Source organism: Balaenoptera acutorostrata, chromosome 9, assembly GCF_949987535.1.
Source record: "Balaenoptera acutorostrata chromosome 9, mBalAcu1.1, whole genome shotgun sequence".
Classification (NCBI taxonomy): domain Eukaryota; kingdom Metazoa; phylum Chordata; class Mammalia; order Artiodactyla; family Balaenopteridae; genus Balaenoptera; species Balaenoptera acutorostrata.
The window spans coordinates 42,999,920-43,471,540 of NC_080072.1; the positions used below are offsets into that span (position 1 = coordinate 42,999,920).

At 41.8% G+C, this 471,621-nt stretch overlaps 3 protein-coding genes and 1 long non-coding RNA gene across 7 annotated transcripts; 2 read left to right on the forward strand and 2 right to left on the reverse strand.

The window, feature by feature from the left end:
* Nucleotides 1–2,023: 2,023 nt before the first annotated feature.
* Nucleotides 2,024–156,695, forward strand: RRAS2 (RAS related 2). 3 transcript variants are annotated; one of them, XM_057553386.1, is made up of 6 exons: nt 2,024–2,043; nt 140,662–140,749; nt 141,666–141,768; nt 141,941–142,049; nt 152,864–152,982; nt 155,179–156,695. In XM_057553386.1, exons 1-6 carry the CDS (start codon nt 2,041–2,043, stop codon nt 155,372–155,374), a joined length of 618 nt encoding a protein of 205 aa, XP_057409369.1. In that variant the 5' UTR covers nt 2,024–2,040; the 3' UTR covers nt 155,375–156,695. The 3 variants fall into 3 exon arrangements, with proteins under 3 accessions (XP_057409369.1, XP_057409368.1, XP_057409370.1); XM_057553385.1 differs by lacking the exon at nt 2,024–2,043 and adding an exon at nt 84,661–85,066; XM_057553387.1 differs by lacking the exon at nt 2,024–2,043 and adding an exon at nt 84,661–85,066 and having other exon boundaries at nt 155,196–156,695.
* Nucleotides 12,666–15,219, reverse strand: LOC114236816 (kelch-like protein 34). Its single transcript, XM_057552342.1, is given in 2 exon segments — nt 12,666–14,629; nt 15,159–15,219. Coding segments are annotated over 2 exon segments (2,025 nt in total).
* A 14,348-nt stretch (nt 156,696–171,043) lies between the features above and the next one.
* On the reverse strand, nt 171,044–453,892 carry SPON1 (spondin 1). 2 transcript variants are annotated; one of them, XR_450390.3, is made up of 17 exons: nt 453,429–453,892; nt 434,220–434,326; nt 373,669–373,802; nt 339,535–339,608; nt 334,511–334,633; nt 287,479–287,627; nt 190,937–191,001; nt 183,409–183,610; nt 182,291–182,431; nt 181,763–181,838; nt 180,564–180,746; nt 178,067–178,237; nt 177,816–177,983; nt 176,781–176,945; nt 174,508–174,771; nt 172,044–172,784; nt 171,044–171,244 (listed from the first exon to the last, which is right to left on the reverse strand). XR_450390.3 is itself a non-coding variant. In XM_007174892.3 (16 exons), exons 1-16 carry the CDS (start codon nt 453,664–453,666, stop codon nt 172,621–172,623), a joined length of 2,424 nt encoding a protein of 807 aa, XP_007174954.1. In that variant the 5' UTR covers nt 453,667–453,892; the 3' UTR covers nt 171,044–172,620. The 2 variants fall into 2 exon arrangements, 1 of the variants encoding a protein (XP_007174954.1); XM_007174892.3 differs by having other exon boundaries at nt 171,044–172,784.
* LOC114236815 (uncharacterized) lies at nt 172,784–178,240 on the forward strand. Its single transcript, XR_009009371.1, has 4 exons — nt 172,784–173,193; nt 173,915–174,043; nt 174,384–174,957; nt 178,106–178,240. It is a non-coding gene; the product is annotated as an uncharacterized LOC114236815 (long non-coding RNA).
* Nucleotides 453,893–471,621: the final 17,729 nt, after the last annotated feature.

The window sequence follows — 471,621 nt, forward strand, 5'->3', positions numbered from 1 at the left end:
GATTCCAGCCAGTTACTTGAGCTGCACTGGGAGGATTCAACTCCAGAAGATTCAGAAAGCTGTCCTGTTTCCATGTTGCCTCTATGCCTCACTCTCACCCCTCCCCTTTTCCTCACTTTACACTAGGGCTGGGCACCATCACCTCCCAATATGATTCCAAATGCCTTTCTGAGCTGAGTTCCTTTGGGTCAGATTGTGCTGTTGTTTTGGCCCTTGCTTTCCTTGGGGATGATTGAGGTAGTCTGCTCTTTTAGCTAAGTCTGAACACTAAACTATTATACTTTGTCTTCCAGCTAGGATTCAGGCTGCATTCAGGATGAGTCCATAGATAAGGTCTGTGAAGGAGTGAAAGCAGTATCTCCTATTTCAGCACCTAAGTGAGAATGGAATGATTTGTTTGGCGTGTGAAGGAGATTGATACCTTGTATGATGTCAGAAACTTTGAAGCCACTTGCTTTTTTAATCAGAGAGAACCAGAGGACTATAGGGCATTTGAGATTCACAAAGTCAGTGGCTACCAAATGGGAAAGATACTAGGAATGCTGGAAGGGGATCAGTTTGATGCAAAGTCAAGGGTTGGAGATTTGTGATGAGAGCAGAGGAACTGATGCAACTTTGGATTAGATCATTTCCCAAGTTCTGTTCCACTGAACATAGCTTCCTTGATGTCATTAGATATGAGAGAAAAGGGATTCCATAGTTAAGTAAGTTTGGGAAAAGCTTTATACTGTCCTGTACTGGGGATTCACCGTGCACATTAGCATACTAAAAATTTTGAGAGGCACTTCAGTAAAGAGAGCAGATTAGTTTGGTTTAACCCAGCATATCTTAATCTTATATAACCGGGGAATCCTTTTTCCATAGAATACCTATTGACAATACGTAAGGCAGGAAAAGCAGCTTAGCACATTAAACATTTTGGTTTTTTATTCACAATCAATCATTACTGCATTTTAAATCTCAAGGATGTACGCCTCTGTATGTCCTAGAATATATCTCTGTTTATACTCTCAGAAAATTGCTTAACATTCTGGCCATTTTTGTTAGGATCAGATTGGCTCACATTGCCATTTTCTTAAATTCGTAAATAAGGAGAACAAAGAGAAAAAAGTTAAAACAGTTGTTTCATTAGCATTTTATTAGCTTTGTACACTTGCTAAATGTAAACTGAGTGAGATAGCACTGTTTAGAAAAGCTGTTTACACTGCTGTCTTAATAGGGATCTAAAATACATTTTATATGCTCACATTACAAAATATCGTATAATTAGGACCATGATGTGTAGTAAGAGAATAAACACAGTATCTGGCACCAAGTAAGGGCTTAATATGTAAATGTATTGAATGAAAAACTGTAAATCTTACAAGAATATTAAATGGCCCTTATATTTTGCTGTCTTGACACTAGAGGGAGCCGTATGCAGTTACTTTCATTTTGGGATTAGAAGTGATTGGAGTTTATAGAGTTATTTTTATAAGGAGAAAAAACAATATAATTTTTTATTAGCAAGGAGATTAATATTAGTGATATTTTGCTAGCTGTGAGAAACTTTTCCACATGATTTATAAATAATACAGGAGACAGGAATTCATTTCAGGATATCTAAAAAGACAAGAAAACCAAAATATTTTTTAAAATTCAAATATTATCAAGTGTGAAATATCTGTGCTATATATTGGATAAAGTAAGTGGTTCTACTGGTGACCTTTTCCTTCCACATTGGTAAATGTCCTTAGCTAATTATTTATAGCCTTTCCCTTAAACCAAGATTGGGTTTAAAATTATAGTTTGTTCTTTTGTCCTAACAGTTCTGAATGCTGTCCTCAAAGTAGGGTCAGGCATATCAGCTCCCTGCCTTACTGCCCTCTCCAGACTCTCAATGTTATCTGTTCCCACCCCCCGCCCCGCCCCGAGCTCTACTCTCCACCCCCAGGAATCTCAGGAGCCTGAAGAGGAAGCCGGGTATAGTGCAGAAGTTCAGTTTAGAATCAGAGAAGTGTACAGTCCTGTCTGAACTTACTTGCTGTGTGGTCTAAGACAATGGTGAGTAGCTGATTTATTGAGTGCTTACGTGTGGCAGGCATAACACTGAGTGCTTTTTCCATGGCATATATAATCCTCCCAATGACTCTTACCAGGCAAATACTATTAATATCGTCATTTACAGATGATGACTACAGTCATAAGAGAAGGTGTTACTTCTTATCAATTAAGGCTTAATATTAAGAGTTGAACACAGATATAAAGCCAGGGTTTTATATCCGACATGAAAGCCTTGCAATTAGTAATTCATTGACACAACTGCCTCATCTCTTTGTGCCTCAGTGTCTTTGTGCCTCAGTGTCCTCATTTGTGAGGTGCTTATAATGTCTACTTCATAGAATTGATGTGAGGAATGAAATGATATAATGTATTTATGATGAATGTTTGGCACATGGTAAGTGCTAATCAATAAGTATTCATTCTATTTCTTTCCCCATTCTCTTTCCTTACATTGCAGAGAAGACAGAAAGCTATTCTCCACATGATCTTCATACCTCCCTCAGAATTTAGGTCCTAATTTTACACTACTTGAATGCTTTGTTTTTGTTTTTAACACCAGAAACTTACTTAAAAGAAGCTTTATTTCTCAAGAATTCTTTATAACAGTATTTATCATGTCAGGTTTTTTGTTTGTTTGTTTGTTTGTTTAAAGATTTATTGATTGATTGATTGCTATGTTGGGTCTTTGTTTCTGTGCGAGGGCTTTCTCTAATTGCGGTGAGCGGGGACCACTCTTCATCGCGGTGCGCGGGCCTCTCACTATCGCGGCCTCTCTTGTTGCGGAGCATAGGCTCCAGACGCGCAGGCTCAGTAGTTGTGACTCACGTGCCTAGTTGGTCCGCGGCACGTGGGATCTTCCCAGACCAGGGCTCGAACCCGTGTCCCCTGCATTAGCAGGCAGATTCTCAACCACTGCGCCACCAGGGAAGCCCTATCATGTCAGGTTTTAACTAACTTTAGCACTTCTGCTTGTAAACTGTTATTGTCACAGCTAAATGTAACTGTCACAACCCATATACCTCATATCATGGGTGGTCTGTGATGAACATACTGTTTTTATTTGCTTTCAGGATGACAGTCGAATGACTGATTCTTTAACAACTGAGTACAGAAATATGTGCAGCCAGATTACAGTAACAATGTGATATTTAGAGTTGCTCACTTAGATCAAAAGTCACATCTAGTAATTGACCACTTTCTCTGTCTTTTCTCTATCTCTGGCATGGCAGAATCTCTTTGATTAAGAAGTTAGTTATGCAGTGACAAAAGAAGGCAAGTGGGATTTGTGCCTTTTTTCTGGGTTCTGTGTATAATTGTGGGAGTCTGAGAAAACTATTTTTTTATTGATTGTAAAACCAACAAGACAGACAAATGAAATACAGCATGGTGGGCTGAAGCAGCCCTGAATGAGATTCTCCTAAATTGAATCTCAGTTCTCTGAGTAGCTTTCTGAGAATAGATGTATCTGTCTGGGTCTATCTCCTTATAAAATAATACAGTTAACTGACCTCCAGGGTTTCTAGTTCAAAAAATTCATACCAAAAAGCCTTGTGGGGCTTCCCTGGTGGCGCAGTGGTTAAGAATCCGCCTGCCAATGCAGGGGACACGGGTTCAAGCCCTGGTCCGGGAATATCCCACATGCCGCGGCGCAACTAAGCCTGTGCGCCACAACTACTGAGCCTGCGCTCTAGAGCCTGCGAGCCACAACTACTGAAGTTCACGCGCCTAGAGCCAGTGCTCCGCAACAAGAGAAGCCACCGCAATGAGAAGCCCATGCACCACAACGAAGAGAGGCCCTGCTCACCACAACTAGAGAAAGCCTGCATGCAGCAACGAAGACCCAACACAGCCAAAACTAAATAATAAAAATAAATAAAAACAAACAAAAAAAAGCCTTGTGTTTTTACATATACCTCTTAAACGAACTTTATAAATCAACTGGGAGATCTCCACCTGGCTATTACCCACAGACACCTCAAAATCAACGTTATGAAATGGAACTTATCTCACTCCTCAAACTTGTTCCACTGCTGTGTTCCCTGTCTGGTTAGTTATGCTAGAAACTCACTAGTCACCCTTAACTCTACAGTCACCCCCTATATCTCATCAGATACCAAGCCCAATGTTCTCCCTTCCTCAGTATTTTTCTAATCTTTTTTTCCCACTCCTACTGCCATTGCTCTGGTTTAGACTTTTGTCATCTTTATTGTAGTCTATTACAGTGGTCTAACAATAAACTTCACATATGATTCTAAATTTAAAGCCTACACTTTAATCCTAACCACACACAAGAGTAGCTATATGATTCCTTGACCTGGTCAGACCTTTCCCTGGTAATACCATTTTGAGAGACATAACTAAAAAAAGAAAAAAAGTCCAAAAATTGTAATATTATAAATAATGACAATTAAAAATGAGACACCCCAAAACGGGTATTGATAAGCAAATGATGTTAAGTATATATGATGTGTACCAGAGTACTCAGTAGATAGATAAGTATTTATTGAATGACCAAATGAAGAATGTAGCTATAGAGAGAACAGGGTGTGGACACATGCCTATGAAATGTTAGGTGAGGGGGGGGAGGGATAAATTAGGAGGTTGGGATTAACATATACACACTACTATGTGGTATAAAATATATAAAATAGATAACCAACGGGGACCTACCATGCAACACAGGGAACTATACTCAAAATTTTGTAATAACCTATAAGGGAAGAGAAAAAGAATTCTCATATATTCATATAGATATGTATAACTGAATCACTGTGCTGTACACCTGAAACTAACAAAATATTGTAAATCAACTATACTTCAATTAAAAAAAAAAAGAATGTTAGATGAGAAAAAAAGACACCACTCTGTAAGAATGTCTCCTACATTAAGATGAATCAGAATATGTTATAGATATACTGCCTGTCTGTCTCTTCAGGTGAATAAAAAATCAAAATATCACAACAGTCATATCACTAGTACATCTTGAAAATAAATGTTGTTTACCACCTCAGGTCACTGGGTGTGGCTAAGATATTTCATTAGCTAGAGTCCCTGATTCTAGCTCTTGTGATTTTTAGATCTGTAATCTTGACACGTCTTGGGCCACCCAGAGAGCTAGCATCTCCTTGTAAGTAAGCACTGCCTTCTCCTATAAAGAGGGTGGAGGCTGAATCTTAACGCATAGGATTGCACCAGCCAGAACGTGGGGAAAATGCTATGTGGCTCAAGGAGTCTGTCCAGGAAAATTTCTGAACTCTACTAAGCTATGCAAAGAGTTTCTTAAAGCCCAACAACATAAAAAAGTGAATTTAATTAGTTGTAATCAAAATGTTCTCTCTCTATGAAGTTGTTTAAGGTCACACTTTTTTTTTTTTAATGAACTCGTGCTTTCAGTAAATGTATGACTATCACTCATGCTTTGAGTAAAGGTATGACTGTGAAGAGTGTGGTTTCCAAACTTTCTCTGCTAGTACACTAGGATTCCACAAGCTGGACCAATGTGTTCCCACAGCTAAAATCAAATAATGGTGGTCTTTTTTCCCAGGTCCAAGAAAATTTGGTAGAAAGAATTTTGTCAATTTTATGTTTCTTCTCCATAAATGTTAACACATTAAAACCTGCTCACAAATTTTAAAAGTAATAAACAAGCATTATGGGAATATTTGGCTAGCTGAATGTTACTTGGTCTAATAGCTCATCTTTGTGACCATATGTGCTCCTGGTGGTTTTATATTTTCTGTTAGTAACTTGTTCATTGTTCATCAAATTGAATTAAATGTGTCACTATCATGGTGGCAACAAAGGACAACTTGATTCCTAGGTGCTCCATCACTGGCCTAGGTGTCTGTGTGAAATGTAACTTATAAAATGCAGATGTTCTTAGGTAATTCATACAGACTGTATACTCATAGACACTATTTAATGAAAATAAGCCTTGGTAATAGAAGTATAAATCCAAGTTCAGGTAGTCCCTCGCTTATGCCTTCACTGTAGGGAACTCTGGAAAAGCCATGGAAGAGTGTGCCCTGGTTTGGGGCACTCAACCTGTAAGTAAGATTTTCCCCGTATTCCCCAACCTAAGGCACAAGGCAGGGACTTTCTAGGACCCCTGGGTTCTGACTGATAATACCAGCTACATGTCTAGTGCTGTGCGTTGTCCTGAAGTTACTGAGGGTAAGATATAATTTGGTGCGTATTTTAAGGACACATAAACACCCGATCAGAGGACTGTTTAATAAGTCTTATAAAAATACACCAGCTGCTATAAGAGCACAGAAAACTGGTGACTGTCAGAAGAAAGTCAAAATAGTTTTCACAAAGAGATGACATTTGAACTAAGCCTTGAAAAGCATAAATATGCATGCTGAATGTCAGATAAGGGATGGGGAAGAAGGAAGGCCATTCCAGCCACAGAACAATTGGATAAGTCACAGAAGTGCATAGCACAGAGAGGCGGGTTCTTCTCAACATAGGGTGTGTTGGGGGCAGACGGTGAGACTGGAGATAGTAGACAAGGGTCAGATCATGAAGGCCAGGCTGAGGCATTTGAACGTCATCTTGTAGAGAATGAAGTACTAAGGATTTTAAGAAGGCAAGTGAAACTATCAGCTTTGCATTTAGAAAAACCTCTGGCTACGGTTTGGAGAATAGATTGGGGTCATGGGAGACCAGTTAGGAGCCTGTCATAGGAGTCAAATCAAAAATTATTTTGACAGAATAAGATGTGGAGGGTGGGACAGCATGGGGGCAGGTAGAAGCCTTAAAAAAAAAAGTTACAGGTTTGCCTAAGGGCAAATGCTGCTCCAGTAAGGCAGGCTGGGTTACCAAATCTGCTTTTCCTCATATATAAAATGGGAATGATTATCCTTACCCTACCCATCTGAAAGGGTTACTGAAATTGCAATAAAATGTAATATGTAAAGTGTACAAATGAGTGACAGAGTGGTTATAATAGTATTTTCATTGTGATCTTCATCCACAGCACATATACCATGGGGCTGAACCATGTGAAATTGCCTCTTTTATGAGCTTAAAAAAAAAAATCAAATAATAGCAATGTCATTTGATTCAGCCTAATAGTTTGTGGGTTACTTAGTTTTTCCTGTTATTTCCTGCCTCCTTTTAGGCCATATTATTGCCTTGTCTCTCTTTTTTTATTTTTAAAGATGAGCAATACATTTCATCAAGGGGATTTCCAGGAATACTAGGGAGGCAAGTGTGGTAGAAAATGTGTAGGCTTTGGAGTCAAATAAACCTGGAATCAGATTTTCCTCTATAATTTATTTACTGTGATCTTGGGCAAGTCAACCTGCTTCAGCCTAATTTTTTTCATCTGAAAATGGAAATAAATAATGCCTTCCTTGCAGGGTTATTAAATGAGAAACTTCATGCCGTTAGTATATGGCATGTAAAAGGTGTCAAATAAGTTTCAACTCTTCCCTACGCACACCCTCCTCATTTGTCCTACTTGTTCACAGAGGGTGTGGCATAGAACTCTAGCTACCTGCTTCTTTGCATCCCAGAAAAGCTGAGTTACAGCTATATACCAGGAATTTTGGTGTGTGTGAAAAATTTTCAGTTGTCATAACTTCAGGCCAAAACCTTTTAAATGAAGTGACCATTTAAACTATCAAACATCATTCCACGGAATTGCTTTAGTGCACAATTTGTGTCAAATTTTTCCAGAATGCCACAAGCCTCATCACTTTTCATATCATTCAGGAAGTTACTCATTTAGCCCAGACTTCCAATAAACTCATACATACAGACTGTGTCATATTCCCCTGGAAGTGTCATCACCCTTTTATTTTTTTCTTTTAATATGATAACTGCTTTTTTGCAAAGGAAATAGTATTGATTTCCTTATATTCCTGACTCTGAATCCAGCCCCAAAAGGTGAACTCACAATTGCTGACCCTCCACATTCCTGGATCCCAGTAGCACAATTGGATTTCTGCCTCAGTTTCCCTGCTTAATATTTTTGTTCCCTGATGAGTTTTTTTTTTTTTTTTTTTTTTTAATTTTTATTTATTTATTTATTTATTTTTGGCTGTGGTGGGTCTTCGTTTCTGTGCAAGGGCTTTCTCTAGTTGCGGCAAGCGGGGGCCACTCTTCATCGCAGTGCGCGGGCCTCTCACTATCGCGGCCTCTCTTGTTGCGGAGCACAGGCTCCAGACGCGCAGGCTCAGTAGTTGCGGCTCACGGGCCTAGTTGCTCCGCGGCATGTGGGATCTTCCCAGACCAGGGCTCGAACCTGTGTCCCCTGCATTGGCAGGCGGATTCTCAACCACTGCGCCATCAGGGAAGCCCCCCTGATGAGTTTTGATTTTGATGAGCTCCTACTTTGTGCAAGTCTATTCTTGTCACAGCTTGTATATGGTGAACAAGCCAGACAAATCTTTGCATTCATGAGCTTACATGTTTGTGACAACAATCAAATAAGGTGTTTTCAGAGTGGATAAGTGCTATGAAGGAAATAAATAGGCTAATGGGATAGATAGTGGCTGGTAGATGGAGGGTAACTTAGAAGGGTTTTCAGAGAAGTAAGGAGGTTAAAAGACCCTGAGGTGGAAATGAGTTCGGCATATCTGAGGAACCAAATGGCTATTTTTTTTTTTCTTTTTTTGCAACAGAGGGATAAAATGGTGGAGATGCAGTAGGAGAGATAGACAGGGGAGAGACAAAAATTGTTCTCTGAACTCGGGCCTCCAGCTCCCCTAGAGGGTTGAATTCTGCATCTAGGCACGCCCAAGACCTTCCTTTCAACCAGAAGTGTACCATCCAGAAGTATGCTGTGACTGCCAATCTGAATCCATATCTATTTCATGGAAACTGGCTGCCTTGCCCTATCCCCTTGAATTTGCCCCTGGCTGAAATCAAGCCAGAGTCCCTGATTCTCCCCTAAGTGATGGCCTTTTTTAACTTAAAAATTAATTACTGCTAAATAATGTCTGCTCACTGAAGATAGAAAATGAAGAAAGGCAAAATTTTTTTTTAATTGTCCACAGTCTCACCATCCAGAGATAAATTCTGGTTAGCATTTTGGGATATAGCGTTTCAGATATGTATTCATTTATATTTTTATTTTATTCAAAAAAATGATCATAATGTGACCTTTTCATATAAATGATATAAATTTCTATATCAACAAGTCAATGTCTGCATCTCCATTACTTTAGTTTCGGTCACGCTGATGATATACCACAATTGATTCAACTCATTCACGGTTTTGAGAGCTAATAAAGTTATGACAATCATAGTAGGTAATACAGGTTAGGAATGCTGGTAAATTTTACACACATCATTTCTGAGGTACAGATTGTTAAGTGACTTGCCTAACACCACACAGATAATAAGTAACAGACAGCTGAAGAAGAAATGACATCTGCTGAGCAGGTACTGTTGGCTAGGTGTGGTGCTTGTCTCAGCAGGAAGATAACTTCTGCTATTTCCCTTCAACCTCACAGGGTAGAACTCTGTAGCCCTTCAGTGACTGGCGTGGAGATAGGCATCTGGATGTCTACTCCCACCAAGACTGCATATAGTGTGTACAGAAATCAAGGTGCTGTTAGGAGGAAATGGATGCTGGACAGCCAAAATTTGGCTGTCATTATTCTCATGCCTTAGGCTGCAGTCCAGGTCCCATGTTCCGGTGTCCTTCCAACAGGGCTCCCCCAAACTAAGGCCCTCACCTCTTACCTTCTCTGAGGCTCAGTTTCATCATCTATAAAATAGATAGGCCATGGTTTTTATTACTGTTGGCTATTAAGCATGACAAGGGCCCAAGTTTCCGGGAATGAGGTTGGTCCTCACCAATGCCCTTTGAAAAAGTGAGAAGGGTACCATCAGAGTTTGGGAACTAAGGGATTGAGGAGGAAGGGAACCAGACAGGATCTGGTTTTTCCTCAAGGTTATTGAAGGAAACAGTGAGGGGAGATGGGGTGTGCGACAAGTCATGATTCCTTTGAAGCCCTGCTGGTTTCCTGGGAGAACTGCTCACAAGTTGACCTGCTGGCCTCTCATTGGTTCCCATATAAGGCAGGGCAGTCAGCCAGTAACAGGCATCATCAGACAATTGGGAAGAGGCTAGGAGGTGGAAACAAGCATGATGCCTCATATCTGGGGGATCTGAGCTGTGCCTTTGCACCCGGACAGTAAGTTGTTGACAGCAAACTGCAAAGGGACTAAGCAAAAATGGTGTCGTTCCCATGGCAGCCAGGCCCTTAGCAAAGCAGAGAATAAGCTCCTCTGTGGGACCAAAGAGGCTTTTTTTCCCTTTCCAAGAGCACTGGGGAGGTGGCATGTAACTACCCGTCTGTGGCCCTGGGTTCTATGTGGATTTCCACCACTAACTTACTTGGCGTGGCATATCCTCTTCTCTGGCTTAATCTTCAATTCCCAGCTCACATGCCACTTGTACTACAGAGCTCTCTAAGGTTCTCCCTAGTTGTTCTTTCTTCTGTGCTCACACAACACTCTCTGTTCCAATATTACACCACATAGCACAGCTCTGCATGTTACCGCTCTGTCTCCTGCGTTAGTCTATGAACTCCAGCGGTGTGGACTGTGTCTGATTCATCTTACTATCCCTTTCCAGCTCGGTAACTAACATGGGATTAGCACTCAGTGAGGTTTCCTGAATAGATGAACCTGTAAAATGGAGAGAGCCTTTGCCCCACCTTCCTCCCACACTGTTCTAAGGTGAGCGTCAAGAGTTAAAGAACTTTCATCCACAGGCTACCATTAACTCACTGTACCATAATGATAATAACAACTCACATGTGGGCAACACTTTACAGGTTGCAATGCAGTTTTGCATCCGATTCTGTATTCGATCCACATAGTAAGCCGGTTATGACTTTTATCAGTTCGCAAATGTGAAAACTGAGCTCAAAGAGGTGAAGAAATTGGCTAAGGATGCTCAACAAATAAGCGATGGGGCAAGAAATGGAACTCTGATCTCTGACCCAGAGCCTGCCCTCTCTTTATTACATGTTGTTACTTTTACTTTCACTGCTGGAACCACCCTCAATCTGTTGGAAAACAAGTAAACAGACAAAAACCTCTCCTATAAACTGTAAGTTCATGGCAGATTACTCTCTTCATCTAAAGAAAACTTGCTAAGTGGTAACTTGGCTCTCCCTCAAGGTCATACCTCCTCTATGTTCTCTTCCAGTCTGTCTCTTTTTTTTTTTTTTAATTTCACTGTAGTTTTTCACATATGCATTTATTTATTTATTTTATATAAATTATTTTATTTATTTACTTTTGACTGCGTTGGGTCTTCGTGGCAGCACGCGGGCTTTCTCTAGGTGCGGCGAGTGGGGCTACTCTTCATTGCAGTGCGTAGGCTTCTCATTGCAGTGGCTTCTCTTGCTGCAGAGCACGGGCTCTAGAGCGCAGGCTCAGTAGTTGTGGCGCATGGGCTTAGTTGCTCCGCAGCATGTGGGATCTTCCCGGATCAGGGCTTGAACCCATGTCCCCTGCATTGGTAGGAGGATTCTTTTTTTTTTTTTCTTTTTTTTCCGTATAAATCACCTATTTTATTCATGCAGTCCTCATCACATTTCTTTGTGACCTAATCACACAGCCGCCACCACCCCGCCACCCCACCCCCGGTTACAAGTTTTAACTTTGTCACTCCATTGGTGGTACAAGCCAGAAGAAGCACCTGTCCAGTGTATACAAGAATCTTCTCTGAGATCCTGCAAAATCAAGCTGGCTTCCCATTTACCTGACAGGAACTTTAAAATTTCACCTACTCCTCTTTAGTTTCTCTGTGATTCTTCTGGGAACATGGGGCAGAGGGTGGGGGGGTACCATTAAAAATAAACTTAAAAAATATATTTTTACAAATATTACCTACAGCATGTCTGCAGAATGAACATTTAAAGAGGATGAACAAAACAGAGTTTTGATTTGTTTTTGTTAGGTGTTCCACTAAACCAAAGAAGCCTGATTATTATGGCTAAGGGCTGCAGAAATAAAACCAATGAGCTGCCAAAAGCCAGGGCAAAAGCAGACTAGGGTAAGGATGAAGTACAGAAAAACTTAACCTAGGTTATTTTCTCAAAAAAAAATGGTGCTTTCTTAGAGATTTTTTTCCTCTCAGTTCCATATCTATATTAAACCGTCAGAGCAGAAGTATAACCATGATTCTGGATCATAAAATCATAATTCTCCCTACGATGATTGCATGTGTTTAACCAAGGCACTTTCCCTTCACTATTTATTCAGATAAATATTTATTTATTCAGATAATGCCATCTTCTAGAACCATTTATTACAGTCTTTATAGCTAACAATTTTCTGGTCTTGTACATAACTTCTTATGGTACGTTTTTTGGCTATTTGGCACAGAAGTAATCACTGTTTAGCGCCTGGGAAACACTAACTCCAAAAGGGAAAATAGGGTCATGTTTTATTTTCAAAGTCCATCTCTAGCCCAGCATGAGAATTTCTAGAAATCCCCAGTTCAATGAAGATGATTCATAGATCCTTCTAAATTTGACCCGTCCTGTCTCCCATTCTCAGAGTAAGGGGAAATGTTCCTCTTTGGCCAAGCCTAAGGAAAAGCCCACGCACGGGTTGCTCTGTAAGCCTGGTCAGGGGCGACTTGCTCACTAACCCATTAACCCCAGCACTAAATCTGGCGCCTCTCCGGCCTCTCCCTCCCTCTCCTCGTTCCCACCCTCGGCCAGCTGCAGCACTGCGCACTGCAGGCCGCTCCAGGCCCAAGGCAGCGCGCAGCCAGTGTCCTCCCAGCGGTCCAGGTCGAGGTCATAACCCACCACGTTGCGGGTAGGCACCTGGCGTGAGTCCAGCAGCAGCACCGTTTCCTCCACCACGGCCAGCCTATAGCAGAAGCGGTCGTAGGGTAGCGGCCGCAGCCGAGTCCACTGGTCGGTGCCGGGGTCGTAGCGCTCGATTTCGGAGAAGGGCTCATAGCGCCCCAGAAAGGGGAACACCGCGCCGCGCAGTGCGGCCATGTGGTGCCCGAAGCGGGCCGTGCCCATGGGCGCCCTCTTGCTCCACGCCTGCTCCCCAGGGCCCAGGGAGAACACGTCCCGGAGGCTGCTCGCGCCGCCCTCGCCTCTCCCCGCCTTGCCCCCGGAGACGTACACGACGCCGCACTTCCCGACGGCCCCCGCGTGGCCGTGCAGGGCCCGCGGCAGCGCCCTGGCCGCCGTCCAGCGGTCCCGGCGCAGGTCGTACATCTCCACTGAAGCCAGCGCTTCGCCGCCCGCGCCCAGGCCCCCGACGGCCAGGAGCCCCTCGGCCACGGCGCCGCCCCAGAAATGGGACCGCGCTTCCCGCATAGCGGGCACAGTCGTCCAAGCGTGAAAGCGCGGGTCATAACGGTGCACTTGGGCCATGACCGCCCGCAGGCCGTCGGCTGTGGGGGAGGAGCCGCCGCCCGACGGGCTCTCCCCGCCGAGGACGAACAGGAAGTTGCCCGCGGCGCACACGCTGTGCCCCAGTAGCGGAGCGGGCAGCCGCGTGAGGCTGCGCCTGCGGTGGTTGTACACGTCAAAGGCCACCACGTCCTGGGTAAGCTCCCACTCCTCCTCCTCCTCCACCTGCTCCTCTTCCTCCTCCTCTTCCTCGGGCTCCTGCGCGGCGCCCCTCCCCCTGGCTGCCCGCCGGGGGACCACGACCTCCTCGGTCACCACCTCCCGCCTCCTGCACCCCGCTACCAACAAGATGCGGGTTTGGGGGCTCCGGACGCTGGTCTGCTCGCCCTGCATTAGCGGCTGGCGGGAGGGCGACGTGTGGTAGTCGAGGGCCTGGATGATGAGGCCCTTGACCTGGGAGGGCAGGGTGAGGCCGGAGTCCGAGTACACGCGCCGCAGCATGTCGGTGGGCACCAGGCCGAAGCGGACGCGCTCGAGCAGCGCGGCGCAGTGGCCCAGACGTTCGGCCTCTTGCTCCTGCCGCAGCCAGGCCAGGGCCAGGGCCAGGCCCAGGCCCAGGCCCAGGCCCAGCAGCCGGGCCTCGGGCACGCGCGCCACGTCAGGGGCACTCAGCACGGCCCTCAGCGACGCGGGGCTGAGCTCTAGCAGCCCGGCAGGGCCCGCGCCCCGCGCCAGCAGCTCCCGCAGGTGGCTCACAATGCAGCGCTCGGCCGCGCCCAGCGTGTGCACCAGGCCGAAGTGCGCCGCCACGTTGGCGGCGAAGCAGCAGTCCTCCGGGCCTAGCTGGCGCTCCAGGTAGCAGCCGCACAGCCCCAGGGCCTCGGTGACCTGCAGGTAGCTGGCGGCCTCCAGCGTGTCCTCCACGGTGTCCATGGAGAGCGGCAGCCAGGCGGTGTAGATGAAGTCCAGCAGGCGCTGCAGGCCGGCTGCCAACGGCACATGCAGGTGGATCACGGGCGCCCGGGATTCCCGGGTGTGGCTCTTGAACAGGGCCCTTAAGTAGTCGCTGGAACACGCGAGGAGCTACCTGTGCGCCGGGAACTCGTTGCCCTCGGCCTCCAGAGTCACGTCGCACAGGAAGCCCTCGGCGCGCAGTGCCTGGTAGCCAGTGAGCAGCGCACCGCCATGAGCTTTGCAGTAAGACAGGAAGTCGGCAGGAGGATTCTTAACCACTGCGCCACCAGGGAAGCCCCTCTTCCAGTCTCTTGATTAGAAGCTACCTCACATATTCCACTGGAGCCTCCACTGGCAGCCTCGTCATTCCCCATTGACACAAACCTACCACCACATTTCTATCACATGCAAAATTCACTTCTCCTTCGAGGCTTATGCCATCCAGCTCAGCCCATCAGACATTCTGTCCTGGGGCCTTGACTCTTGAATGAGTGATCCAAGGATGGAAGGAACAAGGGGAGGGCCTGTCTTTGAGGCTCATGCCATTTATGCTACCTTCTGACCACCTCTGTCCCTAAATTCTCTACTTCAAGTCCTGCCATCACCCAGATGACTGTACCACGTGAAGCCATTTAACATCCTAGCCTCTTTCTTCCATAGTGTTGGCAACAATAACCACCACTTCACACCACGGTTATACCCTGGGCCTTCTCTAGACCTGGAGCCACTCCACTGTAGGGATCTTAAGATCTAGTATACTAACCCTCTGACTGTCATCTCCTGGCTCCCTAGCTCTCTCACTCTTACCCCACCACACCTGCCCCTTGGCATCCAGGATACCACCAGGCTTCTGTCCTCCCAAGTCCATCACTTCCCTTAATACTTCCCTTCCTTCCCTACTCTGCCTAGATTTTAGAGCACAGCATGAAAGCCAGCATTATCCTCCTTCTTCCATCATACCTTTTTTGAAAACTCTAAACTTCATATCAGTGCAACCTTCTGCTTTCTCCACCTCTATACCTGCGGTGCTGAGTTCAATCACACAGATCGGGTCTAAAGCAATTCTGTGGTCTTTACCCTTGACAAGACTCTCAGAGGTATTGCAACCTTGGTCATCTCGTCACAATAGATATGAATTCATTAATTAACAAAACTGATTTATTTATCATCTGTTATACACCAGGCGATGTGCTACATGTTAAACATATAACAGTAGACAGAAACAGCAGACACAGTGCCTACCTTCATAGAATTATAGTCTAGAGGAAGAGAGAGACCTTGTCCACTATATACAAACATATAATTACGGTTGTGAAGAATGCTGCAAAGGAAAAAACTCCCAAGTACAAGAGCATACTATAGGAAGAGGTACCCTAGTCTGAAGGGTCAGGGAAGGTCTCCCTGAGAAAGTGACATTTAATTTCCGGCCTAAAGGAAGAGTTCAGATTAGCTTACTGAAAGGAGCAGAAGCAGAATGGAAGGGCTTTCCAAGTAGTGGGAAGGGTATCTGTGAAGGGCCTGAGACAAGAGGACGAAGTGAATGAAAGGGGACCTTGTGAGAGTGTATGAAGGGGATTGAGGGCAAGGTTGGAAAAGTCAACGTGAGCCACATCTTTGGGCCATTTTAAGGATTTTTGAACCACTGTAGGATTTTATGCAGAAGATGGCATCATCTGATTTGCCGTGTCTTTTAAAAAAGGTCAACCCACTAGTAGTATGTTAACAGGGTTGAGTGCAGGTAAGTAAACCAGATAAGAAACTATTGTAATTGTCCACTCAAGGGCTGATGGAGATAGGTTTAAGAGCCTCCAAACTCCAAAATTCTGATAACCTGCTTCTGATTCCTCCCACCAGTATCACCACTAGCACCACTTTTAGCAATTGACTTGCTTCCTACTTCTTAGGAAACTAAAAATATCAGGTGTGAACTTCCTCAGTTTCCTGCTCATGCACCCACATATAAGCTAATTATACTTCCTCCCCTTCCTTCCTGCCAATCTCAAAGAAGGAGGGCCAGGTCTTCTTTCTTTCTTTTTTTTTTTTTTAGAAGAGTAACATTGATTTACATTCTTTTTTTGCCAATCTCTTTTTTTTTTTTTTTTAATTTTATAGCTACTTTATTTATTTATTTTTATTTATTTTTGGCTGTGTTGGGTCTTCGGTTCATGCGAGGGCTTTCTCTAGTTACGGCAAGTGGGGGCCACTCTTCATCGCGGTGCAGGGACCGCTCTTCATCGCAGTGCGCGGGCCTTTCACTTTCGCGGCCCCTCCCGTTGCGGGGCACAGGCTCCAGACGCGCAGGCTCAGTAGTTGTGGCTCACGGGCCCAGCTGCTCCGTGGCATGTGGGATCTTCCCAGACCAGGGCTCGAACCCGTGTCCCCTGCATTAGCAGGCAGATTCTCAACCACTGCGCCACCAGGGAAGCCCCCAGGTCTTCTTTCTGAAGCCCATCATTCCCCCTTCCACCTTCTCCAGGACCAGTAGCAGGCTCCATTGCTTACCAACTCCTGTCCTGTCAACAAACTCAATTCTCTTGCAATCAGAAAAACAAAAAACAAAATCCACTCACCTCCTGCCACCCTAGCTACTACCTTATCTCTCTCCTTCCCTTTTATAACAAATTTTATATAGTCTACACTGCCTGTAGCAGGGATAGTGGTGCTCACCCCATATTCCAGGTACTCCCCACATTCCCCAGCTTCTTTGACTGGGGCTGGTATCTCATTCTGGACCAAAGCATAGAGTAGCTGGCATGTGACCTTCCAGTGAGCTCTTCAATGGCTGAGGCAATTGTAGAAGGGGTTCTGTCTTCCACAAGTTACAACGTCAAGGTGATGGAGCCTTCATCACTCTGAGCTCCTAAGTGACAGTGTAGAGCAGTCTGTCCAATACATAGGGTGTAAGAAAGAAACACCATAAGGTGCTGAAATTTGGGGGTGGTTTGTCGTTACAGCATAGCCTAGCCTAACTAATACATTTACTGCCTCTACCTCCTCACCTCCTGTGTGCTTTTTTTTAAAAAGAATTACTTTATTTCTGACACACTTTTAGCTCTCAGACTTCTCTCTATCCACATTTTAAAAAAATATTTATCTATTTATTTATTTATTTTGGCTGCACCGGGTCTTAATTGCGGCATGCGGGATCTTTTAGTTGCGACATGTGGACTTCTTAGTGGCAGCATGTGGACTCAGTTGTGGCACGCGGACTTCCTAGTTGCGGCACGCATGCGGGATCTAGTTCACCGACCAGGGATTGAACCCGGGCCCCCTGCATTGGGAGGGCGGAGTCTTACCCACTGGACCACCAGGGAAGTCCCTCCACTGACATTTTACTCAGGCAAATGGCACAATTCTTTTATTGCTAAATCATGTAATTTGATTTCTCTGTATCATATGACCTAGTTGGCTACTCCCTTCTTGAAGCTTCTTCTCTTCTGGCTGCTATGATACTAGCATCTCTTGGTTTTCCTCCAGTTTCTCTAGGACATAGGTTTTGGAGGTCAGCTTTTTTCTCACACTATCAAAGTGAAATCGAATGGCTCTTATCAAGTCAAAACCCCACTTAAAAGGCTTCTATGGCTTTCCAAATCTAAGCTTATCAAACTGACATTCGAGACCGTCAGCGATTTAGCTGCAATCTACCTTTCCAAATTTACCTTCAAGTCTTCTTCTTTACACAGCTTACACTTTACTCAGTACAAGATTGATGAGCTCTCCTCCTCTTTGACCTTCATCACGCATCTGTCACATGCCTCAGTCCTGGTTTCACCCGTCAAGTAATTTAGGCATGTATGCAAAGATGCTTGTACAAGGATTGCTTATAATAGCAAAATATTGGAAATGACCTAAATGTCTATCTCTAGGCAACTGCTTAAACAGACTGTGGTAAATTCGTGCAATGTATACTATGAAGACAATAATGATGTACAGTCATGGAAATTGTTCACAATTTATTAAGTACATAAAGCAATGAAGTATACATCATCTCATATTTGTTCAAATACATAGAAAATATCTGGAAGAGTATATGTTGAAATGTTAATTATCACAAGTGACAAAAAAATAGACAAATTAGGCTTCTTCAAAACTTAAAACTTTTGTACCTCCAAGGTCACCATGAAGGAAGTGAAAAGACAACCCATGGAATGTGAGAAAATGTTTACAGATCATATATCTGATAGGGGACTTGTAACCAGAATATATAAAGAACTCTTACAACACAATAATAAAAAGGCAACCCAATTAAAAAATGGGCAAAGGATCTAAATAGACATTTCTCCAAAAAAGATATACAAATGGCCGATAAGCAGATGAAAAGATGATCAACATCATTAGACATCAAGGAAATGCAAAGCAAACTACAGTGAGACACCACTTCACACCCACTAAGATAACTGTAATCAAAAGGACAGATATAGTAAGTGTTAACAAGGATTTGGAGAAACTGGAATGCTCATACACTGCTGGTAGAAATATAAAATGGTGCTGCTGCTTTGGAAAAAAGTCTGGCAGTTCCCCAGAAAGTTAAACATCAAGTTACTATATGACCCAGTGATTCCATTCCTAGGTATAAATCCAAGAGAACTGAAAATACATTCACACAAACACTTGTACATGGATGTTCACAGCAACATTATTCATAATAGCCAAAAAGTGGAAAGAACCTAAACATCCATCAACATAGATAAGCAAGGGACTTCCCTGGTGGCACAGTCGTTAAGAATCCACCTGTAAATGCAGGGGACACAGGTTGGATCCCTGGTCCAGGAAGATCCCGCATGCCGTGGAGCAACTGAGCCCATGCACCACAACTACTGAGCCTGCGCTCTAGAGCCCACGAGCCACAACTACTGAGCCCGCATGTCACAACTAGTGAAGCCTGTGTGCCTAGAGCCCGTGCTCTGCAACAACAGAAGCAACCGCAGTGAGAAGCCCGTGCGCCGCAACAAAGAGTAGCCCTGCCTCGCTGCAACTAGGGAAAACCCGCGCGCAGCAACGAAGACCCAACACTGCCAAAAGTAAATAAATAAATAAAAACACAGATAATCAAAATATGGTATATCCATACAATAGAATATTATTTGGCAATAAAAAGAAATGAAATCCTGATACACAGTGCAACTTGGATGAACCTTGAAAACATTATGCAAAATGAAAGAAGCCAGTCACAAAATACCACTTATTGTATGATTCCATTTATATGAAAGATCCAGAATAGACAAAATATAGAAACAGCAAGTAGATTCATGGTTACCTGGGGCTAAGTGTGGAGGGGCATTGAGGGGAAATAGGAAATGACTGCTAATGGGTGCAAAGTTTCTTTTGGGGTGATGAAAATGTTCTACAATTGATTGTGATGATGGTTGCACAACTCTGAATATACTAAAAACTATTGAATTTCACACTTTACATGGCTGGATTATATGGTATATGAATTATTGATACATCTCATTAAAGCTGTTTTAATTTAAAGTTGTTAATCGTATTGCTTTTATAAAGCTTGGAAAGAGTAGCAGCATCAGTAGGGAAAAGGGGAGAAGGGTTTATAAGAAATTAGCATGCAACTCTGGCTTAAGCAAAAGAAAAAGAAATTTATTGGAAGGGGTAGTTCATTCATAGAAACTAATGAATTACTGAATAACCAAACCTTGTAGGGAAGGAATGGTAATTCTGATGGTCCAACTTTCAAATTCCCAGGAGAGTATTTGGTTGTCTCAGCTTGGGTTAGGTGCCTATCCGTGGATCAGTCAACTCTGGGTGAAGGGGAAAAAGGCTCAAATAGCAAGGACCTGATTGCAGGAGGCCTTCACTTGTGTATCTGATTCATATGCATCGTAAGAGGACAACAGCTGTAAGCGGGGCAGATAAACAGACACAAAGCAGTACTTACTAAAATTAAGTGAAAAAGCAAGGTTCAGAACAGTTGTCTAGTAAGACTCATTTTTTTTTACTAAAAATTTATAAAATGTGCAAATTAAAACAGGACCCAGGCAGGTAACGTATGAGTATTACAGTAAAGCCTAAGACGTGCTGGGACTGTAGCAAACTAGAGAGAGGGTCCCACATTTAAAGGGAGCAGATGCAACTCCATTCCATCTGATTTTGTCCTGCTGGAATGCAATCCACTGTTGCCAGATCTTTGGGGTTTTCTTTTTTTTTTTATTTAATGTATTTTATTCATTTATTTTTGTCTGTATTGGGTCTTTGTTGCTGCGCACAGGCTTTCTCTAGTTGTGGTGAGCGGGGGCTACTCTTCATTGCGGCACGTGGGCTTCTCATTGCGGTGGCTTCTCTTGTTGTGGAGCATGGGCTCTAGGCGCGCGGGCTTCAGTAGTTGTGACATGCAGGCTCAGTAGTTGTGGCTCAGGGGCTCTAGAGTGCAGGCTCAGTAGTTGTGGCACGTGGGCTTAGTTGTTCTGTGGCATGTGAAATCTTCCTGGACCAGGGCTCGAACCCATGTCCCCTGCATTGGCAGGTGGATTCTTAACCACTGTGCCACAAGGGAAGTCCTGATCTTTGGGTTTTTCAAGCAAAGCCAAACACTTGATTTTTATGTGAAATTTCCTGAGTTTAAAAATCCTCTGGGGGCCAAACAAAAATCTCTGTAGGCTGTGTCTGTCTGCAGGTTTCCAGTTTGCAACTTCTGTTCTATATACTTGTATATAAATAGAAAATGTTTAAGACAGACCCGAGTTTGTACCTGCTGTGTGATCTTGGATAAGTTATTTCCCTCTAACATGTAAAATGGGGACAATAATTCCACCTTCAGAGTTGCATCCATGAGTTAACATAAAGTGTTTAAGAACTTTCAGTTAAAGATGGTGGATTGACTGCACACATATAATTTTACTCCCTCCTGAAAACCCATTAAAACCATAGTAAAGGGATTTATAATAACAGAGATTCACAAGGTTGGGGGGAAAGGAGACAACAGCAATAAAAATTTGGAATCTGGAACGCAGATGGACAAGTAGTAAACTGACCTGGCAGATCTAAGAAACGAAATCCTACACATAGAGAGGGAAAAGCAGACAACTAACCTGGTCTATACCACAGAATCTTCAAAAAGCTCAGCAACTGAGGACAAAGGAAGTGAGAAATAAATTTAAGAAAATTGATTGAACACTGCCTAAGAAATGGATTCTTACAGTTTCCTTCATGTTTTATCCCCCCTGAGTAACTGCCTTTACTCCACTCTAGAGGAAGACTGCTGGGTTATTTCAGTCTAGAAAGGATTTTTTTAAAGAGAAGAAGAACGGGACTTCCCTGGTGGTCAGTGGTAAAGAATCTGCCTTCCAATGCAGGGGACGCGGGTTCAATCCCTGGTTGGGGAACTAAGATCCCGCATGCCGCAGGGCAACTAAGCCCGCACGCACCACAACTACTGAGCTCTTGTGCCTCAACAAGAGAGCCCACGTGGCACAAACTACAGAAGCCCATGCTCCCTGGAGCCCATGTGCCACAACTAGAGAGAGAAAACCCGCATGCCGCAACTAGAGAGAAAACTGCATGCCTCAGCGAAGATCCTGTGTGCCTCAACTAGGACCCGACGCAGCCAAAAAAAAAAAAAAAAAAATTAAGAAAATAAAAAAAGAAGAAGACTCCCTGTATTAAGGGCTGCATGGCACAGTTGTGGCCTAATAAATATATGTCTAGTGAAGCTGAATGCTGAGACCTCCTAGCTCTCTTTCCCTTCCTGGCTCCCAGAAGACAAGCAGCCAGGTATCTACCCTCTGAACAGATGATTGAAACATTTTTTCTGAAGGATCTGATCAGCCAAAGGGGAAACAAATAGAGCATACTAACACTGGGGGGGGCTGCCCGACAAATGGCCTAGTCAGGTTATCCCACAGTGAAACTCCAGCAAGCCTCACCCATGTGCTCAAAGCTTCAAATCTATCTTGTGTCCCTTCTTCAACCAGAGCAGACAGTCAAAAATTAACAAACATCTGAGTAAAACCTCTAACAGGAAAGATAAAGACCAAAACAAACAAGCAGATAAAAGTAACTTAAAGGAAAGAAAGATAACACAGGAAAAGGAAAACTTCTAAATCACTATCATTAATATGCTCAAAGAGATAAGAGAAGAATTTCCTTGCTATTTTTCAATAAAGGAACATTCAGAGAACAAAACAGGGCCTGTGGAAACTGAAACCATGATAGTGGAAATGAAAAATTCAGTAGGAAGGCAGGAAGTTAAAATTGAAAAAACCTCCCAGAAAGTAAGGGGAAAATTCAGAGATGGATGGTGGGAGAGAAAAGATAAGAAAATTAAAGGACAAGTCCACAATTCTGACATTCAAATAATAGGCACTCAAAGAACAGGAGTAACTGAGGGAAGGAAATCATAAAAGAAATAATTCAAGAAATTTTCCCATAACTTGAGGTCTCATTTTTCCAGAATGAAAGGACTCACAGAGTATCTAGCACATTGACTGAAAATATATCCATATGTGGAAACTGGTGAAATTCAGAACATCATTGTGTACTTTCAGATTCTAAAAGCTTCAATAAGAAACAATAGGTTACATACACTCAGGAATCAGAATGGCTTCAGGATTCTTAACAGCAACATTGGAAGCCAGAACAGAATGGAGCAACGCCTTAAAAATTCTATAGGCAAATAGTTTCTGACTGAGAATTCTATACCCTGTGAAACTATAATCAAGTGTGAGGATAGAATGAAGACATATTCAGGCATGCCGTGTCTGAAATCACCCTTTCTCATCAAAATAAGAAAATACTAGCCAAGAAAACAGAAGTTCCAACAAAGAAGGAGATTAAGAGCACCTGAGAGGTGACAATGAAGAGAAGTCCTAGGATCACAGCTTTGCACTAGGTGTAGAGGACAACCAGTCCTGATGAGAGCAAGGGGATTCAAAAGAGCAACATTGTGGGCTCTCACTGGGCTAAAACTGGTGAAGCCATTGGTACCTGTGAGCTCCCAAATAGGGGTGTAACCCAAGAAAGAGGAAGATACCAATTCTAGGCAACAGGGACTCCAACTCAGGAAAAGTTAAAAAAAAAAAAAAAAAAAAAAAGAATTCCCAGGATGACAGGGAAGGAAAGTCCCAGGAAGAGATCTGAGCATGAGGGCTAGAGTGCAAACAGTTCCCTTAGGAAAATGAAGGTCTCCAAGAGGGCTGTCTTCAGGAGGAAAATTTGAACTGATAGACTACCTGATGCCATTGACCACGAGGAATACTGTAGTGAAAGATTATTGGAATTTATCAGAAGAGTTAGCTATAGGTAATAATTACAAAGAAAATTAAGCATATGAAAAAACCAAGGCAATTGTTAACTTTAGGAAAAGCAAAAGTAGGAAAAAGTATATAATTTTGGTATACTTCAACAGTCAATTGTAAATAGCATTTGCATAGGCACAATGACAACTGATTTAACCAAAAATTGTAATAAAATTCTATTGGTAGGATGGGGGAGAAGAAACAGAAGGGATGGAGGTGAAGAGAGCTAAATCCTGTTAAAAAGGAGTCACTACCCTATGTCTAAAACTGATTAATCAAAAGGTAGCAATAAGAACATATTATTTAGGAAAAACAGAGATTTATAAATGCCAGAAGAAACAGCTAAGGATCTAAAATTGTTACTTCTGGGGAAGGAGACTTAGGGGAATGGGGAGGGGAGAGGCAGGGCAAGGGATTATTGTTTTATATTAGGTGTCTCTGAAGAGTGGGATTGGCAGGGAAAGGGTTTTATTTACAACTTTATATTCTCTGTTATTCAAAATTTTTATAATAAGCACACATTACTTTTATAATTATAATAAAAAATAATAAAGCCAACAAGTTCTCCTTATTTTCTGCCTTCTTGGAAATTTCATTTCCAAGCTGTTGGGACACCCAAGGATGTTCTCACCATCACCAGTGTCAAGACCTGTCTGTGGGTTTGTTTCCTTTAAGCTTGAATGACAGTAGGGCAATGGCTCTGTGGGTGCCACACTATGGTTTCTCTTCTCACTCAAGGACCCATGTCAGCTTTTAGCATAATCCTATCTTCAGGTCATCTCCAAGGGACAGGAAGCTCTGGTTTCCTCAGCTAATTTAGCCACAGTCTTGCACACCAAAGAGCCTTTATCAGACTATGTCCTGCTATGCAGTGTATTTCTCTACTTTGCAGTTCTCTCCTCCAACATTTACCTTGTTCCCACTAGACAATCTTTTCCATTTTTGTACCCCCTAGCTCCTGGGATAGGTATTTCTTGGAGCATAATAACATAATAGTAACTATTTAAGTTTGTGTTTAGAGCACACAAGAGAAAACATCCTGAAATCAACTTTAACATTCATAGTGTATGGTTAAAAGCTGGAGGCTGCCAGCAAACCAGCTCAACCTTTGCCCCAGACAAAGACATTTTCTTATTAGATGGAACAAGAAAAGAATCTGCCCTCTGCCATGGAGGAAGACACCTTCTCCATCCACCTAGGCTCTTTACTATACAAACATCCTTAAAAAGATAGTATGGAACAAAGTTGATACAAGATGTGCAGATATGCAATGGAGAATTGTCTCCCAAGACTGACCCATAGAGACAGTGAGATAAATGTTTGTTGTTTTAAGCCATTAAGGTTTGGAGTAATTTGTTACGCAGCAATAGATAACTAATACACTCATATATTTTTATTTCTAGTACTCTTTATTCCTTTGTGTAGATCCAGATTTCCACCTGGTATGATTTTCCGTTTGCTGAAGTAGTTCTTTTAACCTTTTTTCTAGTGCTGGTTTGCTGATAATGACTTTTTTCAACTTTTTTATGTCCAAAATTATTTCTTCTTTGTTTCTTTGAAACAGGTTTATTGAGGTATAGTTTAAGTACCACAAAATTCACCCATTGGAAATGTAAAATTTCAGTGATTTGGTAAATTAGTAGATTTGTGCAATAATCACTGTAATCCAATTTTAGAACATTTCCCATCAGTTTAAAAACTTCCCCAATGCCCATTTAATAATTAATCTACACTTCTACCTCAGACCTAGGCAACCATTTAATCTACTTTCTATCTAAGTTTGCTCTTTCTAGGCATTTCATATATATAGAATCATATAGGTAGTTTTTACTTCTGGCTTCTTTCACTTAACATGTTTTTGAGGTTCATCCATGTTGTAGTATGCATTAATAGTTCATTCCTTTTAAATAATAATATTCCATTACATGGATATGCCACATTTTGTTTATTCACCAATTGATGAACATTTAGATTGTTTCCATTTTTGGCCCTATGAATAATACTGCTATGGAAATTTGCATACATGTCTTTGTGTGGACATAAGTTTTCATTTATCTTGGGTAGATTTATATAAATAGAATTTCTGTGTTGTGTGGTAAGTTTGTGATTAACTTTTTGAGAAACAGAAAAATTGTTTTCCAAAGTGGTTGTACCATTTTATTGTACATTCCCACCAGCAATGCAGGGGGTTCCAATTTCTGCACATCTTCCCCAACACTTGGTGTTGCATATCTTTTTTATTATTGCCCTTTTGGTGAGTACATCATTGGCTTCTCATTGTGGTTTTAATTTGCACACGATTGACAAATGATATTGAGCATCTTTTCACGTGCTCATCAGCCATTTGTTTATCTTCTTTGGTAAAATGTTTCTCAGAATTTTTTGCCAATTTCAAAATTGGTTTGTTTCTATTATTGAGTTCTAAGAGTTCTTTATATATATATATTTTTTTTTAAATTTATTTATCTATTTATTTATTTTTGGCTGCCTTGGGTCTTCGTTGCTGCATGTGTGCTTTCTTTTTAGTGGTAGCGAGCGGAGGAGGCTACTCTCCGTTGCAGTGCGCAGGCCTCTCATTAAGGTGGCTTCTCTTGTTGCAGAGCACAGGCTCTAGGCGCACAGGCTTCAGTAGTTGTGGCACATGGGCTCAGTAGTTGTGGCTCACGGGTTCTAGAGCGGAAGCTCAGTAGTTGTGGCACACGGGCTTAGTTGCTCCGCGGCATGTGGGATCTTCCCAGACCAGGGCTTGAACCCATGTCCCCTGCATTGGCAGGCGGATTCTTAACCACTGCACCACCAGGGAAGCCCCTTTATATATTTTAGATACAAGTCCTTTATCAGGTGTATTATTTGCAAGTATTTTATCCTAACCTATGGCTTGTCTTTTCATTTTCTTAATGGTGTCTTTGAGGCACAAAAGTTTTTTATTTTGATAAAGTCCAATTTATCAGTTTTTCATTTAGGTTCATGATTTTAGTGTCATTTCTAAAAACTCTTTACCCAACCCAAGGCCATGAAGATTTTCTCCTACATTTTCTCTTAGAAGTCTTATAATGTTAGCTCTTACATCTAGGTATATGATCCATTTGAATACATTTTGTGTATAGTGTAAAGTAAGTGCCTGAGTTAATTTTTTTGCATGTGGATATTCAATTGTCTCAGCACCATTTGCTGAAAAGACTATCTTTTCCCCCACTGAATTGTTCTTGACCATAAATGTAAGGTTTTACTTCTGGACTATTATTTCAGTTCCATTGATCTAAATGTGTATCTTCGTGCCAATACCATCATCTCTTTTTTAAAAATTTATTTTATTCAAGTATAGTTGATTTACAACTAAATGTTTTATTAATTACTGTTGTGCTAATTTATGCTGTACAGCAAAGTGATTCAGTTGTACATATATATATTCTTTTTCATATTCTTTTCGATTATGGTTTATCACAGGATATTGAATATAGTTCCCTGGGCTATACAGTAGGACCTTATGTTTATCCATTCTATATATAATAGTTTGCATCTGCTAATCCCAAATTCCCAATCCATCTCTCTCCCACCCCCTACCCCCTTGGCAACCACAAGTCTGTTCTCTATGTCTGTGAGTCCGTTTCATAGATAAGTTCATTTGTGTCATCTTTTAGATTCCACATACAAGTGACATCATATGGCCAATACCACCATCCCTTGATAACTGTGGCTTCATAGTAAATGTTGATTTCCTTTATTTTTGAGAGAGATTTTTTCTAGGTGTGGAAGTCTAGGTTGACACTTTTTTCTCAGCACATTAAAAATGTAATGTTACTCTCCTGTGGCTTGCATCATTTCATATGAGACATCTGTTGTCATTATCTTTATACCTCTGTATGCAACATGTTTTTTTCTCTAACCATTTGAAGACTTTTTTCTTTATCATTGGTATAAGTATTATGCTGTACCTTAGTGTGTTTTCTTTTTTTCTCCAGATTTATTATGGTATAAATGACAAATGAAAATTGTAAATATTTAAGGTGTACAATGTGATGTTCTGATATGCATATATATTGTGAAATCATTACTAAAATCAAGCTAATTAACAACTCCATCACCTCACATAGTTACCTTTTGTGTGTGTGTGTGAGCGTGATGACAACACTTTTAAGATCTACTCTCTTAGGAAATTTCAAATATACAATATAGTGTTATTAACTATAGTCACCATACTGTACATTGCATCCCCAAAACTTATTCATCCTGGTACACCTGAAACTTTGCATCCTTTGACCCACATCTCTTTTTTTTTTGTTTCAATTTTATTTATTTTATTTATTTATTTATTTATTTTTAAAAAATGATCAGCTTTTTTTTTTTTTTTTTTTTTAATTTATTTATTTATGGCTGTGTTGGGTCTTCGTTTCTGTGCGAGGGCTTTCTCTAGTTGTGGCAAGCGGGGGCCACTCTTCATCGCAGTGCGTGGGCCTCTCACTATCGCGGCCTCTCTTGTTGCGGAGCACAGGCTCCAGACGTGCAGGCTCAGTACTTGCGGCTCACGGGCCCACTTGCTCCGCGGCATGTGGGATCTTCCCAGACCAGGGCTCGAACCCGTGTCCCCTGCATTGGCAGGCAGATTCTCAACCACTGCGCCACCAGGGAAGGCCCCTATTTATTTTATTTTTGACTGTGCTGGGTCTTTGTTGCTGTGCGTGGGCTTTCTCTAGTTGCGGCGAGCGGGGGCTACTCTTTGTTGCGGTGTGCAGGCTTCTCATTGCGGTGGCTTCTCTTGTTGCAGAGCACGGGCTCTAGGTGTACAGGCTTCAGTAGCTGTGGCAGATGGGCTCAGTAGTTGTGGCTTGCAGGCTCTAGAGTGCAGGTTCAGTAGTTGTGGCACACGGGCTTAGCTGCCCTGCAGCATGTGGGATCTTCCCGGACCAGGGATCGAACTGGTGTCCCTGCATTGGCAGGCAGATTCGTAACCACTGCGCCACCAGGGAAGCCCCTGACCAACATCTCTTTATTTCCCCCTCTCTCCAGCCTCTGGAAACTGCTGATCTACTCTGCTTCTATGAGTTCAACTTTTTTTAGATTCCACATGTAAGTGATATTATGCAGTATTTGTCTTTCTGTGTCTGGCTTATTTCACTTAAACTAATGTCCTCCAAGTTCATCCATATTGTCACAAATAGCAGAATTTCCTTCTTTTTTAAGGCCGAATTATATCCCATTAATGAACATTTTGGTTGTTCCCGTATCTTGGCTATTGTGAATAAAGCTGCAGTGAATGTAAGAGTGCTGATATATTTTTGAGATACTGATCCTTAGTGTGTTTTCTACATATTTCTTCTGCTTTGGGGTTCATAAGCTTCTTGGATCTGTGTGTGGGTTTACAGCTTTCATCAAATGTGCAAAATTTTGGGCATTCATTCTTTAAATATTTCTTCGGTCCTCTTCTCATCCTTTTTCAGGATTTCAAATTATACATATATTTGGCCCCTGGAAGTTTTCTAGTAGCTCAGTGATGCTCCATATTTTTTTCAGTGTTTTTTCCTGTGTTTAATTTCTATTGTTATGTTTTCAAATTCACTAATACATTCATACGTCATTTTATTGTGCTTCACAGATATTGTGCATTTTACAAATTGAAGGTTTATGGCAACCTTGCATGAAGAAATTCTATTGATGACATTTTTCCAACAGCATTTGCTCACTTCATGTCTGTGTGTCACATTTTGGTAATTATCACAATATTTCAAAGTTTTTCATAATTATGTTTGTTATGGTGATCTGTGATCAGTGATCTTTGATGTAACCAATATGACTTGCCAAAGGCTCGGATGATGGTTAACATTTTTTTAGCAATAAAGTGATTTTTAATTAAGGTATGTACATTGTTTTTTTTTAGACATAATGCTATTGCACACTTAGTAGAGTGCAGTAGAGTGTAAACATAACTTTTATATGCACTGGGAAACCAAAAAATGCTTGTGACTCGCTTTATTGAGATACTCACTTTATTGTAGTGGTCTGGAACTGAACCTCCAGTATCTCTGAGATATGTCTGTATTTTCTTTCTCAGTGTCTAATCTGTTAGTCCTATCTAGTATATATTTCTAGTATTAGGACTCCTTTATTTTCCTCCCACTTTCAGGAATCAGTGCCCTCCATTGCTTGTTGTCCAATATCTGAAAACAGTCATTTCATATATTTTGTCTTGTTTTATAATTATTTTAGGCAAGAGGTTAAATCCAGTCCTGTTATGCCATCTTGGCTGGAAGTGGAAGTCGTCTATTCCAATAGCCTCCAAAATTTCCGCCAGGTATTCTCTCTTATTGTGCGAATTTGGTACACACTCATTGGATTGGTCTGGGAATATTTAGATAACACATGTGAAAAAGAATATAAAAACTCCCATAATTCCCCTATAGTAATAACTCTGGTTAGTGTTTTGTGTATTTCATATTTCCTTATAGTTTTCTTTCTATCTTTTGATTTTGCATGATTTTACATCAATCTTCCCCTTACTTGACTTGTTTCTAGCCCTTGACACTAATGATCACTCCCTTATTTAAAAAATTTTATTCACTGTTAGCCTCCAGGGAATCTCTCTCTCCTGGTTCTATTTCAACCCTTCCAAACCCTAAGAATTCTCCCCCCCAGAGAGGTCCACAATAGGCTTTGGAGGGCCCCTTGAGCTCTCTGTATGATATGTGAAATTATATGTTTTGAGGATATTTTCCTTAAAAGGAGATCCATTCTAGTTAACAGATTTTCAGAGGGGGCCGGATTCACAAGAATTTAAGTACCTCTACCTTCGAGAGAAACCGTAGCCAGGAAGTTGTTTTCAGAAACCTGAAGCTCAATTCAGAGCTTAAACTTCACCTTGGGAATGGGATGACTTCCCATGGGGAATGGGATGACTGCAACTCATGTCACTCAGTTCTGGGATGAGGAGAGAGCTGGAGGGGGCTGTGTGCAGGAGCTCTCCACCGCAAACAGGGACGTTCAAAAGGCTGACTTCTCAAGGCATAGGACCGTCCTCTCTCTCTTTCTCTCTGTCCCTCTCAACATTTCACGTTCTTGAGCACACATACCAGAATGAATGCAAACTCAAAATTCAAATGCACACACACCTCTGCATACACACAACATGCACACCCAGAAACACGCAGCCAGGCACACACATACCCATTCATCTGCATGCACACAGATACACATGGACACACAAACCGGCCACATACAAATATGCGGCCTGGGTGGCACACAGCCTGGCCCACGCATGCTCCATATGTAACCACAGGCACACACACACAGCCACGCATGTGAGAATCACAGGACCTGGCGCCCACCCACCCCCCTGCAGAGAGCGAGCGCTGCCCCTGGCATCGGGCCCGGGGAGACAGCCGAGTGGAGCCATCTGTCAGGCTGAGGTTCCTGCGCCGCCCATTCTGCCTGAGCTCAGACGATGGGTATGCCAAGCATGCAGCCTCGCTATTCTCTCTGGCTGAATCATGCTGAGTGAGCTGGCCCGGCCAGAGTTTATCAAATCAGAACAGAATTTTGGCAAAACAGATGACTTGTGAGCTTGGCATTTGTGGGCCGGGGAGGTGGAGACCTGTAGGGGGAGGAAGGAGGAGTGGAAGTGAGGAGAGAGGAAAATTACTTGTCAACACATGGAGAGATGGTGGAGAGTGTAGTTCAAGAGGGGGGACTTCGGGACTGGATGTAAAGTCAAAAAACCTGATTCAAATTCCAGCTCTGGCTCATAATAGCCATGTGCCTTTGAACACGTTAAAGCACCTCTTTGAGCTTTGGTTTCTTCTATAAAATCGACCTAATAAAATTATCTCGTAGAGTTGACAACAGGATTTTATGAGATGGGACTTATCAACTAGCACAGTGCCTGGCACATGGTGGCAGTTAATAAATGATGGCTGTTACAGTTAGAGAACATGAGAGTTCAAAGAAATCAAGTAGAGGAGCAGCCCAGCCTGACCAGCCCTTTTAACTCACCATCCCATCCCCACTGGGCCTGGGTACCCCAGCGTTGTTTCCAGTCTTCATCTGAAAACCAAATGCCCTGATCCACCTTACACCCCATTGGCTTCTTGTGTGGCTTCCTACTGTTCCTCACACTCCCCTCCTGAATCTTGAGAATTGACACTGCCCCTCTGATACTTACCGTCACTTCTGCACACCCCCTCGGGCTGCTTCTGCCTCTGGCACCTCAGCCCATGTGGCTCCCACCACCCCCATTATCTCACTTAGCTAATAGTCATAAAGATAGTAGCAATGCATGGAATTTATTAAGCCCTAACTATGTGACAGAAATTTGCAGAATAAATCTAATTTACCCCTCCTGACAACCTTGTAAAGTAAATACTATTGTTATCCCCATTTTACAACTGAAAAAACTGAAGTACCAGAAGATTGTTATCTGCCCAATGTAAGACGTTGATTGTAAGTCTCACTATTGTCTCTTGTACTGCTAAGAGACATTGGCAATTAAACCACGTTACAGTGCTAAGATGTTTTGATGCAGAGATGTTTAAAATAAGGGGGTGGGGGTGGGGAGCATACATTACAGAATTAATGAAATACAGTAGTTGTACTGGAGCCAGGATCTGACCTCTGGAAGTCTGTCTGACTCTAGGGCCTACATCACATTGTACCACCCTCAAACTCACATTTATGGAACCCTCTCTGGAAAAGACGTTGTGCTAAATTCTTAATATGCATTACATGACCTCATTCAGACCTCATTAACCATCCTATGAGGTAGGTACTGTTCTCCAGTTTCTTTTACAGATGAGGAAACTAAAGCTCTGAGAAGTTATTTAATTTGCCTAAGGTATCATCCAAAGTCATGAAACAGATTCAAAACCAGGCCTGTCTGACTCCAGAGTCTTTGCTCTTAACCATCGTGCAAGTCAGATACCTTCTCTCAGCTTGGATGGTTGTTCCCAGCGTTCACTCCAAAGGTTTCCTTGGGGGCCGGCTATGGGGCTGAGTCACAGCTGTTGTCCTGGTGATTTCTAACCGTAGACTTGGTTTTGCTGTGGGTGGGTGCTCGGTTGGTGGGGGGCACAGTCCTCGGCAGAACACTGGGCGTCTTGTGCTGCTCTGTCTCTGGGTGGGATGACCCCTCTGCAGGTCCTTCTGGCACTGGACCTGGGTTACCCCACTGGTAACGTGGGGAGAATAATGCTACCCCTGGACCTATCAAAATTCGTATTCTCTTCTTTGAGTTCAAAAATGGAAAAAATCTGCATAAAGGATTAGTGCTTCAGCAGACTGTCATCTATGGATCTAGCCCCCAACTAAATTCCAGATTTAGTTCCCAAAAGTTCCCACCAAACCAGGAAAATCTCCAAAGGACCCTCACCTCCCTGCCTTTGTTCACCCCTTTGCATGTATCGGAAAGGCCTTCTTCTCCTCACCTAACATAATCACACCCATGCATCAAGGCTAGTTCATAGGCTTCCTTCCAGGAGATGTTCCTGGATAGATGTCCTTGAAGTGATTCATTTCTCCCACCTAGTCGTTGACTATAAGCTCTTAAGACATGCATCACTCATAGCCTTGTCATGTAATTATTAATGTATAGTACATTTCCTCCATGGAGGACTTGTGTTGGTTTGTTTTTATTTTATTTATTTATTTATTTATTTATTTATTTATTTATTTATTTATTTATGGCTGTGTTGGGTCTTCGTTTCTATGCGAGGGCTTTCTCTAGTTGCAGCAAGTGGGGGCCACTCTTCATCGCAGTGCACGGGCCTCTCACTATCTTGGCCTCTCTTGTTGCGGAGCACAGGCTCCAGACGCGCAGGCTCAGTAATTGTGGCTCATGGGCCTAGTTGCTCCGCGGCACGTGTGATCTTCCCAGACCAGGGCTCGAACCCGTGTCCCCTGCATTGGCAGGCAGAGTCTCAACCACTGCACCACCAGGGAAGCCCTTGTGTTGGTTTTTGCCTCTCCCCCTTTTTGATAGCAGCAACTTGATTTTCCCCTGCCTCTTCCTCTGGCTTCTTCACATAATCCTTCCTCTTTTTATTTCTCTGCCTCGCATATTGATTGAACTATCATAGTGATTATGAGTGCAGGCACTGAGCTGTGAAAGGTTTTGCTTCTGCCACTTACTAACCATATGATCTTGGGGAAAGTCACTTACATCTTACAAATAAGGACATAGTTTTTTTGCTTCATAAGATTGTTGAGAACATCAAATGAAATTATAAATTGAAGGACTGGGCCTGGCACAAGGTAATGCTCAAGAAATGTTAGCTGCTATTATTTTTATTGTCACAGTTAAGAACCTTTAAGTACCAAGGAACAGAAATCTTAACTCAAACTGGCATAAACAGTAAGGAGATTCTTCATCTTCTATAATAGGAAGGCTTGAAGTAGAGCAGCCTCCAGGCATGGGATAATCAGGGCTCTGACTCTGTTTCTCTGCAGTTCTAGCTCTGCTCTCTCCTTTGTATTGGCTTTGTCTGTAGCCTGGCTTCCCTCATTGTCTGGAGATGGCCGTGTCACCATGTCCCGAGCAACTGTGACAACATGCTTCCTTGTTCACATTCATCACAACAGAGAACAAACCTCCTCCCCCTCGCCCCCAACAGAAAAATAAATCCCTTCTTTCAATCTGTTTAGGCCAGCTTAGGTTATGTGCCTGCCCCTGGACCAATGACAGTGACCAGGGGGATTCCCTGTGTTAACTGGCTTAAGCCTGGCTTCTTGAACTCGTCACTGGTAAGTGAGGTTGAGTTGCCAGGACTGGCTTAGACAAATTGGGATCCACCTCTGGAGTTAGAGATGGAGTCCAGCTTTCTCCTGGTCATGAGGTTGCATCCTGGAAAGTGGGGAGGGGTTCTGTTAGAGAGAAGGGAGGAATATCTGGATGTTGGCTGGACAACCAACAGCATCCTCTGCAATGATAACTATTTCATTGTTTGCATGCTAGCTCACAAGGGTCTCTTCAGGCCTTTGCTCAAAAGGCTCCTTACCAGTGAGGTCCTTCTTGACCATGAGACCAGTTACATAAAAAAAACACACACATTCCTTACATAAATAAATACTCTTTACCTTACATAAATACACATTCCTTACATAAATAACTACCTTACATAAATACACATTCCTTACATAAATAAATACCTTACATAAATACACATTCCTTACATAAATAAATACTCTTTACCTTACATAAAATAATACTCTTCCACTCCTCTCCTCTGCACTTCCTATCTCCCTCACCCTGCATTAGTTTTAGCTAAAGCACTTCTCACCACCTGATACATCATATACTTCTGGCTTCATTTGTTTCTTGTGTCTCCTTCTTCTAGAAAATAGAGATTTTGGTTTGTTCAATGCTGTATTTCTAGTGCCTAGAAGAATCCTGGCCTGTAGTAGACACACAATAACAATTTATTGAATGAATAAATTATTCAGACCCAGATTTCTCTCCTCTTCCTCGGAGACTATCACCTGTTGGGGGTCCTAGGAATGGTTGCATCCTTCCCAGATCCTCCTTTCTTTCTCCCCCTGTTCTTTCTCTCCTTCTATTCCCTCCTCATCTGACCCCCTGTCCCTCCAGTACCCAAATGCAGAGCAGGCTGGCATTTGTAATTTTGCTTTCCTTCTACACAGCATTGATTGTAAATCTTTTCCTTCTCCCTTTCATGCTAAGAATTACCTCTTTTTATTTTTAACATCTTTATTGGAGTATAATTGCTTTACAAGGGTGTGTTAGTTTCTGCTTTATAACAAAGTGAATCAGTTATACATATACATATGTTCCCATATCTCTTCCCTCTTGCATCTCCCTTCCTCCCACCCTCCCTATCCCACCCCTTTAGGTGGTCACAAACCACCTAGCTGATCTCCCTGTGCTATGCGGCTGCTTCCCACTAGCTATCTATTTTACGTTTGGTAGTGTATATATAGGATTACCTCTTATTCACTACATGCAAAATGTTAAATAATTTGTGTTCAAACAAAATTAGAAAATCTGAGTGGCCTTTCCATCTGGCAAAGAATTAAGACATGGCATCTCAGTTTTTTGAGAACTACATTTATGTTTTTACACATGTTATAAATACACTGTGTATTTATAGAAATGCGTATGGAGTGTTTCCCTGTAGGTCCGTATGAGTGTACCACTCCATAGCTTCCTAAATTTGTATCCTCTCTAAAGTTTCCTTTGGTACAAATATTAAACAAATTTTTAAACCCCATTTGAATTTATTGATGATAGCCTTTAATGTACAAGGTTGAAGTGCTTGAATGCTTTAACTGAGTTACGACCTTACAAGTAAAACACACATGGTGAAACACTGAATAGGGAAAACTGTAATGAAATGAGAAAAGGAGAGCAGCTACCAACAAACTTGCCTGGTCTTTTGTGAAAAAAAATTTTTTCCACTATTCAAAGAACATTACAAACATCTTGCACTGAATTATAGTAATGGTTTGGAGAACACTCTCTCCTCCATGATTGAATCTGCAGATCAGAGCATGTACCGAAAGCCATTTGAGAAATATTTTCCATTTTAGCTTCCTTGGGAGGTGTTTCCTACTATGCCTTGTCTTCAAAAGTTTAAAAGACTCAGGCTCTCAGGTTAACAGGTAAGACCTGCTATGTTGCATTCAAAATGATTCTTCTGTTTCCATCAAGCTCATCACACTCCCCCCAGGAGCATCCGTCAGCACTCCAGGACAGTGCTGCCGTAGTTCAGAGGGTCCAAATTATATCAAAGAAGTTTTAAAAAGTAATACTTTCTAACGCCAAAACAGGACGTCAATGTCTGGGGTTAGGTGTAAAAGTCCTTTATTTTTTCTTTTCTTTTTGGAAGTGTGCTCTACAATATAGATGTGTTCTACATCTATGCCGAGCAAATATGCCAATTATTTATCAATGAGACATTTTCTGAAGAGTTTGGCTATAAGCAATCTTAAATTACTCAGAAACATCTCTAAATGCTGCCCCCAGTGTATATCAGGAATGGATGTCACACAGGATCTCTCTACGTTTTCCTTTTTAATGTGAGGATCTGGTAAGAAATTCAGTTATTGCAGAAAATGTGGGGTATTTCTCGTTAGCTGAGAGACAGTTCAGGTTGCAAAAAATTCGGCTTGGGTCTGGACTCAGATTTGGGTTTGGATTCTGCTGGCTTCATGACTGTGAGCAAGTCACCTAACTTTAAAAAGAATTTTTTTCCTAATTGAAGTATAGTTAATTTACAATGTTGTGTTACTTTCTGGTGTACAGCAAGGTGATTCAGTTTGATGTATCTATATCTATCTCTCTATCTCTCTATCTCTCTATCTATCTATCTATCTATCTATCTATCTATGATACTGAGTATAGTTCCCTGTGCTATACAATGGGTTAAACACATTTTTAAGGGAGAAAATCTCTGCTCTCCCCCATGCCACCCCTACCCTAACACCTGTCTGCCTCTAATGAAGGACATGTAAGAGAGGCCTTCTTTCCTTATGTGGTATTTTCTGACTCTAGGACTGGACAAGAGAACAATAATAAAAGTAACAACACATAACATGTATTTGCTCAGAAATTTCCAATGAACCTGCCCGTCGTTCTTTTCTTAATTATATAATTGATATGTGTTCATAAAATATTACTTGTTTAAAGTAAAAAGTGAAAGACTCTCCATCTTTTCTAATCTTACTCCCCAGAGGTAATCACTGTTAATAGGTTAGTGTATATTCTCCAAACTTTTTCTTTGCATACTTGGCGTGTCCTCCAGAATTTCAGTTCCTTCTCCTTGATACAAATTGTTGCCAGGAGCAGCTACCTGGGCAGGGATTACATTTTCTAGCCATCCTTGCGCCCAGGTGTGACCATGCATATCGTTCTTTGCCTGTGGAATGTAAGCAGAAAGGACGTGTGTCATTTCTGGGCCAAAGCTTTCAGGAAGTGAGCGTGACTCTTCCACACCCTGTTCTCCTGCCTGCTTAAGCTCTGGGGGACGACAGAACCACAAAATGAAAGGAACGGGTCTTTGAATCACTGAGGGGAAAAGGGCCACCTGCCAAACAACCATGAACTTAACGTGAGTGAGAAATGAAATTCTATTATGTTTGGGTCTTTATACATTTGCGGATTTATTTGCTGCCGCAGCTAGCGGTACAATAATTAATATAGCATATACAAACACAAGCTTTTTTAGGTTACATTATACTCACGTATGCAAAACTTTAAAAAATGGGATCACACATTCGAGCATGATGTCATTTGGCTTTCACAGCTGAGAGAGGTCATCTGAGAAGCAAGGCCAGGAGGTGAAAGAGCCAGAGCTGGAACCTGGGCCTCCTAGCCCCAAAGTCTGTATTCTTTTCAGCGCCCTCAAGCCAGCTATAAACTGGCCTTCACCGACCTCTTTGATGGTGTTAACATGCAAGAAGGTGTTATTTGTTAGGCTTCTTTGATGACTCAGAACAGCTGCGCTCCCCTCTGAGGTAGGGGGTGGGTAACCCAGGTAGGCTCTGCCCACCCAGAAGCCTGCGGCTTCCTGCCTTCCTCAGTTCAAGGGTTTCTCAGAGAAGGAGCCCTCAAAATGATCACATTTCTCAGAAGACGTAGTTTGGTTTGACAAGCACAGGTTGCAAAGACTGCCCAGGGCGCAGGGGTGTGGGGTTGTGATGACCAGCAGTGAGAGAGGAAGAGCTGCAGCTGAAAGCCCCCTTCTCCAGCCCAACACGAACATCCCCAGGGCCTCAGCATTTACAACTAGTGAGGTTATGTCCCCAGAGGGACCTCCCTCCTCCAGGTTCCAAACACCACCAAAAAGCAAGCTGTAGAACACCAGATGGCCTCAGCTCTCATAGGCCTCCAGGAAACCTCTACGGTTCTAAGAAGCCCCCATTTCCTGCCTCCCAGGAGTCAGGGAGGCCATCACTGGCTGCCCCCTCCACCCCCGGAAACATTCCCTGGGGGATACCTCCATGTGCACAGCTGCTCATAGAAGCAATGTGGGCAGCAGGATGGGGTAGGGAGGGAGGCCCCTCAGCTTATCCAGACTCTGGGGTCCCCCACTTCTCTGGGGCACCCTCCACACCCACGTCTCCCAGCTCAGCATCCATCTATCACCTCCTGAGCTAAAGACAGGTCCAGAGGTGAGCCAAAGCAACAGATAACTAAAAAGGTACTTCACTGTGGTTGTGAAATTTTAAAAAATCAGTGTTTCCCAATATGGTAGCCAGATAGCCTTGGTGGGACATAAAATGATTTAATGATTCCACATAAACACCAGCATTAAATAATATTTAATTATTCCTCTTTTCATCCCTTTTCAACACTCTTGATTACACCAAAAAAGAATGTCTGTTGGGTGGTAGTAGGTCTTTAACACCTTTCTAATACCAGTAAGACTCATCAGGAAAAAAAAAAGAGAGAGAGAGAGAGAGAGAAGGCACAAATAAATGTTAAACATAAAAATGGGGTCATAACAATTGGCACACAGATATTAAAATGATATACCAGAAATAAACATTTTCTAATGTAATTTTTTTAAAAAAAGATACCCTTTACAAAAGCAACATAATTTTATGCATCTAGAAACAAATCTAACAAAGGCTGTGTTCCTGGACTTTATCAAGAAAATTGTAAAACTTTAATGAAAAAAATAAAACCTAAACAAATGAAGAGATATAGCATTATAGAAAGAAGACTCAATATTTTAAAGGTGTCAGTTCTCCTAAATTATTCTAGAAATGTATGTGATCCCAAACAATATATGGACAGGGTTTTGTTTGCTTATTTGTGTGTGTGTGTGTGAAATTTTTCTGGCTGATTCTAAAATGTATTTGTAAGAGCAAAGAAGGCTGCTATTTTATAAATTTATTTATTTATTTATTTATTTTTGGCTGCATTGGGTCTTTGTTGCTGCGCACGGGTTTTCTCTTGTGGCGAGCAGGGGCTACTCTTCATTGAGGTGCATGGCTTCTCACTGCGGTGGCTTCTCGTTGCGGAGCACCGGCTCTAGGTGCACGGGCTTTAGTAGTTGTGGCTTGCGGGCTCTAGAGGGCAGGTTCAGTAGTTGTGGCGCACGGGCTTAGTTGCTCCGTGGCATGTGAGATCTTCCCGGGCCAGGGCTTGAACCCATGTCTCCTGCATTGGCAGGCTGCTATTTTATATAAGGTGGTCAAGAAAGGCATTTCTGGGAGATGACTGTGAGGAGTGAGGCCTTCTGGGGAGGTTGAGCAAGGCTCTGAGGCAGCAGCTGGCTTGGAATGTTTGAGGAATAGGTGGGGGTCAATGTGGCTGGAGTGGACTGAATGAGTGGCAGAAATGAGGTCAGAGAAGGATCCAGGGGCTGGACTGCACGGTCCTTGTAGGCTGTGGTAAGAGCCCTAGAATTAACTCTGAGTTGGGAAGTCACTGGAGTTTTTGAGCAAGGAGTGACCCAATCTAATTTAAACATGTTAAAGATTTTTTTAAATTTATTTTTACTTTAGTTAATTAATTAATTTAAAATTTTTATTTTATATTATAGTTGATTAACAATGTTGTGTTAGTTTTAGGTGTACAGCAAAGTGATTCAGTTATGCAAAAACATGTTAGAGATTTTGAAAGGGTTGGAAATATTCAGTAAACATGTTTTCAGGTGGTATGGAAATGCAGTAAAAACTGCGAAGGGAGCACATGACTGAATGACTGAAATTTTGGAAAATTCTGCTTTGAATAATCCCTTGGGTCACAGATTTGGTCTTTCTACTTCACTCAGTCCAAACAGAATGGGAAAGGATCTAAGTTGTTGGAGCCAACACTGACAAATGTGCAGTAGGGCCAGGCCAGGCCCAAGTCCTCTTCCTGCTCCTTTGGTTCGTGGCTGATGCCCCAGGGAATCTCCCACATGGCTGGGCCTCTGATTACAGCCTTCCAGGGAGTGAGTCCAAAAAACGCTAACTCTTCTGGCTCCTGAAAAATATCATTGACTTCCAGACTAATGAGACTTAAAGAAGGCTAAAGGTGAAAGGTACTCCAAAGAGAATAACAAAAATAAATTATAGTACAACTAGCATGTCCCTAAGGGAATTCATTATCTTCTCTAAAAAATTGTTCCTTCTCTGGTGTTCCCTAGTCCAGTAAAGGGCAATACATTATTCATTCATTCAGTCAACAAATATTAGTTAAGCATGTGTTGTCAGTATGGAATTCACTGTGATGAGCAAAATAGACACAGTCTCTGCGCTCACCTCATGGAGCTTATAGTCTAATGTGGGGAGAAAGACAATTCAAAAATGAAGAAGTAATTCTTACAAAAGGCTTAGTGCTGTGAAGCAAGCAAATAGGGTGACGTGGTAGATAGAGCAAGGGTACTACAGGCAATGGGAGGGCCAAATGTGGCCCACTGCCTTTTCTTTGTAAATAAAGTTTTATTGGAACATAGCCATGATCATTTGCTTACATTTTGTCTGGCTGCTTTCATGCTAAAGTGGCAGAGTTGAGTAGCTGCGACAGAGACCATATGGCTTTCAAAGCTTAGAATGTTAACTATCTGGCCCTTTATGGAAAAAGTTACCTACCCCTATGATAGAGGATAATGGACATCTCATACCAATGTCTTATGGAACTTTCTGCAATGATGGAAATGTCCTCTGTTTGTGCTAACATTGTAGCCACTAACCATGTGTAACTATTGAGCACTTGAAATGTGGCTAGTAACTGAGGTACTTAAAGTTTACCTCATTTAATTAATTTAGATTTAAATTTAAGTAGCCACATGTGGCTAGAACAACATAGTTCTTATATAATGACACAGGTCAGAAATGTAGAGGTCTTCCCTGAATCCTCATTTCTTCCCGATGCTTCTCCTAAATACCTCCTAAAGTCCCAATAAGCCAATAAAAGTCAAAATCAAAATGTATGTTCACCATAATTGCAGTTGTGTCCAAATGTGTACAAGGATATGCCGAAGTATGTGTCTAATACTTGAAAACTACTACGGTTAGTAGTAGTTACTTTATTAAGTGGAGAAGCATGGCAAGTGATCTTATTTTGCTCTTTCAACATTGCCCTTCATTCTGTTGAATCATTCTATTTATTAAAAATCTGAGATTAGGCTGTGCTTCATTCTTTTGGTTGTTGGGAATAAAGAAACATTCAATTCATCTCAAGTAGTGTGCCTGACGTGAGTGTGAGAGAGAGAAATGAAAAAGGAGACAGACTTCCTATTGACTCTAAGGAGAGGACCCCTGTTGTGTCATTGGGCCATAAAGTCTGGAAGTTGCTCTGGATCTAAAGAGGCTCAAGGGAACCTTAACAACAGGGTTTCCATGGCCCTTCATGGCTCTGGTCTGTGAATGTGACTCAGGTAGTCTGTACATCTACATGTCTGCTCCATTTTCTCAATACTATCGCCACTCATAGCTTCTTTTTTTAAATTATCATTTATTTATTTTTGGCTGCATCAGGTCTTAGTTGTGGCACGTGGGATCTTAGTTCTCCAACCAGGGATCGAACCCACATCCCCTGCATTGGAAGGCGGATTCTTAACCACTGGACCACCAGGGAAGTCCCCACCACTCACAGCTTCTGATTCTTCATAATTTCTGTTTTCTTACAACTTTTGCCTGCTCATCATAATTGCCCCTGGTTCTCTCTAAATCAGAACCCCTGAACATCTGCTCCTGCTGCTAAATACCTCATTCTCTCAGCGTTTCTCTGTTTAAATTCCTAAATGGGGAAATATAGTTATCCCAACTCCTCTTTTTGTGCCATCACATTCTATAGGTCATTGGCCAGCCTGTGGATTTGTTACACTTGAGTTCAGCTTTCCGCTTCCCAGTCAGTTGTAGCCAAAGGGGGGTAAGATCAAGTGGTAAAAGTAGGGCTACCCTTGGCTGCAGCTACAATGAGCGGAGGGACTGTGGGTATAACAGTTGAGTTAATTGACACGTCGTTGAATACCATCCTATAAAGCCTGCACTAGCTGGGACCACCTCCAGGGGCCCGAATCTGTGATACTATGATTCTCCCATGAGGCTTTGGGCCCTGGGGGGCTCGTTCTGTGACCTGAATTGACTCTTTTTGCAGCCAGAAGTCCCAGATGGTTGCTTGGTTGAGGCAAACCCGTTCCTCTCTCTCCTCCCATCCCCCTAACTCAGACTTCCCCTATCTGCTCCCCAATTTAGAAATGCTTCAGCAAGGGAGGGAAGGACAACACTTCCCCCGTGTGGGGCTCAGAGTCACAGAAAAAAACTGTTGTCCCTTGGGAGGAAGCCTGCTATGGAGGCTGCCGGAGAATTTCTGATTCTCTGCTTTGGGCCTTAGTAATTCAGGGATGATGTGGTTGGAGCCTGAGGAGAGAAGTTTGCAATTTCACCCCTAACAGCATTGGCTTGAGCTCTGAAGCTTGCTTGGGCCACCTCTGACTCAGGGCTGAGTTAAGGAATTAAATCTGCTGCCTCCCAAATTTGGCAGGGTTGGTAATGGGCGGTGGCTGCACAGGCCCTGGGAATCTCCTAGGCAGGCAGAGTGGGCTTCACTGGGCCATATGCGGGTGGGAGTTAGAGGGGTCTGGAAACTTTTCATTCCCAGCACGCCTTCCCCAGCTGCTCTAAATGCCTAAAATAAGCCAGCAGATCTTTTCTTTACCTTTGGAGGCTTTGATGCCAATTACAATGCAACTTCTTTAATGCTCAAGACTATCCTCAAAGCTGACCTCAGTCCCGTGAGCTTTATGGAAGACTGAGTTTCACATCCTTCCTTCTTATCTGGTTTGGAGAGGGAGACAGCGGGAGCAGTGGGAGCCTGAGGGAGGGAGCGTGTGTGTGTGTGTGTGTGTGTGTGTGTGTGTGTGTGTGTGTGTGTGTGTGTGTGTGTGTGTGTGTGTGTGTGTGTGTGTGTGTGTGTGTGTGTGTGTGTGTGTGTGTGTTTTGGAGGTAGATGTGGGAGGTGGAATTCACAAAAGAAACATGCTCAGAATTGGGGCTGGAGCCCTCCTGAATGCAGATGTACCTCTAATAAAGACCTAGGTCTATTCCTGGCTGTGCCACTAATTCTCTGTATCCTTCAGCAAATTGCTTAACCTCTCTGGACCTCAGTTTCCTCATGTGTAAAATGAAGAGGTTGGGTAAGGAAGTCTCTAAGGGCCTTTCCCGTTCTGAATCATTGGACCTGAAGCAAATGCCTTCTGGAGGAGAAAGCCAGTGAGAGGAGGAAGTTTCCACTGGAATCTCTCCTTTTAGGCTTTGAAATAGTAAGAACAGCAGCAGTGGCTCATGCCCAGAAAGCTGGAAAATGGGGATGGTCTTACAGCTAAGCTCAGACTGCTCCAGCTTCCAACCTGAAATTCCAGAACCTGCCAGTTTCACCTCCAATCCAATTGAAAAAAAATGTGTCCCTTCTTCAAGGTACTTGACTGCTGTCTTCCAGGAAATTGTCTTAATAACTCTACAGATCTAGAATGTCTGCAATGTGAAGGGTACTCTCTGGAGCTGTGCAAAGCACATCCTGCACAGTCTTAAGCAGCAGGCTTCCACACCATCACATGTTCTGCCAGGGGCAGGGTGCAGGCTCTGGAGGCACTGGGTACCATAGAGACCAGACTATAGAACAGTGGTTCACAGACTGCTAGGCGCCACCCCAGAGCTTCTGATTCAATGGGTCTGGGGTGGACCTTGAACATTTGCATTTATAACAAGTTCCCTGCTGCTTGACTGGGGACTAAACATTGAGAAACCCCACTATCAAGTATTAGAGCAGAAGGAGGTCTTGGAGGGGAAGCCCCCTCCCCTTCTACATCCTTTCTTACAGATTAGGAAACGGAGGGAAAGTGATTTGTCAACATGATGGATCTATAACCAGATTTCCCATCCAGGTTTCTTTCTACTCCATCATCTTGCTGTTCCCTGGATAGTGATATTGGTGGAAAACCCACCATCCTCCTTAGCCTTCCTGGAGATTTTTGAGGAAAGGTGAGGTTGAGTTGGGGCTTCCTGGAGGCTGGGGAAAAACCTACATGCAGCTGGCAGGCCCTGGGAAATTCTTTCTTAAACTCAGGCTGCACCAGCAGGGGTGAAGCCTGGGCTCATTAAGGGATGCTGATGGGACACATGGCAGCAGTTCCGGCCTCAGCCCAGAAGAGGGGAAGGCCTTAGCAAGGACAGCCAGTTCAGAATTAACTGTGTGAAGCTGCGGTTTCCTGCTCCACCTCTGCCACCCCTTGCTGACCTTGAGTGTATTGTTTGGCATTGAGGTCCCAAACCTTGTGTTCTATCCCTGAATTCCAAATCTAATTTCTCTATAAGGCAAAAATCCTGCTTCTGCTTGAACACCTTCAGTGAGCAGAAACTCATGCCTTCCCAGTTAAGTCCCCAGCCTTCATTGGAGAATTTCCCTTTTCCAAGGAATATGTACAGTGATGCCTAAGGTTTTCCTAAGACCTAAGCACTTTGTCTTCCCAAGACCAGAAAGACTCCCTCATGCCTATCAGCTAATTAGGTGATTAATAAATATCTGTTAAGTGAATAAAATGGGATGAGGATATGTGGGCAGAGTCAATCTGACCAGAAGACTGGCTTTATCAGCAGCTACTTTTTGGTGCAGACCACTCAGCCTTACCATGGCCCATAAGGCCTTGCATGATCTGGCCACTGACTTCCTCTCCAATCTCCTCTAACATTACTTTCCCTCATACTCATTACTTTTGTAACTTTATATTTATTTGTGTGACTGTTTAAATAATGTGTCTCTTCCACCAGATTGGAAAGTCCAATGAGGGCAGTGGCAGTGTTTGTTTTGCTCACCAGTGTATCCCTAGCACTTAGCAATGTACCTATTATATAGTACATGCTCAAAAACTATTATAAAAAGAAGGAAGAAAGGGATTGCCTACTCTATGGAGGGTCCTTGCTTAGCCGTTGTAAGTTCTCTTAAATAGGCAGAATATATATAGTAACTAATTTGGCTTAACTACTGAGGGTAACACTCCAAGAAAGAGCCTATTCCTAAAAAAATATTGGATGGATGTTAGAGTAAAGGCTAAGTTGCTATAACAAAGGGGCCCAAAATATAATGACTCAGAGAAAATGGAAGCTCATTTCTCTCTCACAAAAGAACCCCAAGGTAAGCAAGCCAGGGTGGCAGAGCCCTTCCAATATGTACAAGCATTAAGGGTCCCAGTTCTTCCATCTTATTGTTCTGCCATCCTCAATGCCATTGTCTTCATCTGCATGGTCAAAGATGGGCCATGCATGACCCATACATGTTTCCATTTGTGAGAAGGGGATAGAGTTGAAGTCCAGAGCAAGTGATTTTTTTTTAAACAAATGAGGCAAAGTGTCATCCTTCACTTCCACTCACAGTTCATTGGTGATGACTTAGTCACAAGGCCACATCTAGCTGCGAACTAGCTAGAAAACAGGTGGCCATTTGCCTGGCTTACTCTCTACTGCTACGAAAGAAAGGGAGAATGGATTTGGGAGGATACCTGCCAGTATCTGTCACAATAATAAGTAACCTTTACTCAGGAGATATAATCTTAACCCAAATTTTTAGGCCTAAGCCACTAAGTACCACCAATTAATTGCCAGGAAAAAATTTTCTTTATGGGTTCTCCCAGTTATCTCTTTTTTTAAAAAATAAAAATGGATTGATTGATGTATTGATTGCACCGGGTCTTAGTTGCGGGATGTGGGATCTTTATTTGTGGTGTGAGGACTTGTTAGTTATGGCATGCAGACTCTTAATTTAGGCATGTGAACTCTTAGTTGCAGCATGCAGGATCTAGTTCCCCAACCGGGGATTGAATCCAGACCCCTGCATTTGGAGCGTGGAGTCTCACCCACTGGACCACCAGGGAAGTCCCCTCCCAATTATTTCTGAGAATGTTTCAGGGTGCTATTCCATATGTGTTCAAGAATAGGTCCCTCCTCAATTTGGCAACATATATCAAAATTACAAATGTTCATACCCTTTGAATCATCAAGTCCACTTCTAGGAATTTCTCTGATAGATATATTTACCCACATGGGAAATAAAACATGCACTGTTGGTGAAAGGAAAAGATTAAATAAAATATAATGTTCCCATACAATGAAGTACCATCTAGCTTTTTTTTTTTTAATGAGGAAGCTTTTTATGTACTGCTATGCTAGAATATCTAAGGTATATTGTTAAATGGATTTTTTAAAATGCTGAACAGTAAGTAGATTATGCTACCATTTTTATAGAATAAAGAACAATATATGTATTACAGTTGACGCTTGAACAACACGGGTTGGAACCACACGGGGCCACTTACACAGGGATATTTTTTAATAGTAAAAAATACAACACAGTCCATTGTTGTTTGAATCCACAGATGTGGAGGAACTGTGGATGTGGAAGGACAACTATAAATTATATGTGGATTAACCCCTGCATTGTTCAAGGGTCAACTGTATGTATATTTATATTTGCTTTTGTGTTCATAGGATATCCCTGGAAGAATTGAAAAGACACTAGTAATGAGGGTGGGGAGGGGATTGGTTGACGAGATATCTGGGGTATATACTTTTTATACTTTTTTCATTTATACTTTTTCATTTAGGACCATGTGACTACATTGCCTATTTAAAAAGAACGAGGGAAAGATGGAGGAGGTGGGTGGAGGCAAAGGAGAGGAGAGGAGAGGAAAGGAGAGGACAGGAAGAGAAAAAAGGCAGAAAGAGGGGAAAAGGAAGAAAGAAAAGAGAGGGAAGGAAGACAAGAGGGAGAATTATTCCTATTCTTTCTCTCTGTCCTTCCCTCCATGCAACCAAACTGCTGCCTCTCCTGTAATGATCCCTGAGGTTGCTGCTCCGCGGGCCAAGCTGTCCGCTGCTGGCAACTCCAGTTGACAGTATTTGGGTTTCACAGAGGGCACTGCTCTCCTTTTGGCTTCTCTGGCTCAAATGTGAGACAAAATCTTCTCTTCAGTGTCCCATACCCCAGCAGAGACCAGCCCATAACATTTAAAGAGTGATGACTGATGACTCCAGAATAAAGAAAGGCAAGAATAACAAAAGACCATCACTTCCCATGACTGCACAAACTCAGATTCTTCCTCAGGATCCTCTACTGGTCCATCTCCCTGCCGGGTTCTAGGCCTGGCCTCTCAGGAGGAGTCAATGTTCATCCTCACCAGGACCTCTCCAGGAATATCCCCACTTCAGAGACCAAGCCAAACTCGCCCAGAAAGAGAAGGAAGTTTCTCCCTTACCCCAGTCTATGGGGTGGCTCACCAGAATTTACTTCCGGCTAAAGGACTGAATTCTTGCCAAGAGGATTAACAGTGGCAATGCCCATTCCCTGCAGGAGCTATCCCCTGCATGCCCATAAGGGTGTATTTTGGCCTTATGGTCCTCAAAAAACAATTCCAAGAATCTGACTTGAATACAGTTCAAATATCTTGTCAGGGGCTTCAGAAATCAAATTAAAATCAAATTAATCTATGTAATCTGGGATTTCAATTGCTGACCCAGGCAGAAATATACCAAACTAAGTCCAGTTTCAGTTGGTCTCTCCTCAAGGGCTCAAAAATCCTGGGGTCCAGGGTTTTCCAGAATCAACTTATTACATAAAGGAACAACAACAGCCAGATCTTAGACACAGTATTAGAGAAAGGATAAGCATAATGGTACCAAGAGCCTGGGATGACATCATTATGGCTACTGAGCTCTACACATAGCTCTAAGTTTCACCACTGTAAGAAAGAATGATGATGGATTGTATAATTGTCCTTGTGTGGTGAGAGGATATTTGTTCACAGATACAAACTTGTAATTCAAGGAGAAATTCAGCACAGATTCTTTTTTTTTTAAATTTATTTATTTATTTTTAAAATTATTTATTTATTTTTTGGCTGTGTTGGGTCTTTGTTGCTGCATGCGGGCTTTCTCTAGTTGCGGCGAGCAGGGGGCTACTCTTCGCTGCGGTGCGTGGACTTCTCATTGCAGTGGCTTCTCTTGTTGCGGAGCAAGGGCTCTAGGCGCGCGGGCTCAGTAGTTGTGGCGCACGGGCTTAGTTGCTCCGTGGCATGTGGGATCTTCCCGGACCAGGGCTCGAACCCGTGTCCCCTGCATTGGCAGGCAGATTCTTAATCACTGCACCACCAGGGAAGTCCCAGATTCTTATATAAAGGATAGGGAGCAAAAACATAAGCAGTGTCTTCTACGGGAATGTAGCAAAAACCTCAAGGGAAACACAAGCTGTGTCTGTGGGGCTGATTCCAGAACTCAGTGGGGAGGTGGGTAACAAGAAAGAGAGAGGAGAAATGTTTTTGGGGAGAAGTCCACATCGGAAGGGAGGGTAGTGAGGGCAGCCCATGTCTCTTACAGAGATTGCTGTCTGGCCCAGGCTAGCAGATTAGAATTGCAGTGTGCTATGCCAACAGCTCCATGGTGTGTGAACCCACAGAGGACACTCTGTGTTGCCTTCAGCTTCCATTTTAACAGAACCATGATTTTGTTCTGCCATCCACTTCTCCCTCATGCAGCTATGTGCATCAGGGGAAATGAACTTTGCTCCCAGCTCCAAGGGAGAGGCCTGGCTGACTGGTCTAAAGGCAGTCTTACCCCTTGCCTGTGATGAGTCTTGGAATATGCATATGACCCAATTCCGGCCAATGAGAGTGGAGAAGTCTGCTGGAGGATTCTGGGAAAAGTTTCTTTGTTTCAAAGAAAGAGCCGTAGAGAGAGACGCTCTCTCTTCTTCCTCTGCATTTTGTGTGATGCCTGGAACTCATCTTGAAGTCATCTTGCAGCTTGAAGGATGAAGTCAACATCGAAGATGACATACTGAGAGCTGGAAAGAACCAGGATTCTTATGACATTGTTGAGCTTCTGTATCAACCAACCTGGGAACCTACCCTACCTCTAAATGTATTGTAAAGCAAATTTCAGTTGGCGCTTCGGTCACTTGCAACTGAAAGCACATACTACACAAATATTTATTGGAATCCAACTATTTATTAGGTGCTGAGGAAACAGTTTTAGATGACAGCACATCTCTACTTCATAGAGCTTATCTTATAGTGGAGGAGGGCTAGGCATCAGACAATTGACTTCACAGTTGTTTAATCGTGATATTGTAAAATGCTACAAAGGAGAATGTTGTGTAAGAGAGGATTTGACCTTGTCTGAGAGTGGTGCATTTGTTTCTCAGTCTCTCTCATCTGGGCTTTTTTATTTCAACTGTGCTTCTTGTAAGAAGATAGTCTGCACTCACTTCTAAGATTTGCTTCTTGGTAGGGGCTTGTGGCATCCATTTGATGACTATAGGGCTATCCGCACACTTAAATATAAAACCATCAGGACCAGAGCTGACATGCTTCTGTGAAAATTGTGGAGCCTGTAATGTGTTCCTTCTTGGATGGAAAGAGCCTAACCTGTGGTTTGCCTAGGATGAGCAAATCCCACTTCACGGGCCAGCAATGCCAGAAACCCTGGGAAATGAGAGACCTAGGAGGGCTGGGGACAATGCTTGAGAACTTCTTACAGCAGCACAAGTATTGAATAAATTACAAGAATCAATTAGTAGACTTCTGATTACAGGATAGCAAAATCAAGTTCTTTTTCCTCTCTTTCTTTACTCAGAAATTAGCCCACATAAACAATGAGGTCAATAAAAACAGAAACTGCATCTTTAATGACACATTCTGAACTAGAGAAAGCAGGTGGCCTTTCCTTCTTCCCTTGACTTCTTTTTCTCCGCTTCCTTACTCCTACTTCCTGGAATCATCTGCTAGATGAACTTCTGCACCCAAGTTCTTGTCTCAGGCTCTGCTTGTGGGAGAAGCCAAACTAAGGCAGAAGGAACTTGCACAGGGGACCCTGACAAGAAGTAAATTGATTTTCCCTGCCATATCATACAACGTACCCTCAGGAATTGGAAAGACACCAGGAGCTCTGGAAGGTAGGAATGAGATCCTCCAATGAACAAGCCAGTTTTCTGCCTATGGGGAAGCTACAGGGAAGCCCTCTATCAACAATCCTGCTCCTAGGCAGATTCTAATCAGCATTTTAGTGCCACACTCTTTTCTTCCTCCAGAAGAATAGTAATTTTTAAAAGCAATCTCAAACTTACAGAAAGTTTGCAAGTATAATACCTATCTATGTAGGTGTTGGTGGAAACTGATGAATTTCAATATACGTGGAATAACTTTTACTCCCCTGAACTATTTGAGAGGAAGGCACTGACATGATGAGCCAACACCACTGAGTCTTTTAGTGTGTATTTCCTTAAAGCAAGAACAGGGACTTCCCTGGTGGTCCAGTGGGTAAGACTCCACGTTCCCAATGGAGGGGGCCCAGGTTCGATCCCTGCTCAGGAAACTAGATCCCACATTCATACCGCAACTAAGAAATCCACATGCTGCAACTAAGACCCTGTGCAGCCTAAATAAATATTTAAAATTAAAATAAGATAAAAGCAAGAACAATCTCCTACTTAACCACAATGCAACCATCAAAATCAAGAACTCAGCATTGACACATTACACCCAGGCAAGTTTCACCAGTTATCCCAATGAGATCATCTGCAGAAAAGCATGCCAGGTCAGAATCACATGTTGCATTTTGTTGTCACGTCTCTTTAGTTTCCTTTAATCTGACACTGTTCTTCCATCTTTCCTTGACATTCCTGACCTTGACACATTTGAAGATTACGGTCCAGTTATTTTGTAAAATGTCCCTCAATTTAGATTTGCCCGAGATTCAGCTTTGGCAGATATATCACAAGAATGATGCTGTGTTCCCATTGCATCCTATCAGGTGGTATAGAGTTTCAATTTGTTCCATCACTAATGATCACTTTGATCACTTGATTAAGGTGGTGTCTGCCAGACTTCTCCACTGAAAAAGTACTCTTTCTTTTCATAACTAATAAGTATTTTTACTGTGGTTTTAAAAAACCACACATAACATAAAATTTACCATGTAACCATTTTTAAGTGTACAGTAGAGTGGCGTTAGCTATATGCACATTGTTGTGCAATAGAAGTCTAGAAATTTTTAATCTTGCAATACTGAAACTATCCATTGAGCAACAATTCCCCTTTTTGTAACTAATAAGTATTTTGTGGGAATGTGTTTTGTAACCATACAAATATACTATCCTTCATCAAGTTTTCAATTTACTTATTTATTTATATCAGTATGCACTCATTGTTTATATTTTATATAGTGGATTATACTCCATTTTAAAAAAATAAATTTATTTATTTTATTTATTTATTTTTGGCTGTGTTGGGTCTTCGTTGCTGCACTCGGGCTTTCTCTAGTTGCAGCGAGCGGGGGCTACTCTTCGTTGAGGTGCGCGGGCTTCTCATTGCAGTGGCTTCTCTTGTTGCAGAGCACGGGCTCTAGGCACACGGGTTTCAGTAGTTGTGGCACTCGGGCTCAGTAGTTGTGGCTCGCGGGCTCTAGAGGGCAGTCTCAGTAGTTGTGGTGCATGGGCTCAGTTGCTCCATGGCATGTGAGATTGTGAGATCTTCCTGGACCAGGGCTCAAACCCGTGTCCCCTGCATTGGCAGGCGAATTCTTAACCACTGTACCACCAGGGAAGCCCCCTATACTCCATTATTATCATTATTTATTTTGATGTGCAAATTATTCTAGATTTGCCTGGTGGGGGTCCCCTCAAGCTTGCTTCTATGTCCTTTTTACCTGTCCCCATTGTTTTTTGAGCATTTCTTTATTTTCCTTATACGAATTCCAGGTTCATCTTGTATATTCCCTCACTGAGCCCTTAAATCAACCATTTCTCCAAGGAGCCCTGGTTCCTATTGGTGGAGGATGGTTTTTAGAAACCAAAAACTGAGTGCTAGGTATGCTCATTGTGTTTGGGATATCACTCCTTCCAGACCCTAAGAATGGGTAGCTAGGGAATATACTTATGTATATCTGTGTGTGTGTGCATGTATGCACACATACAGACATTTATATGTACAGTATATATATTTCTACATATATTGAAATTCATCAGTTTCCACCAATCCTAATTCAACACTACATTCTGGTTTTCCCCCTTTCAATACTTTTAACTCCATACTCTGACAGTGAGAAAACTTATGAATGTCTAGGATACTCTGTTGAGTGAAACAAAGAAAGTTACAAAATAGTATTTGCACTATGAGATCCTGTTTTTTAAAGTTAATTAAGTTTATATGCATAGTAAAAAAGAGTCTAAAGAAATTTTATCAAACTGCTAGCACTGGTGTTTTTTCAGAGAACTGGGATTATGGGAGCTTTGTACTTTCTATATTACATCTATATTTACAGTATTTAAAATTTTGCCAAGAGCAGGGATTTATTTATTTTTTCTTTTTTTGGCCACACGGAGAGGCTTGTGGGATCTTAGTTCCCTGACCAGGGATCAAACCTGTGCCCTCTGCAGTGGAAGCACAGAGTCCTAACCAGTGGACCACCAGGGAATAACCAGGAATTATTTTTTTAATAGGATGTTGGTAGTTATTTTCTTACTGCCCTACAGTCACACTAAAGCTGAAAGCTGGAAAAACAAAACAAAACAAAACAGAAAATAACTAAATACCTCACCTTCTAAAAAGAAGAGCCTACATTTGGAGGTATACCCCCATACCTTTCAATCTTCTCCTGGGCTTACAAGGAGGGTACAGAATTTGTCCTGCTGCCACCATCTATCACCTCTCCACTACTATACCCTCCTTTCCAAAATATATTAAAATATAGAGGAGGGAAGACAGCAAAGATTTCTTGAGGATAGTTGGCCTGTGGAGACTGTAGCATTTCTTCAAGGTGAGTGGGTTCTTTCTTGTCTACCTGAAGCCTCATGCTGGGGCATGGAGGGAGAGCTCCAAAAGAATCATTTGTAAACATTACAGTTGCCTGCAAGAAGAGACCAGAATTCTATTCTACAGTTGGACATCTGCCTAGGCAGTAGATTACTGAACTATCTCATGTCTAACTGAGCAGGAGAGAATAAAATTGGAGAGGGATGGCAGGCCAGAGAGAAGAAGTGGGGCAGTGGAATAGTCTGCACACCCACTGCTCAGAGCTGAAAGTTTCTGTGAGTTCCTTGAAGGTCAAGTGAATATCACGGAGTAGGGGGGCTTGATCCTTTTTATTGTTGTTCTACCTAAGAGGGCCATCTGCCAGACAGGAAACTCCAGCATTAAGAAGCTGTAAAGTATGCTCAGGGTTGGTATTCAAAGTTGGATGTCATGGCTGCTGCTTAATCAGAATATGCACTAGACATAAACACCTTTGACACCAGTACTGCTGCTGTCACCCTGATAGTGGTAGCTGAGAGGTGTGGAAGAGCAGAGCCCCACCTCCCGTGTCACATGTGCTGCGTTTTGTCCACTTGCCTCTCCAGCTCCATTCCCTACCCTTCCCTGCCCTGCTCTATGACCTGGGAGGTTTACTTCTATGGACATTATCACCAGTCTCCTTTGCACTCTGGTTTCCAGCTGGGTCTGGGCAATAGGAGACACTAACAAGAGATGAGAGGATGGGAGGAAAGAAAGGTATTTATCCCCCTGTCCCAATGCCCTCCACTCTGGGCCACAGTTTTACAGTAACTTCCCTCATCTTCCTATGGCCACAGCATTCGGGTGTCCCCTCTCCCGTGGTTAACAATTCCTTCCCCATATCCCTTCCAACCTAGTGGTGGTACAGGCTTCCCCCTGACTACCGTTGGGTGCTTCAGCAGTCCTGGTTGGCTCCCTTAACCTTGTCCACTCCTCTGCCAACAGTCTCTTCATTTAAAGTCTCTTCAGTTACTCTTTTGAATGTGGTGTCTCTTGACTGATTTGTCAGACCACTCTTTAGTGGGGAGGTTCCTGCAGTTCCCTCCAAGAACTCCCACACATTCTCCATGAGAGAGCCTACTTTTAGAAATCTGTCTGACAGAGGTCATCAATGGCCCATCACTGTCAGCCAGAGAAGCAACAATAACCAACAGAGGGAGGACTATAGCCAGGGCCAGTCAAGACCCTCTCTCCTTCCTTCTTGCCCATCTCCCAATACTAGAGGCTTAAAGAGGGAAAAGGATCATTAGAGTCTCTGATGTGGCCCAATCAGAGTACCTGTCCCATTGTCTGGAGTCTAAACAAATCGAGTAATTAAACAAAGAATAAGTTAGATAGATGGTAGGCAGAATATCACCTTTTTGGTGATAAAGGCTAAGTTGGGACATACAGCTGACAGTGAGAGCCAAAAAAGTCTGCTAACTGAACTCCAAAATTATGCAGACTCACCATTCAGTGGAGGTAGTGCTGGACCACAGCTGCCTGCAGATATGGGGTGCTGCCCAGGTAAGACATACAGCAGGGAGGAGCAGAGGAGAACTCCTGTTCCCTGCAGGCAGGCTCTCACCCAAGAAAAACGAGGAGAGAAGATGTCACTGAATCAAACATATCCAGATTATGAATCAGTAAGTCATTCCACTTTCTGTGGACAGAATAAATAAATGGAGAATGTCACACTAACCAAACTCTCCCACTTTGAAAGAAAACACTGATGCTGGAGAAGCCTTCCCCCTATTTTTTTTTTTTTTTTAAATTTTAGTTATTTATTTTTGGCTGCGTTGGGTCTTCATTGCTGTGCGAGGGCTTTCTCTAGTTGCAGCGAGCGGGGGCCTCTCACTGTCGCGGCCTCTCTTGTTGCAGAGCACAGGCTCCAGACGCGCAGGCTCAGTGGTTGTGGCTCACGGGCCCAGTTGCTCCGCGGCATGTGGGATTTTCCCAGACCAGGGCTCGAACCCGTGTCCCCTGCATTGGCAGGCAGATTCTCAACCACTGCGCCACCAGGGAAGCCCCCTTCCCCCTATTAAGGAGAATAGGTATCTTCATGCTAGATTTCACTCCCCTACTTATGCTCTAAACAATCAAGTTCCCAACCTATAATCTTCAATAATGAGTTTAAAATTAAACCTTTTTAACTCCAAATGGATTAGAGACTTGAACATAAGAGTTAAAACTATAAAACTCCTAGAAGAAAACGTAAGAATAAATCTTCATGGGACTTCCCTGGTGGCGCAGTGGTTAAGCATCCGCCTCCCAATGCAGGGGACACGGGTTTGAGCCCTGGTCCGGGAAGATCCCACATGCTGCGGAGCAACTAACCCCGTGCACCACAACTACTGAGCCCGCGTGCCACAACTACTGAAGCCCACGTACCTAGAGCCCGTGCTCCGCAACAAGAGAAGCCACCACAATGAGAAGCCCACGCACCGCAACAAAGAGTAGCCCCCACTGGCCGCAACTAGAGAAAGCCCATGTGCAGCAACAAAGACCCAATGCAGCCTAAATAAATAAATTTATTAAAAAAAAAAAAAGAAAACGGGCTGAATTTGAAAGATGGCCCTGGGTAATAAAGACTCTAACTCCATTAAAAAAAATAAAAATAAATCTTCATGACTTTGGGTTAGGTAAGGCCTTTCTAGATACAACACCCAAAGCACAGGAAACCAAAGAAAAAGTAGATAAATTAGATTTCATCAAAATTTAAAACTTCTGTACCTCAAAAGACACCATCAAGCGAATGAAAAGACAACCCACAGAATGGGAGAAAATATTTGCAAAAACAGGGATATCAGCTCGGTGCTTTGTGACCACCTAGAGGGGTGGGATGGGGAGGGTGGGAGGGAGGGAGATGCAAGAGGGAAGAGATATGGGAACATATGTATATGTATAACTGATTCACTTTGTTATAAAGCAGAAACTAACCATTGTAAAGCAATTATACTCCAATAAAGATGTTTAAAAAAAATTTTGCAAAAATACATCTGATAAGAGACTTGCATTCAGAACGCATAAATAACACTTACAGTTCAATAAGTGTTATCAAACACTTATTTATTTATTTTTTAAGAGATTGGAGTTTATTTATTTATTTATTTATTTTTGGCTGTGTTGGGTCTTTGTTTCTGCGCGAGGGCTTTCTCTAGTTGTGGCAAGCGGGGGCCACTCTTCATCACAGTGCGCGGGCCTCTCACTATCGTGGCCTCTCTTGTTGCGGAGCACAGGCTCCAGACGTGCAGGCTCAGTAGTTGTGGCTCATGGGCTTAGTTGCTCCGTGGCATGTGGGATCTTCCCAGACCAGGGCTCGAACCCGTGTCCCCTGCGTTGGCAGGCACATTCTCAACCACTGCGCCACCAGGGAAGCCCCAAACACTTATTGAAGACAAATAACCCAATTTAAAAAGTGGGCAAAGGACTTGAATAGACATTTCTCCAAAGATATACAAATGGCCCATAAGCAAATGAATAGATACTCAACACCACTAATCATTAGGGCAATGCAAATCAAAACAACAATAAGATACCACTTCTTATCCACTAGGATGGCTATAATAAAAAAGATAATAACAAGTGTTGCCCGAGGATGTGGAGACTAGAACCCTCACACCCTGCTGATAGGAATGTACATGGTACAGGGTTTTAGATAACAGTCTAGCAGTTTCTCAAAAGTTTAAACATAGAGTTACCATATGACCCAGCTATTCCAAGAGAAATGAAAATGTACATCCACACAAAAACTTGTACATGAATGTAAATAGCAGCATTATTCATAATAGCCAAAAAGCAAAAACGAACTAAATGTCTATCAACTGAAGAATGAGTAAATAAAATGCGTTATATTATTCAGCAATAACAAGAAATGAAGTACTGATACATCGTACAACATAGATGAGTCTCAAATGCATTAGGTTGTATATCTATCTACCTACCTACCTATATATCTACCTATCTATCATTTATCTATCTAGAGAGAAAGAGAGGACAACGTAGCAGATGAGCAAGAAAATATTTGCAATGCAGAGTGCAAAATTCTACCTCAGAGATTAGCTCTGAATACTACAGTACAGATCAGAGGTGGAGAGTCACTGCAGCTTTCATGGGGTTGATGACGCTTCGAGTGAGCTTGGAAAGATGTGTAGGCATTGGCTAAATGGAAAGGATAGAGAAAAATCCTTCCTGGTAAAGCAAATAGGATGTGGTAAATGCAAAGGTAAAAAATGAATTCAGGAAATATTTGTCAAGCTCCTACTCTGTGCTAGGTACAGTGGTGAGCACTGGAATTCTGCAATGAAAACGATCATGGGAAAAGTTCTTGGGCCCAATGTCCACCCTGGACCAATTACCCAATGATGGGGATGAGGAATAGGGTGATGCAGCAGTAACATGGCTTCTGGGAGTAAACTCCTAGAGTGAGGCAGACGGTTTCTCTAGAGACGCCAATACCTCAAAATATGTCCCACTGGGGCTGTGAAGGTAAGTGTTGGGTGTTCCAGGCTCTGATGGGGTCTCTGCAGCGTTGACAGCTTTTCCTGTGTCTCTTCCAGGTTACATACTCCTGATGCTCCCAAGGTACAGTCCCCTACTCTTTGCTCCTAGTCCAAGTTGTGCCACCAAGGGATGGACAGTGAGTGACTGGCCAGGGCAAAGGGCCCTCTGAGTCTGAAGGAAGCCGGGAAGCTGAGGGTGCAGCCCTCCCCGAGAGTCTGGCCTGGGGACAATTGATTGGGCTGGCCCCAAAGGAGGCAGAGAAGACCTAGAAGACAGATGCCTACCATAAAAGGCTCCCTGCTGGGCAGCTCAACTTTGCCTCAGAGTCATTTCCATGAAATTACCACCCCAAGGCACTAATGAGGTGATCTGGGAGACAGCTGGTATTTTGCATAATTCTCAGTAAGCCACTATTAAGTGGAGACCATGATTGACTCCCGTGTATCTTCCAAGAACAATACAGGCATGGGGATGAATGTCATCGAAGGAACAGAGACTGAGGGACACCTTGCTGCCCCCTGTTGAGCAGCCATCCCTAGGGACCCCTGGAATGGCCTTGGGAGAAGAGAAAACTCTAGCTTTTGGAATTCTGCTCCAAAATTGTTCTGTATCTGGGTCTGGCAGGGTAACGATAGCATCTCCCTGGCTCTAGGCTCCTTATTAGGTCTGTATCTTTGTTTGGTTCACATAGCAATAGGTACCTTCCTCTGTTGTGGCATTTAGAACCCAATTTTTGTTTCAGATTTCTTTTAACTTATTACAGCCAAAGCATTTACTGCTGCAATGGATAGCCAAATGCATTCCCAAATTCAATCTCTTACTTATGCAAACACAAACTTCGCCACCCCTCAGAGCCATATCTAGCCTGCTTTAGCCCTTAGATCAGTGCAAGGAATATAATAATAGCGAGTCAGCTACATTCTGTGGGGAGCCGGGTGTAACAACTCATCTCTGCTGAAACATCTAGTTATGCTGGACTGGTCGTCATGGAAACACAGCTGATGATGTGAGCATATGGCCTAGAGCCTCTGTCTCTTACATTCCCAGTGAGGGAGGGGAGCTGGTACTTGAGAACAACGTGACAATGTCCTGTATTATCTGTTGTGCTTGTTGAATGAAGGGGGAGAATAGATTGCTGCAGAGAGAGCTGAATTCAGGGTGCCGTGAGGAATTAGGACTTACAGAGCTCTGGTTCTTCTGTAAGCAGACACTGAGTAAGGCCTGTGCACCTAAAATGTGTGCAGATGGACGTGTGGAGGGTGGAGGAGTGGTGAGGAGGATGCGGGGGAACAAATGTAATGAATACTCACCGTGTGCCAGACAATCTATTACAGATAATAATAATAATTGGCATGTTTTGAGCACATAGTAAATGCAAGGTACTTTACATCATGATTTCATTTAATCCATGCAACAAACTCGTGAAGCTGATTCCATTATTCTCCCAATTTTTCAGAACAGGAAACTCAGTAAATAATTGCTCAAAGTCATGCAACTTGGAAGTGGTAAGTCCAGGCTTGAATCCAGGGTTGTCTATCTCTAAAATAGCTGCGGAAACCTAAGCTATGCTCTCTCTCTACTGTGATAAGTGCTTTGGATATCTTATTTTGTTAAAAAAACATTGTTTTGGTATTAGAGTTCACACCAAGCTTTTAAGATATAGTACGAGGTGCTTGTCTGAAATATCCTCACATATAGCAGATGAAAGTCTTTTGAACTGTTAATTGTATTATAGTGTAATTCTCATGATAATTTGGTGAGGATGCTAAAATCATTTCCATTTTACAAATGAGGAGTCTTATGCTCAGAGAGATGAAGCAATTCGCCCAAGGTCACATGGCTGACGGTAAAGAGGGAGTGGAAACCAGTGAGTGTCATTCAAAGCCTATGCTCTATCTACTCCCTATTCTGTGTTAGGGCCAGGCAAGCTGTCTCTCTCTGTCCATTGCGGCTTCTGTTGCCATATTGGGTTGACTCTGAAGCCCCCTCCTCTCTGACTGAGAGGCTTACATACCTAACTGCCTTCTCAATTTCACAGGCAAACTTAACAAAACAACCAGACCAAAACAACCAAAACAACCACCATCACAACAGGAAAACCCAACACAGCCAAAGTTGAACTAAAGGTCTTCTCCCCCAAAAGCTGCCCCTCCTCTCATACCCCAATCCCAGTAGATGGCATCATCATTTACCCTATTGGTCATTCCAGTAACTCAGGGTACATCTTTAACATTTCTTCTCTCTTCCCTTTTTCATATCAAATCCGTTATTGAGTCCTGATGGTTCTACCACATTGGTCTATTGTCCTCACTACCCTGACCCACGCCATTACCATCTCTTGTCTGGATTATTGCAAGAGCCTCTTAACAGGTATCCATGCCTCTACTGTTGTGTCTTTCCAATGCAGTCTTCACTGCTGCATACTCTCAATATCACTGTTTTGCTTAAATGGTTTCCTATGACTCTTTGGAGAATGTCCAAAATCTTTAACATGGCTTCTCTGTCATGTTATAATCTGTTTCGTACTCTGGCAGCATCCTCTGTTTTTCATTCACAGCACCTATCACATTTATGATTAATTATTCCATTAATTATCTGTATGATTATCTGTTAGATGTGTCTTTACATTAGAGTCCAGATCCTTCATTCTAGTCCTCACTCTGCTACTGACTGTCTATTCAGGCTTGAGCAAGAAGCAAGATTACTGCTTTTATGCCAGTCTCTATTGTCTGTCTTTGTCTATGTCCTCTGCTGAACTCTGAGCTCCTTTGACTAGAAGAATTTGACTAGAAACCAAGTCCATCTGACCTCAGAACCTAGATTTCCTAATTCTTGCAACAGGACAAGAATTAAGAAAATAATGGTGCAGATGAGGAAACGGAAGCCCAGAGTGTCAAAGGGATTTGCCTGACATCACACAGAGCCAGAGCAAGAACTCTAGCCTGCTGGCTCATAACCCAGGGCTTGTTCCTTCATCCCACTGTCTCCCAAGAGCAACACCTGGCAGAGGCTAAGTGGAGCCGAAAAGGCACTTCCATGTCTACCTTGAGTGTTGGCAGCATGATTACTAGACTTTGTGGAGTCTCTGTACCCCTCTTCCCAGCCCGAATCTGTATTAGAGCTGACCTCTGGATGAGCTCAGCAGGTTGTTTTTACTAGTCTGATGCAGCACTGCTCACTGGCTCTGCAGGGGTCCTGGGGCAGGGGCATCTGCGTGAAGGGGACATGTCCCCATCTGGCCCCAGGGGACCTTCCTGGGTTTCATATCGCCTTGCAGTCCTTGATAAAATTGTCCCTGGGACCCACATGGGGCTCTGCTAGCTCATATAGCACCGTAGGGCATATTACAGCAGGCATCCTCTCAGGAGGACAAATGGGGAAAGGGAGCCATTCTGAGAGCCCAGGTTAAACAGCCTCCCTTCCTCTGCTGGCTCAGCCTCAGCTGGGGACCCTGGGCTGCCTCCTCTGCTGGGTGCTTTCCTTTGGGACACAAACTTCTGAGCCCCGGAAATCCTTCCCCTCCTCTGGCCATTTCTCTTCATCCTGTACGATTTGTTCCAAGCTCATTCACCACCCACTTGTCAAGAGGTCTAGAGGACTGCACCTCCACTCCTATTGTTCTGCACCAACCGCCTGAATCATGGCTGTTCCCCTCCTGGTTCTCACAATCTAGGGAGAGAGACCAGGAAAGAATCCCAGGTGGTTTTGGGAGTCACCAAAATTGCATCAACTCACCTTCTTTCAGAATCAGACATGGGCTGATTAATGGGACCTTATAGGCACAGACCCTGACTGAGGGGTCAATTAGGATGGTGGGGGGAGGGACTCAGAGAAAGGCAGTGGGTAAAGGGGAGCCAAGGACACTGGACTGGGGGTCAGGAAGCCTCAGCCTGTCCCTTCCCTGATGTGTGACCTTGGGCAAGTCTGGTCCCTTTGCTGGGCCTTGCTCTCCTCGGCATGGTCTGGGGAGTTATCCCCAGTGATCTTGGGGATCTAGGATCTTGGGCAGTGTGGACATGCCATGATGGGCTCTGTACAGTATATTAAGGAAAATATAAGGCAAGCACTTAAAGGAGTGTTATATGTTTTCTTAGGAAATAATTTTTGTTAGACTTGTTTAAAGTATTCATTTACTAAAAGTACAGGTGGCATACAGATACAGCAAAACACGGGAGAGTGGTACGTCAATGACTGCTACTTGAGCAATGTGGATTTAGGGAACATTCCATTTCCCCTAAATGGTTCCTTTTACATCTTCTCGATTGTAAAACTCAGAGCTAAATTCAAAACTCAGTCTCAGAAATTGTATTGATCTTTATATTAGCAGGTATGTGTTCTCCTTTGCTTTGGATCTGATTTCCTTTCTACATCTAAATGATCATTTCTCTGTGGAGCTTTCCATTGCAAGCTGTGGAAATTGGAAGGCAGTGAGGTACCATGATATATACAAATCACATTCAGAATTAGAGACCTAAAAGGCATACATCTGATGAACAGGGATTGACATTAGCTTAGTCCTTCATAATTTGCAAAGCAGTTTTCACATATCCTTTCTTACATCATTTTTTTGTCTTCATTAATAACATGCAGAGTTACCTGTTGGGGTAAATATTATCATTATTCCCATGTCACAGATGGGAAACTGAGGCATGAAGCAGCAAGAGGACCTGCTCATGGTCGAATGAGTTGAGAATCAGACCTAAGTCTGACTCCTGTTTCCATATTTCTTCAGTGTGTGGATGAAAAATTGTCACTCGTCATCTTCTTCTATGAGGATTAGTCACCAGCCACTGCAGTCGCTGACCTTCAACACATCCTGAAAGGAGTTCAGGGCTCAGATCAAGAGTGGGGCACTCTGTGCTCTGGGAAAAACTGGCAGAACAGGCCTTCAGATAGATATTTTCAGGAGAAGAATTTATGAGCCCAATTCTTGCATCTTGTCATATCTAGAAAAGCACTAAGATCATTAATGGAGACATCTGCTCCTCATGACTAGCAGCAACCCTCTGCCCAAATGTGTGCTTGACTGCACATAACCTTATTCACAAAAATCACATACATACTGACCTCCAACCCTGCCTCCTCCCAGCAGTCCCTCAGAGCTCTCTGAGAGGCTGTTTCCCAGGCTATAGTCTTCATTTTGCCCCAAATAAAATTTAACTCACAACCCTCATGCTGTACTTTTTTTTTTTTTTTCAGTTGACAAGTGTCACCATAATTGCTTTGTTTTTGTGTTTGTAAAACTAGACAGATACCCCCCCTTGGTGGGGATGGAGGGGAGGACAGTAGGGAGTGAGGCATGCCCCAGGCTCTGAGCTTGCAGCACATGGTTCCCACCTCCCAGGCTCACGCCTGCCTTACCGGGGCCTGGCCGGAGCCCCGCTGGGTTTACAGCTCTTATTCGGGCTCTGAGCACTCAAGGCCATCTTCAGCAGGTCGGGGCGCTTGCAGAGCCGCTTCCCCTAGTTGGCTGGGCTTTTCACAGGCTTAAAGCGTCATACCTCTGTGAGCACAGCCTGTTAGCAGCCCAGGTCAGCAGCCCTGGGTCCTTTCAGAGCCACCCTTCCAAGTGCATCCCCGCCATCCTGCGGCCTGAGTTTCCTCTGACTTGCCCAGCCTCTGTCTCTGTCATCTGTTCCTCTCTCCTTGTCACTACCTGCGCTCTTGGCTCTGGGAGCAGTTCCCTAGGTTTCCCCAAGCTCGAGAGCTGTGGAGAATGTTGGGAATTGTGGCAACTGTTTCCTAGGCATATGGGCAGTCAGCAGGTTTTTCTTAAAAAAAAAGTGGGCGAAATAAAACCCACCTCCCTAAACCTCCGTAATATTTAAGGGAGGAAAACATGATCAAAGCATGAAGGAAACATACAGAAATTTCTTCTAATCATCCCTGCCTCCCAACCTGAGGACCGACCACTGTTAACATGTTAGCATCTGTCTTTCCATATTAATATTTTTTTATGCCTATAATAGCATACATTGTTTTCTCTACAGAAAAAAAAAGCACCAAAATAGTTACTATTTTGTAGGGTTCTTTGGTTTTTGTTTTTGCTTGTTTGTTTTTCTTCTTCTTAGCAGTAAATCATGAATATTTTCTATGCCAACCAATATTCTTCTACAATATGATTTTTAATGATTGTACAGCATCCCATTATGGATATATCATAATATATTTAATCAATACTCTTGTTTGGCATTTTAGTGGTTTCCTTTTTTTTTTTCTGCAATGCTGTGATGAGTATTCAAGAACTTACATTCTGATGCATTATCTCTGATTATATTCTTACATTCTTGGAAGTAGTATTGCAGGGTCAGACAGCATGCACACATTTAAAGCTTTACTCCAGTTCTACAGTGCTTTTAAAACTCAATTTTATTTACTGTAAAAACAACATTAGAGCAGTAATAACGAATTCCTCAAAAGAAACATCACCCACAAACTTCCTTCTCTGACAAATCAGTTGCTTTTTTTTGCTCATGTTCCTGTCAATATGCAGAGAGGAGTTTTACATGATTGTGTTTATGCCTATGTTAGGCTATTATAATTCCCAGGAATGCATACTCATACAGGCTTCAGGGTCTAATTGAAACCATTTAGCTAAAAGGGAAAAGAGTCCCACCAAAATTCAGCAAAAGGGGTTGGAATCTGGTAAGTCTGTTGGACTGGAGCTGGAGAAGCTGTTCTAGATCTCAGGCAGCTTTCCAGAACTCAGTCGGACCTCCTGATATCCATGCCAACACTCTGTCATTTACCTCAGTTAGCTACTCTTTGTGCTTTTGCTTCTTTCTGTGTCTCTTTCTCTCCTTTCCCCTGGCTGACTTCCTCACACTCTGCTCTGTATCTTTTCTCAGCCTAATATTTTCCAGTTCCAGACAACACACATGTTCACAGCCTTTCATTCCCATACTTGACCTCGTGATCTACATGTCCTTTAAGCTTCAGCCCCTGATGTGGTTTGCCTGATTCTCTTAGTATTCCCCCAATTCCAACTCCAAAGGATGAGAAACCTGGACAGAGACAATATGGCCGAGTAGAAGGACGTGAGCTCACCCTTCTCACAAAAACACCAAAATCACAACAAACTGCTGAACAACCATAGACAAAAAAACGCTGGAACCTACCAAAAAAGATACCCTACGTCCAAAGACAAAGCAGAAGCCACAACGAGACGGTAGGAGGGGCACAATCGCAATAAAATCAAATCCCATACCCGCCAGGTGGGCAACACACAAACTGGAAATTAATTACACCACAGAATTTCCCCCACAGAAGTGAAAGTTCTGAACCCCACGTCAGGCTCCTCAGCCCGGGGGTCCAGCAACAGGAGGAGGAGCCCCCAGAGAATCTGGCTTTGAAGGCCAGGGGGGTTTGATCACAGGAATTCCACAGGACTAGGGGAAACAAACTCCACTCTTGGAGGGCGCACACAGGGTCTCATGCACACCAGGACCCAGGGATGAGAAACCTATTGGTCCAGTTTACTCCTGTTTGAGCAGAGTTTTACACCAAAGTAACTCAGAGGATGTTGGCCCCTGCCCCGCCTCCAGCCATTGGGCTGTATGGAGAGGAGGGGTCATAGAGCCACATGGCACAGAACGTGGTTGCTGGGCTACTCTGCTCAGCAGGTGCTGTGGGTGATCCAGTTCCTTAAAAAGTGATAGCGGTAATGGAAAATAATCTGAAAAAGAATATATATATATATAAATGAATCACTTTGCTGTACACCTGAAACATTGTAAATCAACTGTACTTTAATTAAAAATAAAAAAGATAAGGAACCTGAGCTCCAGTGAGACTAAAAAAAAAAAAAGTGATAGCAGCTATTATAGGTAGCTGGGTTTTTATGTATAGTACAATAACATAGATAAATTATGCATTCTAGTGTTTGAATTATTTTGTCATAAGCATATAAAGACTTCATACTTATCCAACTTAACGTGGGCATGATAGTTTGTCCAGTGAGTAGACTGCAATTTGTTTAAGCTATCTCCTATAGTTAAATATTTAAATTTACTGGCTTTTAAAAAAAAATTTTTGAAAATTCTGTAATGAACAGCTTATCAGTATATATATTTAGTTTTTTTAGATTTTTCTCTTCAGTGTTCAATTAGTAATGTTTTTAGCAGCAAGGAAAAGCAGGCTTCTCTAAATGGCCTTTCAAATTAGGGGTTATCGTTCTCATGTAATAAGTTACTCAAAGGCAAAAGACGGCTGGCTTTGGTTCCCTTGGCCTTTTTCGCATGTCAGTGTTCTCAAAATGGCTGCTGAAGCTCTAATCATAACATCAGTATCCAAGGCAGAAAGGAGGAAGAGATAACGCTGGTTCAGGTCTGCGTTTTGTTTTTATCATCCCAGAATCACCACCAGTAGACATAGACTTAGGTCTGTCTGGCTAGAATTGTGTTACAAGGTCACCCCTACCTGCAAGGGAGGCTACAAAAGCATCTTTCCAACCTCTTTATTTGGAGGCAACAAAGAAGAAAAGAGACAGTAATGTGCATTAAACCAACCTTCCTGGTGTTGTCACAGGGGCTTCTCAAATGTGCTGAAGCTTCAGAAAGCTTCCTGCAAATAACATCTTGCCTGGAAGCCTATTCGGAAAGCAGATAAATGTGGAGTTGCTTTAGTTGAAGTGAGGATGGGGGCTTAGAGCTTTATGTGGTCAACACCCCAGCACCCAGTAGAAGGCATTTCCTGCTTTCCAACTGTCCAGCACCTATATCATCTTGCAATTCATACCCAAGTTTTCTGTTTGGGGAGACTCCCCGTAAGTGTGGAGACTTGGGAGAGAATTCCCATCTCCCACTGGTAAGCCAAAGACGGATATTCTTCACCCCTACCTCCTGCTTTCTTGCAAAACCCAAGGCATGTGATTTAGGCTCAGTTAGGCATTCTTTTCTATGTCTTTGAATCAGGAGCATGTGACAGTATGGGGGTGATTGAGGTCATTTTCCTCTCAGCAGCAGGGCCACATGCACCGGACTCTGCTCGCTCTGAGACGTGTCGTGTGGTTCCAGCTCCCTAGCCTGCTGGAATTGTCTTGTGTTCTGCCTGCTTTCGGAGCCTGCTTGTATAGCTTCCCACAGACTCTGTGAACCTCTGAGTTCTTTCAGTGCATTGACTTTTGGCTTAAGATAGCCAGGGTTGATTTCTCTTGCTTATAGATCCAAACCCTGGCTAAAACATACCTTTCCTAGCAGTCCCACGGACAATTCTGTGGAATTTCTAGGGTTGCAAGGAGCATAGTTTAAAATCTGCTGCCTTAGGAGTAACCCCTTGGAATGGAATTAAGGGACAAAGGTACAAACAATTTAAAGTTTCTTGATAATTATTGCCAAAGAGCGTTCCAAAAGAATCGTGTAACTTTACTTAACCACAAGCACCGGGTATTCTCATTGTTTTCATTTTTGCTAGTATAATGGCAGGGAAATGGTTCCTATTAATGTTTTAATTTGCACATACTTGAAAATATGAAGCTAAACACATTTCCTTATGCTGATTTATGGTTGTATTTCTATTTATGGAAGGGATCTGTTTATTCAAGATTTAATTTTTCTTTTTATGATATCAACTTCATATAATTTATGTATTAATTCTTTGAATATTTACTGCAAACATCATTCTATTTTATCTTCCTTTTGTTACTTTGCTTTGCACAGAAGCTTCACATTTTTATGTAGTAAAATCTGTTCATCTTTTCCTTTGTGATTTCTTCTTTGCTTCAATGCTTGAAAAGTTATTATTCCTCCAAAGATCTGATAAATAGTGAATTCAATTTCCTGCCAGTTTTTCTGTGATTTGGCTTTCATCTATTTAACTCTTTTATCCATCTGAGATATATTTTTGAGTATTGTATAAAGGTATGAATCTAAATGATCACACTGAGTTTTAGATTGATATACTTTTGTAAATAAGCCAAGCCTCTGCATTTTTGTTGTGCTTTGATTTGAGTTTTAGTAATACAAAGAATATTGTGCAGGGAGCTGGGGCTTGTTATTGAGACAAATGTGAGTAAAATGGAGAAAGAACTTTAGACAATTGAGATAGAAACAGAGAGAGAGGGAATGACTGAAACAGAGACTGAAAAGCTGAAATAGATACTGAAATAGAAACAAAGAGAAGTGAAGACTCATGGAGAAAACACAGTCTCTTCAGCAAGTGGTGTAGGGAAAGTTGGACAGCCGCATATAAATCAATGATATTAGAACACACCCTCACACCATACACAAAAATAAACTCAAAATGGCTTAAAGACTTAAATATAAGACATGTCACTGTAAAACTCCTAGAAGAGAACATAGGCAAAACTTTCTCTGACATAAATCGTACCAATGTTTTCTTAGGTCAGTCACCCAAGGCAATAGAAATAAAAGCATAAATAAACAAGTGGTGGGACCTAATCAAACTAATAAGCTTTTGCACAGCAAAGGAAATCATAAACAAAACAAAAAGACAACCAACGGACTGGGAGAAAATATCTGCAAATGATGCAACCAACAAGGGTTTAATTTCCAAAATATATAAACAGCTCATACAACTCAATAACAAAAAAATAACCCAATCAAAAAATGACAGAAGACCTAAATAGACATTTCTCCAAAGAAGTCATACAGATGGCCAATAGACACGTGAAAAGATGCTCAACATCCCTAATTATTAGAGAAATGCAAATCAAAACTACAATGAGGTATCACCTCACACCAGGCAGAATGGCCATCATTAAAGTCTACAAATAACAAATGCTGGAGAGGTTGTAGAGAAAAGAGAACCCTCCTACACTGTTGGTGGGAATGTAAATTGGTGCAGCCGCCATGGAAAACAGTATGGAGGTTCCTCAAAAAACTGAAAATAGAGTTGCCGCATGACCCAGCAATCCCACTCCTGGGCATATATCCAGAGAAACCTATACTTCAAAAAGATACATGCATCCCAGTGTTCATAGCAGCACTATTTACAATAGCCAAGACATGGAAGCAACCTAAATGTTCATCTACAGATGAATTGATAAAGAAGATATATATATATGTAATGGAATACTACTCAGCTATAAAAAAGAATGAAATAATGCCATTTGCAGTAACATGGGTGGACCTAGAAATTATCATGCTAAGTGAAGTAAGTCAGGAAGAGAAAGACTAATACCATATATCACTTATATGTGGAATCTAAAATATGACACAAAAGAACTTATTTACAAAACAGTAATAGACAGACATGGAAAACAAACTTATGTTTACCAAAGGGGAAAGGGGGTAGGGGAGGGATAATTAGGAGTTTGGAATTAGCAGATACACAGTATTATATATAAAATAGGTAAACGACAAGGTCCTGCTGTATAGTGCAGGGAACTATATTCAATATCCTCTAATAAACTATAATGGAAAAGAATATGAAAAAGAATATGTATATATATATATATGTATATATATATATATATATATATATATATAACTGAGTCACTTTGCTGTATACCAGAAACTAACACAACATAGTAAATCAACTTAATTTAATTAAAAAAAAAAAAGAGTGAAAAAGAAAAAGAAGTAAAGACTCAAAGGGCAAGATGACAAGGAAAAGAAACGGAGGTCCAGTGCAGGAGAGGGTTTGGGTGTCTCAGGCCTGGATCTTGGCTTGGTGACCACTGAGGCTGGGGAACTGACTGGCAGAGGCTCAGATGATGTCAAGGAGCAGCAATGGGGCATCTCCTTCTGCTACACCTGCTCCATCCAGCTTTAGTCTGTCCATTGAGAACACCAATTCCCATTCATTCTCCAGTTGGCTCCAGGTCTGGGGCATCTCAGGGGCCTAGAGGAAAGTATCTTTCCTTTCTCCTATTCATAGTCTTCCTTCTCTCTGGTCTGGCTTCAGGCAAGCATTCAAGGAAGGACAAGATCCTGAAGACCGGTCATCTAAAATGGCCACCAGTGGGGGCTGTATTGTCTGAATGTCTCTGCCTGGTCCTGAAGCCCCATTATTATCCTTATTAGAGGGGTTGAGTCATTGTACGCATCAATAAAAGGCAGATGTGGGATTCCAACCCTGGTCTTATCTAATTCCAAATCTTGTGCTTCTTTCCCATGCATCAAGATATTGGGCTTATCCCACATCTCCACTAAAAATTGTCTTCTCCAGAATGCCCTTTGTCTCTGCTTATCTATATATGTCATCATCCCATCACATCAGCCTAAAGGGCTATTTCCCACCTCTGATTTCCTATAGCTCAGGCTTCATTTGGCACTGAGGCCTTACTTTTAGGCCTGTCTCCTACTCTTACCTAAATATTGCGGTATTTTTGTCTTGTCTCCTCAACTGAGTTATAACTTGGAACTGTATTTTACCCCTTTGGACTTCCTTGCATCACTTCACACTATGCTGTCCAGTTATTGGGTCATTCATTCACTCAACAAGTATTTTATCAGAAACTTCTATGTGCCAGGCACTGTGTGAAGGACTGAGAAGGCAAAACTGTTTGTCAAAAAATATTTTCCAAATTAGTTTTAATACATTCCTGCCCTGTAGTATGGCCCCAGATGCTGGCACTCTCTAGTCACAGAAAGGTATGAACCAACAACCCCCTTGCTGGTCCCTAGGCTCTGGTTCTGGCATGAAAATCTGTGCAGAAAGGCCAAAGAGGAAATGGCTTTCCCTATTGCTCACGAGGGTACTTACAGGCCTGGACCTTGGGGTATTGCGACTCTAAAATATGATCCTTTTTTTCAAAGCTCTTATCAAGGTTCGCATCTTTAATAGGTAGCACTGAGAGGATGCTGGCCTATATCTTTCCCTGGGGTCAGACAGACCTGGGATCAAATTCAGGTTCTACTTATGTGGTCCTTAACCAGTCCCTTCAGTTCCCCAAGCCTTAGTCTCCTCGTCTGTAAAACTAGGGTGATAGTAGCTGCAGTGAACATAAGAGAATGTGCATATAAAGCTCCCATCTCATAGCAAGTTTGAAGGACAGGGGAGATGTTATTTATAATGAGAGCTTCAAAATCCCCAAGTGTGACTTTGGGCTCTTCAGTACCTTCCCTGTCTTTTTTTTCTTGTTTTAAAAAAAATATCTCCCTGGCTAATTAACACATTGTCTATACATTTTAAAGCTCTAGGGGGTTGTTGGTAAACATTTTTTGGACATATTGCAATTTGTAGTTTGTAGTGTTTGTAGTTACAGTATCTAATTCTAAAAATAAATGTGTTTCTGAAATGAGTAATAAATAATTTTCTGAGTGTAAAACTCTTTTCCCACATTCATTTTAAAGAAGTTTTAAACTAATTAATTTGTTTTTCTGAATAGATAATACAAGAATAGTCTCCCAGTTTCTTGTTTATCCTTCTAGAAATAAAAAAATCAATGATACAACTAACTACACATTTATATATGCTCTCCTTTTACACAAATGGTGGTGTATTATACATACTGTCCATTATTTCATTTAAATAAATCTTGAAGATTGTTCCAAGTTAGTATTAATTCCTTTTTTTTTTTTCTGCACAGTATCTCCTTGTATGAATGTACCTTGATTTATTTGACCAGTCTTGAATTAATGGACATTTAAATTGTGTCAGTCTCTTGCTATCTGCTATCACAAATAGTGCTTTAGTAAATAGCCTCATGTATGTTATTTTCTACATGCATATACCTGTTAAATAAGTTATTAGAATCAGATTTGCTAGGTCAAAGGGGATGTAAATTTGTAACTTTGCTAGATATTGCCCACTCCCAAAGAATGTTTACATCTTGGTTGGGGTTCCCCAGAAAAGCATATCTCTGTGACAGTGATTCTAGTGCAAGTAGTATATTTGGAAGGTTCAGGAAACACCAGAATGCTGAGGGGAAGGGGAGTGAAACAGGGAAAGGAAGGCAACGATTAAAGGGATGTATTATGAAACCAGCTAATACAGTAGGTGACTGAAACTTAATCCCACTTGGAAATGATGAGAAATGGTGCAGAATACTTGCTTCTGGATTTTCCTAAACAAAGGTGAGGAAGCTGCATCTCCCCAGAGTCATTGGCTGAAGGCTGCTCTGGGAGCATGGGGGTGTGAGATACGAATAGCGGGGTAGGTGTTAATTCCGTGGTCTGGTCTTCTGGTGGCCAGAACAGACTTCCACAGTTCAGAAAAATCCCTCAGGCAAAGATGAAATTTTGGGGGCATTGAGTCCCTGAGTACATTGAAAGTACAGGATATGGGCTGGACTCAACTAGCAATGAATGAAAATTAGTGTTTCCCCTGACTTTTGCTCCATAAAGTGTTATCAAATATTTGATCTTGCCAATTGTATAGGGGAAAAATAGTACTAATAACAAAAAATAGTGACTCCATGTAGTTTTAATTTTCAGGTCTATTATAATCCACATTGATTTTTTTTTTTTCTGCATAGGCTTGTATTTATTTTTTTATTTTATTTTATTTTATTTTTATTTTTATTTTTTTTAAACATCTTTATTGAAGTATAATTGCCTTACAATGGTGTGTTAGCTTCTGCTTTATAAAAAAGTGAATCAGTTATACATATACAATATGTTCCCATATCTCTTCCCTCTTGCATCTCCCTCCCTCCCACCCTCCCCATCCCACCCCTCTAGGTGGTCACAAAGCACCGAGCTGATCTCCCTGTGCTATGCGGCTGCTTCCCACTAGCTATCTATTTTACATTTGGTAGTGTATATATGTCCATGCCCCTCTCTCACTTTGTCCCAGCTTAACCTTCCCCCTCCCCATATCCTCAAGTCCATTCTCTAGTAGGTCTGTGTCTTTATTCCTGTCTTGCCACTAGGTTCTTCATGGCCTTTTTTTTTTTTTCCTTAGATTCCGTATATATGTGTTAGCATACTGTATTTGTTTTTCTCTTTCTGACTTACTTCACTCTGTGTGACAGACTCTAACTCCATCCACCTCATTACAAATACCTCCATTTCATTTCTTTTTATGGCTGAGTAATATTCCATTGTATATATGTGCCACATCTTCTTTATCCATTCATCCGATGATGGACACTTAGGTTGCTTCCATGTCCTGGCTATTGTAAATAGAGCTGCAATGAACATTTTGGTACATGACTCTTTTTGAATCACATTGATTTTTAAAATAAAATAATTTAAAACTCACCGTCTAACACTTCTCTAAATATAAAGGACTCTTACATGTTCCAGTAAATCAACACACCCTCATCCTACCCTATGAATAGGTGTTACAGTTATTCCCATTTTAAAACAATAAAGAGAGGAGTAAAGAGGTTTAGTAACCTGCCCTAAACTACTCAGTTTATCAGTAGGGATTTGATGTCAGATTTTCTTGTTTCAAAACCAATGTATCCTTGGAAAAACTGTTCTCTTCTAAATGGGATAAAACAGACCAGCCACGTAACCTCTCAGTTTCTTGATCTGTAAAACAAAGAGTAGTGAACATCTATTGTTTGAGTCTTTCCAGCATCCATTCTCCATTCTTCAGATAGCATCTATATTATCACCTGGGAATTTGTTAGAATTGCCAATTCTTGGGCTTTACCCCAGACCTACTGAGTCAGAAACTCCTGGGTTGGAGCCCAGCAATCTGTGTTTTAACAAGCCCTCCAGGTGATTCTGATTCATGCTGAAGTTTGAGAAACACTGCCTCAGGGGAAGAGAAATAAGTGGAGCCATCTTGCCAACACCAGGGCAAATCCGGCTTGAGACTTGAGTCATATAGGACGAACACAGCTGAGAGATACAGAGAGTGAAAGAGTCCTGACGATACCATTTGAGTCTCTGAGTCTAGCTGTCCTTAAAGTTAGATCAACAGCTGTATCATTTAGTTACATGAACCAATAAATTCTTTTTATTTCAGTTTGAGTTGGGTTTCTGTCACCGGCAACCAAACAAGTCCTTACGGTCAAGGGAATCATTTATTCCTCCTTATATTTCCAAGTGGAGAGGTTCTCTCTGAGCACTGGTTCTCAAAGTGTGGTCCCAAGATAAGCAGCGTCAGCATCACCAGGGGACTTGTTAAAAAATAAGACTTATCAGACCATACCAGAGACCCAGTGAATCAGGGTCCTGGGGGTGGAGCCCAGCAATCTGTGTTGTAATAAGCTCTGCAGGTGATTCTGATGCCCACTAAAATTTGAAAATCACCAGAGTAAGGCTCCTAGCCTCTCTCCCCATGCCTTATTCATCCTTCTCCACGAAGAAGGTATGACTTCTACTTGACTATCCACTTGAGTTTGGAAGAATGACGTGGGCATGCTCTGTTTAGCTCCTTCCTTTGTTTTCTTTGGGAGTCAGCCTGACTAAAAGGGGGCAGTTATTCTGTGTTCCTCTATGTGCTACAAGTTTTATGGAGGCAGAGCCCCATAAGATGAGGCCTGCAGTTTTTCCAGCCCTGCCTGTAACTCAATGGTACATTTATTCTGGGAACAGTGTAAGCAAGCCTACTTGGCCTCACGTCTAAGCCATATCCTCCAGTCTGTGTCTTATCAGCAACAGAGCTGACCTTTGGATCTCCATCTATTGGTTTTCTGTGTCCTATTTCTCAGTTGTTTCAAAACTTGGGTGGGGAGGAGGGCTGTTATTTATTGGGTCCCCTAATGCCCCAACACTGACTAATATAGGAGGTAGAGTAGACCTGTCAAGTCCCTTCCCTTTCTAGCATTTAGGACGCCGTGTCTCACACTCTCACTCCAGGGCTCCTGAGTTCTCCAAAAAGAAAACCTTGTTCGTTCTGACCAGACCACTGGTGTTGCAGCTGCAGGAGACAGAAGTATCCCATGTCCCATGGGGCGCAGGAGGGAAGATTGCAATCACAAAGCATTTCCTTTCAGTTCTCTCCTGAAACAGTGTAATTCTGTGGGGACAGGAACAGGTCTTAGAAACCACTGCATTTTAAAAAGCTTCCTAGGAGCTGTCTACCTTGCCTTATTATCAAGTTCTACCAGCTGTCTAACCTAAATCCATATAGCTGCATTTGAAGTTGTATCCTTTTGTTCTGGAGGCTAGAGATGTCTTAGCTTATTCAAAAGGAGAAAGGACTTCGCTCTTCTCTCTGCCACTCTTTCGGTCTTTCCTGAGTTCTTCACAAGTCTTTAAAACAGCCATAGTCACAGTCCTGGAAAGGGGTGTGGGTGAAAGAGAGAGCTGTTTGGAGCCCTATAAACCAGGCCTGGGTGCTAGAGGAAGTTCAGTTTTCAGGGCTCAGTCCCCATAGCGCAGCAGGCATGTCTCTCTTTGGAAAGCTGCTGCGGGGAAGTAAGAGAGAAAGCAGCCATCACTGTTCAACCTGACTGATGGAGAATGACATAAGTATTTTCTATATATCGACTCTGATTCTCAATCTTCATGGAATAGTTAAGTCTCCCAGATTATCTAACTACCACTTATTTTTACATAGTTCAATCATATAGGTACAGTTTTGGCTTCTGCTTTGCCCGTATCATTAAAAATTGTTCATAAACATAATCTTATATTTTTCTTGACTAAAAAGAAATAGAGGTTGGACTTCATTAAAATAAAAAACTTGTACATCAAAGAATACTATCGAGAGGATGAAGAGCCACAGAAAATATATTTGCAAATGACATATCTGATAAGGGTTTAATATCCAGAATATATAAAGAAGTCCTACAACTCAACAACAAAAAGGCAAATAAACCAGTTAAAAAATAGGCAAAGGGACTTCCCTGGTGGCACAGTGGTTAAGAATCTGCCTGCCAATATGGGGGACATGGGTTCAAGCCCTGGTCCGGGAAGATACCACATGCCGCGGAGCAACTAAGCCCGTGCGCCACAACTACTGAGCCTGTGCTCTAGAGCCCGCGAACCACAACTACTGAGCCCACGTGCCACAGCTACTGAAGCCTGCGTGCCTACAGCCCATGCTCCGCAACAAGAGAAACCACTGCAATGAGAAGCCCGTGCACTGCAACGAAGAGTAGCCCCCGCTCACCGCAACTAGAGAAAGCCCGCACGCAGCAACGAAGAGTCAACACAGTCAAAAATAAATAAATTTATTTAAAAAAATAGGCAAAGGACTTGAATAAACATTTCGCCAGAGAAGATATATAAATGTCAAATAAGCATATGAAAATGTGCTCAACATCTCAACATCATTAGTCATTAGGGAAATGCAAACTAAAACTATAATCAGATACCACTTCATACCTTTCAGGATGGCTATTATAAAAAAAGGAAGATAGCAAATGTTGTTGAAGATGTGAGGAAATTGGAACCCTCTCACGTTGCTGGTGGAAATGTAAAATGGTGTAGCTGCTATGGAAAACAATTTGGCAGTTTCTCAAAGAGACATAAAATTACCATTTGACCCAACAATTCCATTCCTAGGCATATACCCCAAAGATCTGAAAACAGGAACTCAGGTACTTGTACACAAATGTTCACAGTGGGCGGTATTATTCACAATAGCCAAATGGTGGAAACAACCTAAATGTGTATCAACAGAGATGAATGGATAAACAAATAGTAGTATATCCATACAATAGGATACTATTCAGCCATAAAAAGGAATGAAGCATGCATATGTGCTATAACATGGAGGAACCTTGAAACATTATGCTAAATGAAATAAAACAGACACCAAAGGACACATGTATGCTTACACTTATATGAGATATCTATAATAGGAAAATTCATAGGGACAGAAAGTAGACTAGAGGTTATCAGGGGCTGGGGGTAGGAGGGAATGCGAAATTGCAGGGAAAAGAAGGTAAAAAATACAGAAAAATGAAAAGTGGCAAATAACCTAGGATAACTGAATATACTGCCTTTCTTTCTTTTTTAAAAAAAATCTATTAATAATGATTAAATACAAAGCTTTGGAGCTCAGACCTCATGGGTTTAAATATGCACTCTGCAATTTACTAGCTATATGACACCTCTGTGCCGAAGCTTTTTTTTGTAAAATACAAACAAAAATAGAATCCACTTCAGTTGGTTGATTTGTGGATTAAATTGGATAATACATTTTAAGTGATTAGCACAGTGCCAGGTTCATGGTAAGTGCTCAGTAAATGGTAGCTATTATATATATATATATATATATATATATATATATATATATATATATATATATATATATATGTAACACCGGAATCATACTGTATATACTGATTTGTATCCCACTCTTTTCATTTTCCTATATAAATAAAAATTATTTTTAATGGCCACATAGTGTTCTATACTATGGCTATAGCATTATTTATTTAATCAAGTCCCTGTTGTTGAATATTTAGGTGGTTTTTGATTTTTTGTTATTTAAAAAAATGCAATAATGGACACCCTTGCTAGATTCTTCCTGGCAGTTATGCCTGAGAAGGGTGGTGTGACTTTGGCCCTGCTTAGCCTTCTGGACTCTTGGGCTCCCAAGGCAGTGCACTACATTAAGTCAGGCCCCAGGCTGGGAGACAGAATCTGAGTTCCTGTCATGCTTCTGCTCTATCTCTAGGCAATGGTGGGGAACGCTCTTTTCTATCTGGGCCTTTGCTTCCCCATCTATAAAATGAGAGCATTAGAGGGAATGACTTCAGGGTCCCTTTTCTGCTTTAAGCCTCTATGATTCTCTGATGATCCTCCACTAAGCTGTGGATTCCTCCAGCTCTGTCGTGGCCTTCCTTAGGGCTGTGTGTGCACACGCTCCAGCCTGTGTTTCAGCTTCTATTCTTAGCAGCGTGATCTTTAAACAAGGAATAGATTTGTGCGTCTGTCTCATCTCAGATGCATGCAGCTCCTGCTGGGTTGTTTCATTCTCCACCAGCCATTCATTCACATTACAAGTAGGGGCCTATTAAGGAAATAAGTGGATGGTGCTCTTCCATTAACTGTGATGAGATTCGAATGCTCTCTGATCTGGGGGTTTGGCCCTCTTTGGTCACCAGGCCTGGGCTCTGTCTGACTCAGCTGTAGATGAGGTCAGGGGAATCTTAGTTTCAGCACCTCCCTCCCCACTCCACCCCCAAATCCCTTCTCTGGGATGGGCCAGGAATGGTATTTCTGCAATGATCATTTTTAGAGATGATGAGTAACCAACATTCCAGATGACAGGGTCATTGTTTGTCCTGAAAAAAAAGAGTGGACATGCATGAGTCTACTCTCCTCCAAGAGTTCCCAACTGTGGTGGTGTCTCAGAGTCACTTTGGGTATTTGTTTATTTATTTATTTATTTTGAATTTTATTTTATTTATTTTTTTAAACAGCAGGTTCTTATTAGTTATCCATTTTATACATATTAGTGTATACATGTCAATCCCAATCTCCCAATTCATCACACCACCATCCCCACCCCCCCCACTTTCCCCCCTTGGTGTCCATACGTTTGTTCTCTACATCTGTGTCTCTATATCTGCCCTGCAAACCGGTTCATCTGTACCATTTTTCTAGGTTCCACATATACGCGTTAATATACGACATTTGTTTTTCTCTTTCTGACTTACTTCACTCTGTACGACAGTCTCTGGATCCATCCACGTCTCTACAAATGACCCAATTTCGTTCCTTTTTATGGCTGAGTAATATTTCATTGTATATATATATTCCACATCTTCTTTATCCATTTGTCTGTCAATGGGCATTTAGGTTGCTTCCATGACCTGGCTATTGTAAATAGTGCTGCAATGAACATTGGGGTGCATGTGTCTTTTGGAATTATGGTTTTCTCTGGGTATATGCCCTGTAGTGGGATTGCTGGGTCATATGGTAATTCTATTTTTAGTTTTTTAAGGAACCTCCATACTGTTGTCCATAGTGGCTGTATCAATTTACATTCCCACCAACAGTGCAAGAGGGTTCCCTTTTCTCCACACCCTCTCCAGCATTTGCTGTTTGTAGATTTGCTGGTGATGCCCATTCTAACTGGTGTGAGGTGATACCTCATTGTAGTTTTGATTTGCATTTCTCTAATAATTTCGCTTTGGGTATTTAAATACACAAATTCACATTCTTGGTCTGCAAATAGAGATTTCTATTTACCAAGTCTGGGGTTCTTCATTTTAAGATACTACAGGGGACTCAAATGTGCATTCTAGGTGGAGAACATTGGCATATAGTAGTAGGACTTGCAAACTCTTAAAGCCCACAGGCCAGACAGGTAACGTCAAATGGGTGGGGTGTGATACAAGAGTACTGATTACTTTGAAGAACAGGAACATCCATACATTTCTCAAGGGCAGCCTGTACTTACCTTTAGCCATTGTCCTATGATAATGCTGGCCCAGTGTTGGTAGATGTTCCATTTAATTTTTTCAGGAAGAGTTAGAAATCTAGATTTGTTTGTGAAATATTCTAAATTCAAATATCAGCAACCAATTCAAAACTTGTATTCAAAACATATCTTTTGGCCAAATCTGACCCTGAATCTGCCCACTGAAGTCTCTTGACACCCCTTTAGCCAGACCATCACTCCACTGAAATCAAAATGGTACATTCGGGCTTCCCTGGTGGCGCAGTGGTTGGGAATCTGCCTGCCAATGCAGGGGACACGGGTTCGGGCCCTGGTCTGGGAAGATCCCACATGCCGCGGAGCAGCTAGGCCCATGAGCCACAACTGCTGAGCCTGCGCGTCTGGAGCCTGTGCTCCGCAACAAGAGAGGCCACGATAGTGAGAGGCCCGCGCACCGCGATGAAGAATGGCCCCCACTTGCCGCAACTAGAGAAAGCCCTTGCACAGAAACGAAGACCCAACACAGCCATAAATAAATAAATAAAATAAAATAAAATTAAAAATTTAAAAAAAATGGTAACTTAATTAAAAAAAAAAAGGTACATTCAACATCTCTTTTGATTGGCAGCATCACGCTGTCTCTGTGCTATGAGGCTTTGTGGGATTCTGGGTAACACCCAGCTTGGCATGGGGCATAGTGCTCTGAGCATAGGAGTCAGGAGACCTGTATCCTGCTTACAACTTGCTAGGTGACATTGGGAGAGAAATTCCTTCCCTAGTCACAGGATTTCTTTCGGTAAGATTAGGGGCATGATCTCTAGTGTCCTTTCCAAGGTTCTGGGTCATTCTTCTGATGAAGATTTTTGTACTTCCCTGTTATCTCTTAGCTACTTGAGAAACTTTTTAGATTAAGATGAAAATTCATCTTTAATTGGCATGAATGACAACTAGTTCTTTCTCTGCCAGATACTCCTGTCTTCAGCGGTTTGTTTTGCAGGGGAATTTCTGTAGGCTTTTGGGATATTTTGTAAGGGCAAGAAAGCATTTTGGGACAGAATGTCTACGTGGAGTTGAACATGTGGGCTTCTTCCTTGCTGAACACTTGACTTTGAGTTAAATTTAAAAAAAAATAAAGGAATAGAGTTGATATGAGGAATATCTTGAAGTAAAAAGACATTTCCTTAGTAGCTCAAATAAAACCCTGCAATTGAATCTTTCATCCTCACAGCTTTGAGATTTGATTCATATGCCATAAAACTCACTTTAAGAAGTATATAGTTCAATGGTTTTTAGTATATTTACAGAGCTGTGCAACCATCACGGATATCTAATTCCAGAACATTTTCATATCTCCAAAAAGAAACCCCATACCCATTATCAGTCACAGAACATTTCCCCCTCGGTCCTGGCAACCACTAATCACTTTCTGTCTCTATAGATTTTCCTATCCTGGACCTTTCATACAGTGGGAATCATATAATATGTTGTCTTCTGTGACTGGCTTCTTTCACTTAGCCTAATGTTTTCAAGATTCATCCATGTTGTAGCATGTATCAGTACTTTATCCCTTTTTATTGCAAAATAATATTCCATTGTATGAATACCCTATATTTTATTTATCTGTTCTTCAGGTGATGGATAATTGAGTTAATTCCACTTTTTGGCTATTATAAATAATGCTGCTATAAACTTGCACTTTCAGGTTTTTATATGGACATGTTTTAATTTATCTTGGGTATATACTTAAGGCTGGAACTTCCGGGTGGTATGGTAACTCTATGTTTAACTTTTTTGAGGAAATGCCAGATTGTTTTCCAAAGCAGGAACGCCATTTTACATTCCTACCAGCAGTGTATGAGGGGTTCAGTTTCTCCAAATCCTTGTCAACACTTGTTATTATCTGTCTTTTTGATTCTAGTTATCTTAGTGGGTGTGAAGTGGTATCTCATTGTAGTTTTGATTCTGTAGTTGAATCTGTTCTTGATTGGCCTCACCTAGGTCATACGCCCATCTATCAGCTAATTACTGTGGCCAGTAGGGGTTGATAATCTTCAGTGAATTAGGGTAAATCCCTGGAGCTGCAGGTGGGAGTCAGTCACTCTCAAACCACCGAGAGAAAATTAGGAGACACTATATGAAAGGAAGGAGAAACGGATGCCTGGGAGGCAACCAACACATGGTTTCTACAGCATGGGCTTGCTTGCTTGGTTGCAGTGTTGGAATTGTCCTGTACACAGAGATTGCAGTGGTACAGAGTAGGAAGGAAAGAAAATCTTGGTCAGGACTCAGGCAGAGAAGAAGCTCACCAAATAAGGATTGAAATAGGTTCTACTGAAAATAAGTTTCTCCCTGAAAACTCTAGTCACTGAATACATATGTGCACACAAGCTTGTATTCATTACCACCTTATCCTCTTTTTCTTTTACTGGTCAAACTATCATCAGGCTCAGAACCCCCTGAGTGCTCCTATACCAGATGCAGAGGCACAGAATACTAAGGAATTCATTATAATTGCTTTAGGACCAATACCTTATTCCCCCAGTCTAAATAGTTGTGACTAGTATAGCTTTTTTTTTTTTCTGGCTGTGCCGTGCGGCATGCAGGATCTTGGTTCCACGACCAGGTATCAAACCCGTGTCCCCTGCAGTGGAAGCGTGGAGTCTTAACCAGTGGACCGCCAGAGAAATCCCTATGTGTTTTTTTTTTTTTTTTCCCTGTCAGGGAATAACTTTCTTTCTTTTGGATATTTTTGAGATTTGATAAGCTTTTCAGATGATCATATCTTCTTTTTTTTTTTTTTTTTTAAAGTTTCCCCCATCCTTGTTGATTTCTTTCTTTCTTTTTTTTTTAATTTTATTTATTTATTTATTTATGGCTGTGTTGGGTCTTCGTTTCTGTGCGAGGGCTTTCTCCAGTTGTGGCAAGCGGGGGCCACTCTTCATCGCGGTGCGCGGGCCTCTCACTATCGCGGCCTCTCCTGTTGCGGAGCACAGGCTCCAGACGCGCAGGCTCAGTAATTGTGGCTCACGGGCCCAGTTGCTCCGCGGCATGTGGGATCCTCCCAGACCAGGGCTCGAACCCGTGTCCCCTGCATTGGCAGGCAGATTCTCAACCACTGCGCCACCAGGGAAGCCCTCATATCTTCTTGAAAGGAGAGAAAGATTTTGGATTGTACTTTAGAAGAAAAGCTGCATAAGGAGGACTCATTGGTTATCTTTTTGGTCCTGAAGGATTATGGGAAATTTCAGGGCTAAACAAACACTGAGAGAAGCATAACTGGCCCTTTCTCAGCATTTCCTTGACATGGGTTCCTTTTTCTTTTTCTTTCTTTTCATATTGCTAACACTATCTGCATTAAGGCTTTTCTGGCTATTACTGCTGTGTAAAAAATACCTCCCTCCCCTCAAAAAAAAATAAAAAAGGTTCTAAGACAACCATTTTGTATCATATTAAGAAAGCTAAAGAGATCTGACAACTAAATGCAATGCCTGACCCTAGACTGGATTCCGTACTAGAGGGGGAAAAAATGCTCTAAAGCACATTATTGAATCAACTGACAAAATTGGAATATGAATGGTAGATTAGACAAAAGTATTCACATCAATGTTAAATTTACTAATGTTGATAACTGTATTGTGGTTACGTAAGATAATATCCCTATTCTTAGGAAATACACACTGAAGCTCTTAGGGGTAAAGGGCATAATTCCTGTAACTTACCCTTAAATGGTTCAAAAATTCATTTTAATATATGAATTATATATATATATATACATAAATTTATCATAAATTTATATGAATAACTATATCATATATATGAAAGAGAGAGAGAAGCAGACATAGGGGAGAACGATAAAGGAAGTGGGATAAAATGCTCACATAGTTGAATTTGGGTAAAGGCGTATGGCTGTTCTTTATACTTTATAGATTGAAATTATTCCCAAAGAAAAAGTTTAAAAAAGCACAACCAGTTTACTGTTTTATTTTGCTCATGATTTTGTAGGTCAGGAAGGGCTGACCTGGGTAGCTCTTGCTTGGGGTCTTTCATGCAGTTGCAGTCAAATGCCAGCAGGGGCTGCAGTCATCTGAAGGCTGGACAGAGCTCGGTGTCCAAGGTGTCTCACATGGCTGGCAGTTGATGCTGGCAGTCAGCTAGACCTTTGACTGGCATGCTTACATGTGGCCTCTCTAGCATGGCAGTCTCAGGGTAGCCAAACTTCTTACGATGTTTCTCCCAGAGTGAGAATCCCAAGAGAACAGGTGGAAGCCACGTGGCCTCTTCTGACCTAGACTTGGAAGTTATACAGCATCTCTTCTGCTGCATTCTACTGGTTCCAAGAGAGTCACTAAGCTGTTTCCAAGAACTTGCAGTCATGTTCCAAAACTGCCATAAATGCTTACTACATGCCAGGCACTGTTTTATGTGCTTTATATGTATTAACTCATTTGATTCTTACTAAAAACCCCCTTAAGGTAGGTAGTCTTACGGTCTTTATTTTAGAGAAGAGAAAACTGAGGCACAGAAGTTCAGTAAGCTCCCAACATGATACTATTAGTGAGAGAGCTAGGATTTGAATCCAGTCTGGCCCCAGAGCCCACGGTCTTATCTACTGCCCTACACTGCCTCAGTATACAGCTGTGATTCCTGCTACATTTGGTTAAACTGCTATACACATAGATAATCACTTTTAATTTACAAGCACACTCCCCCAACACAATCAAAATCATGTGACACATGGCTTACCTTCTCTGCTCTGGCTTCTTCATATGTGGTTTGCTTTCCCTGGAATACTTTTCTTCCAGTTATTCATCTCTCTATATTACTTATTCTTCAGGTCTTTTAGGAAGCCTTCCCTGACCACCCAGCTCTGGAGTGAGTGCTTCTCCCATTGCCACACGGAGCTATTAGTTATAGCCCTTATCATTATGCCTGACAACTTGCCTGTTGTCCTGGCCGTTTTCCCATTGGATTCTTAGTTCCCTGAGGGCAGGGAACTGTTCATAAAAGGATCGGTAGCACTGAGCACAGTGCCTGGTATGTAGTGTGTAAAAAAGCATAAATTAATCTCTCACACTCACACCCCTCAAATACAATTACCGCACATTTTTCACATATACACACAGCCCCTAAGACACTCTCCTGATACAACATATGCCACATATACTCTTGTCCACGCACCCTCAATCACTGTGATTCAGTCTCTGTGACATCCCTCACACACCGCAAGCATATCACACACACAATTATTGTGACAGCTCTAATCTTCAAGCACTGTCATACACTGTTTTTCATACAGTCATGGTCACCATCTGTACTCTTAAAACAGGATATTTACCCTCCTACAAACTGAATTAAGATGACAACAGCTCTATTTTTCACACACGCCTTCGCACACTGTATTTTTTATCCACACAATCCCTGACCATCCCTGACATATACAATTATGGTCACACACTGTCTACCATCTTCGTCCCACTCCCACACTCTTTGTCACACACACTCGCACACGCACACGCGTGCACACACCCACTCACAGTCAAGGGATTGCAGGGGCACATCTGAGGGGGTCTGAGCCCTCCGTCAGCTCCCGAATCTCAGCCCAGGCCAGCGCGGACCCGCCCCGCCCCGCCCCGCCCCCTCATGCATATGCAGCACCTCAGCCTGGCGGCCCGGCCCCCAGACGGCCATTTGTAGCTGCGCTGGAGGTTGCGTTCGGCAGGCGCTGCGAAGACGTGTGCAGGAGTGCGCCCCCCGGACGCTGCAGCCCCTCGCTGCTGCGGTTACCTCGCTTCTCCGCGCCTCGGCTGGGACCCGGCCAGCCCGGGCGCCGCGCTGCCGCCCGGACCGGCCCTCCAGCAGCTCCCGGCGCCCGGGACCCCCGCCCGGCCGCTCGCCCTCAGCCCGCCGGCCGCACAAGTCCCCGGAGCCGGGCCTAGGGCGGGCGGCGGCTCGGCGTGGCCGGGCTGGGCTCGGCGGCGTCCCCATGGCCGCGGCCGGCTGGCGGGACGGCTCCGGCCAAGAGAAGTACCGGCTCGTGGTGGTCGGTGGGGGCGGCGTGGGCAAGTCGGCGCTCACCATCCAGTTCATCCAGGTGCCTAGAGCGGGCCTTCCCCGGGGCGCCGGGGCGGCGGCGGGCGGGGGCTCGCGCTACCTGTGGCGGGGCGGCCGCGGGGACCCCGCCCCGGAGGTGCCGCGCGGGCCGGGGGTGGGCGGGAGGCGGGCGGGGGGCTCCGGCCGGCTCTGCCCTACTGCCCTGAGGTCGGGGCGCCCCGCTCCTGCCGGCTGGGCGCCCAGCTCGGGTCCCGGGAGTCGGGCTTCTCAGGAATGTGTCCGGGAGGGCGGAGCTGGCGGGGTGGGAAGCGCAGATCCACCTTCTCGCTGCGGCCGCGGCCCGAGCCCTTCGGGAGAGGCAGCGCTGCCGCGCCGGGCTTCCTGCCCCGAGGCTGGGGCGCCGGGCGTAGGGCGTGGGGCTGGAGCCCCGCGCGCTGGGTTTCCAGCCGCCCCGGCCGCCTCCTGCACCGTGGGTGCAATCCCGGTGGCAACTTGGCCGCGGCTCCGCGTGATCTCTGGGCTTCTCCGCGCACGCCGAGCCGGAGCTGCCCGCTTCAAGCAGTGTTTCTCTTTGTGTGTGTTTGTGCTTTTCTTTTAAGTAATCTCTTAGGTAATACGTCCGGGTGGGAGTGTGTGATAATGCCCCAGGGAAATGGTGGCCTCGAGGAAGTTAAGAATGTTTTCCGATAGGGGTGAGACCATTTCCTAGGTATTCCTGGTGCCTTCCTGCCTCTCGCCGTGCCAAGGTGAAGTTTGGGGTGGGCCAGGCTGGGAGATGACCGACCGAGTCGTGCGTTCTGTGTCCGTTCCAACCACTCTCTCCCCCACCCCCAATCCTCTCTGGTAGCTGGAGGCGGAAAGTCGGGTTGTAAAGGAAAGGGCGGTGGAATTCTTGATTCTTAGGATTTGCTCTTGATAGGAGGTTTGAGTGGTCGTTTTTGGGACTATTAAAAGAGAGAAGCCCAGATATCTCTCTGCTTTTGTCAACCTACAAGGTGTGGCATATGCTGGGAGAGAATGAAGGTATTGCGTTATAGCAGGTAACAAAGATACTCTCAGTATATCAAGAGTATGGTTAAGATGCTTTGGTGAAATATTTTTGTTTGACCCATTTGTTATCAGTTGGCATACTTGAATAGCGTATTTCGTTTCACTTAATGTTTACAGTGACATTAAAATACCGAGTACTGTAGCATAAATGTGATTGTTACCTTTCACATTGACTAAATGAGCAATAATTGCTGTTACACTGTTTCGAGTATTAAAAACTGCTGCTAAAACCTTTGTATCCAGGAAGAGATGTTTATGTAGTGAGCATTTACAGTATGCTCATTAGTGGGTTAAAAAAAAAAAATCACACTAAGAGGTGAGATGCGCAACTTGGCCTTTCAGTTTAGCTGCAGTTTAGCTGCAGTATCAGAGATGCCGTCATGTTGCTATTTCTCATAGGGCCAAGAGATACTTTAAGTAACTGATGGCAAAGCAAAACAATTTATAGCTAAGTCTTTCTTTGGGAACTGTAGTTAGGGGGAGGTGGGAGGTTGGTGAGGAGTGAGAGAATAATCCTGGGTTCCAGTATTAATAAATAGTGTTTAAAAAAAATAGTGTTACCTAAAAGATTTAAACCACAAATATTTCTTTAGTGTTTTGGGGGGAGGGACCATCGAAATGTATTTGAATCTGTAAGTTAATTATTTAGTTAAGGTATTGGAACCTTTTTTTTTGGAAATAGTATTAGAAACCATTAAGATAACCGTAATTTCTGTCTGCTTAATGATTTTCTAGAATTCATTTGTTAAAGAAACACCTTTATGAATAGTGTTGTATCTAGGTACTCTAGATTTAAAAGAAGTGAAAGAGGCGTGTGTGCATGAGAGACGTGTATTTATACATAGAGAAAGAGTGTGAGCTTTGAGTCATACAGACTTGAGCGTTAGATCTTGCTGTGTTATTTATTTACTGGGCGAACATTGAGAAAATATTATTTAGCTTCTCTGAACCTCAGTTTTCAGTAAAATGGGTCTGATCGCACCGTCTTCATAATCCTTTAAATTATGGGAACATCCTTAGCATTGTGTCTAGTATGTAGTATGTGCTCCATTAATGATGGCTATTATAAGCTTATGTGTACACTTCTGTTAACACGTTTAAATGCAAAGGGAATTCAGAATCGAGGAAAAGTCAGTTTGGGAAGGATTGATGAAAGTACTGCGTGGACGTGATGGTGGGAAGAGAGGACATGTCTTACCTGAGTATGGGGGCTGGGGGAGTCATATGCTAGCTTGGAGAGAGGAAGCAGGCAAGGAGGGGAGTGGGATAGGCCCGTGACCTGGGGCCAGTGAAAGGGAGGAACATGGCCTCTGACTTTGAGGAGGCTTTCTGGAGAGGCGGGAGCCAGACCTGGATCGAGTCTCATCTCTACCACTTGCTGCCTGTGTAATCTTAGGTAAATTACTTAACCTCTCGGTACCTTAGTTTTTCCCATCTGTGAACTGGGGACATACAAAGTACCACATACAGTTGTGAAAATAAAATGAGTTAACATATGTTGAGGGCCTAGAACAGTGTCTGGTACATAGTAAGGCTACAAACATTATTATTGTTGTTACTATATTAATCTTAGCTTATGGAGCTAAGGTGACTATCATCTACACTTAATAGAGCTGCTATTTATTGTCTGACTCCTGGGAAATTAAAATTCATTCTGTTATGATTGTCTCGCAGTAGTAATTGGAAGGAGAGAAGACTGCAGAATGATAATAACCTTAATGAGTGGAAGTCAGTTCTCTCTGTAGGAGATCAGGATGGTACAAATTGGTTTTATTTATTTTGTAAGACTCCTGAGATACGACATTTTTTTTACAGTGTTCAGTATGTATCTTTCTATTATGTAATCTTGAGTAGAAAAAATATAATGAACAAATTGGGGAGTGGAGAACTTGAAAAAACAACTTTGCCTTTAACCCTGACTTTCCTTAACCTTAAATTTACTTGTTGCCTTTTATGCATATGAAGAGCTACAAAATTAGGAAATCAAGACTATAATTACTTAACTGAGATGGCTTTTTCTCTTTAAAAATGAATGTAACACATCATAAAACATCCATGATTAAAAATGTAGGATATTATTAAGAGTATATGTGTGTGCATGACCTCCTTGTTTCCGTTCATAGTTTTTTGAAAGACGTCATAAGTTTTGTTGGTGAATACAACCCCTAAACGATGAGTGGATTCTATTGTTAGGAAATGATCTTAACGTTGTAGAAAGTGAAATGGAAAGAGCGTTGACTACCTGGGTTTTAGGTCTCCCTACTCAGGTGATGCTGGGGAATCTTTTAATTGTCTGTAATCTCTTCAGGGCTTAATTTCCTCCATAAAATGTTGGGTTTGGGTGAACAAATCTCTGCACCTTTGAAATTCTAGGTTCTTTCTTACTCAGTTAACAAACTAGGTATGTGTCTTAGGTCAGGTTTTTTAAGTTCTCTGAGCCTCAGTTTCCTGTATGAAAAGGGAGACTAATATTAGTACCTTTAGGGTTTCTGGAGTAAATAAAATAATTTATCCAAATCATTCAGCACAGTGCCATCTAAGAATAAGTAAAATAATAAATTTGCTGCTTTTACTTCTGTATCTTGTTCCTCCAAAACTAAATTTGTAATTTATTCATTTTTTCTTGACATATAATCTGATCTGTTTTAAGTCTTCAGCCCCTTTTCCCCTCAGCTTCATACTCCTCTCCTCACTTTTGTGTGATATTTAGGTAATGAATGTTGATCCCGTTTTGAGTTGGGGAAACTTTATCAGTTGAGCGTTGATTTTTGGAAATAATGGAGTAACCGTTGGGTTTTCTGGCAACTCTGAGAAAAGACCATACATGTTTTACAGAATTAAGGAGAGGAATTTCCCAGCCTCTGTTCTTCATTTAGCATCCTGACTTATTATTCAGCAGTTTGTCAGATTTTGAGCTATGTAGGGGGTAGCTGATTTCTCAATTATTGAGTTTTAGTCAATCTTAACAACCTGTTAGCCTGGAGCTGACTCAGACATTGCTTTTTACCTAATTTGCGTTTTTTTTTTTTTTTTTAAATTAATTTATTTATTTATTTATTTTTGGCCGTGTTGGGTCTTCGTTTCTGTGCGAGGGCTTTCTCTGGCTGTGGCAAGTGGGGGCCACTCTTCATCGCGCTGCGCAGGCCTCTCACCATCGCGGCCTCTCCCGCTGCGGAGCACAGGCTCCAGACGCGCAGGCTCAGCAACTGTGGCTCACGGGCCCAGCCGCTCCGCGGCACGTGGGATCTTCCCAGGCCAGGGCCCGAACCTGCGTCTCCTGCATTAGCAGGCAGGTTCTCAACCACTGCGCCACCAGGGAAGCCCCTAATTTGCGTTTTGGTGAATGTTTTTCCATTGCCTTTTCCTGGGGCAGAGATCCTAGAAGAGATTTCAAGGCACATGCATTTGTGTTAAAGTTAGTTGATCTTTGTGTGAAGTTTGTGAGTTTAGATTCCTGAATTTCTTCTTCTGTTGCTACATCTTGAACATGTGCCCTGCATTAGAAATCACTTAAAATAAATTTTATCTGTGAATTTGAAACTATACTGTAGACTTATTTTTAGTGTGCAAATTACTGTTTTATATTTTCAGAGTAATTTACAAATGAATTCTTAGCATTGAAAAATAAGGTACCCCCTGCTAGTGGTGGTACATACTAGAGATTTCCTAATTTTGGTAGGAGTTGAAATGGTTCTTGTAATGATTTTTTTTTTTCCTAATCTTTTGGGCGCACTGCGTGTCATATGGAATCTTAGTTCCCCGACCAGGGATTGAACCTGCACCCCCTGCGTTGGCAGGGCGGAGTCTTAACCACTGGACCACCAGGGAAGTCCCAAGGAGCTGAAGTGGTTCTGATGACTCAGACATTGTAATTCCTAGATACAAATGTTAGGCACTCAAGGAAGAACACTTTCTTTTAGAGGATGACTGCTTTTGTCAGAGGAGAAATTCTAACCTAGGGTTTCTTAAAACTCATTCTTCTTATTCGTTTCTAACCTTTGTGTGTGTGTGTGTGTGTGTCTGTCTGTCTGTCTGTCTTGGGATGGGGAGGTTGCAGGAGTTTAGTGGGGATACTTCTCCTGAGTAGATTAAGAATTCTGCTTTCCCTTGGTATAATACCATTTGAAGGCAAAGTGATAACAGGCAGCTACCTTCTGGGATGGGATTTTTAATTCATCTGTATTGCTGAAATGTCAAGGGTCATTCCTAAACTTTGAAATGAAACTAGTCTGTTTAATTCAGTGAGGAAAGTAAATTGCTAACTTTAAGGTGGGGGAGGAGTGCAGAAAGAGACTTTCTTAAAGCTGTATTATTTTAAAATTTTTTAAAGGTTCCTTTTTCAAATTAAAATTGATCTCATAAAATAGAAACAGATTTTGTGATGCTGCATGAACGTTTATTACTTTTTTTTCCCGCCTTTTGGTGAGGAAAAATAGAAGTGTCTTTAGGGTATTAGTTCCTTGCTGAAAAGTGATAATGAGTAAAAGACTCTGCTTGTAAACAATGTAGAGTTGTCATTGAATCTTCTTGAAAGGCCTTGATCTTGAATTACTTTGGGTAGAGCCATGAAGTCTGAGTTTGGGATTGAAACTTAGTTTAAAGTAATGTCCTTGGTAGCCATTTGATTTATTTCTATTTCACAAAGAAAAATGTCTTTCAGGCCTTTATGAAATAGACAAAGATTATATATATACATATATATATATATTTTTAAATATATTTTTTAGTTTATTTACTTGTGGTTCTGAAAGAAGCAAAGAAATATAAGTTGACTAAATTTGTGCTACTGGAGCTATATTGGACTTGAGTTCCTTCTAAATTATATTTTAGATTTAGCATTTTATAAGAGCAATGTGATAAACCAGTTGTTTATTGGTTACATAACATTAAATCATAGTTTAATTAAAAATATTATAGTTACAGAATTGGTTGTTTATATATATTAGTAGTTTAATATTGCCAGCCAATTTATCTTGTCACCTCATATGATGATGTTTTTTCCTAGGAGAAAGAATTTATATACAAGTTAGTAAATGTTCAGTACTGAAAGTACAGATACACATGCCAACATATTTGATGTTGCTTTTTAAAAAAACTTTACCCAGTTTTCCCACATGCTACCATTTTACTGTATTTGTTTTATTCCTCCCCCCCATGTATACACAGTTTTTTCTGAATCATCTGAGTGTAAGTTGAAGACAATGCTGCCTTATTTTTAAATACTTCCATGTATATTTCCTAAACACAAGGGTACTTGCTTACATAAACATAGTGTATAACCAAAATCAGAAATTAATATTGATATATTACTAATGTAATATGCAGAACTTTTTCAGATTTTGCCAATTGTCCCACTAATGCCCTATATGGCAAAAGAAAATCTCAGATTATGCAGTGCACTTTGTTTCCATGTCTTCTTTAATTTGGAACAGTTCTTTAGTCTTTGTGTTTTATGACATTGACATCTTTGAGTACAAGTTAGTTATTTGTAGAGTTCCCTCAATTTGAGTTTGTTTCTTCATGGTTAGATTCATTTTGGGGGCAGGAATGGCACAGAAATGATGTGTTCTTCTCAGTGCATTATATCAGGAGACATAAAATGGATTTTGATTTGACTACATAGGTGCTTACCTTTTGACTCAGTAATGCCAATCTAGGAATTTTCCCTGAAAATGTACTTCCAACAGTATGAAAATACATGTGCATGAGGTCACAGCATTAGAAACAACCTACAGGAGAGAGAGAAGTTGAATAGAACATGGTACATTCACCCAGTGGAGCATTCTGCAGCTATAAAAAGAATAAGAACCATCTCTATGAACTGATGGGAAATGCATTCCAGGATAAATTGTTCAGTGAAGAATACAAAGTGCAAAAGTATCTACTGTATTAGTGATATACTACTTTTAGTGTAAGAAAGAAGAGGAAATGAGAAAATAGGACTGTATTTACTCATTGGGGCAAAAACAGCACAGAATGGATGAATTTGAGATTAAAGAGATTATTGGTTAGCTATGGGGGTGGGTAGGGATAAGGAGAAAGCAATAGAGGGAATAGGGATAGTGACTCTTCTGAGGATAGTTTTCTGACTTGTGGAACCATGTTTAATGTTTCACATACTCAGTATATAAACAGCAAGCACCAATAAAATCAAAAGGTGGAATACAAACAAAACAAATGAACTGAACTTTATATCAGGTGACTAACATAACCACACTGAAGGAGGGAGAGAAAAAAAACTAATGTAAGTAACTTTTGAACCCGTTATGTGGACTATGTCCTCAGGATAAAGACAAAAAGAATTCGAAATAAACACTGAACTCTGGTTAATAGGCTTTTTTTTTTCCCCCTCCTTCATCACAGAGGCATGGGTTTGCAATTCTGAAACAATTTTCTATACTAGGATTAAGTAAATTAGTAAATGTATTGTGGAAAATGGGAGCCAAGTTCCTCACTACTGGAGAAGGGAGTTATCATTGTGGAAAGGGTGAAGGCTAGGAAGAACTCCTGATGCTTGATTGGAATTGAGGGTACTGGCATAAACTCATGGTTTAAAAAGTATAAAGATAGATATAGAAATAGGTGTATGTGGATACTCATAACACATCTATACATCTTTTTTCCAGCTCTGTCTGTTGAGAGTGCATAGAAACAGTGACACCCTATTAGCAGTGAGAACACCCAGTGCTGGATCTTGGTTTCTAAATACCAATCTTTACTAAAAGGAACCTTGGAGAAATGACTGATCCCCGGGCTGGGGCAAGGAAAAAATAGAAGATGAGCTTGGAGCATCTTATAGTGCCAGAAAGTAAAGAGCTGCTCAGAAAACAAAATGATGGTGGCATGTCAAAGAGACACAGCCAGCCTGGAAGAACTCCCACTGGCTAACTCTGGGACAGTATCATCATCAAAATAAATAATGATAGTAATTGATTATTGCCCATAAATAATGTAAGAATCTAAGAATCCATACGGATAAATAAATAAATGAAGGAGGAAGGGAAGTTCTTCCTTAATGTAGAATTCTGACTAATAAACATAGAGGAAATGGTGGAATTAGAAAATCACCATTTGGCAGTCAAGCAACTGATTTAAGTAAGAATCATAAATGGATGTTAAAAGTAGTATGTAAAAGTTTGAGAGTAGCTGTATATTAACATAGTCTCAAAGTATCTGCCCATAAGGTATTGTTATCGAATTGGGAGTGCGTAGTCTTAACCACTGGACCACCAGGGAAGTCCCAAATATCCTTATTTAAAGCAACCAAAAGTGTGTGTGACTGCAGTGTTTTTAAGAGATTGTTTTTTGTCTTTTGTGTTTGATTTTGTTATTATAATTGTAATAGTAAATACACTCAGTGGTGTTAACCCCTTTCTCATTAGGAGCTGTTGCTTTTATTTGCCATTTCTTTCATTCTAACTGGTTTCAGTGCTTATAAGCAATACTCATGAGCAGCTAGTTTTTACTTTGAATTGTTATTTAGAGAACACTTTTGAGTACTTTTTTAGTCTAAGATTAAAATTTTACTTTTGCGTGATACATGATGACTTGGCTGAGTATAAAATTATTGGATCCCAAGACTTTTGTATTACAGCAGTTGGAGGTACTGATTTATCTTCCATGTCTTTGCCTTTATCTAACTGGCTTCAAGTTTCTATTCTGCAGGAATAACTAGTTTTCTATTTGTATGCTTGTAGCCTTCTCTTATCACTGGAAATGGAAACATTTATCAGGATATGACTAGAAGTTTTTCTCTGATCACCAGTTTTCTCTGAGAAATGATGAAACACTCTGAGGTCTGGGAAGGTTTTCTTCTTCATTTTTGAAGTCATTTTCCCAGTTATCTTCTGAAATACCTATTTGTGCATTGATTCTTTGAAATCATTGTTCCATATTTTCTTAAGTTAATCAGTGAGAAGGCTAAGATAGTCTCCATTCAAGAATTAGTCAAATTTGCCTTCTGTATCACTGATGAAATTTTCTGGATGTCAGATCAAATTACTCTCTTAAACAGATTTAATGCCCTTGATATCTCAGTCTAATATTAATCAGTGGTGATGTTCTCTTGTCTTTTCTTAAGGCCACAAACTGGTGTTTTCTAAAGCTTGGTACTGCTTAAGGAAACAACTCCAGCCAAGGAAGGGTTTTTTCTTGAGTGGCAGAATGTAGTTTTTAAATTTTTCCTCTTACGACGAGTTGATCTTAGCCATTCTTGGTGCTGGAAGTAAAGAACTGGCCGTCCCTCAGAATTACTGCAGGACACTGAAATTCCAGTTGATCTTAGCCATTCTTGGTGCTGGAAATGAAGAACTGGCCGTCCCTCAGAATTCCTGCAGGACACTGAGATTCCCATTTTTTCTTTGATACTGATGGGCAAGTTGATACTAGGGAGCTTTGATATTTGGAGTATCAACAAATATGAAATTCTATGAAATCTGCTAAGACATTCAGTCAAATTTATGTTTTTTTTTTTTTTGTCTGAGAGGTATAATTTTGGAGAATTAGAGATGGTTAAAAGGGATAGTTTTCAAGTTTATTAATACTTCAAATCTAAGCTTTCTGAATTGAGGCAGGTAGAAGAGGCTAGGGAAGATAGTGGAGGGAGAGTGTGTATGTGAAGCTGTAAAATGCAGATCAAGGCAAAGATTTTTCTTGTTGTAGGTATAGAAATAGAAGGGCCTAGAATCAAGAGTTGGAGTCCTTTCTTTAGCGCGCGTGTGTGTGTGTGTGTGTGTGTGTGTGTGTGTGTAATCTGAAGTATGCTTATTTTATGCTGTATTTTACGATTTCATATATAAACTTTGTTGTGCTTTCTCCTTTCTTTAAAAAATGGGATTGATTGCCATTTATTTCTCACAGTAGTGCTTTAAGTAACTTACCTGCTATAATTTATATTTTAAAGGTATTTGAAAGGTATTTGAAAGGATTTCTAGTAAGAGGTTTTCTAGAATGTTTCTTACATTACCATCATCACAAAGTCTGTAGTATCCTTAGTGACTTTTGTAAAAGCATTGTAAAACTGATTTTGCATTATTACTTTTGATATGAAATCTTGTACTTTTTATTAATTCTTAGATAATTTTAATTTCAGTTTGGATATTCCCTTAATTTTTACATGATTTAAATTTGAGGAAGGATTGAGTGGCTCTCTTTGTAGATTTCTAGCTTTGTTGGGCTATGGTCAAAGAATGTGACCTGTAAATTCCCTGTTTTGGAACATTAAGAATTTTTAATGGCCAAACATACCATTGATTTTTGTAAATACTCCAAGAACATGAGAGAAGAATGAGTATTTATTTGTAGCTTATAAGGTGCAAAGTTTTACCTAAATCTGTTAAAATGGAATTTGTTGATTGTATTATTCAAATCTTCTGTATCCTTTTTTCTTGTATATTTTTAATCTGTGAAGCGCTGAAATTTTTATTAAATTTGTTTTAATTTTTTCCTTGCATTTCTAATTTTGCTTTGTTTTGATTTTGTATTACTTGGTATATAAAATGTTACGATGATTACATCTTTCTTATAATTAAATAGTACCAGTCTTGTGCAGAATTTTACTTTGAATTTCAACCTGTGATATTAATGTTGCCCTTTCTATTTTTTGTTTGTATGCATTTATTTCATTTATATTTTACTTTTTTTGGTGGTCATTTTATGGTAAGCTTTTGTAAATAATACATAATGTGATCTTTAAAAATCAAACCAGAGTCTTTGTCTTTTAGCAGTGGAATTCACCCCATTCACATTTATTGTATAATATTATGTATTTGTGAAATAATCTAGATAAATTTGCTTTGATCCTTTTTACTCTTTTTATATTTTATATTCTTTGCTTTTAACCTTTGTTTTTGCAGACTTAATTTTGTTTTTGTTGCTTTATTTCCCCTGCATTGAGAGTAAAAAAAATAGAGATTATTTTAAAAGTACAGGTTGTGTCTGAGAAACTTATTCCTTGTGGTTGCCTTTGTCATAGTCATAAGTAGTCTGTGAAATTAAACACCACAGCTGCCATGTTTTTGTTTTTTAAAAAGATGTCCTAGACCTGGAAAAACTCATACTGCTTATCTGAGAACAGGCAGTTTGACGTAGTGTAAAGAATCCTTCTTGCGAGTCAAGATATTTCTCTAGATCTTGATTTAGCCACTATATGACTGTGGCTTTGGATAAGATAACCATTCTGTGTTTGATTCACTTTGGCATTATTTTAAACTCTAAACAGTAGAATGTTTACAAGTAAAACAAGTATTTTAATAGAGACTTTTTATAGGCTTGGAATTTTTGCCTGAATGTCTGCTCCTTGGTTATACTTGTTTGTACATTTTATTCTTCATATTTAGATTTTGAGTGTCATAGACCAGGAATACTTTTGTTACATAGAAGTAAGCATATAGCAAAATATTTATTAGTATTTACTAATTGCTAGTATTGGGTCTTGAACAGGGCATAATAAATAATTGGAAAAAAGAGGTCTTAGGAAACATGAGTTGTATCTATTATGGTTCCATAGCTGCTGGTCACTGAAGAGGATGTAGAACTAAACTGTTTTTGATTTTGGATTTCAGAGTTTCTCTGTAATTAAAAAATTGTTTATATGTGACATATGCACATTTGAATCTTGAGTTTTAGAAGTTTTAGCAGTTGATGCACAGCATTCAGTTTTATTCAAAATAATCTTTGGAGAAGATTGTCCTATTTTAATTTCTCTCTGGAAATTCTGACTCAGGAAATGTAAAACAGCTTGAGAGTAAGGTCTTAAAGATTTATTACTTTTGTCTTGTTTCCTGGTGGGTTTTCTCTTAATGCCTTGGTTAAATGATGACATGTGGTTGAGATTACAACAGTCAGCAATTTGTTAGCTGAAAGGAAAAGAACAGTAAGCAAGTAGTTGAGTCAAACTGCAAAGGAAGATTTGTGATAGATATAACATTTAAGTTTCAAAAATCTTGTGGAAAAGATATGTAAACATTAAATTTGTAATTTTGTCTCTTTTGCCTCTGAAATTAAGATATATCAATTAAATAAGGTAGGGAAATTCACCTTATGTGTGTATATGCATGTGCACAAGTGTGCACAGGTGTGTATCTTACTTAAACTGAGAAAGGAGTGAATTTAGGTTAGAGAAAGGGTCATTGTTTTTGGAAACAAAAAATGGAGATAAAATATAAAACAAAGGTGTAGGTCTGTGATAATTTAATGACTTGCAGAAGTTTAAATGAATAATAATAGTAGCTTAATTGAGTACTACATGAATTTATTATTTTCGGATATTGCCATGGTCCATGCCAACAAGTTGGTTTGAATTAGCTTCTTTTTAATTGTTAAGTTACTTAATGTTAAAAATTTCTTATAACCATTGCAGTTATGGTAAACATAAGTCAAAAGTGCAAAGTTGAAAGTTAAGAATGGAGTAGAAATTGGTGAGCTTGCATGTTAGTAATTCATACTTCATCAAATGTTGGGTTTTGTTATTATTTCCTTACCATCATGAAGTCTGATAGGTTCTATGGTCATAATTTTAGCAGGTGGTAAAATAGTATGGAAAACGTTGTCTTCTGTTACAGTGTGATTCTCAATTTTTAATTTTACATTTTAGAGACACAGACTGATGTTTTGTTTATTTTTTTTTCCTTCCTCAAATTGCAAATTATGTATTTAGATTTCTTTATAGCAGATAGTTTCAGGAAGGAGCCATTGGCTGAGCTGATTAGTCAAATGAAGTTGTCTGACATGGGTTACTTTAGTTTGTGGTTTTAGATGAGAACAGTACATGGTGCACAGCTGTTGCTCCAGCAGCTTTGTTCCAGCTGTCTCACTGGCCTGTCACAAAATACCCCACATTCCTTTTATTTTAAATGGAACCCCTTGTAATATTCTATACTTTATTACTTAAAATGGATCCTGCCAATTACTTTAATGACTTTTCTTCACTTTTATGCCTATCAATAACTATTTATTTAGAATGATGCTAAAATGGATTATGAGTAACAGATTTAAACTTTGTCACCTTTGTAATTTTTTGTTGTGATTTAAAGTTGGATATGCAAAATATTTATACAAGTTGTGTTAAACATTGAAAAAGGCACCAAACTTAAATAATGTCCCCAAATAAGTAGTTGCATCTGGATGATGAGACTGGCATCTTCTAATTTCTTTTTTTAACCTTGTGTTTGTATTAATAAGCTTCAATAGAATTATAAGATGAAAAGCCGTGATTTTGTGTTTATAAAGTTTGTACAGAACCTATATAGGTAGACTTCAGTTTATGCTTTTTTGAGCAGGTGGTTGTACTTCAATTCATTTTACTATCTTACACAGTAACTGAATTATAATACTAAGGGCTTCAAGTTTTGTTTTGTTTTTTTAATGAGGAACAAGGACCTAATGAAGAATAGTTTGAATCAGTAATGACTAATATATATTGAACATTCTCTCTGTTAGATACCATGCTAAAAGCTTTACAAACATTGTCTTAATCTTTACAATTTATTGTTTCTTTTTTGCAGACATAGAAACTGAGGCTCAGAAGTTAAATAAATTGCTCAAGATCCCACAATAATGACTGAGATGGGACTTGAAGCCATATTTTCTTGATTACAGAGCACCTAAGGGGACTATGCTCTATTACATTGCCCAAATAAAACACGTTTTATTAAGTGAGTTACCTTAATAATGAAGTCTTTGCTGAAGTTTTTCTTTGATTAGGTTCATGAAGCACTTTCCATTTAGTTGAAATTAGGAAACCTGGGATTGAATAGGCAGTGAAGGGTTGTTTACAGTATCTCTTTGCCTCCCTCTCTGCTCCCTCCTGCCTGTCTGTGATCAGTCTCCTGTTACTCCTGCATGTGCTGTTTTGGCTACTGCTCTCCCCTGACCTGGCAACCCCCAGACACCTGCCCCACACCTATTTGAAATTCCTGCTCTCACTTAGTGCATTATGACTGGAGAAACACAGTCTGATCACACTTAGTCAAAATCTGTGTGAAGTATACATCCATGACTCTTGCTGTATCCTTTACCAAGTAGGCCCTTTTAATCTAATTCTTAGTCATCCTTCTAGATGTGACTCAGGGTTCATCTGAGCCTTTCCTGAGGGAATATCCAGATTGGATGAGGTGGCCCTCCCATGTGCTTCCATAGTATGCTGTGCATTTTTTCCCTGAACCTTTTCAGAGTAAGTTGTGGAAGTAATGCCCCTTTAGTGTTTGTTTCCTGAAGAACAAAAAAGAGAGTCTTTTATGTAACCTTTGTACAGTTATCAAAATCAGGATATTAAAATACTATTATCTAACTTACATTATTCAAACTTCGCCAACTGTTACAATAATGTCCTTTATAACGAAAGAAAAAAAATGTTTTTTGCCCAGGATCCAATCCAGGATTGCATGTTGTGCTTATTTTTCATGTCTTTTAGTCTTAAAAGTTATCTGTAAAATATCCCACAATTTGGGTTGTCTTGTGTTTTCTTATCATTAGAATCAAATTGTGTAGTTTTGGCATAAATATCCCAAAGAAAAGTCTTTCTCCAGTACATCATATTTAGGAGGCAACATTTCTCCATAACCTTTGATGTGAAATCTGATCCCTTAGTTAATTGCTGAAAAATTGCTACTGTTCCCTTTGTAATTAACATCTTATGGGTAGAGATCCTGAGGCCAGGTTAATAACTAGTTATATTTGAGCTTTTGGGGTTGTGTCTCTTACTCTTTCTTGAATGCCCTCCTTTCTCCCTTCCTCGTTTCCTTCTTCATTTCTTTTGTTTGTTTGTTTTCTTATTTAAACTTGCTATCTCCAATTTGTGTTTTGTGACACGAGTGTTTTTTTTTAATGCTCTCAAAGAACGCTTGTGTCATACTCATATTTTCTTTAGGGGCAAAAGCCCCCAGTTAGTACATTTTCTTTATTCTTTAGAAGGATGTACACTTTCTTGGCCTTGATTTTTTTCGTCTGTAAAATGAAGTGGCTGAAACAGATTATATCTAAGATCCTTTCAGATTCTAAAGCACATGAGTTTATGAGTTTTAAAAAATTAGATTGTTACATCCTGTTTGACCTTTTCCACCCTAAGTTTTCTAAAATATTGTTTTCCTACTTCTTTCTGTATAATATATAAATGTCTCATTGCTTTGGATTGTAATCGACCTATTCCTACTTTGGGGCCATGATATTCTTCACACCTAGATAATGTCTCTTGCCAGACTGAAAGACAAAGTGGTATTCTTCTTTTTTTGGTGGGGTGAGGGTGGGAGTGGGGGACGCATTCCCATAACAGTCAATAAATAAATCTGTCATTCCTTGGAGTTTTCTAAATTACTTAAAACAAAAGGGAAGAGAAGAAAAAACCAATTCGGTACAATAGTGTTTATTACCTTTAAAAACATGATTTATGTATAATTCCTTTTGGAGGGTTTTACAGAGTTTCTAATCATTATATCATGATTTCTAAAGAAGTGAGAATCTTGATTCATTGTGGAATTTAGAACAAATTATTTAGTTGTAGAAGTTACTGTGCTATAAACAGACTGAAAGAATCGAGCGTTATTTCAACGTTGTTAGTAATTTTAAGTTCTGTAGTAAAAGTATTAGGTTATTTAGTGAATTATTAAAAATTAATTGGCCACATTTTAACTTTTAAAAATAATTCTTCCTTAAGAGTTTTGTCATAACTAGCATTGACCTTTTGTGATGTTTTACATTTATGCAATATTTGTTTTCAGAGGACTTTTACGTGCATGATTTCCTTTTATACCAGCACCAACCCTTTACGGTTGGAAGGCGGCATGATGTTGTCATGGTCATCATTATTTCCATTCTGTAGTTGAGGAAATGGAGGCTTGGGAAGAAGTGATTTTCTCAAGTTCCTATAGTAGGTAAACAGTGAAGCTGGGATTTAAGTTGGTTTTCCTGACTCCTAAAATACAGTGGTCGTTCTACAGAACTAGGAATGTTACGTTGGAACACAAATGCCAACACTTTCTAGAGGGGAACTGAAAAGAGTGATACATACTCATTTAATGAATGGAATCCTGTTACGTGACTGTTACCAGTATGAATCTCGGAGGAGCACTGAATAGCGGAGGGGTGGAGAGAGGGAAGAGTAAGTGAGGTTTCATCAGAGGCACACTTGATGACTTGATATTTCTGCTAAAACTGCTGACGATGGCACCGATGAAAGCTAGTGTGGGGCCCAAGCTGTATAATGGCCTCCTTTCTCTAACGTGTAGCTTCACAAGACTGAGGTATCTGTTTTACGAGTATCACTGTTGTATAAATGCGTGAAAATGGCAAACACCAGATTTAGGTATTTATTACCTGTTGGGGTAGGGAAGGAGAGGAGAGGGGAATATGATTGTGGAGGGACATATAAGGGTCTACAGTCATATTGCTAATGTTTTATTTCCTAAGTTGGGAGGTAGGTATAAATAGTCTTAATATTTTTTCTTCATAACATTTTCTGAGATAGTTTATAGTTAATTAAGAACAAGAATGTGCTCTAAATTGACTTAACTATGTAGTCAGATGGAAACTTTGAGCCTTTCATTTGGTGTTCAAGGTATCATGACTTGGTTGACAAGACACAAGTGTGTTCTTTAGGGGTTTTCCTTCAGGGTGGGAAACTATTTTCTTCCCTGTCTATTCAAACAACAAATAAGACTTTGAGTGCGATTCTCATTACGTTAAAAAGTTGATAATTGAGTTTGTGAGCAAAACATTTGTATGAATGTGTGTGTATAAGTGTATTTGTTGTGATTTGCTTTTAAAACTACTATACCCAGTTTTTGAAGATTTCTCCAAAGCACAGTATCTGATTTCATCATGGTGGTTACAGGAACTGATGATTCATTTTGCCTTAAATTTCCTGTATGAAGAACTGATACCTTTACCTTTTCCCAGAATAAAATTCTTAGACTATTAGTAGATATAAAAAATGAATGCTCACATAATGTGGTTTTAGGTAGGTGTGAGTAAGGATTAAAAGAAAATCTAGAGTATTATATACTAGACCTGTGCTGTGTGCTATACTGTTAAACATTTTTGCTTATGAAATTCACTCATTTATAAAATGGGTAGTTCCTGGACTATTTTCATCAAAAATTGATAATTTTGGGGGGTAGGATTATCTTTTTATTTAAAAATATGCTACCCGTTTGATGGCCTTGTGAATGAAAAGGAATCATATTTCCAAGTTTGGGTGATTATAGGATTAGAAAAAATGCTGTTGGTGGTTGTTCATATGAAAGCTTTTTATTTGCCTTTATTTGGGTACTTCTGCATTTTGGAGAGGTAAGATGGGAGAGAAAAGGAATTCTGTGTTCTTCAGTGTGAAAGTATGTACGGTTAGATGTTGCTAATTCCCTCAATAAAGAAATGGATTGAAAATGTGATTAAAGGGCATCTTTAGATTTAAAGATTATAATGTGTGCTTAAGAGGAAGTGGGTGGGGTAGAGTAGGTAAGAGGTAGAAGGTTGGGGAAGGTGGAGTAAATGCTCTTGTTCTTGAGTTTAGAGGTTTGAATGATCTCCTTTTGGGGGGGTTACCTACAGATTAACTCATGATGTAAGTTGCAGGGGTCTCTTGGTGATTTTGGATGGATTCTGAATGTCATGGAAGGACTGGACTCTTGTGGTATTGATTTTTGGAAACTTGAAAAAGTGTTTTGCTTCTAGCATGGTTTAATTTTATAGGTTTTCTTCTTCTGGTGTCTTCTCATAAGGAGAGCCATTCTTCCCATTCCAGTGGCAAGTGGAAGCTGTGGTCCATTAAGACTTTTGTAATAGACAGAATTTGGAAAATGTTCTACATGCGGGGGTTCTTTGACCTTTCTTTGGTACAAAGGACTCTTTTGGGATTCTGGTGAAGCCTCTGGACTGCTCAGAATACTGTTTTTTAAAATGTATACCACATAGGTTTATAAAAGAAACCAATTACATTTAAATACAGTTATCAAAATATTAAAAACAGAAGTCTTTTTTAACACATGTTGAGTATAAATGCTATTCTGATTTATCTGCAATAGCTGTTATATGAAATATCTGTGATTTCTATTGGTGACAGTCACAGGTACTGCTACAGTGGTATATTGAAGGAAATGCTAAATTTCTGGTTAGAGGTTAGTGAAAAAAAATTTTCCCCATCCACGTTTTTGAAGTTTTAATCCCAAGAAACTCTTTTTAATGCAGAATGAATGAATAAATAAATGCAGTAATGATTTGGAACCAGATGACTGTTGGATTGAGTCTCATTCACCACTTACTAGTATCTGCATACTTTCTCAACTCTGAGCCTTTATATCCTCGTCAGTATAATGGAGATGGTAATAGTACTTGTGGGAACACCTACAAAACTAAAATCCTACAAGTACTGTTACCATTTCCATCTACCATCACAGTCGACTGGTATTGTCATTCTACCAGTTTGAGTGAAGTATAAAAACCTTACCTCCCTTTATGTCCCTTTACTTTCCCCTGTTTATAATATACTTTAAAAAAAAATTTCTTCCGCATACATATAGAACTGCATCAGACCATATTATAATTTTTGCTTCAACTTTCAGGAATACTTCAGAACACTCAAGAGAAGGAAAACCTGTTGCATTTATCCATATTTTTGCTATCTGTTCTTCCTTCCTGAGGTTCCTTTAATTGTTTCTTTTCTGTTTAGAGAACTTCTTTAGTCATCCTTTAAGAGTAAGTCTGCTGGTGACAGATTCTTTTATACTTACTTTATCTTTTTTCCATAAGACAGTATTTTTTCTGGGTGTAGGATTCTGGATTGATAATTCAGCACTTGAAAAATTGTGCCACTCTGGTCTTCATGTTTTCTGATGAGATATCTGCTGTCATCTGTTTTTCCCCTATAGATAGGTGTTTTTCTCTGACGGCCTTCAAGATTTTTTCTTTGTTTTTAGTTTTTAGAAGTTTAGTTATGATGTGTCTTGGTGTGGATTTCTTCAGGTTTTTTACCTTTTTAGGGTTTGCTCATCTTCCTGAATGTATAGCTTTATGTCTTGCCAAATTTGGGAATTTTCCAGCTGTTATTTCTTCAAGTACTTTTTAAGCCCTACTCTTTTTGTCCTCTCCTTCTTGTATGCTGATAATATGAATGTTTAATCTTTTGTTACAGTCTCACAGGACCTTGAGGCATCATTCATTTTTTTTTTTTTTTTTTTTTTTTTGCAGCCTATTTCTCTCTGTTTTTCAGATTAGGTAGCTTCTATTTACTGTCTTCCAGTCCATTGATTATTTCTGTTCTTCCATTCTGGTTACTTTGGTTATTTTATTTTTCAGTTTTAAGTTCCCATTTGGTCCTTTAGAACATATTTGTTTGCTGACTCTTTGACTTCTTTGCTGAGACTTCGGTTTTTTTTCCCATTTATTTCAAGCATGCTTGTAATTGTTGAAACATTTTTGTCCAGACTGCTTTAATGTCTTTGTCAGATGATTTTAACATCTCTGTCATCTTGATGTGGGTGTCTGTTGATTGCACTTTTATCATTCAGTTTGAGATCTTCCTGGTTCTTGGATTTTCTTTCTTTCTTTTTTTTTTTTAAACTTTGGGTTTGTTTATTGATTGATTGATTGATTGATTGCCGTGTTGGGTCTTCGTTTCTGTGTGAGGGCTTTCTCCAGTTGCGGCAAGCGGGGACCACTCTTCATCGCGGTGCGCGGGCCTCTCACTATCGCCGCCTCTCTTGTTGCAGAGCACAGGCTCCAGAAGCGCAGGCTCAGCAATTGTGGTTCACGGGCCTAGTTGCTCCGCGGCATGTGGGATCTTCCCAGACCAGGGCTCAAACCCGTGTCCCCTGCATTGGCAGGCAGACTCTCAACCACTGCGCCACCAGGGAAGCCCATTTTTTTCAAAAAAAAAAAAATTTATTTATTTATTTATTTATTTGGCAGTGTTGGGTCTTAGTTGCCGTGTGCGGGATCTTTAGTTGCAGCATGTGGGATCTTTAGTTGCAGCATGCATGCGGGATCTAGTTCCCTGACCAGGGATCAAACCCAGGCCCCCTGCATTGGGAGTGCAGAGTCTTAACCCCTGGACCACCAGGGAAGTCCCGGTTCTTGGATTTTCTGTTGAAACCAGAACACATTTTGTTCTGAGGCTTTGGATCTTACTCAAACCATCTGTGTTAGCTGACTCTTTGATGTTGCTCTGGCAGAAGGAAGGTGGAGGTGCTGCCTTATTACTGCCAGGTGGAGGTAGACATTCCAGATGCCTCACCAAGGTTCCACTGAAACCTGAGGTGAGGGAAGACACTCCTTATTACTGCTGGGTGGGGGTGGAAGTCCAGACTCCCCTCATGTCCTTCAGTGATGCTCTTGGGTGAGAGAGGTTCATTATTGGTCAGTGGGGATGAAAGTCCTCGCTTCCTACTTGGCCTTCTCTGACACCATCCAGTGGGGTATTGGAGTGCCTCTTTTTTTTTTTTTTTAATTTATTTTTGGCTGTGTTGGGTCTTTGTTGCTGTGCATGGGCTTTCTCTAGCTGCGGCAAGTGGGGGCCACTCTTCATCGCGGTGCGCGGGCCTCCCACCATTGCGGCCTCTCCCGTTGCGGAGCACAGGCTCCAGACGTGCAGGCTCAGCAGTTGTGGCTCACGGGCCCAGGCGCTCCGCGGCATGCGGGATCCTCCCAGACCAGGGCTCGAACCTGTGTCCCCCGCATTGGCAGGCAGACTCTCAACCACTGCGCCACCAGGGAAGCCCTTGGGGTGCCTCTTTATGGCCTTGAGAGTGTGGAGTTAATTTCAGGCATCTCACGGTTGCATATTTTTAAAAAATTGGCTGATGATACAAACAATTCCTATGTTTCAGAAGAAAAATGGCAACAGGTGAGCAACAGACAATTAAAAAACAAAGTATAATAAATGTTCTAAATTGTCACCCCATACTGAGTAGCAAAAAAAAGCCATTTTAAGAAACAAAACTGAGTTATTTGTAGTGAGGTGGATGGACCTAGAGTCTGTCATACAGAGTGAAGTAAGTCAGAAAGACAAAAACAAATATTGTATGCTAACACATACATATGGAATCTAAAAAAAAAAAAAAAAAAAGGTTCTGAAGAACCTAGGGGCAGGACAGGAATAAAGACGCAGACATAGAGAATGGACCTGAGGACACGGGGGTAGGGGGAAGGGTAAGCTGGGACGAAGTGAGAGAGTGGCATGGACTTGTATATACTACCAAATGTAAAATAGATATCTAGTGGGAGGCAGCCGCATAGCACAGGGAGATCAGCTTGGTGCTTTGTGACCACCTAGAGGGGTGGGATAGGGAGGGTGGGAGGGAGGCGTTAGAGGGAGGAGATATGGGAATGTATGTATATCTATAGCTGATTCACTTTGTTACACAGCAGAAACTAACACACCATTGTAAAGCAATTACACTCCAATAAAGATGTTAAAAAATAATAATAAAATTAAAAAATAAAAACCTAGTTAACTTTTTTTTAAAAAAAGCCATTTTAATATTATCAATTGACAAAGATTAATAAAAGGTTATCTGTTGTAGGTTAAAGATATAAGGATATGGGTACTCTCACATTGATATTGAAATTGTAAATCAACCATCTGAATTAGTCTTAAATGTCATAGATTTTGACCTAGTAGTTAATTTTCAAGGCATTTTTCCTGATGAAGTAATTTGCTATAAGGTGCAAAGATTTATATACAAAGTTTTGAGACAGTGTTACTTATAATAACAAGATTTTGGAAATAGCCTATATCAGGGGTCCCAAACACCCGGGCCGCGGACCGGTACCAGTCCGTGGCCTGTTAGGAACCAGGCCGCACAGCACGAGGTGAGCGGCGGGCAAGTGAGCACAGCTTCATCTGCTGCTCCCCATCGCTCACATTACCGCCTGAACCATGTCCCCCCACCACTGCCCCCGGAAAAATTGTCTTCCATGAAACCAATCCCTGGTGCCAAAAAGGTCGAGGATCGCTGGCCTATATGATCAATAATAAAGATGGATTAAATAATTGTCCATGTCATTAAAATTAATTTTTAAGAGAATATTTGGCAAGGAGGAAATACTCATTAAGTAGGAGGTAAAAGCAGAGTATAAAACTGGACGTACAGTACAATAGATTTAATTATATTTTGTTTTGTTTTTGGCATTGTGGCTAGGGACCTGGTATTTTTAGACATTAGAGACGATGTTTTTCTTTAGTGCAGGGACAGATCCAAATGTTGAGGGGCCTGAAGCTTATGTGGTTTTGGGGACCCTCTTTAAGAAAGAATACAGAATTATGTACACAGATGAATATTTGTTTAGAATGAGAAAAGAGGCATTTGTGTAAATGAAGGGCCTCAAAACCCAACATTCATTTTGTGGTGAATCTGCCTCTGCTCTAAAGTATAAAGTTTGGTATATGTACACTGAAACTTCATTAATTTTATTCATATCTTTTGTGTTCTATATTTTTGATTACATGCTGTAGATAATGTTTTCCTAAACTTCCCATGTTTCTAATAGTTTTTGCATTGACTTATACTTTTTGTGTAAATAATTTTGTTTCCATTATTGCATAAAGACATTATAAAATCTCATTATAGCTCTTGCCAAATAAATTTTACCATGTTTGATAATGATGTTTTCATCCTTGTTTTCCTCATTTGACTAAATTTGATACATTTTTTTGCTCACCCTTTTATTGTTAACCTTCTGTTTTTTTGAACACTATATTGTTCAGTTTTATTTAAAAAGAACTCCTGTTGAGCCTCTTCTTTTTTAAGGAAGCCTCTTAATTTTATTACGATTATTTTGGTCTCAGTTTGGCCTCTTTGTATTTTCCCTTCTAACTTCTGTTTGACATGTGTTGTAGTTTCTTTATTTTGCAGAGACTTTTAAGGAGTAACATACTATTCTTATTACTGGCTTTATTACTGTTTTTATTACTAGTGTGTGTGTGTGTGTGTGTTGGGTGAGGGGAGAGTAAATAAAATTTTCATCCATGAAATTTCTTTCTCTAACGAGCTGTGGTAGTGAGTATATATGAATATGTGAAGAGTTGGTTGGAAGAGATTAAAATTATGTACTGCACATTTTCTTTTTCCTTAAAGCATTTAGAGATTCCTTAAGTAGGGGAGAATTTATGTGGCTTGGGTTATGTTGCATGAATTTATATTGTTATAATTCTAGTTGCAATTTGACCGATAACTTGTCTTTCAAATGAAATCAAGTGAATTTTAAGATAACTGGTTATTCTTCTGGTTTTATAATCCCCACATCCTTGTGGGGTCCTTTTAGGCTGAGTGTTTGTGTGTGTGGGTGTACACTCAAGCAATGCAAACTTAGTTTGCTTACTTTTTAGTATATTAGTGCAAATTAAAAGGCAGTTTTTCTAGTACTGATAAAAATACTTCTGAACCTAACACAACACTGCTTGCCTTTTCTAGTGTTAGTAATGTCAATTTGTATTTGCTCTTTAAACATTTAGGAAGGCCCTGGAACTGATCCCTGCCCCCCAAGTTGAATAAAGTTAGTATATAGAATGAGACTCCCCCCCGCCACCCGCCCTTAACTCTGAAGAAGACAACTTCCTTTATTTTGCATTTTTGGGTGGTGGTTATAGCACTTGTTTTGAGGTTTGACCGCCTTTTGTTCAGCTATTTTTATTTTTACATGTCACTTTGAGTATACTCAGTGGTGTTTTAACTATAACATCTTCTGTAATGAAATTCATGCATGCATATTATGTCTTAAAACACCACTGTTGTTTTGACTTAATTTGGCTTAATTGTTTTATGCTATTTCTGCTTTATGTGAGTTTTTTTTTAACAAGTGAATGCCTGTTTTTCCATAGCCGAACTCATATTCTTAATAGATTTGCAATGTTTGTTTTAAGATATGACATGAATTTCAACTGCTTGGTTTGCTAAGTGTCCCCACCCTCCCAACCCCCAGCAACTCAGTAGAGGACAGACATTTTGCTTTTATTGGAAACTATGTCCTAAATTGAATTAGAACTCCTGATTTATATGCCGTCAGCTGACATATAGGTATAGGAGAACTTTTACCCCTTAAATTTGTTTTTCTTACCCACTGTTTAGCTTTCACAGGGCTTACTAAACAGTGAAACTTAATATTTTATGTTGAATATTTACAATCTTTTCCAAAACTTTATTAGCATTGGAAAGCATATATTTCCTGAAATAAGTTTCAATCTCACAACAATTGGTGTAATCTAGTATGTGCCATAACTTTTTATCTAAAATAGAAGCATCGGAACTTCCCTGGTGGTCCAGTGGCTAAGACTCTGCGCTCCCAATGCAGGGGGCCCAGGTTCGATACCTGGTCAGGGAACTAGATGCCACATGTCGCAACTGAGAGTTCGCATGCTGCAACTGAAGTTGACATGCCACGACTGAAGATCCTGCATGCAGCAAGGAAGACCCTGTGCAGCCAAATAAACAAACAAATATTAAAAAAAATAGAAGCATCATGTAAAATAGTTAACAATTGCATACTTCCTGGCACAGAAATTCAATATACAGAATGTTAAAAATTACTTAGTAGCAGCAGCGTTTTAGAAGGTATATAATCTAGTTACTTGTAGTTTTAAGTTATTACTGTTTCTGGTTTTATGAAAAATAAGTAAAGCATTAAGTATATGCCCTGAGCTTTTTAGATTCGCACATATTCTGTTGAAGGCTTCACTGATATTTTCATGTTCCATGCCATGGGATAATGAGGTCATTTTTAGTGCTATTGAAGGAAAGAAAACCAAACTCTGTTGAAGAGATTCTAATATGTCTGTGTTTTGCCTAATGCTTTCCTATAATATTCCCAGACAGAAGGTCTTAAATTTGAGGAAGTAGTCGGGAGATGCCTAGTGAGATTCTAAACTCCATCTTCCCTCACAATGGGATCAATTGCTGCTTCTTCCCCAGCCCCCACTCCATTTCATAATTGGACAGTGGTATTTTATGCAAAAATTATCGTTTTCCAAACCACATCGAAAATATATTGGAAGAAGAGATCTGTTGTACAACAGCAAACAAAGAGACAGTTCTTCCACATACTTAAAAAAATGTATAACATCTATATCAGGAAACCTGAGAATGCTACCACATTTCACATAGAAGACCTAAGTAAATAGAAAAGCACACTATATTCTTGGATTTGAAGATTCAGGTTCTTAACTGTGTCAATTCTAGAAGTCAATCCACAAGTTTAATGGAATTCTAAAAAAAAAAAACAAACAAAAAAACTCCACCAGACAGTTAACTCTGTTGAGGTGAGTATTAGTGTAAGCTCATTTTGTAGATGAATAAAATGAAGCTCAGAAATCAAGTAACCTCTCCAAGGTCAGAAAGCTAGGAAGTAGTTGAAGCAAGGCATCACAAGAAGGTTTTTGAGAGCTCAGATGTAATAATAGCTAATATGTAGTAAGCACTTACATTACTAAGCACTACTTTTCCAGGCAAAGTACTATGTATTTTCTCTATTAGAATAGCATCTAAATATATTTAGAAAATCAAAATTTGTGAGGCCTATAGGGTGGTTCTAGAGCTAATGCATGCTGTATTTATAGATTTTATAGGTCTTTTATAATCTCCTCCTCCCAATTTCACTTTTCCCCATATGCATGAGCAGTTGTTTCAGCATCATTTATTGATTATTCTAACCTTCCCCTGTGATCTGTTATTCTGCTTCTTTATACATCAAATTTCATATATGTGGAATTTTTTTGGGGGGGCCTACTGTTTTATTAGTCTTTTTGCCTATTCCTGTATCAGTTCCACTCTATCTTAATTTCATGAATGGTTAGGATGAGCTTCACTGCTGTGTTCATTCAATGCAAGTTCCTTTTTTTTTTTTTAAACATCTTTATTGGAGTATAATTGCTTTACAATGGTGTGTTAGTTTCTGCTTTATAACAAAGTGCATCAGCTATACATATACAATGCAAGTTTCATTGAACAAATACTTATTGGGCAACTTCTTTGTGCCAGGAATTGTGTAGGTGTTGGGAAAATAGCACTGAACAAAACAAAAAATTTTCATGGAGATCACTCTTGTAAAGAATTTCTTGGGTATTTGTCTTGCTTATAAATTTTAGAATCAGCTTGCAAGTTCCATGAAAAACCTGAGAGCTTTTTCAACTTTAAATTGTATCAGATAAGGGAAAATTGACATTTTGACAATTCTATCCATGAACATAGAATGCTTTTCCATTCATGTGTATCTCCCTCTCTCCCTCCCTCCTCCTTTTTGGCCTTTGTTTGGCTTTATAGTTTCTTTTCATATTTTATTAGGTTTATTCCCAGTTATCATATATTTGCTGTTGCTATTGTAAATGGATCTTCTATTTGACTTAAGTTTTCTAATGGCTTGTATACAGAAATGGCTTATTTTTGGCTGGGGGTTATGTAGATTTAGTTTTGGGTATTCAAGTATCCAAATACCTTGCAAGGTATCCAAATACCTTGCAGAGCTCTATTTCCCATAATTATTTTGTATATTCTGTAGGGTTTTCTACGTAGATAATCATATCGTCAAATACAGTTGACCCTTGAACAATGAAGGGGTTAGGGATGCCCGACCCTTCTTGCAGTGGAAAAATCCAGGTATAACTTAGTTGGCATTCCGTAAAGGTGGTTCCTCCATCAACCAACCATGGATCATGTAGTACTGTAGTATTTACTATTAAAAAAAATTCACATATAAGTGGACGCATGCAGCTCAGACCTGTGTTATTCAAGGGTCAACTGTGTGTGTGTGTGTGTGTGTGTGTGTGTGTGTAAGAAAGAAATGGAAAATTTTATTCGCACCAACCTGAGGATTATAACCTGGGAGAGAGTCTTTTCAGGAAACTCTAAGGACTGTTCTAACTGTAATCTGTTTTTAATTCTCATATCATTTTGTTTTCTTGATTTATTGCATTGGTTAGGCTCTCCAATATAATGTAGTAACAGTGGGCATTCTTTCTTTTTTTTAATTGAAGTATAGTTGATGTACAATATCATGTAAGTTACAGGTATACAACATAGTGATTCACAATCTCTAAAGGTTATACTCCATTTATAGTTATTCTAAAATATTGGCCATATTCCATGTGTTGTACAGTATATCCTTGTAGCTTATTTTATACCTAATAGTTTGTACCTCTTAATCCCCATCCTTAAAGCCCCTCCCCCCTTTCCTCTCCCCACTGGTAACCACTAGTTTGTTCTCTGTATCTGTGTCTGCTTCTTTTTTGTTGTATTCAATAGTTTTATTTTTTAGATTCCACATATAAGTGATATACAGTATTTGTCTTTCTCTGTCTTACTTCACTTAGCATAATACTCTCCAAGTCCATCCATGTCGCTGCAGATGGCAAAATTTCATTCTTTTTTTATAGCTGAGTAGTATTCCATTGTATGTATATACCACATCTTCTTTATCCGTTCATCTGTTCATGGACACTTAGGTTGCTTCCATATCTTGGCAATTGTAAATAAAGATGCTGTGAACACTGGGGTGTATGCATCTTTTTGAATTAGTGTTTTTGTTTTTTTGGATATATACCCCGAAGTGGAATTGCTGGGTCATGTGGTAGTTCTACTTTTAGTTTTCTTTTTTCTCTTTTCTTTTTTCTTTGGCCGCACCACGTGGCTTGCGTTATCTTAGTTCCCCGACCAGGGATTGAACCCGGGTCCTGGCAGTGAAAGTGCCGAGCCCTAACCACTAGACCACCAGGGAATTCCCTACTTTTAGTTTTTTTAAGAAACCTCCATTATAGTGGACATTCTTATTCTTGATTTTAAAGAGTTTCACTGTTAAAAAAATGTTTGCTGTAGGTTTTTGGTTCCCTTCTAGTCCCCCTTGCTATGAATTTTTAAGATAAATGTGACATTTTCTCATGCTTTTCCTGTATTTCTTATGATCATATTGTTTTTCCTTTAATCTGCTCATGTGGTGAATTATGTTTGTAATTTGTTCAAAAAGTCTGTGTATCCTTATATTCCTGGATTCTTGGGATACATCTGTCATCAGTCATAATGTATATTCTTGTTTATGTACTGTTGGATTGATTCTGCTTGCTAATATTTTGTTTACGGGCTTTTAATTTTTTTGTATCTATTTTTTTTTGTGAAGTTGGCCTATACTTTTCATTTTTCTTAATGTCCTTGTCTGGTTTTGGTATCTAGGTTATACTGGCCTCATGAGTTGGCAAGTATTTCCTCCTTTTCTGTTCTCTGGAAGAATTTTTGTAATACTGGAATTACCTGCTCCCTCAGAGTTTGGTAGAACTGGCTTTTACAACTTCTGGACCTGTTTTTTTTTTTGTGTATGTGTAACAAGGTTCTTTTGTTTCTTAATTTTTCCTCCTTAATTGGTCCTAGAATTATTCATGCTTCCTAATTACCCTATCCCCAAGCAAGGGTGAGCTCAAGTAAGAGAAGAGAGCATTTACTGATAAGAAAACCTAGGAAATGCAGAATTTCAGGAACGAGTCAATTTCAATTAGGAACAAGCTGGAGGGTGGAAAGGGAGCTAAATCTGAGACTTCTCTCATTAAGAGGGGTCCCTCCAACCAGGCCGAAGTGGTCATAGGTGGGCTAAAGTGGTCTTAGCAGGTTGACAGCCCCCTGCTCTCTCTACTCCCACTTGCTTCCGAATGATCAAGCAAATGTGCACTAACAGAAGACAAGACAGGGCAGAAATAACAAATAACAGAGTTAGGCTCCACCCACACCCTGCGCAGGGACGTCAGGTATTTTGATACTTTTTGATCATTCTTCAGAGTGTCAGTATAAAGAATGAGGGACTCCACTGCCATCCTTGCAGAATTCCCGGCCACATTCCACCACCCTTCCATGAAGGGAAATTAATTGAGAGAAAATTTAGGTTTTCTCATTAGTCATGCTAGCAGAAGGAGAGATGGCATGGACATTCCCTAAAGATTTTAAAGTAGCGACTTTGCATTTACTTGTTTACAATCAGTTTATCTTTTTTTAAAAAAATTATTTATTTATTTATATTTTGGCTGTGTTGGGTCTTCGTTTCTGTGCGAGGGCTTCCTCTAGTTGCGGCAAACGGGGTCCACTCTTCCTCGCGGTGCGCGGGCCTCTCACTACCGCGGCCTCTCTTGTTGCGGAGCACAGGCTCCAGACGCGCAGGCTCAGCAGTTGTGGCTCATGGGCCTAGCTGCTCCGTGGCATGTGGGATCTTCCCAGACCAGGGCTCGAACCCGTGTCCCCTGCATTGGCAGGCAGATTCTCAACCACTGCGCCACCAGGGAAGCTGTCCAGTCAGTTTATCTATCATTACGTTGATTAAGTTGCTACGAACATTAACTCACATTTTCAAAGTATTTTTCTATTTTATATCATGCTTCTTTTCATGATTGGTTGTCAGGGTCTTGAGAGATGAATTTTAAAATAAATTTAAATTATTTGGTATTTTTATTTTTACCAATCCATGATACTTTATATAAACTGACAGTATATTTAGTGCCTTTTAGAAAAGTTCCATTCCTGTGCTTTTATCTTAAGCCATTCTTAGCTAATGTTTTTGCATAACTTTTTCTGAAAACAAAAATTTGATTAAGGGGAATCTCTGGGGAATGGGGAATCTCTTTTAACTATGAAAGCTAAGGTCTACAGAAAGAAAACCTTTCTGATACTTTTATTTACAGATTGAAATTAGCTAAATGTTGTAAGTAAATAAACGAGAATTGCTTAAAAGTCCATCTAAAATTTTTGACTGGATTAATTTCCAGTCTCAGTGTCAATTGACTTTGGACTTTTGGTAGAGAGCATGTGACTCTAGACAAGCATGCAGTCATTCTAGGTATATTGCTGCTTAAGAAAAGGGCTTTTTAAAAATCTGTTAGAACATGGGAAAAAAGATCTTTCTCTCTTGTGGTTTTACAGGGTGCCAGGGGTTTAGTTGCTTGTATGTTTCACTCAGTTGCTTTCTGTTCAATGAATAGGATCACCACCATGCATCACAACTTTGCAGACTCACTGCAAAGGAAATAGCAAGAGATAAAATGACTTCAAATGAGTGTGGCTTTTTTGTGGGATGGGGTGGGTGGGCAATGCTACAACTAAATAAATTGAATTATGCAAGAAGACCTTTGTTTAACTCATCTTTATATTCTCACACTGACTCTTTTTTGGGTATCATTTTTTAAACATTTTATTTTTTATTTTATTTTATTTTTAACATCTTTATTGGAGTATAATTGCTTTACAATGGTATGTTAGTTTCTGCTTTATAACAAAGTGAATCAGTTATACATATACATATGTTCCCATATCTCTTCCCTCTTGGCGTCTCCCTCCCTCCCACCCTCCCTATCCCACCTCTCTAGGTGGTCACAAACCACCGAGCTGATCTCCCTTTGCTATGCGGCTCCTTCCCACTAGCTATCTATTTTACGTTTGGTAGTGTATATATGTCCATGACACTCTCTCACCCTGTCACATCTCACCCCACCCCCTCCCCATATCCTCAAGTCCATTCTCTAGTAGGTCTGTGTCTTTATTCCCGTCTTACCCCTAGGTTGTTCATGACCTTTTTTTTTTTTTTCTTAGATTCCATATATATGTGTTAGCATACAGTATTTGTTTTTCTTTTTCTGACTTACTTCACTCTGTATGACAGACTCTAGGTCCATCCAGCTCACTACAGATATCTCAATTTCATTTCTTTTTATGGTTGAGTAATATTCCATTTTATATATGTGCCACATCTTCTTTATCCATTCATCCGATGATGGGCATTTAGGTTGCTTCCATGTCCTGGCTATTGTAAATAGAGCTGCAATGAACATTTCGGTACATGACTTTTTTTTTTTTTTTCCCCAAAATTTCTTTAATTAATTTATATTTGGCTGCATTGGGTCTTTGTTGCTGCGTGAGGGCTTTCTTTAGTTGCGGCGAGCGGGGGCTACTCTTCATTGTGGTGCGCAGGCTTCTCATTGCAGTGGTTTCTCTTGTTGCGGAGCATGGGCTCTAGGCGCGTGGGCTCAGTAGGTGTGGCTCGCGGGCTCTAGAGTGCAGACTCAGTAGTTGTGGCGCACGGGCTTTGTTGCTCCGCGGCATGTGGGATCTTCCCGGACCAGGGCTCGAACCCGTGTCCCCTGCATTGGCAGGTGGATTCGTAACCACTGCGCCACCAGGGAAGCCCTTTTTTTTTTTTTTTTTTAATTTTTATTTTATTTATTTATTTGCGCCAGGTCTTAGTTGTGGCATGCTTGTGGGATCTAGTTCCCTGACCAGGGATCGAACCCAGGCCCCCTGCATTGGGAGCTCAGAGTCTTAAGCCCTGTGCCACCAGGGAAGTCCCCGGTACATGACTTTTTGAATTATGGTTTTCTCTGGGTATATGCCCAGTAGTGGGATTGCTGGGTCGTATGGTAGTTCTATTTTTAGTTTTTTAAGGAACCTCCATAGTGTTCTCCATAGTGGCTGTGTCAATTTACATTCCCACCAACAGTGCAAGAGTGTTCCCTTTTCTCCACACCCTCTCCAGCATTTATTGTTTCTAGATTTTTTGGTGATGGCCATTCTGACCGGTGTGAGATGATATCTCATTGTAGTTTTGATTTGCATTTCTCTAATGATTAATGATGTTGAGCATTCTTTCATGTGTTTGTTGGCAATCTGTATATCTTCTTAAACATTTTCACAATGACTAGTTCATTGTAAATATATAACAATTACAATGAAGTGTTTAGTATTTTTATAGTCATATTTTGTTATCATTTCTCTAGTGAGCTCTTTGTTTTTCTCTTTTGGGCGGATAGCTTAACGTATTTTGAGCACCTTAAGGTAAGAGATCTGAGGCCTCACAAAGTGGAACTAACCCCCTTTATCGTGTCATGTTGGATTCTTTTACATCTGTTTTTGTTAGTTTATCCAGCAAGTTTCATTGTTTTACTCACACAGTTCTTTTGCAGTAGGAAAAATAAAACTAATACTTGCGTCTCTCTACCATAAGCCTTTTGGATAGGATCATGGCCTTTTATCCGTTAAGTGTTGGGTGTGAGATATTTTGATAATACTTTAAAGGGGAAGGAGAAATCCTTCAGTATGTATGGTAAGCTTGCAGTTTTCTGTGCTCTTTCTTAGAAGGCAGAAGAGAGTCTGGATAGTTTATATCTGTGTTTATTGCAATGCAAGTCATACTTATGTACCCAGGAAAAACTTCGCCTGTTTGCCAGCTTATTGCCAATGTCAGGGTTCACTGACGCCTGTGGGGAGAAGGATTTGAGGTCTGGACATTGTACTCCATAAATATAGAGAAAATAGGGGTAATACATTTGTTTTCTGCAGGTAGCTCTCAGTGTAACGTAGTGGTTTGGGAGATAGAATTGAGCCAGACTCCTTGGAATCAGTCTCCACTCTACCACTTACTGTCCTGTGGCTTTGGGCAAGTTACTTAACCTCTTATGTCTCCCTTTCCTCACGGGTAAGATGGAGACAGTAATAAGAGTACCTGCCTACTTCATGGACTTATTGTGAAGTTTCAATTAATATATTTGTAAAGCACCTAGTGCCTGGCACATAGTGAACTCTATAGAGGTATTGTGACTTAAGGTGTACAGATATGTTTCCCTGAAGGAGTTGGAAGTGTGAAACTTAATTTTTCTAAAAGTCTGATTTAAAGTTACTTTTGAATAGCCCCCAAAGTGGGGAATCTAAGAATCAATAAAATGTCTCTGCTGGGGTTATCTTTGCTGTAACACTGTCTGCCTTCCTCTGGAAACATTTCTTCTGTCTTAGCTGCTCCATGGCCTGGCGAGCTGGGCTCTTTGCTGGGATAACCACAGCAGGGGAGACTGAGTGAGGGCCTCACCTGGCTGGATACAGGAGTCCTGCTGTGAAAGAAGGGTTTTTACTTCTCTCATTAGGGCACCTGATTGAACAGGTGCCATCTCATCTCTGGGCACTTTACTGTTAAAAAGAAGTAACATCCAAATAGGACTTATTGGGCTAATGATTTCATTCATTCAGCAAATACTTCTCCAGGGTTTATGTGCATGACCTTAAAGGAGTTTTTGCAAAAACAGGGTTTTCCTGTCCTAAAGTAGAGCTTTAGTCCTAACTGAAGGGAAAATCATCATGAAAATGTTTTGTTCTTTCTGCTATCTCTGAAAAGAACCCAATTCTCTTTTAGAAATGTAGTTTATTTTACGACTGTCTCCCTTCATACACTAAAAGCTTTACTATGATTTGTTTTATAGAGGAAGATCAAGAGGAAAAACTGTTAACTTCTCTCATCTTCTAAGTATCTTGTTGATAAAAAGGCTTTTCTTCTTAGGTAAAGAAATTACCTGTGAATTTTTTTCCCAAATAATTAAGTGAAATGTCAGTATGAATTTATTCATGTTGGCTTTAATAATTTTTATTAATAAAGGTATTCTGCATCTTTACAGGTCTGTCTTGCCTTTTATAAATAAAGCTGTTCCTGGCAAGATGTATACATTTTGAATTCTATTTTTCCCATTGATTTATAGGATTAAGAATCTGTGGAACTGCTCATACCTACCCCCATCCCCCCTGCCCCCATAAAGATAGCAATGTCAGATGGTAGAACATTCATATCTGTGCTCCCATATAGTTTCTTATGCTGACCTACCTAGGGCTTATCATTCAGAAACTATAGTATCTTATCCATTCTAAGACACATTAAAAAATTCTTATTTTAATATCCTTGTAATTAGGATGCATCTTCCAATTGATGGCATCCTTGAGTCAAGAAAAGATTGTACTTGTTTTCTTGTCTTGCCTCCTACTTGAGGATGAGTAGACTCCTTGAGGGTAAGAACTGATACTCATTTATTTTTGTTATCTCCAATGTCTGATTTGCATCTAGAGCCTCTGCTTTTGCTGAACTACGGTGTATCAATTTTTAAGATCATCTCAGTAAGCGTTAGTTAAAATGAGACTTTCACTAGGACACTTTTGCAGGGCGAAACATCTAAAAGGAGGGCCTGGTAATTGCTGATAAGTAGTTAAATGCTACTTCTACTTCCCCTCCTGTGCACCTCTTCTCTTTTGGTTGATTCTCTTGCTTAGTACTGATGCATACCTCACAGGCAAAGTATTACATACATTTTACCTGAATTGGTTGCTTTTAGCAGATGACAGTGATGTGAAAGAGTAAGAATGTTATATTTTTATGATATACTCTTATATTTTGAGCATCCTTTGGATATTGCATGGTGTCAAAATCACTTTCCATTATGTACATGAGGAAACGGGGGGGGGGGGGAGGGGGGGGAGGGGGAGTCAGTTGCTTAGGGACATAATGTGTAGTCCCTGGTGATAGAAGGCCAGACTTCTTGCTCAAGGCTTGTGCTTTAGAAGAATCCTCTTCTGAATTACCTTTCTTTTGTTTTTTTCATTAGTTTAAAATTATCTGATTTACAAATAGCTCTGTGATTATGAGACTTCGGGTTTTCACATCCTTGTCATAAAAAACCAAATGTTTGCTTGAGAAGGTGGGGTAGATCTAGTCTCCCTTTATCTTGCCCCTGAGCACCTTAATTATCAGTCTTGAAAAATCTAGATGTGATCTTGGTGCTAGAAGAAACTGCTGCCACTTCCCTGGTGACACAGTGGTTAAGACTCTGCCTGCCAATTCAGGGGACACAGGTTCAATCCCTGGTCTGGGAAGATCCCACATGCCGTGGAGCAACTAAGCCCGTGCGCCACAACTACTGAACCTGCGCTCTAGAGCCCCTGTGCCACAACTACTGAAGCCTGCGCACCTAGAGTCAGTGCTCCACAACAAGAGAAGCCACTGCAATGAGAACCCCGCGCATCACAACAAAGAGTAGCCCCAGGGCACTGCAACTAGAGAAAGCCCACGCACAGCAACAAGACCCAACGCAGCCATAAATCAGTCAATCAATCAATCAATCTACTCATGCTTCTTCCATTTAAAAAAAAAAAGAAGAAACTGCTTAGTGGATCTAGTTATTTCCTTAAGTTAAGCTTTTACGCGTGAGGGATTAGAGAAGTCTGGTCTAGGACCTTAATTAGTACTTTTTCTGGAAATGACTGCCATGTAAAATTTTAAAATAGGCTTTATTTTTTTTAGAAGAGTTTTAGATTTACAGAAAAATTGAAAAGATAAAACAAAGTTTCCATATACTGGCGGCACCCCGGTCCCCCATTGTTAACATCTTATAGGGAACATTTGTTGTAATTATTGAACCAACATTGATACATTTTTATTAACTAGAGTCCATACTTCATTCAGGTTTCCATAGTTTTTATCTAATATCCCTTTTCTGTTCCAGGATCCCACCAAGACACCATGTTACATTTAGTTGTCATGTTTCATTAGGCTCCTCTTAGCTGACCTTCCTTGTTTTTGGTGACCCTGACCATTTTGAGGAGTACTTGTCGAGTGTTTTGTAGAATGCCCCTCTATTGGAATTTGTCTGATGTTTTCCTCATAACTAGACTAGGGTTATGGGTTTTGGGGAGGAAGACCACAGAGGTAAAGTGCCATTTTCATCACATCACATCACATCACATCAAGGGTACATACCATCAGCACGGTTTATGACTGTTGATGTTGACCTTGATCATCTGGCTGAGGTAGTGTTTGTTTGGTTTCTCCACTGTAAAGTTACTCGTCTCCTCTTGCTTTTTTTCCGTATTCTTTGGAGGGAAGTCATTATGTGCAGCCCACACTTAGGGTGTGGGGATGCTGTGTGATATTGAGTAAACATATTTAAATGGCACAACAGTTTAAAAATGTACCTGGAGTTAGTGAAATTTTTGTTTTTAACAAAAATATCACTGTTTAAATAAAACATCAAGCAATGTGCCTGCATTCAGAGATTTGGTTTGGCAAAAAGTTTCAAGCTTATTTTCATTCTGTGTTTCAGCCTTTGCTATTGCATGGCAGCTGTTAGGTGTTCCTCTTTACCTGCTTTTTGTGTTGTCTATTTGATAGTTACTTTTGAGAAAATAATATGAAAGGGAAATATGGGAGATCATTAGTCAGAAACTCTTGAATAAAATTTGTTGATACTTTGATCTTCATCTATTGCTTTTCTGCACATGAAAATATTATTTCTAAAATTGAGGGCTTAGTTGATATGTAAATTATGATTAGAGACCAGAACAGTTCAGGACCCAAAATGATCAAGGGAAAGCACCTTGTCGGAAACCCCCATGACAATAAAGCTCTCCTTGTAGTTCCCATTTATGTGTTTCAATTATAAGGCTTATGTTAAAATTAGATCAGAATTTCCATTGTAGACTCTCAATTTCATAGTTGTGTAACTGCCATACAAACTTGATTGTAAACAAAGGCCTTTAATGATGGGCCTGATTTGAGCAATTTAAGAAAGGGTTATTCAGCTTGCAGGGTAGAAAATACATGTCTGGTTTCACATTTTAAGTTGAGAAATCGTGAAGAGAGGCTCTGATTTTAAAGAGGAACTTAAAATTCTTTTTCATGTACTTTTCCAAATTTTCTATGAGGATGTATTATTTTATAATAAGGAAACTAAATGGAAAATAATAAAATTAACTTGTTAAATCTTGGCTTATATTTTAAAAAAGAAATTTATTTATTTATATTTATTTTTGGCTGCATTGGGTCTTCGTTGCTGTGTGCAGGCTTTCTCTAGTTGCGGCAAGTGGGGCTACTCTTCGTTGTGGTGTGTGGGCTTCTCACTGTGGTGACTTCTCGTTGCAGAGCTCGGGCTCTAGGTGCACGGGTTTCAGTAGTTGTGGCACGCGGGCTCAGTAGTTGTGGTGCACGGGCTTAGTTGCTCTGCGGCATGTGGGATCCTCCCGGACCAGGGATCCAACCTGTGTCCCCTGCATTGGCAAGCGGATTCTTAACCACTGTACCACCAGGGAAGTCCCATTGGTTTATTATATTTTAAAAGAAAGTATTATTTTGACTGCTTTCCCCAAACTGCTAGAAATTTGGAACTATTTAACTCCATTTACCTTCATTCACTTTTTGTGTTTTTGTTAAATAACTGAGTCAAGTTTAGAGAATGAAAGATAGTTATTACGTGTGTCTGTGTATATATCTTTGTAGTAAGTTGTAGTGCCAGTACTGTGAAGACGGCTCAATATTTGAGTTCCAATAGCTTGTGACTAGAAAAAAATTCTCTTTTGTCATTCACCCCTCTTGGGTTTATAAGCTACATACAGAAAATAATTAGGAAGATTGGGGAGGTCAGATTTTATAGGTCAGTGTATTTCTTTCCTAGGTCTGCTATAACAAATTACCACAAACTTCATAGTTTTAAATAACAGAAATTTATTCTCACAGTTCTAGAGGACAAAATCCCCAAATCAAATTGTCTAACAGGGTTGGTTCCCTCTGGAGGCTCTGAGGAAGAATCTGTTCCATGCCTCTCTCCCAGCTTCTGGTGATTGTTGGCTGCTCTTGGCTGTTTCTTGGCTTGTGGACGCATCACTCTAATCTCTGTCTCTGCCTTCACGTGGTCTTCCCTTCTGGGTCTTCTCTGTGTTTGTGTGTCTCAAATCTTCCACTCTTTTCTCTTATAAAGACACAGTCATTGGATTTAAGTCCTGGATGATCTCATCTGGAGATCCTTAACTTAATTGCATCTGCAAAGACCTATTTCCAAATAAGGTCATGTTCACAGGTACCAGGGGTTAGGAGTTAAACATATTCTTTTGGGTGCCACAATTCAACCCGCTACAGTGAGTAAGCCCCTTCCTGAATTTGCTAATAAGCACTGTAAAGCACTGTAAATTTGCTAATAAGCACTGTACTTTTACTAAATGGAATAATAGTTATAGAATCTGACTTATATGTATATAAATGTGATTCAGAATTTAGTTGCATGTTTACTTTCTCTTCATGTGGTTTGCAATTGATGTGGCATTCTTTCACTGTGAAATTAGGCTGTACACATGCAGACAAGTTATAATTTGTGACTTTAAATGGTGTGAGCAAAGTCTTGAATTCTGTGAGCATAGGCCATTTAGCTCTTGGCTTTTTAAACCTACATAGTTGGGTATTTTTGTAAGATGAATGTTTATATGGTTCTTTTTGATATGAATCATGTCTGTCTCCACTTAAAAGAGTTTAAATTTATCCAGTGATCTAGTCTGATTTAAATTTGTGTGCCACAAGGAGGGACTTTAAAGAAACTACTGAGAATTGCAGGGTGGATAAATAGGATTAGATAATCAGAAGTAAGCAAGGTGATCCTTGGTGTGAATAGACAGAGCCACTTTCTGAGAAGTGCTGGCCCAGCCTCCTGGCATGTGGTTTGTTTGGAGAGACACTCTGGTGAGAGCATTCTCTCCTTCTCTCCCATTTTGAGATATGAAGGTCATGAGGAATTAAGTTCTTATTGTTATTAGGATGAAACAACAGCAGTATAGGCTCATTCAGGTAGTTTTTTAAAGTTTAGTTGTGCTGTAGACCCATAGCTATAATATTTGACAATGTAATTTCTAAAAGCCCCTGCCCCCATTCTCTATCCAGAAGAGTCTGTTTGTTTTTTTTTTTTTTTTTTTTGGTAGCACTTATTTCAAAAATTGTCACCTTCATTCTGCTTGTTTATGTATTGTCTCCTCCACTAAAAAGTAAGTTCTGCAAGTGCCAGAACCATGTCAGTTTTGTTCTTATTCAGGACTATGTCCCAGTTTCAAAGTGGCAAAATACTTGTTGAATAAGTGAACTTAATGTATCATGGACACTTTAAAAAAATTACTTATTTAATTTATTTTTTAAATTTTTATTTGTTTATTTATTTTTGGCTGCGTTGGGTCTTCGTTGCTGTGTGCGGGCTTTCTCTAGTTGCCGTGAGCGGGGGCTACTCTTTGTTGTGGTGCGCAGGCTTCTCATTGCGGTGGCTTCTCTTGTTGTGGAGCGCAGGCTCTAGGCGTGAGGGCTTCAGTAGTTGTGGCTCATGGGCTCTAGAGCACAGGCTCAGTAGTTGTGGCACTCAGGCTTAGGTGCTCCATGGCATGTGGGATCTTCCTGGACCAGGGCTCAAACCCGTGTCCCCTGCATTGGCAGGTGGATTCTTAACCCACTGTGCCACCAGGGAAGTCCCTAAATTTTATTTATTTATTTTTTGTACATCAGGTTCTTATTAGTTATCTATTTTATACATATTAATGTATATATGTCAATCGCAATCTCCCAATTCATCCCACCACCACACCCCCCTTTTTAAAATATTTATTTCTTTGGTTGTGCTGGGTCTTAGCTGTGGCAGGTGGGTTCCTTAGTTGTGGCTCACCAGCTCCTTAGTTGCAGCACGTGGGCTCCTTAGTTGTGGCATGCGAACTCTTAGTTGCGGCATGCATGTGGGATCTAGTTCCCCGGATCAAACCTGGGCCCCCTGCATTGGGAGTGCAGAGTCTTATCCACTGAACCACCAGGAAGTCCCTCATGGACGCTCTTGAAATTCATACATAGAGACTTACCTCATTCCCTTTAATGGCTGTTTACTATACTATATATATTCTATATATATATATATTCTATAATGTACAGACTGTAATTCATTTAACTGTTCCCTGTTATGGACATTTAAGTTATCAGTAGTTTTTCACAATAACAAACAAAGCTGCCCGAACATCTTGTTTGCGTGTATGCGTATCTGTATATGTATCTGCGGTAGCTTACGATGTTGCTTTCCTCCATTTATAGTATATTCCTGTAAAACAATTTAGCACATTTTAAAATGTACTATTGAAATAATTTTCAGGCATAATTGACCCTCTGTGGGACGGATCTTGGCTTAATCTCTTTGAAAGGAAGTATCGTAACCGTTTTGTCCATTATGTATAGTAAGACTGGGAAGGAAAGCAACAGCCAATAGAGGATGAGATTAGAGCATCAAACTCTCTAGTAGTTTTCATTTCATTTAGAATAAAATCCAGAGCGCTTACCAAGACCTTCAAGGCTCTGCCCGCCTCCCTGTGAACTTTCTGAACTTGTTTGCTTGTTGTGTTGTAGTCATGCTGACCTCCTTGCTGGTCCTCTGACGTGTTACACATCCTCTCACCTCACTGCCTTTAACTTCGTGTCCTCTCTGCCTGGCATGGTCTGCCCCCAGGTAGCAGCATGGCTCACTCCCTCAACTGATGCAAGATTCTCTTAGATGTCACACTGTCTCTGACGCCTTCTTGGCCATCTTTTGCATTATCACATCCTCCCCTCTAGGTCCTGCTGCTGTCAGCTCCCTTGATTTTTATTCAGAGTTTTCATCATCTCTGATACATCATGTTTGTTGATTTGTTGATGGTCAACCGCCAAAAAACTGCAGGCTCTGTGAGAGCAGGAATTCCATCCTTAGCTCCTGACACATTGTAGGTACTCCATTAGCATCTGTAGATTGAGTGGGTTAGTGAGTGAACCTAAGGAAGATTCATGTGGAAGTTTTAAAAGTTTAGTAGAATGTGGGCTGGGAAAGTCATCACCCTTCTTTACTTCTGGTTTTGCTTCTATAGGCCCCTTTTCTGCTCTAGAAGAGATGAGAAATGAAAATGGGGTATAGGATATTCGTAGGTAGCAGTGGATAGAGGGGAAAGGACGTGAAAAAGGAAGTAACAACCCAGGCTCTGGGGAGCAAAAGTTACAGCCAGAAGTGAGTTGGTCAGCTCCCTGCTTGCAGGGCAGCCTTTTGTTTCTAAGTTTGGAGAGGAAGAGAACCAATTTTCAAATGCCCATTTTGAGCTAAGCAGGGTACTGGGTACTTTACAGTGTCGTTTCACCTGAACAGTAGCCCTTTCAAATAAGAATCATTATGGCCATGTTACAAGTCAGGAAATTGAGATTTAGGAGATTAAATAACCTTCCCCAGATCACATAGGTATCATCTCAGCTTTACAGATGATAGAACTTGGTGTCAGTGATGTGATTTGCTACAAATCCTACAGCTACAAAGTAGCAGGAGCTAGGGCTTTAAGCAAACCATCCTGACTCAAGATCTGATATTCTATTGTGCCACAAACTTAAAACAAAGACATTTTCAATAGCACCTACAAATTATACTTGACACACTGTGGGAGCTAAATATGTCATAATAAAATTAGAGAGCTGGAAAGAGTCTTTTAAAAGATCATGAAGAGGAAATTGCTCATTTACAGCTAAAAGCCAGGAAAGAGGTTGACTCATCCAGGAACACTCATCTAGGTGTCGAGCTGGGACTAGAATCTAGGTTTCCTCACACTCCTGTGCTCTGCTTTTATTACTAAAGGGCTTATATTTAATCTGTCTGGGTCTTTTCCCTTGGTTCCTTCTTTCATTCACATGTTTCAGATTTCAAAACCTGCAAATTAATTTTCCCTCCCACTCATGTCTCCCAGCAACCCAGTTCTTTCCACAGGTAATTGAAGTTAAATAACAGTTTCTTGTGTATCTTTCCAGAGATATTTTATGTATATAAAGCAAATATTTAAACTGTGTGTTTATTTAATGATGTGTCATGTGGATTACTCCATATTAGCACATGAAGTCATTCTTCTACTTCTTTTTTATTGGCTGCACATGAAGTCATTCTTCTTCTTAATTTTTTTTTTATTGGCTGCATTCATATTGAATGAATGTTTCATAATTTAACCAATTACTGAAGAACATTTTAAGTCCTTCCAGTTTTTTAAAATTAAGAACAATTCAGTAATGAATGACATTGCACAGGTCATTTCTTTCATGCACAGGTGTATCAGTAGAATAAATTTCTAGAAGTAAAATTGCTAGATCAAAGAGTATATGTTTTTGTATTTTTTTATATTGCCATACTTAGACCTTTATTTATTTATTTTTTTAATATATTCTTTCAATCTGTGGCTTGCCTTTATTCATTTATGGCCGTGCTGCTAGGCATGTGGGATCTTAGTTCCTCTACCAGGGATCGAACCCATGCCCCCTGCAGTGGAAGGAAGTGCAGAGTCTTAACCACTGGACCGCCAGGGAAGTCCCATTAGACCTTTATTTTTTCATTCATTCATTCATTCATTTATTTATGGCTGCGTTGGGTCTTTGTTGCTACGCGTGGGCTTTCTCTAGTTGTAGTGAGCGGGGGCTACTCTTCGTTGCGATGTGCGGGCTTCTTATTGCGGTGGCTTCTCTTGTTGTGGAGCACGGGCTCTAGGCACGTGGGCTTCAGTAATTGTGGCACATGGGCTCAGTAGTTGTGGTGCATGGGCTTAGTTGCTCTGCGGCATGTGGGATCTTCCCGGACAAGGGCTCGAACCCGTGTCCCCTGCATTGTCAGGCAGATTCTTAACCACTGCACCACCAGGGAAGTCCCTAGACCTTTATTCTTAATGTAGAAATGGAGTGTTTTCATTTTGAATAAAGCTGTTTTTAACTGTCTTTCCTATTTGGCAATAGCAGTTTACAGTTAAAAAAAATAACTTATTTTAAGAGTAATAGGATTTCTTTTTTAAACTGACGCATGCCGATGCTTTGATGTTAATATGGCAGGTTAAAGAAAATGTAATGGAAGCAGTATTGCTTTGGAGTCAGACCTGGATTTGGATCTCAGTTCCACCAACCTACTGACCTTGTGACGTTTGGCAGGTCACTTAACTGCTGAGTCTAAATGCTCTTGTCTGCAAAACGGGAATAATAACACCAGCCTTATAAAGTTGTTGTCTGGAACTACCGTCTTTCATTGATTCTAACTCACACCTTTTTTTCTCCTCTACATTTTAGTATCTCTGACATTAAGCTGCTTCATAATCAAAGATGTGCCATGGTTGTTTTGGCATTTTTTTCATTCTTGGCCTATAAAATAATGGTGGGCTCAGAACTGACGGCACCTTAGACTGGATGAAGCAGGGCGACTCCAAATACTCGCACAAGGGAACCGTGCTAGGGCATTTCATAGGCAGAGGAAGTTCAGTGTGATGGGGAAAGCTCAGGGTTGGGGGAGGTGTGGATGGGTGTTAGGGAGGTGGGTATGGCCATGGAAATTTTGTTCTAGGCAAACATCACAGCGGATCCACCGCACAGTGGGAGGATAGTGCAAATGACTGATGGAACACAGGAGCAGATATTACCCAGAAATGTGGGTATATGGAAGTTGGAATTATGGCAACTTGTTGGTGGGTAACAGGACTTTGGCTCATGGTTGAGATTTAGGAACTGTGTCTTAATTTTTGGCAGGAAGATTTTATAAAATAATGGGACTGTTGGAGAAAATATTTGCAAGTTGTATATATGATAAAGGATTTGTATGAAGAATATATTAAGAACTCTTAACACTCAACAATAAAATGACAGCCCACTTTAAAAGCGGGCTAAGATTTGAATAGACATTTCTCCAAAGAGGATATACAAATGGCAAATAAGCATGTTTAAAAGATGCTCAACATTCCATTAGGGAAATGCCAATCAAAACTGCAGAGAAATAACTGCTTTATACTAGGATGGCTAGAATCAAAGAGACAGATGTTCAGTAACAAGTGTTGGTGGGGATATTGAGAAGTGAGAGCCCTTGAACACTGCTGATGGGAATGTAAAATGGAACAGCCACTTTGGGAAACAGTTTGGCTGTTCCTCGAAAAGTTAAACATAGAGTTACCATATGATCCAGCCATTCCACTACTAGTTATATACCCAAGAAAAACAAAAACATATGTTCACACAAAAGACTGTACATGAATGGTCATGGCAGCATTGTTCATAATAGCCAAAATGTGGAAGCATCCCGAATGTCCATTACCTGATGAATGGATAAATATAGTATGGTGTATATATCCATATAATGGCATACCATAAAAAGGAATGAGAAATGAAGTACTGATACATGCTACAACTTGGATGAACATTGAAAACATTATGCTAAGTGGAAAAAGCCAGAGACAAAAGGTCACATATTGTATGATTCCATTTATATGAAATGTCCCTAACAGGCAAGCCTATAGAGACAGAAAGTAGATTAGTCGTTTAGTGGCCATAAGAATGGGAGGGGATGGGGGAAATGGGAAATTACTGCTAATGGGTATAGGATTGCTTTTTGGGGTGGTGAAAGTGTTCTGGAATTAGATAGTGATGGCGGCTGCATAACCTTGTAAGTTAATAAAAACTATTGAATAGTCTACTTTAAATGGGTGAATTTTATGGTATGTGAATTATATCCCAATAATGCTCTTAAAAGCAAACAAACAAACAAAAATGTGGCCCTCGTTCTAGGAAGGGCCTGAGTTACTTAGCAGATTATTATGAGAAAAGAGTTCAGAGTAGAAGAAACCCAATTATAAGAGCTGGAACACATGTTGATTGGGAAAGTCAATTAAAAGGGAGGAGAAATGGTGATATTGGGGTTTGGGAGTGAAATAGAAGCAGTTATCAGCATTGTAGTATCGTGCCAAGGACAGACGAGTAACAAAGCTAACAAAGCTGAGACTCTGAATGTGGATCTTGTAACAGTTGAAAATGTTTCTTGCCTAAAGCTGATACTGGTCCTCAGGTCTGTGTGGTGGGGCTGAGCCTGCAGAGAGGACCTAAGGGACTCCAGTGTGGGGAGGACCCTGATATGGAAAGGCAGGATGCAGAGATGGGACCCAGGTTAAGCCTGGACAGTTTTGTGCCCCTAGAGGTTAGGGGCAGCCTCGTTCATCTAAAGTGTCCCACTGAGGGCAGCATAATGTTGTTTAGGCAGCCGTGGTCCACATGAGGTAGAGGTAAGAAAGGCTAACTTAACTAAGGTAATAGCTATGGGGATGGAAAAGATGGGGTGGGTGTGGAAACTCCCTAGGAGTGCAAGGTTCAGTCAAGGCAAGAACTGAAAGACACAAGAGTTGTGCCTTGGTGTGAAAAAGGGAATGTCTGAGATTTACTCAGATTTCCCATGGGGATGGTGTGAGGTACATATGATACACAGGCTTATATGGCCCTCTTTGTTTATCTATTACTCTTTCTGTGCCAATTATCATTGTGCTTTTAAAAAATTGTTAGTTCTTATCCTTAAAACTTCCTGTAGGCTTTATATGTTATCTGTATAAGACTACAGTAATGGGGATGAGAGCAAACAACTATTAAGTTCAAGGAAGTGAAATAAACTTTATCATGCTACATGATAGAGGCCACTGGCTTATTGTTGCTCAACGGTTTGTAAATATTATGCCAACATTAGACATTAACTAGACATGACTGTCTAGTTATGTAGGTAGCTCCTGAGTCAAGCTTGACTTACATGCAAATAGTTTGTATATATGAATCGTGGCTGTAGCTGTGGCAGCCCTTTCCCTCTTGTTGACAGTTTTGAAAATCACTCACTGGCATTGTGAATGGAAAATGTTGTGTGATCTTGTCTACCCCATAGGTTAGCTTTACAAGTTGTAGGGTGGTGGAGGGCCGGGAAAGTGGAAAGAGGACAACCTTTCTCTTTTCTTCTCTCCTTTTAAAGCCTGTGGGTTTGGAAGGATGAAAGCTGTGAAGAATACAGGGAGCTGGCATCATGAAATGGCGGTTTACCCCCCCAGAATAATTTTCCCTTCACAGAGTCTGAAGCTTTTCTTTTTCTTTTTGAACCGGAGGTAAAAATGTTACTGAAGGTTCATTTTGGTTTAGAATTTTGCTTTTGAAAAAGAGCAAGCATTTGCAGGGCTGGGGTGAGCTGTCTCATGCTGCAGTGTGCTCTCATTTGGACCGATAATTGTCTACCTGGTGCCTCTGGGTGAGAGCTAGGGTAAGAGTGTAGTAGTGGGGAGTTGGGGCAGAATGAGGAGGCTGGGTGTACAAGGGGTGCCCCAAGACAAGCTTTTCCTCCTTATAAGCATAGCTTTGGCTGGCTCTGTACTCTGGGAAAGGAAACAAAACTCTTCCCATTTCTTCTTGGGCCAGACGACTCTGCTTCAGAGGTTAGACTCAGGGTTAATACTGGCTCAGGACCAAATTTCAACAGTAGTTTTTGTGGTCTGGCCTATGGACCTAAACACAGATTAGAACAGTTTTCCCCGGGAAAATGAGCACCAAATAACTGACTTTAGAAACAAACTTTTGTAATAGAACCAGTTTGTAAGTTGACTTCGTACTGTACTTTTCTTAGTGCATACTAGACCCATTGATTTGCAAGCAGTTACTTTGCTTGAGGTATGTATATTATCGCTGAGATTGCACAGAAGTCACATGAAAGGCTCATGGTGGCTTTAGACAGTCTGAGACAGCAACATTGACTGAAGGCCTAAGTTTTGTTAAAAAGAAGCTAAAAGATTACAGGGTTTAGGGTAGCTTTTATTATTCTGCATTAGAGTTCTGGAGGATAAATTATGGAGATCTCTGTAATTATGCATGTTAGATTAAATGAAATACTCATTTCAATCAGGAAAAAAATATGTACTTGAGTGAAGGAATATCAAGCGTATTGGAAACACTTGACATGAAAGTAAGGGAGGGTGTTGCAGGGAACAAAGGTTCTCTGTGACTTGACAGCTGCTGTTAAAAAGTGACACCAGGAAGCGCCCGACACTGGCTCACAGCTGCCTGAAGTTGCTGTAGTCTTCTCTAGTGTTACCAGAGGAATTTGCACGGCTCCTGTTTTAGCAAACAGAGGCTCCTGATAGCTAACCAGGTCCTTATAGTGCTCTTGGAAATTAATTCCTAACTCCTCATTATGATCTTCATAATTACTGGGTTTTCCAGCAGAAAATATTTTGAGGCTCTCACTATGTGCAGAGTACCTTGCTTAATGCCAAAGAAGTTCTGAAAGGCGTGAGGTAGGCCTTGGATTCATCAAATCTAGTTGGACATATATAACAGGATTTTAACTGGAACTCTAACCTATTTTAGTTTCTCTTGAAGCCCCAAAGGCTGGGAATAAAGCAGTAGTTGCCCAGTGACTCTCATATTTCAAGGACTTGCATAGAATAGAAGGTGGCCTTAAATTGCTATTGCACATTTAGCTCATGCTTTATCTCCAGGAAGTAAAAGTGTGGAGAGTTAAGGGTTCTGAGACAAGGATGTTTTTTGGAGAGAGCTGTCAGTGTGCTGTGTGTTCTTTGTCCTCTCCCGCCTCCACACTCAGCAGAGAGGAGAGGATGCTTCTCTTAAGCCCCCTTCATTGAAGCCTAATGATGGGGGGAAGCTCTAATAGAATCATTCTGAGAACTTGACATGTATCCCCAGGTGTTTGGAGAGCATAAGGATTAGTATGTGAATCTGTGGATTGATAGCAGAGAGAAAGGAAGAGGGCTGTTTAGTTAGCAATATGCACTTTGAAAGACAGTAGGTTTCCCTGAGTTTCTGGATGAAACCAGCTTAAAAAGCCTTCTAAAAAGAGACACTGTGCATGGCTACCTAGAAGATGCTGTGAATCGGGAGGTGCCCATGGGAACCCCAAGGATTGAGAGTTGGAAGTGTAAATGGCCAGGACTCACTCATGTCCTGGGAATTGCACGTGGAGGGTCTCACTGGTGTACTCTTCCAGGAAGCCTGTAGGCCCTCATGAGAAAGTTAGCATGGACATCAGATTTCACTGGTGTGGTCTTTTCAAGCCCCCTTACTTCTCCCCACTCCTTCAGCTCCAGCCCTTAAGGAGCCAGAGCAGAGGCAGCCTTGCTGGGGGTAGAAAAGATGCATAATAAGATGGGGAAAGAGAGAAGATGACTGGTCTTAACTATCCCCACACCCCCGTCCAATCGCAGACGTCTCAGCTCTGTGTAGAAAGGGGAGAAAGAAACTTTAATTTAGATGAGTATTGACTAATGCAATTAAGACACTGTACTAGAAATCTTAATTATTATGTTTTTTCTTTTTTTTTCAGTTTTTTTAAATTGAAGTATAGTTGATTTACAATGCTGTGCCAATCTCTGCTGTACAGCAAAGTGACTCAGTTATACACATACATACATTCTTTTTTAATATTCTTTTCCATTATGGTTTATCACAGGATATTGAATATAGTTCCCTGTGCTATACATTAGAACCTTGTTGTTTATCCATTCTAAATGTAATAGTTTGCATCTACCAACCCCAAACTCCCAGTCCATCCCTCTCTTTACCCCCCTCCCCCATCCCCCTTGGCAACCACAAGTCTGATCTCTGGGTCTATGAGTCTGTTTCTGTTTTGTAGATAGGTTCCTTTGTGCCATATTTTAGCTTACACATATAATTGATATCACATGGTATTTGTCTTTCTCTTTCTTACTTCACTTAGTATGATAATCTCCAGTTGTATCCATGTTGCTGCAAATGGCATTATTTCATTCTCTTTTTTATGGCTGAGTAGTATTCCATTGTATATATGTACCACATCTTTTTTATCCATTCATTTGTCGATGGACATTTAGGTTTGTTTCTATGTTTATTTGCATTTGTTATTTGTAGACTTTTTAATGATGGCCATTCTGACCTGTGTGAGGTGGTACCTCATTGTGGTTTTGATTTGCATTTCTCTAATAATTAGTGACATTGAGCATCTTTTCATGTGCCTACTAGCCATCTGTATAGACATCTTAATTATTGAAATCACAATGTTCTTGGGGTTGAAAGTAATTGAACAACTATTTATAATTGAAGAATGATTGGAAAAAATTAGGAGATTTGCCTTAGATTTCATTCAGGTGCAAGGAAGAACTTGCGCACAGAAGAGCTTTGAAGGAACGTTTTATGCTAATAACCTGTTGAGTTTATTAGCTCAGTGTTTCATTTATATCTTCATATATACACATACATGAAAAGATGAGCAATTATAAAGGAAATTGTAAGTACCAATTACATGGTATACGTAAAGCTTGATATACGTATTTTCCAAATCACAACTTTCAATGATAAGGTAGACTATTTGAAGTTGGGAAAACCCAGACTATCATCACCTTAAGGGTAAGAGGAATTCAGAGCATACCGAGATCATTTTCTGGTTGGAGTGCTGGAGGCCTTGCAAAGAAAGTAAGATGTGGTTTGGGCTTCATTAGCTATAACTTAAGGCTTACTGTGTATCATAGGCTGTGCTGTAAAAATACTCCACATACATTATTTTTACTTTTTACAACAATCCGGCAAGGTTAGTATTATTTCCATCTTACAGACAAGGAAACTGAGGTTCAGGCAGATTAAATGAGGTGCTCCAGTTTCCCGCATCTGGTAAAGGTGGTAGAGTTGTATCCTGGTCGGTGACTCACACCTCAGGCTCTTCCCACTTCACTCTGCTGCCTCCCTGGCGGCTGCACACCAAGATCCAGTGGTGGAATGGGCCGGGATAAGCAGGAAGAGGAGAGGTGCACACACAGCATCACTGGTGATCGCAGCTGTTCAGTCCCTCGGGGCAGCTCTGTGAGCAGCCCTAACCCTTCACCATCCCCCTTCCTTGTGCCCGCTTTCTGCCTTCTGGGTTTCCTTTTCCATTATCCTTCAGTGCCACATCTGAAGTGGACACTGGAATATGCCCTCCTTAAATTAGCCCTGTTCTCACTCTTTTCTGTTGAGAAAATGGGCTTTAGAGATGTTAATCAAACTAAGAGGAAGTAGAATGGCATCTGTGTTTGAATTTCAGTTCTCTCAAACTCCGTAGCTCATACGTTTTCTTCTCATCCTGCTGCTTCTAGTGAAGACTTTATAAATGCATGTATTAATAGAAAGCAAGCCCTCCTAAAACCTCATGTTTGGGTTTATTTTATCATAATTTAAAAAACAATACAGGTTTTGTGGCTAGAAATAATAATAGGAAAATACTGACTTAAAGTGGAGAGGAGCCAGAGAACCACAGAATTTTGTGTCTAGAATGTTTCATGACCTGGGTTCTGTGTGTCACTTGGGGGAAAAGGGAGAGGTGAGCAGGATCTCAAGAAAGGTAAGAAAGGAACATGAAGTTGTTAGTCTTGGTTTTCCTTGTTCCTTATTTTTCATGGTACTTTTACTCCTTATTTACAGGCCAATAAAGGAATGAAAGATTTGAAATTTTATGAATTATATTAAATCGCAGGAATTCTGAAACATTCATGAGGATAAGAGCTGAACTTAAATTGTAGTTCTTCTCCTTATTAGCTGTGTGACCTGGAAGAGGTAACATAATTCTGTGCCTCATTTAAAAAAAAAAATCTGTTAAGAGGGAAATATATATCTAAAGAATCATTGTGAAAATTAATTGGGAAAATTTTATATGTATCAGTTATAAACTGCTTGCCACATAACAAATGCTCTATAAATGATGACTCCTGTTACTGTGATGGAGAATATTTCATTTGTTTAAAATGGGAGCAGTGGAAGCAGGAATGGAGGGTGCGTATGAGTGTGCTTTAACTCCAGAGAGTCAGGGTGAGTAGAGCAGAAGGAACATTGGCCAAAAGCCTGGAAACCTTGCTTTTAGTGCTGGATCTGCCGGTGATTTGCTCTTTAAACATTAGGCAAGTCACTCTACCTCTGACAAAAATCTCTGTCCTCATGGATCTTATATTCTAGTCGGGTTGGGGGAAGCATGGACAATCAAAGTGAAAATGTAAAACATAAAGAGAACTGCAAAATAGTCTGGCCAAGAAAAAAAATTCAACTTTCTGGGTGAGTTAGTTGGTCTTGAGTAGAGTGAGGTGAAAGCTCAGGACTAAAAACGATCCAGTTTATTCTTCCCTTGATTTGACCCTTCCTGTAGTATTTAATGTGCTACCACCAGATTTAAATTTTTTAAAATAATATATGCAAAAGTAGAGAGAATAGTATAATATACACTCGTATACACATTACCCAGATTCAGTAGTTGTCAAGGTTTTCCCATACTGTTTAACCAGTTTCCTTCCTCTGCTCTCTCCCTTTCCCCTCTTCTTTCCTATGTGTTTAGAGGACTCCTAAGAATCGTGCTGTGCTCAGAAATGCCCTGTCATTTGTTTACAGCTCCCCAGTGGCACCTTAGGTCTAACCTCCTGTCCTTTTTATATGCGAGGGTGGTGGACTTTAACCAGTGAGCTGGATTTACTGAGTTTCCCAGAATCTCCAGTAAATTACCCAACCCAAAGTGTAGACCAGGCACCGCTCTGTGGCAGTGCTTGGGAACTACACTTTCACCAGCAGCTCGGTGTCTGGAGAGAGTGACTTGTCACTCCTGCCCACTAAATGCAGAAGTTGCCTCAGCTTATTCTCTTTCCTCCCTGGGCTCCTCCTTATCTTCCTTAAGGCAACTTCTTTGAATGGGAAGAGAACGAAGTGGCAATTCTCTTAAGCCAAGCGGAGCTCCTGTTGTGCAACCTAGTGGCATATATGCAGGAATAACATTCCCAGCTATCACTATTCTGTTACTGAGAGCTTTGGACAACCCTACTCTCAGACCAGAGTTTATCAGGGAAAGTCTCCCTGTCTGAATGGGACAGCTTCCCTAATCTTAAACTTTTCTCCATAAATCCTAACAACCTTAAAGAGACTTAGGTCCACATTTGCCCTTCTTACTACCTGGAAGGCATCCCACTCACTGAAAGGAGGCATTCCATTTCTTTCTGGCTGAGATTGTTCTCCATGCATCCTCTCCTGTGTTTTCAGGAAAGCACATTACTTTCTCCACCCCTGACCCTCATTACCCCTTTCAGTGGACTGAACTCTTGTCCACTGTGCTTTCCTGCCCTTGCCTGCGCCTCTGCTGTCTTCCACAATGCAGTGCTGTGTTTTGGTGTTTTTTTCTTGCTTTCTGCTACAAAATATCCTTTCTGGGCTGTGGTTGGTAGCTTTTTTCAATTTCAGGAGAGAGACTGTTTTCAGGCAAATTGCTGGGGCTCTATGTTTATAAGTGAATTGTACACATAGTTCCTATGTATGACTGCAGTATTAACTGCTTAAATTTTGTTGCCTTCTGAACAAGCATGTTAGTCGCATTTCATGCTGTTTCTGTTCTTTGGCCAATACGATTAATACTCCCCATTCCCCTTGCCCCCAGTCACAGCACAATTGCTAGATGTGTAAAAAGCAGTGGGTTCTGTGAAAGTAAGGACCTTGTCCTTGGGATGCCCCATAAATAATTGTTGAACAAATGCATGAAACCAAGAGCAAGAGCAATCAGCAGAAGGGTTTCAGGTCGTGAAAAATAACACTTTGAATGGTGAGCAACACACATCAAACTGGAGGGCTTTGTGAACTGTGTAAAGAAAGGGCTGAATCCTATAAGCAGTGGGGAACCATTCATGCATTTTATAGAGGTATAATTTGTATACGTACAAAAAAGTGCACACATCTTAAATGTGCTGCTTGGTGAGTTTTTACATATGTATATACTTGTGTAATTACTGCTCAGACCCAAAAAATATTTCCAGAACTCCAGATGGGGAGCTTTTATCTTGATACACAACATTTTGGATACCAAGTTTGGTCTGTGGTATAACTAGGATTGGAATTATAACAGCTGTTCCTGGTATTAGCACATCTTTTTACTTGAATAAAAATGTTAGTTCATACCATTTTATTACATGACAAAAACAGTACACTGACTAACATTTATTAATCATCAGCATGTCTTGGCGCTTTATATTCATTACTTCATTTTATCTGTTCCATGGGGTTTTGTTACTATCCTGTTTTACAGATGCTGAAGGTTAAAGAGGTAAAGTAACTTGCCTTAGGTTCCACAGCTAGAAGGTAGCAGAGTTAGAATTAAATCCAGGACTGCCCATCATCAGAGACTGATTTCTTGTTGGTGATCTGCTGCCTCAAATATCTGGGGCCCAGGTTTAAGTAACAAAAATGTTATGTTGGGCTTCCCTGGTGGCGCAGTGGTTGAGAATCTGCCTGCTAATGCAGGGGACACGGGTTCGAGCCCTGGTCTGGGAAGATCCCACATGCCGCGGAGCGGCTGGGCCCGTGAGCCACAATTGCTGAGCCTGCGCGTCTGGAGCCTGTGCCCCGCGACGGGAGGGGCCGCGATAGAGAAAGGCCCGCGCACCGCGATGAAGAGCGGTCCCCGCACCGCGATGAAGAGCGGTCCCCGCACCGCGATGAAGAGTGGCCCCCGCTTGCCGCAACTGGAGAAAGCCCTCGCACGAACCGAAGACCCAACACAGCCAAAAATAAATAAATAAATAAATAAATAAGAAAATCCTTTAAAAAAAAAAAAAAAGTTATGTCTTTGTGGTAGGAGGTAATGGTTATCTTTCTTAGCTGCACACGATGGTTGCTGTTTTTAGGCACATTATAACCTGTGGCTTATTAGAATTGTGAGAGGGAAAGGGATCTTTGACTCTGTGACAGTCAGGCCTCAGGGTAATGTTCCTTAAGATGGATCTTTATGAGGGAGGATGATGCTCTCAGTGAGGATGGCTCTTTAAAATCGGTATGTAGCAAGGTCTCTACAAATTTTGAAAATAGGACACAACAAAGATGAAATGTAGACCTAAATATCCAGAAATTCCAACAATTAATTTGTCTTAAAAATTAATGAGTGGAGGGCTTCCCTGGTGGCGCAGTGGTTGAGAATCTGCCTGCTAATGCAGGGGACACGGGTTCGAGCCCTGGTCTGGGAAGATCCCACATGCCGCGGGGCGACTAGGCCCGTGAGCCACAATTACTGAGCCTGCGCGTCTAGAGCCTGTGCTCCGCAACGGGAGAGGCCGTGATGGTGAGAGGCCCGCGCACCGCGATGAAGAGTGGCCCCCGCTTGCCGCAACTAGAGAGGGCCCTCGCACAGAAACGAAGACCCAACACAGCCATAAATAAATTAATTAATTAATTAAAAAAAATAAGAGTATCTACACATTTAAAAGTTAACATTTAAAAAAAAATTAATGAGTGGAATAAATGCATGCCAGTGTTAGTGAAGTGGCAAAATTCTTATAACATTAAGATTGTATTTCAAGAGCTAAGACATCCAAAGAAAATATGAAACTTCCACAGTCACAGAAAGGAAAAACAGTTTATTTTAATTGCCCTCAAAGTTGCTTAAACCAACAATCCTCTATACGTGTTATTTTTTTAAATTTGGTATCACAATGCAAAAAAACCCATCACATTGAAAGAGTTTTAGCTATTATACATGACTTGGACATTTGAAAAAATATATTTAATATTTGTCCGTTGTGTTCTCAGACAGAGTGGGAGGGACATTTTGGCACATTTAGGCATAACTTGGGAGTAGTCAATGAAACTTAGGTTTTACAAGATGAAAGCATGGCAAGAAGTGTCAGATTACTATGGAGAAACATGTTTCAGGAAACTAATCTTAAGATATAAATAGCATGCTTTATCCAGCTTGCCTGGTGAAAGACTGCTGTTTTGTGTTGTTTAGAGTAGTGGATACAAAGAATATTGTTATTGCCAGTTGTATTTACTTTTTGAAGAGGTGTGGGTGCCAGAAAGTCAGTTCAGGGTTGTTTTGATGTCTGTGTATTTTTGAATGGGGATGGGGTGGTGATGGAGATGGCTTTCTACTCAAAGCTGCTCCTGTTGGTAAATGTTTTTGATTTCAATAGACGTTGTTTAATAAATCATGCATTTAAATGAAGCCATCAAAAGGGAAATAGGATTATGGATGCCGAATTCTGTAATTAAAGTTAATCCAAAAATATAAATAAAAAATAGAAAGTGTCATTCACAAATAAAATAAATATAGAGTCATGGTAGCAAGCAGATCAGTCTCCCTCCCGCCGCCAAACCAGGAGTTTCTTTGCTGCCCTGTTCAGAGTGCCTACTTCTGAGTAGCTTTCTGGTGTTTGCACAGCTCACCATGCAGGGGTTGTCACTTAAGAATGATGTGTCTCTGGAGCCAGCAGGTCCAGCTTCCAGGAGCCCTTGCCTGAAGAATGACTGAACACCTTTGGCGCCCGTTCCTAGCATTAAGCTGCCTTCTTCCAAGTCATCCCTCAGATTTTGTAATGAGCTAGTGGCAAAATAGGCTGTGAGGAAGTCAGTCAAGAGGGACAGAGCGAAGGAGATACTCAGAACTGATGTCAGTATCCTAGTTAGTGCCCTTCTGTATGAAGGGGGAAATAAGTTGTCTTTCAGATTCTTGTTTCTGTTTTTTTTTCTAAAACCTTTAAAAAAAGATTGTGAAATGTAACATACAAATATTAAGTGGTTCGCTAAGACTCTTCCCTTCTTACTCTGCTACCTTAACTGTCCTCCTTCTGGTGATGATATCATAAGATAATAGTTAGGTGGCTTTGCTATAACAGAAGAAGAAATAGAAGTTAAGATGAAAAACTAACAAAAATATTAGTGAAAGAATAAGTTTGAGATCCACAAAGATGAAAAAAAATCCTGAAATCATTTCCTTAGGATAATACACAAGGCAGCTGAAAGGGAACTCTAAGACAAGGTGTGCGAAAAGTGGAGAAAAGAAGATGAGGCATTGAATCAGGCAGACTTCGTGTTATCCTGTTTGTTTCAAACTACTTTGTTCTAAGGACTGATGCCTGCCATCGGGTTGCAGATAGACCTGAATTATAGCTTACTGTGTTTTTCTAGTTTTTCTGGAATTTGAGATCTAGAGTCTTAGGTGTATATAAGTTAATTATGAAAAGAAAAACTGCAGTAGATCTTTTACAGTCTTCTTGCATATTTCAGATGAAAATTCAGAGATATTTAGTACCCTTTCTCTACTTGAAACCTGCTCTGAATAGACTTCATTTAATGGGGAATTAACATAGTAGGATAAACCTTAATACAATGAAAATATTTTGATTAATTCTGGATAAAGTTACATTGGTACTTGGGCAAGTAAACATAAATTTTAAAATAAGGTTCTTTTTCTTACAGTCCTATTTTGTAACGGATTATGATCCAACCATCGAGGATTCCTACACAAAGCAGTGCGTGATAGATGACCGGGCAGCCCGGCTAGATAGTAAGTAATCTTCCTTTATTTGATGGTTCACGTAACATATTTTTAAAAGTAAGCTTTGATGTTTTGCTAGGTTAAATACTACAATTGAAATGTTAGATGATCTTGAATATAAGCCCATCTCTTTTATTAGTTTTGGTTGATGAATCTGCATATTAGGCAATTTAAATATTCCTCAGTAAATGTTATGTAAAACAGTAATTGGATTGAGCTTGTTCTGGTGAAATTGGTCACGTCACTGTAACTTGCTGAAGTTGTGTTTGTTGGGACATTTGGAAAAAACATGAGGTTTCGGCTCTTCCTACCTTTTGATGAAGGCTGAAATGGGTGAAGTAAATATAGAAAAGCTTCAATATTTGCTAACTTGCTTAGAGTTTATAGCACAGAGGCCTTAGCAAACAGTGTTTTGTGCTTGGCTAAACTTTCCACCCCTCCACAAAAGAAAGCCCTGTTCTTTTAACTTGTATGATTCTTTTATTCACAGAGATCAAGAAATACATTAGCATCTGTACATTCAGTATGGTATTTGGGGGGTGGGGTGGACCAGCATTTCTTTCTTGAATTTACAGGTATCTTTTTCAGTTCTTTTCATGGAGGAGGTAAACATCAAGAGACTTCAGAGGTTATCTGACTGTCTGCCTAGATGTATTTGATATTCTTAACCTTGTAATTGCTATGCTAATATATTCTAACTACAAAATCAATCTGCACTGATGAAGATAATTCTGAAACTGTCTGCCATTAGAATATATTTGTCTTTAACATTGAATAAAGTACTAAAAGGAGAATGCCATTTTTTAAATTGTACTAAGTATGATGTGCTCCAGAGGACCCAGTTTAACTGGGCCTGCCCTTGTGAGGAAGCCATTTTTGTAAGATGAAAACACGAACATAATTACATTTCTTGTTTTTTCTTTAGTTCTGGATACAGCGGGACAAGAGGAGTTTGGAGCTATGAGAGAACAGTATATGAGAACTGGCGAGGGTTTCCTGTTGGTCTTTTCAGTCACAGATAGAGGCAGGTTTGTATCACTATTCAATTGTAGGTCTCCTGTTCATGTCTAGATCACTATTTCATTGAATTTGCATTCTTGTTTTTATAGAAAAAGGAAAAGTAATAAAGTAGTAAATGGAGCACGGGACTCTGAATTCTCATAGTTGACCAAATTGATTAATTTGTTTTTGTGTTTTTAGTTTTGAAGAAATCTATAAGTTTCAAAGACAGATTCTCAGAGTAAAGGATCGTGATGAGTTTCCAATGATTTTAATTGGTAATAAAGCAGATCTGGATCATCAGAGACAGGTGAGAAGGAATTTTGCTATTGGGAAGCCAATTATTTGTAATCATGTAAGTGAACAGATATGTTTAATGAGAAAGTGCCATGATCAAAAACACTGTGCTGAGTGTGGCACACTGGATTTTATAGAGGTCCTATAATAGGTGACAAATAAAAAGGAAATAGTTTTGGGGACATGACATTTTTACGTATTATACAGAACTTCAGTGGACTCTATAAGCCTGCAAGTATTTGCACCAGCTCCATTCACATGTTGTAATTTCTTAGGTAACACCCACAGCTCTAATTTAGTTAGATACTCTTAAACTTATCTGTAATTCAGTATTAATGCTAAATTACCTCATTTAGAGAATGACTTTGATTTAAATTACAGTATTTGGATTTTTCCTAAGTCCCATTAATGACTGAATTTTCTGTTAATTCTTCACACATGGGCAGCTCTAACACCAGTAACCTGCAGGAAAATAATATTTTTAGTATTTAGTTGCAGGCTTGTTTATACTCACTTGTTCTTACCCACTTATTTCACATTTAATTTAAAAACATTTTGGTAAATATTGGCCTCATCTTTTTGTGGGGGGGGGGAACAAGATCAGATATAAATTAATGGAGGCTCTACATTATTTGGGGGTTCTTTTGGTGTCTTCATTTCTTTTAGTTCTTTAGTCTCTATCCCACATCTGGAATACAGTTGTTTAAATACTTAATTTTTGCCGGTATTTAAGTTCTCTTTTGTTTTTATATAACCTTGTGTTAACAGACATTTGTGTTAACAGATTTTGATTGAAAGTGCAAACATCAGGAAAAATTGGTTGATAAACAGCATTGAGGATAGCCTTCCATTTTGTAGTTAACTATTATTTAAAACATAATCTTTGATTTGTGTGCTCTATTTGTAAAGTTTTGTTGAAGGTATACCAAGTTTAACGCATGAACTTAAGAGAATGATATTGTTCTAATGCTAAGGTTTAGAAATGGTTACCTGATGTAGAATGAATTTTACTGTCAGACCTCTTTCAAATCTGAATTATTATAAACTTAAGGTGAAAACATTCAATCTTCATTTCAAACCAGTATAAGCTGTTGGAAGTAATTTAGGATATGACATTGCTCACATCTTAAAACCTGGAGTAGACAGTCCATCTTTTTTTTCTTTTTTCTCATTTATATTTTATTTTCTGGGGACCATTTCCTTCAGTGTTTCTGAATCTAATTATGTTTATTAAATATTGCCCAGTAGAACCTTTTTACTGCTCTTCTCAGGCCTTTCTAGTACTAGAAACACTTTTAGATGTCATTGGATCTGGGGAATAATGGCAAAGTAACTCTGCAGGGAGCAAGCAGTTCTTGCCCTATCTAATGCTAGTTAGATATGTTTCCTGCCATGATTTTTCTCAAACTTTTTTATGGTGGTAACTCCAGTAAAGGAATAAGTGGTAGGCCTGGGGTGAGGTGGGAGTCTTCTATAGTTTAGGCAAGATTAGGGAGAACAGAGGAAAGGGAGTATGTCCACCAGAACTAAACAAGTCTTGCTATGATTAGCTTGGGGGCAAGGGGTCTGTATGAGTTACTTTTAAGTCATTTATATATTGAAGATTGCCAGTATTTGGAGTGTGGTTTCCATCTGTCTGCAGATATTAACATATTGTGGCACTTTGGCTTTGTTTTTACCATAGATTTATAAATTTTTCATCTAAGTTTTTTTCTTTTTATAAAAGTAATAGATTTCAGAGTAAAATAAGAACAAGGTGGTAAAAGAAGCAATATAGGGGATGATAAGTTTAATATTTCCATCCCCTTAAAGGTCGGCAATTAGGTTGGAGTAAGTTCTTAATTTCTCTGCTTTAAAACATATACATAGACATTAAGTACTATGTACATGCTGAAAAGTTGAAATGTATATATATCCAAGGGAGAAAAGCAAATGGCTGAAAACTGCTTAGTTTTCTGCTCATTCCTATAGATTCTCCTCTCTGAAGGATAGGCACAAAGAAACATTTTATTCCTCCCATGCTTTGTGTTCTCTCTTCTAGGTTCCTTCACCCTGCACTCAGGCGTAAAAGTCATCATCATTACTCTTATGGGAGAGCCTTTAGTGCTGACTGGAAATCCTACTACGTTTCTCTAGTCTATTCATTTCCCACTTGTTTGGATGATTATTACTTACTTTCTGTTTTTAAATTAATAACACTTTCTTCCCCTTCCTCATCCTCAGCAGATTGATGATGAGTGGTATTTTCCTATTTCACTGAGAAATTTTTACATGTTCCCAAGCTCCACATGCGCTAACCTAAGGGCACGTATGCCCCATTAATTCTGCTTCCTCCCACTTGCATGGATAAACTTCACCTCCCTGACCAGCCTCTCTGATAGGCACTGAAGCCCGTCCGTTCCTCCTCATGGGCATCACCCCAGCAATTGTTCCATCCAGGTGTTCCATTTCTCTCCTGCATGATTATTCCCATCAGCATGCAACATGCTACAATGCTCTCACCTTTAAAACAAAAAGTAATAACCACAGCAAAAGCTAATCTCACATTCCTCTCCGAGAACCTTTTTTGCTGCTCCTCCTAGTAAGCAAAACTCCTTAGAAGCGTTATCTACGCTCGCTCTCTACTTCCTTTCCTTTCTTTTTCTTGTTTGCACTGACTGCAGGCATGTAGCACCCGGTCAAGGTCACCACTTGCGCAGATGTAACATTTGACACAGTTACCCACACTTTCCTTTTTGAAACACTTCGTTTACTTAGCTCTGGAACACCATTCCCTATGCATCCTCCCCCCTCCCACCTCCTTTTGTTGGTACTTCCTTGTCTTTCTCAGGTGTCTTAGGGCTCAGGCACACTCCCTTCTGTGTACATTCTGTGTCCTGGATGTACAAAGACAAACATGCCTTACCCCTCCAAGCCTTGAGGGCCATACTTGGTGCAGTTGAAATTGAGATGCTGTACTAAAGGTTTTTATCTCTTAAAAGTCTCTTCAGAATTAAAGATGATGTTCTGTAATGCTTTGGCACCTTTACTTGCTCTACCAACTGATCCTGGACAGGCCACAGGCACCTCATAATAACTTCTTCCACTTGTTTGGAAATGTTGACTTGTTGGTCATCTCTTTAGGTCAGTGACCAGTCTGGCTTGCTCTTAGTTGCTGATCAGCTTGTTCTTTTCTGCCTTTGTCTTAGGCTCTACCCTTTGGACTTTCTCTAGCTTCTAGCCCGTTTTCTCTTACATAGCAAATGCCAGTTCCCCATGTTCTTTGAATTTGTGGGTCAGCCCTGGGCATTCCTACTACTGCTCCTGAGATTCTGAACACATGAGCGAGGGGAGATCAGCCAGAAGAGGCTTTGCCTATTTCCTTTTGACTTCTGTATCCCTGTGGACTTGCTTCATCCACCCACCTATTCATCCAATTTTTTATAGAACACTTTCTAGGCACTTAGGACAGAGCAGTAGAAAAAACAAGGTCACCAAAATAAAAAGAGATCTGTAGAATTTGAATGGCAGTGTTACCACATACCTGGGCTCTTAGAGATACATTGATCATTTTGTTTATCCTGTCAGAGGTATAGGAAGAAAATATGGGTAAATGATTTACTTGCCCTTGCTAAAATGTAAACGTAGGTAAACATGACAACATATTGATTCTGAAATTTCATACAGCAGCTGTGTGTGGGCTTGGACTGTGGACTTCATGATAGCTCTGATTTCAAGTTCCTTGTCCTTGACTTAGCCTTGTCTAGAAATCAATGGTTTTTTGCCTTTTAAAAAAAATTTGTTTTTGCTTTTTTGATTTTCCCCTTTTACCTCTCCTGGCTTGCCTCAGCTTCTCCCTTTCCTGTCCCCTTTGTTAGGTACTTAATTTCTACTGGCCACCATTAATTCCAGAAAGGAGCCCATTATACTTATAACAATAGATTACTTAAGTATATTAATCCCCACTCCTCTTATCTGTAAGTACCTTGACCACAGTGTGCCCTGCAGCCTCCCAGGAAAAAGAACCCCCTCCCCCCAACAGTAGAGCAAGGGTCTTCTCTGGCCTTACCTGTTTGTGCCTTGTCTGCATCTAAAAGATTTGTAAGCGCCATGACGGCTTCTCTGTTTTGACCACTTAGTTTTGTTCATGTTTTGTCCTTAGCACAGAGAACAAAGGTATGCACTCAATATACAGTTGCTGAATGAATGAATCAAGGCATCAGTGAATCAAGATGTGGTATTAATATGATGACTCTTTCTACATAATAGATATTTTTGAAAATCAAAACAAGTTTTGCTTCTGTAAACTTAGGTTATTCATTTACTTGACACATCCCTAAGTGACTATTGCAGATGTTGTACTCTCTTCCTATTAAACTTAGTTTGTTTAATAAAATTGCTCTCATCATTCCCATTTTGCTCTTCTCTATTTAGAAATACGTAGTATTAGATAAACTCATGTTATTGTGGATTTTCACAAATATTCATTTGTGCCTTAGAACTGAGTCCCATTGGAGGTTCCCAAATGGTAAATCTGAATTTCTTGCATCAGGTTCACCTTTGTTGTTTAAAACAAAACATTTCTGGTAGCACTCAGACCTACTAAACCAGAATATCCAGGCTTAGGATATGGTATCTTTGTAAAATTCTCTGGGTTGGGGAACCTCTAGGAAATCCTTGTTTGTGTAGCTTTCAATCTTCTGTTGATTTCTAGCTTCACAATGTTTTGGCTTTGGTACATGTGGTGTTCTTTTTGTCATATTTTTTTCCTTTGGTGGTAGTGATGCTATTTTTACTTCTTCGTTAAAAGTATGCTACACCAGTGAGCTCATAAGCAGCTTTATGTGTGGTTAGAGATTTCTTGACCAGAAATGTGTGTATGAACTTTGCTGACCTCGATTCCTGGAAGACTGATGTGAGACCATGCTTTAAAAATAAATAAATGAAGCACATAAACAGTCTTAGCCGTGGGATTGTTTTATCATCTAGACCATTAATTCATTAATTTTTCTTAATTGTATAAAGATAGGTCATTTGCTGTTTCCCTCTGGCCGAATTACATTATGTAGGTGGGATAGGGCAAGGTAGCTTTCTAAAGAATAATTGAGCAGAGATACAAAGAACAAAATTCTTAAGGACATATATTTCCCTCCCCCAATCAAATTACTTTATATTAGTAAAGTTAAGTAATTTATTAAGATTGACATGTTGCAAAAATTTATTTTTACTTTTCTTCTTTTATATCTGTTTTCTTTTACTTCAAGATGTACTTATTTGGTCATACTCTATTTCCTTAATGTATATTTATTAAATAACTACTATGCGCTCTTCTAGGCTCTGGGTGTACAAAGACAAATATACCTTACAACTTAGCTAAAAAGGACATAATGGTGGGATAATGAGAAAACAAAACCAAAAATTGTAGTGTAGTGTGTTGACTTTTTTTTGCTGGTCATTATAGGATGTGATGGGCCTTCTGGGATGCTGTTGTAAAAACAACACTAAGGAGAAGTTTTTGATTGCTTGAGTCTTGAAGTATTAGTATGAAACAAATTAGGAGTATAGAGTTGGGAGAGAAGGGATGACATCCCAGGATGAAGGAACAGAATTTTTGACAACATGAGGATATTTTTGTAGGAAGGAATTTTATGTCAACTTTTCTTAAAAAAGGAATTGTCCTTTCTAAATTGGTGGCTCTGTAAAGATTTATTTTCTTACTTGGCTTCCTTACTTATTGTTAATTGCTTGCTTGATTTGATTGATTTATATTTCAAACCATAGGCCTTATGGTACATGTGCTGTTTTGAAGAGTGGCAGGGTAAATTTTAAGGTTACATAAACTTGGGTATACTAATACTGTGTAGAACCTGCCCGCCACTCTTTCGGAACACAACAGAGTATAAACTGTTATGAAGTAATTGTTAGATATATATGCATTAATGTAATGGCCTAATGATATTGCATTGAAGGTGCTGAATTTTGAGAATATAATATTAAATTAGGAGAACAAGCTACCTGAAAGGATTGGAGGGAACAATACCTTGAGCTAAAATAGGGCCCAGGAATATTCTAATCAGCCAGAGTGTCAAACTTGATAATTCCTGGGGTATCGAATAGTGCATTGAGAAGGGTTTTGTTCTAGTAGTGGGGCAAAATTAGCCTTAGATGAAATGCTGTTCTGGTACTGTACAATAGAAAGGATCAAACTTTCTGAATAATTGCATCCCAGAAGAAAGCTCAAGAATATTTATAGGAATACAAATTATCCGGAACTCAATAGGTAAAAATCTAGTAACCACGCATCCACTCAAAACTTACCAAGCATGTAAAGAAGCAGGAAAATATGACCCATAGTAAGGAGAAAAAACAGTGAATAGAAACAGATCTAGAAATGACACAGATGATAGAGTTGGTGAGCAGAGAAATTAAAATGGTTATTATAACCATATATACCATATGTTCAAGAAGCTAGAGAAAAGACTGAATATTGAATATGTTAAGCAGAGACATGGAAGATGTAAAAAGATCAAAATCAAACTTCCGGAAATTAAAACTACAATGTCTGAGATGAAAAATACACTGGATGGGATTAACAGCAGAAGTAATGGCTGAAAATTTTCTAAATTTGATGAAAACTTACAAAGCTCAACAAACCCTGAGCACGAGAAATATGAAGTAAACTACAAGGCACATTATAATGAAATTGCTTAAAAGCAGTGATAAAGAGAAAAAATTAAAAAGTAACCAGGGGGGGAGAAACATCGCATACAGGGGATCAAAGATAAGGATGACAGCAGTCACACTGTTTCTCACAGGAGACGATGCAAAGAAGATGGTGGTACAGCATCTTTCCAGGTACTGAGAGAAAAAACTCATCTGAAAATCTACTTCAAAAACAAAGGTGAAGTCAAGACTTCTCCCAGATAAACAAAAAGTGAAAGAATTTATTACTGGCAGACCTACGTTAAAAGAAATGCAAAAAACAAGGAAAACCATACCAAATGGAAATCTGGATCTATACAAAGAAATGAAGAACACCTTTACCCATTTATGTGGGTAAATATAAATGACTTTTATTGTTATTTAAATCTCCTGAAAACATAATTGGATGTTTAAAGCAAAAATAATAACAATATATTCTAAAGTAATAGGTATAATAATAAAAAGAGCAGGAGGGAGAAACATACTATTGTTATAAGGTTCTTAAACTATACATGGATTGACATAATATCATTTGAATTAGACAGTGATGAGTGAAACATGTATGTTATAAACTCTAAAGCAATTATAAAAATAACATAATAGGTACATAGTTTATTCGCCAACAAAGAAGATCAAATGGAATCATAAAAACAATACAGTTAACCGAAAAGAAGGCAACTTTTGATAAGTAGAACAAAGAATAAATGGGATGGTTAGGAAACAAATTTCAAGATGACCCAACTATATCAGTAATCACATTAAACATAAATAGTGTGAACACCTCAATTAAAAGGCAGACATTGTCAGATTGGATAAAAAGCAAGACCCTGCAAGAAATCTACTTTCAACGTAAAGACACAAATAGGTGAAAAGTACAAAGGATGGGATAAGGTATACCATGCTAATACTAATGAAAAAAAAGTTGACGTGGCAATATAAATATCAGACTAAGTAGATTTCGGAGCAAATATTATTACTAGGAATAAAAAGGATCATTTCATAATGATAAAGAGATTAATTCATCAAGAGGACTTAACAATCCTAAACATTCATGTAATGAATAACAGCTTCAAAATTCTTAAAGCAAAAATGGGAAGAACAGTTATAGTCAGAAGTTTCAGCACCTCTTTCAGTAATTGAGCAAGTGGAAAGAAAATCAGTAAGGATATAGATGGTTTGAACAACACTGTTGGGCAACTTATCCTAACTGACGTTTAGTAAACACTCCACTGAACAACAGCAGAATACACATCTTTTGAAATGAGAATGGGTCATAGAACAAGTCTCAATACAGTTAAAGGGATTCTAGTCAGATGGTGTATGTTCTTTGACCACAGTGGGATTAAATTGGAAATAACAAAGATATCTAGGAGATCTCCAAATATGAGGAAATTAAGATACTTTTAATTTACCCTCGGTACAAAGAAAAAACAGGACATTACAAAGTATTATGAGCTGAATGATAACTAAAACAACATATCAAAATTTGTGGGATGCTATTAAAGAAGTACCTATAGAGAAATTTATAGCATTAAATATTTGTATTAGGAAAGAAAAAAGGTTTCAATTCAGTGACTAGCTTCTACCTTAAGAACTATAAGAAAAAGAGCAAATTAAAACCATAGTAATCAGAAGAAGTAAACTAATAAAGATAAGAATGGAAACCAATGAAATTGAAAATAGAAAAAACATAGAAAAGTAAATAAAACCCAAAAACTGGTTTTTAGAAGATGAAAGTTACAAATCTAGCCAGAATGATCAGGTTAAAAAAAAAAAAAAAAAAAAAAAGACAAATTCAGTAATGGGAGAGATAACCATCCTTTCAAATCTTTTTTTTTTTTTTTTGTTAATAAATTTAGGGAAGGCTCTTTTATTTATTTATTTATTTTTGTCTTTATTTTTGGCTGTGTTGGGTCTTCGTTTCTGTGTGAGGGCTTCCTCTAGTTGCGGCAAGCGGGGGCCACTCTTCATCGTGGTGCGTGGGCCTCTTCACTGTTGCGGCCTCTCTTGTTGCCGAGCACAGGCTCCAGAAGCGCAGCCTCAGTAGTTGTGGCTCACGGGCTTAGTTGCTCCGTGGCATGTGGGATCTTTCCAGACCAGGGCTCGAACCCGTGTCCCCTGCATTAGCAGGCAGATTCTCAACCACTGCGCCACCAGGGAAGCCCTCAAATCTTAATAGATATTTAAAAGATAATAAGGAAAGACTATAAACAACTTTATACCAATAAATTCAGCAGGTTAGATGAAATACACCTATTCCTTGAAAGGCACAAACTCAAGAAAAAAATAGATAAGCTGAGTAGTACTATATGTATAAGATAAATCCAATTTATTGTAAAAACCTTTCCTCAAAACTCCAGACCCAGATGGATTCACTGGGCCAGTTTTACCAAACTGATCTTGCTGTAACTATTCCAGAAAATTGAAGAGGAGAGAATTCTTTCCAACTCATTATATGAAGCCAGTATTACTCTGATACCAAATCAGACAAAGATACAAGAAAACTACAGTTCAATATTTCTCAGAAACATAGATGTAAAATTTTTTAATTAAAATTTTAGTAAATAGAATTCAATATATGAAAAGAACAATGCATTATCACTCAAGTGGAGTTAATTCTAGGAATGCCATGTTGATTTAACAGGCAAAAGTGAATCAGTATAATTTATCATATTAACAGACTAAAAAGGAAAAATCATATGATCTCAACCGATGCAGAAGAAAAAAATTTGACAAAATGCAGCATCGGTTCCTGCTAAAAACTCTTTATAAATGGAATAGTGAGGAACTTTATTAACCTGATAAAGGGCATCTGTAATAAAACCCTACAACCAACAGCTTACTTAATAGTGAAAGACCAAATGCTTTCTCCCTAAGATCAGAAACAAGTCAAAAGTACCCCCTCACCACTGCTGTCTTGGAGCTTCCAGGCAGTGAGGTAAGGCCAGAAAATGAATGAAAAAACATCCACATCAGAAAGGAAGCAACAAAACTGTCTTTATTAGCAAATGGCATGATTGCTTATGTAGAAAAGCCTATGGCATTTACAAAAACAAAGCAAAACAAACTCACCTAGATAAGTGAGTTTAGCATAGTTCCAGGTTCTAAGATAAAGATACAAAAATTATGATTCTATTTTGCAGAGAAAAATGTATATCATTGAAAAAAGATGAGAAGAATGTGGTTCTGTATGGATGATAAGTTCCTAAATTTTCTTTTTCTTCCTTTTTGCCCATCTGTAATTTTCTCACCTTCTATAAGTGTTTACTTTTGTGGTAATGACAGCAGTGAAAGTCACTTTTTCAGAAATATGAATTTTCAGCCCCACTATATAAATATAAATGTAATATAGTTTAATAGTTGTAGGTAATTATCACTATTCCAACCCTCTACATTTAAAATATGTATAGGGCATTTACTATATAGGGCTAATATTCAATTAGCCTTTTCTTATTCTGACCTACCATTTATATGTCATCAGCAATGCTACCCTTCCCTGCCTACCTTCCTTCATTTCTTCATGTAAGGAAGGCATTGTGAGGGCTTGTGGTCCTATTCGTTATTTTTTTCCCCACATATTTATTGAGAGTCTTCCAAGTACCAGGTACTGGGGAATGCAGGCGTGAAGAAGACCCCATGGCTTCTTGAGGCATGCCCTGCTCTCCAGCCTCATCTCTTGGCATTTTCTCTCTTAGCTTACTGTATTCCAGCCACTCTAGGCTTCTTTCAGTTTCTGGAACTTGGAGTGCCCTCATGACTGCTGTTTCCTTTGTCAGGGATACTTCTTCACCCCGACCCAACTCCATATGCTTTACCTAAATATCACTTCCTCAGGGAAGCTTTCCCTGACCTGCTCAGCAGGGTTATACACTCTCATAGCACCTTGTACTTCCCAGAATTTATCACTGTTGTATTTAATACTTTTTGAGTAATCACTAGGCTGACATCTTGCTTCTGTCATGTTCTGAGGTTTTCTGCAGAGGTGGGCTTCAGCACTATGAGTTAAGCTATTAAGTGTCTTGGTTCATCTTAAGACAAACCAGCTTGGTCTCTGGCTGGATTAACAGTACAGTGTGTGGCCGAGCAGTAGATGGAGCAGATCTAATTGTTAATACTGTGCCTCAAACACAACTCTTGAAATTTCAGGTAACGCAGGAAGAAGGACAGCAGTTAGCACGACAACTTAAGGTAACATACATGGAGGCATCAGCAAAGATTAGGATGAATGTAGATCAAGCTTTCCATGAACTTGTCCGGGTTATAAGGTAAGCAAAACACATCCCAGAAGTTTGTTTTGATTTATTGAATTTGATGGGTAGTCACATTATGCTTTAGAAAAAAATTAACTAAGAAAAAAAATTACCATTAAATGTTTTTTGTAAGAAAGAGGAAAGTGTATGTAGGAGTGATGCTTTTCTGGGAATCATTTTTGACATGGTATGTTACAATTTTTAATTACGTACATAATTCTGGTTCTTTCCTACATAAAAAGCCTAATTTTATTATATTGAAGTAGAGAACACACAGAGATTTTGAAAAGAATTGGTGCACCTTCCAAAGGTGGCGGTGGTGTGAAGATAGTGACGACAGCAGCTAACACTTGAGTGGTAGCCTCTGCCAGATCCTGTGCTAAGTGCTTCACGTGTATTACTACATTTAATCCCCACCACAACCCAGTGATGCCCCTACTCTCCCATGAGAAAACGGGTACAGAGAGGTGAAATAATTTGAACATATTAAATGGCAGAGCTGGGACTTAAATCCAGGTCTCTGATTCCGGAGCCTGTGCTCTTAGCTTTGCTTCTTACCCACTCCTTGCAGGCCATGAGGAAGCCAGGCAGCAGGGATTCAGCAGTCCCACAGGGTATGAAGTGTGATATCCAGACTTCATAGAGGTTTTCTGTTCGCTGGCCTAGGAGGCCTCTGTGGTTCAGAAAGTGTTAATGGGTTCCAGGAAGCTGGAGGTGGTGAGTGAGCTTGGCTGGAGTTGGTGTGTGTGAGAAAGAGTGAGTTGCTTTAGCAGGTGGGGTTTTGTGAGATTATTTTGGGTCTTGGTGGCTTGGCCTCTGCTTCATCCTCTGTTCTTAGATCTGCTGGTTTCCCTGCTAGTTAGTTTGACAGGTATATGGAGTTAGTTCCTGTTAGTTGTACGTCTAAGGTGAATTGACATTTTGAGCTATGGGCTTCTACTTGTACTTTTTCTTAGCCCGTTACTAGGGCATTCTTTTTGTGGGGTGGAAAAGAAGATTGCTTTTTATTTTTTAGTACTTTGTTAAAAATCCAAATTCAGTTATTTTTTAATGAATACAGAGTTTCAGTTTTGCAAGATGAAAAGATTTGGGAGGTGGATAGTAGTGCACAACATTGTAAATATATGTAAAGCACTGAACTGTACACTTAAAAATGGTTGAGATGGTAAATTTTATGTGTATTTTACCCGCCCCCCCCCACCCCCCAAACCAATTCCTTTTTTTTTTTTTTTTGGCCATGTTGGGTCTTCATTGCTGCGCGCAGGCTTTCTCTAGTTGTGGCGAGCGGGAGCTACCCTTCGTTGCGGTGCGTGGGCTTCTCATTACGGTGGCTTCTCTTGTTGCAGAGCACGGGCTCTAGGCACACGGGCTTTAGTAGTTGCGGCATGCGGGCCCTAGAGCGCGTGGGCTTCAGAAGTTGTGGCGCGTGGGCTTGGTAGTTGCGGCATGTGGGCTCTAGAGCACAGGTTCAGTCGTTGTGGCGCACGGGCTTAGTTGCTCTGTGGCATGTGGGATCTTTCCAGACCAGGGATTGAACCTGTGTCCCCTGCATTGGCAGGCGGATTCTTAACCACTGCACCACCAGGAAGTCCCACCAGTGCTTTTTAAAAATAATTTTTATTGCTTTTTTGAAATATTTAATCCCTGGTTTTGATCCTCAGAATTGATCCACATCCATCAGTCAGTCAGGAGTGAGGAGGGGGTACATGAGACTTTTTGTGCCAGAAACTGTTAGACATTTGAACATAACAAAATCTTCTTTAATCCTCATAGCAACTGTGAAAGGTAGGGTTTTATTATCCCTCCTTAAAAACACACCCCTCAGAGAGGTCAACTAACTTGTTTAATACAGACTTGTAGTTACGAAGTGGCAAAACCAGGATAGGAATGGCATACCTCATAAGGGCAGGTACTCTAGTGATGGATGTTCATTCCTAAGGATACCTTAGAGTCATGGAATTTCAAACTGGGAAGGGAACTCAGAGGTTGTTGAGTTCAGCATCTCACCTAATTGAATACTCACCCATAAATGAAACTCAGACAGCTTTGCTTATGCTCATGTTGAAGCATTTGTACCTCCCTGCCCCCAAAGATTTGCTTTGATTCCCTAGTTGAAATTTAACATTGAAAAGCATATGCACATAAACCAGACTCATCCAACAATAACCTGCATTTATAATAATGTATTACCAAAAAGTCAATTATCTATAGGTTTTTCTATCTTACAGGAAATTTCAGGAGCAGGAATGTCCTCCTTCACCAGAACCAACACGGAAAGAAAAAGACAAGAAAGGCTGCCACTGTGTCATTTTCTAAGAATCCCTTGAATTTTAGCTACCAACTGCCAGGAAAAGCCCTCATCTTCTCTTCTCTCCTTACGGTTTACATCACGTTGGTACCTTTCTAGCCTTAGATAAATGATCACCGTGGTAGCCTTAGACCAAGAAGCTGGCTAATCCTTTCCATGAAGCTAATCCAATGGTCAGTCAAGACAGATTTAAAGGAAACACTAAGGCTGCTTCAAAGATTATCTGATTCCTTTAAAATGGATATCTATATACACAGACACATTCTTTTTTTAAGGGCTTACTTTTAATAGGGATGGATCAGTTTTGGAACCTAAGCTGTTTGCCAAGCTGAAGTCATAGGTTGTGAAATAACTTTTAACTTCTGGAATCATATTGCCTACTGTTACTCTAAATAGAAACATAGGGAGTTTTTTTAAAATGTGAATTTTTGCCTATCTCTAAAAATTTTGATGTCAACTTTAGTTAACCTTAAATACACTGAATTGAATCCACAAAAGTGAGACATCTCAGACCTTTACTGATGCTATAGCCTTTTGTTTTCCAGTGGCCAAAATACCAAAATGCCTACTGTATTTATAGGTTAAAAACTGCGTGTAAAGCCTTTACTATTATTCCTAAAGATAATATTCTATGTGGCCAAATATTTGGACTCATTTTCGACTTAGGCATTTTAGTGTTCTTGGTTTTTTAATTTAACTCTTTTCACAGCCATGTTGAGAGTAAAAATAAATAATTTCTGTCTGTCTTCCTTTTCAAGTATTTCTGGATAAGGGATTCAAAAAAACTAAAACTGTTTTTGTTTGTAATATAAAATATGGAATTGATCTTTCCAGGGTCAGAGATGATTAATGTTTTGCTATATACTTTTATACATTATTTTCTTATCAAACTAGTTAACAAGTATTTTTATATGTTTGTAAGCAAATATGCTTTCACAGCATACCTTGTGTATATGTAAAGATAAGTATTTAATTCTCACTGTTCACTTTTAGCTGACAAAGGAAAAAAAGTGAAAACTACAGAAACTGTGGTAGAACCTTACATGCTGTTCTGGTCCTGGTTGTACCCACCTTTGGCCAGTCACATAGCTACTCAAGAAACCTTCCCAATAGAGTACAACAGGATGAGAATCTGAAATCACTTCTGATATCCCCTACTAGATATTGACTGCTATATCAAGTAGTAAGTGGTAAAACTTTTAATTGACAATTAGTATAACTGTGGGTGACTTCTGATTTTGTTTTTAATTCTGTGGATTGTGTTTAAACAATTCAAAAGTATGTTCCTGATTTTGAGATACTAAGTGGTATTGCACAGTTGTCACTTTATTGAATGTGTACAACAGTTCCATGAAGTTTATAAAGCATACCCTTGTATAGCTTCAGGTGCTAGAATTAAAATTGATCTGTTATCACAAGATGATGCTTGATGACTTGTTATTTTGGTGGTTTATTGAAGGAATGAGTGTTGGAGGAAACTTATTTTCATAGCTCTGTGCCTTTTCCTGAGGATTTGAATCTAAGATCAATACTGGTTATTTAGTAGGTGAACTTGAAGTGAAATGGCTTGGTGTTTTTAGTGATTTCCTGAATATTTTCTTAAGTCATTGTTTCTTTAACTTTTTCTATGAAGTGCTCCTGACAGAGATTCCTCACTGTAGAGGGGAGAGGAGGGTGAATACGTACACATATACTCTCTCCGAGGATGATGCCTAAAACAGCTGAAGCAAAGCACACAAATTTATTTGAATGCTAATTAAAATTACTGCCCAGGAGGATACCACATTTATCCCGTGGCTTTTGGTGCTATAGCACTATCTTGTATCCTTGTTAGTACTTTCAGTTGGGGAAGTTTTTTTTATTTATTGTTGGTAACTTCAGATAAAAAGAGATAGTCTATACAACATTCATATTTAGTGGGAAACCTTTTGTTTTATTCTGAGCAGATGATTTATAACAAAGCAGCCTAAAAGTTAAATTTTGTTATCTCAGTTTACTTCTTTTTTTCTCTCTGTGCTTTACTTTGGATAATTTTTACTCCTACATCTTCAAGTTCCCTAACGTTTTCTTCTGCAGTTATTCAATCTGCTGTTAATCCCATCCAGTGAATTTTTCATTTCAGACCTGACGTTTTTTCCTCCTGTAGAAGTCCTGTTTTTTAAAAAAATGTATCTTCTGTTACTTTCCTCATTATGTTCATGTATTTCTCTTATCCAGCCCCTCTCAATTGAGTTGCCAGAGAACTGGGTCTAATGCCTTATCTGTTGTATGTAGTGAATTAACTTCTGTGCATCTGGAATGGTTCTAGCTGTGTACCATCCTTGGGAGAATTGAGAAAATAATCCCTCAAGTAACTTTTTGTACTGCTTAATTCTCTCGCAGAACCCCAGTTGAGAAAGGCTGCTCTGAATATTTGAACGTGGTTACAGTAGCTGTTTAACATCCTTGTCCGCTGATCATCTCTGTAAGTTTAGGATCTGTTTCTATTGACTGATTTTTCTCTAGTTATGGTCTCATTTTCCTGCTCCTTCACATGTCTAGTAAGTTTTTATTGATATTAGATGCTGGACATTGTGTATTTTATGTTGTTGGGTGCCTAGATTTTGTTGCCTTCATCTAAAGATTCTTGAGCTTTGTTCTGGTAGCCAGTTAATTTATTTGTAGTTCAGTTTGGTCCTTTCAAGGCTTGTTTTTAAGCTTCATGCAGACTCAAGTAGCTTTTTTCCCAGGACAGTTTAGCTCCACTACTAAGGTGTGGCCTTTTTGGGGTCTCTACTGAATGCCCTGTGTTGTCATTGAGGACTCCAGTTTGGCTCATGGGAACTCAGACAATTCCCAGTCCCAGTATGAGCTCTGGGGAACCATTCTATTCGCAGCTCCTAGGTCATTCTTTCCGTAGCCTCCTGGAGTTTCACCCTATACATGCATATGTTAATATTTAGCAAAGACTCGTTGACCCTCTGCATATTTTTGGAGCTCTTTCTCTGTTTGGCTCTCTCCCCTACAGAACTTCGTCCTGCAGCTTTCAGCTGCTTCACACTCCCTGATCTCCAGTGTCTGTCTTTTCAGCTCAGGGAAACATTTGTGACCTGCTTGGAATCCCCTATCCCCTCTGCAATCTGGAATGTGTCTCTAGGCAGAGAGCCAGGACAGTCTTAAGGTTTAGTTTATTTGTTTTTCTTCCATCAGGGATTGTAGTCCTGTGCTGCCTGGTGTATAATGTTTGAAAACAGTTGTTTCACATATTTACTCTAGTTTTCTGATTGTCTAAGGTAGGAGGGTAAAATGTGGTTCATGCTACTCCATGACTGGAAGTTGAGGTCGTTCGCATTTGATTTCCATCATATAATCAGAGGTACCTTGTAGCCATCAATCTATGACTTGAAATCTTTTCTCACGGAAAATGGCCAGCCTTGTGACACGAATAGTCCTTGTCTGTGTGGCCGTTGTATTTTCCTCTCTAGCTGGGGGGCCGGCAAACTTTTTCTCTAAAGGGCCGGTTCGTAAATATCACCTTGGGCTTTGCAGGCCATGTGGTTTTTGTCCCAGCCACTCAGCTCTACCATTGTAGCGCCAAAGCAGCCATAAACAATGTATAAATGAAAGAATGTGTCTCTGTTCCAATGAAACCTTATTTGTGGACACTGAAGTTTGTATTTCATATAATTTTCTTTCTTTCTTCTTCTTCTCCTTTTTTTTTTTTTATTATTTATTTGGCTGCGCCGGGTCTTAGTTGCGGCATGCGGGATCTTCGTTGTGGCATGTAGGATCTTTCAGTTGGGGCACACGGGCCCACACAATCGCACACGCAATCTTTTAGTTGCGGCCTGCAGGATCTAGCTCCCTGACCAGGGTTCGAACCCGGGCCCCCAGCATTGGGAGCACGGAGTCTTAGCCACTGGACCACCAGGGAAGTCCCCATGTCGTTTTTGTGTGTTATGAAATATTAATCTTTTGAATTCTTTTCAAAAATTCATTTAAAATTGTAAAAATAATTCTGTACAAAAACAGATGGTAGACTGGATATGATCTGTGGGCCATGGTTTGCCAATCCTGCTCTTTAGCACATTTAGCATTTGAAATTGCACTCCCAACTTCAGAATCTCTTATGAATGTGGAAATTCTTTCAAGCAGGATTTCCTGAATTAACAGTCATGAATTTCTGTCCTAGGAATTTTCTCCCTATATTGTTTGTTTAGGGCTTTACAATGTTTCAGAGTTGAACATTATGCCCTATTGACATACCTCTTACACTGATGATTCTCTAAATTTGGGACTTCAGAGTTTTGTAATATATATATATATACTTTGTCCTTTGACTATTAAAATTCAGTGTAACAAAGTTGTATATACTTAAGGTCTAACTTGTTCCTCCTCTAACTGTTCGTCACCACTTGTTTTAATTTCTTTCTTTCCCCATTCCTATACATAGTGATGCCATTGAACAGGTAACTGGCAGGTAAATAGGAGATGATGATAAAGTGATCACTTTTCAGTATCATTCAAACACTTAAAGGTACTTAACCAGTGACTGCTTATAAAGTTTCAAAGTACTTTTTAGAAAAAAGGCATTTTAATTTTTTTTAAATTTTAATTTTATTGGAGTATAGTTGATTTACAAGGTTGTGTTAGTTTCAGATGTACAGCAAAGTGATTCAGTTACACATACATTTATTCTTTTTTAGATTCTTTTCTCATATAGGTTATCACAGAATACTGAGTAGAGTTCCCTGTGCTATACAGTAGGTCCTTGTTGGTTATCTATCTTACATGTAGTAGTGTGTATATGTTCATCCCAAGCTCCTGATTTGTATCTTCCCACCAAGTTTCCCCTTTGGTAGCCATAAGTTTGTTTTTGATACCTGTAAGTCTGTTTCTGTTTTATAAATAAGTTCATTTGTATCATTTAAAAAAAATTAGATTCCACATATGAGTGATATCATATGATATTTGTCTTTCTCTGTCTGAATTACTTCACTTAGTATGATAATCTCTAGGTCTATCCATGTTGCTGCAAATGGCATGATTTCATTCTTTTTTTATGGCTGAATAATATTCCATTGTATATATGTATCACATCTTCTTTATCCATTCCTCTGTCGATGGACCTATAGGTTGCTTCCATGTCTTGGCTTGTAAAATAGTGCTGCAGTGAACATTGGGGTGCATGTATCTTTTCGGATTATGGTTTTCTCTGTGTATATGCCCAGGAGTGGGATTGCTGGATTGTTTTTTAAGGAAACTCCATACTGTTCTCCATAGTAGTTGTACCAATTTACATTCCCACCAACAGTATAGGAGGGTTCCCTTTTCTCCACATCCTCTCCAGCATTTATTGTTTGTAGACTTTTTGATGATGGCCATTCTGATCGGTGTGAGGTGATACCTCATTGTAGTGTTGATTTGCATTTCTCTAATAATTAGTGACGTTGAGCATCTTTTCATGTGCTTTTTGGCCATCTGTATGTCTTCTTTGGAGAAATGTCTGTTTAGGTCTTCTGCCCATTTCTTGATTGGGTTGTTTGTGTTTTTTTTGACATGGAGCAGGATGAGCTGTCTGTATATTTTGGAGATTAATCCCTTGTCGGTTGCTTCATTTGCAGATATTTTCATCTCATTCTGTGGGTTGTCTTTTCATTTTGTTTATGGTTTCCTTTGCTTTTAAGTCTAATTAGGTCCCATTTGTTTATTTTTGTTTTTATTTTCATTACTCTATGAGGTGGGTCAAAAAAGATGTTGCTGCGATTTATGTCAAAGAGTGTTCTGCATATGTTTTCCTCTAAGAGTTTTATAGTATCTGACCTTACATTTAGGTCTTTGATCCATTTTGAGTTTATTTTTGTGTATGGTGTCAGGGAGTGTTCTAATTTCATTCTTTTACATGTAGCTGTCCAGTTTTCCCAGCACCACTTATTGAAGAGACTTGTCTTTTCTCCATTGTATATTCTTGTCTCCTTTGTCGTAGATTAATTGACCATACATGCGTGGATTTATTTCTGGGCTTTCTATCCTGTTCCATTGATCTAATACATTTCTGTTTTTGTGCCACTACCATACTATTTTGATGACTGTAGATTTGTAGTATAGTCTGAAGTCAGGGAGCCTGATTCCTCCAGCTCCATTTTTCTTTCTCAAGATTGTTTTAGCTATTTGGAGCTTTTTGTGTCTCCATATAAATTAAAAAAATTTTTCATTCTAGTTCTGTGGAAAATACCATTGTAATTTGATAAGGATTGCATTGAATCTGTAGATCACCTTGGGTAGTATAGTAATTTTGACAATATTGATTCGATCAATCCAAGAATATGGTGTATCTTTCCGTCTGTTTGTGTCATCTTTGATTTCTTTCACCAGCATTTTATAGTTTTCAGAGTGCAGGTCTTTTGTCTCCTTAGGTAGGTTTATTCCTAGGTATTTTATTCTTCTTGATGCTATGGTAGATGGGATTGTTTCCTTAATTTGTCCTTCTGATCTTTCGTTGTTAGTGTATAGGAAGATGCAACAGATTTCTGTGTATTAATTTTGTATCCTGCAACTTTACTGAAATCATTGATGAGCTCTAGTAGTTTTCTGGTAGCATCTTTAGATTTTCTGTGTGTAGTATCATGTCATCTGCAAACAGTGACTGCTTTACTTCTTCTCCAATTTGGATTCTTTTTATTTCTATTTCTTCTCTGATTGTCATGGCTAGGACTTCCAAAACTATGTTGAATAGAAGTGGTGACAGTGGACATCCTTGCCTTGTTCCTGATCTTAGAGGGAATGCTTTCAGCTCTTCATAGTTGAGAATGGTGTTAGCTGTGGGCTTGTCATATATGGCCTTTATTAGGTAGGTTGAGGTAGGTTCCCACTGTGCCCACTTTCTGGAGAGTTTTTTCATAAATGGGTGTTGAATTTTGTCAAAGGTTTTCCTGCATCTATTGAGATGACCATATGGTTTTTATTCTTCAGTTTGTTAATGTGGTGTATCACACTGACTGATTTGTGGATATGGAAAAATCCTTGCATCCCTGGGATAAATCCCACTTGATCTTAGTGTATGATCCTTTTAATGTATTGTTGGATTCGGTTTGCTAATATTTTGGTCAGTATTTTTATGTCTGTGTTCATCAGTGATATTGGCCTGTACTTTTCTTTTTTTGTGGTATCTTTGGTTGTGGTATCAGGGTGATGGTGGCCTCATAGAATGAGTTCAGAAGTGGTCCTTCCTCTGCAGTTTTGAAAGAGTTTCAGAAGGATAGGTGTTAACCCTTCTCTAAATGTTTGATAGAATTCACCTGTGAAGCCCTCTGGCCCTGGACTTTTGTTTGTTGGCAGTTTTTATTTTTAATTAATTAATTAATTAATTTTTGGCGTGTTGGGTCTTCATTGCTGTGCGCGGGCTTTCTCTAGTTGCGGCAAGTGGGGACTACTCTTCGTTTTGGTGTGCGGGCTTCTCATTGTGGTGGCTTCTGTAGTTGTGGAGCATGGGCTCTAGGCACGTGGGCTTCAGTAGTTGCAGCACATGGGCTCAGTAGTTGCGGCTTGTGGGCTCTAGAGTACAGGCTCAGCTGTTCTGCGGCATGTGAGATCTTCCCGGACCAAGGCTCGAACCTGTGTCCCCTGCACTGGCAGGCGGATTCTTAACCACTGAGCCACCAGGGAAGTCCCTCTTGGGAGTTTTTTAATCACAGTTTCAATTTCAGTATTATGATTGGTCTGTTCATATATTCTTCCTGGTTCAGTCTTGGGAGATTGTTCCTTTCTAAGAAATAGTCCATTTCTTCTAAGTTGTCCATTTTATTGGCATATAGTTGTTTGCAGTAGTCTCTTATGATGTTTTGTGTTTCTGTGGTGTCAGTTTTAACTTCTCCTTTTTCATTTCTAACTTTATTGATTTGAGTCCTCTCCCTTTTTTTCTTGATGAGTCTGGCTGAAGGTTTATCTATTTTGTTTATCTTCTCAAAGAACCAGCTTTTAGTTTCATTGATCTTTGCTATTGTTCTCTTCATCTTTATTTCATTTGTTTCTGCTCTGATCTTTATGATTTCTTTCCTTTCAAAACTTTGGGTTTTGCTTGTTCCTCTTTCTCTAGTTACTTTAGGTATAAGGTTAGGTTGTTTATTTGAAGTTTCTCTTGTTTCCTGAGGTAAGATTGTATTGCTATAAACTTCCCTGTTAGAACTGCTTTTGCTGCGTCCCATAGGTTTTGGATCGTTGTGTTTTCGTTGTCATTTTTCTCTAGGTATTTTGTGATATCCTCTTTGATTTCTTCAGTGATCCATTGACTGTTTAGTAACATATTGTGTAGCCTCCATGTGTTTGTGTTTTTTACAGTTTTTTTCCTGTAGTTGACTTCTGATCTCATAGCATTGTGGTCAGAAAAGATGCTTGATATGATTTCAATTTTCTTAAATTTATTGAGGCTTGATTTGTGGCCCACGATGTCATCTGACTTGGAGAATGTTCCATGTGCTCTTGAGAAGAAAGTGGATTCTGCTGTTTTTGGATGGAATGTTCTATAAATATAAATTAAGTCCATTCGGTCTAATGTATCTTTTAAGGCCTGTGTTTCCTTATTGATTTTCTGTCTGGATGATCTGTCCATTGATGAAAGTGGGGTGTTAAAGTCACCCACTATTATTGTGTTACTGTTGATTTCTCCTTTTATGGCTGTTAGCATTTGCCTTATATATTGAGGTGCTCCTATGTTGGGTGCATATATATTTACAATTGTCATATCTTGTTCTTGGCTTGATCCCAGGATCTTTATGTACTGTTCTTTTTTGTCTGTTGCAACATTCTTTATTTTAAAGTCTATTTTGTCTGATAATGAGTATTGCCACTCCAGCTTTCTTTTGATTTACATTTTCATGGACACCTTTTTTCCATCCCCTCACTTTCAGTCTGTATGTGTCCCTAGATCTGAAGTGGGTCTCTTGTAGACAGCATATATATGGGTTTGTTTTTGTATCCATTCAGCCAGTCTGTGTCTTTTGGTTGGAGCATTTAATCCATTTACATTAAAGATAATTATCGATATGAAGGTTCTTATTGCCATTTTGTTAATTGTTTTGGATTTGTTTTTGAAGTCTTTTTCTTCCCTTCCTCTTTTGTCCTCTTTTTTTGTGATTTGATGTCTATCTTTAGTGATGTGTTTAGATTGCTTTTTCTTTTTTTGTGTGTGTATTTAACATAGATTTTTGGTTTGTGGTTCCCTTGAGGCTTTGATATAGCAGTCTATATATAAACAAGATTGTTTCAAGTTGCTGATCTTTTCATTTCAAACGCATTTCCGATATCCTGCATTGGTACTCTCCTCACGATTGCTGGTTTTGAAACTATATTTGTGTGTGGATGATTTCCTACCTTTACTTTATGTTTGTCTTTACTGGTGAGCTTTCTCATTTATAATATTCTTGACTCTAGTTGTGGCTTTTTATTTTCTGCCTAGAGAAGTCCCTTTAGTATTTGTTGTAATGCTGGTTTGGTGGTGCTGAATGCTCTTAGCTTTTGCTTGTCTGTAAAACTTTTGATTCTCCGTCGAATCTGAATGAGAGTCTTGCTGGATAGAGGATTGTTGGTTGTAGTTTTTTCCCTTTCTTCACTTTAATCGTTTACTCCCTTCTGGCTTGTAGAGTTTCTGCTGAAAAATCAGCTGATAACCTTACGGGGGTTCCCTTGTATGTTATTTGTTGCTTTTCCCTTGTTGCTTTTAATATTGTTTTCTTTGTCTTTAATTTTTGTCAATTTGATTAATATGTGTCTTGGCATGTTCCTCCTTGGGTTTATCTTGTGTGGAACTCTCTGCGCTTCCTGGACTTGAGTGAGTGATTCCTTTCTCATGTTAGGGAAGTTTTCGACTCTAATCTCTTCAAATATTTTCTCAGGCCACCTCTCTCTCTCTTTTCTGGGACCCCTATAATGCGAATGTTGGTGTGTTTAATGTTGTCCCAAAGGTCTCTGAGACTGTCCTCATTTATTTTCATTCTTTTTTCCTTATTCTTTTCTGTGGAAATGATTTACACCATTCTGTCTTTCAGCTCACTTACTCATTCTGCCTCAGTTACTCTGCTATTGATTCCTTCTAGTGTATTTTTGATTCCAGTTATCGTATTGTTCATCTCTGTTTGTTCTTTAACTCTTCTAGCTCATTGATAAACCCTGCTTGTAATTTCTCAGTCTGTGCCTCCATTCTTTTTCCAAGATCTTGGATCATCTTTACTATCATTACTGTAAATTATTTTTCAGGTAGGTTGCCTGTCTCCGCCTCATTTAGTTGTTCTTGTGAGTTTTTATCTTGTTCCTTCGTCTGGAATATATTTCTCTGTCGTCTCATTTTGTCTGAGTTTCTTTGTTTGTGGTCTCCTTTTTGCTGGCTGGAGGATCATAGTTCCTCTTGCTTCTGGTGTCTGCCCTCTGGTGGGTGAGGTTGGTTGGTCCAGGGGCTTGTGCAGGCTTCCTGGTGGGAGGGACTGCTGCCTGCCCACTGGTGGGTCTCGTCCCTCTGGTGGGCAGAGCTGTGTTAAGGGATGTGTTTATAGGTAGCTGTGAGCTCAGTGTGGCTTTAGGCACCCTGTCTGCTGATGGGTGGGGCTGTGTTCCTATCCTGTTGGTTGTTTGGCCTGAGGTTTTCCAGCACTGGAACCTGAGTAGGGCCAGGCCTTGATGCCAAAATGGCGACCTTCAGGAGAGCTCACACCTATCAGTATTCTGTGGGTCCTCTGCCACTGGTGTCCTTGCCCCCCGCAGTGAGCCACAGTGGATCCCTGCGTCCCCAGGATACCCTCCAAGACTCGTAAGTAGGTCCAGCCTCGGCTTCTATGGAGTTACTGCTTTGTGCTGGGTCCCAGTGTACGTGAAACCTTGTTTGTGCCCTCCAAGAGTGGAGTCTGTGTTTCCCCCAGTCCTGTGGACCTCCTGCACTCAAGTCCTGCTGGGCTTCAAAGCTAAATGCCTTGGGAATTCCTCCTCCTGATGCTAGACCCTTAGGCTGGGGAGCCTGATGTGGGGCTCAGGACTCTCACTCTTGTGGGAGAACCTCTGTGATATGATTATTTTCCAGTTTGTGGGTCGCCCATCCGGCAGGCATGGGATTTGATTATGTCATGAAAGTGCCCCTCCTGCTGTCTTGTTGTGGCTTCTAAAAGCATTTTAATTTGAACAGATTTCTTTGTGTAAGGCTTTATTGGGTGTTCTGGGGAATGGATAGATTTCCTTCCTACAAATTATTCAGTGTCTAGTGGAGGAAGATGCAGAGTGACAAAAACAAATGCCGAGAGGGTAGAGTTAAGGCAGAGTGTGAGGAGTGTGCAGAAAGTTCTCAGGTCCAGCAGAAGTGATACTTTATATTCCTCCTAGAAAATCTGAGGGAGCTTAGCTTCTTAATTAGAAGTGATGTTTTCGCTGGAGCCTGACAGATTGGTAGGCTTTGAGGTGGGAAGAGAGGAGAAGAGTGAGGTTTGGAATGGCTGGGGAAAAGCCTGGGCAGAAGCACAGAGCTGGCAGCCTGCAGGGTGTATTCTGGGATTGGAACCTTAATCTAAAAGGATTTTAATGCAGTGGGGAAAAAATTATAGAGTAGACTGGGCTTGGGTTGTGGAGGGCTTTAAATATGATGGCCCTTCTGTATATAATGGGAAACTGCCAAGGTTTCTGAACAGGGAGTGCCCGAATTCAGTCTAGTGTAGTATGGATGATGGAGAAGTATGGATTTAAGGAGGGCTGGTTAGATGAGAGGTTATTGGAATCATGGAATCTGTTCTCTTTCCATTTGTTCTGCTACTTTTGTCTAAGCCCCTCTGTCTCACACCCACGTTATTGTAGTAGTCTGTGAAGTAGTCTTTATTTCCGCTTTGCCCCCACAAAGCCGTTCCTTCAGTACAGTCAAAGGGATCTTTTTTAGACCTAAATTAAATGTTACACTGCTGCTTAAAATCTGTCATCATCTCAACGCACTTGGACTAACATCTGAATCCCTTCCCATAGTGTACAAGGAAACCTTTTGCAGGATCTGTCATCTTCCTGCCTCTCACATTCAAGCTGACTTGCTCTCTCACACCCTAGCACTGGCGGAGTATTTTCCAAATCACTTGTTTCCCTTGACTGTTGCCATTAGCTGTTTCACCCTTTTGCTCCTGGCTTAGGTGCCACCTCAGAGAGCCCTCTTTGACCACCCACTCTAATTCCACACTGCCCTGTATTTACTTCATGACACTTACCCACCTGTGATTATTTTGTCTGTCTTGTCCGACCTGTACCTTAATATCATAAGCTCTGTGAGGGCAGAACTGTGTCTTTTGGGTTTACTGCTTTACCCACTTTGCCTGGCATGTGCAGAAAACCATTTGATGCATGAATAAGGAGCACAGGCAACCTTCTGGTGATAGAAATAAAATATCTGGTGATTGTGGCAGTTACATACAGGGTTAGTCCAGAAGGCATTGGGGAATGGGGATTGGAGCATGAAAGAAGAGGCAGGGATTAAAAGTGCAGATTTGGAATTGATCTATTTTGAGCTAATGATTGAGGAGGTGGGAGTGGATTGAGATAGAAAGTGTGTTTGAGAGAAGGTCCACGGTAACACTTTTGGGGAGAATGAACATTTAGGAAATTAAAAGATTAGAAGGCAGGAAAAAGCCAAGAGAAGCAGCCCATAATTGGAAAGACCCAGGAGACTATTGTCGAGGAAACTGAGGGGTGGTAAAGAGCTTTGAGTGCTATGCAAGGATTTGGGGGGTAAGGGGCAGCAGTGCAGGTTTAGAGGTTGCTGATGAGTTTGAGAGATTTGTTTTGGTCAGTCTGCTTGGGGAACCAGATTATAGTGGGTTGTGGTGTGATTGGAGGAAAAGGAAGTGGGGGAAGTAAGTTTGGGTTACTACTCGTAGAAATTCCGTGGCAAAGTCAGAGGGTGATGGGGCAGTTGAATTGCTTGATAGGGTAGGATGTTAGAGGCATAAGAAGAAGAGCCAGTGCAGGGCACTCAGTCATAGATACGTAGGTATGCAAGTCTGGAAGCAGCTATTACTGTTTAGGTACATAAGCATTTGAGAGATTCAAAAGCTTGTGGTTTGTAGGCGACCTCCCTTTCTGACTGCTGGTGAGTGAGAATGGCATCGTGCAGTGCTGCTCAGACTGAGGTAAAGGTCCAGTTTAAAAAAATTTTAACCTTCACCATCGTGGAATGATATAATTTACTAATGTAATACAAAAAATGAGCTGTTAGAAAAATAATCATACTCTCAGATATTGTGGTAATATCAAATTACCGTAAAAGTTTCTGAATGCTTTTAATTTCCGTCTCTCATTGTAGGATGGTAACAAACAGTTTGTGGATGCTCCCAGGCTGCAGTGTCTCTTTCAGTGGCACTAATGTAGTGGGTGAGGGAGCAGGAGATCCAAGTATTTTTCTTGAGTGGCCCATCTGAGTTCTTAGATGGGCTAGTAAGTTCCAGGTTAAGATCACCCAGTAGGCGTCGCATGCTGACACTAGCAAAAAGTAGAGACTCTACTTTTATAAACTCCAAGTGTAGTAAACAAGTCAGTAGTCTTGAATAAGATGTTGGCCCCTTTCCCTTCTAATACTTAAAATTACTTGAAGTAAAGGAAAACTGTTTAAACACATAACAGTTAAACTATGAGGATTACTACCTTAAGTATGAGTACTATTAAAATACGAGAACTTTTACCAATCAGTTCTAAAGCCAGGAAGTAGTTAAGCACATATTCTGAGTTTTGTGAAGAATTCAGAGCAATATGAGAAAGTGATAATGATAGATAATGAATGCTATCTCCCGTTACAACGTTACGTTGAGTGAAAAGTCTGGAATTGCATTTTGCTCTGATGATAGCTGGGTAAAAGTATTGCATGTGTATTTTATTTGTCAGGACACTTACAGTCATAAGTGAAAGAAATGCAGTTCAAGCCAGCTTCAGCACAAGGTGGGCATTTCTTGGTTTATGAGGAAGCAGGGGACTGGCGGGGTAAAACACATTCAGTGAAACTACTGCCAGGTTACCATCAGGACTCACTCTCAAGATGGGAACTGGCTAATTGTGGAGGTGGGGTAGAGAAATCCTTCAGTGTACGAAAGCTTGTGACCAAGCCTGAGGCCAGGAAAGGTAAAATAACAGCAGTGGTTTGAACCCAGGCTACCCATGCTTAACCGTTGTACAACTTCTTCCTCTGCCCGACAGAGCGTACTGACAGTGTTTCTAAAGCAGGGATGCCATTATTTAAATTTGACATTTTAGTACAGATCTTTTGCTCACAGATTTCAAAGGATTTAAATTGAAAAATTGTCTTCATGCTCACTAGCATTCAGCTGCTATTTATAGTTTGTTACAGTATCTCACTCTTTTTCAAAAGGGACTATTTTAATTCATTCTCCCTGCTTTGGGCAATATGAAAAACAAAATGAATTGTCTGTTATGAAAATTAATAGCACCAAAGAGTGCAGTGTCTTGTCTTCCGTGATTCTGTGTTGTAATTAGAGATTAAACATTTATGTTTAGTCTTATTTGGACAATACTGTCAATTTCTTTAGGATATAAATATTTAATTCGGGGGGGGGGGAAGGACTGCACAGTCCTAGTACAGTTTAATATTTAACTCCTTTAAACTGAAACATGGGCTGTTAGGTCACAGAAATAATTTGACATTGCGAATTTTTATCTTGCCGTTTTAGCCGTGGACTTGACCTGGACTAAGTTTCTGGAGAATTGTTGTCATGTGAGAATGTGTAATGTATCCTTACTTCCTGGAAGAAGTACACAGACCTTGACTATGCCTAAAACACGTTTAATACACAAAGTTCAAATTAAAAACAGCACAGAATTGTTTAACTTTTTCAATTCTGGGTCTGAAGAAGCCCAGGCTTTATTCTTATTTGCTACAACAGATTTCCTTCAAATAATGCATTGGCAAGGTGACAGGTGAGTGACCCCATGTCTGGTTGGGGAATATATCTCTGAACTTATTTTCATCTTAAAATGTGGATGTAAATTTGAGTCCAAGTGGTTTGGCATTGATTAAAAAAAATATACACAATTATAGTTGTTCTTTATATGGCAATTTTTAACTGGGTGTCTTATGATCTATTTACTATCTCAGGTATCTCAAGTCCAAACTAATTTCATTTTTGTAGTAAAAAGTCTTTATTTCCAAAATGATTGGTTAGCCAGAGAAACTATAAACCACCTAACACAAGACTTTGGTAAGAAAGAGATTTGATGTTTCTTAAAAATTCCCCCTTGCAAACAAAAAAGAATTAACACTTATGTAACAAGAAACATGTTACCCATTCTCAGCCATTAACCAGTTGCCTGCTTTCAAGTCTCCAAAATTTGGATTAAAAATGGGACCAAATAAGAACATGAGATACTAGGGTGGCTTGTCCTTAGAGTTACTTAGGAATTGCCATTATATGGAACTTTGATGATATTTTCATGGGTTGAGAGGAAGGATGCGTCTGGGTAGCTAAGAGTAATGTTGCAAAAGCGAGCAGATTCTGTATCAGAATCTTTTTTTTTGTCCAAGTAGAAATTAAACTTCTTCTTATTTCTTTAAATTTTGTGGTGCGTTGTGGGAGAAAGCGGTTCACTTAAGGATTAAAAAAATAATGTTGAAAACAACTCAAACCTCCAGAAAGCTCAGGAATGGTAATAGTGGTTCCTCCAGCATGAGGGTGCAAAAGGCATATCTTTTGCTGACTCTGATTGAAATGGAAACAATTGTTAAAAAGACCCAACCTTCTGAACACTGAATTAGTTTAAAACTAAAACACAAAAGACAGACCCAATGAGTTTTTTATTGAACAGTCGTCTCTCTTGTGTTAAAGAAAATAGTACAGATTCAAGGCTATAGCATATATATATGTTGTGTTTGGAATATCCTGATGTGTTTAATGCAGATTCTTAAAGTAGTGTATTCAAAGCAACGTATGCATCTCATCCATGGTACATATTTGGATTAAGCACGATAAAGAAGGCCTGCAACAGAAATGAAACAGTAATTTTAACAAAGAATGAGTAACAACTGCTGATGGACTCAACTCGGTAAAATGACCTTTTACACTAATCCTTGATAGTCAGTCAGTCTCCCTGAATTTGGTGTGCTTATGAGTGCTCGGAAGGGGATGGGAAACCATGATCTTGCCTATGGTTGTGTCAGAGGACCAGACCCCTGGTGTGGAGGGCTGACGTAGGTTTGACTTCCCACCAGATCTTACGGCCAAGCTTGATTCTGCAACATTCCTTTCTCCCTAGATTTGTCGTCTGTTTTTCTTGGCCTCTGAAACACTTTTTCTATGTGTAAAATTTTAGGACTTAAGAAACCCTTTCAAGTACAGAGAGAGATAGTATTTATTTCTGTTGAAGGAATGGCTTGGTGGGCTGCGGACAGATTTAACAAAATGTTTGCATAACTGAAAAAATGTTTTCTTGTTAGAAACTGGTTTGAGAACTTAAAAGTCTGTGTCGGAAGATTTTAAAAACTCAGGTTTGGGACTGCTCTAGGGGCTAGTTTTGCTGCCTTGGCCTTGGTTCTAGTAAGGATCTAACATCAGAAGGTTCATAAGGCTGGCTTCCTAAGAGAATTGTGTCCAAAAAAACCCCCAAAAAGAAGGGAAAAATGATTTCTAGACTTAGTACCTTTTACCTCAGTTGTAAGAACTGGTTACCTTATGTTCAAATAAAGCAGCCATCATTTCTTTCCTCTGGGGCATCAAGAACCAATATTAGGGGTTGAGATACATACGAATTTCTCAGTGAAAGAAGAAAAGCCACCCACCATCCATCAGTGCTTCTCTTCGTGTCTGCCAGCTGTTTTCCCCAAGAACTGTTGATGACTGAGGAGACTCAACAACGGGCCCTAAAGTTCCACTAAATGAGAAGAGACGAGCAAACAATAGTTTCCTGCAAGAGGGAGCAGGCCAGGTGAGAATGAGGGGACTCTGCACTCCACCTGACGGGGACTGTCTCCCCCACGCTGCGCCCCGGCACCAGGCACAGAGTCATCTGCAGACAGACAGTTGCCTCTCCACGTGCAGGAGGCCGGGGTCTCTTTCCTGCCACCCAGGTGGGTGCTCCAGAGGGACACGTTTCCATTCAGTACAGGTGGCTGACACTACTCGTGCTGGATGAGGGCTGGCTGAGGATGAGGGAGCACCCCCTCAGTCTGTGCCCACCAGGAAGTGTACAGAAGGATGTCCCTGGCATCCACAAGACTACTGGGCAGACCACACTCCAGAAATGAAAACTAGTGTACACGATTTAAATTGCCTTAAACAAACAAGCAAACAAACAATCCAGCCATTGGTGACTCTGGGGGGTGTCTAGAGTGCAGCCCTGGGAAACGTGTACCCTTGTTAACACGGGTGGACATGGCATGCTCTGATCTCCTTCTTGTCTTTGCAGCTGGTAAACTGGGAGCTTTTGAACCTTTTCTTTACAGTCATGTAGCGTTCCTGGATCCCGCCTCCACACAGTTTGGTGCATTCTGACCAGGCTGTCCATGGGCGCATCCTGCAGCCTGAAAGCATGAGAAGACCTGGTTAGGCCAGCAGACACGAGGGAAAGAACAAGGAAGCTGAACTCTAGTAAACAGCTGTCAAACTTAGTTAGTTGTCTGGGCTTTTCTGCTCTTGTATGTAACGATTTGTTGAATTAAATAATGGCTAGAGTCCTTATTAGGGACTGTTAGCTTATATGTGACAGACTGCAAAAATTGGCCATAAATACTTTGCAGCTCTTCCCCATCAAGGCGCAGAGTCTGCTTCTCCACCTCTTGAATCTGGGCTTGGCTCTATGACTTGCTTTTGGCCAATGGTACATGAGCAAGCATGGCTTGAAAAAAGTTGTCGGGAACCTTTCCACCACTATGTAAGCAAGCCTGGCTATCTGCTGGAGAGACCACGTGGAGAGAGGCTCCAGAAACACAGGTGAGGCCAATCTAGACCTTCCAGCCCCAGCTGAGCCACCACCTGGCAGTAGCGACTTGAGAGCCTAAGCTAGATGCCAGAAGAATCAGCCAGCTGAGTCAGGCCAAGTCGCTGCCCTACAGAATCATGTTAATTTCATTTGTTTTGGGGTGACTTGTTAGTGCTGCAGCCACTCAAGGAGCAGTTAACCACTCACTCTTACGCTTTGCTCCCCCAAGTACTTAGCCTCTCCAGTACTAAGTTAACTCGGGTATAATTGATTATTTTTCCCATGTAAATAGACATGACTTTCTCAAAGAAAACTTCCCTGACCCCAATATTAGGTTAGATCTTTTAAAAAAAAAGTGCTTCCATAGCACTCTATACATTACTCCATTGAATGTAGATGCAATTAATTACATTTATGATTATCCAGTCAATACTACGCTGAGTTTTATGTCATAGTGCCTGCCTGGCACATAGTTGGGCATAATGTTTGTTGACTGGCCAACTGACCACCATGTGCAATAGACAACATTTTGATATGGGAACAGCTCCCTAGTGGAAAGATGATAGTGAACTTCAGGTAGCTCTGCATATCTGCACTTCTCTAGTCCTAGATGGAGGTGTAACGTCTTAAGGAAGAGAAGAGAAAAGAAAAAGGGGTAATTTGAGCTGTACCTTTAAAAATAGAAACTCATTAACCTTCACTTATATGCGGCACCTTCCTTACCCACTCCAGGGAATCCAAAGACCATCAATTGGCCTGGACCCAAGACTGACCGTGGATCTTCCCAACTACCATTTCATCATTTTGCTGATGATATTGCACTCTTGGCTTGGATCAGCTTATTCAGCAGTGAAGCTCTAGGTGGGATTTGTGTTTTTTGTTTGTTTTTTTTTAAGTCCTGGAACTCCTTCAGTTATGCAGGAGGAGTGGGACACATAATCTCTCTCCTGGGCTACAGAGAAAACTTAACCAGCCTCTGTGCCTCTGTTTTTGCCACCGCCAAACCACTCAGCACAGGCCTGTTAAAGTCATGCTGTTGCTTAAAACCTTCACCTACAGAATCAAGTCATCAGCAGGCCTTTCATGGTCTGGTCCCTACCCTACCTCTCCAGCTTGGTTTCCTGCCTCCCCTCTGCCATACTCTGTGTTCCTTCTGCCTTCCACTTACTACTTGAACATATCTTGCTCTTTGGTATCTCAGTGCCATTGTAATGACTACTCCTGCTGCCTGGGATGCCCTTGTTTTACTGGCAAACTCCTACAAGTTCTTCCAGACCACTCTGCTTTGACATCTCCCTGAACGCCAGCCTCACACTTGGCAGTACCTGGAAACTGGTCCCCATCGGACTCCTCCCTCAGCTGCTCACTCCTCCGGCTCTCTCGGGCCTCCCTCCAGCGCAGCTTCTGGATGGATGGATTTCGGAGGCATTTCCGGATGCGGCACTTTTTCCGCTGCACGGTCTCCGGGCAGGATGCACCTCCAAACTGAGGCTCCATTTGGATCATGCGGGTTCGAATCATGTGGCCTTTCCCACATGACTTGTTACATTCCGACCATTGGGACCACTCGGTGAGCTCACAGTCAATGGCTGGCAAGACACAGATGGGCGTGAGTGTATCTCATGTCTGAAACAAGATATGGTCACTTATACTCTCCTTTGAACATCTCAGCACAAGCCTATGGGAAATGCACAGCAGGTGCTGTTACCCCATTTTACAGAAGAAGAAACTGAGGCTCCAAGAGACAGACTGACTTTATCCAGCCCACACGGTTGGTAAGCAGTAGATGCAGGATTGGTGCCCAGATCAATATCCATATGCTATGCCCTCTTTATGATCTGAGAAGGCTTTTGGGGGGGACCTTGAAGATTATGCCTTGCTCTCTAAGCTTCTAGAGTATTGTCCAAGTAGCCTCAAGTGGCACAGACTAGCTTCCCACAGCCAAGGACCCTGATTTTCTGAGGGAAGGCACAGTTCACTGGTGCCATTTTCCAGAGCTGCCCCCGTGGACTAATACTAAGGACACTGTGACTTTTGCAGTAAGACCCAGGCAGTGTCTCTTGTTCTCAGTATCATCCTGGGTCTTATATATGGCACTCTGCAAAAAACACAGGAGTCAGAAATAGGAAATTCAGTAGAGAAGAGGGGCAGTAGCAAGTGGTGTCATGGTTTATCATGGTAAGAGATCCAGCAAAGTCTTCTCATTAAGCCAGCATCTCACAAATGTGGACGAAAGATAACCCATTAGAGTGATTCTCAGGATGCTTCCTAGGAGGGCAAATGATTTCCACCAAACTCCGCTTCCCTTGCAAAGTGAGGGCCCGGCTGGATGGATCTAGGAAAAACTCATTTTGTTCATGGTCTTAGGCCTTTTCTCCCTGTGGGAGCTCAGGCAGCTTTCCCATCTGCAGCGTGGGGATAATGTTATTTTTCTCATTAGGTTGTGAGAATTAAGTGAAGTAATGCTCTCAGCCCAGTTTCTGGCCCACAGTAAGTGTTCCATAAATGTTCTTTTCCTTCTCCCTTCATTCACTGGACCCTGTGGGTATAGAGTTTTGTTTAAGTCAGTAACAGTGTCTCAGAACATCCTGGAGCCCCAGCTCTGGTGAGCTGTGTTGAACACGGGGTAGATCTTAGTAAAAGCCCCAGGCTTTGTTTAATTTGATGGTCTGGGTCATCTCCACACGTGACTTTGGCTAAAACAGCTCAGGAGCTGTAATTTGTAACACTGGTGGAGGTCTGCACTTCCCGAGTCCAGTGCTCGGCACTTGGTACCAATTATGTGGTTTAATTCTCAGAGCAACCTAGGAAGTTTTTCTCACTATTTCACAGATGAGGGACAGGGATGCTAAGTCATGTGCTGCAGTTTATGCAGCCAGTAAGGGACAGAGCTGGGATCTGTCCCCGGGCAGGCAGCCTGCGTAAGGGGAGGAAGGACGGAAGGCTGCAAGTGCATTTCAGAGAAAGCCAGAAAGCAGATCTTAGCAAGTGTGTCTGACTTTCCACCACCTGAAAGGGAAGCTCTCATGGAAGACTAGCCAGAAAAATGGGCTCTCTCCTTGGAAATTAGTCCCCTGATAATAAACTCACCCTCATCTCCTCTCAAATCTCTGTGAGATTTGAGAGGATGTGAGGGTGGGCATGGAGCTTTTGAGCTTGTTGACTTGCTGGCCTGTCTTCTTATCAAGGCTGCAAAGGTACAGGAGTCACTGGTTTAAAGTCTGCCCTTTGGTCATGGGTAAATAAACTGGTCACAGGGAGGAGGAATAGAATTAAAAAGCTTGGAAAACCCCATGGGTCAGACAAGCCTCTAACTTGGGCGGGGGGTGGAGAACTATGAAATAAGTTTTATCGAGCCTGTGCTGTTTTCCATCTAAGTCTCCTGTTTAGGCTTCACAGCCATTTACAATTTGGGTGTTTGTTTTGTAGATGGTTAGTGGGATCCCCTTTTACTACTGAGAAGATTGAGAGTTTAAATAACTTTGCTGGGCCCTGGATCTCTGTGTTAGTAAACAGTCATAACTGTACGACCTAGCCCAGGGCTGGTTAGCAGGAGGAGAGGAGAGGAGAGGTGGCTTCCAGGAGCTCCAGGACTTACGGCATTCGGGCAGCATGCACTTTTCCACTTGCTCCAGCTCCTCATTACAGTCCCCGAGTTCGGCCAGAGACTTGAGCATCCGCTGGCGGGTGCGCATGCCCTTCCCACAGGTCACGCTGCAGTCGCTCCACTCGGACCACGGGGACAGCAAGCAGGGGATGGTGTCTAGACCAAAAGAGCCAGGTTTGCCGCTGAGAACAGGCTCCCTTTGCTTTCTTTGATCTGGTGCCCCGTACCCTTTGTCCCCCACTCAGGCCCCTTGACTAAAGTGAAATTGGCCAATGGGTTCAGATCACCGAAGTGACCCCCCTGGAACCAGGAGTGGCTCCACAGGCCACTACCTGCTGCTCTTGTCACTCTGCTGCATCTCCTCTGATCCAGCTGGTGCTCATGGTGTGGCTCAGTAATACGAATACACAAGTCCCCACCTGAAGCACCCGTGAGGGTCTGAGTAGGATCTTACTAGAGACAGAAACATCCCACGTGCCCCGAGAACCGTGCACTAAAAGATAAGGCTCAATGATGCGTTTTTGGACACTTCGGTGCTGAAATCGCTAGAATGTGTATGTACTTGGGTGCGTGTGTACATCTGTGTGTGTAGTGATGTGTGGGCCTGTGTGCATCTGTGCGTAGAGCAGGGGTTGTAATGCTTTATGGGGCCACAGGCAAGTCCAACATAGAACAAGAATGAGGGGGTCTGTGATGACTTGAGGAATGCACAACCTGCCTACATGTACTCTCCCCCCCTCCAAAAAAAAGATACTATGGGGCCCTATAAAACACAGCTACAGGTGAATTCTAGCCAGAGGCCACCAGTTTGCCACCCCAGCATTGCTCAGAATGCCTCTCAAAGGAGGCCACTCTCTCTAGGTCTGGATGATGTCCTCACACCTATAGCTCTCATCTTGCACCTAGAAGTGCCCTGCAAGGATTGGCGGTGGGGGGTCCATATTTCCTCTTGCACCTGCCCAGCCTTGACGGTGGTAATAGTAAGGGCTGCTGTGGTCCTCTGTCCCCTCTCCCACGCCCACTCACGGCACTCGGGCATCATGCACTTCTCTGCCTGAGACGTCTCAGCCTTGCACATGGAGCCGTCCGCCGGGCTCATCTTGACCATGCGGTGCCGCTTCTTCATGCCCATCCCGCAGGTGGCGCTGCACTCGTCCCACTCGCCCCACTCGGTCATCAGGCAGCTGCTGGGAGCTGGGGAGTCCTGCGGTGTTTAGCGTCGCCTTGGCAGCCTCAGGAGCCCCGCGCCCGCCCCTCCCGCCCGGCACCCCACTCACAGCACTCCTCGTTGACCGTGCACTTCTCCGTCTCCTCAGTGGGCAGCGTGCACACGGAGCCGTCCTCCGGGAACTGCTTCACGTACCTCTCCCGGGACCGCATGCCAGTGCCGCAGGAGATGCTGCAGGGCGACCAGGTGATCCACTCGGACATGGTGCAGGTGGAGCCGTCTGCAACATAGGAGCAGATACTGCAGACCGGGCGCCACGATGCCGGGATCCGCACGACCAACCGAACTCCCCAAAGGCGGGCATCAAGAAGGCCAGCTGGCATTCAGGGGCAGTTAGGCAACTGAGGATGGAAGTCGACATAAAAGGCACACATCTTTAAACTAGGAATTGTTCTTTAAAGGAAATGCCTTTTTCCAGGTGCACGGAGCACTCGGGATTACTCGTCTCATGACAACACATTTGAAAGATGCTTGGATGGATAGGAGAGTGTATGTATGTGTGTTTGCCTGTTTAGTTCTAGAGAAGAAGAGGGAAATGAAGTCATCCATCCACCCATCCATTTACTCATGTCAGTAAATCTTTACTGACTGCTTAGTGGTATGTACTGAGGTTAAAAAGATGTGTAAGATATGGATTTTGTTCTACTCCAGAACAAAAGATGGGCACATAAACTGCAATAATTCTATGTATTGAAAATATGACAACAGACATAAGCCCAGGAGACTGGAATGGGGATGGTCCTTGGAGTTCTGGGTGAGATTTCACAGAAGAGGGCACATCTGAGTGCACTTTTGTTGGGTAGAGAATATCTGTATTTAAGGTGAAGGGAACAGCTCTTGAACAACCTGTACAGAGTGTATTGTGTGCGGCACTGGGAGATGAGGCTAGAAAGAAGGACTGAAGTCAGAGTGTGAAGCCTCCTGCACGTGTCCGCAGGCTGTCATGTGCACGTGGGTGATGCCTACACATTGTTATTGAACCTATGGACAGGGTTGCCAGACAGTGCTTGCTGGCGGTGCAGCAATAAAGATGGCTGGAACCCACATTAGACCCAGGGAAATTCTGACACGTCCTACAGTGTGGATGAACCTGAGGACATTATGCTGAGTGAAATAAGCCAGTCACAAAAAGACAAATACTGTATGATTCCACTTACATGAGATACCTAGAATGGTGGTTGCCAGGGGTTGGGGGAATGGAAAGTTAGTGGTTAATGGGTCTAGAGTTTGTTTTGTGAGATGAGGAGTTCTGGAGATAGAGGGTGGTGATGATTGCCTAACTGTGTGTGTGTGTGTGTGTGTGTGTGTGTGTGCGTACACACTTAATATCACTGAACTGTACAATTAAAAATAGTTAAGTTGGTAAATTTGATGCTGTGTACCACCAAAACTACACCACCAGGCATAGCCCAACATGTTTCAGAATTGTCATTACCACCTGGGAGCCACCTGAACTCCACCCCTGTAGAGGGGGTGGTTAAAGATCTCAGCTCCCACTGCAGGCCACAGACAGCCCACCCATCCGCCTCCCCTCCTCAACCCCAAGAATGAGAAAGAGCCTCCAGCGTTGCCAGTCCTGTCACAACTTCCTCCCTGCCTGTTCGTAGGAATGGCCTGTGCATGCAGGGTTCACTCCTCTCTGAAGTGCCTTATCATGGGCACAAACAGCAACAAACCACTGTGGAGTGCAGCCAGGAGAGGTATTTAAGACTGTGCCCCAGGAAGAGCCAGAGAGTGAATGACCTGCAGTGGCGGGTGAGCTTTCTTCAATTATCCTCAGCTTGGAAATGGTTTTTTTCCTGCCATAAACCAGCCCTGCCTATACATCCCTTCCTATTGCCTTGTTACACCTCTGAGACAGTTAAGATCAGAGCACAGAGTATAGATCTGTTCAGTCAGAGAGAGGAAGTGTACCCTGGGAAGTAGGCAGATGGCCTTTGCACAGCAATCAGAGTAGTGCCACGTTGAAGCTTGAGCCATCATGACGTGGGCGGTGCAAGCTTACAGTTCAAGCCTGACCTTTGACCAGTTACAAGGAGAGACAGAATTGCTGCAATCAGTCCAAAGGTCCTGACACAAGGAACTGAGTGCTCTGAGCCAGGCTGAGGGAGGACGTGCACGGGGGTCCATGAATGACACAATTAGGGCAATGATTTAGATTCAATCTCGGCCAACCTGTTCACCTGCTTCTTAAAAAGAGGTTGAAGTTAAGGCCCAGAAGCAGGCAGCTTGCTATCTGTAGTTTGTCATAAATAAGATGTGTGCTAGCTCTTTAGTAACTTGTGTCTATTTTCTTCCATGGCTGGGGGGTATAGGGGGTGGGGGAGTGGTCAGTTAATCTCAAGAATTCTTTTGATGTCATAAGACATGTCTGTGTTCACAGCCCTCAAGATACTGTTGGACATGGGAGTCTGCCCTTGGTGGTCCCCACTGACAAATACAGTCAGGGTCCTAGTGCCCCACTGGGGGGGTGCTGCCTGACTAGGTATAAGAGGCTGGCATGGCCAGCCAGGACCCTCCCTTCCTGAGCCTGGGTGTCTCGTCACCTTCATCGCTGCAGCCCGGGCCCGTGCAGGGCTGGAAGTCCTGGGTGTCGGGACAGGGGACACTGAGGTCCAGCTGTGCCTTCAGCATGCGCTGCCGCATCCTCTTGCCTTTGTCGCAGGTGGAAGAGCTGCAGGCGGACCACGGGGACCAGTTGGAGTAGATGCAGGTTTCGGGGGTGTCATCTGGGAAAAGTAGGTGACATGGTTTTCCTGGGAGCCTGTGGAAGCTGTGACTGACCCTCTCTCCCCAGAAGAGCTCACGCGGGGACAAGAAAATCCCCGCTGCCTACCCAGCCTCCGGGAGCCTGGGTACTCCGGGGATGCAAGCAGCCATTCACTTCCCTTTCAAAATTATAGTTCGGGCATTCCACTAATAAAAATCTAAGTAACTTAATAATAAGGAAAGACTCTCTTACTGTCCCTTCCCCTCAACACATGAACACAGGCCCCTCACCTGGCAGACATCGTTTCCACACAGGTGCAGGCATATCACAGGCAATTTGGGGGAAACAGGTTTTTTTGTGTGGTGTTTCTCATCCTCCCGGTGACCCATACACAGTGTCGTGATGAGAATAAGGGTGGCCGGTGTTCGCTGAGCACTTATCATGTGCCAGCATCATTCTAAGAACCGTATTTGTCTTATCCCATTAGCTCCTTACCACAGCTCTCTACAAGGCGGGTTCTTCTATTATCCCCATTTTACAGTTGAGGAAACTGGTAGAAAGGTGGGCCTCTTGCCCAGGGCCACAGGAGGAGAGCCCAGCTTGTCTGGCTCCAGATCTTATGAGAGAACTTGAGCTGAAGCCAGGGCTCTGCCACTGTCTCCTGACTGTAGGGTCTGGGCTCACTTTCCTTGCTGGGGAGGTGGATGGACCCACTCCTGCCTCACAGGCTAGTGTGAGAATCAAAGCAGAGAGTCATCCGAGTACTGTGAAGCCTATGCAGATGCTATTTGCCTGATACTGTTGAATATATATTCCAGTGTCATAACTTCACCAATTCCCTTATACTTTGTGCCTAGCCTTGGTCTTGCTGTGAATTATATTTCAAGCAGAAATCCTCAAAGAAGGGATTACCAAATCAAAGGATATAATATATTTGTGGCTTTTAAAACATGTCAGCAAATTGCTTTCCCAAAAGATAGTTTATGTTTAGTTCCCAATTTATGTTGCCACCTGCAACAAAGGAAGACGACTTACCTTCATCTTTCTCTTCTGGAGCCAGGTCTGCTACAATATCGTCAACATTGTCAGGTACAATATTGCACTGTTCCCCCTGCAAAAGGAATTTTACTTGGAGGGCTCACATTAAAGAACGGAATGTGTGTGGGAAAGATGAAAGAGGATATAAAATCGAATGCCCACCCTGTATACAAATCCTAGGCCATAGAGGAGTTCTGGGCCCACTTTTACAACCTGACCGGAAAAAGACATGGCAGTAAAGCCACAACTTCCCACTTCCTGACCCATGGCAGACATTAGCAATTGATTATGGCATTCATGATGAAGCCTAGTTACCTGGAGCAAATCATTTGGTTGAGTGTCAAACTGTACCACCATGTTCATTTTGCTCATTTATATCTTATGAATAATTTGCATTCTGGAAACTCTGGGAGGCCCAGGAATTCCACATCCTGAATATGCCAGGGACCCCATGATTCAAGAGCTGAAAAGGGTCCGGTCTCCTGATGGGAAGGGTCTGTGCCAGGGTGAGCTCTAACCCAGTACCTTCCGAGCGATTCTCTCAATGACAACTCTGGCTACTTGAGTGATGGACCCGCCCTCTGGATCGTAAAAAGGACTCTGAGGATGGTCCAGGCTGGTCAGGGGTCGGATTTTCTCCTGGGGAATTGTGGGCTTGTTGGGTGACTGTAGTGGAGAAAACACAGATACAGAGAGGGAAATAAAACTGGTTAAAAACCACAAAAATTTGATACATGATCAGAACAAAAACCTTGAAAGGAATTTAACAAGTATAGCTGCTATTTATATTTACAGAATTTTGTTCATGCCATGTGTTGTGCATGAACATTTGTAGATCTATACTTTCAAATTCTCCCATGTACACAGTAGGATTATGCCCAGATGAAGATGCCGAGTTTTAGAGAGCCATTTCCAGCTAGGAAATTGCTGAACCAGGTTGGTCTGAATCCAGAGTTCTTCCCACTAGACCAGGAGTTGGCAAACTTGTCTGCAGAGGGTCAGATGGTAAATATTTTAGGCTTTGTGGGCCAACTGTGTCTGTTGCAACGACTTAACTCAGTTGTAGTGAGAAAGCAGCCCCAGACAACATGCGGTCGAATGCGTGAGGCTGGGTTAGAAAACTCCAGGTTGCCCCCAAACCATAGTTTACCAACGTCTGTTCTAGATTGTTCTACCACTGGTTTTCTGATGATTCCAGATTTCGATGCAGTTGGTGTGCCGACCATATCTGAAAAATACTGATATTCACAGGAGAATCCAAACTCCTTAGCATGGCCGTCCAGAAACCTTCGGAATCTGGCCCAGCTTAACACACGTAAACTTCCTGCTGTTCCCCACTCTCTCTCTTTTTGCCTCCATGCCTTTTGCCTGCTGTTCCTTTGCTTATCTCTGAACTGCTCTTCAGCAGAGTCCCTTCCTGTGCTCTCCTGACCAGCTGCATGGACACTTCCCGGAGCCCGAGTCACACAGCATGTGAGTATGTGATGATGGGACCATGCTGGGCTCCCCTACCGGACTGTGAGTTCATCTGGTACAGAGACTGGGCCAGACTCACCTCCATGGCCAGGGCATCCAGAACAGGGCCAGACAAGGAGCAGGCGCTCGGGAAGGTTTGTCACTCACCACTCCAGGCACACACGTACCTCATAGGTCACCCCACTGTCGGTGCCAGCGTCCCAGGGAATCAGGTCCTGCACCACTTTCTGGACCCAGCCGCACTCTTTGGTGCACAGATCCTCTGCGGACAGGCCCACGTTCCAGTCGGGACTGGGGCCCATCATGGTCAGGAAGGACATTAAGTGGCGTGTCCTGTCCACTGAAAATTCAGCCGAGGGTGCTGCTCTCCTGGAAACCAAATACAGAGACCTTTACCTTCGGGGCCTTGGGGGTGCATGCTCTCAGGGACATTTGGCCAGACGATGGCTAAAGGATGAGAGGGAGAGAAAGAAGGGGGATTCTCCCACTGGTCTCTACCTTTGGCTACTACTGGTTTCTCTCTCCAAGCCCATCCATTGGCCACACGTGGAGAGAACCATATGCTACCACGCTATCCATTTTTAATGTGTCTTCCGCACGTACTGTTATTTTGTGTTTTCTTATTTATTTGTTTAGCTGTTTATTGACTATCATTTCTCACTGGAGTGTAAGCTCTGGGAAAGCAGGGATTCTGTTTGCCTTCTTCATGGCTTTATTTCCAGTGCCTGGCACATTGTAGATGCTAAAGCCAATGTTTTTGAATAAGCGAGTGAACAAATACTACGGGCTACGTGTGCGCCCAGCCGTATTGGAAGTGAGGTGAATTTGACACATAAAAACTGCTCAATGATGCCCCAAGCCTTTCCTTATACATTTTCATAGATGCCTCAGAGCAGACCTGGGGTTAGGATTATTGACTCCAATTTATGGATGAGGAAACTGAGGCTCAGAAGGGTTATGTTATGTAACTTGTCTAGAGTCACAAAGTGAAGTGGCAGAACGGAGACCACAACCCAAGTCGATCTTAATTCAAGGTCCAAGTTCTTTTCGTCATCAGTTTCTAAGTCCCCACCGCCCCCAGCCCCACTTCACTCTCTAGAGCAACATTGTGCCATCAGAGGGATCATCTCCCCAGCCTGCTGCCTCCAGTGCCCCCAGAGGCTGCTCAGAGCAAGGCCCTGCCCTGGCACCAGAGCTCACCCATCGCCTCACAGCTGGTTCCTTGGCCGTTTCCTCCAGTGGGCGAGCAGGGACCCAGCTGTAGAGCCAGAGACCTTTGGCTGACAGCCCCCAAGCTGTGAGAGGCAGTTCTTCAACCTGTGTGTCCTCGTGTTGCTAAGACAAGGTCCTAGGAGTGGCCAGAGCCCACCGAGAGGCGTGGTGGGAGAGCTACAGTCACTCAGCCACACTTGGTGGCACACCTGCATTTTATTTTCCCTTCATGATACTCCTGCGAGGGTTAGAATTATCATCTCATTTTGTAAAGAAGAAAGGAAAGCATATAGAAGTTAATAAACTTTGAGACGCAGCTGGTGAGGCTGAGGCATGAAGACAGCTCTGCCTGACTCTCCACCCGGGCTGCTGATCATGGGGAATCCTTAGCTGGGGACCAACTCGTCTGTTCGGTCCGGCTGGCAGCTGTTTGGGAGTCTCTGTGCCCGTCTGTTGGGACCAGCTGCTTCTGGCTGCCCTCACCTGTCCCCAGAAAGCGATGACTCCAGGCTTGCTTGGGCCCTGTGGAACTGGGCCCCTTGGGCAGGCCAGATGGGATCAGGCAACAAGCAGAGAAGGCGGGAAGCCTGGGTGTGCATCATCCCATACCACCTCTTAGAGCTGTGTATCCTTGGACAAATGACTAAACCTTTCTGTGCCTCAGTATCCAAATCTACAGAATGGGGATCCCCATAACTTCTACCCCAAAGGGTTATTGTTAGCGTTTAATGACAGAACTCACATCCAGTACTTAGCTCAGTGTCTGGCACCTGAACAATTATTACTACAGTAAGCCCCCTACATATGAACCTTTAAGTTGCGCACTTTCAAAGATGCGAACGTGCGTTCCATCAACATCAGGTGTGACTGAAATTGCAGCTTGCCCTCCGTCTCCTATTGCTGACGATCCTTCAGCTCTACCATCTCCCACCTCCTCTCCCTCCTCCAGTCAGTAACTCTTCTTGTCTGTTCACTCGATGCCAGCCCCTGGATGCCAGCTGTTGTACTGTACTACTGTACTTTTCAAGGTACTATACTATAAGATTAAAAATGTTTTATTTTTTTGTTTGTTCTTTACATATTATTTGTGTGAAAACTATTCTAAACCTATTACAGTACAGTACTATATAGCCGATTGTGTTAGTTGGGTACCTAGGCTAACTTTGTTGGACTTATGAACAAATTGGACTTAAGAACGCAGGAACGGAACTCGTTCGTATGTAGGGGACTTACTGTATTACTGTTACTGAGTGAAGCAGCACTGAAGGGTCATATGGAGATCAGAAAAGAGAGGCAAGGGGAGGGAGGCCTTCCTGAATGCACTTCTCACTTCAGCCTGATGCCAGTGTAGGTTCTGGAACCTGAGTGGAGGAAGAGCCTAGCCTGAACCTGGCTTTGGCATCAGGACGCACGTGCACTTGCATCTGCTGGGAAGGCTCTCCTTCAGTGGCCTCCAAAGTATGGTCCTTGGACCAGAAACATCGGTGTCCTCTGGGAACTTGTTGGAAATGCAAATTATTGGGCCTCACCCAAGATTTACTTAGAGACTCTGGGGGTAGGACCCAGCATTTTGTTTTAATAATCCCTCCAGGTGATTCTAATGTGCCTCAAATTTGAGAATCACTGGTCTACTCATCTTCCAAGCCTCAGGTCATGAGTCACCTCATCCAGGAGCCTTTCTGATCCCCTGCACTGAGACCAGTGCCTTTGGTCTGTATTTCCACACTGTGTAGGTCTCTGAGCTGTACCCTTTGATTGTAATCTCTTCCTCACTGTTTGGTCTCCCCCACTAGACTAGGAGCCCTTTGAGGGCACAAACCTGTTTCACAGCCATATCCCAATACCAGGTTTCCAGTGGGCCAGCTGAACAAGTAGATGTATGATGACTTGAGCGCCACTACTTACTAGATCTTGGGCAAGTAACTCACTCATCCTCTTCCAGTCTCAATTTCTTCATCTGACGTCGTTACCCACCTGCCGTGTTGCTGTGAGGCTCAGATGATATGCTAGGAGGCCTTTATAAACTGCTAAAGTCCCACACTTACATAGTCTGCTATTTAGTTAGTTAGGTACAAATTGGGGGATTTCATTTCCTTTTCCCATGCATGCATTTTCTGGCATGTAGGTCATTGCTTTTAGCAGCTTCTTTAAAGACCTGGCTTCTACAACAATTGCAGTCTGGGGAGCTGCGGCATTGCTCACCTAGGGATTAACAGGACACTGTCTGGGGTCTGCCTTCCAGTAAGTGCCTGGCAGAGAGCACGGGCATGTGGGCAGAGCGGGACTGCTTGGCCCTGGACCCCTCGGGAGTCCAGCAGTGCCTTGGAGGAAGGCTTCTCTTCCGTTGCCATAGAGACCAACCACTACACCTGTTACCTTCCCATCTCCCTGAGCATGTGGTTGTGGGTCAGGTAGTCTTTCATATCCTGTACCCCCCATGGATGAAGCTATTCATCATGACAACCTAAGAGGACAAAACCAGCTCTATTTGGGAATCCACAGCTGGAGAAACCAAACCAACCCCCACCCAACACACCACCCTGCTACTCTGGCCAGCTGAAGGATGTAACCATCTGAGAACCTCCTGTGTTTTACAAGGCTTATACACATCATTCTCTGCTAATGCATTTTGGCCAAATCTGTAACCTGAGTGAGGTATCCCCCAGACCCTGGTAAGTGTTTCAAGGGGTAGAAAATTTGGAGCAACCGATCCCTGCACAAAACGCCTGACCTTAGGTTGGGTGACATGGTAAATTTGACTGTAAAATCCTGGGAACGATTTTATAACACGTTCAGTTACGTCCTGCTCTTTTCTTGTACCCTTGACTGGAAAATTCATCCTCAGGCCCCCCAGCTTGAGGGGAGGAAATGTTTCCTGCCCTCACCTCAAATTGCTTAGGACCCCTGGTGTACCTTCCCAGAGCATGTTGAACTCACTCTTTCCTTGGAGTTCCTTGTTCAATTTCCATCTTCCCTGTTAGGTTCCGAAAGAATAGGGACCATTTTTGTCTTGTTTACAGCTATATCCCGGTGCCTGGCTTAGAACTTGGCATGCGGTAGATTCTCCTCAAATATTTGTTGAAATAAATGAGTTAATCTAGGAAATGAATATGGAGCTCTTAACACTTCCTTTGGCCTTCAGATCTAATTTTAAAATTACCTCAAAGTATTTATTACTTCTATAATAAAAATGCTATTTAAAACAATGAAATGGATAAGAATATATGTGAGTTTTCTTTAGGAAATGCTAGATATGACTGGAATTCTTTAATTTGTCCAAACCATAATAAAAATTCTTATTCATGCTTTCTTATATGCCATGTCTTCCCATAAAGTATTTTATTAATTTGATCTCATTTTTCTATCTGGGATTTAAATTTTTATCACTTTTCTGGCAAAGAGAATTGATCTGGCCATACCATATAACAATATACTGTAAAGCATGATAATTAAAATGGTGTAATATCCAGGATAAGATAGAAATATAGATCAGTGGCACAGGCTGAAGATTCCAGAAACTTTAGATAAGGACTCATACAAAATTGAGGGGGAGAGGAAAGATCATGCAACAAGTGGGGCTGGGCTAACTTAATTGCAGTTTAAAAAAATATGGTATTCACATCGAATATCACACACACACACCCAAACAGCAAAAAGTCAGAGTTAAGTAAAAAACAACCAGATCATAGGAAAAAAAAGTCAAGTTTTTTGATCTGTTAGAGAAACGTTCATTTTCTCAGCTTTGAAACAATAAAAGCAATCACAAAAGTAACTAATTGAATTATATACCAACTAAAAACATCTGCATAATGGAAACAACAGTGTTGAATTAGAAAGGAAAAATGACATGTTAGCAAAAATGTCTCCCTCTAGTTTGACTGACAAATGTTAATATCTATAGTATGTACAGAGCTAGTCCAAATCTAAAAAAAAAAAAACACCACCACAATCCCAATAGGTAAAGGAAAGTTATGAACAGACAATTCATACCAGAAAAATGAAAACCAAATGAAGACACAGAGATATCTTGTGCCTTTTTACATTCAGAGAGGCAGCATGATGTGGGAGAGAACAAAGGGGACTGGAATAGACCGCTGGCTTTGAGCCCTGGTTCCGTCACTTATTAGCTATGTGACAGCAGCTTTGACCTCATCTCCCTTTACAATTACTAATCTGCAAAATGGGAGCATCCTCAGACCCACCCCAGGGTTTTTTTGTGAGGACATTGCTTATCATCGTGACTGGCACCATAAAAGGACTTGGTAAATGTTGATTTCCTTCTCACTCTGCTTTTCCAAACAAAGCTTTCAAAAACACGACGAAAGAAAAGAGGCAATAAAGGATTTTTATGGTCCTTCTAGAGACTTACTATACCATTCTAAGTTACAGATCCATATCAGTGAGACTCAGGTCACTCATGCTGAGTTCTGTCCCTCTTGTTCGTTTCAAATAATCCTCAATAAAGAGCTTTCAAAGTTGCAGAAACTCAATCTCGACACTAGGTGGTGCTAGAGCCATTCACTAGGCTGAAGTCAGTGTGGCTGGAGGAAGGTTTCAGTGAGGTCTCTTGCCTTGGACAACTCTGTTTATAACTTGGAGGCATCTAGGGCTCCGAGTCCATCCGGCCTGTTAGACCTCTGCGTTCTCTAGTCCAAGGCCAGTCTTCCTTTACAATCCTGGGGACATCAACGGACCTGGGCAGGTTCTACAGGAGACCGGGAGCACCCTGAAACTTCCAGCCCTGATTTGACAGAAGGATGCCTCTGGCCCCCCGGGAACCATGGCTGGGATGATTAAGGGGGCACAGACCCTCCAGAGGCATGATTTCTGGAAAGGGTGACCATGTCTCTATTTCACCTGCCTCTCATCTGTCTCACAAACAGATCTGTCTAAACAAATGTTAATTAATCAGAATGGCCGAGAATAATTAAGGAGACTGCAGTCCTTTAGAGGATTCATCATAAGGAAGGGAATAAAATTTATTTTTAAAAGTTCCAGTAATTCCTAACAGTCAGACGTAACTGGAGGAACCGGGTGGTGGAAATTCAGCACTGATTTGCAGGAAACCTGGGCATTTTCCATTCAGGCGCCGGAAGAACTTGTGCAGGATACGGCTTTTGCTCAGAATTTGTCTTTCCTGTGTCTACCTGCACTCTGGGCTTTTGGAGCCACAGCTTGATTTATTGAGCTAAACAAGTCAGCAGCTAATTTGTTCATTCACGGCTGTCCTTTGAGAAGTGGTCCTGGGGATAAAGATGAAGATCATTGAAAACCAAGTCAGTTTCTCTGGGCAAGACCTCACAAAGTAGGTCACCCTGGCTTTCCACTGGCCTGAGGGAGGCTGGAATCCCATTAACCTCAATAGAGCAGGCTCACAAGGAGGGGCAGGGCTGTTTCTGCAAAACAAAACTTGGCTGCGTGTAGGCTTCCTAATTTGACTTCCTAATGAGATTTGGAAGAGGAAAGGGGAGACTGGGGTATGGGAAAACCAAAGGAAAATTCCTTTCCCTTAACAAGCTGGTAGCACTGAGTGGAGAGGCTTCGGGAATTTGGGAAATCTGAGTGTTTGCCATGGATTAATTCTGTTCCACTGGGGTCTCAAGATATCTGAGGGATGGGTGAAGGGTGGGAAGGTGTCCCCAGATATTTTTTTTCAAATCTTCAGAAATTAAAAAAAAAAAAGCTCCATTGATTTTTTCATCCTCTTGGAGCTACTGCCCAGTCTCTCTTCTTTCACATCAAACTTCACCAAAGAGTTGTCTGTACTCACTGACTCCATAACCTCACTTTCTGTTCACATTTCACCCTGCTCCAGGCTGTTTACCCTCCCCCCATAACTCAGCAGAAAGGATTCCCAGTAAGGTCACTGATGATCTTGATGTTGATAAATCCAGCTGGCATTGTGCAACTCTGGTCTTCCTTGATCTCTCAGCTGCCCTGGACACAGCTCTCCTTCTTGAATGCTTTCTTCCCTTGGCTTCCCTGTTACCAAGCTTCCTTCCCCAGTCTCCTTGCTACTCCTTTTTTGCTCCCTTTGCAGGCAAGTCCTCCTCAGCATGAAATGTTGGAGCTCCTCGGGACTCAGTCCCAAGCCCTTGACTCTCATTTCTCGAGCTGTCTCTCAACCATGTCCTTGGTGTTGATTGTCTCCCATTCCTTGGTGACTCTCAATTTTATATCTCAGTTTAGAATTCTCCCCCTGATTTTCAAAGCTTTATTGTTAACCGTGTTCTTAACACCTCCAATGTCTGAGCGGGGTCCTCCGCAGTGTTAAAGCCATGGGGGACACAGAGACCAAGCCTGCGTTCCCCGAGGAGGTAGGGGCACTTGGTACTGCACGCATGAGCAGGGCACCTCACCTGCCCAGCCACCGGAGAGGCAGTGCTGACTTCTACGGCTTAACTGGCCTGCGGCGGCCAGGAGGCGGGTGGCTCCACGTACAAGGCCAGGCCGGGGGCGGGACAGGGCCCTGTTGCTACTTACACGTTGAGAGGCTGCCAGGCTGGCCACTGAGCTTTGGCTTTGATGACAGTGAGGACCTCATCGCTCTGTAAAAAAAGGACCACAGGTATTTAGTGAGGAGAGCTGGGCTCAGGGAGCAAGAGGGCTCTGACACAGTGACGTTGTCCTCCCCCATGCCCTCACCTGCTGCTGAGACTCTACCTGCCCCCGGGTGAGGAGCCCTGGCGTCTCGGCAATCCCAGGAGGTGGGGCTGCGTCCAGGGCGCCTGGTGTGTGCTGGACACCGAGGGGCCCACTGAGCCACCCTTCAGGGTTCCAGCGCAGAGACCCTTCTCCACAGGAGCCAGGCTCTAACTTGCCCTCCCCCTGGGACGGCCAGACCTCCACATCGTGTCCAGCCTGGAGGGCAGGTCATGCTGCTCTCTGTGTCCAGGCTTCCAGTGGGGCCTGCTCCAGCCACACCGCAACCACCATCTGACCCCAAGGGTTGTCACCCCCGAGGCCTCTCCTGCTGTCGAGACTCACATACTGGATCAGACTCCCTTGGACAAGGGAGGGCAAGATGAAGCCTGGGGCCCACACTCCTGGGCCACTCACGTAATCCTGCTCTAGTTTGCTTTGGACAGTGTGTAGGGCACCCTTAAAGCTTGGGGACCTAAAAGAATTTTTTGAGGAAGAATTTGATAATTAACATTTAGAAGGAAAGCCTTAAGTCATCATCGTGGGGAAAAATCAGAATTTTGTTAATCTTGCTTAACTTTACTTCGAGATTTGTTTGGGTTTTTATTTTCAATTACACATTGGGGCTGAGGGCTACCGTAGGCTTTTCAAGGCTTAAGCTTCCACAGGTCCAAATTCAGTTTTGGCTGGGGTTTCCCCAGAGTGGATTCAGCTGGTCCTGGAGCTCCCCTTCCCCGGGCCGGGGCCCAGCAGTGCTCAGACACCACTGTCCACGCTGCACAGAAAAGCCCAGGATGTCACCAGCAGGGGCAGCAAGAGCTTTGTTGCCGAATGAACAGGTTTCTGAGTTCCCGAAGGGCAGAGACTGGCTTGGCTGGCCCACAGCTCTGCCCCAGTCCTTGGAGTTGTTCCTGGCAATAGGTACCTAGCATGTATTTGGGATGAATCGGTGAACTTCTCCTTAGTTGGTGGGTACCTTGCCCAGAAAATCCCATGCAAGGAGGAGGTCAGAGGTGCCTCCAGGCTCAGGCCGCAAGATTAGAAAAAGCCTCTGGTCTGGAGCACCTCGTCTGCAACCAGGGAATGGGTTGCTGGAGTGGGGTGGGGAGCTTAGAGGGGACAGGAGCTTAGCCAGATCCTGCTCGGCTTGGGCACCTACTGATGGTCCTGGTGGGGCGAGGGTAGAAGTGAGGCCCACAGGGCACGCCGTCCCCCCAGAAGCTCGCAGCCTGCTCTGAGCTCAGGCTTCCTTGGGGGTTCCCCCTTTTGGTCAGAGGAAAGAATCTGTGGATGCACAGACACCCCCCCACTCACATGTCTGCAGGGAGAGTGTTTCCAAGTCCCAAAAGAGCGCTTTACATTTCTCATGGGAGATTTTTTTATTTGTTAAGACTGTATCCCTGACTCACTCCTAATACGCATCTGCTGAGTGACTGAGAGAAGCTGCCTGACATGAAATCACATGTAGACTCAACCTATCTCCCGAAGGCCAGTGCTGGTCTCCTGTGACCTGGGTTTCCTGTTCTTAGCTCATACGTTCCGTGTCCCACAGCGAGTTCTTCATCTGCCCCTAGAACACTGCTCTTCCTCAAGTGGACCCCGTCGGGCACATCCACCAGCTACCTGCATTCCTCCATCTCCTACCCCTCACAGCCGTCGGGCCCCAAGATCCACTGCATTCACAGCCTTACTATCTCGAGTCCTTCCACGGTCTCCTCACCAGTTGCCCCGGCTCTAGTATATTCTTGCTTTTCCCCAGTCCACCCTTGACATTGCTGCAAATCTGACCGTATCCATTGCCTGCCTAAACCCTGCATCAGCTCCCCACAACTTCCAGGGTGATTTCTTAATCCCTGAGTTTTGCCTACGTGGCCCGCATCAGCTAGCTTTTTTCTTTGATTTTTAATTTCAGAATAATACATGCTTTTTGTGGAAAAATTTAGCATCACAGAAGCACACAATGTAAATGTTGAGCATTCTACTTTAGCATGTACCCTGGCTTCGGCCACCTCCTTCTCCAGAATGTTACAGTTCAGTACATATCATTCCAGACCTTTCACTGTACTTAGGTACTATGTGTGTGTGTGCACGTACATTATATACAGCTTTTCCCACAAAAATTGCATCGTATTGAATATCTTATTCTGCACCACGATTTTTACATTTTCTCCTTACTATCATATCATGGGAAACTTTCCATGTCAGTACCTATGGCAATATAACTCCCCTTTTCTTGATTTTTAAAGTGTTAGAGATCTTCAAATTAGGGTAAGCCAGGTCAAGACTTAGAAAAAAAAGAAATCCAAGTATGAGATCCAAGTAATGAGGTACTGTCTGGAGACAGTCCTTTTGCCCTTGAAGAAATACTTTACTAAGAAATAAAATCAATGTGGGTGGAGTTAAGGGGGCCACCAAGTTAGCTGGCCCTGCAGATGCATCTTGTATTACAATTAAATCTTGGTTTTCAAGTCCCGACTAATGACATTGATTTTGCTTTTGCAGCATATAACTCAACAGAAATTGTTGGGGCCCTCCACTAGTGTTTATTTATGGTGCTGACATTCCATCTGTATTTTTTAGAGCCATGGAGGCTCCAAGGATGGTGGTTCCACGTCTGCAGGCACTAGAACAGCTTCTTCCTGTGAACTGTTTCATCTCATCGTTACGCACCATCTGCATGATCAACAGTTCCTTGTTGTGATCTTTTATGTTAGCCAATGAAATAAGAACACAGGAACATTCTGGAAAATATATTTAAAAAACTAAATATTTTTCTTGAAGCATCAAAATTCTCTAGTAGAACCAAAGCTCTATAGGATTGGAGAGGGTCTGGCTTGTTCATGGCCATATCCAAGTGCTGTGGATACTCAGTAAATTGGTGAAAAAGCAAAGCCACACCATTTTTTGATGTATGTGTAGAATTCCATAGCATGGATGTTCTCTTATTTAACCGGCATTATTGGTGGATATTTGTTTATATAAATGATGCTATAATGAACACTTGTGTACATATTTCTTTGTTTACAAGTTCCTGTGTCATAGACTTCCAGGAATGATCAAACGATGAAGCAAATTGACAACTTTGGTAGCGCCTACCAAATTGTCCTCCAAATGTCTGTACCAATTGATACTGCAGCAAGAATGTGTATGTGCCAATGTCTTTACAACTTTGGGCACACTGGATACTATCAATCTTTTTCATCTTTACTAATCCAGCAGGCAGGAAAGTAGCATGGTTGAGAGCATAAGCCCTAGAGTCATACCTGATTTCAAATCGTGACTGCACCGTGACTAGCTCTGTGTCCTTTGGCAAGTCTCTGACTTCCCTTAGCTTTCTCATCTCTGAAATAGGGTTAAAAAGTATATCTACCACATGGTGTTATTAGGGGGACAAAATGACATAATTCAAGTAACGTGCTAATAACCGTGCCTGTATTAGCATCAATACTAGCTACTACTCTTATTCTCATTCAGGCCAAGCTGGTATTAGAACTGATTTGTACTGCCTGAGTACAGAGAATGGAGCACACAGTAGCATCAACAAAGCCACAAGGCCTCAGGAGAATGTCCCCTTATTTAAAGGTTAATGTAGCTGGGTGAGCCTTGGATGGGGGCACTGGGGCTCCAGGTACTTTACATTCTGAAGACTGAAGAATTTAAATTCAGAGTAAGCAACCCAAACTTCAGACTTAAATGAAAAACTGTTTTAACAAGTCTCTAAAGCCCAGAAAGGATCTTTCAAGATCCTTAAAGCCCTTATCCATCTCCGATAGGACTGTTTTCAAAGTATTTCAGGGCACTCAGTTCACGCCTCGTTTGCATGACGTTAGCACTTTCCCAGAGATATGCCAATTAAAATAAAAAACCTCCAAGAAACTACAGGGTACTCATGTCCATCTTCACGGGGATGAGTTCTTCCATTTTGCTTTTGGTAAACATATTGTGAAGATGTTACAACTATACTCAGACTTCCTCAGGTACCAAATGAAAATTGCACGGCCTACTAAATCAGGCCATGGGCTGAGGTCAGATCCAGAGGAAGGAGGAGTCCTGTGGAGTGGAAACAAGTCTGGGACAGGTCAGGGGCAGAAATCACATGGATATCAGGAGATGTCACGTCTGAGCAGAACAGAGGGACAGAATGTGAGTCTGGGGGGCCGGGTGGGGGCTGGTGTCTGAACACCCTTACTCCACACTGACCCTCCCATGCCCCCCAGAGCCAGCTCCCAAGGCGGGAGAGCCCCGGCATCTCAGCTGTGCTCACGGCAACAGGCGAGTCTGTCCCCTCCTCCCTGCCTTGCTTCTCGCCTCTTCTCTGTTCCTGCACCTTCCTGGCTCCTGATCTTTCGCCTTTGTCTCCCAGGCCTGAACCACAACCTGTTTCTTCATCCGAAGGCCCCTTTTGCTCCCAGTGGCACTGAAGCTAAGCTTCCTCACCATAGCACATCCTGCCCCAGACCAGCAGTCTGGGAGTCAGCCCAGCCAACTTGCCTCCTGCCCCCCAAGGAGAGAAATGAGATGCAATCCATGATCACAGAGGGGAAGGAATCAAAACAAGTAGAAACAACAACAGCAACAATCTGCTGTTTTCATGTGCTAGGCACCTTGCTAATTACCTTATATATAATATCTTATTAAACCCTTACGACACGTTCAAAAGGTCGGTATATACTTTTTAATACCCAGCAATACATTTCTTTGGTGAAATTAGTTACACCATTAGTCAATGGCAGGTCTAGAGTTTAAACCTCAGTCTGGAGACCACATTTGTCAGCCTGTGAACCCAGGTGGAGGGGGCTGGGAGGGTAAGCCGTGGGGCAGGAGGGCGGGGTCTCTTGAAAGGTTGGGCCCCACCCCTCCCCAACCCGTGCTTCCGCTGTCCTTCAGGGCGTGTCCTAGCCTACCCTGAGTTCTGAATATTACAGCCATGCCGGGGGGATTATCATACAGTGTTCACGATACTGGTAATGGTAATGGCTGTCCTGAGAACTGGTTTTGATAAAGAGGGGGGAGCACAGGGTCCTTGAATTGGAGAGAAACTGCTGCTACTAAAGAGAAGGAAAGCCGATGACACTAAATGCAGGGGCAGTGATCCACGTGTGTGCACACAGAGACCCCCCCCCCACCCCACCGTGCATTTCCCCATTTATCAGCTTGCTTCTCAGGAAAACCTTGGGAATAGCTGCCATTTCATTTTGCAGATGAGGAAACTGAGGGTCAAAGAGGTCAAGTGACTTGTGAAGACTGCCCAGTAACCATGGTTCCAATACAGATGAGTCTGACCCCAAAGTTCACGCTCTTTCCGCTTTCCCTGACAATGCTTCTTCTCCATCTCCCTCTTGTCCCTCCCCTATTTTGCTTGTTTTTCAGCAAGACCATGGCTGCCCCTGGCTGACAGTTTTCTCCAAGGGGCCCTTGCTTTGAGGCACGGGGTCACCCGATTCCCTCTGGAAGGGCAGCACCTGTCATCCTGTGTAAAGACCCCAGTGAGCAGTGTTTGGTTCCATTATTTGCTCCTACCGTATCCCAGAATTCCCACTAACCATCCATAAAAAATATCAGTCCTGATGGCTTCCACCTCTGAAGGGGACTTTTTCATCCCTCGGTGAGTGTCCTGGTGATGAGCAGCAGGAAATGAGCCACTTTATGAGGCGATAATGGAGCTTTAAGCATCTTTAACATCAATTGCGCCCAGGATGCCTCCCCTCATTTCAACAGCTTCTCGGTTTATCGGGTCATAAATAAAAACAGCTCACATTTGGTGGTGCTCTACAGTTTGCCCGTGGTCTAATGTGGGCTGCACTCTAGCCCTCTGAGGCAGGCAGGCACATGGTCCTCCTTTCCCAGATGTAGTAACTGAGACTCACCTCTCTCCGCTGCCAATGGTCAGTGCCCAGCTCTTAGCTTCCGGACCATTTAATGCAGTTGGTCACTCCCTCTGCCTTGAAACACTTTCCGCCTGGCTCTGGCACTTGCTGCCTCTTAATTTTCTCCTCACCTCATTCCTCTTCAGTCTCCCTTGCTGACCCTCTTCATCTTCCTCCAAACATTGAAGTGCCCCTGTATTCAAGACCTTGGTGCTCCTCTCTTTTCTATTCACACTGCCTTGGCGATTTCCTCTTGTCCCGTGCCTTAAAATACAAGCTGTGTATACACCGATGACTCCTAAGTTGTCATCTTCACCTCAACCCCGCCTCTGAACTCCAGCCTGTATGTTAACTGTCTTAACACTTTCATCTGGATGTTGAATTGGTATCTCAAACTCAACGTGTCTGAAACCAAACTCCTGATCTTCTCCTCCCCAAAGCTGGCCTCTCTCATTCTTCCCATTCCATTAAATGGCAATGCTGTCCTTCTAGTTTCTCATCCTTGACGCTTCTCTCTCTCATACTCCACCTCTGATCCTTCAGCACATCTAGCAACTCCGCTTCTAAAATGTATTTATGAGCCAACCACTGTGTGCCACCATCATCAGAGCAGGGGCTGAACTGTATCCTCCCTGTGTCCTCAGCACCATCTTGGTCCAAGCCACCATCACCCTTTGCCTGGATTATTGCAACTGCTTCCTGGCTGGTCTCTCTGCCTCTTCCCTCGCCCTCCTCCAGGCTCCTCCTCACACAGCAGCCATATCACGCCATCCCTCTCGTCAAAATCCTCTAATGGCATCACACTGCACAGCCAATGGGGACCTTGCCATGGCCCCCTTGGCCCTTCATGATCTGCTCTGCCCCCCGTTACCTCACTAGCTTCATCCCTTACTCCTCTCCCCCTTGCTCACTTTGCTTCCAGCCGCCCTGGATGTCTTCCAGGCACACTTAGCACTTGCTGCCCCCTGAGCCTGGGGTGCTGTCCTCCCAGACACTAGAGCATGCATTCCTCTGTCTCCTCCAGGTCTTTGCTCGAATGTCACCTGCTCAGTGAGGCCTCTGCTGACCACACTGTGCAAAAGAGCAATTCCCTGCCCCTTCCTCGACCTGGCACACCCCCACTACTTTATCTGGTTATCTTTTCCCTGTAACATTTGTCACCATCCGATATACTATGTATTTTGCTTTCTTTTTATCATTGATTTCCCCCTGCTAGCATAGGCATTCCATGCGGGCAAAGGCTTTTGTCTGTTTTGCTCACTCACAGCTGTACTATCAGTGTTTAGAACGTGCTTGATCAATCTTTGCTGTTTGAATGAGAGGCTGTGCTGAGGAAGAGGCTGGCGTCCTTCTGAGCCCCAGGCCACCAGGGCTCCACAGCGCGGGATGCAACCAGAGCTGGGTAAAGTGACACTGATGGACCTGCGCACTGAGCTGGCGGGCACTGGAAGAGCCAGTGCAGAGTGCCAGCCAGAGAACTCTGCTAGACCTGCCTGATAGTAGGAGGGGGAAGGGACAGGATGCGGAGGCCACCTTAGGAACCATGGTGAGGCTCACAGGCTCTGAGTCTGCCTCAGATGGATACCCCAGTGACCTGGGCTGGCTGTTGATAAGTGCCTATACCCCACCCTGCTCCTGGGAAGCAGCTGCCATCACAAGTGGCTGTCTGATCGGCTATTTCAAAGCCAGAGAACGTATCTGAAGCCCATTAACAGACCCACAAGAAGATGATGTGGTTTCACAGAAGCATTTCAAATTCAATTTCTTTTTATTTCTTTTCAAACACAGCCTGTAATTCTGATGGGAAAATTGCATAATGCCCGTAGATAATAATTTTCCCGTGAGATGGTTTTGTGAAGGAAGCTTGACATTTCTGAAGCTGGAGAGGAAGGGCCCATCAGAGCCGCCTGGGCCTGCCCTGCTGCCCCTGCACCCACATTTGTCTCTGGCAGGTGGAGGGCTCTGAGACGGGCATCATGCCATGACCTCACAGAGAGGGCCAGCCTTCTGTGTGCCTGTTACCACAGGCATTGGTTTAGCTCGTTCTTTGGTGACCAGCGAGCCAATCCTGGACTTAACCTCATTTTCTGGACTTTCATCGTATCCTTCAGAATGCTTAGGGAAGTCTGCCTCTCCTCGGAGTCAAACAGGGAGCTGAAGGGGTGGGTGGGGCACGTCTGTGCCTCCCAGCCCCTCATGACCCGATCTTCCCACGCTCTCCTCCCCACCTTCTGCCCTATCTCCAGCGATTAGAAAGACGTTAGTGCTGGGGTCAGAGCGGAGAAGTAAAAAAGGGGCCGGGCCAGGCGAGATTCTGACATCACACAGGAGAGAGCACGCTAAGCCGGGCTGTCTGCCGCCCAGCAGGCGAGGGCTGCAAGGAAGCCCAGCTTCAGCCCAGGTCTGGCTGAAGGTGCCTGCAAGGCAACCTGTAGGGGCAGCACCCCTAACCCTGCCCCTTGGGAGCACCTCTGGGGGTCTTAGAGGCGCAGCATTCGACACCCCTTACCCCCTCTTCCCTGTCTCCCCCTCTCCACCTTCCTCTGAGAGCAGCTCCCAGCCAGTCCTGGAAGCCATTGTTAGGGCAGGGGCTGGACTGTGTCCCCCCCTGTCTCACCAGCACTGGCCTGGTCTGGGGAGGTATACAGGGAAAGATTAAGCAATGAATAATGGGTTAGTTTATTAAAGAATTAATTCATGACAAGCTGGAGGAAGCCTCTGGCCTTCTCTGCCCTCCCAGGGAGTCTTAGGGGAACTCTTGCGAGTGCTACGGGCTCAGATGCTGCTGGAGCGCTTGTGAGTAGCAGGGTGAGGATATGATTCACGTGTTTAGAGGGTTCTGCTGACTCTGCAGAGGGGGAGTAAAGTGCAGGAGGGCAGGGGGAAGCGGGAGACCAGACTCTGGACCACGAGAGAGCAATGGAGCGGGTGGGAAGATGTTGGACGCAAGACATTATTTTAAAGGGAGAAGCAACAGGATCTTCTGATGGACTGAAGGTGGGGTGTAAAACAAAGAGGGGTCAAGCATGACTCCGAGGGAAGGTGTCATATAGGCAGTTGGATAGATGAGACTGGAGTTCAAGGGAGAAGTCCAGGCAGGAGATAAATTTGAAAGTCACTGGTGTGTAGGTGCTAGTTAAAGCCACAAGGCGGAGTACCTGGGCAGTAAGTGGAGACAGACGAGAGGGTGGGGGAGAGGGAACAGCCGGAAGGGCAGGAGGACACTAGGACCTGCCCCCAGGACCTCTTCAGAGCCCTTGTGCTGCCCTTGTACTGTCCCCTGCTGTGCCCCCCTCCATCCACGTGGTCCCCTGCTGTCCCCATTGTCCCCGTCCCCACTGCCCCCCTCACTGCCTGTACAGCCCCCGACTGCTGCCAGCCCTGCTACTTGCTCACTGCTGCCAGCACTGCCCCTGCTGGTCACTGCTGAAAATTCAACTGAAGCCGGTTGAAGAAAGACAAGGAAGCGAGGTGGTGGAGCCAGCAAGCCCAGACAGCTATTTTTGAGGAGTCGGCTGGGAAGGGGAGTCAAGAAAAACAGCGGCAGCAGGAAGGACATGCGACTGTTCCTTAGAAGATGAGCGACATTAGGGCAAGTTTGTTTGGAGAAAGGTATAAACCAATACAGAAGGAGAAATTGCTGTTGCAGGAGAGAGAGGAGGTGCACTTGTAGGACTAAGGTCCTTGAAAAGATGGGAAGAAGTGAGATTCAGACCCAAGATGGAGGGAGGGCAAGAGGACGGAGGAGGAAGGCAGAGGACAGTAGCTACTGATGCTCGATTACAGGCATTGCTGGGTCCATGTGAGGATTCATTCATCCAGCAAATAACAACTGAGCCCTTACTCTGTGCCAGGCTCGGCTCTGGGTGCTGGAGATAGAGCCCTGAACAAAAGAGACACCAATCAATCCCTGCCCTCGTGGAGCTTTCCTCTTAGAGCAGGAGGCAGACCGAAACAAAGGAACACTGATGGGTGTGCAAGACTTGAGTGGGTCTCTGGGGAAAATAATGCGGGGGTGGGGGTCGGGGGGTGGGCGGTGAGAAGGAGGCCAGAGTCGGATGGGGAGGGATGTGGCAATTTCCAATAGAAGTATAAGTGCTAGTGCATATGTAAAGGACCAGGAAAGAATTCTAATAAGATGAAAATATACCTTACATACTAAAGTAAGGTCTTCAAAATTTTAAAAATAACGTAACCATATTATAGGAAGTTAGAGAAAGGGAAAGACAGAGAGAGACAAGCAAAAAAGAAATACCCATAATCCCACCATCCTAACCCAGCAGCTATCATCAATTAGTATGTTTATTTCTATATTTGTGTCTTCATCACATAGTTGAGATCATAGCTTACACACACACACACGCACATTTTCCTTATTCCTGCCATTTCCTTGTAACAAGGGAGCTAGACTATTATACAAACAGATTATTAAACAAACCATTCCGTACCTTGCTTTTGAATTTAGTATGTTTTAGAGATAATTTCATTACTGATATAGCTCTTTCAATGATGAACCCAAAGACCACATAGCAATATAAAAGTACACATGTATATACTTTTGTATCTTTTTTTAAACATTCCTATATAATCTTTTGGGCTCATCATCAATTTGTATAATAATCTAGCTCTCACGTTACAAAGAAATGGTAGAGATAAAGAAAATGTGTGTGCATGTGCGTGTGTGCTTTTATTTCTATTTGCCTAAAGTATCTCTGGAAGGAACATAAGAACTTCACAAAGACGGGGTGCCTCGCGGGGAGAGGAACTGGGCAACCAGGGAGCAAAGAAAACAAGACTTTTCACTGTATAACTAACTCTACATTGCTTTTGAATTTTGAGCCACGCAAATATATTGCCATTAAAAAAAAATGGGAAGAAAAAGCCACTCCAAGGCTGTTCCCCATGGTTTTCTCATCTGGAGAAATATCCATGAAGGCTTTGGAGGAAGTGTTTGTGAGGCCTGCACTGTGGGCGAAGAGGGGCGGAGCAAACATCTAGAGGTAATGGGCCGGGAGCCAGAGCAGCGGCCGAAAAGGTGACAGAAGCCCCAGCGCAGGGGCAGAATTGATAAGACATCTGATGGATTCTTTACTTGACAATTTTAAAGCCTGTTAGGCTTTGTTAGGTTTTATTTTCTTTGAAATAGAAGCCGTTTCAAAAAGAAACCAGAACTCCCCTGCACACCAACACCTCCCTCTCCTTCTCTCTTTCCCCCAAAGAAGCTTCTGACCCAGGTATTCTACTGTCAGCCTGTTGTGCTGGGTCCTTATATATAATAACATTTCGCTTCATCATCTCCCTCCATCCACTGATTTCCATAAAAAGCTTTCAAATTATTAAGCAATGAGGCTCTAAGTGACCTGGACGAGGGAGAAGCAAGCATGCCTCAAGGTGCTCAGCACGTTAGCACCAAATAAGGTTCCAGAAGTGCCGCTTTCTTAAATGGTGTCATTTAAATGCAAAGGGACAGCTCAATAAGCTGTAAAAGCTTAACTCTTTCCCCTGAGACTCCCAAATACCCACGGAGGTTTGGGGAGAGACTGGGGAGGGAAAAGGAGAAATTGTGTGTCCAGATGACACTGAAGGGATGTCCCTACCAGGAAGTTAAGGTCACACACACACACAGGCTGGTTTCTTGCCAGGCTTCCCCTGGTAACAGAAGGTGCCCTGACTGTGAAACTCCCCTTCTAGTTATTGTTGTGGCATCACGGAGCAGGGGTTAAAGAGTGGTGTGGTGGAATAAGGCAGACCCAAGTTCAGATCTCGGCTCTGTCCTTTATGTGCTGTGTAAGTTTGAGGAAGTCACTCATCCTTTCTGAGCAGGTTCCTCAGTGTGTAAAACATGTATTTATGGAGCTCCTTCTAAGGTCAGAGACTGTGCTGGGCAAAGGGCATAGGGCAGTGGACAAGGTGACATGGTCTCTGCTCTTGGGCGGTATGTCCACTAGCGGGTGTGGAGGATGACAGGAGTGGACCCATTTAAAATACAGCCGTTCCAGGGAATTCCCTGGCGGTCCAGTGACTGAGCTTCCACTGCAGGAGGCGTGGGTTTGATCACTAGTCAGGGAACTAAGATCCCGCAAGCGGTGCCGTGCGGCCAAAAATTAAAAAAAAAAAAATACAGCCATTCCAGAGGACCTGTCCTGCACGTCTTATGTCTCAACCTCTGAACTGGACCAAACCGCCCCGCCTACATTCCACAAAGTCAGCAAGAATGAGACTCTCCTGTTGAAAGGCCTCGTTCATTTTTACCTAGTGGACCACTTCACCTGAACTAGGAATCTAGCTTTGCTTGTCAGCACCAATGAACTCTTCTTAAAAATAACTTATCTCTTCTTCTTTTTTCCAATAGAAACCCTGATTCTCTCTCGTGTAATCAGGACACAATTTGGGTTTCTACCTGAATCTGTGTACCCCCAAATTACAATTCTTTAATCCTAAATAAATGCTTTGCCTCTTGAACCGGTTTCTTGTTCTTGAGGCTGACACTGGGCACGGGGCATCGGGCAGCAGACACAGCAACAGAGTCCCTGCCCTTGTGGGGCGTGTCCTCTAGTGGGTTAGTAATAACACGTGAGGAATGAATGAGATAAATGTAAGTAAAGGGCCGGGTGAATGGAAAGGAAAAGGGAAGCTGTGACTACTTAGTTATATTTGAATGTCCCCACCCCACTTCTGTCAGTGTAATCTCCCACTTCTGCCTGATCTACCTTTCAGCCTAATCTCCTAGTTCCCTGCCATGCCCAGGGACTTCTCAAGACTTGCGAGTCCCTTTGTCTGGAATGTCCTTATCCCAGCCCCCTGAAGCACCTCCCCCTTGGAAAAGCCTTCCTTCCTTTTTTGAATAGAAATTTATATATTTAAAGTGTACAACATGACGTTTGTACATAGTAAAACAAGATGTACATAGTAAAACAATCACTACAGTCAAGCTAATTAACATGTCCATCTCCTCACATAGATGCCTTTCTTTTTTGTCATGAAAGCACCTGAAATCTACTCTCTTAGCAAATTTCCATTATACAAAACAGTACTGTTTACAACAGTCATCGTGTGGTACGTTAGACCTCTAGATTCATTCATGCTACCCATTTATACATCCAACTGCAACTCTGTGCCCTTGGACCAACATCTCCCCATTTCCCCACCTCCCTGCCTCTGGTAATGCCTTCTTGATGGCCCAAGGTTCTCAGATTATCCTTTTTCATGACTTCAATCATATTGCATGATTTGGCCGCCTGGCTTGCAGGATCTTAGTTCTCTGACCAGAGATCGAACCCGTGCCCCCTGCAGTGGAAGCGTGGAGTCTTAACCACTGGACCACGAGGGAAGTCCCCATGTTGCATGATTATCTGCTCACTTCATTTGTTCACTTATGTGTCTTTCCCTCCAGAAGGTGTCTAGTAAAGCACCCGTCTTATAGTAGATGCTTGATGAAATATACTGAATGTTCAGTAAATGAAAGTGTTTATTCCCAAATGTTACGTGTGAATTATGGGAAGATCTGGAAATTATTACTGCCCCCTAAAGAAGCATTCATAGAACTTTGTGATTTTCACGCCATGGACATATTACAGGTTTACATAGTAATTCGCAGCAGAGGTAACTGGATGCCTCCTGATGTTCTTCTTTCTCAGAGTGAGGTCTGAGGAGCCCTAGGGTCTGTGAAGACATTGTTAGGGTCTCTTAGTTCTCTATGGGATTGTAAACATTTTATATTTTTATGACAATTTAAAAAATCAATTAAAGCATATTATAGATGACCTTGAAGATCTTATAATCAAGCACCACCAGGCAATTTCAGTGGCTGGGATGCATTTGTGTTTACATCCTATTGCTGCTCTCTACAACTTTACTGTGCGCTAGTGTGGTGGACTGTCTTCCTCTGCCCAGATCCCTCTTCAGCTGCTGAAAAAGATGCTAAAAGTTGGCCCTTAGCTATCAGTTCTTTTGGGGGGATTGTGTTGCCTGGATAAAACCACCTCATGTGATGTTGGCAGATGCCTTCTTTGGGCCTGCAACCAGCTCAACTTCTCCCTCTGTCTGTTTCTCCTTCCTCCTGCTTCCTTCCACAGGAGTGGCTCCCAAGAGCGTTCCCCAATTACTTCGGCTAATATTTTTTTTTTTTTTTTTTTTTTACTTCGGCTAATCTTGACTCAGTCTACTGCCCAGAGACCCCAGCTGCTATAGTTAGTGGATAGAAAGAGAGGCAGAGTTAACAAATCAATGACATTCTCACCAGGTAAAGCCCAAATGCTACGTGTGATGTTGGTGGATGGGAGAACAGTGGGAGAAGTGAGTGAGGCCAAAGGACCACGGTGCATGGCCTCACCAACCCCTGAAGGACCACAGCAGGGCAGTCAGCATTGAATCCAGATTGTGAACAGCCATTTAATTTCAGCAAAACAGCATCACCCACCACATTAAAGCAATGCTCCTAATTAGCATTTTAAAAGGTTTGTAGTTTTATTTGTGTTATTATTACTATCGTTATTTTGCTTTTATGGTCACGGGAGAGCTATAAGCGTTAGGAGTTAATATCTAGTTATCTTTTCACATAGTTAAATAATAATATGATGAAAATAGTTATAATTCAACCCTGAGGGTTTGTGAGCTTATTATATGTGCTCTTTAAAAGAGGTCCATACATTACTCCAGTTTGGGAATTATCCAGTTTTGCAACAGCATGGTATGAAGAGCTTGGGTTTTGGAGCCTCTGTGGCTTAACTGTGCAACCCTAGATGTGTTACTTAATTCTGTGAGCCTTGATTTTCTCATCTCTAAAATAGTCTAATGAGATCTACTTTATAGGCTTGTTGCAAGATATAAATGAGCTATCACTCAATGTAGAATGCTTGCACAATTCCTGACACACAGTAAATGCTCAATAAATAGCAGCAGGCAGGCGAGGCCTAACAGTAAAGAATGCACCTCTTTCCAAGCCCTTTCCAACCTGGAAAAACTCTGCTGTCTGCCTCCATCCCTGCAAGACAGCTGGAGGATCTGGTTTTAGGTAAGTGACTTCCAATAGGGAGTCGGAGTTAAATTTGCTTAAAAGCTAGCAAGCAAACAAACACTAAAGCCCCAAGGCCTTCAAGTAAAAGGTTAAAAATAAAGAACTAAGAAGAGGTATGGCCTAAATTGAAATTCAGAGAATTTTACATTCAAGGACCACTTAATTGATGAAATAAATATTCCTATGGTAGGCTAAATAATGGTCCCCAAAGATACCCACGTTCCTGTGAATGATACCCGGGAACCTGTGAATGCTGCTTTTTATGTCCCAAAGAACTTCACAGATGTGATTAAGTTAATGATCATGAGATGGGGAGATTATCCTGGATTTTCTGGGTGGGCCCTAAATCTAAGTGTCCTTATTAGAGGGAAGCACAGGGAGATTTGACTACAGAAGACGAGGTGGCAATGTGAGGACAGAAGCAGCGATGGGAGTGACGTGGCCACAAGCCAAGGAATACCAGCAGCCGCTGACGCCCTAGAAGGGATGAAAAGCCTCCTGGAACCTCCTGAAGGAGCTAGCCTGGCCAACACCTTGATCTTAGCCCTGTAAGCCTCATTTTGGACTTCTGCCCTCCAGAACTGGAAGAGAATAAATTTGTGTCGTCTTAAGCCACTAAATCTGTGGTAATTTGTTATAACAGCAATCAGAACTAATACAATCCTATGGGCCCTACTTGCCCTTTCAATTAGTGAATCTAGTGAAAATGAAATAACTAAGACCAGTGGTTAGACAGGAGGAGTGGAGGGGGCATAGCTGTTAGATTCTGAAGAGCTGATCTGAATCCTGTCTCTCCACATTCTGGCTGTGTGACCTCAGGCCCATCAGTCAGCTTTTCTGAGCCTCACTTTCCTCCTCTGTAAAATGGGACTAACATTAACTCACGTTGTGAAGATTAAATATTTATGAACCATAAAACTATGTGAACAATTTTCATTATTATTATTACCGTTTCAAAAAAAAAAAGTCCAAAATGAAGATTGTAATCAAGATTCCACCTCTTAGGAAGATGGCCTAATGAAGCCTAAAATGTATATCTAAGGAGACCCCGTGCACGTTGGATTTAGGCCTGGTTTTGGAGCACAGTGCTGAGAAATCTCAGTTCTTAGACCCCTGTCTGTAGTTCCTGCTGCATTTCACCACACTTAACCCATGGCCCACCTGCATTTCCTTACTTTTGCAATCCAGGTTGTGTGTGGAGAGAATGCCACTTAGACTTCTCTCTGATGTGATGCTTTATTTTCTTTAAAAAGAAAATATCAATAATCCAATCATCTCTAACTATTGGGCAATTTTTCTGTAGTTTTTGTTTCCTGAAGGATAAATCATGGAGATAATCCATGCTTGGAGCTATAACAAAAAAAAAACTATTATTTTTCAAACTCAAGACCATTCGCATGTATCCAGTCTATCTTCCAATCTCCCAAAGCAAAAGGGAGAAAAATAAATAGCTGAGCAGTTGAAGCAATTTTTTTTTTCCCCATTTGTATTCAGTTGAGCATTTCCTTACTCAGGTAGTAAGAAAAGAATTGCTGTTTTGATTGAAACTATGTGTAGTTTTGATATAAAAAAAACTTTATGATTGACTTTTCCATATTACAAAAGTGTGTCCATTGTAGATCATTTACAAAATAGAGACAGGGAAAGAAGAATAATATAAAAACAACCTGTAATCCCACCACCCACAGATAACCACTGCTACTGTTTCCATTTTAAGCTGATAAAAAAACCCACTTCAGTGTACCTGAGTGTGACATTCATGGAATCACCAAAGCAGCTTAATTCCAATGATAATAGGAGCCTGGATTCTATCTTCTTCCATGTCATTGGGCCTGCTGTGAGTGAGTAGACCTGGCCTAATAAAACTCACAGCCTGTAGTCTGAACAATCATAGGGAAGAGCTTCTATCAGCTGCACTCTGAAGAACCTCACCCCCACCCCAGCCCACCATGCCTTTAGATTAGTGCAAGAGCCTTCTAACTCCCGTTTTATTCTCCCACTCCCCCCTCCAACCCATTATGGGGCCCTTTCTAAAGCATTCATTTGACAGGCCACTCCACGAAATTCTCCCTCTGGCTTTAGGGATAAAGTCCAAATTTTTTAGCATGGAACACAAGGCTTCATTCTTTGGCACTACCTACTTCTTCAGCCTCATATCTACCCTTCGTCCCATTCACCACCACCCTCATCTTCATCCTCATCACTAAACCAGTCACCAAGTACTGGGTGTGGTCTATGCGCTAGGTACCATATTGGGCATGTTCCATATGTTATCTCATCTCTATGCCAACAGTCCTATAAGGTGGGGTTAATGGATGAGAAAACTGAGGCTCGGAGAAACCCAACAGTTCTCTCCTGTGCACACAGCTAATAATCAGAGGAGCCAGAATCTGAGCCCAGGGTCCTCTGATGGCAAAGCATAATTATCAGGATACCTGTCTCCCTACTGAACTGCTTGCAGTTTCTAAACTAGATATGCTTTATTTCAAACTTCCATACCTTTGCATAAGCCACCATCTCCCTGAGGTGTCTTTAGCCCTTTCTCACCTAGATAAAGCCTCCCTGTCCTTTAGAATGCAGCTCAAGCCTTTGGTTTAGCGTAGCTGCCCCCTCCCTGTGCTTCCAGGGTATCCTACGTTGACCTCAATCATGGGACCTACCTCACTGAACTTCAGTTACCCTTTTCCATATCAAGTATCCCCTCCCTCCCCCTTCCCCCACTGAGAGTGCCTCAGGGGGGAGCAACTGTGTCTTATTCATCGTATATCCCTCTTCCCCCCTCTCTAGCCCAAGATTTGGCACAAGGAAGATAATAAATAAATGTTTGTTTAATAAATGAATGAACGAGCAGCAGCTCCTAGAGCCTTCAAACAGGTTTCAAGGGATCGAAACTTGCTTTGCTTATAATGTTCCTGCCAGAAGGGGCTCAGAGATATAAGGAAAATGAAACCCAGAAAAAATTCTTCTCTGCCAGATCCCTTGCTGGATGAAAGAGCCCATCATTTGTAACTAACTGCTGATCCTCAGTTGTGCAGAAGGGAGCTGCACCGATCTTTTTTTGTTACGTTTAATCCTTGTCACCTATATATTTTGTGATCCAGATAAGGTCCAGTGGCAGGTGAAGTGTAACTGAATATGCCACCCTGAAATATGCCTCTTTGGCATAAGGATTATTTTGAGCTGATTATTTTGAGAAACTGCAGACACAGGAGAAGCTCTGAAAACAGAGTAGAGGTTACCCTTCTGTAAGAGAAATTTACATTATAAAGGGAAGAGCTCTATTACTAGAGATCACTTTTTTATCTGAGGACTGATCTGCATGGCAGGGCAGATTTTGTTTACCATACATTTCTTCTTCTCATCTTCCTGTGAATTGTCTTCCTCCCCTATGAAGCCCCAGACCCTTATCCTTTTCCCTAGCTCAGGATAGTATATAATCCTCAATTACCTGGCTGCCTTCTGAGTCTCATATCTTTGTGGGACTCCCTTTATGTATATACTTGTATACGTATGTATGTAATTAAAATTTTTTTTTTGCTCCTGCTAATCTGTCTTTTATTATGGAAAGTGGGGAGGGTATCAGCCAAGAACCTAGAAAGGTAGAGGGAAAATTATTTTCCTCCCTTACAGAGGGAAACTGGCTTTGGAAATTCTTGAGAAGCAAAGAACAGAAGGCAGAAGGGAGAAAACTATGTCTAGCATCTACATGGATTGGGATGGGGAGTTAGCAGGGCAGGGGACTGGAGATGAGTGGGGAGACAGGACTGGGGGAACTCTCACCCAGTTTTCACATTCACAAAAGCCTCAGATTAGAGTCTGGCATGATCGCCAGAGATCACAGAGATACACCAACAGAACTGAATGAAGCAGCTCACCTTACAACTTCTAATGTGTCCTACTACTGACCAACCCCATCTATGGTGAAGTATAAATGCATATTTTTATAACTCTTGTAAATTACCTTGAGATTAACACAACTTTATTGCATGAAAGTCTTGTATTAAAGCATTACCCCGATTTTGTCAATCCTGTTATAGTGTTTTCCCCACTTTTTAATATGCCAAGAGCTTCTTTAAAAAAATGGAGGTAATGACTTCTGAGTGGCCCTGGCTGTGTTGGAGGGTCTGAGTGAGACCTCTGCATCTTGGGCAGTAGTTTGATTTTGAGGGATAAGTAAAGGCAGGTGGTACAGCGGTGGTTTAGAGTTATCTGGCTCATGAGAGTTGATTATCCACATCTCTTCCCAGCTCTGTGTTCAGCGACATCACACTAGTAGCTGGATATTGGCCGTGTTGGGAGTATTTACACCATGGAAATTGGCAAACGCTATAAATCAGAGCTTTTTCTTTTTCCCCAGAGCCAATTGCTAATCATTTACTAGCCCATCATTGGTGGTAGGAGAGGAGATGGCAACCTTAAGCTGGAGGCCAATGGTATTTTTCTGACCTTATGATGGTGAACATGAGGGAGAGAGGACTCAGGACACTTACTGGGTGTCAAGATGTAGGGAGCATCCGGATCTGTGGGCAGGGGCTGTGTGTCAGTGCTTCCCAAACTGGTTGTGCTTCAGAATCCATTGAGGACTTTTCAAGTCTATTTATGTTCAAGTCTGACCTCAGAGCTACTGAATTCGAATCTCTGGGTGGGGCACAGGAGGTTTTTAAATGTTCTCAAAATGATTCTGGTCCATGGAATGCCACATGGGATTCTTTGTCATGTGTCTCAAGACATTAAGAAACCTCAAAAAGAAGATGATGAGGTGCAATCTCTGAAGACACAGATTTCCTAAATAGGTTCCCTGTCTCTTCATGTAATGCCTCTGTCACCTGTCATAGGTTGGTTGGATCTGGGTTATGATGGTGATGGAGAGAGTGGTGCAGGGCCTGAACAAGGAAGAGATTGGGAATGTTATAATGGAAAATGGTGTGCTTTGAAAAGGTTCTTTTGTGCTTACATAAAGCTTTACCAGACATACTCCTTTGATTTGGGTTTAGGCCATTGTATCACCTGCTACTGAGTTCCCAACGGACTTCATGGGGCAATAAGATATCTTATGGGATCCATATGACTCCAGCACCCATTGCAGCTGAAAGTGATCCAAATCCCAGAAAAAGCTGCTGACTTGGGTTGGAGAAGACAGTGATCCTAGGGCCAAAATCTTCAGTGAGGGCTGGCAGTGACCAGAAGGCTGGTAGGTGGCAGAGACTGGGGGGAAAGAGGCTGGTATGGCTGGGTGTGAGGAGCCTCAAAGGAGCATGGTTCTTTACATAAGATGGGGTGTAAGGAGGTGATGGAAACGAAGTAGAGCCTGACGCCTCCTCTTGCCTTGTGTTATGTGGGATGTGAGTGGACAAATGCCCTTCCCTTGGGAGGGTGGAGAGGGGCACATAGAGACCAAGTTTTTCATAAGGGGGAGATGGAGAGAGAGCTGTGTGATGGGGTTAGAGATGTAGAGGAGCTTTGAAGGACACATTAGGACCATCCAGATATTTTCCACTGCCCTGAAATGTCAATGAGTCCCCCCAGAGTGGGAATCTGGCTTTCCCCACCATGGCTGTCCTGCTATATATTATTGTGTATCAGTTGCATCGTTTATCACACTGTACTGTAATGTTAAAAAACTGTGTTTATGTTCTATGTCCAAATTCCAGGTGTGGTGAAAACAGCCTAGGCCTTGAAATGTGACAGGCCTAGGTCTGAATTCTGACTCTTGCCTTTTCTAGCAGTGAGGCCTTTGGCAAGTCATTTCACCTGTCTGACCCTCAGTTTCTTCATGTGTAAAACGGGTGTAGTAGCCCACCTTTCTTTTGGGTTGCAGTGAAGAATAAATCAGATATTGTCTGGAAGTTCCCACTATACTGTCTGAGATATGGTAGGATCTCAATAATACTTGACCCTCCCTCCTTGACTGAATCATCTTTGTTTCTTCATGATCTGACACCATTCACGGTTTCATGAAGGTGCACAAAATATGTTGGCTGAATGAATGAGTTGGTTGAAGGAATGAACGGGGTAAGTGAATAAATGAATGAATGAATTAATGCTAATTTGCAGAAAGATAGGTTGTTGAGAACATTGAAGGCACTCATCCATGGCTGAAAGGACTTCTCTTGCAATTCTTTTAAGTATTTAGCCCAGGCCAGATCCTCTGTCCTGTTTAAAGGTCAAGGCCATTCCTTTGTCCTGACCTTGGCATAAAGAGCCGTGAAAAGCTTGTAGTTTTTTTCTATTTTAATCCTTCTCTCCTTTTAAAGGACTCTATTTTCTCTGGAAACAGTTGAGTGAACATCCCCAAGATAATGGGTAGTAACATTAACATTACCACCACTGGCATGATCCAGATATTATTCAATTAAAGTAATAACTCCTAATGCAGGATGAATTGTTTTTGAATTGTTTTTATCTTAAGAATCCAATTCAGCCATTGGCTCACCATCATATTCAGATGCCAGAAATTACCTTTAAGTCATAGATCTGTAATGTGACGCTGAAATGGATTTCTAATTATATTTTATGATGTTATATTATAGACTTTTTAAGGTCAGAGTGTTTAGCTTGTTGTGTTTTCATTTTCTATCACCAGGCAATTTGAAATCCTTTTCAAATACATAATGAACAAAAATTAGAAATTTGGGGAGCAAAATCACTTCAAAGGAGTGCTTAAAAAACCTAACAATGTCACCTCAGTAAGGGTAATAATAGAAGACTATCACTGTTACTTAACTTTAATACTGCCTTCTGAAGACAGAGATGGGAAAGAAAAATCACCATCCCCTAGTGGAATTCAAGAGCTTTGTCACCTAGGATGTTGGCTGGACCATGTCCAGTGTGTAGTCCTCTCCTTTCTTAGCTCAGGACCTTGATTTTGGTGGTGTGTGCAGGGGGGTCAACAAGAGGAACTGGCTCCTACCACCCAAATTCTCAAGGTGTAGAAGAAATGCTCAACAGTGAGAAATAGGAAAGTCAAGTGGACTTTATGTAAACCCATGAGTCCTTGGGTAGCATGACCTCCACACGTTGGAAAGTCCCTTTGAGAAGCCATAATCTTAACAGAATATTGACGGGGAAGCACAGAGTTGAGGCAAGGGGTAGAGCTGAATGGTTTTAATGGACAGAGTCATGGAGCTCTCTTAGGCAAATGCATTCACCCCCATTAGGAGGATAGACCTGCCTTGTAGATCAAACATCATGTCAGCTAGCCACTCTCTCTCGACGCACAGAAGACCTTCACAAACTCCTTCTCTTTGACCACCCTCTTTCTAGAGGCCATGCTGACCACTCCCTTGTATGTACATCTTCCTTCAGCCAGGCTACAATACGATACAAATAGCTGGCAGTTCTACAACAAATATTTGACTTTAGAGGACACATCCTAGTTGTGATGACTGGAATTTGGCCATCACCCACTCATAACCAGATCTCAGGGATACCTCTTTTTTTTTTTTTGGCTGTGCCGCGTGGCATGTAGGATCTTAGTACCCCGACCAGGGATCGAACCCGTGCCCCCTGCAGTGGAAGTGAGGAGTCTTAACCACTGGACCGCCAGGGAAGTCCCTTAACGGCACTTCTGCACATGGTTTAACCGTGACCTTCTGCGCTGGTTCATCCTCCTCCGGCTCTTAGGGAGTGCCCGCCTGCTCTCCTCATGGCCGTGTCCCCTCGACACTGCCCGATACACACTGTCTGCCCTTTCATTTAGGCAGAGTGACTAGGACTAGGATAAATTCAGACTGTGACGGCAAAGCTAACTGTTAAGGTTTTCTAGCGAAGGATGAATTTCCTTCTGCTTTTTAATAAAGTTGAATGCAACCACAGAAGGTAGGAACATTGCAGTGAGAAAGAAATAGGAAAGTGCCATAAATTAATATGTGGAAGAAGAAATCTATATTTTTCCGGGTTCTTCTAAGTGCGCTAGATGGACGGCATCCAGCACAGGTGGCAGTGGGTTGGGGACAGGCTGGGGAGCAGGATGGCTTTCTGCACCCACCCAGCACGAAAAGCCCTAGAAGGCAGTAACAATTCAGGAAAAGCCCCAGAGGAGGGCAAATTCCTCCTCAGCTGAGATGGGGCTCAGTTGCCACCCATCCCACTGAGTGCTTCGTTCACTTTCCACAGCCCAGAGCAGAATTCAGTCCTCCACTGTTGAGAATTCATGAAACAGAAAAGTTATTCTATCCAAATTGCCAACAGACAGAGCTCATTTCAACCTCGCCTGCAACTGGGAAAACAAATTACGATAGAGAAAAGAAATGGTTATTTGCAGTTTGCTTTGCTAGGCTGTTCCTAATGTGGTTCTGATTTGCCCTGAAACTGTCACACAGCCTTCCTTGTGGCACTGAACTGAGCTGGTAGATGGAGGATGCATGGCTCGGGTAACATTTCACGGGTCCCTAGGCCATCCCGTTGCCCACTTGTCACCAGGGCCAGAAATAAATTGGTTTCCAGGGCACGCCTACCACCCGAATGCTCCTGGAACAAATGCCCCTCTGATCTTACTCATTCACCACCCATTTATTAGATGTCTACTAGGTGGACCAGGTGCTGGGAACACAGAGATGATTAAGATGTGGTTCCTGGGCTTCCCTGCTGGCGCAGTGGTTGAGAATCTGCCTGCCAATGCAGGGGACACGGGTTCAAGCCCTGGTCTGGGAAGATCCCACATGCCGTGGAGCAACTAAGCCCATGCGCCACAGCTACTGAGCCTGCACTTTAGAGCCCATGAACCACAACTACTGAGCCCATGTGCCACAACTACTGAAGCCCAGGCGCCTAGAGCAAGTGCTCCGCAACAAGAGAAGCCACTACAATGAGAAGCCCGCGCACCGCAAGGAAGAGTAGTCCCCACTCGCTGCAACCAGAGGAAGCCTGAGCGCAGCAACGAAGACCTAATGCGGCCAAAAATAAATCAATAAAATAAATTTATTTTAAAAAATTTAAAAAAAAAGATGTGGTTCCTGCCCTCAAGGAGCTCGTATTTTATCAGGGGACAGACGGAACACATAATGACAAGTCAGGGAGATATGGGCCCCTGGTGCTGGGGCTGCAGTAAGGAGGAAGTATTCATTCTTTCTGGAGTGGCTGAGTTCTCACCAGGTATTTCACAAACTGCTTGACAAAGACAGGATGCAAACTCTCTTGGGGAGGAAGAGAGGACCTGGGAGGGAGGAGGATATCAAATAATTGGCTTTCCCAAGTCTCCTACCTTCCATCTCCTTGTAAGGAATGGTTCTGAGAGTCATAAATGTCAGAGATGTGACTAAGTCAGGAAGACTCTGGGGCTATCATCAAACAAAACAGAAGAGGGCAAGTCTGTATTTGTTTCAATACAAATTGTTAGCTGTAGTGCAATGTGGATGAGAAAAATTATATTTTTCGTTTCTTGAACATCTAGGCCAGTGCTTTGCAAACTGTAGTGTGTCAGAGTCACCAGAGGGCTTGTTAAAACAAACTGCTGGACTCCCACCCCCTGAATTTCTGACTCAGTGGGTCTGGGGTGGGGCCTGGAGAGAACCTGAACTTCTAACAAGTTCCCAAGGGCCAACCACTGACCTAGATAGTACCTGTCACATAGGAAGGGTTCAACAAATGATAGTTATGAATAGTATTAGGCACTGTGCTTAGTGCTTTTCATAAACTAGCTAACCTAACCCTCATAATAGCACTGTATTACAGAAATTATTTCTATATTATTCTATAACACATGAGAAAATGGAGACTCAGAGGTCTCAATATTTTGCCTAGGGTCACAGAACTTATAAGTGGCAGGGATGAGATTTAAACCCCAGTATTTTTGAGTGGAGAACCCATGTTTTTCCTGTCACTCTATTCTGCCTCTTAACTAGAGAAATTTTTTTTCCTTTTTTTCTTTTAATGCAGAAACTAAAGAGATTAGACTATATATAAGTGAATTCTAGAGTCATAATGCCCTTCTTCCATTTCAGATACGTCCCCAAATATATTATTAAAATTGTTCCTCAAGAGCCAGTGAAAAGACCATTTATTTCTTGAAAGTAGTTGTGAAAATATATGAGAGAGCGTGAGCTGGCAGTGCCCTGAGCCCAAGCAGCCTCATAAGCCAGTAGTTATCAATCCTTTTTTAAAAGTAATGGAGCACATTTTGTTAAATAAAAGTATATTCAGAACCCCAATATATAAGCAGACAGGAACCTGCAGGATTGTGAAATAGATGTTGGTGCTGGCAGAAATGACTGAACCTTGAGCACTATGGGCAGAAACTGAGATCTCTTCCCATAGAAGCATCAGATCTGATACAAACAAGAGGATCATCCGACCTGCTTTGGAGTGGTATGCAAAAGTCGATCTGTGAGTTTCTCAGAACAAGGAAGAAGGCAGAAGAAATCCCAGTGAACACCCAGGACACCCTTCTCCTAGGAAGGGCTTCACCAATACTCTAGGGAGGTGGGGTTGGTTGGTTAGATGGGGCTGTTGTTAGGCCTGTCTTATAGGAGTGGTCTTAACACTAGTTAGATCTGCTTCATATTTACGGTTGATAAACCATTTAGTGAACTCCTTAGCTCATTCCTTGTCAGCTAATTCTTTTGTGGTCTTTGTGAAGTTGAGTAAGATACCACATCAGATATGTCTAAAAAAAACAGGGTTCACCACCAAGCAAGCCCAACTGATAATTACCATTTCTAGTCTATGAGAGATTCTAGTAAGCAACCACTCCTAATAGGGGTGTATCTGCACATTATTTGCTTCTGCTTGGATGAGTGGCCCAATACTCACAGGTGTGTTCCCTACCCGGTCCTGGATGTGAAGACCCTGTGCACTTACAGAACTGATTCATAAGCCACCTCCAGATATTAACTTGATTATTTAGAGTTGAATCTCATCCACCACCACCTATTTCTATCTGAGCCATCAAGAGAGACCAAGAACTAATTGTTTCCCACTATCCATTCGCTCCATCTTCCATTTGGTAATAACTTGCAGTCAGGTGTGGCCATGTGGCTAATATCTTAGACAATGTGATACAAACTTTTGGATCACCTTTTTAAGGAAGCTGTTTGCCATCTGTTTTCATTCCCCTCTTCCTTTCCTGCTGCTTGGGAAGAAGTAGCAGCTATAGCACCTGTCTTGGATCCAGATGTGGGAGCCATGTGCAGAGCCTGGCTGAAACAGACCACCAGCCTTGTGTTGCTCACCTCTGCACTCTTATGTGTGAGGGAAGGAAACGTCTATCTGATTTAAATCTCCGTATCTTTGGTCTCTTTATTACAACAGCTTAGGTTTTATCCTATGTGTGGCTCTAAGATGAACACCAGTTTTTCACTCCTCCCAGTAAATAAGATGTGGGAGTCTACTCCCTTCCCCTATGACTGCTTTGGCCAAATTTCTGGGTCCAGGCCTTAAGAAACTGGCAGCTTCTTTCTGTATTTTGGAACACTCTTTTTGGGAACCCTGAACCATCATGTAAGAAGTCTGACTCCCTGAGACCACCATGCTGGAGGCCACATGCAGGCACTTCAGTTGACAGTCCCAGGCTTCTGCACACCCCTCGAAGGTCCCAGACATATGCATGATACCATCTTGGTCCCTTTAGACCAGCGCATTTGTTGGCTGAAGACCATGAATAACCTGATCAGCAGCACTGTGAGCAGAAGAAACCACCCAGGTTGTCACATGAGGAGGACAACACATGGAACTGCTATACTGATTATGCGGCTGTGAAGACAGCCATTGGCGACATATTAAAAATGGAATTATTTACAATAGCCAAGATATGGAAGTAACCTAAGTGTCCATCAACAGATGAATGGGTATGGTGTGGTATATATACATTACCATGTATATATCCATATATACCTATACACACACACACACAATGGAAATCTACTTAGCCATAAAAAAAGAATGAAGTTTTGCCATTTGCAATAACATGGGTGGACCTGGAGGGTACTGTGCTTAGTGAAATAAGACATACAGAGAAAGGCAAATACTGTATGTTATCACTTATAAGTGGAATCTAAAAAAATAAAACAAACTAGTGAATATAACAAAATGGAGACAGACTCATAAATACAGAGAACAAATCAGTGGTTACCAGTGGGGAGAGAGAAGGGGAAGGGGACTATGAGGTACAAACTACTATGTATAAAATAAGTAAGCTACAAGGATATATTGCACAATACAAGGAATATAGCCAAAATTTTATAATAACTATAATTGGAGTACAGCCTTTAAAAATTGTGAATCACTATGTTGTACGGCTGAAACATATAATATTGTAAATCAACTCCACCTCAATTTAAAAAAAAAAAAGAAAAAAATTAGCAGAGTGGAAAGATGGAAGCATCTAGTCTCTGATGACATCAATGAGCCCCTGTCCAACCACCTATCTCCAAACTTCTCATTTAGTGGGATGCTAAAAGAAGATGTGGCACATATATACAATGGAATATTACTCAGCCATAAAAAGGAATGAAATTGGGTCAGTTGTAGAGATGTGGATGGACCTAGAGTCTGTCATACAGAGTGAAGTAAGCCAGAAAGAGAAAAACAATTATCGTACATTAACGCATATATGTGGAACATAGAAAAATGGTACAGATGAACCTATTTGCAGTGCAGGAATAGAGACATAGACATAGAGAACGGACATGTGGACACAGGGTGGGAAGGGGATGGTGGGACGAATCGGGAGATTATGCTCGACATATATACACTACCATGCATAAAATGGATAGCTAGCAGGATCATGTTATAAAGCACTGGAAGCTCAGCTCGGTGCTCTGTGACAACCTAGATGGGTGGAATTGGAGGTGGGGGGTGGGAGGGAGGTCCACAAGGGAGGGGATATAGGTATACATATAGCTGATTCACTTCATTGTACAGCAGAAACTAACAAAATATTGTAAAGCAATCACACTCCAATAAAAAAAAAGTCATCTCGTTTAAGCCACTCTCAGTTAAGTTTTCTGTTACTTATGGCTGATTGCATTCTAACAAATATATCCCCCCACATCCTGACTCTGAGGAGGAGTTTGTTACAGGGGCAAGAGGATTTGGCTGGGCTTGAGACTATACTCTGACTTCTTTACTAAATTTACCAGTTGGGAATGGTGCAAAGCTTCAACCACCACGACTGATTTATCCTGAGGTAGCCTTCTGAGGTTCTCCTGGAACTTAATGTACAGCCTCCAGTTATTCCAGCCTGGTGGTTGGCAGAGAAGATAGAATTCCACGGCACACCATCTCACCTGCCTCCCCTTCCTCTCCCTTCACCTCACCTGGGGCCAGAGAGTGAAGGAGAAGCTGGACTCTACCTCCATGACTCCTGGATGGATATATATATATATATATATATATATATATATATATATATACACATACATACATACATACACACACACACACACACACATATATATTAACATCTTTATTGGAGTATAACTGCTCTATAATGGTGTGTTAATTTCTGCTTTATAACAAAGTGAATCAGCCATACATCAGGATACATATACCCCCATATCTCCTCCCTCTTGTGTCTCCCTCCTACCCTCTCTATCCCATCCCTCTAGGTGGTCACAAAGCACCGAGCTGATCTCCCTGTGCTATGTGGCTGCTTCCCACTAGCTATCTATTTTACATTTGGTAGTGTATATATGTCCACGCCACTCTCTCACTCGTCCCAGCTTACCCTTCCCCCTCCCCGTGTCCTCAAGTCCATTCTCTACATCTGCGTCTTTATTCCTGTCCTGCCCCTAGGTTCTTCAGAACCTTTTTTTTTTTTTTTTTTTAGATTCCATATATATGTGTTAGCATACGGTATTTGTTTTTCTCTTTCTGACTTACTTCACTCTGTGTGACAGACTCTAGGTCCATCCACCTCACTACAAATAACTCAATTTCGTTTCTTTTTATGGCTGAGCAATATTCCATTGTATATATGTGCCACTTCTTCTTTATCCATTCATCTGTCGATGGACACTCAGGTTGCTTCCAGGTCCTGGCTATTGTAAATAGAGCTGCAATGAACATTGTGGTACATGACTCTTTTTGAATTATGGTTTTCTCAGGGTATATTCACAGGAGAGGGATTCCTGGGTCGTATGGTAGTTCTATGTTTAGTTTTTTAAGGAACCTCCATACTGTTCTCCACAGTGGCTGTATCAATTTACATTCCCACCAACAGTGCAAGAGGGTTCCCTTTTCTCCACACCCTCTCCAGCATTTATTGTTAGTAGATTTTTTGATGATGGCCTTTCTGACTGGTGTGAGGTGATACCTCATTGTTTTGATTTGCATTTCTCTAATGATTAGTGATGTTTAGCATCCTTTCATGTGTTTGTTGGCAATCTGTATATCTTCTTTGGAGAAATGTCTATTTAGGTCTTCTGCCCATTTTTGGTTTGGGTTGTTTGTTTTTTTGATATTGAGCTGCATGAGCTGCTTGTAAATTTTGGAGATTAATCCTTTGTCCACTGTTTCATTTGCAGATATTTTCTCCCATTCTGAGGGCTGTCTTTTCGTCTTGTTTATGGTTTCCTTTGCTGTGCAAAAGCTTTTAAGTTTCATTAGGTCTCATTTGTTTATTTTTGGTTTTATTTCCATTTCTCTAGGAGGTGGGTCAAAAAGGATCTTGCTGTGATTTATGTCATAGAGTGTTCTGCCTATGTTTTCCTCTAAGAGTTTTATAGTGTCTGGCCTTACATTTAGGTCTTTAATCCATTTGGAGTTTATTTTTGTGTATGGTGTTAGGGAGTGTTCTAATTTCATTCTTTTACATGTAGCTGTCCAGTTTTCCCAGCACCACTGATTGAAGAGGCTGTCTTTTCTCCATTGTATATTCTTGCCTCCCTTATCAAAAATAAGGTGATCATATGCGCGTGGGTTTATCTCTGGGCTTTCTATCCTGTTCCCTTGATCTATATTTCTGTTTTTGTGCCAGTACCATACTGTCTTGATTACTGTAGCTTTGTAGTATAGTCTGAAGTCCAGGAGCCTGATTTCTCCAGCTCTGTTTTTCTTTCTCAAGATTGCTTTGGCTCTTCGGGGTCTTTTGTGTTTCCATACAAATTGTGAAATTTTTTGTTCTAGTTCTGTGAACTGGATGGATAATGAAGGGAGTTCTTCCAACACCTTCCTCAGTATAAAGCTGGTCTGGCTAGGGATCGGGGCTCTATGGGCAGAGGATAGGAGCTGAGAGTTCCTCCCTCAAGGCAACATGGAGGAAAAGGCTAAAACTCAAGGAAGAGAGCAGAACCAAAATTTAGAAAAGATTAGTTCTAAGCCAACCTTTGGAATTCATCACATTGAGGGGGGCCAGAGGCCATCTGGGAGTGAGGACTTGGGGCTGGAAAAATGCAGTGAGGGGTAGGCAAGCCAACACAGGTGAATTGGAAACATGTTTGTGGGCTTGTGTGCACACATGGGGCCAGTGGAATAGCTGAGGATAGCTGCTTGTGTTTGCTGATATCTGGACATAGTGCATGGGTACATTGGCGGGCTCACCTAAAAGTATCTGAAGGAACACATGCTCCTAGGAAGCCTATTTACACTCCAAGATGCAACCTAAATGCAACTTGATCGTAAGTCTTTGTAGATCCATCCAATGGATCTGTGCTCCTCCAGGGTGTGGCTTATGACCCGACGATAGCATTTATTTCAACTTCCATTGCATTACAGCCAGTCAATTATTTGGCCATTTCCTCAACTGGATGGAAGGACTTTTGAGGGTAGGGATTATTCCTTAATTCTTCCCTCATAGCATATGTCACAGTGCTTTGTACCTAGGAAGTGCTCAATAAATTTCTTTTGATTAATTACTATTGTCAACCTTCCAGCTTATTTTTCTGTTGACATATATAAACAGATTAGAAATGTTTTTTGTAGTACATTTTTTCTAAATGACAGAATAAACACAGAAATCCATCACCAAGGGGCCAAAATAAATCTTAAGCAGAAGAGTTAAACATATTTAAGAAAAAAAGAAGAAACAAGAGAAGGATTTGGAGACTGAAAATTTCTCTGTCTTAGAACAGCTCCAGGCAAATGAATGCCCTCTGAAAACTTTATCGGCCTTTTCTACACAAAGTGGTTTCTGACCATTTCTCTACAGTGTCTCCCTTATTTGGACACAGAGTTTCATTTATTAATCAGACATAATTGGGCCCCATTTCAGAAGGATGAACAAAGCCTGTTTTGTGGTCCCATTCAAAAGCTGGGTTGAGTCTGGGTCACAGTGTTTGTCAGCGTCTGTTTCCAGGCCCTGAAGGGTTGGATGCTGCAGCAGGACAATTGGGGGTCCGTTGGTCAATTTCCCACTCCCAGGAGCCCTTGAAAGGGCCTCTCCCCAGCTCTGGAGCCTATGCTCACTGACTATGAATATAAGACCTGCACCTCCACACCCACTCAGCACGAAGGGTCTAGCTGGCCCTTTATCAACTATGTCATTTCTCACAGCTTGGCCTTTCTTCTGATGATCTGGCCTCAAACCCAGCTCAGACACTCAGTTACCAGAACTGGTATTCTTTCTTCAAAAACCTTCAGTGGCTCCTCACTGCTTATGTGTTGTTTCTGAAAATACTAAAGAGACTATGAAAAATAGCCCATGCGTATATAGTTAAGAACAAAAGAGAAAGGAGACAAAAAAACAATATTAGAAAAAAGAACACTGTGATATCTTCCATTTACTGAAGACAGGCACTGTGCTAAGAACTTTACATACATTATCTGTAACCCTCACAGCAACCCTGGGATGTGAGTAACTTGACACATACTTAACAGGGAAAATGATGTCAGAAGTCAAGTCACTGGGTCAGTCACAGAGCTAAATTAATGGTGGAAGCTGATGAGAGTTCAGGTCTGATTTCATATATGAAATACCAAAAGAGATCAAACTACTTATATGGGAATACTGTATCTAATTACATGCTAATTGACTAAAAGCCTCAGTAAATAGGTGATGTTTTGTAATACAAGTATAAAATACCGCAAGTGAAACAATGAGGTAGGAAACCCCATTAAATCAGTAACAGAGAAGGACATTTCAAAACAATTTCACAATACCCCCCAAAAAGCAAGGCACACAAGACTTAATGAATTCCTTCAAATCAAGGATGCCGCTACCGGGATTTCCCTGGTGGTCCAGTGGGTAAGACTCCACGCTTCGCATGATGGAAAAATATTCATGATCTGGTGTTAAGTGAAGAAAGGAAATATAAAATGGTGTGTGCAACATGACTACGACTGCATAAAAACAAGGATGCGTGTGCTCCAGACCTGGAAAGGAGTTCATAAAAATGAAAACAGCTGTTAGAGGGCTGGCTTGGGGGGTGAGTTTTGAGTTGCAAACTCAAATGACAACAGGGATGAGGCAGGTGAGGATGAATAGAAAAAATACCAAGTTGGGGGGAACTATGGTGAACTGAACAGAGGCTCAGTCAAAGGCATTCAGATACAAAAAACTGAAATGAAAACCACTTAAACACTGAGATTTTTATGGAACCCCTTTGATTGCAGCAAAAGGTGTGGGGCCCAGGGCCACATCCCTCCCAGCCAGACTCCATGGAGACCTTTCCCTTAGGGGTGCCCTAGGAACCCCCAAAGCTCCACGGAGGAGTTTGAAAGCCCTGGGCAACAGGGAGCTGCACAAGGATATTAAGTGCGGAAGTGGCTCAATCAGATTAGCACGGTCACACCATGCATATTTAAGAGACTACTATTGTCCATGGGCTTTCAGCATGGGACCTCTGTACAACATTTCCGTTAATGTTGTTGTAATGATTATTTTTACAAAAATGAAATTCAGATCCCAACAGAAGTATTGATATTTAAGGAAGCTGTGATCTTTGTTAACATAGAGGTCCTTGAGTTGGTTATAGATTATGGCTCTGTGTCTTTGAGTTCCTTCTCAATAAAGCTGTTTGGGAGAATGCCAAGGTGCTATCTAGTGGTGAGTTACATAGCTACACCTCCATCCATCAAATATTTATTGAGTGCCCACTGCATGCCAGGCCCCAGAGGAAGACAGAGGAAGAAAGAAATCAGACCTGGACTCTATCTTCCATGAGCGTGCAGACCGGTTCAAGATTCAGACACACATCATAATTCCATGTGCATCAACACGTACGCAAATGGCTGCGGGAATAGGGCTGATTGCCGCGAACACAGGAAGAGCAGCCCTCAAAAGGCAAAATGTGAACCAAATCTTAAAACAAGAGTACAGATCTACCAGGCAGAGAAGAGGGAAGAGAGAACATTCCAGGCAGAGGGAACAGAAGGGAGTCTTGACAAAGGAAGAGAAAGGAAAGTCGTCAGGCGTGACTATAGGGGTGTCCTGGGGGATGTCCAAGAGGTAGACAGGATAAAGAACATGGAGGATTTGTCTAGATTTTATCCTCTAGGCCTTAGAAACTTTGTTTCTAGGTCACAAGACTCTGTTGAAAGTCCTACTTGGAAGCCTAACTTGCAGAACAGATGAAAGAAGAACTCTGACAGAACAAAGGAGAACCACACCTCTGCCCTTCAGACCCCCAAGCCTTAGCCTGATGCCCCACAGAGCAATTTGAAAACCACAGCTGTAGACAGTAGGAGCCACACAAGAATTTTAGACAGGGAATGACTCAATCAGATTTGCTGGGGTTGAGCTGTGAGAAATTTAAAAGACGGCTATTATACTGAAGATATAAGCCCTTGGCAGTAGCAGCAAAACACCCTGGATTTCTGATTTCATTTTCTTTGCCCCTGAGCTGCTAAGCATCATGGATTTTGGCCTTCCCTGCTCCCACTGCTGGAATGACTGTTCTAATTTCTGAAAAGTGGAGAGGAAAAGTCCCCTATGTTAACGTCTCCTTAATGCCAGGGAATCAACAGTAATGTGTTGACGGACATTGCAGGCTCTGCTCAATCTTTTCTTTTAATTCAGTTCATAAAAATCTCTGGGCTGAGGTAGTGTATTCCATATCCATTCATAGAATCTGGGCAACAAGGGACCTGAACGTCATCTTCTTCCCCAACCTTCTCTGAGGTGGGACTCTCTTCTTGGAGCCAGTGGGCACTTCTCAAATTACCTGAGTTTATGTTGGCCAGGAGCAGGCTTAGGACTTTACAAATCTGCTTTCTTGAAAAGCTCAAATTCACCATCTGCCACCTGCATTCTGGGTGACTGTGTGTGATTGGGTGTCTGGTATGATAGTTTTTGGAATGGACATCTTGATGTATGAGAATCATCTCTTAAGGACACTTACATTGTGCACTTCTCTTTCAGAGGATAAAGTATGACGATGTCTTTCAATAAAGCAGCTGCTGCTGCTTCTTGCCAAATCCTGCCTTGGGTATTAAAAGCAGCCCACCTAACGACAAGACCCAGTAAGTGCCAGCAGCTATGTCTGTGTGTGGCGCTGAAAGAGCCAAAGCAAATGTCTTGCTAGAGAGGTGATTAGATGATATTAAATGTCAAGCTCTCAATGAATTACTCTCAGAGGTTTCATAAAAGAGAAACATGGTCTTGTTTCTATTGCTGCTGTGTCAAACAAAAACCTTTTTTTGTCTGCTTCTTTGCAGAGACGTATAACCATTGGCTTTTAATTTTGGAATACATTCTAAGGAGGAATTAGAGGAGAACTCAACCTCCTAATCAGGAGTTCTTGGGCCCTGGCAGAGTGGATGAGGAGAGTTTCTGGGCCTCGGGGGCTGCCTTTAGTTTGTTTCCTGTAGCCTGGCATTTATCTTTTTGGCATGGTGAAGGGTAGATCGAGGCTGATTAGAGACAGACACTATTAGCGCAAACACAGCAGAGCGTTAACAGTGCCACAGCGTGCAGATGAATCGGTAGAGAGCAGTGCCCACACCTCTGCTTGACTCTGCCCGGTGTAATCAGTGATACATCGGAGCCCACGGTGAGAGGGCCTTGAAACTCGCATTAAAGAAAAGATTACCCTCTGAGAGTTGAATGAGTCAAATAATTGATGATATTAGCCACCTGCAGAAATCGTGGTGCCAGATGATGTTTCCCTAAGGGTTAAGCAGGATGAACAGGATCTGGCATGATTGAAAGTGAAAGAAGCTGAAGGCTAATCAGTGAGTTTGGCTCAAAAGAAGAATAGATTAGTCGAGGGCCGTGGGGGAAGTTGCGGGGTGGGGGCAGCTGAATAAACTTGGCAAACAGAGTCCCAGAGACAGACGTTGGTGGAGTGTGACCCAGTCTGGGCAACCAAGCACCTAGACTCTGGGAGCGTGAGAATCCTCACCATTAGAGGATGTCGTCCCCCTCCCTTCCCCAGCCTCCTTCCTTATTTCCATTCAACACATATTCATTGCGCACCGCTCTGGCCCACACACCGTCCTAGGCATGGGATGGGTGCACTGAGCAGGACAGAAAGGTCCTTGTGCTCACGGAAGCCGCATGACACTAAAAAAATAAACCAAGGTGCAAGGTAATTTCAGAGAGTAATACGTACTAAGAAGAAAATCTAGAGGATGACTGGGGAAAGAGACAGAGGGACTTTTGCAGAAAGAACACGAAGCAAATATCTTTCCAAGTCTGGAAAGGTGAATAGGCTTGAAGAGCTCCTCCCTTTGCTGGGATCCAGGCTGATGACAGAGGCTGCTGTGCAGGTCCTCAGATCCTGAGAAAAAGATGCTCCGGAGAGCAGATGGGAGTGCTTGGCTCACTAGCTGGAGAATTCCCTCACTGTGAATGGAAAATCAGCGTCTGGTGCAGGCATGAGGCTTGGGGGAGGTTGGGCTGCCTGACACAGCAAGCATTCTGTTAAAGTCATTTATGATCATTCTTGTTGTATGATGTTCTGAGAGCCCTCTGACACACCACTGGGTGTCTTTTCATCAACTGACAGTTGTAAAGGGATGATATCTTTGACTCATGCTTGATTCTTGCATTGTTCAATTAGACCTCTCAATTTAGGATTATTCCATATTAGAATCTAATCTTCCTAGAAAATCATATTAAAGGGAAATTCATTCCATTTAAACTAAGATATCTTTTCAAACAAGTCAATCCGATGAAGAATTTACCCTTTTTGTAGGTGAAGGAATAATCTTGTAGCTTAATGATAAGAAAATGAGCTAAACATGTTAGAAAAAATGGTTTCTCTATTATCCCATTATCTCTCTAAGTTCTCAGTGGATTTTTTTGTCTCTTCTCTATTAGAAACAACTATTTGATAGTCACCTACTAATGAAGTCATAAATTAAGATTGGGTATATTAGATTTTGTCCTTATAATAATAATCATTTCTTGAACACTTATGTGTATTTACTCAATTGTATGTATTTTTTCATTTAAATTTCAAATTAATGGTATAGAATTGGTAGTTTTATTATCTCCATTTTATCGATGAGGAAATTGAGGCTCAGAGAAGGTAGGTAACTTGTCAAAGCCACACAGATAATAAGTGGCCAAGAGGGATTCAAGCGCAGATTTGTTTCATTTCAGAGCCCACACTCTCAGCCAACCATCCTGTAGAGGACTCTCTTTTAGAATCTGGGAGCACTACAGGTTCCCATGAATCCTTTATATAACTTTAAGACAAATCACCAAAAGTGAGAACAAAAAATCAGCCAAAAGATCTTTTACATAAAGACTTCAAATGCATGAAGTCAACAATAAAACCTCATAGAAGTTATTAAATGGATGCTAAAAATGTTTTCTTTTCTATGGCTTTGATGGAAAGGAAATGATTATAGCTCCAATTTTCCACCTTTTCTTTCTTCTTCCCTTCTTTCCACAAACATCAAATATTGGCAAATTCCTAAGATGCAAAACACTACGCAAGGCACTGACCTCTTAAAAATTAATAATTCAAAGTCCCAGGTCTCAAAGAGCTAATACTTTAGTGCACAAGACAAGTTGTACACTTGAGTGCTCTATTAAATGGAGGTAAGCATGGAGCCATAAGTGAACTTAGGGGAGGAACATATAAGATAGAGACTAGGGATGTGGATGGACCATGGAAGACTTCCTGGAAGTGACGGTTCTTGAGCTGTGTCTTGAAGGATGAGTAGTTGCTAACTGCGTAATGAGAGGTGGGGGAAAGCGTTCAAGGAAAAGAGAGCAGCGTATGCAAAGGCATGGGGCTGCGATCTCTTTAGGAGGGCTATAAGCAGCTTGGAGGCTGGTACACAGGGCACATGTTGATGACTGAGAGGGAATGAGGCTGGAGATGTGGATAGGACAGACCAGGGAGGGCCATGTAGGCAGGGTCAGGGAGCTTAGGTTTTATGCTCTAAGTCAGAGATTCTCCACCGATAGCTTGCACACTCCAGAGTGGTGAGGTCAGCAGCACCGAAGGTGTGGGAGCAAGCTTACCGTGGACATGATGGGAATCATGCAGAACCCAGCTGAGTAAATGAACCTCAAAATCCCGCAGGCATGTGAGCAAGCACACTAGCAGGAGAAAAAGGTGGACAGTCACTGCTGAGAATAATGCGGAAGCAGCGAAGAATTTAAGCAGGAGAGTGACACAATCAGACTCGTGTTTAGAAAGCCCTTTCTAGCAGAAGTATGGCACGTGAACTATGAGGGGAGCAGAACAGGGCAAGGGAGGCAGGAAGTGAGGCTGGAGGAAGGGCAGAAGCTAGCAGGTTGTTGCAGTAGTCCAGGCAGGAGGTGATGAGGTCCCAACCAGGGCAGACACAGAGGAAGGAGAGGAAGAGATGGATTCAACAAACAGTTTAGGTGGGACTTCCCTGGTGGTGCAGTGGTTAAGAATCCGCCTGCCAATGCAGGGGACATGGGTTCGAACCCTGGTCCGGGAAGATCCCACATGCCGCGGAGCAACTAAGCCCGTGCGCCACAACTACTGAGCCTGCGCTCTAGAGCCCGTGAGCCACAACTGCTGAGCTTGCGTGCCACAAGTACTGAAGCCCACGCACCTAGAGCCCGTGCTCCACAACAAGAGAAGCCACTGCAATGAGAAGCCTGCGTAACGCAACGAAGAGTAGCCCCTGCTCGCCACAACTAGAGAAAGCTCACACACAGCAACGAAGACCCAATGCAGCCAAAGATAAATAAATGAATTAAAAAAAGAGAAGAGGGGCATAAATTATAAAAAAAAAAAAAAAAGGAAGAAGAAGAAATAGTTTAGGATTTAGAGCTATTGTCCCAAGGTGGTCAGCTGTTGCGGGCGTGAAGGAGAAGAGTGGTTTGGAGTGACAGCTGGTGTCTGGATTGAACACCTGGGTGGGGGCAGTGCTATTATGAAGGGAATTTTTGTATAGAGCAGAGTTAACTGTACAAAGTTACCCTACCCGCCCCAAAAGGTATGCTGAAAGCTAGTACCTGTATATCTTCTTAAAGTATCTAAGGGAACCAAATATTTTCAGACAGTTGTGACCTTTAGGTCAAGGCTGTGCACTATTTATTTCTGTATCTCACATGCCCAGCCCTGGGCTGACACTTAGGTTTGCAGTAAATCCATATGAAAGGGACTCTTTTTTTCCCCCAGAAAGTAGTAGATCATGCTATGGGTTTTTATGCTGGAACAGTTATTACTGATATCGGTGAGATATTCGATTAAGTGTGAAAGCAGGAACAAAATTCACTGAAGTCTTGAGACCAGTTTTAGCTAGGTTCCTGGTTGCCTTTTGGAAATGACCTTATTGCCTTGCTTGTGACAGTTTTAAAAATACAAACAAAACAGAGCATCTTTTCTCCTCTAAGTTTCAGCTTTCAAAAGAAGTGAAAAAAAGCAAATGTAGCAAACAAATTACCAAATAAATAATTTCATTTCGAAATAGCCGTCGTGTACACAACGTTACATAAAGTACCTTTAAAGAACAAATGTCTTTAAATGGAGACTTGAGGTTACTCCATTGGTACCAAGAATCCTAGAGCTGTAGCATGCTCACCCTGTGATGCTGTGCCCAGGGCCCACTGGCCTGAGAGTGATGGGCATGTGGTGGAGCCCATTCCAGGAATGCTAGCATAGAAGACGCCATCTTTACATAGAGCCATGTGTATGGGGACCTGATCAAACAAGACTAGATTTCAATCCAGCAGACATCCACAAAGCACCTATCATGCCAGGTCCTGGTCTGTTAGCTTTCATATGTATCATCTTTTAAACAAATCTGTTAACATTTATCAAACTTATAAAGACTCAGTATTAAAATAGGATGGAATACAATGGAATATTACTCAGCCATATAAAAGAATGAAGTAACGCAATTTGCAGCAACATGGATGGACCTAGAGATTATCATACTGTTAGGGAACTGCTGACCGAAACCACCTGCCCTGGCCAGGTCCCCTTGCCTGAGTTGTCTCACAACAGGAGGTCCCGATAAGGAACATGGTGCTCCCACTAAAAACTAACCAGGAGAATTCAGGAGGGCCCCAAAGATGGAGGAGACGACCAGCCTCCCAGAGTCCTTCTTGCTAGAATCCACCTTGGCTGAGAGATGCACGCGCCACCAGGATGGACCGTGAGGCAGACTATGGGCCAAGCAAGAGGACTGGCCAGAGACAACCCGGAAACTAACCCCATTACCATAAAACCTGAGACTGCGAGCCACGTGGCAGAGCAGTTCTCCTGGGTTCCCTCACCCTGCTGCTCTCCACCTGGGCTCTCCTTCCCAATAAAGTCTCTTGCTTTGTCAGCACATGTGTGTCTCCTCAGACAATTCATTTCTGAGTGTTAGACAAGAGCCCACTCTAGGGCCCTGGAAGGGGTCCCCCTTCCTGCAATGATACTAAGTGAAGTATTCCAGACAGAGAAAAACAAATATCATATGATATCACTTATATGTGGAATCTAAAAAAATGATACAAATAAACTTATTTACAAGACAGAAATAGACTCACAGACATAGAAAACAAATTTATGGTTAACAAAGAGGAAAGGGGAGAGGAGGGATAAATTAGGAGTTTGGGATTAACAGATACACACTACTATATATAAAATAGCTAAACAAAAAGGACCTTCTATATAGCACAGAGAACTATATCTTGTAATAACCTATAATGGAAAAGAATCTGAAGAAGATATATATATATAAAATATGTATATATATAACTGAATAAATGTGCTGTATACCTGAAACGTAAATCAACTATACTTCAATAAAATAAAATAAAATAGGATGGCGTAAACACCCTAGTTGAACACCCACCTTTGGTTGCAGCTAGAAATTGAGAGTTGTTGTAATGCCAAGAGGTTTTTTTGTTTTTTTTTTTAAAGTTATCAGAACAGGAAGTAAAATTTCTGCTCTTGCTTTATTAGCTATATTACCAAAAGGAATCACTCCTACTTGCAACCTTCATTCATAGACCCGTATTAAAATGATTTTACTGCTCTTTCAAACATAACCAGTAAATTCTAGATATCATGTTGATTTGAAGCTAGGAATTATTCAAGTAAGTCAGACATAGAAAGACAAATATCATAGGATATCAGTTATACGTGGAATCTAAAAATAGATGATACAAATGAACTTATTTACAAAACAGAAAGACTTTCAGACATAGAAAACAAACTTATGGTTACCAAAGGGGATGGAGGGGAGAAATAAATTAGGAATTTGGGATTAACATATACACACTACTATGTATAAAATAAACAACAGGGACCTACTGTATAGCACAGGAAACTATATTCAATATCTTGTAATAACCTATAATGGGAAAGACTCTAAAAAGGAATATATATATATAGAATATATAATATTCTTAAGAATATTAAAGAGACTTCCCTGGTGGTCCAGTAGGTAAGACTCCGTGCTCCCAATGCAGGGGGCCCGAGTTCAATCCCTGGTCGGGAAACTAGATCCGCATTAATGCCACAACTAAGAGTCTACATGCCGCAACTAAGAAGTCTGCATGCTGCCACTAAGAGTCCACATGCTGCAACCAAGAAGTCCACATGCCGAAATGAAGACCCCGCGTGTGGCAACAAAGACCCTTGTGATCACGTGGCTGGCTGGGAACTGCGGCGGCTGCTGCGGCCCAGCATCATGAGAGTATTGCATCGCACAGTGCCAGCTTGTGTGCGGTGGCCCCGGGTACTGCTGCCTGTCCTTCTGCCAGCGTTCACTGGAGCCACCAGATCTCGCCACCACCAGTGCTGATCACGAGGTTCATGCCGGAGGTCATCCCTGAAGATCTGCTGGTTTGGGAGGGTCTCCTGGAGAGGCAGGGGGCAGCTGAGGCTCACACTGGGGGACACTGGTGGCAGCCATATTTGGGAGCTTCCTATGCTGGTCTGGGTGGGCCCCATCGTGGGACCCTCCCTCTAGCTCATTCAAGCCAAGAGGTTTTTTTTTTTTTTTTTGGCTACGTTGGGTCTTCGTTGCTGTGCACGGGCTTTCTCTAGCTGTGGCAAGCGTGGGCTACTCTTCGTTGCGGTGCGCAGGCTTCTCATTGCAGTGGCTTCTCTTGTTGGGGAGCACAGGCTCTAGGTGTGCGGGCTTCAGTAGTTGTGGCACACGGGCTCAGTAGTTGTGGCTCATAGGCTCTAGAGTGCAGGCTCAGTAGCTGTGGCTCACGGGCTTAGCTGCTCCGCGGCGTATGGGATCTTCCCGGACCAGGGCATGAACCTGTGTCCCCTGCATTGGCAGGCAGATTCTTAACTACTGCGCCACCAAGGAAGCCCAAGCCAAGAGGTTTTTAAATCCAGTCATCTGCATTTGTACTTTCCTTCCTTCCACCCAGCTTAGTGATTTTCAAACTTGAGTGTGCATAAGAACTCAAGGTCATACACATAAAACCACATATTCTGTACTTAATAGGCGATTTCAGGGACTTTAAGGACAATTATGACTGTTTGTGATTTTTTTACATTATGCACTGATTTTACAGCCTGACCTTCACCCACGATGGGACGCTCCTGTCATCATTATAATTATCTGTGGGGTGGCATGGGAAGTTAATTAAACAATTGCCTAAACTCTATTTTTAAACAATTGGAAGGCTAGGAGGCTTGTGATGCTAAACTGCTCCAACAATGGACATTTAACACAAAAGCAAAATAAAATGCAATGGAAAGGACCTGAGAAATGAATCTGGCCAGAGGCAGACTTACCAGGAGGCTAAGGAAGCTTTACTTTCAGAGCCTTCCTTGCACAAGCTTCCAAGCACCTATATTTATTCATAATTTTGCATTGTTTCTTAAAAAGGACCCCCTGCCAAACTGAGTAAGCTTTAAGCCCCATGGATCCTGGATTCACCCCTGCATGTAGCAGTCACTACTCTTGAGCCCTTACTTTAGTCTGTGCTTTCAGGCATCGAGGCAAAATGGGACCGTGACTACTACCATGTGCAGAGAAATGCCAGGAGGGAAATCAGAACGTCCGAAATGCCAAACTGTGTCGCTGCCGACCTAATTTACAGAGCCTGAGCTGACAGCTGCAGAAAACTTGGCATCAGTGTTAGGAAATAATACGATGTCTTTGCCTTTTTAATACTCAATTTCCTTACAGTTCACCAGCAATTCAGTAAACAGACATTTTTCAAGTTCCTACTTTGCAACCATCCTGAGTGAGATTCTCAGAGGATTGTAAAAGGATGAAGCTCAGATCCCCTTTAATTTTTTTACTCATAAGTTCTGAGAAGAGGCAGATCAGTGTATACTGAGAACAGGGAAATACCTAATAGAGAAAACTCAAAACGGATGCTGGGATCAACTATAGACAAGCTCTACTTTCATAAAATGAAGAAAGTGGAATGACCATTGGTTAGAAGTCAGGGAATGGGGATGTTTGAGCTCCTTTCCTCCTTCTTTTCCTTCCTTCCACAAATGTTTACTGAACGCCTCCTCTTTTTTTTTTTAAATACTAGCTCTATTGAGATATATTTTATGTACTATACAATTTACCTATCTAAAGTGTGCAAGTCAATGGTCTTTAGTATATTCACAGTGTTGTGCAGCCATCACCACATCAACTGAGAACATTTCCATCGCTCCCCTCCCCCAAACCCCCATACAGGCATTAGCAGTCACTCCCCATCTCCCTTCCCCTCCCCAGCCCTAAGCAACTGCTAATCTACTTTCAGTTTCTATAGATTTGTCTGTGTGGACATTTCCAAGGACCTGTTCCTATCAGGCCCAAGGCCAAGAAGCGGGCAGGGGAGCTACAGACACCAGTATCTCCCCACAACCCATGAAGCTCTGCAATTAGCTTGGAGAAAACTTCACCTATCCCCACAATGGGCTTCCATTTTTTTTTTTCTCCTAAAACTGAAAGGGATGAAATTCAGGTTCCCTTCTATTCTAAATACTCTAAAATTCAGTCCCAGAGAAAAGCAGGAGGCAAATGTGACTAGGTGGGGAAATGGAAACTTTCAAATGCTCTTCTTAAGAACAGAGATTGTACAATCTTCCTAGATGCCCATTTGGTAATAATGTATTCAAAGCACTAAAAATGTATATACCTTAGACTCAGAAATTCCACTTAGGAATTCATCAAGGGTGATTGCAGAGACGCATGGACAAGGATGACCATGACAATGTTGCAGTACTATTGACAATTGTGGAATAAATGTCTGACAGTAGAGGCTGTGACCTCTAAATCCCGCACACGAAGCCCCAGTTAAGAACCCTTATTCTGGGTAACATTTTCCCATGCTGTCCACACTCACCCTGGCCTTTCTTCAGCCTCTGCCTGCCGTTGACTCTGACTGACTTCACAGCCCACTAAAACCTGCAGGTAATTTTTATGCCCAATACTGTTCTCTGATCTTGTAATTGTGCTCTTGTTTTCGGGCCCAAGTGTGAGGTTTTACCCTCAACCACAAGGCATTATAATCACGAGAACTGACTTGACCTGCATTATAAAGAAATCCATGGTATCAGTGTGTTTGATTGTGGGCTTTTGTTGTATTATCCTTAATGACTCCAGCTTTTGTCCTTTGACTCCAGGCTTTTTCCACTCATTTTTGTCTTCACTGTTAATAGCCCACACTCTTTTAACTCATAAATAACTTTTATCGCAGGGTATCTTCAGACCTATTTGTGATCAAATAGAAATGACTTCATTAAGGGCTCTGCAAAACCGATTGATCAGAAACAGCCATTTTTTGAACTTTGTACGTCATCTATTAGAAGTGTAATTTAGCACTTGAATATAAATTTTTATATGTTTGTAATTCTAAAGAGGGCAGAGTACATACTTTGGAAGAAGGCAGTATTTCTAGCTACTTAGTAGTGGCATGTGGTGAAGCAGCTAAGTCAAATGATAACATGTACAGCAAGCATCATTAATTTCCACCCCTCTTGTTCACCACTGAAGACATTGCAATATCTCAGTGACCTTGACTGACAAGGGCCATCATGTAAACGTTTCACGTAGACTGCCCCCTCTAGTGTTTTCAAGGATTCAAACATGCTTTTCTCTCTTTTGTCATTCATTAAAGGTAGAATAAATATTTATTTTAGGAGTATCTTTAAACGTAAGATTTCCCTCTAAAATAATACATACACTAATAAAAGAAAGAAAATAGTTCTCAATCTGGAATTATCATTCAAACCAATGTTTCATCCTAAATAATTTCTAGAAGACTGCCTTTACTTTCAGTTTATTAACAACTAATTTATTTGGTAGCTAATTTAATTACTTTGTAATCAGCTTACCAGAGGAGGAAAGAAGACAAAATAAATATCTTTGCGATTGGTGCTTTGTAATGAACTAGGTGGGTGAGAAAACACACACATTTATTGTGCTGGCCAAGGCAGCCCCTATTTTTGTGGAATAGGCCTGGATTCTCTTTCTTTCCCACTGCTTTTTAGCAGTCTTCCACTTGAAAGCTGGCTGTGGGTTTTTCCCCTTTGAAATCTATCCTGAAGCTTTGAGCTGCCCCTAAGCTTTAAACTTTAGTGGCTGACATTTTGCCACTCAAGTTAGAGTCATAATGAAGTCTCAGTTGGCATTTATTGCTGAAGAAGCTGAAGAATACTTAAGACTGTCAGATTACTCAGTTACATGCCCAAAGGTATATGCTTCATCAAGACCCATATGATGAGGGATCGAGAGCTTTGGCCAAATACCCTAGAGATTAGATCTCAGATACCAACGGGAAGATTTAATAGGCGTATTCTGCCTCACCAATGAGGGGTGGGTGGGGAGACAAAAACTTGGGGGAGGTGAAGTTCATCCTTAACCCAAAGGGCTGGAACCATTGATCTGTGCTGGGCACCAGCATGAGGGGCCTCAGGGGTGGCTACAAGTGCAGGCTCGTTTTCCTTGAGCAGTCTCAACAGGCCTGAGGAACTTTCTAAAGAAGGATGTTCCTTGGGTAACTCAGCTTCAGTAGGGGCTCAACAGGGTTCCTTTTGTAAACTGCTGCCTTTTAGAAGCACTGCTGTGAGTCTTACAGCCACCAAAGTGTCACACAGCTAAGCAGGAAAGCCGGAAAGCCACTAATGGCCATTGCTGTCAAAAGACTTTTTGTGGGAATCCTCGGCAAAGGTCCTGTGATGGGCGAGGTCTCACAGTCTGGGCTGCCCTGCTGTGGGCCTCCCTGGGTATCAGAGGGGAGAGGACAGACTGATGGGATATTTTAGAATCTCCTCACCAGGAAGAGAGAGTAACAGTTTTCCATCAGGACATGGATGTGGTTGGAAACTCAGGTGGCGCCCAGCTTGGGACATATACCTTGAATTATAACCCAGCTTGTAGATTCCTACTTGAGGACATTGCCTGAGAAGCAGTGAGATTCTGGACATGCATTTCCCCCTATTTACCACCTTCCCATACAGACACTGACCAATCCCCTGCCTCTCCCTTGGGCCTTCTAGGCAACCCCCATGCTTTGGAGACAGTGTCCCAGCTCTGCTTGTCTGAGGAAGACCAGCTCGGGGGAAGGCAGAGCTGTGGCAGGCTGAACAATGAGAGGACTCTCCTCCCCAAGCATCTTATAGAGCAGGCCTTTCGAAGGAAAGACACACTGAATGTGAGTTCACTTAAAGTAAACATTAAGGTCACTTAAAGTGAAACGAATCACCATCCCTTTCATTTCTGGGACAAGCAGGGCCTACCATCCTCAAAAACCCTGGAGCAGGATAACATGTATGTATGCATGCATGCATGCATGTAGGTATTGTGACCACAATGCCTCCTTGGCCTTGCACATGTCCACAAGTTATCGCTGATGAAGTTCAGAGTGTGATGTCTACACGATTGGGGTGGTGTGGCAATGGGGGTGAGGTTAGGCCCTTCTAAGCAGGCCCCATCCTTGCAGAGCCATCCCGATCATCTCCTCGGCCTTGTTGCCAGCCCTTCTGGCTCTAATCTTAGAATCTCAGCACCCCCCTGCTCTTGCATTGTTCTTGACCTCACATGTTGCTGACACTGCTTTTCCTCTATGCTTGTGGCACTGGCACCATTGAAATACTTCTCCAGTGTCTGACCTCAACTGTGTCCAGTTTTTGGCTTCACTATTTATTTTTTGGAGCCAATAGTCCAGAGGCTTCCTCTGCTGGGGCACAAGTTTAGACTTTGTTTCTCATGTTGTCATTTATCCATCTTTTGTTCAGCAGCCACATGCATTCTGCTCCAGTTTCTTCAAATGCACATAAAGAGTTGGTAGGAAATGTCAATTTGGATGCCTTCAGTCTACTTTGAGAATTCCTTAAGACTCATCCACTTGAATACTCTTCAACCACTAGCACCTCTGGTTTGATTCTTTACCTTGCCTATGAATTTTCATTTTCTCCCTTGGCTTGCATAATTGGCCTGGATCTTGATGTTGCATCTCCCTCCTCCTGGGCACAACATCCAGTCCCACCCACTGTCCAAACACCATACCCTCTGATGAGAAGCACCTCTCTCCCAAGTCCTGCCTTTGCCCTTCGGACACATGTCCTGGCCAGGTCTGTGTCCTGCCTGGCTTTGGCCAGCTGTCTGTGTGACCTGGAGTAAGGGGTGCAGTGCGAGAAAGTATCTGGACAACAGTATAACAGAAGGCCTTCATTATCACCCTTTCTGCTCAAGTCCTCTGTGGCCCTATAAGCTGCTGGTTCCTCGTAAGGCACAGTAATAGAGCAGCCTTGGGAATCCTTTCTTTCCTGCTTCCTTTTCTATATCTAGGGACCAGAAAACATACCTTACTCTTGTGCACAGTGAGGTCCTTAAAATGTTGAACCTGCAACTGATCATATCTATTATGGGCAAGGAAGGCACTGGGACAGGATAGCGAATAAGAGAGACCCTGCCCTAGCAAGAGTCCCAGGTAAGAGAAGGTTCCATTTTCAGTAACCCCCCAAGAAATAATAATAATTCAACTCCCTAACGACACATTGTATTTTACCCTCAATTTGCTACAAACATTTTATCCACATTGCTACCTAGCAGGGTCCCAAGTAAAAGGCTCCATTTTCAATCAGCTAAAAGAAATGTGTAATCCCCCAATGACACCTTGTCTTTTACCCACAGTTTGCTACCAACCTTTTCAAGACATGTTCTTTAATTTTGTTGTTCTTCTTCACAACTGAACACATGGTTGACTGGCTTAAGTGCAATGACCTCCAAGACTCATGTTACTCTGTTTTCAGCACGCCCCATAATTTCTTCTATTTTTTTCAAGTATCAATATAACATGAGCTTATAAGACCCTTGCTTCTTATTATTTTTGTTCTTTTAGTTTCCCACTCTCTTTATTAAGCCAATAAGGGCAAAATACAATAAAATCCTCAAATAATGATACAAACACTGCTGTACAAACTGTGTGGCTGGCTGGCATATGGTGTTCAGAAGGCAGTTGAGAGGGGTCGGTATTTAATGTACGAGAGGGAAGGTTATTTGAAATCTGAATATACGAAAAATACAGGATGGTTTGCATCTTGACTGCCTCTTGTCCGACCATTATGGCGTTCGTAATCGACATAATTTTGGCAGAAAAGTAAACTTCCAGCTGTTGCGAGTCACAGATGTATCCTTTTCTGGGTTGTTCTAAAAATATGTAAAGGCTGTTTTCTTAAGTTTTAAATCAGAATTCTCTTGATAGATTTTTGCTTTGATTTGGAATCTCTTGGCTCAGGACTATTTGCAAGACTGAACTGGATGCTAACTTACTCTGGAAGAAAATTCCTGGAGCCAAAAATTCACGCAGCCCTTGCTGTTTCTTCCCTTCCATTTATTATTTCACAATGTGTGCCCTGTGCTGAATGTTCATGAAGAACAAAACGTGCCCAACTGTCTTAAGCATGTGGGGCGGGAAGAAAGCAATTCCTCTATGTTAGAGGAGTTCTACTTCAGGGAAGGTGGGAGTGGGAAGGCCTGGGGGAGAGGCAGAAATCTCAGGTACAAGGTTGTGAATTCAGGAGGAAATTAAACTGTCAATGCACCGTCCATAAACTTAATCTGTGAGCTCTTCCAAGGTAGAGACTGGTCCTTACTTGTCCAAGTTCTGTTGCTTCAGGGGCCAGTTGGTGCAGAGTTGGATTCCTAGTCCATGGCTACTGCCATCAGATGGGAGATGAACAAAATCAGCTAATGAAGAAAGCTAAGACTCGAAGCCTGGGAGAGCACAGAGGAGGACAGATTTGTGAGAAGTGGCCTAGGATAGTGGGAAGAATACAGACTTTGGAGCCAGTGGACCTGCATTCAAATCCCAGCTACACGGCTTGGATTCTGATGTTGGACAAGTAAGCTGCTTACCTACCCTGAGCCTCAGGTGTTTCTCGTCTGTCAAATGGAGATGGTAATAGCACCTACCTCACACCAGGGTTATTGGATTAAACACAACAATGCATGTCAGGTGTCTAGTGTGGTGCTGGCTGCTTAGCTGGCCTGCAGTAAGACAGAATTAATAGTGCCAACAATAACAAAGCCCGTGGAGAAGTAATTAAAAAATAAGTGCTAATGGACAAGAAACATACAAAAATGTGAGATACTCAACATTTTGATGAATCAGGGGAATGTGAAATAAAACAGTAATAGCTTTGTCTACAAGATTGGCAAAAATAAAAAAGACGGGAACCTCTAGCACTGGTGAGGAAGAAGGGAGAAAGGCATCGTGACACGTGGCTGGTTGGTGTGTGAATGAGTGTCATCTTTTGGGAAGCTATTTGGTGATATCTATTACAGTTGAAGAGGATACACACTCTTTGACTCACTAATGCCACTTCTGGGAATCTATTATAAATAAATAATAACACAGCAATGTAAGCATATATATATATATATTCCATATATTTGTAGATGTTTACTACATAATTGTTTATAACAACAATAGCACAAAAATTGAAAACAACCTAAATGTCTACCAGTAGGGGAATGTTTGAATAAATTATGGACCTTCCATTGAATGGAATACTAATCAGTCGTTAAAAATAATGAAGTAGGTTTACTTAATTATAATTTATTAAGTAAGATAAGAAAATTGTGAGGACTAATAAGTATAGCATCATTCTGTTTCTCTTAGAAACTTCTGGGTGTACAGATGGATAGACAGATAGCTTCATGTGGATACACTGAAGGAAAAGTTGGGAAGGACAAACAGCGATCTGTCAAGGCTCCTTACCACCTCTGGGGTTTAGAAGGTGGGATGGGAAAGGAGAGACGTTCATTTTTTTTCTTTACATATGAAGTGGTGGGACTGTGTTTTTTTCCTTTTTGTTTTTCAGCATTCATTAAACAATGCCTCAGAAAGGAAAGAAGGAAGGAGGGAGTGAGGGAGAAAGATGCCAGAATGGACGAGCTATCTTCCTATCTCTAGCGCTCAGTGAGGGACTCCAACACAGTAGGTGCTGAGTAAATATTGAGTTGAAATATTGATTGATTACCGTTCAACTAGAAAAACAACACTAAAAAGAGCTTATTACCCTATTTACTTAAAAAAATGCCCGTTAACTCGTGTCGCCATGGTGAGAGGCCTGCGTCCGAGGCTCCTGGGAGTGAGGGAAGGACAGGGCTGGTTACAGCTTGTTCTGTGCTCTGCTGAGGAGGCTTACAGAGGGTCTCACCACATGGTGGACCGGGGCCACTCAGGGCCCAGATGTGGGAGCTATCAAGAAAAGCCCAGCTGCGAAATTGTCCTTAGAGTTGAAAGCACTGAAGTCAAATGCTCCCCGGTGTCTGCCAAAAAGCTGAGAAATTGCAAAATGCACATAATTATACAAACTCGAGAGGAACTAAATGCTCTCCCTCCTAGTCATTATCAAAAGAAGTTCCAGCTTACAACATAAAGGCAGAACAGGAGATTTTACTGAGCTTTTTTTCTTTTTAACCAGCGAAATGTCTGTGTTTCTGACTTCATGGATGCCAGCTTTGAAATGATGTGGTTTAATAAAATTTCAGTCCTCTCTTGAGGGATTTCACAAAGCATTCAAGGCTCCAAGACTCAGATTCAAGTGTACATGGGCTTCTAAATAACCTTTAACATATAAGTCCATGTTTTTCCCCCCTTCATTAAGTTTATTTGGATGAATAAATTTTGGACACTCGAGAAAAGACTTTCTCTAGCTTAGAAGGACACAACAAACTGTGTTGGAAATAATGGAAAAGGAGTTGGAAGTGGGACCACAGCAGGAATGTGAGGCGGGGTTGCCGGGGAGGCGGGGGGCAGGTGGAGGAAGGTGCATTTGCAAGGCAGCCGTGGGAGATGTTAAGAGAGCTGAACCCAAGGACACCAGTCAGTCATGGAGAGAACTTCTGTATCTGTGAGGGAAAGAGCTAAGGCACTGGGGCAGCTGGGTGAGAAGCTGAAGGCTGAGTGGTGGGGTTCTGGCGTGAAGCCCCCGTGTGCCCAGATGGCAGACTCTAGGAGAGGAGGTGATAGAATTGCTGGTCTGTGGGCCACAGGGGAGGCCTGCAGAGGAGAGGACTTGGTTAATGAGATGAAGAAAAGAATATGCTTGCTCCTGGATGTACTTGACTCATTTTAAAACACTGTTCTGAACTCTGTATTTAATACTGATGTAAAGCATTTTGAGAGCATGAGCTGACCGCAAAAGAACTCCTCAGTCGTCCGCTTCTGGATGTTCCGTTTGCTTCTAATTTTTCACTATTGTAGCTACCTGTGCAGTGAACCTCTGTGTATTATGCTTTTCCCGTATCAAGGACAATTTCCTAAGAATAGATTCTGAGAAGTGGAACAACTGGGTCAAAGGATCTGAACATTTTTAAGTGTCTTAATACACAGTGGAATCCATCTGGGAAGCCAAATTGCTTTCCAAAGGGTTGGTTGAACCCAATCACTTTTATTTCAAACAAGATTTTATGGGTGATTATGCAGGGCCTTTAATGAGATGTTTGGATAAGAAATGATAGTACAAAAACCGACATTTATTCTGTGCTAATCATAGCCTTTCTATCCACTGTCTTCTTTAATCCCCACAGCAACCCTCTGAGGCAGACATTATTATCCCTACTTGGCAGATGAGACAGGTTCAGAGAGATTAAATACTCTCCCAAGGCCACGTGGTTACTTGGGCAGTGGAGCCACTATCTGAACACAGGCCTGTCTGACTTCTGGGCAGTGCCCAGAAGCTTGGTGCCCAAAGCTTCCCGCCAAATCATGCAGCCTCCACTGGTTTCGAGAACACAATCCAAGGAACGATGATATACCTGAGATGTATTCTGAGCCCCAAAGATCTATGAAGCCATAAGGTGATTCTTTACACATTAATACAACACTGTTGTTGGGAACGCTTATTTCAGAGGAAACACATTTTATTTCACAATGAAATGAATTCATTCTTTATTATCATATGCTGTCTATTTCCATCACCATTACCTTAATTCAGACCCTTGTTGCCTTGCCTTGAACCACAAAATAGGCTTCAAATTGTACCCTCTACCTGTGACCTCTCCACAGTCCAAGATGGAACAGGCAGGACTGTCCTGAACTGGGTGCCAGAATTCACCTTCTGAAAACATGGGTTTGATCATATTATTCCTCATGATTATAAGCATCTTGAAACCTTCACTGGCTCCCTTGGTCAATAGGATCAAACACAATAAATGTGGGTGTTGAAGTCTTCTAGGACTCTACCCTGACCGCTCCACCAACAATCCCTGTGTCACAGCCCTGGCATCCAGGGTTTGTTGCAGCATGGCAGCGTGTGGCAGGGTCTAGGTTTCTAAGGGTTGACTAGAGTAAGCCACCCTATCCAAGGGTGACCAAAGAGGAAAGAACCAATGGGGTGGGTTAGGCAATAAGAGGCTGTATCATCTACCTAGTGGTTGGGAATCATGCTATGGGGTCAGACTGCTTGGGGTTCAAATCCTGACGCTACCATTTATGGGTGATGCCACGTCAGACCTTCTCATCTCAAGCACCAATACCCTCACAAAGGCCTACGTACGTGTTAGCTTTGATTCTATAGGTTTGAGCTGGAGCTGAGAAGTGAACCTCTGAGGTCAAACATTAGAATCAAGTTCTCAGGGTCTGAGCAGGGGTGTAAACGGAAACGGAGGCAAGCTTAGGCATCTAGCTGAGCTGGGATGGCAAAGGGTGGGTAAGGAGCAAGCAGGAGGGGGTGGTGGGCAAAAGACATGGCCAGGATTGGCGCTTATTTTTCAGGTGGTTAGAGTATGTGGCATAAGTGTGTCGGCCTCATTTAAAGGCACAGAGTCAGAACAAACGTCACTCACAATTTCCCACTACATCCATGCTCCGCTCTTCCCACGGTCCCCCACCTCCAACTTTCCCTGAATACCCCATTGCCTAACTGTCCATTCAGCTCTATATAACTTATCTTCCCTGGAATGCCTCCCCACCCCCCAACCCCCTGACTTACCAGCCCAAATCCCATCTGTCCTACAAGACCCAGAACAAATCTCTATTATTCTCTACAGCCTCTCCAAAGCCTCATTCTACCCCTCCCCCACCCGCTAGAGCCAAACCCTCCGTCCTTCATATTCTTCTGGCAATTATTCTTTTCACAATTCACTTGGCAATTAATCACATACTGTCTTGTGATGCGTTTACTGTTGTTGGCTTAAACAGATAAAAATATCTTCTATGCCTGTTTAACTTGTCACATGTGTCTGGCTTGCCTTTCTGAAGGGGAGTCCAAAGAACAAGCCAGGAATCACTAAGCAGGGGAGAGCTCCTTGCAGAAAGAAATAATAATAACAACCGGAGAAAAATAATATGCTTTTCAAACTCATTTTGCATGTATTATTTCATGTGATCCTCATACAACCTGGGGAGGTGCATATTCTTATTAGGATTTATTCCCCAGCTCAATAATCTTTGTTGACTATTAAGATCAAATGCAAAATCTGGCATTGAAAACCCCCTAGTCTTTTTCCTGTCATGTCAGATCCATTGGACTGACATAAAAAATAAGAACGCTTTGCAATGTGAACCTCAGCTCTGAACTAAGGAAGTGGTTCAGATGAGAAAGGGTATTGATTAGCCTGGGTCCAGATGTTGATCAGCAGAAACCACAGAACCACCACAAAGACAGAGGTGGATTGGGGAGGCCCAGGACAGCTCTATCTGGCTGGCCTAGGCCAAGGGCTTGCCCAATGCCCTGTTTTGGAGGGACTGATATTTAATCCAACTTCTCCCTGTAGTGATTTCTGTATGCTGTTTGCGGTAGCTCTGTACACATTTTAATCTCTTGGGTAAACTGTATATAATTCATTCTGCCTTATAGTTTCAGGTTTCACCAATACCTTCTGTTGTTACCCTCTCTGTTGTAAGGAGTCTCTCCAGTTGCGGATCAGGACTGTTAAATCCCTCACTGATTGGTCAGCATCCTGGTGTCTGTGATGGGCAGGTCACAAAACACATGTCCTTACAGGTGAGTCTGTACAGAACATGCTCCTGTTCACAGGGCCCAGCACTGACACACACACACACTTCCACAGACGTTGCTCCAGGAAGGCAGTATCCATCAGCATGACTGCCATGACACCATCACCAAAGAAATATCACCCAAGGAAGAATGAATGGGATTCATGAAAACCAAAGCTCTAAGCACCACAGAGAGTTAAATCAAAAGCAGCAGAATGCGAGATTCAAACCCAGAGCTGAACTTTGAACCAAGCCCCTGGTCTGTTCCCATTATTCCTTCCGGAAAATGATTGCAAGATTCCACAGGTGAATTATGGGATCAGCCAAGTCTGGCTGAGAAAGACTCTTTAGGAGAAAGGGGTGGGGGCACAGGGGTTGCCCAACAGTCAGGGCTGATAGTAAAGGGAGGTAAACTGTTCATTTAGATGTTAGATGGTAAAGGGTGGTATGCCATGGGCAAAACTGACAGCTAAACTCTGCAGCCAATAGTAAGGAGTAATGGCTACAATATTTAAGAGAAAATCATTGGTGATGGGGCTGGGGGGTGTGGTTTCCAGGTAGACCCTGTGATAAAGGGAGTGTGTGATACTTTGTTTGCTTGATGGGAATAATTCAGCAAAAGTGTGTGCTTTGCATTGGCATTACTCTTATGTCGAAGTGGAAATGCCTCAAGGCTAAGAGAATTGCAGAAGAGATTCATGTGACCCTTCAAGGATTGCCTTCCTCACGTATGAGAGCTAGGTGTGAATGGGGGTAGGGTAGAGTGGGCCGATGGAGGGTCTGGGCTCTCCCTGGTGTGCCCTCTGCTGACCCAAGCATCTGCAGCTTTCGTCTTCCATGGGCTCTGAGCGCTGGAGGACGGGTGCCGTCTCAGAGAGGGCGTGACAAGATTGCAGCTACGTGCTGCATTGACCAGAGCTTGCAGAGACCCCAGAGGCTGGCAGGACAAACAGTCTCATTGTTTTCTTTTTTTCGTACATTTTTTTTTTTTTAATTTATTTATTTTATTTATTTATTTATTTATTTATTTTTGGCTGTGCTGGGTCTTCGGTTCGTGCGAGGGCTTTCTCTAGTTGCGGCAAGTGGGGGCCACTCTTCATCGCGGTGCGGGGACCGCTCTTCATCGCAGTGCGCGGGCCTTTCTCTATCGCGGCCCCTCCCGTCGCGGGGCACAGGCTCCAGACGCGCAGGCTCAGCAGCTGTGGCTCACGGGCCCAGCCGCTCCACGGCATGTGGGATCTTCCCAGACCAGGGCTCGAACCCGTGTCTCCTGCATTAGCAGGCAGATTCTCAACCACTGCGCCACCAGGGAAGCCCTCTCAGTGTTTTCTTATCTTGCCTGGCTGGCTCTCAGGAATTCCTGGGTGGAGAGTGGTCTTGGGGTGAGGGAAGTGCCAGCAGTGCAAGGCTGGTGTGTAACATTGAGAGAATCCCAGCGGTTTCAGGGAAAGCCAGATCAGAGCCTGGGAACACAAAGGAATGGAGTGGTGCAGCTGTGGTTTGTGCCACAACAGCCTTAACACACTAGTACTCACAAGATGATGTTCACTCTCTCTACCTGGCTGGTGACAGCTCTCATATTTCCCATGAGAGGAAGAAACATTCCTTGAGTCTAGCTCTCAACCCCTCAACCGTTTGATGCTTCAAAGGTAACAGCAATGAATAATGATTGGGGGGCTTCCCTGGTGGCGCAGTGGTTGAGAATCTGCCTGCCAATGCAGGAGACACGGGTTCGAGCCCTGGTCTGGGAAGATCCCACATGCCACGGAGCAAATGGGCCCGTGAGCCACAATTACTGAGCCTGCGCGTCTGGAGCCTGTGCTCTGCAACAAGAGAGGCCACGATAGTGAGAGGCCCGCGCACCGCGATGAAGAGTGGCCCCCGCTTGCCACAACTAGAGAAAGCCCTCGCACAGAAATGAAGATCCAACACAGCCATTAATAAATAAATAAAAGCACACCTAGTATAGTGTAATTAAAAAAAAATGATTTAAAAAATAATGATTGGAAAAGTCATGAGTCATTACCCTCTCAATTAATAAATTAATGTCTTGTCTCATTCCACAAAGGATCTGAGGCAGGAGGTATTAGTAACATTTATCATGGTGACCGAGAGAAATCGATGATAGCATTGCAAGAACCTGGACAAACGGTAATTGCAATCATTATGGTGAGAGCTGTAAGTTAGGAGATCGATGCCAAGTACAATGACTATTTGGAGAAAGAGTTTATGTTAATAGATCAATGAGGAAAGAGACTTGGAAGAGGAAATCTGTAAGTGAGCAGGGATTACATATGTGGAAGATTGCCAGGGACCAAGATGGGTTGACATGACTGATAAATGAAATTATTATTTTGTTGAGTGTTTCAGTTCTGGGCAATGTGCTTAATGTTTCACATAACACCATCTCATCTAATCCACAGATCAGCCTGCACACTCCCTGTTGACACATGGGGAAACAGTCACCTCAAGAGTTACAGAGCCATTAAATCACCTTTGTATTAATTCTTTTCTTTTCTTTTTTTTAATTATTATCTTTTAATTTATTTTTGGCTGCGTCAGGTGGTGCACGGGCTCTTCGTGGCGGCGTGTGGGCTTTTCTCTAGTTGTGGCACGTAGGTTTTCTCTCTCTAGTTGTGGCGTGCAGGTTCCAGAGCGCGTGGGCTCTGTAGTTTGTGAGGCACCCAGGCTCTCTAGTTGAGGCATGTGAGCTCAGTAGTTGTGGCACGTGGGCTTAGTTGCGCCGCAGGATGTGGGATCTTAGTTCCCCGACCAGGGATTGAACCCGCATCCCCTGCTTTGAAAGGAGGATTCTTTACCACTGGACCACCAGGGAAGTCCCTAAATCACCTTTGGAACCGTGAATAACTCACGGTGTTGTCTTCTGTTCCTTCTGGATCTAATTTATCTTGAGTTAAGGTTTAACTTGTGCTCTCTCTAACCTTCTTGTAGCAGTGGATATGTGGTTTCAGGCCCACAGAAGAAAGGCAGATTCCACCCAAGACCTTATGGCAATGTCAGGGAACACCAACTATCCCACCTGCAGAGCACATCATCTTCTGCGAGGGCCAATTACATTTATTACTGTATTTGATCCACACAATGAACTGTGAGCAGGTAAGTATTATTACAATCCCTGTTTATAGACGAGGACTCTGATGATCAGTGTACTCAAGTTCCCAGAACCAGTAAGTGGCAAAGAGAGGCTGACAGTTGAAACCCCAACTCTATAACTTGGCAGCTGTGTGACCTTGGGCACGTTACTTACCCTCTCTGAGCCAAAGTTTCCCCATCTGTAAGTGATATAATAAGCCACTGTTCACGGGGTTGTTACAGGCATTAAGTATCTTACCCAGAACTTAGCAGGTGGTGTCTAATAAATGTTCATTCCTTCTCTCTACCCTTCTTTCAACTTTAAAGTTAGAGGGCTGGGACAGAACAAACACTAACTATGATACTCAGAACAATAGGAGAGAAAACTTACTGGCTCTAATTAGATCTTAAAAACATTTCAACAATGGTGTCATATTAACCAGACGTTGTGTCTGCTAGCAATACTTAATGGTTCAAGGGAGACTTTGTGCAGTAAAGGGTTTATACCTCTAATTGCACAGAAAGCTGTGCTCCACGAACATTGCTAAGCAGGAGAGGGGGAAAAAAATAGCTCTTCTTTGGCTTCTTCTGCAAGGAACACTGAGACGATCTTATCTGCATGCCTGGTGTCTCCAAAATTGAATTCAACCTAAGAGTATGCTATTAAAGGCTCCCACATTAGACAGGAAAGTAATTTGAAATGACTGAGCTATCTGCACAAACACCTTAATGTTACTCTAATGGGCCCAGAAAAAGGATGACATCAAATATAGTTGAAAGGAATTTAAGTTTAATTGCTGCCTAATAAAATTATTAGTACATTTTCCTAGCCATAAAGCCATTTCACAGTCATGGGTAAGATTTTGCAATTTGATAAATGATCAAGCATAGCTGCCATAGGTCCCTGTTTATTTTGTTATAGGCTTCCCTTGCCGAAACATTAGCTTGGATGCCAACTAATTGCTGGTCTCTCCACATCTGGACTCATTTGGGGACTTGGCCCTTGCCAAGAGGAGCCAAAGGACACAAAGTTTTACTCCCCACTTGGCATCTGAAATGACACCTTCAAGATGGAGACTGAAGTCTCTTCTACTTTTTAGTGAGTGGTACCCCTTCTAAGAGCGCTGGAGCGTGTCAACCTGACAGGGTCACTGCTAGTCTACATGATGCCTTTGTGAAAAGTAGAAAAAGGAGTCCCCTATGGATGGTCAGATTAAAAAAAGGAGTCCCTTTGGGGGCACTCAGCTTGACAAGAAGAAAGGAGACTGGATTTTAGCTCCCATTTCCTTCCTCAGCTGAGTGCCTTTGTGCAGTGCACATGCAGCACAACCATGTATGTCAGTTCAGAAAAATGAGGTCCCTGACATTGGAGGCATTCAAGTGGAGGTAGGGTGACTATCTGCTAAGCATGTGATGCAGTGGTTTCTAGCATTGGATGAAAACTTGGACTGAGTAACAGGTGTTTAGAGATTTCACCTAATGGCTGATAAGCATGGATCATGTGTAAGGATGAAGAGGCCGGGATTAGAACTTGGGCCTCAGATTCTGAAACCCTTTATGATTTAGTCTTGCTGAGCTGTCTTCTACATCTCCCTGTGGGAAGATTTTGGCTTGAAAGGGAGTCAGTTTCCCTCACACATGCTGATTCAAATGCAATTTTAAAGGATTAGTGAACTTGGAAGGTGAATGAATAGCTATCACAAACAACAGTGTATGGAAATAAGGAGTCTAAGGGACAGACAGCAAGCGGTATAGAAAAGGGAGACAAGAGAGCAAGTGTGAGAGTCAAAGCAGAACACAGATGTTTCTAGACCTTTCCAGAGACTCACAGCAAGTTACAAACCACCATTTTTTAGCATTCATGGTTGGCTCATGGATAGAACCACCACATTTCCCAGACACCCCTTGACAGTCCTAATTTTCTCCTGTTCAACACACCACTGTCCTTCTTTTCAAAAGTAATTTTGTATATTAAACACCTAAATGAAAGACTGGACGCTATAAAACTCCTAGAGGAACACACAGGCAGGACACTCTTTGACATAAATCACAGCAGTACTTTTTTGGATCCATCTCCTAAAGCAAGGGAAATAAAAGCAAATATAAACAAATGGGACATAATTAAACTTAAAAGCTTTTGCACAGCAAAGGAAACCATCAAGTAAATGAAAAGAGAACCTACGGAACAGGAGAAAATATTTGCAAATGATTTGACTGATAAGGGGTTAATATCCAATATATATATAAACAGCCCATACAGCTCAACATCAAAGAAACAAACAACCTGATTAAAAAATGGGCAGAAGAACTGAGTAGAGATTTTACCAGAGAGGAAATGCAGATGACCAGCAGGTGCACGACAAGATGCTCAATGTTGCTAATCATCAAGGAAATGCAAGTCAAAACCACGATCAGATATCACCTCTGTCAGGATGGCTATCATCAAAAAGAACACAAATAACAAATGCTGGCGAGGATGTGGAGAAAAGGGAATCCTCCTACGTTGTTTGTGGGAATCTAAACTGGTACAGCCACTGTGGAAATCTGCATGGAGGTTTCTCAAAAAACTAAAAATAGAACTACCATATGACCCAGCAATTCTACTCCTGGATATATATCCGAAAAAAACAAAAACACTAATTTGAAAAGATACATGCACCCTAATGTTCACAGCAGCATTATTTACAATAGCCAAGATATGGAAACAACCTAAGTGTCCATCAACAGATGAATGTATAAAGAAGATGTGATAGATAGATATAGATATAGATAGATCTATATCTATCTATATATCTATATGGACACACACAATGGAATACTTCTCAGCCATAAAGAAGAATGAAATTTTGCCATTTGCAGCAATATTATGCTAAGTGAAATAAGTCAGACAGATAGAGAGAAATACTGTATGATATCAGTTATATATGGAGTCTAAAAAATACACCAAACTAGTGAATAAAACAACAAAGAATCAGACTTACAGATATAGAGAACAAGCTAGTGGTTACCCGTGGGGAGATTCCCCATGGAATCTCCACGGGCAAGATAAGAGTATTCCCCACGGATTCCCCATGGGCAAGATAAGAGTAGGGGATGAAGAGGTACAAACTATTAGGTATAAAATAAGCTACAAGGATATATTGCACAACATGGGGAATATAGCCAACATTTTATAACTATAAAGGGAGTATAACCTTTAAAAATTGTGAATCACTATATTGTACACCTGTAACATATAATATTGCACAGCAACTATACTTCAATAAAGCAAACAAACAAGAGAAAAAGACAAAAAATTAAGTACTTTTGAAAATCTAAATTTGATTTCATTTAAAACAATCTCTATGAGAGTTATCATTGTAAAGAAACACAAATGAGGAGAAAAATCCTTTGTCTGACAAGAAGTATCATTTTAGCAAACACACTGGAATCAAGAGAGGGGAAGAGCGTTAATGTGTATTGAACACACCCTGTGCCAAGCAGGTTTTGTTATTCTCATTGTCTGGATCAGAAAACTGAAACCAGTTAACCGGGATCATTCAGCTCATACGTGCAAGAGCTAGGTCCTGATCCCAGGTCTGTGTGACTACAGGCCCTTTTCCATTGCACACTTATTTCCAGGAACAATCACTCATGTTCTAATCTGTTCTCACTTTCTCCACCCTGCCAACCCCCTGAGGTCTTAATCCCTGCTAGGATTTCTACTCAACTTGCCATAAAACTTTTACAGGGGAGAAAGTTATAGCTTTCTGGCTGGAAAGGTGGCTGGAGGAAATGGATGGACCCTGCCTGCTACCTGACTTCTTGCCATCAGGCAGTGGAACCTGCACTGTCAAAAAGGGCTCCCAGCTGTTTAATGCTGAGCTCCAAAAAGACCAAACCGAGATTAACCAAGATGGCGGAGTAGAAGGACGTGCTCTCACTCCCTCTTGCGAGAGCACCAGAATCACAACTGGCTGCTGGACAATCATTGACAGGAAGACCCTGGACTTCACCAAGGAGGATACCCCACGTCCAAGGACAGAGGAGAAGCCACAGTGAGACGGTAGGAGGGGCGCAATCAGAGTAAAATCAAATCCCATAACTGCTGGGTGGGTGACTCACAGACTGGCGAACACTTATACCACAGAAGTCCACCCACTGGAGTGAAGGTTCTGAGCCCCACGTCAGGCTTCCCAACCTGGGGGTCCGGCAACGGGAGGAGGAATTCCTAGAGAATCAGACTTTGAAGTCTAGTGGGAATTGATTGCAGGACTGTGACAGGACTGGGGGAAACAGAGACCCCACTCTTGGAGGGCACACACAAAGTAATGTGTGCATCGGGACCCAGGGGAAGGAGCAGTGACCCTGGGGGAGACTGAACCAGACGTACCTGCTGGTGTTGGGGGGTCGCCTGCAGAGACAAGTGGTGGCTCTGTTTCACCGTGGGGATAAGGACACTGGCAGCAGAGGTCCTGGGAAGTTCTCCTTGGCGTGAGCCCTCCCAGAGTCTGCCATTAATCCCACCAAAGAGCACGGGTAGGCTCCAGTGTTGGGTTGCCTCAGGCAAAACAACCAACAGGGAGGGAACCCAGCCCCACCCATCAACAGTCAAGTGGATTAAGGTTTTACTGAGCTCTGACCGCCACAGCAACAGTCAGCTCTACCCACCACCAGAGCCTCCCATCAACCCTCTTAGCCTCAACCACCAGAGGGCAGACAACAGAAGCAAGAAAAACTACAATCCTGCAGCCTGTGGACCAAAAACCACAGTTACAGAAAGACAGAGAAGATGAAAAGGCAGAGGGCTATGTACCAGATGAAGGAACAAGAAAAAACCCCAGAAAAACAACTAAATGAAGTGGAGATAGGCAACCTTCCAGAAAAAGAATTCAGAATAATGATAGTGAAGATGATCCAGGACCTCGGAATAAGAATGGAGGCAAAGATTGAGAAGATGCAAGAAATGATTAACAAAGACCTAGAAGAATTAAAGAACAAACAAACAGAGATGACCAATACAATAACTGAAATGAAAACTACACTAGAAGGAATCAATAGCAGAATAACTGAGGCAGAAGAACGGATAAGTGACCTGGAAGACAGAATGGTGGAATTCACTGCTGCGGAACAGACTAAAGAAAAAAGAATGAAAAGAAATGAAGACAGCCTAAGAGACCTCTGGGACAACATTAAACGCAACAACATTCGCATTATAGGGGTCCCAGAAGGAGAAGAGAGAGAGAAAGGACCAGAGAAAATATTTGAAGAGATTATAGTCGAAAACTTCCCTAACATGGGAAAGGAAATAGCCACCCAAGTCCAGGAAGTGCAGAGAGTCCCATACAGAATAAACCCAAGGAGAAACACGCCGAGACACATAGTAATCAAAGTGGCAAAAATTAAAGACAAAGAAAAATTAATGAAAGCAGCAAGGGAAAAACGACAAATAACATACAAGGGAACCCCCATAAGGTTAACAGCTGATTTCTCAGCAGAAACTCTGCAAGCCAGAAGGGAGTGGCATGATATACTTAAAGTGATGAAAGGGAAGAACCTACAACCAAGATTACTCTACCCAGCAAGGATCTCATTTAGATTTGATGGAGAAATCAAAAGCTTTACAGACAAGCAAAAGCTAAGAGAATTCAGCACCACCAAACCAGCTCTACAACAAATGCTAAAGGAACTTCTCTAAGTGGGAAACACAAGAGAAGAAAAGGACCTACAAAAACAAACCCAAAACAATTAAGAAAATGGTCATAGGAACATACATATCGATAATTACCTTAAACGTGAATGGATTAAATGCCCCAACCAAAAGACATAGACTGGCTGAATGGATACAAAAACAAGACCCATATATATGCTGTCTACAAGAGACCCACTTCAGACCTAGGGACACATACAGACTGAAAGTGAGGGGATGGAAAAAGATATTCCATGCAAATGGAAATCAAAAGAAAGCTGGAGTAGCTATACTCATATCAGATAAAATAGACTTTAAAATAAAGAATGTTACAAGAGACAAGGAAGGACACTACATAATGATCCAGGGATCAATCCAAGAAGAAGATATAACAATTATAAATATATATGCACCCAACATAGGAGCACCTCAATACATAAGGCAACTGCTAACAGCTATAAAAGAGGAAATCGACAGTAACACAATAATAGTGGGGGACTTTAACACCTCACTTACGCCAATGGACAGATCATCCAAAATGAAAATAAATAAGGAAACAGAAGCTTTAAATGACACAATAGACCAGATAGATTTAATTGATATATATAGGACATTCCATCCAAAAACGGCAGATTACACGTTCTTCTCAAGTGCACACGGAACATTCTCCAGGATAGATCACATCTTGGGTCACAAATCAAGCCTCAGTAAATTTAAGAAAATTGAAATCATATCAAGCATCTTTTCTGACCACAACGCTATGAGATTAGAAATGAATTACAGGGAAAAAAACGTAAAAAAGACAAACACATGGAGGCTAAACAATACGTTACTAAATAACCAAGAGATCACTGAAGAAATCAAACAGGAAATAAAAAAATACCTAGAGACAAATGACAATGAAAACACGACGACCCAAAACCTATGCGATGCAGCAAAAGCGGTTCTAAGAGGGAAGTTTATAGCTATACAAGCCTACCTAAAGAAACAAGAAAAATCTCAAGTAAACAATCTAACCTTACACCTAAAGAAACTAGAGAAAGAAGAACAAACAAAACCCAAAGTTAGCAGAAGGAAAGAAATCATAAAGATCAGAGCAGAAATAAATGAAATAGAAACAAAGAAAACAATAGCAAAGATCAATAAAACTAAAAGTTGGTTCTTTGAGAAGATAAACAAAATTGATAAGCCATTAGCCAGACTCATCAAGAAAAAGAGGGAGAGGACTCAAATCAATAAAATCAGAAATGAAAAAGGAGAAGTTACAACAGACACCGCAGAAATACAAAACATCCTAAGAGACTACTACAAGCAACTTTATGCCAATAAAATGGACAACCTGGAAGAAATGGACAAATTCTTAGAAAGGTATAACCTTCCAAGACTGAATCAGGAAGAAACAGAAAATATGAACAGACCAATCACAAGTAATGAAATTGAAACTGTGATTAAAAATCTTCCAACAAACAAAAGTCCAGGACCAGATGGCTTCACAGGTGAATTCTATCAAACATTTAGAGAAGAGCTAACACCCATCCTTCTCAAACTCTTCCAAAAAATTGCAGAGGAAGGAACTCTCCCAAACTCATTCTATGAGGCCACCATCACCCTGATACCAAAACCAGACAAAGACACTACAAAAAAAGAAAATTACAGACCAATATCACTGATGAATATAGATGCAAAAATCCTCAACAAAATACTAGCAAACAGAATCCAACAACACATTAAAACGATCATACACCACGATCAAGTGGGATTTATCCCAGGGATGCAAGGATTCTTCAATATACGCAAATCAATCAATGTGATACACCATATTAACAAATTGAAGAAGAAAAACCATATGATCATCTCAATAGATGCAGAAAAAGCTTTTGACAAAATTCAACACCCATTTCTGATAAAAACTCTCCAGAAAGTGGGCATAGAGGGAACCTACCTCAACATAATAAAGGCCATCTATGACAAACCCACAGCAAACATCATTCTCAATGGTGAAAAACTGAAAGCATTTCCTCTAAGATCAGGAACGAGACAAGGATGTCCACTCTCACCACTATTATTCAACATAGTTCTGGAAGTCCTAGCCACGGCAATCAGAGAAGAAAAAGAAATAAAAGGAATACAAATTGGAAAAGAAGAAGTAAAACTGTCACTGTTTGCGGATGACATGATACTATACATAGAGAATCCTAAAACTGCCACCAGAAAACTGCTAGAGCTAATTAATGAATATGGTAAAGTTGCAGGTTACAAAATTAATGCACAGAAATCTCTTGCATTCCTATACACTAATGATGAAAAATCTGAAAGAGAAATTATGGAAACACTCCCATTTACCATTGCAACAAAAAGAATAAAATATCTAGGAATAAACCTACCTAGGGAGACAAAAGACCTGTATGCAGAAAACTATAAGACACTGATGAAAGAAATTAAAGATGATACCAACAGATGGAGAGATATACCATGTTCTTGGATTGGAAGAATCAACATTGTGAAAATGAGTATACTACCCAAAGCAATCTACAGATTCAATGCAATCCCTATCAAATTACCAATGGCATTTTTTACGGAGCTAGAACAAATCATCTTAAAATTTGTATGGAGACACAAAAGACCCCGAATAGCCAAAGCAGTCTTGAGGCAAAAAAATGGAGCTGGAGGAATCAGACTCCCTGACTTCAGACTATACTACAAAGCTACAGTAATCAAGACAATATGGTACTGGCACAAAAACAGAAACATAGATCAATGGAACAAGATAGAAAGCCCAGAGATTAACCCACGCACCTATGGTCAACTAATCTATGACAAAGGAGGCAAAGATATACAATGGAGAAAAGACAGTCTCTTCAATAAGTGGTGCTGGGAAAACTGGACAGCCACATGTAAAAGAATGAAATTAGAATACTCCCTAACACCATACACAAAAATAAACTCAAAATGGATTAGAGACCTAAATGTAAGACTGGACACTATAAAACTCTTAGAGGAAAACATAGGAAGAACACTCTTTGACATAAATCACAGCAAGATCTTTTTCGATCCACCTCCTAGAGTAATGGAAATAAAAACAGAAATAAACAAGTGGGACCTAATGAAACTTCAAAGCTTTTGCACAGCAAAGGAAACCATAAACAAGACGAAAAGACAACCCTCAGAATGGGAGAAAATATTTGCAAATGAATCAACGGACAAAGGATTAATCTCCAAAATATATAAACAGCTCATTCAGCTCAATATCAAAGAAACAAACACCCCAATCCAAAAATGGGCAGAAGACCTAAATAGACATTTCTCCAAAGAAGACATACAGACGGCCACGAAGCACATGAAAAGATGCTCAACATCACTAATTATTAGAGAAATGCAAATCAAAACTACAATGAGGTATCACCTCACTCCTGTTAGAATGGGCATCATCAGAAAATCTACAAACAACAAATGCTGGAGAGGGTGTGGAGAAAAGGGAACCCTCTTGCACTGTTGGTGGAAATGTAAATTGATACAGCCACTATGGAGAACAATATGGAGGTTCCTTAAAAAACTAAAAATAGAATTACCATATGACCCAGCAATCCCACTACTGGGCATATACCCAGAGAAAACCGTAATTCAAAAAGACACGTGCACCCGAATGTTCATTGCAGCACTATTTACAATAGCCAGGTCATGGAAGCAACCTAAATGCCCATCAACAGACGAATGGATAAAGAAGTTGTGGTACATATATACAATGGAATATTACTCAGCCATAAAAAGGAACGAAATTGAGCCATTTGTTGAGACGTGGATGGATCTAGAGACTGTCATACAGAGTGAAGTAAGTCAGAAAGAGAAAAACAAATATCGTATATTAATGCATGTATGTGGAACCTAGAAAAATGGTACAGATGAGCCAGATTGCAGGGCAGAAGTTGAGACACAGATGTAGAGAATGGACATATGGACACCAAGGGGGGAAAACTGCGATGAGGTGGGGATGGTGGTGTGCTGAATTGGGCGATTGGGATTGACATGTATACACTGATGTGTATAAAACTGATGCCTAATAAGAACCTGCAGTATAAAAAAACAAACAAAACAACTAATACTAAACTTTCATTGGGTTATTTGTATGGAAATATGTTAATATAAATGTTTCAGACATTACATGAAATTTCTAAAAATCTTATATTTGTATTTGTATGGAAATATGTATGGAAATATGTTAATATAAATGTTTCAGACATTACATGAAATTTCTAAAAATCTTATATTTGTATTTGTATGGAAATATGTATGGAAATATGTTAATATAAATGTTTCAGACATTACATGAAATTTCTAAAAATCTTATATTTGTATTTGTATGGAAATATGTATGGAAATATGTTAATATAAATGTTTCAGACATTACATGCAATTTCTAAAAATCTTATATTTGTATTTGTATGGAAATATGTATGGAAATATGTTAATATAAATGTTTCAGACATTACAGGAAACGTCTAAAAATCTTATATGTTCTGGTATAATGTTATAAGTAATAATCCTAGTTATTACTTTAAAATGTATATCTCAGAAATAACTAATTTTCTTGTCAACTGCATTATTATGAACTTTCATCAAATCTTTAACCATGGTCATTTTTAAGTCTTTTGTCATTTACAGACAGTTCTGGGTGTACTCTGATGATTTTGCAAATATATTCCTATAAAAGGGTTTCATCTTCAAGAAATTCATGGAAAAGACTCTGACAAGTACAGGTTTCTGGTAACTGACTGTACTGCTGAACTGAATGAATAAGCATTTTCAGAACTCTAATGAAAAACTGATGAACTCATAAAAGTGCTAACAAAAGATCAAGATGAAAAAAAAAAAAGAAATTAATTACATGGGACTGAGTGAATTGATGAGGATGAGTATAATTTTTGTGACTTTCTGTCTGAATTAAAAAAAAAAAAAATCCCACAAGGACTCAGAGGAAAAGAATATACAAATCAATTTTCACTGCAAAGTAAAGGAGCTGTTACAGTGGAGGATTACTGGACTGAATGTCAATATTATGACATAGTATAACTGTGTTTCATGTTTGGTAATTGCAATCATTGTTGCTTTTGTTGTGGTCATCCATGTACAATGCTTGGTGTCAGTCTATTTATCTCTTGTAAAAATAAAATACAGTGTGTGTGTGTGGAAAAAAAAAACAAAAAAAAAACAAAAAGACCAAACCACTCCAGAAGTGGAAATGACACATACTTCAGCCCTCTGTAGTGGGAAAGCCATCTGGTGTAGCTTTCTTCCCTATCTGCTAGTGGCCTTTATACTCAATGGTATAGGGAATCCAGTGGAGAATTTTCTTAGATCTGATATCAGCCTTTGGACAGAAACCATTTTTCTTCTGGACTTTGTGTCCATAGGAGAGGTCATGACCCCAGTGATTTCCAGCTGATAGCTACCTGGGGACAGCGTGGGGCCATGTTTAGTTCTGACAAGCGGTGCCTTGTCCAGGGCACATGGCTGGGGGAGGGCTTGAACTGAAGGGAAGTTTATTTCACCATGAACGCTCATTGCCTGGCCCATACCTAAAGAAAGATGTACTTGTTTGTTCATTTATTTATTCATTGATTCAAAATACGCATTAAGCCCTGTCGTGCACCAAGTGCTAGGGGAAAAAATAAAGAAATCAAAGAAAATCAAGACACATGTCCTTTCTGCTTTTGAGGAGTTCACACAGTCATGGGGGTCGGGAAGCAAATGTGTGCATCTCATTTGTTCATTCATTCAACAGTGAGCACTTACTGTGTGTCGGCTCCTGGAGTTACAAAGACAGAGAAGACACAGTCCCTGTCCTCAGGGTCTCTCAGTCTATTAGGGTAGACATAGTGAAATGTAGGAGGCATCAGTTTAGAGGCAAAATCAGGATGCTATGGGAGCACGGTGGAGGAGCATCTATGTTAGGCAGGTGCTAAGAGGAGGCTTCTTAGGGGAGGCGAGGCATTAGGATTTGAAGGAGTTAGCCAGATGAAAGGAGTAGGGGAATGGGCATTCCAAGTAGAAGGAACTGCAAAGGCAAAGACAAAAAAGAGGCTGGGGTAGAGCATGAAACATCTTTGAAAGAACTTCCAGAAGCCTAGTATTGCCGATGCAAAGGGTGTGTGTTCGTGTGGCTAATAAGGGGTGGGTAGTGAAGATGAAGGTAGAGAGGAAGGCAGGGCTGATAACAAAGGGTTTTGTGTATTACACTGATTAATTTCAGTTCATCTTGAAACCTTTGAGGAACTGGTGAGAGATTTTTAAGTAGGAGATTTAGGATGACCAGCTCATCCTGGTTTGCCCAGGACTGTCCTGAGTTTAAAACTCAAAGTCCCACATCCTGGGAACCTCTTCAGTCCTGGGCAAACTGGGATGCTTGGTCACCCTATAGGAGAAGGACAGGAAAGATCACTCTAGAAGCCTCATGGAGATGCAGTGGAGGGGGTAAGATGGGAGGGGGTAAGGTTGCATTAATTGCATTCATGAAACCATGTGTGAATCACGCAGTTAGCACTAAGGACCAAAAGGAGGGAATGGATCTGAAACGGGAGGTAGAGACAACTAATTTTAATCACATTTTTACTCGGGCAGGGGGAGTTAGAAAGAACGGAGTCTAATTTGAATTCCTGTTTTCTGACTTGTTGATCAATTAGCATCAGAAGATTTTAAAAAAAAAGACGCTACTGAATGTGCAAAGAAAAGTAAATTACACCTATGATGCTCCTTCTATGGCTAGGCAACATCCTGAGTGCTTTATATAATGTATCTCATTTAATATGCATAACAAGTATGACCTAGGAGAATGTTAATTCTCCTCCAGGGTCCAGATGAGGAAACTGGGGCTCAGAAAGCCTAAGGAACCTCTTCAAGATCACACAGCACGGGCATTCCCAGGCAGACATGTCTCACCTAAGGTCTTCTGCTCTTTCAATCCCTACCCCCCAACCCCCAATACTCCCACTGCAGGGCAGGGCAGAGGAAGTGGCAACTGTGCTGAGCCTTGCTGGAAGATGCTATTTATCCAAATGGAAAAGGAGAGAGAAGAAAACAGCTTGGGCTGTCTTTGGCTCTGTCTCCGTGGGACAATAAATAAATAAATAAATAAACTCAGACATGTTTATTTGAGTTAATTTTCAGAGTTAATTTTCTTGACCCTTTTATGCAGAACACATACAATGATGGTGAGATGCTATCTCATATCTTGACCAGCTCAATACATTTTAATTGCCCAAGTAAAATAAACAAAAATAAACTGAATGGGGGCTTCCCTGGTGGCGCAGTGGTTGAGAATCTGCCTGCTAATGCAGGGGACACGGGTTCGAGCCCTGGTCTGGGAGGATCCCACATGCCACGGAGCAGCTGGGCCCGTGTGCCACAACTACTGAGCCTGCGCGTCTGGAGCCTGTGCCCCGCAACGGGAGGGGCCGCGATAGTGAAAGGCCCGCGCACCGCGATGAAGAGCGGTCCCCGCACCGCGATGAAGAGTGGCCCCCACTTGCCGCAACTAGAGAAAGCCCTCGCACGAACCGAAGACCCAACACAGCCAAAAATAAATAAAAGATTTAAAAAAAAATAAATAAATAAAAAATAAAAATAAAAAAAAAATAAACTGAATGACCTTTCTTCCTATCTTCCAATCTGTTTGCAAACCCCAATGGCTTGCCAGTATTTCCCAATACAGAGCTAAATTGTGGTGCAACAGACTGAAAAAACCACCACACCCTGGATTTTTTAAATCTTCCTTTCAGGAGGTCTTTTGTTTCAGGACAATGAACTGGGGTGAAAGTATTGCACTCTTGTAATTAAAATGGAAGCAGCTTCCCTCTTCCTCAGTGATTCAAGTCATTGAAATTAATCATCATTGGGCCAGTCTAGCAGGCTGCCATGGTCTCTATAGGAAATGCATCTCAAGGTGTCCGCTGCAGCAGCTGCAATTGAAATCTATTTAATTTTTTAATCTGGGATAAAATGAACCAGACACTTGCCACAATAGCAGAGGCAATGGAATAAAAGAGGGATGTGTAATTAACAGATAACTTGAAATGGGGCCGGAGGCTTCATGCAGATTGACACTTTAGTGCTTTTTTACGGGAACCATCTGATGGTGAAAAATTACTTTATCAACTCTAGCTGTAATTTATTTAGGCATTTATTTTATATATTACCAACTTCTTGTGGATGATGGTTCAATCTTGGAAATATCTATTCTTATTTCCTTGCAGGGTATACAACAATTGTATCCAAGGAATAAAATAAGTGGGCTTATTTCATTTGTTTTCCCACCTGTGGGGTGGGCGTGGGGATTGCTTGTAGGATGAGACCAAGTTTGTGTAGGATTCTGTATTGTTTCTGACTTCTAAACCCTCATTTAATTGAAAAATTGTGTATAGAAGACAGTAACCAATGAGAACAAATGACTCTTCCCCAGTCACTTGAAACCAAAATATGTGTGTGCTTTAAGACAGTGTAGTCAAGAAAAAGAAAGTCAGAGACTCTTCCATGTAAATATCCTTCACATGACAGTTACCTTGAAAGGGAATAAGAAATAAATATCTCAATCTCAGAAATGCTTTTGGAATTCTTACCTATGTCAGGAATAGATTTGACTGCATATAATTTAGAGGCCTCAAATATCTAGCTTAAAACAAGAATAAAAGTTTATTTTTCTCTTATGTAAAAAAGTTTGTAGGTTGGGAGTCTGAGGGACAGAAAGGGACCTGCTTTCTCCTTTTAACTACTCTTCCAGGAAATTGCACACATTTTTTTCCTTACATCTCCTTGGTCAGAATGTAGTTTCATGGCTATGGCTAATGAAAGGGAAGCTGGGAAATGTAGTCTTTATTCTGGGTGGCCATGTGTCCAGCTAACAACTGGTATTCTGATACTAAAAGGTGAGGGATGACAGACAATTAGGTTACCCGATAGTGGCAGCTTAAGCTTATCCTTGGGCTTTTTCTGAGTTTTTGCCATTTCAGAACAAGCAGTAAGTCCTTCCTGGGTGACAGTTATTCCAATGAACAAATCTGTTTCCAGAGTTAATGGTTAACAGTGGCTGAAGTTGTGGCTCTCCTGCCCACTGTCCACTCAACCCCATGGGTGCCAGGTAAAATACCGACATTTTAACAAAGCTTTTCCAAAAGCCATGCTATTAAGCGCTAAACAGCGACCATTAGGTAATGCCCAGAGGGTTCGTTACTGCTGTTGTGTGTAGGGGGCAGAGTTCCCAGGAAATAGCTGCCTCCCAGTCTGAAGGGCTTTACAGTACAAGCTCCCCTTCCCCCAAACAAGGGGGCATCTGTGCTGGGAAAAGGAGCCTTTATGGGTGTGGGGATAACCAGGGCTGTTGCTAAAGGGGCAGAGGGAACTGGGGAGCCCCATTCTCAGGATTAAATATGGAGGGCAACAGCTCAAGGGAATATTTGGTTCCCATCACAGCATGGGCATGAAGAATGGTAGCTCAGGAACCAGAATTCAAATATGTTGTTTCTGGAACCTCTGTCGTTTTTCTACCCGCATGGGTTTTTCTCTTACCCTATGTCACCATAGTGATCACAGTAAAATCTTTAAATCACAAAGAGCTCACAAGGATGTCTTCAGGATCAATGAATAAAGAGGGAGCTTAGGATGACAGAACCCTGCACTTTGCCAGGTTTTGGGGATGGGGAGAATTTAGAGGACTAGAGAAAGGGAAAGCATCAACTCCTGAAGGAAAGGAAAGTGGGCTGAATTTAAAGAAGCTGACTGGAGCAAAAGAAGGAAAATGACAGCGTGGGGAGCCGGCCTCAGCCTTAGAGGCAGGCAGTAGGGCTACAACAGAAAGGCCTCATCACCAACTTCCAAGTTCTGTGACAAGGGATGCAGTCAGTGTGTGTCAAAATGTGGGTTCTGGATTCTGATGACCTGGACTTGAATTCTGCATCTACCATTACTGTGGATAACCCTTTGGGCAAGTCATTTCACTCCTCTGAGTCTACTTGACATTTTCCTCAAGTATAAAACAAGGCTAACAGTATAACTTAATAGAGTTGTAAAGATTCAATGAGATGATCCACATAAAGTGTTTAGCATCTGGCCCTTGGTAACACACACAAAGTTCACTGTCTTTAATAAATTTACAGATTTACATTACAGATTGGTGAAAAAGCTATTTTCAGTCATTCTGAAATGATGCCGGTGAATGTGAGGGGTGGTAGCAAGGAAGGTGACTTCCAAGAGACACAGATTCAACCCAAGCCTGAACAAAGTGAGTTGTACTCCTTAGCAGTACTGTAGAATCTTTCTTGACTGTCTGCCACATAAACTCCTTGCAGGACTAACCAATGCCTGTCATCCCCTCTGGAGTAGTACTGACGGAGCCCATGGCGTTCTGAGTGCTTCCGCCGCGTGCTGCGCTTTGCTACAGTAGCACACTTATGCTCTTGCACTAGAGCTGTATGTTTACTAAGAGTAAGTTGGGTCTGTTCCCAAACCTCCTTATGTCACTTACTCTTATACTGTATTTAATTTTTTTGAAATTGATAAGAAATGAGTGAGAAAAGGAAGATGTTATTTTATGACTGCTTTGGAAGGCAAGTTGCTAAAAATAATGTATAACTAGGTGACAGCAAGATAACTGTTAAAGATTGGGAAAGGTTGGAAAAGCTGGGGATTCTGCACTCAGATTGCTTTGCAGGTATCTTTAAGTTCTAGAGTCACTTTCATAAAGCCTAAACTGGAAATCAAGGCTGATGAGTTTTTGGAGTGATGTATCTTTGAGACTGAAAATACATTTGTATGACATGATTTAAGTTAAACTATTTCACATATTCATTTTTAATTTTTAAAATTCTCTGCCTTAACACAGTCTGTTTTAGATTATAGTAATCAACTACTGCTCTCAACTGAGTTGAATCAGAGGGCATCTACCATACTAGACATTCCTATCTATGCATTGGTTGGTGATCAACATATAGCCAACATAGTCTATTCTTTATATTCAGCAAAATATTCATTATTTTAATATAATTCCTTTTCAAAGACATCAAGGAAATCTTTAATAATTCCTGGTTCATATCTAATGTCACAAATATTGAGAAAAGTGACACAATTTCACAACTTCTTAGAAGTAAGAATAAATCAGAGTCCTACTAGTTGACTACTGTAAAATATTATTTATTTTAAATCCATAGAGGTTTTAAAAATTTCTTAAGAGTTTAAATATTTGGAAAAATCAAAACCCAATTGTCTTTGCAATCATCACGACATACACTTAGCAAGTGTGTCCCTCACAGGCACTGGGTATCAATAAATTGGGAAACAAAGCTCCAAGGCAGCTAGGTTGAGTTCAAACTCAGGGGCAGGTGGTTCCTTTGTAGTATGTTTATGGGAGTAAGACGCTGGACACAGAAAAAGAGTGCTTCGATTAGCAGGAGAGAGATATCAACTCAGAGGAAAGTCTGCCAATCAAAGTACCAGAGCATTATAAGCCCCTTCCACACCACAGAATTTTGCCAAGACACTCACATTGAAGGAAGTCACACCTGGTATAATACAGTATTTTCCAATATAAGTGAGGAATGGAAACAAATAGCAAATATAACTTATGCAACAAATATAACTTAAAGGAGAGTTTTGAACAACTGCAGATGAGAAGACATAGAGTTCCCCAACTTAGCACACTAGTACTGACACCAGAAAGCGAGACTGGGTCAAAGACAAAGGATCAGAATGATGTCAGAGACACAGCTTACGTTGGAGAGATGAACCCAAAGGCTTAAAGAAATTCTAGGTTCACCCCCAATGATGATGAACTAACTTGTATCAGACCAACAACCTGCCAAGAACAACTAGAAAAGATGGATAAGACACAACAAAACAATTTGGTTTAATGTACTGGAGAGCTCTCAGTGCAGCCAGGACTTGAAGGCTGAGGTCCTGGAGAGAAGGGGAATACACATAAGTGAGTCAGATATTCCAAGCTGCTTTTCCCCTGGCTTCATCAGCCATACAAGGCTAAGAGGCTGAGAAGCTGAGCATAGCTTTTGGCAGTCTCACAGGACTGGGGAGAAAAAATGACTTGAGCCAAGATCCTGAAGAGAAAGGAAGGACAGAGAAGGGAGTCCCACACTTGGCACTGCCTTCCTTCTGTGGCAGTTGCTGATTTGTCAGAGTCACAGGATAGAAAGCTTGCAAATCTGAGTAGCAGTGTGAGTAGCTAAGAGGTTGAACAGAGCTTTCAGCAGCCTCACATTTTGAGAAGATTAAAACTGTAAGTCAGAAACCAGAAGAAGACACTAAGGTCCCCAGGCTTTCAGTTAGGACCTCAGAAGAGCTACACTCTTGGAGTTGGGGTGAACCATAAATAAAGTAGCTCTCACAAAGGCTGAAATTCAACTTCACAACTGTCCAACTCAAGATTTGATTAAAGTGATCTGCCCTACTCTAACTGCCTGCTAGAAGTAGAAGTAAATCTGTGAAGGAAGGTAATGTCATCTAGAGCCTCTACAATTTTCCATACACAATGTCTGGCATTCGATAAAAAATTATCAGACACACAAGGAAACTGGACCAAGGAAAAAAGACAATAGACTCAGTCTCACAGGTAATCCAGATATTGTAGTCCTCAAAACTGTATTTAAACAAAAGCAGTGATTAACTCATTATTCACCGTGTGATTTTTGCAGAAACTAATGCCTGTGACCGGCGATTTTTATTTTGGCTGGCCAAAAATTCATTCTGTTATTTCACTAACACTTTGCGGGTTATTAAATTCAATAGTTACACCTGACACACCTGTAAAGGCTTCTAATTTTCGTGACATGTTGTCTTCAATCCACTGTTCTGTAGAAGCAAAGGAGCATTCTCCAGCACCGTGAGTTTCATTTTTACTTTCCGTATCAGAATCAATCACTAAGGATTTTTGTCTTTTTGTTGGTCTACTATTCACATCATCTGAATCAGAACTATATTCTGAAGAACTATCATCTTCTGAGACACTAGTATATATGTCGCTTGGACAATCAGAGAAAGTATCTGCATGAAATTCACCAAAAAAATTCTTCTTCACTCAAAATTTTGCGATGCATCATTTTTGAAAATTTTACCTTTATAATATACACAAGGTTGAAATAAAAACCTAACAGAGCAAAATGTGAATGATAACGACAATCCTAAGTTGTATAATGAACCCTTGATCCATTTTAAGCTCTAACAACTTCACACGGTGATGTTAATTGTATCATTCTCTAAAAATGTATTGATACGTCTCTGGTCAATAATGTTCGGGTAACAAAAGACGTATTAATATGTCTTGGTCAGTAATGTGTTAAATATGTTCCAGGAAGCAGAAATCATAAAGGGGAACTTTAGCAACAAATTGAAATTTGTAAAAAGGAATCAAGTGAAAATTCTAGAACTGACAAATATGATAACTGGAATTAAGAACTAACAGGTTTAACAGTACTAGTTTAGGCCAGCAGAAGAGAGGATTAGGGAATATCCAGACTAAAGTATGGAAGGAAAAGTGATGGAGAATATAGGGAAAAAAAGCGTAAGAAACATATGAGAAATGATGGCAAAACTTAACATGTATGTAATTGGAGTCCCAGATAAAGAGGAGAGAGAAGATTCGGGTAAAACCAATCTTTGAAGAAATACTGGCCAGAATTTTCTAAAACTGACAAAAGATATCAAGTCATGGATTCAAGAAATGCTACAAAACCCCCAAAAGAACAAATTAAATGTATACAAACAAAACCACATCTCAGTATACAGTAAAAACTGCTGAAAGCCAGAGACAAAGACAAAATCTTAAATGCAGCCATAGAATAAGACTTGTTATCTTCATAAGAGTATAAAGTCAGACTGACACAGGACTTCTCAACGAAGTAACGGAAGTCAGAGGCAGAGGAATCATGTTTTTTAAATACTGAAAGAAAATAATTGCCAACTTACTTATTAAAAAATAACCTTTAAAAACAAAGGCAAAATAAAGACATTTCCAGAAAAACACAAACTGAGAGACTTTTTGCCTGCAAATTCTCAGTAAAAGCAATGCTAAAGGAATTCTTCAGGTGTAAAGAAACGGTCCCTGAAGGGAAATGGAAATGCAAAAAGGAAGGAAGAGCAACAGAAAGGGTTAATATAGGGGTGACGCTAAGTGAATACTGACTGTACAAAACAATATGAATTTAGCCTTGCAGGGCTAAATATATGTAAAATTTCATTACTTGGCAACAATAATACTTAAGGTATCATTGGAGTGAGAGGAATTAAAGTGTTCTAAGGTCCTTGCATTGTCCCGGAAGTAGTAAAAGTATATTAGATGCTAATATATTAGATTCCAGTAAGTCAGGATGCAGGTTGTAAAGAATGCAAAACCTCCATGGGGTCTGGGATAATAAAATAAATCCCTAACCCAGGCCAGACACCCAGCCTGCAACAAACACTGCTGCTGTCTTAGGCCCTCGTTTGAAAGCTTTGGAGTTAACCTTAGGCCCACTTCTTTGTGGTTAGGATTGTACATTCTATGTACTTGATATATAAATATAAACATTTATATATTTATATATATATTTGCTTAAATTTGGGGTTGCTAATCTGCATGCAGATAATTCAAAGGAGTGAGTTTTAGATGAACAGCAAACCGATTTGAGAAAGAAAACCCTTTGGACATCAGTAGAGAGGAAAACCTCATTTCGAAAGCCCCAGTCATCTTTGCAGTCATGATCTCAGATCATCAGCCAGATGAGCACACCCTTTATATTTGCATTGATTCCTGAATATATTCTGTGGAGAGCTCATTACATTTTAAAGAATAATTTTGCTCCAGATAACACATACATATCTGTCAGTGCTTGTTGGTTAAACGTATGCATCTGTGAAATCTATGAAATACTTAGTCTCTACACAAAGCAAATAATCTCCCCTTCCCTGTTCCCCTCCCCCCATACACAAAACTCCCAATAAGAATCCAATGCGTTTCTATGTATTTAAAAGCTATTTCAAAAAAGATTCCAGTTGCCCCAGCATTTCCCCAGAGGGCTGCTCTCAGGAGCTGTCGTTACCAATGAACAGGGTGCCCACAACATACATGGATCAATGCCTTTTGGGACAGCATTGGCTTGCCAGTTAATAGACTTTTGATTTTCTTTACCCATTGATTAATGAAACATTAATTTTGCTTTTGAATAGGAAGATAATTAAGAATTGCTATAACTGGAGCCTGCTGAGAATGGGTTGTAGTTTGGAGAACTGGTGGCAGCTGTGGAGACAAAAAGGTCGGATGACTGGCTTTGCTTATAGCAGTCTTTCTGTCAGGGAACCGAGAGCTAAAGTATTCAGCTTAATTCAACAGACACTTATTAATGTATTGTGAGCCCTATGTAAAGCCCTACTGGGGAGAGGAAGGGGTGGGTCGAGAGCACAGCCTGGCTCAGATGGACGCCTGCATTGTGCTGGTTCTTCCATAGGCACACGCAGACACCCATAACATGAGGCAGGGAAGGGGCCAAAGTGGGATACGAGATGCTGTGGAAGATGGGAGGAGCAGAAACAACATGTACTTGGAACCAGGAAAGGCATCATAGCAGAGTGGGATGTGGGAGGCTGGGTGGAATTCTGATAGATGCAGATGAGGAATGAAAGTCTTATAGGGATGGAGAGTCAACAGGAGGAAAAGCAAAGAACCAGTGAGAAGGAAAGAACTCAAAATTCCAGTACTACTTACTGATTTTTAGCTGTGTGACCTTGGGCTATTTACCTAACTTTTCTGGGCTTTGGTTTTCTCACCTGGAAAACGAAATCAATAATAACCACCTTTACAGAGTTGTTGTGAAGATTCATTGAAATAGGTTAGTGTGTAAGGAATCTATCATAGCGCCTGGCACAGGGTAGGCGCTCAGTAAATGGAGGCTATAAGCCACATGAGGATGAAAAACGATAGCAAGACTGAAAGAATCATCTGCCTTTCTTCCTTAAGCCTTCCTCTTCTGAGAAAAAGCACTGCTTTTTGGGTTTTCTGCCAAACTGAACTCTGACTCCTCGAGCCCTTTCAGGGTGAGATCTGTGCCTTATGCACTTCTGTGTGCCTTCCTGCTTCCCTCAGGGCACAGCCCATAATAGGTGCAAGGAAACCTTCGAGGAAAAAATGAGCGCATGAATGTGTCTGTCCTACTCCCTCTCCTAGCACTCTCGCATCGCTTACAGTTTCATGAAGATATTTCACACCTCCGTGCAGCCTGGTGTGCCCTTCCCTTTTGTATACCCAGCAAACTCTCTCCGTCCTACAAAATTCAGCTCATTATTTTGTGAGGTCCTTCATTCAGGATGGAATTGGACAGAACGGATACTTTCTCCCTAGTGCCCTTTAGTACATAACTCTATCATAACACGCAGCGTGGCAGTCTGTAATTGCTTGCCCTTTCCTCGTTCTCCCTTAGCCTGCAAAGCCAGGCCTTGTAAACCTCATTGGCTACACAGTGTCAAGGGGACAAAACATTATAATGCAGGGGCAGAATCTGAGGAGTAGCAGAACATCTCTCCGTGAGATGGGGCTCCTGTTTCTTCTTTTGTTTGCTTATCTATTTCTAGCCTGAAATAGATAAGCAAACAAAAATTAAGATGTTTACATAGTTACAGAAAAATTGGAAGCGTGACTTATGGCTTTACAGTTTCTGTAGCTAAGTTCCTATACTATGAAGTTTCACAGACAATTTGATTTCTCTCCTTCTCTGAGATAAGGATTTTAAGTTGTGGCATGGGGTAGAGAGTGTGTTATAACCCAGGGGGATGCGATGTGTCTCCCACACTGGGTCTTATTCATCTCTGTGCTTCTAGGGCGCAGCACAGAGTCTCACTCAGTGCCTTGCACACAATAGATGTCAATAATTATTTGTTGAATGAACGAATACCCTTGTCTCTGGTCACTTCCCTCTCAGAAACACTCAATGGCCGCCCTGTTCCTACTGGTCCATGTGTAACCTCAGCAGCCTGGTATTCAGGATGTTCATGATATGACCCCAACCTCCCTTTATAGGCCTGTCCCCTACCCCCTTATGTTAAGCATCTCTCATTGCAGGCAAGCTGGACACCTGGGCGGTGGCTCTTGGCTCGAGGGAGGGCATCTCTGACAGACCGGGAGAACTTGTTTGCATGGGAATACATTCAGGATGAGAGAGCTGAAGAACCAAACAGACAGGAGTGACAGCCCACGGATGCTCTGACCAGGAGCTGGAAATGAACAACACGTTCTCAAAACAGACCCGAAGACCAGATGTAGAGGTGGCTGGGGAGACAGCTCTTGGGACAGCTACCCCATTCAGCCAAAGGGCACGTGCTGGCTGCATTCCTAACACGCTCAGCTCATGAGTCCATCCTCACCCAGAGAAGGCGACAACAAAAACTGCTATCCTGGTCCTGATGGTCCAGCAAGAGCAAGACAAGAAAGGAGCTAATACTTTTGGAGCATGAAAATATTGGGTTTAATACTGCTCATGAAATCTCAGCTTCCTGAGCCAGGGGAAGGCTCTGCTCTGTGCTCCCTGTGTGGCCTGAACTTGACTTTCCCGGCCCGAGTTGCACTGTTGTTGTAATCACCTATTTCTATGTCATTCTCTCCCAAGAGACCATGAGCCTCTTAAGGACAAGTGATTTCTCAAATATGGTGTTTGACACTGAATGAATGAATGAATGGTCTTTACGAGGTACATACACTTTTTTTTACCACTAGATGGCAAATATTCATTGGAAAATCTACTCTGAACTGTCTCAGGGCTTCCCTGGTGGTGCAGTGGTTAAGAATCCGCCTGCCAGTGCAGGGGACACAGGTTTGAGCACTGGCCCAGGAAGATCCCACATACCGTGGAGCAAATAAGCCCGCGTGTCACAACTACTGAGCCTGCACTCTAGAGCCTGCAAGCCACAACTACGGAAGTCCGTGCACCACAACTACTGAGCCTGTGCTCTAGAGCCCGTGAGCCACAACTACTGAAGCCCACATGCCTAGAGCCCATGCTCCGCAACAAGAGAAGCCACTGCAATGAGAAGCCCGCGCACTGCAACGAAGAGTAGCTCCTGCTCACAGCAACTACAGAAAGCCCACGCACAGCAATGAAGACCCAAAGCAGCCAAAAATAAATAAAATAAATTTATAAAAAATAATAAACTGTCTCAGACACAGAGTCTGGTGAAGACTAGGTAAATTTTTTATTACATACAACAGGATGAAATTTTCAGGGCTGCCTATGTCTCCTCTCTTTTAGCAGAGAGAGGAGAAAGCTCTAGAAAGGAAGTCAGGAGTCCTGGGCTGAGGATCTGTGCTGCCATTAGCATTTGGGCAAGTCACATATATTTTCCAAGCCTCAGTCTTATTATTTAAAAAAAAAAACACCTTGTGGACTGTGGTAACTTCAGATAAGCACCTGTGATATCCCAGACCTTGACTCAGGTATTGGAGGTAAAGATGACTCACAAATACTCCTTGCCTCTAGAACAATGCTTCTCAACTCTAGTAGAAGACCAGTTTGTTTTCACTTTAAAATATCAAATCTGTTGCAGGCTGTATCCAAGTTCTGATTTTTTTATTAGTAGAGTCACTGGACATTGTTAAACTGCTACTTCTAAACGCTTATTCTTAACTTCTGGATTTAGCGCATTGTGGACTGGTTGCAAATGGCCTGTGAACAGGCCCCCGTCCACAGGGCACACTCTCAGGAGGGAAGCTCACACTGGCCCCTGCAGGACTCAGGCCCATGAATGTGGGACAATCCACAGACAAGGTCCCGTCTTCTCCAGGGCATTAAACACCTAAAGCATGTAGGACCACCGCCTGGTAGTTTTGGAGGTGAAGAGGGGGTGGTAGTGATCGCTTCTGGAGCCTTTCTGGAGAAAGTTCTGGCCAGTCCTCTCTAATTCTTTAAGACATCAGGCCCTCCTAGGCCATGTGGCTGCCAACACACCAGGAGGGGCTTTGGGCACTTTTTGGCCCTTCCCATGCTATGTGGGCTTCCGGGGTCTTCCTGTTTGTGGCCTCATCCCTCAGACCTAAGGCCAAGCACAGACTCTGACCTTTGCTTTCCTCCTTGGCAAAATTAAATTATACTCTTTCTCTGAGCCAACTGCTTTTGGTCACCTGGATTATAAATCTCTACCTTTGCCCAGCCCATTCCTGGGGACCATGTCCTCAGGGGCGTTTCAGGGCAAACTGGTACCACATGGGCCTGACTCCATGAACAGAGTCTAGATGAGGTCTGTTGGTCACCAGGATGAGAACAATTTATCAAGAACACACTATGTGCTTTCTTAAAGATTCCTAAACTTGAGTGTTTGGCTTATTTCTTTTTTATTTCAACTGTAAAATAATCACTTTCTTGGACAGATATTGCAAAGACATGGTACAACATTCAAAAGGCACCAGAGGCAACACAGTGAAAGACTCCCCTGCCCTTCCCATCCCACAGTCTCTCAGGTCCCCACCCCAGAGGCAACCACTATTCATATTCTTATACGCCCTTCAAGAAATGTAAGCGTGCATCTTTAATGATAACACAAGTGGCGTACACTACAAATACTCTGCTGCACTTTCTTTGTTAACCAAATGATTTGTCTTGGCAATGTTTAATCTCAAATTCTCATTTTTTAAAAACTGGTCCCCTACTAATAGATATTTAAGTTTTTCTACTCTTTCTGTCACACAGTGTTCAGTAAATAGCATGTGCTTATGTGTGAGTATATCTGTGTATATGAGTTTCTGGATAGGAACTATGAGTCAGAGAAATGTGCCCTCTGCAAAGCTGTACCAATCAGCACTGCCACAATTGGCATATTACAGTGTCTGTTTTTCTACACCTCTGTCAACATATGGTTATCAAAAGTCCAATAGATCAAAAATTATAGCTCCGTGGAATGAATTTCCATTTCCATAATTGTAAATGAGGTTAAGCATCTTTTAAAATATCTGAAAGCCTGTCTATGTGTTTTGATCATTTTTAAAATTGGTTTATTGTTCTTTAAAAAACTGACCCATAAGAGCTCTTTATATATTAAAGAAATTAGCCCTTTGCTTATTGTATGGGCTACAAACATTTCCCCCAACTTTGTCTTTCACCTTTAAAATGTTTAAATATTTTCTACAATTAAAAAGATGCTTTTAGTTTATCAGTCATTTCTTTTACGACCTCTGGGTTTTGTGAAATGCTTGGAAGGGATTTTGCTCTAGGTTATAAAATGATTCTATCATGTTTTCTTCTAATGTGTTTATGCCTTCATTTTTAAATATTTAAATATTTGACATACTTGGAGTTTATTTTGGTTTAAGGATTGAACTATGGAGCAAATTGTGTTTTTCCATGACTTCCAGTTGTGCCATTACCATCTTTCCCCAAGTGACAGGAAATTATATTTTTTCCTTACACTTAATTTGAAATAAATTTGGGTCTTCTTCTGGACTTCCGATTATACTCTATTGATCTGTTTATTCATATGCTAGTGTCACACAGCCTTATTTAATGTAGTTTTTAATATCTGGTTTGGCTAGTCTTTTCTCTTTCCTGCCCCCCTTCCCCCCAACACCTCCCTCCCCCACCATCATTACTGTCTTTCAGACATTTTCTGGCTATTCTTGACTATTTAGTTGTTCATTTCCATAGAATCAGCCTGCAGAATTTTTAAAATTATGTGCTGGGGGAAATCTTAAATTTACAGATTAAGTTTGGAGTCCTGATCTTTTTGCAATATTCACTTTCTAATCAAAATTTTCTTTGTTTATTTAAATAATATTCTTTTAAAAAGGTAACATGTATACATACAAACAGTACAAAAGGGCATACGGTGAAATGTGAATACATCTTTCAGTTCTACCCCTACTCGCCCAGTTTGCTCTAGAGACATTGAGTTTCTGGTATGTGTACATAGAGATAGTCTATGCATATAAAATTTTATACATGCATACAAGCATTTGACTCTGACCCACCTGTCTTTTCCCCAGATGGCAGCTAGCTAGAGATACTCTTCTGTTTTTCCCCACTTAGTAATATATACCAGGGAGCATTCTATATCAGTACATACAGATCTGCCTTATTCTTTTTAATCGTTGCATGGTATTTAATTACATAAAAGCAGCCAGAGTTTTAAAATATGTCCCCTATTGATAAAAAATCACTTCTTTCCATCTCTTATTTTTATAAACAATGTTGTAATGAGTATTCTTCCTCATATACCTTTGTGTGAGAATATTTCTGAAAAACAAATTCCTAGATACAGAATTACTATGTCAAGGTATAAAGAAAATGTACACACAATAGTGTAAGTATACTCAGCACTACAGAACTGTACACTTAAAAATGGTTAAGATGGTAAGTATTATGTTATGTGGGGTTTTTTTTTGCCGCAATAAAAAAAGAAAATGTACAATTTTGATAGATATTGACAAACTGCCTCTATATCTTGACAATTTATTATTTCCCCACTTAAATTTGCCTTCTGTTTGCAATATTTTGGCTCAGTTGCTGTAAAAATACATTTTTAGGGAGTTAAATAACCTATAAGTTCTGAATAAAACTGTCCCCCATTTCTTCCATAGAGAGATTCAGAAAACTTTCCTGGGACTGATGGTGCTCTGACGTAAAACTGTGGAGGTCAGGGATTGCAGCTAAGAGCAGGGCTCTGCTTCCTTCCAGCAAAAGCAGCCTGTGCCAGTTTTATTAAAGAACAGGCATCACTGATTCGCTTTGGCTGTTTGTCCTACTGTGATTTAGATTTGTTTGAAGACGCAGCTGAAAGCAAACAAAAGGTTTCATATGACTGAAATCACACCTTTCAACTGATGTTCTAATTTCTGTATCGTTTGTGACCGAGAATCTTTCTTTAACTTCTTTTCCACCCCCACTCCTCGCATCACTTTATTTCTCTCAACCACAAGTACCCACTTACACACTCCATGGAGTTAAGCCTTGAATGAGGTGGTGAGGGACAAAAGAGGTATGGATAACAATATTAGTGTAACCCCAATAAAACTGGGCACCCCTGGGGACTGTGTGTAGCAGGGTGACAAATCTAAAATTTCTACCCAATCTGACTCCAAGAAGCCTTGAAAAGCACTGTAGGTGTTCAATGAATGTTTCTTGAGGAGGCAGCAGAGGGTTAACTACATCACACCGTGTTCTGCAAAGTGCGCTGCTAAAAATCCTCTTCGGATGTCTCTTCTTTTAGAAATCAAATTTACTAAAAATCTTCTTTGGACCTTTCTTTTTCTCCAGTCCAAATGGCAGCTGCTCATATATGTCTCTTCTCATGCTTTAAAATTCGAATACTGTCCCAGCTTCCTGGCCTTAATTGTGCCCTCACTTCTTTTTCCTGGTCTACCTTCTGTAGCAGTTTTTTTCTTCTTTCAATTGCACTCCCACCCAATGAAACCAAAGCGTCTTCTTAGAAGATGGGAGGACAAGGGGATTACAAATCCTTCAAATTTAATTTTTTTGTCCTAATACTAAGAGTAATAATGGGTCATGCTTCAAGCCAGGCACTGCATGTGTATTATTTCATAACCAACATATGAAGTTCATATTCTCATTATCACCATTTTGCAAATGAAAAATCTAAGGCTCAGTGAGGTTAGGTGACCTACTCAAGGTCAAAGACTTAGGAAGCTTACCTACTTGCCCTGTACTGTTTTCATGGTTCTTAAGTAACAATGCAAGGCAGTAGATAAGTGCAATGCAATGCAAGAGAAAATAAGTGGTCTTGATTGTGCCCTTGGCTCCTATATACTTTCTCTGATCTCTGCCTTTCCAAGTCCTTCCGCTAGGTCTAGTGATATCTGTGGTCCCACCTCAGTAGCTGAACCAATCTCTAGACCCACGATTTCTCACCCAACTGGCTTAGCTCTGCATCCTGGGGTTCCGTTGCTCTCCTCTCTTTTTTGTGCTGAGCCTTTGTTCTCTTTAGTGCCCCATCCCCAATATCCTGCCCTGAATTCTGGCTCTCTGCCTGGGTTTCTATCACTTGGTCTCCTTCTTGCCAATCCACTGCTGCCCTGAAATGTCAATCAATTTACTTTCTACCTTCAATTCCTTTTTTAGTATAAATTGCCCTACCCACAGCCCCTGTATGGAGTAATAGGTTCTATGGTTCTTTACATGGAGATGTAGGTAGGTACCTGATGCAGGGGGCACCCATGCACAGACTGTCCAATGATCAGTCTGCCTTCCCAGTATTTCCCAGTATTTCAACTAAGAGCCGCCAACACTGCTCAGTTGGCTATGGGAAGCCAAGGAAGAAAGTCATAGAGCCACCATTTGGGGCCATGTGCAACGTAAGTAAGAAGAGACAACAGATCTATTGAGAAAGGATGCTGGAAGAGAGTCACACAGAAGAGCATAGAAAAGACCATGTGACTCTGGGGTGGCGGGGTTGAGTGGGAAGGGGAGAGTGTAAGTGGTTTTCTCAGCCTGATGCCTTCTGATTACAGTTCTCATGAGCTTTTTTGCACTCGGTATTAACTTGTGTTCTCCTGAGTTCTGTTTTCTCCCTACAGTAAAGCTTCCTTTGTTCTTAAGTTAGTTTGAGCAGGTTTCTGTTACTTACAATTAAGAGATGTCACCAGACTCACAGATACAGAGAACAAACTAGTGGCTACCAGTGGGGAGAGGGAGAGGGGAAGAGGCAATATAGGGGTGGCAGTGTGGGACGTACAGACTATTGGGTGAAAGATAGGCTCAAGGATGTACTGTACAACATGGGGAATAGAGCAAATATTTTGTAATAGTTGTAAATGGAAGGTAACCTTTAAAATTGTATTAAAAAATTAAAAAAAAAGAGGCTTCACTAGACTACCTCCTTTCTTGGGTTGGAAGCCTTGTCTGCATTTCTACCCCCGGCAGGTGTCCCACTGTATATGGGAAGATCTCCTGTTTTGGGCTGCCTCTAGGCCTTGCTCTGGAGGTGGCATTGAACTAGCTCCTGTGGGCATCCAGATAAAGCTGGTCCAAGGAGGGGGAAGAACACATGCACAGGAACAGATTTGGAATGGGCATGGAGTTTTGTTTGGCTCCTTTTTTACATGAGGATGTGGTTACTGTCTTCAAATTGTTTAGGGTCAACTCTGGGACAGAGGGCTAGGGCCATCAGGAAATGACACTGTTAAGCAGGGGTGGGAGGGGCAGGCTGAGGCAGAGCCTGGGGGATGGCAAAGGAGGGGTGTCCTCATCCTGTGGTGTTCTCAGGCTGGGGACTGACATGATGAACTTGAACCTTTAGAATCACTAACTTTTCTAGCTCCTTCAGGGGCTCTTCGGTCTTAGGACAGACCACTCATTTTACTGATGAGGAAATGGAGACCAAGAATGAAAACATGGTAATGATAGGTAACACTTAGTGAGCACTTTCTACAGGGCAGGCTTTGATCCAAGCACTTTTCATGCATCAGCTCCATTAGTCCTCATGGTAACTCTGTGAGGTTGGCATATTACCATCCTCATCTAATAGAAGAGGAAACCAAGGCACAGAGGGGTTGAGCAATTTGTCTAAAGTCACAAAATAAGAGCTGGAACTAGCATTTGCACCCAGGAATCTTGATTCAGAGCCAGTGCTTTTAGCTGTTATATGGTACTACTTCTCACAAGCACTGAAGATCATTGGAACTTTATTATTATGAATAAAAGCTGATTGTGTGTGTGTGTGTGTATGTGTGTGAGAGAGAGAGACAGAGAGAGAGAGGGAGACTTTCTCAATCAGATGAGGCAGCATGTCATGATTCATGGAAAACATCAGAAATCAGGTAATGATTTTAATTTCATTTAGAGGAAAGGGATCACAAGTTTAGAAAATCAAAAATCAGGAAAAATAAAAGTTTAGTAGACATCTGTTATCTCTAATGATTTAAAGGAGATGAGAAAAGAAAATTCTCAAACTCTTTCTACCAGTTTCCAGAGCCTTATAAACTGTTTCAGCTTTAAAGAAAAAGAACATCTGCTTATTTATTGATTCTTGTGCCATAGGTGGTGCGATAATCCTGGCAGCAGGTTTAAGGAATCCGCCAAAGTAAGGCCTCCTGAAGGTTAAATAATCAATGTCTATGTTAGGGTCCACCATTATCTGACCTCTTATGGTCAGGGAAGACTTGAATCTAGAGAAGTACAAAAGTTGGAGTGTTCTTTTCCCTGTATTTCTAGAAATATAAAAGTTGGAGTGTTTTTTCTAGCATTTTTTTCATACGTGAGTACCCATTCACAGCTCATGATTTTATGCAAGAGACTGTTGCCGGAGCTGCTTCAGGTCTTTGCTCACAACCCTCTAACCCTCACCTTTAGCAGGAATGTCCTTGCTCAAATCCTGCCAATTCCCCACCTTTAGCAGGAGTGAACATAAATCTTTAAGTTAAAGGGCCCAGAGATAAGAAAGGAAGCTACAAACAAACAAAAAAACCCAGATGGAAACAGCTGGGACCAAGATAGCAATGAATCTGACCTCCAACAGACCCTGAGTCTCATTACAAGTTAATTTTACTATATTGGCATATTAAATAACATACCTACCAGGGGCTGTGACTGAACATTAAGGACCAAAAAAGGATAAAAAGGGGAAGGCACCCCTCTCCCTCGAAAAAGCCTTGCCCCTTCCCCAGTAGACTAATGCATATGCCTCCCCATCATTAGCCTCACTCTTCCTCCCTTTGTCTTTACTCTTTAAAATTAAATCCCTCTGGCCAGGTGGGCGAGAAGTTGATCTGTGAACCTTAGTTCCCACTTCTCCATTCTTTGGCCCCTGAATAAAGCTTGTGCTGTGTCGATCTCAGCATAGGTTTTGTTATTCACTGATTTGAACCAGAACAACCAGAACGGAAAAAGAGCCCTCCCCGCCAAGGCAGAGAGCCTCAGCCAAGCTAGGGCCCAAGCAGGGTCCATACGACTTAATTTGGCAACAAGACATTTATAGCTTGTGTGTCAATTCACCAATTCAGATATTGGTTGAGCACCTACTGTGTGTGAGACAGTATATGAAGTGCTGGAGATGCTAGGTGGACATCAGGAAACATGAAAGACTGAGCTGATGCAAAAGGGTCTCCCTCCTGCTACAAACATGTAGAAATGCTAGACAAAATATAGCAGGACAAAGTTTCAAAAATACTTAAGGGAGTTTAGAAAAATTCCCTGGATGCCAGAAAGGAGGAGGAAAGTCTAACCCAAAACTATGAGTAAGAGCTGATGCATGGGGCCAGGGCTGGCGTATGGCCCCTGGAGCTAGAGGTGGAGGTTTTAAAGCCATGCAGGGAGAGAAGGGGAGGTCTCAAGTTGGTGTTAGATGAGATGTGGGAAGACACCCCTGCATCAGGCTGGACATTTTGAAGGGCTGAACGGGGATAAGAAAACCCTCCATCAGTCACTTGGGGAGGTGGCAAGGAAACTTGTCCTCTGTCCAGGCCCTTGAATGAAAATTCACCTTCAAGAAATAGAAGCCCCAGACTCTCCCATGTGTAAGTGCAGAGTCCATATTTACATTGGCCTGGCAGTGGGGAACTCTAAGTTGAGAAATGCCATCAAAACTTGGGTGGAAAGACAAAAATACAATCTCCCCCTGAGGGGACAACACAACTTGGGCACAGAGGACTCCCACAGGAAACAAAGAAAAAGACCCACTGAAGATGAGCAAACAATCCAAAATCAAATGAGGAAACTAGTGATGGGGAGAGAGGGCAAGTTCATCAAATGAACATTAGTCCCTAAGACCCTGAGATAATAGAATAATCTGAATGACACAATTAGATGTGTTTAAAATTGAAAACATTAAAAGTAACAATAATGAAGGAATAGAATGAGTAAGAACAGAGTGGTGAGGAAAATCAACAAGTGCTCACCTTCCAGGGACACAGAACATGCCTGGGAGATGGAAAAGGAAAGAAGCAGGAGAAAGTGGGCATAGATGGAACCTACCTCAACATAATAAAGGCCATATATGACAAACCCACAGCAAACATTATTCTCAATGGTGAAAAACTGAAAGCAATTCCTCTAAGATCAGGAACACGACAAGCGTGCCCACTCTTGCCACTATTATTCAACATAGTTTTGGAAGTCCTAGCCATGGCAATTGGAGAAGAAAAAGAAATAAAAGGAATCCAAATTGGAAAAGAAGAAGTAAAACTGTCACTGTTTTCAGATGACATGATACTATACATAGAAAATCCTAAAGATGCCACCGAAAACTACTAGAGCTAATCAATGAATTTAGTAAAGTCACAGGATACAAAATTCACACACAGAAATCTCTTGCATTCCTATACACTAACAACCAAAGATCAGAAAGAGAAATTAAGGAAACAATTCCATTCGCCACTGCAACAAAAAGAATAAAATACCTAGGAATAAACCTACCTAAGGAGGCAAAAGACCTGTATGCAGAAAACGATAAGACACTGATGAAAGAAATCAAAGATGACACAAACAGATGGAGAGATATACCATGTTCTTGGATTGGAAGAATCAACATTGTGAAAATGACTATACTACCCCAAAGCAATCTACAGATTCAATGCAATCCCTATCAAATTACCAATGGCATTTTTCACAGATCTAGAACAAAAAATTTTACAATTTGTATGGAAACACAAAAGACCGCAAATAGCCAAAGCAACCTTGAGAAAGAAAAATGGAGCTTCTGACTTCAGATTATACTACAAAGCTACAGTAACCAAGACAATATGGTACTGGCACAAAAACAGAAATATAGATCAATGGAACGGGACAGATAAACCCACACACCTATGGTCACCTAATCTATGACAAAGGAGCCAAGTATATACAATGGAGAAAAGACAGCCTCTTCAATAAGTGGTGCTGGGAAAACTGGACAGCTACATGTAAAAGAATGAAATTAGAACACTCCCTAACACCATACACAAAAATAAACTCAAAATGGATTAAAGACCTAAATGTAAGGTCAGACACTATAAAACTCTTAGAGGAAAACATAGAACACTCTTTGACATGAAACGCAGCAAGATCTTTTTTGACCCACCTCCTAGAGTAATGAAACTAAAAACAAAAATAAACAAATGGGACCCAATTAAACTTAAAAACTTTTGCATAGCAAAGGAAACTATAAACAAGACGAAAAGACAACCCTCAGAATGGGAGAAAATATTTGCAAACGGAACAATGGACAAAGGATTAATCTCCAAAATTTACAAGCAGCTCATGCAGCTCAATATCAAAAAAACAAACAACCGAATCAAAAAGTGGGAGGAAGACCTAAATATACATTTCTCCAAAGAAGCCATACAGATGGTCAAGAGGCACATGAAAAGATGCTCAACATCACTTATCATTAGAGAAATGCAAATCAAAACTACAATGAGGTATCACCTCACACCAGTCAGAATGGCCATCATTAAAAAATCTACAAACAATAAATGCTGGAGAGGGTGTGGAGAAAAGGGAACCTTCTTTCACTGTTGGTGGGAATGTAAACTGATACAACCACTACAGAGAACAGTATGGAGGTTCCTTAAAAAACTAAAAATAGAACTACCATATGACCTAGCAATCCTACTACTGGGCACATACCCAGAGAAAACCATAATTCAAAAAGACACATGCACCCCAATGTTCATTGCAGTACTATTTACAAGAGCCAGGACATGGAATCAACCTAAATGTCCATTGACAGATGAATGGATGAAGAAGATGTGGTAATATTCCATATATAATGGAATATTACTCAGCCATAAAAGGAACGAAATTGGGTCATTTGTAGAGACGTGGATGGACCTAGAGACTGTCATACAGAGTAAGGTAAGTCAGAAAGAGAAAAACAAATATCAGATATTAACGCATATTTGTGGAATCTAAAAAAAAAATGGTATAGATGATCTTATTTGCAAAGCAGAAATAGAGACACAGACGTAGAGAACAAAACAAATGTATGGATACCAAGGGGGAAAAGGGGCGGGGGTGGAATGAATTGGGAGATTGGGATTGACATATATATGCTATTGATACTATGTATAAAATAGATAACTAATGAGAACCTACTGTAAAGCACAGGGAACTCTACTCAATGCTCTGCAGTGACCTAAATGGGAAGTAATCCAAAAAAGAGGGGATGCCTGTAACGGTAGAAACTAACACACATTGTAAAGCAACTATACTCCGATAATTAAAAAAAAAAAGAAAAAGAAAAAGAAAAAGGAAGAAAGAAAGAAAAGAAAGAAAGAAAGAAAGAAAGAAAGAAAAAAAGAAAGAAAGAAAGAAAGAAAAAAAGAAAGAAAGAAAGAAAAGAAAGGGAGAAAGATAAAGAAAGAAAGAGGAAGGAGGGAGGGAGGGAAGGAAGGAAGGAAGAAAGAAAGAAAGAAAGAAGGAAGCAGGGACCATTCAGTCTAGGAGAGGGACCGCACAGGGAGCTGTGGTCACCCCAGGAAGGGGTGCCACACCCAGCCTGCCCAGAGGAAGGGACAGGGAAACTAATATGTGTCTAACATGTGTCCTCAGGGAATAGGGGGGATGTTAAAGGCCGGGGGGGGGGGGGGGACCCAGAGAATGGCACTTTCAAGGGCTGCCACAGTCTAATGTTTGCATTTCCTCAGCTGCTGCAGAGATTCCCTTAAAGAAACTAAGTACATTATACGGAAATAGTTACTTATGTATCCACCTCTCCCACCCAATCTGTGAATTTCTCCAGCGTGGAGACAGTGTGTCCTTCATTCACAGAGCCACACTCCCCCTCAGTGATTCCCCTCTTGCCACACCAGTCTTCTGTAAGTTCTTCAAGCATGATAAGCTCTTATCTACTTCTGGGTCTCTGCACATGCTGTTGTCACCATCTAGAATGATCTTTTCCTTGTGCTTTTCTTTTGGGTCTCAGCTTAATGGTCTCAGGAAGACCTTCCCTGACTATCTTACTCACAAGGTCCCACCCTACTGCTGTTTTCTAGCCGCCTCTTGTTGGTTTCTTTCTCTTACCGTAATTTATAATTATTTAACCCTTTTTTCTTCTTGTCCACCCCCATTAGAATGCAGACTCCATGAAGGCAGGGAATGATCTGTTCACTGTTGGATCTCTAACACCTGGCATTTATTTAGTAGATGTTTAGTAAAGTTATCAAGTAAATTACTCATGCAAGTAACAATTATGAAGCAATTAAAACTATACCCAGCTCAGAGGATACAGAGATGGAAAGCATGGATTTGAACTTTGCAGTTTAGTGAGGGAGAGACATCAAACAAGGATTTGCATCACTACGTGATGATGGTAATGATGGGGGAGGTACAGGGTGTTGTGGGAGCACCTTGCAAGGGCATGGATTTTGTACAGAATTCAGGAAGGCTTCCAGGAAGAAGCAACATTTAAGCTGAGTCCTGAAGGATAGATGGAGTTCACCAGTTGATGGGGAACTGGAAGATGTTCCAGGCTGACAGAAGGCCCAGATGCAAGAGGAACATGGCTCTGCAGAGTATGAAAGAGGTTCTGCATGGGTATAGCTTAGAGCTGCAGCAAGAAATAAGATGGGGGAGGTAAACAAGGCCAGATCATAGAGGGTTTTCAAGCTAGGATAAGGAGTTTCGACTTTATCTTGCTGTGAATCGGGAGCCATTAAACATCTTAATTGGGAGAGTGGCATAATCCAATTGGTATTTTATAAAATGGGCATGGGGCAGTGTGGAAAACAGGAAGAGGATTGGAGGCAGGGAGATCAGATGGCTAGTGCAATAATTAAGGCAAGAGATGAGGATGGTTTAAATAGAGGTGCGGTAATGAGGAAGTGACCTGGAGGAATTTAGAAGAGAAGGCGGAAGTTGGGACAGGGGGCACAATCAAGGATGATGCCTAGCTTTCTAGCATGAATAACATGGTGAAGGGGGCACCATCTTTGGGCCACATCCAGCAGAGAACCAGACACCTAGTATCCATGCCATAGATGTCTACTTAACGAAGTAGAAATGGTCTTAGTGAAACATTTTCATAAGATGAGTATATACCAGCTCACTTCCGGGTCCTGGGTCTACCTACAAGTGTGATCTGCCATTCCCTACTGCCTCTACCTGCCTTGGGTTACTCATTTGTGACCTGCCAGGCCAGCCTTAGTTCAGTATTTCTAATCCATAGTCCCCACCAGGACCTATTTGCCTCTGTCCCCTGCTAAGAAGTGTGCCTTGTGTCCTTCGCTCACCCTCTCTGGCCACCAGTGTCATTATTGCCAATAATGCTGCTGTAATTTTTCATTAATTTTCTTGGTGTTTTGAAGTTATAGTAACATTAAAATGTATACTCAATAATATTATTACAGTTTTCTACTACTAATGCGATTATTATTTTTGTTCATTTGTGTTTGAAAGCCATTAGCATAAGATTTACCTCCAACAATATCTGCTGTGATTTTTCATGCCCTTGAAACTTGGAGCAAGCGATAAGTCTATAATAAGAGAAGGCTGGGAAGCATATAAATGTCCTTCTTGGGAAAATAGGGCTTTTATTTTCATCCTGGTTGGACTCGGGTTCTTTGATAGAACAGCTGGTAGGATATAATGTATTAAAGGCTGAGAACACTGTGTTAGTTTGTAGATGTGTTCAAACAGGTTCCTGGTTATTCAGAGGACACTTTTATATTCTAGGAGGATTCATATTCTTGTTCCTTTTTTATGCTGTTTCTTACCTGACTTCCAGAAAAATATAATAAATTGTGTGCTTGCAGGGAACAATATTTAGAACCATGAATTATTTGGAAGAGAAGGGACCCTGAAACCACTCTATCCTCCTGACTTTCTGAGGACCTGGGGAGCTGGATGCGTGGCTTAGCAGAGCTCTGGAAACAGGCTTATTTCACAGGCTGGAGAGGGAAGTTTCTCTGTGGGGCAGGGAAGGAGGATGAGCAGGGCTGGCCTCATGAGTGTGTGACCCGTTCAGACTCTCAGGGCCCCATGCTGTGAAATTCAGTGTCACCATCTTGAAATTCTTAAGTTTTGAACAAGGGACCCCACATTTTCACCAGGCTCTGCAAATTATGTATCTGGTACTACATACAGGTTTTGGAGTCAGACAGGCTTGGGTTCAAGTTCTGGAATTCTCTAACTATTGACTGTGCCTCAGTTTCCTTATCAGAAAAAACGGGAAATTTAATATTGTCTTCTCCAACTAGAGGTGAGAGCTAAAAGTACATGTTCAGCATCTAGAGGGCCTGACAGGTGGTGACAAACCCTAGGACATGCTCAGTGGGATTTTTAACTCCCATGTGCAATACCCATAATTAAACATTGTTATGACTTAATGTCAAGAACACTAGCCAGCTGGGAGAGCCAGACATCGTCAGTGTGTACAGAAGCTAATCCCTGGTGTGCTGATCAGGAACACACCGAGCAAAGAACATCTTCCTAAGGGGGGCATAAGGCGGGGGGCTCCATCCATCAGTTTTCAGCCTTTTTACTGCTATGACACATGACACATAATGCTTGCCAGTACAACGTGGTCTCAGTTTCTTACAATTCATACAGGCTTCCCTTCTCTCCAGAAACCTCTCAAGATAGCCAATGAGTGACACAGGCATTATTATGAAGATGCCCTTGACCTTGATCTAATTAATTTGCAAACTTTTGTATTTCAACTATTATTTGTAATAGATGGTTTTCAACATACGGCACAACAGAACAGATACAACCAGTGTTTCACAATTCCATGCTTGAGAACCAGGAACCCAAACAAGGGATATGGCCTCCATGACAGGCTGGAGAGACCAGGACCAATATGAAGCCCTTCATGACTTTGCAGATGAACGTGGTTGTGCTGTAGCCCGAATGAGTGATGCCAGTTATGAGGCATGGCAGCCAGAGTCAGAGAAACACGAAGTTGTTGGTAAGATAAACTTGTGATGAATGACATGCTGTCTCAAAACACTGGGTTAAACATTTTTTCTGAGAATGGAGAAAGGTTTTAAATCAAATTAATGAGAAACATAAGCTAATCTCTGGGCATTTTTGGACTCTGGTCCAAAAGAATTCCTCAGGGGATTATAGTAGGAATCAGGTGACCTTTGCTGCATTCAGTTTAGGGTTTGTGGGAGCTTGGAGTCCAGATGGTAGACGTCAGGAGGAAGGGTTAGGGGCCTCAGCTCTGCTTGCCCTGCTGCAATACACACTGTGAGACACAGGGCCCAGTGTCTTCAGGGCCCCTGCACTGTCTCAGGAGATATGGGCAGGAGCCTGAGCAGGCAACAGCCTCTCAGTACCTGTGCTGGAGATGACCACACTCCAAGCACGGTTTGCTCTTTCCTTACTTCCTCCTGCACACTTGTGAGCAGTGAGATGTGGGTGCCTACCCAGCTCTCTCAGGCCCAAAGGGCTTTTGTGGGTAGTGATGGCCAAAGCTGGACCATCTCCTCTCCACGGTGCAGCCTGTGAATGACCTTCGAAAAACCATAGCTCTTCTTTCAAGATCCCTCATCAGCCTCCTTCTAGTGCTTTTGATGAGGGATGATGGTACTTCCCAACAGACAGAAAAGAATGACGGACGATTGCTCCCTTATCTCTCATCGGTATGAATGGGGTCCTAGATAACAGTCTGGCTCCTGGGCCCACATGACACAGTACATGGTACATAAAAGATGCTTCAGTCTATAATGATTATGATTAATCACTGACTAATTTATCAAACACCTCAAGACATAGACGCAAAAAGCATGTGTCGATAAATAAATGTTTCTCTTTGGAAATGGTGATTTTAGCTTAGAGTGAATGTCACTCCCCCAACCCTCTCATGGATCAGAGTAAGAAAACCGTAATCCACTGCACTGACCCTTGGGAGGACAGAGACGTGATATCCCAACAATGCAACCACAGTAGCAGTTTTTAGCACAAGCTGAAGAAACCACACATGCAGTTAGGGAAAATCTGAGACGACAAGATGGACATTTGTGCCTCTGTCCTCTACTGAACATAAAGCCCCTCAAACTCAGCAAACAGATTTCACTTCCTATGGTACCAATTTTCCAGCACATTGTACTGTAAATTTCGAGCCCCTGGGAAAGAAAGCTAAAGGATGCTTGGCTGCATTTCTGGGTTTTGGTCCTTCTGTGATTGTTTTTCTTACCTGTTGTCGAATTTCCTCCTCCATTTTCACTGGTGAACCCAATTCTGCAACTTGTTTGACGCCTTCGCTCGCATATCCTCCATACTCCCATAGCACGTAATTCTTGGAGTGGGATCCGCCGATGATCGCAGACCAGTGATTTGCCCGACCTGGGAAAGCCAATCAGGATGCAGGTATCAGTGTGTATGTGGCTAAAATACAAGTCCCTTAAAGGATGGGGAGGAGGTGTAATTGGACAATGATTCAAGCAGCGTTGGCTAAGCACCTGCCCTGTGTTAGGTCCTGTGCTATATTCTGGGATGAATAAGACAGTCCCTGTAAGCAAGTATGGCTTGGGGATATATGACAGGGCAATGGGTAGATGTCTAAACCAGACACAGAGGTGGCCCAGAATGATGACTCCTGTCTGGAAGGATCTTAGAGAAGAAGAAAGTTGAGAGAATTTTTAAATGCTGAGCAGATTTGTAAGATAGAACAGAGAGGAAAGGCTATTTCTGGCAGACTCAGAAACATTAAATAACATTGTGTGTTTGGGGAGTCATAAGTAATTTAGCATTGCTGTGTCACAAACTGTCAACGAGAGAGGCAGGAAATGATGCCAGGGAGGTAGGAAGGGACCTGCTCAAATGAGTTTGGATGTCATTTGAAAGGGTTTGAAACCACTGAAGGGTTCTGGGCAGGGGAACGACACAATCACATTTGAATTTTAGATAAATCATCCAGGCAGCAGCATGAAGAATGCATTAGAGGGAGCAAAATTGGAGTGTGGAGCTGGGGAGGTCAGCACGGAGCAAAAGGTAAAGGGAGTGAGTGGGGAATTAGGCTTGACAGTTCCTGGGAAAAAGCACTGCTGTTTTTAGCTGGCTTTTTTTTTTTTTTTAACATCTTTATTGGAGTATAATTGCATTTTAGCTGGCTTTTACGTACCTTCCAGGGTGAGGGGCAGGCAGGCTAGCCACGTGAAAGCATGGGAGAGGTGGTTTGGATACAAGGACATGACCAGTCTACTGCGGTTTGGTGAGGATCATGCAGGATGATGACTGCAGTGGGATGTAGCAGGGAATTAATGGATGACACAAAGGGAGAACAGAATAAGAGCTGGACAGGACCAAAACAGAACTTAGCCTGAAGATTCTTCCATCTCAGGAGGGAGGAAGGAGAGGAGAGGGTCAACACCAGCACCGCCCTGGATTTGTTTTTGCATGTGATGAATATAGATGCATATATATTGATTACTAAGTTACATACAATTCATCATAGTGTTGGCTCAGTTGTCCGCAATTCTTTGGCTGGTTTTATAAAGTCTTAAGTTAAGGAACATTTTCAGGCATAGCAAAGAGGAAAACTTGAACTGGGTGGACCCAGCTGATATTTGCAGTTTATCACCCTGTGGCCCAGAGTGGGCAGAACTCTCCACGCTACCCCACCACTTAAGAAAGTGATTCTGGGGCTTCCCTGGTGGCGCAGTGGTTGAGAATCCGCCTGCCAATGCAGGGGACACAGGTTCGAGTCCTGGTCTGGGAAGATCCCACATACCACGGAGCAACTGGGCCCGTGAGCCACAACTACTGAGCCTGCGCGTCTGGAGCCTGTGCTCCGCAACAAGAGAGGCCGCGATAGTGAGAGGCCCGCGCATCGCGATGAAGAGTGGCGCCCGCTCGCCGCAACTAGAGAAAGCCCTCGCGCAGAAACGAAGACCCAACACAGCCAAAAATAAATAATAAATAAATTTTAAAAAAAATAAAGAAAGTGATTCTGGACAGGCCCTGATCTTGTTTACATCTGCCACCTGCTACCCCAGGGTGCTCTGACCCAGAGGCACATCAAGAACATGGGCACAGAGAAGATGGCGGAAGAGTAAGACGCGGAGATCACATTCCTTCCCACAGATACAGTAGAAATACACCTACACGTGGAACTGCTCCTACAGAACACCCACTGAACGCTGGCAGAAAACGTCCGACCTCCAAAAAGGCAAGAAACTCCCCCCGTACTTGGGTAGGGCAAAAGAAAAAAGAAATAACAGAGACAAAAGAATAGGGACGGCACCTGCACCAGTGGGAGGAAGCCGTGAAGGAGGAAAGGTTTCCACGCACTAGGAAGCCCCTTCGCGGGCGGAGACTGCGGGGGGCGGAGGGGGGAAGCTTCAGAGCCACGGAGGAGAGCGCAGCCACAGAGGTGCGGAGGGCAAAGCGGAGAGGTTCCCGCACAGAGGCTCGGCGCCGAGCAGCACTCACCAGCCCGAGAGGCTTGTCTGCTCCCCCGCCGGGGCGGGCGGGGCTGGGAGCTGAGGCTCGGGCTGCGGTCGGATCGCAGGGAGAGGACTGGGGCTGGCGGCGTGAACACAGCCTGAAGGGGTTAGCGCACCACAGCTAGCCCGGAAGAAGTCCGGGAAAAAGTCTGCAGCTGCCGAAGAGGCAAGAGACTTTTTCTTGCCTCTTTGATTCGCGGCGGGCAAGGAGAGGGGATTCAGAGCGCCGCCTAAACGAACTCCAGAGAAGGGCGCAAGCCACGGCGATCAGCGCGGACCCCAGAGACGGGCGTGAGACGCTGGGGCTGCTGCTGCCGCCTCCAAAAAGCCTGTGTGTGAGCACAGGTCACTCTCCACACCTCCCCTCCCGGGAGCCTGTGCAGCCCGCCACTGCCAGGGTCCCGGGATCCGGGGACAACATCCCCGGGAGAACGCACTGCGCGCCTCGAGCTGGTGCAACGTCACGCCGGCCTCGGCCGCCGCAGGCTCGCCTCGCCTCCTCCGTACCGCTCCCTCCCCGCGGCCTGGGTGAGCCAGAGCCCCCGAAGCAGCTGCTCCTTTAACCCCGTCCTGTCTGGGCGGGGAACAGACGCCCTCAGGCGACCTACACGCAGAGGCGGGTCCAAATCCAAAGCTGATCCCCAGGAGCTGTGCGAACAGGGAAGAGAAGGGGAAATCTCTCCCAGCAGCCTCAGAAGCAGCGGATTAAAGCTCCACAAACAACTTGATGTGCCTGCATCTGTTGAATACCTGAATAGACAACGAATCATCCCGAATTCAGGAGGTGGACTCTGGGAGCAGGAGATATTAATTTTTCCCCTTTTCCTTTTTTTTGTGAGTGTATATGTATATGCTTCTGGGTGAGATTTTGTCTGTATAGCTTTGCTTTACAATAGCTTTATTTTACTTCACTATATTATAGCCTCTTTCTTTCTTTCTTTCTATTTTTTCTCCGTTTTACTCTGAGCCGTGTGGACGAAAGGCTCTTGGTGCTCCAGCCAGGCATCAGGGCCGTGCCTCTGAGGTGGGAGAGCCAACTTCAGAACACTGGTCCACAAGAGACCTCCCAGCTCCACGTAATACCAAACGGCAAAAATCTCCCAGAGATCTCCATCTCAACATCAAGACCCAGCTTCACTCAACGACCAGCAAGCTACAGTGCTGGACATCCTATGCCAAACAACTAGCTAGACAGGAACACAACCCCATCCATTGGCAGAGAGGCTGCCTAAAATCATAATAAGGCCACAGACACCACAAAATACACCACCAGACGTGGACGTGCCCACCAGAAAGACAAGATCTAGCCTCAGCCACCAGAACTCAGGCACTAGTTCCCTCCACCAGGAAGCCTACACAACCCACTGAACCAACTGAACCGCTGGGGACAGATACCAAAAACAACGGGAACTACGAACCTGCAGCCTGTGAAAAGAAGACCCCAAACACAGTAAGATAGGCAAAATGAGACGACAGAAAAACACACAGCAGATGAAGGAGCAGGCTCAAAACACACTGGACTTAACAAATGAAGAGGAAATAGGTAGTCTACCTGAAAAAGAATTCAGAATAATGATAGTAAGGATGATCCAAAATCTTGGAAATAGAATAGACAAAATGCAAGAAACATTTAACAAGGATGTAGAAGAACTAAAGAGGAACCAAGCAATGATGAAAAACACAATAAATGAAATTAAAAATACTCTAGATGGGATCAATAGTAGAATAACTGAGGCAGAAGAAAGGATAAGTGACCTGGAAGATAAAATGGTGGAAATAACTACTACAGAGCAGGATAAAGAAAAAAGAATGAAAAGAACTGAGGACAGTCTCAGGGACCTCTGGGACAACATTAAACGTGCCAACATTCGAATTATAGGGGTACCAGAAGAAGAAGAGAAAAAGAAAGGGACTGAGAAAATTTTTGAAGAGATTATAGTTGAAAACTTCCCTAATATGGGAAAGGAAATAGTTAATCAAGTCCTGGAAGCACAGAGAGTCCCATACAGGATAAACCCAAGGAGGAACACGCCAAGACACATATTAATCAAACTGTCAAAAATTAAATATAAGGAAAACATATTAAAGGCAGCAAGGGAAAAAAAACAAATAACACACAAGGGAATCCCCATAAGGTTAACATCTGATCTCTCAGCAGAAACTCTGCAAGCCAGAAGGGAGTGGCAGGATATACTTAAAGTCATGAAGGAGAAAAACCTACAACCAAGATTACTCTACCCAGCAAGGATCTCATTCAGATTCGATGGAGAAATTAAAACCTTTACAGACAAGCAAAAGCTGAGAGAGTTCAGCACCACCAAACCAGCTTTACAACAAATGCTAAAGGAAATTCTCTAGGCAAGAAACACAGAGAAGGAAAACACCTACAATAACAAACCCAATACATTTAAGAAAATGGGAATAGGAACATACATATCGATAATTACCTTGAATGTAAATGGATTAAATGCTCCCACCAAAAGACACAGGCTGGCTGAATGGATACAAAAACAAGACCCATACATATGCTGTCTACAAGAGACCCACTTCAGACCTAGGAACACATACAGACTGAAAGTGAGGGGATGGAAAAAGATATTCCATGCAAATGGAAATCAAAAGAAAGCTGGAGTAGCAATTCTCATAACAGACAAAATAGACTTTAAAATAAAGACTATTACAAGAGACAAAGAAGGACACTATATAATGATCAAGGGATCGATCCAAGAGGAAGGTATAACAATTGTAAATATTTATGCACCCAACATAGGAGCACCTCAATACATAAGGCAAATACTAACAGCCATGAAAGGGGAAATTGACAGCAACACAATCATAGTAGGGGACTTTAACACCCCACTTTCACCAATGGACAGATCATCCAAAATGAAAATAAATAAGGAAACACAAGCTTTAAATGATACATTAAACAATATGGACTTAATTGATATTTATAGGACATTCCACCCAAAAACAACAGAATACACATTTTTCTCAAGTGCTCATGGAACATTCTCCAGGATAGATCATATCTTGGGTCACAAATCAAGCCTTGGTAGATTTAAGAAAATTGAAATCGTATCAAGTATCTTTTCCGACCACAACGCTATGAGACTAGATATCAATTACAGGAAAAGATCTGTAAAAAATACAAACACATGGAGGCTACACAATACATTACTTAATAACGAAGTGATTACTGAAGAAATCAAAGGGGAAATCAAAAAATACCTAGAAACAAATGACAATGGAGACACGACGACCCAAAACCTATGGGACGCAGCAAAAGCAGTGCTAAGAGGGAAGTTTATAGCAATACAAGCCTACCTCAAGAAACAGGAAACATCTCGAATAAACAACCTAACCTTGCACCTAAAGCAATTAGAGAAAGAAGAACAAAAAAACCCCAAAGCCAGCAGAAGGAAAGAAATTATAAAGATCAGGTCAGAAATAAATGAAAAAGAAATGAAGGAAACAATAGCAAAAATCAATGAAACTAAAAGCTGGTTCTTTGAGAAGATAAACAAAATTGATAAACCATTAGCCAGACTCATCAAGAGAAAAAGGGAGAAGACTCAGATCAATAGAATTAGAAATGAAAAAGGAGAAGTAACCACTGACACTGCAGAAATACAAAAGATCATGAGAGATTACTACAAGCAACTCTATGCCAATAAAATGGACAACCTGGAAGAAATGGACAGATTCTTAGAAATGCACAAACTGCCGAGACTGAACCAGGAAGAAATAGAAAATATGAACAGACCAATCACAAGCACTGAAATTGAAACTGTGATTAAAAACCTTCCAACAAACAAAAGCCCAGGACCAGATGGCTTCACAGGCGAATTCTATCAAACATTTAGAGAAGAGCTAACACCTATCCTTCTCAAACTCTTCCAAAATATTGCAGAGGGAGGAACACTCCCAAACTCATTCTACGAGGCCACCATCACCCTGATACCAAAACCAGACAAAGATGTCACAAAGAAAGAAAACTACAGGCCAATATCACTGATGAACATAGATGCAAAAATCCTCAACAAAATACTAGCAAACAGAATCCAACAGCACATTAAAAGGATCATACACCATGATCAAGTGGGGTTTATCCCAGGAATGCAAGGATTCTTCAATATACGCAAATCAATCAATGTGATACACCATATTAACAAATTGAAGGAGAAAAACCATATGATCATCTCAATAGATGCAGAGAAAGCTTTTGACAAAATTCAACACCCATTTATGATAAAAGCCCTGCAGAAAGTAGGCATAGAGGGAACTTTCCTCAACATAATAAAGGCCATATATGACAAACCCACAGCCAACATTGTCCTCAATGGTGAAAAACTGAAACCATTTCCACTAAGATCAGGAACAAGACAAGGTTGCCCACTCTCACCACTATTATTCAACATAGTTCTGGAAGTCCTAGCCACAGCAATCAGAGAAGACAAAGAAATAAAAGGAATCCAAATCGGAAAAGAAGAAGTAAAGCTGTCACTATTTGCCGATGACATGATACTATACATAGAGAATCCTAAAGATGCTACCAGAAAACTCCTAGAGCTAATCAATGAATTTGGTAAAGTAGCAGGATACAAAATTAATGCACAGAAATCTCTTGCATTTCTATACACTAATGACGAAAAATCTGAAAGTGAAATTAAGAAAACACTCCCATTTACCATTGCAACAAAAAGAATAAAATATCTAGGAATAAACCTACCTAAGGAGACAAAAGACCTGTATGCAGAAAATTATAAGACACTGATGAAAGAAATTAAAGATGATACAAATAGATGGAGAGATATACCATGTTCCTGGATTGGAAGAATCAACATTGTGAAAATGTCTCTACTACCCAAAGCAATCTACAGATTCAATGCAATCCCTATCAAACTACCACTGGCATTTTTCACAGAACTAGAACAAAACATTTCACAATTTGTATGGAAACACAAAAGACCCCGAATAGCCAAAGCAATCTTGAGAACGAAAAATGGAGCTGGGGGAATCAGGCTCCCTGACTTCAGACTATATTACAAAGCTTCAGTAATCAAGACAGTTTGGTATTGGCACAAAAACAGAAATATAGATCAATGGAACAGGATAGAAAGCCCAGAGATAAACCCACACACATATGGTCAACTTATCTTTGATAAAGGAGGCAAGCATATACAGTGGAGAAAAGACAGCCTCTTCAATAAGTGGTGCTGGGAAAATTGGACAGGAACATGTAAAAGTATGAAATTAGAACACTCCCTGACACCATGCACAAAAATAAACTCAAAATGGATTAAAGACCTAAGTGTAAGGGCAGACACTATCAAACTCTTAGAGGAAAACATAGGCAGAACACTCTATGACATACATCACAGCAAGATTCTTTTTGACCCAGCTCCCAGAGAAATGGAAATAAGTACACAAATAAACAAATGGGACCTAATGAAACTGAAAACCTTTTGCACAGCAAAGGAAACCATAAACAGGACCAAAAGACAACCCTCAGAATGGGAGAAAATATTTGCAAATGAAGCAACTGACAAAGGATTAATCTCCAAGATTTACAAGCAGCTCATGCAGCTCAATAACAAAAAAACGAACAACCCAATCCAAAAATGGGCAGAAGATCTAAATAGACATTTCTCCAAAGAAGATATACAGATGGCCTACAGACACATGAAAGAATGCTCAACATCATTAATCATTAGAGAAATGCAAATCAAAACTACAATGAGATATCATCTCACACCGGTCAGAATGGCCATCATCAAAAAATCTAGAAACAATAAATGCTGGAGAGGGTGTGGAGGAAAGGGAACACTCTTGCACTGTTAGTGGGAATGTAAATTGATACAGCCACTATGGAGAACAGTATGGAGGTTCCTTAAAAACTACAAATAGAACTACCATACGACCCAGCAATCCCACTACTGGGCATATACCCTGAGAAAACCATAGGTCAAAAAGAGTCATGTACCAAAATGTTCATTGCAGCTCTATTTACAATAGCCAGGACATGGAAGCAACCTAAATGTCCATCAACAGATGAATGGATAAAGAAGATGTGGTACATATATACAATGGAATATTACTCAGCCATAAAAAGAAATGAAATGGAGGTATTTGTAATGAGGTGGATGGAGTTAGAGTCTGTCATACAGAGTGAAGTAAGTCAGAAAGAGAAAAACAAATACAGTATGCTAACACATATATATGGAATCTAAGGGGAAAAAAAAAAAAAGGCCATGAAGAACCTAGTGGCAAGACGGGAATAAAGACACAGACCTACTAGAGAATGGACTTGAGGATATGGGGAGGGGGTGGGGTGAGATGTGACAGGGTAAGAGAGTGTCATGGACATATATACACTACCAAATGTAAAATAGATAGCTAGTGGGAAGCAGCCGCATAGCACAGGGAGATCAGCTCGGTGCTTTGTGACCACCTAGAGGGGTGGGATGGGGAGGGTGGGAGGGAGGGAGATGCAAGAGGGAAGAGAAATGGGAACATATTGTATATGTATAACAGATTCACTTTGTTATAAAGCAGATGCTAACACACTATTGTAAGGCAATTATACTTCAATAAAGATGTTTGAAAAAAAAAAAAAAAAAGAACATGGGCACAAAGCCACCTGCCCAGCCTGCTGAGGGATGACATGATCCAGGCAGATGACATCACCATGTGGGTCCGCCTAACTGCTGGATCATTATTTCCCACATATCAGGGAAATGCAAGCTCCATGTCATGTCCGTAGAGAAGACAGATGGAGATGCTGCCAGCTATTTCTCTAACTCGCATCCTGAGTAGGGAGAATGTCCTGGCTATCATCTAGGCCAAGAGCACTGCTTGTGTAGGGGCAAAGGTAAGAACCAGTCATGACCTTTGGTTCATGGTGTGAACACAGGGAGACCAGTTTCAGCATCCCTTATTCCCCCGGCTCTGTTCCACCAAAATGTCCCCTCGTTCCAGACTCATCCTACCTGCAATTTCATACTTCAGTGGCTCAGCACATGCTGCTCCCTCTGTGCTTTCCTCCTCTTGTCATGGCTGACTCATTCCTCCTTTATAATTTACCCAGAAGCCTCCCAAGACCACCATAGAATGACTTAGGCCCTTGTCTTCTGATCACATTTAAAAAAAAATTGAAGTATAGCTGATTTACAATATTATATTAATTTCAGGTATACAACATAGTGATTCAATATTTTTATAAAGTTAAAGTTATTACAAACTAATGGCTATATTTCTCTGTGCTGTACAATATATCCTGGTTGCTTATCTATTTTATACTTAATAGTCTGTATATCTTAATCCCATACCCCTATCTTGCCCCTCCCCTTCCCCTTTCCCCACTGGTAACTACTAGTTTGTCCTATCAGCATAGATCACATTTACGATCCCTGCTACACATCTGTTTTCCCACTAGACTGTAAGCTCCCTGAGGAAGCCTGTCTTCAGACTGTATCCCCAGTGCCTAGCACTGAGCTTGATGCATTGTGAATGCTTAGTACATGTTTCCTGAAGCATTCATTCAATCAAATGAAAAGGTGGCAGTATATGTGCTCGAAGTGTTTGGGAGCAGGCTTGCACAGATTTCATTCAATGTGATTAAATTCAAATCTCAGTTCAGCAGAGTTCCTAACTCCTACTGGGCTAAAGCACTCAGCTATTCTGCATGCTGTTAAAAATAAACACCAAACAACAACAAAAAGGAAAGGCATGGTCTCAGAGCCAGCAAACGGGGATTCAAATTCCGGCATTTCCACTTACTAGCTGTGTATACTTGGTCAAATTCCAATTATTTTATTTCCCTGAGTCCCAGCTCCCTCTTTTGTAATTCAGGGGTGATAATGCCTACCTTATTGACCTGTTATAAGAATTAAATTCAATTTTTAAAATAATGACATAATATATGTGCAATCACTAACACACAATAGATCCTCAATAATTATAGTTTCCTCCTTCCCCGGTTGTTTGGGAGGCTACAAAAATGAGTAAAACATGAACCTGCCTTTAATTCAATATAGGAGATAAGAGATACATAATATGAACTAAGATAAGAGAATAGGAGCAAGCACAATCACAGGGGGATTAGGGGATGGACCCAGATGGCTCTTTCTGGTTTATTCATTCAACTTCCATTTACTATGTGCCAAGCACAGTGGCAGGCCCTGGGCACCGACAGGAATTGGATATGGTGCTTGTCCTGGAGGGACTCATGGTCTGGGGGTGGAGAAACAGATGGATAAGCAGATTACCTATAATCAAGCATGTTCAGAGTTCTAGAAACAAGAACACAGAGCAAAGGGGATGGAGCAGCTAATTCCAAATTCAAGGATTCAAAGTCAAACATACCACATTTATTCAAATTTCAATACATTGAATGACATCAACCACATAATAGATACCTGCAAGGCACTAGGCTAGGGTGTGGGAGCAGACCACATCCTCCCTGGGGGACAAGGTAGGCACTCATGGAACAACAATCTGCAATGTTAGAAATAACAATGAATTCAGGTGAGTGGCAGTCACTCATGTGCAGAATGGTATGGGGGGAGGGGGCTTGGTGACGGACAGCCAGAAGACCTGGCTCCAGGCCTCCATTCGTGACCATGAATCAGTCATTCCATCTCTGAGAGCCCCAGTTCACTTTTTAAAAATAGAGATAATAATTACTAGTCTGGACTATCTCCCAGAGTTGTGCAAATTAATTGGGCTGGTTTGGGAGAGAACTACGAAAACTTTAAAGAACTGTGCAAAAAAAAGTCTCTGTAGTTTTATAGACAGAAAGCACTATGGGAATCCATAAGAGGAATCCACAAGAAGGCAGAGGAGGAAGGACATGTTCCCCTGGGAAGGAGACTCCCATGGGAAAACTGGCAGGACAGTAGGAGCGGGAATTCTATTAAAAATAGGTAAGAGGATTAAACACCTATTAGGTGTTAGGCATAATGCTTTCCTAGGTGTAACTCTCACTACAACCTCATTGTCATCTTATAGATGAGGAAATCAAGACCCAGAGATGTTAAGGAACCTACCCAAGCTCACAGAGCTAGCAAGGGGGCAAAGCTGGGGTTCAAACCCAGATCTGCCTGACCCCAGAACACACGCTCTTTTCCCACATCCCATTGAGAGGTCAGGAAATGGAGATTGTTTGGTGGACTGGAGAGTTAGAAGACAAAGAGATAAGATGAAAAAGAAAGTCAGGGCCAGGTTGCAGAGGGTTCTGAGTGTCCATCGTGGTAAATGGCATCGGAAGAGAGAGAAACATGATGGAAGTTTCTTTCTGGGGAGAATGACATGACAATAGTTAACATGCATGGAGTTGTTACTACGTGCCAGGCACTGTGTCAAGGACTTGATCTATATTATTACATTAAATACTCAAAAAAGAAAATTCCTTTTTTTCAAACCCAATAGAATTGTTTAGTAGTTCAAATACATAATAGAGAAACATAATTGTGAGCTTGCCTTATAATCTTCTGTTTTACTGTAACACTATATCAATGGGAAAAAATGCCTTCTGAGATTCAAACAATTAACTTATAAAAGAATGTCCGGATCAGAAATTTAACAAAGAACTCCCTTCATAGCAAATGTTTATTTAAAAGAACTTTTATGAAATATTCAGACATTAAGAAATACTTATATGTAGCATATGCCTTTAAAATTAATCAGAAAATTCTTTTGATATAGATGCTATCATAATTTCCACCTTTCACATGAGGAAACTAACCTGAGATCACCAAAGCAAATAAGTGAAGATGCTGGGATTCAGTCAGGTCTGTCTGGTGCTAGAGCCCAGCTTTCCTCCACCCCACTGTACCACATCTCTGGCAGGACACACCAGATGTAGGAGGGGAGAGGGCTCAAGGGCGAGGAGACCAAACAGGAGATCCATCAACATCCCCTGGATGAGTTGGGCCTGACTTAGGGCAGTGGAGAGGAAATGGGAACATAGAACCAGAGGTATAAGCCAGTAAGATCAGGGAGGATCGGACAGTCTGTGGGAGTCAGTTTAGTGAAGTAGTTAAAACTCTGGTTTTTGGAGCAGACCAACATGTATTCTAGTCTCCAATCTGAAACTTCCTAGATTGAATATGTTAGTCACTCTCAACTCAGTTTCCTCATCTGTAAGGTAGGGATATTGACATGACCAGCCTCGTGGTGTTTTTCTGAGGCTGATGTCCATGAAGTAATGACTAGTTAACACACGAAATGGGCTCAGTAAATACCAGCCAGTCAAATTAAATCTGAATGGGGCAGGGCAAAGCCAGACAAGCTTCTGGAAGGCATGGGACCAAAAGGAATCTGATTCGGTGATTGGGTGCAGTTTGACTTAGAACTGGTGGGCAGAGATGACAGGAATGTCAGATGCAAGAACTTGAGTCTGAAGAAAATGGTAGGGAGTCATCTAAACGGGACTCAGTGGTCTAGAGCTGGCAGAATGAGGTGCTAAGCAGACCCCAATTAGTTGGGGCACAGAGTTTAGCCCCGGGCCCCACCATCCTCCAGGAAATAAGGGATGAGAGAAAGAGAAGCCCCAGGTATCAGGAGGCCTGGGGAAAAGGGAACAAAGTAAATGCTCGTGACTTGCTTAAAGGAATACTCAGTGGGACTACCACTGGGGTCCTTGGTAAAACACTTGGGCTTCAGCCTCAGGGTAAAGGCAGAGAAACAAACACTACTGACAACTCTTTGGCTCTCAGGTAAGGCCACAGCTCTTTGGGTTAGCATGCCTCTCTCTGACTCCAGCAGTGTTTAAGTGGCTCACACATAGCTGGGTCTAGATGGTTACTCCCAGTACCTTGGATGAGGCATAGATGAGACGAGGCAGGTGGGAAGCTGGGAGGAAGAAATTATTAGATATGTGAGTTTGAGACACTGTTAGTCAACCAGGTGTGCATCTGTCTGAAAAGCCACTCCAGGGGGACATCCTGAATATATGTGTACTCGCCTCATTTTTGAAATCTCTTCTTTGTCATCACTGGGGATAAATTACCGGGGTTCACAATGGTGCCTAGAAGGCCAGTGCTGATGAAAGAGGAACCATGTCTTGCCTTTGTCTGGTGTAGGAGGAAGCATGGTGCACAGCAGATGGATTCTCTGAGGTGTTCTGCATATGGCAGGTATTCAGTAACAGCCAGATTTCCTGGACTGCTTTGCCAGTGGCTGCATTTCCCTGCCCATCCCAATCCTGCAGAAGCCACCCATTCATTTCCTTGACACTCACTCACAGCGCTTCACTGGAGAATATTCTACAGCCTTGGGGACTAGTTTGCTACAACCTCCTGCTACCCAACCTTAGCCTCAACCATCATATCGCAGCAAATCTTTGTCTGGGGACCTGGTTGGGCCCTTATGGAATTTGTTATAGCAGCTACACCAGAGCTCCTCCAGTCTCTTAAGTCCTAGCCTCCTCTCCCCTTCTCTCTTAGTAGGTGACTTTGTTACTTAACTTTTCTAAGAAAACAAAGGTCAACACACCCACAGACTTACCCAGGCACCACGTGGCCAGCGATCAACAGAAAAACGCTGTGGACCTGCCAGCCCTGTTTGTAAACGTCGTCTTGGCTCTCACTTTTCCTTCTTGCCCTGGTTATTCTCACCCTAAGCTCAATTCCAGAATCTGCCTGATTTCGGACACTTTGGATTTGGGCACAGAACTTGGCTCCTCTGGGTTTGCCCCTGGGTGCTGCCCAGGACACAGCTTGTACTTGCCCTCTGGCTCTTCCTGCTCTTGGCTGCTTCAGGAACTCACTCTGACCGAGCTGTTCTGGTTTTTAGGATCCCATCCCAGTATAGCCTACTGGAAAAAACCTTGCATGGGGAGATCTGTCATTTAGGCCAGAAATTCCTCAACTTTCTATCATTCTGCCTTCTTTACTCAGCTAGCTTTTTTTTCCTTCCTGAAGGTCTCAAGATAAGTGTCACTTTTCCATTCCAGGAAAACACTCAGGCAATTGATTACAGTCTTTTGCATCTCCCTGAGGCCTCCCATAATAATTTTCTATTCTACTGACTAATTAATCAAATGAACATTTACTAGGCAAATACTATGTACTAAGCCAGGGATCAGTAAGCTATGCCCACTCCCTGTTTGTGTTCCAATAAAGTTTTATAGTTTACATATTATTTATGTATTGTTTATGGCTGCTTTCATGCTACAATGGTAGAGTCAAGTAGTTACAGCAGAGACCGTTTGGCCTGCAAACCCTAAAATAGTTATTATCTGGCCCTTTATCAAAAAAAGTTTCTTAAAATGTGTGCTAGGCCATGGTGACTCGGAAAAGAATCAGATTTTGTCCCTGTCCTTGAAATGTTCAGTGTGGAGGGTAGGGTCGAGGGATAGGTCATAACAGGCAATTACAATAAAATGTGAGCAATACACCTTTGGTAAAGGCAAAACCAGAGTGATAAAAAAGCATAAATAAGGGGACATTTAACCCAGACTATATCAGAGAAGGCTTCCTGGAGGAGATGGCAGTTGAGCTGCATTCTGAAGGATAAGTAGGGATTAGACAGGCAATTAGGGGGTATTTAGGCAATCAGGCAATTAGGAAGGGTATTTTTTGCAGAGGGATCTGTATGTGCAAAAGCAGAGCATAAGAAAAGCCAGAGGTACATGGAAAACCAAAAGTAGGTCAAGGCGTGTGTGTGTGTGTGTGTGTGTGTGTGTGTATGTATTTGTAAGAAAGGGATTATTGGTAATGAAGCCAGTCAGCTAGGCAGACCATGAAGAGATATGAATGTCTTCACAGTAAGTTTTTATTTTATCTTGAAGGCAATGTGAAGAAGAGAATAAGATATTCCTGTCTACAGACAACTGCCATATCTATATATGCTCATGCAACTTCTGCTTCTGACTCTGATGTAGTAAATGGCACTGGACTAGCCCTCTGGACATAAGTAACCATAAAACTGGGCAAAATATATGAAGTACCAGTTTTCAGAAGTTGGAAAACAGACAGCAAAGGACTATGATCCCTGAGAGAAGGGAAACAGAAGAGATGAGCCCCAGGTTTGTCCTGGACATTTTCTGGTTTGTGGTGCAGGAAAGTGGAGCACAACAGAGAATGGCAATCTGGCTAAGCTGATGACGTAGAGATAGGAATTCAAGGCTGCTGAGATAGATAGGATTTACTAGTAAAAATGCCAGAGAGGAGAGAGCTGCACAGAGAAGTTCAGAAATACTCATAAAACTCCCTTAAATCTGTGACCAAACACTAAGCTGCACATGTGCAGGGTGGGACTCCACAGGCCTAGGAGAGAATAGTTACTGGAGAGCTAAGAGCTGAATGGAAATTCCAGAGATCCCACAATGCTAGAGATGTAGGACTTCCAACCATCCATATTAAAGAGACTTTGCTGACCATTCTGGAGTTCAATTGAGATGCTAGAAAAGCCACATATTAGGAGTAAAATGACATTAGCCCCAGAGCAAGGGATACTCTAGACTCACCCTAACAAAACTTAGAAAACAAGCCCTGAAAGTGAATCAAGCAGATCTACCACTAAATCTGCCAGATCAAAACTCCATATCTTTAAAGGAAGACAACAAATCCAGACACTCAACAATGTAGCATCTACAATGTCATACAATCAAAAATTTTTCAGAAGCAGGAAAATATGATCTATAACCATGAAAAAAAAAAGTCAATAGAAAAAGTTCCTGAGATGATGGATACATTGGGATTATCATATGAGGACTTTAAAACACCTATTATCAACATGTCCAAGAATTTAAAGGAAAAGATAGACTTAATGAGTAAACAGATGGGGATGCTCAGCAGAGAAACAGAAACTGTTTTTAAAAACCCAATGGAAATTCTAGAATTGAAGAATACATCTGTATTAGGACATGGCAAAGAAAAAGGTCTGTAAACTGAAAGATAGGGTAATAGGAAATATTCAAAATGAAGCACAGAGAAAAAAGTTTGAAAAACAATAAGCTGGAGTCTCAGTGACCTTTAGAACAATAACAAGTTGTTTAACACAGAGGCATTTGGAGTCTCAGAAGGAGATGATAGAGAAATTGGGTTATAAAGTATTTTTAAAAATAATGCCTGAGGGACTTCCTGGTGGTCCAGTGATAAAGAATCCACCTTCCAATGCAGGGGGACATGGGTTCAATCCCTGGTCGGGGAACTAAGATCCCACAAGCTGTGGGGCAACTAAACCCACACACCACAACTACTGAGCTCACACGCCTCAACGAGAGAGCCCACATGCTGCAAACTAGAGCCCATGCGCTCTGGAGCCTGTGTGGCACAACTAGAGAGAGAAAACCCGCACACAACAACTAGAGAGAAGCCTGTGCACTGCAACGAAGACGTAATGCAGCCAAAAAATTTAAAAAAATAAAATAAAATAAAAATAAAAAATAACAAAATAAAAATAACAACCATAAAAAAAATGCCGGAAAATTTCACAAATTTGATGAAAAATATCAACCTACAGATCCAAGAAGCTCAATAAACTCCAAACACAATTAAAACAAAGAAAATTACACATAGGCACATCACAATCAATTGATGATACCTAGAGATAAACAGAAAATCTTAAGAGTCAGAGGCAATAAAAGATGGACTACAATCAGGAAAACAAAGATAAGAATGACTGCTTGCTTCAAAAAACAAGACAAACCACAAGATAAGAAAATGATACCTCTAAAGTTCTAAAAGAAATAAAAAACTGTCAACCTAGAATTCTATATCCTGCAAAAATATCCTTCAAAAATGCGGGTGAAATAAAACACTCTTTTGTAAATAAGAGCTGAGTGAATTTATCACTAGCATATCTGCAGTATATGAAATATTAAAAAAAGTTCTTCAGGCTGAAGGGAAATGAAAACAGATGGTAACTCAGAACTACATGAAAGGATGTACCAGAGAAACTAAATATGCAGATAAGGTAAACATTTTATCTCTTTTTCACTGAAGAGCTTCTCCCTTGAAGTAAAGAGGTTCAAGTTTTCTCCTTCTGGGTGAAAAAAATCTTCCATCAATGCTCTCTTCCCACAGAGCCTACCTTTTGTCTTTCTACACCTCCAGGCTTTTTGCGAAAGTTAAGCTTACTGTTTCACTTCCTCTCCTTGAATTTTTTCTCAAATCCTTGAAATCTGATCCTGAGCTCCCACCTGAGCTCATTACTCCACCAAGTCTTTGAAACTTTGATTTTTGCTCCCCTCTATTCCCACAGCTGGACAACTGCTAGGGGCAATCAGAGAAAAATTACTGTCTGCTTTATTTTCCATTTAAAAATAAAAGTACACTTTATATTCAACAAATTTCATCCTTTTTAATGTATAGCTTAGCAAGTTTTGACAAATGCATGCAATCATGTAAGCACTACCATAGTCAAAATATAGATAGTTCCATTATCTAAAAAAATTACTACATGCCCCTTTGTAGTCAACCCCATTCCTCCACCCCCAGCCCTTGGCAACCTCTGATCCCTATAGTTTTTCCTTTTCTGGAATACAGTATAAATGAAGTCATATAATATACAGCCTTTTGAGTCTGACTTCTTTAACTTCGCATAATACATTTGAAATTCATTCATGTTGTTGTATGTATCAGCTCATCCTTCTTTCAAATGTCTTGAAAGAAAAGAGACCTCCTACTGGCTTAAGGTCATCACCACATTCCTGTTTCCACCATTTACTAGCTATGTAACTTTGAAGAAACTACCTAAGTTTTCTAAGACTCAGTGTTCTTATCTGTGAAATGGAAATAACAATGGTACTACCTTCTAGGTATTACTATGATAATATAGAAGGAAATCTCATGGGTATTACAGAAGGGAATCTACATAGAGACAGACTAGTTCCTGCTATATAATAAACACTCAATAAACATTACTTTTCATATTAACGTTCCATTTCTCCAGGGAAGGTGGGGGTTGGAAGCAAACTAGAACATGCACAGGACCTGTCCATTAGGGTAAGGCAAGGTCCTGGAGGACAGCTGGATTTTCCAAGTGGTGTGGGCAGCTTAGTTGTGGTTCAAGCGGCAGTCAACACTGGGAGGGTATAGATTCTCAACAGGTGGGTGGAGCAAGTGGTGAGAAAATGGCAGCAGAATGAGTCAGGCATCCAGACAGAAGTTCTCAGAAGCAAGCAGTAAAGCCCTTGACATTAGTTTGTAGTCAGGGTTCAGGTTCCATCTTCTAGAGTCAGGGTGGGAGACTTAAAAGAGGCTGAGAGGGAAGCAGTGACCAAAAAAGCATCTCTGTTCTGAGACTTGGGAGCACATGGCAGGGATATCTTGGGTATGGGGACAACTTAGGAGCCCAGAGATGAGCCCCAAGAGACCTGGGGCCTGGATTGGGACAGAAGGCTCTTTAGCAACTGCCTGCCTCACATAGGAATTGCCTTAGGAAGTGGGAAATAATAATAATCATTAACATCTAGTGAGACTTTACTATGTGCTTTATATATGGCTATTAATTTAATCTTTGAGACAAACCCATTTTACAGATTAGGAAGTTAAACCACAGAAACATTAAATGACTTGCTCAGAGTTATCCAGCTAGTAAGTAGTAGAACCAGGATTTGGACCCAGGCAGGCTCACTCTAGAGAAGCTCTAAATGATTTTTTTCTGTGAAGATGGAATTGTTCTATAGTTTGCTGTCCAATATGGTAGCCCCTTGCCATATGTGGCTATTGAACACTTGAAATTTTATATAATTTTAATCCATTTAAATTTAAATAGCTACATATGTCTAGTGGCTATCATATCAGAAGCACAGCTGGAGAATCTTGGATAGGTCTGAGCACTGCTAAGTGTAAGAACCAACTGCGCAGGTGGACCCTCTGGCAAGTGGAGATGGAAGAGGATAGGCCTTACTGGGGACTGGGGTCTCTCATGGCAGTAAATCACATGTGGCAGGTAGACAGCATGCAGGAAGAACTAAGATTTGGCCTGAGGCAGTTGCATTTGATGCTCTGTATCACGCACCCTCCATCTACCTCTGACTTCAGCCACAATGGTAGGCAGATGTGAGCACACATTCATGCTGTCAGTGAGTGTCTACCTTAAGTATACTGTGCTTCTTTCCATTTTCTGCCTCATGGTCTTCTCTGACGCTTTTGAGTGCCTGTTTGCACAGCAAGCAAGTGCCTGGGAGTTCAGGGAAGTTAGCACTCCTGGAGACAATACTTAGCCTACAGAGCGATGGGTGCTAGTGGACAATTCTGGAAGGTGGATAATTCTGGAAGGCATTCTGTACACTTCTCAGAGGTACACTGAGAAGTGTACCTCTTTTTATTTCTTCAATATTTCACATCGTTTATTAATGCAGTACACATTAGATCCAAAATCTGCATTTTCTAAGCATACCGTGTTTGGATCTTTCAGATTCTTCTGAAGTCTTAGGTTATGTCTACAGATGTACCCTTAAGTGGATGAACAACACATTCTATAATTATTGAAAATGTAGTACAGAGTGAAATGATTTAAATATAATTTAGGCATATACTGATTATGAAAATAGACCTCTCAATACAGTACTTCTCTGTCTTGGTAAAAATAATAAAGCAAAGAAAATAATTCATTTCTGAAGTTGCTTTCCTTCACCTGTAAAGGTCTGATCTCCTCCCACTGTGCATATGTACCCTTTACTGTTAAGGAAAGCTTTGCATATGTATATATAGATGCCAATGACCTCAAAATGCACTTTTTTAAAAAAACATCTTTATTGGAGTATAATTGCTTTACAATGGTGTGTTAGTTTCTGCTATATAACAAAGTGAATCAGCTACACATATACATATATCCCCATATCTCCTCCCTCTTGCGTCTCCCTCCCACCCCTCTAGGTGGTCATAAAGCACCGAGCTGATCTCCCTGTGCTATGTGGCTCCTTCCCACTAGCTATCTATCTTACATTTGGTAGTGTATATATGTCCACGTCACTCACTCACTTCGTCCCAGCTTACCCTTCCCCCTCCCCGTGTCCTCAAGTCCATTCTCTACGTCTGTGTCTTTATTCCTGTCCTCCCCCTAGGTTCTTCAGAACGATTTTTTTTTTTTAGATTCCATATATATGTGTTAGCATACGGTATTTGTCTTTCTCTTTCTGACTTACTTCACTCTGTATGATAGACTCTAGGCCCATCCACCTCACTACAAATAACTCAATTTCGTTTTTTTTATGGTTGAGTAATATTCCATTGTATATATGTGCCACATCTTCTTTATCCATTCATCTGTTGATGGATACTCAGGTTGCTTCCATGTCCTGGCTACTGTAAATAGAGCTGCAATGAACATTGTGGTACATGACTCTTTTTGAATTATGGTTTTCTCAGGGTATATTCCCAGAAAAGGGATTCCTGGGTTGTATGGTAGTTCTATTTTTAGTTTTTTAAGGAACCTCCATACTGTTCTCCATAGTGGCTGTATCAATTTACATTCCTACCAACAGTGCAAGAGGGTTCCCTTTCCTCCACACCCTCTCCAGCAACAAAATGCACTCTTAAGTAGATTCCTTCTCCTCCCTTATCATTCTCCCCCAATTCTTTCATTCCTGTTTCCTGGATCACCTTCTACATAAACTATCTGCACCAAAGTCCTTGCTTCAGGCTCTGCTTTTGGGGAAGTTGAGACCATGGCTCTTTCAACTAAGATCATGTGTCTGGGCCCAGAGATCCATACAAGTCTGGAGATTAGACAAGAGCTAGCTAGGGCTGCTCCTCTTATTTCTGTAAGCAGAGTAGTTTTATAGATACAGAGGATCCTTTAGCACCCCTCCACCTAAAGCTACAGATGTTTGTAACCATTGTCAATGTTATCATCATTGTTGCCATTGTTACCATTATCAATATCATTATCATCAAAACCACTACCATTTATTGAGCACATTCCCTGCATCATGCACTTCACAGGTATTAGCTAATATCCTTCTGTTCTCACAATGGTCATACTAGGTAGGTCAATTACCATCTCCATGTTATGGTTGAGGGAACTGAGCTGCTGGTAAGTGGCAGAGCTGAGATTATCATCTGGTCTACCAAGGCCATGCCCTTTCTACTCCACTGCAGATCCACAGCCTGAGCCAAGTCCAGAGTTATTTAGGAGGTCATTCTGATGTCACCCATGGCTGCCACCAGGGGAACAAATAGGACAGTGCCTATCCAGTGCCCCTGACAACATTGGGGTCATGGCTCTTGAAACTCATAAGTTTTAGCCTTCCCAACCCAATTTTTCTGACTCCTGATTTATTTGGACATCTCTAAAGCCTAGCCAATCACCCGATTTTCATCTCAGAGGTAAATAATCTCAGGGCATCCCCAAACTCCTATCCCCATTGCTACTCTAGAGGCTGGTTAAAGGTTTATTATGCACTGACAAATAGCACTGGGGTTAAAATTCTAGAAAGAAGAACTTTATTTAAAAGTGTCCTTCCAAGCTGTCTTTTCTACATAAACATTGTTATATATGGGAGAGAGGCTATATTCCTGGACAACTTCCAAATGTTTAATACACCACTTACACCTGAGTTTGAAGCCCGGGGAAGGAATTATAGCACTTTGGATGATAAATTTTAGCCATGTTTATCTAATTTTAAAATTTTAGGCACTTGTATTTAAAAACTTAGCTAGAGTGGTAAATAACTTTGCTTTGTTTTTTAGAGTGTAAACCAAAAAATGGAGTTCTCCCATACCCATTAGTTCATTTTTCAGATTTAAATCTCAACTGTCAGCTAAGCCCTATAAATAAGTAAGCTGATGTTCTTCTGTGCTTGAAAAGTTTTTAGGCAGCAGAGAGAACAGGTCGTGAGAAATAGGAATTACTGAGCATACACTTATACCAGGTACTTTCATATGTATCATCTAATTCAGTTTTCAATTCCATTTCATTGATGAGGAAACAGGCTCAGAGAGGATCTGTAACTTGCCAATGGACATATCACCTGTGACTGGTTAAACAGGATTTGGATTGTGATTGCTTTGTGTTTGGGAAGGGTTTTTCTTCTGCCACAGAGAGGGAGGCTGGAGGCTCTGGAGAAAGCTTGTTAAGCTAATAATAGAAGGAAAATCTATTGAACCAAGTTTATACATAGGATGAAAGAGGAGTCTGGATGGGGTGAAAAAAAATTCCACCTCAAAAATGAAGGTTAAAGTGAAGATAGGAGCCCAATTTCTTTCATGACCATTGATGCGGATACCTCAAACAAAATATTAGCAAATCCTATATCCAGGTATTTAGAAAAAGGATACCATATCACAACCATGTAGGGTTTATTCCAGGAATACCAGGATAGTTTAACATTCAATATAATTCATCACATTAACAGGAAAAAAAAGAAAAATTTTACGAATATTTTCATAGATACAGAAACATTCGATTACATTCGACAGCCATTCATGATAAATAAAAATCTCAGCAAACTAAGAATAGAAGTGAACTTTCTTTACCTGATAAAAAATAAACAACAACAACAAAAAGATGTGACAAAAATAATACTTAATAATGAGACAGTAAAGCTTTCTCCACTAGATTGGGAACAAAGCAAGAATGCCCACTGTCACCACTTCTATTCAACATTGTACTGGCAGTTCTAGCCAGTGCAATAAGGCAAGAAAGAAATAGAAGGCATAAGGATTGGAAAGGAATTGTTGGTAGAAGATAAAATTGTGTATGTAAACATTTCAAAATAGTCTATCTATAAACAAATAGAATTAATAAGTGCATTTAGCAAGGTCTCTGGATACTAGTTAAATACACAGAATCAATTTAATTTCTATATACCAGTGACAAACAAAAAATAAAAAATTTTAAATCTATTATTTGCAATATCATAAAATATCTAAAAATAAATATAGTGAAAAGTGAACAAGATCTCTTCTCCATAGGGAGCTATAAAACATTATTGAGTGAATTTAGAGTAAATCTAAATAGAGTAATTTAACATATTTGATGATTAGAAGAGTCAATAATGCAAAGTTGTCATATCTCCCTTAATTTGTCCAGAAATTCAATATGAACTCAATAAAAATACTAGCAGGTTTTTACAAAATGAAAATTGAGATCATGATACTAAAATTTATGCAAAGGACCAAAAGCAGCCAAAATAAACTTGAAGAAGAACAAAGTTGGAGAACTAACACTTCCAGATACGAAAGATAGACAAATAGACCAATGAACAGAGCCCAGAAATAGATCCACAGATAAACAGTCCCTTAATATATGACAAAGCTGACACTAATGCAGAAAGAAAAGGATAGGCATTCCAATAAATGACTCTGGGGAAAAAAAAAAAAGAATCTTGACCCCCTACCTCACACCATACACAAATTCAATTATAGATCAATTCAACATCTAGACATGAAAGGTAAAAACCATAAAGCTTTTAGAAGAGAACACAGAACAAAGTCTTCATGACTTTGAGGAAGGCAAAGATTTCTTAAATGAGACACAAAAAGTGTTAACCATGAAGAAAAAAAGATCATTTGGATTACATTAAAATTAAAACCTTCAGTTGATCAAAGGATTAGCAAAGTAAGAAGGCAAGCCACAGAATGTATTACATATACTTGACAAAGGACTCATATCTATTATATATATATATATATATATACACACACACAAAATCCCTACATAGCAATAAGAAAAAGGCAGATAACTCAAGGGAAAAAAGTCATCAAAAGACCTGAACAGGCACTTTAGATTATCCAAATGACCAATAACATAGTAGTCAAAATCAAAGAATTCAAACTAAAATTACAGAGTGATAATGCTACATACACCAGATAGTTAAAATGAAAAAAGACCAACAATATTGAGTGTTGGCAAAGATATAGGTTCACCAGACCTCTCTAGTTGTTAAAAATTGTTCAATAGTATTTACTAAAGCTAGGCTACATATCTTATTACCTACCAATTTCACTCCTAGAATATAACCAACAGAAATACATATATATATTTGCTAGAAGACACGCACTAGAACGCTTATACAGCACTATTCATAACAGCTCCACACTTGACACTACCCATGGTTTGCTCATCCATAGCAAGATGGCTAAATGAAATGTAGTATATTCATACAATGGAATATTATACAGCCATGAGAAGGAACAAACCAAAATTACACACCACCATGTGGATGAATCTCACAAACTATAAAGCTGAACAAAAGAAGCCAGGCACAAAAGATCACACACTGTAAAATTCTAATTATAAAAAGTTTAAATACAGGCAAAATTAATCTATGATATAAGTCAAGATGGTGGTTGCCCTTTCTTGGTGGAGTAGTGACTGCAAGGGGACAAAAAGGATGCTTCAGGAATCCTAGTAATTTTCTGGGTTTCATGCTGATAAACATGAATGTGTTCAAATAAATGGGAAACTGTGACCTGCACACTTAGGATTTACCCACTTTTCTGTATGGATGTTATGTTTCAATAAAAAGTTCACTTTTAAAAAAGAAAATGTGAAGGTAGAAGCAATGTTACTTTCCTTTCTTGTCCCTCTGAGGCTTGAGCTGCATTGTATGGAAATCAAAAGTTTAATTCTCATGTAATAGGGACGGTGAAAGGGAAATGACAGAGACGAGCTGTGAATCTGTTAGCGGTGCAGGTGGGAGGTCAAAGGTTACCCCAGCACATTTTAAAGATCAGAGGTCACATGCTCTGGGCCAGGAGCTCAGGCTGCAAGGAGCCATTAGCCAGGAATTGCAACGCTAGTATCTTTCTTTTAGGATTTGACCAGTCAGGGAGGCAGCTTGGTAGAAAGACAGCTTGGTTCATCTTAATTCAACAAATACTCACTGGTTCCGTGTTATGCTCTAAATCCTATGCAAGGTCCTGGGGATTCTGAGCCAAACCAGACAAGGGCCCTGCCCTGTCTCAGCATATTAGGGGGATCGAACATGTAAACAGGCAATTACAATGCAGCACAGGAATGTCAGGATAACCACAAGGCTGGAGCAGAAAGGAGAAGGGCTGCTAATCTAGTTTGGGGAATTGAAAAAGCTTTTCGAGGCGGTGGAGTTTATGTTGAGAACAAAAGGGTGGCCAGCACTCAGCCAGGTGAAGGGGGTGGGGACAAACAGAGTCGCAAGCCCATGAAACAGCCTGTGCAAAGTCCCGGTGATCACACTGAGCAGGGTGCTGTCTGGAAACATAAGATGGATGTGGAGCCAAGAGTAAAATTGCAGAAGGGCAAGAGATGAGACTGGTATGAGCCAGGTCCCAGTGAATTGAGTCCTGTTGAAGAATCTGTATTTTAACCCAGGGTGACGTAATTAAATCCTGGATCTAGCTGGGCTGGGATCTGTGACCTTGGGCAAGTCTCTTCCTTTTAGTAGTATAGAACTTTGTTAGTTCCGCCTTGAATACTAGCTTTCCCACCAGTGGTTTTAAAAAATACATAAAGAGGTGGCTTTTTTTGGTTCTAAAGGCCTGCACATAGTAGGTGCATGCAGGAAAGTTCACTGATTGATGAGCGTCCAGGGCTCTGTAGTGAAGGAGGACAGCATCTTAGCTTTATTATTTAGAACACAAAAGCTGGCTCCGACCCACGCCCACCACCATGTCCTGGCAGCTGAGAACACTGCAAAGGAAATAATCAGGCTGGAAAATTCTCCTTTCCAAGTTCCTGAAACCTGCAGCCCAAGGTGGCAGCTGGTGGCCTATTATTCCCTGGAGCTCTAGCAAAATGGAAGAATTGTGTTTGTGCAGTTCTAAGCAGGAGAAGTCTGTTTTCTCTTGATGAAGAGGGATAGTTTATGATTAGAGGGATATTTCCTTAGTGGTGGTGGTAGTTTTTCTTTTTCTTTTCTTTTCTTTTCTTTTCTTTTTTCTTTTTTAACTCTTAGAGATTAAATTATTGCAGTAAGGGGGCAGCAGGAATTCCTCTGAGTTGATAAGATCCGGCTTGCTGGTTCTTCCTTGGAGGGAATAAAGGGTTGAATAATTTATTCATTGCTTGAACAAATTTCAAGGGTGCTGTCAGAATCAAGACCAGAGCAGGCAGATGAGCTTAAAGATGAGACAGAGAGACTGGTAGTGGGGGTGAGTCAGCTGGCCAAGGACCTCCTGGTGTTAGGAGAAACCAGGGACACTGGGTATTGGGCAGGTCTGGCAGGTCTAAGAGGCAGAATTCCAGGGTTTGCAAGGATTGGTAGGAGCAAGGATTGGAGGGGCAAAGATAGGGCTTCCCCATGGGTCTCACTGGGGAACAGGGCAACATTAAGGGCAAGGTCAGCTGGAGAGGAGTTAGTCCTTAGATATCAATGGAATCAAAGAATGCCTGATAATTGAGGCCCAATTATGAGACCTGGCAGCCAAGGCAAGAACTGGATCGCAAAAAATGAATTATAATAATAGCTAACAATTATATAACACAATATATACCAGGCACTCTTCTAAGTTCTTTACATATATTAATTCGTTTCGTCCTCACAACAGTCCTGTGAAGTTGGCACTGTTATCATTCCCACATTATAGATGAGAAAAGTGAGGCACAGAGAGGCTAAGTGACTTGCCTGACATCTCACAGATAGTAAGTGGTAAAGGCAGGATTCAGTCTGGCTCCAGAGTCCATGTGCTTAACCACTAGATGTGATGGCCTTGTTAGAATCGGGACAATGGGTTGTTAAGCTCTTCCAAAATTCTTGCAACAAGTAAAATCACTGGTTCCAGAACCCAGGGGCTGGACTGAGTCTTAAAGAGGGCCTGAAGGTCCTCAGCAGGCTCAGTTTTCAGGAGCACTTTTGTCTGTAAGTTCTTCTTGTTGTGAATTATTCTTATAAGCTTATCATTTCTTATAGCTGTGATAAGCAAATCTAAGACCTTGGTCTGCCAGCATTTTGCTTTTTGTCTTTTTCTGCTAGTTTCGGCCCAACAGCCATCAGGATGGGGAGCTGATGTCTTGCTTTGGCTGATAGAAATATCTGACTGATGACCTCTCAGTTGGTGCCGCTGGCATAGAGGGAGCATAAGCCATTTTCCCAGTGTTGTGTGTTCAGAACTCAAACTGACATCACAGTTCTATTAACTTGTTTCCATGTCCTTTGGTTGAAAATCCATGTCACTTTGTCAGCCAAAACAAGAATTTCAAGACAGAGTTAAAATGTTGCTGTAATCCATGTAGCCTAAGTAAGTACTAATGAAGAAGAAGACCAGCAGCAGTTGGGTTGAAGAGGCATTTTAACTGCTTTATTTCCAACGTGAAACCCAAGAATCCTTGCAAATTGGGAGGATGTTTGGCAGGAATGCAGCAGCTGGCACAAAACATGCAGCAATACCAGTCATGATCATGAATAGTCAGCCTTATGTGGCATAAACAATTCTTCAGGATATATTTTCAACTCATTGGAAAACTTAAGCACGTAAATGCTATTAGTTTCAGTGGAGTTCTGTGTGTACAATTCTGGTAAACTTATTAAGATTTTTAGAACATAGACATTCCCCCTTCATATGATTATTTTAAGTAGAATATTTTCTTAAAAATGGAGACTTTTTTTCAGCAAGCCCACTGAAAAACATGTATTGAGCACTAATTCCATATCAAATACTATGCTGGAGCTAGGGATACAGTGATGGTCCCAATTAATTCCATTGTCTTTCTCCAAGGTCTATCATAAAACCATTATAGAAGATGAGAAAAAAGCAAAGAGGACACAGGAAATAGAGGATAAGGAAAAGGATCATATAGGAAATTTGTCCAGTGTTATTTCTAATATTCATAGTACCTTGAAGACGCTAATTATAATTGCATGCCCTTTGGTTGAAGAATGTGAGAGATTTTTTTCCCACATCTTACATATTAAAGGAAGCAGAATGCATTTAACTTAGATTTTAGAGAGGGTTTAGATTCTGTCCCATGTGACATTCATTACAAGGGATGGAGTGGACCCCAGGAGCCAGGTTCATCCATCTGATACTTGTAAATGTCTACTCTGTTTTGCATAGGCTGGGAGATTGTGGTACAGTTCTGAACAAGACATTATCCCTGACCCCAGGGAACTAAGAGTCTAGTGCAAGAGACAGACTGATAAATAATTTTTGCCAGTTAGGATCTGCTCCATGATGTAGGAGTGGACAGAATGTTGTTGGAGCCCAGAGGAAGAGATAAGTCTTTCCTCGGTCTTTGAGACAGAAGACCTGACTGTCCTTCCTGCCCACGGAGAAAAGAAAACTGTTCCTATGTTTAGATTCTCAGAAGAGGTCAATTTCTACCCTCCTCATCCCCTTCCAGGTTTTTTGAGTGTCTACCACGTGCCAGGCATTTTGTTGGTCACTGGACGTATTGCAATGAGCAATGGGTAGTGACAGCTCCTGGAAGCTATCCTTTAGAGGGAAAGACAGCTAATTTAATTAAACAAATAATTACAGAGCAGCCTCATTTTATGCGGATGTGAATCACAGGGCCTAGAAATGCGTACATATATTAATAAAAACATAAAAATAGGAATAAAATCCCTCTGTACACAAAATGTAAAACAATGCAAATTCCCCCTCCCCCAAGTTAAAAAGAATTGTCAAGAATCATAATTTCAAAGCTGGTGACTGAGTGAGTTTTAAACTGTGTTTCTGTGATTGGTGCACAGCTGTACCACTTCATAGCTGGTTTAAAAAAGCAGTCTTAATCCTTTGTCAGGATGAATCTTGAATTCTGTAAAACTTTAAATTATATGGATATCTAGAAGAACATAACTCTAGGGAAACCTGTAGCAGTACTACTAAACAATAAATAGTTAGAAGAGTACAAAGGGTTGTAAAGGGGCTTTGAGAACCAGATGCAGTCCAGTGTTGGGTATCAGGAAAGACTTCCTTGAAGAAGTGATGGTTTAGGCTGCAATAAGAAGGCTGAGTAAGACCTGGCTTGGTGAAGAGAAAAGGGAGCAGGACCCAGCTCAACAATTAGGTTGGTTTCCTTGTCTCATCCCAGCTTTGCTTCTTCTTTAGTTGGTTGTTGCTCAGGCCCTAGTATAATCTGAGGCAGATTCCACCTAAGAATTGCTTATGTGTGTTTGGGGAGGTGGGAGGAGGGGAGGGAAACAGTGGAGAGAAACCAAGTAAAACTGATCTTGGACAACAGAAATCACAGAGCACATAAATCCCAAACTCTGTTTACTTCCCTTAGCTGATTTACAAAAATACAAGTCAGTAAATACTAAACTGTCATTAAAATTAGCTGACTAGTTCCATGTGTTTGCCCGGCTGATTGTGAAATGTGTGTTGCATTTGTTATTAAATTCCTTTCTGAGGGGGAAAAAGTCACAAATGCAAACTCTATTTCCTCATTGCTGGTTAGGCTGTCTGTAAAATGAGATCTTTTGTAAAATGTTTTTTAATTTTAAAATTAGGGGACTTCCCTGGTGACTCAGTGGTTGAAAATCACCTGCCAATGCAGGGGACACAGGTTTGAGCCCTGGTCCGGGAGGATCCCACATGCTGCAGAACAACTAAGCCCGTGCGCCACAACTACTGAGCCTGTGCTTTAAAGCCCGCAAACCACAACTACTGAGCCCACGTGCCACAACTACTGAAGCCAGCGCGCCTAGAGCCTGTGCTCTGCAACAAGAGAAGCCACCGCAATGAGAAGCCTGCGCACCGCAACGAAGAGTAGCCCCCACTCACCGCAACTAGAGAAAGCCCGCATGCAGCAACAAAGACCCAACACAGCCAAAAATAAATAAATAAAATTAAAAAAAATATATATATATAAATTAAAAAAAAATAAAATTAGGGCCATCCATCTTCTGTGGTGTTTGTAAAGTTAAAAATAGTAAAATATACCTGAAACTCAGCCCTCTGTCTATTTGGGACATGAAGGAAATTCAGGTGCTATATCAGAACTTCAGCAAATTCTCACTGCATGATGGAAGCCAATCAGATGAGAGGACTTGTCCAAGATATCCACCCAAGATCAGAGATAAATACTTATTTAAAGGTTGAGAATTTGGGCGGGTGTAACGACAAGGCTAGAAATAAGCACATTACAGCCACAGCTAACACAGCACTTGCTGTGTGTCTAGTACTGAGCTAGGACCCATTTATGCATCTTCTCATTTTAAAGAAAAAATGACTAACACTTTGTGAGCTCTCACTATACGCCAAGCCTGTTTCAAGACCTGTAAGAATATTAACTCATCTAACCCTACAATAACGCAGATGTGTAGATTTTGGTTTTGCTATGCAAAATCAGAGCTCACAGGTAAGCTGACGTCTCTTCTGAGGTCTTACAACTAGTAAATGAAGAAGCTTAGCTTTGAACCCAGGCTGCCTTCAAAGCAGCTTCATGAGGTAGGTGCTTTGATTATCCCAGGTTTGCAGATAAGGAGACTGAGGCACAGAGGTTAAGCAACTTTCACAAGGCCCTATAACAAGGCTCAGATTCCAGACTTCAAGTTGGATCTAACTTCCAAGGCCATGACCATTCAGACTGTACATGTAGGTTTTGCCTTTCTGTCGAGTGCTCACCTTTGGCCACTCCGTTTTCTCGGGGCAAGAGAAACCTGGACCATAGTTTCTCTCACCCCAGAAATGCTCTCTTTCAGCTCTCAAATTGCTCAGATATTTGGTGTTGAGACTTGGTATTCCAGTAAGAACCTGGTTTCTCCCACCTTCCTTGCTTTAGCATATTTTTCTGGCTTTTAGCCTCCACTTTAAAAGCTGACCACCTTTCATGTTTTATATGCTGAGCTCACCTTCAAAACACAGATAAAAGTTTAAGAGGGAGACAGAACTAGCCCAGGAGCTAGGTAGCCACTCAGGTCTGCAGGCAAGAAATGTTTACCTAAAAATTCAGTCAATGGAGCAAAGATGGAAGCATAGACTTGAAAAGCAAAGCCAAATGAATCCATGTCCGCTGCAGTAGGGACAGCCGGACAGATGTACAGCTCTCTTCAAAGGTTGCTTAGGGACCCAATAACCCTGAAAAGGCTGTGCCCTGAATCTCAATGTGGGTGGGCGGATAAAGGAACATTATTCCTCTTCTTCCTCTTGGTTTTCCCAGGGTATGCGCAACAAAGCAAATGCAATTTGCATTCAATGACTGAAAGCCACTCACATCTGTAAATGCTGACTGTCCCAGGCAGCAACACCCTCCAGAAAGCCTCTTAGCCCCATTTCAAGGAGCCAGATGTGAAGAGAAAGCCTTCTGCTTTCCATTGTTCTTTCCACTTGAGCGCAAGACCCTGGGAAGCTCCATGTGTGGGGAAAACATGACACATTTTGCTTTTAAATTGAACCAAGCTTATTATGTTCGAGAGAGTTTAATTAAACTCTTGCTGGCGGTTGTGAAAAAGGTTAGCTTCCTCCCAGGCCTTTCTTCACGGGTTCTCTGCAGGTAGTTCACACTTTTCCCTTCCAACAGAAGGTCATTAGGACCATATGATTATGCACAGACTCTGGAATTTTCTGAGATGTTCTGGGAGCATTTGACTTATAACTTTCAATTTAATCAATCAACTCAGTGGTATAGTAAAGGGATTATAACTATCCTACTCCCTGATCACAGGCAATTGGCTTTACTGCAGGGCCACCCGTACTAATCCTTTTCACTAAAATAAGGCAGGGCTGCCTGTGTTGTGATTTCCTTATACCCTTTGTTCTCTAATATGTTTGTTCTTTCACTCTGAATTTAACTGAGGCTAGGAAAAACCTGCAAGTATTTCTTTGTACTCATGCTTCACTTCTAGCCCAAAACAGTAGAGTTCTTGCAAATTGGGAGGGATGTTTGCCAGGACTGTAGTGCCTGGCACAGACCTTTGCAGAAACTACACTTGTGATTATAAATAGTTGGCCTTTCTTGGCATAAGCAATTCTTGAGGGTATATTTTTCAACTCATTGTTTGGAAAACTTAAGTACATAAATGCCATTAGGTTAAGCAGAGTTTTGTGTGCACATTCCTGGATAACCATACATAATGCTGTTGTTTAATGGACTTTGTATATTCCCTCTCCTACAATTTCATAAAGCTTTTTGGAGTTTAGAATATTTTCATGCAAGGGGAAAATTAAGTCTTTATTATTAAAGTAGGCCTTTCTTGGAAGCACAACACAGGAACTGGCAAACAGGTTTGAAGGAAATAGTAAATGAAAAATGCATGGGTTGGTGTCATGCTTAAATGTTAATCACATTCATTTTGCCAGGGAAACTGGTAGCGTTAGAGCTTACGTAATAATTGATCCATGACTTGCCAATGAATCCAATCTTTCTTCCTCCTCAAATCAGTTCAAAACGGGTGACTATTTAAGCTACATGAATGAGATGCAGGAACGATGTGCTCTTTAAACTGCTATTCAGCGGGCATAAATGGCAAGCAAGTTATCAATAAATTAACTTACCCTTTCAGTGGTAATGGGACTTTACCTTGATAGATAAAAATAAAGTTATACTTTATATAATATATAATTTTGAATGGTCAATCCAATATAGGTGTGCTTATTTAAGAAAGGATATGCCCAAGAAATATAGTTTGTGGACTTCCAGGAGGAAGGCAGAATGAGAGGCTGTGAACCTTCCGATTTCAAGACCATTTAAATGCCAGTAAAATAGTCTGAAGCAAAGGTTTCAGAAATAGCAGTCATAATAATCCCAAGAAATGCAAGGAAAAATGAGTAAAAGGGGAAAAAAGTGATTTTGAACTATTAAGAATGTTTGACAGTCTGAGAGATGTATGAATTAAGAACCTGGTTGCAGGGTGAGGTGGGGTTAGGGACTGTGGAATCAGTAAACCACAAAATGAAATGAAAATCAAAATAGGATTTAGAGAATAGTTGCAATCTAATTTTTAAACATGGGAAGATATTATACTTATTTCAGAAGAGCTCATTATGGGAGGAAGGTATAAGAAGAAGTCAACAATGGTAATACAGGTAAAATGGGGAATTGAGTGCTATTGGAAACTAAACAGAAAATGAACTGGGGGGAAATATGCAAAGCATGAAAGAGATATGAAACGATGATGAAGATGGACCTAGAGAATGGAGCACTCTGGGAGGATAAGAGTTCCTAAAGAAAGGGAAGGAATAAGCAGGGTAAACTGAGCACATGCCTACACACAGTAGATGCTCTAAAAAGATATGTGGAATGAATGAGCAAACAACAGAGAACAAAAAATAGATATTAAGAAAAAAGATCCACTAGAAGAAAAATATCACCACAAATAAAATATGAAGGTATAAATAAAGCCCTATTTAAGATCCCATTTTAAAAATGAGATCAACATGCATCATCAAATATTTTATTTTATCTATAAAAGAAAAAGAAAGTATCCTGTAAGGAGCTAGGTTACAGATTTCATGCAAAGGATTAGAACTCATAAGTGAATAAGGACTACGTTTTCTTTCATTGTAATAGAAAACCATGTACAAATCACAGAGTTAAAAGCTGTATAATTTGGGTGGTTTTTTTTTTTTTTAACAACTTTATTGGAGTATAATTGCTTTACAATGGTGTGTTAGTTTCTGCTTTATAACAAAGTGAATCAGTTATACATATACATATATCCCCATATCTCTTCCCTCTTACGTCTCCCTCCCTCCCACCCTCCCTATCCCACCCCTCTAGGTGGTCACAAAGCACCGAGCTGATCTCCCAGTGCTATGCAGCTGCTTCCCACTAGCTATCTATTTTACATTTGGTAGTGTATATAGGTCCATGCCACTCTCTCACTTTGTCCCATCTTACCCTTCCCCCTCCCCATATCCTCAAGTCCATTCTCTAGTAGGTCTGCATCTTTATTCCTGTCTTGCCCCTAGGTTCTTCATGACCATTTTTTTGTTTGTTTTTTAGATTCCATATATATGTGTTAGCAAACGGTATTTGTTTTTCTCTTTCTGACTTACTTCACTCTGTATGACAGACTCTAGGTCCATCCACCTCACTACAAATAACTCAATTTCGTTTCTTTTTATGGCTGAGTAATATTCCATTGTACATATGGGCCACATCTTCTTTATCCATTCATCTGTTGATGGACACTTAGGTTGCTTCCATGTCCTGGCTACTGTAAATAGAGCTGCAGTGAACATTTTGGTACATGACTCTTTTTGAATTATGGTTTTCTCAGGGTATATGTCCAGTAGTGGGATTGCTGGGTCGTATGGTAGTTCTATTTTTAGTTTTTTAAGGAACCTCCATACTGTTCTCCATAGTGGCTGTATCAATTTACATTCCCACCAAGAGTGCAAGAGGGTTCCCTTTTCTCCACACCCTCTCCAGCATTTATTGTTTGTAGATTTTTTTGATGATGGTATAATTTGGGTTTTTATCCAAGCAAGTTGTTATCCAAATGCAGACTTTCACACATTTTTGAGTCTTAAGGAGTTTAATCACCAACTAATGAACAATTGTTGGCTTCATAGGTTACTTCAAAAAGAAATCTGATCTTAGAAGATAGACATGAAAAACATGATGCTGCTAAAAATAGTAAGAAATCCTGAATTAGTAAGAATTTATTGAAAAGATAAGTAAATAAGAACAATAATTGGAAAGAATTATTTGTGATAGGAGTTGGGAATTAGGAGAATTGTTAAAATAAATGTAAATTAAAATAAATAAGTTGAGTAGTAAGTTAAATCAATGGAGAACGCAAGTGAGGAAAAAGTTGAGAAAAACAAAAATGGCAAAGGTTTCCAATAAAAGTGAATCAAAAGATATTTTTCTATTAAAATATGGATATATAGATAAAATAGACTATCTTTGTTGTTTATATTAAGTTGATAGTTAATTGAATTATCAATAAGAAGAAGGTTGTTGCCAAAAGGAATAAACAAAAGCAATCCCAAGCAAATGTACTGTCTATATAACACCAAGAAAATCTAGAAAAAAAATTAATTGTAAAAACTGAGAGGTAAAAAGTTAGAATGGCAGAACATAAACTGAATAGGATTAAAATAATTAAAACTTTAAACAATCATGTGGGAAGCAAAACAAAACAGAGAAACAAACAAATACCCCCCCCAACCGTACCCCTCCTGCCCCCACCACAAACAGAACACTTCCAATTGGATTAATGCAATAATTTACTGGGAAACCTTTAGAAAGGCTTAGAAAGCCTAAAAATAAGAAAAAATAAATTTAAAAAACACTAAAATGATAAATTAATCAAAGTGAAGGAAAAGCAGGTGGGGTGTCAGATACAGTTTAATTTAAGGCAAATGTTATTAAAGAAAGCTAATTATGTTAATTATGTGATGATAGAAGTCAGAGTTAATAATGAGAGCTATGATATTATGATATTATGTCTATAGGACACAAAGAACATAGCAACAAACAGAAAGCAATGACTGTTAAAAATCAAAGAGAAATTATAAGTACACAGTTTAAAATCAAGGTGTTAATACCCCATTACCAGAATATAAAAAGTCAAGAAGAAAATGATAAAGTAATAGAATAAAGAGCCTGAAAAACATATGTAAATTTACCATAATACAGCAGTAAGGATAGATATTGCCAAGAATTAAATGGAATGAATGACAAAACAACAACAAAAAACTCTGAAAGTTTATTGCTGGTTCCTGAAGAGATGGCGAATTAGCACACATTCCTCATTCCTTTAAATTCAACCCTGGGAAACTTCAGAAACAGAGGGAAGCAGAGATCCATGGAACTAACAGAGACATTGAAATAAAAGGAAGCTTAAAGGCTGTCCTGATGGAGGGCGGGGATGGGGTAGAAGCAGCCAGAGGTGGGAAGTGACCTGACCTGAGAGTAAGAGAATGGATGGAGGAGGAGGGAGGAGTCCTCTTCTTTCCTCTGACCCACTGGTGGGGGGATGGATTTGGGAGGACTGTCGGAGTTCTCCTATTTCACCCCTTCTGACATTGCCAACAGAGGGCCATTACTTGTCCTGCAATCCAGATGTCTGCAGCACCATGCAGCCCTATTCCTGTCCCCAGTCATAATACTCTCAGGGCAGCGGAAACCTCTTCTAAAGGGTAGAGGAGATGAAGGGAACTCGGGCACCCTTGGGTGTACATTTCTCTAGCCCTTCCCTCTCCAGATTCACAGAGCTGGGAATTGGAACCTAAAGAGATCCTCTCTTCCTATTCCTGCTTTGTGTTGAGCGTCCGGATGAATCCCTGATTGGAGAAGATACCCAGTGGAATGGAAGCAAATGGAGGAGTTGATAGCAGTGATGTGATGCTTGAGCTTTCCTCCCTGGTCTCATCCTTTTTCTTTCCCTTAAACACATCTGAAGGGATACCACCTAGGATTTGGCCCTTTCATCACATACTAACAGGCCTAATGGTTAAATCATCAGAGAAGTGTAAGACCATCTGCCACAATAACTAGATATCAAAGGGTACAACTAGTAAAAGTGAAAGCAAACTAAACACGAAGCAGATTAATTGCAACAGATGGACCAAAAATTTAACGTAAGCATAATACATACCCTCAAAGACATAGGGGGTATACTGTAATAGAAAGCAAGAACAAGAAGTAAAGAAAAAGAACCAAATGTAAATTGGGTGTTAAACAAATATTTATAACAAATATTTATTGGTATCCCTGCCAAAGATGCACGGCCTGAATCTAATCACGGGGAAACATCAGACAACTCCAAACTGAGAACGTCTACAACTGCTTAGAACTCTCAAAAAATGTCACTGTCATGAAATTAAAAGGACTAAGGAACTGCTCCAGATTAAAGGAGGCTAAAGAGACATGACAGGTAAATGCAGTGTGTGATCCTGGATTGGATCCAGGACCAGATTTTGTATTTTTCATTTGCTACAGAGCAGTGCTCTCCACTATGGGAACCACTGGCCGCATGCAGCTAATGAATAATTGAAATGAGGCTAGTCTGAATTGAGATGTGCTCTAATTATAAAATACACACTGGGTTTTAGAATGAAAAGAAGAATGTAAAATATCTCGATTATAAATTTTATATTAATTACATGTGGGAATGATAATATTTTGGCTATATTGGCTTAAATACAATTTATTATTAAGATTAATTTCACTTGCTTCTTTCTACTTTTTTAATGTAGGCACTAGAACATTTAAATTACATTTCTGGTTCATTATTATGGCTTGCATTATACTGATATTGTATAGTACTGCCATAAAGAACACTACAATTAGTGTACTTTGAACAAGGTATGTAGATTAGATAATACTATTTTATCAATGCTAATGATGAATGTATTGTAATTTTGTAAGAGAATGTCCTTATTCTTAGGAAATATATGCTGAAGTATTTAGAGGTAATGGAGCAGGCATGATTCTACTTATTCTCAGAAGTTTAGAAAAACATAAAATGTATATATATTTATGGAGAGAGAATGATAAAGCAAATGTAAACCGTTGGCAATTACAGAGTCTGGGTGAAAGATAATAAGGGGTTCTGTGTACTGTCTTTCCAACTTTTACATCAATTTGAAATTATTTCAAAACAGAAGTTTACAAAAACCAGCCCCACACAACAGTTAAGACAAGCAGCACAGTAGTGGGGATAAAAAGCAGGGTGGTTAGCACTGAAGAAGGGAGTGGTGTGGTGAAGAAAAGTGAGGAACTCGCTCCCAGAAGGTGGCAGAAAGTATGAAGAGAGAGAACATTTAAAGTAAAACCTAGATGATATGGAGATCAGTAGAAGTGACATCTTGGTCACTGGAGGCTCAGAAAGAGAGAAAAAAGGATAGAAAATATTTGGAGGAAAAGAAATCCCCCAGAAGTAAAGGAAGAGGCAAGATGTCATATTTAAAGGACTCATAGAGCAGAAAAGTATTTTTCAAAAAGAAAAAATCCACACTTGGTCACATTAATGGTGAAAATTAAGAAATTAAGAATTAATTAAGACCATCAAAGATATAATTTAAAAAACTGAAATGCAGAAAGAGTAGATCACCTGGATAAAAACCAAAAATCAGATTGACATTGGACTTCTTAACAGCTGCATATAAGAATCCAATGTATGAAAGAAAAGGTTTTTGAACCTAGGTCTCATATTCAGCCACATGCTATTTAAATGTGACAGCATGATAAAAATATTCTCAGACACGTCAGGCCTTAGGGGGTTTGCCTTTCCAAAGACCTGCTATGGAAATACTCTTGTAAGAAGTACTCAATATGAAAAATACTAAAAAGCCATGGGCGATCAAAACTTCAGTGAAGCTTATGGTTGTGTAAAAAAGCAAAGACTAAAGAAAGGAAAAAGAAAACATCCATATGATATCACTTATATGTGGAATCTAAAATATGACACAAATGAACCTATCTATGAAACAGAAACAGAATCGCGGACATAGAGAACAGACTGGTGGTTGCCAAGGGGGTGGGGGTTGGGGGAGGGGTCGAGTGGGAGGCTGGGGTTAGCAGATGTAAGCTTTTATGTATAGAATGGATAAACAACAAGGTCCTACTGTGTAGAACAGAGAACTTTATTCAATACCCTATGATAAACCGTAACGGAAGAGAATATAAAAGAAGAATGTATACACCTATAACTGAATCACTTTGCTGTACAGCAGTAATTAACACAACATAGTAAATCAACTTACTGCAATAAGAAAAGAAAATATCCATAACAATTCAGAAGTAAAGTTTTAGCAAATAATCAATACGAAGTGTATATTTGGGTACAGGGATCACAGAGACCAAAGGAATGAGAGCATGCTAATGTTCTTGTTTTTTGTTCAGGGAAGATATAAATATTAAAATGCTTATGAAATCAATAGAGGTAAATAAACACAAGCATGTGTCTTAAATTAAAGGCAACCACCATAAGAACAAAAAAAATGAGTCAAATAACTTTTAAGCCAGCAGGAGAAAACTGAACTCAGGCAATGGAAAGAAAAGAAGTAGTTTCAAAAAATACAAAATAAGATGGCAGAAAAAATTTTTAACATGACTGCAATCACAATAAATGTGGGATAGATGGAATGAAACAAAACAAAGCCAGAGGGACCTTGCATGGACCAATGATGCTCGTGTACCATATATTAAGGAACATATGCTTTGGCACCTGGCGTGGAAGAAGACAAAAGGCTTTCTAAAGTAAACATATATGAGGTTATTCAAAACAAAACAAAACAAAACTCTGTAAATACAGAAAAGCAGAAATTACCTATTACACACACTCTTATCAAAACAAAATAAACTTTCAGTGAAAAAGTGATCCAGAAAGAAACTGAACTTGCACATGGAGATGACAAGAGGGCTTCTCTGTCTCCACCTAGACTCTGGGCTGAACAAAAGATCTCCCCTGAGAATTTATAACCACGAGCTTGGAGTCTGATATTATTCCATCTTGGTGTTGCTCTAAAGAGGTCTGATCCTTTGTTACCCGTTTTTCTGAATGCTTTTAGGGTTGTCCCTCTCCCCATTATTCTAAACTTTCATGATGTTGTGTTGAGCGCTTTTTCATTCATTGTGCCAAGCATGTGGTTCTGTTCCTGTGTTCTGTACAATGAACGGGCTCGGTCCTTCTACACTACCCTCTGTGCAGGTACTTAGGATTCATCTTCTCTTGCTCTACTAGGCAGCTGCCACTTGTCCATCTGTCTTTCATCTTCCCAGATTCTGACAACATCTCTTGTATGATGTGGCCTTCTTTCCTCTTTTCTTGTCTTTGTGGATACATATATATTCCTCTAGTGTTATTTTTATGGAATTTGAGGAAAGGACAGTGATTAATGTGTGTATTCAATCTGCATGTTTAATGGGAAGACCAGATTGTTGATTTGTCCTTCTCCGATCTCAATCCATACAATAGTGAGTTGTTGCCATGAGACTTCCCAGAGAGATGGAGAGAAGGGAGGAGAAAAGGGAGAAGAAACTATTTAATCTGTTCTCTTTGCTCCTTCTTTCATTGAAACGGTGTGTCATGACACATGTGCTTGGTACCAAATTCTATTTCCTGGCAACATACTCTGTTTGTGACTCAGCCTGGTGGTGGCACAGCTGGGAAACTCTGATGGGCACCATTACTCAGCTTGGAAAGAGATTTCCCAGTGCTGATGGGAAGAAGTAGAATTATTGTTTGTTGAATGTTTAATTGTTTCTAAAGTTAGATCAAGAGAAGGGGGCTGTGGTCCACATGTGGCTCATCACTGTTATAGGAACTGGACTAAGGAAACCCACAAATGGTCCTATTCTTTTTTTCTTTTTTTGGTCCTATTCTTAAATGGGAAGAAACTCTGCAAGCTAAATATTATAAAGCTAACAATTCTTCCCAAAGTAATTTGAGGATTTAATGCAATCCCACTTAAAATGCTGGCAGGATCCTTTACAGAACTTGATAAAAATGATTTCACAATCATTTATAAAATAGAAAGACAATATCAAGGAATATTTTAAGAAGAAAGAATACCTCCATCTCCAAGCCAGAAACCTGGCTTGTCAGCTTTGATGCTTCTCTCTCTCTCTCACTCCTCCACATCTAATCCATGACAGAATCTCCCTCTAAAAGGCATCTCAAAACTATCCATTCTCTCCATCACCACATCCACTGCCTTAGTTGGAGCTACCATAATCATTGCAATATTTTCCTAACCCATCTTCCCTTACAGTACCTGCCCCTTCCAATGTGGTCCCACTCAGCAGCCATATAAGGTCCTCTCTCCCTCCTGCCCCAACCTCTTCAGTGTTTTTTCATTGTTCATCTCCCTCCACTTTCTTCCTTGCTCATTTCATAACTGCTTCTCATCATTCATTCATTCATCAACACTATTTATTGAGAGGCTTTCAATGTGCCAGACAATGAGCTAGGCCCTGGGGAGGTAAATGAGCAAAATCAATCTTGATTCCTGCCAACACCCTAGTGGCTTTAAAGACAAAGGACAATAAACATGAAAAAAGATTCAAGTGTGTTAGTAATTAAACCAATGTCAATTTAAAATAATAAGATTAATTTTTTTATAACCATGAATTGGCCAAACCCAAATGAAAAAAGTTATATTGGATGCTAAAGAGGCTGGAAGAAACAGATGTACTTATTCATTATTTTTAACATGGTGAATTGATACAAATGTTTTGGAGAAGCATCTGGCAAAATGTCTCAAGAGCCAAAAAAAAAGTCCATATCCTTTGATCCAGCAGTCTTACTCTTGCGAAATTATTTCAAGGAAATAATTCAAAGGAAGGTGGAAGAATGGAGGAAGACTTGAAGAAGGAAGTTTTTTATTGCAGTGCTTTCTGTGTTAGCAAAAGACCTAACATCACCTAAACATTCAATAAAAGAAGTTAGGTATGTGGTTTAGAGAAAGCTGATGTAATAAATTATGACTATGGAAATAAAATCAAATGCAAAAAGTAGGACATGATGTGTTCAAATGTGATGTAGAAACTCTGTACACAGTTGAATATATGAAGAAATGAAAGCAGTTGCCAAGTATTAGAATGGTAGTCTTTCATGTGATTGGATTTAAGAATTAATAATTTTTAAAAATTAAGTGACCCAATGGAAAAGATGGCTGAATTCATGGTAAAACTAACTTCGATTCTGTAGAGTATTCCAGTGGCCATGTTTATATTCTAGGCAATGTATTGCCAAATGAAAAAAATAATTGGCTCCTGGAAAAAAATGTCCCTTTCGTCAATGTGTATTTGTCAAATGGTGTTAAAATCGATGCTATATCAAAAATGGGGGCAGTTGACATTGTCATGGGAGATTACAGAGTCTCTGTGGGGTAGAAACATTTGTCAAAAACCCAGACGCTGTGTTCAGAGTAAGAGAGCAAAGAGACTCAGCATCTGTTAGGCAACTCCCAATCTCCTGGTGAAGACTGGGCCTATCTCCAGCCCCTGGGACATCCCTATGCGGTAACACTGCCTGGTCACCATGTTCCTGTAAAGAATGAAAGCTCCTGGAGCACAACAGACTCGCAGTACCAATGACAGACCCTGGGGGGCATGCGCTTCTCCTAACACTGCAGGGTTCCGGAGCTCAGCTCAGGCTCAGCGAATCCAGACCTCTGATTTCTTAAGTTATGCTCTCCGCAGCACAGGTCTTCGTAGAGTGCGGCCAAGCTATTCAGAATTTGGTAGCAGTTGAGACCATGGTGGTATAGCAGGGCCTTATTAAAAGATGCTTTGTGAATGAGAGATTTAATTTTACTGCAGAGGAGAGAAGACTGCCTTGTGACAGTCCCCAGAGGAAGGCAAAAGGGAAACAGAAGATCTGAGCTTTGATTTTGGTTCTGAATTCTCTCTGGCTATGTGACCTGAGCCCTTAATTTTTTTGTTTTTTTTTTGTTTTTGGTGCTTGGGTTTTTTTTTTTTTTAACTTATAAAATTAGGAGGTAAAACTTGCATGATCCAGCCTTCAAATGGATTTCTAGATACTACTCACTTAGGAGTGTTTTAAAAAGATTTCACTTAGCAAATAAATGAATTAATGATTGAATGAATAATAATAAAAAAAAAGATTTCACTATTTCCAGATGGCCAGCAGTGATTTATGGCATTACAATCGGAGGGAATGCCAGAGGTCATTTATACCATCTTCCTGCCTTCCTTACCTCAGGCCTAGTTAGTTCCTCCAAGAGAGAAGGGTATCATGGATACAGAGAGTACTTTGTTTTCCAAGAGAGGGAACCCCAGAAACAGCATTAGGAACAAACCAGTTTGTATAATGATTGAGAAGAGCCACCTGCAGATGTGGCCCACCACAACAGACGGCTGAAAGCACAGGGTGCAGAGTCCAATGTGAATTCTCAAGGGCAAGTTCCCAAAGATGACTGAAGGACAGACCCCTTAGGCTGCTATCTTATCCTATTGCAGAGGTTCTCAAGTGTGGTTACAGACCCTTGGGACCACCCCCCTTGCCCCGCCCCACCACCGGCCCTTTCAGAGAGACCTATGAGGTGAAAACTATTTTCCTAATAATACTAAGACAAAATTTGCCTTTTGTAATGTGTCGACATTAACACTGATGGGGCAAAAGCAATCATGAGTAAAACTGCTGGCACTCAGTGCGGGTCAAGGCAATGGCCTTGCACTGTATTAGTCATTAATGTATTCCTCACTGCCAGGGACTTGCTGCAAACAAAAACCCCAAAAGTCAGTTTCACTTAAGAATGGCCTTGATGAAACAATAAACATTATTAATGTTATTAACTCTCTACCTTTGAGTATACATGTTTTTATCATTCTGCGTGACTAATTGGGAAATACACATAAAGCCCTTCTGCTATATACTGAGTACTGGGACTGTCTTGAAGAAAAGCACTTGTGCAATTGCTTGAGGTGCAAGCTGGACAATTTCATTGTCATAAAACATCATTTTTACTTGAAAGAACAAATGACAGATTATGGTTATTCAGCCTTAAGAATTTGGCATACATTTTCTTAAAAAATGAAATAAGCCTGTCACTTCAAGAAAAACACCTGACGGTATTTGCTGCCAATGATAAAATTTGAGCTTTCAAGCAAAACTTGGGATCTTGGGAAACTTGTATCCACCACCATGAATTTGATAGCTTTTCAATACTTAAACACTTCACTGATGAGACTGGAAGTGATCTTAACGAATATGATTTTTGATGTTGTATAATGAAATGTCTCAATATCTGGATTATCTGCATAACTCAGTAAACCAATATTTTCCAAATGACCAATAGATGATGTTATAAAATCATTCACTTGTGAAAGATGCATTCAAAGTGCAAGGGGAAAGCAACGCATTTTAATGTAACAGAGTATAAGTTCATTGATACGGTTTCACATTCTATATTGTAATTCTCCTTTAAGAAACTACCATTTGCAGAGTTTTGGTGTAGCATCAAAGAAGATTATCTGTAATTATCTGAAAAGGTTATTTAAATATTCTTCCCGTTTCCAATTACATATCTGTGTGAGACAGAATTTTCTCATATACTTAAACCAAAAAAAAAAAAAAAATGCCACAACAGGTTAAATGCAGAGGCAAATATGAGGATCCAGGTGTCTTCCATTAAACCAGGCATTAAAGAGACTTGCAAAAATGTAAAACAATGATGCCCTTTTTACTAAATTTCTTTCGTTTGGACAATATAGTTATTTTCATAAAATATGTTAACATGTAATAATTTAATCATTGCTAATTCATTATATGTTACTTTTAAAGTTAATTAATAAGTGATATTTTTAAATTTCCGTTTTAATTTTTGAGATGGTGAAATATGGAGAGACACAATCCATATTAACAAAAGTATATTGGAGTTCTCAATAATTTTTAAGCCCATAAAAAGGGCCCTGCTCTGAGATGCTTGCAGAGAAAGTGGAATTTGGGATGAGTAATTAATAAGAGGAGGACCTGTCATGTATCAGCTTGCACTACTGTTGAGAAGTGTCATGACTTAATTGGGCTAAATGGCCAGGGTTGGTTATCAAGACAGAATCATCCCTGGAGGGGTAAAATGAAAGTCGTCTATTACCTAAGATTGGCAGAAATCACTTTTGTGAATATTGAATTCTCACGGTCCTGATTAGACCTTGAAGGGCATCTTCTCGTGCCCTTCCAATTGCCTCCAGTGCCCCTAGTGTCCAAGTCCATCCCTTTCCGTCCAGGGAAAGTCCACGCCTGTCCCTGCTCGATACTGACCATCATGACTAATGTGGGCTAAAAATCTGCCTCCCGGGTCATGGCGAATGCCACTCTGAGTCCAACAATCAGTACCCAGGACTTGGGGAGGCCCCAGGTACTCGCAGGCACTAAGAATGAAAGAAGAGCATGCCGTGGCTTTTGTCCTGGAGGACTTCTCAGTCTGGTGGAGAAGAAGGGCTCCTGAAGAAATAATTACTGTATGATGTGATAGATGCTCTTCTGAACATAGTGGCCAAATTTTTTCCAACCAAGAATTAGGACACACTCTGACATCTGACAATGAAACAATTCTGGGGGACTTGAAACACATGTCTGCTATACATATTAAGAAACTCCCAACAACTCCGCAGAAATTCTGTATAGGCTTGTACTTGATTTGGCCCAAAGACCCAGAAACAATGGTCTGTACCCTTAAAAAAAAATTCTGGGAAATAACAGTGTCAGCACAGAAAAGAGCAAGAAACGCCTTAGGATTACAGAAGATGAGTAATGGGCCCCTAACATTTTATTTCCTCTGGGTTAGTGGATGTGAGGCACTAGAGGACATTTTTTCCATCATGCTGTTCCAAGTGGTTTTTTCCCCTCCAGGCAGAGAGTCCAAGTTTGTTCACACAGGTCTCCCACATCAGCTGAAGCAGATCAAGCTGAATCCCAGAGTCAGAAGAATGAACTAGCATGAGGCTTCTAAGATCTCCAGCCTTGATTACATGTGGCTAAAATTAAACAATAAGGTTCTTGATCTGCCAAGAAATGGAGTCCCCTCTGGGTGGGCTGTTTGGGGACCATGGAGGTTATGGTCTAGACTGGGTCTTCTTAAGTCCCAACCACGTACCCTTTGCCCCCACTCCCTTTGGGGCTGACCCAAATCCCTCTTTTTAGTTTCTTTCTCCAGCCTCCCTGTTCTTTCCCAGCTGTGGCAACTCCAAAGTGAAGTGAACAAGACTAAAACACACAGTGAACCAAAACATGCTCAGTGCCACACATGGACATCCTGCCACCCACAGTCAGAAAGAGTGGGCTACACTGGGTCTCAAAGGCAATCCAAACGAAAGGCAGGACAAGGAGCCTGACAAACCCCTTCTGCATCTTGGATCCACTACCATTAGCCATTCATTCTGAGGGTTCTGCATCCACAGATTCAACCAACAACGGGTCATAAATATTTGAAAAAAAAATTCCATAAAGTCTCAAAAAAACAAAACTTGAATTTTCCACACAATAACTACTGACCTAGCATTTACATTGTATTTACAACTATTTACATGGTACTAGGTATTATAAATAATCTAGAGATGACAAAGTATACGGGAGGATTTGCCTATGTTTTGTGCAAATACTACGTCATTTCACATATAAGGGATTGAGCATCCATGGTATCTGTAGGAGTCCTGGAACCAATCCCCCTCGAATGCCAAGGGACGACTGTACTTACATTGGACTAGGGGCAAATCATGATGTCTCTGTGATCTCCAGTGAGCTCATTCACAAAAGCCCACAAAAGGTTATTTTGAGGATGAAATGACAACATATGTAAAGATGCTTGCCACTCAGTAAGGTCACTATTCATAGTTATAATTTTCATATCATTTGTGTGATTATTTAATTAGTGTCCGTCTCCCCATTAATCTCTGAGTTGCATGAGAACATGGGTTGTGTCTTTTTTATTCACTGTTATATCTCTAGTGTTTAGCACAGTGCCTGACACATGTTAGGCATTTGATGAGACAACTGTTTGATAAAAGGGAGTTGGTAGGGTCCTGATTAAGGATTTACTCTAAAACAGCAAGTTTGGGGTTGCCTGACAACTCTCATGGATTCGTATTGGCTACCTGGAGCATGGTGTAATGAGGATTCTAAGGTGGTATCTGATATATTACCAATACACACTATGGTTGAGGATGTTGAGTATTTGTTGACCTTGGCCTGTGCAGTCGAGAGCAGGTGGTCCCTTTTGCCAGTTCTTTCCAGCACAAATAGGCTGGTTGTATGGACAGAGCCACTTCAGGAGGACTGAGGTTACCAAATATCTGACCTGAAGATAAGCAGCATGACCTCAGGAATATTTTTTAAAATCACAGATAAGAAAACACTTAGAACAATGCTCTGCAAAGAAGCGGAAAGCATATGACTATTATATCTGCCTGTCTCGATGAATTCACTTTCTTGGAATGTGTTTCATGAATGCACTGGTAAGAAGGAGAAGCTAGTATATCCCACAACCAGAACTTTGTAATACACTCTCCCCCAACCCATAAGGAAGCTGTTCTACTCACGAGGGTAATCCTTTGGGTGTGTCTTCTCAGACCAGTTCCCATAAAATGTGAGCCTGTACTTGGCAGTTCCACAGGCGCAGCAGTCTAGGATTGGTTTGTCAGTCACCCCGCCAAATGTGGAGTCTGAAAGAGTCAGGAAAGTCACCAAGTTAGGAAGCAGCGGTGAGTCATTTATAGGACAGCACCATCTCGGTCTCGTTCTGTCTTGAAGGCTTGGGAAAAGAAGATGAGGTACAGTTTTCACCGATTAATAACTCAGAACCAGGTCCAGCTATAAAGGATTTTATATACCTCTAAGGGTGATAACTATATATTTTGCAAATTAAAAAAACATCAGAACATTTGCTCTAATAATGTGAGGAGACCTATGGGACCAGTAAGGCAGAATATTTGGGATGGGGGCCCATCTTGATATATATTTTCTGGGCCCGAATCTCCTTCCCCACCCCTCACACAACAGGATTTCTCCACCAGATTTTAAGAGGAATATGCCTGTGTGTGTTTTCTCTAAGGAATATTCTCTGGGGCCAAACTGCCAGGACCAGAAAAAGCTTTGAAGGAGAGCAATGAGAACAAGCAGAGGGACGTAAAGAACTGCTGAAAATTATTTCTAAAAAGATATGCACGTATAGTCACGTCACTTCTTATCAAGCTTTCAGAGCGTTTACTGGGAGGGTTGGGGGTTTGGGAATATGTCCATAAATTCAGGTTTACTTCTGAGCATAGAAGCAGCCGGGAAAAACTCAAGATTCCCAATCCGCCCCCACTTTTAACTGCGAATAGCTGATAAGTGGAGAAAGATTACATGAATAAATTCAGTATTTCCGACTGTCAAGCCCACATCCCTAACTGTGCATTGTTGCTTTTGGTCTGTTCTGCTTCCTGCAAGATGAAACAATGTCTACAGATGCAACTTGCTTCAATTGCTTTTTCTTTGTTTCCTCTGGAGGTATTAACATAAATGTTCTCTCTCTCTTTGCAAGTTGGACATTTATTCTTAACTATTATATAAAGAGCAGCAACAAAGAGTATAAAAATCTTTTTGAGTGTTAGGAAGAGCATTTTACAAATCTTCCTTATGGAATTCACTGGGTTCATTTGGTTTGAATATGCAAAACCAGTGATGGGTGGAAGAAGCGAATTCTGGGTTCGAGGATGGAGACAAAAGTATGGGATATTGTAATAATAACTATATTGTATAGAGTCCTCATACATGCCGATCCCTCTCCATATACTGTCTCATTTGATCCTGACAAACCTAGGAGGTCAGGACTTTGGTTAACCCCATTTTATAGATCATGAAACTGAGGTAGATTAGGTGACCAGCCCAAGGCCACAGGGTTAGTAAGTGGTGTAGGCAGAACTGGAGCTCAGGTCTTTTTGAGTCTACAGCCCATGCTCTTAACCTCTACACTATATCACTGCAGGAAAGACCTTCTGCTGGATAGGTCTGCATAAACACCAATGAGAGAAACTGGTGTGTGTTTCTCTTTTTGCTTTTTCAAATGAAGAATGGTACATTTAAAAAATTACCTCCCTACATAACTCCAGAATCTCTGAAGAAGAGATCTGAAACCCCCCCAAATAGAAATCATTGTTTGGCTACTTTTTGTACACTAGGAAGAGGCTAGAGCATTGTTTGTGTTAGGAGAAATCTTCCCACTGCCTTATGTACACGAAGTCCAGATCTGATTCCTGTGTGAGCCACTTTGATACTTAAGGGACAAGCACTATTGACTATATTTCAGGAAAGGTAGCATATATGAGTAACTCCTGAAGGTTCTTCCTTTTCACATTTCCATTATGATCACTTATGTTGTTAAAAAAAAAACTAAATTAGTTTTGAAAAAGGAATTCAGAGCTAAGAGATACATGCTGGGGTTTCAATTGTAACTACTAGGCGCTGTTAAATGAGGCAGCAATAATCTCTCAAAAAACCAAAATAAGGCAAACTGGTAGCTTTACCTTATCAAAAGGGCTCTCAGATATAAGTAGTGAACTTAAAGATGCATCCAGGGGTTCAAGGGAATGCACTTATAATAAAACTTTTGGAATTCCAAAGGAAAATAAGCTTCCATTTAAAAAATAAATTTCTAAGTTTGAAAATAAAAACAGACATACTGTTTCCTACTGAGGAAAAGCCCACTGAAAATGAATCAGGTTTTCAAAGGGCAGTGATAACAAGTGTTAACTTACCCCTCTTCTCCTAACGGTGCAGGGCTTGCCCAATACAGGTAATTGCAGGCCCTGCAGCATCTCCCAAACTGTCCCCTCCCCCCTCATTTCTACTCTTAATCCATCAGCTTTCTTTTCTACTGTCATCCTTTATTCTTTGCTCCTCTTCCCTTGTCTTCTTTTTCTCATGATCCCTTCTCTGCCCACATTTTCCTCTCATCTCTGCTCTTCCCTTCATCTTTTCCTCTCTTTGTCTCTCTCCCTTAGTTGTCTATGACATGGTATTAAAGTGAGTATATGTGTGCATTTGCTTATTATAGGTCACCTTTTGGAATATTTTATGTTTCTCTGTTTTTAATTGTAAGTAGCTTAATGTTTTATGTTTCTTTTAAAAAATAACAATTGCCATTGCTTTTAATCTGTGCAATTCTTAATTTTCCCCTATGGATAAATAGCTTCAACTGAGGAAAAAAATAATAGACACTAGTTTCTCTCTTCCTTTCCTTGATAGATTTGATTTGACTTAACAAAGAGTGTGAATACCTTAATGAAAGAGCTGGAGATAATCAAGTGGGCATACACATTTAAGAAAAATCCCTTTGCTCTATGCTTATATCTTAAAGACTTTCTGTACAGGATCTGCTTTGCTAACTGATGGATTTCCTCATGGGTCTGCTGTCTCCAGGGATCATATACAACAGCACCTAATGATCCTATAGCCCAAGTCCTGCCGGGTCTTTTTTTTGTCCACAAAGTTGCTGTTGGAAAGAGGTCTTCTTATACAGATTCGTGCTTAGTCATTTTGATAGGATCTCTGCTTCAGAAGTGGTAACCAATAGAGATTTGCAAGGTCACTTTATTGACACTGTATCTGCAGAATGTTAGCATATTCATAGCTTAGACAAGGCTTTCACAACATCAGGACTGAGGCTTTGGAAAGTGCAATTTAGTTGATGGTTGCTGTCAGTACATAGGGCTGACAGTGAAGTGTCTTCTAGGAACCCTCAAATCTGGGAAATAAGGCTGTCCTCTGAGAGTCAAAGTAACAAAACCTCACCACAGTGGCCATGATTAGCCAACCAAGAGGTGAGCTAGAATAGCCACAACTCTAACCCACGGGACCTGGATGTCATCTCATGGAGGCTGGGCAGGGATGGGATTGTCCATTAGGAACCAAGAGCCTCAAGAGTTGAGACGTTCTGGGTCTGGGGAAAGGCTAAGTGAATCTGTGGACTATGAAATACAGGAAAGCCTCAACAGCCATGCATGGTGATGCCCACCTGGAAACTGCCCAGGGCGCTGGCCCACAGGTTGCAGCTCTCTGGCGCCTCTGGCAGGCATGACCCTAATGCAGGGCAGCCACTCTGTCCCCTTTGGCTCTTTCCATGCTCTCCAAGCAGTCCTCCACATAGGACCTAGTTTCTGCTCCAGCTCATCTATAGGGAGACCTATGCTTTGACCTACCCAGAGTAACGATCCAAGCTACTGAATTGGGAGGTAGTCACTTTGATAGAAAGGCAGTGGTTAGGGCAATGGCTCCTAGGTCCAAACTCTGACCTCCCCCACTAGCTGTATCATGTTGAGTGAGCTCTTTAAACTCTTCATGTCTCAGGCTTCTCATTTATAAAACAGGTATGATATAATAGTCTTTACCATATAGGATTGTTATGCAGATTACATGGTTAAGGCATGTGAAGTGCTTAGAATGGTGCCTGGCATGAAGCAGGCACTAAAAAAAAATTAGTTATTATTATTATTTTCCCAGAAGACCTTTGTCAACTTTTCTTTTTCTTAGTAGCTTACAATTTGCTAGAAATAGAATGATTTCTTCTGAAAACACAAATTGTTCTAAATGTAAACAAAAAGTGTGCACAAATTAATAGAAATGAAAGAGTGAAGATGTATAATTTCAGAACATTTTCCATGTTTATTTAGCTCTCTAATGACTTCTAAACACATTTCGATGTTTCAAAGTTTAATTTTTCATGGTGGATTAATAGATAAGCTTTGGAATGTAGATAACAATAGCTAACACATACACATATATATATAATATATATATGTATGTGTATATATGTATGTATGTGTATATACATGTGTGTGTATGTATGCATATGTATGCGTGTATATATGTATGTGTACATATCAATATACATATCAATATATATATTTACTATGTACCAAGGAGGCACGGCACTACTTTACATACATTAAGCTGCATGACGAGGAAGGGCAGAGGCAGGATTTGAAAGTCAGCTGGATCTGAATCCAGGACTCCGCTCCAACCTCCTCAGTCTCCTTGGTCCCTATAAGCTTTGTTAGAACACCTTCAAGGAGAGGGAGTTGATGAGACTGCACATCCAAGGACCAGATCCTTGAACGAGGTGAGACCACAACGTCAATGCCTCCTTGACATCCCCGTTTCCCTAGAGAAAATCCCCCCCCTTCCTGCCTGGGTGCCCCACAAGTTCCTGCTAGTGATTACTCCAGACAACTGTTAAAGGACTTTTTAAAGGTACACAATTGTGCGTTCCTTAATTAAGTCCTGTGAATTATTCCAAGGAACCTCTTCAGAATAATCACTGTTTCACAAAAATAAGGAGACGACGACACCAATATAAGGTACATATCTCCTACCCAGGGAATCAAGCTGAGTAATTAGAGTTTAAGGCAGATCCAATTATCCACAGCACACAGCCAGATTAAAAATCGGAGCTACGTGAGGAAGAAGAACCCAGAGGAACATAGAAAGCCCAACTGCCTTAATTCCTGCAGCTGAATGCTTGGACTGAATGAGCCACCTTCCATTTATCTAGCCCTCTCTCACCCACACGTCCACAAATCCTTACCTTGTTCACAAAGTTTCTTGGTCAGAGAGCCCTCATCTTGAAAATAAATGATGCGTTTCTGTACGATGCTAGCCCTGTGGGGAAAGAGGACACAAGCACATGGTGAGGAGGGCAAGTCTGGGGACGTCAGATCCCTGCTTGTCCACCTACAGCTGTGTGGCTTTGGGTGAGTGCCCCCAACACTCTGTGCCTCAGTTTCTTCATTGGAAAACTGGCATTAAGAATAATATCTACCCCGCGAAGAGTGGCCCCCACTTGCTGCATCTGGAGAGGGCCCTCACACAGAAACGGAGACCCAACACAGCCAAAAATAAAAAAAAAATAAAAAAAAAAAAAGAATAATATCTACCTCCTAGGATTGCTATGAGAACTAAATAAGACAATGTATGTCAAGAGTTCAACATATACCTAGAAACCACTCAATAAATATTAGTTAATGTGGTGGTGTTGGTGGTGCTCATATTATTATTAAGGTAGGAAGGTGAACTAACAGCATTTTCAATAACTTTTCTCAGTGGTTCATTTACTCTAGTTTCGTATCAGATTATTGAGGCCATTTATAGATCAAACAAATTCAAATCAGGAAAGCATGTCAAATTCTCTTCCTGAAGGGGAAAATAAAACCCTAAAAATACATTTTGATTTGTTCTGAAAATGTCATTCTATATCTTTCCTGAAAGACTAGACGAAACTATCTCCTACGTTCTGAACAAAGACAACTTCAGCTGTTATATCTCCCTCTTAAACATGTCAAACATAGGATCTTAGAAGTTGGAAAGAATATTTTGAGGTTGAAAAATGACTTGCTTTTGGCCAGCATATATTTTCTCTTTAATCTAGGATTGCGCAGACATACTACTCCGCAGTTTATTTTCAGCTGGCCTTGAAGAGGCCTGAAACCCAGTGTTCCAGTAATTTGAAAGCCCACAACACAGCACTGAGACGGTGCCAGTGGGTCTTGAGCCATTTCTATTGATTTTCTTCAGCAATGTTACTCAATCAAAAGGTAACTTGCACTTTGATTTTCCCTATTTAACACATAAAGGGAGCCCTCGACTTCATCACAGCTGACCACACTGAACCAGGGACAGTCACACAAGCTGCCCTGTGTCACATGATCTCAGACCCAGGAATGCGCCCAAGTGTGCATGGATCTGCAGAGCACAGAGGAGGTTCTCTCGATGGTCTGGGCCTAGGCCAAAATCACTTTCCAAAGAAATGTCTACTGTACACTCAGTCTTTCACGAAAAAGTAAAATTGAGGCCAGCCTATTAATGTCTTTTACAGTCTTTCCCCACCCAAGAGAGAAGAGATGTTGAAATAAATGAATGAAATATACTTCCTATTGACACAAGCTACTATAATTATTTATCCATTCTGTTGACCATCAAGCAGAACGTTTCTTTGGGCCAAGAGAACACTCTGGAGAACACTCACCCCAAAGCCAAATAACAAAGCCTTCTGTTAGTTGGAGTATCCCATCACCTACCACAGTGCTTCCAGAATGTTCCCCAGTGAAATTGCCTCAGGGACCCCTGTGGAGGGCAAGGAGTAGGCCTAGTGGGAAGTATCCCAGGCCCCACGTTCTTGCTTCAAACAAAGGCTCCAACCTCATTTCAACCCAAAGCAGCCCCCTCTCCCATTTGTCTTCCTGTTGTATTTGCTGGTGTATTTTCAACAAATAATTGCTGGAGGTGTGCTTAGCGACCAGGCATTGGCCAGGGACACTGTCATGAACAAGACAAACGGGGCCACTTCCCATTCTCAAAGTTGACAGAATAGTGGGGAGAAAGCATCAGACAACTAAACCCTCAGTTAATGAATGGAGACATCCACAGGGTGTGGGAGAGTGTATCACAGGGGTTCCTGACCAAGCCAGGAAAGGCTCCTCCCAGAAAAGGTGGCTGAGCTTAGATTTGAATGACTAGAAGCTAATTAGGCAAGTGGGATGGAGAAGCAAAGGAGAGGGCATCCTTTGTAAGATCCTTGAGGTGGGGAGGGCTGCAGGTCACTGGAGAACCCACGAGTGCTAAGCCAGGGAGGTGTGAGATGAGCTGGGGAGGTGGGCAGGGCCACATCGCCCAGAGCCTGCAGGGAGATGGCATTTTACTCCAAGCTTGATGAGAAGTCTTTGAGGAATGTGCCAAGGGGAGTGAGATGATCAGTTCTGCCCTTTTAGAAGAGTCTTTGGGCCACAGAATAAAAACGGATTGGTATGTGGTTGCAGTACACGGAGCTCCCATGCACATCAAATTTTGTTTCAATAAAACTCGCTTGATAAAATGGTTTGAAAACACCTGATCTGGGACTTCCCTGGTGGCCCAGTGGTTGGGACTCCGTGCTTCCACTGCAGGGGGCATGGGTTCGATCCCTGGTTGGGGAACTAGGATCCTGCATGCCAGGCGGCCAAAAAACAAACAAACAAACAAAACACCTGAACTACAGGATAAAGTACAAACTTACCATGGTATTCAAGGCTCTTCATAAAAAACCTCCCCCAAACACTCCCCTGGCTTTATTTGTTGGCCTTTTGTGCCATGCTCCCTGGGTTCTAGGCTATGCAAAGTTTATCCCCCTTGTCTGAACACCTCTTTCACTCCACCACTCCCTTACCCGTGCTGTTTGCTCTCCCAGAATCTCCCATCACCTGTCTTTGCTAGCATTGGTAACAAACACTCTGAATTTTCTTCCTCCTGCTGTGAGTAGGGGAATAATGGCAAACCCTATGATATAAAGGCATGATGATGCTTAGAAAAATTAAATCACCCCCAGATTTTCCAAAACTATCATTATAAATATTTGAGGGGCCAGAGATAGAAAAACATATTTCCTTTAAGATATTTCTATTTCTTTCATGCCTTGTTTTATAAAGTCAAGTTGGCCCTCTTTTTGGTAACAGTTGTAATTTCTGAGCCCTTATTATGTCACTGTGCTAGGGAGGCCCTTCATGTACATTATCTTACATATCTTCTGCTTTACATATACTACACGTCCTCAAGTTCTTTATCAAAACACTTGGGCTAGATGTGTTTTTGAATTCAGAGTTTTTCAGATAGTAGAAAGTTAAGATGGCAGTAGGCCATTAACATCCCCATGATCAAACATATCCATATTCTGCCACAAAATGAAACAATATTCATACTAAGAGAGTAAATAAAACTTATAAACAGCTTCACGTCAGTTTAGGTCAAGTTCAGCAAACTTATCAAAATGCTTTTGTTTTCAGAGGAATTAAGATGAGGGTTTGTGGCTATTTTCACCCTAATCTTACAGGTGACGATGACTGAGATGCAGGGAGATTAAGTAACATGCTCAAGGTTTTGAAGTCTCCCACCTACTGCCAAAGTCCACGGTCTGTCTTAGGCTCAGAGTGCTTGCAAGGATTAAACACGATTACCTATAAAGAGTATAACTGCACTGTGAGGAATGCATTGTTATAAAATGTAACCTCGAATTGATTTGGGGGGATCTCTTTTAGCATCTCATGGAGCACACAGTGGAGAGCTGAGACTTCGGTGGGTCTCCCTGGAGCCTGGGTCATCACCACGTGAAGCTCTCCATGAAAAGACGAGCATGTATCCCCATGTCCAAGCTTGGCCAACCCTCTGGACCATGCCCTTTGGATTTCAAACTCTGTGCAGATCCAATGTGGAATACAAGGCTTGTTCTGATCTGGCCCTGGCGATCAGGCTTTATCTCTATCCAGTCCCTCCTGAGCACCCTACCCAAACCATATCCTACACCTGTCTTCATGATCTCACACCCTTGGGCTCCTGTCCATGGGACTCCTTCTGTCCTTCCTTGTGACTCCTCAATATACACCACACACACACACACACTCTCTCTCTCTCTCTCTCTCTCTCAGTTACCTAACTCATACTCAACTAAGACGTTACTTCCTTCAGATTGATATCTTGCCTGGATGTTGAGAGCCATAGCCACTTGGGCTTCTCCTACCCAGCACTTACTAACCTGTATTATAATTGCCTGTTTACTTTTCTATCTCCTGTGCTAGATTATAAGCTTCCTGAGAGCAGGAACTGTACCTTACTTATTTCTATAGATGTTAGTATCATTGCAATCCTGGGATTCAAGTAGAAGGAACAGAGTTTGGAAAGGAAAGAGTTTGAGATTGAGCTGTCTGTAGGGCATGATGGTGGTCTTGGGGGGTAGTTAGACACAGGGACCTGTAACTCAGGAGAGACTTGAGGGGTGGGGAGGATGGATATGGGAGTCACTGGGGCAGAAGTCAGGATCAAAGCTTTTAGAGTGGCTGATGTCACCCAGGGAAAGTGTGTGGCGTGAGAAGAGAGTCTAGCTGAGCCCAGAACTCTGAATGCCAACATTCACCCACAGATATGTCAGCAGAGACCAAGACTTTGGAAGGCTTGGTTGCAGAAGATGTTTCTTTTTATTCCCCATTTGGTCAACTCCTGAGAGAATTTTATATTCTGAGAAAGTACATTTCATTTCGAGTCTGTTCCCATCAAAAGTATAAAACTCAGCAGAGATTTATAAATCATATTATAGTTCAGAAAAATAATAGCTTTACAAGATGAGAATGCTGTTAGTAAGAATTCCCTCAGCATTTCAAAATGACAAATTTCTCCCATTCTGTGTTGCAATTTGGCAGTCCTGTTGCATAGCATTTATATACTGATATACTGAATGCTCTCTTATCATGAAAGAACGTGTTAAGGAAATCTAAATTAAATTTCTCAGTATGTTAGCTTCTCAAACTTCAGAATATTGAGGTTCTAAATAACTTACTAATCATTTCAAAAGTTTCCTTTTAAACCTAAAGTGGAACATTTCCAGAAACACCATCCTGAATCTCTTAGATGCTCGGCTCTTTTCTGTCTGATGAGTTTCTTCATTTGCTGTTCTTTTTCCTTGGGGAGTTTGCCTGTTGGAGTAAAGTTAGAGCTGGCTAAGTTGTAGGTTTGCTGTCTAACGCTGAAAAGGCCTGGGATCCCTGTTCTCACTGAAAAGGGACAAGGAGACCTCAGAAACTGAAGGACTTGGGAGAGATCAGGCCACGAAATGAATTAAGAATACACATGGGTCCTCAGCAGCTGGGTCACAGCCATGTAGGGCTAATTCATGTAAGGTCCTTACGACATGCATGTTGCACAGCGTAAATACTCAGTAGAGGTAGTCATTATTGTTGCTGTTGTTAAAAATCACCAGCCCCTAACAAAGTGCCTGACACATAAAAGTACTTAATAAATAGAAGCTATTATTATGATTGATGTCAGGTCTGTCTCCTTTGCTTGTGGAGGGAGGAGTGAGGGCGTTATCTTGATCAACTGCTTCAGGCAGAGATAATGAATGACTAAAATGAAGCTCAGGTTTGCGGTCTCCAGACTACTTTTGCCAACCCTCTTCCCAATTCCAGTAAAATCCCTATTACTGAACAGTTCCTGGAATACTTTACAAAATTTGTCTCTGATCTCAGGGATGTTTTCCAAAGGAGTGATCCAGTTTATTACAAATAACATCTATTTCCTTTTCCCAGTGAAAGAACAATTCTGTGGGAGGATGCAGGAATAAAATATTAAAGTCATAGCAATGGTAACATCATCAGGGACTGAGGCTATCTGCCTTATTTTACTTTGCAAGGATGCCAAGAGCTAATCTGATCATGGTCTCATGTTACTCAGCAAATATTTACAGAAGCTGGGTGCATTCCATGATACAGACTCTTAACCAATCTTTTATATGGTTTTATGTGGATCTCAGGAAATGGAGCTGTGTCCAGGAGTTAACAGGCTTCCTGGCAGCTCATGGTAATATGCCCATGGGAGAAGAAAAGTGAAAGCTTATCTGCAGGGCTTTATCTACAGGACTCACAAGAACTCCATGGCTGTCCAACAGTAAGGTCACAAAACTATAGGTTCAGAGACTGGTATAGTTGTCTACCATTACTGCAAAGAAGCAAATCTAGTAAATTCTAAAAAATCTAGCTGCCAGGAGATTACTTCTGCTTAATTATCACTCATTCATGAAACACTTACTGAGCACTTATTTTGTGTCAGGCCCTTTGCTAGGAGCTGAAGATTCAAAGACAAGTAAGAGATGGTGCCTTCCAGTAAGGAGTTTCTAGTCCAACAGGGAAAAAGAGAGACAGAAAAAGGAAACAGGAAAGCAATGTTGAGTGCAATAAAGGAGAAGCCAGAGGATGCAGAAGAGCAGTAACTAATATCACCTTGGCAAAGCTCCAAGGGACAATGACCCCGAAGGTCTGAATTGGCAGAGGGGCAGTAGAAATAGAGGATCCAAGAGAAACGTCGTAGAACAATTTAAAAGCACTTTGTAACTTACTGGATCCAGACCAGAAAGAGAAGGTTGAATACAAGACCTTTTATTTATTTTCTGTTTATTTAACAGTTAAACACACTTCTAAGTGCTTCATCAATATTAATTCATTGAATCCTCCCAACAACCCCATGAGGTAGACGCTAATATTATCCCTGTTTTACAGATGAGAAAACTGACACGGAGGGAGGTAAGTCAACTGATTCCCCATCTGAAACTCCCCGTCTGACTCCCCATGACTGAAACAAAAGACAGAAGGGGCAAGGAAGAATTTTATCTTTTAATTTTTGGAATTTCTATTGAGATAACTGTAGCTGCACATGCAACTGTAAGAAATAATACAGGGAGGCTGTACATTTTTTGCCTAGTTTTCCCCAATGGTAACAATTTGCAAAACTTCAGTGTAATATGACAACTAGGATATTGACATTAATGCAATCCACCAGGCTTGAGACTGGACACAAAATTGGCGCCACAGGATTAGATGAGGGCCAGATCATGCCATTCTAAAGAAACTGTGCTTATGATAAGCTGCCACACTCCAAGATCGAACAATCCCAAATGACTCTAGAAGTTCACAGTATGTTAGAACCCCAACTGGAGAATCATCTACAGGTGTGATCCTGACTCAGGCAGGAGGCCATTTCTGGCTGGGATGAGGTGGTGTCAGAGGTGGAGTTGGGGGGAATTATTAGTAGGAATGATAACTTCTTGGAAAGATGGCACTGAAACTGGACTTGGAGTCCCAGAGGCTGAGTCTGTAACCAGGGGTGAGTTCTTTGCAGGAGTTAGAGCTGCACACCTAAGAGTTCCTCGGAAGGTCCACCATCCATGGGCCTTGGAAGCAATGCCACCATCTGCTTTGGGCAGACTTCTCAAACTGAATCAGGGGAATCAGCTCCATGCAGCGCTGTACGTACACTTACAGCTTAGGTCATGACCAGAATCTGGCTAAGAGGTCAGTTAGGTTCTTAACAAGACTACAATCCATCCCCAACCTTGTATGGTCATTGGATTTCTGGAGTTCTTGATTCACATTATTGAACAAAGTTGCATCTACAAAACCCTGGTTTTGATTTTAACAAAAATTAGAGGAAAACTAGTTTTAGCACTCAGTTTATTTCTTCTTAGAATGACCCTGAGGATAACAAGCTTATCATGATTCCATTTTCTCTTATTATTGTCCAATTTTAGACCTCATCTTTATCATGTCTTGTCAATACTATTACTCTATAACTTTAAATTTTACCCCCTAAAAACCCAATGGAAAATTAATAATGAGGAATTGACTTTCATACCATAAGAGAAATGTTAAAAAAAAAAAAAAGGATAAAACTGGGTTATGTTTTTAAAGAACTAATTTAGATGTGAGAGTCATTAAAATCAGACAGACATTCACCTACTCATGTTTTTATTTAACAGAGTAGATGCCATGAAGCTGTGTTAGGAATTGGAGGTAAAAGATGAACAAGACAGGGCTTCCCTGGTGGCGCAGTGGTTGAGAATCCTCCTGCCAATGCAGGGGACACGGGTTCAATCCCTGGTCCAGGAAGATCCCACATGCTGTGGAGCAACTAAGCCCGTGTGCCACAACTACGGAGCCTGCGCTCTAGAGCCCGTGAGCCACAGCGACTGAGCCTGTGAGCCGCAACTGCTGAAGCCCACGTGCCTAGAGCCCACGCTCCGCAACAAGAGAGGCCACCGCAATGAGAAGCCTGCGCACTGCAACAAAGAGTAGCCCCCGCTCACCACAACTAGAGAAAGCCCACGCACAGCAACGAAGACCCAACTCAGCCAAAAATAAATTAAAAAAAAAAAAGAAAAAAGATGAACAAGATATAATATGTGTGACACTGAGTAGTGGACAGCCTGAGAGATATGAATCAGAATACTGCATAGCAAGTAGTAGAGTCTACCCAATATCTACTCCTTCCATCTGCCATGCTTGCAGAACACTCATTTTTCGAGGGGTAGTACCAGCTAAGCCAATCAGGATAGTCCTGTTCCCACTTTCGCATCCTTCCTTGCAGCTGGGGAAGGGAGCATGTGATTCATATGTGGTCTCAGTAACATAAGGGAAGGTTGACAGCACGGAGGGGAGAACTTCTGAGAAAGCTTTGCTTTCCAGATAAAAGAAATTAATGACCCACCCTGTCCTGTCCTGTCCTTCTTTTTCCAGCCTTGATTACAACCACAATGTGTGAAACAAGGCAGCCATTTTGTGACCATGAGGAAAAGAAAAAGAAAACTCAGAGACACCAGCTCTGGCATCATTTAACTGCTGTCACTTGTCAATGACATCATTTAGGTAGCAGTCACCTACCTCCAGCCTTCTTGTTATATGAGAAAAATAAACCTTTATTTGTTGAAGCCATCGTTGGTCAAGTTTTCTAATGAATGCTGCTCTCAAAAGCGTGACTACCTGATGGAAAGAGGAATGAACAAAGTATTGTGGGAGTACAGAAGAGGGCAGTTTAAAAGGTAAGGCGGAGCAGGTTCTGCTGACCAGGATATTGCCTTGGGGAGCCACGGAAGGGCTTAGGTAGGACTGCGGGCAAGGATGCCTTGGTCAGAAGAGCCTGGGAGAAGAACACTCCAGATGAGGCCTTAAAAGAGGGCTTGGATTTGGTTGGTGGCAGGTTATGCTGCCCTTTGGTAGAACTTTCCATGGGGTGCAGGGGACAGTGTTCGCAGTGACTAGGAAGGAAGCAACAGGCCTGCCAGTTCACTCCAGTCTGAAGAGAGACATGGCTGCAAAGGGGTGGGCATGGGGGGCAGCGTGGTGGGAGTTTGACGGGAGAACACAGGCAAGGGAAATATTCTTTTTTCTCTGGAGGGGACTTTGCCGTGCCTATAAGCTGCAACTGAGGCAACAGTAGAAACCCTTAGGGGTACCTGCTGGGTCACTGGCTGGAAATTTGTCATCTGTTGGAAAAATCTTAAATAAACTCACATGGACAAAATAAACAGACTGCAGGATATAGTCCCAGTTGTGAAAGCTCTGACAAGCCATTCTGGGTAATGATCAGGACCATTTCTCGTTTCCTTTAATTGTTTTATACCAAACTATCAATTTTTTTCAGCATCTTTTGAACCTTAACGGGTTCCTCCCTCTGGCTTAAATGGTCCATGGCATTTCTTAACCTTGCAAAAAGATGTACGTCTAATCCTTGAGCCTGGGGTGAAGGCAATACCTCACAATACATCTTTAGGCCAAAAAAATCATTTTCTCTTAAGGACACAAAAACCTGGGGTTTGATGTTCCTGAAAAATTACTTTTTTTTCCCCCAGTAAGTCTTAGCATGTTTTTCAGCATTTTGTAATATGATTACTGGCACCTGGGGTATTAGTAGTCAAGGGACAACTGACAGTTCACTGTTTCTGTAATATTGTTGGGTCCATGATTCTACTGTATAATGTCTCACACGTTTAAACTGCTAATCAGTGCCTGCCTTGCTTTCCCCTCCAACCTCTTCACGTCTATAAACTCTCGCCAGACTATGAGCCCCTCCGGCCCCGTGACTGTGTCTTATTCATCATTGCATGCCTGGAATCTAACAGAGGATCTGGCCAAGGCTTGAACCTGGGGTTCTTAATCTGGGGTCTGCAGACAGGATTCAGGATGATGAAATTTTGTGTGGTGTGCACATTTCTGGTTAAGAGTTCATAGCTTTCATCTGCTTCTCAAAGGGGTTCCTGACCTTGAAACCTTTAAGAACCTCTATTAGGTCTGAAATGAATGATAGTAGATATGTGAAATGGCATAACTGTCATTCCATTTCATAAAATCTCCAACTAAGATATATGTTTTTTTTTCCTAATGATGAAGGTTAAATTTTTATTCCAAGCACCCAAGGCTTCAACTGCTTTCTCTCCAAACTAGGCTCTGATCTGAAATAGAATCTGTCTTGGTTGGAAAACAAGAAATAGAAAGTGAAGCATTGCTCCTGCGTTTCTCAGGTGTTCCTTGCAGAGTTCTGGCTGCTCCAGGCAGGGCGTCGGTGTAACCATAAAATCACCCCAGCCTGAGCTAGAGGAAATGCTGCCACACTGAAAGCTCCCTCCTGGCTGGTTCACACAGGTCACTATTCTCTGTAGTTGGTTCCACCCTGCCGTGGCCACAGCTGCCTCCCCTTTCTGGGGGTTCCTATAAGCCAGGGCAGGCAGCGTCGTTTCTCAGGTGTAAGGGAACAATCCGGGCGACACAGCAGAGTCCTGAAGTACAGGCTACCTGCCCTCCTTTCTGTTCCTCAGGGAGCCTCCCTATCATCCTGGGTTTTCCTGCACAGGAGCAGACCTATGTGTTGGGAGATGCTCTCTCCTCTAGATGGGGTTAGGGCGCGTGTGGAGGGTGCTGATGGCTCTCAGCTAGAGATTCATAGTCCACGAAGGGGTTGCAAAGGATTCTCGAACCCCTAGAAAAAGTGTATGCAAAATTGTAAGCATGTGCATTGCTTTGGGGAGAGATTTTACAAGAATCGCTGCTCTGAGTTAGGAGTAATGATTTTCATGCCCATTAGTACTCATCGAGGACCCCCCCCCCGCCCTGTCCCGTCCCACCTCCCCCCCCACCCCAGCAAGGACATGCATGGAAGGGTAAATGAATTCCCTGTACAATTCCCGCAGAAACCTCCTAACAGGTTTCCTCTCCTTACCAACCCATCGAATTTACCTACACTCGACTAGGGGATTAATCGTCACCTCTAGCACATTATTAGGCACCAGTGATACCATAGTCCTAATTATCCCGTCTCCACCTCCTCCCTGTCCCACCCCACCCCAGCATGGGGTCTGGCACACAGTAGGTCCTCCCTAAACCAAGGTTCCTCTCTCACTTATAGAGCACAGTCCAAGCTCTTGGCTAAACGTCCACAGTCCCGAGCACCAGGACACAAGCTGCCTTCCACGCCTGACATGACCCCCCCTCCCCCCAGCACTTTCCCCAGCCACCTGAACTCGGCGCTGCCTTTTCACCGTGTGTCACACGACCCCTCCTGGTTTCCGCCCATGCTACTCAAACCAGGAATGCACTTCTGGCTCCTCTCTGCCCAGTCACAGCCCACTCATCTGTCACCATCTCACGGCCTCCTCAGAGTCTCATTGACCAGGACCTTCAGAACTGACCTCCTCTGGGTTCCTAGAACACCATTGATCCTGACCATTCATTTGGCATTCGGGCATTGGGTACTCTTGATGTGTGCTTGCACTTTAACATCTTGTATTACCATTTAACTTATCGTGAGTTTACGTTTGGGGCTTCTGACTAAGTTCTGAGCTTCTTCAGGGAAGGGGTCTTGCTGTACCCTCGTGGCCCCTCTAGCACGTGGCACAATGCCTTTCATGCGGGACACACTGAAGGTGTGTTGATCTGATCTGTTTTCATGGACTGCCTTGACCTGTCATTCAACTCTTTTACAGTCGAGTATCTACCCTATGTCCACAATCGGGCAAGAAGCACAAACTCTCCTATATTACCAGAGCCACCCAGCATGCTGGGTGAACAGCAAACAATGACTGGTCTGAGTCATGAAACATTTCCCACTGCGTGAAGACCAGTTAAGTCTGCTTTGCTTTGTTCAAGCTATGCTGATGGCAACTGTTGGTCTCAAAAGGAACCATTTAGGTTGTATTCAAACTGCCTTCACAAAGCTGGGAATCAGTAGGATGATGGTACGTCTGCCAGGAGGAGGTTAAACCCAGGACAGAGCTTTCTTTATGGAAAAGACAGTTGCTGATTACACTATGCACCCCTCTTTGCTCATCCCATGAGTTGACTCTTTGAAAAAAAGACACCCCTAGGTCTTATATTTTGACTCACTCCAGACTTGTCCCATGTTTCTTCTTTTCAACATCTGCACCCCTCTTGTAGCATCTGACCTCATTCTTATGTCACATGAGCTCATCAGAGGTAAGCCACAATCATTTGGATCCCCACAGAACTCTGGAGCAACAACATGGGACCACACGAAGCCACAAAATCTGGGCATGACTTGTCCTGTTTCCTAGCCTTTGTCATGGAAAATATTTTCAGAGATAAGTAAAAGGAAGAAAGGAAGGGAGGGAGAAAGGGATGGAAGGGATGGAAAGAAAGAAAAGAAAGAAAGGAAGGAAGGAAGGAAGGAAGGGCAAGAGTTTTGACTTTCCGAGTAAAAAATGTGGAAGGGAAATGAATGGCACCTCGTTTTAATGCAGAGTAGAATACAAGTGACCAATTCTTTCTTTAAAAAAATATGGCAAATTTTAAAAATTCTACCAACGCTTGATATGGGGGACTTAGGAGTGATCCTGGAGCCTCTTATCCATGTTAAACAAGGTACTGAAAATCTTTTTTTCTTCAATCAGGCAAGAAATAAATTAAAACCCAACAAATCGATAAAAATATCTATCCTAAAGGTGATAGTGCAACCACATTGGGCTTCCCTGGTGGCGCAGTCATTGAGAATCTGCCTGCCAATGCAGGGGACACGGGTTCGAGCCCTGGTCTGGGAAGATCCCACATGCCACGGAGCAACTGGGCCCGTGAGCCACAATTGCTGAGCCTGCGCGTCTGGAGCCTGTGCTCCGCAACAAGAGAGGCCGCGAGAGTGAGAGGCCCGCGCGCCGCGATGAAGAGTGGCCCCCGCTTGCCACAACTAGAGGAAGCCCTCGCACAGAAACGAAGACCCAACACAGCCATAAATAAATAAATAAAAAAGTAAAAAACAACAACAACAACAAAAAAAACCACATCTATATGTTGCATGTCTTGGAGAGATAAGGAAGCTGGACTTGACAGCATGTGTTCCTGGGAAATGCTTAGATCTTCACAAAGTAGAGATAAAAGTCACAGTGGAGATGGAGAGGAAAAAGAGGGAGGGAGGGAGGGGGAGGCTTCAATTTCCTCACCTTTATAAGGCAACAAGATTAAAACCAAATGGTCACCATCTCCGGAGGGCAGCACAACAGATATCCTAGAAACTGGACCCTCATGGTGTGGTGGACCCAAAGATGAAACTTTTTCTAGGGTCTGTGCCCTGGTCAATGCTTCATTTTGTTTTTGCAACAGAGTGAGTTTGTACCATCAGACTGGGATGTACATTTCCCTATTTTTCTGGATGGCTCCATGTCAAGGATGTTTCTGATACAAAGTAAGATACATTTCAAGAAAGTGAACTAGCAGAATCCTTATCCTAGGAGGATATTTGGTGATGATCTTTTGGAAATGACACTTTGCACTGTATTTATTTCCCCCTGCATCCAAATGTATCAATATGCATAGTGTTTCTTTGGGTTGACATAGCTAGTCTTGAAAATCTGTAATTCAACTTCCTGCTTACTTGGATTCTTCTCTGTTCAAGCTGCCCTAGAGATGACCAGGAGTCCCTCGTGGCCCGAGGTCTAATGTCACTGACTGGCCCAGTTCGGGATGATATTGTACCAGATTGTCTGTAGAAAAAGCTAATAAATCCTGGCCTTCCATGTGTCTGGTACCCTCCTTAGGAAGGCCAAACCAGTCCTTTGATCCATAAACTGTTATGATTTGTGCAATGTATTTTGTTGAAAGCAACAAACTGCAACTGATTGGACTGGGGATCAGCACATGAGCCAAAGGCAACCACAGATGCGTTAAACATGAGGGATGCTGACTGCTTTTGAGTTGCTTTACTGCTAATTCTGCCAAGTAGTTCCACATATTGAATAGTGCAAACTGGCCTCCTTGAATTGTCTTTTGCAAAAAAAGTCAGGTAAATTAAGAGAAGATGGGTCACTACACAGGTCTAGGTACAGAGCAATGGACAACTGTTCAGAGCACTTTTCTGCTCCTCTCTGGAGCCTGTGGCATAATCCCACTGTGACCCAACATGGCTGTGGCTGATGTGATAACGTGACTTGCCATCCTATATCCCCGACACCCCTGTATTTGTGTGATAAACTGCCGGCATTGAAGGTCGGCTGTGCCTGAGGAATACTACATGGAAACCGGCAGTTAGCAACATTTCCATTTGGATCCTGTTGGGCTCTTCTGGTTGTTGTCAGGGCTCATCAGCATGAACATGAAGTTGTTTTGATTTGCTGCTGTCTCTCTGCTATCAGAAAACTGTTATCAGGAAAATCGCATTAATTAGCAACAGCTGAGGGGAGGACCAGCTATTTCAGAGCTGCAGCTGCAAGTCTCTTTGCAATCTGTTGCCTAAATTTTAACAATTAACAGAATAAATAGACTCTGAATGTATTTAATCACGTTAATTTTGTTTCCCTCTATTTGTATTACTGTTTAGGACTGACTGGTAGTTAATTTACGTTAAATACTCTGATACCATTAGCACGCTTTAAAGCATAACCTCAGCTTTCCTAATCCTGTATGATTTACTGGAAGTGATATATTGTTTAGCTTAATGCTAATTTTTTAACTTTATGAGGGAAAATTAAGAATTAATTAAAATTTACCCAAAAGGTTGGTCTATTAACCAAGATATTTGCTTGAACTGAAAGTCTTACTTTATAGCTATGTTGGGTAACAGAATTGGACAGATGGATGCATGGATGGATGGATGGTGGAAGGAGAAGAATAATGGATAGAATAGAATGACAGAAATATAGAATAACAGACAGACAGATACATACATACATACATAAGGACTTAGATTTAAACCTTCAAAATTCTAATCCCACTTATTCATTTCTTTTCTTTATAATCACCATGAAATCAGCATGATAAAGACATGGTATAATAGAGACACCTTTACAGTCAAGCAGATCAGGTTTGATCCTGGATCTACCTCTTGAGTGTGACCTAGGTGAATTATAGCCCTGAGACTCAGTTTTCTGCCCTACAAATCAGGGTTAATATCTACTCTTGTGAGCATTAATGAGCTAAGCCAGTATGGAAAGTTCCCTGGCATGATGTAAATGCTTGAAAAATATGATCTTCCTTTCTTCTTTCTACTTTAAACCTCATGTTGCTATTTAACTTCTCATGTATTTATGCCTTTTCCACCCAGCTAGAGAGTTAATTAAACCCTTATGAAGTAGAGACTTTCTCTTGCTCATCCCTGAACCTACCCACAGTGCACTGCATAGTGACTGGGGCCCATTGGATGTTGGTACCAATTCACCAGTGTTAGCCCACAAGCCTTGACTTTATCAGCTTGTATAACAATAACAACTAACCTCTACTGAGTGCTTACTATGTGCCAGGCACTCTGTGGTAAGCATTTTACATACTTCAAGTGTTCTCAGCCCTGGCTACTCATTAAAATCATTTGCGGGAGCTTTTAAAAAGTACTGACATCCCAGTTCCATCCTAGTCCAAAGAGATCAGATTTCCAGAAGTGGGGCCAGAACACAGGTGATTTTACAAAGTTGCTCAGGTGACTCCATTGGGCAGCCAGGGTAGAGAATAGCTGACATAGATTATCTTCTTTAATTCTCCCACCTATGAGGTAGGGACGGTTATTATCCCCTTTGCAGATGGAAAAAGCCAAGGCACAGAGGGACCAAGTCTCTTGCCCATGTTTATACAAGTCTTAAGCAGTGGAGTCAGGATCGGGACCCCAATATGGTTGACTCCACAACCCATAGCTCTGTCCCAACTCCCATTTACAAGGAAATCTCAAGCTAAAACTATGGGGCAAAGATAGAATATGTAAGTGTCCTAAGTGTTATACAGCAATTTGATCATTTAAAAAGTGGGCATAAAACACAGCAAATCTTTTCTATTTAAAAAGTGGGAACAGGTTTCTATCTTGACTTATACACTCAGGGTCTCTGTGACCCAGTTCAAATCACTTTACCTCTGGGAGCCTTAACCTCTCACAATGATAATGATGTCACCCTTGCAAGAGTATTGGGAAGGTGCTCCGTAAACCCTAAACTGCTTTAAAAATGAAAAGAGATACTTCCCATGCCTCAGCTCCTTACCCTCATTTTATAGGAAAGAAACCAGAATCAGATTGGGTAGAGCCAGGACTCCAACCTTGACCTGTCTGACCCTAGAGCCCATCTCAAGACGCAAACTGTCTAACGCAATGTTGTAATCAGTTGAGAACCAGCTTGAAAAATGCTATTAGCAACAGAATCTGTGTTGACTGAGGAGGGATGTGGAAATTAGGCTTTTCTGTAAAGAGGTGCTTTTGAGATGGCCATGGCAGTGGCTACGGGGGCGGGGGGGAGGAGCCCTTCTCCTCTCCCACACTAACCCCCTACCTCACCGCTCCCAGCCAGTAACTCCCCGTCACTCTTGGCTTTGTTCCAGGGGCTAAAGTGAACACGGAAACGCAGCCTCTTCCAAAGAGAGCTTGGCACCTCAAGTTCTCAGGTGAAATCCATGTGCCAGTTCCTCAGCCTTCTTTCTTCTTCCCTCCTACAACTCACACAAACCTGGCACATAGTAGGTGCTCACAAAATGTTTGTTGAATGAATAATTAATCCCTGGGAGTTAGTAGGAGGTGGAGGGTGGTGAAAGATACATCGACACTCCTTCCCTCTGAGGGCAAGTGCCACCTACAGCGTCACATACAGATGGGCATTTTATACCTTTGCCTCACTCGGTCACAGTTTCCATCTTAAACAGCTCACCTTGACTCAACTTTGTCTTGTTTCTTCCCTTATGACTGCCTTACCTACTGAGGACCCTTTGGGCCTGATCCTCAGCATTTTTTTTGATTTGACCCTTTCTTGCCCTTCTCCACCATGAGCTGCTCTGGCTCTGTAGCCACGCAGGGTACAACCATCAGCTGGTGCAGCTTAGGCTCCAGGTTTACCTGGCCCCGTGGCAGGTCTCACATGGCTGCTGACAGTACAGGCATGGGAAGGCAGCGAGTGGGGTGAGAGGGGAGGGGACTTGAGTGGGTAACATGCATCCACAGACCACAGTTCATAAGCATCTCCCCCGTTCACCCTCCCCAGTTAGAACACTATTGAGGCTTGCAAGCCCCCTTTATAGAAGACAGTCCTCACAAGAATTTAGCCTCATTAAAGATCTACTCAGATCTGGGGCAGATCAAAAGCTTGGGCTGTGGAGTTAGACTGTCTGGGGTTCAAATGCCAGTTTCACTACTTAAGATGTTGGGCAAGTTGTGCCTTAGCTTACTCTCTGTAAAATGGGAGAGTAGTATCTGCATTATATATAGGGTGCTGGCACATATTTCAGCTATTATTATTACTGTTATTAAAAAAATTAGAGCAACATCCGGCTGAATGCTCGAAGGGGGGACATTTTTGGGAAAAAGGAAGGAAGGAAAGAAGGGGAGAAAGAAAGAGAGAAGGGCTTCTCTGGTGGCTCAGTGGTTAAGAATCCGCCTGCCAATGCAGGGGACACGGGTTCGAACCTTGGTCTGGGAAGATCCCACATGCCACGGAGCAACTAAGCCCGTGTGCCACAACTACTGAGCCTGCGAGCCACAACTACTGAGCCCATGAGCCACAACTACTGAAGCCTGCGCACCTAGAGCCCGTGCTCCGCAACAAGAGAAGCCACCGCAATGAGAAGCCCGCGCACCGCAACAAAGAGCAGCCCCGGCTCGCCGCAACCAGAGAAAAGCCCACGCACAGCAACGAAGACCCGACGCAGCCAAAAATAAATAAATAAAATAAATTTATAAAAAAAAAAAAGAGAGAAAGAAAAAAACAGTATAAAGAAGAGAAGAAAAGCAAAGAAAAACATCACATTTCTTGAGCGCCACCTTTGCCCCAACAACATTCCTTCCTGCTCCACCATCAGGACCACTTTTGCAGGTCCTCACATGCTCCTTGCTTTGTCTGGTCTAGGGCCACTCCCACACGCTGTTTCCTCTGTTCCTCCTCCCCTCTAGCCTTCTGTCAGCTCACAGGTTGATCTCTTTAGACCCTCTGCACCACCCCAGACTAGGCTGGGCGCCCGCCCTCCCATGCCTCTTCCCACGAGTGCGGCCCTGTGACTGGTACCCCCCTCACCCCACACCAAGAACGAAGGGACCGCCAGCCTCTCAGACCTAGCGAGTCCTGGCCTGTCTTCTTGATTGAACCCAACCAATGTCTTCTCATCCCCACCTTAGCCCAACCTTCTGGTAGGAAGAACCCAGGAAGAAAACGGAAAAAGAAGAAAGAAGGAAAGATGCAAACGCGGCTCTTCTCTTTCCTCTCCACCCCCTCCTGCCTTTGAACTGAATCTGTTTAATTTGAAACCATTTCAACCTTAAAGAAAACATCCAAGAACAGTACAAAGAACTTTCTTCCCCTGGAGCATTTAAGAGTAAGTGGTTGACATGATATCCCATCACCTTGAGCACTTTAGTGTTTTTCCTACAAACAAGGATATTCTCTTATGTAACCACAATGTAACAATAAGACTTAGGAAATTAACATTAATACATCTAATCCTCAAACCCTATTCAAGTTTTGACAATTGTTCCTTTATGGCCAAACGGTCTAGTTTAGAATCACAGTGTTTCCCTTAGATTTTATGTCTCATTGGCCTCCTTCAATCTGAAGCAGTTCCTCAGGCTTTCCTTGACTTTTATGACTTTGAAAGCTCTGAAGATGACAGGTGGGTAATTCTGTAAAATGTTTGCGTTTGTCTGATGTTTCCTCAGGATTAGATGCAGGTTATGCACCTTGAGCAGGAATATCACAGAAGTGATGCTGTATTCTTCTCATTGCATCCTGTCAGGGGGCACAGAATTTAAATTCAGATTTGTCCCATTACTGGTGTCTGCCAGACTTCTCCACTCTAACATTCCTGGTTTCCTCTTTGTAAGTTATTAAATCTTTGAGGGCAGGTACTTTGAGATTATATAAATATCCTGTTCTTTATCAAACTTTCCAATTATCCATTCATTTATTTAGTTAGCATAGGTATTTATTTATATCAGACAACCTCTAATTTCCCATTTTATTTAATGGGTTATAATCCACTACTGTTACAACTCTATGGGAACTTAGACCCCTGTGTATTTGTGCTTGGTCTTCTTCTTGTCTTGATGTTATATTTTAATTTTAATTTTCCCTGATATTGATTTTTAAAATTTAACATGACTATTTTGTTTTATGTTTTTCTTAACACCACTTCATATTCTTTATGGGAATTGGCAAGGACCAAGCAAGTAAAAGGAAAGGCGATGCAGTGAGACTGAAACTTAAGAGTTTTTGAAGCTTGAAAAACCATGTATAGTTTTCGTCCTAAGTGCCAGAAACTGGAATTCACTTCTGGGGGTGAACCACTTCTTTTGTCTTAGAAACATCTATGTGATGATCTTCATTGTATTGCAAATGTAAAGCAATAATAATAACAACAATAATAATATAGCCTTGTACAGAGCTGCTTCTGGGCCAGATGGTTCTAAACACTTTACATGTATTAACTCATCTAATCCTCACAGCAACCCTATAAGGTAGGTACTATTATTTATCCCCATTTTACAGGGGAGACATCTGAGGTACCCGGAGTTTAATGACTTGCCTGACACCAGTAGTAAGTGATGGAGCCAGAACTCAATCTCAGGCTGTCTGACCTGAATCCACCTTCATAACTACAATGCCAAACTAATCCAGAGGAGAACTGGGTCTGGACTTGGGTCAACTGGGACTTGTACAGGGCATTCTCTTGAGGGGGAACTAAAATGGCCCTTGAGGTTGGGAAGGGAGCCTGATGCCCACCAAGTGTGAAAGCAGGGAACACCCAAGGATGAGTTTGGGCTTCTGGGCCCTGAGAATAGCCAAACTTATAAGCCAGTTATGTAGGACCTCTGTGTTATGATTCCCTTCTCTAACTCCCCAAGCTTTCAACAACATCTTACTACTATTGTTGCTTAGCCTAAGCTGTGATGTGGGGTATTAAGGGATGGGCTCCAAGCATGAAGCAAAGGTAGGGAAGCAGCTGCCTGAGGGAACAGATCCATAGTCTAGATCCAGGTAGCCAAGGTGGCAAGCAACAGCCAGGAGCTTTTGGTACCATAATAATTGCCCAAGGATTCCCTCAGATTCTTAGGTGGTCAACCTGGCAGAAGCCTTGTCTTTCTGTAGTTAAGGAAAAATTAACTCCTCGTTGACAATCTGTAAACAATATTTTCCAATTAAAAAGATGGGGGGCACCCTTTGAGAAGTGAGACTTCAGAGCGTCCTGTGATTTCTAGCACTAGATGGATGGAGCTGTGGCTCATTCCTCTACCCAACCATGACTTAAGAGCTGGGATCTGGGACCTCTGCCAACGTTTTCCTTGGAGTGGATTCTTCTTTTGCACAGCACATATCACAATGGCCGGCAGAGGGAGAACGCAAGGTGAGTCTTTTCTCTCAGTGTACAAAGAAATGCAGTAAGTGTGTTATTGCATCTAGAGTCCCCGCAACAGAGGCCTTGTCAAAGAAGTAATGAGGGCCAGTGGCTGGACACATGATAGACGGTACAGAGTAGGACCCAAGTGAGACCATTAAAAGCCAAACACAAAAAGGCGAGGGTAGAGAAATCAGATCCGGGAAGTGGGTTTACCGAGAGACACCGCTGGTATGAAGGAAGATTCCTCCAAGCAACATGGACTGGAACAGCAGGGCCTGTTCAAGTACATTCTGACTCATCAGATTTCTACGTGGAGCCACAGATGTGTTTAATTTTGTACATTGAGACCGATTTGCACACTGTGAGGATGCATGAACCCAGCTGCCTAAGCCCCATAAGCATGGTAGAGATGTAAGAGTGAGTGTGGGAGAAGCTGGCTGCCATTCCCGGGGCTCTGCTCTCACTGGTTTCCTGATTCCACGGCCGCAAGACGAGACTCAGCCCTGCAGCTTTCATCTGGGGTTGCAGCCCAATCACCCATCATTCACCACTCCCTGATTTTTCTTCTGCACTATGGAAGGCTCTTCTGGGTAGCGGGGACTGTTGTTCAGAGTCTGGGTGTAATTATCACAAAACAGTCTCTGACTTTAGGGAAAAAAACATAAAAATGGACTTTGGACGAGGTAAGGAGATGATGGTTAACCAGTCCTGCACCCAAAACTGCAATTAGAGCAATTCTGATGTCACCGTTAATCATGCCGATTTATGTTTTGAAAGGAAACCAAATGATGACTATAATGATTATTCCTGTTTCTGCTTCCCCCTCTCTTTCTCCTCAAAAATTGGCAATAACACTAAAGTCAAATTAAACATCTGTTTGAAAAATAAGCTGGAGTGCTGATGACAGCTGCGCTGGACTTACAAATGCACCACAGCTGTCAAACTCTAAATTAACAATGATTTTCATTTATGAATAGTATAGAACTAAGATATTATGGAGCTTTTTCCTCTCTACTTTCCTGGCTTCCAGGGGCTGTTAAATGCAAAATGTTGGGGAAATGCCCAAGGGAAAATGTAGGTGAAATCAGCCTGCAATAATTAATAATGGAAGGAGTGGGGGACATTCTTTCTTCTTACTTAATCTCATTTCTTCACTGGCTTTAGTTTGGGTATTCTCTGTGGCAAGCAGGCTTGCAGGAAGGCAAATAGTTCAGGGACAATTCTTTGATTAGTGGTTGCGAATGAATGGTGATGGAGCTGTGAGCAGCTCTGAAGGAATGTCATCTTCTACAGCGCTGAGGACCCTCCGCTCATCTTTCCAGCATCCTTTGTGTCTTCACTGGACTTCCGCCCATTCTTCTACCAGATGAAGTAGTAAATGACCAGGTATATGACTCTGTTACCCTGTGGTTACATACTGGGTATAAAAAGATCTAATCAAGCCATTTTGGTGACAGGATAAAATATGCCAACATGTTTTATACTTACTTCATGAGATCGGCCAAGATGGCAGAGTAGAAAGAGCCTGAGCTCACCTCCTCTCATGGGCACACCAAAATCACAACTATTTGCAGAACAACCATCAATGAAAAAGACCAGAACCTACCACAAAAGACCTTCTACAACTAAAGACATCAAGAAGGAACCACATGAGATGAGGTAGGAGGGGTGGACTCACGATAGAGTCAAGTCCCATACCCCTGGGTGGGCGGGTAATTATACTGGAGAATAATTACATTGCAGAGGTTCTCCCACAGGAGTGAGAGTTCTGAGCCCCATGTCAGGCTATCAAACCTGCGGGTCCTGCACTGAGAAGATGAGCCCCCAGAGCCTTTGGTTTTGAAGGTCAGTGGGGTTTGATTTCAGGAGCCCCGAGGGACTGGGGGAAACAGAGACTCCAGGCTTAAAGTGAGCACACAAAATACCATGAGCTCCAGGTCCCAGGGCAAAAGCAGTGATTTGATAGGGTCCTGGGCCAGACCTACCTGCTGGTTTTGGAGTGTCTCCTGGAGGGGGTGGAGGAAGGGTGTGGCTCAACCTGGGGACATAGACTGGCAGTAGCCATTCTTGGGAGCTACTTCTACCATGTGGATGCTGGTGCTGGTCGACGCTGGTGCTGGTGGGCGCCATTTTGAAAGTCTCCCTCCAGCTCATTAGTGCCAAGACCTGGCCTCATCCAATAGCCTGTAGGCTCTGGTGCTGGGATGCCTCAGGCCAAGCAACTAACTGGGACACACACACACACACACACACACACACACAGAGCCCCACCCATCAGCAGGCAAGCTGCCTAAAGACTTCCTGAGCCCACAGCTGCCCCTGGACATGGCCCTGCCCACCAGAGGGCCCAGGACCCAGCTTCATCCATTGGTGGGCAGACACCAGTCCCAGAATCCCCTGGGCCCTGGCCCTGCCCTTAGGAAGACTGCACTAGCCTCTAGACCAGCCTCATCCACCAGGGGGCAGACACTAGATGCAAGAAAACCACAATCCTGCAGCCTGAGGACCCAGCCTGTAGCAGGCCAGACCCAGCCCTGGGTCCCAGCCCTGCCCACTAGCAGGCCAATACACTTACTTCATGACCCTGAGAGACAAAGTAGGTGTGGAAACATCTCTTTGTCCTTTTCTACCCTTGTCCCAGGGTTGTCACTGTCCTGCCCAGGGAAGGGGTGAGGATCAGGAGTGGAGGAACACATCTACTGTATATTCCCGGGTTAAAAAAATATGTATATGGATTGAAAGGTTAATGTAGATATGATACCATCTGATGATTTTTCATTGTTGCATTTTTATCCTGTGACCATTTCATGTCAAAAATGTCACGGGGCAAACAAATTGTGGTATATACATGTAATGGAATATTATTCAGATATAAAAAGGAATGACATATCAATACATGCTATAACATAGATGAACCTCAAAAACATTATGGTAAGTGGAAAAAGTCAGATGCAAAAGATCACATATTGTATGATTCCATTAATATGAAATATCAATAATAGGTAAATCCGTAGAGACAGAACGCAGATTGGTGGTTGCTAGGGGCTGTGGGGAGAGGAAAATGGGGTTCACTGCTTATGGGTAAAGGGTTTTACTCTGGAGCAATGGAAATATTTTGGAATTAGACAGAGGTGGTGGTTGCACAACATTGTGAATGTACTAAATGCTACCGAATTGATGGCTTTAAACTGGTTAATTTCATGTTATATGCATTTAATTTCAATTTTTAAAATGTCCACAGGATCTAAACATCATGCTTTGATCCCACCATGACCAGGGCCTGGAATATCTTGGCAATCCCTGCTCCACCACTGGGATAGGACTGGGACTGGTCTTGCTGCCAGGGCTCTGGGTCCTTGTGCATGATTGGGGTGGGCCATTCACTCGTACATGCCCACCGAGTTGTGGTCACACCGCTGCCCCTTGCAGCGTGGGTTTCAGTGTTCCATCTGAGCCTCAGTTTCCTGCTGTGCCTGGAGCGCCTCCACAGCACGTACTTCCTTTTAATTCTTCCCAGTTTTCTCCCCAGGGGCTGGATCCTACACCTGGGACTCCAGCTGCTGAATGAAACTCTGCTGCCATTGGACTGCTCCCTTGGAACTCTGCCACTGCCAGCCTCCCAGGAAGCCCCGGCATCTGGATTCCAGCTGTTGGATGGCATGTCTTAGAGTATCTAAGTCTTCCTGAACCAAGCACATGCTGCCCTTTTAACCATGGTCTTGGTTTCTCCAACTGCTCTCACAAGAACCAGCCTCTTCTACTGGTCTGGGGTTTCCCACCCCCTTTTCTGTTGATTCCTTGCTTCCATCCCTAGTTAGCATTGCTGAGGTTCTAGCCAGCCTCAAGGGAGAGCCACCCTGACGTATGACAAAGGAGCCTGTGGGTCTTCTCAGTACCTAATGCCAGAAAAATTGCAGGGTAAGCTGCACTTCAGCCACATCAGATCCTTCTAATCCTGCCAGCTTCCTCTAAATCATACACAGAGTCATCAGATGTGGGTTTTCTGTGTTATTTCCTTCCAAGATAAAAAGAGTTGGTGAGCTCCATGAAGTTACAAAATCTTATGAGTTCTGGCTAATCCCTCCTAATACTCATCTCCCTTCTCACTAACAAGCCTTTCTCTTGCCAGGTCCTTGGGTTTGTTTTCCATTTTCTAAAGGACATTTAGTTTCCTCACTTGGGGAGCAACACCTCCCTGACCCAGGCAGTCCCCTGCCCCTCCAGGCTTCACAGACCAAGTGAGGCAGAAGGTGGGGGTGTGCGGGTCAGTGTAGCTTAGTGGTGATTAGTTAACAACAAGGGCTTTGGAGTCAAGTGGAAGTGGGTTTAAGACCCAGCTCCGTCACTAAACTGCTTTATTACCCTGAATACAAACTCTCTAAACCTCAGTTTTCTCATCAAGAAAATGGGAAGAGTATAGTGGAGACCCTACAGGACTTTTATGAAAATTAAGTAAAATAAGGCATGCAATGCACCTAGCATAGTTCTTGGCAATAAATGTAAGCTACTTATACTACTCTTCATACTAACTGATGCAAGCTACTTATACTACTATTCATACTAATTGATGCATTGAGCATCTCTATACGCCTCTTCACATCCTCTCATCCCAACTCTGACTCCAACCACTGTTGCTATGAGCAGCTCTGTCCACTGTAATTAGATGATACACACCTTGTCTGTGTGGTGTACCTCTTGCTTCTTGTCCCAGAGCTTCTCTGATGCTGCAGTACATGTTCAGAACCTGATGAACATTCACACACGTGCAGCCCAGAGTGCAGGGGCGTTAATGCCTGTGGTGCTACCCTTGATCAATGGAGGATGACAACCAATGGATAATGGCTTCCCCCTTCATTCCTGGGCACGCTGTTCTGAGACACATGTCATGTGGCTTCTCCAAAGGTCCCAGCAGGGGCCTTTGGAGAAGCCAAAGCATCGACTGCCTACGGTGATGACCAGGTCAATAACACTTGACCAAATAACCCCCATCCCCACTGCCCCCACCTTCTCCCTGGGATCACTTCCCAAATAAACTCCCTGCACACAAGCCTTTGTCTAAGCTGGGCTTTTAGGAGAACCCAGGCCAGGAATCAGCAGTTATTGAGTTCCTGGCACCGGGGTATACATTAGAGCAGGGGTCAGTACATTTTTTTCTATAAGGTGCCAGATAAAAAATATTTTAGACTTTGTAGGCTATAAGGTCTCTATTGCAACTTCTCAATTCTGCTGCTGTAGCGTGAAAGGGGCCCTAAACAATCCATAAATGAATGAACCTGGTTGTGTTCCAATAAAACCTTCTTCATAGAAACAGGCAGTGAGCCAGATGTGGCCCACAGACTGTGGTTTGCCAACCCCTACATTAGGGCCACACAGATGAGTAAAATTGATCCCCTCCTCCATGAAGCTTGCAGTCTTGGGTGGGAGGAGGAGCACCTAGAAATGAGGCTGCAAAGGTGTCTGGAAGCGTCACTAAGGACCTTGGACCCCATGCTAAGGAATTTTGGCTTTATTCTTTGGTGATGGGGAACACTGAATACGTTCTCAGATCTAGTAGCAGCTGCAGCTGGGAACAGGTTATTTCACGAGCAAGAAATGAATTGCTCGTTTTTAATATTTCTGTGAAACCCAGTCCTGTCAGAGGGCTGCCTCCCCTGCAATCCATGACCAAACTTCCCATCAGATGGCCAAGTTCCCTTATCTGTTACCCTTGAGGCCAGAGGTACCTCAGAATTCAGAATAGTTTTGGATTTCAGAAAGATAATACAGGGCACTTTCCATATATTTTTTAACATCCCCATCAGGGTCTGGGGCAGCATCAAACACATTAATATTTACACTAAAAGATTATAAATAAATTCAAGTCAGTTCAAGGCAGGTTTGGGTCCTAAAGGAGTTAAGAAAATATCTTTTGGATTTTAGAGCTTTTTGGGTTTCAGAAATGCAGATGAAGGACTGTGGACTTGATTTGTTTTGTGTTTCACCCCTAGACTGTGACATTCTCAGAGACAGTCTCTGAATCCTCATTGACTGCATGCAGTAGGTGCTCCATAAATGTTATCAAGAGAGTGAGCAGACAAGAATGGCCAGAGAACAGTGTTCATGGAGGGATTCAGTGGAAGAAGAGGCTGGTCAGGGACTCTGGTAAAGGACATAGGGAGACTAACATGCTCTGATCAGGATTCTGGACTTGATCTGGAAGGTGATGGAGAGCCCCCTTCAAGCTTGTTATGTAAGCGGTGTGACTCAGCTGCGTATGAGGACAGCAATTCTTATACCAGTAAGAGGCAGAATCACAGGGCAAGGAACTAGTGTGAGCAGTACAAGGTTCCTGCAATAGTGAGGCAAGAAGTGCCTGTGAATAAGGCAGTGAATGTAAAGCAATTGAGAGAAAGAAGAGGCAGTTATGGCAACTAATCATGTTGGGGGAGAAGGAGAAGCTGCAGCTGAACTTGACCTGCCTGAGATGGTAGAGTACAGTACTAAGATCACAGGCTCCGGAACCCAGATGCTTCTCTGTTTAAATCCCAGCTCTGTCACTTACCCTGTGACCTTGGGCAAGTGACTTAACCTCTCTGTGCCTTAGCATCCTCTTTAGTATCCACTTCATAGGGTTGCTCTGGGGATTAAATGAGTATTTATGATGCACCTAGAGCAGGGCTTGGCTCTGGGCTGTTATTACTGCCTGCAACCAATCACTGTTTCATAAGGTTGAATTCCCCAAATGGTTCACCAAGTGACTATCTCCTCCAGGGTAAGGCAACCCACATCTCAAACCCTCCCAAGAAGTGACAAGTGGGTGCCAGAAGTCTAGTAATAAATGCATGTAACGAAGGTATGGAAAGACAAGATCACTTCAAGGGACAAAACTTTTATCAGACTTAAGAGGATAGGACTTCCCTCCGATGGGGTCTGTAAACATCTATTCTATTCACAGAGGCTTTTTCTTTCAATCAGTCACCACTTTGCTGTAACAGTTTGCAGCGTTGAAGCATGCCACGGAAACTTTAAGTGCTGGGTCATTCATTTGTAGGGAGAAAGCTATAAGGAGGGATGTCTTAAAAGCCTGTAATTTAGAAATGTTCAAATCTTTGCATCCAAATGGAAAATGGAAATGGTGTCAGGTTTGTGCCAAAAGGAAAGTTGTAATTGCTATGTGCTTCCCTTCCCAGCCCTCCTGGGCAAAGGAACATAACCAGCTATGTGGGCTTCAGAGCTGTCATCTACAGATATTTAGCAGACTCTGCAGCTTACACTACCAGTCTGCCTTCTCCCAGGAATATTACCCAAACACAGCAACACAAATGCCCATTTTTGAAAGTGAGGGCTCTGCAACAAAGTTAGTGTCTCCCCTTTCATCTTTCCTGGAATTTGCTGCCAGGAAAGCAAAGATGTAAGCATCCAGACTAATTTTTTAGTGAATCTTCCTTCTAGCATGTCAGTCCACTGTTTAATCCACTAATGACTCCCTTGTTCCTCTTGAATCAAGTTCAACCTCTTCATCTTGACATTGGAGAACCTGCATGATTTAGCAATGGATTTCGGCCCCCAATGACCTTCTAATCTCACCAAGTCTGTCTGTTTACTGTCTCCCAGTGCCTCCGTATTTACTCTCACCTCTCAGTTCTCACATTAGTTTCACTCTGTTCACTCCCTTCACCTGGAATGACCTTTTCCCTTCTGTCCATTTATCCACACCCTACTACTGCCTTCAAGATATAAACTAACCTTTCTAAGGAGCTCTGGTGCTCCCATTATTACATTCTTCGTTCATCTACTTTCTGACTAACCATGTTTAATTTGTCCCCAGTTCATGTCTGTCTTGGGTTAGCTAAGTTTTGCATACATATTTTTATTTACACCACAACTAGACTTCAGGAAAGTGTCTTGAAAGTCAGGATCCTTGTTTATACTCTGAGTTTTTCTCAGTGATGGTCAACTCTGGACACATGGAATACTGGTTGGTTGATTGGTTTCTCCAACACCACCTTCCACAAGAAAAAGAAGGAAACTTTCCCATCTAGACAAAGGTATTTCTCAACTTGATTCAAGGCATCAGTTTGATACCTGTACTTCCTGTTATACTTAAAAGTGAATTATAAGAGTATTTCCACTAAAATCAGGAATAAGCATGAATACCACTATTTAATATTGTACTAGAGGTGATAGATAATAAACTAAAACATGAAAAAGATACAAAGGTATATTTATTCATTATTTCCCCCCAAAATGAAAAATAAGCATTAGAACTATCAAGAGAGTTCAGCACTGTCTAAACTCAAACTCAAGGTACAAGAATCAATAGCTTTCCTAAACACAAGCAATCAATGATTAGAAACTTTAACAGGAAAAAAGAGCCCATTCACAAAAGCAATAAAAGTATAAAATACCTGTGGGGGAAAAAAAGCCTCACAAGAATGTTTAATTCAAATGAGGAAAAATTACATGACTTTCCTGAAGGACATAAAAGACCTGAAGAGGGGGATATTCCATATTTCTAACTGGGAAAACACATTTTAGGATGCTACGATATAAAAACATATCGTAGGGTTTGCAACACCATTCAAAATCCCAATATAAGTTTTTATTAAACACAGCAAACTCATTCTATGATTCATCTGGAATTATGAATCTGCTTGAATGGCCATGAACATTTTGAACCAGAAGATTAATGAGCAATGACTTGCTATCAAAACATAAAATAAAATTATGCTATAAAATGGTGTGGGTTTCGTGCAGGGATAAAAAGATCAACAGAACAGAACAGACATGTATAAAAATTTTATATTTGTTAAAGTAGCATTTCAAACAATAAGGGAAAGGACAGACTATTTGATAAATGGATGTGAAACAACTACCTAGCCATTTTGAGAAAAAATAGGTAGATTTTCATTTCCCAGCTGTGCTGGACAGCTCTGGTCTGTCCCTCCAGCTACTTTCTTCAACCTTCTGTACCCTGTTCTTTGCGGGAGAGGAGAATCTGTGTGGGCTCTATCAATGAGGCTTCGTTGTCCTCGTGGTTGGAGTCAAGGTCAAAAGGGAGAATCGACAGGGAATCAAGACTGGGATCCCTGTGGGTCACCTCAGGCTAGTAGCTTCCCTTAACTGAAGTTCTCAGCCCCTGGGAGGTGGTACAGGCAACTGAAGTTAAGATCTTGGCCCTCAAGGTTCTCACAGGCCAAATGGAGGAGAAAGAAAGGGACAACCAGTACTGTCTACCATGAAGTCAGCTGCACATCTAGCAGGCTTTGTCTAATTTAATCTTCACAACAAACTTCCACCTTTTACGCAGGAGGAGACAAGTCCCAGTGACTTCAGTTGTCTTCTCTGCCCCGTCCTCTGCACGCTCCTTTCGCCCCTTCAGACATGGGTGCTAAAGGCTCCTCTCACTTTTATTTTGGCCACACCATCATAATCAGACCCCTGATTCAACGACCCTTTGGCAACTCATGTGGAGCATGCCATCTGTTTTCTCTTGAGGCTTATTGATACCATATTATTCACAAAATTAAATTCCAGGAAGATTAAAGACCTAAATTTATTTTTAAACCCATAAAAATATTAACAATATGGGAATATATTTATAACCTTGGGTGTAGGAAGATTATTTTTAGACAAGATACAAATCAAAATTCATAAGAGGAAGGATGGATACATTTGACTAAAACAAAATTTCAAATTTTTGGATGATTAGATACTCATAAGCAAAGTTAAGAGAAAGATGGAGAGGAATATTTGAAATTTATAACAAAGTGTTATTATCTGTATCATATAAGGATCAATTCTAAACAAATATATTTTAAATATATTAAATTATATATTTACATATGTTTATATATAAAATACATAATATAAAATGTATTTTATACATATAATATACACATGTATTTTATATATAAATATATGGAAATATATAAACATCAATTTTTAAAGGAAACATTATTAGAATAATGGACAAGAACATGAATGGGCCATTCACAAAGAGGAAATAAAAATGGAATAAATATTTGAAAAGATTCATAATATTACTAGTAATCAGGAAAATATAAATTACCACAAGACACCATTTTTAACTATCAGATGGGCAGAACTTTAAAGAATGATAAACATCAAGAGTTGCTGAGGAACTTCCCTGGTAGTCCAGTGGCTAAGACTCCACACTCCCAATGCAGGGGGCCCAGGTTCAATCCCTGGTCAGGGAACTAGATCCCACATGCCACAACTAAGAGTTCACATGCCCCAACTAAAGATCCCGCATGCCACAACTAAAGATCCCACATGCCACAACTAAGACCTGGTGCAGCCAAATTAAAAAAAAAAAAAAGAGTTGTTGAGCAAGTAAGGAAACAGGCTCTCTTGTTCACAGTCAGGGAGAGTGTTTAAGTTGGCAAGCTTTTTGGAGGAAAATCTGGCAGTGTCTATTAAAATTACAAATGTCCATCCCTTAAGATCCTACTTCTTGGCAGCTACCATGGATAAAAACTTGCATATTTGCTCAAAGAGGTATGTATAAGGATGTTTATTATAGCATTATTGGTAATAGCAAAAAACTGGAAACAATCTAAATGTCCATCAACTGTGGAATAACTAACACATTTGCACAGCAGATTATATGCAACAGTTTAAAAAAAGAGATAGATCCATATGTTCTGACCTGGAAATATCTCTAATACCTTTTATTTAGTGAAAACCCATTTAATTTCAGGACATCACGTAGACCATGATACCATTTGTGTAAAGGGTACTTGTATGTTTTTTTATATGCGTATAAACTCACAGATAAAAGTCTAACAAATACAAGCCAAATTGATATCTATTGCTACTTTGGGGTAGAAGACTGTGGGATTTATTGGGAGAAATGTCAGGGATTTTTCACTCTTTTTGTATTCTGTATTTTTCTGTATTTCACTATTTTCTGTATTGTTTGAAATTTTACAATGTGAATGTATTTACATCTTACCTATAAAATGATTTCTTTAGTGAATAATTGTAGATTACATTTAATTCCTTCAGAAAAAGATAAAAGGAAGAACATGGGGCTTTAGCATTAAATGGAAGTGTGACTTCAAGAAACTTGCCTAATTCACTGGGACTTGTCTCCTCCTGCATACAAGGGGGAAGTTTGTTGTGAAGATTAAATTAGACAAAGCCTGCTAGATGTGCAGCTGACTTCATGGTAGACAGTACTGGTTGTCCCTTTCTGTCTCCTCCATTTGGCCTGTGAGAATCTTGAGGGCCAAGATCTTAACTTCAGTTGCCTGTACGCTGTGGACGTCTGTGCAAATAGAAGCTCAGTTACATTTATTGAAAGAATGAGTGACTGAACAAGCCACATTTGTTTATTGTTAATGGATAAACATATGTTCACATATGTTCATTGTTAACAGTAAACAAGAGATGCCTTTTTGGCTTCCACCAGGAAGATCAAAGGCTTCTGGTTTGTGAGAACAATAAGTCAAAGAAAATCAGAGATCTACACCAAAGGGATAAGGGTTTTAGAGCAGGAAGACTCATCACACAGATCTGATATTGGAGAGCCCCAGTCTCTGTGGAGTGATAGGGCTGCCATGGGTAGGGGTGTGGGTACTGGAAAGCCAAGCTGAGAACCCGGTCTCCAGGCTGAGAGACTGAATATACTAATGGACAAAGGCCAGGCTGTATATGACAGTGACGATAGAACTCTGACCCCCAACCTCTGCAGTAAATGGCCTGGGAAGCCAAACCACAACGTCTGCAGCCATTAGTCCAGAACGGTTAGGACTTGGGCAACTCTCTAATGATGACTCATCTAATGATATCAACTCTCTAATTCTTGCCTGACTGCCTCCTCTATTTCCATCTCAGGACCAGTCAGAGAAAGCCTAATATGCTCTCCAAACCAATCACATCAGATGCTCCATTTCTAGTTAGCTCGCTCTCAGCTTCCCCATGCCAACAATCTCCAGTCAGAAAGTACCCACTTTCTTATTTTTCACTGTAAAGCTTTCCCACTCCTCTGCCTGCCTTTGAGTCTCTGTCAAATGCTAGTGATGGCAGCTGACTTCCTTGCTACATAGCAAGCTCTGAATAAATAGCCTCTTTTCTCAGTTCAGTGGTCTTCGTTTATTCCTACAAGGCCTTCTCCCACGTTGCAACTAGATACTAGATACATGTTATATATTGGGATTTATACTTATACATAAATTCTACTTCTAAATTAAAAAAAAATCACCAATGTAGATTAGTGCCAAAAGCCAAACTTCTCAAGGAATCTGAGGAAGGATGCTCAGCTTGCATTAAACTAAGAAAAAAATAAATGATGTCCATACAGATGGCAGCAAAAAGAGGCTAAAGACAAGACTGAGTCTGGACAATGGACAGAGGCTTCCAGAAATCTCTGTGAGCTTTTTTTTTCCTCCTATAAGCCAGGCACAGCTGGGTCCAGAAACTGCAGGGGCTGGAGAGCCTAGGAGGAATGCCTGCTTATCAGTCTCTCCTCAGGGCTGGGCTGTAGTTGTAAGTCTTTAGAAATGTCCACCTGCCACAGGTTCAGACAAATGAACCAAATATATACATAAGGCCTTAGGGGATTGAAAGAAGTAGAAGATGGTTGGGAAGTTCCCAGCCCCTAACTCCAGGAAAAAGGGTTTCTTGGATGCTGGCATTGGAGCCTTGCCTATCTACCCATGACTATTTGCCTGTCTGAAATCCTAAAATTCCCAGCATCACTCTATAGAGCCTTAAAATGTATTTATAACAGGTTATAGCCACATTTCTCAAACTACTTAATGTTAATAGATGTCTCAGCAAAAAAGGAGCTTTGCAGTCAAGTTTGGGAAATGCTGGGTGAAACCAAGTTAAACAGACTTCTTTTTGGCAGGACTTTGCAAAACCTTCAATATGCTAATATATGTTGTGAATCTGCAAGAAGGAGATATATAGCATACAGCATTTTCCAAAGTTATTTAACCATAGAAATTGATTTCCTGCCCACCTATTTACATCTCCCTGAACATCATTCTATAACATACAATTTTGGAAGCACAGGTTTGAGATAATGCTACCTTTCAGGGGAAAACCATTGGCTGGCTCATACCTCTCATCATCTATTGTAACTCACCAAGATGAGGATCAAGATGCCCCATAGGAAGTGGTGCAAGAGGGCAATTTTGATAGGAGAAGGAAGAAGACAGGATCATAAAGCAGAGCCTGGGGCCAACGGAGGTTATAGTCAGGTCTCAGGTCAGCCTAGCACAGCTTAAGGATAGGGGGTGTATTCAAGATGGAGGAAGCCAAAAATTATCCTTGCCCGGGTCATAATTTTCTTGACCAGCCATAGGATCATTATCTCTAGGAAGATAGAGAGTAACCAGCAGATCATTGTATGGGAAGAAAACAGAGATTCAGGTGATTGATTCTTTCCATAACACTTTACAAAAAGACCGCCCATAGTCCTGTTTAAGAGTCGAGATAAGGGAGGGCAGAGAGATGATACAACTTGTCTGATGCCCCAATAAAGGCACTTTTCCTTCTGCAACCGCACCATGGAGACTTCGAGAGAGCGCAGGGAAGGGGAGTGAAGTGTTCCAAGGATTCCTTTGTTCACTTACTTTAGAATCACACAGCCGGTTCCTGCAGGTGGCGCTATCCAGAACACCTGGATCCGCGTCCTCCTCCGTGGGGTGCTTTCGGTGACCGCAACGGGGCAATTACTCATAAATTGTGTTTCTTCTTCATCTATGATCTGTGGAAAACCAGTGGAAAATAAACACATTAAAATGCAATGTCACTTTGGGAAGTTTCCGTGTTGACACTTCCTTAATTTTATTTTTAAATCTGTCATTTTCTGTTAGTAGTTCTACATCCCCAAGACACCAGAATAGTGCCTGGCGTTGAGTCCCACTTAATGCTTGTTGAATTAACGTAAGGGCAAGGATGTAGCACCTGTTCTCCGCTCTCTGGGACCAGGATCTTTTGTCAGCACTTTGAGGGACAGGCCACTAGGTGATGATCTTGCTCATTTCACTACAACAACCTGTGTCCCACTTCAGGGAAGGAGGAGGGTGGGGGAGAGATTATCCAAAGCAAACACTATATACCTAGATGTTGTGATTCAATTTTATAGCTTGAAATTAAAATGCTAAAAGAAAACCCCCCTTTGGAGTAAGTATACCAAAGTACATAAAGTCGCCCAGCACTATAGCACTGTTTACTCCTGCAGCCTCTCCTTTCTTAATTTGTGCCTCATACTGGTGTTCTCCCAAGTTAACCATCAAGATTTCCTATGACACTGCAAAAAAGCTGGTAGCGATTCCCATTCCCCAAGGCTGTTTTCACCATTTCTCCTGCTTGCTTCTGGGTTTGCAGCCAGGACTTGCCTATCCCTCTCGTAGAACCACAAACTGTTAGACCTGAACAGATCTTTTGGGGGAAATCATCTAAATCCAATGGGTCTTAAGTGCCAACTCCAACTGATTGGTAGTAGCTGTGTCATGAGTGGTGCTACTAACATTAACAGAGAACATTTATTGGGTGTTTAGTGTAGGCTAGGTACTAAGCTAAGTGCTTTATATGAATTACTCATTTAATTTTCAAATACAATTTAATGAGATCATTATATCCATATTGTATTTATTTTATTTAAAAAGTTTTTTAATTCCTCTTTTTTTTAGGAAAACAGGTAAAAAATTAAGTCACATCATATACTTTCATCACTGTGCAAAGCAAAGGCAATGTTTTGTTTATCTCTATATTCTTTATACGTCTCTCATTTCCTTCCTTTGTTTACCACTCACTCCTAAGTAATATATGTCCTTCTGAATATCTATATATACACATATATGTATATATACATATATATGTGTGTGTATAATTTACTTGAAGTTACATAGAGTTGTTTTGTATTTTAATATTTCTTTCACTTAATCTTATAATTTTGAGATATGTCAATGTTACTACCTGTGAATGTACACTGCTACTGACTGCTGCTTAGTACTCCACTGCATGCACAGACCACATTTTACTTATTCTCCCAGTGAGGAGCACTTAACTGACTTCCAGCTCTTTGCCTCCACAAACATTGCTGTAATACAAATCCTCATGCTGCTCTGCTTATGAACCTACATGAGAGTTTCTCAGCAATATAAACCATGTAGTGGGACTGCTTGGTTGTGAGGTTGTGGGTATAATCATATTAATTTCACTAAGTAGTTCCAGATTGTTCTGCAAATTGGCTTTACCTACTTTTATTCTATAAGCTATGCATAACTGTTCCCATTTCCCCATATCCTCACTAGTACTTGTGATTATTGGACTTTCTAATTGTTTCCAATCTGATGGATGTAAAGTAGTATCTTGTTTTCATTTAATACTAGCAAATTTGAGCACCTCTTCATAGATTTATCATGTTTCTCCTGTGAATTGCCTACTCAGAATATTTACCCGTGGATTTTTCTTTTTCTTGTCGATTTGTAGGACTTTCCAGATATGAAATGCTCATCATTTACAAATGTCTTTGTCACCCAGACATTCATCTTATCTTTGGAATTCTTCAATAATTTCCATCTAATCAAATTGATCAATTTCTCTCCTATGGCTTGCACTTTTTTGGTCTTGCTAAAAACACTGAGATCACAAAGATATTCTCTAGTATTTTCTTCCATTAGCTTTATAATTTTATTTTCACACTTAGGCCTTCAATCCATTTAGAATTTACTTTTTAATGTAATGGAGTAGGGATCCAACTCTATTTTCTCCATACTGTGAGCTACTTCAAAACAAATTAGTAAACAGATTTTTTTAGAACAGTTTTACACTCACAGCAAAATTGAGCAGAAAGTACACAGAGTTCCCATATACCCCCTGTTCCCACACATGCACAACATTCCCCATTATCAACATCAGGCATCAGAGTGGTACATTTGTTACAACTGATAAACCTACAGAAACCTACACTGACACATCATCACCCGAAGTCCACAGTTTACATTAGAGTTCACTCTTGGTGTTGCATATTCTATGGGGTTTTGACAAAGGTATAATAATATGCATCCACCATTGTAGTATTGTATTGAGTAGTTTCACTGCCTTAAAAAATCCTCTGCTCTGCTGATTCATCCCTCCCTCCCCACAACTCCTGGCAATCATCAAGCTTTTGTTGTAATTGCTTATTAGTTCCCTGAGGTTTTTTGTCGATTCAGATTTTTCTATGTAGACAACCATGTCATCTGTAAACAAAGACGGCTTTATTTCTTCCTTCCCAATCTGTGTATCTTTGATTTCCTTATCTTGTCTTGTTGTATTAGCTAGGACATCCAGTATGATGTTGAAAAGTAGTGGTGAGAGGGGACATCCTTGCCTTGTTCTTGATCTTTGCAGCAAAGTCTCAAGTTTCCTACCAGTAAGTATGATGTTAAGTGTAGGTTTTTTGTACGCTCTTTACCAAGTTAAGGACCTTTATCTCTATTCATAGTTTGCTGAGAGTTTTTATCATGAATGGGTGTTGGATTCTGTCAAATGCTTTTTCTGCATCTATTTATATGATCATGTGATTTTTCTTATTTCACCTGTTGATGTGATAGATTACATTAACTGATTTTCAAATGCTGAACCAGCCTTGCATGACTGGGATAAATCCCACTTGGTTATGGTGTCTATTCTTTTTATACACTGTTGCATTTGATTTGCTAATATTTTATTGAGGAATTTTACATCTATGTTCATGAGAGATATGGGTTTGCAGTTTTCCTTTCTTTGCAATGTCTTTGTCTACTTTTGGTAATAGGGTGGTGCTGGCCTCATAGAATGAGTTAGGAAGTAGAGAATCGGTATAATTTCTTCCTTAAATGTTTGGCAGAATTCACCAGTGAACCCATCTTGGTCTGGTTCTTTCTGTTTTGGAAGGATATTAATTATTGATTCAATTTCTTTAAAAGATATAGGCCTATTCATATTTTCTATTCCTTATTGTGTGAGTTTTGGTAGATCGTGTCTTTCAAGGAATTGGTCCATTTCATCTAGGTTATCAAATCTGTGAGCATAGAGTTGTTTGTAATACTCCTTATTATTCCTTTAGTGTCCATGGGATCTGTAGTGATGTCCTTTCTTTCATTTCTGATATTAGTAACTTGTGTCTCCTCTTTTTTTTTTTTCAGTTAGCCTGGCTAAGGGCTTATCAATCTTACTGATCTTTTCAAAGAACCAGCTTTTGGTTTCATTGATTTTCTCTATTGATTTCTTTCTTTTTTCAATTTCATTGATTTCTGCTCTAATTTTTATTATTTTTCTTGTTTATTTTAGATATTATTTGCTTTTCTTTTTCTAGTTTCCTTAAGTAGAAGATTAGATTATTGATTTAAAGTTTTTCTTCTTTTCTAATATGTACATTCAATGCTATAAATTTCCCTTAAGTGCTGCTTTCATTGCATCACACAAAGTTTGATAAGTTGTATTTTCATTTTCATTTAGTTCACAATATTTTAAAATTTCTTTTGAAATTCCTTCTTTGACCCATGTGTTGGTTAGAAATGTGTTGTTTAACCTCCAACTATCTGGGGATTTTCCAGCTATCTTTCTGTTTTTGATTTCTAGTTTAATTCTATTGTGGTGTGAGAGCAGATATTGTATGATTTCTATCTTTTTAAATTTGTTAAGGTGTATTTTATGACCCAGAATGCAATCCATCTTGTTGAATGTTCCACGTGAGCTTGAGAAGAACGTGTAATCTGCTGTTGTTGAATGAAGTAGTCTATAGATGTCAGTTAGATCCAGCTGATTGATGGCACTCTTGAGTTGAACTATGTCCTTACCGATTTTCTGCCTGCTACATCTGTCCATTTCTGATAGAGGGGAATTGAAGTCTACAACTATGACAATGGATTCATCTATTTCTCCTTGCAGTTCTGTAAGTTTTCAGCTCACACATTTTGATGCTCTGTCATTAGGTGCAAACATATTAAGGATTATTACATCTTCTTGGAGTATTGATCCCTTTATCATTATGTAATGCCTCTCTTTATTCCTGATAACTTTCCTTTCTCTGAAGTCCACTCTGCCTGAAATTAATATAGCTATTCCTGCTTTCTTTTGATTAATGTTAACACTGTATATCTTTCTTGTCATCCTGCTTTTAATCTATTGATATATGTCTTTATATTTAAAGTGGGTTTCTTATAGACAACATATAAGGGTCTTGTTTTTGATTCACTGACAATCTTTTAATTGATCTGTTTAGACCACTGATGTTTAAAGTGATTATTGATATAGGCAGATTAATATTACCATATTTGTTGCCTTGTTCTTTGTTCCTATTTCTGTCTTTCACACTTTTTCTGTCTTTTTTGGTTCTAATTGAGAATTTTATATGATTCTATTTATTTGTTTTCCTTCCTTAGTGTATCGATTATACTTTTTTTTTTTTTTTGGCTTTTTAAAACGGTTGTCCTGGAGTTTTCAGTATACATTTACAACTAATCCAAGTCTGCTATCAAATAACACTATACTGCTTCAAAGATAGTGCAAGTACCTTATAATAACAAAATATTCCTAATTCCTTCCTCCTTTCCCTTATATCATTGCTGTCATTCATTTCACTTACACATAAACATATATAAGCATATATAGACATAAGCATATACAATTGAATACACTGTTACTATTATTATTTTGAACAAAGTATTATCTGTTAGATCAATTAAGAATAAGAAAAATTAAAAAATTTATTTTACCTTCCTTTATTCCTTCTTTAATACTCTTCCTTTTTTAAATGGAGATCTGACTTTCTGACCAATATTATTTTTCTTGTCTCTAAAGAACTTTTTAAACATTTTTTGCAAGACGGGTCTACTGGTGACAAACTCCCTCAATTTTTGTTTGTCTGAAGAAGTCTATATCTTTTTCACTTTTGAAGAATAATTTCACAGCGTATTGAGTTCTAAGTTGGTGGCTTTTTTCTCTCAACACATTATATATTGCACCCCACTCTCTTCTTGTTTGCATGGTTTCTGAGAAGTTGTATATAATTCTTATCTTTGTTCTTCTGTAGGTAAGGTGTTTTTTTCCTCTGGCTTCTTTCAGGATTTTTTGTTTATCTTTAATTTCTGTAGTTTAAAAATGATATGCTTGGATATAGTTTTTTTGGCATTTATCTTTCTTGGTGTTCTCTGAGCTTCCTGGATCTTTGGTTTAGTGTCAGATATTAATTTGAGGAAATTCTCAGTCATTATTGTCTCAAATATTTCTTCTGTTCCTTTCTCCCTTTCTTCTCCTGGTATTCCTATTATGCATATGTTATGCCTTTTGTAGTTGTCTCATAGTCCTTGTATATTCTGTTCTGTTTTTTTCAGTCTTTGTTCTTTTGCTTTTCAGTTTTAGTAGTTTTTGTTGATATATCCTCAAGCTCAGAGATTCCTCAGCTGTGTCCAGTCTACTGATAAGCCCATCAAAGGCATTCTTCATTTCTGTTACAAGGTTTTTGATCTCTAGCATTTCTCTTTGGTTTTTCCTTAGGATTCCATCTCTGCTTACATTGCCCACCTGTTCTTACATGCTGTCCACTTTATCCATTAGAGCCCTTAGCATATTAATCATTGTTGTTTCAAATTCCCTGTCTGATAATTCCAACATCACTGCCATGTCTGGTTCTGACGCTTTCTCTATCTCTTCAAATGTGTTTTTTGCCTTTTGGTTTGCCTTTTAATTTTTTGTTGCAAGGTGGACATGATGTGCTGTAAAAGGAACTGAGGTAAATAGGCCTTTAGTAACATGTAGACCTACCTCAATTTATTGTGGCTTCACTTTATTGCATTTCAGAGACACTGCATTTTTTAACAGTAAAGTATTTTTTAATTAAGGTATGTCCTTTTTTTAGACATAATGCTACTGTGCACTTAATAGAGTATAGTACAATGTGAACATAACTTTTATATGTGCTGAGAAACCAAAAATTTCATGTGACTAGATTTATTGCAATTTTTGCTTTATTGCAGTGGTCTGAAACTGAACCAACAATATCTTTGAAGTATGCCTGTGGTAAGGGGTCAGGGAGAGGAAGTGTTCTAAAGCCTTATGATTAGGTCTCCGTCTTTTGGTGACGTGTACCCCTGGACTGTGAATTTCACGTGTGCGTCTCAGTTTCCCCCCACCACTTAGGTGGGACTGGATGGCTGGAGGGGGCTGGAGTTGGGTATTTCCCTTCCCCCAGATAGGTTAGGTTCTGATAAAACTCTAGGAGGTTAGGCTCTAATAAGATAGCTCCTCCTGAGAGCAGACCTTGTTGAGAAGAACAGAATGTCTGGTGTATTTAAAACTAGTTCTTTTTCTCCTCCCCTTGCCAGAAGCCCGATGAGATTTTTTTCTCTGATATTCACTGTGAGGACGTGGTAGATCTCCTGGAGGTGAAGCCCACAAGTTATTCCCCCTCCCCGCCAATGACTGGGCACCTCTGGAGTTTCTAACTCTCAGACTTGTCCACACTGAGCCTCAAGCAATCCATCGATTAGGTAAGGTGTTTTCTGTAGTTCAAAACTGTAGTTGAACTTTGTAGTTTGGACTACCTGATTGTAGTTCAGGTTTTCCTACTCTGGCACATGGAAATTTCTGCTCTGTTAAGTTGTGATTCTCTGTATCCTCCTGTCTGCCTCTCCAATTTGGGGGCAGCAATTTGCCCTGTGATCTCATTTCTCTGATGGCTCTAAAAAGAATTGTTGCTTTTTTGGTTTGCTCAGCATTTCACTTGTTAGGATGGAGTGGTGACCTCTAAGCTCCTTACCTGTGGGCCTAGAAGCTAGAAGTCCATACTGTGAGCTACTTTTAACACCACTCAATCCATCTTTCCTCCACTTTGTGATGCCACCTTTCTCATATAAAGAGTGACCATAAAATTTATTGTCCAAACAAGGATGAAAAAGTTTGTTATTAATAATTACAATATTCTGAGACAACTGGCAAAACAGACTTTTCCAGGCAAATGGGGCATATGTATACCAGGTTCCCAAACACATTGTTATTGAGCTTTCTACTCAGGTCCCCACCCACCCCCACCATAGCACTGTAATATATTTTAATATCTGGAAGGGCAAGTCCTCATTCCTTGCTCTTCTTTATCAACATTGCGTTATCTCTGTGGATCTTTATTTTTTCATATATGGTATAAATACTCTAAAAACTCCCTTGCTTCTCTGTCATTTTATCTTCTTTTTTTTTAAATTTAATTTTATTTATTTTTTTTATACAGCACGTTCTTATTAGTTATCCATTTTATACATATTAGTGTATATATGTCAATCCCAATCTCCCAATTCATTTTATCTTCTTGATGTGATAAAATCCCAGCCACTCACACCTGTGGAGCTCGATGCTACTGGACAAAGTCATGTGATGAGGCCAATTGTCTCCTATATTAATTGACTGCTAGCCTCAGGTTGGCCCGGCTACATTGCTGTATGTATCTGGCAAACCATTACCCTTCCACTGTCAACAATGATGATTTCAAATCTCCAATCTCTCCAAACTTCCAACATTAATCTCTTCTTTCACTCTTATTGTATTACCTTGCCACTTACTTCACAGAATAAACAGAAGTCAGCAGATTTAAAGTCCTTCACTTTCCCACCTGCATTCACCCTGTCCTCCTTCATTCTTATTATAACAGAGGAACCTTACTTCTCTTTCATCTCTGCTCTGTTCCCATCCCTCTTCCTGACTCTAACAATTACCCCTTTTCTCTCCTCCAGGTTCAACTTTTGCCCCAATTGAATCATTCCCATTAATCTTGTAAGCACAGTTGAGTCTTTCCCATTGAAAAATAAAGACACCTTCAGTTAACCCTTCATTCCCCTCCAGATATGGTGTTCTCTCTCTTCTCTCCATCACAATCAAATAACTTGAATGAGTTGGCTATACATCCAGTCTTCACTTCACATCCCACTCATCTTCATCCCAATCCCAGGTGTTTGGGGCGTACATCACACTATTAAAACAGCTCTAGCTAAGGCCATCAGTGGCTTCTGCAGTGCTTAACCTAATAGATCTACAGTCCTTCTTGAAGCACCCTCCTCCCATAGCTTCTGTGCTGTAGCTCCTTCCTGCCCTCTCCCCACCTCCACTTTCCTGTCCTCTCTCCCTACTTTCTTTGGCTGCTGATCGATCCTCCTCTACTGGCTTTTAAATTTGAAATTGCTCAAAGCTCAGTCCTAAGCCCTCTCCTGTTCTGACTTTATTCCCTCTATGTAGGTGATCTCCTTCAACTCACAACATTAATTGCTACCTATGTGTGGATGATTCACAAGTTTACATTTCCAGTCTCGGCCACTTCTCAGAGCTCTAGGCATGCATCTCCCAACTTTATCTTCTACTTGCACTTCCTCTTGGATGAAACATACCTCAAATACACCTTGTCAACAACTAATTTATCTTCCCTCTAACCTGGTTCTGCTCTAATTGTGCAAGTCAGAAACGCCAGGTGTCATCCTTGGCTCTTCTCCCTCTCTCACCCTTCGTATCCAAATGCTGTCCATGTTACCTTCCAAATTGTCTCTTGAATTCCTACTACCATCCCTACTACTACCATAGACTAATATCCCTACTATTACTGTAGACTAAGCTACATCATTTTTAATCTGAACTAATATAAAATTATCCTAACTGGTCTTTGTACATCTTCTCTTGCCTGTCTTCATTTTTTTCTCTATACTGCAAACCAGAGTGATCTTTTAAAAACACGAATATAATCTCCTTCCTTAGAACAATTCAACAGCTTTTCATTGTTTCCAGAATCAAGACTGAAATCCTTGAGTCAAGTCCCTGCCTTCCCACCTCTCTAGCCTCATACTGTGCCATCTCCCCCCCGCCCTTGCTTTCTGCACTTGTTTTCTCCTGCAAAAGCCTAGTCAATTCCCTTTTCCTTCTTCCCTCCCTTCCTTCTTCCTCCTTCCTTCCTCCTCTCCCTTCCTCCTTTCCTTCTTCCCTTTCTTCCTTTTCTGCATCCCAGCTCACTCATCCTTCCCATTGAAAAGGCTTCCCTGTCCTCTTTCACTATGGCCATTTCCCCTGTTATGTGTTCTCATATATCCATCCCTCTCCCTTCAGACACTTTAGCCCTCTTTTAATTTTACAAGCATTTGTTTGAGTCCTTGATTAATGTCTACCTCTCTAATAATCTGTAGGCTACCCGACGGCAGACACTATGTCTCTCGCTTTTTTTCTCTTTGTTTCCTCAGCACTTAGCACAGTGCCTGATAGCTAAGAGGTGTGCACTGAAGAACCAGATGTACATGCCCCCTCCCTTTGGTTGTGAGATTGCTGGCTCTACCTCCTGGCTGCAATATCTGCCTTTACTCCCTATTTAGACAACTCCCTGGAGTTAGACAAAGTCCTTCTGACTTTGGATTTTGTTCTTCTAGATGATTATTAATAGCCTTGATAATAATAATAGCTTGCATTTCTGACCACTTTCTATTGGCTAAGGACTTTACATATATGATTTCCATTTCCTTCAAATAATTAAGCAGTATTAAGCCTGTCCTTCAGGAAACTACTGTGATGCAGATGGGTTAAATAACCTGTTCAAATCCCGCAGTGGTGGAACCGGGGTTTGACCTCAGCCCTATCTGCTCTAATGCCCGTGTTCTTTCCTCTATACCACACTCCCTCCTGATAGTGTCATTCCCTTATGTTAGGTAAGAATTTCTCTCTAGCCAAGCTGAGTCCTGTGGAACCACCTCCACTGGACCAGCCCACAACTAAACATACCACTCCAACACACACACAAGTACTTGGTAAATGTAAATAGTACTTCTGCTTCGTATTTTCTTAAAGGGTACTTAGATTCCCTTCTGCAGCTTTATTGGTGTGAGGGTAGATTTCCAAACCATGTGATTTTCTTGGACTGGCACACTTGGCCTCCATGAGGAACCCCTTTACTGGTGGTTACAGAGAACTTTTGCAGGTAATTTTAACCCTAAATCTTCAAAATCCTTGGGAGGGTTCTGGGTGACTATATTAGGAAAGCCAAAGGGAACTAATATTTAATTAGCACCTACTATGTGCCAGGTACTTAACATGGTCACATCTTTGAATCCTTGATGGGAATAATTATTCTCATAGACGAGGAAATAAAAGTCAAAATGATCTGGTCTGGATTCTGACTCAGGGCTGTCTGAAACGAAAGCTTGTATCTCTGAAAAAGATCCCAGTGAGGGATAAGACTCAGACCCTTGGCCCAGCAGTGAAACAAAGAAGAATGTTTGCCAAGCCACAGAGGCCACCTTAGGTAAATATGGTTGTTTATGCACAACCTCAGTTGCCAGATGGTAATTGAGCATTGAACAGAAGGGGTTATTTCCTCTGATTCAGAGAATGCTCCCAAAGTTGTTTGTTTTCCAGAAAATGTCAGCTTCCTCCAACAAGCTTTGGGCCTATCAGAACTTGTTCTTGTCCCTTTCCCCACCCCCCAAACATCTCCACACTTGTCCTGGTCTACAGTAGACCCACCATGTTAGCCACCAACTAAATGAAAGTCACTTAAAAAGGCTTCAACACTCATTTCAGTCTCTGGCTTCTTTTCTGAGTACCTGAGACTAAAAATTAAAACATATTATGATGGGTGGTGGTGTCTGGTAGTAGTATTATGGGTGATTTTTACTTCCTGTCTATGCTTTTTGTGGTTTCTAAATTTTCTAAAATGATGATGTATTACTTTAAATGAAGAGGTTTCTAATTCTTTTTAAGGGACTTCATTACAACATTCTATGGGTAACATTTCTTTTTTTTTTTTTTTTTTTAATGTAGGCTACAATAAACCTTCTCAGGTTAAGTTTAAGTTTAAAGTCACTTGGGGGAGATTTGCTGGCAAGGGGGCTGCTTGACTCCCTGTAAGAAGAGAGAGAAATTAAGGGACCTGAGACTGGTCCCCACCCAGTCAGGTGAGATAGCCAGGTAAGGTAGACCAAGTTAAGACAGGTGGACAAGGTTGGGTTTCCAGAATGCTTGGCAACCTATCATTAAGGCAACTGGTTGGGCATCTGGTCATGAACAGACCTTTTCAAATATTAGGGACTTTCTAAGCCACCTCATCAGCATGACTTACAAAATTTCCAAAACTTTCCATTGATCACAATCCTGAATCACCTACCATATCCATTTTGAAATCTGCATCATGGCCTACATTTACGCTCAACCTGTTTATGGCCTCACTTTCTTTTCAGACTTGAATACACAATATTTCTTTCCTAAGTCTAATTTTGGCTCCCCTCCTCAACCCTGATATGGATTCTCTCTTCTGCTATGTTGTCTCACCCTTTGGGGTCCGACAGACATAAGCCTCAGGAGATGAACCTAAATAACATCAAGGTCCTGGATAAAGTCACAAGCTTTCTAACAAGTGGGTGGACCATGGCAGTGGGACATCCAGGAGAATACTATTTGGAAGTCCCCATAGGTGCCATCTTGGACATTTGTCTTCTGGAAGCAGAAAGCTAGTCATAGATAGAGAACAGAGCTGGTGGTCAGGGTCAGGGCTCCAGTTCCCACATGAGAACCATGGATAAGTCAGATAATTGGAACAGGAACTTGGAATGACATCCACAGAAGAAAACTGGTCCCATGAGCATGGGCTTGGAATGGAGTTGGCAGGAGGGGTTAGATTTGGGCCTTGGGATTAGAAGGGACTTCTGCTGGGGGTGGGGTGGGGATGTGAGATGTGAGTAAGAAAATATCTCAGGAGCCCAGTGGTCAATGCAGGGCACCACGACCATGGATGCCTATCAGGGATAGTGATGGGGACAGTGGTTGCTTAAGAAGGCTGTCCTCAAGTCCTTATTGGTCTGGGTAGTGGGTGGTCTGAGTCTGAAGGAAAGGGCAACAGTACATCTAAATGTGGATTGTTGAGTCAGAGAGTGTAGGGGACACTGATAGTTAGGGATCAAGTTAGAGAATGAGGGAATATATGTCCTACTGCATCATCTCGTACATATTTCTTCTCTAGAAGTTTGTGAGAAGCAGTGGGTTTTCAGTATATTGTAGCTAAGGGAAGTGTTCCCCCAGCATCTTAGCCTGATTGTATTAATGCAGGAGAAAGACACCCTAAAGAGGAGAAGCAGGAATATAGGCATACTTTGGAGATACTGTGGGTTCAGTCCCAGACCTCTTTAATTTTTGCAGTAAAGTGAATCACATGAATATTTTGGTTTCCCAGTATGTACAAAAATTATGTTGCAATGAAAAAATGCTCAACATCGCTAATTATTAGAGAAATGCGAATCAAAACTACGAGGTATCACCTCGCACTGTTCAGAATGGCCACCATCAAAAAGTCTACAAATAATAAATGCTGGAGAGGGTGTAGAGAAAAGGAAATCCTCCTAAACCGTTGGTGGGAATGTAAATTGGTGCAGCCACTATGGAGAACAGTACGGAGGTTCCTTAAAAAACTAAAAATAGAGTAACCATATAATGCAGAAATCCTGCTCCTGGTCATATATCCAGAAAAGATGAAAACTCTAATTCATAAAGAGACACGCACCCCAGTGTTCATAGCAGTACTATTTACAATAGCCAAGACATGGAAGCAAGCTAAATGTCCATCAACAGATGAATGGATAAAGAAGATGTAATTTTATATATATATATATTTATATATTTATATATATATATATTCCATTGTGGAATGGAATATTACTCAGCCAATAAAAAGAATGAAATAATGCCATTTGCAGCAACATGGATGGACCTAGAGATGATCATACTAAGTGAAGTAAGTCAGACAGAGAAAGACAAATACCATATGATATCACTTATATGTGGAATGGAAAAAAAAGGATACAAATGAACTTATTTACAAAACAGAAATAGACTCACAGACATAGAAAACAAACTTATGGTTACCAATGGGGAAAGTGGAGGAGAGGGATGGATAAGTTAGGAGTTTGGGATTAACATATACACACTACTAAATATAAAATAGATAGCCAACAATGACCTACTGTATAGCACAGAGAACTATACTCAATATCATGTAATAACCTATAAAGGAAAAGAAGCTGATGAAGACTAGATGTATATATAACTGAATCACTTTGCTGTACACCTGAAACTAACACAACATTGTAAATCAAATATACTTCAATAAAAAAATAAAATTAAAAAAATAATTTTTAAAAAGGTTAAAATTAAAAGAAAACAATTATGTTTACAGTATACTGTAATCTATTAAGTGTGCAATAGCATCATATCTAAAAAAACCCAATCTACACATATTAATTAAAAATACTTTATTGCTAAAAAATGCTAACCATTTTCTGAGCCTTCAGCAAGTCAATCTTTTTGCAGCAGTAACATCAAAGATCACTGAACAGATTGCCACAACAAATATAATAATAATGAAAAAATTTGAAATATTGCGAGAATTACCAAAATGTGACACAGAGACATAAAGTGAGCAAATACTGCTAGAAAAATGGTGCCGATAGGCTTGCTCGACGCAGGGTTGCCACAAACCTTCAATTTGTAAAAAACACAATGCCTGCTAAGTACAATAAAGCAAAGTGCAATAAAACGATGTATGCCTGTACTTGTTCATTGTAGGAGAATCAGGAAACACAGAGAAGCAAAAATTATGAAACAAACAATACTCACAATTCAACTTATCCCCAAGATAGTTATTATTAACATTTTGACATTTATCTTTTCAGATTATACATACATACGTGCATATTGCAATTCTAAAAAACAGAATTACACTATACTGTCTTTTTCACTCAACAATACATCATGAATATCTTTCCTTTCTACTCAATACATAACTCAACAAAATCCTCTATGGCTGCAGAATAGCCCATGGTATGGATAGCCCACAGTTTACCTAACAAACTTCAGAGTGTTGAACATTGTGTTGTTCACAATTCGGGGATATTACCATTATCTCTTACAGCTAAATTTCACATCTTTACTTTTCTGAAATTAATTCAGGTTATTATTGCTGAATCTGTCCAGGAAAGGATTTTGAAACACTTCAGTAAGGTCTGAGAGAGAATCCAAAGAAAATAACCCCAGTCATTAAATCATCTCTTTCTAGTTTCCCATGTGTATTTTCTCCATCTGAAAGTCATGGAAAGAAAGACAGTTGCTTTGTCTTTTATGAAAGTGCTTTCAATACAGATTTTTAAAAATTAAATAAAGATTTTGCCTTTATTATTCTAAAGAGTTCATTATAAAAAAGTGTACAAGGACAGAAAAGGGGAAAAAAATCCTCCACTGTGTCAATAATTTTGGTTTGTTTCCTTTTAGAGTTTTCTCTGTTTATACTTTGAAATTTGTAGACAGTTGTGTTCACATTGTGTGTATAATGTTGTCTTGTTTTCTCCGTTTGTCCTAAGAGCCTTCACATTTTTCCAGGTTTTTCTAAATGCATCAGAAACATCATTTGAACGTCTGCATTGGCTGCATTCCCCAGTGTAGCTTTTGACAGTCGTCCCCCTTCTAGGCTATAAAGATTTAGGCCCAAATCTTGTCCTACTTCCTGACAAAGACTTTCACCTCCCAGCCCCTCGTCAGTTGTTAGAATTCCTTTCTGCTCTAGGATATCTTAACAGATTATCTTCATTGTGTTCATCATAACAGGTAACAGATTATCTTCATTGTATTCATCTTTTTTTACCCTTTCTCCTTTATTTTTTCTTTCCCAGGGGCATGCCCTCCACCTCCCAGACCAGAGGAGCTTGTGAGAACCTGGGGGAGGAGCAGCGGGGAGGTGGCCATGAGCATTGCAGGGGGCCCTTCTGACGTTGACCTGGGTACACAGCCTCTAATCCACAGAGGTCAAGTCCCGAGAGCTAATGGATTTTGTTCCCCCCGAAAAGCAGATTAATCCTGCATGCTATCTGGGTTGTTTCACATATTGAGAGTGAACACAGCAGGCCAAGCTTGGGAGCAGGGCTAGGCCAGGACACGTGGGCGCCCTGAGCAGGCTAATAACCTGGCCTCCTTTCAAATGATATTCTCTAAGTATCTGCCCAACATTCATCCAGAGGAGAGGCTGGGTGTTGTGTATAAGGAGGGGGCAGGGAAGACTGCTGGCTCAGCACCCGCCCACTCACAGCTCGGCTCCCAGCCCCGAACTTGCACACCCAGCAGCTAAGAGGCCTGGAAGGCAGCCGAGACACCATCTCTTGCCACTTTAGAGCTCCTGGGGGTTTTGCCTCCTACCAAGAGGCAATGGTGAAGGGCCTGGGAGAGCCTGACAGCCTATCTACTAGTGGTAGGACTCTGGCAAATTCCTTAACCTTTCTGGAAGGAGTCTTCCTATCTGTAAAATGGGCAGTAATAATAGTACCTTCCTCAATGGGCCGGAAGGGTTTACATGAGTTATTCCATGCAACACAGTTAGAGAAGTTCCTGGCACGAAGCTATCTCAGTGTTTATTATAATTATGGAGTATTATTTAAGATAATAAAATCATTATTATCATCATTCTCATGTCATGCTTGCTTTCAATAATTCTCGTAAAGAACATTTTGTCCATCTCATTACATTTCCAGTGACATTTTAGTGCTCCCTATAAAGTGGTATCCTGGTACCAGCCCAGCGGGCCTGCACCTAAATCCAGCTTGCCTTGGGAGCCTTGAGTTCAATGGACAGGCTCAAGTGGAACTGGTGTGCGAGTATGTATGTATGCGTGTGTGTGTGTGTAGGGGTCATTGCCCAATCACTCAACACAGTGTGGCCCTTGGTTGAAAAAGAGAACCTCACCTTCCATGTAAGAATTGGGAGATGCTGAGACAGGTAGAGATGGACGTGCAGGAAATTGGTCATTTACTGGGGGTAGGTAATCCTCAGTAAGAAAAGATATGTCTCCTTTAGAAAATCCAGGAAGAGAAGGAAGAATTTTCTTTCAAACCAGGTGAAATATGCCTCCTGGGATCCTGAGAGAAAGCATGGCGTAGTGGGGGAGTATGATGTGGGGGCTCTGGAGCTGGGCAGACCGGGATCCGATTTCTGTCTCAGTCACTGAATGACCTTGAAGAAAGTAACTAACCTTTCTGTGCCTCAGTGTCCTTGTCTGAAATGCCTGAATCATGCTGAGGAAGGAAGATGCTCTGCCTAGCAGGGTGCCTGGAACAGTTAGGTGCTCCACAACTGTGACTTCTTTTGAGTTCTTAAAGTGACAATCAGAAAACAAACCCTGACAGCACCCTCACTGTCCAGAGCCTAGGAGGTGAGTGATGCATGCGTGCGAATAACTGAGAATATTGTCATCTGCCGAATGTAAAACCCATCCCAGAATGCACAGTTATGGCAATTATATCTATTTTTTACTGAGTCCATACTGTATGTTCTTTGCTAACACTTCTTATCCATTATATCACACAGTCATCCCAATAATCTTGTAAAGAATTATCCCATTTTACAAATTCAGAACCTGGGACTAGGAAGCAGGAGCTTGGGCTCATGTCCCCCATGACCCCAAAGCTAGTGCTTGTAACCGCTGGACCTAACTCATTTCCCTCATCTTCCACCTGGGGAGATGGCGTCAGTTTCAACTCGATGCTAGAAAATCACTCTGATAAATAGGTTTAAATCAATAGAACCATACAGTTGGGGAACATTATACTAGGTTGTCTAATGCCTAGAAAATAAATCAGCCTTTGAAGTTTTATATCGCAATACAGTTGAAATGTTTAATAATTATTGCCAGAGAATGGTATAATGCAGTACTAAAAATGAGTAATTGAAAAGCCCATCAAGGCAGATGAGGTATCTTCTCACTGAATTGCTCTTGGATACTTTACATAATTATTTCGTTCAGATTTATGATCAGCTCAGCAGAATGTACAGCTCTCTAGGCTGCTTGGCCTGAAGTTGTTGAGGAAGCCTGTTTATATCATGCTGAGATCTTCCAGGATGGACAGAATGTCTCTTGTACACTAATGGGGCTTTCAATGGTTTGACTTCATTTAGCAAAGGACAAAGTTAGGAGTAAAACCTGTTTGCCGAGGCCCCTCCATGTCCCGGTCACTGTGCTGGGGTTTACATGTATTAACCGTGTTGACTCACTGCAAGCCCGAAACAGTCCTGAGAGGGGCCTATGTTTTCCATCTCACAGAAGAAACCAAGGCTCAGAGAAATGGTGTCCCTTAATCAGATTCGCCGGATTCATAGTGAGCTCATACCAGGCAGTCTGGTTCCAAAACAGTGGCCTTTCCATTATACCACAGCCTCCAGGAAGACCCTGTGTGCCCAGAGAAGGCTTAGATTTTTAGAAAGACGATTCTAGAAACATCATATGCAGAAAAAAACTGATCCCAGCCAGATTTTATTTGCAGCTCTGTCTCCTTAAACATCTGAGTTGATCCTCCACCCTCACCCCGCCCTCCTCATTCCTTCGTTCTTACAATGTCAGCACCTCCAGGCAGAGAGGGATCCAGGCCAGTCTCCACAAGGGACGAAGTTTCCCATGGATTCAGCCTCCCCACCCTGCCCGGATCATCCGAAGCTGCGGGCTTTATCAGAGGCACAAGCTTATCAGCCTGCCTTTCCAGAGAGCCCGCAGAGTGGGAGTTCTTGGCAGATACTATTCACTGGAAATGTGGACAGATGGCTGGCTGGATGAGACGGCAACCTTTGTTTCTGGTCTCACCCATATGCCAAAGTGGCCCCAAATGAGGTAAAGTGGGGAAGGAGGAAGGAAGAAAAGGAAGGGGCTATCTTACAAGCAGGAAAACAAGAATATAATCCTTTTTTTTTTTTTTCTTACACTGCATTTCGAAGGTTTTAAATAGAAGAAGGGGACTCTCTGACTGTCCCCCACCCTAGCATAGGACAATGACATTTCTGGCAGAGGACTGAGTTTTCTCCCCCATGTCCCAGTCTCCTCCCTACCCTGATGATTGGTTGTACCCTGCTTAAGTCAGCAGACATTAGCACAGGGTCCAAACTGTGCTCCCCTCTCACCTACCCCTCACCTTGAGCAGGAGGTAAGTTTCTGCTGAGGGTTATTTCAGAATAGGCTTAAGGAGATTCTTGAATGTCTTTATTCTCCAGGATATAGAAGCGTGTCAAATTTACCTCTCCTTTTAGCAAGAAAATGGCGGACATGGCACATGGACTTAAATCGTATTAAACATGGTTCATGTCTGTGACCTTCTCCATACCCTGGGGAAATGCCAAACTTTGATCTAACTCTATTTTAACACTAAGAATCTGTCTTAAAGAAGTGGATTTAAGGTAACTCTCAGTGGCTATTTATCAAACACATTCAATGTGGTTCCCAGCCAGGGGAGTACTGAGCTTTCGCAAAACAAACCAAATATCTGGGGAGAATGCATTTTGTCTTTGTGCTCTTGAAGGTGGAGGGTTGGGGGGAATACACTGATCAAATCATGAAGAAAAGCGTATGAGGCATCCCCCTCTGCTGTAATGAGGCAACATCGGGAAGGAGGGAGAGAGAGGCTGGCTCGTGCCTTGCTAAGAAGCAGGAAATGTGAGCAGTTCACCAGCTGATGGATGACAGGAAGGTGCTCTTCCAGATAATTATTAGAAGCCGAAGAATCAGCTGTTGTCCTGTCAACACGGTGTATTGCAGGATAAAGAGCATTAATGGGAAGGGAGCGGGGCTGGGAAGAACAAAGGAAGAGACAGAAACAAGCAAAGGAACCCTGAACTGAGTCCTGGCCACAGACAGTGTTCGTGTGTCTGTTACCTCTTCAACCCTCGCAGTGATTCTCTGAGGGCTCCTAGCCTTCCCAGACACTGTTTCCTCTTCTTGTTGCTAGACTACCTTCTACTTTTGGTCTCTCTCTATTTGTCACTTCCTCTGGGAAACCTTCCTGAAACCTCAGAGCCTGAACCAGATGTGCTGCTCTCTGTACTACAAAAGGAAAATCAACAAGGAGTCGGTAATGCTAAGAGAAACCCCTTAAATGGAGCTGGGAGACCATGAAACAAGTATGACTTATACACATCTCAGCCTGGATGGAATATGACCTTCAGGTCATCTGGATGTCCTGAGGAAGTCATCCAGAACACCTGCCAGAAGCTCAAGATACTTATCAGACCCTTACCCTAAAATAACTGTGACAGTCTATCTACTTATCAGACCCCTATCCCAAAACAACTCTTGATTCCTTAAAGACAAATATTTTCTGACCCATGCCAGAGTTGATCACAATTCTCATCAGGCAACTTTTAACAACCTTGTGGCTTTTTGTCTTTATAAGTCCCTGACTCTTTCTCTTTTTTGGAACACTCTTTAAGGGTTACCCAAATCTGTCTCCCCAGTTGCAATTCTTAAAACCTCAAATAAACTCTTGTCTTATTTACAGCCTCCTGTATTTTTTTTTTTTTTTTTGGTTGACATTTCATGGTGCCAGAAGTAAGCATACAGAAGGACCTGCCCCCCAGGATGGCATCGACTTGCATCTGAGTAAGGTACCTACAAGAGTCTATTGTGCTTTATCATCTGCTCAGTGGTTTGGTACATGGAAGGAAGTCTTCCTGTCCTGGAACCTCCTGCCTTGGTAGAGGTTCTAGTTTATTTGGGTGTCCTCTGTTGCTGGCTACTGTCCTTTGGGATTTTACTTCCTGTTTTGTGTATTTTGTTTAAGTGACCCTTGGAATTTCACTTCCCATTTTTGTTTATGTGGCCTTTGGCATTTCGCTTCCTGTTTTGTTTATGTTGTTTGAGTGGCATTAGGATTTTGCTTCCCATTTTCTTTGGGTTGCCGGCTTCTGGTCTTGGGATTTCATTTTCCATTTTTTTTTTCTTTTTTTCTGGTGAGTAATTACTCTTGGAATATGGGAAGTTCACTCTCTAAGGACAAGGCTACAGAGCAGCCTCGTGCTGGAACTTCTGCTGGTTTGATGTATAAGAACCATGGGCCCTAGTCCCACAAGTATTTGTCTTGCTGTATTATGATTATCCAGGATGATTTACAGTTAAACTGGTTGACCTGGGGCTCCTCTGAAATTCCTAGATTAGTTTATCTGCACAGTCATTTAGAAGAAGACTATAAGACAAGAATGAAAGCATATTTCAATTGGTATTTTGAGGCCTCAAAAATGTAATAAAGAATCCACCATTGCTTTCCTCAGAGAAACTCACTCACAATTATCTCAAAGGATTCTGAACTGGAAAAACCTCTGAGGCTCCTGACAGCCTCTCCCTCCCTCCCCCCCCAGTTCCTCTGAATGTCCACCACAATACTCTTCTCCTTGCTATTTGTCTATGAACTTCTTTTTTATAACACCAAGGCTGATCACCTGCAGAAGGCAACAATAATTCTAAAGGTCTGTTGAAAATGTCTATGATTATTATGGCCATTTTGAAAAAAACACAAATTTTTTTTTTTTTTTTTCAAAATTCTGAACTTAAGGAACACAAGTCCTTCCAGGAGGAGCCTGCATTTCTCTCCCTGTGCCTTTGAGATATAAATATTCCACCTGGTCTTAAGGAACTCTTACTTAGACCATCTCCAATTCCTAAGACTGATTTTTTAAAAAAAGAGGCTTTTTAAAACTCCAACTGCTAAAAGGACTCTCTTGCCCAAACAGCCTCCTAAAAATTGCTTATCGAGGGCAAATACAAATCTTAAAAGTCCTCTCCAAAATTATAAAATACTCTAGAGACCTGAGTAGACAATTTATTATCCCAACTGTTATTTATAAACTAGAGTGTTTTGCAACACAATAGGAAAATGGGCAGAAGACCTAAATAGACATTTCTCCAAAGAAGACATACAGATGGCCAATAGGCACATGAAAAGATGCTCAACACCGCTAATTATTAGAGAAATGCAAATCAGAACTACAATGAGGTACCACCTCACACTGGTCAGAATGGCCATCATTAAAAAGTCTACAAATAACAAATGCTGGAGACGGTGTGGAGAAAAGGGAACCCTCTTACACTGTTGGTAGGAATGTAAATTGGTGCAGCACTATAGAGAACAGTATGGAGGTTCCTCAGAAAACTAAAAATACAGTTACCATATGATCCAGCAGTCCCACTCCTGGGCATATATCCAGACAAAACTATAATTCAAAAAGATACATATACCCCTATGTTCATAGCAGCACTATTCACAACAGCCAAGACATGGAAACAACCTAAATGTCCATCGACAGAGGAATGGATAAAGAAGATGTGGTACATATATAAAATGGAATATTATTCAGCCATAAAAAAGAACAAAATAATGCCATTTGCAGCAACCTGGATGGACATAGAGATTATCATACTAAGTGAAGTAAGCCAGACAGAGAAAGACAAATATCATATGATACCACTTATATGTGGAATCTAAAATATGACACAAATGAACTTATCTATGAAACAGAAACAGACTCACAGACATAGAGAACAGATTTGTGGTTGCCCATGGGAAGGGGGGGGTGGGGGAGGGATGGACTGGGAGTTTGGGATTAGCAGATGCAAACTATTATATGTATGGATAAATAACAAGGTCCTACTCTACAGCACAGGGAACTATATTCAATATCCTGTGATAAACAATAATGGAAAAGAATATATATATGTATAACTGAATCATTTGCTGTACAGCAGAAATTAACACAACATCATAAATCAACTATACTTCAATAAAATAAATTAGAAAAAATAAACTAGTAAATAAAAAAAATAAAACTAGTTTTGTATTGTACCTGATTTCATGATTAAAGTTTTAAAATGAAAACTCTGTCTGTGTCTATCTGGATGTATGTACACCTATGTACATACCTTATGGTATGTTTCTAGCTCTGGATGGTAGTGCCAAAATTAATTTGCAAAAGAGCTCTGTTTAATTGGCTTAAAGGAAATTAAGTCCTATATAAATTATCAGAAATATAATAAAAACTAATACAAATGAACTTCAGGTTCATGTGATCTGGGAAATATTCAGTATTAAATTAATATTTGGTATTAAAACTAGTCTAAGTTTGTTGGTTTGATTCATATAGACATGTCTTTTAAAATTATCTACATTAAGTATAATACATTTATGGTACTTTTTAATAGTAAACCTAAAAGTCAAACAAGTTAACCTAAAAGTCAAAAAAGTTATAAAATTTGTCAGCAAGAAATATAACTTGGTATGATGATATTTTTGTAAGTAAATTAAATGTAAATGAGATAAAGAGTTTTTAGGTGAACTCTTTAAGAATAACTATGTTTTATGATATGTCTACTTAAAAATAGTTTCCCCAAATCTTTTTGGTAACCTGAAACTTTAGAATTTTGCTAAATTAAGTTAAATTATGGAAATTTATTGAATATCTAGATCATTCTCAAATAAAATAAGTTGCTGAAACACTAATTATTGAACATAGGCTTCCTTTTACAGAGAAACTAAAGATATTTGAGACCAGTAGTAAATATGTTTGGTGCCACGTGGAGAAATTTTCTATGAGAAAGTACATGACTCTAGACATTCTAATTAATATATGTAATTAAAACTACTAAAATTAATAAGGAAAACATCTTCATATGCAAATAATTTTTTTAAAAAGGTATAAAGAAGAGAATGCGTTTTTCTTAAGGGAAAAGTAATTTTGTCCTAAAGCTGGATATTTCTAAATGGGAAATAAAACAAGGGACAAACTAAAATGGATATAGAAAGTTGTAGAATGTTTGTGGGGGTGGGGGGGAACCCAATCTTTAGAAAGGAATTTTATGTGTGATTAGGACTGGCTAAAATTGGAATTAATTTAATTAAGTAATTGAGTTTTAATATCAAAGTAAGCTGGTGCACAATTAAACTGTTTTTTCTCTCTGTTAATAGGACAAAATCTTGTCAGATTATTAGTCTGGTCTTAATGAGAAATTGTACACAAAAGTTTTGTTTACCTTCAATATAATCTGTATAGAATAAAAAAGATTCTATATTCTGTAGCTAAGGCTTTTTACAACTATATAAACTTTTATATTTGCTCATAAAGTCTTTAAATTGTTATTCTGGTTAAATGGATAACTTAGAATTGTTTCACAGTGACCTATGATCCTATTTGGCCAAATGTTTTTTTAAACATTTGATATTTTTGATAAACTTCCCCAAATCTAATTCCATATGAAGTCTTTGACTTAGAACTAACTTCGAGGTATGAGATGTTTTAGAGGGCCTCTGAAATATCTCAAAGATTTGTTCTCTCTCCTTATAAAAAGGGAGTTGTTAAACTAATTAGGATTACTTGATATGTCAAATTACATAGGAAGCATTGCCTAATAAGAAATAATACTAAGCCTTCTTTATGCTGTGTCTATACAGGTATATTTTAGAAGTGTTTCAGAAACTATGTGAAATTTCTCGAAATCTGATAGGTCCTGGTGTAGTATTATCAGTCATAATTCCTGTTATTATCTTAAATTGTTTTGTGTCACAGAAATAACCACATTTCCTTGTTAGTTCCATTTAATGAACTCTCAGATCTTCAATAATGGGCATTTTTAAGTCTTTTGTCATTTATAGACAGTTATTGTTTTATTCTGATGCTTTTACAAGTATGTTTCATCTTCAGAGAGATTCATGGAAGGGACTCTGACACTAACTCTAGAATATAGGCTTCTGATAAACTTTCAGATCATACCATTGAACTGGGTAAGAATTACTGAATTCTAATGAAGAAACTGATGGCTTCATAAAACTGCTGACAAGATCAAAAATTAATTTCACGGGACTGATGAGGCTGGTTATAATTTTCATAATTTTTTGTTTTAATCATTGCCAAGTTTTTTTATGTTTTACTTTCCCAGATTTAAGGAAACTTTTTCTCTCAACCTATCTATGACTTGAGGCAGTTTGATAAAGTATACCTTCGTAAACAGAGATGAAACATTTATCTTTTTCTCCCTACCTGATCCTTCTGGAATTTGGAAACTCTTAATGACTATTCTTATTTTCATGGAAATATAGTCATTTGCATAAGTTCAATAAGAATTTGTTCTCCTTATAACAGGACACAATTGGAAACATTGGTTATATTTCCAAGGCTTTGACTAGAATGTCATATTTGAGAGAAACATGCATTGACTCATATATGATGGGGCCCTTGCCAACTTCTTGGACATCATACCCTGGCACTCTTAGTCTCTTCCACCATGCTCCAGTCTCTTAAACACGCTCCACTGGAGAGCCTTTGATGGTTCCCTTTGGTTGTCTCCATTCTACATGATCCCACCACAGATTTTAAAGAATTAAGAAGGAAAAGAGCAAGGAAGAGATTTAGATTTGTTTAAGACTTCCGTGGCAGCTGGTTGTCCAGGTGAACCAACACTTTGCTTTCTCAGGGTGCTGCAGGACAGGGAAATGAAGCAACTCAAGGCAGTCTATGGATAAAGTCAAGTGCATATGCAAAATGTGGTCAAGAAACAAATACACCGCTTTCTCTTCACCTGTTGAAGGATTTCAGTAATTTATAATTTGATTTTTTAGATGGTCAGGGAACAGAAGTTTATCTTTGGGGGAAGGAAGCTAGAATGTATTGAGCTATGTGACAGGCCCTTTGAACCTGGTTTTGTTGCATCAGCAGAACAACCCTGTGAAATAGGTATTATGACCCTATGTTACAGAGAAGGAAACTGAGATTCAGCAGAGTTAAGTGATTTCCTGAGGAACACACAGCATTCCTATGGACAGAACCAGTATTCTCCTAGCTGTATCTGATCCCAGATTTCCTCTGCCACATCATCTTCCTTTACTAAGCACATCCTTTCTTCCCAGCAAAAACAATCCCAGAGTAAACAACAATGTATGGGTAAGTAATGATTAAGATATAAAAGTGAGAAAAGGCTATTTTCCAAGAACACATCTGAAACCTCCATTTACCTGTGCTAATTGTAATATCTCAACAACAAGTTGTTAATAAATATTCATTAAATTAGATCCCCTAGGGCCCTGTACTTGAGAACTCAGTTGGCTGATATTCTGAATTCCTAAACGTACTTGAAAAAAACCAAACGTCTTTTGTCCCAAAGCATTCTATAGTTTAGATTGGTAACCAATTCAAAACCACTGTCTGGTCAATTAGTGCTTTTTTGCCTTTTTCTTTTATTCTTTGGAACCATAACGTCAAATTTCAACAGTGTCACCTTCTGAGTCCCCCAGTGGTCTCTCTTTCTGGATGTGTGTTGCCAAGAGAACAATCCCGCTTTCAACAATAGAAACAACGATCAATGCTTGCACAAAAGATGTAAGGACAATGGAAGATGTGGGTGAGTTAATTATGCTCCTAGTCATTTTGTTCTTTACAAATAAAGGGCATGGGTGATCAGTGAGCTTTAGAAAAGAAAGTCACACTGTGTAAGAGAAATGGGTTTCTTAGGAATCCAATGAAGGTCCTCTCTCAACAACTTCGTTTATACCTGAAATATCCACACTGTTGGGTCCCTGGAGGAAGGAGACGGCACCAGAGCAGGAATTGGGAGACACACATCCCAGGAGAGCTTGGGGAACTCACTTAACTTTTCTGGGTCTTTGTTTTCTCATGAAGAAATGACTTGATGACACCGAAATCCCCTGCAGTTCTAAATCCCCCGCTCTCAGATTCAGCCTGTTTGGGAAGCACTGAACAGAAAGAGCCAGGGATTGGACTCCAGTGTTCTTGGGCCTGTTTTCCTCTCATGCTGTCCATGTCCTGGGAAACTGCAGCATCCATGCTGATGACTGATAGACAGCCCTCAGGCCTGAGCTCTGCTCCTTTTTTGCCACTCCTCCCTGAGGTCTACCCTGGGCCTTGTCGGTACAGAACTGCTACATCTTTAAAATCTTGGTCTGTGCATCTTCCTAAACACAACTTCCTGTCTTTCATCCATTCATTAAAAAAATATTTATCACCTGCTTGCAATGTGCCAGATACAATGATACCCAGTGGTGAAAAAACCAAAAATGGTACCTGCCCTCATGTGGCTTATAGTCAGCCAGACATTAAATACTGCTGGGGAAGAAGAAATTTTCTTCTACTCTTCTAGGTCCTTCTGGCTGGTCTAAGAATTAAATTAACATGAGACAGATTAACAGGAGAAAATCAAACAAAGTATAATAACATGTACAACTGAGTAACTCACCAAAATGGTCAAAGCCTTCAACTTAAATACCACCTTCAGCTAAAGATAAAAGAGGATGGTGGGGGTAGTGGTTTGGGACTTCAAAGGGGAGGACGGCAAAAGAGATGGAACAGCAAATGTTTGACAAATAAATGGGTCATGAAGAAACAATGGGACACAGAGTGTACTCTGATCTTTAAGCCCTTCCTAGAGTTCCTCCCATCACCCCTAGCACATGTTCTTTGCAGATATCTCTGGTGATAGCTCTATTCCAGGATAGGCCCCCTGTGTAAATTCTTCTAGGTGATTAGAGGGAAGGTCAAGCTTTCTTCCTGAGTCTTTTGGGACTTGATTATTTTCATCTCGAAATAATCCGCATACCAAAAAGACATTTTGAGGTGGTGAATTTTGTTCCCCTATAATGCCTTTGCTTTAAAGAAACACAGAAAAGTGTAAAGGAGAAAGTGAACTGTGCCCATGATTCCACCTCCCAGGAAAAAAGCACCATTTAACTGTTGTGTCATATTATCTTGCTATTCTGTATTCTCTTAATATCTCATAAACAGCTTTCTATTTCCATACAGATAGATCTATTGCATATTTTAAGTGCCTGCATAATAATATGTGCCAGACATATTCTATGTGTTTCATTTGTATCAAGTTCCGTAATTCTTACCATAGCTTTATGAGTTAGTACTATAATTATCCCATTTTACAGCCAGGAAAACTGAGAGTCCCAGAAAGTTTCCCAGAGACCTGAGGTCACACAGCTGGTGAATGGCAGAGCCAGAATTCAAACCCTGACTGTCAGATTCCAGAACTTCAGCTCTTAGTCACTGTGCCTAGTATTCCATTGCCAAGATGTACCTGTACCATCATTTGTTTTAATTACTCCTGTATGATGGACATTTAGATCAATTATCCCTCTTTTTCCTATAATAAACAAGGCTGTAGTCAACACTCTTATACCTACATCAGCCTGCTCCAGTCTAATTCTGCCTGTTGGATTAATTCCTAAAAGTAGAATTTCAGAGTTAAAGGGTATGAGCATTTTACATTTTGTTACATGTTGCCAAACTGATGGAAATGTTGAATTAATTTTCACTCCCACCAACTGCATATGGGAGAGATTGTCATTCTCTTCTCAATCCTTGGCGCCACTGAATCTGCTCTGGCAGTGGCCTCCATGGCCTCCCCACTGCCAAATCAGACAGCTCTTTGCAGCCTCACCCTGCTCCAGGCTCTGCTACATGAACCCTGTAGACGTGCCCTCCCAGAACCTCTTCCTGGGCTTCTCTCCGGACTCCTCTCTGGCTCTCCTCTCCTCCTATGTCTTTGGCACTTGAAATCCCTTTCCTGTATGAGTGCCATGCATCCCTGGAGTCCTGGGCTCTGCCCTTGTTCTCTTCCTGCTCTAAATGCTCTCCTTCCCTAGTGGGGCAGACTTTTTTAGCTGCAGGCCCACCAGCCATTCCCTTCTTATTCCTCGTTAAAAGGACCCCCATTTTGTTCAAGGCTTAAAGTGTCCAGCCCCAAAGGTTGAATCATGAACAGTATAAGTCAATCATGGCTCTCTTGTTCCTGGTCCTTGAGCTACAGGTGGCCATATGACCTGGTTCTGACCAAAGAGACATAAGGGGAATCTGCCTGGGGGTTTCTGGGATTTTCCTCTACCATTGAAGGATGATAGAGGCCTATAAGGAGAGCAGTTTTCCCCCCACAAACCTCATTCCCTCCTATTTAGAACATGGGAGGTGAGGATTAAATGCTTTGAGCTAGAGCAGCCATCTTACAGACCAGGAGAGAAAGGCCAAGTGACTCATAGGGACCTGACATCACGGAACTTCTGAAAGAATGCTGAAGCCATTTATCTCCAAACTCCTTGGTAAATAATGAAAGAACCTAGGAGAAAAGCCTTGACTGGATTTTCTGTTTCTTATACCTCTACCAGATAGATATATAATGGTTATCTTAGTCTAATACTCTACGCTGGTGGTGCTGACCCCAGGCCCCTCTCTTGAGCCTCTGAACTACATATTATGATCAGTAATAACGATGACTATTCATTAAGTACCTGCTATGAGCTAAGAACTATTCTAAATTATATATATTTTAACATCATTACAACTCTATAAAGTAAATGCTAAAGCGCTATTATTATTCCCATATTATTATTGAGAAAACTGAAACATAGAAGGATTCAGTAACTTGCCCACAGTCATAAATCTCTTAAGTAGCCAAGCTAGGATTCAAACCAGGGCAGTATGGATCCAGGGTCCATATGCTCAAATACAGTATCACACTTCCTCTCAGTTACCTGGATGACTAAAAGGACCTCAAACATATCCCAAATGGAGCTCATCCTCCTCCTGCCCCATAAATGGGCTCTTCCTTCAAACGCCCCCTTTGGGTCAAGGCAGAAACCTGCGAGTCTCCTTGGACTCTCTCCTCTACCCTACGTCCAATCAGTTACCACATGCTGACAGGTCCACCTTCTGAACATATTCTGAACTATTCCTTGGTGTCTGGCTTACAGTAAATGCTTAATAAATGCCGGCTGCTATTCCCAGCCTCTTCACGATAAGGCTGCTTCTGCTGTCCTGTCTTTCACCATCCAAAACCCTCCAGCCCACTGACCTTGCCTGATCCACTGGCCGTTCTTTTATTTGGGGCCTTTGAATATACTGTCCCCCTGCTTTGCATGCCCTGTACTACACTCCCTAATTATGTAATTCTTTTACAACTTAGCCCAAGTATCATGTCCATGAGGAGGCCTTCTAATTCCCCCACCTCCAGGAATTGATGTCCCAGCATGCCCTGCAGCTCTTCATTGCTGCTCCTATCACACTGCAGTTTAATCACTGGTTTACTTATCTGACTCCTTCCCCTGTCAACCCCACATTCCCATGCCAAGTTATAAGCTCCTCAGGAGTAGGAGTCAATATCTCAAACTCAGTTCCTCCCCTTCCCCCCCAGTCCCTGCCCTTCCTTTGTTCTCTATCTCAATTACTGGTATCATTAAACTAGAAATTTCCATATCATCTTTAAACCCCACAGCAAACTTCCACCCCTAAAATGTCATTTGAGTCTGTCCTCTCCTCTCTATTCTCAGTGACTACCTGCGTGGTTTAAGATCTTAGCCTTAATGACTTTGGCAAAGCAGATCTCTTTTGCATTTGGGGCCTAGTAAGCGTTTCCTGCAGAGCTGAGACGTAGAGACAGTTGTCTGAAAGGTGGTTCAAGTTTGAACAAAGGCCCTCTGCCTATTTGTAGATTGAATATAACCATGCATTTAACATATTTTACCTCTTTCTATCCACAAATTAGCAAGACTCAACTACTCTACTACTCAACAAGACTCAACTACTCTAAACAGTACCTTGCCCCAGGGTTTTTTTCATAAGAAAAGTGAGTTAAAGATTTGTTCAGTAGCTCTGGCAAAGCCTTCTTAAAAACCAAGTAAAGTATAAGTTAATCAATCAGGCAAGCAATCAATAAAATATAAGACCAAACACAGCATTCAATAATAGTGAGCTGCTCATTCCAAATAGTGAGAGATTCATGAGTTTGGTCAATATATTACAAAGATGTAACAAGTATAAAAACACAAGGGGCCTAAAACACTTAGTTGATGTAATGCATTCATTATCAGAATGGATATATTTTCCCAGATACTTAGCTAGTCCTGGCTAATCCAACAATTAACATTTGCAACATGCTAAATAGCAGGCAGAGTTTTGGTGAAGGTCTTCCATTTGAGTGTTCAATTTTGTAAATATTTGATGGCTGCCTGAAACATGCCTGACCCTGCCACTTCCCAGCTTGGACACTTTAGGCAAGTGGCTCACCCCCTGATTCTTCATCTGTAAAATCAGGTAAGGAGCCAGTTCTGTCTCTATCACAGGGCTATTATGGAGTTCAAATGAGAGGATGAATATGAACATGATTTAAGCACTACTAAGTTCTCTGAGATGCATTTTGCAGAAGGATCAGAACATATTCAAGCCAGACAAAAGAGAAGAAAAGTTTTATTCACAGGTCATGAAACAAAAATAATGATAAGTAAGCTAATTTAAAAATCCTCCAGTTAATACTTAGTCTAGAAACAATGATACTAGTTTAAAAAAACACACACATTGATGCTGATTTTTAAAATCAGTATGTTTCATTTATTTCATTATTGGTTCCCTCTATTAACTAAAGGGTTGAGATTTTTTTTAAACGAGTCTAACTGTTTTTATTTGTGACCTCATTGGCTTACAACTCGATGAAAATGTTTTAAAGAAATATCATTATTTTGGGGCCCTGAATCCAGTTACACTTGGCCATTTGTTCAGTCTCAACTTGACAAGTGGTTTGTAATATTTTCCTTTATAATGAATCCTCCTGGAGAGTAAAATTAGATTTCTCATCTGAACATAGGAAAATGTAACATGTGCCAATGAAAATGGGCCTGACACCAGCATCGGAATGTACAAAAGTCTCTCTCAACACCAGCAATCCACGGGCACCTGCAAAGGGGGTGGAAAGCCTGCCTTGCTAAGCTGCAATGCCCTATGTCCGTTTCAGAAGCAAAAGTCAGCTGGTCTGCTGTCAGCTGCTGCACAATGCACACGAGGCATGCTGGCCAAAGGCAGCCCCTGGCACTTATAAGTGATCCAGAAGTGCTGCCTGAATTGAAATGAAAAAAATGGCACATAACCTTCTGCAGAGATTAAAGCGATCGTGTAAGTCAACACCAAGTTTCCTTTCTTCCCCAATTTAAGTCCCCAAAGCACTACTACAATGAACATATTAAAAATTCTATTTTAAAAGCATTAATTTTAGATTAAACCAGATATGAGCTATCTTAGATTCTTTTTGAACGAGGTCGGATATATATTTCTTTTTTAATATAAGTATAAAAATATAACAGAAAAAAAAAACCCTACACTGAGATCCTGCTTTAAAGCTTCCATTAGCAGTAAATGAACAGTATGTTCAGTTGACAGCTAATCGAATTTAGAGAAAACACTAACCAATGCTTTAGTTACATGAGCCTTTTCCAAATAAATGAATGAATAAGTTGGCTGTTATTTTGATATAAATGTCTACCTGGATGCATACAGTTGTGCCTTCTTGCTGAATATGTAGATAGTAAGTGACTCTGTCTGGCAGACTGTTTCACTAGTTAAACCCTCTCATAGGTTAGTACAAGTGGAAAGTATACAGATTGTAGAGTATCCTTACTAGTTTCCTAAACCACTTTGTCTCTTGGTGGTTTAGTTAAATGAATTGTATTAAATGAGATAATGTGTGAAGAGTGCTTACAAAATTGTAAGTGTTCCCATGAAGAATAGGCTTTCCTATTATACCGAATGAGAAAAGAAAACTCCTGAGGCATCAATAGTAGTAGGGTGCCCAGGAATTGTAGTAGGGTGCCCAGGAACAGTAGTGTCTGAAGCTGCTGTCAGAACCCCTCCCCTTCTCTGCCTTCCCTTCCCTGGCAAAAGAATAAAAGAAGAATCAGTCCCAAGATTGGATGACCCCAGGGGGTGAGTCATCAACTGCCCAGCCCATCTGCACTTGACCCATGAGAAAGAAAGGCAGTGACCTGACACTTCCGAGATCTCTCCTGGAGTTCTGGCAGGGTGGACGTTTCCCCAGCTTGCTACGAGCAATTCAGCCAAGACAAGTAAAGCCAAAGGTGACCCAGAGCCTGCAGATTTCCCAAGAGGCATCCCTAAAACCCTGAACCCACATCGCACTGCACTGGGGCAGCATTACTTGTTCCCCTCCTAGCAAGAGCTGTCGCTAACTAGCCAACATGGATGCACATTGAGACATTTCCAATATTCTCTTGTTCTTTGGCAGTGGAAACACAAAGGCTTTATTCCTGAGCTTAAAATTTATCCATAGTTACAACTGTCAATCAACCAAGTCTTTGGAACATCAATTCACAAATTATCAAAAACTTTAAGCACGTTCATAACCCTTAATATCCTAATTCTAGTTCTGGGAAGCCATTTAATGAACTAATCTAAAACATAAGAAAAGCTTTTCTGGCCAAAGATTTTCTTTTTTTTTTTTTTTTTTTTTGAGAATTTATACTAGTGAAAAAGAAGAAATAGTCTTCATGCTACACCTCAATGGGGAAAGGTTAAGTGGACGATTTTGTGCATATTAAAAATGATGCCTGCCCAGAATTCTACTTCTAAAATTTATTCTATAGATATGGTAGTGAGTGTGTGTGTATGCACAAACACACACATATAAACATGCATGTTGGTCTGCAATAGAAAAGAAAGTAAAAACAATTTATATCACCATTAAAAGTAATATTCACACAATGAAAATTTTAAATTTCATATAATTCTATATATATCTTTGTTTTACAACAAGCATGTACTAATTTTTATAATTAAACTAATACTTGAAAAAGTTATTTTAAAAGATCAAAGTAACAAATCTGTGTGTGAGGAGGCAGTCCTCCTCTGACCTGGTCTTGGGAGGTGGAGATATTGAATAATATCCTCTGAACTGAGAAGGAACTTTTGAGACTGAAAAACAAAGCGGGCAACTCCATAAGGTGGAAGTATGAAGTTTCCTGTGGGTAACTTACACACAGGCAGGATCGACAGGTAGTTGCAGCTGCACTCTGCGCCTCCGAAAGGGATACAGGGGGACTTAAAGGGGCCAAAGCTAAAAATAGAATCTGACCACTAGGGGAGAGGCATGTCCACGCCAACGGGAACTGGCGGCAGTGGGGTGGGGAGCTCCCCAGGGGTCTCAGGACCATTAACCATCTGTGTCAGCAAAAGGCATTCTTCCAGTTTTCAGTCAGATGAAGGCAAGGGTAAAAGTTGATAAGGAATTTATCTGGCTTGGGCGCATTCCCTGTGAGTAGGCTAAAGCTCAGTCACACATGAGACAGGAGGGGGTAGGAAGAGTCAGTGTGGTTCAGCCACACACCTGGTCCCTGGGAAATGTCCCCTGTGCATTGTGCCCCTCAGTTTACAATTAAACTGTAAACTCAGTCTTTACGTGGCGGGTGTTCCTCCATTTGCTCCCGAAGACTGAAGGCATGGGGTGCAAACGCCGGCACTTGCCGGGGTTCCATGCTCCCCCGCCATGCACACAGATGATCACTCTTCCCTACTGCGATAGGACACAGCACCAGACCCTTCTCCCAGCCTCCAGAGAGTCTGCACCAATTGATCAGAGCTGACACAAGACTAAACCTGCCATAGTTCCTTGAATCTAGGATGCCACTGAGTTTAAGAGGCATTGATGATATCTGGGGAGAAGGAATCCTCCATTTCATGTGCAGATCAGTTGTAAGCTGCGTTCTGATTTCTGACTATCAAGTTTAAAATGGAAGCCTTAGGATCTGTGGAATCTGCTGTGGCCCTCTCTGGCCCGTGGTGACCCCTCCCACTCATGGCGTTCTGTGCTTGCTGCCATCTCACTGACCGTCAGGAAGACACAGCACAGATGTAAGTCACTGAGGTTGGGTCCACTAGTCTTTTATTCTTTCTATTTTTTCTTTTTGGCCCGCCACGCAGCATGTGGGATCTTAGTTCCCTGACCAGGGATGGAACCCCTGAGTCTTAACTGCATTGGAAACCCAGTCTTAACCACTGGACCACCAGGGAAGTCCCTGGGCCCACTAGTGCACTCAGCTGAAAGGACAAGAGGAGCCGGGATCCAGAAGTTGCTGGCAAATTTGGTGGGGGGGGGGTGGGGGTGGGGCCAGAGGCAGCTTGGGCAGGGAGAGGGGCAGCAGGACCTGATCTCACACACAGAGCTTCTCCCCAGAATTCACTTCTCATTGGTTTACAGTCAAAAGCTTCAAAAGAACCAGCCTTCCTAGATCGCTATGCTTATTGCTCCCCTTTCTCTTAAACCCACAGCATCTACAAACAGGATTTAACTTTCTTTCTCCTCTCTACAAAACACTCAAGAAAGAAAACACCCCTCCAGTTTGAGTCATGCTCTGTGGACTTGAGCAAGTAAATAACCTCTCTCAGTCTGTTTCCTCATCTCTAAAATATTCATAACACTTTTCTCAGAGATGGCTTGTGAAGATTAAAGTAGATAGGGTACCCAGTGTACAGCCTGGCATACAGTGGGTGCTCAATAAATGCTGGCCATTAAGAGTAGAATGGTGGGGACTTCCCTGGTGGTGTAGTGGTTAAGAATCCGCCTGCCAATGCAGGGGACATGGGTTCGATCCCCGGTCTGGGAAGGTCCCACATGGTCCGCAGAGCAACTAAGCCCGTGCACCACAACTACTGAGCCTGCGCTCTAGAGCCCGCGAGCCACAACTACTGAGCCTGTGCGCCACAACTACTGAAGCCTGCACCCCTAGAGCCCGTGCTCTGCAACAAGAGAAGTCACCGCAATGAGAAGCTCGTGCACTGCAACGAAGAGTAGCCCCCGCTCGCCGCAACTACAGAGAGCCTGCGTGCAGCAATGAAGACCCAACGCAGCCAAAAAGTAAATAAATAAATTTATAAAAAAAAAAAAGAGTAGAATGGTGATGAACACAGTAGGAAACTGAGAAACTAACACATCCTCTAGGGGGTGTGCTTGACCTGAATGGAGCCTAAATATATGTATAAACAAATAACTTTTTAAATTGTTGACATGTCCAGATATTTTAGAATTGTTTCTTACAATCTACCTTTCCTGAGAATAAGTGCGCTGGGGTGCACTTAAAAATCTAATAACATCCCCCAGTTGGGTGAACTGGTTGCTCAAGAGACGGATGTATTCAATAGTAGCAACATGGCCTGAACAAAATTCAAGCGGCTTCCAGAACTACATTCAAGCCACATATAGCCCAGGAAGATCCTACTCACTATCCAGGCAGCACAGTGAATGGAACTTCTGGCAACTGCAGTCACAGACCCATCAGTGAGTCAGAGAATCTCGGGAATCAATTGTTACAAAGCCCCTTAATTCCTCTTTTTTCCCCCAAAAAAGAATGGTCAAATTGGATTAATTTGCAAGTCTTATTAAGAGAGTAGCTCTAAAATGACTAATTATCACTCCTTTACTAATAGAGTCAGACTTTTTTTTTAAAATTTATTTATTTATTTATGGCTGTGTTGGGTCTTCGTTTCTGTGCGAGGGCTTTCTCTAGTTGCGGCGAGCGGAGACCACTCTTCATCGTGGTGCACGGGCCTCTCAGACTTTTTTATTCCAAAATCTCATCCTAGGAGAAAAGCTGGCCAAATGGAAAGTAGAGTGGAGTGGGCTTGGTTTTCCCAGTCTCTGAGCCCCACCTCCCCAGCGCCCCGGGACCTTACTGATAAAACAGACAAGGCTACAGAGAGAGAGTTTAAAGAACAAGAAGCAAAAGGACTATCTCATCAAGAACCTGCATAATCAGCTTAAGAATTAGCAGAAGCTGTTAGCATGGGCCTCTGGGACTGCCTGGATCCATCTTCCCAGGCTGCAAATTATGCTGAAGGAGAAACAAGAACCTAGGTTCAGGCTGGAGCAAACTGATTCAGCAACATGTGTGAAATTACATTTGGAGGATGGAGCTGCTGTTAGAAACAGACCCACAGGGAAAAGATGTAAGAAAGATCAGATAAAGTCATGGGGGACCATTTTATGCCGGGACAAGCAACACCTCTCCAGTAAGGTAGGATGTATAAATAGATGCATTTAAAATGTAATAACTAGAGAAGAAGACATACAATTTAGCCACCCTTTTATCCAACAAACATTTATTAATTAACTGCAAAGAACTAATTTTTGTGCTGGACCCTAGGGATTCCAAGATGATTAAAATATGCTTTGCCCTCAAGGGGCTTGCAGTCTAGAAGACTAAGGCCAAGAGGTGTAAACAAAAGGGAGAGTCACCTGAACCAAGGACAGTGGAGGCCTCAGGGGGGCTTGGCTTCCACTGGGGCTGGGATTAAGGACGAGGAACAGGAGCGGCTTTACAGAGGAAGTGACCTTGAGCTGAGTCTCAAAAGAGGAGTGTTTGCCAGGCCAACAGACAGACCGGTTAATCCTCGTTCCTACTTAGAAGGCTGCAGCTTGTGGAGGATGCACTTATGGAGAAAAGCCTCTTTCTCAAGCACGCAGGGTAAATGTGGTCTGCATGTCTCTGCAGTGAGAACAGGCTTGGCCCAGCTAAGTTGTTCTATAAAGGAGCAGGTGTTAGTCTTGTTCTTAGGTATACCTCAGGGTCAAAAGCTGACTCCCACTTGGGGTCACAGGAAACACAGCTGCGGCACGGCATCAACCTCCCCATCTGGGTCAAGTGGCCCTGGGTGAAACGCAAGGGTGGGTGAAGGCACCTGCCAGCCGGGCTGGATCTTCCGGGGCTGCAATCACATTGGCACCAGGAGGCTTTGTAGCAAGGAGTTACCAGGTGCAGGGGTTGGGAGCACTGAGCATCGGAGCTCCAGAAGGCTGACAGGCAAGTTCTGACCAGTGAGGAAGGGGAGGAGCAATAGCAAACTCCCTCCTGTGCCCCATAAAGCCTTTATGATCTGACCCTTGACTGCCTGAGGGAGCTGGTGCCCCACCGTCCTAGATTCATCTACCGTTTACGGCCAGACTCTCCTAAGCGCTTTCCAGACAGGATGCACTGCTGCCTCAGACTTCACACCCTCAGAGAGTCAAGTGCTCGTTCCTGAGCTTCTTGAGCTGACTTCAAACCCGCACAGAGGAGCAGAACAGGCTGAGACCTGCTCTGGGGCTACCTGTGCCCCTCACATCCAGCTGCCCCGGACTGGAGTCACATTTCTGTGCATAATATTTTGGTCCTGGTCTGTCCTGATCACCCACACGAATTAGGAGAATGTAAGTGGTCTTAAGGGCTCCCCATTAAAGAAAAAAATGGTTTGTTACAAGGGACATCAGGATTTCTTAAAGCCAAGATCCTCTTATAATGCCATTTACCAAGGCCATTCTATTTTCCCCTGGCTGGGGGCAGGTTTCATCTGTGATAGATTGAAATGCTGGAAGATGAGAAGCCCAGACAGGGAGGCTAGAGAGATGGTTGTGGTTTAGTGGAAAGAGCACACTAAGAGGTGTAGGATATGACTCCAACTTAATACTGCAACTCCCTGGTTTACCTGCATCAGTGAGTTTGGGTAGCTGTGAACCGATGCAAGGTAATCTGTTGAGAAACAGGATCGAGTTGAGAAGAGCGTGATCATGTTTCCCCACACATGTGCTCACATGCACACTCACACACCTGCTCACATAGGTTACCTGCTTGGCCTGTGTCAGCAGGAACTTCCTCTTTTCAGAAAATCTAAACCTTCCCCATTCTCCCTCTAGCTCTCCTTCGCCTGCACCTGTCCTTACCTTCTGCTTCAGGTCTTTTTTATCCTCTTCCCCCTCTTCCATCTCCACACTTACCTCTGTCCACATCCATCTATCACATCTGTGCCTCTTCCTTTCTAAAATGAGCCCTGCTAATGCTCTTAAACTCATCCCCCTCTCATCTCCACGTGCTAATCCTCTTGTATCTCTAATCTTCCCGGTCTACCATGGTTTCATCAACTGCCTAAGTCTTAAGAGCCAGCCTAAGCTCTGTCTTGAGCTTCCAATCCAAATTTCCAACTGACAGTGAACCTCTCCAACTACATTATATGCTGGGCCCTCCAACGTGCAAAACTGAATGGTGACCTTTCCACTGAACCCTCTCCTCTTCCTGTGTCTGATCTCAGCCCCGACATTATTCCTTTATCTATTCATTTATTCCTGCAATACTTGTTTATTGAGCATCTGTGTGCAGACAACATGCAAAGCAGTAGGAATATAACAGCCCTCATCCTCATCTCATGGGAAGGATGGACATTAATCAGACAGTCATCAAACACGAACACAATTATAGCTGGGGAATTTTCTACAAAGGAAAGATGTAAGTGTGATGAGAACATAAGAGCACTTAAGGGTGCTAAGGAAAGCTTTTCCAAGAAGCAACTTGCAACATATATACTGAGAGCAGAAGACTGAGTAGGCATTAAGTAGGAAAAGGTGGGCTGAGTGTCCCAAACAATGAAAAATATTTATTTACAAAGGCCTTGGGCAGGAGGAAACTTGGAGTATTTATAGAAGACCAGTGCATCTGGAGCCCAGGGAGCAAGGGGGAGATGATATGAGAAGAGGTAAGTGGGGGCCAGACCTTGCTGGGCCTTATAGGCTGTTAGGAATTTTGTCTTCTTCCTGAAATTAGTAATAAATTGACTACCTTCAACATTTATTGAGCACCTACTATGTACCAGGCGCTTTTCTATACGCTGGAGACACAAGGAATACAGCAGATAATGAAACAAAGTCCTGACCCTCTGGAGCTGTCATACTGTTCATACAGGCCCCTGAAGGGTGCTCGGCAGAACCACCGTGAGGTGGCAAAACTGAGTGCAAGGACGTCACTGTGGTTGTCAGGGGGACGTGACAACCAGCTGGACTAAGATTAGGCTGAGAAGGAAAGAATCTGGTGAATTAGAAAGATACTTAGGAGGTACAAACAATAGGCCCTAGTGATGGATTGGTTGGGCATAGAGTTTTTGTTTATTGTGAGATTTTTTGTTGCTCTTGCTATTATTTTAAGAAGGGAGATTCAGGAAGGAAGAGTCATAAAACTTGAGCTGAAGGGAAGGATCTAATCAAGAAGAAACAACTGACTCTGCAAAACAGAAAAGAGGTTATTGGCCATTTAAGGCTCCTGAGAAAGTCGGCAAGGGTGGTACCCAGAGCCTAAGCAGAGAAGTTGGCCTTAGGAGGAGGGAGAGAGCACTCCATTATTTTAGTAGGAGGGATGGTGAGGAAAGATGCAGATAGGTTTATTAATTTGGTACCAAAAAGTTAAGGAGTTCTGGTTCAAGGATTTCCTTTTTTTCCCCTATAGAACAAGAAACAAGGTCATTTGATAAAAGTGATGTGGAAAGAGGTAGAGAACAGTGAGAAATTAGAGGAAATCAGTGTTAGGGATGTGGGAAAGAGAATCTTGGAGAGTAATTTAGTCAGACTGCCAGGCAGGTTGAGGGCCTCCAAGGTCAGTGTTCCTGAGTGGATGTGTATGGTAGGCAGAAAAATGCACCCCTCCTTAAAAATATATTCACTTCCTTATCTCCGGAACCTGTGAATATAAACTTATATGGCAAAATATGTGATTAATTCAAGGATCTTGAGAAGAGGAGCTTATCCTGGATTATCTGCGTGAACCCTAAATGTAATCACGTGTCCTTAACAGATAGAGGCAGAGGGAGTTCTGAGAGAACACAGAGGAGAAGGCAACATGAAGACGGAGGCAAGGGCTGCAGTGGCATGGCTCTGGTGGCTGCCCAAAGAAAAGACTTTGGGCAGCCACCAGAACCCGGAAGAGACAAGGCACAGGTTCTCCCGCAGAGGTGTGGTCCTGTTGACACCTTGATTTGGGCCCAGTAAAACTGATTTTGGAATTTTGGACTCCAGAACTGTGAAAGAATAAATTTCTGTTATTTTAAGCCACCAAGTTTGTGGCAATTTGTTACAGCAGTCCTAGGAAACTAATACCATGTCTGTCTACCAAACTGCACGGCAGTGTGACTTTCTCCATGTACAGGGCTCAGGTGCAAGCACAAAGAAAGGGAAGAGATGTGTTCATCAGGGTTGCAGGTTTGCCACTTGGTTGTAGAGATAAATGACAAGGAAATTCTGGGCTATGGCAGGAGTGTTACTGAGATGATAAGTTTAGATGAGGAGTGAAACTGAGCAGGACCTTGTGGGACCTTCCCAGATACAAAAGCTACTCCAGGTCCCCCGTTTCTTGTTTGTAGAAAAAGGCTTTAGTCTCCTAGGCCTTCCCTGAGTTCCAAAGAGCAGACTCAAGCAGTTACTAACTAGAGAGGTGAGGGAATGCTGAGACAAAGGAAAAGCAGTCAAGAAACTAGTTCATAAGAGACTACTCTGAGCAACAATATGCCAATAAAATGGACAACCTAGAAGAAATGGACAAATTCTTAGAAAGGTATAATCTCCCAAGGCTGAACCAGGAAGAAATAGAAAATATGAACAGACCAATTACCAGTAATGAAATTGAATCAGTAACTTAAAAACTCCCAACAAACAGAAGTCCAGGACTAGATGGCTTCATAGGTGAATTCTACCAAACATTTAGAGAAGAGCTAACACCTATCCTTCTGAAACTATTCTTAAAAATTTCAGAGGAAGGAACACTCCCAAACTCATTCTATGAGGCCAGCTTCACCCTGATTCCAAAACCACCTATCACACACAAAGAAAATTACAGGCTAGTGTCACTGATGAACAGAAATGCAAAAATCCTCAACAAAATACTAGCAAATTGAATCCAACAATACATTAAAAGAAGCATACACCATGATCAGGTGGGATTTATCCCAGGGATGCAAGGATTTTCAATATCTGCAAGTCAATCTATATGATATGCCACATTAACAAACTGAAGAATAAAACCATATGAACATCTCAATAGATGCAGAAATAACTTTTGATAAAATTCAACATCCATTTAGGATAAAAACTCTCCAAAAAGTGGGCACAGAGGGAACATACCTTAACATAATAAAGGCCATATATGACAAACCCATAGCTAACATCATAATCAACAATAAAAAGCTGAAAGCATTTCCTCTAAGATCAGGAACAAGACAAGGATGCCCACTCTCGCCACTTTTATTCAATTTAACTTTGGAAATTTTAGCCTCGTCAATCAGAGAAGAAAAACAAATAAAAGGAATCGAAATTGGAAAGGAAGATGTGAAACTGTCACTGTTTGCAGACGACATGATACTATACAGAAAATCCTAAAGACACCACCAGAAAACTACTAGAGCACATCAACAAATTTGTTAAAGTTGCAGGATACAAAATTAATATATAGAAATCTGTTGCATTTCTATATGTTAACAACAAAATATCAGAAAGATAAATTAAGGAAACAATCCCATTTACCATCGCACCAAAAAGAAGAAAACACCTAGGAATAAACCTACCTAAGGAGGCAAAAGACCTGTACTCTGAAAACTATAAGACGCTGATGAAAGAAATTGAAGACAACACAAACAGATGGAAAGATATACCATGTTCTTGGATTAGACAAATCAAATCAATATTGTTAAAATGACCACACTACTCAAGGCAATCTATAGATTCAATGCAATCCCTTTTAAATTGTCAATGGCATTTTTCACAGAACTAGAACAAATAATTTTTAAATTTGTATGGAAACACAAAAGACCCCAAATAGTCAAAACAGTCTTGAGAAGAAACAATGGAGCTGGAAGAATCATGCTTCCTGATTTCAGACTATACTACAAAGCTATAGTCATCAAAAGAGTATGGTACTGGCACAGAAACAGATACATAGATCAATGGACTAGGATAGAAAGCCCAGAAATGAGCCCACACATTTATGGTCAATTAGTCTATTACAAAGGAGGCAAGAATATACAATGGAGAAAAGACAGTCTCTTCAATAAGTGGTGCTGGAAAAACTAGACAGCTACCTGTAAAAGAATAAAATTAGAATATTTTCTAACACCATATACAAAAATAAACTCAAAATGGATTAAAGATCTAAATGTAAGACCAGATACTATAAAACTCCTAGAGGAAAACATAGGCAGAACACTCTTTGACGTAAATCGCAGCAATATTTTTTTGGACCTGTCTCCTACAGTAATGGAAACAAAAGCAAAAATAAACAAATGGGACCTAATTAAACTTAAAAGCTTTTGCACAGCAAAGGAAACCATAAACAAAATGAAAAGACAACCTACGAAATGGGAGAAAATATTTGCAAACAATGCGACCAACAAGGGCTTAATTTCCAAAATATACAAACAGCTCATACAGTTCAAAGTCAAAAAACCAAACAACCCAATCCAAAAATGGGCAGAAGACCTAAATAGACATTTATCCAAAGAAGACATACAGATGGCCAACAGGCACATGAAAAGATGCTCACATTGCTATTATTAGAGAAATGCAAATCAAAACTACAATGAGGTATCACCTCACACCAGTCAGAATGGCCATCACCAAAAAGTCTACAAACAATAAATGCTGGAGAGGGTGTGGAGAAAAGGGAACCCTCATACACTGTTGGTGGGAATGTGAACTGGTACAGCCACTATGGAGAACAGTCTGGAGGTTCCTTAAAAAACTAAAAATAGAACTACCATATGATATGATCCAGCAATCCCACCCCTGGGCACATATCCAGAGAAAACCATAATCTGAAAAGACACATGCACCCCAATGTTCATTACAGCACTATTTACAATAGCCAGGACATGGAAGCAACCTAAATGCCCATCAACAGAGGAATGGGTAAAGACAACGTCGTACATATATACAATGGAATATTAGCCATAAAAAAGGAACAAAATAATGCCACTCACAGCAATATGGATGGACTGGGAAATTATTATACTAAGTGAAGTAAGTCAGATAGACAAAGACAAATATCATATGATATCACTTATATGTGGAATCTAAAAAAAATGATACAAATGAACTTATTTATAAAACAGAAACAGACTCACAGACATAGAAAACAAACTTATGGTTACCAAAGGGGGAAGCAGGAAGAGGGATAAATTAGGAGTTTGAGATTAACACACACACACTACTATATATAAAATAGATAAACCATACTACTAAGAGAACTACCTATTCTTTGTATACAGCTCTGATTGGGGAGGAGGGAGTGTATTGTCACTTTATATTTGTTTATTTTATTAGAGTCCCCATTTTCTTCTTTTAAAAAAAGAAAGAAAATATATAAACAAAGACCTACTGTACAGCACAAGGAACTATATTCAATATCTTGTAATAACCTATAATGGAAAAGAATCTAATATATATATATATATTATATATATATATATAAATTTATATAAGAGTAAATATATATGAGAACATATATATTCTTTTAGATTCTTTTCCATTATATGTATATATTTGAATCACTTTGCTGTACACCTGAAACTATCACCACATGGTAAAATCAACTATACTTCAATTTAAAAAATGTATATTAAAAAAAAGAAACCATAGTTCAGCAATAAAACAGAATCACAGGACTCCTAGTTCCTCCTCCAGGAATATACATAACAACATGATACATATCTCTGAGTTGTTTTGTAGAAACTAAGACCCAGGTGGAAGATGCTGACTACAAGCCCATAGACCCTAGACTGGTTGGAACCAGAGACTGATGATTAAGATTCCTGAAACATCACCCTGTTACCTGAACACCAACCAATTAGAAGAAAGTACATGAGCTGATCAGGTACCCTGCAAACCTTACTCCTAAAGTTGCCTTCAAAAACCTGTCCCTGAAAGCCAACAGGGTCTTTTGAGCACAAGCTGCCCATTCTCCTTGCTTGGTGCCCTGCAATAAATGCTGTACTTTTCTTCACCACAACCCAGTGAGATTAGATTGGCTTTGCTGTGCACCAGGTAGGCTGACACCAGTTCAGTTTGGTAACAAGAGGAGAGAGAAGAGAGGAGAGGGCAGTTAAATGAAGAGAGAGTAAAGGGTTCAATGCACTGGCCATCTACCACCCAAGGCTGAGCATAAGGCCTCAGAGTCCTACTCAGCCCTTCATTTGTCCCTGAACTCAAGTGATAAAGAACCCTGGCTACGCTTCTCTATAATGTCTGTGGCATTCATCTCGTGATAGGTGGGCCTTGTAATCTCTCACTGATGCTCTTGCCACAATCTCCTAACCAGCTTTCTTGTATCTGATTTTACCTTCTCCAAACTCTTCTACATTGACAAGAGCTTGCAAATGCAAATCTAACTAAGATTTTTTCCCCTAGTCTAAAACTCTTCAGTATCCTTCTCCCTTGCCAACAGACGTATTTCTGTTCACAGTTTGTAAAAGGATAAGTCTGTAGTCCTAAACTGGCACAGAAGGGCATTTAGATTCTGCCTTTCATCAGTTTCATCTCATGCTCTAGCATCCTGGAATTTCTTCCCATTCCCAGATCACAGCACTCTTTTCCATGCCTCCAATCCTTTGCTCATGCTCTCCCCTCTGCCTGGGCTGCCCTTTCTTCAGGCTTTGAGATTCAGTTAAAGATTAGCTTCTCCCATGCTCCCCTAATAATAATTGCTAATGTTCATTAAGTCCCCACGTGTTAGGCATCACGTTACACCCTTTTCCTAGAATTACCTTATTTGAGTCACCCAATGAAGTAGGTACTATTATTCTTACATTTCACAAGGGGGGAAAAACAGGTTTAGAGAGGCCACAGAATGGAGATGTGGAATCAGAATTTGAACTTGGGTCTCTTAGGCTCTAGAATTGAACTCTCAACACTCTATAACCCAACAAGGCAAACGAGACCTTCCTTTGTGCTTCATAAGCCCATTGTGCATACCCTTAAGGTGCTATGGTAATGACTATGAAAGTTATGATAGTTATGATAGCTAATGCTTAAGAACTTACTATGTGCCAAGGACTCTAATGATTATATTTACAGGTTTGAACTCTTTATTATTTCAGACAAAGAAATGGAAGCTAGGAGGGCTAAAGTCTTACAGGTAGCAAGAGTAGAACAGGGTTTGAAATCCACGCTAATTTGAAAAGGCACAGTCCTAATTTATCCTGTATCCCAGCCCAAGGTCTAGAACATGGATGTGGGCAACAAAACGTTTAAGTGAAGCATAAATGGGCATCATTATCATGAGATGGCACTTAAAGCCATAGGAATAGATGAGCCTGAGTGTAGAGAAAGGACAAAAAGGGTCATAGGACTGAGTTGGAAGAGTGCAACATCTGGGCAGTGGTTCTCACTAAGGGTGATTTCGTCCCCTAGGGGACATTTGACAATGTCTGGAAATATTTTTGGTTGTTGTTACTGGTTGTTGTGGGGGGGGGGGGAGGGCGTGCCACAGGCCTCTGGTGGGTAGAGGCCAGGGATGCTGTTAAACACCCTTCAATGCACAGCACAGCTGCTCACAACAAAGAATTATCTGGCCCCAAATGTCAATAGTGCCAAGTTTGAGAAACAGAGATTTAGAGGTCATATAGAGGGGAGAAGCAAACAAAGGCACAGCCATAGCCAGAAAGATAAATAAATAAAACCACACCCCCAATCCTTCCCTCCCTCACCCCTCTCCCCCTTGGCAGAGACTGGCACAACACGGTAAATCAACTATACTTCGATAAAAAATAAATACATAAAGAAATAGATAAATAGATAGATAAAGAAATAAATAAATAAAACCAGGAAGGCATGAGGGGAGAGTGTTTTAGGAAGCAAGCAGTGGTGAGCCATCTGTGATGGAGAAGGATGTGTAAGGAGGACGTGACAACATGGAGGTCACTGAGGAACTGCCAAGAGCCACTTTGGTGGATAAAAGGGCTAAATGCAGCCCGGTGTGGGCTGAGAAGTGAATGGACAGTGAAGACATGGGAAAAACATGTGTAGGCACAGCTCTCTTGAGATGCTTGGTTCTGAAGGGGAGGCAGAGAAATGAGGAAGTGTTAGAAGAGATGTGGGGTATGGGGTCCTAGGACTTTTGGGGTTGTTTTATGATGGGAGATATCGGAGGCACTGCCGCCTCCCCAGCCTGGATTCTGACCAGCCTTCTCAATGGTACCCTGGTTTCCTCTCTCCATGGCTGGATGCCTGTGGCTTCCCATCTTCCATTGTACCCAAAGGGTTTGCCATCCCTGGGAAAATCACACCACCTGCTCACTGACTCCTGTTAACCAGGCTCTCGAGGGTTGATGGAGAGAATTACAAATCTAGTCTGAAGGTTCTTCCTAGGAATGTGTGTTTTCTAAACTGGGTCTCTCTGTCGTCAGGTAATCCTTGCGTCCATCTCTCATGAACTTCCTACCACATCCCTCCTGCACTTGTTTCCAGCCTCTTCCATCTCCTCAGTCCTCAGCTCTGTCCTTGCCCCTCTGCAGGTGAACTTACCTCTACCTACTTAAAAAAACGTTTGTTGAGCATCTTTCAGGTCAGGCTACAATCAATATGCTTATATACTTATTAAAAGGTGGTCTGTGGAGTCCCTGTATCAGATTTACTTGGGTCCTCTGCTCCAACTCCTCATCCACTTATATACATAGAAGCAAATTCTCTGGGTCGGGGACCAGAGAGATGCATTATAAACAAGAACCTAGGAGATTCTGATGTTCACTACAATTTGAAAACCACTGCTATACATCATTTAATTTTCTCAATAATTCTGTGAGGGAGATATTATTATCAAAGTCAGAATTATATGGAGAGCATCCTGTGTGAACTCTTACCTTCATTTCTTGTTCATACTCAAATTGTTATGTATTTTCACCAGTTTCCCTTGCCTTTGTCCTGTCTCAAATAAAGAAATCTCCCTCCCACCCCTGATCAAGACTACATCCTCTTTAAAAGGTTCCCTTTGATCCAAACTCTTCCCTCTTCTTCTGGTACTTTGATCTATCAACTAATGATGATGATGATGATGATGACGACGACAGTGGTAGTTATAATGGCTAGCATTTATTGAACATTCAGTATTAGCCAGCTACTGACTTTGATAAGTCTTTTTTATTATTTCATCCGATCTTCAAATACTTCTTCTACTTCTTTCTCTCTTTCGTATTACCATTCATTATAGGTATGCTACACCTTTGATTATTATCCCACTGTTCTTGGATATTCTGTTCTGGTTTTTTTCATTCTTTTTTTCCTCTTTGCATTTCAGTTTGCAAAGTCTCTACTGAGAACTCTTCAAGCTCACTGATTCTTTCCTTGACCATGTCCAATGCACTGGTGATCTCATCAAAGGCGTTCTTCATGTCTGTTACAATGTTTCTTATTTCTAGCATTTCCTTTTGATTCTTTCTTAGAATTTCAAACTCTTTGCTTACATTACAATCTGTTCTTGCATGTTGTCCACTTTTAAAAATCAGAGTCCTCAGCATATTAATCATAGTTATTTAAATCCAGTCTGGTAATTCCAAAATCTATCATATCGAAGTCTGGTTCTAATGTTTGCTTTGTCTCTTTAGGCTGTGTTTTTTCTTGCCTTTTAGCATGCCTTGTAAGTTTTTGTTGAAAGCTAGACATAATCCATAGGATAATAGGAACTGAGGCAAATAAGCCTTTAGTGTGAGGTTTTATGTTCATCTGGCTATGTATGAGTTAGCCTGTGCATTTAATGTTTGCTGTAGTATGGGTGTCAGAGGCTTCAGTCTCCTCCAGTGTCTTGATTTTTGTCTCCCCTATTATCTTTGGTTTTCTCTAGAAACTCCTTCTTAAATAGAGTTTATGCCTTGAAGCTCTCTTGGTTATAATCCACTGTTATTATACTAAAGCCCTGTTAATGTGATAGTCAAGTATTGGGAAGGGGAAGCAGTCTAGAATCCTATGATTAAATCTCAGGGGTTATTTCCTTTTTTAAAAATCAGGCCATCGTCTCTGGGCCGGGACCTTTAGAAGAATTTCTTGGCCTTTTTTTTTTTTACTCCCTTTATGTGAGACAAGAATGCTAGAGCAGGCTGGAGTTGGCTAATTGCCCTTCCCCCGGGTCACGTAAGGCTCTGGTAGTTTCCCTTGAGGGAAGATCTTTGTTAAGGAGAATGCTCTGGATATATTTCAAAATGGTTACTTTCCCCCTCCCTCTGCCTGAAACAGGAGAGGATTTTTCTCTGATCTTCACTGTGAGAACCTGGTAGGGGTCCTGGAGGTAAAATTCACAAATATGTAGTGATCCCCTGACACTGGGTTCCTAAGGAGTTTGACTATCAAGCTAGTCCATGCTCAGCCTGTAGTTGTTCATCAATTACTGTGTAAGTATTCTGATCAGTTACTGTCTGCAGCAGTTTCTGCTCCTGATAAGCTGTGATTCTCAGTGTTCTCTGTCTCTCCAGTTTGGGGGTGAGGAAGGGCAGTTTGCCTTGTGACCTCAACTCACTGATGGATCTAATTAGAGTTGTTGATTTTCAATTTTTCAGCTTTTTTCTTGTGAGGACAGGAGCGGTGATTTCTAAGTTCTTAACATGTCATAGCAGAAACTGGCAATCCTTATCTAATCGTTACAAATCTTTGAATTAGTATTATTCCAAATTGATAGGCAAGGTTAAATTAAGTGGCCCAAGCTTATGCAGTCAGTGAGAAATGGAGTGACTATGTTGCCACTAAAATGATAAAAATTATACTGGGATTCAGGCAACGTCCTATACTAGGATCCAGAAAGGCAGCTGCACAAGTACAGGCTGCTTTGGAAACAGGACAAGAGGTGTGGGTGAGCATGTATCCTCATATGGGCACATGTGAGGAAGCCCTGGGATGTCAGCTGACTTTGGGAAGGAAAGGAGTGCAGGGTGGGGGCCAGAATCCTTGTCTTTACATAGAGTCAGTATCATTTCATTGTCAAAAAGAACAACGGGTTTTAGGGCTGAATTCCAAAAGGCACTGCTATTTATTAATTGCCTACTATGTGCCAGACACCATGATAGTGCTGAACAGACACAGTGCTGAACAAAGCAATGTCCCTACTCTTGTGGAGTTGACATTGCAGTGAGGGAAAATAGCTAACACACCAGCAAGCACATACCAACCATGGTGATCAGTCAAAAGAAGAGAACTCAACAGGGTAAATGGGATTAAGAGTTATGGGGGTATTGTTTTATAAAATATGGTCAGAAACGGACTCTTTGACAAAAGAGACCTCTGAGCAGGAACCTGAAAGAAGTGAGGTAGTGTGGGATTTAATGGATATCTGGGGGAAGAGCATCCCCAGAGGGGATGAGGAAATACACAGTCCTTGAAGCATGCATTGATGGCTTAGCTGAGGATACAGGCTCATTCAGTCTGCAGAGACATAGGCTGTGAGGACAGTAATTACCTATGTTGGATAAAAGATGCCAAATTTGAAGAATCTTGAAATGCGGAAGAGGTCTTGATTACAAGAAGGTAATTGCACAAGAATGGGATTTGCAAGTTGGGGTTTAGTAACCACATGGTAGGTGGATGGGAACTTTTTCCAGCCAACACCTTGGCCTCCCCAAAATGAAGGACTAGGGGACAATATCGGATATCAGCTGGGGGTCAATGGGAGGGACAGTTTTGTGTCCAAGGGGAAAAACCAAGACCAAGTAACTTGACAAAGGTTACACATTCTCTCTAAAAGTAAGCTCTGAGCTAGGCTTCTACTCAAATTCCTACTTGATCAGCTGTGATAAATAGTGATATAACAATATATGTCAAGAGCCAAAAAACTATTTGATATAGAAACTTGGGACTCTATCCCATGGACATGATCTAAAATCTAGAAACACAATGTCCATAAGGGCAAGGGTTTTTGTCTGTTTTGTCACAGCTGTATTCTCACAGCCTAGAATATGCCTTGTACATAATAGGCTTTGTAAATATTTGTTGAAAATAAGTAAATGAATGAAAAGGTTTTCTTCATAAAAATTATTTATAATATTTAACAGATTTACCTAAATATGCTACAATAGGCTATTGTTTAAGTAAACTATGACCCATTTGCTCTTTGGATTTAACTATTTTAAGAAGCATACAGATGGCTTACAAGTTTGTAAAACCAGAATTAAGATCTATCCTATAAGGTAGTTAGATCTGGAATGAAGGCTCATCATTCTCATTCTAAAGATGAGGGGATTGCAAGGCCACACAGTGACTTATTGACATTTTTAAGCTACTTAATACATACATGATAAAAGTGTTTTGGGAGCAGTAAACATTATACATTGTCTGCTAAACAATTCTGTCATGTATTTGCAAATGATTTCCAGAGCTTTAGAAAAATAGATGTGGAAACAATGCTAGTTCCCATGCAAGAAAGCATGAGACCAGCTAATGCCAGCGAACAAGGGGGTAGGGCCAGAAATTCCAGCAGCAGTCATCCACCAATTTGGAAAACACTTATCAACTGGCCAGTGTGCCAAGCCTTCGTGAGGCCGTGGGAATACAGAGATGGCTGCAGCCCAGATTCCTGCCTCTTTGCAGAATCTTGTAGGCAAATAGGGATTTAACACATCAGGGCTACACGGTGTGTGAAGAACTAGAATAAAGGGATGTACCAAGTGTTTGAGAGCTCAGAGATGGGGTAGGGGGCACAGATTCTAAATGGGATGAAAGCAAGACACGAGTATCAGGAAACACAGAGGACATGGCATGTGAAGTGCTGTGAGATGATAAACCTGGTGTGATCCCTGGAACGACCCAGAAAGGATTTTAGGGGACCAAGTAGTCAATTTATGTCTGTCTCTCCCATACATCTGCCCCTGGAGCTACAAGAGATGCTCAATAGAGAAAATGGTACAGACTGCAGATGTTTTAATCCTTGCTTACTGCCATTTACTGGCTCTGTGCCTTTTGTCACATTTCTAATTCGCTCAGTGTTACCTTGCCTATAACATGGAGACGACAATAGTGCCTACCTCATGGGATGGGTCTGAGACTGATGGGAAATTAATACATTTATTTATTTTTGTGACAAATATTTACTAAGCACTTGCTGGTGGCAGATACTGCACCCGACACTGGTTGTGCAGTGGTGAAAGAAACAGACAGTCCCTGTTCTTGTGAAACTTATAGCCTGGAGTGAGAGAATGAAAATAAATGAAGCAACTAGACCGGTTAGTACCCGGAGGTGACAGTCGTGGTTTCCTCCATGTGCTCATTCCCTGAGGTGTAGAGACCTTGTCAAGGTACAATTTGAATCCCATTTTCGGTGAAGCCGTTGTGTGGAGTAGGTCACAAAGCCAGTCACTGAGCCCAGCCAAACAGCTAGCACCCACGTGGAACAGAATTTTGTTTTTATTTACTGGGTACCATGTATCCACTGAAGTTTTTCATTTTATGTTAGAGCCTCCCAATCATATTACAGTGAAGATAGAAAGAATTGAAGAAGTCTGTCTCTCTCCTCACTTGGTAGAGGCAGACAGACAGCTGGTGAGTTATACCTAAGATGAGATGTCTGCCACATCTACAGAGGGATGGAGTTTGTGATTCACTGGACACAGAAAGGTAGAAAGGGCTCTAGGCTGCTGACTCAGAAGGAGGAGACATTGATTATGTCCAGGCAATGTATTGGGCATTTTATATAAATTATCTCATCTGATACTCCAAACAATCTTTATCATGCCTATTTTATAGATGAAAGAACTAAGGTTCAGAGAAATTGACTTCTTCACCCAGTTGGTAGAGGCAGAATTTGAGCTCGCATCTGCAAACTCCAAAACCCATGTTTTTTTCCAGACACCCACTGTACATTCTAAATAGAAAAGCGAAGCTAGAATTGGAAGAATAATGAGATACATGATCCTTTTGGAGGAGGAAGATCAGCCTAAAAATAGCGATGCTTTTTACTGTCATAATAAACTGTGTGACCACCACTGATACTGTCAAATTCTAAATGGCCACCTCTAGAAAGAGAGGAGCTAATAAACACATATACCTGTGTGTGTTGTGTGTACACACTTAAAGTCTAGAAGGAAATATACCCAAATGCTAATAATGATTATCTCTAGATTATAAGATGACTAATTTTATCTCTTCTTTATCCTCTGTATTTATCATTTTCTCTATTTTCCATCACAAAACAAGGGTGTGCTCTGTTGAGAGGAATGATGCTCAGGTCCTGATCAGGCATCTGGTCCCCAGACTCAGGGCTTGCCTGCTTGGAAGGAAACTACTTGTTGTCCTTTCTGGTATCAGGCAACAGGGACCAGGGCTATGGCAGCCTGAGGACAGACATCCAGCCCAGGCACTCACATGCCATGCTGCTTCTCATTTTAAATGAGAAGCAGCAACTTTAAATGCTTTTAAACAGCAATTAAAAAAAGAAAACTAAGTGTTGAAAAAGAGGTCTTGATATTGATTTTTAAATATGTCCTTTTGATGGTTCCTTTAGGATCACAGCTCACAGAGGCATTTTACACTGAGTGACCTCCTGAAGGGAAGGGGCCAGTATAGCATGTCATCCATCCCCTGGTTCATTCATTTGTTCATTCGTTCGTTCATTCATTCATTCATTCGAGAAAACGTTTACTGTGCCTTCACTGGTCTCTATGCGCTTGTCAAAGTAGATACAATGAAACACTAAAATAGAGCAAGTTTTAAAATAGAGGAAAGATTGCTCTGTCATAGCATTTAGGTCTTTACCTAAATGTCATTTTTCTTAGCAACTCACCATAACCACCATTTTAAATTGCATCTATCCATTCCAGTTGCTTTATTTTTCCCATTACCCCTATTACCTACCACATGCGTATTTTATTTATGTTGTATATTGTCTCTAATTCCCTTATACTAAATTATAAGCTCTAAGTGTGTATTAAGTTCTGCATTTGTTTAGGTGCTTTTCCACTTTAAACTAGTTGAGGGCAGAAATGAAATATTGTTCACTACAACCAAAAATTAAGTATTTTAAATGTAACAAATGTCTATTACTTATTTTTTCTCATATTAATTTTCTAAAACAAAATTTAGTGTTGGAAAGTAATCAACATGAAACATGGTTTAAACTTCAAAAAAAAATAGAGGAAAGAGTATAGTGGTTTTTACACTATACTCTTTATAGAGTAGAAGAGAAGAGAAGCGTATAAGAGAAGATAAACCCTTTATCTTCACCCCTTGTCCACCTGCAAACTTCAAAACCACCCAAAAGACAACTCAAAAGTTACTGTCTCAAAGAGACAGAAGACACAGAGATGGCCAACAGGCACATGAGAAGATGCTCAACGTCTCTAATTATTAGAGAAATGCAAATCAAAACTACAGTGAGGTATCACCTCACACCAGGCAGAATGGCCATCATCAAAAAGTCTACAAATAATAAATGCTGGAGAGGGTCTGGAGAAAAGGGAACCTTCCTACACTGTTGGTGGGAAGGTAAATTGCTGCAGTCACTATGGAGAACAGTATGCAGGTTCCTTAAAAAAACTAAAATAGAGTTACCATATGATAGTGATCCCACTCCTGGGCATATATCCAGAGAAAACTCTAATTCCAAAAGATACATGCACCCCAATGTTCATAGCAGGACTTTTTACAATAGCCAAGACATGGAAGCAAACTAAGTGTCCATCAACAGAGGAATGGATAAAGAAGATGTGGGGTGTGTGTGTGTGTGTGTGTGTGTGTGTGTGTGTGTATACACACACACATACACAATGAAATATTACTCAGCCATAAAAAAGAATAAAATAATGCCATTTGCAGCAACATGGATGGACCTAGAGATTACATACTAAGTGAAGTAAGCCAGACAGAAAAAGACAAATATCATATGATATCACTTATATGTGGAATCTAAAAAAATGATACAAGTGAACTTATTTACAACCCAGAAACAGAATCACAGACATAGAAAACAAACTTATGGTTACCAAAGGGGAAGGGGGAGAGGGATAAATTAGGAGTTTGGAATTAATAGATACACACTACTATATATAAAACAGATAAAAAACAAGGACCTACTGTATAGCACAGGGAACTATATTCGATATCTTGTAATAACCTATAATGGAAAAGAATCTAAAAAATATATATATATATATCTGAATCACTTTGTTGTACACCTGAAACTAACACAACACTGTAAATCAACTATGCTTCAATTAAAAAAAAGTTATCATCTCTATAAATATCCTTTCTCTTCTCCCAAATCAGCTCTCACTCCTCGCTTCCTACAAATGATTGCTTTCTTATTTGCACACATGCAGCAATTATAACACTTAGTACGCTGCAATAGAGTTCTTTCTATACAAGTCTCTTTATGTCACAGGTAGGAAATGATCGCATTTCGAATAAACAGACAAGACCACCCCAATACCCAAGGAAATAAATATCTAGGCTCTCCTATAATCCATTTTGTACTCCGCCAGTACACCTAGAATGCCAGGGTTGCAAAGTTCTACTGTAGCTCTTGACCTACTAATTAACACCATGGACCAGGCCTTTATTCATCTTGGTATGCTCAGAGCCTAGTATGTTGCCTTTCACATAGCTGGTAATTAGTGCTTTTATTAGTTCATCCCAACTAATATTTTTTGAGTGTCCACCATGTGCCAGGCACAGTGCTAGTTGATAGAAATACACTAGGGAACAAAACAGATACGGTTATGCCCTACAATTTGGTGTGGCAGAGCAATATTAAACAAATAATCCTAGAAGCAAGTATATAAGTGGTAATAACCACCCTTAAGGAAAAGTAGGGTGCTATAAATGATATGGAAATATTTGAATAAACAAATAAATGAATGAAAGAAAGCACTGTATGTTTTATATGGTAATATCCATTCACTAGAAAGGTGTACTCTACAGGAAAAGAAAGAGAATATTATGGGCTATCTCAGGACGGATTAAGAATCCCATAAGACAATCTATGTGTTCATGCCCCTATGATGCATACTGGGACCTCATTTGTGTTTTGTGGTCCTATCTCATGAATGACTCACTCTGAACTTACTTACAGGCAACTAAAAATCCTAAGATTCTTTTGTTGTTGTTTGCTTGTTTAACATGCTGCCATAAATCCAAATCGCTCTTCTTGTACAGGTGCAATAGGTTATTTGGATCTAAGTAGGTAACTTTCTGTGTTCTTCCATTAGCTTTCATCTTGCTAGATTTGGTCTATCAGTTTGACCTGCCCAAATCCTGTCATGCCCAGCCCTGATATGGGAATATATGTTTCCCTTCATATCAGTGGGTGTGGCTACTCTGATGGAATGCCCATGGTTGTTGAAAAGAGTGCTGAGTGAAAATTTGGGAGAGGGCTGGGGGGCGGAAATCACCTTTGAAACACATATCAAAAATATAAAAATGTCCATATCCTTTGCATTTGTAATTACACTTCTGGGAATCTCTTCTAGCAAACTAATACCAAATAAGGAAAAAAACTTTATGCAAGAAACTTTTACTCCATTATTTATAGTAGTGAATAGTAGATTGAAAAATTCTAATATCTTATAAAGGTCATGATTAAGCTTAGGTGAGTGTAAAAAGAAGTTTTCCTATAAAGTAAGAGAGAATTCCTAAGAACAGGCTTGCAATAGCAGTTTATTTTTAGAAAAGTGTGTTGAAAACTCATTTAGCGTCTCACGTGGCTCAGAACTCATTAGGAGCTAATAAATATTTACTGTTAGTGAAGAGATAATGGAAATAGTTTATAAACAGGTGATTAAGAATATGGACAAATTAGTTATTAAAAGATACTTGTTTGTATGTTATTGATAAGGAATCTTAGGCAAACATTCCTCTTTATAATGAAGCTTTCTTCCTTTGATTGGCAGACTATTCCCTAAACTAGTTGATGCATATAGGCCTTAAATTAAAAATAAAATAAAGTGATGGCATTATAAACTAGCAGCTTGAATTTTAGTACAAATACTGTGCTTAGAATTCTGTCAAACTGGAGTGCTGACTCTGTGAGGCACACAGGGCAAGGTGCTGGGAATATAGCAGCAAACAAGACAGGCAAAAATCCCTGCCCCGTGGAGCTTACAGTTCAGTGGAAAGGGGCAGATGATGCTCAAGTCAACAAGTAAAATAGATAGCACGTCAGATGGCAATCAAGGCAACGGAAAAAAATTAAGTGGTGGAGAGGGATAGGGAATTCAGCTCAGGGATAGAAGGGGGAATGAAGTTTCAAATAGGGTGATGGGGCACGCCCCCTGGGAAAGGGACGTCTGAGCAGAGACCTGAAGGAGGAGGGAGAAAAGAGCTGGGCAGTTGGCTGGGTCAGGAGCATTCCAGGGAGCAACTCGTTTTGAGCAGTACAATTTTAAAGGATTGGTGGATTACTTCTGTAGAGTGAGTCCAGCTGCTGCATTCCTTGTCACTTTCAATTAACCATGAGTACACCCAGCTAGCTCATCAGACTCCCGTGTCTCTCCCTTCCAGCAGCTGGGGACAGACAGATACCCTAGTCTGTGCCAAAGCTGCCACGCTGGACCCGCAGCTGGAAGCAGAGAAGGCAGCCCCGCCCCTTTCTCCTGGGTCTCTGCCGGGGTGGTGAGAGCGGTAACCCTTACGCTCCCAGTCCCCAGCAGCCCCAGTCCCTCCCCCCTGAGTCTAAAGGGGCATTAAAGTTTGCTTTAAAGTTTCTTTTGTACCTGGTGAGTCTGTGCTCTCTGAGTAAGGGCTCTCATTTAGAAGCAAAATCACCCGCTCTTAGAGCCACTTTTAGAATTAAGAATGTAATCTTCCACCAGATTTAAAGGGTATTAGAATTTTGTTGTTGATGTCAAGTCCTCAAAGCTGTCATATTTGGAGTGAGGGTGTTAAAGAAGTATATCTAAATATTTGTTAATTGCCATGCATATATTTTTAAAATTACATCGGTGTTTGTCGCTTCTGATCATCTGCTCACGTTCCAACTGATAACTTGCTGACTTTTTGCCATGCCTGTTGATATAAGGCACAATTACAAGGAGGATGCTGTAAGCTCCTTGAGGGCAGGACTATGTCTGTTTTTCTCACCATCGTAACCCCAGTGCCTACCTTAGTGCCTGGCACATTGGAGACCCTCAGTAAATGCAGATGAATAAATGAATGACTCCAAAGATGACAGCTTTGGTACAGAGAGAAAAGACGTTTATGCTAGAGTGGAGGGGGGGCAAGCATAGAGAGCACAATGTCTGAAGCAGGAGAGGTAGGATGGGGCATGAGCAATGATTCTTCCCCCTCTAACTTCGGAGATACTGGGCACCCAAGTGAAGTGTGCATTTAATGCACAGGGCAGGGCAGGGCAGGGCAGGGTGGGGAGACGAGTGTGAGAAAATCACTGGCACAGAGTCCCTTCCCTCCCATTCCCCCACACTCCACCTCCATGGATGTTGGATTGCTCTGGTCCATTTACTTAGCCCCTTGGAGACTCAGTTTCATCATCTGGAAAATGGGTATAACAATCCTGACTTCACAGGGTTGCTATGAGAACTAAGTAGGATAACGTATATAAAGCTCTTGACCTAGAGACTACTACCATAAAAAAGTCATAATACACTCTCATTGTTTCACTTAACATGTACACATTGAGAGGCAGTATACATGGTTGGGAGCAGGGATCTGGAGCCAGACTGCCCGTGTTTGAATCCCAGCTTTATCGCTTAGAGCTGAGTGGTCTTAGGAAAGTTACTGAATTGCTCTGTGCCACAATTTCCTCATCTGTGAAAAACAGGACAACAATGCTTATCTCATGGTGTTATTCTGAGGATTAAGTCGGTTAAAAAATGTAAACCACTTAGAACGGTATCTGGCATACAAGCATTATTATTGTATGCTAGGCATTTTTCATGTATGTTTCCCACTTTGATCCCTCTAGGGCTCAAACAACAGATATGTTGATGTGATGGTGGAGAAGTTCATGTTGGATGGGCTGGATCCATGTCTCATGTCAACACTGGTTCTCAAACTCGAGTGGCCATTGGATTCACCCTGAGGGCTTGCTGAAACACAGGTTGTGGGAGCCCCACCCTCAGAGCTTCTCATTCAGAAGGTCTGGGTGAGGCTTGAGATTTTCTGTTTCTAACAAGTTCCCAGATGGTGCTGATGCTGCTGGTCCAGAGACCACACTCTGAGAACCACTGTGATGTAACAAGAAAGGATGTCAGAAGCTCTAAGAGAAGAAGGAAGGATGGATGCATAAAGAGATAGGAGTTCTGGAACAATCCCAAATAGGACTGAGTTATGGGCACTAGTAGAAAGAATAATTTGTTCATTTATTCATTCAACATTTACTTACTGCCCACTGTGAGCAGGGCCCTGTATTCACCAACTGGTTGCAAGGACAAAGATTTAGCCAAGCAGAGAGAACAGTGAGCTGGAGAGGACTATCAATTTACTGAATTAAAACAGCATCAAAGAAAGAAGCCATGTCCCCACAGGCCTAACTCAGGCATCATTTTGTGTGTGTGTGTTTATCAGAATATACATAAAATTTACCATTTTAACCATTTTTAAGTGTACAGTTCATGGCATTAAGTACATTCATATGTTGAACAGGCATCACCACCACCTATCTCCAGAACTTTTTTCATCTTCCCAAACTGAACCTCCGCACCTGTCCAATAATTCCCTATTTCCCCCTGCCCCACATCCCCTGTACTTTCTGTCTCTATGAATTTGACGGCGTAGCTCATATAAGCGACATCAGACAATATTTGTCGTTTTGTGCTTACTTACTTCACTTAGCATAATGTCTTCAAGGGTCATCCATGTGATAACATGTGTCAGAATTTCCTTCCTTCTTAAAGATGAATAATATTCCACTGTATGTATACCCTACATTTTGTTTATCCATTCATCCATCAGTAGGCATTTGGGTTGTTTCTGCCTTTCGGCTCTTGTAAATAATGCTGCTATGAACATGGCTGTACACTATTTGTTCAAGTACCTCCTTTCAACTCTTCTGCATATATATGTCTAAGCATCATTTTAAAGCAGATAAATTTTGTTTGGGTGAATATTAAGATCACATTTCCCATCTCCCACCCCCTACTTTTCCCTTCTTAGAACTTTATCCCTCCTGACACTCAGGTACCCAGATCTCTCAGCTGCCCCAATCTTATAAATCATTCACACCTCCAGGTAAATTAGAACAACAAGAACAAGAGGAATATATTTTAGTGCTTTATGGGCTGAGTGTATGCATGAGTCTTCCTTTCCCTATAATGACAATCTTGCTGATGCACTGTCCAAACACACCTGTGCCAGGAGCTTGTCCTGTACTATAGGGAAGACATTTAGTCACTGGAATCAGACACCTGAGAGAGAAGCCTGGCCTTACTATTTACTATTAAATCACTTTAGGTAAGTGATTTAATCTCTCTAGGTTCAATTTCCTGATCTATAAAATAGGGATAATAGTTCTTATCTACTTGGTTGCTGTGAGAATCAAACTAAGATAAACTAATTAAATTAAGATAAACCAAGATAAGGTAAAGCACTTAACCAAGTGCCTGGCATATGGTAAGTACCCAACAAATATTGGTTGTATCTGGGTAACTCCTTCAGATACATGCCAAGAAAGTTCCTGACACCTAGGTCCATAGAAGGACATTACAATGAGCATGGAATTAACAGTTCCACTAGGCCAGAAGTCCAGAATCCTAAACGCTGGACATTTTTTTTAAATCACAGGATTCAAAATTACAACCTGCCCACAAGAGGTTAAAGATATCTTTGGATGGGGAAGATATTTTGGGTGCTCTGTGGAACCCACAAATTGTACCAGAATCCCCAGCAGCCAGCTATGGGTGTAAGTGTTCTTCCTGAGTTTTTTTTTTTTCTTCTGAGTTTGCAAATGCCAGATAAAAATGGATTCCAGAACAATGGAAATTTGAGATGAGAAATGGTTACCGCAGACTTGGCCGCGCATCCTCCTAGGATCGCGCCAGTCATTTTGGGACATGTTCTGACAGCTTGCCGGCCTCTTTCTAAACCTCTGAGAGGGGGTGATGTTCCTGCCACTTCCCCTGGAAGAATATTCCACGGTGAAATATGACTCACTGGCAGGGCCCTTGTCTTTGAGATTCCCTTTCTTCTCCTGACCCACTTTCGTCTTGCTGTGCCCTTTTGTACAAAGTCAAACGAGGCCTCCCCTGGATAAGGCTGCTCTGCAAGGACTGACATTTAAAGACCATTACCACCTCTTCAACTCGGCCCTGTTCATTTAGCCAAGCAAAGCATGTTTAGTTCTTTTAATCTTCCCTCATAAATCAATCTCTTCGTTCCCTTAATAGTCCTTCTCCTGTGCTTTGAACTCCCTCCAGTCTGGCCAGCCTAAGCTCTTGTTCCGTTTACACTTGAAAATTGCCAGTCAATTGAGAAATGGCCGCACAGGAAAAACATCCGTGCCTCGCTAGGGTTCTGGGAGCTCCCACCACGCTGGACTGTCTGCTGCCCAAGGTACTGTGAGCCCCAGAAGAGCCCTGCCTGGCGGCCAAGCCCCAAGGCCTTAAGGTAGACGCAAGGCATTTGCTGCCTACTCCGTTATAGGTCTTTCCATGGACCTGGCCCACCCGCCCAATGGTCAAGGGAATTGCATGAGAAGCCCCCTCAGATACCTGCCCCATTCCTTGCCCTCAGCCTCCTCGATCCGGCCCACCTTTCACTTGGCATCTACCTACTAGAGCGACAGGGGTCCCTGGAAAAGCCCAGAAGGGGTCTTACCTGGAAGGTGCCGGCATGGTCTTCCTCCTTGTCACCCTCTCTGTTCTCTTTGAGGGCGATCAATGTGAATCCTCTGAAGTAAGAGGGAGGGGCAGCTGAAAGTGTCACTGCAGAGACAGAGGAAAGCAGATGATAAGCATAAGAATCAGCTGCCTTCCATTCCTCAAACGGATAAACGTTGAGTTCCCCATTAACATCCCAGACCTGTGGGTAGCAGGGGCAGCTGTCAGTGGGAAAGGCTCATGCTGTAGAGTAGTGAAATTTCACCCTCTCCACCCAGCCCCCTCTCACATTTCAGAACCTGCTAAACGTCTGAACTACAATCTCACTTGGGAATTCTTGAATCAACCAAGGCTGAGGTGAGCTCTCTCTCAGTAACCACAATTTGACAAAAATAGTCCCTGGTCAGCAACTCTAGTCTTGACAGTTATCTAATATTACACTTCCATAGATCAGCCCAAGAGAGATCCAGCTGCTTGCAGCACAAACTCCTGTAGGATGTGGCAAAACACATTTCCTATTTCTTGTGGGTACTGAGCTAGAACACATTCCCAGCCTCCCTTGCAGTTTGGTCTGCTGGTACCCCAGTCCTACTGGTGGAAAGTGTGAACAGACATGATGCCTGCCACTTCCTGCCTGGCCCATCCAAACTTTCTACATAATTCTCCATTCTTCCTCTCCCATCTCTGCCTGCTGAATGCAGGAGATCCAGCAGAGGACTCTGATGCCCCAGGAGGATGGTAGAGCCACAAGATGTAAGGAACCTGGGTTTCTGAATAACCACACAGATAATCACTCATGGACCAGAAACATCCATATTATACTTGGCATAAACTGGAAATACACTTATATTGTGGGGGATTGTTTGTTACAGCAGTTGGAATTATGAACCTACTTTAAACTCTTCCTTCCCACATTGACCCAGAGAACTAGGTATTCATTGAAATCTAGCTCAGGGATCTTAGCAACGATGTTTGCCCCTCCCTTTGTATCTACAATCTCCTGAGATGGAAATCCTTTATTGCAATTTTTGCACTGGATTGCAATTCTATTTTTACCACCCTTCTCCACTGGACTGTGAGTTAATGCTGGAGAGGAACTGGGTTTTCATTTTCTTTGTATCCCTATCACCTAGCACAGAGCCTGGCATCTAAGAGATGCTCCATTCAAGCTTCTTGAAATTGATGTAAATTGAGGTCTAAATTACTGCCTATATTAAAATGCTAAGATTCTTTAAACATAAAATTATAGACTATTAGTGCTATCCTAAGAATCCTCCGTTCCAAGTCCTCTAATTTCACAGATAGGACACAAAGACACAGAAATGTCAACAGGCACACTGAAGGTAGTAAGACCACCCAGAGGCAGGCTTCGGGTCTGGCCCCCTCCCCAGTTTAACACTCCACTCATTGCTCTACATACTGAGTATATATAGGAATATCTATAGTGTGTGTATTCCGTAAGCGTTGACTAAGTTTTCAAAATTTAAAAATCAATTCATTGAACCTATAGTATTTACGTGATTCTGATAAGCAACCCCCTGTTGAGGAGCGGCATTTAGTCTTCTAGTTTCAGTCCTGAAAATGAAACATTCCAAAAGTCCAAAAATTAAAACCACCATCTAGGATAATTCAGCAATGGTCCGTGAGCCACCAACAAAATAACATCTCAGAGAAGCACTTGGAGACACAAAGATTGCACGTCTCATGCTGTGATTGGTCAGTTCATCCCACGAAAGTGAAGGTGCATTCTGATTGGTGGCTACTGATGTCTATAAAAGGTCAGATAGAAAGTAAGGAAGAGAGGATGAGAAAAAAGCACAAAGAAGTAAAGAAGAGTAAGAAATGTGGTTGCTCAGCAGTGGCAGCCAGAAAATGATGCTTATGATGTCAGGAGAAAGAACTGAGATCTCTGAGGGATAGACGGACAGCCCCACAGCAGTCTGAGGTTATCTAGCATGGGGTGGAAGGGCTTTCAAGGCTATTCTACACAATTCTGGAGGAAGGGGAGCACAGAACAAGAAGCAGACAGTAAAGGTGCCCTGCCCACATCACCTCAAATTCCTCTGTACCATTGTAATGTGACCCTGGTGCTGACGTGCCTTTGCTTCCAGAGGCCAGCACCTGCAGCTCGTCCCTGGTCACTGGAGTCTGCTCGGCCTAATATGAAAGGCCCAGCTACCTTGCATCAGGTGATGACAATTCTGAGGGGTACCTGACACCTCGAAATGGCCCTGCAGAATCAGAGCTCACTGGGGTCATGGGCTGGCAAGGCTTCTTCCTCTCCGTCCCAGTTCCCCACTCCCTTATTGGCTTCCCCTGGGAGCACTTCCTTAATAAGTCAATTGCACCCAAATCCTCACCTGAGGGTTTGTTATGGGTTAAATTGTGTCCTCCCAAAATATATGTTAAAATCCTAACCCCAGGTTCCTGGAAATGTGACCTTATTTGGAAATAGGGTCTTTGCAGATGTCATTAGTTAAGATGAGATCACATTGGGTTAAGGTAATCCTCAATCCAAGATGGCCAGTGCCCTTAGAAGAAGAGACATGGAGACACACAGGGAAGAATGCCAGGTGATGACAGAGGCAGAGACTGGAGTGAGGCATCTGCAGGCCAATGAACAGCAAGGATTGTCACCAGAGGCTGGGAGAGGCATGGAAGAGACTCCCTGGGAGCCTCCAGAAGGAACCAACTCTGATGACATTTTGATTTCAGATTTTTAGCCTCTAGAACTGTGAGCAAATACATTTCTGTTAGTTTTAAGCCACCGGTTTGTGGTTCTATACATGGGAGCCCTAGGAGATGAATAATATCTGCTTCTGGGGAAGCCAGCATAAGACAGACAGTCAATTTCTGCTGCACAGTCGCTGCCTTCAGGCTACAGCTCAAACCCCATAGACTGATAGGCCCACAGACTCTGCCTTTCTGGAGAGCTTCATCAGCCACATTTCCACTCCCTGCCACACCGCATTTCAGTCCTGGGACTCGCTCACTGGCAGTTTCCTGAAAAGCCATATCATTTCACCCTACAGTATTATTTCTTTCCATATGCTATTCATACGCTTGGAATGTTCTACCTCCTCCATTCCTAGCAAACGTCTTTAGAAATCAGCTAAATCTTCACCTTTTCTGTGATGTTTCCTCTGACTTCCCCATCGAGACCTGGGTGCTCTTTTTCCCTGGACTTTGTTAAGATTAAAAATACCTATACAATGGGCCTAGTAACAGCATTTACCTCAAAGTATCAGTGTAAAACGTAAGTAATTAATGCACTAAAGTCCTTAAATATGGTTGGCAGATAATAGGCACTTATTAAATATTAGCTCTTATTATTATCAGTGATGAGATGATCACATTAAATCATATTTTGTGTGTAAGTATTTGTTTACCTATTTGAGAGTCCTTCAAAGGCAAGAACCATGTCTTAGCACAGTGATTAGCACAGAGTTGATATGTAATTACATTTACTGAATCGTGTTCATGGACTGCTAGACTCAGGGTTGTAAAGATGTCAATTCTTCTCAAATTGATTTATAGATTTAGTGCAACTTACATTAAATTTGCAGCATGATTTCTGTGATATTGACAAGCCGATTCTAAAATTTATGTGAAAATGCAAAGGGCCAGGAATACCTAAGGCAATCTGGAAAAAGAAGGGCAAGGTTGGATGGCTTCTGTTACCAGATATTGAGACTTATGCAGCTATAGAAATTAAGCCAGTGTACCATAACAAGAAAAGAAAAATAGGCCTGAATAGTTTGAGGTCCAGATAAAGTTCCACAAATATATGTGAACTTGATTTATCATTAAGGATATACTGCAGAGCAGTGGGGGAAAGAAGATATTTTCAATGACAACTAGGAAAACCATGTAAAAAAGGTAAATCTTGGTCTTTGCCTCACATCTTTCACAAAATAAATTTCACATGGATTGTAGAGCTAAATGTGAAAAGTAAAACAGTAAGGTTTAAGAAAGTAGCATAAGATAAAATATGAATGACCTTGGAGTAGGAAAGAGTTTTAAAACTGGACATAAAAAAAAAAACCACTGACAATAAAGAAGATGTGTAAATGGAATGGTACCAAAATTTTGCTTATCAAAAGACACTGTTAAAAAAAAAAAAAAGACACTGTTAAGAAAAAGTAAGCCATGGTGTGGAAGGAGGTATTTGCAATCCATTTAACCAGAAATTGACTTTTATCCGAAATATATAAATTGACTTTTATCCAAAATATATAAAGAACTCTCTAAGACCAATAAGGAAAAGATAGAGAACCCGAAGAAAAAAAATAGGGAAATCACATGAACTAATACTTCACAGAAGAAGGTGCCCAAATGGCCAATAAACATACGAAAAGGCACTGAACCTCATTTGTCAACAGGGAAATAAGAATTAAATCCACAATAAAATACTACTGCATTTCCACTAGATTGACTAACCTTAAAAGGATTCACATTATCAAATGTTATTAACTGGAACTCTCACACACTATTGATGAACTGAATACGAGCAATTTTCCCTGGAAAACTCTTTAGCAGTATTTACTGAAGCTGAGCTTATACATACCCTATGACCCAGTGCTGCCACCCTTAAATCAACAGAAATGCAGACATATGTGCATCAAATGACACCTATCAGATGTTCATAGTAACATTATTTGTTTCCAGCTGGAAACACCCAAATGTCCATCAGCAGCCATGGATATATAAATTGTGGCCAGTCATAGAACTGAATGCCTTAGAGTAATGAAAATGAACAAATTACTGCTACCTACAACAACATGGGTAAATCTCACAAACATAATCTTGAGTGAAAGAAGACAGACACAAAAGGATACAAAAAGTATGAGGACATTTATATAAAGTTCAAAACCAGGCAAAGTAATCTATGATCCCAGAGGTCAGGTCAGTGCTTACAAGTGTGGGAAAGGGGAGGCAGTGCTGATTTGGGAGGGCACAGGGGTGCTTCTGGAGTTCGGGTCATGTTCTATTTCTTGATCTGGATGCCAGCTGCATGAGTGTATTCAACAAGTGATAATTCACCAAGATGCATGATTTGTGAACTTTTCTGTACGTAAGCCTTGTTTTGATAAGAATATTATTAAACAATCTTTCCGAATGGTAAGTATGCATCTTTTTGTATATCTGTGCAGAGCACTTAAAGGGCTACCCATAAACTCAGCTTCCTGGAATGATGCGTTCCTGTAAGTTCTAGAAAACTAAAGTTCTACTCTACATTATTAAATACAACGCAGAAGATGGAGGCTCTGGGGGCTGAACTTGTGTGGTGTTTCAAGCCATAATTATCAGTGGTGATGACTGTGTTAGACAGTATAATTTGAAGGAAGAGAGGAGACCCTATCCCTCTAGAGAAGCCCATTATATGACTCTCTCCTGAAATGAACAAATGTGCAGCGTGTTCTGAGTCCCAGTAATGACTGAAGATGACTGCTTGGCAATAAATAATAGAATCTTCTCTCTAATGACTCCTCCCAAGTGCCTCCCAAAAGAGGCCATTAAGAGACCCAGGAAATTCAAGAAATAAGCCTATGAAGGATTAAAATAAAATTAAAAAAAGGTCCATTTGGAGCCATCCTGTGAGCACATACAGGGAACTGGTTAAAAGCAAAGATTTCAGGTTAGAATCCTAGAGCCACCACTTATTAAGTGTGTGACCTCTGGTGAGTTATTTGACCTCTCTGTTCCCTCATTTTTTAAAAAATGAGGTTAACGACATTACCTTTCTATAGGAATGTAGAGATGACTAAATAAACATTTACCACAGTGCCTGGCATATATAAAGGATCCAAAATTGTAAAGGATGATGATGGTGTTGCTGGTGATGTTGAGGATGAAGACGGTGATCAAAATGATGATGATGATGATGATAAAGATCATGATGCTTAGCAAGCTCATTAACAAACAATGAGTTTCAAAAAGCTGGCCCTTGGGGACAAGGTTTGAACCTCCAGAGAAAAACTCTAGTAGGTGCCAATGTAGGACCACTGATGGGACTGCAGCAGAGATCATTGTCTTGGGGGATGATGGTCACAGGGCCAGGTTATGGGGAGATTTGGGTAAGTCCTTATAATGAACTGAGTCTTCTTGCAGTGGCTCATACCATGGACAGTGAGCCCTGTGAGGGTCTCTCAGCCCCTCCCACCCCCACATGATAAAGCTTTTCAACACGCCTTTCTTTCTCTTGAATACCTCTCACCAGTCCTAATTAAATATTTATTTGTGAATTATTTGTTAAATGCTGGTCTCCCCTAATCACTTGTAAGCTCTGTGAGAGCACAGACCAAGTCTGTCTTGAACTACGCCTCTGGGGACACAGAGGGAAAAGACCCAGCCTCTGCCTTCTGGGAGCACACAGCCTAACAGCTGGGAGAAAAGGACACATCGGCAGATATTTTTATAACATACAATGGGTGCTATGGAGGTATGAATGAAGTGCGCTGGGATCCCAGAGGAGAGAACATCTGAGTCTACTGGGGGAGTTAAAGGAGACTTCAAGGAGGAGGTGGCATTTGAGCTGCAAATTGAATGAGGTATAGGAGTTTGTCCAGTGGACAAGAGGAACAATTCCATCTCAGGCAGAGGGAAAGGCATGGTGGGCCAGTCTTGGCCTTGGAAACCAGAAGTAATTCTGTATCTCATTAGTTGCACGCTGGGAGGGAAGTGTTATAAGAGGCTAGGGGAGGAAGGTGAGAAGCGGGGAGATAGCAGGGCTTTGAAGACTTTTGGCTAAGAAGTGCAGATACCACCCTGGAGGTGATGAGGAAGCACTGAAGGGTCTGAGTTGGGGAACGTCGTATTCAGATTTGTGTTTTAGGAAGATGAGGCTAGAAGTTGTGTGAATATTGGATTACAGCCTTTCCCTAAAAACCAGCTCAGTGGCAAGGGCCTCTCTGGCCTGTTTGTATGAGGACTGATGTTTCACACAGGAGCCTGGCCTCAAATCTCCACCAAAGGTGGAGTTCCCCGCTCCTCATTATAGGAAAACACGAGTCCCATCTATTTCCCAAATAACTTTCTGAGCCGTTCAAATGCTGGTTTGTCAACCATCTAACATAAACTCCAGTGCATCTGCTATGCCTATTGCCATCACTGGATCTTGTCTAGGGCCATCACCCTCCCCACTCTACCTCTGGGTTTCGGACCCCTCCAGCCCCAGCCTCAATGAGAAGGTCCTGAACCAGATCCCAGTTCCATTACAAGGCCAGCCCCTGCCATCCACCTGCTATATGTTACTGAGATGCCCAGTCTTCCCGCCCCACACATCAACCACAATGAACTTGAGCTTCTGCCTTAACTTGTAACATGGGATTAGTTATAAGGACTGCTGGAGCATTACATAAGTCATGGTGGTCCCCTCCCAACTCTGCTCAACTTGTGGAGCTCTGGGCAGCTGCAACTCACTTGCATACCTTGCTTAGAAATTGGCAATTCAGCCCACCCAGCCAGGAGCAGGCAGGAGAAGATGCTGGTGACAGGCTGGCAGATAGGAAGGCAGGGCTAAAAGTCCAAGGGTGAGCAAGTGCATGTGGTGAGGTTGGATTATGCTGTTCGCTTGGATGACCTTCCTCAGTGAATGCTCCCAGCATTCCCCAGAAGAGATGAAATACCTCTCATTCCAGATTAAAGATCATGCATATTTCAAGTTGTAAGGGCTGTAGCTATAGATGTACAATAGATGTAGCTAACAGACCTGCGTTCAAATTCCTCTCTGTTTACTACGTGTTACCTCGGACTAATTATTTAACTTCTCATTATCTCAGTTGACAATCTCCTGTAAAATGGCAGTTACAGTACTTCTATTGTTATCATAACAAGTAATGAATTAATATTTGTAATAGTAAGTATATATAAATTTGGCTAAATTAATAAAATATATTTAAAGATCAATGAGTCTCCCCTCTAAAATAGGGATCATCATTATCATTTCATGCATTTGTCATAAGGACTAAATGAGATAAGGTATATGAAGCACATTGCAACCATTCAATAGAAGTTCATTCTTTCCCCCATGTGCTCTCTCATCATGGAATAGCTGGGAGCCAGGTGAATGGGTCCTGAGCTAACCAATATGTGGCTGGGAAGAGGAATGGATGGGAAGAATACTCCTGAGGAATTGGAGATATGTCAGCCAAGAGAATGTATCTGGGGGAGGGTAGGAAGTTCTAAGGGACACACGCTGTCTAGGACCCCCACACCTTCCCTTACACTGACCATGTGATCTTTGGGGCTGCCAATCACAATCCCCCTTCTCCCTCCTGAAATAGCAAGTCATAGAAGTGACTGTGACCCAGATGCAGTCTATCTCCATATTGTAATGTACCCCATTCCCCTGGGTATGTCACTCAAGCTGGGCCAATCAGAATCCTTCCCTGGGATTTTTCAGCTTGGAAGTAAAGGAGGAAAGGCTTTTCTTTCAGATACAGAACTGAAAGTCTTTTCACTGAAGGTTGTTCACAGGTATCTTCCCTGGCACTGGGAGAAAGTTTATCTGCAGTAAGAAAAATTGTGCCAACACATAAAAACACAGCCAAGAGGTAAAGGATGGAAGGAGAGAGAGAAGGTAAAAGGAGTGAATGGAAAAGATGGAAAGGAAAGGAGAAAGGGAGAGGAGGAGAGAAAAGGAGAGAGGGGGAGGGAGGGAGGGAGGGAGGGAGGGAGAGAGAGAGAGAGAACTTTGTTCAAGTCCCTAGATCCATTTATACCTGAAGCTGGCCAGATCCACCTGTGGGCTTTCCAAATATAGGACTCAATAATTCTATTTTTTGCTTTAATTAGACTGTGTTCCTGTCACTTGCAGTGGAAAGACTCCTGACTAATTTTGGAACAAAGAAAATAATTCTGCCTAGACTGTAAGATTCATTAACAGGCTAAAGAAACAGTACTTGTGACTAAACTGAGGTGGATGACCAGCAGGGAGGCAGTTAGTATTTAAATGCCACTGAGGTAACAGAAAATCAGTTGACTTCAAAACTATTTTAATTAGATGTCAGCTTTGGAGAAAGATTTTAAGGGATGTCAGAATGCTCTGTCCTAAGCCCTGACCTGCTCATCATTCTTACCAACTTCTTAGCTAAAACCTTCTAAGGCTTGCTTGTCAAAACTGTGGATAATCCAAAATTAGATTATGTGGATAGGTCATTCAGTGACAGAATCCAGATTCATGAATGGTTGACAGCTACCGTGATGGACCCAAACATGCTGGATTAAGTCTAATGGGGAATCATGTCAAAGCTTATGTCCTAGGACCAGTTTCACTAGTACAGGGAAAGGAGGGCGGCAAGCCTTCCCACCAAATCACAGGAATTTTTTGCTGGCTGCAAGCTCAGTGTGATTCCAGAGTACAACACAGATGCCAAAACAGCGAGCACAAGACCTGGCAAGCTTAACACAAACACGGTGTCCAGAACAAGGGAGATAATCATTCCGCCATGTTCCACCCTGATCAGAGCACATCTGGAGTCCAAGGTGCAAGGGAATAAGGAAGTGTGTCCTACAAAGAATGGTTGAAGAAACAGGGGATTTTAATCAGAAGAGAAGTCATAGTACCTGTTTCTTCACAAACATCTCAAGGGCTGACATATGGCCAAGGGGAGACCTTATCTGCTAGACTCCAGAGGCCAGAACCAGGAGTGATAAGTGGAAGTTACACAGGAGGCAGTCTTTGGCAGCAGAGATGCACAACAAGGTCGCCTTAGCTCAGGCTCTGCTGATCTGCGAGTGTTGTCACCTAGAGGAAGCTCATGGCTCTTCCCTCCCCACCACTCCTCGGCCAAGGCAGGGGAATGTCACCATTGTGTTGGCCCTGAGGACATGCCACTGGCCACTGTGTTGACAGAAACAGGATAGGGCAGTGATGTGACCAGGTGCTAAAGTATGTGGGACTAGGAGGCTGGGGGTGAGGCAGGGAGAGATGGGGATGGGGAAGCACATTCACAGAAAAGTGGCCACCTTTTGGCCACCTTCTCTTTGTGTCTCACCATCTTGCTTTAAAAAAAAAAAAGAAAAAGAAAAAAAGAAAGAAAGAATATAAGGGCTGGAATTCCTGGAATCCAGCCCTTTGTTGGGGTGGAGCCAGTGAAGATATATATATATATATATATATATATATATATATATATATATATATATATATATATATATATATATATATGTTCATATATATATATATATTTTTTTTTTTTTTTTTTTAACTTTCCAAGTGATTCTGACACATAACTAGGTTTGGAAATCACACAAATGACTCCACAAAGAGCTGATTCCAGGGAAAGTCACTTTAAGAACTGGTGTCTACGTTCGATGGATCAACAATCCCCTCTGCCTATTCTCCATGTAATCAGAGTCAGTGTCTGAGGCTGGCAGTTCCTTCCCTTTGCTCTCTTGCCTGCTGTCCTTGTGCTCTTCACCTCTGAGCCATCAACGATCCGGCTTCCCACCATGCATATGACTGCCGATCTCTTCGCTTCCAACAGCCTTCACCCTGGGCCCGGACCATCTCCCTGCCCTCAGCCTCCAGCCAAAGCCCCCAGGGCACTGAGTGAGCATCCTTTCTCTCTGCTGCCACCACATGGAGATCCTTGCCATCTGTCCCCATTCCTTTGCCTCACCTCTCTCTGGCAGAGGGAGAAATGCTTTCCCTTCCTTCCATCCAGCTCTCTTAGAGGGAGATCTCACTTCTCTCTTTTAGAGGGGTTCTTGGGGTTTAAATGATACATTCACTTTTCGATAAATAATGATTTAGTGCCTGTGATGGCCACACGCTCTTTTGGGTGCTGGCAATAAAACGGCAAACCAGAAAGGCAAAGTCCTTGCTCTCATAAAGCTTGTATTCTAGCTCGAGGAGGCAGATGATAAAGATCATTTCAGAGAGTGGTTCAGGGGTATGAAGAAAATAAAACCAGGCAAAAGTAAGGAGAAACATAAATTGGAGGTCAGAGAAACCTCTTTAAAGAGATAACATCTGAGCTGAGACTCTAAAGACAAAGAGTGAGCCAAAGATCTGGGGGAGAGCATTCTAGGCATGGAGGAAAGCATATACAAAGGCCCTGGGGTGGGAATGAGCTTGGTGTGTTTGGAAAATTCAAAGGTCAGGGTTGCTGCTGTGAGGAGGAGGAGAAGAAAGAAAAGGAGGAAAAGAAAATGAAGACGGAGAAGAAAAAAAGGAGGAAGTGGGAAGAAGAAGAGCACCAGCAGAGCTTCCTGTAGCACCTAGAATCCCCCATTCAGTTCTTCCCGCCTGTCTGAGTCTGCCCACCTCCCCACACTCCCATCCCCCCCCACATAATATTTTGTGCTCGCAGCCCTTCCCTGCCCTTCCCCCCTCACCTAGTCTGTGTTTGCAAATATCTGAACCACAACTGTAGACAGGATTCAAGTTATTTCCCGCGGGTCTCCTAGACCTCAGCAAATCAGTGGATGTGAGTGGGCCCCTGTTTAAAGTTTCCCTCAACTTTTCATGGCAGTTTTGAATATTCTGTGAAAGTTAGAAGCCTTGTCTATGTAGAGCTCACAAAGGTCTTCTTGTGGTGTTACCTAACTCCTTACCTTTCCTATCCTAGCCTCAGCTCCAGCCCAGCCAAGACACCTAGTAAAAATGAGCTAGCTAGCCACACAGAAAGCTTCATGTGATGTAGTGAGCTCTCTCACACTGTAGGTGCTCCAGAGAGGTGCATATGACAGGAACCAGACACAACTGCACACCATCAGAGAAAAAAACAGAGAAAGGAAATAATACTTGAGATCATTTGGGCCACTTGCCACTGTATTCAATACATGCATGCATGTGTGAGGGAGCATGAGCTGTGACTCTGGGTTCCCTTAGTCCATCAGATAGTGAGTATTTCGTCCTTGTCACGTCAGTGTTTAAGGACCAACAAACCAATGGTTTTATCTAGTGATTCAACTGAGGAAACACTGGTCTCTTCCAATGCTGGGGGGGAAAATAGAAGTGCTGGACTTACTGAGAAATGTCAGTTTGTTTCTATTCCCCCACTAACAAAACTATCTGCTGAGGCACATAAATAAGGCTAGATTGAATCTAGTATCCATGTGATTGTTTATGTAAAATTGCAAAGGATTTTTAAGGAATAATTTTGACTCATGTGATTTTTGCTTTCCATAGTGCCTCTTGACTCTAACCCTCAAGCAATATGGGACTCCTCTCTTGAAAAAGAATATATATATATTCGGTTAATATGTATTAACTGAATCACTTTGCTGTACACCTGAAACTAACACAACATTGTAAATCAACTGTACTTCAATTTAAAAAATTTTGATCTCAGCAAATTTAGTAAATTCCACAGCAGATTAAGAGCACTTATTTTAAATTAATCTTAATAAAACAATGCATGATCAATGGGATCTGATTTGGGGGAACTTATCTATTCCCTAAGAGAATGAGAATGATAGTCTTCATTAAGACTTTAAAACTAAAAAAAAGATGGGACTCCTCTGTAAAATTATTTCTTCTTTTTCATTCTAAATATATATCCCAGTGAGGTTTTTTTCTTTTCTCTTAATTTCTTTCTTCTCCTTCCCCTCCTTTCCTCCTCCTTCTTCTCCCTCTTTTCCTTTTTCCTCTCCCTCTCTTGCATTTTCTTGCTTTATCCACTTCTTCCTTCATTCCTTCCCTTCCTTGCTGCTTCCTTGAGGAAGGGTGAGACAAAGGAAGAGGGTGACACAGAACAGGCTACTCTGGCACATTGGCCCCTTTTTTCTTCTCAGTATGAACCCTGTCAACACACCACACACAAGCGTGCGTGCACACACACCTACGTCAACACTCCTTCCCCTACTGATTCATTTAGCAGGAATATCAATTCACGTGCTGTTGAGAAGACCCACCTAGACCACTTATCACTGAGAAAGAGAACATGAAACATTGTTTTTACATGACTATGCATTAAAACATGTGACAGAGACGGCTAACTGCCCCTCCAAATCCATTTTCACCTTCATCCTTTTGAAAACTAAATCTCTCCCCAAAGTTTTCACTGGGCATGTGGCTGCCCAGCTAAATGCTATCTTTCCCAGGCTCCCTTGCAGCTAGGTGTGGTCATGGGACCAAATTCTTAGCAAGGGAGTGTGTTTGGAAGTGCTAGCTGTGATTTCTGGGTCACATCACTAAAAGAAAGCTGCTTGCCTCTACTTCCTTTCCCCTCTGCATGCTGACTGGAACTCAGATGTGTTGGTAGTGAGCTGGCTGTCACCATGCTGATGAGGACAACTCCCTAGAACAGTGCTGTCCAACAGAGATAAGCTCAAACCAGGGGAAATTCATTTTACTTGTTAACAAGTAGCTGGTAGGAATAAATGTAAAACAAGTAAAATTAATTTTAACAATATATTTTATGTAGCCTACTATATACAATTATAACTTAAACATGTAATCAATATAAAATATTATTAATGAGATGCTTATTCTTTTTTCATACTAATTATCCAACAACCAGTGTGCATCTTACGTTTACAGCACAACTCAATTTGGATGAGCCACATTTCAGGTACTGTGACTTGTGGCTGCCTTTGGACTGCAGAGTGCTAGAAGATGGTAGAGCACAAGATGGAAGGAACCTGGGTTACTGATTGACCTTGTGGAACAAGCCACCCATCATCTTGGATTTCCCATTTATCTCTTGTTTAAAACACTGTATTTTGGGGTCTCTGTCACATGAGCTTAGTCTGTATCCTGACTAATACAAGATGGTAAGTTTTTTTTTCCCTGCAGAAATTGGTATTGACCTACATCTGACATTCTGTATAACAAGCTAATGGCATGTTTGTAAACATATCAGCAATTATAGCCCATTGTTCCAGTTGAGTCAGCCAGCTGGAATGGAACAACTTAACTGTGTATGGGAAGTACTCAAGTTTTAAACCTTGAAAAATTCCAACTTTTATGCTTTCATTTTTTTGTATGTTCTGGTTTTTTTATGTTTCATGAAACTCAAAGCCACAATCCCCACAACTATTAAGCATGTAGATATGCATGCATCTTTTAATTTTTATTATCTATTTGAACTAAATACTTATGAAAAGGGAGCACAAGTTAAAAAATTAAAGTTACCTAATAAAAAAAGAAAAGAGGAGAGGTGGGGTGTCACTTATAATTAATTACAGTTAATCATCAGCAGTGCTTAATTTAAAAGAAAAAACACTAGATAAGAAATAGTTTATTTGAAAGACCTTATCCAGCTTAAAATTTTCAGATTCTACATATATACTTTTCAAATATATAATTTTACAGGCATATAATATCTGCATATAAAAACAAAACAACAGTCAAATTAGGTTTATTTCCAATTTGTTGGTTTCCCCACAAACAAAAGGAATTGGCTAAAGATTGGCAAGGTTCTTCGTGTTTCTAAATTAATCTTCTGGTTTACGGGGAAATGCAATACTGAAGTCTATAAAAAGAAAATGTAAATAAGGACCCACCACTTCATACTTTGTGTCCCAAGATATGTCAATTATTATCTTTTTTAAAAAAATTAATTAATTAATTTTATTTTTGGCTGCGTTGGGTCTTCATTGCTGTGCGCGGGCTTTTCTCTAGTTGCGGCAAGCGGGGGCTTCTCATTGCGGTGGCTTCTCTTGTTGCGGAGCACGGGCTCTAGGCACATAGGCGCAGTAGTTGTGGCTCATGGGCTCTAGAACACAGGCTCAGTAGTTGTGGAGCACGGGCTTAGTTGCTCCGTGGCATGTGGGATCTTCCCGGACCAGGGATGGAACCTGTGTCCCCTGCATTGGCAGGCGGATTCTTAACCACTGCGCCACCAGGGAAGCCCTGTCAGTTATTATCTTGATTTGCTGTTGCTGTTTTCCTTCAACAAAGACTCAACATCTAGAAGGCTGAGGGTAGCTGGGTGAATTCAGTCTACTCCTAATTTATTGTATTGAGTCAGTGTAGAAGACTGGTTAAGAGCAGAGATTTAGGAGTTAGACATCCCTAAGTTTGTATCCTGACTCCACTGATTATAGCTGTGTGACCATGGGCAAGTTACTAAACCTCTCTGAGATTTAGTGTCCTCATCTATAAAATAAAAATAATAAACTGCCCCAAAGTACTGGAAGGAATAAGTGAGATGCGTAGGAAGTACTTAACACAATGTCTCATCCAGTGCTAGCTGCCAAGTTATTTTTCTATTTCCAAAATAAATAATGATCTCATAATATGTGTGTGTGTGTGTATGTGTGTGTGTGTGTGTGTGTGTATATATATATATATATATATATATATATCCTACTGTATGACAGTTTCTTTTGACATGGATTATTTCTAATTCTCATAGCTACTCTGTGGGCGGTGGGAGAAGCAGGCTCATTTTACAGTTGGAGAAACTGTGGCTCAGAGAGGTAAAGCTGCCTGCCTGAGGTCACAGAGTGAATGTGTGACTGAGCTGAAGTGGAAACAGACCCAGCCAACATCAAAGCCTGTGTTCTTTCTACCAGGCGGAGGTGGGACACTCTGAAACACACATTCTTATGGCAGTGTGTGCCCCAAAGAGAGACAAAGAAAAAGAAGGCAAAGCAGCTTTGGAGGTCTCCAAACCTCCCGGTTTAGAATAAATCCCTCAATTATGCTTGAAGTTGGACAAGTATTTATAATCTCGACTGGACATTCTTTCCCCATCAAGTTCCTTGAAATTTCCCTTTAAAGAGCATCTAGGAAAAGCCACTCTCATTAGCCAGGGTCTGGCTTTATTTTCCTAATAAACAGACCTTTGGACAGACAAAAGAGCCTCTTTTATTTTCAATCAATTCTTGAACATTTCAGCTGATTTTCTTCTATTTGGCTTGAAACTGGGATCTGGGAATGGCTGGTCCTGCAAATTGTCCTCCTATAAGGGAAGCCCCTTGAGGATCCTCAACTTGTTATTTTTAATCACTGTAATCTCTTTTTCAAAGGAGGCCATGGTCAGAAACAGAGCAGGCCTTTCAGAGCTTTCTAAAGCACAATTATTGCAGAGGGAGGGGGATTGGGGGGAAGAGGGAGGGAGAGTAGAGAGATGTGGTGGGAGAGAGAAGGCAGTCAATATAGTACTAACAACTTGGAAAAAGGCTGAATCATCATCTCAGCTGGATCCTGGCTGTTGAGAAGAAACCCCATGTTTCAATATTTTTCTTAATAGTGACCATTTTATTCCAGTCTAGAATACCTAAAGGATATGCTGGGGTGGGGGGCATGGAGAGCAGAAGCTCTTTGGGGATGAACTAGAATACTGAGGACAAAGGTTTGCGGCAGGAAAACAAGCCATTGATTCCAACGATTGTGAGGGGCCCTAATTCAGGAAAAAATGAAACAGCAAACAGAACACCAGGGGAATGTTAATTTCCACAGCCTTAAGTCAATACCTAGAGCAGAATGTATTAGATTTACTTCTAATATAACTATTCTAAGAAAGTATAAGCCAACAGAAAATGTCACAAACTAGGCCAGTGCCCTTTTCTTCCTAACTTTGAGTGGCAGAATCAGGTTTGCTAATCGCAGAGTATTTACTCAGAGGGCCTTAGCATGGTTCCTGCAAGATCTTTCGTTCAGGATCTCTTAGTCACCAGAAAGGAGATAAGGTGATTGCCCACCAACAGCCTGAGTCGGATGTCACAGTCCAAAAGGCTAACTTTTTAGGCTGTAGTAACCTATAAGGTGAAAGTCTAGTGCTCCCCTCCCTACTAGCCCCAGTTTCCACCTGCTGGCGGTGGATACTTAGGCAGTCATGGGACCTCTCTGTCTATGTGAATCCCAGATGCATCTCTGTCTCAGTGCTGGGACCACTTGCTGCCAGTGCTTGGACAAACTGGGAGGATTCAAGTGGGAAAAGAAACCCAGAAGGACTCTTGGCCTGCGCAGCAGACTAGCCTGAATTACCCAAAAAAGAAATCCTCCCAGGACTTCCCTGGCGGTCCAGTGGTTAAGACTGTGACTCCCCGCTTCCACTGCAGGGGCCACGGGTTCAAATCCCTGGTCGGGGAATTAAGATCCCACTTGCCATGCAGTGTGACCAAAAAATTAAAAAAAGAAAAAAAGAAATCCTCCTGGTCCTAAACTAGGAATAGTCTAAGGCAAGCCTCATGATATGGAGAAATCATTCATTCATTCATTCAATTATTTCATGAGGACCCAGGTAACTGGCATTCACTGGTAGATTGGCTGAAAGGAGTGCTGAAAAAACCTGCTTTTAAACGCATGCACACACACACACCCCCCAGAAACAAATCTGACCAGGCACATCCCGCCATTATTAAACCATTAGGGCCCCATAGCCAGCTCAAACTAGCATATATTGGGGGCCCGCTGTAGCTCAGGCATGCTCATCTTTATGCACTCATTCACTCCCTACAACCGCCCAGGGTGGTTGGATAAACAGCTGTTTTCAATAGCTGGGAAACAGGTTCAGAGAAATTAAAGGACTCGCACAAGGTCACACAGCTACTAAACCCCGGTCCGCCTGACTCCAGAGCCACCTCTTTCCCTGCCACGTGGAGCCGGGACAGTTTTCCTAGGGAACGCAGGCCCTCGGTTTGGGGGAGGACTGAAGAGGCCAGCGGGGTTACGCCCACTTCCCTCCAGTCCACGGAGAGGACTGGCTGCTTCCCAGCTCCGAGGAGAGACTGCGGCCGCTTGTAGGTTCGGCTCTCAGGGCAGCCCAGCCAACCCGCCGCCAGCTCCCCGGGGCTGGGCCGGGTGTTCTCCACCCCACCCCCACCCCGCCTGTCTCCGCGGAGTACCCAGCATCCCGCCGACCCGTGCCGGCTTGCAGGGGCTGCCCGCTCGGCGCTGAGCGCATCCACGTGCAGACTATGCCGGGAAGCCCGCTCTGGGTAGCTCCAGGTGGAGAAAGTCGGGAACACGAACTCGGGAAAACGGAGGAAGCGTTCTGAGAAGGGTTGCTCCCGGTCCTGGTCGCGTGTGTGGCCTGGGCGCCCGCTGACACTGCCCCAAACTTTCTCCAGTGTTATTCCCATTGCTTCCTCCTGAGATGCTTAGGAACCGGGAAAGTGGGGATGGAAGAGCACCCCACTCGGTGCCCCAAAGCCCCTCTCTTCCTGCTTGGCCCTAGAATTGACTTTTGAAGGCGCAGGGGTGAAGGGACACGCGCCCTGTCACTCCCCGCCCGCGGGGCCCCGGTGAGGCCAGGCAGGCTTCCTTCCCTGCCAGACGTCCTGGCTCGCGACTGGAGAAGGGCAGCTGCAGCACGGGGAAAAGATGTCTGGGGAGATGACCCGGCTGAAGAGAGGGGCGGTGGGCCCTGGGGAAGGCGTCAGTGATCTTCAGGTCTGTGCGGGTCGAGCTGCCTGTCCTGCCTGGGAGGCGCTCACTTGCTTGGACATCCCCTCCCTGCGCTCCCGAAAGCCGGCTCTCAGCTGAGGAGCGTAGGAACGGCATCCCTGGGGCACTGAGACTTGGCGTTGCGGGAGCCAAGGTCCCGGCCTCCAGGGAGCAGGCCTCGGAAATCCGGGCTTCCCTTCCGTTTTCATCGGATTCCCTTTCCCTGTCCGAAACTACCTAGAGCTCCCTGTCCACTGGGAGCCTGTCCTAGAAATCCAGAGTCTTCTCCCTCGCTTGGGACCATCGGAGAATAATTTGGAGTTCTTTCCAGGGACCCTTCCGAAAAGCTTCAGGCTCCTCTCCCCTCCTCCTCGTGCCCTGGGACCAGTTAAGGTAGAAGCCGAAGTCCCTTCTCCTGTAGGGATCTGCCCGGGTAAGCTGGAGTGACCATCCCACTGGGGACCGGTCAGCGAGAAGCTGGTTTCCTTTCTTTCAGGGATGGGAGTGGGGAAAGCCGGAGTCACCACCTTGCCTGGGACCCGACTAAGAGAAGCCAGGGTCCGCTCCACTCCAGAGACGGATCTGGAGAACGGCGAGTCTCCACTTCTCTCTTGGAGCCGGCGGAGGAAGAAGCCAGGTTCCCTCCCAGCCAGGCCAGAGTGACGCGTCGCTCCGCTACAGCCCATGCCCGGGAACCGCGCGTCGGACGTGGGAGCTGCATCTCCTGGCTGTGGCCCGCGACGGCCCCGGTCACTGGCTCGGGGCTAAGAGGGCTGAGGGCATCCAGGACAGAAGGGCCCTTACCGGGCTGCGCCCGCACTGTGCGCCTGAGAACCGCGCGCCCTCCTCCCGCACCGCGCGGTCGGCGCCCTCCGGGGGCCGGGTCCCGCGCCCTCAACGCCACGGAGGGCCACTTACCGCGGTAGCTGGTTCCTGGCTTGTAGAAGTCAGGGTCGCCCTCCACACGGAGGCTGAACTCGGTGTAGCCCTCGCGCCGCGTGCCCTGGACGCGCAGGATGCGGCTGCAGTAGCCCTCCGACTTGGACACTTTGTCCAGGGTCTCGTCGGAGAAGGCCAGCGCCGCGGCCAGGGGCAGCGCCAGGGCCAGCAGCGCTGGACTCCGGCTCAGCCTCAGGGACGCCGGGGATAGCCTCATCCTCGCGGGCCCCCAACTTTGTGCCTGGCCGCCGGCTCGCCACGCGACTCCTGCTCGAAGGGGTCCCCGCGGAAGCGAGACCTGGCAGAGCCCGGGCGGGTAGCGGAGCTCGGAGCCGGCGCTGGCGACCGGGAGACCTTGCCGCCTCGGCTTGGCGGCTGCCGAGCTGCGCTGCGCTGAGCTGAGCCGAGCGAGCCGAGCAGCGCGAGGAAGGGAGGGCGGCGGCGAAGGAGGAGGAGGAGGAGGGAGGGCTGATTTTGCGCTGTTTTGTTTCCGCGCTGGCGATTAGCGGCGCGGCCGTGTTTATTTTGCGACGCTGGATTCCCAGGGTCTGGCGAGGAAATCATAGGGTACAGGGACACTGCGGACTCCGTCCCACCACCAAGGAGGCTGCTGCCCCAACCCCCTGGACCCTGTGGAGTAAGGGTGCTCCAAGGGTCTGGCGAGGAAATCATAGGGTACAGGGACACTGCGGACTCCGTCCCACCACCAAGGAGGCTGCTGCCCCAACCCCCTGGACCCTGTGGAGTAAGGGTGCTCCAAGGAGGGAAAGACTGAGAACTTTTGTTGCACACCTACTCTGTGTCTGGCAATATTCTGGGCCGTTTACTTACTATATCTGCTCACCTTTTCCACTCTCGCTTCACACAATAAACGTGACATTACTTTCACTCATTTTATAAATGAGCAAACTGAGGCTTTCGGCCAGTTAAGGCAGGGCCAGATGCCATGGCTATCTGACTCTATTGCCCTTCTCTGACCTGGAACAGGTCAGACTGGAGGATGGAAAGGAACAGAATGATTCATCCATTGGTCCCAGTAGGCACAGTGCTATGGCCTGTAATACCTTTGGAGATTCCTGAAAATGTTTTTTTTAAAATCAGAAGAAAAAAACACTTTAGGTCCAACAAAATATTTCACTATATAGTATTTATTAATATATTTGTCTTTATACCTACAGAGTCATAAAATATATTTACTGTTGTTTTATGAAGGGAGGAGCCCACGAAGACAAAAGTGCCTAAAGCCCATGGGAGTCCTCATAGAGCCCTGGAAAGGGGTTTTGAAAGTTTCAGAGAAAAGCCTGTGTTTTCTTGGCTTAGATTTTAGTTGAGGTTCCCAGTCCCCAGGGACAGATGTTTGGAGAGGAGCCGAGCCTAAGCTCTCACTGGGCAGAGCCTCAGGCTCAACCCCAAAGCCAGACAGGAGAAGGCCAGGTGCAGGAATCTCTCCCACTGTTCCCCTGGGCACAGACTTGAATCAAACATTAGTCCTGTCGCTCACCCACTGTGAGACTTGAGCAAGTCATTTAAGCTCTCCAAGCTTCAGTTTCATGCTCAGAAAGGGTGCGTGTGTGCCTCTGGGCTAATACACCCTTCCGCTACAGGGTGCTAGAGTTAAATGAAATGACCCATATAAAATACTGGGCCTGGTCTCCAGTGTCTCCCCACACCCACCCCCAGGCTCAATGGGTGGGTCTGGGCTGGCCCTGGGTAGCACAGTAAAGGAGACCAAGCCCACTTTGGGGATGCCTTAATGCCTCTGCCTCCCCTCAGTGTGCACAAGCATCCCAAGTGCTCTCAGAAGCTTTGGTTACGCACCCCCTCCTTCCCCTGGACTGTCAACACGCTTCAAGAGCCTGCATTTAAAAAGCAATCTCCTGGGCTTCCCTGGTGGCGCAGCAGTTGAGAATCTGCCTGCCAATGCAGCGGACACGGGTTCGAGCCCTGGTCTGGGAAGATCCCACATGCCGCGGAGCAACTAGGCCCGTGAGCCACAACTACTGAGCCTGCGCATCTGGAGCCTGTGCTCCGCAACAAGAGAGGCCGCGATAGTGAGAGGCCCCGCGCACCGCGATGAAGAGTGGCCCCCGCTTGCCACAACTAGAGAAAGCCCTCGCACAGAAACGAAGACCCAACACAGCCAAAAATAAATAAATTTAAAAAAAAAATGTTCTTTGTGAAGTAATGATGAAAATAATTCTTTAAAAAAAAAAAAAAATCCATCTCCTTTGCTTTCCTTTGACGTCACTAACAAACAGCCCAGAGGAGCCATCTGCATTGGAGGCCTCCATTCCTCCTCGCCTGCCCTCAGTCCTTGTGCTGGGACTCTCGCTGCCACTATTCACTGGGCGCCTTCTCTCAGAGGTCCTCTGACAGTGCCCCTTTGCAGAAGGCAATTATGCTCTTTTCTTAGCCTGACCCTCCTTGACGCTCAGCAGCACCTGCTCCAGCTACCAGCCTTCCTTTATGGAAGTGACATTCAGATAGATTCACCTCTGCGTCCTGAGTGAATGATCTCCAGCATGACCGGACTGGCTCAGGGCTCACATAGACTCCATGGTGCACAGTCCCGTGCATCCAGCAAGCTTTCCTTGAGTATAGATTTGGGGCCAAGTCTGTGCTGAGTAGTGGGTACCAGAGGGAACAAACATTCACTCATCATTCATTCATGTCCAATGCCTTCCATGTGCTCAGCACTGGGACACAGGACAAATAAATTACTTGCCTTAGTGGATCTTACAATCTGGGGCAGAGGCAAATATTAAATACATAGTTACACGAATCTTTTCCAGTCATAACGGTGATATATATGCTACAAAATAAGCTGTTCATGAGAGTGTACCCGATCTTATCTCAGAGGACAGGAAACTACAGAGATAAATAAAATGTGGCTCCTGTCTTCACGGAGCTTATTTTACATCCAATAGCTCAATTATGTGTTCTTGAAAGTCTTTTCATCTAAATCAGCATATTCAAATCTAACAGGGAGGTGGGCAGAACACAGCAGGGAGGGATATAATAGTTCATTTCTCATTCAGCATTGACAGGAAAACCATGTGATGTAGGAGGCCCCCTCCTCTCTGCTATTTTCCAGATTAGGAACCTATAAAATTTACCTGTCTGGGTGCCACAGCTAGTAAGGGGAAAAAGAACCAGGATTCAAAACAGTCCTCACCAGCACTAAAATAGGGTTCTTCCCTCTACGCAGTGGTGACCCCATCATCTGGGCCATGACAGCAGACTCTAAGCAGCCCATGGATCTGTAATCCCACTACAGAAGTTAAACTTCCCTAACCCAGCTCTACTGTCACGTCAGAATGCCGCTCTCTCTCCACACATCCAATCCATCACGAAATCACTGGCTTCCAACTCCTTCTTGAATCTGTCCACTTCTCCCCAACTCCTCTGCCACCACACCAGTCTGAGCTGTCATCATCTCTCAGCCTCCTAATTGGGCTGCCCACAGCTACTCTTACTATCCTCCAATCCCATCTACTGAGCTGAAGACTGAGTGATCCTTTTTAAAATGCAGATTTGAATGTCAATCCTGAGGTTAAAATCCTTTTTCAGTGGCTTTTCAGAGCTCTCAGAACAAAGAATCTTTAACATGGCCTCTGAGGCCCTGTTTGATCCGCCTTTGAAGACCATGTACCCCTTTTCTCATGGGCTCCGGCCACCATGGCTTTTCCGGTTTATGAACTTTTGCCTGTGTGGTTCTCTCTGCCTGGAATCCAGTGCTTTCGTCTCTCCCACCTCCCACCCTCTCCCAGCCAACTCCTATGCACCCTTCAGATCTCAGTGCAAAACTGCTTCCCCAGAGAAGTCCTTCCTGATTTCCCAGAATAGGTTCTGCCTCTGTTTATATGTTCTCCTGGAACTTGATATCTTTCACTTAATATTCTCAAGATTTATAATTACCTGTTCACTTTTATGTCTGATTTTTACATTTTGTATTTGTTCAGTGTCTGTCTCCATCACTAGAGTCCAAGCTCCATAAGGGGAGGGACTGTCTCTGGGGATCACCACTGTATCCTCCATGCATATCATGGTGCCTGGCTCTGCAAGTATTTGTTCTATGAATAAAATGTCTTTAACAGCCTCCCAGGAACCTCTGATGCAGCCCAAGTTCTTCAAGTGACCTTCAAGTCCCTCCATGATCTGGTCACAGATCCCAGACTGAGCTCCCAGTGCTTCCCAGCTGGGTTCCCTGTGTCCCGCACTTTCATACTTGACTTGGCACCTTTGCTTAGAGCTTTCCCATCACCTAGGGTGTCCTCCCTCCTTCTGCCCATTTAAATTCTCTTCTCCTCTGTGGGATGAGATCTTGCAGTCTCTCCTCTGGACTTCAGTAGAACTTGTGAGAAGAAAGTTTCTTATTTTGACTATTGTGTTCAGTGGATTGTCATGAACTGTCTTGTATGTCTGTGTCTCATCTCCTTAGTAATGAATCCAGTTTACTTTGTTTAATTTCCTGTTCAGATGTTTTGTTTTGTTGTAAAATACACCGGACTTCAAGAAATCTTTCCAGTTTTGTAGCCTAAGGCAGAGCTGATGTTAGTTGCTAGGGTGTTGCTAGGGAAAGTCATTTAGCCAGGGCAGATAATTAACTTTATCAGTGTGTGTGGGTAGGTCACAGAAGAGAAGAGCTGGGGGCTCCACTTCTCTAAGAAAAAAAAAATTCCTTTGACTGGTAAGAGGTGAGATCATCCTCTTTGTTTGTTTGTTTTGGTGGTTGTTTTTGTTGTTGTTGTTCTTTTAAGAGAGAGGGGAGAAAGAAGTTTCTAGATTATTGTTTTTCTGAGTATGGTCATTGAAACACAAGCATCAGATGTTTGCCTCAAATGCAAATTCCAAAACCCCATCCCAGACCTATTGAATCTGCACTTTGAGCAAATTCAAACTACAGTTTAGGGAACCGCAGCTTATAATTCAGACTTGAGGTGCAAGGCTTCCGTCTGGCTTTCCCACTTTTTGGCTGTGAAGTTGAGCGGTCTTGGGAGCTCACAGGTCCTGTCTAAAGTGTTATGTACAAAACTGGGAACAGGGGCTTCCCTGGTGGCGCAGCGGTTGAGAATCTGCCTGCCAATGCAGGGACACGGGTTCGAGCCCTGGTCCAGGAAGATCCCACATTCCACGGAGCAACTAGGCCCGTGAGCCACAACTACTGAGCCTGCGCGTCTGGAGCCTGTGCTCCACAACAAGAGAGGCCACAACAGTGAAAGCCCCGCGCACCGCGATGAAGAGTGGCCCCCACTTGCCGCAACTAGAGAAAGCCCTCGCACAGAAATAAAGACCCGGGCTTCCCTGGTGGCGCAGTGGTTGAGAATCTGCCTGCCAATGCAGGGGACACGGGTTCGAGCCCTAGTCTGGGAAGATCCCACATGCCGCGGAGCAACTGGGCCCGTGAGCCAGAACTACTGAGCCTGCACGTCTGGAGCCTGTGCTCTGCAACAAGAGAGGCCCTGATAGTGAGAGGCCCGCGCACCACAATGAAGAGTGGCCCCCGCTCGCCGCAACTAGAGAAAAGCCCTCGCACAGAAACAAACACCCAACACAGCTAAAAATAAATAAATAAATAAATTTATTAAAAAAAAAAATGAAGACCCAACACAGCCAAAAATTAATTAATTAAAAACAAAAAAACAAAAAAACTGGGAACAGTAATACCCATCCTGCCTACCTCCTGGGGTTTTGAGAAATAAACAAGTAATTGAGATAACAATTTGTAAACTTCAAAGTGATTCACCAAAAAAAAAAACTAGTTAGCATTGTTACTCTTATTTTATTAATTTAGAACAAGAATCCAGAAATGTTATGTCTTTGTTTCCATAACTCATAGAGTTATACTCAGAAGTTTTATGGGAAGGGGTTTTTAGAAAAAGAAAGCAGATGGACAATGAATGAAGAAAGTCGAATTGCACTGAACAATCTATCTGTGATCCTCCTGGAAGCTGTCCACCAGGGACCCAGTAAGCTCTGAGACTAAGTTATGGAAGGTGAATATAAAAGTATAATTTTTAAGAATTCTAAAAGCAAAAGACATTAATTAAGTGAAGAGATATTATCCAGCACCTGTTATATTCTAGGCATTGGCCAAATCATATATAATTACACTACCTTTGGAATTCTGAAGCTGATTGGGTCCATCCTACAACTCCACCCAAGGTATGAGTTCCTCCATTCACCTGATCTCTCCAGTCCTTTGGTCTCCATTCAGTTTTACACTTCCCTCTACTCTCTGGAGCATTTCTCTACCTATTTTTCACTGCCCCATCCAGATCAGCATCCTAGAATAGCCTTCAAAAGTCTCTCTTACTTGAAAGCTCACAGCATCCAATTTACACTCCTTCATCCTCCCTCAACCTACTTCCTTCATCTATAGCCTCACGTCACTCCCTGCAGCCACAAAGAACTCTGCAAGTGGCTCACTGGCTTTCTGCCCATCCTAACTCATGCTGTAGTCTTGGGAGACTAGAGAGTCTGTACTGATACTCAGCCATCCCTCTAACCTCCTCTATTCCAGAGAGCTTGGGTCCTTCCTTATCAGCAGCCCTCCCCTGCAGAAACCATCCTCAGCTTTGGAAATACTGGCTCCCAATGGTCCTCTCTCATTCCACTCCCAGCTGTCCCATTGCCTCACCCCCTTGCATTGACCCCTGTGTCATTGAGACCTGCAATTGCTTAATCAGTTCAGATTTTCCCAGCCTACCTTGTCAGTTCCTTCCCCACCCAGTTTGGACACTATGCTTAACCATTTTAATCACATCCTTACCAACACTCTTCATTAGGTCGCCTCTTTTATTTTTCTACCTCCTCTCTAACTAACCCCCAACCCTAGATCAACTAAGCAGAACAATGGAACTATCCCCGACTTCTGATTTCTGCTGCAGAAAACCTGGTAACTGCCAACTGCATTACTACAAACTCATGAATTCTACTCTTAACCATAGTTCTTAACCAGCTTCCTTTCCCATTCTTCGCAGGGCCTTCTCTCTTCCTTCTAGTCCTCATCGTTTTTATTAAGCCTGCCGCATCACTTTTGCTATAATCGCTCTTTGGGGGGTAACCTGGTCTCTTATTTCACCCCCCAAAGAGAGGACATTAGGCATGGACGTCCTCAAATTGCTACCTCCTCTATCATCAAGCCAAACTCTGGAGAAACCCAAGTTCACTTCTCACTTCAAGGGAAGAAGGGTTTTCACTCTTCTGTTCTTCCAAGGCTGATCCCCTGCTTGCGCTCCTGTCCTCATTCCCTCCTGCCTTCTGCTGACCACTCGTCTGGCTGTGAGCCTCTCTCCTGCTCTTATGTAGTTCAGTTTCCCTTCCTGTCCACGTCCTCAGCCTGCAGACCTGGGGAGCCTCCCCCATCCTGGGATGGGAGCAGGAGTGGAGGAGTGGGTTGAGGTGGCACTGGGCATGACACTGGACCTTTCGCCACCCTCCTCGCCCTCTCCAGCTGTCCTCTCGCTATGCTTCAGAGGCAGACTTTTGAAAGAGTTGTTCTCCCTTGTTGTCTCTGCCCCCTCAGTTTCCGTTCGTTTTTCCTTGCAGTAAACTTTGGGAACAGTTCACGAGTCTTTATTGAAACTGCTCCAACAGAGGTCACCTAAGACCTCCTAATCGTCATAGCCACTGTGTGAATTGAAATAGACAGAAGCCATCCGTAAGGTCCCTGTCATTGCACAGCTGAATGGAAGCTCACCACCGGAAGAAGTTAAAGAGAAGTGAGCAGCGGGGGCATCTTCTAAGATGTAGACCTGGTCCCAACCTGGATATGTCTCATTCTCCCTGCTTTGGGTTTATAGATTAGAGAGCATCGTGTCTGAATGCCATACAGCCTATGCCAGGTACAGATATGGGCAGCTCCCAAGAAAAAGCTCTTGCAAATCCAGCCATGTCCAGAATGTGGACACAGCCCACATTTCCCCTGTGGTTTGCTTGCTATTAATCTAGCAACCCCGACCAAACTCAGCCACCTGTTTGAAGTTCTGGAACTTCACCACATGACCATGGCATACTACTGCCACCCGGTGACAGTAAACTGAACACGCAGTAATATTCAGTGAGGCACTCTCCAGGCACTCTTCAGGTCACCTCCTTGGAGCTACTATAGACTAGATTGTTTGTTCTTTGAGAAACAGTCACTGAGTTTTCCACTGTGTTTAGAATAAAGTGTCTGAAGGAACTATGTATTTAATGAATTTTTGTGATATTCAATCTTTTCATTCAACAAACATTTATTGATTAACTGGGAGGAAAGTTTTACAGAGACAAGACATAATTCCTGCCTTCAAAAGGCTGCAGAGAGAGATAAAGCAGATATTTGCAAGTTGAAAAATCAGATAGTATTAATGAAAGCACAGAGCAGAGTGACTAATTCTGCTTGGGTGAGGGCCCAGGAAAAGGTGACATTTGAAAAGGCACTCAACACCTTCTTGAAAGGTAGATAAGAACTTGCCAGTTGGAAAAGGGGAATAGGTATTCTAGCAGGGGGAACAGCTAGTACAAAGGCAGAGAGGTGTGAAAAGGCAGGATGTGTCCTTGAGGTGATAGAATGATCTTTTCAGTGGCACCATAAAAGGCTTTTTTTTATAAAAGATGAACTGTCAGTGAGAGTCTGGGGGCAGGGATATATGCTAAAAGGCTTTAACAGCAGTCCAGAGGAGGGCCATGCACTAAAGCTCGAGAGGAAGGGATGACCTGGAGTGTTGTTAAGGAAGTAGGGTGAATAGGGCTCCGGGGATGTGCAGGAGGGGAGAAGGGAGTCAGCGATGACTTTGAGCGCTCTCACATGAGCCATGGGGGTGAGGGGTGTCACCGGTGGTATAACTTCCTGAGATAATGAACTCAAGAAGAGAAGCCATGGGCGATGGTGTGAGATGATATACATTCAATTGTGGGTATGTTTCCATGTGCTGCAAATAAAAAAAGGCTTTCTTTGCCTTCCAATTATCTGTGGCCCAAGTTTTGCACCTCTCCCAATCTGGAAAAGATAATTGCTGAAGTGTCAGGTTTACGGATTGTGCTGTGGCTTTAAATAAGCTGCATCCAACTGTTACTTCATATACACAACCCAAAGAGCTAGGACCTGTGGAAAAAACAAAAAAAAAAAAGTCCCCAGAACATAATTCAGCCCCCAAATTATTTCTCTTAGAAAATTGGAATCAAGTCTGTTGGTCTGAGCATTAAGAGGGAGTAAGAATAAAACACATTTTATTCATTCATCAGATTGTGGCGACACTGACAATTCTGAGCCCTTTTTTGAGTCCCTGAAGGACAGGAGGGCACGCCTCTTTATCTCTAAAGGGCTGTGATAATCACAGCAGACAGTCGTAACATGATTACTATGAGCCAGGGAGTGGTGATCTAAATGCTTCACATGTATAGACTCATGTAATCCTCAAAACAACCTGGATAATTTTATTACCCCCATTTTGCAGATGAGTAAACTGAGGCACAGAGAGGTTAGGCGACTAGCTTGCCCAAGGTCACAATCTATTTGAGAGCCCATGAAGATCTACAAGAGACATTTCAGGGCCAATTAAGCACCAAGACAAATGGTCTCTGTGTTCCTTGCCCAGTGGGAGAAATTCCCACAGGCTTGAGGGGTTCAAAAGTTTCAGGGAAACAGTGAGACCTGATGGAGGGGTCAGATTTGTAGAGATGAGGGAGAAAGGCACCCTGAGTAGCACTGACTGTACGAGCACGGAACAGTGGCGGAGTAATGAGGGGGCTACCTCGTCTGGAGCAGAAGGTTTGTGGCAGGGAATCGCGGGGGAAGCTGCTGTGACAAGAGCAGAACTGTGATGAGCCTGTAGTATTGGAGTTTCTCCTGAGAAGTTTCAAATGTGAAATGAGCTTTCATTGTCAGCCCAGTGCATTTAATACAGTGGTACAAGAGCCAGAATACAGAGTGCGTTCATTCATCAAGCTCCATTAACTCATTAAACTTACATTTCACTTTCGTCTCTGTTCCTTCGTTCTTCTTAATAAGTCCTGGCATCTGGGATGCTGACCTTTTAGAAAGATTCTTATGCTGACTGTCAGTCCCCTTCCCCATCCGTAAAAGCCCAGCCCAAATGGTATTTCCAAGAAGCCTTCACCAACACCCCAGGAAGGGTTCTCTCTCCTGTATGCCTCAGGCTCCATGTGCATAACCCCTGTAGCACTTATCACATGGGATCATCATTAATGTATACATCTTGTTGTCTCTCACAAGACCCCAGGGTCCTTAAAAGGCAGAATTGTTTGCTTTGTATCCCTAGTACCTTGCCCAGTGCCTGGCACATAGTAGACACTCAGTAAGTATCTGTTGAATGAATTAAAAAATGGATGAAGGAATGGATGAGTGACCACCACCATACTGGAAGGAATCTATAGGATTATCTTGTTCAAACATTTCTCTTTTGTGAACTCTATAAAGCAAAGTATCTCCCCAGAACCTTAGTTGATATTACAGTAGCCTATTTATTTTTTGCCTTCATAACACTCATCACAACCTGTAATTATCTGATGTACTTGTTGATTCTCTTAGCACAGTGCAAACTTCATGAGTGCAGGCACCATCTCTGTCCTGCCCACTATTGCATCTACAGCTCTTCCACAGAGCGTGACTCATAGTAAATGCTCTACAGATACTTGTTGAATAAAAGAATGAATGTCACATCTCCAGTTAATTGTTCAGATTCTTTTTTTTTTTTTTTTAATTAATAGCTACTCTATTTATTTATTTTTAGCTGTGTTGGGTCTTCGTTTCGGGCGAGGGCTTTCTTTAGTTGCGGCGAGCGGGGGCCACTCTTCATCGTGGTGTGGGGGCCACTCCTCATCGCGGTGCGCGGGCCTCTCACTATCGCGGCCCCTCCCGTTGCGGGGCACAGGCTCCAGACGCGCAGGCTCAGCAGTTGTGGCTCACGGGCCCAGTTGCTCCGCGGCATGTGGGATATTCCCAGACCAGGGCTCGAACCCGTGTCCCCTGCATTAGCAGGCAGATTCTCAACCACTGCGCCACCAGGGAAGCCCCAATTGTTCAGATTCTTTTGGGATCTCTCAAGTGAAGAAAAAGCCCTTCCCATTCTTTTATCCAACTCTAATTATTAGGAAAATTTTCTTTTTATTGAAATAAGAACTACTTCCCTAGGATCCTTCTAGAACAAGCCTAAGTCTCTTACAAGAAGAAGACTATGGTGAGTTTTAAATATGTCCACACATTTTTCGATATTTTTCTTCAGGAGGGAGAGCTTAATTTCCCTCCCTTTGAGGGTGAGCCAGACCCAGTGACCCGCTTCTAATGACTATAATAATACGGAAGTTATGGTATGTGGTTTCAGAAATGAGGTCATGAAAGGCACTGTGACTTCGTCCTTGCTCTCTTAATAGCTCATTCTGGAGGATGTTAGCTGCCATGTCATGAGGACACTCGTGCAACCCTGTGGAGAGACCTACATAACAGGAACTGAAACCTCCTGCCCTGCTGTCTTGGAAGTGAATTCTCCAGCCCCAGTCAAGCCTTTAGATGACTGCAGCCCCTACTGATATTCTGCCTGCTACCTCACAAGAGACTCCAAGATAGAGCTACCCAGTTAAGCCACTTGTGAATTTCCAACGTACAGAAACCGTAAGATAATAAATGTTGTTTTAAGACACTGAGTTTTGGTACAATTTGTTACACATCAACTGATAACTAATACATAGCTTTTAAAGTATTTTCTGAGAACTACAATGTCGTACTCTTTTCTTCTCTTTTCCAGGTTAGACGTGGTTTCTGAACCCCTCATCCTCCTATTCTCTCTCCCGAGGGCACATTACAGCTTGTCACAAACCATGAGAAACGCTGGCACCCAAACCGAAAACACAATTTAAGGTATGGCTGTGTTACCCAAGAAGAGTCTATATTCTCCCCATCTAAACATGGCCACATCATGCTATCAATTTACATTGACTTTTCCCCTCATTTTATTAGGAAAATTTTCAAACATACAAAAAAGTTGAAAGAACTTTACAATTAACACCCATATATCCACTATTAGATTCCACAATGAACATTTTACTACACTTGCTTTATCACAAATCCATCTATCACCCTACCATGCCAGTAGTGTTTCTTATTTGTTTGGTGCATTTCCAAGTAAGCTGAAGACATCCACATAGATCTTTCAGCCAACCAAAATCTCCAAATCCTTTCTTACTTGCTCCCTCCCCCAACCTGCTTCATTCCCTATCTTGTGCTTGGACCTGAAATACAGTTCTTGTTTACATTTACTGGTGTGGAAAAGCAGAATGGCATAGGGAAAATAGAATAGGTTTTGAAGGTAAATATGCCTGGGTAAGACTCTAGTTCTTTCACTTCCAGCTGTGTGATATTAGGCAAGTGACTCAACTTCTTGAACACTTGGTTCTTTTCATTTGTAAAATAAGGATGATAAGAAGATCTACATTGCAGAGCTACTCAGAGGACAAGAGGTTACCTATGAAAAGCCTTCAGTGTATTATCTGGCATGTAGAAGATGTTTAATAAATGATAGCTAATATTATTTAGTCCACCATTCCTGCCCATATGCATAATTTTGGATTCTTACTCTGTCACACAGATTTACATCCTCAAGTCAGTAGACTCTATATCGGTCTGCTAGAAAATCCTCATCCCAGAAATTGTTGTGGAGCATGACTGGGGACAAAGATTGAATCTTTTTTTTTTAACGTCTTTATTGGAGTATAATTGCTTTACATTGTTGTGTTAGTTTCTGCTGTATAACAAAGTGAATCAGCTATACGTATACTTACATCCCCATATCTCCTCCCTCTTGAGCCTCCCTCCCACCCTCCTTATCCCACCCCTCTAGGTGGTCACAAAGCACCGAGCTGATCTCCCTGTGCTATGCAGCTGCTTCCCGCTAGCTATCTATTTTACATTTGGTAGTGTATATATGTCAATGACACTCTAGACTTAAGGACACAGGGAGGGGGAAGGGTAAGCTGGGATGAAGACTGAATCTTCTACCAGTAATAAATATTGTTATTGTTAATGTCTGATACTAATTAGAATAATACAATATAGTACTAATAGCTATTGCTTAGAGAGCTGACATGAACTATTCATTAGCAGTCTTTTGAGTCTTTTTTTTTTTACTTAAAGAATTTTTTTATTGTGGCAAAATACACATAACATAAAATTTACCACCTCAGCCATTTTTACGTGTGCAGTCCATGGCATTAAATATATTCACATTGTTGTGCAGCCATCACCACCATCCATCACCATAACTCTTTTCATCTTGTAAATCTGAAACTCTGTACCCATTAAACAAGAATTTCCCATTCTCCCCTCCCCCCAGCCCCTGGCAACCACCATTCTGCTTTCTCTCTCTATGGTTTTGACCACTCTAAGCACCTCATGTAAGTGGAATCATACACTATTTGTCTTTCTGTGACTGGCTTATTTCACTGAGCATAATGTCCTCAAGGTTCATCCATGTTGTAGCATATTGCAGAATTTCCTTCTTTTTTTAAGGCTGAACATTGTATGTATGTACCACATTTTGTTTATCTATTCATCCTTCTATGGACAGGTGGGTCGCTTCTACCTTTGGGCTATTGTGAATCATGTTGCTATGAACATGGGTGTACAAATATCTCCTGGAGACCCTGCTTTCAGTTCTTTTGGACATATGTCCAGAAGTCTTTTGAGTCTTTTGACCAGTCATAAATCTACCCTACTCTACTGTCACACCAACCACATTTCTCCTTGTTATCTATAAGGACATTACAAGTGACTTCATTAAGTACCATGCTGATGATGAATGCATTTTCTACATCTCCCATCTTTCCTTTGTCTACCAGCCTAGTAATATTTTCGTTACAGAAAAGTTATCTGCTTGGAAGTTTCTTTGCAAACTCATGGCAGTACCTAGTAATCAAGTCACTTTTTTTTTTTTTTTTTTTTTCTTAAACATGCTTAAACCTGTTTCTTAGAAAATCTTTTGTTGGAGAAACTACTAGTTGTCTGACCAGTACCTTTCTCTCCTTCTTTACTGACAAATCCCTGGTCTTTCGGGGGGTGGGAGAAATGTGCCCAACTAAAAAACTACACTCTCCACTTGTTTCAGATACTAGTGGACCATCTGAGACATCCTGACCAATGAGATATAGGTGCAAGTTGCTGGGTAGAGTTTTGGGGGAAAGCCCCTGAAAGGTTTGGGCTGGGAGAGATGACAGAGTCGATTTGCTCTTGTCCTTCCCTTCCTTCTGCCTGGCACACAGAAACTTATGCTGGCCACGGAGGAGCCATCTTGGGACCATGAAGTGACAATGAGGGAAAGGCCAAGAGAATCTCAGAGAGTAAGTCCTGACATCCTTGAGCAGCTAATCCGATACCCGCCTTAGGACTGCTCATGTAATGAGAATAGGTCTCTAAATTGGTTAAACTACTCTTTTCGGGTTTCAATTACTAACAGACAAATGTCATTCCTAGTGATACATCTGTCCTGGAATTCTGACCAAGATGAACACCACTGCTCTATAGTTTGAAGACTCCATCTTCTTCCAAGATATAGAATCAAGATGCTATTTGATGATTTTCTGATTTCTACCACCACTGAATTCCCCACAATTCCACTGTCTACATGCCAGTGATCTTGGTTGCAACTTATCTTCATGCCCAGGTAGGTAATTTGTTTAGTCCAGGACAGTTGGCCTCATTTGAAGCAGGTCAGTTTTCCAATTTTTCTTGGACTTCAGGTCTCTTGTGCCAATATTGTTTTCACCCTCTCCAGTCCAATAAGCATTCTCATTGACAAAGACGGAAGCCAAGCAGAAAAGCAGCTCTGTTTTCTCTCTGTTGTCCACTACTCTCCCCACCCTTTCTTCAGCCACAAATGCTTGAGCCCTGCATTTATTATCCTTCCAGACAGAAGAAAAAGCCTGTTTTGTTAATCTTGACATTTCTTGCACATCTCTGCTCAGTTTGGTCTCCAAACTTCCTTACACAATTCCCAATATATGTTTGCAGATGGAAAGAATGTATCTAAGATATGAACAAACTAATGAATTTGATCAACCATGGAAATACAGTAGGGAATGCTCAGTCGCTCAGAGTGCAGACATGGTTTGGGGTTTTGTTTCTTCTACATGTACAGTGTGGGCTGACTGCACTTCTTGACCATATTTTTGTAGTCACTATTCAGAAACACTGGGGAGGAGGACATATTTGGAAAACAACTGACAAAAGAAGTGCCTGAATTTATTATTTCTTGGGACAAGCATCTCTCTGTCAGGCTAAATCCAAGTTCCTTCTCTGCTTTTGCCTTCTAACTAGTTTTCTAGGAGCAGAGGATGGTTCCCTCAAACCCAATCAGAAATACACTAAATGATCTATTAAGCATTCTGTATTTTAAAGGTCCTCATAATCTCTAATTTCAGAAAGTACTTGTATTAAGCAGAGCTCTTTTTGTTGTGTGAAACAGAGCAGGGAATGACAAAACTTTTTCAGGTAATAAGTATTTTCAGCTTTACAGGTTGTATGGTCTCTGTAACAACTACTCAACTCTGCCATTATATCATGAAAGCAGCAATAGACAATAAGAAAGCCAGTGAGTGTGGCTGTGTCCCAATAAAACTTTATTGATGGACACTAAAATTTGAATTTCATGTACAATTTCATGGTTCATGAAATATTGTTCTTCTTTTGACTTTTTTTCTTTTCTTTTTTTTATTAATTTTTATTGGGGTATAGTTGCTGTACAATGTTGTGTTAGTTTCTGCTGTACAGCAAAGTGAATCAGCTATACATATACATATATCCCCTCTCTTTTGGATTTCCTTCCCACTTAGGTCACCACAGAGCACTGAGTAGAGTTCCGTGTGCTATACAGTAGGTTCTCATTAGTTATCTATTTTATACATAGTATCATTAGTATATATATGTCAATCCCAATCTCCCAATTCATCCCACCAGCCCCCATTCCCCCTTGGTATCCATACGTTTGTTCTCTATGTCTGTGTCTCTATTTCTGCTTTGCAAATAAGATCATCTATACCATTTTTCTAGATTCCACACATATGCATTAATATATGATATTTGTTTTTCTCTTTCTGACTTACTTCACTCTGTATGACAGTCTCTAGGTCCATCCACATCTCTGCAAGTGACCCAATTTCATTCCTTTTTATGGCTGAGTAATATTCCATTGTATATATGTGCCAAATCTTCTTTATCCACTCCTCTGTTGATGGACATTTAGGTTGCTTCCATGTCCTTGCTATTGTAAATAGTGCTGCAATGAACATGGGGGTGCATGTGTCTTTTTGAATTATGGTTTTCTCTGGGTATATGCCCAGTAGTGGGATTGCTAGGTTATATGGTAGTTTTATTTTTAGCTTTTAAAGGAACCTCCACACTGTTCTTCACAGTGGCCCTATCAATTTACATTCCCACCAACAGCGTGAGAGGGTTCCCTTTTCTCCACACCCTTTCCAGCATTTGTTGTTTGTAAATTTTTTGATGATGGTCATTCTGACCAGTGTGAAGTCATACCTTATTGTAGTTTTGATTTGCATTTCTCTAATAATTAGTGATGTTGTGTCTTTTTCACTTTTTTCAACCATTTAAAGTTGCAAAAACTATTCTCAGCTTCTGAGGCAGGAGGTTGGATTTGACCCATAGGTCATAGTTTGCTGATCTCTGAAACAGAGATAACCTTAAGGCTGGTTCAAGAAAAGGGTTCCTTTCTATAAAGCTATAGCTAGAACTCATGGGAACTGGAAAAGAAAAGTAGAAAGCGGTTAGGAGCTCAGTCTACGCTATACAAGAGGGTCTCCCTCGTGGTTTCTCTGCATCGTTCAGCACTTTGACTCCTTCTCTAAGTCCAGCCAGCTACCCTTCTGCACTTAGAACTTCAACAGATAAATCAATAGGCAATCCAATATGGTGGGACAAATGCAATGAAATTGGTTTGCATGAGGTGTTATGAGGCACAACAGGAAGTTAGGAGCTCAGGAGCCAAACTGAAGAAGGACATTGGTGATCAGAGGTTTGAGGAAAGTGTGGAAGGTTTACAATGGTCTGTGTGGAGAATGAGATAGGAATCAGACAGAACAAAAAACCTCCTACATATCACTGAAGGCCCAAGTGATGCTGAGAGTTCTATCATTTGATAGGTGTATTAATTTGGTTGCCTTTGGCAACAAGTAATAGAGAATCTTCTCAAATTGGTTTAAGCACTGAGTTCACTAGAATGCAAGTGTCCTAAGTGCAGGAAAAGTCTCCATCTTGTTCACTGCTCTGGCCCCAGTTTCTAGGACAATAGCTGTTGCATAGTAGGCATCCAGTAAATATGTGTTGAATGAGCAAATGAATGACCTCTCATAGCAGGAAGTGAGCTCCAGGCTTGGTTAACGCAAGCTCATTGGCATCATAAAGGATTCAAGTTCAAAAGTCTATCTTTGGGTGGGTGGGCTTTGGCTTCAGGCTAGTTTTTCATGGTTGCAAGATGGCCACTACAGTTCTGGTCAGACCCCAGAATGCCCAACAGAATGAAAAGAAGCTATCTACTCCTTGAGTCTCTTTTTAAGAGTGAAAAAACCTTTTTCAGAAGCCTCAGCAGACTTCCCCTCAGTTCTATTGGCCAGAAATGCATCACATACCAATGTCTAAATTAATCACTGGCAGGGCTAATGGGACCTCTCTGATCAGCTTAGATCCCTGGTTCCCCACTGTGAGTGATTTTGTGCCCCTACCCCCTGCCCACAAGGGGACACTGGGAATGTTTTGAGACATATTTGACTGTCATGATTGGGGTGAGGGTTGCCAGTGGCACTTAGTAGGTAGAAGCCAGGATGCTGCTAAGCCACCCTGCAATGCAGAGGACAGACTCTACCATGAGGAAGAAGCATCCAACTCAAAATATCAGTAGCGCTGAGGTGGAGAAATTCTGGTTTAGGCCAATCAGAGTCTCCCCCTGGAGCTGGGGTGGGATCTCCTTTCCTTAAAGCATATGGCCAGGGAGGAGCAGGAAATGTGTATGAAGTCAGGGTTCTACAAGACAGGAGGGAATAAAAAGGAGGTCGGGGATGGGGGAGAAATGGATGCTGGGTAGGCAATCAACTGAGTACGCACCAGAGGGATTGATTGGATTTTCTAATTTAGCAGATGACCCAAGGAGCCTTTGGAAAGATTTTG

Coding starts and splice junctions, on each gene's coding strand:
- RRAS2 (XM_057553385.1), top strand. CDS start 84,959: ATGGCCGCGGCCGGCTGGCGGGACGGCTCCGGCCAAGAGAAGTACCGG. Junction 140,750..141,665: donor CCGGGCAGCCCGGCTAGATA/GTAAGTAATCTT, acceptor TTTTTTCTTTAG/TTCTGGATACAGCGGGACAA. Junction 141,769..141,940: donor TCAGTCACAGATAGAGGCAG/GTTTGTATCACT, acceptor TTGTGTTTTTAG/TTTTGAAGAAATCTATAAGT.
- SPON1 (XM_007174892.3), bottom strand. CDS start 453,666: ATGAGGCTATCCCCGGCGTCCCTGAGGCTGAGCCGGAGTCCAGCGCTG. Junction 373,803..434,219: donor ACCATGCCGGCACCTTCCAG/GTAAGACCCCTT, acceptor GGTTTTCCACAG/ATCATAGATGAAGAAGAAAC. Junction 176,946..177,815: donor GTGCATGATGCCCGAGTGCC/GTGAGTGGGCGT, acceptor CTTTTGGTCTAG/ACACCATCCCCTGCTTGCTG.